Genomic DNA, 576716 nt, shown 5'->3' on the forward strand with positions numbered 1-576716 from the left:
ACACATGCAACTCTAGACGAACTAAAGAAATGGTCGGAACAAGGAGGGGTACTGACTGATCAGGGTTGGATGACTAAGGGCAAATCCACATGGTTTCTTCCTGATTCGATGGTACAAGTGATCATAAATACCGCACATAGTCCTGCACACTTAGGAGAGAAAGCAATGCTAGACAGCCTACAGAATATATGGTTCAACAAGCACCTGCGTGCAGCAGCGAAACAAAAGGTCAGGACATGTATGATCTGTTGCCAATTCAATCCAGGTAAAGGCATTCCGATGGAACAAGGTGGATTCCATCCACCTGACCATCCTTTTGAGGTCCTCCAAATGGATTATATCCAAATGAATAGATGTAAAGGTTACAAATATGTCCTGGTAGTAGTATGTTCATTATCAAGGTGGACCGAAGCCTCTCCAGTCCCTGATTATACTGCTGTAACTACCGCCAGACAATTGGTACGAGAGTTTTTCCCACGTTATGGATTACCGCGTGTCGTATATTCCGACAACGGTCAGCCTTTCTCCTCTGAACTCATGAAACAAGTGTCCCTTCTGTTAGGGGATACCTGGAAGTTCCATTGTGTGCGACATCCTGAAGCAGCAGGCCTTGTAGAAAGACACAATCAGACCTTAAAAATAAAACTAGCAAAGATATGCGCAGACAAAGGTGTAGATTGGATGGTAGCCCTACCGGTTGCCCTCTTTTACATGCGAATGGTAGCCCATTCTAGAACAGGCTTATCTCCCTATGAAGTGGTTTTCGGTAGACCACCGAATATGTGGGGCACTCCAATGCCTAAAAAAATCACTGATGTTGATAGCAACATGCTGACAGATTACCTGGCTTCCTTGATGTCTGCACTACTCTCTTGTCGTTCGCAGGTTGCCGCTGCTTTCCCTGACAACACCCAGGTCAAAGAATACTCGATCGCTCCTGGCGACTATGTGCTGATCCGGAACTTTGCTAGATCAAGCCCTCTTGAGCCGAGGTGGAAGACGCCGAAATTGGTGTTGCTAACCACAAGGACCGCCGTTAAAGTCGAGGGACGGAAAGGATGGATACATCTTCATCATTGTAAACGTTACTTCGGGAATAACTGTACTTTCAAAAAGAACACTGACTGCTCGGACTTTGAGCCCCCTTTACTAGAGGAGACTCCGCAGCAGAAGTATAAAGCTAAACTTAGATCTCATAAGTCAGAACCCGTTTGATCGATTAAGTCCACTAGGTGGTGAAGCGGTTGAACATGCATTCTGGCTTGCATAAGATCTCGAAGAAAGCGAACGAGAGAAAGAGCAAGATGAAAAGCAAATACTGTAAAATATTACGTGGCAGATGTATAGTTACTTTGATTTTTCTATCTCTTCTGTGTATCACGATAATATGTATCAGCTTAATACTACATGCTATTTTTCCTCCTATTGCTTCACCCTTACACTCCTCGTCTAATGATACCACAAAACACACATTTAGTGATCTGCCATCCCATGAGTTATCGTATCGACTTGCTCTGCGCAACAATACCTTTATTCAGATGCTGCACTATTCACATCAGACTAGCAATGCTACAGACTGCTGGGTCTGTGGCCGACTTCCCCCGTATCAGAAGGTGAAGGGAGTGTTGCCTCTTTTCCCTTTTCCGTTCTCCCATAATGGTTCTTGCGGAGCATGGTTTGCCTTAATGACATCCATCAACGGTGATGCCAAAGAATGTCAAGAGGAGGATTGTAGGGGTGAGTGGGTATGGGGTAACTTGAATAAAGTCATGAACGAAGCATGTTTCCCAGATGAGGAGGGTCTTCCCCAAATGAAAGGTACAGATCTAGAAACTGAAGAGTATCTGCAAGGAAATGCGACCCTCGAATTCATAGTGTTGAACGTAAAGCCCCTACACATGTCAGGTCCATCTTCAATTACTGTTCTGCCAGGAAAGGGAACTTGTGTGTCAGAAAAGAAGGCTCAGTACATTTGGGGCACAGTGGGTGTGATACTATAATAGTATTCAAAGACAAAGGAAAGTCCTCTTTCAGAGCATCACAACACACCTACTTTATTTGTGGCCAGACAGCCTATGTGCAGCTGCCCTTAGACTGGGGTGGGACTTGCTACATATCATTTCTTCTACCACCCGTTTTCTTGGCCCCATCAAGCTATCATCAAGATCTTCGGCTCACACTTGTCAGACACAGACGAGGGCTCGATGCCTCTGGCATTGACCAAACTGAGACAGCTTGGGAGCAATATACAGATTTCAACAAAGGATTCTTTTTCTTCATAGGTCCCGTCCAGAATAGTAAACTTATCCGAAGGTTAACAAGGATTCTAGAAACAGTTGCTAATGTGACTGCATCGGCCCTGGGGAATCTGACCCAGGAACAGTATGCTATGAGACTGGTCGTTCTTCAGAATCGTCTTGTTCTTGACGTCATCCTGGCGGATAGGGGCGGGGCTTGTAGGGTCATCGGTTCTAGCTGTTGCGTTTTCATACCTAATAACGCACCATCTGTATACAAAGCAATAACGAGGCTCCACAAGATTGCCCAAAGCATACATCAAGACCCAGGCACGTGGACTTGGTCCAGTTGGCTCTGGGGATTAATATCGGCTTGGGGATGGAAAGTGTTGACCGTCTGTGGGTTGATACTATTAATGATATTCAGTTGTTGCCTATGTCTGCAGTGCGGCCCGGCCATTTGCGGCCTGTGTGCTACTGCATGTGTTCCCCATCCCCATTTACAGAGCATTGAAAATGGAAAAATAATGCTGTGTCAAGAATTCCTGTCATGCGAGGGGAGGAAAACGGTAACCAGCGAAAACGGACTACATCTCCCAGGATGCTTAGCGGTTGAGAGGTTATGTAAACAGGAGAGCTGTTACATAACTCAAGGAAAACACGCCCTTATGTAAACAGGAGAGCTGTTACATAACTCAAGGAAAACATGCCCTTATTTAAACAGGAGAGCTGTTACATAACTCAAGGAAAACACGCCCTATAAAGGGAGGAACCGGGAGGTACAACGCTGTCGGATATTGTGTTTACACCGACGTACCTGCTTAGTGAAGAGCAGTGTTCCGGAGTGGTGCTCCAGTAAGGCAAGAACGGAGGTAGGTCGAGTCGTTACTCCCTGGGCCGTGTCTTGCCCCATCGTCACCTGTGAAGGACCCGGAAGCTCTACCGGATAACCATTGAGCTTCGCTTTTTGACTCGGCTGAGTCAAAGCGCAGTGGCGCTTTTGCTGGTTGGAGTCGTAACTCCCAGCCCGACCAGAGATACAGGGACTGCCAGCTGTAACGCACACCAGGAGGTGTTTGCCGCGTTACAGACTCGGAAGTCCACAGGATCGATCGAGCGGCTGCTCTCGGTTCAGTCTTCTTTGCTTGTGATTGGGGTATCGGTGACGCATCACCAGGAGGTGACTCCGCGTCCCGGTGCAGTCTGAGGAAGAGGTTGAGCGGCTGCTCCCTTCAGGTAGAGACCCCGGCTGGGTGTTTCCCTGACTCCTCGATTCTCCCCAACACTCTTCGTGCCCCTCACAGCCTACCGATTGGCATTGTCGGCCATTTCATTTCTGCCCTCTGTTGGCATACGCCGGGATCGGCGTATATGCAGAGGACGGTTAGGACCATCCGTGCTGTGGGCTGGTAACGTACTTAGCCTGGAGGATTCCAGTGACTATAACCTTTGTTTATTCCTTGTATTATTTTTGCCTTCATTAAAATAACTAAACCTTCACAAGTGGTTGCGTTCTCATTATCGTGTCTGTTAAACGATCCTGAGACGTTCAGGGCGTTACAAAATATCCGACCTTAATAACACTAACTGTCTCCCGGTCGATAACAGACATGGCAACACTTGATGATGTGCTGGCTGCTTTAGCGACCGTGCAAATTGAATTGGCTGCCTCCAGGCAAGAAACAGCCGATGTAAAAGCCAGACTGGATGCTATCCAATTGGACCCGCTCACGCCCAGCACCTCCCTCATGAACCAGACCCCTGCTGTAGTAGTGGAAATGCCGGTAGCCGTCCCCTTGGCAACACCAGAGAGGTACAGTGGGGATCCTAACACAGTGCAGGTATTCCTCACACAAGTGGCGCTACATTTATCGTGCAAACCAAGGGCGTTCCCCACGAGTCAGGCTCGTGTGGCTTTCCTTATATCCTATTTGGCTGGAAACGCGGCACAATGGGCCGTACCTCTGGTGAGCAGGGACGACCCCATCTTATGTGATTGGGGTGCTTTTCGCGAGGAATTCCTGAAGGTCTTCGACAGAAGGGCTGACTCGTACACGGCGGACCGTGAAATGCTTGAGTTGAGACAGGGATCCAACGACCTGGTGCAGTATCTCAACGCGTTCCGAAGGCTGGTTGCGGAAACCAAGTGGCCTGTTGCTAAACAGACGGCGCTCTTCCATCACGGGCTGTGCGATGAGCTCAAGGACGCCGTGGCTCATATTGACCCACAACCCAAGACATGTGAGGGCCTTATCAACCTGGTATTACGGCTGGAACATAGGCTAAGTGAAAGAAAGGGGGATCATGGGAGAAAAGGAAAATCCCTTCCATCCTATGTGACAGTGGGAAGTCCTGAAACTTCCACCGCATCCAAGGGAGAACCCATGGACATCGGCGCAATACGAGCGAGCCTCACAGCCACGGAGAAAGAGTCACGCCGTAAACAAGGATTGTGCCTATATTGTGGCAAAAAAGGCCACTACGTACGTGAATGCCCTGCCAAACCGAAGACGTCACGTTATCGGGCCAACCGGGCGGTAACAGCCGTGGTGGACGTACCGGCGGAAAACTAGAGGACTCCCAGACCAAAGAAGGGGCATCTCGGAGTCACTCATCCATCCCTTCACTTTCCAACTCGGTCACTAAGGGACAACGACACCTGTTTCTCACGGTGCACGTGGGAGTGCATGACCAGTGGATACCCGTTGTGGCCATGGTGGATTCAGGGGCCACTGGCATGTTTATGGACCACAACGAGGCATGCAGGCTAGGGCTAGTGCTTCTTCCCAAAGCTGTACCCGAAGACGTCTATGCTGTAGACGGAAGGCGATTGGTGACGGGGCCCATCGGGCAGCACACGGGGGTCCTTCCGATGAGATGTGGGAGGAACCATTTGGAACAAATCGATTTTAACATCATCCGAGCGCCCCAATATGGCGTCATATTGGGATTGCCGTGGCTACAGAAACACAACCCCTCTGTGGATTGGCCAACACATCGCATCGAACTGACGTCACCGTATTGCATCCTGCATTGTGGAATAAGAACGGAATCCCTTGACGCAGATGAGAGCGGGAGTCAGACGGTGGCTACAGCGGCAGAAAAAGATGTGGCTCTCCCCCAGGCTTATCACAGTTTTGAGGATGTATTTGATGAGGTGAAGGCGGAAGTGCTACCACCACATAGACAGTTTGACTGCCAGATCGACCTGGTGCCAGGGGCCAGCGTTCCCAGCGGCAGGCTGTATGCCCTGACGGAGCCTGAAAACGTGCATCTCCGGGGGTACCTGGATAAACTCCTCAAGCTAGGATTCATCCGCCCGTCCAAGTCTCCGGCCGCCTCGCCACTCTTCTTCATCCCGAAGGCTAATGGGGAGCTGAGAGCCTGTGTGGACTTTAGGGCATTGAATGCGATAACCGTAAAGAATCGGTACCCCTTGCCTCTCATCAGTGTACTTCTGGAACAGGTCAAGAAAGCTCGTATCTACACCAAGTTGGATTTGAAAGGGGCATACCATCTGGTGCGCATGAGGGACGGAGACGAGTGGAAGACCGCCTTTAAGACCAGGTTCGGCCTTTTTGAGTACCTCGTCATGCCGTTCGGTCTGTGCAACGCCCCGGCAGCCTTTCAGTACTTTTTGAATGAGGTATTCAGAGAGGAGTTGGATATCTACGTGGTCGTATATATCGACGACATCCTCATCTATTCGTCCAGTGTGGAGGAGCACGTACACCACGTCAAAGCTGTGCTCCAAAAGCTGAGGGAAAACATGCTGTTTTGTAAACTCAGCAAGTGTGACTTCCACGTCACATCCGTGGAATTCCTCGGAGTGATGCTGAGTCCAGAGGGACAGGAGATGGCAGAACGAAAGATCAAGGCGGTGAAAGAATGGCCGGTGCCCCAAAGCGTGAAGGACGCCCAAAGTTTCATTGGCTTCGCCAACTTTTACAGGCGGTTTATAGATGGATTTTCAGGATTGGTGGCCCCAATCACACAGCTACTGAGGAAGTCCAAGGAGTTTGTCTGGTCCCCTGAAGCGAACAAAGCCTTTGAGGCCCTGAAAAGCGCCTTTGGTAAGGCGCCGGTGTTGGCTCACCCCGATCCGGATCTCCCCTACGTGGTGGAAGCGGACGCATCGGATGTGGCGCTGGGGGCTATCTTGTCCCAACGCAACCACGACACAGGGGTGCTTCATCCCGTTGCGTACATGTCCCGCAAACTCAACGACGCCGAACGCAACTACCATATTGCGGAGAAGGAGCTTCTCGCAATCAAGGACGCCTTCACCGAATGGAGGCATTGGTTGATGGGGGCAAGACAGGTGGTATCGGTGTACACGGACCATCGGAACCTACAGTTCATGACGGCCACAAGACACCTTTCTCCCAGACAGCTGCGGTGGATGATCTTCTTTGCGGGGTTCAACTTCCGCATCACATATCGGCCGGGGACGGAAAACCGGAAGGCGGACGCCCTGTCCCGTCAATCTGCAGTTAAGGAACCATTGCCTGCGACCGAGCATTCCATCATTTCCCCGAGGATGGTATTGGGGGTTATCCAACCGGATACTTTCCTGAGGGGAATAAAGAGAGGGATCAGGTCATTCGCATGGCGGAGGTGGCTCCTCAGTCACAGAGAATGGCAGCTGAAGGACGGGATACCCCTGAAGGGCAGGTGCCTATTGATACCCACGCCTAGGCTAAGGAAACAAGCATTCATCTGGTGCCATGACTCTCCATGCGCAGGTCATTTGGGCTTTGAAAAAACGGTGGCTAGCATGGGACGGCATTTCTGGTGGCCAACCATGAGAGTGGATGTCAGGAGGTGGGGACAGGAGTGTCCTACATGTGCTACCATGAAGGCCGACCATGGCCGAACCCAAGGGCTCTTACATCCACTTCCGACCCCGGATAGACCATGGGATAGCATATCACTGGACTTCGTGGTGGGCCTACCGGTAGACCAGGGGATGACGGCAATACTGGTGGTGGTGGATTACTTGACGAAAATGGGGCACTTCATCCCCTGCAAGAGAGTCCCTACGGCCGGGGAATTGGCGTCACTACTCCTAAAGAATGTGGTACGACTGCATGGATTACCTGGGGTGATCGTGTCGGACCGGGGGTCGCAGTTTACTGCGCAATTCTGGAAGACTTGGTGCACTGCGCTGCATGTTAAGACCGCCCTGTCCACCAGCTACCACCCTCAAACGGACGGCCAAACCGAGCGCCTGAACCAAACGCTCAAACAGTATCTGCGATGTTTTGTGGACCAGGGCAGGGAAGAATGGGTCGACTTGCTATGGGTTGCAGAGATAGCCTATAACAACGCCACTCACAGCTCCACACAGTCATCTCCGTTCTATAGCAACTATGGCCAACATCCCAGGTTCTTGCCATTTCTACATCCGTTCAGAGAGGACAGGATTCCCGCCACAGCGGACAGGGTGGCACACATAAAAGACACGTTGATGCGCTCAAGGGCTGTCCTAATAGAGGCCAAGAGAAGATACAAGGCTGCGGCAGACAGGAAGAGAAGGCCCGGGCCACTGTACCGCACTGGAGACTACGTCTGGATATCCACAAGAAACATGAGGTTTCGAAAGAACAGTGTGTTCCATCCCAAGTACATGGGCCCCTATCAAATTACCAAGTGTATGGGTCCCGTGAAGGTGTGCTTGCCCCAGTCATTGCGGATACACCCTGTCTTTCATGTATCATTGCTCAAACCAGCACCCTCCAAGCCGTCTGGGACACCTAGGCCGGTATGCGTGGAGTCGGAGGTGGAGTATGAAGTGTCGGGCATACGGGCGTCCAAATGGCGCATGGGGAAGCTGTGGTATCTGGTTGCGTGGAAAGGCTATGGCCCGGAGGAGCAGTCATGGGAACCGGCTGAAGGGGTTCATGCTCCGTGCTTGGTCTCCTTGTTCCATCGGCGTTTTCCTGCCAGCGCTGGACCCGTGGGGAGCCGCTGAGAGGGAGGATGTACTGTCAAGAATTCCTGTCATGCGAGGGGAGGAAAACGGTAACCAGCGAAAACGGACTACATCTCCCAGGATGCTTAGCGGTTGAGAGGTTATGTAAACAGGAGAGCTGTTACATAACTCAAGGAAAACACGCCCTTATGTAAACAGGAGAGCTGTTACATAACTCAAGGAAAACATGCCCTTATGTAAACAGGAGAGCTGTTACATAACTCAAGGAAAACACGCCCTATAAAGGGAGGAACCGGGAGGTACAACGCTGTCGGATATTGTGTTTACACCGACGTACCTGCTTAGTGAAGAGCAGTGTTCCGGAGTGGTGCTCCAGTAAGGCAAGAACGGAGGTAGGTCGAGTCGTTACTCCCTGGGCCGTGTCTTGCCCCATCGTCACCTGTGAAGGACCCGGAAGCTCTACCGGATAACCATTGAGCTTCGCTTTTTGACTCGGCTGAGTCAAAGCGCAGTGGCGCTTTTGCTGGTTGGAGTCGTAACTCCCAGCCCGACCAGAGATACAGGGACTGCCAGCTGTAACGCACACCAGGAGGTGTTTGCCGCGTTACAGACTCGGAAGTCCACAGGATCGATCGAGCGGCTGCTCTCGGTTCAGTCTTCTTTGCTTGTGATTGGGGTATCGGTGACGCATCACCAGGAGGTGACTCCGCGTCCTGGTGCAGTCTGAGGAAGAGGTTGAGCGGCTGCTCCCTTCAGGTAGAGACCCCGGCTGGGTGTTTCCCTGACTCCTCGATTCTCCCCAACACTCTTCGTGCCCCTCACAGCCTACCGATTGGCATTGTCGGCCATTTCATTTCTGCCCTCTGTTGGCATACGCCGGGATCGGCGTATATGCAGAGGACGGTTAGGACCATCCGTGCTGTGGGCTGGTAACGTACTTAGCCTGGAGGATTCCAGTGACTATAACCTTTGTTTATTCCTTGTATTATTTTTGCCTTCATTAAAATAACTAAACCTTCACAAGTGGTTGCGTTCTCATTATCGTGTCTGTTAAACGATCCTGAGACGTTCAGGGCGTTACATGCTGCAAGAACAGATTGACTGTCTAATGAGAATAGATATGACGTAAGGGTCCACTAGGGGACAAGGAGGGAATGAGGAAAATAAAATATTATGAGGCCTATGTGTCCCCGTGTGTTCCCCCACACTCATGTGCACATACATGTCACCTACGTATTTCCCCTCCATGGCCTGTCTATCATGATGCTCATGCTATAACGTGGCCTGCCATAATCCAGACTCCCATGAGAGAAACGACAAATCTGCTCTGAGGCCTACACGTTTTTCATCATGTTTTCCTGCACCACATAAAAACCCGTGTTTTGTGGCTCAGCCAGACCCGAGAAGAGGTTTCAGGCCTCAGCTGCAGCTACGTATCCTTGGCCTTGCACACTTGGGCCTCAGCCAAAGGGGCCCTGTCAGAGGTGCCGAGACAGTATTGAGCATGGTTATCCGCTTACTCCTACAGAGCCGCATTCCTGCCTGGAGAAGGAGGGATCAACATAACCCATCAGCAAAGGAGAAAGCCTAGCCTTTCTGTCTCTGTTTGTGAGATTGCAAAGCTCACGTCAGTAAAAAGCCCATAGCCCCCATGTAAGGCCTCTGCAGTAAATGAAGTAAATGAAGTAATAGATGCCACATTGGCTCTTGGTGATGGGCAACCTATGTCACAAATCAGTCCCTGCTCCAGACATCAGATATCAGATAAAACAAGATGTGCTGGTCGTCCTGACACCGAAGGCCTCACTCACTGAAGGCCTCACTTCCAGACTTCCCGGTTGCATAGCAACCCTTCCCCACGTCAGTTACACGTCATGCTCGAGTTGAACACAAGTAAGGCAAAGTTCCAGTACAATTCCAGTAGATCACGCAACCCCCTCCAGGTATCCACCCACCTATGACAAATTACCCATTATCATCAAGTGGACGCCCACATGGACGCCCACCTTCACACCTACTTACACGCCCACATGCTCTTATCTCATTCTCTTTTGCTCTTTTCGCTTACGTACATTATGGAGATGTATATATACTGTACTCTGTGAATAATGTTTTGAGAATACTTTTGAGACCCTTCCAGATCCCTTGTGGTGATGGTAATATTCTCCCTATGACTCGAGTTATTGGAATAAAGCCCTTTTTGAACCTGATACCACAGACTCAGCCTCTTGCTTTATGCATGATCCTATTGATATTCTGAAATTCAGAGAGCGTAATATTTTATTTACGACAACGCGACTCCTGCGGCTCTGACGGAGCCGCGCGGGTGGTGCCACCCGAACCCTCAGCCGAGTCGCGCGACCGGCGAGGGGAGTCAGAAGAGCGATGTCGCCTCTTCGACTTCTTCTTACTGTGCCTCAACTTACCTCAATGCGAGGACTTCAAACCCGACGAGCGGTGATGGCTTCTGCTCCGCGACCGGTCCCTCGACCTCCTTCTTGACCGGGACCTCGAGCAGCGTGGAGCCGACTGCCGGATCTCGAGGAGCTTGCGGGACCGCTCCCGCCTAGCCTTCGAGGTCAAGGCCCGGCAGTCGGGGCACGACTCTACATCATGGTCGGCCCAAAGGCAGTAGAGACACCGGCGGTGGTGATCCGTAACCGACATCAGTCGGTTACAGGCGTCGCACGGCTTGAAACCGGGCATCCCTATCGGCACCAGGAGTCGAGGTTGACTCGAAAGATGAACCAAAAAAGTTTAGTCAAAAAGTGACTAAAGGGTATGGTCTTCCCGGATCTGCGCTTACTGGCGTGGAAAAAAGAACTGAAGTCAGCGTGCGAGGGCGGCGTCTAAGTACTCCGACGACGTCATCCCGGCGATCACGATGCTGACAACGGACGTGGTGCCGCAGACAACACCTAGCGACGCGCAAGTGTACTGCTGACAAAAAATCTTTCCGGATCCAGCCTGACGCCTGGGGATATTCTAAGGTAAGGAATCTAACTAACGGTTTTTCTTTCAGATTGCTATTGATCTGCAATATTACTTGATTAATAATACTTGCATGTAGAGCTTGTTTGCATCCTATCCTATTTCTAAGTACTGAGTAATTGCCTAAATTGCTAGCCATTTGCTTCTTAGCTACATAAAGAACAAGTTATATACCTTTGGTAACGATATATCTGTATAAGTTCACACCAGAAAGTCCTGGAGAACAGAAAGGCCAAAGAATCCGTTTCTCCGGACTTGGCTGTCCAGGCAGTAGTGTTTCGTGAACGTGTGTGCCACATAGCTGTCTGGCATATGTAATTGAGGAGGACTCCTCCTCCCATATCAGTAGCGGCTGCCGTCGCCCTGGTGGAATGGGCGCGTAGCTCCACTGGAGGCTCCTTCTTAGCCAGGGAATAGCAAGCTTTGATACAAAAGGACCCACCTAGAGATGGCCCATTTGTGTATGGCCCGACCTTTCTTGGCGCCCACATAGCCAACAAAGAGCTGGTCATCCACCCGGAATTGTTTCAGGGGATCCAATTAAAATGAAAGCGCCCGTTTTGGATTCAGACGGTGGAGCCTCTCTTCCTCCTTAGAAGGATGCTGAGTCGGGAAGAAGGTGGGCAAAGTGATGGTTTGATCAGCTAGAAAAGGAGGTTTTGAAGAAAGAGCCTGGAGCTCACTCACTCTTCGTGCAGAGGTGATGGGAACCAGAAAGGCAGTTTTCAAAAGTCAGAAGCCTGAGTGGACAGTTATTTAGTGGCTCAAAGGGAGTGCACATAAGGTAAGTTAAAACTAAGTTCAAGTCCCACTGAGGCATTATGAATGGAACAGGAGGAAAGAGATGAGTAATGCCTTTAAGAAAGCGATTAACAACAGGGGACTTGAAAATAGAAGGCTGATTAGGAAGTCTAAGAAAGGCTGAAATGGCCGAGAGGTAACCCTTTAGAGTTCCCAGAGCAGAGCCCTGCAGGGCCAAAGAAAGGAGGAACAACAGAAACTCAGAAAGAGGGGCGAAAGGGGATCCACAGCCTTTGGTGTGCACCATGCCACAAATTTGTTCCATCTGCAGGCGTATAACGTCTTAGTGGAGGGAAGCCTGGCTGACAAGATAACATCACAGACTTCAGGAGGAAGTTCGAAAGCTGTCAACTGTAGCCGCTCAATCTCCACGCAAGGAGGTGGAGGCTGGACAGGTTCGGGTGGAGGAATGTCCCCTGCTGCTGCGACAGAAGATCCTCCCGAAGAGGCAGACAGATCGGAGGATCAATGGCCAGATGTAATAGCTCGGGATACCAGACTCATCGTGCCCAATCAGGAGCCACATGATGACTTTGGCCCAGTCACGCTTGATCTTCTTCAGCACTCTGGGTAGAAGTGGTATAGGCAGAAAGGCATATAGAAGACCGCAGCACCCCTCGCGATGAAAAGCGTTGCCGAGCGAGTGCCGTATTGGAAATTCCAACGTGCAGAATTGCTGACATTACACGTTCTCTTTGGTGGCGAATAGATCTACCCAAGTCTCTCCCCACTGTTGAAAGAGACCTTGCACCACCACCAAGTGATGATACCATTCGTGATCCATCATGCACCTGCGGCTGAGTTTGTCCGCCCTGGCATTCAGTGAACCTGCCAGGTGTTTAACTACCAGGGATATGCCCTGATGTTCCAGCCATGTCCAGAGGTGGAGGGCCTCTTGACATAGGATCCATGACCCTACCCCGCCTTGTTTGTTGCAGTACCATATGGTGGTGGTGTTGTCCGTGAACACCTGCACTACTCTTCCCCGGACAGAGGGAAGGAATGCTTTGAGTGCAAGACGTATCGCCCGGAGCTCCAGAAGGTTGATGTGGAGCCCTGACTCCACTGGAGACCAGAGGCCTCTGATCTCCGCCTCCCCATGTGGCTGCCCCATCCCAGAAGTGATGCATCAGTCACCACTGTGAACTCTGGTTGGGGAAGGAAGAGGGATATGCCGTCGACCCAATCCTGGTTCGTTAGCCACCACTGCAATTGGTGTGCAGTGCCCTCCGAGATCTGGACACAATCGGACATGTTCCCCTGATGTTGTGCCCACTGGAACTTCGAGTTCCACTGCAGAGCCCGCATATGCCATCTGGCATGATCCACCAGCAGGATGCAGGAGGCCATCAGGCCCAGTAGCCGGAGGGTCATCCTGACTGCAACCCGGGATAGAGGCTGAAAGATCTAAATCATAGCCCGAATATCCCAGACTCGCTGCTCGGGAGGATAGACCCATAACTGTGTTGTGTCCAGAACTGCTCCGATGAATAGGAGCTTCTGTGAGGGAGTCAGGTGTGACTTCAGCACGTTGATGTAGAACTCCAGTGAATGCAGGAGGGCGGCTGTAGTCTGGAGGTAGGAGACGACAGCCGGGGCGAGCCCGCCTTCAACAGCCAGTCGTCAAGATAGGGGAAGACTGGAACCCCTGATCTGTGCAGATGAGCTGCGACTACAGCCATCACCTTTGTGAACACCGAGGGGCGCTGGTAAGGTCAAAGGGGAGCACGGTAAACTGAAAGTGCTTGTGGCCTACCGTGGACCACAAGTAGTGCCGGTGGGCTGGCAGGACGGGGATGTGAAAGTAAGCATCCTGCAAGTCCAACGCTACCATCCAGTCTTGAGGGTCGAGGGCAGACAGGATCTAAGCTAACGTCAACATTTTGAACTTCTCCTTCCAGAGGAAGCAGTTGACCTTCCTGAGATCCATGATAGGACGTAGGCCTTTGTCCTTCTTGGGCACCAGAAAGTAGTGGGAGTAGCAGCCACAATCTACTTCTGGGGCAGGACCTCGCTCGATGGCCCCCTTGGCCAAGAGAGCCATAACTTCCTGTTGGAGAAGGGCCCGATGATCCTCCGACATGTGATGGTGCTGAGGTGGCATGGCTGGTGGGGTAGTCACGTAGGAGAGGGAGTACCCCTTTGGACTATCTGCAAAACCTACCTGTCCGACGTGATGGTGCGCCAGTGGGGGAGGTGACAGCAAATCCTGCAGCCCACTGGCAACTGGTGGCCCTGAAAGGCCAAACTAGGAGGGCTTGAAGGCTGCTGCAGAGGGGGCGGTGGTGGACTGGCCCACTCGCTGGCCCCCAGTCCCACGTCCCTGGCCATGCAGGGGCTGAACAAAGTGCGCCAGCCTGTAGCTTTGGGTGGAACATCGTGGGGCACCCCTTCCATAGCCACGAAAGGGGCGAAAAGCAGATTGTGCAGAGCGAGTGGTGGAGAGGCCCCAGGACTTGGCTGTAGCCCGTGAGTCCTTGAAGCACTCTAGTGTGCTGTCTGCCTTGTCGCCGAACAGGCGACGGCCATCAAAGAGCATGTCCATAAGGGTAGCTTGGACATCCCCAGAAAAGCCAGTCGACCTCACCCAGGCGTAGCATCGAAGGGCTACCGATGTTGAAATCGTCCTACCTAGTGAGTCAGTGGTGTCCAGTCCACAGTGTATGGTAAACTTTGCTGCGTCTCTCCTTACGGCAACTGCATGGGAGAGCACAGCCCGGACCTCCTCCGGGCACTAGGGCAGCACCTGCACCACTGTATCCCACACAGGGTGGGTATAACGGCCAAACAGACATGCAGTGTTTACCGACCACAGTCCCAAGCTGGAGGAAGAAAACATCTTCTTCCTAAGATGGTCCAGCTTTTTGGATTCCCTATCAGGTGGTGCGTTCCGGAATGCGCTTTTGGACGTAGAAGCTTAGACCAGCAAGTTCTCAGGGGTGGGGTGTTGGGAGAGGAAAGTGGGGTCACCTGGCGCCGGGCGATCATCCTATCCACAGGAGCCCCTGTGTTGGGCCTGGACCAGGTGCCCAAAAGGATGTCTGTTAGGGCTTCATTGAACAGCAGCAGGGGCTCCAAAGAGCTTGCTGCCGGCAGAAGCACCTCTGTCAGGAGGTTAGTCGTGACTGCCACCTTATGTAGCTCGAGGTTGAGAGCCTCGGCTGCCCTACGCAACTCCACTGCGTAAGACGCTCCCTCCTCCGTAGCGACGGTAGGAGAAGACAACATAACCAAGGTCTGGGTAGGTGTCCAGACCACTGACATCCCCAAGTTCCTCTCTCCAGTCCGGATCATATTCCAACTGGTAAGTTAGAGGGTCTCCAGACCCCTCCCAGTCCTCCTCACCCCCCTCTGGTTGCCAATCTGGCCTGAAAGGAACACCAGGGTAGAACAAGGGCACAAAGGTAGCTGCTAGCGCCGGATCTGACGTCGATTGACGCCAGTCCGGCTCCGTGTTCACATCAGGGTGGAGGATGGGGCCGATGCCGGCTAGGGACACAACCGGCGTCGGTATAGGATGTGGTGCCGGTGGAATCGGTGCCGGGTGAGGTGTAATCAGGTCGACCGGCGCCGATGTAGGCCTGGATCCAGGGGGACACGGCGGTGCCGGGGCTGGAGCCACCGGCGTCAAAGGCCCAGGGCCCCCAACCGAGTCCAAGGGGCCCATAGGTGCGCCGGTGGAGTAGGGCTGCCCAAAGATAGCATGCATTGCTTCGTAAAAGCTGTGAAGCTGGGCAGGGGTCGCTCCAGGTCCCGGGAGAGGAGGGAAACTCGGAGTTGACACTACGGGATCCGCACGTGGAGTCGCGGGAGGGGCACCACCCACATCCCTCGTCACGTCGGCCGACGGACGGGGAGAAGTCGAAGAGCGATGATGCTTCATCGACTTCTTCATGTGCTTCGACTTACCTGAGGAGTGCGAAGACTCGGAAGAGGACTGGTGGTGGTGGCTCAGCGAATGGTCCCTCGACCTCCTGCACGACTGGGATCACGAACAGCGCGAAGCCGACTGCTGGGCCTCGAGGCTCTTTTGGGACCGCTTCCGCAAAGACTTCGAATTCATGGTCCGGCAGTCGGAACACGACTTGGAGTCGTGGTCGTGTTCCAGGCAAAACAGGCACACGCGATGCAGATCTGTTACCGACATCAGCCGTCGGCAGGAGCAGCAAGCCATGAAACCGGGGATCCCTAATGTGCACCAGGAGTCGAAGACTCAAAAACAGTGTAGACAAAAGTCACCAAAAAGTCAGTCAAAAAGTGACTGGAGGTACCGATCTCTCCGAATCTGCGCTGGCTGGCGCATAAAAAGAAAGAACTGACCTCAGCGCACGAGGGCGGTGTCTAAGTAGCTACCGGGACGTCATCCCAGCGACTACGATGAACACGGATCCGACCAATGCCACCTTTTGACGCGCAGGGGTACTGCTGACGCAAAACTTTCGGGATCCAGTCTGACGCCTGGGGGTAATTCTAAGGTAAGGCATCTATAACTAATTGTCTCTTTCAGATACATAAATGCTGGAGGCTTAGAACCTCGGCCCCCAATGTCCCATCCTGCATAGTGACCACCACCATATGCCCAGGTCGAATGATCCACTCATTCAAGCACTAATACTGCTTACAATGATATGTTAATGGTGGCACAAAGGGCAAAATTTAATTACAGTATCTGCATGTCATGTTCATGATAGCTTTCATGGCCTGCACCCATGGTGCTCCCTGTAACTCCATTAGTCCAAAGGTATGGCAAATTAGTCGTCCTGTCACCTTCCAAGTCATCACCTTGGCAGCCATCTAGTTACATCCCAGCATGTTGCAAAATGAAATCATCCCTCCTTTATCTGTGATGTTGGGAACTTGCAGTGCGCAAGAGATGTGGAGCTCATAGGTGACATTCTCGTTTACATGTGGTTGTACCCATATGGCTCCTACTGTCGCAATCATCAAGGCGAGCAGGTACCACATGTTTGGTATTCATTCTCCCATTCACAATCGCGGATTGAGCCTCCCTTCAGGTATAAACAGGTACATTAGAATTCTTCGAAAGCACAACGTATGTCCTTCCCACCCCCAGGATTAGTATTTCTCTCGCTTCTGCTTTCTTTCCTGGATGATGTACCCACATCTTCATTACAGTGATTTCATATCCCCCCCTACCTTCTTTGGGTAGTATTGGGGGATCCAGAGCTTTCCTCTACATGTGGGATTTGAGCTTTCTCACAGATCAGCTGTGCAATTCTGTCATGTGTTTGATATGATACAGCAGTTTCTCCCTGATTCAGTAGTTGACTTCCCCTCTGTAGTCTGGGTCAATAACGCCTCACAACGCTGATATTCCTTTGACAGCTAGGCTATATCAAGGGGCAGTCCTGCCATATGTTCCTGATGGCACCTTCACTCCTACCCCCAGGGGAATTACATTTGTCTGTTCTACCTCAATTTCACTCTCCTCAAGGGCAAATAGATCTTCACCCCTTGCTGCCAGGATGAGCTTGTAATGGAAGTCTGGCTCGAGGGTCTGTTTTCCAAATCATATTAGTGGGTGTAGGCTCGGTGTCCTGTCATTTGGATAAAGTGGGTCAGCTGCCCTATGGGTCCACTGTTTAACTTAAACAATGCTCTGCTCAGGTTGTTACTCCATCCTTTCAAGTTCTGTTGTGCTGATAGCTTCCTCAACAGTCCCTTCAGCAAACCATTATATCTCTCAATCATTCCTGCCAGTTGTGGGTAGTGACTAATATATAGTACCCACCGTACCCCTTTTTCTTGCGCCCAGTCCTGTACAGCCTTCCCTGAAAAATGTTGTCCTCTATCTGTCTGGATTCCTTCAGGTACACAATAGTGTCTAATGAGGTAGTCTAGTCCTTACAAACAAATTAGATTTTGGTCTGCAGACTTACAAGGCAAGGCGAGCATGAGGCCAGAATAATCGTCCACCATAGTCAATACATAGCTCTTGTACCCTTCCTTTGGCAGGGTTCAAATATAGTCAGTTTGCGGCAGCTGCAGTTCTTCTTCTTTTAATATGTCAACTTGGCTTCTGTCTAAGGGCATCTGCCTGATATGATTACACGTCAGGCGCTCCTTTACTGCTTGCTGTACTCACTCTTTGGAGACTGGGATTTGCCGTTGTTGTGCCGATACATAAGTGCCGTTCCATCCCAGATGCCCTTAAGTTGTGTGAGCCCAGTTTACTAAGACCACTTCAGCTTCTTCATTAATGTCCACTGATCGTGTTTGGGCCATTTGATCGACCTCATTATTGAACAGAGATGCAAGGGAGGTGCTTGATGGACAGTGGGCCGCCACATGCCCCACATCAATTTGACACTCCTGCCCTTTATTCCACACTTCTTCCCACAACTGCTCACCACCCCAGAGAGGGGTGCCTTTGATTTTCCATCCATTTCTATGCCAGGTCGGTGCCCAGCTCACCAGTGGCCCAACAGTCAGTGTACACAAATGTTTTTTCTCCAACAGGGGCCTGCTCAATCACTGATGCCACCCCTTGCAGTTCAGCAAACTGGCTCGAAACATTATCTCCTCGTTTCAGAAGCAATTTCTCTGTAGCGGGTTGGAATACACTGCTTGCCATTGTATTTTGCCCTACTGGTATCAAGCTGTTCTATCAGTATAACATGCATTCCACTGCTCTTCCTCACTGAGTTACTCAAAAGGTGGGGCCGTTTTGAATGTTTATTATTTATTTATTAATCAAGTCGACTGTACCCTAAGTGAGATTTCATCGGATGCCCCCCTTATAGATGGGAGGGCAGTCACAATTCTGTTATATGCGGACGACGCCGTCTTGCTATCTCGCACACAGATCGGATTGCAGCGTCTTATTGACAAGTTTGTAAAATTTATAGAGTGTAGGAAACTTGTTATTAATAAATCTAAGACCTTTGTGATGACTTGTGGAAGGAAAGTTAAGTCAGCTAGTACCTTCTACATAGAAAAGGCCAAGATGCAATCTGTCCAATCGTTCTGTTACCTCGGAATAACATTTGCAGGGGATGGGAAATGGATAAACGAACATGATAATATGAGCCTCAAGATGAGTAGGAATACTAATAGCATTTTTAGATTTTCAGCCAAACTAGGGGACAGAAGAATAAAAGAAATGATGGCCATTTATAATGCGAGGGGTGTCTTATCCGCACTATATGGGGCAGGAGTGTGGGGCCATCAATGTGCTAAAAGACTCCAGCATGATGAAAATAAGTTTCTTAAACGTTTATTGTGTGTTCCCCCCTCAGCATCAACAATATTAATTCATGAGGAAGTAGGAATTGAATATATTTCGGATCTAGCAGCATTACGCCCTTTGACACTCTGGCGTTCTATTTGGTCCATAAGCGAAACACAATTTACACAAACTATTATTAAAGACTGTCTGAGGCTGGATCATTCTTTGCGTATACCATGGCTTAAATATATTTATTATTGGTATAACCTTTTATTTGAACGCAATATTTTTCTGGACCCTGAGTTTGCAGCATCAATCACTAGGAAAGAGTTAAAAACAAGGTTTTCACTATATAAAAGGGAGGCTCGAGAGAGGTTGAGCAAGAACTTACCAACCTCTGTTTTTTATTATGACTTAAACCTAAATAAACGTTTTCAGGCATATTTAACTACAGTGACACGCAATTCCCATCGCTTTGTTTTGACACGTCTTAGGCTGGGAATTGTTCATCATCTGGTGTCATTTCCGTACATGAAAATTAGATCCAATTCCGTATGCCCATGTGATAATATTTCTAGACAAAGTTGTTGCCACTTCCTTATGTTCTGTAAATTTTATTACTTTTATAGGAAATTTTATCTGAGACCCATATTTTTAAAACATAATGTTCGCTCCACTAAATTGGCAATGAAGCTTTTATCATCTTTAGGAGATGCAGATATTTGTTTTTATGTCGCATCGTATATATTGAAATGTATTGTTGTAAGGAAATCAATTGTTCTTTCTGTGTAACATTTAATTTATTGTTGCTCAATTTGCACATTATTTCTAAAACGAAGCCAGTATATGCACTTTATTAATGCCACGTGACACTTTCTGCGAAAATTGCACATAATACATTATTCAGGATTATAGAATAATTTTTAGTACTAATGCTGCTGGAATATATGTATAGTTTTGTAGAAGGTCGTACTATATACTATATGTTTTTACTGATTTTAGTTCATAAATCATGTACAACACTCAATTCATTATTGCTCAAATTGCACATCTTCACTAAAACGAAGTCAGTATATGCACTTTTTTTAATGCCATGTGACACTTTTTGCGAAAAATGCATATAACACATCATTTAGATTTATAGAATAATTTTTAGTACAGATACTGCTGGAATATATGTAGTTTTGCAGAAGGTTGTATTATACATTATATGTTACTATTGATATTAGTTTTTACATTTTGTGAAGGTATTGCTTGTTGTTCTGCTTATATGGTTATGTTTAACAAACTGAATAAAGCTTTGAACTTGAATGTTGAGAAGGCTCCATCAGTCGCTTGTGGTGGAGAGGCCATGGGCTCAGGCTTGGTTCTCTGCTGCAGATACCATTTCCATTTTATAATAGTAGACTCCTGTGCCCCACCTAATAGCATCTGCTCCTCCTTCTCTCACCTTGCACAAGAGGGTAATTTGTGCTATTAGGGTAACTTGTCGGTCCCCAGTGATACGCTCGGTCTCTACTAGTGCCCAATATGCTCCTGCCACCTCCTTTCCTAGAGGGATGTAATTACTCATTGAGAGTGTCAGTTTTCTGGACCACAATTCCAGTGGTATCTTCTTCCTCCCTTGCTTTGCCATAGACTCCACACAGCCACATCATTCTGTATCACCACTTCTAACTCAAACGGAGCTCCCTCCGTGATGGGACCTAAGGCAAAGTGATCCTGCAATGCAACTTTCGCTCCTTCAAAGGCTTCTTGCTGCTCTGGCCCCCACTGAAAGCTTGTTTCTTCCTAGTCTCCTGTACAGTGGTTTCAGTATTAATTCTTAATGAGGGATGTGATGTCTACAAAACCCCATTAACCTTTTAACTGCTGCACTGACTCAATCATTTTCTTTGGAATACGTTTCACTGGTCCTGACCGGGAAGTACCCAAGAATTTTACCTCCTGTGCGGGACCTTGTACCGTCTCTGGATTCATAGCCCACCCTCTTTGTTTTACATGTAAATTTCAGATTAAGTTGATTATAATTTATTTCAGTTATAAACTGATTGGCCTCCTCGTCTGTGCCCCTCTAGAGCACCATGAGATCATCGATATACCTTAACAATAATGCTATATGTTCTATCCGGTATTCCATCATGTGTCCACAGAGCACCTGCTCCTCCCACCAGCCCATATGCAAATTTGCATAGCTGGGGGTGAAGCAGGTGCCCATGGCCGACCCTCTCAGCTGCTGGAAGAGCTCGTTATTGAAAAGGAAAATTTTATTTTCCAAACACAGATTCATCATCTCCAACAGCATCTTATTATGTTTTGTGTATTTGATGGGTCTCATTCTCAAAAAATATTCAGTAGCTTTCAATCCGTTCTGGTGTCTGATACTAGTATGTAGTGTGGAAACATCAAGTGTCATAAGGAGCACATCATTTTCCCATTTTACATCAAAGATTCTGCGCAGAAAGTCTGTAGTATCACAAATGTAAGAAGGTAGAATGTTTATAATGGGATTTTAAAAATGATCAATATATTTTGATACATTTTCCCACAGGCTATTCTGTGCTGCAATGATGGGTCATCCTGGCGGGGTTGAAGCATCCTTATGATTCTTGGTATTAAATAGAATACTGGAAGTTTTAGATGTTCCAGTTTAAAAAAATTGTCTTCATCATAATTTATAAGTTCTTGATCTTTCCAGAACTTCAATCTGTTCATGAATGATTCCTTTACAGTTAAGTATTCACCAATTGTAATTTGTTTATAACATTCTCCATCATTAGGTTGAGAATATGCTTCCTTAAGCTATTCGTCCTTTTACCCATAGAACAACATTACCACACGTGTCTGAAGGTTTCATAATGATATTGATGGCTTTCTTTATTTTCTTCAGAATCGCAAAAATGGTTGCTCTTTATTATCTTTATAGTCTCTTTTTTTATTGACAACTAGGTTTATTCCTCTGAAATCTCTACTTACATTGTCAGCAAATAAATCAATGTTATCCTTAGGCATCTGTGGTATATATTTAGATTTAGGATGAAAAGAAGTGGCACACTCCAAAGAGATATTCCCCATACTCAGTTCCCTGTCGATTTGAGTCTGCAATGATTCCCGTGGAGATGACGTCAGTCTCCCTGTCCAATTCCAACACATTTTGTAAAAGATCAAAGTATGCTGCCACCAGATCAATAGATTTATTAGTTACTGCTGTATCAAGGTTTGTACTTTATAAGCTTGTGGGTCTCAAAGCATGTACTTTAGTCAACTTCAGTTTGAGTATAAATTTGTACAGGTCAATTTGAGTTTGTGGGTAATTAAACTGGCTTCTGTGACAGGAAGACAGTCCCAGTTCAAGTGTACACTTATCTTCAGGGGTGAGGGGAATATTAGTTGAATTAATAATAGTATTCTCCTCTCCTATTAGCTGGTCTGAATTTATTTGCGTTTTGCTCATGTTGTTATTCCAATTGAGTCTCCTGATTGTCCTCTTTCTTCCTTGTTCTCCTCTCCTTTGTTTCCCCTGCCTCGAGTTTTTCCTTTTCCCCTTTGGGTGTTGTAATCTCTTCGTTGGTCTCTTTGTAAAAAACACAACTCATCTGGTACTGAGAATCATCTTATTCCTAAAATACCCCTTGATAGGTCTTCTTGTTCCACCTCTGAACCTGTGTCCGAACTTAAATCACTACAGGTTCGATACTGTTGGGTTTTATTAATGACTTGTATTTTCTGTCTTCTAATAGTATTAAAATGTTTGGCAAATGTATATAATCTTTAATCCGTTGTTCATATTTTACCAGACGTTCCTGCAGTTCTTTTTTAAATTTGGATATCTTTTCTTGATTAATGTCTTTGTCAATAATAGCATCTAGCTCATTGATCTTCTTAAGTACTTCTGCTCTCTCTATTTCAGCAAATTTTATGAAAATATGTAGCATCTCCATAAAATTCGGGGCATTATGGTCCGCCCGCTCTCTTAGTAGATCTGGATGAGGATCCTCGTATGTCGGTGTTATCATAATCCGCAGTCCTCTTGGAATGCGTCCTACATGTACATATTGTTTTAGGGATGCACTCTCCCACCAGCATGAGATTTCTCGTTTCTTTATTCTCTCATAAAGTTGTAAGTTTTTCCACATATCATTACTTATTATAACTGATCCTGCATTCGTTTTTGATGGGCTGTGACTGGTTCCCACTTCAGTGAAGATTTCTAGAGCAGCCTGCTACCTCTCCACAGACGCCAGGTCGCTCATCTTTGTTACTTGGTTTTTCTAGTGCATCTTGCTCAGTATTATATTCGACTAAAACATTAACGGTAACGCTGTAACTGAGCCCGGCTTCAGTACACTGTGTCGTCGGGGGTCCTCTGACTTCTGTCTCTTCAAGAAAGCTAAGTCCATAAGAGACTATCTTGTAAAAAGTGACTTTGAACCTATACAATCTAGCTCAACACGGTTAACACGCAAAGCAGGTTTCTTGAAATGCACTAAGTGCAAAGCATGCAGAAATGGTAAAAATAGAACCAAAATTGCGAACCCTTTTAGAAAAACATCCAAATTAAAGGACATCTAACATGCAGAACCTTCTTTACTATATATGTACAGGAATGTTCATGTGCCAAACAATATGTGGGAAGCACTACGCTTCCAGTACACAAACACATATTGCTGCATCTCAGGGCAATCATAAACAAGGGCCAGAGTTATCCGTTTGCGCGCCATTTTGAAAAAAGTACACCATAGTGATCCCACTGACCTGACATACAGCTGTCTAGCTCATGTCCCTGTGACAAAAAAGATGGGGGGATAGGGTAAGGAACTACACAGACTGGAAACCCACTTCATTTTAGAACAACATAGCAAGGAACCTCGCAGTTTCAATATACATGAAGAAATGCATACTTCTCTGGGGTAGCCTGCCCCTGCCTTTAACACACTCCTTTTGAGTGTTATTTTGTGTTATCAGTTTTCTTTATTTTAGTTGTAAAAAAGTGACAATACAGCAATTGAGTGTTTCAATATTCAAAATACATCTTAAAATAATTTTCTTCTGAAGAGAAGCATGTAATATGTGGATATAGTCAGGATAATATTAACCCACTATGGATTTGAGGATTTGTAAGCAGAGAACTGTTATATCCTTCGACACTAGTCATTTTACAGTACCTCAATTCGAATGCACTCGTATGACAAGAGTATTTAAACACTTGCATGTTATTGATCTGAGGACACCGAATATATCTAATGAAGTGGAATATAATATTCGTAGATGTATTCTGGCACTTGCCATAGTATAATAGCTTTATGGGAGAAATAAAAGGTGAAAAAATTGTTCATTAATGCAGTTGCACTTTACTGTTAAAATTCCTGATTGCCACAAAGAATTATACATGTGTAAGATATTATTTATCAGAATGATTATCTTTTGCTGTGGTCACATTTAAATTCACAATTATTTGTTATGTTTTGCATTGAAACGCCAAGTTTAATTTGACAGACTTGCAAAATTTGATAGATGAACTCCTATTATAAGATGGCGCTCATATATGCAATCTCTGTGTTAGACCTTTGTTAGTTTCCATGCTTTTTTGATCACATGATATATACTTAACCCCTTGTGTGCCCATGACGAGCTGTACTCGTCATGGGCCGCGGTTGCGCTGTGCCCATGACGAGTCAAGCTCGTCATGAACCCCGCCCGCTAATGCAACGGCCGGCACAGGGCGGGGAAAGGGCGTGGCACACAAGGGGTTAAAGAATGATGATGCTCCTATGTCGTAAACAAGGTTGCAGTAAACAACTGAAACGCATTGACTAGCGTTCATCTGAAATATAATAAAATACCTTTAAGGAGCCACGATTGCAGTGCTGTGCCTGTGTTTTACAAGTCTAAAGCAGGGCCTATATATATATTGCAATGCTAGCATGACAATGGAAAGATGCACAGTCTGGAGTCAATTTCATTGCAGTAAATCAAAAGCACAATAATAATTTGGTAAATCAAGATAGAACAGCAGGATCTGGCCCTTCAACCCATGGAACTTAACTTTCAAACTGCCAACAAGCCCGCTCCGACCTCTCTCTCTCTCTCTTCCTAGGACTGGCACAGCAGGGGCAGCGGCTATGGATGCAACAATAGATCTGCACGATTCGGTCTGTTGGATTCCCGAGGGATCTGCACCCTTCCCTTTCTACAGTAAAAGTTGGTTTACACAACATCATGTTCCTTTCCCGTACCTGTTGCTCTTGTGGTGTTATCAATGTTTTTGCTCACCACGGCTCCTACTGTCTCCTACCAGCTGTATCTTGCACCTTCCTTCCCTGGTACCAATAAATCATTTTCCCAGGGCCTTCAGCTACTGCCAGGTGCGTCCAAGGACAGAACAACCTCAACAGCATGACTCCCACGACCCACGTCTCGTTCGGGTACACTAAACACAGCACCTTGTCAGATTGTGGTGTCTATTGAAAATGGCAAAAACAAGCATTACACGTTTCTCTGCTATTTCAGCATGGTACAGGGGGTTTCTGCATGCATTTTCACTCATCAACACTGCCTTATTTATTTATTTTGAAAGTCTTATATAGCGCGAACAAGATCCTTGCGGATATCAGAGCGCTTTACATAACAACAAAACAGTAAGTTGGAACAAACAATAGTGTGCAGGTAACAGTCATATAAAAACAACATTTGGAGCAAGAAATCTTAGGAGGATTAAACAAGTAGAGCATTTTAAACAGGCTCTAAAGAACTCGGGGCAAGGATGGCAATTGATCATGTAAGTTTTGCCATGAGCAAAGCTTTAACTTCTTTTTTGAACGATGCGGAAGAGTCATTCAGTCTGGTTTCAGGGGGAAGAGAGTTCCATATTTTGGGCGCCATCCCTGAGAAGGATCGTTTATAGGTCTTCTTCTTGATGAACCTTTGTGGTTTCAGTAGAAGTTTTCCAGCATTTCTAGAGGACCTAAGACCACCAGAGATAGTCAGTTTCTGCGCGAGATAGCTGGGGGTGTTGTGATGTAGGGCTTTATGAGTCATGCACGCAATTTTTAGATGGATTCTAGCTTCAAATGGTAGCCAGTTCAGGGCTTTAAGGTCAGGGGAAATGTGAGCCCTTCTTTTCGAGCCAGTGATGAGTCTAGCTGCCGCGTTGATAGTTGCTCGAAGTGGGGCTGTAGCAACTTTTGGGAGGCCACATAAGGAGACAATTCCGTACTCAACATGAGGGATAACTAGAGCTTGTACTGCCAATTTGAAGTCCTCGAAGGGCAGGAAGGGTTTCAGCTTCCTCAATGTATTTATCTGGAAATTAGCTCCTTTTGTAGCGTTGCTGATGTGTTTTTGCATCATAAGGTTGCCGTCGAGGGTAATTCCCAAGGATTTTGCTGAATCCACGATGGTTGGTTGAACGTTGAAGGCGGTAAGCTGTTTGATCAGGTCGTGCATTAAAGGGACTTTGACCGGTGGTGCTATGAGGAGGAATTCTGTTTTTAGCACGTTCAGTTTGAGATGATTATCTGAAAGCCAGGAGTGGAGTTAAGCAAATTAATGTCTTCTAGGGAGTTGATCTTGAGATAGAGTTGTGTGTCGTCCGCGTACATATGGAATTGTACGTTAGACGCGTGCAGAATTTCAGTGAGAGGTTCCATGAACAAGTTGAATAAGGTCGGCGAGAGTGCGGACCCTTGCGGAACCCCAAGTGTTACAGGAGAGGAATTGGAGAGCGTGTTGTTGACCTTGAATTTTTGTGTACGGTTATGGAGGAAGGAGGTAAACCAATTTAACACTGTGCCAGACATACCCATTCTCTGCTCCAAAAGATCGATTAGTTTCTGGTGTTTGACCGTGTCAAAGGCTGAGGAAAGGTCTAGCAGGATGAGTAGGCACGCATCGTTCTGGTCAAGGATTTGTAGCGCATCATCAATAATGTGTGTCATGGCTGATTCAGTGCTGTGACCTGCTCTGAAACCTGATTGGTGTATATTTAGGAGTTCAAAGTGATCTATGTGATTGGTTAGTTGTCGGTGAACACATTTTTCCAGCAATTTGGCGAGGGTGGGAATATTGGATATGGGTCGATAGTTGTTAAGATCCGTAGGGTCAGCAGTGGGTTTCTTTAGAATAGGTGAGACTTGACCTACTTTGAGGGAGTCCGGGATGCAACCTTGATGAAGAGAGCTGTTAATGATTTTGGTCCAAAGTGGAAGAAGCCAAGGGGCAAGGTCTTTGACTGCATTGGCAGGGACGGGGTCAATGAGGTGATTGGCCGGTTTCAGGGAATTTAGGATTATGCCTAGGTCGTGTTCAGTGTACAAATCAAAGGAGGACCATGGTGCCTCGTTTTTAGGGCCAGGCTTAGGGTGGGGTTGGCCAGACTTGGTTGGAAAGGAGGTGGAGATTTCTGTATTAGGAGCAGCGTGTGGAAGTTGGTTATTGAGGAGATCCTTCGAGATGTTGTCGGTCTTCAGATTAAAGAAAGTAGAGAATTCTTCACAGTTAGGTTGAGGGTGAGCTAGGTCTTGTAGCCGTCGGGGTGCATCCTTGGAATGATTTTTGATTAATTCGAAAAGTTTTTTTGGGCGGTTTTTTGCTTGGTTTAGTTGATGGCTGAAGAAATCAGCTTTAGTGCGTTTAATCTTTTTGTAGTAAGCATTTCTCTTTTTCCTTAGAAGTTTAAGGTGGATAGCTGAGGGGACTGATCTCCAGTTGCGTTCAAAGGATCTGAGAGCCCGTCTGTCCTCATTAAGAAGTGAGTTATACCAAGGCTTGGAATCTTTAATGGGAGCTCTCTTAAGTTGCAGAGGGGCTACCTCATTAATCATCGTAGTCATAGCATTGAGATAGTGGTTGGTGAGAGCATGCACATCAGAGGTGACTGCAGGGGGCTGGAGCAGATTGTAGCTGGAAGAGGGTAGTGAGTTTGGATTGAGTTTTTTCAGGTCTCTTTTCCAGATCTTTGGTTTTGTGGATTGCGCTGGAATGTGTTTGGTGGTTCCCTTGATATAGAAGGCAATAATATGATGGTCCGACCAGTCACAGGGTTGGATCGAATCCACCTGGATGATGTCAGATTTGGCGATTATAAGATCAATGGTTGAGCCTTTATTGTGTGTCGGGCTGTTGCAGGATTGGATGAGGGTAAGATCATCCAAGAAGTTTTTGAAACTCTTGACCACTGAGTCATTGATGTCGTTCCAATGGAGATTGAAGTCGCCCAGGAATATTTGGGTATTCTGCTGACCCATGTTAGAAGCGATCAAGTCCATGAGGTGTTCGATGAAGAGGAGGTTGTCTCCAGGGGGAAGATAGATGATGTGGGATGAACATACTGGTTTGCCATTGCAACTAATGTCCAAACACAAGTATTTGCAAGATGTGAATGTCGGCGATAAGGCTCTGTTTATGGTGAAGCTGCTGCGATGTATACAGGCTATGCCACCCCCTATTTTGTCCGTTCTGTCTAATCTAATGATGTCATAGTCAGGTGGAACAAGGATGTCAAGGAGAGGGGTGGATGATTCTGTTAACCAGGTTTCAGTTAGAAATAAGATATCCAGCTCCTGAGAGATGATGAGGTCAGCTATGTCGGCTGCATGTCTGGAGGCTGATCTACAGTTTAGCAGCGTGCATTTCAGATAGGGTGAAATGAGGGAGGGGAATGGGTCCTGAGTGATAGGGATTCTTCGTAGGTTGTTATCAGAAACTCCTCTGTTGTTGTGTGTAGCGAGTCTACAGGGGTTGGAGGGGACAGTCGGGATGATCATCTGAGAGGGCGAGAGGGATTTGGGGAGGGAGGTTTCATAGGAGTGCAGAAGGGAGAGGAGATCGCTCTCCGAAAACGGGTTGGTGCTGCGCCTTGGGCGTGTTAGTGTGTTGTGAGACGGAACTGTTTTCCAGCTGGGTGGGTGCATATTAGAGGCGGTATAAGAGAGGTCCGGGCACTCGTGTGATTTATAAGTCGTTGATGGGGTGAGGTGCAATGAGTGTTTAGACAGAATCATCTTGAACGCAAGCAGCTCTGCTTGAATTTGGTGCAAGACGCTCATAATATCCTCTAGACTAGGGTCTGGTGTGGATGGGAGATAGGTTAGGGAGTGTGTTATGCCTGCGGATGGCTGTGTAGGGGGGTGAAGACTGGGGGTTGCTAGCTGTTGAGAGGGTGTGGAGATAGGATGGAGGGTGGAAAGCTCCACGGGAAGCGTAGTAAACAAGGGGGGGTGAAGTGCAGCGCAGTTGGCCTGCTGACTAAGGGGGGTGGGTGAATGTGCTGTGGGAAGTATGTGTCAGGAGGAGCCATATCTGGCAAAGTGGAGGTGGCAGGAGAGGAAGAGACAATGGGAAGATGAGCAGAGAGCTTCAGATGACTATGATCCCCGCCAGGGATAGGCACTTGGACTGACTCCGCCGTGCTGTGCCGGAAAGAGCATGGGTCAGGTGCAATGGCGGGGGGACTGTAGATGTTTGGGGTGAGCAGGGGGGAAGGTGCCGTAGGGCATCGGTGCCGGTAGTGGTAGTGTAGGGCGTGGGCTTAATGCGAGCAGGATGGTGAGGAAGCGGTGAGACGTGATGTGTGGGAGAGGGGTGTAAATTGGGGGGGAGGGACGAGGACAGGGCGGAAGCAGGGAGGTAATGTTAGTCATAATGAGGGGTCTAATCCGCTCTGTGTAGCCGCAGGCAGCGGGTTGCGATGGCGGCTGGGATAGAGATACCCGGTTTTTAATGATGGGGACGATGTTGTCGAAGAGATTTAAATTACGATCTGTGGCTTGGATGAGAATAGTGCAATTATTGTAAATGGTGATGGTCGCTGTCGCTTGATAGAGTTGGGAGGGGGAGATACTGAAGGCTGTCCCATGCGCGGATTTCCTCGTAGAGGAGATCGAAAGAGAAGCTAGAAAAGCCTTTCTCCATTGGGCTCTTCGTTTAGTGTGAAAAATGAGATCAGTGGTAGAAAGCCCACTATGAATAGAGAAATAGGGGTCGGCAAAGAGAGTTTCGGGGTGGAGTTTTATGAAATTATGCTTGAAACGTTTGGAAGATAATTTAGAGAGGTTAGGGGGATAAATGATGCTGTAGGTGTATGTACCTGTAAGTTCCATGGTGTGAACTCCCCAAAGCAGTGCGAATCGCGCTAGGGGGAAGCGATAGGGGAGGGGGGCGGCGTGGGGGCTGAAGACTGGGGCAGAGTAGCAGTGTAAATACCTTAGGGAGGAAGCTGTGCCAAGGTGGAGGGAACTCCAGAATTGTGTGTTTTATCCTTGTGATGTAGCCGTTCCAATATGGCCGCTTCCATTGGGTATAGCCTCTGTCCCGTCCTATGTCATTTCCATTGACTGTGGATGGCCTGGTGTAGTCTTGTTTCCCTTTCTAATCACATTTCCATTCAACGTTTTGTTTAGTCCTTTTTCAGTTATTGTGTTTTATTTTGGTTCCACAGGAGGTTAACCCGATGGCAGGGGGTGGTCCTCTCACCCTTGTTGTTGGAGCGGTCAGCCATTTTGCTAATCTGTACCCCAAAAGATGCTGTCAGCCATTTTTGCGTGAAGTTTAGAGATAAAAATTAGAATAATAATAACCAAAGTGAGAGTAAAATATTATCCCCGATGTTGTCATTGCATACGTTATTTAACCGAAATAGTCAGGATACATGCTACGTCGGGACCATCCTTTAAAGATCAGGGGATCTATAGCAATGAGTTCCAATTCGCTATGTGCTAATTCCAATCTCCCGTACCAGTTCAACTAGCTGTGCACTCTCGGCATTGTTATACACCGATCCAGGGGGGCGGGGCTAGGCACCGGCTTCCTCCGCTGCATCAGGAAGAGAATCGCCCGGTCTGGCTCCCAATCTCACCACCGCAGCCTCTCTGTATCACTCCGAACGAAGCGCAATGGCCGCGATCCTTCAGGGAGTTCCTGCCTCTCCTCGGACAGCCCGCATCCATTACAAGGGGCCCCTGACTCGACGGACCACAGGGAGGACGAAGTGCGTCGACTCGCGCTGTGAACCTGCCGATGCGAGGACAGCCCACCACCTCCTCTGTGGGCCAGAGGGATCCTCACTCGCCACGAGCAGGACCCCAAACTGCTACCTCGTTTAGGGGTCAGAGGGCGTTCTTGCAGTCCCGCAGGTCGCCTGCTGCAGATCCAACCGGTGAGCACAGAGGCCCGCTTCAGCTATGAAAAGGGCAGCCAACTGCCTCGTCCGCCCCTAGAGCCGCCTCGTCGCGGGGCTGGGGGGCCTTGCTCCTGCCGCCACGGAGGTCGCCTGGAGCCCCAGCCGCAGAAGTCCTCTCCTACAACCTCGATGACAGCCAGATACCTCATCCGTCGGTCCAAGCCTGTGACTGATCGGGCTGATGGCTGTGAAGATCTCTACCGCCTCGACGCCGATTCATCCACTTCGGAGATGGCGACCATACAATCGTCCCTACCAAAGGACATATCCAGGTGGGTGACGTTCTGTGATAGCGATCTTTTCCAGACTAGTTTCAAAAGCTCTATTAATAAATTCTGTAGCGCTTGCGATTTCAATACGGTTTTGTGACTGCCACTAACAGGGATATACCGATTAAGGGATCCCAAGTGCCTTAGCTAATTAGCCTTATTGCGTCACAATGTCTTTTTATAGAGGAATTGGCATTTACACTGAATATATCCTGATGTAGTATGTAAAATGTACATACACCAGAATACTAACAGTGTGTTTAGTTTAATTAAATGCAATCCATTATATAATTGTAGGGGAAATAAATCACTTAGATTTAAAACTTGTTTTATGTGCATGAGACAAACATTGAGACATAGTACACATTGATAATCATTTATTTGTTTTAAGTTTATTTATTATTATTAGAAAAACCTCAGTCATTATATAATTATTATCCTTATAGGCCACATAAAGAAAATGAACTGTAATGTTTTTATGCCGATTTATATCTATATGCATATTTCTAAATATTGTTTCTTCTAGAACTTTGGTTGTAGATATATAAGATAAGAACTTGGAAGTTTCCAGGGTAATCTCTACTTTACTGTAAGAGAAGAATCATCACATTCAGTCCAGCCAGATAATGTTTTTAAGTAGACTGTGTGGTGATCAGAGTAGATTGAATGTCCATGATAGAAAACAATACCCACAGTAGTGTATGTTTATTTAAGAGTTGATATCTAACCAGCTCTGAAGTTGGTGATATCAGTACTGATTTGCTACCATCACCTCTGCTTCTTTTTAGCATGATATTGAGATATTTTGAAGTGTGTCTTAAAACTAATGTAGACGACACTTGTGAACAGCATTCTGGACAGGAGTTGTTCTGTACAGCTTTAAAGAATAGTCTTTCAAATGATACTGACTTGCGATACTGTAAGGTTCACAAATCACTCTGATTGAATGTCTGTTCTGCCTGAATAGTGACAATTTACCCATTACTTGTTCCATGAATAGTTTGCTGTTAAGAAATCATTTATTGCACTTCCCTCATTTTCTAATATGTTTAGCACTACCATTAAGACCTCCTTGGTATCTTGTTGCACGTTCAAAGTGAAGTATGTACGATCATTACAGTGGTCAACCATATCAAATATAAATGCAGTAGAATATGTATGCTTGACATAAAGGTAACTCCTTTGGAAAACATTGTTTTCAACCACCGGCTGTAGGTGGAAATAGAACAACTACTACTACTGTAACATGAAACTCCAGAAGTGTTAGAAAATGGAAAACGTATAATATTACTGTTTTAGTTAGTATTTATCTTTTTTAAACTCTTTGTAGATACTTTAATTTGTTTTGAAACGTTTGTGAAATCTACAATCCCAGAACTTTTTTGTTTTCTGTTAGTTGGATGCCTGTCAACAATGAGATGTAAACTCAGATTAGGAGCATAGATCTCTCGCAAGTGATTGTACTCTATCACACATGATGAGTCAGCATTTACTCTGCTCTCATAAAAATCTAGAAGGTACAAGCCTGACAATGTTCTCACCCGTGACAAAGCTACATAAGACATTCCTTCTTTGAAGACTGTGTGACTTATATTTATCATAGCTGCATCCAAATTTAGGGCCTGATTACGATCTTGGTGGATCGGATACTCCGTCACAAACGTGACGAATATCCTGTCCCCTGTATTACAAGTTCCATAGGCTGTAATGAAATTGTAATTTGGCAGAAGGGATATCAGTCACATTTGTGACGGAGTAACTCTGCCCACCAAGCTCGTAATCAGGCCCTTAATCCTTGAGATTTGTGAATGGTGTCAGCACAGGCAAAGCACAGAGGAAAGGAAACTGTTGTCTTTTCACATACATATCTTTTACCAGGAAAGTTGGCAGTACATCTTGTGGAAATTGAAAATAATTGCTGTTAGCATGAGCTGAAGCCATCTTGTTTGCAGCATCCATTTTGTTAGCCTTGTGATTCTGCCATCTTCACTGTTGCCTGCTTTTCTATTCTGCTTGAGTCATCAACCTTAGTTAACTCCTTCTGTACTGAGCCAGAGAAATGTATGAGCTCAGAAAGACCTGTAGCTGCTAGAATGCACCTGTTTGAGAATGTAACTGTTGATCATATACTACTGATGTAAGCAGTTCTGTTTCCCTTCCCACTTTGCCGACTAAGTGATATCCATCTGCCCATGTTGGTCGATAGCTATTCCTGTGTAGGCCTGTACCTTCTATTTGTAACTACATTCTTACTCTGCAACAAACTGTGTATAAAAGGCCCATGGTTTCTGTATACCATGTACTACCTCCTACAGCGCCTGTGGGTGTTGTATTGATGTAGTCCGTCCCACTCATGAGTGATGAATAAACTTGTTATTTTGAATTCCAGCTTCAGTGCCAATCTCTTCTTTGTTAGTCTAAGGACCCGTGGACAAACTTAAGGGTGAAACCTGCACCGTTGTGTGCCCCTGAAAATGCACATTTCCACAACCTTACAATTTTTTTTCCTTCCACAAAGTGATCAAATTTAATGAGAATATATTCATACTTTGTTCTGTTGGGGTATGTAATGAAGTCTATTAAATTTCCCATTGTACCATTCACTAATCTCTCCTCGACGTTCTGATGTCATTGCAAAATCATTCTGCAACTTTTACAGGGTTTTAGAGACTTCTCTAAACTGGCAAAATGTGAAACTGTTTTCTTAAAAGATTCCAGTTTCTTTACCACTGATCAACATATTGGTAAGTTTATACTTTCATGTTTCATTTTGTCTTTACTAGTAAGAGCAAGAACCTTCTGTTTTTCCAAATAAGCATTTCTAAGTTAAATTGTACACACTCATCCAATGTTGGCATTAACCACACAATCTGTTTCTGAGTTTTTATAACGTGTTGCATTATAGTAGCTGGTGACTTCTTGTGTGCCAATAGAGATGTAACGATGCGAGAAGCAATAGCTTTTTTAGCGTCTTTGCTATTTATACCAATTCTGATGTCTTTTAATATTTTCCCATACTCTAGATCTGATGCCTGTCTCATATTTTCTGCTAATCCAGAGTACTGGGAATTTAAACAGATGTTAACATTTCCAATACTGACTAATGACTTTTTAGTTTCTTCAAGCACAAAAACTGGCTGACCTTTGACAGGAGTCAACTGTAAAAGATCAGCAAAAACTAGGACGTGTTTTCCTCCAAACAACACATCATATTCATTCTGAGGACCTCTTGCATCCTCAAATAAATAACAGCTAGCAGAAGGTTTGAAACCACACTAACTTCATCAATATTAAGAACTTTAAATTTCTACAGACTATCCTGGACACCTCATGTAAAGCATCATCAGATAACTTAAGGTATTCTAGTTTGTTGTCATGTTCCACAGGCAACAAAAGTAGTCTGAGCAATGTGATTTCTTCAATGTTATGAGCACCTAGTCCAGTAGGAGCAGTCAAAACACATGAAAGATCAGAGCTAGTTTATCCCAGAACAAATGCAGTGAGCACTTTAATCAGAAAACCTTTCCTAGTAACTGCCTGACCACTAACATAGAAAAGTGTAGGCTTGAATGTTTTGGAACTACATTCAGACTTATCATGTAGTGGTCCATGCTCTACAGATTTTGTTATTTACTGAACATTTTTCAGCTGTTCTTCATTTAGTAGTGAGATCAAATTTTCTAAATCAATATTCTCACTCCTCACTTGACCCATAGCATTTTCTACTTCATTCATAGATTTGGACACCTCATTTTGAATGATAGGCTGTTCAAGGGGATCTAGCCCATTAGGCCCTTAGTTCTGGCTGTCTTGTGAGCTGTCCTTTACAACCCTATAGCAAGTATACCCTCCTGTTGGATTTCATAATTTAACATTTCCTGATATGTAGGAACCACTTCATATTGGATGCTATCTTTGACTCCATTAAATGCATCTTCATAGCAATCATAATCACTTAGCAGTTCAGTCTCCAATCATCAAGGTTTCAAAAGTTGCAATAGAGTCAAGAAAAATAATTCTCTTTCCTCTGCTGTTTGATAGCTCAGTTTACAATGGTAATGAGACTTGGTTTGGAATGTCTCACTAAACATCCGTTACAGCCAGTAACTGCAAGCTTTCTGTCAGGGAACAGCTCCGGTGCCAGGCCCCGCCATGTCTCATTTGTACTCACCCCCTAGGCTCATTGGTTGCCCATGTTTATTATCCTTTATAGGGTTTTAAATATACTGCTTCTACATTAACTTCTGCAGGATTCTATTGGTTGTAGTAGCAATGCTTGTTTAATTCAACCTGTAAATGCCAATGCTTGATTAATTGTAGCAATACTTGTTGCACTGCCTTCATAATGACATGTGATAGACAACTGTCATATTGTTGGGTCTGGCAAGCCTAGTGCAACTGCATGTGGAGGGGTGTGGTTTGCCTCATGTGGAGGGGCATAGTTTGCCATGTGATAGTCAACTGTCATGTTGGTGGGTGTGGCAAGCCTTGTGCAATTGCATGTTGAGGGGCGTGGATTGCCTCATGTTTACAAGCACCTGCCCTGTTGGTTATAAAAGGGCAAGCCCTGCATATGCCTGTGCTTGGCTTATTTCCTGGATTCGTGCAGGTTGCTGTCTCAGCATCTCTCCGGCTGATAAGTGCCAATGCCCAATCCGACTTCTTCGAATAAGCTTTTAAGAGGATTCCTCGTGAATCGGACAAGTTAAGTGCTGCACATTTTTTCTGCTTGTCTTTTCATCTTGTCTATGACTTCTTGACCTCGGGCTTGGCTACTTCTTTCGCACTCGGTGTAGAACATTAAGGTGCCGATTCCGATCCTGTAAAACCCTGTACAAATGGTCGTACGGAGCGTTTTCTCCGTCCGACTCGTACCCGGGAAAAACACCCTACAAACTCGCAAGTACGATTCGCACAGAAATACCATTTCCGTATGAGTCGTACAAAAGACCGACCGGCAAAAACAATACATACAAATCTGATTCTGGACGGCGCATACGCGACGTCCGGACGGAGTCAGGCAGCATTTTACGGATCAGCAAGCACGATTTGTGCCTACGTCACTCCGCACGTAACATTTTTTACGGGAGCCAAAAACTGCCGGGAAATTGAGGACGACGCGAAGAAGGAGCACCGGTACGCGACGGACAGCGATGGACCCCAACCTACGCGTCATTCCGGCCCTCATAGCCTACGACCTCGTGTTCAGAAACCGATGCAGACGCCGCAGAAGGTCAGAACAACCCCCAGGGGCAAAGGTGGGGGGTGCAAGGGGCATGAAACACAACCCACACCCCACAAAAAACTAATATATCCTGCACATTAATTACCTCCATGGTCTGGTCACTTCGGGGGGCGTGTCCACCAATCCCACGTCCCGCCACAACGGAAGTGGACGCGTACCCGTCACCACCACAATGGTGGTACGGGACGTACCCACGCCCCTCAGAGCGTGGGTACGGTCCGTACCACCATTGCAGTGGTGATGTATGGGTACACGTGTACGGCCCGTACCCACGCCCCCAGAGCGTGGGTACGGTCCGTACACACGTACCCCTACATCACCACTACAATGGTGGTACGGACCGTACCCATGCCCCCCAGAGCGTGGGTACGGGCCGTACCACACGTACCCCTACGTCACCGCCACAATGGTGGTACGGCCTGTACCCACGCCCCCAGAGCGTGGGTACGGTCCGTACACACGTACCCCTACATCACCACTACAATGGTGGTACGGACCGTACCCACGCCCCCCAGAGCATGGGTACGGGCCGTACCACGCGTACCCCTACGTCACCGCCACAATGGTGGTACGGCCTGTACCCACGCTCTGGGGGGCGTGGGTACGAGCCATACCACGCGTACCCCTATGTCACCGCCACAATGGTGGTGCGGACCGTACCCACGCCCCCCAGAGCGTGGGTACGGGCCGTACCACGCGTACCCCTACGTCACCGCCACAATGGTGGTACGGCCCGTACCGACGCTCCCCAGAGCTTTGGTACGGGCCGTACCACGCGTACCCCTGCATCACCGCCACAATGGTGGTACAGCCCGTACCCACACTCTGGGGGCGTGGGTACGGGCCGTACCACGCGTACCCCTACGTCACTGCCACAATGGTGGTACGGCCCGTACCCACGCTCCCCAGAGCGTGGGTACGGGCCGTACCACGCGTACCCCTACGTCACCGCCACAATGGTGGTACGGCCCGTAACCACACCCCCAGAGCATGGGTACGGGCCGTACCACGCGTACCCATACAGCCCCATTACATGATGGATACAAGGCGTACACACGCCACGGATGGTAGTTGTACGGCTTGGTGCAGCACATCAGCTGTAAATTGGGGGTGGTGTATGCCCAGGAAAGCAGTGTACCACAGCAAGGGTGCAAGTGGGTGGGTGAGTGGGTATGCAGAGGAATACCAGCAGTGGACAGGGACATGTGAGGGGTGGGTGCATATCACTACCAGCAGTGGACAAACATATGGGGGTGGGTGCAGAGGACTCCCAGCAGTGCCCAGACATATGAGGGGTGGGTGCAGAGGACACCCAGCAGTGCCCAGACATATGAGGGGTGGATGCATATCACTACCAGCAGTGGACAGACATATGGAGGTGGGTGCAGAGGACTCCCAGCAGTGCCCAGACATATGAGGGGTGGGTGCAGGGGACTCCCAGCAGTGGACAGACATATGAGGGGTGGGTGCAGAGGACTCCCAGCAGTTGACAGACATATGAGGGGTGGGTGCAGAGGACTCCCAGCAGTGGACAGAAACATGGGGGTGGGTGCAGTGGAATACCAGCAGTGGACAGGGACATGTGAGGGGTGGGTGCCCATCACTCCCAGCAGTGGACAGACATATGAGGGGTGGGTGCAGAGGACACCCAGCAGTGCCCAAACATGAGGGGAGGGTGCAGAGGACACCCAGCAGTGCCCAGACATATGAGGGGTGGGTGCATATCACTACCAGCAGTGGACAGACATATGGGGGTGGGTGCAGAGGACTGCCAGCAGTGCCCAGACATATGAGGGGTGGGTGCAGAGGACTCCCAGCAGTGGACAGACATATGAGGGGTGGGTGCAGAGGACTCCCAGCAGTTGACAGACATATGAGGGGTGGGTGCAGAGTACTCCCAGCAGTGGACAGAGACATGGGGGTGGGTGCAGAGGAATACCAGCTGTGGACAGGGACATGTGAGGGGTGGGTGCCCATCACTCCCAGCAGTGGACAGACATATGAGGGGTGGGTGCAGAGGACACCCAGCAGTGCACAGACATATGAGGGGTGGATGCAGAGGACACCCAGCAGTGCCCAGCTATATGAGGGGTGGGTGCAGATCACTACCAGCAGTGGACAGACATATGGGGGTGGGTGCAGAGGACTCCCAGCAGTGCCCAGACATATGAGGGTTGGGTGCAGAGGCTCCCAGCAGTGCCCAGACATATGAGGGGTGGGTGCATATCACTACCAGCAGTGGACAGACATATGGGGGTGGGTGCAGATGACTCCCAGCAGTGCCCAGACATATGAGGGGTGGGTGCAGAGGAATACCAGCAGTGGACAGGGACATATGAGGGGTGGGTGCCCATCACTCCCAGCAGTGGACAGACATATGAGGGGTGGGTGCAGAGGACACCCAGCAGTGCCCAGACATATGAGGGGTGGGTGCAGAGGACACCCATCAGTGCCCAGACATATGAGGGGTGGGTGCATATCACTACCAGCAGTGGACAGACATATGGGGGTGGGTGCAGAGGATTCCCAGCAGTGCCCCGACATATGAGGGGTGGGTGCAGAGGACTCCCAGCAGTGGACAGACATATGAGGGGTGGGTGCAGAGGACTCCCAGCAGTTGACAGACATATGAGGGGTGGGTGCAGAGGACTCCCAGCAGTGGACAGAGACATGGGGGTGGGTGCAGAGGAATACCAGCAGTGGACAGGGACATGTGAGGGGTGGGTGCCCATCACTCCCAGCAGTGGACAGACATATGAGGGGTGGGTGCAGAGGACACCCAGCAGTGCCCAGACATATGAGGGGTGGGTGGAGAGGACACCCAGCAGTGCCCAGACATATGAGGGGTGGGTGCCTATCACTACCAGCAGTGGACATACATATGGGGGTGGGTGCAGAGGACTCCCAGCAGTGCCCAGACATATGAGGGGTGGGTGCAGAGGACTCCCAGCAGTGGACAGACATATGAGGGGTGGGTGCAGAGGACTCCCAGCAGTTGACAGACATATGAGGGGTGGGTGCAGAGGACTCCCAGCAGTGGACAGAGACATGGGGGTGGGTGCAGAGGAATACCACCAGTGGACAGGGACATGTGAGGGGTGGGTGCCCATCACTCCCAGCAGTGGACAGAGACATGGGGGGGGGTGTACATCATTATCAGATGACCACAACTCCATGGGTGTATGTACGTATCCATAACTTTGGACAATGATGATAGTGCCATAACAACACATCACTGACAGCAGTGTCCCACTCCCAGGAGGATGGATGTCTTTCCCCCACTGCATGACACACCACATGTGGGTGTGAGGACAAATAACACATGCATACCCACCCCTGGCAGATGCAGCACAATACACACACTGAGATCATGCCACAACACTGTATAGTCATGTCACTGCCTAATAAACTAAGAGAGCCAAATAGAACTCACACTGCCACGCACATCCCAGGACTGATAGGAATGTTCAGGTGCTGGGCCAGCCACCAAGATGTTGTCTGTCATGGAAGGAATAGGGTGGAGTTTCCACAGATACAATGCCCACAATTGTGAGTCAGGTGTTCAAATACCCAGCAGAACAAGTACCATATGTGTACTAGGCTGGGATTACACACATGCATTGTGCGGAAAAGGGACAATTTATCCATGAAGGCATGGCAAAATACTCTATACACAAGTACAGTGAGTACCAAGGATGGCACAGACGATGCAGCCGGACACATTGCTGAGCAGGCATGGCCAGAGTTGAAGGGATCCATCACCAACAAAGGAAATGTAGACACAGGTCAACACAACAATTGTGCAACTCTCTGCAGGGAAGATGTCAGGTGCCACAGAGGAAGGAACACTCCTAGGGACAATGTCTCCAAACACAAAGAGCAGACACGACCAAAGATTCTTTGCAGAGACCTTGTGAGGGCACGCAGATACCAGGTTCCACCCCATGAGATGCAGACTACAACATGTCCATGAAACATAACGCATTCCCACAACCCCAACTCCTGGAGCCTCAGCATCAACATCAATACATGAAATGCAAGACTTTCAAAACGGAAAACAAAATGCTTTATTCAGCATGAAAAAATAAGATGTAGTAAAGAACACTGTGTACAAAGGCCAATGGCCAGTCCAGATATGAAGTCCTTGGGGGGGACACATGGCCACGCGTCTCCCCTAGCTTGCCTGCACATACTAAACCTCTGGTTCAGTGACTGGGGGGGGGGGGGCATCATGTGGGGAAGGACCAGGCACCGCAGGGACAGGAGGGGGAAGGGTAGGTGTGGTGGGTGCAGGGACGGACCACAGGTGGAGGCGAGCTCGGCGCTGCACACTTCTGCCAGTTCTTCAAGCGTCTCCCCTGCACCCGGAGAAACAGCAGGCCCCAAGGAGGGGGGGGGGGGGTCGGAGGGATGGGTTGCAGCGCTACTGGGGGAGGTGATGGACAGGCTGGGGGACTTAACTCCCCTACCTGTGGAGTGCCTTGACCGTTTCCGGCCAGGTGAACTAGTGGGGCTGCGGCCCAACCCAGCAAAGTAGGCCTCCTTCTCCGAATCTGGGGCAGGGGAGCCAAGGGGAGTGACATCGGAGGGACTGGGGATTGAGTCATGTGGATGAGGACTGTGGCTGCGTGCCTGCCTGTGTGCCCCAGACCCAGTGGGTGTGCCTGCTTCCCCCTGAGTGTGCGTGTCAGGAGGTGTGCGCTTGCCCTTACATGGTGGTGTGCTGCTTGTGTCTGGTGGGGTGCGTGTGTGTGGATGTCTTGGTGTGCTTGGGTCAGGCATGGGTGTGGGACTTGTGGATGGGGCAGGGGTGGGGGGGAGGCAGCGCTGCAGGTGACTCACTACTGCCGTCAGTGACGAGTCCAGGGACCTCAGCAACATCCGTTGGTCAGACATCGCTGATGACATGCCCTCCATGTACGACACCATCTGGGTCAGCAGTCTGGTGTGGCCATGGAGGACAGTCAGGATCGATGTCTGCCCAACTTGCAACTGCCGCTGAATGTCCACAGACTCGGCAGTGAGGGCAGCAGGGGGGACAGGGGCAGGGGGTGCGGTGCCTGGCACGAAGGAGACACGGTGTGGCCTAGCACAGACAGAGGGGACCCGAGCAAGTGGGAGGGCGGTGATGGGAATGGAGGGGGCGGCGAGAGATGTACTGCTGCTTTCAGCTGTGGGAGCAGGCTCAGCCTCGGACCCGTCTGCCTCGTAGTCAGTGTTGGTAGTGGGCAGGTTCTCCGCCTCACTCCCCTTGCCCTCCGTGCCACTAGATTCCACTGACTCCTCAGCAGTGGTGGTACCACTGCTCGATCCCTCCTCCACATCCGTGCCGGTGTCTCCCTCGGTGGCCTCAGATGATGCTGTGGGCAAGGTGAAGAGACAGGAAAAAATCAGTCACCTGTATACATCTGACACATGAGTCCAAACTAAATAGGCAACAGTGCATATCAGGAAAGCCATCATGAGTAACATCTAGGATACTCCCCACATATGTAAGCCCTGCACTCCCCAGTTGGTTAACCCACCATGCCACTTGGAAACAATGAAAATTAGGACACAACAGCAAATAACTTGAAATCACAAGATCATGAGAAGCTAGTGTCTGGGATCAGTTGAGCACAGCAAGACTATGAAGGCATGCCACCTCTTGTTCACTGTGAACCAAACAGTATTGTCGCACCCAAGGCCAAATACCACATGCCAATGCAGAAGGTGTCCCCACACTCAGAGACCTGTGAGTACTTTTGACACCCCAAAGAAATACATTGTGACTCCTGGAGAATCACAACCCTTTACACAATGGACATGTCTAGCATGTGTGAATGTGGCACTCTGTGAACACAACACACATGTGTCTGTATAGCAGAAGTCACACAAGGAGGTGCACACCAAACTACATGTACACAGTCATTGTCTGAGCTGCCAGACTCATTCAAATCAGCCACTGTTAGGCAGAATTGGCGTATCTGTAGGTACATATACATGGCACCACGGTGGTCTGGATGACTTGACACTCGTAAGTTGGTATCAGCAACAACCAAGGACTAACCCAAATGCTACCACACTGTGGGAACATGTATATGTATGAACTCCAAACAAGTTTTGTTCAAACTGTGCCTAACTTTAAAATGTGCCAGCGTGTCCCTGGAAAGTGTAAAGGTGGTGTCTTGTGCACTTCCTTGGGAGACAGGAGAATCACAACCCTTTACACAATGGACATGTCTAGCATGTGTGAATGTGGCACTCTGTGAACACAACACACATGTGTCTGTATAGCAGAAGTCACACAAGGAGGTGCACACCAAACTACATGTACACAGTCATTGTCTGAGCTGCCAGACTCATTCAAATCAGCCACTGTTAGGCAGAATTGGCGTATCTGTAGGTACATATACATGGCACCACGGTGGTCTGGATGACTTGACACTCGTAAGTTGGTATCAGCAACAACCAAGGACTAACCCAAATGCTACCACACTGTGGGAACATGTATATGTATGAACTCCAAACAAGTTTTGTTCAAACTGTGCCTAACTTTAAAATGTGCCAGCGTGTCCCTGGAAAGTGTAAAGGTGGTGTCTTGTGCACTTCCTTGGGAGCTAGGCTGGCCTTGACTCCCAAAACAACGAGAGTCACCCTGGGAGGCCGTGCCTTTAGCTCTGCGGCTGCACGCTTATGGAATAGCCTCCCTGTGGAGCTACGACTGGTCCGGGATCTGACCCTTTTCCGCAGACAGCTGAAAACCTGGCTATTCCCCAGAACCTAATCCTTAGTCCCCCACTGTCTCCTTCTTCACTCTGTCTTTCAGCGCCAGGATGCCCGTTGGGTTGCAGTGCGCTCTATAAATTTAAATACATACATCTGTCATGCAGGCACATCATTGTCCTTCACAACAAAACAACAAGGTCAAGCATATGAAACATTGAGACATGTTGACAGGTGTAGTGAGTGCCAATGGACATTTTCTCTGAGTAACAACTTGAATAATGTCATTTGTCACATGGCTATCCGTCACCTCATCACACAGTTGGCTACATATATGACCTACTGACTGTCATCTGGAGTGGCACACATGTCCACACCCAGGACAATGCATAAGCTAATTGGCCTGCAATTGTTTAGCAAAAAAGCCTAGCTGTACTGTGGGTTACCCCTCATGGCAAGCCAGAATGTACCCACAGATGTCAGCACACAAAGTCACAACTGTGTAGCATCTGAACCACACACAGGTGGCAAAAATGTACAAGCAGGATACATGATTGTCAAAAACGGACACAGGCAATGAAGCACGAACATTAAGCACTGGCCAACATCACGGGGGCACTGCACAATGACTTTCTGTACTGCGAATCATCACACACAAGTCAGAACTGGCAATGAAACATCAGGATTGAACATGTACGCCCCTCCCGCACACGCCCACCCATACCTGAGTCAATGTGACTGATACCGATCAAGAAGTGACACCTCTTATTCAGGGTTACAATAAATGTGCTTGAAAACTAGCTTCATTAACACGACATCACCTTGTAGGGCTGCCAAAACATATTGGTCACAAACAAACATCAACAGATTGTTGTGAATAGCCACACAGGCACAACCCAGTGTGAGTATGCACAAGCAAACTGGTGTATCCCTGTCCAGTGGGCAAATGTATCACACATGTGAAAATATACTACCTAGGCCAGGGAACAATGCCACAGAGGCAGAGCCATGCTGAACCCACAGTGAATGTGCACAGTGTTGGATGACACACATGAGTAGGAGGGCAGGCTGTGTCAGGGGACTGTAGTGGGCACACTGCTCCATGGTCCTGGAATGAGCTGACTGTTACAGGAGCAACCGTCCTGGCACTATGCATATATCCCACTCATGCACATCATGTCTGAGGCCACAACATTGGTAATGCATGCTGCAAGTCTGTTCATTTGAGCCCTCACACTCCTATGTTGAGACTCAGCATCAGTGCCAACAATTATGCACCCCCAAATGACTGAACAGGACAGGGCACAGGCAGACCACCCCCACACATGATGCTGAAAGCAGTGTGCACCTTGATAAACTGGCAGCCTATATGACCATGTGCAATAGTAATAACACACAGACCAGGTGACATATGTCAAGGAGGGGAAGGGAGGAAGAACAGCGCAGGTTGACTTTGGGGAACAGGATATGCACTGCACATATATAGCCTGGCAGTGTATCCAGGCGACTGAGCAGCTACAAAAGCTGGCGACACACAACAAATACACATGTACCTACCCCCTTCCTGCTGCTGTAACTCCTGTATCCGCCTATCCAGGTCAGGGAAGACCACCGCCAGGACACGCTTCATCTGGTGGGTCAGGCGCCGGCGCCCGCCATGCTTGCGAGGAGGTGAGTCCTTCAGCATGACCCGGGCGATCCTCCGGGTCCAGCACCGGATGTCCTGCCATCTCTTCCTCACTTGTGGCAGGCGCCGACTGCGACCCTCCACCGACTGCACGGCCTTGACGGCATCCTTCCAGATCTTCCCCTTGTGGTAGGGGGATACCTGTGTGGATGACAAAGTGGGACAACATCACTACACCGGCACCATGTCACAGAGACACACATTTGAACATCTTAGATTTGTTGAACAGGGCATAGTATGTTGGCAAGTAATAGCACCTTAGTCATAGGGACTTTTTCCAGTGTGGACGCACCAATGCACTACATGGCATAGTAAGTACACAGGTGGCATGAGGGGTGCGAAACAATCCCTGATTGTTAGACGGACCGGGAGGGTCGGCCGAGGACAAGGGGAGAGGTCTCCGGGGAGAGCCGTCTCCAGCGATCGTACAGATGAATAACTCCCCCCCACAGATATACACCACACAAGGATAAGATTTAGCGTTCTTTATAGGTGATTTCTTAAGGTACGATGAAATGGTACAAGGAGGTCTGGACTCAGGGGTCCCCTCGATTCGAGTCTCTTGGTTTGGGGAAAGGGGGTAGCGGGACAGTCTGGTTACCAGTCTGGTAGCTGAGATGGTATGGTGGATAGCTCACAATCCTCGAGCTCGGTGTTCTAGCTTGGACGGGCCGCGGCAGCGCCAGCAGGTCCCGGTGAAGATGGTCATTACACGGTCCGCGGCAGCGCCAGCAGGTCCCGGTGAAGATGGTCGTTACACGGTCCGCGGCAGCGCCAGCAGGTCCCGATGAAGGTGGTCGTTACAACAGTCCGCGGCAGCGCCAGCGGGTCCCGGCGAGGATGGATGTTGCAGAAGGCCGCGGCAGCGCCAGCAGGCAGGACGATAGTTCACAAGGCAGGGCTACGGCAGCGCCAGTAGTCCGTCAAGGATGAGTTCTCTCGGTGCCTCTCGACTCCAGGATACAACTGCCTTCCTGCTCTGGAGCTGCCCTAGTTATAGGTCTGGCGCCCTTTGATGTCCGGACCCTCGCACTTGGAGGTCGGGGGGTCCGGGATGAGGGAGTCCAGACACCCAGCAGGGGGTGGAGCCAGCGCCTGGGGGAGCTGGAGGGTGATCGGCACCTGGCGGGGGAGAGCCCTCGACGCTTCTTTCTCCCATTGACCTGCCAAGTGGTCCGTTCACCTCCTGGGTGGATGGTGGTGCCGGGATGTCGGGGCCGGCCAGGCCCAGGGTTAGGGTCGGGCTGAGGCCGCGCGGCCTCGTGGCGCAGTGTCCAAGATGGCGGCTGATCCGGCCGGGGGAGCCGGTAGTGGTTCGGCCCCATGATACATGGATGTCCGGGGGCAGGAGTTCCGTTGGGAGACGGGGTGCGGGTTGCCCTTGGGGGTAACACCTGGGAGTCCGGGGTTTGGGCCCTGTCGTGCGGGGAGGGAGCAAGCCCTTCATGTGGCCTGTCCAACATGCGTCCCCCCCAGCTGAAGGCGGGGAGAGTCACCCATCCTCTTGGGGACTCTCCTCGTCGAGGCGGAAAAAGCGTGACAGGCCATCTGCGTTGGCGTGGTCTTGGCCCGGTCGATGTTCCACAGTGAAGTCCATTCCCTGCAGGGAGATGGACCAGCGCAATAGTTTTGGGTTTTCCCCCCGCATCTGCATTAGCCACTGCAGGGGTCGATGATCGGTTTGCACCCGGAAGTGGGTACCGAAGAGATAGGGCCGGAGCTTTTTGAGGGCCCACACCACGGCGAAGGCCTCCCTCTCGATTGTGCTCCAGCGCTGTTCTCGGGCCAGGAGGCGTCTGCTGATGAAGGCCACCGGCTGGTCAAGACCCTCGGGGTTCAGCTGGGAAAGAACCGCCCCGATGCCGTGGTCGGAGGCGTCCGTTTGTACAATGAATTCCCGACTGTAATCGGGGGCCTGGAGCACAGGGGCGGTGCACAGGGCGGCCTTCAGCTTCTCGAAGGCCGCTTGACAGTCGGGGGTCCAGTTAATCTTCTTCGGGTGGTTTTTGGACGTGAGACCCGTGAGGGGCCCCACAATGCTGCCATAGTCCCTCACGAACCGCCGGTAGTAGCCGGTGAGTCCCAAGAAGGCTCGGACCTCGGTCTGCGTGACGGGGGGTTGCCAGGACTGGATGGCAGCAATTTTGAGTTGCAGAGGGGCCACCAGACCGCTTCCCACCTGGTGTCCGAGGTAGGTCACGGACCCTTGACCAATTTGGCACTTGCCGGCCTTAATCGTGAGGCCGGCCCGCTGGAGGGCCTGCAGGACCTCTTGGAGGTGGTGGAGGTGGTCGGACCAGTGGCGGCTGTACACAGCGATATCGTCCAGGTAGGCGGCGCTGAACTCTTCGAGCCCCGCCAAGACCTGGCTCACTAGACGTTGAAAAGTAGCTGGGGCATTCTTCATGCCGAAGGGCATGACCTTGAAGTGGTAGTGGCCATCGGGGGTAGAAAAGGCGGACCGTTCCTGGGCCCGGGGTGTGAGACCGATCTGCCAGTAGCCCGCTGTCAGGTCGAAGATGCTGAGGTAGCGGGCGGCCCCCAGGCGGTCGATCAATTCATCCGCTCGGGGGATAGGATGAGCGTCGGTCCGGGTGACAGCGTTCAAGCCCCGATAGTCGACGCAGAATCGGAGTTCAGGAGTGGTGCCGGGGGCAGCGGCTTTGGGGACCAGCACGACCGGGCTGGCCCAGGGGCTGTCCGAGGGTTCGATGACCCCGAGCGTGAGCATCTTGGATACTTCCTCTTGGATGCAGGCCCGCACCCGATCTGGTACGCGGTAGGCCCGGTGCCGGATAGGGGGACTGTCCCCGGTGTCCACGTCGTGCAAGCACCAAGGGGTGATCCCTGGGGTGAGGGAAAACAGTGTAGCAAACTGCAGCAGGAGGTCCCGGCAGCCCTGGCGTTGCTCTGGGGTGAGGGCATCGGAGAGCCGGACCCCGTCCACGGAACCGTCGTTCTCCTGGGTCTTCAGGAGATCAGGGAGGGGCTCGGAGTCTTCTTCCGCCCCACTGTCTGTAGCCATCAGGAGGCTGAGTTCCGAGCGCACAAAGTGGGGTTTGAGTCTGTTGGTGTGGAGGACCCGGAGGGGGTTCCGGGGGGACTCCATGTCGATGAGGTAGGTGACGGGGCTCTTGCGTTCGACCACTTTGAAGGGCCCCGTCCACTTATCTTGCAAGGCACATGGTTCGGTGGGGGACATCACCCACACTTGTTGACCAGGTTCGAATTCGACGGAGGAGGCATTCTGATCGTACCATTTTTTCATGTCCTCCTGACTGGCCTCGAGGTTCGCTTTTGCCATTTCCCTGAAGCGCCGGGTCTGATTGCGTAGTGCCAGGAGGTACTTGAAGACGTCTGGGGGGGTCTTTAGGGGGGCCATCTCCCAACCTTCTTTGACTAGGCTGAGGGGCCCTCGCACAGGGTGCCCGTACAGGAGTTCGAAAGGGCTAAAGCCGAGGGACTTCTGGGGAACTTCTCGATAGGCGAAGAGGAGGCACGGGAGTAGTACATCCCACTGGCGACGGAGGGGCTCTTCCAATCCCCCAATCATTCCCTTGAGTGTGCGGTTGAATCGCTCAACTAGTCCGTTCCCTTGAGGGTGATAGGGGGTCGTGAATCGGTAGGTGACCCCGCACTGTTGCCAGAGGGACTTCATATATTTCGAGATAAAGTTTGTGCCTCGGTCGCTGACGACTTCTCGGGGGAAGCCCACCCGGGAGAAGATCCCCATTAGGGCCCGGCCGACCACCGGAGCTGTTACAGTTCGCAGGGGCACAGCCTCGGGGTAGCGGGTGGCGTGGTCCACCAGTACCAGGATGAACCGATGTCCTTGTGCTGTGCGGGGGTCCAGGGGCCCCACAATGTCTATTCCTACCCTCTCGAACGGGGTGGTGACCACTGGGAAGGGTTGCAGAGGGGCTTTGAGCTTACGGCCGCTCTTCCCGCTGGCCTGGCACGTGGGGCAGGACCGGCAGTGGTTGAGGACGTCGTTCCGCATCTTCGGCCAGAAAAAGTGGGTCACCAGGCGACTGTAGGTTTTGTCCTGGCCCAGGTGTCCAGCCAGGGGAACATCGTGGGCCAAAGTTAGTAGGAAGTCTCTGAAACGGAGGGGCACCACCAGCACTCGACTGGCCCCTAACTCCGCGATTCTTTGTTCACTGTATAGCAGGTCGTTATCCCAATAGACCCAATGGGTTCCGGTGGAGTCCCCTGCGCTCTGGGCGCTGGCTTGCTGGCGGAGCCCCTCGAGGGAGGGGCAGGTCTTCTGTTCCTGGCGGAACTGTTCCTGGGTGGGCCCCCCTTCTTGACGCCACTGAGCCAGGCCGGGAAGGTCCTGGGGCTGGGCGACCCCTTCGGGCGTTGGCTCTGGGAGGTCGGTATAGCCGTTGTCCTCTACTGGAGCGACCGGGGGAGGAGGTGCTGGCCATTCTGGTTCTTCTGGTCGGGGGACGGCACGGGCGGCCATGGACCGAGTGGTTACGCAGGCCCAGTCCGGGAGGCCCAGCATCCCCAGGTGCTCTCTTCTTTCGACGGCAGCCCACGGGGAACTCTCAAGGTAATTCCCCAGGAGACAGTCCACGGGGGCATCATCCCGGACCGTCACCTTCAACATGCCGGAGACCCCTCCCCATTCGAAGGGGACGCAGGCCATCCGACACAGACTTTCGGAATTGTCGGCTGAGCGGACGGGGCAGAGAATGTTCGGCAGGATCTGCTCTGGTTTCACCAGGTGACAGCGGATGGCCGTCACACTGGCCCCTGTGTCACGTAGGGCTTCGGCCCGGCGCCCATTAATGTTCACCCACTGGCCATATTTCCGGGTGTTGGCGGGTAGGGGAGCCCGCGGGACCATGTCTTTTCCCCCTAGACACGCTAGAACCATGGCAGCCGGTTCCCACTCTTGTTGTGCCTGCTCATATTCTTCCTGTTCCTCGGAGATTTGTTCTCCCCCTAGGGCGGCGGCAGGTACCTGGCGGGGCTTTGGCGTTTGGTTCTGCGGGCAGCTCGGGTCATTGGCGTAGTGGCTGACTCGCTGGCATCGGTGACACGTGACGTTGGCTCGGAACCCCGGGCGCATCGGGGGGTTGCCCCGGCCGGCCGGGGGCGGGGTGCTGGCCGCGGGAGTGGCCGGGATGGTGTCTCTCCCTCGCCCCTGGCCTCCTCCTCCTCCTCGGGGACGGTGCTGACCTTGGTGGTTTCGGTTTTGCTCGTGTGGCCCTCTCCGGCCCACTCGGGTGCTTTCCCACCGGTCAGCTTCGGCGGCGAGTTGCCGTGGGTCAGTCAATTTACTGTCGAGGAGGTGCTGCCTGAGCTCGACAAAGCAGTTGTTAGACAGGTGCTCCCACACCATAAGATTAAAGAGTTGCTCGTAGGTCGTTACGTGGCTTCCCTTGATCCAACCCTCGAAGGCTCGGCTGAAATAGTTGACGTATTCCACCCAAGTTGTACCCGGGATGCGGGTGCAGTCTCGGAACCTCTGGCGGTACATTTCGGGTGTGAGCCCATGTCGGGTGAGGAGGGCAGCCTTCATGTGGTCATAGGATGACATCTGATGATCTGGGAGCTGTAGTAGGGCATCGCGGCCTTCGTTGACGAACCTCCCCCATAGGCCGGCTCCCCAGTCACTCCGATCGATCCGGTGGGAGGTCATGGCGATCTCGTAGGCTTTGAACCACTGTTGTATGTCGTCCTCTCGGACATACTCTCGGACAACATCCTTGGGGATGTGGACTTTCTTCTCGGTTGCTCCCGGGGTGTGCGGTCGCTCAGGCACCCCCGGTTCTTTATTCTGTTTCCGAAGTTCTATTTCCGCCAGTTTGCGCTCGTGTTCGAATGTTAGTCTTTTTTCTTCGAGCTCTCTCTGCCTCTGTTTTTCTTCCCGTTCTTCTCGGAGCCGCAGATGTTCTAGATTTAGTTTTTGCTCTGCTAACTTTAGTTCACCGTCCATCTTGAGTCGTGCCATTTCCAACTCATGTAATCTGGTTCTTTCTCTTTCTTGGATCTCTCCCTGCGAGAGGCCCGTTCCTCGCTCCTCGGGAGCTGTGGCGTTCCCCTCTGGTGCTACACCGTTTTGGTCGGGGGATCCGGCGACCCCGGTTTCCGCCCACGACTCAAGGGCGTGCTTCAAATCGTCTTTGGTACTCAGGCCGGTGGTAGCAATGCCTAGTTCCATGCAGAATTGTTTAAGTTCGCAATGGCTCTTCCAATTTATCCATCTGGAATTTCTCGGTGGAACCGCTCTCTTTGGTTGACATCGTGGTTTTGTCGTGGGGTGAGCTACTCTCTGTACGATTACGCGTTGATTCGGATCGCGCCGCTGGCCACCAATGTTAGACGGACCGGGAGGGTCGGCCGAGGACAAGGGGAGAGGTCTCCGGGGAGAGCCGTCTCCAGCTATCGTACAGATGAATAACTCCCCCCCACAGATATACACCACACAAGGATAAGATTTAGCGTTCTTTATAGGTGATTTCTTAAGGTACGATGAAATGGTACAAGGAGGTCTGGACTCAGGGGTCCCCTCGATTCGAGTCTCTTGGTTTGGGGAAAGGGGGTAGCGGGACAGTCTGGTTACCAGTCTGGTAGCTGAGATGGTATGGTGGATAGCTCACAATCCTCGAGCTTGGTGTTCTAGCTTGGACGGGACGCGGCAGCACCAGCAGGTCCCGGTGAAGATGGTCGTTTCACGGTCCGCGGCAGCGCCAGCAGGTCCCGGTGAAGATGGTCGTTACACGGTCCGCGGCAGCGCCAGCAGGTCCCGATGAAGGTGGTCGTTACAACGGTCCGCGGCAGCGCCAGCGGGTCCCGATGAGGATGGATGTTGCAGAAGGCCGCGGCAGCGCCAGCAGGCAGGACGATAGTTCACAAGGCAGGGCTACGGCAGCGCCAGTAGTCCGTCAAGGATGAGTTCTCTCGGTGTCTCTCGACTCCAGGATACAACTGCCTTCCTGCTCTGGAGCTGCCCTAGTTATAGGTCTGGCGCCCTTTGATGTCCGGACCCTCGCACTTGGAGGTCGGGGGGTCCGGGATGAGGGAGTCCAGACACCCAGCAGGGGGTGGAGCCAGCGCCTGGGGGAGCTGGAGGGTGATCGGCACCTGGCGGGGGAGAGCCCTCGACGCTTCTTTCTCCCATTGACCTGCCAAGTGGTCCGTTCACCTCCTGGGTGGATGGTGGTGCCGGGATGTCGGGGCCGGCCAGGCCCAGGGTTAGGGTCGGGCTGAGGCCGCGCGGCCTCGTGGCGCAGTGTCCAAGATGGCGGCTGATCCGGCCGGGGGAGCCGGTAGTGGTTCGGCCCCATGATACATGGATGTCCGGGGGCAGGAGTTCCGTTGGGAGACGGGGTGCGGGTTGCCCTTGGGGGTAACACCTGGGAGTCCGGGGTTTGGGCCCTGTCGTGCGGGGAGGGAGCAAGCCCTTCATGTGGCCTGTCCAACACTGATCATGGCACACACTGTGCATCCCAAGCAACACAAGGCTGATGGACAGCACCGCAAAGCAGTCACATGCCCCAGGCCACTGACGAAACCTCAGCAGAGTACACAGACAGACACAGGCACACATCAATCACATGCCATTGGCAACAGCAGATGCAAACCTCACTCTGCACATGTGCCACTTGCCAGGGGGGGTCACGGGTGTGGGGCTAGCTCAGCAAGTCAGACACACAACAGGGCTTACTTCACACATCAGATGGATTGAACAGTTGCCTCCTCCATGCAGCTGTGGTGCAACACTCCACATAGACACTCACCCACATGACAATAAACATTTACACACATCAATGTCCAGGGGGCGTACACATCATTTGGACACTCTCACCACTCTCACCACAGTTCCACTCAACTCTCACACACATCTGTGGGTGCAGTCACCTGTCACACCAGGGTGACCACTGAATCACCGCAGGACAATAGAACAAGAATGCCCAAGAGGATTAGGCTGGCTGAATGTGCCATGCACTATGCAGTGAATGTCACAGTAAGCACAATGCGAGTGAGGAGTACATCAAGCCCTGCATGAGAGACATAAGCCATCCACCCCCCCCCCCTCCCCCCGGGACCCACTCCAACCAACATTGCATGTCTGTCACACCTGGACACAATGCCAGAAGTGACAGACACAATAAAGGTGCACAGGCAAAGGTAGTGGAGTCAGCACTCACCTGCTCCCCTGGTCGACTATACAGCATGGGGTACCGTGGGAGGATCACATCCAGCAGGGCCTCGTTCTCCTCCTGGGTGAAAGGCTGGGCCCTCTCCACAGTCCTTGACATGGTGCCAGAGGGAGACAATACAGCAGCAGTGGTATCGACTGACATGTTGTGCAGGCAAGTGCCCTCTCATGGGTTCTGCCTGCCTTATATCTGCCTTGCTGGCCTATTTCATTTACAGGAGTACAGAGTGATTGGTCAGACTCATTTGCATCCTACGTTTCCTCCAATCCCTTTAAACATACACCAGTGACTGCCTTCGCATCTTTCGATTTTGCAGCATCATGCCAAGTCAACAACCACATTGCAACAATGTATAATGTGGCCAACTCCTTTTTCCAGACCACATGATGTTAAATTTTGAACTTGAAACTCGGTATCCATGACTACCAGCATGCATTTAGGCCCTAATACTTGTCCCTCATCTGTCCCCATTGTAATTCTTAAATCCCCACACAGGTACGGCGCATTTCACACGTACCCCTAGGGCACCATCACTACAGTGATACGTGCCGTACACGCGTGAGTACGTGCCTATCACTATAGTTGTGTTCCTGTAGGGCCTAGTGATACGGCACGTACTCACGCGTGTACGGGCAGTACTCGCGTGAGTACGGGCCGTATCACTAGGCCCTATGGTACCCCCTACTATAGTGATAGGCACGTACTCACGCGTGTACAGCCCGTACACGCATGGGTACGTGCCATATCACTAGGCCCTACGGTAACACAACTATAGTGATAGGCACGTACTCACGCGTGTACGGGCCGTACACGCGTGAGTACGTGCCTATCACTATAGTTGGGGGTACCGTAGGGCCTAGTGATACGGCAAGTACTCACGCGTGTACGGGCCGTACACGCGTGAGTACGTGCTGATCACTATAGTTGGGGGTACCGTAGGGCCTAGTGATACGGCACGTACTCACGCGTGTACGGCCCGTACACGCGTGAGTACGTGCCTATCACTATAGTTGGGGGTACCGTAGGCCTAGTGATATGGGCCGTACTCACGCGTGTACGGGCCGTACACGCGTGAGTACGTGCCGATCATTATAGTTGGGGGTACCGTAGGGCCTAGTGATACGGAGCGTGTACGGGCCGTACACGTGTGAGTACGTGCCGTATCACTCGGACCTACAGTAACACAACTATAGTGATAGGCACGTACTCACGCGTGTACGGCAGGTACTCGCGCGTGAGTACGGGCCGTACACACGCCCTCAGAGCATGTATACTGCGTTTCACAGCTTACACTGTGAGTACGTGCCTATCACTATAGTTGTGTTACCGTAGGGCCTAGTGATACGGCACGTACTCACGCGTGTATGGGCCGTACACGCGTGAGTACGGCCCGTATCACTAGGCCCTACGGTACCCCCAACTATAGGGATAGGCACGTACTCACGCGTGTACGGCCCGTACACGCGTGAGTACGTGCCGTATCACTAGGCCTTACGGTAACACAACTATAGTGATAGGCACGTACTCACGCGTGTACGGGGCGTACAGACGTGAGTACGTGCCGATCACTATAGTTGGGGGTACATTTTTTTGCCACCGGCACGTTTCAATTGACCATAGCTGATGTCGGTGGCATGTCCCAGACAGTTTGCAACCATGTTCTGCATGATGTTTTAGAAGCCATGTTGGTGCACCTGGATGAATTCATCCATTTTCCCACTCGTGAGCAGTTGACAGGTGTCAAGGGTGAGTTCTATGCCCTGGGAGGGATGCCTCATGTAATTGGGGCCATTGATGGGACACATGTGGCTTTGGTACCACCACAGGCACAGGAGGTAGCCTATGGAAACAAAAAACATTACCACTCCATTAATGCCCTTGTGGTGTGTCTTGCTAACATGCTGATTTCCCATGTCTGTTCCCGTTTTCCAGGGTCCGCACACGATGCATACATCATGAGGCGTAGCAGGGTGCCAGAAATGATGCTGCAGCTGCACGCGGAACGAGCATGTCTTGTTGGTGGGTATACTCTGTTAGTCCTGTGTTTAGCGCTATCTTTGTATCTTACGGCATCTCCTGACCCACTTCTTCACATGATGTTTCCATGTAGGGGACTCTGGCTATCCCAACATGCCATGGCTGATGACGCCTCTCCACAACCCCAGAACAGCCGCAGAACACCGGTACAACGACACCCATGGGCAGACGAGGCGCGTGATTGAGAGGACGTTTGGACTCCTGAAGAGCAGATTCCGGTGCCTCCACAAGACCGGCAGCGCCCTCCCATATGCCCCGGTGAAGGTCTGCAAAATCTTCATTGTGTGCTGCATGCTGCACAACAGGGCAGTGGAGAAGGCCGTGCCACTCATCCTTGATCCGGATGAGCAGGATCATCCATCCGTGGAGGATGAAGGGCTCGGGCACGGGGCAAGTGAAGATGAGGATGAGGACATCCGGAGTCAACTTATCCGCAACTTCTTCTCATGATGGTGAGTCCCTGTGTCTGAGTGTGCACGCTTTGAGCCTTGTGTGGCATGTGTTGCAATGTGTGTGTCGAGCTGACTGTGTGCTAAGTGACTTGGAGGTGTGTTCTGATGTGTCATTCAAGTGATGATGTCATTCCACACATTTTAGCTGGGACACTAAATTTATTAAGAGCATGGTGACAACATCATTCCTGTAGAGTACATGTACATGTCTGCAGATTACTAGCTCTTCGCTGACTTGTGTATCTGTCCTCCCCAGGTTCTTGCGGCTGTCGTCTGCTCATGTGAGCCGCTTCGCTTGTTTGGACCGAGGACCTTGGGCGGATCACATCTACCAGGGGGCCTGCTGTTATCGCCCGCACCTGGTATCACTTTGCTTGCCTTCCTTCCTGCCGGCGCAGTTAAAGCGCCTCGCCGCTCCCGCTGTCGCGGGAGCCGCTTCGCTTGTTTGGACCGAGGACCTTGGGCGGACCACATCTACCAGGGGGCCTGCTGTTATCGCCCGCACCTGGTATCACTTTGCTTGCCTTCCTTCCTGCCGGCGCAGTTAAAGCGCCTCGCCGCTCCCGCTGTCGCGGGAGCCGCTTCGCTTGTTTGGACCGAGGACCTTGGGCGGACCACATCTACCAGGGGGCCTGCTGTTATCGCCCGCACCTGGTATCACTTTGCTTGCCTTCCTTCCTGCCGGCGCAGTTAAAGCGCCTCGCCGCTCCCGCTGTCGCGGGAGCCGCTTCGCTTGTTTGGACCGAGGACCTTGGGCGGACCACATCTACCAGGGGGCCTGCTGTTATCGCCCGCACCTGGTATCACTTTGCTTGCCTTCCTTCCTGCCGGCGCAGTTAAAGCGCCTCACAGCTCCCGCGCAGCGGACGCGCGCGGACGCCGCCGGACGAAGCCCGGACAAAGGGCGGACCGTCTGAGGCCGTCAGAGGCAGAAGGAGGCTGGGCTGGGCCACGTCCCTTGGTTTTGCAAGACCTGTGAGTACCGGTTTCGTACCGACTGAACTATGTCTACCCGATCTGGCAAACTGTTAAGGAATGAAGGCCTAAGGGGGCAGAATGCAGCAAGCCCCATTATTGGGACTATGGACCGCTTCATTACCAGGGTGGCGGCGGTGATTGATAAGGAGATTGCCATGTCTGAGCGGCGTCTATCTGAGGTCTACCTCCCCTTAAGTCGTTCATCCCTGGGGGTCGATGCTCAATCATCACTTATAATTGCCAATACCCAGCCCCAGGGCGCTTCTTCGCCTAGTGTTGTTGGTACTTCCTCAACCCCACTCCAGCTGGTTGACATTGAACAAAATATAGGCAGGCTAGAAAGTTTGGCTGCTTCTTTTCCTATAGTCACCATGGAGCCTGACGGTCTTGGTAAATTGATTACATTATCATCCTCCAATACCCCAAGTGAAGTTACTAGTGTTGTGGAGCCTTTATTATCGCCCACTTCGCCTTTGGCATTACCAGAAGGGGAGTTAGCTAGGTCCCACAATAATTTCCAAACATCCATTATTAGACGGGAGAATAGGCCCTTAAGCAAAAAGGTTCGTAAACGTAAAAGGGGCTGCCCAGTTAGACAGGCCGCCCTTTACCAAAATTTAAGAAAGCCTTTTGGAGTGGGTATGAGAACTACAAGGGCCAAACCTATAGTGAATAAACCAGATATAGCTGGGGATGTTGTGAATTCTCCCGAGGAGCTACACCCTGGTGCAAATAGTGCGAAACCTTTAAAGCTTCCGGACTTAGCAACGGTAGAAAATATTCTCGAGAAGGTCTATAGCCTCTTGAATCCGTTGCTAACTCAAGTTAAAGACCTTGGGGATAGGATTGACAAACTCGAGCAATCGACTCTTGACGGCTTTCACTCACTTAAAGTAGCAGTTAAACAAATAAGTAGAGTGACTGAAGTTAAGAACTTGGCTGCAAATGGAAATGTGCTTTTATCTCAGCAACCCTCTATGCACCCCTTATGTTGCGAGAAGGGAGCTTCTAATAGTCCATCGACCTCAGCTTCCACATCTATTCAAAGTTCCAAAGCAGTTCTTCAGCAAAAGGGTTCTCTATCCCACATAGAGCCCGATAAAAATAAGCTTAAGCCTAAGTCTCCCCGACAAAAGCAGCCACAGGTAGTGAGTGGCATAGTGGAAATTTCCAAAAAACAAGGGGCATGTTCTAACTTTAGCAGGTTAGCCTTAGAGAAAACGCCTAGGTCCGTCCCCCTTCCTACCACTAGACCAACCCCTTCACGTGTCTCTAGTAAGCAAATACGACAGATTCCCCCAGTAAACCTTCCACCAGACTGTCAACCCTTTGTGGCAGTCATGGTTAATGTGCCACCTTTAAAGGATGGCCAGTTGGAAAATCATCAATCACTTAAGAATAAGTGTATCCACTGGCTAAAAGCAAATAAGCCAATCCCGTTAGGTGTGGATGGCATTATACTGAGTGTCCGTAGAGTGGATTGGGTTGGACAGGGGGAAAAAACACAGGAGGGGGACTGTATAATTGTAAATTTCCAAGATCCAAGAGTGGTACCATCGATTTGTACCCCTATTTCTAATATGGGGGTCCCGGGGATTAAAGTGGTAGACCTTTCCTTCTTTTACCCCAGGCAAATCATTGACTCTACCGGTGGAAGCTTAAGTCTCCCTGTTCTTGACCAGAATAGGGACGAGGTTTCAGGGGACACTAGGGAGAAACATTTGTGGCCAGCGGGACCCATTTGACTGGAAGTTGGGCAGAGAGTAGATCTAGTGGAAACCCTATCACCTAGCACAAGTAAGTCTACAAGGGGGATAGGTGATCTTATACCCACCATGCATGACCCTTGCTGTCCTCATGTTTTTCCGAGGAGCTCTACAGGCGGGGACATTCCGGCGCCCTGCGTCACTCCAGCTGTGACGGACCTTGCTTTCAAGGTTTTCAGCTGGAATGTCGCGGGGATTGCAGGAAAGCTGTCCCTGCCTGACTTTATTACTCAGGCTGATGAGCACTCTCTGTGCCTCTTTCAAGAGACATGGAGTTGTGTGCCGGTCTACAGGGTGGGTTTTTCCTCTTATTACTCCCCTGCGCATGTCTCGCCCTCAGGGAGGGGGCGCCCAGCCGGTGGCCTCCTTATTTGGGTTGCGGCATCTCTTGATTGCAGAATTATGGAGTTCCCCACAGGTTCGCCTGATATACAAAACATCATCTTAATAGATCAAAGGGGGAGAGTTGTTTTAAACGTTTTTAATGTTTATGCCCGGGGAACCGTGGGCGGGAGAAAGTCTCCTGTAATATCTTTACTCGAGACTTTGTTAAACAACACCCCATATAAGACTCGTATACTGGTTGCAGGCGATATGAATTGTTCGTTTGAGCCCTTGGGCTCGGACGTTTCCCTCGACCAAGAGGAGGAGGACAGTAGGTGGGGGATTCCGGCTCTGGAAATCCCACCGATCAAAAGGTGGTCAGAAGTGGCGCTTCAGTTATACTCCCTGTGCCTCGAATTCAATCTAAGGGCTGCTAATGGGAGGACACCTTCGGATAGGCTGGGCGCCCACACGTATAATAGGCCCGGACATACCTCTAGGTTAGACTATCTTTTAGTAGACGTGTGCCTGTGGTCCTATGTAAAGGACATGCAGGTGGTCCCCTCGGTTGAAAGCGACCACAACCTGCTTTCTTTAAGTATGGCCCAGTGGTGGCGCCACTCAAGTAAGGATTTTATAAACCAGGTAGCAGCACCACCTGAGATCTCGGAAGTCTCCCCCTGTGGTAGGCGAATTAAATGGGCCAAACTGGTTTTATCGGAGGGGAAGGTAGAAGAAATACAATCTCACCTAAACCACATGGTATTAAACCTTGGAACATCCTCGGAAGGCGTGGGTAGAGTGAGTGGGCTCTTTGTCTCCCTGATAGAAGCCTTAACTAATGTCTTCACTCTTCACCACAATAAATTGGGTAACAAACTCTCTAAAAAATCCCACGATGGTTGGTATTCTCAACCATGTAGGGTTTTTAAGGCTAAGTTAGTTGAGGCGATCAAAGCAAAGTCCCGTCTTGAGATACAGGAAGCAAGGAAGGCCTACAATAACTCTCTCAAACTAGCCAGGAGGGAGTGGGAAGACAAATATTGGGATGACCTGCTCCAGGCCAGCAAAAGTAGGGACCCAAGGGCATTTTGGCAACTTATAAGTGCACGGAAAAATCCCGATGCACTTATGAGACCCTGTAACATCTCGCCACAAAGCTGGGTAAAGCACTTTGGGTCCTTATACCTCCCTCCAGATGGGGATTGTAATGTGGGGATGGCTCTTTCGCAATTAATTGTACCCCATGCCTACGATCTCTTTACTCCACTAGAACTTGAGGGGGTTATAGGGTGGGTAGCTCCACGCAAGGCTGCGGGTCCCGACGGCCTCCCGGGGGACCTCATGAGGGCATACCCAGCGGAATGGGCCCGGGTCATATCAGCGCTACTTAATGACATCATGATGGGAGGGCCAGTACCTGAATCCTGGAAAGGGGCGGTGGTGGTCCCAATTTATAAAAAAGGGTGTAGGGAGGCTCCGGGTAATTACCGACCCATAAGTCTGATCGACTCCACCCAAAAGATAGCAGGTAAAGCTATCCTTGGAAGGATTCTCCACTGGGTGGAGGAGAATAAAATTCTTTCAGACTTCCAGGCAGGTTTTCGGGTTGGTATGGGGACAATTGAGCAGGTGTTTAGGCTGGTATTATTGGGGTGGAAGGTGGTGGAACTGGGCAAGGGCAGTCTTTATTTGGCCTTTATAGACCTGAAGACTGCCTTTGACCTAGTCCCCCGAGAAGATCTTTGGAGGGTACTTTACGAGCTGGGCTTACCCCCTTACATCTTGTCACTCCTTATCAGCCTTCACGCCCACACCTTTGCCCAGGTCCGTTGGGGTAAAAACGGTGAACTTACCGAGAAGATTCCAGTCTCTAGGGGCGTAAGGCAGGGCTGTGTCTTGGCGCCAACCCTATTTTCACTATATGTGAATGGGGTGGTAAAACATCTCCAGCAAGAACCGGCCGACGCCCCCTGTCTCGGAGGAGTCCGGATCCCCACCTTGCTATTTGCGGACGACACGCTCCTGATTTCGAAGACCCCTCAAGGTCTCCAGAAATTATTAACACGATTTCAGGAGTTCTGTGCTGCAAGAGGATTAATAATAAATGTGGATAAAACAAAATATCTAGTCCTAAATCCTCCTAAGAAACTGGGCCGCCCACCGACTCTAAACTTGACCCCCCTAGAGAAAGTAGCCGAATTTGACTACCTTGGTATCCGGATCACGGATAGGATGTCCTGGGCTAGTCATATTGACAAAATGGTCCTCAGCCACAGGAGAGTGGGAGGTGCCCTTATGAGGGAGTTCAGGGCCTCTCCAAGGAGATCACTCACCCCAGTAGTCGAAATTTACAAGGCTAAAGTAGTGTCATCAGCCTTGTATGGGGCAGAATTGTGGGGCCACTGTTGTTTGAACGACCTAGAGACAGCGGAGAGCAAGTTATTGAAATCCCTCATCTCCGTCCCCCTGAGTACTCCATCCGTACCTGTCCGGCTGGATATGGGCTGCAAAAATATTAAAGACCAGGCCCAGCTTCGCCCGCTTTTGTTATGGACAAGAATTTGGAGGGGTGAAGAATTAAAATCTTATGCTGATGCCCTGCGGGAAATTATGAGCTTGGGGGGTTGGGCCAAAATAAAGTGGCTAAGAGATACCAAAAAGCTTTTGGAGAATGTCGGTCTAGGAGATTGCTGGTTATTACGTTCAGCCCCTACAAAAGAAGTTGTCAAGGCGCATTATTGGAACTGGTGTGCGGAGCGGTTAAATACAAACTCTAATCACTGTAAGTCGACTGTCGCCTTTTTGCAAATTAAAGACACTGTGGCTTTTGAACCCTACCTGGACTTGATAACTCTCCCTTATGACCGAGCCCTTTATTTCAAATTTAGAGTTGGATGCCTCCCCCTAGGTGCATTGGTATCGAGTTGGTCATCTGTGTCCCGCATTTCTCCCAACTGTGCGTGTTGCCCTAGCAAGGCCGAGACTATTGTACATGTCTTATTTGTTTGCCCGGACTATGCAAGGCCTAGGAGTGTCTGGTTAAAACCCCTTTGCCGCAATATGGGCACACGTAGTTCCCTCGAAGCCCTGCGTATTTTAACTACGGACACTTCCCCCCTTTTAGTATGTGGAATTGCAAAATTTTTAAAGTGGTCTTGGCTAATTCGTTGTAAGAGATTGTCAGTAGCTGTTTAATTCTTTTTTTAGATAATTTATTATGGGAAATTTATGCCCTTTTTATCTTCTTATGAATTTCATACTGGCTTCTTGTATTTGTGATTTTTAATGTGCTTATTGTATTTCTTATGTGCTTACAAGATATCTTGCATATCGAATAAAAGCTTATGACTGACTGACTGCTCATGTCATCATTGCCCTCCTGCTATTCCTCATGAGTATTGCAACGTGTGCTGGATCAGAGTCACATGCACAGACATGGTGAAAAGTCATTTGGGGTAAGGAGTGCAGCAAGGCATTTTGTGGGTGGTACGTGTTTGTGATATGTGGGGACTGTTCCTGTGCATGTTGTGTTACCATGCATACATGTCGACTCACCATGGGCCACATGACGTGTTGCATGGCTCCCATGAATTGATAGTCACCCTTCCTGACAGTCATCTGTAATGGTTTGTGGATTCTGATGAAGGCATCAATGTGTGTATAACGTCCCTCAGGTACATACGGGAAGCTAATAGTGGACATAGTGTGGGACATCCCCATATGAGGCTCAATGGTGAATTGTAGACTCTCCGTGTGCAGCAAGGGGTGTTAGGCTCAACCCCTTCACTTGTGTGCCAGCTCAGTAGGATTTACCACATCTGTGTGTTGAAGGGGGTGTCCAGTGTAGGTCACACATGGTCAGCCAAATGACCTGTGAGTCTGTTCCAATTGATGCATTTCCCTTAGTGTGAGGCTGAGTAATAAAGGTGTTCATCACACTCCAAGGTGCCTCATCTCTGTCAATGCAGGTCTCTTGCCACTTTGCATGCGGCATATCTGGCATAGTTGTGGAAGATTATGCATAGGAGTCCATGTGTCGTTTAGCAACATGCATGCAGTTGCTCATGGATTAGGCTCCCTATTGGGCATGATGTACATGGTCGTGTATATTTTTGGGCATGTTGGTCCACACAATGGGCCATCAACAGCTGCTGAGGGTGTGTCTCCTGTGCGCAGGTCGGCCTTCAGTTTCCTGATCCGGTGTCATGCTTCTTTGGTGATTGTGCATGCATTGTCTCTGGGGGTGCCATGTGACACTGGACACTCCTTACTTTACACACGCGCCTGTTGCAGTTGTCCTTCTGACATCCTAGTCTTTGTGTGCCAATTCAAGGAGATGCCGCCTGCTGCTGCAGCCCCTGCAGCAAGGGCCCACAGAGTATCCAGATTTGGCTACACACACGTCTCCAAGATGCTCCTCACTTCCTCCCTCCGCCCATTCATTTGGCTGTCCTCAGCTTGTCTATGCCACTGTTGCCGCCACGCGTTGCCAAAGGCTGGACCATCAGCACATGCAAGGTGCACATTGCACCACCATCCTGTCCTTGCATAACCCACATCACACTACAGTCTGATGTATCAGCCACACTCCGAGCTATGTCCATCCGCACATCTAACGCCTGCTGTCAGACATACCCTGGGCACACACACAACACCTTTGCATGCTGAGTGTGCAACTCCAACTGCCTACACTGCGCTGCCCCGCCTTCCAGGCCCTGTCACACCAACCAGGTCACGTCCCTAATACTCCCCACCGGCTCTGTAGCCCAGCAAGGGCATGGGAGTGGGACTCAAGGCTTCAGCATGTAGTATGGTGTCATCGTCTGGGACATGGCACAGGTATCATCTCTCAGCATGTCAATCTACAGAGTGTCCAGGACCCCCCCTCTCCACCATCACATGCGCACAGCACCTCATCATCAGCTCGTAAGCCATTGACAGCCAGGTGCTCCTCACCCTCAACAAAGACACAGACATTGGCAGTTCCATCATTCAAGTATGCATGAGATCCATTGATGAATGGCTGAACACGAGCCACCTGAGGCTGGACTTGTACAGGACTGAGGTGATCATCTGAGGATTGTCCCCTTCCAGCTGGGTCAAGTGCTTGTGTCCCACCCGCAAGAGCCCTGCACAAGCACCCAGTGGCCACACACACAAGATGGTGTGCATCATGTTTGGCTCGCTCACATTTGCCATGCCATGCTGACTCTCACGGTCTTTTCCACGGACGACCCACCTTCCTCCGGGGACCCTCAGATGCAGGCCTTGACGATGCTTGGGACGCTCCGTCAGACGAATCCTCCTCCTCCTTCCTCCCTGTGTCTGGTGCTGGTCTACGCCTGGTGGCACAGGGAAGGTTGCCCATGCTTTGGGCGATCTGACGGAGTGATTGGCTCATGTCCCTGTGCACCGCCAGGAGCTCAGCCAGTCTTGCCTCCATCCGTCCTTGGTGTTGTTGATGACTGGCATGATGCTCGACCTGCAGGTTCTTTATCTCATCGAGGGTCCCCTGCATCTCGGAGAGTCTGGACACGACCTGGTTGATGCCTCTGGTGTCACGCCGGTATGAGTCCAGGATGTTGCGTATGTGTGACATACCAGTGTCCTGAGCTGGCTGGTCAGGTTCGCGCCTCCGCCTGCCTCCACTCCCACCACCCCTGCCCACTTGAGCCTGGCCTGCCTTTGTGGGCACATCGGGTCTACGGGATCCCTGAGGGATGGCATTTGCAGGGTTGCCTGCCTCCTCCTGGGTGCCCGGAGAACCTTGTCCCTCCTGGTCAGACTGGCTCTGTTGTTCAGTGTGAGCAGGGCTCCTGGGTGTGTCCTGGGATGTGGCAGGAATGGGGGGGTGGTTGGCACAGATGTACCTGACGCAGGTGCTGCAGGGGCTTGGGCAACAGAGGGTCCAGGTTGGTCGGGGTCATCCACTGAGTGGTGAGAGTCGTCGCTGCCAGCGGGATCATCTTCACGTGGAGCCTGGGACTGTGATTCTTCCCCCCCAGTGTTCGGGGGAGATCGACGACGTTGCCCTGTGTGTAAGAGAGAGACAATGTTAATGGTGTTTCATGCGACATCTATGTTTCATACATATTCAAGTTGACACAGTTCCTCCAGGTAGTTGGATGTGCCTAGCATTCATCTCAATGTCCACTTGGGGATGGGTATGTTGCGGGGGACAGATTGGGATGTTCTCCTGAGTGTTTGACCTGTAGATTGTTGGCTATGATGCTTATTTGGCTATGGATTGGTCTTGTGGTGTCACATGTCCATTGTGGGAGTGTGTAAATCCGTTGCCTGCCCCGGTGGTGTGTGCTTGTGTTAGGGGGGGGTGTGACCGGGCCTGCTGTTGTGTGTAGTGTGAGTTGTCATTGGGTCTCCCAGGTGATGTGTCTGTCCCCTCATGGTGCATGCTGACATGACAGTGAGTGTGAGTTCCTGTGCTAGATACCTGTGCTTGTGGAGTTGGTGTTTAAATGTACAGTGGTCCCAGGAGGGCCTTGTGCTGCATACAGCAGGGCCAAGTGTCAGCTACCTTGTCAGTACTTTGCCAGTCCCTGTGCATTGTGCATGGGTATGTACCTATGCCATATGGGCTGAGGGCATTGGTGTCTGCGTCTCATTTTCACAATGTGTTGTGTGGGGTCCAGCCTCCCAGACATCCAGTCTTGTGTTTGTGGTTGTTGTAGCCTTGGACATGGCCTTGCCTTGATTTGTGAAGGGTGCATGGAGACGTTAGTGGCATGAGCGTGGTTTTTGAGTGTGGTTGTGTGCGGTGAGTGCTTGGGGGAAGTTGCGTGCATTTGGTGTATATGTGGTGTGGACCCCATTGCCACCATGTTACGTAAGTTGTTTGTGTACTCACCAGGCTCTGCGACTCCTTCGACTCCGTGTACTCCCACCGGCGGTAGCAGGGCCATCACCTTCTCCTCCCAGGGATGGTAGTGTACGGGTCTGCGGGGCGGCCCACCTCCAGTGATGTTACTCTGGACATATTCTTCGTTCATTTTCCTCTTGACCGCCCTGCGCAGATCGTACCACCTGGCTTGGCATTCATGCCTGGTCCTTCGGATGAACGCAACAGCATTCACCTTATCGACAATCCTGTGCCACATGGCAGATTTTTCACCTATGCTGGTCTGTCTGACCAATGTTCCAAACAGCTGTGGCTCGACTTTGTTGACAAGGAGGTCCAGCTCCTCCGTTGTGAACTTTGGATTCTTGTCTGTGGGCGTGGGATGTGGGTGTGGGTGTGGATGGTTGTGTGTGTGAATGTGACAGTGTGTGTGTGTGAATGTGAAGAGGGGGATGTTTGTGGAGGAGGTTGTGTGAAGGTGTGTGAGTGAAGGTGTAGTGAAGGGATGAGTAATGTGTAGTTGTTTCTCTGTGGGGTCTGGCAGCAGTGGGTCTGTTGCAAAGGCTCATGGGTTGTGTGTTTGGGCCCTTTGTATTGGTCAATTTTTGGGTGTGGCTGTGTTTGAATTTTGGTGGGAGTGTTATAAGAGGTGGTTGTGATTTGGGGCCTCTGTTTGCCTGTTTGGATGTGCCAGGTCAGTCATTGAGATGTATTTTGTCATGTAGACGTGTTTTGTGGTGTTGTGCGAGTCGAATTGACCCTCTTTGTGCTGTTTTACAGTGTCCTAGTTCTGTAAGAGTCTTTTTCGCATAGGTACGATCCGTAAATACACGATGCTGGGTGAGGGTGCTGGGGTACGTGTTGGAGTGCGGCGCGTACATGCGGTGGGGGTACGGTGCGTACAGGTGCGGCCCTGGGTACGGCGCGTACATGCGGAGGTACGACGCGTACATGTGGGGGGGTAAGGCACGTACATGCGGTGGGGGTATGGTGCGTACAGGTGCGGGCCTGGGGTACGGCGCGTACATGCGGAGGTACGGTGCGTACAAGGGGGGTAAGGCGCGTACATGCGGTGGGGGTACGGTGCGTACATGTGCGGGCCTGGGGTACGGCGCGTACATGCGGAGGTACGGCGCGTACATGGGGGGGTAAGGCACGTACATGGGGGCGGGCGTGTACATGCGGTGGGGGTACGGTGCGTACACGTGCGGCCCTGGGGTACGGCGCGTACATGCGGAGGTACGGCGCGTACATGCGGGGGTGAGGCGCGTACATGGGGGGAAGGCGCGTACATGGGGGAAGGCGTGTACTGGTGCGGGGCTGGGGTACAGTGCAGACGGGGGGTAAGGCGCGTACATGGGGGGTACGGCGCATACATGGAGGGTACGGCGTGTACAGTTGCGGGGCTGGGGTACAGTGCGGAGAGGGTGGTGTACGGTGCTGACATATTTGGGGGTGGGGGGGCAGTACGGCTCGTACACGGGCATAAGTTTACCCGTGTACATGTGTGCTACTGTGTTGGCTCCGTACAGGCCATTTTACGTGCGATTGTGTATTCGGACGGACGGTCGGGATCGTACTTGCACGCTCGGACTTGTGTTTTACGATTTGCACATAAAAATGTCCGGCTCACTCTCGTACACTTTTCCCGACGATATTCGGACGTAAAAACTTTCCGACGCACTCTCGTAGACTTTTCCCGACGCTATTCGTAGTTATTTTTCACGTACGAATCGTACTTGGCCGTTTGTACGGTACTTGTACGACTCATACGTAAATAAATACGGATACGGGTCGTACGCAAATTATTTTTAACGGATCGGAATCGGCACCTAAGCAGTGACTCTCTGAAGTGGCAAAATTGCTTTTGAAGGTGATTTCCTTTGTTTTTGTCTAATGCCCAAATATGAGACTTTTGGGAACAAGAAAACAAAGACTTTTATTGTGCTTATCGCCCTTTAGGAATTAACAAACAGTGTTTGTATTCAGTATTTCTTATTGTTAGTATTGTGGCATAATGTGCTGTACTTTTCCTGTGACAAGTTCTGAAATTGGAAACTCTAGTGCATGTTATGAATGGTGATATTTGTTCTTGAAGCACAAGTGCACGTTATGAATGGTGTCATATGCTTTAGTCCTTTTATTGTTCAGTTCTGCCTTATTTTGTTTTTCCTATGAATCTTTTATTTTGGAATACTTACTGTTGTTGGAACAAGAGACTATACTTGTAAACCAAAGCACGAAGTATACTTGCATAAGGTAAATACACGTTTATTATATGACATTGATATATCTGAACTTGTGAGTGTGTTTCTGTGCAGAGAACTGTAACTGTACTCATCCTTACTATTTTTACCGTCAGAGTATTACAAAATAAACGCTGTAGATTACTCAGAGACCTAAGACCTAGTGCCCGGCTGGACCAGGCTGAGTGAAGAAGCAGTGTTTTTCTCTTCTCTTCTTTCTCATCCACTTTCCCTTCTCTTTGTGAAGATCTGCCAGTGTGCAGTGTTTCTAGTCGCAGCACTGAGAGGTGTTCCAAGAGGTATTGGGCGCATTCATCATTCATCACTCTTGTAGACATCCTGAGATTCCAGGTGAGTGGTCACGCCACATCCTTACACTTTCTTTGCTTAATGTTCTCATCTATGTTATTTCTGTATGTATATTTCTGCAGTACGTCATACTAACAAACATTTTATAGATGGACACTTCAGTTAGGATAATAAGTAGCTATTATATTTGTTTTAATAAGAAGTCAACAGATGACGGGATAGGTAAAAGTTTTTTTTTTTTAAAACACTTACTTCGACGCGTTGGAGATGCCGTGAGCGTGAGGAAAGTGGGTTTATTTTTTCATTTATACACTTCTATCTATCCCATCGTCTGTTGACTCCCACACCTCCCCGCTCCGCCCCACCGCTCTTACCTGTGCTGGCCGCCATTGCTCAACATACGTGTTTTTGTTGATACCAGGCCTAAACTAGCCTAAATTATTGCTTTGGACTTCCCATATGAGCTGGAAGAACTAAGTCTGTCACAACTCTCATAGTATCTTCTTTGCTGCGATCTCTTCCCATACATCCTTCATCTCTGTCTTTTCTGACTTTATTATATATGAAGTGACATATCGAGCTACAGCAATAGAATGTTGTGCTACAAACTGAATATCTATGTTGGCATTCCACATGGACAGGATTATTGGATTGTAAGCATTGATAGGTTCTGAAGCCTACCAGAAAAAAACATAGGAGAAATGGCTTCCCGCTACGAAAGATACAAACTGTGATCTAAAAAACATTTTTACAACTCTGCTTGTTCATGAAAGCTGGGAAGATGGTGATTTAATAACATGAAACCTTTTGTTGATGTCATTTCTTTAAACTGGAACAGCTATATTTTAGCTGGTGTCTTGGTTCTCTCCAGAGACATCGACATACCCTAGGTAGCTGTAAAATCCTCAAGATGTATAAAAAAAAAAAATTAAAAAAGGGAGCAAATGTGGTTTGGCTACCTTTTGTGGAATACATGTTCTGAATGCTTAAGCGCGAAATGCCCCAACCAGAAAAAAAGGCTCCAGCTCAGCACTAGGATGGGAATCTAAGGCGTAAAGAAGGACTTTAAAATACTGTTACCACTATCATTTTACTGTTTCTGATTTTGCCAATTGTGCTTTGTGTTGTATTTGTGGTCTGTGCATAGTATTTACTTTTGTGCATTAAAGCACTTTTCCACTGAAAGGTGAAAACATTTTTGGGGGGAAGCATCACTTCTTTTCAGATTATATGTATTTTTAGGTGATTTCTCAGTAACACTGTGTTTGACTGCAGACATAAAACTGTTTACTCTTCCCTTCAAAATCACAGGCCTAGGGAATCCAAAACAATACTTAGTGTAGTTCCCTTTTGCTCTCTATCTCTGTTGACAATATTTGCCACATTTATGGGACTGGAATCGCAAGACTTGTTGCCTAAGAGTTCTGGTCTTAGACCCTTCTGGAATGTAACAAGTTACATATAGCTCAATGAATGACAACACTGAGTCATTAGGATCTTCACCAAACTTTGGTGCATTTTTCACCCACAATAACATATGTAGATGTGGTGCTCCTCTAGCTTAGTATTCTTTTCTCCAGAAGAAGTCTACATTCTCACCTAGTGGTGGATTTTTTATTGCAGATCAAATTAAGCATGGCTTCAAATCTGTGCTTTAAGTATCTACAAACATTTTCAGGATCAATGGAACAGAATTCACCTGCGGACTTGAAACCAGTCCCTGGATTGGTTGCATTAGCTTACCTGATGAAGTCAGGAAGATCATCCCAGGCATAATCTGAACAACTCAAAGTAACAAAGCAGGTGGGAGCACCTAGACTGCGTAACATATATTTCAACTTACCATGGTGAAGGAACCAATATTCACTGGTACCATGTTGGCAAGACATAACATTCATCAAATTAATTTCTAGTACCTCATCTCTACCATGTACATTTCCCCAGAAATCTGTAGCACTCATGTAATTAAATCGTATCCCTCTTCTAATAACATGGCCCACAGCATAAGACAACACTGAGAAATCACTTTCAAACAAAAGGTGGAAAATGTATGGTATATTTTGCCTAAAGCAGGGATCTTCAGAATATAATCTACTGCATCTATATTCTGATGCAGGAATCTAAAGAGGAAGGTCATCACAACAACCACCTTGTTCTGTAGGAAACAGTATTAGGAAACATTGTGCTTCTAAACTCTTTTCCCACACAGTTACTGGTTCTCCTTTTGCTTGCTTCATTTGGTACAAATCTAAAGCATCACCCACCATATTTCTGGAATGTAGAGGATAGATGCTGTAATGTTCATATATTTCCTCTGCTTCACCTAAATCAACCTTTTCGAACTGAGCAGAAGGAGCTGATGTGGAACTTTCCGTTCTAAGACAGGTAATGCATCACCATCTTTTTTAAAACACATTTTCAGAGATATCTTAAGGATTTTGGGGGCCCTGGGCCAAACATATTTTGGGGGCCCCTGTATGGAACAGATTTGAATTTATTAGTCAATTTTCCACTTTTTCATTCCCTCTTTGGCCAGGTCACTTACAATGCTCAGGCACATTGGTCCGAATTCTAAATGTGTGTACATCTAGTATTCAGGGATAGTGATGCGTGCCTTCAATATTGTAATACAGCAGCAGCTCACAACTATTATTGCAAATAATCTCTGTGACCCCCCCTCCCATTTGTCCTATGTGAGGTCCTGGTTTGATCTAAAAAAAACTTTTTCTATTAATGTTGCATGAAACATAAACTCAACAATTCTCTGCAAAATGTCTGTAATAGACTACCACACATTACCGACAATGATAATAAATGAAAGAAAAACTGCAATTAAAACAATTTGTTGAATAATTATTCAAGGTCATCAGGGGAAGACTGCAGAACAGAAGCTTACTCTATCAGGGGGTCCCCTGAAAAGACAAACTGGCTTACGCACAAGTAACACCTATCTTCAGTGATCAGATAAGGAGCAAGTTTAAACCACTGTACTAGATTGCTCTCTGCTGTTTCTTCACAAATGTCAATTTTTTTTTACTTGTTATTTGTAGTGAGTTCACCTGCAACAAACACACACCTTGCCTGGAATTTCTGCAATTGTTCTTGCAAATGCATCAATTTCCTTTTTAAAATTATCTAACACTGAGCAAGTGATTCTTGCGTTGTTCTTCAACAACCATCTCAGTCTCTTCACTTGGCCTTTCAAGCCCAAAATGTTGCAACTGATTTCATTTATCACAGAAATTACTTGAAAACAAGTACCTGTTAATAGCATATCATTTAATGTCTGAAGTTGCAGGGCTGGATTTTTGACAAATACAATCTACTTAATAGATTGCGCATCTAAGTGTGGTGCACAGACAGCATCTGTATGTGATGGAAAGTTCTGTCAAAGATCTGTTGTGATAAGCAAGCCAATCAATTTCCTTGAAGGTTTGTAAGTTTCCATACACAACAAAGGATCAAGATTTTGGGGTAGTTTTATTTGTTTCACAGTTCTTTGCTGTATTTGTTTAAGTACAGTCTACCTTTGTCAATAGACTATTGTCTTTTGTTGCGTACACTTCTACATTTCCACTAAAAAACTGGATTTTGAGAATGCTGACCTCATGTTTCATTAGTTACTTCTAAATTTCTAGGCACTAAGTTTTCTTTTTCAATCGGTGTACCTTCTTTGATTTCATATCCACGACCATCTCTGTCAATTGCGAACACTAACTGAGTTTCTTGTAAATAACTATCCTCATTAAAAAATCAGTACTGCAGGTGTGTTTCCACTCTCCCTGGAAAATACTGCAGATGTTTGCTTTACTTACTTGAACCTTCTAATTACATTTTATTTCAGCGAATTAATTAGTGTATCTAAACATCTCATTCTCAGAATCAATAGCTTTCTTTTTAACACAAAATCTGAGTCAACTAGACACTCAACAACATTTTTATGGTTTTGCAAAGCTCTTTTGCTTTTTACCGTTTTCATGCTTCTTATAGAACAAGTTACTTACCTTCGGTAACGATATATCTGTTAGAGACATATATTAGTTATGGATTCCTTACCTCAGAATTACCCCACGCGTCAGACTGGATCCAGAGAATTTTTGTTCAGCAGTACCCCAGCACGTCGATAGGTGGCGTCGGTCGACTCTGCTTTCGTCGTTGGTGTCGTGATCGCCGGAATGACGTCGCGGTATCTACTTAGACGCCGCCCCTGCGTGCTGACGTCAGTTCTTTACACGACATTCCATGCCAGAAGCGCAGAGCCATGCAAGACACTGACCACTGGTGCATAAAACTAGGGCCCTGAAAGGGGGTCCCTTACTCTAGAAGTCAGTTCGCAGAACAGGGAGGATGGGAGGGGCGGTAAGGAATCCATAACTAATATATGTCTCTTACAGATATATCGTTACCCAAAGTAAGTCACTTGTTCATCTGAAAGAGACTATTAGTTATGGATTCCTTACCTTAGAATAGATACCCTAGCAATACCAACCCCGGAGGTGGGTATGCAAATCAAGTTCACACCAGGAAGTCCTGAAGAACAGAGCGCCAAAGAAGCTGTCTCTCCGGACTTGGATGCCCAGGCAGTAATGCTTAGTGAACGTGTGCAATGAAGCCCACGTGGCTGCCTGGCAGATGTCAAGAAACGGGGGACTCCACGTCCCATAGCAATAGTGGCTGCCATCGCCCTGGTGGAATGGGCATGCAACCCTACTGGAGGTTCCTTTTTTTAACAAATTTGAATGCAAAAAAATGACCCATCGAGAGGTGGTTCGCTTTTGCACGCCCCAACCTTTCTTGGCCCCTACATAGCCAACAAAGAGCTGATCAACCACCCGGAATTGTTTTGTGCGATCCAGATAAAATGAAAGCGTACGTTTTGGATCCAGGCAGTGGAGCCTCTCCTTCTCTTTAGAAGGATGCAGGGGTGGGAAGAAGGTGGGCAAAGTGATGGTCTGTCCTATGTGGAAAGAGGTAACCACTTTGGGAAGAAAAGGAAGTCGAGTTTGCAGGACAACCTTGTCCGGATGAACAGCAAGGAAAGGAGGCTTAGAAGAAAGAGCCTAAAGCTCACTCACCCTGCGAGCAGAGGCGATTGCAACCAGAAAAGCAGTCTTTAAGGTAAAGAGTCTGAGAGGACAATTATGTAGCGGCTCGAAAGGAGTGCACATAAGGTAAGTCAGAACAAGTTTCAAGTCTCACTGGGGCATTAAGAAAGGAATAGGAGGAAAAAGTTGAGTAATGCCCTTAAGAAATTTACAATAGGGGACTTGAAAAAGAGAAGGCTGATCAGGAAGGCGAAAAAAGGCTGAAATAGCCGAAAGATAGCCTTTAAGAGTGCCCAGAGCAGTGCCTTGCTGGGCCAAAAAAAGAATGAAGAGGAGAACCTTTGAAAGAGGGGCAGAAAGGGGATCCACAGCCTTTTCTGTGCACCATGCCACAAATTTGTTCCATCTACAGGCGTATACCGTTTTAGTGGAGGTACGCCTGGCTGCCAAGATGACATTACAGACTTTGGGAGGAAGGTCAAAAGCTGTCAACTGTCGCCGCTCAATCTCCACGCAAGGAGGTGGAGGCTGGACAGGTTCGGATGGAGTACCGTCCCCTGCTACTGCGACACAAGATCCTCCCGAAGAGGCAGTCTGATTGGAGGATAGATGGCCATGTTCAAGAGGTCAGGGTACCAAATTCTTTGTGCCCAATCCGGAGGAACAAGAATGACTTGAGCACGGTCGCGCTTGATCTTCTTCAGCACTCTGGGCAGAAGTTGAATAGGCGGAAAGGCGTATAGAAGACCGCAATTCCACTCGCGAGGAAAAGCACCGCCTAGCGAGTGCCGCCTTCGAAATTCCAACGTGCAGAACTGCTGACATTGCGCATTCTCTTCAGTGGCGGATAGATCTAAGCAAGGTTCTCCCCATTGCTGAAAGAGATCTTGCACCAACTCCGAGTGAAGATGCCATTTGTGATCCATCAAGCACCGGCGTCCGCCCTGGTGTTCAGGGAACCTGCCAGGTGTTGAACCACCAAGGACATGCCCTGATGTTCCAGCCACTTCCAAAGACGAAGGGCCTCCTTACTGAGGGTCCACCACCCCACTCCGCCCTGTTTGTTGCAATACCACATGGCGGAAGTGTTGTCTGTGAACACCTGCACTACTCTTCCTTTGACAGAATGAAGGAATGCTTTCAGTGCTAGACGAATCACCCGAAGCTCCAGAAGGTTGATGTGGAGCCCGGAATCCGCCAGAGACCAGAGGCCTCTGATCTCCACCTCTTCCATGTGGCTGCCCCATTCCATGAGTGACGCATCTGTCACCACTGTGAAATCTGGTTGGGGAAGGGAGAGGGATCTGCCGTTGACCGAATCCTGGTTGGTGAGCCACCACTGCAACTGGTGTGCAGTCCGCGCCGAGATCTGGACGACATCGGACAGATTCTCCTTTTGCTGCACCCACGGAACTTCAGGTCCCACTGAAGAGCCAATATATGCCACCTGGCATGATCCACCAGCAGGATGCAGGAGGCCATCAGGCCCAGCAGCTGGAGGGTCATTCTCACCGAAATCCGGGCTAGAGGCTGGAACATCAGTATCGTCTGCTACGTGGCTTAAGGCCCATTCTTCAGTTTTTCGACGAGACCACACGGCAACTCATAGTCCAGGCTACTATGCTTTCCAGACTTGATTACGCTAATTCCTTGCTGCTGGGCGCCAATAAGGCGGAACTGAACCGTCTGCAGCGCATTCAGAATTCGGCGGCACGTGCCATACTTAGACTTTCAAGATCGTGCTCTGGAGCCGGGGCTGTTCGCCGCCTCCATTGGCTCCCTATCGCTAAAAGGGTCGAATTCAAAACCCTATGCCTCACCTTTAAAATTCTAAAGCTCTCTACACCTGAGATCCTGTCGGGCTTGATCACCCCTTACATCCCTAGCCGCATGTTGCGTTCTTCCAAATTGATCCTGGCTTCTGTCCCCAGAGTCAAGCGATCGAGAGCTGGCGGCAGATCTTTCCGTTTCCTTGCTGCCAAGCTGTGGAATTCCCTTAAAGATCCGCAGCTTAGAGAGTCTGATATCCTTTCGCAAGGCTATCAAAACCTTTCTTTTTCCCATGGCTTAACCGTCTCTTGCCGGGATACTGCTGTCAGCGCCGGGACGCCCCTTCGTTGGGGCAGCTGCGCGCTCTATAATTGGTTTTAACATAACATAACATAACATATCCCAAATAACCCGGACTCGCTGTTCAGGAGGATAGGTCCGAAACTGCGCTGTGTCCAGAACCGCTCTGGTGAAAAGGAGCTTCTGAGAAGGGTTCAGGTGCGACATTGGCACATTAACTGTGAAGCCCAGTGAATGCAGGAGATCTGCTGTAGTCTGGAGAGGGGCAACGACAGCCTAGGGCGAGCTCGCCTTCAACAACCCGTCATCAAGATAGGGGAAGACCGGAACCCCTGATCTGTGCAGCTCAGCTACGACCACCACCATCACTTTCGTGAACACCCGAGGGGCGCTGGTAAGGCCAAAGGGGAGCACGGTAAACTAAAAATGCTCGTGGCCTACCGTGAAGCGTAGGTAATGCCTGTGGGCCGGCAGGACGGGGATGTAAAATAAGTGTCCTGCAAGTCCAACGCTACCATCCAGTCTCCAGGGTCAAGGGAAGACAGGACCTGAGCCAATGTCAACATTTAAAACTTCTCCTTCCGGAGGAAACAGTTGATGTCCCGGAGGTCTAAGATAGGACGCAGGCCTTTGTCCTTCTTGGGCACCAGAAAGTAGTGGGAGTAGCAGCCACATGCAGTGTTCACCGACCGCAGTCCTAAGCTGACGAAAGAAAACATCTTCTTCTCAAAATGATCCAGCTTCTTGGATTCCTTATCTGGGGGAGAAGAAGGGAAAACGCCTTTGGACGTAGGCAGGGTGGGTAGGGTGTTGGGAGAGGAAAGGGTGGTCACCCGGGACCGGGCGGTGGCGTCTGGCAGTCATCCTAGTCACAGGAGCCCCAGTGCTGGGCTTAGACCAGGTGCCCAGAAGGATGTCTGTTAGGGTCTCATTGAATGGTAGGAGGTGCCCCGAAGATGGACGGGGGAAGGCGAAGAGCGACGGTACTTCTTCACCTTCTTCTTATGCTTCAACAACCTGAAGACGAAGACTTCGAAGAGGAGTGATGGTGGTGATTCCTTGACCAGTCCTGTGACTTCCCTCTCGACTGGGACCTTGAGTGGCGCAGAGCTGACTGCCGGGCCTTGGGAAGCTTTTGGGACCTTTCCTGCAAATACTTCGGGTTCATGGCCCGGCAGTCAGAGCACGACTTCGGGTCATGGTTGCACTCCAAACACCAGAGGCCCACGAGATGTGGGTCTATGACTGACATCAACTTGTGACAGGATCCACAAGGTTTGAAGCCGGTACGTCGATGTAATATCCCTTGCACCATGAGTCAAACAACTTGAAAAAAGAAGTTGACAAAAGTAGAAAAAACTCTAGTAAAAAAGGACTAAGGGTACCGCTCTCTCCGGATCTGCGCTGAGTGGCGCGGAAAAAGAAAGAACTGACGTCAGCGCACAGGGGAAGCATCTAAGTAGATACCGCAACGTCATTCCGGTGATCACGACACCAACGACGAACACGGAGTCGACCGACGCCACCCACCGACGTGCAGGGGTACTGTTGAAGAAAAATTCTCCAGATCCAGTCTGACGCCTGGGGGTAATTCTAAGGTAAGGAATCCATAACTAATAGTCTCTTTCAGATATGTTACATACTATTCTTTTACAAAAGAACTGATAACGTTCTTTAAATTTGTTTTTCTTCTATCTGTCTGGTTGGCCTTTTTCATGGCACTATCATTTTTTGAAGAATAATACATTTTTCTGTTACATGTAGACACAATTTGCATTCTATTCCCACCTGTCTCTATGGGGCCGAGCTGTTAGCCATTAGTACGGAGGAAAGCTGGGACAGGTGTGAAAATAAATCTCTGAAAAAATTGTTGGCCGTCCCTAAAGGTGCAATGTCCCAGGTAACAAGATTAGGAGCAAACTTGCAAGCCTGGAACTTCCTAGCCTATAAATCAACTCTGCGTTTTTGGGATAAATTATTGGCCCCAAATACCCAGAAGATATCAGCCTGAATTAGAAAGAAGTGATCTACAGTGGGCAAGGAAGGTAAAGAATAGATTGGAAGACATTGCAGGAGCCTTTTAACTGGACTTAAAAAGAGCTGAAGCCCCTATCCCTAAAGCAGAATTAACATTAGCGTGTAAAAAAAGAATCTAGATTGGCGGACCTGAAATATGTAAGGATCAAACCCTCCGCACAATACATGTTAGATTCATGGTAAAATATGAATGTATTCCCGAATTTATCGGCATCCGCGGTTACGATTATTACTATTAAAGTTCCATGCAGGTTTAGATATGCTTTATGTAAGAGCCAAAAAATTCAAAACCAGTTTAGATCAAGAAAATAACGCCACATGTGGGCCGCCGTATCATAACCTTAATGTTCATGTTTTAATTGATTGTCGTCATATTTATAGGCCACGCTGTTTGATTTTAAAACCGCTTTTTAAAAAATATAACATCAACTGTCGGAATGATGCACTAGGACTTCTCTTAAGGATGCCATTTTTTTATGTGACTTGTGCACTGGCTAAGTTTCTTAAAAATTGTTTGGATTAGTGTCTTATAGTTTGAATAGTAGGGGTTCGGACCTTTTAGTGTATTATGATGAATTGGTATTTATATGGTGTAATTATATCAATTTTTTATTGTTTTTAAGGACTGTATGTTTTAAAGACGGTGTCTAAACATTAATAAAAATTCATTCATTCATCTGTAAAAGAAAGTTTACATGATGGTATTCATCTTTTTAAAAAACACTTGGCACTCTTACTATATTTTAATTTTCTTTACCATCATTTTCTTTCTCTGCATCTGATTCATGTTTGGAGAGTTCTTTGTAGTAGTGTTGCTTTGTCTTCTTTCTCTTATGTTGCTTTGTTGGCATGGAAACCCCATAGAAACAATTTACAACACATTATTAATTTCTGCGTTTTAAAGAGTACTTTCTAATAAATTAAAGGTAGGCTTTGTGGTACTACATTTTAGCATGTTTCACATTCTCCATGGCACAGTTCCATCAAACACTCATCCTATCTCTTACTAACCTGTAACAGCAGTCTCTCTGAATGACAGTTTAACAGACACCAACTGCTAAGTGTTGATGTCTGTTAAGCTCCATGGTGCAAGGGTGCCTGCATTGCAATGGTGCAAGGGTGCCTGGATTGCAGGGACGATTCCTTGCAATTCAGACACCCTTGCACCATGGTGCAAGGGTGTCTGTGTTGCAGAGATGATTGTTTATGTGCAGGAAGGGACAACTTATCTTACACATAAACAAGAATTAAAGGCGATTTGCTCCTTCCTATGTGTGCTGCAAAATGCAGCACACAAAGAAAGAGCAACAAACAAGGAGAAATAAAAGTATTTCTCCTCGTTGCGTCACTCTAGCGCCTGCTTTTCAGTAGTGTTAGTTTTTGGTGCTGCCCCAGATTTACATATCCTTGTTGCGCACTGAGAGGTCGCTCCCCTAGTCTCTCCTGAGAGACCTGGTATCGTTTGTTGCCTGCATTTCAAATTGCTTTCTTCGTGTGTTGCCTGCACTGTTGTTGTTTATATTGTAGCGCTTCGCCTCGCGCCCACGTGTTGCCTGCCTCTGTTGCTGCTAGCGCTTTGCATCGCCTCCACTGCCTTGACTTGTTATTAATATTCAGAGCGAGTTTACCCCCGGCGCTGTGCTCTGCCCTCCCCTCCGCTGCCATTTTGTTTATGTTGTTGTCCTCGTCAGCCCGCCCCGCCTCCCAGCTGAGACGCCCTCGCCCCTCCCCCTCCACTATCCATATATGACAGGAGTTCCCGCACGCAGCGTTTACGCGCAGCGACCGCGCCCCAGCCGCGCCGAAGGTGCGCCAAAGGTAAGCCCGTCTACGCCCGTCCGCGCCTGGACCGCGCCCAGCGCCAGACCCCCTGGCCCCCGTCCCTCCCAGCCCCCCCGCATTACCTACGATGCCGCCACCCTCCTAGCCCTCAACCCCGGTCGAGCCCCCAACTGCGTCCAAGCCGCCCCTGGACAAACCCATGGACCTTTCTCCTGCTTCTCCTGCAAATTCAGCGGCACCGACAACATCTCCGCTACGACCACACCACAGACTCCCGACCCCAACCACCTACAATGCATCCTTCTCAACACCCGATCGGTCCACAGGCACGCCATTGACCTATGGAATCTACTAGACACCATTTCTCCGGACATCGCCTTCCTTACGGAAACATGGATGAATGCTTCCTCCGCACCAGACATCACCATTGCCATCCCTGAAGACTATAAGATCACTCGCAAAGACCGTACCAGCCACACAGGAGGAGGAATCGCCATCGTCCATAAGAAATCTATCCGCATCTCAACCAGCTCTGACACCAACCTCGCTAACTCCGAACACCTTCACTTCCAGATCCACATCGACCCCAAAACTACACTCAGAGGCACCCTCCTCTACAGACCACCAGGACCCCGCGCAAAATTCAGTGAAGACATCACGGACTTCATCACCCCACACGCGCTCCCCTCCAAAGACTACATCCTTCTGGGAGACCTCAACTTTCACCTTGAAAAGATCAACGACCGCAACACCGCCACCCTCGTGGACAACCTCGCCAACCTCGGACTTAAACAACTAGTCACTTCCCCCACCCACATCGCAGGTCACACACTCGACCCCATCTTCACATCCAGCAATCATGTCTCCTTCAGCCACACCACGGATCTCCTCTGGACTGACCACAGCTGCGTTCACTTCACCTACAACAAACCAAAACCCAGCATCCACCTCCAACCTACCCTGCATAGAAACTGGAACAAAATCACCACGGACCAAATCTCCGCATCGCTCCTTCGAAACACCCCAGCCCTCTCTTCTAACGCTAACGAAGCCGCCGCCAACCTCACCCTATGGTTATCCAACACCGCTGACACCTTAGCACCACTGAAAAAACGTCAAAACAAACCTGGCAGCAAGAAGGCCTCATGGTTCAACGATGATCTCAAGAAGTCCAAGAAACTCTGCCGCTCCCTTGTAAAGGCCTGGAAAAAAGACCCAACCACTAGCACCAAGGACGCCTTCAAAAACGCCACCCGCACTCACCACCAACTAATCCGAAAAGCCAAGAAAACAGCATTCAAGGATCGACTTGACAACAACGCCCACAACAGCAAGGAACTTTTCAACATCGTCAAGGAATTTTCCAATCCCTCGGCCAACTCCAACGACATCACCCCCTCTCAAACCCTCTGCGACTCCCTAGCCTCATTTTTCCACAACAAGATTGCTGACATCCACAACAGCTTTGACAACCAACCCGGAAACCAACCCACCCTACCATTTGCTGATCATCTTCCCCCCGCGAACACCCTTAACGACTGGAACCCAATCTCCACTGAGGACACCATCCGCCTGATGAACTCCATCCACTCAGGATCCCCCACAGACCCATGTCCTCACCACATCTTCAACAAAGCAGACTCCGTCATAGCACCGCACCTCCGAGACGTCATCAACTGCTCCTTCAACTCCGCCACCTTCCCGGAAGACTGGAAACACGCTGAACTCACCGCCCTTCTGAAAAAACCCACAGCGGACCCCACCCAACTCAAAAATTACCGCCCCATCTCGCTTCTTCCATTCCCGGCCAAAGTCATCGAGAAAGCCAACAAATCCCTCGACCCCTCACAATCTGGCTTCCGAGCAAACCACAGCACTGAGACCGCCCTCATCGCAGCAACAGACGACATTCGAACTCTACTGGACAATGGGGACACAGTCGCCCTCATCCTCCTTGACCTCTCTGCAGCATTCGACACAGTCTGCCACAGCACCCATTTACAACGCCTCAATAACATCGGAATCCAAGGAAAAGCACTTGAATGGATCACCTCGTTCCTCACCGGAAGAACCCAGAGAGTCCGCCTTCCACCATTCAAGTCCGAGGCCTCTGAAGTCATCTGCGGCGTACCACAAGGATCCTCACTCAGTCCCACCCTCTTCAACGTATACATGAGCCCCCTCGCGGCCATTGCACGCCAACACAACCTCAACATCATCTCTTACGCGGATGACACCCAACTGATCCTTTCTCTCACCAATGACCCCAGCACCGCCAAAACCAACCTACACGAAGGAATGAAAGAAGTTGCCGAATGGATGAAACAAAGCCGTCTGTAACTGAACTCAGACAAAACAGAAGTCCTCATCTTAGGTACATCCCCCTCTGCATGGGACGACTCCTGGTGGCCGGAAGCCCTCGGAAAAGCACCCATCCCGACAGACCACGCACGGAACCTAGGCGTCATCCTGGATTCTTCACTCTCAATGAACAGACAAGTCAGCGCCGTATCCTCTTCCTGCTTCAACATTCTTCGCATGCTCAGAAAAACATTTCGCTGGATCCCCTCCGAAACAAGGAAAACAGTCACCCATGCTCTGGTCACGAGCCGACTGGACTACGGAAACACCCTCTACGCAGGTGCTACCGCAAAACTCCAGAAGAAACTCCAACGAATCCAAAACGCCTCAGCCAGGCTCATATTAGACATCCCACGCAACGAACACATCTCTGGTCACCTTAAGGACCTCCACTGGCTACCCGTCAATAAGAGGATCACTTTCCGACTGCTTATCCACGCACACAAATCACTCTACGACATCGGACCAGAATGCCTCAACTCACGACTGTCCTTCTACACCTCCTCCCGCGAACTACGTTCCTCCAGTCAAGCCCTCGCCACTGTACCTCGCATCAACAAGACCACCATGGGAGGCAGATCCTTCTCTTACCTAGCTGCTAGAACATGGAACTCACTCCCCGCTTACCTTCGCCTTACCCAGAACCACCTAGCATTCAGAAAGCAACTTAAAACGTGGATATTTGACAAGTAATCCTCCTCCCCTTCCTAAGCGCCTTGAAACCCTCTGGGTATGTAGTGCGCTGTATAAATTCTATGACTTGACTTGACTGTTGAAAAGCAATGGGTGTTGTGGTGGAATGTTCACAGCCACACCCATTGCACGCACCTTTCATGTGGATACCTGTGTGTAAGGGTATGATATTTACAAATTGGCATTAAGCCACGCAAAGTGGCTTAACGCCACTTTGTAAATATGTAGCAGGGCATTGTGCCACCGGAGCGTCATAAAAAAGTGATGCTCCTGTGGCGCAATCCCCTTGTAAATATTCCCCTGAGTGTGAAGAGATTCAGTAATAGACCCATGTCTCTCAACACTGTTTGTTTCAGATTAGAAAGACCAATTTGTGTACTGACATTTCTGAAGTGGCTAAAGGATGGATATAGAAGGATCTATGCAAACAGTGGACCAGGTATTATTAGCACAGTTTAACAATCCACAAATTCTCTTTTGTTCAGTTTCAGTAGAGAACAGCTCATTTTCTTATACATGTATACAGGCTTAATGCACAAAATAGCCTCTCTGTTGAGACAACTCTTCACAGTAAAGGGTGGGTGTGAAAGGCTTTACTGAGAAAGTCATCCCTCTGTAATCATTTTTTGTCTGAGTGACTATGCTGTTTGGTTCAGTACATTAAGATCATCCTTTGCAATGACTTCTCTGAGCAGAATAAACAGTCTGTGTAGTGGTATTGAGAAATTAAGTAGGTCCTATTCTAGTACATTTCAGTATGCTATAAATTCTGCATGGGACACTTTGATCAAACAATGATCCTATGTCATACTACCCTGTAACAGCAGCCTCTCTAAGTGAGAGCTCTACAGAGCACTAATGTTTTCTGTGGAAGACCTTTCAATCTGGTTTGTTAAGAGCACAAACTACTCTTTAAAGTCTCAAGATGCTGGGGGGGGGGGGGGGGCGCAGTTCCGTCGGGCTCATCCAAAGAGCCAGGTCTTGAGGTCTTTCCTGAACTGGAGCAGAGTGGGACTTTGCCGGAGGTGGAGGGGTAGGTCGTTCCAGGTCTTGACTGCAAGGTAGAAGGACTTTCCAACTGCTCTGTTCTTGTAGAGGCGTGGGATGGTGGCCAGGGTGAGGTTGACTGAGAGGAGGTTTTTACTGGGGGCGTGGAAGGAGAGACGGTTGTTGAGGTATTGTGGTCCGATGTTGTGGAAGGCCTTGTACGCCTGTGTGAGCAGCTTGAAAGTTATCCTTCTTTCGACGGGGAGCCAGTGCAGATCGCCAAGGTGTTGGGTGATGTGGTTGTGCCTGGGGATGTCGAGGATTAGACTGGCTGCGGGGTTCTGGGCGGTCTGGAGCTTGCGGAGGAGTTTTTTGTTGATTCCGATTTAGAGAGTGCTGCCGTAGTCTAGTCTGCTGGTGATGAGGGCATGTGTGACCGTTTTGTCCGGATTTGGAGGGAATCCCTTTGAATGTTTTACGAGTATGCAGAGCGTGTTGAAACAGGCTTAGAGACAGCATTGATCTGGCGGTTCATAATGAGCGGTGAGTAATAATAATAATAATCCACATTTGTAAAGCGCGAACAATCACCCGTAAGGGTCTCTAGGCGCTGGGGGCCGTCGGGAAGATTAAGCAAGCTATTGGCCAGAGTCACATGGTGCTGGGCTAATCTGCCGCCGGTGCCGGGGATCGAACCGTGATCCTCAGATTCCGGAGTCAGTCGCCCTGGCCGCGGCGCATGATGCCGAGATTCCGTGCATGGTCTGTCTGGGTGGGTGGGTTTTCGAGGGCGGTGAGCCACCAGGTGTCGTCCCAAGCCGAGGGGATAGAGGCGAGGATGAGAACTTCTATTTTCTCTGAGTTGAGTTTCAGGCAGCTGTTCTTCATCCAGGTAGCAACGGCTTTCATCCCTTCTTAGAAGTTGTGCCTGATGATGCTAGGTTCTTTGGTGAGGGATAGGATGAGCTGGGTGTAATTTGGCGTAGGAAACAATGTTGAACCAGTGGTTTCTGACAATGGTAACGAGGGGGGCCATGCAGATGTTAAAGAGGGTGGGGCTGAGTGAGGATCCTTGGGGTACTCCACATCTGGTCTCTGTCGGTTTTGCGAGATAGGGCAGTAGTCTGACTATCTGGGTTCTGCCTGTGAGGAATGAGCGCATCCAGTCTAGGGCCGTTCCTTCGATGCTGGCGTCGTCGAGTCTGGTGGCTAGTGTGCAGTGGGAGACGGTGTTGAAGGCAGCTGATCGGTCCAGGAGGATGAGGGCTGGCATTTGGCTCTGGTCAAGGAGGGCGCGGATGTTGTCAATGGCGGCGAGGAGGGTGGTCTCTGTGCTGTGGTTGCTGCGGAATCCGGATTGGTAGATGTCTAGGATGTTGCTGGATTCGATGAAGTATGCTAGCTGGGTGTTCAATGACTTTGGCTGCAAATGGAAGCAGCTAGATGGGTCTGAAATTCTTGAGGTCCGTCAGGTCTGCAGAGGGTTTCTTGAGGAAGGGGTTGACTTTGGTGTGCTTCCAGTCATCGGGGAAAGTGGCGGTCTAGAGGGAGCAGTTGATTGTTCGATGTAGCTCAGGTGCAATAGCTGTGGCGGCCTTGTGGAAGATATGGGGCAGACAGGGGTCTTAGGGTGCTCCTGAGTGGATGCTCTTCATGGTCTTTAAGGTGTCTCCTCTCGTGAGAGGGATCCAGAGGAGTAGGGTCTGTTGGGTGGCATCGCTGGAGGTGGGGGTTGAGGTGATGCAGAGGTCTTGGTTTTTGAAGTTGTCGTAGATTGTCTTGATCTTGAGGTGCAAGAAGGAGCTGAGTCTGTTGCTGAGGTCTTGGGAGGGTGGGACATCTGTTTAGTAAATTTCTGTATGATGGAAAAGAGTTCCTTGGAGTTGTGGGCATTGGAGAGGATTCTGTCTTGAAGGAAGTTCTTCTTTGTGGCTTTGATGAGTTGATGGTGTGCTGTGATGTCTGTTCTGTAGGCGGTGCGTGTTTCCAGGGTTTTGCTGTTTCTCCAAACCTACTCAAGTCGTCGGCAGGAGAGCTTGGATTCTTGGAGTGCCGTGGTGAACCAGCTTGCTTTCTTGTTGTGTCACCCTGCAGTCTTCTGGAGGGGGGTGAGTGTGTCAGCGCAGTTGGCGATCCATCGGTGGAGGTTGCTTGCCGTGGTATTGGTGTCTGGTGTGGTAGGGGTTGGAGTGCTGGTGAGGGTGGATGTGAGATGTTCTTCGGTGACTTTGTCACAGCTTCTGTGTGGGAGGCGGCGCACATGCTTGTGTGCGGTGGGTTTTCTGAAGGAGAAATGTATGCAGTGGTGGTGTGGCTGTAGAAGACGCTGTTTCCTCCTGAGAAGATGGGGTCGAGTGTGTGGCCTGCTGTGTGAGTTGGGGCAGAGCCCTATGTCGGTGAGGTTCTCTAGGAGGGTGGTGGTGTTGTGGTCATCGTGGTTGTTCAGGTGGAAGTTTAGGTCCCTGAGTAGTATGTGTCTGTGGAGGCGAGGGCGTGGGGTGCTACGAGGTCGGCGATGACGTTGGTGAACGGAGTGCAGGGACCAGGCGGTCGGTAGACGAGGGTTCCGTGGATCGTAGATTTGGGGTAGGTCTGGTTCTGGAAGTGGAGAGGTTCCATGATGGGCGAGGCGTCGTCCGTGTCGGTGGTTGTTATGCGGAGGGACTTTTTGTGGATGATGGCGATGCCTCCTCATGGGCGAGGGTGGCGGTCTTTCCTCAGGATCTTGTATTCATCGCGGGTTGCGATGTCGGGTGCAGAGCAGGCGTAGGTCCAGGTCTCTGTGAGGAAGGCAACGCCGGGCGTGTGAGTAGATATTTGCAATAAGGGTTTTAATGTATAGGAAGTGATGGCGCTCAGCAGATATGCGTAAAGTGTGTATGGATGAACAGGTCGGTATGGTGCTGTACAGGAAAAGGGGAAACCCCTGTAACCCCTCAATATGTATAGGGAAAGCAAAACCCTAGAGCAAAACGATACAATGTAATCCTGTGCACACATACAACTTAAATTACGTAGATCCAACTTCACCACACTAGTGATGTATACAGAGTTCTTGAATGATATTGTAGTTTCTTTTGTTCTTAACAAAAAATGCAACCAGCCGACACGTTTTTCATCGGGGAAGAATGACACGACTCTTCAGGGCTGAAAGAAGTAGAATGGATGAAATCTAATTCCATAACCGGTGATAGTTCCAACCCGGCTGGGTATACAATCACAACGGACAGGAATGGGGCAGTGAAGTACGTCTGTGTGTGAACTCGTAACCGGGGAGAACGGCGTACCGGTGAAAATCCCAAACCGGCAGTCCGTGCAAGTCAAAATGGGGAGAATGGGTCTGAATAGAAGAACTTGGTTACAATGTATGAAGTATAAGCGTGCCACAAGTAAGTGATGAAACACAATTCCAAAAGTTGTAAATTGTAGGTTTAGGAGGACGTAATCCAACCGAAATGCGGTATAGACTAAATTTCAGGGTGGTGATGTCAAAAAGGGCAGAACACGGGTGTGTGTTCCTAGTGGGTCGCGTACAGTAAAAAACGATTACGTGTCCTGGCGGCACTAATCCATCGCGTATGCGGTCGGGCGTGTGAGTGTTGAGGAGGTCCCAGATTTCTATGGCGCGTCTGTGCAGGGATCGCACATTGAGGAGGATGCAGTTCAGTGGTTTGTATGTGCTGGTGTCCGGTGGGCTGTGGGCTATTTTTGGGGTCCTGAGGCGGGTGAGGCGGCAGTGTCGGAAGGAGATCAGGCCTTGGGTGCTGCTCGGCGTTGAGAGCTGGCAGTTGCTGCTGCATTCGAGGTTAAGAGCGTAGAGGGTGCCGGGGTCGTACCGGATACGGGTCGAAGGACCAGCCTCCCAGGCGCTGGTGACGGTCGGGTCGTGGACTGGCATAGACAGGCTTGCCTTTGGCATGCCAGTGGTGCGCCAGTGGCATGACAGCCATTAAGTAGGGGTCGGGGGAGGGCGGTCAGCTGGAAGGCAGAAGCGAAACACTTGTGGGGAGGGGCCGCGGGGGCAGTAGTGGCGGGGAGCGCGGGAAAAGGATCAGAAAATAGAAGCAAAGTAAGAGGAAAAAAAGCAAACCAGAAGGAGCAAAAGAGAAAGGGCAAAACAGAGCAAGCCAGAAGAGAAAGAGTAAAACAGAGCAAGCAGAAAGAGAAAAGCAGGCACAGAAAGCAGAGCGGAATAGCATAAGAGCCGAGTGCTCTTCCACTAGACAACCAGGGATGAGGCGCAGCCAGGAGCCTGCGGGTGGAGGAGGGCCTCGAATACCTACTTGGCACAAAGCTCGGGCCCAGAGGGCAGTCCATCAATTGTGGAGCTGTGCGGGGGAGAGCAGTAACACTGACCAGGAAGGTCAGTGGTCTTGCTCTTCTTGTTGCGCAGCGGCCGCCATTAAGTAGGAGTCGGGTGGAGGGCGGTCAGCTGGGAGACGAGAGCGACACGCAGGGGGAGGGGCCGTGGGGGCAGCAGGGGTGGGGAGCTCGGGAAAAGGATCAGGAAATAGAGGCAAAGTAAGAGAAAAAAGCAAAACATACGGAGCAAAACAGAAAGGGCAAAACAGAAAGAGCCAGAAGAGAAAGAGCAAATCAGAGCGAGCACAAAGAGAAAAACCGACACGGAAAGAACAGCGTAATAGTAGAGTGCTCTTCCACTAAACCATGAGGTATGAGGCACAGGCTGGAGCCTGCGGGTGGAGGAGGGCCTCGAACATCTACCTGGCACGGAGCTCGAGCTCGGAGGGCAGTTCCTCAACGGTGGAGCTGCGCGGGGGAGAGCAGTTACACTGACCTTTGAGAGCTAGTACCTCCTGTGTTACATGTCTTCAGAGATAGCAACCTGTGTACTGATATTTGTGAAGAGGGTAAACAGTGTCTGTGTCTGTGAAAGGACTTAGACAGACACTAACCCCTGTACTAATACATTTTACCAGCGGGGAGATGAGAGGTAGTGAAGTTTGATTCAAAATGAGAGCTTTGTAATAAACTTGTATACAGAGTGAATGCCTAATTTTTCGGAGAACAATTCCACTCTACTAATAGATGTGTTGAGGTCATAGATTGGGTGTCAAAGGGTCGCTACTGATACCTCTGAAGACAGCAAAGGGTTAGTGTACAAGGCTTTAGACAAGCACTGGTCTCTCTCGTACCTAATTTAAAAAGAGTAGCGTTTGGCCGGGATAGTGCTTATAAAAGAGTTACTCCTCCTTAAACACGTCTATACAGAGTGAATAATTCATTTTTATAACAGAAGACCCTGTCTCCTGACACCCCAGTACAGGATGAACAGTGGATGTGAAGGGTTTACTAATGAAGCCATCTATTTCTAGAGTTTGTCTAGATAAATTGACAGAACAAGTAGGCCCTAAGCAACTATATTTCAGTATACTAAATATTCTGCATGGTACAGTTTCATCAAACAGTGATCCTATCTCATACTACCCTGTAACTGCAGTCTCTCTAAATGACAGCTTTACAGAGTGGTAATGTTTTGTGTAGAAAACATTTCATAACTAGTACCTCCTGTGTTACATGGGTTTATTAGGAGCAAGCTCTCTACTGATATCTGTCAACAGAGTAAAGGGTGTGTGTAAAATACCTCTATGACACACTAGCCCCTGTGCTCATACATTTTACCAGAGGGGAGATGAGCGATAGTGAAGTTTGATTTAAAATAAGAGGTTTCTAAAAGACTTCTATACGGAGTGATTGGCTCATTTTTACCAGAACATTCCCTCTCTGCTAATAGATCTCTCAGAAGTTATATGTTGGGTGTAAGGTGGTTTAGTAAGTAATTTACCCCTGTACAAAGGTGTCTTCTCTGACAGAACATCATGTATAAATGGGATTACAGACAGCAAGGGCTCTACTGAGACCTCTGAAGAGAGTAAAAGGTCAATGTAGAAAAATGAGACAAGCAGCAGCCTCTCTCCTACCAGATTTGAACAGGCTACACTTTGTGGTACTGTTTTTTGAAAGAATTACCACCTCTTCTACATAACCATACAGAGTAAATGGTTCAGATTTAAAACAGCACACCATCTCTCCTGACAGCCCTGTACATGTTACACACTGGGTGTGTAGGTATTTAGTAATCGATCCATGTCTCTCAACAGATGTTCTCTCGGAGTGAACAGGGCATTTGGTTCAGATCAAAAAGAGCTATCTCTGTACTAACACTTCTGAAGAGGATAATGGATGTATGTAGAAAGATCTAGGCAAACACTAGGCCCTGTATTATCACATCTTAACAAGCCTCAGATTATATATGGTTCAGTTTCAGGAGAGAGGGGCCCCTTTCTTATAAGTGTATACTGTCTAAATGCTTTTTTAATGACAACTTTGCCTCATACAAGTAAAATACCTTACTAACAAAATGACATCTCTGCTAAGACCTCAGCACATGTTAAATACTGCATGGCAAACTCTCCTCTATCATTTAAACAGTACCAGTGAAACACTTTTCTGACAAAATGGCATATATACTGAAACCTTTCCACACTGTTAAATGCTAGTTGTAAAACTGTTTTGTTAGAAATCCATCCCCCTACAAAGACTTTTTCTGTCAGGGAGCTGCATGTATAATTGCTTTATGAAACAGAAACCTCTAGTATCACAGTACAGAGCACAATACATTTTGACAGTCTACAGATTAAATAAACTACAATTTGATAAAACCTTGAAGGTACACAATACAACTTTATAGAATATGAGTGCTTCAGTTTAATGTCAACATGTACTCTGTACAAAACACCTTTGTACAGGGTGTTAAACAGTTTAGAAACCAATTAATTCATTATCCAAACATATTTTCTCTGAATTACCTCAATCTACAGCTCAATGCACTTAGTGCACACTCTTTAGTGCAAAAAACACTCTAGTATGTATTTAATTGTATTTAGAATACTCACTGTCAACAAATATACACAGTAAATGTTGAAGATACAGTATACATTAAACATGCTTGATAAACATCTAGATCTTAAATTAAAACTATCGCCATAGACAGCTATGAACTCAAGAATATATGTATCTGTGTATATATCATCAGCTAAGTTTGAATAGGAAGCACTTTTGAGTCCCAATTTACTGTTTAAACATTCAAATTACTAGCAATGTCATAATAAACAAATAAATCAAAATTTGTTTCTAAATACATTATTTTATCTTAATATTTAGTCAGAGACTTCATAATCAAATTTCCCTATATTTTTATTTACCTGAAAAATAAGCTGCATCTTTAACGTAGCTGAATACACCAGCTACTTTTAGTCAGAAGTCAAATGGCCTCTGCTGAGAGGAAGTCAAACAGATTACACCTGTTTCACCTCCAAACCACCAAGGGCAATCTCAGGTGTCTGAGGTTATGCTCCATATATTAGTATCTGAACCCTGCAGCCAATAACATTGCAGCTTTTAAAAAAAATTGTAGAGGAAAAGTCAACTATCTGTTGACCCTAATAAAACCTTGGTCTTGCATTCTACACAGAAGAAATGTATCTGTTTCACAGTACAAGTACTACATGTACCATAATCCCCTTTAATGGTTTTTGTCAACTTTTATTTTAGCTTAATAATTAACATTCGCTACCTCTTCTTATATTGGTTTATGCCTATTTTAACCAGTTAATGTCACTTGTACTGTGGTAATACATGCTCTTTTCTCTCCCCGTACAATCCAACTCGCGAGACTCTCTCAAGATCGAAAGAAACACCTCGTGCCAGGGTCACTCAGGCAAGTTCCATCTGACTATCACAAGTGTCTGGTGGGATCAGACAAGGACCCCCTCATCAAGCTTTACCTGCAGAAGCTTGTCAATGGCTCTCGTGAGACTCTTGCAGGATCCCACCAAAACCTGAAAGTCAGCCAAAATAAAAGCTTATACGGTTTATCAAGTACCTGTGCACCATACAGACAGCTGTTGGTCACATCCTAACTTACCTTTGTAACTGCCAAAAACCGACCGATTACATTTATAATTCTGCCACCCACCCATTTTTTCTGTCCTCATATAACTCAATTTTGCTCCTGAAGCAAACTCATTCTGCTGAGCACTTCTCGTGACGGAAATCTCCATACTGCACCATAGTTTGTCTCTGAATTTAGGGACACATCTTCATCCAATGGGCTATAGAATATGCCATTAATTGTGGTATTGACAAGAATCTTGGATTTCCAAACTTGGATATAACTTGGATTGGCCGTAGAGGTATGAAGTGGCATCAGTTGTTACCAATAGTTGAAAGCATTTTGGATTGTGAGCACCCAGACCTGATGATAGTGCACTGGGGTGGCAATGACCTAGGCATAATCACAGGAGTTGCCCTTGCAATCCAAATGAAGGAGACCTTTTCTCAATTTGACGTCTCTCTTTCCTCAAACTGCCTTTGTATATTCCAATATATGTCAAAGGCAGAAATGGCAATGGTCTAAAGAGTTTTGTCCTAAAATTGAGAAGTCCCAGATTGCATTTGTTCATGACCATGGCATGGGCTCTATATATCACAACATCTGGGTTGAAATGCCAGGTGTCTATAGGAGAGATGGAGTTCACTGCACTGCAGAAGGGAATGGGATCTTCCCCAATAACATCAAGGAATGCATCCAATTCTATGTGTAGCTCAACACTCCACACTATAAACACAATGGCTCTTATCAGAGCCACTCTATTCTTAGATAATGTAATACTTTCATGTTACAACTCCCTCTTTTTTTAAAAATACTGATACCCGCAAGAGTCTTGCAAGAGCGGGAGCACCCAAACGCCTTCTTCCACTCATGTATTTGTCTGACTCTCACAGGAGTCTCACAAGCTCAAATATTTAACATATATTTCATGGATAACAGCTGTGCATAATAGAATGTCAGTACTAGAGTCTGCACACACACACAACACTCTGCACTGAAACCTCTCTCTAGGGATAGATTTTCTGTACCTTACTACTTTTTTTAATATGATCCCGCAGGACTCCTGTGAGTGCAGAAGCACCTACATGCCTCATTCCAACTGTGTATATGAGATGGAGTATGCTCTCCACTGAGACCCATCTTTTACATGACAGGTGTGTGGCCTCTTCACTTACACCTCTCTCTTAGACCACATGTGTATGTAGTAGAGTGAAGGGAGGGACAGGCCTTTACAGTCAAATCTCTGTCTTGCATGACAGGTGTGCATACTAGAGTATGTGGAGGGAGTGAACTCTCCACAGAGACCGCTCCGTTGGATGATGGGTGTGTGTAGTAAAATATAGAGAGTAACTGTCTTCTCCACAGACACCCCTCTGTTGGAAGATGGCTGTGCGTAGTAGGGTGTGAAGAGAGACTAGCCTCTTCCCTCACATCTCTCTCTTACATGAGAGATGTGCGTAGTAGGGTGTCTACATGGACTGCCCTCTCTTTACACACCTCTTTCTCAGATAACGGGAGAGCATAGTAAAGTTTGTATATGGACTGCCCTCCCCTTCCAGACCTTTCTCTCAGATGACAGGATGCGTTGAAGGGTGCATGAGCAAAGACTGGAGTCTCCACTAAGTCCTCTCTCTCAGAATTTTTTTTTATGTATTAGGCTGTGTACAGACACTGGCCTCTTCTGTCAGATCTCTCTCATAGGATAATTGTTCGTAGTTGGGCATGTACATGGACTACCTCTCCTGTCAGACCTCTCGCTCAGATGACAGGTGAGCATATTAGGGTGTGTAAATGGACTGGCCTCTCCTATCACACCTCTCTCTCAGATGACAGGTGTGGGTCGTAGGGTGTATGGGGGAATGACAAATCTCTCCTGTCAGACCTCTCTCTCACATGATAGGTATGTGTAGTAGGGTGTGTGGATGAGACTTAACTCTACTCACAACTCTTCTCAAACCAATGAGCATAAATAGTAGAGTCTGATTAACACCATCTCCAGTAAGACTCCTTTATACAATAACAAGTGTGCACAGCAGAGTATATTCAAGCACTACCTACTCCTTCCTACTTTCATGATCCCACAAGAGTCTTGTTAGATCGTAACATAAAAAACAAAAAGATTTAACCTTCCAATTATCACAGTACTTATCACTTATTTACTTCCTCTCAAAAACAAAGACCACAATATGCATTCCTACCAATAGAGTGTATTGAGAACTTATCTACTCCTTTTAACTATTCAGGATCCCGTGAGAGTCCTACAATATTGTAAAAATTAGTTAAAAACAGTATACATTTATTATCTTCACAGTAGTTATCCCTTAGACACCTCCTCTCTAAATATAGGACAGCATGCCTTTCTGCTGTCCCCTTATATAGCTTTTTTTTTACTTCATTTCCACAACAACTCCTAGTTTTCACAGTAAACCGTAATGGGGGCCATTTCATTCCAACAGCCAGCCAAATAGAGTGATCGCTCTCACAAGACTCACCGGAGCCTCTCGCTTCTGCAAGAGCATAAAGGCTCTTGGGAAAACTGGCCTCTTGCCCAATCACAGGCCTCTATTTTTGAATTTGCACTCTTGTGGGAAGCTGGCAGGACTCTTGCGATCCAAACTACCAAATATACAATAATTTTTTGCCCTTAATATCTCAAAAACTATTGAACAGATTTACACAAAAATCACAAAAAGCACAATCTACATACCAAGCTCTAGCGTTCTGCCGAATTTAGTGTAATTCTGTTCAGCAATTCTTGCTGTAGCTGTCTAAAGAAGTCTATGGAAAATGCATGGGGATTTTATGTTTTAGGATGTCATTTTTTCCCAGCTCCACTTGACAGATCACCCTGAAACTTTCTAAGAAGGTGCTAATGTGGATGAACTTTGTTTTTTAAACGTTTCATGAAGATTCGTCAAACGGGGCTTAAGTTATTAGCAAACCATATATATATTACCCAGTGGCAGTAACAACTGGGGAGTTATAGTTAGATCCCCATTTCCAAACGACGTCAACGTTCGTCATATCTTCACAAAACATTCCCAAACAGTGCTACTTTTCAACTAGTTTAGCACAAGCATCCCAGGTCCAATCAAAGTAAGATACAATTGAAGAACATGAAAGCAAAATAAAAGGCTCTGTTTCTTCTTTGATGTTTTTATTTCTTCCACTCCCTTTAGCCAACGCGTTTCGTCGGTTGAGGGTAACAACCCTACGACTTCCTCGGGGCTGGAAGTAATACAAATACCATATTTGTAATACACTGAAGTTACACATAATTCTCTAGCAATGAATGCAAGCCCGGTTTTTAACCCTGTGCAAAAGATCTAAAAAAATACAAAATGTTGTGCCCAATAGTGTACTGTAAAATTAAATATCATGAATTCACAGTCTTTAAAAGAGACACGCATTCTGTGTCAATTTCTTCTGTTACTTAGTCAAAACATATTCATAGTTTTATACTGATAGTGACATGTCCTTAAGATCTAATCAGATTGCGTAATCCGTTGTCATGATGCCCCTATGGTGTATGTGAAAAAAGAATATATGCCAGTATTTGTGCTTATTATACTTAGTAACCCCAAGTGAACGACATGCTCCCACGGAAAATGACACCCGGGAAACGTGCTGTACCTTAGAGTATAGGATGGATTCCAGAACAAGATATGTAATGACAAAAAAGATAAAAAAATATATATGTATATATAGCAAGATGATCATGAGGCACAAGTATCTCAATATGGTGTCTTTGATCCCTAATAACAACAAATCATGGGTAATAAGCCGAGATAGTTCTTACCTCCCGACGTGAAATCCGTTCAAGAGATCTTATGTCCAATATATAAAAATATCCCAGTACGTATTGATATTAGTCCAATGGACTTTTATATGCAGCCAGCTCTGTAAGAAAAATCATAATTGGCCAGTGAATTGTCGCCCCAAAATAAATCTGGGCAGTATCCCTGAATCAAAATTCAATTGTTGCTTACCGCAGTGTTTAGCGCAAAATAATCATGGGAGACAGAAGGCTCCCGGTTTTAAGTGTCAGGTCCCTAAAGTATGGGGAAACCTGAAGTTGCTGCCGATCGTAACCAAATAATCCCCTTGGAGACAGTAAAATCCGAATGTGTAGATCAGGTCCCTGAAGTACGGAGAAACCTGTAGGTTGGGGTAATAAAGAAATCGAACTCTGTAGTAATCTCTTATATGTATATTGACAATTGTACTACTTCCATGTGCTTCTCCATGGTCACTGTGATGTCAGTGCCATGGTGATGGAATGTTATACTTTGAATGTCCAGGCTGACCAGTTGGTTCCTGGAAGCTGTGGAGACAGACAGACATTAAATCTACTTGCTTCATGTAAACTGTCTGCAGCGTGATTAGTACAAAATTGGCGACGAGTTTAGTCTCTGTCTCCACCCACGTGTACTAGGGTTTACCTAGTGAAGTTAGACGTTTCTAACTTCGTATTTTCTAAAGTCATCTCAATCAACGTCAAGACGACGAGAAGTAGACGACATTGAAAATACAAAAGAGGTCCATGGCAAGAGTGACGACGTTTGTGGCAAGCGACAATGTTTAGCTAGTCTCCCGAAGTTAAACGGACTCTCATCTACTCAATACAAACGGAGGTGTTTGTGGTAAAAAAGAGGTGGTCGTGTTACCTTCTCTTGCGTGATCCTGACGACTCGCTCTTTCATCTTTGGCAGTGCGTGAGTCCTGTTTTGCTTTTCCTTCTTGGTTCCTGGCAGTGGATTTCCTTGTGCTCATCGTCACTGTTCCGCCGCTGCCCAGAGAGGAGTGATGACGTACTGGAACGTACGGTAGGAGTCAGCGGAGTGGTGACGTACTGGAACGTACGATAAGGTTCAGCGGTGCCTGACGAACGCACAAAGTGTTCCCGGACAGCGCATGCGCGAGGGAGCGAGGAGAGTTCTGCGTCGAGCGTCAAGCATCACCGTCTGAGAGGAACGGAGAGTTCTGCGTCGAGCGTCAAGCGTCACCGCCTGAGAGGAACCCGTTGTATCTTTTGCTGTGTCGAGCGTCAAGTATCACCACCTGAGAGGAACCCGTTGTATCTATTGCTACAGTGAAGGGCGTGCAACGTTGGGAGTGTAACCGAAGTCTGTTGCGTGGTTAAGTACACACTGTTACGTGTTTTTTTTAGTAACTATTCAATGTACCAGAACAATTTGGGAAAAGTGTCTGAACATCGGTATTAATATATTTTTCATCATTTTTTGCCTCTTTGACATTTTGGTGCAGAACCGGGAGCAAGTAGTTTGATCATTTTTAACATTTTTTACTGCAAGGAAAAGACTGTGCCAACAGGCAAAGTTATACAAGAATGCTGTGTTCCTTGAGGGTCTGAATGTGTTGTACCCTGACATTATCTTATATTTATTTATTTTCGCAAACGTTCATTTATTTCGAAAAAAAAGGAAAAGAAAGGATGAATGTCTTGGATTGTCATTTGTTTTAAGCTATATAGTGAATTAGTTTGTTTAGACTTGTAAATCTAGTCTAGTACATTTGTTGTGTGTGTTTTTTTTTAATAAGGCAATATGCAAAATGTACAAGCTCCTCCTCCCTTTTTACAGCTTCCAGGAGATCCCCCAGTTAAGTGGAAAATTTGGCACAGAGCTTTTGAAAAGTATCTTGGGGCAATTGGGGGTTCGAGATTCAGTGCTGAGAGGAAGAGATTTAATCTTGAACATAATTTAGGATTTGAAGGACAAGCTGTACTTGAACATCTACCTCCGATACCTGTAGTAGTAGGTGAAGAGGTTTTGAATGAATACGATCAAGCATTAAAAATGTTAGAAATACAGTTTGACGTGGAAAGCAGTTTAGTTGTATCCAGACATAAGTTTTTTACCAGGGTACAAGGAAGTGGAGAAAGTATAGTTTCTTATGTAGCAGCACTACGCATTTTAGCGTCTGAGTGTGAATTTGAACATTTTTGTTCACAGTTAATACGTGATCAAATTGTAGTTCATTGACGTGAAAAGAAGGTACAACAGAAATTACTCACACTAAAGAATCCTTCTCTAGAAGAGACAATTAGTATTGTGAAAAGTATAGAATTGTCTGAGAAATCTTCTAATGAACTTAAACCTGAAAAAAGTACAGTCAGTGTGGTAAAAGAAATTAATGAGGACAAAGGATCAAAAGATTCGAAAGAGCGCAGTGATAAAAGTAGAGTCAGCAATGATCAGAGAGCTGTTAGATTTCCTCAGAATAAATTAGTGTCAAGCAAATTAGGGAAGAAAAGCAATTATGCGAGGAACGTGTGTAATAAGTGTGGTTTCCCTTCGCATTTTCCTGATGCACGGGTGTGTCCAGCCAAGAATGCTATGTGTCGGAAATTTGGGAAACCAGGTCATTTCGCAAAAATGTGTATCTCTTGTGGGAGTGTAAATGCAGTTTATGCAGAAGGTACGAGACAGGATGCTTGTGATGAGGTTATTAGTTCTTTAACAGATTTTGTGGTGGTTGTGAAGGATGATTTGGAAGATTGTGTTGAACCTGTGGTTGATATTTTGGTTGATGGAAAGTGCCTTAAATTATTGGTTGATTCAGGGGCAAGAATGACTATGATAACAGAGGAACTTTTTGAGGAAGTTTGGGGAGATAAGCCTCTGAATCCACCGGACAGAAGCCCCGTCTCGTATGAAGGGAGACGCATTGACTTGAAAGGGTTTTTTGATGCTTCGTTGGTTTTCGAGGACAAATGCATTCAAGGGAAAGTCTATGTAGCAAAAAAAGGACTGAACATTTTGGGGTGGTACCATCAGGGGTTGTTCAGAATGACGCTCAGACCAGGGACTCTGGAGCAAGTTTCTATTGTGCATGATGAGCCTAAAGATTTGGGGTTGGGTCTTTGGTTGGGTAAGTTTCCAAACGTTTTCAGTGATAAGTTAGGATGCATCACAGGATTCAGGCACGCAATCAAAGTGAAAGACGGTGCTTTACCAGTGAAGCATAAGTTACGTAATGTAACGTTTAGCATCAGAGATGATCTTTCTCTCGAACTCAAAAGGATGTGTGAAGAATGGGGTTATCGAACCAATTGAGTCGTCCTTGTGGTTGAGTCCTTTGGTTGTAGCCAGGAAGAAAAATGGCAGTCTCAGGGTCTGCATTGATTTGCGCAGCCTCAATAGAGAGATTTGGGTGGATTCTTATCCTCTACCACGCATTGATGATATTCTTTCTAAGTTTGCTGGAGCTAAGTGGTTTTCCAAGATAGACTTAGCGTCAGCTTATCACCAAATCGAACTGGATCAGAACTCCAAACATCTAACTGCTTTTGTGTCTCCAGTTGGGACTTTTCAGTTCCGGAGGATGCCCTTTGGGTTGGCTTCGGCGGCGGCCGTCTTTCAACGGGTTATGGAGAAAGTATTGGATGGAGTCCCAAACACAGTAGTGTTTCAGGACGATATTTTGGTGGCCGGCAAAGACAGGATTGAACATGATGAGAATGTGTGTAGGGTTCTAAAACGGTTAGAAATCAAAGGGATAGTGGCGAATAAGCTCAAATGTACGTTTGGAGTGCAATCAGTAGAATATTTGGGGCATTGTATTTCAGGCGAGGGTATAGTACCTAGAGAGGGTTTGATTGATGCAATATCCAATGCACCTTGTCCTGGATCTAGAGATCAGGTATCCTCGTTTTTGGGGATGTGCGAGTTTGATGCCAAGTTTATTCCAAATTTTGCAGGGAAGACGGCCAACATGAGAGAACTATTGAAGAAAAAAACTGTTTTTTGTTGGAGTGCTGAGTGTCAGATTGAGTTCGAACAAGTAAAAAAAGAATTGGCTACTTGTCAAATTCTTACCCCTTTTGATCCGTTGTTGCAGTGCACAGTATCGGTGGATGCTAGTCTTGATGGCTTGGGTGGCATGATATCTCGGATCAAAGAAGGGAAGGAGTATACTGTGGGGTTTGCGTCCAGAGCTTTAAGGCCAAGTGAAAAGAATTATTCAGTCATTGAGCGTGAATTGTTGGCATGTTGCTGGGCGGTCGAGCATTTCAAGTGTTTCATTTGGGGGAAAACGTTTAGACTACTGACGGATCATAAACCGTTAATTCCTATATTAGAAGGAAAAGTAGTAAAAGACCACACGCCTAGGATTGCTAGGTTGAGTGCGAAATTGTTGCAGTATAACTTTCTTGTTGCACATATTTCAGGCGGCAAGAACACAAGGGCTGACTATTTGTCGAGATCACCCTTACCTTTAAAAAATGATGAATGTGATGTAGACATAATGGATGAGTGCATCATCGCAGCTGTTGATGCTTGTTGTATTGGTACTTTTTCTGATTGGTTTCGGGGGATGGAGTCTGACAATCTTCTCAAGAGAGTAAAAGAACTCATAGTGTCGGGGTGGCCTAAGGAAAAACACCTAGATCCTGATCTTCATCCTTTTGCAAAAGTTGCTGATGAACTTTCAGTAGAAGAAGGTGGTATGATCATGCGGGGAGATAAGTTTGTGCCCCCAGTATCTATCAGGAATCGTATAGTTGAGTATGGCCATGAAGGACATTTGGGTCAGACCTACACAAAAAGAAGGATTAGGGCGGTTTATTGGTGGCCTTCCATGGATCAACAGATTAATGATGTTGTAGAAACGTGTTTGACGTGTTGTACAAGTGACAAAGTGATAAAAGAGGCATCACCGCCGGTACAGCATATTGACAGGCCTGAGGGTCCTTGGCTAAAATTGGCCATAGATTTTGTTGGTCCTTTCACCATTTTGCCCAATAAATATAAGTTTGCCCTGGTGGTAGCTGATTATTTCAGCAAGTGGTGGGACGTGCATTTTATGACGGATCCAAATTCCAGAGAGGTTATTAAGTTTCTTCAGGCTCTTTTTGGTAGAGAAGGATTTCCTAAGGAAATAATTTCGGACAATGGGGTACAATTTACATCGAAAGAGATGTCAGATTTTTTGTCTCAGAATTTTGTAGTAATCACGCTGCAGACAGTTTACATGAAGCAGGTAGATTTAATGTCTGTCTGTCTCCACAGCTTCCAGGAACCAACTGGTCAGCCTGGACATTCAAAGTATAACATTCCATCACCATGGCACTGACATCACAGTGACCATGGAGAAGCACATGCAAGTAGTACAATTGTCAATATACATATAAGAGATTACTACAAACTCTTCATGCAACGTACTCAGCCTCCATATCCATAAGTATCCAACATCCAACGTACCTGACGGTAATGGCAGCTGCACCCGAACAGGTTATGCGGTCGACCGCCCGCACTGGTTTCAATTAAACTAAACACAAGAAATCGAGGTAGGGACTTGGCGTTTACGGCGGAAAACGTGAGCGCCATCTTGAAAAAGTAATACGCGATTCAAAATTTACCCCGCTAAATATAGGCGCCATCATAGCAAGATGCAAATGGTGCATATGTACCTTCCAATCACAGTGTTTATTCATTATCTTATATGATCCTGTGTCTCATTAACATGGAGAATTATGAATTATACTAATACTTTGTTACGTGTTATTAATCATGTAAAAACACAAAGAAATTTTGAAGATACCTATAGTTACTACTATATTCATTGTTTGAAATGTTTACATATTGCCTCATTTATAGAGTTGTCTCTCTGTCACATAACATATATAGATGGATGTCATCACTACTCCAGATTGCAGTATTGATGATTCAAAATCCAATATATATATGTATATATATAAAAGAAAAAGGAAAAAACTATTTTAATACGAGCGGGGCATCTCAACTGTTCATACCTGGTGAAGCACCAAGTGCAAGTCCAGTAATTAATAAATCAGTTTGAGGGTGTACAAGCTTATTTAGCTAGAGTTCCCTAATTATATTAATAATCCAATTCAATACTCAATATGTATTGAAATTTGAGCATAAAAAGCGCACATGAGCAATTACGACCACTAAGTATTTATATCAAATTAATCAATAATGAAATTTTAATCAGCCAAAAAGTATTGCAGCTCGTGATCAAAATGAAGGCCGTCCTCCACGGCCCTAAGGCCCATGATCCACTTTGCATCATGTCTGCGTAATTTCAACTCCCTGTTTCCACCTCGTGGGTCTTGCTTCATGTGTTCAATGCCATAAAAAACAAATGTTTTATTGGGACCCTGGGCAGGGCAATTTCGTACATGTTCAGCAATGGGATATCTCACATCATTCTGTTTTATCGCACGCATGTGCTCGCTGACACGATCTTTCAATGACCTTATAGTGCTCCCCACGTAAATCTTACCACATTTGCATGAATTTACATATACAACATATTTGGTATTGCAATTGATATTAGTGAGAATGGTATACACCTTGTCCTTGTTGCCGCTAATCTGTTTGGTTTTATCCTGCGCCCATCTGCACATTCCGCAGTGGCCGCATTTGAAGAATCCCGTAGAAAGTTCTGTCAGCCATGGTTCACAGTGTGCCTTAGATGGGTAGCTGGGACTCAATATCGAACCAAGTGTTCTGCCTCTACGGTAAGTGACCTGTGGTCTATCTGTAATGAAGTACTGCAGTGTTCTGTCTGCCTCCAGAATATGCCAATGTTTGTTTAAACTCTTGAGCAAGGTAGCGCCCCTGTGCATAATCTGTAACCATCCTAATTGGTGTGGGGGACTGTCTGTCAGCTATAGTAGGTTTCAGATTAGAAATACGTTTGGTCTTCAGGGCCCTATCCTTGGCTCTTTTAAAAACTGTAGTTCAATCTGGAGTAGTTGATGACATCATATATATATGTTAAGTGACAGAGAGACAACTCTATTCATTGTTTGACATGTCTACACATTGCCTTATTTATATAGTAGTAACTATAGGTATCTTCAAAATGTCTGTGTTTTACATGGTTAATAACACGTTACAAAGTATTAGTATAATTCATAATTCTCCATGTTAATGAGGCACAGGATCATATAAGATAATGAATAAACACTATGATTGGAAGTTATATATGCACCATTTGCATCTTGCTATGATGGCGCCTATATTTAGCGTGGTAAATTTTGAATCACGTATTACTGTTTAAAGAAGGCACTCACGTTTTCCGTCGTAAACGTCAAGCCCCTACCTCGATTTCTTGTGTATGGTTTAATTGTATCCAATGCGGGCGGTCGACCGCATTACCTGTTCGGGTGCAGCTGCCATTACCTTTAGGTACGTAGGATCTTGGATATGGAGGCGGAGTACGTTGCGTGAAGAGTTTGATTTCTTTATTACTCCAACTTACATGTTTCCCCGTACTTCAGGGACCTGATCTACACATTGGGATTTTAAGATCTCCCAGGGGATTATTTGGTTATGATCGGCGGCAACTTCAGGTTTCCCCGTACTTCAAGGACCTGACACTTAAAACCAGGAGCCTTCTGTCTCCCATGATTATTTTGCGCTAAACACTGCGGTAAGCAACTATTGAATTTTGATTCAGGGATCCTGCCCAGATTTATTTTGGGGATACAATTCACTGGCCAATTACGATTTTTCTTGCACAGCTGGCTGCATATAAAAGTCCACTGGACTAATATCAATACGTACTGGGATATTATTATATATTGGACATAAGATCTCTTGAACGGATTTCACGTCGATGGTAAGAACTATCTCCACTTATAACCCATGAATTCTTGTAATTTGGGATCAAAGACACCGTATTGAGGTACTTGTGCCTCATGATCATCTTGCTATATATACACATATATATTTGTTATCTTTTTGGTCATTACAGATCTTGATCTGGAATACTTCCTATACTCTAAGCTACAACACGTCTCCTGGGTATAATTTTCCATGGGAGCATGTGATTCACGTGGGGTTATTAAGTATAATAAGCACAAATACTGGCATACATTCTTTTCTCACGTACACTATAAGGACATCATGACAACAGATTACGCAATCTGATTAGATCTCAAGGACATGTCACTATCAGGATAAAATTATGAATATGCTTTTACTAAGTAACAGAAGGAATAAAGACTGGATTGATGATATTTAATTTTCCAGTACACTATTGGGCACACAATTGTGTATTTTTAGATCTTTTGCACAGGGTAACAAACTGGGCTTGCATTAATTGCTAGAGAATTAGGTATTACTTTCATGTATTACAAATTTGGTATTTGTATTACTTCCAGCCCTAAGGAAGTCGTAGGGTTGTTACCCTCAACCGACGAAATGCGTTGGCTAAAGGGAGTGGAAGAAATAAAAACATCAAAGAAGAAACACAGCTTTTTATTTTGCTTTCATGTTCTTCAATTGTATCTTACTTTGATTGGACCTGGAATGCGTGTGCTTCAAAAATTGTAAACTGTTTTGTTCAATCTTTGATTGATGCATTGGGAATTAGGATGTATCTTCCCCCTTTTGAACGCACCACAAGATATATATATTTTTTGTGTTTGTTAAAAGAACATCACCCCTAACACCCAATTCAGTGAACTCTACTTTTCAACTAGTTTGTGCAGTGGTTTCAGGGTGATCCATCAAGCAGAGGACGAGAAAAAGGAGGCTCCCAAAACACAAAATCCCCACACATTTTTCATAGATAAAAGCCCTTCTGCTTAACAGAATTACACCGAATTTGGAAGGAAGATAGATCTTGGCCCAGAAAGCGTTGTAAATCCACTCAGTAGTTTTAGAGATATTAAGCTTGAAAAACATTTGCATATCTGGACGGTTGTGTCGGAGGCAAATTGTAAAAAATAGAGCATTCTTATTGGCCCAGCAGTCTTTTCCCCCCCTTGGGCCAATTCGCTCCCAAAGAAGAAAAGCTCCTGCAAGCACTCTGACTGGCTACAAAAATGTTGCTGCCAGCAATACAGGAGTTAGCCCCCTGTCCTGCAATTAAAATAAAAACAATATATATATATATCTAAAATGGGGCATGGTATGGGTTCCTTGACCACCTAGCCCCTCTGGGTAGGACGCAGAGGGACTCTCCAGGCCCAAGATACAAATAAAATCAGATGTTTTTCCACAAATCTGCAGGGCTCCTACAGAATTGTGGAGAAAAAGAAATTGACAAACCCCTTGGGTCAACTTTTTAAAAAAGGGGAGGGGACGCATGGCCGTCCGCCCCCTCCCTGAGCTACTATAGGCCCCATCCCCCAGGGCCAAATTGCATATTAACGGGGTGGGATGACGCGCAGCCCCCCACACTGAGCCGAAATAGGCCTTGACGACCCCATCTCCTGGGATGAATGCCAAAAGAAAGGGGAGGGGCCTTGAGAATAGCATCACTATTGAGATAGTTGAGTAGGTTAAGGATGATGGGATAGGGAGGAGCGCCAGGTGGGGACTTCTTGATGAGGGCTCAGTGTGTCCTTTCAATCACAAAGCAGGAGGACAGTTCTTGTTCCAGGACCCAAGATTTAAACTATGTAGATAATAAATGTTCTGGCAGTGGCCTTTCGATGTCCTCACAGGCCGTTGCAGGTGTAAACTGTTGCATCTGAACCTGCCATCGGCATCCTCGACTTGCCTTTCCAATTCCACTATTTTGTCCCAGAGTTTTGTGAACTCCAACTTGAGCGACTGCAGTTCTTCCGCTGAGGAGACACAGGTCTACACCTTTGTCATGCGGGTTGCCACCATTACGTAAGTGCTGGCGCAGAAGGAAGACCTCTAGGCCCTTCACATCAATTCCTTCCTCCAGGGACTCACAGGAGTCGCAAATAGGCTACACGATAGCCACCGGGTGCCAACTCATTCTCTTGGGTGGATCCATTCTAGATCCGGCAGAGTGGTTCACTTATGCCGCTGCCTCTGGCTTGGTGAAACGATCAATTTTTACGTAGGAGGAGCTGCCACCCTACACCATCTTGTCAGCATGGACGTGCTCACTTTGTGTAGTCTACTCCAGGATACTTTATACAGAGACACACTTTTTGCTGAGCCTCCCTTGACTGTCTGTGAATATAGATGGCCAAACCTCCGCTTTAAGAGCACACCTCCTCTCCCAGGGTCAGAGCAGGGTCAATGACCAAGTTACTTACCTTCTGTAACGCCTTATTTGGTAGAGACACAATCTAGTCGCAGTTTCTTTAACTTTGAATTTTCCAGGTGTTAGACTGGACCCGGAAGATTTTTCTTCAAGCAATATCCTTGTGCGCCGGTAAGTGGCATCAGTCGGTTCCGCGTGACATCACCGACGTTGTCTGCGCCGTAGTTACATCCATATCCTGTATATAGGCACCCCCTCGGCGTGCTGACATCAATTACTTTCCACGACTTTTGAGGGCAGAAGTGCGTAGCCATGAAGTGCACTGACATTTGTGTGTTTTGAACTAGGAAAGAAAAGAACGGACGTCAGCGCGCCAAGGTGGTGACTATATAGGTGACATGGACGTCACTTCGGCGCAGATGACGCCGACGTCACGCGAAGTCGATTGACGCCACCTACTGGCGCGCAGGGGTATTGCTTGAAGAAAATTCTTCTGTATGCAGTGTGACGCCTAGGAAATTCAAGGGTAAAGAATCTGTGGCTAGATGTCTCCATCAGATAAGCACACCCAGGTATGCCTCTACACTCCTTTCCATTAAATATATACCCACACCGACCCAGTGGTCCCGCCATAAGTCCAGCCTGTAAGGTTAATCCAGCATAGGGCAGGATATCCAGGCGTTGCGACAGGGCTCCAATCCAGTGAGGCAAAGCCCAATTCTCTACCCCTGTTGAGGGCACTTTGCTGTAAGGGGTACTGTTTCTCTTGGTGTCGGGGGCCCCATTTCATCCACTGCCTCTTTCTCCACAGCGGCTCTCACAGGACTAGACTTCATGGCTACATCGTGGCCCTGGAATTCCCAAAGCAGTACTGGTGCTCCTCCGCTAGCTGCCTCATTCACCTCCCCTGTGCGGCCAGCCCACGTCAAAGACTAGCGTGGGCCAAAAATGTAATGTAATGTTATGTGTATCTGTAGGGTGCGCTATCACCTGGGAGGATATCCTGGTGATGTGCAGGGGTGAGACTAGCCTCGTCTGGGGAGGGGGGGCTATTAGAAGAGCGAGGTCTTCATCTTTTTTTGGTGTTCAACAGTTGAAGAAGAGGCTCAGATATAAAGGTGCAGGTTGTTCCAGGCTTTAGAGGAGATGTAGGAGACCTACATCAGATTTAGACTGCAGCACAGTACATCGTCGCAAGAGAGGCATCGACTGCCAGGATCACAATGGCGCCTCCTAGCTGGAGGGGGCCTGGCACTGTTGCCAGATTGCAGGAGAGCCACAGGATTAACAACAGATCAGTGGGGCTTGAATGGAACCTCACAGGAGCACAACCACCATCTTGGGTGGCTAGGCCACACCCCTGGCGAGTACTCGTCATTCATGCACCAAATGTGCTACATGAAGAGAGAGAAACTTGCTCCCCCTACCCAGGTTACATTTCTCCTCTGAAAGGCAAAGCACAACATTTCCTTCTGTAAAAGGATAGTGGATACAAAATCACATTTTAGTTATTAAACATGGAAACTGTAAGCCACTGCACTGCAATCTTAGTAACTGGGCAAGGACAGGAAGGTCTGCTGTTGGGAGCATGTTTAAGGGTGTGAAATGGGAAATTTCATAGGAAGTCCTGTCATGTGAATCCTCTAATTGACATCAATCTACAAGTAAAACAATTGTATATTCCTGTTACCCTATTCCTATACAGTTGCTCACTGACTGTAATATTATGGGTATGATTCCTTATGAAAAGGAATGTTCGTTGATTCAATGTCTTTGTACTTTTGGTATTCAAGATGTGGTTCAGCTTGTCAACATTTTGGTTTGACTTTTGACATATTCTATTTACATTAATGACAACACCGCAATGCCTGTATTGTGGATTCTAGATTTTCATGCGAAATAATTTGGGAACTGGCAATGGCCAAAAACGAAGAGCACACAAAGCAAAAGTGTAAACTCATCTAGTTGAGAAATACGGTCAATACACGTCATTAGTAAATTTTCTCTTGTATATTTTGGCTTAGAACTGCTTTTTAATCAGTTGCCTCGTGTATTTCTTCTATTTTTTTGGTGCTGTTTAAATAATGTACACTTGTTCCTTTGTGTAAACCTTGCTGCTCAGAGCCACAGCTACCCAAGGTTGAGCTACAGGGATTGGCCAACATAACCTACTGGTCCTAAAGGGGTTGGTAATTGTATTACACAGGGAGGTTGCATAATTACACCATATAATACACCAGGTTTCCTTACACTGTGGCAGACTGCTTTCTCGGCAAAGGACAGGACAGAGGAGTGGACACTTCAAAGGAGGCACTCTCCAACAAGACTAACTTCAAAGCATTAAATCACTTCTGTGCCAGGAATTTGATTATAAAAAGGGGAGCTTGAGTCTCCCAAATGGTCAACCAACAAACAGTCAGCCATGGCTGTAACTCGATGTGAAAAAGCTCAGCTCAGCAAAACTTCTGCCTTGTGTGATCAGGATTGGGGATTAAGGTCTGCCAGTCCCCTAGCTGGGAAAGAGGACATCACTCAGGGAACTCAAGACACCTGCATTGGAGCCTGCAGCACGAGCGCCTACCTGCCTGATGAAACAAGAAGCCTCTGTGAGGAGAAGGGTGAGAATGCATGGATTCCTGGTGCACAGTGTGAGATATGCTGTCGTACGGCCCCGGCCATCCGTCTGTATGCTGACAAAAATCAGAGACCCTGTAAGCCTAACGGGGCCACCATAAACATTTTATGCTGATGCACCGATCGGACTGTCCACCCTTATGCCACTGTGTGCCACCATAAAAATAACGCTGCTGCCTCGCAGATTGGGCCATCCACCCGTGTGCTGAAAAAAGTTGGCATCCCTGCATGCCAGACAGGACTGCCATGAAGATATTGCTGCAGTTGCCGCAATCAGGCAGTCTGCCTGTGTGTTGACCGAAAGTTGGCAACCCCATGTGCCAGAGGGGGTTGCCATGAAGAGCATCGGCCACCTCCCTGGTGCAACGTATGCCACAATGGAGGGCTGTTGTGGTGTACAACTTGTGACTACGAAGAGTAGCGGGTTCTGACAAGTGTGCCTGGAGCCCTGACTGAACCACTGAAACCCAGAGGACTGCCAGCAGGATCAGACGAAAATACTGCATTATCAGAGGAGTGCCACGGATGACCAGCCGCCTTGCTTGCACCAACAAGACTACTGCTCATCACTGACAGTCGCTGCAGTCCACAGTGATGCTGGAGTGCTGAATGATCCCATGGTATTTCATATCGCAACACCAGGGTGAGCAGGTAAGGCTGATTTTCGGGCAGGAAAGCCCAGGGGGAACTTATTGTACCCGATAGTGCTACAGTGCTGGAATCACTTTGACTTCTTAAAGCCATTGTGGAACTCCTAAGACTCTGACTTGTTAGCATGGCCTAAGCAGAATGCTACATATCGTATATGGGGAATAACCACTGCCAGTAGACAGGAATGAGGAACTCAAAACAGTACGTGAAAATGATAGAATGCACACCAACCTATTGTTAGTCAATCCTTTAAAGCAATGATCTATGGCAAAATTGTGTGCTCTGCCCCAGACAGCACATATGTAATAATTGCAGAGCAAAATGGAGCATAAATGTGCTCCATTTACATGTCGCACAGCGAGAAAAGCGCAGTGAAATCAATTATTCATCAAATATTACATTTTATGCCATTGTTCATCCAAGTTTTATTTCACAAATTTGTCACAAAGTTTTCATTCTTCTGGTCAAGACACCATGAATCCCATCTTTTTACTGCCGGTGACAAGCCAATTCAGGCCTTAATTAACAGCACGTGGGGTTCCGCAGCCCCAAGCAGCCTCATTAAAATACCCAAAGCATTTCGGGTTCACAGACAGCCCTTCCTCTGGGGTAGCTGCAAAGTTTAACAAGCATTTGCAATGCAATAGGTCTCGCATTATGAAAGTTGGAGCTATTGGTATTGCAAATAAGAATGCAAGTATAATAGTTGCAACTTTTTCAATGTGTGTTAATGAAACTGTAAAAAAGGTTTGTAGTGGCTTAGTGTACTTGTGGTATTTGTTGCTAGATATTTTTTATGTGGCATTGGTGTAGCAGTTAAGGTAAGTACTGTATTTAACATTGGTAGTTCAAATTATTTAGATAAAAAAGGTGAACAATGGATTTTTCTTAAAGCATAACATAGTATAGTATGGTACTTTTGGAAGGGATATTTTGCTGTTTGTATTATTTATATGCTCACCTGTAAAATGTTAGTGTTTGGTTTGCAAATAATGCATATCTCAGTAATATGGTTTATAAACTTTATTTTGTAAACATGCATTCTTTTGTAATACCATTAATAAGTATGTGTATATATTAATATACATTATAATCTAAGTATATGTTTTCTTAATAATGTTATATGTGTATTGAATTTTAGAAAAGTAAACAATATTAATAAGTTGTCTTTGCATTTTTGCAATCACTTTTTGTAGATCAATAGTTCTTGGTGAAAACAGTTTAAGAACAAGGTATATACTAGATATATTGTATTTTGCTAATGAACAAACTACTGTGGATAGATATGTATATGCATTGTTATATAAGGCTAATCTTCTTTTTTAATATATATTCTAATGCACCATATTTAAAAAATATTTAGCGAAGGACTTTGCAATTTAGGTTGTTTGTTATATAAAATGGCAACAAACAATAAAGTATAAGTAAACATTGCAATATAGTATTTACAGTTGCCTAAATTTGTGGTCTACATAATAAGATACCATAGTTGTATCATATATTGTACAAAATAGTATTTAGTATTACTTTGTAAAATTTGCCATGCACAATCAAATGCTTTTAGATATACATTTTTATGCATAGGTTGTTGAGACATAGTTATTTTTGATGTACATTAAAGTTGCTTAATTATCTGTGTGATACATCCATTAGAGAATAGTACATTAAGAGTTATTGGCAGGTGTGGCATTAATGCATCCCCAAAGTCTTCAGTATCCGCACTTATATCCAAGAAATCCATTATAGTAATGTTATGTATTTCCATTGATTGGAAATGTTCTGTTGCTTCGACTTGCCCTGTCATAGTGCTTATTTCTTGAAACGTTTTTTCCAGTCCATATAGTGTAACGGTTATGTTTTCTTTTGGTGGTTGTATACCCTATGGATAAATGGTTTTAGTAATGGTACTGTTTACAATTTTTCGAGAAATAAATTCCTATATAAATGTAGACTTACTTGTATTTGGGTATGCCGAGTTGTGTTTAAGATTTTTTCTCCCTTGTATTGATGTACTGTCAAATGTGTTATTTGTACATATTTCCCAATTTCTATAGGGAAGTCCGTTGCTTCTCTCCACAAAGTGATTTTCACAGAGTCGGTTGCATCAGTTATAGTTATGCTTTTTAGTTTTGTTTTCTGTCCTCCGATGAATATTGTTTTTGTTGCTTCTTCCTGCAATATATAATATGCTTTGGTTACTGTTGTATTTACAGAAAAAGTCCTATATACTAATACAATATTATACTGTTTTAAATGCACATCTACAATATATCAAGATTTTTTTAAGGTGCCTATAAAGTATTTTTTGGGAAGTAGTTATAAGAGTATGTAAGCTATTGTCAGACAGTTTTTAAATTTGCGATAAAAAAATTACAATACATAATAATATATCTACATTTTAAGACATATGATAAGAAATGCATGCAATATTATCATATGTTTTGTTTAAGTTGTTATAGTTTGTAAATGTAGTACTTTGACATGTAATGTTAGTATTTGCGCTTAGGATAATAAGTAAATGCTACGCATTATTTGCAATGACATTCATGTTGCCATTGTTTGAATATATATATGCTTAGCATTTATTATTGAAAGTTATATTTTACTTACCTTTTAGTGGTGTTTCAAAGATGTAGCTTCACTAAATGTCTTTATATATATTTTATAGTAATATAAACATGTTTAATGTACATTATATATTGCTGAATAGCATGTTTTTAAATATTGTTATAATAAGTATTTATATTATAAAACAAATATGTAATATAGATTAATATTGATTTATAGCTATTGCAGTTGAGATGATAAGTTGCTAATTTATATTTGCTGCAAATTTATTCTGTCTTTGTTTTACTCACCTTTTAATAATGTTTTAGAGGGTGCTTGGCTCATTAATCATTTGTTAGTAGTAGCTTACTTGTTATGTTGCTCTATAGATAAGGTTCTTAGGAACTATATATAAATATTTTCTTTTTTTATGTAACATATACATATGTGTGTGTGTGTGTATATATATATATATATATATACAGAGATATATATTATATATATATCCAGATGCATAGATTACTAACATATATTAACTATTGAATTATAGTTGTAAAGAGGAGCATATAAATATTGCTATAAAAGTATAGATATGACATAGTAGATATGCTTTATAACTGAATTGCAATAGAAAGTATTTCTTATATCTTTTTTGGTAATTTTGGGTAATATACATTTGTTTAACATTTACAAGTGTAGATTTGTTTTACTTACCTTTAATAGCGTTATTAGGGTGTCTTCCTTGTTAATATATATATATACACATTTGCAAAAAATACATTTGTTGATATATAGTTGATGTTAATCTATATTTAGTGATCATTTATAATTATAGTTTTATTTTACTTACCTTTAAAGTGTGCTTCAAGATCTAGTTTGGGCAAAGAAATATATCTATATATATTAATTGTTTGCAAAATACTTCCTTTATTAGATATTAGTTTTTTATTATAATGCTATATCTAAAAGGTGGATAGCAATAATTTAATAGTATTATTTATTTTGTTACTTTGTGTCTTATATTTTTATCTACATATATATATATATATATATATATATATATATATATATATATATATATATATATATATATATATATATATGTGCAAGACGACACTGTTAGCTCCTCCTGGGAATCTCGCCCGTTGTTGGGTGGTGCGTTAAGCCGGTAGAGCTACCCCCGGCAAAATTCAATCCAAAATATCTGCTAATAAGCAAACGCACTCTCAGTAGCTGTATCAGTAACAAGTTTAATTTACACTGTTACGCGTTTCGGGAGTCACGCTCCCTTGGTCACACAGTGTGGTATCACGACACAAACATCCATAAGTACACGGTAAAGTAAAGTAAAGTAAACATAGTCAAAGGACTGCCGGTTGGGAATGTAACTCGAAAGGTGACTTTGGCGGCCATCTTGTAATGTATGCTTGTATGTCATGACCTGCGTTGCACAACGATATCAACCCCAGACCACAAAGAAAACTACATATCCCAGAACACACTTCCCGGTCGTTTCGGAGCACCAGGACCAGCTAGCCTCCTGATTGGAAGGCTATATAGCCCCATCCTTGCCGAGAAACGGGGCTTGACAATCATTTCTGTATTCAAGTCTCCCGTTCACGCCAGGCGGACGGTGTTCCCCGCCGGAGGTCGGGCGTGCTTCTCTCATCGCTGAACCTGAGCTTTTGACTCGAATCCCGGAAACTGCAGTGCCGTTTGAAGGTAAGACGCCAGGCGGAAGGTGTGTCCCCGCCGGAGGTCGGGTGTCTTCAACGAAACCATATCCACGTTTCCTGAACGACTCTTGTGGGGCTTCTCGCTCGTGCGAGTCCCTCTTCCTTTCCTTTCCCTACCTCGTCAGAGAGTCTCAGTTTTGCTAGGTACTTAGGCCAGTGCGTAGGGAACGAACCCGCCTTCTCGTGCTCCAAGAAAACAAAGAAAACTTAATCGCAACTGTACAGACTACGAGACAGGTCGCATATTAACTTACAGCAGGAAGTATGACCATATGTATGATATCCAAACATCCAAAACAGATAAAGAAAAAATAAACATCATAGAAACCATGGTTCAAACGACCACTATAATCAATGACTCAGACACGGATACCTCAGAAAATACAACCAGCACCACATCCGAAGTGGAAGTAATAACCCGACCGGCCACTTTTTTGGACGAATTCCGAGTGCTGAAGAAGGGGTGGCAATCGGGAAGATCAACCCCTCCACACCGAGAGGAAGAGGAAACCGTGGGAGAGGAAGAGGAAGAGGAAGAGGCAGGGGCGCAGCAAACAAAGGAGAACAAGGCGGAAGCACAGAACAAACAAGAGGAAGAAACACGGAGCCAATGGGAACCAGACGGGGAGGCTACAGAAAGAACCAATCATGAATGACAATGTTATGGTAAATAAAACCATTATAAACCTTACCAACTGGCATCTGTCTGACCTTGAGAAGAGAACACTATGTCTCGGTTTATCCTTTTGTCCCACAGAAGTATTCAACTATTCTAATACAAGAATAGACATGTTTAAATTTATTAGAAAGTTGAAACTTTCGAAGTGGCACACCCTCAAAAGTGGTACGATTGAATACAATAGCACATTGTTGGACCCAGGTGACCAACCTAGCCTTACAATAGGGGATGCCAACATTGTACGAACCATGCAAAATCTACCGTATAATATAAACACAGATGATGGCAGTGAAAATACGTTTACAGAGATTAACAATATTGTTACAGATAAAGCAGCTATGACTGGCTTCAAGCCAAAATCTGTATTCTATCCAGTCCTCCCACATGACAACATCGATACGTTTCATGATATTGTCACTAAATCACTACTTGATTGCAAACATGGACGGAACAGAGAGAAGGACAAATCTTTTAATTTAACCATGAAACAGAAATCCATCATTACTGCATTGGGAAATGACCCTATCCTTGTTATTCGTCCGGCCGACAAGGGGGGCAATGTAGTCTTACAGGAAAAAGAAATGTACCTGAAAGAAGCATATAGACAATTGGGAAATGATAAATTCTATTTCAAGAGCAGCTCAAGAGACTGCAATGAAAGTATCACCACAACGTGGGAAAAATTGTCTACATGGCAGCAGCAAGGTCTAATCTCGTGGGAGGAATTTTTATTCCTCAAAAGAGATTATCCCAAACTCCCCATAATTTACTTTCTCCCCAAAATTCACAAAGACCCACTTGTACCCCCTGGAAGACCGATTGTCTCATCCATAGGTAGTGTATTTGAAACCATCTCTAAATATGTCGATCACTTTTTACAAGACTATGTGTTTAAATTACCTACACATGTCAAAGACACCAAAGATTTCTTACGTAAAATTGATAGTATTGTATGGCATGACAAGCACATGTTTCTTACATTAGACGTATGCTCTTTGTATACTATCATTGAACATAGCCAGGGTATTAGAGCATGTACACATTACCTTAATGAGAGAGACATCATGTATCTTGAACATACTAAGATGCTGAAATTTTTGTTTAACGGAGACCTTTATAAACAAGTCACAGGCACATCAATGGGGACTTGTTTTGCGCCTAGTTTCGCGAATTTGTTTCTAGGTGTGTGGGAGGAAGAAGTACGCAATGATGTGAAATATGCCACTTACCTTAACAAAGTCGATACCTGGTTAAGATACATAGACGACCTGTTTCTTATTTGGAAAGGCAGCAAACAGGAAGCTACAGAATTTGTAAACCTCCTCAATGACAACCCATATAACATTGTTTTAACCCACAACTTGCAAAAAGAAGAAATAGAATTCCTTGACATCAAGATTACGGCTAAAGGTAATGCCTTAGAAACAAGACTGTACCGTAAAGAAACAGCTGGCAACAGTCTTCTTCATGCCCTCAGCAGCCACCCTGACACCCTCAAATGGAGTATACCTTATGGTGAGCTGTTGAGGGCAAGACGAAACTGTAGTGACAGAGAGGGATATCTCAAAGAAGAAAAAACGATGTTAAGTAGATTCAGGGAACGAGGTTACCCAGATTGGGTGCTGAACAGGGCTGTTTTCCAAAATCAGAAAGATAACAAGAGAGGAAACATTAAAAATCAAGACACAAGAGAATGTGATGGAGAATAATGAGACGAGAGTGATTCTAACTTACAACAAAGAATCACATAAGATTAAAAAAATCCTTACCGATAACTGGAATATTCTTCAAAATGATCCCATCATAGGTCCAAAAATTAGCACTAGACCCAAAATAACATATCAGAAAAGCAAAAGCCTGAGAGATATACTAGTACGTGGGGATATCACTGTCAACAGGGACCCCTATCATCACAATTTGAAAGGCTTTCACCCTTGCGGACACTGTAAGGCGTGCAGAAATAGCAAGATGGTTAAAGAGTTGAGCTTAGGAGGAGGAGCCAAGATGGCGACCGGGACGGCAGCGTAGGCTCCCGGCTCCGTGAACCTCCGCATCCCGCACAGATATCCTGCATGAGATCCTTAGCCTGCGCTATATGCCCGTGTTGGTGAATGAGAGCGGCAACCGATCGTGTGACTCCGAAGTTTCTGGCGGCGGTACCGCCGGAGAAATGTCCATTTGAAGTTTGCGGCCTGTGCCGCCCTGGAACCGGGACCTCGAGTGGACAACATGGCCGGGCGGCAGTTCAACAACAGCGGCCTTTGGTGACTGGGTGGAGTCGGACTACCGGAGCGGTGCGAATATCAGCCTACATTTCGCCGTGGTCGTTCCTACCACTAAGCGTAGCGGAACGAGTGCATGCCCGAGGTGGCAATTCCAAGATTCTCCGGTGATTGCCTCAGCCTTCGCCGGTGAGCTGCCCGGACGCCGCCCGTAACTCGCCCTGATTCTTGCGGGCTGCTCCCGGATTTTCGCGGGCGCTGGTCCGTGGTGGGGATGATTATTGCCCGTGACCACACACCGGATATATTTTTTGCCTGCCCCCGGAACCCTGTTTCCAGTGACGTGGACCTTGAGGCGCTTGTCCCTGAGTCCCGGTCCCAATCTGGGTTGGACCTACCCGGCGGCCATCTTGATAGGACGAAGTCTACCATCCTGTACACTGGGTCGCGGCAAGATTGGGAGTGTGCGACTATGAGGAGCGTAGCGGAGCGAGCGCCGGGAGCTGTGCTGGGGTACGGTGACCTTCTCGAAGCTCTCGGTGCCCTTCATTCCACCTTGGTTCACGGCGCCTGGGTACTGGGGAGTAAGCTTGATGGTGTGGCATCAGCGTCGGAACAGTTGCGGCCTGCCTGTCCCCAGGTACACAGGGACTTCCTACACTGCACACAGGAGGACAGTGTCGTGGCCGCCCCTGTGAATAGTGAACAGCTGGAAACTCCGGACTGTATACTAACGTGTGATCGGCTGGCTGTGGGTCTGGTCTGTTCCGGAGGTCTTGGACCTGAGTGGGGGGTGGTGGCCTTGTCCCGTGCGCGGCCTCCGGCGACCCAGGCAATATTCAAGCAACGGTTGCCTGCTCTGGCTGATTCCGCCTTCCTGGACCTTGTGTGCAGTGCAGATCCTGGGGCAGCACTGGGAAAGACGACCCTCCATGATGCTGACTGTGTTGGTATTCAGAGACTTCCACCCTACCTGTGTGTGTCGCTTCCTGGTCTTTTTTGGACGCTCCTCTTCCTTGTAACATTGGACATGGCACTGGGTCGATGGGTATGCCTGGGTAGATTCGCAAAGAGTGGCCAAGGATAAGGTTGATCCTTCAGAGGTGGTCATCTAATAGGCGGGCGGGCTCAGGGGTTGCGTGCTCTCACGGCATAACTGTTAGTGTAATAGGTGCATAATGTTCCCCATTTTTCTTTGACATGGTCGATTTTGTGTTGTTTATTGTTTGCTTTGGGGGAAGACATATTGTGCGGGAGGGAGAAGCCGGGGGCATGTTTTGAAGGCCCTCCTCCAGTTTATTAATACTCTCTCTACCCCCCCGTCTGGTGGGGTTTCTTTTCTTACTCCTTTTACTCTGCTTCTTCTATATTTCGGGTCTGGTTCCGGGGCGACAGGCCCACTGCTGGGGGGGGGGGCCGTACTCATCTGCAGAGGTGCAGGGTGGGGGGTTGGGGGAGGGGATTCTTTAGTCTTTAACCCCTTTTTTCCATGGCCTCCTTTTTCTTTTCTTATTCTTCTTTGTCTTTCTTTTCTGGGATCAGCATGGTAGAACTCCTTCGTTGTTAATCACTGCTTTTTCATGTGTGCCACAATTTCCGTGGTGTTTTCTGGGTTTTAGGGCAGGGGACTGCAGGCGCAAATGGCCGTGATATTCCTCCACATCCTGAACTTCCTGTTTCAGCGCCATTGATTAGATAGATTGCTGTTTATTGTTGACGTTTATTATTCCGCCTGCTATTTTTCGCTGCTGGGAAACTGTTTGGCACCTGATCCTTCCATCCTCCCTTATTATAAAATGAAAACCTTTTGTATCCTGGTCTCCTACTTGGGCTGGTCAGTGGCCGAGAGTATACTAGCATGGAGATTCTGCTCCCCGAGGTGCTGCCTGTGATAAAATTTGATCTCTGTTACTCTGACTGCTTAGCGGCCGGCCCCGGGGGTTGTAGGCCCATACTTGTTATTGTTGAAATGTCAATAAAGGTTTTTCAAAAAAAAAAAAAAAAAAAAAGAGTTGAGCTTACCTGGGAGAGTTGGCATGAAAAGTATAACACAATTCCTTACTTGCAGCTCGACATATGTTGTATATGTTCTTGAATGTCCCTGTGCAAAAAGATATGTAGGGAGCACCACTCACATGGCCAAAAAGAGAGTTCTCGAACACCTGAGAGCAGTAAACAATAAAGATCCACATTACCCCATTGCACGACATTTTGCTGAATGTGTCTTACTCCACTGTTATTAGAACCTCACAACAGAAATAATGTGGAAGAGGTAGCCTTCTTCGTCAATAAGTCACTATGACGAGATGTATTGACAGAGCTTATTGATGAATAACTTTTACACAGTTAACATGTAACGTACAAGCGGTTATGTTGCTTTGTTTGCCTAAAATTACACCACTTGGTTGTTGTATAATGTATACAAGCATACATTACAAGATGGCCGCCAAAGTCACCTTTTGAGTTACATTCCCAACCGGCAGTCCTTTGACTATGTTTACTTTACTTTACCGTGTACTTATGGATGTTTGTGTCGTGATACCACACTGTGTGACCAAGGGAGCGTGACTCCCGAAACGCGTAACAGTGTAAATTAAACTTGTTACTGATACAGCTACTGAGAGTGCGTTTGCTTATTAGCAGATATTTTGGATATATATATATATATATACAGAGACATATATATATAATGTATAGTAACAAATACAAGATAAATAAGAATGGGGTATAAAAGATATATCTTTGTAAATTCATCTTGATATGCATTAATGGGAGACTGTTTTTGAATGATATTTTCTTATACCTTATTTTTACTTACTTGTCAACAAAGGTTCCCTTTTATGGTTGCATTAACATTTTTGTATGAAATTTTGTGTGGGATGTATTTTATAGCATTTACAAGTATAGTTATAAGCATTAACATTTTTTACCACTTTTAGTAACAGTTATACATTAGTTATATAAAATAGTTATATTAATAAGCATTTTTTAGCAGTACTGTGATTTACGTTTCTGTGGTATAACAAACATCAAAAAGACTTTATTTAAAAGTGATATATTTTAACTTACCTCAGATATTGTTCCGGACACACTTAATAGTGTTTTTTCATTTGCTTCTCTCACTGTCTTTATGGGGGACAGTGGTGGGGCTGGTGGCTGCAAAATATGTTCAGCTTGTTGGATAATAGCTGGTGGTATTGTAATTGGCGGCATCCTTGATAATTTTGTTTGTTTGGTTATAAGTAATATAGCATTTTTGATGATATAATTGCGAATTAGCATTCCATTTTGCTCTTTGGTTTGAGTATAATAATCTTCATTGTAACACGTAGCTTTAATAGACCCACTTTGATCTGCCAGAGCCATATGATATAATACTTTGTTTTCTTGTTTGGCATTGCGATAATAGGTTTTTGCTGAACATTTAATAATGTTGACACGTACTGCCTTTTGGTATGGCTTTGCATCTTCTTGTTTCATGTCTTTCAATTCTTGAATGGAAATCATCTGTAAAACAATATGCAGTAGCAAATAAACATTTAATAAAGTAATGTTTAAACAAGATTCGTTAATATACTTGTATGTAATACACTTTTGTTAAATAGCTATCCATATTGGTTTGTGATCACTGTAATATGATTCTAATGTTCCATAATATGGGATATCTGTGCTTGTAAAAATATGATCTAACAAAGAATTGTAGTCTGTTGTGAGTGTGCTTATTTTTTGAATGCAGTTAAAATGTTCTATCATGTAATTTAATAACAAATTGCTATTGTGTGTTGCTTTTTTAAAATCTATATTAAAATCACTCATTATTATATATTAATAATTGGGGAAAGCATTTAATATGGTTGTTAAGACGTTTAGTAAGGTTTGTATTGTGACTTTTGGTGGTTTGTATATAATTACAAAAAGGTAATGTGTGTTATTGATACATTTTGTACATTTTAAAATGTCAATTTGCTGCTCAGTTGCAAATGTTGGTTGCAATATGTGGTGTTTGTTGTAATATACTGCAATGCCATGGTGTGTATGTTTGCTATAATGTTTGTCAAATAACATCATATGATAATGGTCAATTTTAAAGATGTCTGGATTTGTGGTTTGTGTATTATTTACTTCAGTTAAGCATAATATCTCAGCATTCAATATATTAGTGTCAGCTAGCATTGCTTGGAATTTTTTTTGTAGTGATCGTATGTTATGTACTACAATTGTAAAGTAGTTGTGATATTTGCGAATTTGTGGTATTGATATTTCCAATAACATATATGTTTTTAAGCGTAGCATTTCTTTATGCACTTTTGGGTGTATTAGTATTTTAGTCTCATCGAAGTTTTTAATATATATGTTTAAGGATTTTGCCCTGCTAATAGCTACAAAATGTAAATGGTGTATTTTGCAATTATTAAAATGTATATATAATGGTTCTATTGTTTCGCCTTGTGTTCGATGTATAGTTCGTGCAGATGATTGGTGTAATGGAAATTGTTTGCGTATTATTGTGATGAATTTTTTTGTGAATTGGAAATGTCGTGATATTGGTAAAATAGGTGTCCAATTATCTGAAATGTGAATATGATATAGGTGTTTGTTTTGTTGTCTTGTATGTTTGCCTATTTTGCAATGAACAAATTGTATCCATACTACAATTGGTATGCTATTAGTACTATCTACATATTCAACTATACCTGTTGCACCATTGGTTAAGCCATCATTTACATTAATATTAGATGTTAAATCATATCGTAATGTTATTGCAATATGCAATATGTTTGCTAATCCCATTGTTTTTGTTGAGTCTGTTGGTAATTGTTTTATTATTGTTTACTTTACTTCTTGACTTAAGTCTGCTGAAACTGTATCTATTGCTAAAGTTGTATATACTGCATTGTGTTGTATATGTTGCATCAGAACGTTGTTATTTATTTCATTGACTTCTTTGTTTGTAGACATTATATATGGTATAGTTTGTATAATACTTGGGTGAGGTACAATTTCTCGCAATTTAATATTTGCTATATCACTTTGTATATGCTCACCTATCCTTAATCTATTAAGCATGTGTGCAAATGGCAAGTCATTTAACTGTCTCATTATTTTTGTGAGTTTATATAATTTAAAATGTGTTTGCCATAAATTTGTACTTAATGGTCCATACAAATGTCTTGGATTGTCAAATATGTATGTGTCGAAAACGGGTTTTAATTGATAGAAATCTCCTATTGCTAGTATAGATATGCCACCAAAAGGTTGGTTAGATGCTTTTATTTCCTGCAATCTATTGTGTATAAAATTGAACATATTTGCACCTACCATTGATATTTCATCTATTATTAGCACTTTTAAATGCATGAGTTGGTTTTGTAGTATGCTTCTGTTTTCATGTGTTAGTTGTTTATATGTTAAAGTTTGTGATACTGGTATTTTAAATGTACTATGTATTGTTTTCCCATTTATATTATGTGCTGCTTTTCTTGTTGGTGCTGTGAGTAATATATATATGTTATCTGGATTTTCTCCTGCTTTAGTATTGTAGTATCATGATAAAGTTTGATAAAGTGCAGTTATAAGAAAACTTTTACCTACTCCTGCACCACCTGTACAAAACGTATAGCAGGGTGTGGTTTGAGTTTTAATCCAATTTAAGTGGGGATATATAAAGTTAAGTTGTTCAGGTGTTAAATTCTGCATGAAATCATTGTATTCCATTTGTGGTAATACATTATTTATGAATATTTCTTCTTCTGCAGTGCTTCTAATACCTAAATCTAATGATATGTCATATTGTATTTGTTGTTGATATTCTTGTGTGTTATTGTCTATATCATCTACTGATACTGCTGCTATAGGTGATAATGGAGGTGTAAGGATAAGGTCATTATTTGTTGATGCATTGCAATTGTTTGCTATTTCAGTTTGTTTATTATACTGATAGTGATTTTCATCGACTTGCTTTTGTACTTGTAAGTATCTTTCTAAGTATGTGTGTTTTGGTATAATGATGTTGCTCTCTATTCTCCATGGATAATAAAGCATTAATAATTCCCTGTAATAATTTAGTTTGCTAAACCTACAGTAACAGATCATTTTCTGTTGTTTACGCTTGATATATAGTATGTTGCTTTTTTTCCAAAGTAAGTCATCTATTTGAACTTCTTCATCATCTGAACTATAGAAGTTAGTTTCTAGAAGAAAATTATCATGGTTGTTTTGTAGTGTTTCTTTTCTTTGCTTTGTTTTTTTATTGTACTTTGATGCATAGTCAGCCAAAGTACATTGTTCTAATGTTTTTGGGCGTTTGCTGTATTTAACAATTTTATTGTCAAATTGTATCTTACTTGATGTATCTGGCAATGAGTTAATTGTATGTATGTCTTTCATTAAGTATGTTCGTTTATCTGGCATATTTGTATTGATAAATACAAATGCCCTTGAACTTTTCCTTAATGGAATTTGCAATATGAGATAAGCTGCTTCTTGTGCACTAATTTCAGTACAATTTAAGAATTTGTTACTTATGTGCTTTAATTGTTCTTTGATGTTTGGATTATGGTACAATTCTTTTGCAGCTTGTGCAATTATTTTGCTTAACCCTCGCTGTGATTTACTAATATATGAAACAATATTTACAGCACAAGCATAAGCATCTAAAACATACTGTATGTCAATGTTAGCTTGCCATGCTTGTAATATTATATTATTATAGTTATTGATAAAACATTCAGCTGGTGTTCTTTTTAAAAGTATAGTTTTTTATCTATAATTGATTGTATGCATGTTATATATTGGTTTTCAGTTAAGTGCATATGTTGTAAAAATTCTTCAAATGAATAACTATTAAAGTATTGTGTATTCATTGTTGTATGTATTAACTCTATGTGCTGCTTTAGGATATTATCTGTCTTGTCCAATTCTATTGGTTCTAGTATAACAGTATATGCCATAGGATATTTAGAATACTGATATATACATGTTCTCTTATGTTTTATGCGACAATTTTTGGTATGCCCATGTTTTTGTAATGGTAGTAAAGCCTCTATACATGTGTTTACTGTCTTACTACATGTTATGTGGCTGTCAATAAAATTTATAACTTCCTCAACTTTTGCTTTGCTATATTGCAGGGCATTATTAATCCATAACAATGCATGTATATGTGGTGATCCCCTCTGTTGAAATTCTATCCTATAAAAGTAATCAACAATTTTGCCTATAGGGTTACTTTTGTGTAATAATATACAATTAAACAATTTCCTAACTTGATAGTCAAAATGTCGTGCACATGTTATAGGGTTTTGCTGTATTAATGTGCATTTTGTTTCCCAGGACATGCTTTCAAATTGTTCTTTGCTGCATTCATTTTTATTGTTAATGCGCAATAGTATATTAATCAAATGATACCATTTTGTTTCTGCTGCTGATAAAGTGAGAAAGAATGTTGGTATTCCCAATTGCCTTATCATAGCAAATAAATCTTTTTTGCAATTTTCCCAGTATGGAGGTGAACTCTGTATAGTTTTTAGTATTTTGTACCCTTCATTATATTGCAGTATGCCTTGTAGGTTGTCTTTTATATCTTTCACAGTTATAACTTTGCCATCATTAAAATGTTTCTTTAGTGAAATAAATATTTTGTCTTGGATCTGTTTTATATGTAATTTTTTTAGCTTAAAAAATATTTTTGTTATACAATTAGCCACCCTTCTGTCACAGCTTCTTAATTCCCATTGACATATTGTACTTGTAATGACAAACCTTAGATCTCCCCTGGACCAAGGAATGTACCGTCACTTTCCCAGGGAGAGAATATCAGTTCCAAACTTATGGAATATAACATATACACAGCACTTCCTAAGGTGGGCAAACTTTCAACACTCCCCGTTATAGTTATCTGAACTAACTATAACGGGGGAATTTCATTGGTTTTTTACGAGTGAAATGTCCACCTAACTATAACCTGTGTGAAACCTATGGTTTTTTAAGTGAATTTGCAAGGTTTTTTAAATGCTAATTCCTAACTATAACGTGTGTGAAACCTATGGTTTTTTAAGTGAATTTGTACGGTTTTTTAAATGCTAAGTTGTGTATTTATTAATATATATATATATTTTTAAGGTTTTTCACCGTGCGTATAGATATTTATATGCTTTTAAATGCTATTTTCTCAGGAAATACTGAACAGATTGACACCAGACGTGCAAAAGGCACTTCCCTGACCTGAGGACTACCTCTCTGCCAAATTTCAAGCAATTCTGTTCAGCCGTTCGGGCTGTACCTTCGACTAAAGGTTCTATGGAAAAATGCATGGGGAAAACGCGTTTTGGGACCCCCCTTTTTTCTCGGCCCCCGCTTGACGAATCACCCCGAGACTTTCAGGGTAGGAGCTGAGCGGAGCGCCCCATTAGTTTTGAAAATTTTGCGAAGATTCGTCAACCGGCGCCAAAGTTATTCAAAATTGAATTTTGAGATTTCCTATGGAAACACGGTCCTAACTATAACTATCTACTGGCGACTGCCAGTAGATAATATATACATATATATATATATATATGAGAAATATATATGTATTGATTTAAGAATCAGAAATAAGAAGGAAAGGAAAGAATTCAGAAAAGAATCAAGAGACAGTTAGTAGCAGAGACACCTCACCTAATGCTCCATCACTTCACCCCGCTTTGCTCAAGGGGAGTCCATTGCTTGAACCGGGTGAAGGTCAGAGGTGACACCAGCCTCTACTCTTCCGTGACAGCACGTCTGCTCCACGGATGAACTTCCACCGAGCCAGTGTAGACTCCCCTTTTTAATACACATTCAAAACACAGCGAAGCTTCTAGCAAGCCACGCCCCCTAGTTCTCATGAGAGCCAGTACCAGCCTGCTTCAAGGTCAGAGCAAGGGTTGATCAGGCCCCTGTTATGACTAAAAGTCAAACCATGTACATTCCTCTGATAAGAACCAGTTCTCTCTAGTCAGTAAAATGTGCTTCGTGCAGGAGACAGAAAATGGCTTCAGAGTTAGTTAAGCCATGCACACAAAGGCCCAAAGCAGGATGGAATTGAAAAGCAAGATGACATGAGACCATGTCAAAGGAGCACCTATAATTCTCATCCACACAACTTACAAGCACCACTGTGCACACAGAAAAGTTTGAAGCAAGGTAAAGTCAGAAGGCAGAATGACATTAGACCACGTCAAAGCCAATAGGCCAAAGTCATAATTCACCTAACCCAAATAACATTATACACTTAATCCCTCAGTATACAACATTGAGCACATGTGTGCACCACCACCCACAAGACTGCACCTCAACATCCCATACCTTCTATTCTTGGAAAGACTATTCCACTAAAAGGCAGAACAAACTTAAGTCAGTACAGAATGGTGGTGATTGAGGGTCATCATAGGGTGTCAGACCACAAAAGTGGCTGATTCACTACATTGCACCCCATGACCCTTGATCATCACCTTTCACATATGTCAAAAACAAAATCTAGCAAATACATAACTGAAAAACAAAACTATCATTAAAGGACTGCATATCTCAATTGAAAGCAAAACCATTTAAAACCACATTTCGAAATTAAAAGTCACAACTACTAAAAAGCACATGTTGAAACAGCAACTCATGTGTTGAAGTGGCTACACAAAAATACATAATTCAAAACAAATCATGACTTAAAAGCAACTATGATCGAAATACTCCAGTGTAAAACTGAAAAACTCATCAAAAGTATATGATAATCACTGTAGAGCAAATAAAGTCTGCATTCTCTAAATACATGCAGAAGCAAGAACTCAGGTGCATCTAGAAATAGCTCATAGATATCTGGATACATGTTTAAACGAATACACAAAATAAATGAATCAAGCTTTTGAATGCTCCTAATCCCACTCACACGGGAGAAGGGAGTCCCACTCACACGCGGAGAACTGGGCGGCTCTGAAAAAGAAACAAGCATCACTCTTCTTGCAAAAAACATTTTTCAAAACTACACTTCTTCCGTCTTGCATTTCGAAAAATAGAATATTTTAATTTCTGTCTACATAGGTCTCCTCCAGCTCTGGGGAATTGTCTAAGAATACTACCAACGCTTTAGCCTCTGAATTCTTGGTAAAATCCCTCTTTTTCTATACACAGCAAGAAGGGCTGGGGCAGTCTCCTTCTCTCACTTCTCTCACTGCACCCCTCACAGGTGCTGCCCCCCTTCACAAACCTCTGTGGACACTAAATGGCCCCTTGCCAAACATAACAAGCAGAGACTTCTCGGCTGTCTCTAGCTCGCACCTTATCTCCTTCAAGGTCGAAGTGATCTGCACTCCTGCCAACTGTCGTCTGCGACTCTCCTCATGGGGGGGAGGGGTGGGGTGGAACCTGCGCCTTTGCAAGCCTCCCAGACATCTATCTCCAAGAAGCTAGCTCTACCTACCGGGGAGAGGAGCTGAGATGACCCCTCCCATAGGAATTCCTCCTCAGACTTCACAGACAGCCTGAGCTCTGCTCAGCGTTGCTGGATGATCTCACTGCAAGCCTCCCAAACATCAATCTGACAGACGCTTTCAAATGAACAACTCTTTACATGCCTGACCTCCAGCAAGACTTCACATTCTTTAATCTGAAAATGCTCCCCCATTCTGTCTAACTAATTCAAGCAAATTCTTAACTGTCATTAGTATAACAACTCATGAAAAAAAAAACTAAACTGCTCTTGACATATCAAAAAGAAAAAAACATTGGCAATATCAAAAGTCACATATCAAGTCCCATGCTACTTCTGTAACAATATCTGGGACAGCATCAGTCAAAGAAGGTATATATTTGTCCAATTCCCAATAATCAACTGTCATGCGCCAAGAATTGTCACCACCTCAATCTGTCAAGCCCTGAATGATCTCACTGATCCCTTCACGCCCATCTGGCATTCTGTACTGTTTCAAATTAATTTCCTTTGTAACATAGGGCACCTTCACTGGGAAATCTTGTGTTTCAAACTCCACCTCAGGACCTTCTATTAAATCCTGTGCAAACTGTTTTTCTGTCTCTACATGCCACTTAATAACCATTGCAATCTCCCATAGGCAAACCACATTTTCTCTAACTCTGTTCTGTCCAGTATCTTTTGGTGCGCCAACGCACAAAATCATCTGCATTTGTCCAGCATCTGAATTTAAAAGTAACCTTTCTTTTCCCTGCACTTTCCTGTAATCATTGTACACAATCTGCTGTTCACATCCAAAATCATATTGTTGCATTTCTTTTTCGAAGCAAAATGTATCATTCAGTATTAGTCTGTTTACTTTCATGCACATTCCTTTCTGGCTGAGAAAGCTCCTCAGAAGAATTAATTAAAACCGTCTGTGTAGCTCGTAGACTGACTGCATTCTCTGTAACATTTATCACATCTGAATCATTCTGGCTGGTCAAAGTAAACAGCTTCACAGCCTGGTACACGTTTAATTCTGTCTTCAAAGATATATTTTCAAACTGGGCATCAACTAGCTCTGTTTTCAACTCACTACGTTCTTTTTGCAAATGCCCACATGTTTGATGCCTATTAACCAACACATTTAAAATAACACCGCTGTCTCTGTCTAAAATGTCATAAATCTCCTGCTGATTAACATCCTTCATTGCAACTCCGGAGTCTTTAAACTCGAAGGAGTCCCACACTTCAGAGTTATGCTCTGACATTTTACTTTCACTTTGCAACTGAAAACATTTGATATGCATTCCTTAACAAACACTTGAAAGGGATCCAGCCCTTTCTGCCTCACGTAGCAAGCTATTTATAAGCACTTTTTACAAAACACACTGTGACGAGGAGAGCCAACGAGGTGACACTGAGAACCCACTAGACAACGCTGCGAGCCCACCTTTAACGACTGACTGTGGGAATGTTTACCTCTCCCCTCTGTCTCTCCAGCATACAAACACTTGGAAGCCTGAGCCTTGTACCCGGAACCAGGTAGATCAAAGTGGACAGTGTTTCTTTAACTGGGCCGACGTATCTGCCGGCTCCGCCCACCCGTATGACGAAGACGGCAGGAGGAGTTCAAATACCGGAAGAGCTGAGACGGACGACGGCACGAACCCCCGAGGAGGAAGAAGGAGCGACGAAAGAATACACGGACGAGAGACCTGAGTTCGAGAGGAGTGAAGGAGGAAGCCACGGAGGGGAGACCCCAACAGATCCAGCGCCAGGAGGCCAACGACCCTGTGACCCGCCCCGCCACGTTTCCGGAGAAGCGTGGCACCAGCAGGTACGCGCTCGAATCTCTGCTTGGGGCTTTAAGAAAAGGCACTAATACTTCTAGGAACCGCTCCTCACAGAACCCTTTTCCCTCACTTTCCGTCACCTAGGTCTAGTGTATATAGCACTGTGTGACTCCTCACTCCCTTGCCCTCGTAACAGTGTGAAGTGAACACTATATAACATATACACAGCACTTCCTAAGGTGGGCAAACTTTCAACACTCCCCCAAAGGCAAGTCAAGAAAACAATAATTTGCACATCACTTGTTAGGATTAGACCAACTTCCTATAACACAATTACCTGCTAGAAGGGAATTCACCCATCCTTCTACAACAGAATACTTGGCCAAGAAGAGTCCACACCTCCTGCTACAAGGAAAAGACGAATTGGTATATCTGGGATGTATTTATTTGTAAATAGCACCACACAGTAAGCCAAATGCACCTAACATAGCAGACTCTAACATATCAATAATATGATTTAACATACAATCAAGGCATATATATATATATATATATATATATATATATATATATATATATATATATATATATATATATATATATATATGACTTTCTGAAACTGGATATATATATATATATATATATATATATATATATATATATATATATATATATATATATATATATATATATATATGAGAAATATATATGTATGGATATAAGAATCAGAAATAAGAAGGAAAGGAAAGAATTCAGAAAAGAATCAAGAGACAGTTAGTAGCAGAGACACCTCACCTAATGCTCCATCACTTCACCCCGCTTTGCTCAAGGGGAGTCCATTGCTTGAATCAGGTGAAAGTCAGAGGTGACACCAGCCTCTACTCTTCCGTGACAGCACGTCTGCTCCATGGATGAACTTCCACCGAGCCAGTGTAGACTCCCCTTTTTAATACACATTCAAAACACAGCAAAACTTCTAGCAAGCCACCCCCCCTAGTTCTCATGAGAGCCAGTACCAGCCTGATTCAAGGTCAGAGCAAGGGTTGATCAGGCCCCTGTTATGACTAAAAGTCAAACCATGTACATTCCTCTGATAAGAACCAGTTCTCTCTAGTCAGTAAAATGCGCTTCGTGCAGGAGACAGAAAATGGCTTCAGAGTTAGTTAAGCCGTGCACACAAAGGCCCAAAGCAGGATGGAATTGAAAAGCAAGATGACATGAGACCATGTCAAAGGAGCACCTATAATTCTCATCCACACAACTTACAAGCACCACTGTGCACACAGAAAAGTTTGAAGCAAGGTAAAGTCAGAAGGCAGAATGACATTAGACCACGTCAAAGCCAATAGGTCAAAGTCATAATTCACCTAACCCAAATAACATTATACACTTAATCCCTCAGTATACAACATTGAGCACATGTGTGCACCACCACCCACAAGACTGCACCTCAACATCCCATACCTTCTATTCTTGGAAAGACTATTCCACTAAAAGGCAGAACAAACTTAAGTCAGTACAGAATGGTGGTGATTGAGGGTCATCATAGGTTGTCAGACCACAAAAGTGGCTGATTCACTACAGTACAGTAGATATTCAGAATCTTTATCTTCATATAAACCACGTGGTGTGTTATGTTCTGCAGGGGATAAACTTAAAATATTTATATTATCCATAGGTATTGTTTCATTTGTTAATAATGTATCTAAGTTGCCCACTGGTATGTTATCTGTACTACTTGATGTATTATTTGCTTCGGAAGTGTTAATTTCACTGTTTGTTTCTTGTGGGGCATATTCCCAATCTGTATTGACTGTTACCCCATATTGTTTGAATAAATTGCTATTGCATGCTAACCATATAGCTGCATTTTTTACTACATTTGGTCTCACATTTTCAAAATGCGTATATGATTTATAGCTTAACCTACGCTTTAGTTTAATTGGAATTGTCATATTATCATTTATTTGTCTTGGTAAAATTGTAACAGTTGTCATAACATCAGATGGAACATTAACAACTGCACCTGATAATGATTTTTGAAAACCACGTGGCAATGTTCTAATTTGCAAAAAAGGTATTCTTGGTGATACTAACCTCTCTTCTAAATTATGCAAATATAGTTCAGGTGGTAAATCAGGAAAGCCCATTCCATTATACACAGAACATGGCGGTATTTTGTCCTTGCTAATATATTTGTAACATGTAGTGCATATATAGCTTGTTTTATGTTTGCTAATGTTACATAAAATAAAAGATTTTTGTTTATCAATATTATGTGTTCCTTTTATTGTTTGTTTGTGCCACATTTGGTTACAAATAGTACAAACATATTCTGGCCCATAATGTATTTCTGTATGAAAGTTATCTATTATAGACATTTGTAATTTTCTTTGTGTGCTTGTGTTATTTGTACAATTTTGACTAATGTTTTCAATAAAAGGTTCATTTTGACATTGGTTTTCCTGCAAACAGCTTTTAATTGAGTCAACTAGTTTTACAGTAACTATTGGTGTACTATTGTTAATGTTATTTGTTATTTGAGTATTAGTTCCGTCCTGTATATTAATAGTGTTTGTTTGTATACTTGTAGACAAACGAGTTTTCGTTGTATTCTGCAGTTGTTTTGTACAATGCACATACACCTTTTTGTGACTTTTTTGACTCCGTTTTGAAATTATTCTTTTTTGTGCTTTTTTAAAGGAGTTTTGTTTAATTGTGTTTACATTAATTGGTGTTATTGTCAATAGTATAAAACTTGCATTGCAGGGCATTACATTATTTGCAAGTTCTATTATATGTTGTGTAAGATTATCAAAGGTGTTTAATTTTATAGCTATATTCTTACAGTTAATATGTAAACTTTTTTCATGTTTGCTGTATGTGAATAAAATGTATAATAGAGGTTGTTAGTTTTGCCAATAGAAATTATATTTGTATGTAGGCATATTATTATAGAATTATATATAGCTAATGCACTCTGCAATGCTGTTTTGATGGCTTCCTGTAATGTATTATCTATTGATATACTATATAAATATGGATTCTTAATTTTTATTGTATATATTGTATTATTGTGTTTTATGTAAGTAGGTATATCTTGTAATTCTATGTCTTTTTTGTTATAAAACCTTATCAATTCTATATACATTGTGTTGCCTAGATCCATTATATTATATAGATCTTCTGCAATCCACATGGAAGCACTCTTTTGGTGATTATATATAATAGCAAATACATTATTGCAATAATATGTGTTGTCTATTAGATTTTGTTTACACTGTTCATGTTCTATTTGGAAATCTGCTTCTATTTGCACTTTACTGGTTTCGTCTGTGTTACATATATTTTGTTTTTTTATGCTAAGTGATTGTTTCTTGAGGTGTTGGTGTTTAGTATTGGTGTATTCTGTTTTTGTTTTTTCTATATTCATATGATGTACTACATTAGTAAGTGTTTTGTTGTGTTTAGAGCATCTATTGTTGTACTTTGTTGTGTGTCTTTGTTTGTGAAAGTATTACTAACATCTAATGGTACCTTTTGTACATTTGCATCTAATGGTTTCTTTTTTGCAAGTATATTTGTATTTGGTGTGTTACGCATAATGTTATATTGTGTTATGTCATTTTCTAATGTTGTACTTTTTTTAGTTCTTTTAAGTGGTTTACAAATAATTGTGTTTGGATTATGTCTTTTTTAAATGTTTTTTTTGTGCAGCAATTGTATGTGGTGTATTTAATAATGAGGGTGATTCTTGTGCATGCTTTGTTGTATTAGTATTTGTATCATGCAACTGTGATGTTGCTGCTTGTTTAGTACAACATTTTGCAGTGTTATCGAGTTTTGTGAATAAGCTAGTATTATGCATAAATAATGTAGGAGTTTTATCTGTCGTATTTTGTTTCTTTGTGCGTTGAGCTCTGTCAAAGGACTTTTTTTGTATTGTATTTATATCAATTGGTGTTAATTCAAATGGAACATCTTCTGCATTATATAGTTTTATGCAAGCTGCTAAATTGTTAATGTAGTTCATTAGGTCTTCAAACTTTTTTTTTTGTAGGACTACGCATGCTCCATTTTGATGGGGCATTCCATTGCTATCTCGACTATGTGAATCAAAAATGAAATACTTATCTTCATTTTTCATTATAGAAATAACATATATATCCATGCAAAGCAAAACTCCAGAATGTGTTAATGATATAGCTAATGCCGCTTGTATATCTGGATATAATGAATCAAAACGTTTAAATATGTTTCCATTGTATGGTGTGTAGGAAGGTGGATATCTGACTATGGTTACCCCCAACTTTTTGCCTAGTGTCTAGCTGGTTTTTTGACTTAGTTATCCTGAGATCCTGCCATTCAGGGTCTCAGGCTGTCTGCTCTCTCTTTAAAATGGACTCCATGTACCCTAGGTACATACCCAATTAATAAGGATCACCTTATTGGACCCTGTACAGTGTACCCTAGGTACCCAGGGCATAGGTGTACCCTAGGCCTCCCAGGGGCTGCAGCATGTATTATGCCACCCCTGGTCTGGCCTTCCAATCAGACACAACTGGCTGATCACTCAGCTGGGGCAAGGTCGTGTAATCACCCCTTGCTTAGATATAGTATACCTATATCTGCCCTTAAAATAGACACATGTGTACCTGTGAGCCACTCCTATGGCAGGCCTTAACAATCCTGGAGGCAGAGTGCTTGGTAACATGTGAGATGGTGCTCTAGCATGAGCTGAGCCTGTCTGCAGCTTTCAGAACCATGTCCTTATAGCTGTTCTATGATATAGCCTACCATATACTCTTAAAGTACCTTATGATCTTAAACGGTTATGGTAACTATGGTTTGGCTTTATCAAAACATGTCGTGTAAGGTGTCTAACACTTTGGAATAATACCCCCATACCATTTCTGGTGATGAGAATATTATTCCCCCCTTCTAGAGGGAGAGACATGTTAAAATCCTACTTTGCTCGTTAACTCTGACCAAAGCCTCAGCATCACAAAATGGATGCTGCTGCCACAGACACGAGTCTGACCTCCTGCAGCTGGGAGCCCGTCCAGCCAGGGAGGCCTGGACAATAGGTTTCCTGCTTGGGGAGGTGCTAGCACCTCCCCAGACAGACTTTAGTGTATTGGGGCAGGGAGAGCTGAAAGGAATGAGACATGCCTGGGGCACACAAGGTGCTCCATGCATAGTCCAGTTCAAACCGGTGCTGGGGCACTCCAGCCCCAGCTCTGGCGCGAACCTGGACAAAGGAAAGGGGGTGTAGCCACTCCCCTTCCTGGTTCCACCCATAGGAGGGAACTTGCAGGTAGCCCAGCCCACTAGCCCAGTATATCAGTAGGTAGCTGAGCCCTGCAAAATTAGATTAACCTGAACCTGCAACTTGAACAGAAACTCTGGACCTTCGACATTCGACCTCAGGAAGAAGACTGAAGAAATCTCCCTTGTGGCCTAGGAGTGACCACCCTGGGCAACCAGGCACCATCCAGCGACTGCTGCTTGCTTTGCGACTGATCCTACGAGGGACGACTTCAGAGACTGACCAGGGCCGAGACTTCCAGACACCTCTGACCCAGATTCACATCTGCAGCGAAGCTGAGACCCGTGGAGGCGACGTGGGACCGGCGACTTGGGAAAAGTGGCTAGTAACTGACTAGCACGACTTCCATGGCTTCCTCGAGGCTGTGCTTGGGGAATTGAGAAGCCCCCATCCCGAGCACCATCTGCAAAGAAGATCAGCTCCCCATACTTCACGTGTTCTGCGTGGGGCTCTTCTGCACCTGAGTTGCTCGACGTGTTGTCCGGTTGCTGGCCCGTTGGCTAGTGACCTCTGCGACGATGAACCTGTGATTTCATCTTGCTGGTCCGGCTCCTCCAGACTGGCACCCGCTCCTCTGTGAAAGAGAAGCACCCCAGACCTTCCTGGTCTGCACCAGAAGCAAGTCCTCCATTCTGCGTGGGTTCCGCTTGCCAAGGCTTGTTGGGTCCTAACTCGACATCAGCAAGAGCCTTCGTGGGACAGCTCGCCTCCTGGTCCTGGTCGTCCTCGACGTCTCCTGGTACCCGTGGCTGCTGCGACAAGCTTCACCTCTTCACCTGCATCTGCACGACATCGCCTGGTTCCTTCCCGGCTCCTGGCTGGTGACCTAGACTCTGTCCCTTCTGCTTGCAGGTATCCTTCCTTCTTGATTCTATCCTTGGGATCCACCGGACACTCTTCACTGACTGCCTTTCAGCAACTTTCCTTCAGGCATCCATAGGAGTCAACAACGAAACCCGACGCAAGTTCACACCTATGCACCCGCAGCCCGTGGGCTAGGTAACTTGAGTACTCCGGTGCTCACAAGGGTATTGACTATCCTAGGGTCTAGTTTCCAAGTCGCGACTTCCTAGCTATTCCAGAAGTGTCCTAAAACTGTTAATTTCTAACAACTACTATTTCTATCGACTTTTACGCATTACGCGTGAGTGTTTCCACTGTGCACCTGAATCCCGTGGGCCTCCCACTTCCTAACCTTTGGTAGTATAGTGTAGCCCCAGCGATTCCCTAGGCCTAGGCCTATCCTGTGTTCGTGACAGTGGTTCTTATACCACTTACTTAGTATATGGTTTGCGTGGCCCCTAGGGCATAACTGTATTACTTACCTGTGTGACTTAATGTATGCTTAAATAAGACTATGTTGTACTTATCTCGAGTCTCATAAAGAGTGCTGAGGGTTTGACTAGAATAAATACATTCTATTTTTATATATATCTGTTGTGGTGTCCTTTCATTTGGTATTCAAGGGATCACATATGGTATAACAGCTGGCTTCACATGCCATACAGAGTTTAGCCTAAGACTGCTCTTGTCCATGCTACCACTAGGGTAGCTGGTCTATAAGGTTGACTTTACAGCCAATCACCATAAGGGTTGTTTGGACTGATACAAGGTGTACACTAGAACTAGTGACATCATATATCAGGCCAACTTCTCACATGGTTGATAAAGCTTAATAGAATACACATTATCCATATGTTGTATATATTTAGGTAGATCAGGATGCATCATATCTTCTTTATTAATGGAGTGCATTTCTGTATATAAAGCATCTCCAAGGTCCATTATATAATGCAAATCACCAACATCCCATATATTTGCTGGTTTGTCATAATTGTGGAGAATAGCAAATGTACTATTTGGCAAACATTGTTTACCTCTAGAAGTCATTGCAAACTTTGCATGACCTTGGTGGTAATTGGCTTGTATTATACTATGCATTTATATTTATTTATACAGATGTGGTCTTTAAAGTATTACTGCTTATATTTGTTTTTTAATATGCTGAATTGTATAGATATGTAGCTTTATATGTATATTTATATCCGTGTTTTTATTGCAATTATATGAATACTTTTATATCTGTTTACCTAATTAATATCAAATATAATTATATGATTTGATGGAACTATAACATACTGGTATGTATGAACTATCTGTATGTAATTGACATTGATTGATTGTGTAATATAAATCTTACCTTGCCGATAAGCGTTTTATTTCTTTTGTAGGTATCTGCAAATAAAAAGAAGTATTATAAGAAAGTGTTTGCAATTTTGCTTGCATTTATAAAGTTTTATTATATCACACCGCAAGCTATTTTTTAACTGCTTGCATCAAGTGCCCTCCAGTGGGAACTGTGGCTTTCCTGTTTCTCTCTTCCTGCGGGTCAGAATCTGATAATTATAACAGAAGTCTCGGCTACGAAATATGAGACGTTGCCCACTTGTGTAGGCACACTACTATGGGTCTGTAAACAAATATGATACCTGGAATTGCATTTATATAGTGCTTACTACCCCTGACGTGACGCTGAAATGCTTTTTAGCAAGCATTACACTATTCCAGAACCAAAAATGCTTAGAGATGAATCAGTATAGAAAAATATAACATTAATTTGAGGGGTGGACATACGAGGCAGTTATTCGGGTTGAAAAGGATAGCTGAGGAATAGAGGGGTGGCAATCTATATAGTGCTAGGCACCCTCGATGAGGCATCAGAAAATCTTTTTTCCAGGAGTAGCATGCTAGTCCAGAAATGAAATAAGATTAGCGGCGAAGTAGTATAGGGAAATATGGAATTAATGTTAGCGGTGGGCATTCAAGTTTGTTAGTTTGATTGGAAAGGGTAGTAGGGAGGCAGGCGAGAAGGTATTAAAAAGGCAAAGCCTTATTAAGTTCTCCACCTGTTATTTGATCATCAAGTGCCCTCCAGTGGGAGGGAACTGTGTCTTTTCTGTTTCTCTCTCCCTGCGGGTCAGAATGTCATGATTATAACAGAAGTCTCGGCTACGAAATATGAGACGTTGCCCACTACTGTCAAATGCCAGCACATATTAAGCAGTGACTGTGCAACAATGCTGCAGGATTTGGTGCCCCCTGTTTTTTTCTTGGCATCTGCTACAGTCCAACCTCAGGAGACAAACCATGCTTATCTGATTAGTAGGATCTTTATACATTTAGTCAGGGCTATAAGTCGGATGAAAAAAAGGAGGGGCATCTCTCAAAGGGGTGCGACCAACGTATTTAAGGTCGTGGCTTAATAAAACATAAACTTGAAATCTCTGCCTAGCATAGTGTGGTGCCTAATACATGTTTTGCTGTTTCTGTTATCGCATCCAGATATATGATATAAGTAATATTATACGTATAACAAGGCAGGACTATTGGCTTTGTCAATGGCTGTTAGTTGCATAAGATAAATAAGCAGCAATTATGGCTTGTTGTATTTTATAATGAAAAAGCTTTCACTTAAAGCCCCGGTGACACGACGATGATGTTGCTGCCCCTGAGTTTCAAAAAGAGAAGGGAATCTAGAGAGAAAACTGCTCTCTTTTAATGATTCCCCTTATCTTACAATGCTTGTGTGGCATGATGTCATGCCATAATTTCTTTACTAGTGAGAAGAGCAGTGTAAGCACGCGCACATCGATATGCTTGCAGTCACTACAGTCTGGGGGAAAAATGGACTGCCTGTGCCAGTGTATAAAACTGAGCTAGATAGAGACGTGTTTCAAGGTTCCCTAAAACTACCAGTGCTCCGCCCTAATGAATCACTTAAAGCTCTGCATTCAGGTATATGTTTTTAAAGCCGGTAGATTCCGCATACTATAGTTTGCTAAAGTAACAATTTTGTTGGCGAAAGATAACAAGCAATTTTGAAAGGATTGATGTTGTGGATAGAGAGATGTGCCTGCCGATGCGCGTTTGTTGCTACAAGCAGCATAATGAAAATCAGGCAGCAGAGATTGTAAGCTTTGCAAAGAAGAGTTACAAGCGGTCATGCGCTGCGTGCTACTTGTTGCCTGACAGCCGCATTGCATTTAGTGCATGTCCACTTCAGGAAAGACATTGAAATAGGAATTTTGCAGGCAAGTATACTAATGAGCAACATTATGCGCACATATTCAAAGCAGCAATTTGTACAAGTATGCTAACACAGACGCTAAGGTATGCTTATAATGGTGGCTGATTCAACGTTCGACATAAGAGCAGATGCTGGGTTCACATTGATGCTGTAATTTGCAAGTATTGTTTGAAGACATATTAATTTTTGCGTATAACATGTACAGCTTTACAATGCACTGCTGCCAAAATGCCGATAATACTGCATGGCAAAATAGTTATAGTCTATAGCTACAAGCTAATGTGCATCTTTGTGGGCAATGTAGCAACATTTTGTAAAGATATTGAAATAATTAATTTTAACGAGTATGCAAACATTTATGGTAAGTGATGGTGATAATGATGGCTGATTCGATGTTTCACATAAGAGTCGTTCCTGCGGGCATTTGGATGCTGTATATCTGCAAGTATCGATCTGGATAGATATATATTATCTTCTAATCACTATAGCTTTATAACGCACTACTGCCAAAACGCCGATTATAATGCACAACAGGTTTGTGCGTGTGTATAACTACGAGGCAATGTGCTTGTTTGTGTACAATGTATGTAAAAGACTTTAAAGTGTGTTTTTGTGACGCATGGAAGCAATAAATAGTTTCCTAAAATGACATACCCTGCATGCTTTTTTATGCTTTTGTTGTTACGTTTTTTCGCTTCTAAGCGAAGGCTTTAAACACGTTTACACGTGTTTACATTATGTCTTCAGACATGCATCTATTTAGTGTGTTGCCGAAAGAGCAACATTCTAAAAGCAAATATTTAAAACGCATCTTTATCTGTAGACTATTTTTGGTAAAACAACGAGCATTTATTTTAAAGCTGTTTGCCACCGCTGAACGTATGCTGGACAAAAAAAAAATATCACGTGATAGGACCTCGCTGGCGTGCTCGTGCACATTGCTGCTGAGAGCGTTTTGCTTTCGACGCCATACACAGTCACAATTTGAATGTTAGCCGGATGCGCACATGGAAACTCCGTAGCGATTCTTTTTTAAATGCTGCTAACGGTAAGTACCTTAATATATCATCACGTAGTTTATATTATATTGTATGTTTTAATCGCTATTGTTATGCAGTGTAATTTATAAATACGTATTGCAATAGCGTGATTAAGCTAATTTAATAGCGATGGTTAAAATAGTAACAGTAAAAACTGCAGTAGCATGGTTTCCAGGATATAAGTTCCGAGAAATAATTTTCATCTAAGCCTTAGTAAATATTAGTAGCAAAATATAAAATTCGATATAAAATATAATATGATATGTAGGCAATATTTTTCAACTTTGCATAGTATTATATGCGAAATGATTTTGGTAAATGACGCAAAGTAGATGAAGTATAAGAAGACACTCCTTAACAAATAGAGCACGCGTATATACTGATATGATTTTTAGAGATTTGTAGGAGTAGAACTCAGTAGGTAGATGTGTGATTATGTTAGAGTGATGGCGGAGGTCTAGAGGAAAGACGTGTGTTGTTAACGTGGTGAGTGGCATAATGGGAGTAGAGCAGAGAGGCGCACAGTCTTAGCGTGACGCAACAGTTGTAGCAAGGATAAAGTGAAGGAGGTTGGTGTTGTAGCAGGATGAAAGGTATGGCGGAGATAGGGCGGTGGCACTGCGGTGTTTATGTACTGCAGAGAGAGAAGGAGATAGGCCGCAGGGGGTAGGGGCCATAGTTTGATACTAGTGTTAATGGGGGAGTGCAAAGGGGCACGGATGATAACGCGATCGGAGTTGTGGCAGAAGTCATGTGAAAGTAACGGAGAATGCAGTTTAATAAAGGCGTGGTGGGCACAGTAGCAAATGAAAGCGAAAGTAGCAGTGAGATAGACAGTTGTATAGTGAGTAAAGTGGGGAATGCCGGGTAGTAGGTGTGCAGCATGTTACGAATTGCAGCATGATGCAGAATAATAGGTGTATCTGGTTTTGTGGCTATAGTGTAAAAGCAAGATGGACTGGTGAAACGAACCGTAAGTATAGGTAGTAGTAAAAGGAAGTTGTATGCGGGCACCTACATATAGTTAATCAGCGGCTACTAACAAGGCAGAGGATAGAGCGGCAGAAACATGTAGGAAAATCGAAAGGTGAAAGGAAAGCGGACAGCAAAAAAACATACAGGAAACTGGGAAAATGAAATGCATCCTGTTTATAATATTTACTGAATCTGAGGTACTCTGTTCGGAAAATGTTTTTGTACTGTAACAGTAACAGATGCTTGTTAACGGAGCATAGACTACAGCATGCGCATAATACAACAGTGGGAGGCGTAATACAAAACTACTGAGTATTCCTAAAGACACAGCATGCAGTTTTTTGGTTATGTGTATTATGCTTTGGTCCTATAACAGCATAGGCAAAACCATGTACCTACTAATTAAATGTTCTTAGTATATTTCACTATATACTAAAACGTATTGATAACAGGTGCATTATTGTCATTTTCTTATCTAAAAAGCTAATAGTGCTGCATATACATTTGCGTAAAAACAGATGCTTCTAAATATAAAAGCAATCCTATCTAACATGTATTTTAAAAAGCATTATACATTGAAACGCAATAATATGCATATTCTTAAGTAAGCTTTAGTATAGAACTGAATAAATATGTGCTTATTAACATGTTTTGCACAAGTATATAGCACGCCATCAATAAGCCAGGTAAACATATCACACGCGCAAGCTAAACCAAGTACGTCTAAACAACGTTTTTCAAACTGACAAATAATTACAAAGCAAGCGCAACAAGTAAATAACATGCTATAAATAAGCCAGTTAATCAGATTGCGCGCGCAAGGTAAACGAAGAACGTCCAAACAGCGTTTAGCAACCTGGCAAATAATCACAAAGCAACCACAACAAGTAAATAACACGCTACCAATAAATCAGCTAAAGATATCGCGTGCACAAGCTAAACAAAGCACGTGTAAACAACGTTTATCAAACTGGCAAATAAATACAGGCAAGTACATTGTGGTAAGTTGTCAAAGTAATAGAAACCAATAGGTTTTAACCCGAAAACCTTTTCTAATATGTACTTTACGTACAAGCAAACATTACCTGTGTCAGCGGCAAACACGAAGTGCAAAAATATATTTTCCTTATAAAAGCAGTTTACTAATAAAAGAAAACGCAATCGCCGAAGCGGTTTAAAGGAACCGGAAAATCGCAATTGCTGAAGCGATGTTAGTAACTGTAAAATTGGGCAATTACCGAAGTTGTTTTTACTAACAGCATAATCCCATTGCTATTGCAGTTTATAAAAATGTTATTATTTACTCACTGGTATGTTCGGCGAAGTACTATTGCCAAGGATAATTTTCAAAGCAGCTAAAAATCCGAATGACGATATGGCACAATGGGTTTTTCCCCTGCAATCAAAACAAGCATTGGCATAGCCAATAGGTCTCGCGTTTGGGACCTTGTAAGTGTTTAGCCATGCAACAGTTGTTGTTGCACCAAAGAAATTGTGCTGCATAAATAAATACTTATAAGGTCCCAAAAGCGAGACCTATTGGCTATGCCAATGCTTGTTCTTTGTAAAGAAATAGATGCTTGTTTCTATTTCTTTACTTATGCTATAATCGCGGCACCAGCGCTTTATCTTTAACATTAAAAGTAAAGTGCCGGTGCCGCGATTATACCAAAGGTAAAGAAATAGAAACAAGCATCTATTTCTTTACTTTTGCTATAATCGCGGCACCGGCGCTTTATTTTTAACATTAAAAGTAAAGCGCCGGAGCCGCGATTATACCAAAGGTAAAGAAATAGAAACAAGCATCTATTTCTTTACTTTCGCTATAATCGTGGCACAGGCGCTTTATTTTTAACACTAAAAGTAAAGCGCCGGTGCCCGATTATAGCAAAAGCGCCTTCATGAAGTACAGTACCCAGGAGACATATGGCGGCTGCGCGCGTTCACGCGCACATGCACGCAGGCTTTAGGCCAGGGGCTGCAGCACTTTGAAAATCCCCTTACAAAAATTCGAGCAACAGCGCATGCGCTGTTTTAGGCTCGACCTAAAAAGGAGATTGTGAATTTACAGGCGGGTGTAAATACATGGCAAGACTAATTACTAAGTAGCATAATATATGGTAGCTGAATAGGCAAAGCGCATAAAGCACATGCATTTGCAACAATATACGTCTAAAGCAGAAGATTATAGGTATGTTCTATATAATGTAGCGTTATTAGAAATGTATGCTAAAAAAGCATCTTAACAGAATGCTGAAAGATATACTATGCAAATAATAGGCGTTTTAAAACAGTGTGAATACTAATACAATGCTCCCTACAGCAGCCATATGTAAGTGGCGCTTGTAACAAACGCTGCGTAAGCGCAACAAATCCTGCAGCAGTTTTATGTAAGTGGGGCCTCCTAACAAAGGCCGCGTGTGCATGCCTGTTTACGTGCGAGTAGCTTTACGGTACTTTTGGCAAAGTAATATATGTGCAATAACGTAGTGTTTTACTAATGCAGCATAACATGCAAATAAATAGTATTGTAAAAGGAACGTTAACAGGAAAGTATAAGTTCCAATAGGGCACACATGTAATTAGCACAAAAAAATGCGCAATTGGCAAGCATTATAAGAATGCACAATAATGAGGAACAGTAAAATAAATACATAAAATAAAACTCCGCTAAAACTCACCACAAAAACAGCAGCAGGTAGTCGAATATATAGCTCGTACAAGGTCTACCACAGCTCCGGCGTCCTGAAGAATGTTTGATGCATCGCGTTTAAATAGACCATTGAAAGCACGATAGCCATGAGGAAGAGTCATAAAATGGGGAAAGACACAGTAAAGGAAATGCATGGCGATGGTGTGAAGATAGGCAGGTGCTACAAACAGCATGTGGGCATTGAAAATCTGGAGAACGAGTTCCTGAATACGGTGTAACATCAAAAGCACGTATTTCAGCTAAATGTTTATAGTACTAAGGAAAATATACAAGGTATGCAGGAATGGTGAAAAACATGACGACCGCGAACACTAGCTGAACTACATGTTTGTGTGCAGTACCACTAATATTGACGGACTCCTTTCAACTAAAACTTTGGTGTATTTTATAGAAAAGGCCAATACCATGTGCACAGTGTGTAAAGGCCGCCAAGTCCCAATAAGCAGCAAAGGAGTATAGTAGTGTCCCCCCTTTGGTACCACAAAGGAGCAGGCAACAATATCAGACACGGCCACGAACACCAGCCGAACTACATGTTTGTGTGCAGTACCACTAATATGGACGGACTCCTTTCAACTAAAACTTTGGTGTATTTTATAGAAAAGAACAATACCATGTGCACAGTGTGTAAAGGCCGCCAAGTCCCAATAAGCAGCAAAGGCGTATAGTAGTGTACCCCCTTTCATACCACGAAGGAGCAGGCAACAATATCAGACATTAAACAGAATACTATGGAGCATATTGTCAAGGTCTGCCGGAAAATTATCATCGCTTTATCGGCAGAAAACTGCTGCTAAAGCGGCAATAATGGCCTTGATAATATGGCGCAGAGAATCCCCATAGAAGTCCATGTTTTGGTGGGAACATGAGCTTCTAGGCCGATTCTCTACGGCAACATGACAAACAAATCTAGATGCCCAATGAATGTATATTGAAAGCAAAGTACATCGGACATTCAACGCATATCACAAAAGCAGTTCCTATAAGACTTAAAGGGGAAAAAAAGACAAATTTAGCAGTGACATAAAAACAACTAATCTGACATTTACCCCCCTTGCGCTTCCTAAGAAAAGGAACACACATGGCGCCAGTTAGACGGCTGCCAAAGATCTTGCTAGGAGTTGGAGGCACACTAATTTCTGCCCCCCAAGCTCGGTGGTTGGCCCAGAGGTTATAGTATTTGAACAGAAGGTATTGGAGGAGATCTCCAAGTTGGAACAACTAGAACAGCAAGGACGGGCCTTTAGCAATATGAGCCATGATGACTGGGAGGCGTTGAGGACTCTTCAGAATAATGCAGCAATAACCATAAAGAGTGCCGATAAGGGTGGGGCCATTGTGGTCATGAACACTTCAGATTATGACCTTGAAGTAAGGAGACTGCTAGGTGAGCGGAAGAACTACCATCCCCTCCCTAGAGATCCTACACATGAGCTACAGGATTTGATTACCAAAATGGTTGCGGAAGCAAGGAGCAGGAACTGGATAACGAGCAAAGAGGCAGAGTTCCTAGTGAACAACAAACCTAGAACACCAGCTTTCTATATACTCCCGAAAGTGCATAGAGCTCAACGGTCGCCCCCGGGACGCCTGATAGTCTTGGGTATCTCCTCTGTCCTTGAGCCACTTTCCCAATTTGCGGACTTTTTCTTACGAGAGTCAGTCCTTAGACAACAATCATATGTGCAGGACACGACAGATATTCTGAATGTCTTGAATACTTTGGAATTCGACGCTTTGCAACAGTTTTTGCTCACTATTGACATCGAGTCTTTGGACACAAATATCCCCCAGGAAGCCATGCTGGTGGCAGCAGCAAGGGCCCTGGGGGAACAGGACTGGTTCTACGACACACCCCAGACATTTGTGCTCCAATGTATTGAGCTTGCTCTCACTCGCAACTATTTTTGTTACAAGGATGAGCTGTTTTTGCAGGTGTCTGGTACATCTATGGGCGCAACTTTTGCGCCGAGTCTGGCCTGCATTTATGTAGGCCAGTTTGAGGAACATTTCTTTTACCAGTCATCCAACCCCTTCCAGAGACATATTTGCCTCTGGAAGAGGTATATTGACAATGTATTGTGCATCTGGGAGGGGAACGAGAACACCCTTTTACAATTTTTGAATTGGCTTAACAATCTTGACCCCTGTCTAAAATTCACCTGGACACTGAGCAATGATCACGCGGTATATTTAGATCTTGACATCAAGGTGCAGGGTAACAAATTGAATACGATGGTCCACCAAAAACGGTCTGATAGAAATTCATTGCTACACTATCAGTCATATCACCCTAGGGCTCTACGGGATAATTTACCGGTAGGCCAATTTTTTTAGGTACCGCCGTAATTGCCCTACCTTAGAGACTTTCTCCCAACAGGCAGAGGAGCTCTCGGGTAAATTGATTCAAAGAGCTTATCCCAAGAAGATCATTAATAGAGCATGTAAAAGGGCCCGGAATACACCACGGGAGGCACTTTTAGAAAGGAACATAAGGGATGCAGGTGATTGTCTGACTGTGGTTATGACATATGACCCCTTGGCTTCCAAGATAAGACAATTGATGAGGAAACATTGGCCACTGCTGTCCACTGCAGATTTTAAAATGCCCCAACCCAGATTTGCAGTCAAGCGTGCTACTAATTTAAAAGATAAATTGGTACATTCACGACCGCAGGTGACACAAAGGATTTCATCGGTGCCAGCCGGACACTATCCTTGTGGTAGTTGTTCGGTCTGTCACTTGACGGAGAAGACCAAGTGTGTAAGCCTAAACAACGGTAAAATTTGGTATTTGAATACATTTTCAAATTGCAACACAACAAACGTTATCTATAGACTTACATGTCAGTGTGGGTTACAGTATGTTGGTTTGACAACAAGGAAAATAAAAATTTGGATCCAAGAACATTTAAGCACTATTAAAGCTGGTAAACTTACCACGCGCCTGGTACAACACTTTTGCGAATCTAAACATGATTAACGGGCCTTAAAGTGGGTGGTCTTGGAGAAGGTAGTGGCCAGCAATGATTGTATTGAGCAAGTCCTAGCAACCAGAGAAGCTCGTTGGATTTTTTCTGAAAAAGTGGATCAAGTAGGTTTAAACGATCACATTGAGTGGAACAAAGTAAGTAGACAGTAGAACCCTTGACAGTATTGTTAAGAACCTATTGGGTTTTACTGCAGAAATGCCCAGGAGACAGGCGCGAAACTAATATGAATCCCTTCAGAATAGATGCAGTGGTGGGTGGAGTAATTAATAATATTCTCCTCCTAGGGTTTCTTGATTGAAGTGTACAGGGGGTGCACCGTGGGTAGGTGAAAAGATAGCGTGCTACCCTTTTTAAGCTTAGACCCAGCAGCACCATGCAAAATACCTAAGATGATATGAGCAGTCTGAAATCGAGATACCTCTCAATGATCACATGATGAGAATCTGGGTGAACTCATGTTTATTGGATAGACGTGGTTATAGTGCTGGGAACTATCTTCTTTCTGCACCCCTGTAGTGCTCTGAGATCCCGAATTAATAATGGCTTATATGGACTACTATACACTTTAAGATGGCCGCCGTTGGCGGGTAAGAGATCTAAGTGGTGCGAGCTCTGGCCCCATAACACGTGAGGCGGAAGCAGAGAGGTGGAGCTCAGGGAGGAGAATATCAGTAGCCGCGTTCCAACAGGAAAAGTGAAGCGGGGATGAGAGACGGCCCTTCCAGATAGCGGTTGCGGTGAGAGAATTGTATCAGTGGTTGAGTGCCCTTACAAATGCACTGTGCGATGACGGGCATTAACGTGTGCTGGGGTGGTGATCGGATGAACCGAATGATTGTAGATATAGCCGCATTGGGTGCATTATGGAAAGCAGAACGCTTCCGGCATATTTTTAAATGGATGAGTGTCAGTGTGGAATAAATAGGGGTATTCATAAAATACTATACACACTATGAAACGACGTGAGATACGAAGTCTGACTGACAAAAAGTTTTTCTTAAAAATACGCCTTCTTTCCACAGGTGAATAACGAGTTAGCAATAGTGCAGCTCTAAAAATCGGGGAAAGAGTATTCAATACAACCCCGTGTGGTATAGTGGAGGCAGGTACGAATGCCCTCGGCCTCTACATGGTAAATACCTCCATTTGAAACGAGTAATTGGTGTGTAAAATATTTGACTATGAATACATGTGGTTGGTACGTTTTAATTGATAATTGAACAGAAATTGGCTATTCTGTTTTGTTTTCTTCCCTGTTTTTAACAGCCCTTCCGCAACATAAAAGCATTTGTCCAGTGAGGTGTTTGATTGAAACCCTATGCCCTGATGAATTTGCCAGAACAAACATAAGTGGCAATGAAACATGTTGGCCTTCTTTACAAAGGTTAGCAACATCGAGTGCTTTTACTTTGAGTAGACTCACTAGTTTGAATAAAGAGGGTTACTTTAAGTGAGTTTCTAACTCAATTTTAAATATTGCTTGGGACACCTGGTTCTTCGCAATACACGGGCTTCTTTCTTTGATGGGGACAGTAACAAACTTTTCTTTCTTGATCGGTTTCCTTTCTTTTTTCACTGGACTCTAGTTTCCTGACTTTTGTGAGTGGGTAACCGATGATGATAAAACGTGGGCATACTGGCGAAAACCGGCTGGTAGCCTCCCTGGTGTTGCGTACGTGAGATGCCCTCTCACTCTCACCTTCATTTTCTTGAGGTTTCTTCACCTGTTTCTGTGGAGGAGTCAGATAGCGGAGGGTTGCTTTATTGGTTTCTTTTGAAATTCAGAGAGGGCTAGGACTACATTAATTTGGATGCAATACCAGTAGCTGAGGGGAAATAATTATTCCCATGAGCTGTGTAGTTCCTAAGTAAAAAGTGTATATCCTCTTGGTGCTAAGCCTTGTTTGGTTTAATGAGCAAAGTAGGAAGCCAATTAACGCGGCGTGGCGCCAAGAACCAGCTAAGCAGATGCTGTTGTGAGACACTGGATGCTGGCGCGTCTTTATGAGCGTTAACGGAGACTGAGCGCACCATTCCCCAGAATGTTCAACATAATAGGGAGACAATAATAAAAATGTGCGCACACAGACTGACAACAATCGTAAAAGCACGAGAGAGCGCCCCGCAATACGCAATGTCGCCTTGCTTTATAAGAAAAGGCTCTTATAACAATGTGCCTCGCTCCCACCATAAAGCATGTTAACAGCGGTATAAAATACAGCGCGATATATGTAACGCAAAAGTGCTAAAATTAAGAATGTAGATCGCAACTTTGGAAAAGCCTTCTAAATACAAATTTTCCGACGTTTATAATATGACGTAGAGAATCCCCATACAAGCCCATGTTTTGGTGTGAACATGAGCTTCTATGGTGATTCTCTACGGCATATTATCAAGGCTTTCCTGCCGATAAAGTGAACATAATTGTAAATGCAGACGTTTATAATATGCCCCTATGTATATTAATATGTAAACGCAATCCCTTTGCAGGTCTTTTTACTTGTGCACGCTGTTGCTAAGTAGCTCTATCAGTAATAGCTTTAGCGAATTTACACAGGAGGGTACATTTCAAGGGAAGGCACATGCAAAACGTTGTTTGCAGGAGCTTATTTTAAAAGCAAGGTACTTTAACACGTAACAGCACAAAAACAGGGAGGCCGCTTGCAGTACTGACCTTTATTACTTTATAATAGAAGCCTAGTACCCAGCAGATACTGTGCCAAGGCCGCAAACTAAACACGGCAGGTTTCTGCAACGCTACACAGCCCTGTTATACTGCAATAGTGGTAAACCACAAATCCGAACATGACGAACAAAACTAGATGCCCACTAAATTCATATTCAAAAAGCAGACTATAACATAGCCTTAACACATATTACAAAAGCAGTTTCCAAAAGTGAGGAAAAAAATATAGAAGACACATGAGCCCAACTAAACACTGGCGAGATTCATTCCCACTGCACTTCTTAAGTAAAGAAACACACACGGCGCCAGTGAGACGTCTGCCAAAGACCTTGCTATAGAATTGTAGGTACATTAATTGTTAAGCAAAGCAGGAAGCCAATTAACGCGGCGTGATGCCAAGCGCCAGCTAAACACATGCTATTGTCAAACACTGGATGCTGGAGCTTCTTTATGAGCGCATCCACCAGTTAACAACTCCGTGAGACATCGCAAAGGCAACAGCCTTAACGGAGACTGAGCGCAGCATCCCCCAGAATGTGTATGCTGGCAGCAACATAATAGAGAGGCAATAATAAAAATGTGCGCACACAGACTGACAACAATCGTAAAAGCACGAGAGAGTGTGAGACACCGCAAAGGCAACAGCCTTAACGGAGACTGAGCACAGCATCCCCCAGAATGTGTATGCTGGCAGCAACATAATAGAGAGGCAATAATAAAAATGTGCGCACACAGACTGACAACAATCGTAAAAGCACGAGAGAACGCCCCGCAATAGGCAATGTCGCCTTGCCTTATAAGAAAAGGCTCTTATAACAATGTGCCTCGCTCCCACCATAAAGCATGTTACTAATGTAAGAGCGGTATAAAATACAGCCCGATATATGTAACGCAAAAGTGCTAAAATTAAGAATGTAGATCGCAACTTTGCAAAAGCCTTCTAAATACAAATTTTCCGATGTTTATAATATGACGTAGAGAATCCCCATACAAGCCCATGTTTGGTGTGAACATGAGCTTCTATGGTGATTCTCTACGGCATATTATCAAGGTTTTCTGTCAGGCTCCAAGCTTCTTGTAGCTCCTTTCCCGTGGTTTCTAACGCTCACAGGACTACCTCTCCCATCATGCATTGTGATGGATATCACCCTGTATGCTTTCCTCTACTTCGCTAAAATGTTGGTCAGCTGATTCTTGGGTATTTAAACAAAGAACACCCGTTATCCAGTGCTTGGCTTCCTTCTCAATTAGAACCACGCCCCCTTGCCTTTGAGACCTGCCCGATTCCGGAGAAACGTAACGCCATCAGGAGAAACCACAGAGGAGTCTTCGCATTAGCGTTTCAGCCAGTTGGTGAATTCCTGCCTCAGTCTCGCTGCAGCGCGAGGTCGCGCTGTCTTTTGCCCTGCCTACATGGACATATTGCCGAAAGTCAGCCATTCCCGCAAGGACGCTTTGCAGGTTACCTCCTCTTCCAACTCCCCACCCCGCATCCAGTCCTACAAGCTGTTAACAAGCCTACCTGCATTCTGATCTCCCTCTCCCGGTTTCGCGAGTGCACGTTACCGTTAAATTCACAGCAGCTTGTCGGAGGTTGTTGTGATTCCATAAAGAAGCGCGTAGGAGCGCTGAAGATTGAACTTTATTGTTTCTTTGGCAATGAACACAACGCCCGGATTTGGGATAACACTGTGATTTTTTTAGACGTGCAGAAACTTGGCATTCCACAGATCGTTTCGTCGTGGGACATCAGTCTTGGACACTATAGAGTGGGACACGCAGAATCCGGTCCGCTTTTTGGATTTAGCCTTAGCACTTGGACCAACACACCCCTGAGTAGGAAATTCGGCTGAGACAATGGACCCTTTTTTGTGAGGAGTATTACTGTTTTCAAGAAATACTTAAAGCCCACTATAGTAAGGAAAGACCACCTTACTAGGAGAGACATTTAATTTTCATTTTGTTACGAACTTCTGCGCACTGCCAAGAGTACGACACAAGGAGAACTGCTGGCTATCTTCTTGCCTGTCGAAGAGTTTAGAGTACCCCAGAATCTCTTTGGATACTGCTTTCCTGAATTTCAGTCTTGTGAGTGATTTACATTTTCTGCCTTATTGGTGAGTTGGGGAAAGCATACTTCATGACGCCTAAGCCTTTAATTTATTGTTATATGCAATTCTTGATATTTATAAGGCCTTTCTTTCTGTTCTAGTTCACACAGCTTCTCCATCATTTGTCCTGACTGCTACAGCATCCCTGGTGGTTCTTTTTGGTCTCTCCCCTCCCTCTGGATATCTATCCACTTGATGTTGTTTGATTACCATAGGTGGATATATCCTATAAGGAGGGGATTGACATTCTCTTCGCTTCTGTGGATACTAGTCTGACTGACCTGGATCATCGAATCCCGACAGAAAGCCAAGCCCACGATTAATTTTATCCCCCGAGTGAAGATGAACAAAGGGGCCTCACTCGATGCCCCTATGTCTGAATCTCCAACCTTTGATAATCCTGCTATCACTATGAATGAATTAGCCGCTAGAGTGGTTAATTTACAAGCAGAACTCAAAATAGTGCGGGGGGAGAATCACCGTCTGGTCACAGAGTTAGAGGTGTTAAAAACACAAAAACAATTAGAGGCGTCAGTAACTGAAACTCCTTCTAGCTTCAAACGCAGCTACATACAACCAGGTCATTTCCAACTCCCTAGTACATCTGCAATTACGCCCCCGTCTTCTACTCCTGCTCCTGTAAATGTCACCGTAGTCACTCCCCCAAATACACCCTTAGCCATGCCAGAAAGATTCAATGGAGATTGCAACAAGTACGGGGTGTTTATGAATCAATGCCATCTCCAGTTTCTTTGTAGAGCCGCCTCGATTCCGGACGACGCTGCTAAAATAGCCTTTATTATCTCCTATTTGAGTGGAAATGCAGCCCTTTGGGCGGTTCCCTTGGTGGAGAATGACGATCCTATTTCGTACGATCTTACGCAATTCAAAGATAGGATGAAAAGTCTCTTTGCTCGTCACTCCTATATGCAAGCCAGTGACAATGAGTTACTCAATCTCAGACAAGGAACTAAAGATTTGCTAACCTACATCACTACTTTTAATAGATTAGTGACAGAGACACAATGGCCCGAAGAGAAAAGAACATCTCTATTCTACAGGGGACTAAGGTGTTAAATGGTAGCGGACACATCAGATCAGACAGCAAGGTATCGTCACGAGGTGCTCTAACCGCATCTCTGAGACCTGGTCTCTTATACACCGGTTTATTGCTTTATTACACATAGTACATTCTTGAGATTCCCTTGAAGTATGGGGGGATATCCCCTGAAGCCCTGGTTCAGATCCGATCCCACACATAGATACAGTAGAAGTTCCCACCCTACCCGCAGTGGGAGATGGCTATCGCGCAGCAGGGAATTCCGCTAATTCCCGGGGGTGTGTGCAACCGGCCGGGTCTCAGGGGGTAGGGGCTTTGATCTACTGTAATCCCTTTGATGCGGGGTGTTTCCCTTACAGTAGGGGCAATAAACTGCATCCGCAGGGCTAGGTGATGGCCTGGGACCAGTTCGGACAATGGGGCGCAGAGGAAGGAGGTTATCAAAGGAGAGGCATGACCATGTATGGGATGTCGGTCGGATGTGGTTCCGTAGCAGGGTCGCGCAGAAGGAGAGGGTTTATGGCCTGTATGAGAGAGCGGGGGTGGCCGGCGCGCGGGGGGATGCTCGCAGCGCTAGGGGAAAGCGCTGGTGATCGAAAATGAGCGGGGAGAGAGTGGGGTGCCTAAAAATGGCGGCCGTGCATTCGCGGTGCGTGGTTCTGGGGAGAGGCAAGATGGCGCAGATAATGTTCAGTTTGCACGCTAAATTTCCACAGTCCTCCCTTTTAACATGTCTCGCCAGCTTGCCTGGCCGTCATTTATTCTTCGTTAACCTTCAGCTATAATATCGTTAATGTCTTTCGTACATTCCTTAAAGATACAGAGTTTTTAGGGCATGCAGGAGTAATCTGACATATTTGCTTATAGTTATTTACAGGTGATAAAGTAGGCGGGGAGGTAATACATACAGAGTTACAGTGTAGTCGTGTACATGGCTGGTGTTGTATGGATGTTACTATACAAAGTTACATTTCCTTAACTTCTCAGTGTACAGTCGGAAGTGATTGATGCAACACCATAAAAACTTGATAAGAAGATAGTTAGTATAAAAAGGTGGTTGGGAGAGGATTTTCGACTTTGACATGGGTTCTTCTTTCCAGTGTCCTTTTTATGAAGAGCTATCACTGGTAAGCTCTCATTGTTGTTCTTCTTTCGTTGGCACTGTTGAGCACCGGCGGTGGAGCTAAGGTCCAGCTCAAATCCAATTTCTCACGTTGCAGGGTGTGATCATTCATTGTTCTCCGATCACAGCCCTGTTCATTAACACAGTTCACCATAGGTACTTTGAGACAGGGTACCTGCCTTTTGTTCTTCTGTGGGTAGGTCAGATTCATAATCCATATAAAAGATGGTGAGAGAGAGAAGGGTGTGACGTGCTTCGGGACGCCGAGGGAAGAGGGGGTGGAGTGGGATCAGATCAAAAATGTGGACCAAGGGGAGCAGAATCTTCCAGCACTGGGCCCACCAATCGGGCCCGACGGGTTGAGACTTCAGGCACGCTGGTCGGTGAACAGGGGGTCTCGATGTAGCCCCTCGCGCTTATCATCCTGAAAATGGTGTCTCGTCCCACGCCCTTTTTGCTTCGTAGCCTCCCCCTTGGTCGATGTCATAGATGTTCCAAGGTCTGCAGCCAGGCTGTGCGTCACGTCCGACCCCTCCCTTCCGATGGCAGCACGTTATCTTTAAATGGGTACAAGAAACAAAAGTCTTAGAGAGTTGGCAGGGAAGACATTTACATACTTCATCCTCTCTCCCAACCACCGAGTAGTTGCGGACATGTTTTTATCGGTTGCTGCATGATTGGTGTCTTTTAACTCTGATGTTAGTGTGTGCGTTACTAATCTATTAATCATTGCTGTGGTGCAAGTTTCTGTGGGTGTCTCTGTCCATCGTCTGGCCCCTTAGGTGCCGATTCCTGCGCCCGATACTGGTTGCAGGAAGCCTGACATCTGTCAACCTTCTAGTCTATTAAAAATTCGAACCGGCTTCTCCGGCAGAGGCTTGTTCGTCTCAACACAAGTTTTGTTAATATATATATCCTTCCGAGGACTGCTAAGTTTATGAAAAGAAAGTGCGAGGTGCTACTGTCACGGGTTCACGAGTATCCATTTCGGGGAGGGACATAGGCTAAGCATTATTTTTGCTGGCGACAATAGGTAACCCTTTAACAGTTTAGGCGATGTATTATTAGTGAGGCGGCTAATATAGGGCTGGGGTTATCTTGGGAGGGTGGGGTGCTTTAGACGTTCTATTTCGGGGTAATTGGGCGGGGGTAATTCTGGGCGGTGGAGATGGTGTCCCTTTAAAAAAAAAAAAAAAACACTGACATATAGTCCCCGTGTTGAGGGTCAGATTGGGGGACATCAGTCGTCTTACCTGTCCTTTCTTTCTCAGCCGATTAGGCTCAACATTTGCAAAAAGGAGAGGTAGTAACGTGGTAAAGTATGGTCGTTTTGTTTCTGTCAATTTGTTCGAACACCACCGTGTTCAGGCCAATTATACACTTACCGAAAAGGTATGTGTCGTTAATTTATTCAAACAGAAAAGAGGGTAAGAAGGCTTTTTAGTGAGTGAGTGAGTGAGTGAGTGAGGTGCATCAAGTAGGCTATTTGGCATACATACGACACAAAACGAGAGAGACATGGGTAAGAAAATAGGCCACTTGGTGCACACACAACATGGAGTAGCATGGGTCTGTTCCATGTAAGAAAACACAAGCGGGGAAAAGACATAAGTTCGGTGATCACGTACACACAAATGCCGGATAGGGTGTGACAGTACATGCATCAAGTGCAGAAACTTAAGATGGAGACTCAGGGCTACGTTGAGCATCGGGACCTCTCCTTTCCTGTCCTCTTTTTCTATGCTGCGTACTTTCAGTATTTTGTAGTTTATCCTAGGGGGTGTCGGACCCTTTATTCTCCTCCCTTTGATCGGTGGACGAGTGCTTCAATCATACAGTGACGCTCTCTTCAAGTGACCCAAATATAAAACGCATACACATTCATGCCGTATAATCGTAGAACACACGCACAATCATATCATACACTTTTTCATGTTCCTAATGGTGGTCTGTAATTTTACGCACTATCTCACAACGTTTGTCTATGTTTTTCCCTGATATTGAACTCTGTGCGGTCCATGTCCATTCCACTCTTCAGTCGGAACTTTGTCGTGACCTATAGAGGGGAAAAAAGAGGGGAGGGGATGTGCAGTATTCAAAGTACCCCAGCGCGCGCAGACACGAAAAAGTTCTACTTACCACGTACCAGGCTAGTCGCAGGAATGGGTGATACCACAGACCTATTATTCTCTTTGTCCGAGACAAAGATGCTCTAATTTATTTCATTTCCTAAATTCGGGTTCCCTTGTCATATATGCATTTCTCAATCGGTCGTGTATTAGGATGCAAGATACCATACCTTGCGTTCGGCATATACCCTGAGCTATGGTTGACCATGGTTTAACAACTCGTGGAAAAGATAGGTGTGATGGGTACAAATTCCGTTAATCAAAAAGATTCAGGCAAATGGGGACTGCATTACCTGTTTTCTATTGCTTGGGGGTAACAATCATTTATTCAAATGAAGAGATCTCTATCAACCTATGTGATTAGTCATGGTACTGATTCCGTAATTCTTTCAAGAGACCCTTTATTTAAAACAATGTCAGCATACAAGATACGGGCCTACAACCGTTCAGGCCGGCCACGTGGTGGGGAGGCGTCGAGTGTCATGAGCAACGCTACTACGGCATAAAATCGGTTCCCTTGCCGCCCCTCCCCGACCATCATGTGTGGAAGCATCGCATATATATATATATATATATATATATATATATCTGTTTAACACAAATGTCACGTGACTGGGACGCCACAAGGGTGTGTAGGCCTCTCCTACATCGGCGCCATCTTGGGGCGAAGTCGGGCCAGAGTACAGTCTAAGTCTTTCCATGAATTTGCTGTTGGACCAGAATCCCTTTCAGTAGTTCGAGAACTTTCGTTAGCGTCAATTTTGCGTCAGCATGGCGTCACTGCGACCCTGTAGAAATGCCATGGTTCGTTCTTGGGGCGGGGCAGGAGGCGGGTTCTTCCGCCAACGCTTCGAACCAGTCTTTCTCACTGCACTAAGCGGAGGCAAGGTGGCTGCCGTCCGGGGCAAAGAGCAATGGCGGCGGTTTGTCCTTACCGGAAGTCCGCGGGAGTCGAGTGTCAAATGACTCCAGCCGATTCTGCAAGGCTGAGGGGAGCATCTTGTCAAGGGTGGGGCCCATGCCCAAGCAGACAAGCTTTCGAGTCCAGAATTGTCTCATGGTGGGCTTTAGGCCTGGATCCGGAGGAGTCGACCGCCGGAGTTCAAGGGCAGCAGTAGCAGCAGCTCTTCGGTACAGTCACCGGAGAGGAGCCAGCAGCAGTAACAGCGGCAGTTCGGATGGTACTGCTACCGGGGTGATTCCAGTAGCAGCGACGACAGCAGTTTGGATGGTATCACCACCGGGGTGGGTCCCCGATTACCTTGCTGCGGGGGCCCACTCCTCACGTCGGGTGCTAGCGGCAGTCCTGGTGAACCCGGTGGTTGCCTGGCGGCCGCGTGCAGGGGCGCCGGCTCAGCCGAACGGCGAATGAAGTGGCAGGGCGCAACTCAGCTGGCTGACGTGTGAAAGATGCGGTTGGGGTGCCCTCGTCTGCTGGCGAGCCTCCACCTGGGGAGGCGGGGGAAGCCCGTCCGCGTCGCTTCCCCCGGCCAGGGCACCCCTCCGTTATTGAAGGAAGAAGAAAAGAATGGGAGGATCCACTCGACGTGGCAGGGTGCTATCCAGCAGACCGATGAAAAAGATGGTTGGGTGCAGCTTAGCTGGCCGGTGAGTCAAAGACGGTTGGGGTGCCCTCATCTGCTGGCGAGCCTCCACCTGGGGAGGTGGGGGAGGTCCGTCCGCGTCGCTTCCCCCCGCCAGGGCACCCCTCCGTTATTGGAGGAAGAAGACAATGGGAAGATCCGCACAGCGTGCCAGGGTGAAATTCAGCAGGCCGATGAAAAAGATGGTTGGGGTGCCTGGCGAGCCTCCACCTGGGGAGGTGGGGGAGGCCCGTCTGCGTCGCCTCCCCCCGCCAGGGCATCAGCCCTCATTAAAGAAAGAAGAAGAGAAAGCGGAAAGGCCCGCACAGCGTGGCGGGCTCCGCCTTGGGGTTGCCAGAACTTCGGCGCTTCGTATAGCCTCCGGCCTATTCGCACAGTCGTCCGCCACTGAGGTCAATGGATTTTTGCATGGCTTTTATAGCCCAAAGCCGACTAAAAGAACCGCCCAAAACAGGCCAATGTTGCAATTTCGAGGAAGGAGAGGCGAGGACGGTGTCACGTGGACGTTAAGGCTTTGGGATGGAGGTTGCAGCAGACTGTCATGTAAATTGTTGTTTTAAAACGTGTTTTAACCGGTTTACCCTGTTGGTGTGTTTGTTATATCCTATAAGTTATTAAAATGTTATAACTATACTACTTCGTTGGAGTGTTTGTACATATTTGCAATCTGATGACGAGCACAAGGAGGTTACTGTGCAATCGGAAAAATAACATAGCCCAATTGTGCGCGATCTAGCCCTAGTTTGGTGACGTCGATGGTGGGTGTCAGCAGGCTTCCGTTTGTGCGGGATTTTGTCATGCTTATTGGGCGGGGTGGGCAGTAGGGCAGACATGTTTAGGTAGCGAGAGTAATGGAGTCGGGCTACCTCGTGGTCGTCTCGACCGTGAGCTTGACTCCTTCCCTTGGTTTCAGATGTCCCACAAAGGGCTAACTCCTAGCGTTATTTTAGTTTTTGTAAGGTCAAAAAGGATCCTACCAGTGCCTTTACTATCTTGTCGATTCCTGTTCGTTCATCCTTCGCTAGCCGATTCATTCTGGTGGACTCTTTCTTTCTCATCTCTGGGTCGTCTAACGTTATAGCCGACGTTTTGTCCAGCACAGGAGGCTCGGCCGGCGCGGAGGCCGTGAGGACCGAGGCCTCTGTACTGCTTTCGCTCGTGTTCGGGGGTTGTAGATGTTGCGCTACTGACTGGGAGGGTGCATATGGAGGGGGCATGTAAATGATCGGGGGACCTAACAGTAATTCATCATTCGTTCGCTGCTTGGAGGACAACTCAGGGTAGAGCAAAGAAGGGGTCCTAACAGCATACTGGCCTGAGGTTTCGGGCTCCTGTCTTAGTTTAGTTTCCCTTCTCTCCTTTATGTCTTCTTCTAACCTTCTAGCGGCAAGGTGAGCTGCCTTTCGTAATTCCTTTTCTGCTTTTACTTCTTCCCTCTTTTTCCGTTGCGTTGCTTCTTTGCGCCACATGCCGATACTGTCAAGCATAGTAGGCGTCGTCTTATTGCTACGCAGAGCTATTTCTAGCGTTTCTATCTTATGGTCGTCGAAGGATCCCATCAGTGGCCACTGACTTTCGGGGTCCTTCTTGGTATATTTATGCCACAGCTTGCTATAAGCTACGGCGACTAGTCCATATTTAGTGAACATGTCCTTATTAGGGGTGCCTTCCAGTGGAGCCGGGTGGTTCACCTCTAATAAGCGGTCCGGGCAGAACCAACTACCAATCAGTGGGGAGAAGATAGGCATGACGTGTTTCAACGGGGACAAAAGTCAGCACTACCTATCTTTTCACTGCTTGCAAAGACTAGACAGAATATCTCTATTCTTCGTTATTTGCAAGCAGAGAATACCTCCAAAGAACCAATATCGAACAACTAGTGTTCGGACAATCAATCAATCAATCAATGGGGAGATAAAGATAGGCACGACGGGTTTCAACGGGGACAAAAGTCTGCGTTACCTACCCTTCACTATTTGCAAAGACTAGACAGAATATTCCTATTCTACGTTATTTGCAAACAGAGAATATCTCAAAAAGCACTATTCTTCAAAACAATCAATGTTCTGACAATCAATCAATGGGGAGATAAAGATAGGCACGACGGGTTTCAACGGGGACAAAAGTCTGCGTTACCTACCCTTCACTATCTGCAAAGGGAGAGAGAGAGAGTATTTCTACTCCTCCCCGTTTGTAGACAGCGAATATCTCAAAAAGAACAATCAATGAGCAATACTAGTATTTCCAAAGCTTCAAACAATCAATCAATTATTTCTCAATTTGTCGTGTATCACGACCTTACCCGGACCGCGTGGACAGTTTCTCGTCTTCCGCCTCCAGCGCCCGATCGTCCTCTACTCTCCGTATTTGCCGCGGCACTCCTGATGGTTCCCAGTCAGGACCGTAGATCACTCGAGAGAGGTCTGCTCGGAACCAGTGAAGTTCGGATGATCGGCTGCCAGACGAGGGTCTATTGGGCAGGAGCTCTCCCGATCGTTGCAGTCGTTCACTCTGTCGTCGGGACCTCTCCCACTGGATCCACGTGTCGCTGATGGGCCCCACGTTTGGGACGCCAATTGTTAAATGGTAGCGGCAGTTTCAGTCGATAACCTTTCAAGTATTTGCCCGGCGGTAATCGCCTCTTATACCACTCGATAATTTACCAATGAAAGAGGCAGGCGCCGGAGACTGGAAGGCAGGAAACAAAGTTTTATTCCGTCGGAGCAGAACACATCAGATCAGACAGCAAGGTATCGTCACGAGGTGCTCTAACCGCATCTCTGAGACCTGGTCTCTTATACACCGGTTTATTGCTTTATTACACATAGTACATTCTTGAGATTCCCTTGAAGTATGGGGGGGATATCCCCTGAAGCCCTGGTTCAGATCCGATCCCACACATAGATACAGTAGAAGTTCCCACCCTACCCGCAGTGGGAGATGGCTATCGCGCAGCAGGGAATTCCGCTAATTCCCGGGGGTGTGTGCAACCGGCCGGGTCTCAGGGGGTAGGGGCTTTGATCTACTGTAATCCCTTTGATGCGGGGTGTTTCCCTTACAGTAGGGGCAATAAACTGCATCCGCAGGGCTAGGTGATGGCCTGGGACCAGTTCGGACAATGGGGCGCAGAGGAAGGGGGTTATCAAAGGAGAGGCATGACCATGTATGGGATGTCGGTCGGATGTGGTTCCGTAGCAGGGTCGCGCAGAAGGAGAGGGTTTATGGCCTGTATGAGAGAGCGGGGGTGGCCGGCGCGCGGGGGGATGCTCGCAGCGCTAGGGGAAAGCGCTGGTGATCGAAAATGAGCGGGGAGAGAGTGGGGTGCCTAAAAATGGCGGCCGTGCATTCGTGGTGCGTGGTGCTGGGGAGAGGCAAGATGGCGCAGATAATGTTCAGTTTGCACGCTAAATTTCCACAAAGGGACGAGTTGAAAGACATTCTGTCTCAAATAGTGGATCCCCCTGAGGATTGTGGTTTATTTATAGATTTAGTGGTCAAATTAGACCATCGATTAATGGAAAGGAAAGGAGAAAAAACCAAGGGAGAATACTCTCGTCTTTTCTTTTCACGTAGTGAAAAGAAAGAAGCCAAAGATCCTCCTGAACCGATGTAAATCGGAGGGATAAGAGGTCCTTTGTCTACAGAAGAAAGAGACAAGAGAAGAAGGTTGAATTTATGCTTATACTGTGGAAAAGGAGGACACTTTGCGAAGGAGTGTTCTGTTAAACCCAAGAGTATCTTTAGGCCTTCTGTTAACAGAGCAAGTGTGCCCTTGGTGAAGGAAAACTAACAGACTTGGGGAGTTTGGAGATCGCTCCTCCAAGTCCTAATGTAGTACAGATCTCGCAGGTGGTAACACCAGTGCCTAAACACTTTGTCATCACTGTGGTCTTGGTTTTGCCCTCCCAATACAGAAGATCAATGGCTATCTTATTAGATTCAGGGGCGACCGGAAATTTCTTGGATAGAACTATAGCTAAGGCACTAGGATTGGAATTCATCCCTAAAAAACAACCCGAGAGAGTCAGAGCGGTAGATGGGACTGAGTTGTCCTCTGGTCTCATAAACTATCACACTCCGGAGATGATCATGATTTGCGACAATGGTCATTCTGAGATAATCACGTTCGACCTCATTGACACCCCTACTTTTGGAGCTATTCTGGGTGTACCCTGGCTTCAAGTACACAATCCAAACATAGATTGGGTTTCTAGAAAGGTAACATTAAGATCACCTTATTGTTTGGTACATTGTTACCAGGAAACTGCCTTGTGGCAATCCCCTTTGTGTTGTGCCCTCTCTACCTCAGGTTCCCTAAGGGTACCTCCTGAATATGCGGAGTACGCTGGTGTCTTCGATGAGGTAAAGGCCATAGCTCTACCACCCCACAGGGCCCACGACTGCAGAATCTATTTAATACCGGGGGCCGATCTGCCGGTCAGTAGAATATACGCCCTGACTGAACCAGAGACTAAGTATCTCCACGAATATCTACAGGATATGTTAAAAAAGGGATTTATCAGACATTCCACCTCGCCTGTCTCGTCTCCTCTTTTTTTCATTCCCAAGAGAGAGGGAGGCTTAAGAGCCTGCTTGGACTATCGAACCCTAAACAAAGTGACTGTTAAGAATAAATACCCTCTTCCACTCATCTCCACCCTCTTGGATCAGGTCCGAAAAGCTAAGGTCTTTACGAAATTGGATTTTCGAGGGGCATATCATTTAATTCGTGTCCGGGAGGGAGATGAGTGGAAGACGGCATTCTACACCAAGTTCGGGTTATAGGAATATTGTGTAATGCCTTTTGGCTTATGCAATGCCCCTGCGGCTTTTCAGTTTTTCGTCAATGAGATACTCCGGGAATACCTTGACATCTTTGTCATCGTCTATATAGACAATATCCTTATCTATTCTCAAACAGAACAGGAACATGTGCATCACGTGAAACTAATTTTGCAGAAACTACAAGACAACCACTTATTTGCTAAATTGGATAAGTGTTCTTTTCACGTACAGAAAGTTGATTTCCTAGGATTTGTGATCTCCTCTGAGGGAATTCATATGGACCCAGCCAAGGTCTCAGCTATAACTAAATGGGAAACGCCCAGAACCGTGAAAGAGATACAATCCTTTCTGGGCTTTGCCAATTTTTATCGGCGTTTTATCAAGCATTTCTCAGACCTAATCGCTCCCATTACCAGACTGCTAAAAAAGGGGGTAGCGTTTGTATGGGATTCAGCTGCAGAAAACGCCTTTCGGGACCTAAAAAACAGATTCACCACTGCGCCCATCATAAAACACGCAGATGAGACTCAACCATATTATGTAGAGGCAGATGCCTCGCAATATGCAGTGGGAGGGGTTTTATCTCAAAGAGACGCTATATCTGGAACCCTTCATCCAGTAGCCTATTTTTCAAAAACGTTATCACAAGCCGAACAGAACTATACCATCGGTGAGAGAGAATTGCTAGCCATAAAAATGGTGTTTCAGGAATGGCGCCATTATCTGTTGGGGTCTCCACATACCATCACTATTTTCTCTGATCATCGGAATCTGCAATTTTTTAGATCTGCCAGAGCCCATACCCCGAGACAGATGAGATGGGAGTCCTTTTTTAGCGAATATGACTTTGTGATAAATTTTCGTCCAGGGGCTAGACAAGGAAAAGCAGACGCCCTATCACGATTAGGGAAAGACTATAGGAACCACACAGAGAAACCTATACCCATCATCCCTGAACACAAAATCATAGCACTGGGGGAACAAATTGATATAGATTCAGAGTCCTTTTTGACAGTACTAGAACGTGAGTTTCAGAAACTAGACCACGAGAAGTGGTTGACAGACCCGTTGAACTCTATCGAGAATGGGTTGTTTTATCATGAGAAACGTTTGTTTCTGCCCTCAGACCAAACCAGATACACAATCATGAACTGGTGTCACACTTTACCCATGACTGCTCATTCTGGGGGGGAAAAGACACTTCGAACAGTACAGAGATGGTTTTGGTGGAAGGGTATGAATCAGGACGTCACTAATTTTGTCCAGGCTTGTTCCACGTGTGCGCGTCAAAAATCATTGCATTGCGCACCAGCTGGCCTCTTACAACCTTTACCGATTCCAAAGTGTCCTTGGTCCTCAATCAGTATGGACTTTATCTCAGACCTACCGGTCAGTAAAGGATTTACCACCATTTTTGTGGTAGTGGATATGTTATCCAAAATGGCCCATTTTGTTCTGCTTAAAAAACTCCCTGAGGCCAAGGAGCTCACAGAGGTTACCATTGAACAGGTAGTTAGATTGCATGGATTGCCCTCTATAATTATTTCTGATAGAGGGCCCCAATTTGTCTCTAAGTTCTGGCAAGGTCTATGCAACAGCCTTCACATAGGTCATCGGCTCTCTTCAGCTTACCATCCACAAACTGATGGTCAAACTGAGAGGACCAACCAGACCTTGGAGCAATTTTTAAGGTGTTTGATCAGTACCACTACCTCTGAATGGGTTCAAACCCTCCCGTTGGCAGAGTTTGCGTACAACAATTCCACGCACTCTGGATCCAAGATTTCTCCTTCTTATTTTCTTACTGGCCATCATCCTAAGTTTCTTCCCCTTCATCTTCCACCCTCATTGATAAATGTCCCCGCTGCTAAGGAGCACCATAAGCTACTCTTATCAATATGGGATCAAGCCAAACATGAGTTGTCAGAGGCTCAGCAGTACATGAAAACATACGCTGACAGACAGACACCAGGCGCCTTTGTATAAAACAGGGGATCAAGTATGGGTGTCCACCAAAAACATGAAACTACCGGGACCCCGAAAGTTGCAACCTCGATATGTGGGACCCTACCCCATATTACGAGTGATTAACCCCTTAGCCATGAAGCTTGCCTTACCCACAGACATGCAAATACATCCTGTCTTTCACACGTCTCTACTTAAACCTTTTGTGGCTCCTTCTTGTACAGAACCTCCCCCTCCCCCTGTCACCATAAAAGGGGAATTAGAGTATGAGGTAAGGCACATAATCGATTCTCGCAGACACAAGGGGAAATTGCAACACTTAGTAGATTGGGTGGGATATGCACCTGAAGACAGGACGTGGGAACCAGCAGAGAACGTTCATGCCCCAGTTCTAGTGAGAAGATTCCACGCATTACATCCCACTAAACCTAGACCACTAAATAGACCGATAGGAGGGAGAACTGTCAGGCTCCAAGCTTCTTGTAGCTCCTTTCCCGTGGTTTCTAACGCTAACAGGACTACCTCTCCCATCATGCATTGTGATGGATATCACCCTGTATGCTTTCCTCTACTTCGCTAAAATGTTGGTCAGCTGATTCTTGGGTATTTAAACAAAGAACACCCGTTATCCAGTGCTTGGCTTCCTTCTCAATTAGAACCACGCCCCCTTGCCTTTGAGACCTGCCCGATTCCGGAGAAACGTAACGCCATCAGGAGAAACCACAGAGGAGTCTTCGCATTAGCGTTTCAGCCAGTTGGTGAATTCCTGCCTCAGTCTCGCTGCAGCGCGAGGTCGCGCTGTCTTTTGCCCTGCCTACATCGACATATTGCTGAAAGTCAGCCATTCCCGCAAGGACGCTTTGCAGGTTACCTCCTCTTCCAACTCCCCACCCCGCATCCAGCCTACAAGCTGTTAACACGCCTACCTGCATTCTGATCTCCCTCTCCCGGTTTCGCGAGTGCGCGTTACCGTTAAATTCACAGCAGCTTGTCGGAGGTTGTTGTGATTCCATAAAGAAGCGCGTAGGAGCGCTGAAGATTGAACTTTATTGTTTCTTTGGCAATTAACACAACGCCCGGATTTGGGATAACACTGTGATTTTTTTAGACGTGCAGAAACTTGGCATTCCACAGATCGTTTCGTCGTGGGAAATCAGTCTTGGACACTATAGAGTGGGACACGCAGAATCCGGTCCGCTTTTTGGATTTAGCCTTAGCACTTGGACCAACACACCCCTGAGTAGGAAATTCGGCTGAGACAATGGACCCTTTTTTGTGAGGAGTATTACTGTTTTCAAGAAATACTTAAAGCACACTATAGTAAGGAAAGACCACCTTACTAGGAGAGACATTTAATTTTCATTTTGTTACGAACTTCTGCGCACTGCCAAGAGTACGACACAAGGAGAACTGCTGGCTATCTTCTTGCCTGTCGAAGAGTTTAGAGTACCCCAGAATCTCTTTGGATACTGCTTTCCTGAATTTCAGTCTTGTGAGTGATTTACATTTTCTGCCTTATTGGTGAGTTGGGGAAAGCATACTTCATGACGCCTACGCCTTTAATTTATTGTTATATGCAATTCTTGATATTTATAAGGCCTTTCTTTCTGTTCTAGTTCACACAGCTTCTCCTTCGTTTGTCCTGACTGCTACAGCATCCCTGGTGGTTCTTTTTGGTCTCTCCCCTCCCTCTGGATATCTATCCACTTGATGTTGTTTGATTACCATAGGTGGATATATCCTATAAGGAGGGGATTGACATTCTCTTCGCTTCTGTGGATAGTTGTCTGACTGACCTGGATCATCGAATACCGACACTTTCCTGCCGATAAATCGGACATAATTTTAACTGTAGACGTTTATAATATGCCCCTATGTATATTAATATGTAAACGCAATCCCTTTGCAGGTATTTTTACTTGTGCACGCTGTTGCTAAGTAGCTCTATCAGTAATGGCTTTAGTGAATTTACACAGGAGGGTACATTTCAAGGGAAGGCACATGCAAAACGTTGTTTGCAGGAGCTTATTTTAAAAGCAAGGTACTTTAACACGTAACAGCACAAAAACACGGAGGCCGCTTGCAGTACTGACCTTTATTACTTTATAATTAAGGCTCCCGCTTTTCCGTTTAAACGTATTTTTACATATAAATACAGACGGAAAGCGTTTTGTTTTTTGCCTGTATTTATATGTAAAAACGGGAAAATACTTACAAAACAAATGCTCCTCTGTAAAAATCCTAGTCAGAAGTGCACAGGGACAGCCAAAATAAACGTGAAAACTGTTGCCCTGACACTGCTCCAGAGACGGGGGAGAGAGGGGGGGACTGGGAGCGCCGTGTGTGCAGAGACACTCCAGCACCTCTCACAGCGGTAGTTCCGGCTAGATAATTGTTGGGGCAGTGCAAGCAGCCAATGTCCATTAAGAGGTGTGAAAACACCCCAGGACATCGGCTGCAGCTCCACAACATTTTGCTTTGTGTTGTGAGGGTGAAGGAGGTTGATGTGGCAAGGCAGGGGGCAGAAATGCCTCCAACAACTATTAGCATAAAGCTTTTAGGGTTCAGAAGTACTTCACCCTTTGTCTTTTATTTCTAACCATTTTTTTTTTAGTTTAGTACGCAGACAAGGCTGCGCACTGTCGTGGGGTCTTGTCTGTATATGACAAACTGGGCTTGTGGTTCAACAAGTAAAGTGCGTGGCTTGATAACAATGGCCTCTCTGGTGCCTTTCCTCGCTTCAGACCTCTGCCCTCGCTCCACCCTTCCCCTCCCCTCTCCTTCCCTTCCAGCACTTGTGTAAAACAAGGAAGAGAACAACAGCGCTCCGAAATCGGACACTGGCAGCCTGCGAAGACACTGACAAGTAAGGCTGCTTTTTATTACTCAGTGGGTTTTTTTCGCCAGCACACTGGTTGGCAATACACAATGGCCGCTTAGGTGCCTCTCCTCGATTCTTGCGCTGGTCTGTGCCTTACAGATGGTGCATACACTTGTGCATTAATTGCTAAGCTGCACACATTCACATCTGCTTCTTTATTAAATGTATTCAGATTTTTTCTTCAAAAAGAGGAACAGAAATGACTGTTGTACCACCTGTGCTCTACATTTTCCCCATAATGTCCATATCAAAGCACTATTCTGTACAGATGAAGATGCGATTTACCATGCCTTGTGGGGTAGGTCGTCTTCTAGTGCACACTGAGAATGATCTGATATTCTTCAAGCAGACACTCTGTGATGGCCGATTAAATGTGAGTAAAAGAGGTAGTAATGTGTTGACAATTTGCAAGACATCTGCGCAAATGGGACCTAATCAAAATCACGAATACATGTATCTTTTCTTAGAGGACAGGGAAGAAATTGGCTCCCAATATGTAAAGTGCACTAAGCATAGGCACCAATTTAAATTAAACAGCTATACCAGCCTAGTGCAAGTGTGCATGTCAATTTAAATAAATGTGGAAAAATACAAGCTTTAGCGTTTTTCTTTCTTGCATCAAAAATAAATGTGGATAAATACAGATAAAATGACCAAAAAATAAATACGGATAAATACAGACGGAAATGTTAAAAAAATAAATACCATAAAACCGGGAGCCCTATTTATAATAGAACCCTAGTACCCAGTAGATACTGTGCTAAGGCCGCAAACTAAACACAGCAGGTTTCTGCAACGGTGCACAGTCCTGTTATACTGCAATAGTGGCAAACCACAAATCCGAACATGACGAACAAAACTAGATGCCCACTAAATTCATATTCAAAAAGCAGACTATAACGTAACCTTAACACATATCACAAAAGAAGTTTACAAAAGTGAGGAAAAAAATATAGAAGACACATGAGCCCAACTAAACACTGGCGAGATTAATTTCCACTGCACTTCTTAAGTAAAGAAACACACACGCCGCCAGTGAGACGTCTGCCAAAGACCTTGGTATAGAATTGTAGGTACATTAATTGTTAAGCAAAGCAGGAAGCCAATTAATGCGGCGTGGTGCCAAGCGCCAGCTAAACACATGCTATTGTCAAACACTGGATGCTGGCGCGTCTTTAAAAGCAAGCTACTTTAACACATAACATCACAAAAGCAGGGAGACCGCTTGCAGTACTGACCTTTATTACTTTATAATAGAAGCCTAGCCCAGTAGATACTCTGCCAAGGTCGTAAAGTAAACACAGCAGGTTTAAGCGCGTTCACAAATAAACTACTGCCTAGAGCCTAATTAACACGGGACACGCAAGCAAGCGCGTACACCAACTCAAATCCGCCAAGAGCATGCGCGTGCCCATCTCCTGTCCCACTTCCGAGGCAAGTCAGCAACAATAGATCTCGCTGGCGACAGCAGCGCTTCGCGCTGCGTTCGCCAGGCGAGACCTAAAAATTAATATCAGTGTGACGTATATTCTACAGCAGCTATGTTATCAATACACTTCGTGTCCCACCATGCTTTGTCTTTTCCCCACTTAACTATCCCTAAAACGTGCTTCCCATTTGTCAACTTTTGGCAGCGTTTTGAAAATGTTCTTGTAGGTGGGACAAATGGGAAGCATATTTTATTAAGGAATGCAGTGCTTTTTTGTTTTTTTATGTTTTGGATCACAGGGTGGGACATGGTAACAGAGGGATAGTTAAGTGTGTTACCATAGTTGGTGTGGAGTACTGATATGTGGAGTACTGATATATGACATGTTCGAACTCATACTTTTTGTGTAAAAAGGACCCTCACCCAATCTATTCGTGTCAAGCTTCATCATCGGATCTCATCCTGGAATACTAAATACCAGGATGGGCTCGACAACCGTGGAGGGGGCACTTAGATATTTCTTTTGTAGTGGGATCTAGAGATTAAAACTACCTGGTGGCTGAATGCCACCAGTAAAGGTAAATATATATATATATATCTACTGGCGGTCGCCAGTAGATAGTTATAGTTACAACCTAGTTTCCATAGGAAATCTCAAAATTCTATTTTGAATAACTTTGGCGCCGGTTGACGAATCCTCGCGAAATTTTCAAAACAAATGGGGCGCTCCGTTCAGCTCCTACCCTGAAAGTCTCGGGGTGATTCGTCAAGCGGGGGCCGAGAAAAAGGGGGGTCCCAAAACGCGTTTTCCCCATGCATTTTTCCATAGGACCTTTAGTCGCAGCTACAGCCCGAACGGCTGAACAGAATTACGTGAAATTTGGCAGAGAGGTAGCCATAAGGTCAAGGAAGTGCCTTTTGCAGGTCTGGTGTAAATCTGTTCAGTATTTCCTGAGAAAACAGCATTTAAAAGCATATCAATATCTATATGCGCGCACCGTGCACGCACGGTGCGCGCACCCTGCCGTGCGCAATTCTGATTGGTTGTTAGATGTCGGTAAACATTCGAATCGGTCGAAACCAGGAAGTGTCGGCCGCCATTTTGTCTCTCGCAGTCTGAGGGGGTGAAAAAAAAGGTGGAGAACGTGAAAAGGGGGCAGAGTGGACAGTTCTTGACCCCCTAGCCTTGGTCAGGGGGTCACAGAAGGACCCCCAAGGGAGAAAAAAACTATATTTTTTTTTTAAATCGCGAGGTGCGCGCACCGTGCGCGCACGGCACGCACTGCGAACCGTGGGTGGTCGGTGCGCGAAGTGCAACAAGCGCCCACAGCGCGAGCACGGTGCGCACACGGTGAAAAACCTGGAAAAAAAATAAATTAATAAATACATAACTTAGCATTTAAAAAACCGTACAAATTCACTGAAAAAACCATACGTTTCACACAGGTTATAGTTAGGAATTAGCATTTAAAAAACCTTGCAAATTCACTTAAAAAACCATAGGTTTCACACATGTTATAGTTAGCTGGACATTTCACTCGTAAAAAACCAATGAAATTCCCTCGTTCTAGTTAGTGCAGGCAACTATAACTCACGCGACCGCAATCCTCTGCTGATGACGTCAGATATTACATCACTGATGACATATGTGTCTTTATGAAAAATAAATATTTGTAATATATGTATAGCTAAAGATTAATGGAAGAAGACATTGGTAAATAAGTGTCTAAATACAGTGATGTAATATCTGACGTCATCAGCAGAGGATTGCGGTCGCGTGAGTTATAGTTGCCTGCACTAACTATAACGGGGGAATTTCATTGGTTTTTTACGAGTGAAATGTCCAGCTAACTATAACATGAGTGAAATCTATGGTTTTTTAAGTGAATTTGCAAGGTTTTTTAAATGCTAATTCGTAACTATAACGTGTGTGAAACCTATGGTTTTTTCAGTGAATATATATATGTATATATAATTGTTTACATTATATTTTCAACCATACCAGTGGCAGTCAAAATAAAGGGATACCGGCATATTCACTAGGTATTTCTAACCTCTAGATCCCCTACAAAAAATATCCTAAGGGTTCCCTACACGGAGATCAAGCCCATCCTGGTTTTTAGTATACAAGGGTGCAACCCGATGAAGCATGCCACTGACAGTGGGGGTGGGGTCATATGTGTGAGTCTGACCATGCCATTTTCAAAACCACCTACGTCATTTACAAAGCAATCACAACCAGTACCAATGCCGGTCGGGTTGATAAACTCATCATCTGTGGAAAAGGACACCATCAGAATGGAGGCAAAGAAATATGAAAACGAAAAATCTAATTCGGCAACAGGCCTTCTAAACTCATGAATTCAGGATCTTGGATAGCATCTCTGTATCCCTCAGGATACTCGAACCCTGTTGCCACTTAGGAAAGACCTGAAGATACACCTCTTTAAAGAACACTACATCACAATGCAGTAACAGTCCACTTTTGCTCCAGGAAAACAACTAACTATCCAATCACTTTTTGCCAAGTTCTCACTATACAACTTCCACATAAATATATACAGTGGGATGAAGGAGCGCTGAGAGGAGGAGAAGTATGGGGGTTGATGGCGCCACCAGGTGAGGTGGCACCTGCAAAAGCAGTGCTCTGAGGGTAGTAGGATTCAACTTGGGTGTGCAGCTGCACTGGCACGATGAGGGGCAAGTGATATCGGGAGAGGATGTAGACCGTCGGCTAAACTGCCGACTTTGGTGCTGGAAACCAGAGTTCGAGCCTCCAGGTCGCGTCCACATCCGGTGATTCTGCGCAAACCACTTAATCTCCTGTGCCTGAATGTGTAATGTAAATACGGTGCTCATGTAAAGCGCTCCAATACCTTTGGGTCGCTATATAAATATGCACACAAAAAAAAATATATATATATATATATATATATATTCCTCAGAAAACACGTACCATTGAACTACGTGCAACAGGCCACACCATTGTGCTTCTTCAAAATCTTTATTTTATGGCAGGGAACAGCATAACGCGTTTCGACGTCAACACCTCTTAATCATATGCCACAGATCAGCGGTGGATTCGTTAGCTTTTTAAAACTTAATTTAAACATCGAAGAAGGACAAATGTCCATGTACTTTGTTTAAAGAGGCAGTCCATTTATACACATGTTCTTATATGCATATCTTTTCACACAGCAGGGATGGTAAATATTATTTCAAGTTCTTTTTCGAAATAAGTCCTTTGTAGATCAGATGTTACTAGCTTTATCTTTCCATTCCTGCATTTGTATGTTATATATCGCCATCATTCGGACCACGATACCCATAATGCCTCAAAGAGTATCTCACATAACTTAGTATCTCCGATGATGTTTTCGGCAAAACTTCACCTGATTTCAACTGTGTCCTAATAATGCATACACTGCCTTTACTTGGATTAGTGCCATATTCCGGCTGCATATAAACGACACCGAACAGAGAAAAGGGAAATTCAGCTGCCACCCCTCTTTCTCCGGTTTGTTACTTGCCTTCAAAACAATATTTGAGCAGCACGACGTGCTTGGGGAAATCCCTTTGGCAGACCCTGGCTGATTGCGAGTTCATCTCCCAGGTGAGGCGGGCCTCTCATTGTGGCCCTTCCATTCATCCAGTTCCACGAGCAAGTATCTCAGCCGGCGGGCACTCCTTTCACAAAATCCACAACGTAGTTCCTGACAAAGAGGAGCGTCCCAGCCTTTCGGGTCAGGGCCTGTAACGGGTGTGTCAGACACCTACAACATTCCTCAGAAAACACGTACCATTGAACTACGTGCAACAGGCCACACCATCGTGCTTCTTCAAAATCTTTATTTTATGACCCGAAAGGCTGGGACGCTCCTCTTTGTCAGGAACTACGTTGTGGATATATATATATATATATATATATATATATATATATATATATATATATATATGGTAGTACAGTGGTGCTGGAGTCAGTGGCAGGGCTTGAGAGGGGCAATCTTAGGCCGTGTGTTAGTAATGGTGGGTCTGTGCTCTTCGGCCTGACACATGCAACATCAAAAACAAATGAGTAGCTCTCATCAAAACGGCATAAAGGCTGAAAATTATTACTTATGTATGGCTGCGTTCAGCCCGGCACTGATGGGAACCTTGCTCAGGCTAGATGTACTGCACTGGTCCCATGCTTATCAGCCTGACAAATGTGATAAGAGTATAAGTATATATGATAGCAGTGTACTTCAATGCAGTGAAACGACATTCACAGTCCAAGCACTACAATGGAAGTATTGCCTAAGTGACTCATATTCCTGATGCACAATTGAAATGGTTAGAGGTGGGTGAAGAGACCAACCTCCATACATCACGACAGACTATTCCAAACCCTAATGTGTGTATGTCGGATGATCCAAAATGTAAACAACACTAGCAACATGCAATGTAGGCGCCAACGCACTGTCCTGCTCTGTGCATGCTGGATATTGATGGTATTAGTTCTGGCAAACAGCTAAAATGATCCACAGCCGCCCTAAAACAAATTTCTGTCAGCAACCACTAAACCATGCCCAGTTTTAACTCATGCATGCTCGACAGCGGCGAGTGGTCTGAGGAACGGGCCTTTTCCTCTGGTTGGAAGCTTTGTTGCGAGCCACCCAATACAAAACAATCCAGAACTTTCAGCAGCACTTGTGAACCGTCTTAAGAACTCCAAGATATTCACTCTGCAAGGACTCACCCAAGTTTAACATACTTTATTTTTGTAGGAAAGCACAGGATTTATTTAGTGCAGGATCGCATTTTATTTAACAAGAAGGCTGTGATGATGCATTCAACCGTGTTGCAGTTTACAGTGAGAATCCGCCATGCACATACAAATGGGTAAACAGCCAGTATGTTTGTGAACATTATGTGTACTACATCATACAGAACATACTCCTATATTTCAACCAGAACGTATAGTCTCGAACACAAAGACATCAAAAAATCAAATGTTTGCATAGTCTTGAAATGGGAAACTTCAGAAGACCACAGGTGAGACAATATCAAACATACAAAAGATTGCATTTTAAATGAAGTTGAACATAAAGAACCCACAAAGCATGCCAATACATCCATTGATGTTCTTCAGCAACGGAGAATGTTTATGGTGTAGCAGCAAGATTTAGTTGCTATCAAAGTTTCGGTTTAAGAGAGCAAATGTGATATGTTCGCCCACAGACCTACAAAGTGAAAAATCTGGCTTCTCTACACGAGTCTAGAGATTATGGTCTTATTCGGCATTTACTCTAGACCTCTAATGAGAAGACAGAGCGCTCCTGATGACACCCTAAGGTTCATGTAGCAGGCATCACCATGGAAAAAATAAACTCTATTCTTCATAGAAAAAATATTGAAAAATAAACTAGGGAAACTAGGGAAAGGTTTAGTTTATATTAAAAATGCGGTCTAACTGGTCTTTAAAGGACATTCCAAAATGGAGTACCCAATGTTCCTTTCTGCGTTAAGAGCCATTATAAATTTGTGACTGCCTACACTGGATTAAGATCACTGTGAAAGGCTATTAATGTAAGATACAAAAAAATACTACCTTCCCTCTGGTTGTAAACAGAGACACTGCCCACACCAAGCCAGAAGCGTTCTTAAGTGTGTTCCATTTTAATTTCCCATACAATGAATAAAGTACCTTGGGAGAAGCATTGAGTGCAACATATTTGTTCTTCCATGAGTATCTTATTACCGCACATTAACAATACAGCTCTTTATAAATGGTTGTTGCCTGCAATAATACTAACAAAAGTTGCAAGTATGCACATTTTTCGCTGTAATAACTTTTGTGTTCATAAATATAATAAAGTGCAAAAATTAGAACATTGGCCTAAAAATCTTGGTACCTTATTTTTCCATTGATGTGATTTTGATTGCCTCAATTTTGTCAGCAGGACAGTCTAGATGGTGTGGAATTGCCAACAGATCAAATAAGGTGGCTTTGGTTCTGAGCTATGCCTGTTCCAATACCTAAAATATCACCATGCAAACAAGTATCCATTCACTTTGAACTGATAAACCAGGTTGACAGTGGGCAGGCCAGTCAAAATTAAGTGTCCCATAAAGGAAACTCTACCCTCTCATTCCCGAAAATGGTTCCAGCCATGTAACCACTCTGGCAAGACCTCCAAAGCCTAAATTCAATACAGACATTGCCACTCATAAGTGCAGAATCCTCAACATTAGAGTAAGAAAATATCAGACAGGCTAATGTTGTGAAGCCATACTAATGGTAGGATGAGCACTATAAACAAACTACTCAAATCTAGTAACTAGTGGCCCATGAGCACAGTTAACAGACTAATAATATGTGTTATTAGCCTTATCACTTTCAACAAGTATTATTATTTACCTAAAGAAGGATTAGTGACTGTCCAACATTGTAAACTCCACAATTGGCACATACAGTAGCAGTATCAATAACTCCTAAAAAAACGTTTTGATCATTAATTTCTAATTTTTAAAGTGCTAAACTGCTTTGCAAAGGAAATCAAACGTTTAATGTATAATGAAAAAAAGTGGTGGTTCTCTCCGTGGTTTCCAATTTTTTTTAACCTCATATTAATAAATCTCTGTGGTTCTTAGGAGCCTTTTTCATTCTTTAATGCTACATATAGGGTGAGCTCCTATCAAGCACAGACTTTGTCATCGGCCCGCCCAGTGGGTAAGAAAACAGGTGCTGCTCCACACAACTAATTGGAAAGAGTGCATGAATAGGCTAATAACTCGTTGATATCTATACTACTACTCTGTAGTCAATTTGAAACACTGCCATTTGCCTAAATTAGAATCAGTGACCGTGCAATATCAATACCCATAACTCTCATACAAAGTGACTCTCTGTACAGTCTCAGAAGTGCTGCAAAAGTAATTTGAATTTATTTCTCAATTCTTAACCACTTAATCTGTGAGGTAAAATCAAATGTAAATTCATGAAATTATAGAAAATGCATAAACTAGCTAAATGTTTAAGTATAATTACACATAACTATTTCCTTTTATTCTGTCAATTTTTGTGATGGCTAAAGACTCACAGTGAGATCGAACGTTGAAAAAAATCACGGTTTTTTAAATGCTTGACAGAAATTCCCTGTAAAACTGGGAGCAGAGGTATCTGAGCACCCAGTGGAATCACAAATTAACTCCCTGAAAAGTGATGCTCTGTGTTGCTTTTTTAAACAACAACAAAAAGTCTTTCATTTCCGTGTTTATCCTGAATAATATGGAGAGTGCTCACATGTGTGTGTCTGTGGATGAGCCAGTAAACAGACAACTGGATGATAATGATCCTGGCAATCATCTTACTAACAAAAATCTTACTGATAAGGAGGCGCAGAAGCACACTGTGTAAAAAGGTAGAGTCACACTGGTCTCCTTGGCAGAGGAAATTAGTCACTGATGCACGATAGTATGCTTAATAAGAAAAGTCGACAAATCTAGATTGTGAACTGGCAAAGGATTTGAAGAAGGAAGGTATTTATCGTGCATATACACACACTTTGGCTTTATCTATGAACCAACAGGTCGATCTATCCTGATTATTTCCTGGAGTATGGAAAAAGAGGACAATGGTCCATGGTCTTCGGACTTCCCATGCCTTTCAACATACCGCATGTCCTGGGTCTCATACCATAGACTTTGCTTTATCGCGACAAAATAAGACACTTTACAAGCCAATAACCATAACTTAACATAATACCATCATTAATGGGAGGATTCTATTGAAAAGGTCAAATAAGCCCTCTTCTCTACCCAGGTTACGTTGCTAATAGTTCTTACAGACCTTCGATAAAATCCTTTGTGATATCCTTGCCAATGTGTTTGCTGCACAGAATGTTTTGTAAATGCTCACTTACTTTAGCTTTTCATGAATGGTAAAGTACTTAAAACGAACACCTTTTAAAGCATATAGAGATATTGAACACTAGGAAAAGTCACTGTAAAGAAATAACCTCTGATATAGTATTTTTTCATTAAAACGTCTAAAACAGATTACAATATAATATCCACAAAGAATGCGCGTTTACTACAAATTATTTGTAGAAGAGACGTATTTGAAAATAATTCAACGCAAGTGGGTTTGCAGTGAACCAGTACAATCATGTATAATACAAAGATGAAATGTGTCTGTGCTACACAAAAGAAAACCCATGCACACAATGCCTCCAGGATAAGAGGCATCCAAATATTGTACGCAGTACTGAACCATACATATGATAGGCACATATCTAAATAACTTTTTGTGACAAACTCAGAAAATAAACTGTTAGACCAAGCAGTAGTGGCTGAGGGCCAACTTTCATGGTTTTATCTACTCAGAAACTTAAAAATAAAATGAAGAGCCTCGAAGTAGCACAGGGGAAGGAGGTCGAAGTGTGAACTATGTGTTTTTGGAGGCAGTTGCTCTAAGATTTGGCACAGGGTTACAAAATCCTCACCTCAACTCCCATTCTGGTAAGAAGAAATTCAAACCCTTTTTATGAAGTGATGAGGGTTTCCTAAATGTAATAGAACACCTAGTTCACCATAGGAAAGTGTCCACTTCACCCAAAACCAGGATCATATCTAGCATAAGTATAAAAAGGCTCAATGGCAATCTCAACGCTGGGGCCAAGGACTGAGGAAGAATAGAGCAGGCAGAATTTATGGACAGGCAAGTGAGAGGAAGTTGGCATAATTCCGGCAGATATCAGTATCTGCTGCTCTCAAATTGGAACCTTTCACTAAATCCACCCACATACATAAATGCTCTCCACAGTGTTTGATGTCCACTTTTTTACTTGGTGGAAAATCATCTTCTTGCAGTGTGTGCAAATGTACTCCCACAATAACATAACATAAAATCCATAAATAGGGAATTTGTATTTAAAAGGCTGGGGTAAACTCCGAAATCTCAGTAGTAGACGGACTTATAAATAATTCAAGTCCACAATAGTGTTGTAGCAGCAAACCAAGTGCAATAGAGTAAAACAATAAATGGGTTGTTCTGCTATAAAACCACACAACTGTATCAACATGTTATCTCTAGTATAGGAATATGCTTATCTATTTGAGCTCAGCAACAGTCAGCAGCTTTATTAGAGCCTTGCACATTTTACAGTATGTTTGTTTCATTTGTTTGTGTTTTTGACCGTTAGAATTTGATACCACTTTGAAACACATAATGCCTTACATAGAAAAGTCTTTATATTAAGCAGAACTACATTTGCTCTGCTGGAAACACTGGCTAGCATTCTAAAGCAAACAGTGGCAATGCCAATAGGTCTGGCTTGCAATTTGATTACTGGCTGAAACATTTAAAAAAAACATTCTGCAGTGAAGAAAACAAATAATGAATATTTGTGTGCACAATGCATCTATACAAGAAAGAATGTAATATGTGATGTTGAGTGTACTTTTGAGATGTAAACTAGTCCCTCAGGCACTGTTTTGAAATGACTCCATACGACGCAGAATGATACACCAAACAGCCAACAGAATGAGGTGAGACAAAAACACTCCTGTGGGAAAAAAAGACAAGGCCCACTCTATATTTACAGCAGTGGTAATAAAAGGTCTGTAGACAGCTGCACTGTCAAGCCAGACCAAAAACAACAAGCATCAATGACTGCACAGCATGCTTGGTCTGTTTCCCCCAATGTTTTAGAAGCTCACACCTAATGTATGAACAGCACACACGTGCATATGAACATGACTTGCAGATTTGCTAAGAAGATGTTCAAGCACACAAGAGGCCCATTAGCATGTTTTGCCTAGCACTTGAACGGCTTAAGTTTGGCTTTGCAAGTGGTAACAGTCAAGCCACAAAATGCAATCAACAGCCCTTTATGTTTACAGACATTTAAATATCATAATACCTGTAAAAGTGTAAAAGGAAGCAATCCCTTACCCCCCACAAAACAACAGTTTGCTTTGCTTGTTTCCTGCAGGGAAAATCAGTAGAAATGAAACAATTCATAAACTCTGCAGGGGTACAGATTCTTGGCACTGCAGATTTTTAGTGTCACCCATGGACAAATGTGCAGACTTAAGACTGTACTAAGTAGAAGTTGGACATTCTGTGCACATTAGCAAGCATCGACTGAATTAGGTAAAAATCAGGCTAACCCTCGCTTAAGTTTTGTAATACCGTGACCAAACTCCATATCCGAGGCTGGTACTAAAGACAATTTCTGAAGCAAGACTGTTATACCTCGGCAGCATTAAAAAAACACGGTTACAAAGGCCATTTCTGTTGCCTTCCTAGCACATCAAACACGCAGATCCAGTCATAAAGGTTATTTGTTTGGTTTTGGCTTGCGAGCACACCTTGGCAAGTTTTCACAAAGTTTCTCAAGGAGAAGTACTTTTGTCTTATCTATGAAATATGCTGTAGTGAAAGTTCAGGATCTCTTGGGGCTTGCTGTGAGAATGCAACTTATATCACAGAAGGCTGACCTTTATTATACCCTCTTTCAAATGTTGCTTCCGGGGAGAGAGAAAGAAAACGAGATTGAGAAGGAAAAGAGGGTGAGAGCCAACACTCACATATATTTACACATATATATATATATATATATATCAGTCAGGAGAATTCAAAGGTTTCTTCTTTCAGCGCTTTTTTCCAACCAATCCTCACACTGACATCAACGGTATCAATTTACATTATCTTCATTAGCACTAGGGAAGTATATGAAGCACAAAACATTCAAAGGTCAAATTGAACTCAAAGAATTTTAAGTTCAGAAATGCTGCTTTTTTACATCTGGATAGGCTTCACATGTATCCTTTTTCATGTTGATATTGACGGTGTTGTTTACCTTCATGCTATAAAGGCTGGTACTTTACCAGATACACTGTTGAACAGAAAAGAATAATCAGTGAAAAAGAAATTGGCTCCCAGGCATGGGTGCCGATTTGTACCCCAAAGAAGTTGTCATCCTCAAAACAAAGGTTCGCTGAACTAATCTAAATTTACAATCCTCAATTTGAAAAAATTAAATAAAAAGGGAATGTTCAGAAACGTATAATGAATAGATTTCAGTTTGACATTTGTAAGTATTGTTTTTCATATCCCTCCGTAGTGTTATGAAGGATAACACAAATTTAGAAGACTATGCCCTGCTAATGAAAAAAAAATGTAGCCCAATAAAATCTTTCTTAAAGCAAGTGTATTAATACATGTACTCTCACACATCTATAACTATAGTGCAATCCATGTCATTAATACAATACTGACCACCTAATATGACAAAGCATACCTTACTGTTGCTAAATTTATCACCACTGTTGAGAAAGAAGGGGAACATCATGGCCTACTTGAGGCTTCACCACTGGCGAATCATACTCTGTCCCCACAGCTCAACAATGGTGATAAACAGCACACTATGATCACATCATTTGCATATATCATGCACTAACTATGCAATATAAGGAATGTGCTCAAAAGAGAGGAATCAATTCCCTGAACTGCTTGGCACACCTCATGGCTGCTACGCTCATTTTTCTCAATGATTGTTGGAAAATCATCCTAATGGTTTTTAAAAGAGTCACTTTTAAATTTACTATGAACACAGTAACACATTTCTGGGAATCTGGCGAGTCTTCAAGATGACAAGTTAGTGTGAGATGACTTTCTTGAAAACCAATCCATGTTATTTCTTTTTCAGGGCACTGATAATAGGCGTTGCTTTTAGATACTTTTCCATATAGATGTTCCATAAACCCTTAAAATGTTGCGTTTTAGTTACCGAAGCTGAACCATTTTACATGTTCTGATGGGAAATTTGAATTAATGATTCCCTTGATTTGATTGTATATGCAGCTACACCAACAACTAAAGGCAATTTCAGGAAATGTTCACGTGGAAAAGCAATCCCTGAGCAGTCAAGATTAATGATTACTTCCTTATTCATCGTAGATCTATTTAGCTGTTTCGGGCAAAACTAGGTTACCAAAGTCATTACTCTTCAAAAATATTTTAAACTCTGGTCACAGTCTGCACTTTCCACTGGAGGCGTTCTATTGTGTGCTGTAGCCCACTATTTTGTCTTAAATTGTTAGAGCTTGTTAGCATTTCCTCTGTATCCTGCACTTTGTTAACCAGGTCCTTCAACTGGCAAGCAATAAGTGGCATTTAAAAGTTAGATAAAGTGGATCCAGCTCTGCCCACTGTCCTTGGGCACCTTGAGTGCATGGCTTTGGCAGGTAAAGCTGTAGTTCTTGCCTTGATTGTTGTCCCAGTATTCCTTCCCACCCACCATGTATCGCAGAGCAAGTTGGACTGCTGGGCATAGTTGGAGCAGAAATGGGGGCACTGGGAAACAAAACGAGAACAAGTCGCAGTCCCCAGCAACTACATCCCTGTGGCTCTGCTGCCAGGTTGCCTCCAACTCCTGGTGGCTCCGCCAATCATTGAATGTGTATCTCACATAGACTCTCTTGACAAAATCCAGGTTCAAGACCATGATGGTGCCAGAGATGCCCAGCTCCTCTGAGCCTCCTGTTACTCTCTCCAAGCAGATCCGTTGCCGCTCGAGTCGTTCTGCAAAGTGTGCACAGTCAATGGGCTGCAGAAAGTCAGGATGCAGGTACTGCATTGTGAACTCGAGGTCCAACGCGCTACCGCAGCACAAGTCTGAATTGATGGAGAGCCTAGAGAGGACATGCAAGGGAATTGAGGGGTCTTCCCCAACATTGAAGATTTTAACCTCCGTCAGCTCCAAACCAAGGGCATCTGCGAATCGAACCCTTTGGCAGCACCGGCTTGTGGAACCGCAGCGTCCCAAGCGCTTCCGCTCTGGAGAGCTGGGGAGAGATCGGGCACGGCGGCGCATGATGGGCCGTAGGTTTGGGTCACAGGTAGCCGATTTCCTGGACCCAGGAGGAGGATTGGGTGGAGGCAGGCGAGACCCCTCCTGTCCCTCTCTTGAGGACCCACTAGTAGGTCTGGGAGCTCCAAAGCCATCAGCAAGCTGCACGTCTTTGTAGAGATCACTAATGTAGCTCAGATTTCTTGGCATGGCCAAGTGGATCTGCTCTTTATAGCAAGCAGGAGTCGTAACAAGTGAATTAATTCTGCGTGCCATGATGAACTAATCTGGAGCACAATAATACAAGCAGAATTATCCACTTTCATAAGAACAATCCTAGTCTCGAATTGTGAATGCAAGTTGCATTAGCCTGATTATCACTGCAATGTGTTTGGCAAATGTTAAATCTGCATTTGAGATTCTGAAAACGTATGTTTCGGTTTAGAATCCACCAATACTTCTGTTAGATCTGTTCCATATCAAAATGTAGTACGGCCAAAATCAGCAAAGCAGTTGTTCTCCAGATCCCAACACATTTACTTTCTGAATGTTTAATCCTTGCAGGGTCATTATTCCCAAAACTCTATGTGAAATTCCTCCACTACATGCAATATGTTGCAACACGTACCAGACCAGGAATGTGGTGCAAAACGTAGTACACCCAGTGAGATAAGTAGTGTGCAGAGTGAAATACCCGTTTTCACATTAGCAGTGCAGTATAATGTAACTCCTAGTCCAAAACGTCAAGCTTCCAATGCCACATCAGACGTGCTATCTCCTGATCGGCAGTGCACATTGTCATCCCATTTCAGCAGGGCACGCTGCGTTTCATCCAGATTAAAATCTGCAGTGTATAGCATAAACTATGTCTAGGTCACAAATGGCCTTATGTTACTTCGAGATCATTTAAGCAGTTTTGCATCCAATCCTTCACAAGCTGTGCAATGTTACAGTCAGTCTCAGATCAGTAGCGCACACCAATTCATCAGTGTACAGGCGGATTCACGTTGGACAGCAATGCAAGGTTCTTACATAACAAGCGTATAAGTGCGTCGTGCATCCAGCTCAGCAGAACAAGATATGTCCCATACCCAGATATCCCATACTCGATCAGAAGCACAAAATGGATCCCTTCTTCCAATCAGCAGTGCAAAGTATGTCCCATACCCGTATCAGAACCACAAAACGGATCCCTTCTTCCGATCAGCAGTGCAAGGTATGTCCCATACTCAGATCAGAACCACAAAACGGGTCCCTTCTTCCAATCAGCAGTGCAAAGCATGTTCCAACATCAAATCAGCAAAGTAAATATAAAATGGTGTTACTCCCAGTAGCACATGAGAAACGCGCACTGTAGTTCATATCCAGGGCAAGTGTGGCCTCTTAATCAGCAGGGCGCAATGTCTTTCATATTCTGATCAGCAGCGCATAACATGTTAAACAGAAGAGTTGTACTACACAACGCGTAGACTCGAGTCATGTTGCAGCTCCCCGTCTAGCTTGAGGTATCTCACGGTTGCTAGCTACTGATCGCTTTCTCTTGGGCTTCAGGAGGAGAACCAAACAAAATCCGTCACCCCAGGCAGAAGGGAGGAACCTGGTTAACTCTTTCGTAGACTTCTGATTCCGGAAGTTTCCTTTAGCCTTGTTGACTATGCCTTTTACATTAACCCTCGGCTAAAAATCAAGGAAGTGTCTGACATCATCTGATCGCTAGGCTCTCCGGCCAATGAAAAGGACCAGAAGTGCTGGTCTGGCGTGCGCCTTTATCAGCAGTGAATTGACAGGCATGGAAACAACATGTGATTCATACTGTAAAGCATACAGAAATCGAGGGAACTTATTGGAAACGAAATTATGCGTTTGAGTGTGTGATAGTTACAATTCTTAATATTACGAAAGTATACTTGTAAACATATGTTTTTCCCATTCATTATAATTATGACAGCGTGTTTTCTCAAACTCGAATGCAATTGCTCACCAAATTAATATTCTATTCGAAAACATTTTTCCAACCCCTTTTAAGTAGCAGGAGCGAACTCATGCGTCGCTATACGTGAAAGACATACGTGCGCAGATGACTGTGCAATAGCGCGAACGTGGCGGCCATATTGGAAAATGAAGAGTCCCTTTCGAGGGGACTTGCTATAACCAAACCTAACGGTTAGAGTCATCACTTTGAAAAACATTTATAGTCATGCACAATTCTACTTTATATATAAGTTTGTGGTACAATCGCGTGTTATTGCTTTAATTGATTTCCAAAGCAAAGATAGCCATGTCTGCTAGCTTGATTTGGAATATAGTATTGCTGAAAAAAAACAGTAGTTTAAAATAATGGTAGCCAAAGCATTTACCGCCTCCGGATGGGCAATTCACAACACATCTTTTGTTCTGTGCAGGAGACATGAGTTAAGCCTTTTTTCCATGACTACTGTTTACCTGGCCAGGGAAGATGGAAGGGGCGGGGTCTAGCGTTTATTTATCATCTCAGCTGAGAGCTTCGGAGGTTTTGGGTTCAGGAAAACAACGGATGTTGCGGGCAGTTCGATAGGAAGGAGAGCAGGACCTAAGTCGTCAGTACTACCCTGAGTTTTCGCGTCCGGCTGTGAGGATGTGTACCTCATAAGATTAACGATACTTTGTGCGTTTCTTACAGTGCTTTTGCTAAGTACTTAAAGAAATCCTATAGACGTCGGCGTCTATATATATATATATATATATATATATATATATATATATATATATATATATATATATATATACATTGAAAATATTTCGGACCATCCGCTTGTTCACATTTCTCTTTGCTGACATTCATATAAACGCACAGCAATGTTTCGACGTAATGAATATGGAGACTCGTTTATCCGCACTCAATTTCACATCAAATAAACGGGCCAGTGTAGCAGGTGAGCTACGCTGGAAACGGCACGATGGCTGTGACGCGAGGTAAGCTTTTATGCACCCAGCTACCTCTTTAAAAACTCACATTGCTATCTTATTACGGGATGAATGTGTATTTATGAATTGTGTATTTCCACTCCTGTAGAGTTGTCACCTTTTTAAGACAAAAAGTATCGTCCACCTGTTCGTGTTTTCCCCCCAAAAAAGCCAGACAGAAAGCACCTGAATAAGATCCTGTGTACAGTCCCCAATATTCTTTTTTTCAGTGTATGATCGAAACGTTAAAAGTAACAATTAAAATGGTTGTGAAAAAAATATTATTTAAAGTCCTTTATATATTGAGAACGAAATAACCAAGTGCCACCAATTTGTTTTGTGGTAAAAAAAAAAAATGACTTCAGTGCAACTAAAAAATAATTTGCTTCTCTTGTCAGTAATGTTTGATAGCTGTGCTCTAATTCATTATTTAATGTTAAGTGCTTAGGGTGTGCTTTTTAACTTGTTAAGATGCATTAGTATGGATTAACTATTTAAGCAACTGTGTCAGCGCACCAAAGATTAGTCCTTCTAAAGGTTTCGTCCTCAAGTGCTCCTTTTCCGGGTATTCGGCGGCTACGAATACCACTGCAAACGTGCAGAACCAGTCCGTCTATCCAAATGTGGAAGGGCAAACCTTAAAATGTAATGGATTGATAAACAGTTCAAATCGTTAGTTAAAATTTCTAATTTTTCTTCATCAAAACATAACCGCTAACTCATTTTGTTTCTTTTTGACAGTACAGAACTTAATCAGCCAAGACCTAGGTCTTGGCGTAAATTTGAAAGGACATGGTCTGGTCTTGTCTTCAATGGTATTGAGAGTATAATTTCTAATTTTTTGCAAATTGCAATGTGGCTATGTCTCTGTTTTCCGTGCATGCTTCTACATGCTCTCTGGCTCTGCTCTCTTTGGTCCTTCCCTTTTTTTTCCTCTCTCCCCTTTGCTTGCTTTTTATCTTTGTTTATGATTATTATTGGTATAATGGTATATTGTCTAAAATCTCCTGTCCATGTAATTTGTTTCAACTTTATTTGTGTTTGTGGCTATAAAATAAAAAAAAAACACAGAACTTCATCAGGTACGTTTCTGACAGTTACTATGTTGGATATGTGACAGACATCATGTTTGCTGCATACGTGTCTTCATTATCCTGTGAATTAGTGCACAAAGCAGAACAAATATGGAAATACTGGATTAATTGCTGAAATGACTTTGAGACACATGAACAATCTCTTGCCCCGAAAAAGTTCCATGGGGCTTATTTACAAGCCTCTTGCGCCACCGGTACTTCACTTTTTCCCATAGTTTAAGTCACACACTGGCGGCGCAAGTGGTTTGTAAATAAACCTGAATATTTTTGGGTGTGCCCTTTCGCAATTGGCTATATCTTATGCAGTAGTAGTTAAGAAGTCTGAAAATGGCAAGGGGCAAGCCAACTCACAACTTCAGTGTCAAACTTTTATATGAGAAAGTTCCCTAAACGTAAAATAATAGTAATAATTATTATTTTTTGCATACCTATTTATTGCGTATCTCTCATTTTACTGACAAGTGAAGCAAAGCCTTTAATACATTTGTGAAGCAATAGATTCTTAAGTTGCACTGAAGAAGCAACTGGTTATCCCAAAGCACTTGCTGCCATTTAATGGAAGAGATTAAGTGCATTTTTTTTATCCCAACTGATAAGCCTCTTTAATGTGGGTCCTTACAATACCTAACTGTATAATGAAAAAATGTCATAATGTGGTTTCATTGCTAACATCTTGCTCCTCTGGGGCTCTGCTGTCTGCATGATGGTGGCTAAAAGAGATGTGTATTTAGGGGTCACAAAACGTACTTTGGAGGTCAGAACACCACACAGCTTCCAAGAATTGTATGTGCAGCTATCCTACAACGTAACCCCTATGATGGACCAAGATCTTCATATATCCATGTTTCGGACATGCATTCTTCTGCGGGTAATAAATAGGTAATATAATAGGTAGGGAATGTCCAGAACTCTTCTGCTCTTTTCCTTTCGTGCAAGACTTCTAACATCTTCTGTTTATTGTCCCCATGGATGGAGTAATTAAACCCACTGCCCCCTTCATCCGACAAAGATTGCATTTCAAAATGTAAGTTACCATAGAGAGATTTTAATTATCGTTGTCTTTTTTCGGGCCTATATTACATGGGTCACGAGTCTACACTAAAGGGTGCTGTTAACAGTTTGAAAATGCGGTATTTAACTCCAACATGCTGGTGCATGTGTAATTATTACTAAAATACAGTAAATAAGGGTGCCTTATTTATTTTTTTTTTATTTTTTTTACAACCCCTCCCCCCCCCCCCCCCCCCCCCCCCCATCCCCCCCTTGCTTTCAGGCTAAAATGCTCCCAGTTATGTAAAGTTCAAACGTTTAATGAAAAATGAAAGTTAATTGTGTTTCAGGTAGTAATTTCGCCTTTTTTTCTTAAGTGTCCTTTTCTATAGCAGAAAGACTTGTAGCGTTTTAGAACATTAATTTGTCATGGTGCATTAAGCAGAAATAAGACACCACTTCACAATTCCAGGTGGCTAACTGTCCAGGGTGTAACTGTTTGGCTTATTCAATAACCCAGCCACCAAGATCCCTCCTTGGAGCCAATATTAATAATCTGCAAAACTGAAGAGTTCTTTGAAGTAGGAGGTGTAAATGGGATGAGGTTAATGCAAAATACTCATGTTTGAAGAAAATTACCCCAAAATATCTGTGCAATTGCCTCTAATACACTTGTGCAATTGACACGTTTTTAAACTTAAATTTATTTTTATTGTTGTGTGAAAACACGGCAATGACAATCAGAAGAGACATGATAGCACAATGGTTCAGCTATAGAATAACAAGTTGCAACTTTTCTAATGAACTCCCCCTGGTCTCTAGGATGCTCATCCAACATCTAACTGGGAGAGTGTTGACCTCGCGTCAGCTGAAGTTCATGTAGGCGGGCTACCAGAGTTGCTTATTTTGAGGGTCCGGTCAATCTGAGCAACCTCCAGTATCTTGGGCAGATCAGTTCTGTAAACTCTTGAGAAAGGAGCGTGAGATATGGTTGTCAAATATCCATATAAGAGTCCTCTTGCTGTGTAAGTGTCAAAGAGAGCCTCTCCATCCCAGCACATGCCAGTTATGGTATAACCAATTCTACTGGGTCGGCACATTATCCATTCTCCAGAGAGCTGGTATAGACTGGTGTGCTGCTCCAAGTGCGAGGGCTATATAATGACCCCTTTGAGATTTAAGTGGGTACGTGAGTGGGTTGGGAAGTCCCAGTATAGTATATGTTGGAAATTTAGGAAAACGGTATTTCAAAATAAGTAGCTCTATCGGTCAAGATATTGTTCCAAAATTGTTAGTCTAGGACACTTTCACAGGACGTTTAACAAAGTTCGAGGAGAGTCGCAATGTCTCCAGCACCTATCACTGCGTCCCGAATTCCCTCTATGCATTCAAACAGGGGTCAAATGCCAAGAAGTGGCAATTTTTGTTGCAGACTCTATGCTTGAAGTGTTGGCTGTGTGTTGTGTTCAGTTATAAATCCCTGCCACTCCTTGGGGGACAACTGTCTGCCGAGTTCAGCTTCCCACCTAACCCGCACTGGGGATTTTGATATGGTCTCCTCGTGTAGCAATATCTTATATAATTCAGTAATGAGGCGCTTATCGGAATATTTGCCAAGAAGCCATTGTTCAAATTTAGTCAGATGCCGCTGGTCAGCCTCCCTGATTTGCCGGCTGCATCAGCCAATGTCTGATCTGTGTGTAACAAAACTGTTCCTTTTCAGGGATAGCAAAGTCAGTTCGCAGGGAATTAAAAGGTATGGGGCGTCTGCATCGAAAAAGTGGCCTATAGACTGACATCCCACCTGCTGCCAGGTTCGGAACAGTGCGCCATCCAGACCTGGCGAGAAGTCTCTATTTCCCATTACTGGGGTCAAGGGGAGGGAAACTATGTAAGGCCTTTCCGGGTGGCCGGACCATCCCAGACCCTCAAGGTAGGCACGACGATCGGGGAGAAATAGAGATTTATGGGGCAGTGAATGACGGTCTATAAACAACCAAGGCTTTTTTGATTCTGGACAAGACCACTCGACCAGGCAGCGAAGCTGTGTTGCCTGGAAGTAGTGTCGCAAGCTTGGGACTTGCGAGCCTCCTTCAATTGGGGAGTGCAAACTATGTTCCAGTTTGATCGAGGTGTTCTGCTCACCCACACAACGTTGCAGCGCTTCTTGTAGAGTTTGAGCATCCCTGCCTGGGGCTGTAAGGGGAGAGTTTGGAAGAAGTAAAGAATCTTGGGACGGATCGTCACTTTTAGGGTGGTGATACGTTGCAGCAAAGAGGGAATATAGCTGCAACCGTGTGCGATCAGCCGTTGTTGCAGGGATTCTGCTCATGCACAAAACTATGCCCAGGAAACCAGGACCTCAGTGAATTGTGGTGTACAAAAAACTTCCCTCAGTACCCAGATCCCCTATCCAACTAGCATCTATGTCTCATTCGCTCTCCGTACTACAGCGAAGCTACCAATGATTAGACAACCCAGAACAAGCGACTTGGATTACTCTCAGGAATGGTGGGAATCAAGAACACTTTCGTTTTTATTCTCATATCCGTCCACAACGTGAGTAATCGGAGACACGGAAAAGTTTAAACTGTTTATTTTAACTATGTGCTCTAAGATGCAGTATTTTGGCTAACATAAGCAGGCAAATGATTAGAAATAAAACAATCGGCGTTGTTACAGTTCCATAAAACACAAAGGGAGAAATCATATTATAATGATAGTGGAAACCGGTCTTATAGTGCCTTGTGTACCACCCTTCCCTGGCTAGAAGCTAGTTTTATGATAATAGGTCTCTAGGTTTGAATGGGGAACCCCATACCTCCAAGATTAGCTTAGGTGAATCACATCACGGGGTCAGCAACGCTCTCTGTAGGTGGAAAGGTTTTCACCAAGTGCCAGTATCATGCATGCAATTGTGAGAAGTTGGCCTGGCATATGCTGGTCACTAGTTATAGTGGCCACCTTGCACCAGTCCAATTCGACTCTTATGGTAGATAAGTTTAAGACAACCTTTTTAAAGAAAGCTATCCTACTGGTAGCTGTGGAGAGCAGCCTTCAGGCTAAGTCTCTGAGGAATGTAAAGCAGCTTGTTTGACCTTATAATCTCTTGAATTACCAAATGAAAAGACACCACACAGGTATATATATCAAATATATATGTATTTATTACTAGACACACTCTACTAATCTCTTTATGAGATTAGAAGCCAGGTAAACATTCAAATGTCAACAGTTCTCAATAAATTAAGCACAGATATGGCTGGAGCCCTAGGGGCGTACCAGACCATATACTAAAAAAAAATGGTTTAACAAAGTCGACTTGCAAAATGAGAAAGCCTAGGGCCTTGGGAATCGCTGGGGCTTCACTACTGCAGTGTTAGCAGGTAAGTAACAAGCCCACGGGAGACGCGTGCAGTGTCTAAACACAGCTGCGGGTTTCCTATAGGTTACAATGGAGCAAGTCGCGGTTTGTATTTTAAAGTTTTTGGGCGCTTCGAGGAAGTCAACAAGCAAGCCACTTACAGGGTAAGTATTTCGAGGGCCAACACACACTTGGGCACCGGAGTGCACGAGTTACCTCACCCAGGGAAGCCGGGTGCATAGGTGTCTTTTGGTGTCGGGTCGCGATGCTGTTTTCAATGGCGACCAATGAAGACTTGCTGCTTGAGACGACTGAAGAGGTGTCCGCTGGAATCCGAAGGTGGATTGAAGATGAAGAGGACCTGAAAATTGAGGGGACAGTGTTCAAAGTCACTTGCCGGTGACCGGTGGCCAGCAGGATGAATGACCACTGTCGCGTCGCTTCAGGTCGTCGATGGTGTTTTGTCTCTTCGCTCACGAGGTCCAGGAGGGATCGACGATGACCAGCAGCTGGATTCGGAGTGTCCCACGACGTCTGCAGCTGATGACTGTCGGCAACCGGATTGGAGCCCACAAGCCTTGGCAACTGCAAGTCTCGTGTGGACTGAAGATAGTCGGTGATGCAGACAAGCAAGGTCTGATGGACTTACCCAGTGAGGGTAAGTGAGGGAAGGCCCGTAGCAACCAGGAGAGCCCTTGAAGTCGGTTAGAAAGTCTTCGGGGGAGTCACTAGCCAACGGGCAAGTAACCACGAAGACGCCTTCACAGGAAAAGTTTCACAGGAGCCCATGGTCACTTGGGACGGGGTAGGACGTTGATTTTTGGAACAAGACCTGCTAGGGACTTGGGCCACAAATGGTCCAAAGCACAAGTTTATAGAACGTTGTTTAGGGTTTGCACTCGAAATCCGTGCACGGTTCCCAGGTATTGCTGTTCCTAGTCACTCGTGGGGTCCAGATGCCACAGCTTCGCTGGGGACTCAAAATGGCCGCCGAGGTCAGGAAATCCGCTTCTGGGGCCGCAGGGACTTCGGACTCCGGCGGGAGCGGTGACGTTTGCAACCGTCAATTGAAGTTATTGGTGCCTGCCAAGCAGGGGAGTCACTCCTTGACTCCAAGGGAGATTCTTCAGTCTTCCAGAGATAGTGGAACGTCGAAGGGCCAGGATTCTTCTTTGTCGAGCGTTGTCCAGGGTAATCTGAATTGCATTGGCAATGCTTGCTACCTTATAGTGAAGATAGGGGAGGGACTAGCTCTATGACCACTCCTCTAGGAGGGTCAGGGTAGTGGGTGGTTACACCCACTTCCCTTTGTCCAGTTTCGCGCCAGAGCAGGGGCAGGTAGCCCCTGAACCGGTTTGAGCTGGCATATGCACAGAGGAGCCTACTGCTCCCCCAGTGCAGGACTTCAAAGCACTCTAGGAGTGCACCCACCCAGCTCCAATACACTAAATCCTGTCTGGGAGGTGGTGACACCTCCCTGTGACAGGATACCTTTTGTTGGGCTTCCTCCACTGCGATTTTCGGTCAGCAGCAGGAGGGCAGCCCAGTGTCTGTGTTGGTGGCATCCATATTGTGATGCCAGGGCTCTAGGAGATTTCTACCGTTTAGTACAGTGGGTACATGTCATCCCCTCTAGAAGGGTGGGATCATACTCCCACACCAGTTACTGGTGTGGGGGTATGATTCCAAGTTGTTTGACACCAAACACGACATGTTTTGATGCTGTCATTCCAAAGTTAGCATTTACCGCAAGGTTATAATGCACTTAAGAGTATATGGTTTAACCACATCCACAAACAGTAGCAGAGAATAGACTCTGCCAGCTGCAGAGGGGTCCTGCTCATGCAGAAGCACCCCCTCACATAGTAAACCAAGCACCCTGCCCTCAGGATTGTTAGGGCCTGCAAGAGGGGTGGCTGATAGGTTTATATGTGTGTGTATGGTGAGATATAGGAACCTATACCTCAGTGAGGAGTGCTAACACTACCTCACACAGGCTGCAGTAGCAGGCCTGTGGTGTCAGATTGAGAATGCTTCCCAGGGGTGGCATAATACATGCTGCAGCCCCTGGTAGGCCTGTGAAGTACCAATGCCCTAAGTACCTAAGGTACCATATACTAGGGGCTCATAAGGTACCACAGTATCCAATCACTAGTGCATCTAATATGCACACCAAGTTGTTTAGAGAGATCAGTGAAACTGGGGCCCTGATTAGCAGGGACCCAGCCAGACTATAGCCAGAAACCAGTGTATACATCAGAAAAAAAGTGGGGGCAACATAAGTGCAGATCCTACTCTCCTACAGCAATGCAATATTAAAGGCACCCGAGTTTCAGATATTTGCAGCTGTGTGCTAGTTGTGTCTAGAGCGTGGGCCGATCAACCTGAATTCAACAGCATACATTGTTGATTGACCTTGAAGGCTTCTGCATGCAGTTTTCAGACTAAGGTTGCAGTGTAAGTCTAGGGATGTGAAAAACAGACCGTTCTCATGTGAAGAAAAAGCAAGAAAGCAGTTTTACTTGTATAACAGTTACCTGTAGTAACGTGTGCAAAAGTGGCAAGATGGCGTTTAACTTCTAAAACGCTTATGCTAACATAGCAATGTGTGCAGGCAGAACCCTGTCTTCACTACACCCTCTCTTGATCGGACCACAAACAAAATAGGTAATCAATGTAGGAACGCAGAGTTCGAGTGAGACAGAACCAAGTTCATATTTAGCCAAACCGGATAATTGGTAGTGAAAAGTTAGAAAGTGTGAGGTGAAAACCATAAAAAAAGCAAAAAAATAAAAATCAAGCAGGGGCGGTATACTGCCCATTCCGGAGCAAAAAAAAATAAAAGTAAAAATGAGTACGTAAACAGTATGTTGCAACAGCCTCTAAGAGGAAGTCATTGTAATCATCAGTAAAGGATTCAGACATCCAATCTAATAAAGTAATTGAACATACATGTTCGTCGATAGCCGGAGCCTCTAGCACTATCAGAGGACAACTTGCATGTTCTTCGAGAACTTCGTGCCAGGAAGTCATGGGCCGCTGCACATATATCCCAATTTCCTAGGATTACATGCGCAGCCGTACAGGCCATAATTCCGATACCAGAACAGTCCAACTCATGAGCCGCTAAGGGACTCATTAATCGATCATAATCCGGGGCAGGAGACGCCATGTTTGAGAGGCACAAATCCAGAGCCCATTCATATGAACATTCTGGGCAATGGAAAACGGGTTGCACGCAAGTAATGTATGAGAACCGGAAGGACAATCCATATGCTACACTCAAAGTGGCCAGAGGTAGTGTTCCATAGTATTCAAGCATCCGCTTGCAAAGTTGGAGCATGCAGGCCATCATGTGATACAGATTGTGCAGCCATTGCTGATCAAACAAACCAACAGCAGCACACCAGCAGCCAAGGCGAGGATTAATGGAAGCCCGCTGGAAAAAATAGAATGAAAAAATGCCGGTATCACACCAAATAGTTTGGAACGAGGTCACAAGGCCGGAGCCCACAACTTTGAAAAAATGCGCCTAGCCAGTTGTTGACGAGGCATTGAAAATAGTGTGATTCAAAGCGCCGAAATAAAGTGGGAGATCAGTATTTAAAATCACATGCACCTGAGTGCGGGTGTTAGCTACGTGAAGGACAAATGTTTCACGCAAGGAAGTTAGGGCGACTTCTTTTTGGGACAATAGAGCCCTTATTCTGCTCATCTTGTTGAACTCTGCTTTCAAAGTTGGTATGGAAGGCCAGATGGAGATGTCAAGACTCCCATGCGGGGGCGGGAAAAGCACATTTTTTACTACAAACTACACGTTGGGAGACCGTTACAATGTATGGAATCCCTGCTAGCATCCCGCAACACGCTTCAATATTTAAATGCAAATAACTACCGTTCGCTAGTAATGTGAAAGTTGGTGTAATAGCTGGCCCAGGATTTCCCTTTAAAATGCAAGCTGAATTCGGTGTGTGAACGTTGCACGTGCCATGCAATTGTATATTCTTGCAAACTACTGAGTGATCAGGTGTGGAAGTGCATTCCTCTCCTTTTAAATAAACCTCTTTACCCTCTCTCAGGCACCTGTATGTGAACGGGAGTGACCAAACGTCATGGAGAAAAGCGCTACCTAATGGTTCATATCTGCCTATGGCATAGTGTTTCATACATGAACTGAATTTAAACAAGGGAAAAGGCAGTGTGATTAACCTATGAATAAGCCACACAGCCGAGTTTGATTCGGCCACAGAAAATGGTAAAGGTTACAACTTTTCAATATGTAAAAGCGAATATGTAGCATCCTTCATGGACATGAACTGTTATCAGTCAGATTAAACGGCAAAAATAAAGATGATGTATTCATGTTGTCCAAGGGAACTTTTCCAGCCTTCAATGTTTGTAAAGTCCATGCAAACTGTATTATAGAGCGCAATTGATTTTGGCCATGGTATAAAACAGACATGTCATACTGTACAATATCCACAACAGATGAAACGATATTATCTAATGTGTGAATTCTGGAAGAAAGAGTACAGCATACATTGTTGTTTGAACTTGAAGACTTCTGCACACAGTGTTCAGACTAAGGTCGCGGCGTTAGTCTAGGGATGTGAAAAACAGACCTTTCTCATGTGAAGAAAAAGCAAGCAGTTTGACTTATAATAACAATTACCTGTAGTATTGTGTGCAAAAGTGGCAAGAAGGGGTTTAACTTCTTAAACGCTTATGCTAACATAGCAATGTGTGCAGGCAGAACCCTGTCTTCACTACACCGTCCCCGTCAGACCTAGGTAGTTAAGATTCGTAACCCCTTCCAGGGTTGTGGCCAGCTGAATACCCAAGTAAGGGATAAATCCCAGTGCCCTCTGTATCGAGTGGTCTAAGTCAGATAGGCCTTGACGTTGGGTGAGACTGACATCCAGGGCCTATGAAATAGTGAGACTCGTAGGGAAACCCAAAGCCTTCCTAAATTCTCACCTTGTCTAGGTAGCTGGGCAGAGCCTCTTGGGGCTCATTGAATGACACAACATCATCCATGTATAATAAAATAACGTGTTCCTCACCCCAAAGCATACCCCCATGATTTTTGGGTTTTCGGGACAAGGGGCACTCCTGTTGCGTTCTGTGGCATATTGGAAATTGGGCTAAACTTCTCCCATTGACTTTAACAGAGACCTTACGGTCCCCATAGTTACTAAGAATCCAGGCACAGAACCTCTCTCCTAGGCCAAAATGAGCCAGCGTCTCAGCTAAATGATGCCAGTGAACGTGGCCTAAAGGCTTTTCGGCATCAATAGAAAATAGCATACTTTCTCTCTGGGAACAATTGGCTTTTATCAATGAAATGTAAAATTAGTTTAGTGTTATCCGCGCAGTGTCTATGGGGGGGGGGGGGAGGGGCGCAGTGGAACTCGTGATGGAGTTTAATACTCTAATAAGGAGTGGAGCTATAGACCTACAGAAGACCTTTATAAAAAGTCGTTGAGAAACTGTCTGAGCCAGGCGAATTAAGGGGTTTCTGTCTAGAAATCGCTGATATGACCTCTTCTATTCTTATTGGAGTGTCTAGCCTGGTCACATGATCTTCATTTAAACATGTCACTTTGGACCCTCCTGGGTAGTGAGCTAAATTATGGGTGGGAAGAGCCTGAGCGGAGTTTATAAAAACGTTGTAAAATTCCCGAACCTTACAGCCACTGGCCCTTCAATAAGGGCTCCCTCTTTAGTCTGGAAGTAGTCCACCATGGTAGACTAATGTTGGGCTCTGAGTTTGTTCGCCAGTAACAACCCACACTTGTCCCCCCAATATAAAATGAATGTCTACGACGAGGTAGAGAATATTCTGTGCTATCTAAATCCAACCCTGCCTGTTTCTGGGTAGACTCCAGCTAGCGCCATACCCATGGGGCCACTGTGCGATGATGAATGCGTTCCAACTCACGTACTTGCTGATGTATTTGCATTCGCTTTCCCTTCCTTATTTTTTTATCCGCTGCTGAAATTACAATAAACTCCCCTTTGATGACCGCCTTCAGAGCGTCCCAAACAATTGAGACTGGGTTATTGGGTGTATCATTAATCCTTTAAATCAACAATTGCCCTCTCTATCTGTTGGACCACATCTGGTCTCCGAAGGAGACTCTGTCGCCAGGACCACGGAGCAGTGTCGCTTTGGGGTAGTGCAAGGTCTAAAAGGGCTGAGTGATCTGATAAAGAATGCGGTTCTATTTTCACTGCCCTATATGATTTGGTTCACACCCAGGTAGGAGCGCTATGGCATCCTGTGTGTATGTAAAGCGCTCTGATACCCACGGGTCAAGCTAGCGCTATATAAAATTTGTAAAATAAAAATAAATCCGAGACTTGCTCTTTTTAGGCTTGACTTGAGAAGACGAGCAACTGGTAATTTGTTTCTATTTTCAAACATTTCTATGTCAATTCAGTGACTTGGTAATGTATTCGCTTCAAACTACCATAGTCTCCCCTGGTCCTAAAATAGAATTAAAATTTTCATAGCTGATGTAAAGCAAAGTTTTTCATTCTATTGAGGTGAGTATTATCCCACCCGGCAGGTATGGTAACCGGCACATCTGTGTTGATGACCCACTCCAATCACATTTAGAAGTATGTGGCTTGTGCCAGATGACTGAGGTGGATGGATTGTCATTGTGTGAGAAATATGTTATGATATACTGTAATGGAGCCCCTTGGGACTGCAACAGCACTGAGCACTTTATTTCTGCACGCCACCACTTTATTGTCCCTACCGGGATAGCGGAGATTACCGGGTCTGCCTGGGGACTTCATTTCCCAGCACTACACACGCCAGGAGGCGCCAACGCGAATCTTCTGTGCCTGGTGGCGCATAAAGATGGCCTCAGGCTTCCGCAGCACGGGAGCCCCTTGGGACTGCAGCAGCACTGAGAGCACTTTACTTCTGCACGCCGCCACTTTATTTTCCCTATCAGGATAGCGGAGATTACCGGGTCTGCCTGGGGTCTTCGTTCTCCAGCACTACACGTGCCAGGAGGTGCCAACGCGAATCTTCTGTGCCTGGTGGTGCATAAACATGGCCTCTGGCTCCTGCAGCGCGGGACACGCGCGGGCGTGCCAGGGCCGTGCCCGTCTGCGACCAGAGGAGGCTGGGCTGGGCCATACTATTAAGAACTTTGGTTTCTGGGACAACACAACCTAGATTGTAATGCTTTTTAAGGTACTGTGATATAACTGTCCCTGTTGTCCTGGCGATTACATAGAGGGTCCCCAAAATGAGTAAACGCAAATCCGGTACTGGGCAGGGGGTTGTTGGAATTTAGGACACTTTATTTTTTTTTTTAGGGCTGAATCAGCATTAAAACATGAGATTGAACTCAAATAGAGGAGGTTATCGCTAGATCCTCAGCCCTTACTGAATCGAATAGTGCCCACTGGTCCCTCTCTGCATATTAATCCCGAAGAACCTTCTCCTCAATCTAATTCATTGTCACATATGAAGGCTGACCTTGAAACTTCAGGAGTGTCAGAGATAGCAGTTAGACCTACTGGGCCCAATGTAACTACTAAGGGTCAAAAGATAAAAATAAGTTAAAGTAGCAGCCATGAACCACCACCTAAGGAAGGGAAGCGGACCCCAGAAACAAAACCATCATCCCCCAAAGGCGGTGGGGGTGCAAAACTAAGATTGGCGATAAAAAACATAGCAGGGGGCCCAGTATAGTCCCAAACCCTGCTGTTGCAGCCTGAATACCTCCTCTGCTGGAGGAGGATGTTTTCTGGAAGAGGTTAGAGTCAACGGTATCAGCTTTGTTGGACCCACTGACGCTAAAGCTATCCCAAATTGAAGCGAGACTAATAAAGTTGGAAGAGCTTGTTACTAGTGTTTCTCCAGCCCGCCCGACACAAGTCAATGTAGGGATAAAAATATGCCTTTTAATAGGGGGACGGGTATAGTGGTAGATCGCCCTGAAAGCAATTCAGTAAGTGGACCATCCTAGGATTAGCAATAGAATAGCTAAAGACAATGATGTAGCTCAGGCTGGACCCCCACATCAAAGAGCAGCATCCCTTTTACTAGATCATTTAGGGCCCCTGCATCATAAAGACTGCTCGAATATCACATATGCTCATACTGTAATCCGCCCAAATGCAGCCCCACATGTCAAGGTGAGCACCATAGAAAGTTTGGGGGCGGGGGGAATATAAACACACAGTCCAACTTCAAACCTGCATCTTCCCCCTGAAGAGACCCCATAAACGGTTGTGTTGGCTAACGTCCCTCCTTTGTTGCCCAGTGTTATAGAACAGTGGTCAACATTAAGCAATACGTCACTACACCTACTGAGTGCAAGGACTGGCATAACTAACATCCTGTTCTCTGAATCCAAAATGGTATGAAGAATTAGCTGGGTAGGTAAATCAACTAAGTCATTGGGAGGTGACTGTATTTTAACATTTGGCTCCCCAGATTTGGTCCAGTCAATTTTTGACAGGGCTGGTGACTGCTCTGTAAGGGTGCAGGGCATTAATATTTTACCACTGGGGTATTTTTATCAACCACCTAGACCTCCATGGTACATCTCTGAGGAGGAGAGATTCAGAAGTTCCTGACAGCCCAGGTATGCAGTTCCAGTTAGCAATCGCTATGACACCCTGAACTTACTAGAAGATATAGACTGACTGTCTCACCCAAAGTTCCACTCTTCAAACTTCAAGTCCAACCTGAATGGATATCAAGGAGATCAGGCACATGGTCAGAAAACCATCCTTAATCACCATCATATAGTCACAGGTAACAGTCTGTCACTTCCAGTCCTAGCGATCAGGAGGAGTTGAGTATGTGTACCACCAAACTGACTCAGGCTGCCCCTTCTATCTCCCATGAACATTCAAGCCCAGTCCAGATACCTATTACGGACAGTAGCTGCTTGATTAATAAGGCTGAAACAGCTAGCCCTCTAGGCCTCTCTGACAGAATTCCCTGCAACCTTGTTTTCTGGAATATCAGGATTACATGCCAAACTGATTAACCCTATTTGGTGCGACTTTATATTAAGACACAACATACTAGGTCACCAGGAAACGTGGGCTAAGGAACCTATTCATATTAATGGGTTCAAAACGTTTCACACCCGAGCAGTGGGGGGGCTAAGTGGTAGGGCAAAGGGTGGCCTTTGTACCTATATATCCAGCAGGCTGAAAATGAAAAGGATTGAGTTGCATCTAGAGACCTTTTTACCAATTGATTAAAATGCTTTTAAATATAAATCATTGTATTGTACTTGCAAATTTTTACAATAACGTACCCCGGATAAATTTCTGTCTGTGGTTAGGAAGCTGTGCAATGATTTTAATTTTCTCTGTAGTGATTATGCTAAAGATACAATGTTAATCTTTCTTGGAAATTTTACTTTTGCCTTGTGTCCAAATGACAATAACAACCTATGTGGTTTCAATAGTGAAGAAGGGACAATTAACACTCCTTTCGACACTCCATTCTGGGGGAGCTGTTCAATTAAATAGTTTATCGCTTTGATTTTGGTTTTGCACATGAATTATGTGCTATACCTGCTCCCACCAACCACACTTTTAATGGCAGAGGTCTATGTACTACCATAGATTATATATTACTCTCAATCTTGCATGTAGGCTGCTCTTTCTCAGTTGATGAAAATCCACTGAGTGACCACTATCCTTTGTGTATGTGTGTCCCTTTGCCCCCAAGTAATTCTGTCAGGCATGATACAGCTGGCTTGGGGTTAGAAAGTATAAAAATTGACAAAACTGATATACTCTGCGTTGGTTACTGGTGGACCCCTTAGAAGTCACAAAACAAGTTGTAAATAAATGTAAACAGGCTTTTGACACCTGCCTGAGCAAAACAGCAACTCCAGATAGCGTCTTATCCACCATTCATGCAATATCGGGGGTGATAAGGGAGGCACTATTTGTCCAGAAAGGGAAAAAAGAAAAGTCTCAGGGTTGGTTTGACTCAAAGTGTACTCAAGCCTATACAAATTTAAAGCATGAACTACATAGGACACCAAGGAACCCAAATGGTGTGAGGCAGGCAAGAATGGAATATAGGATGGCACTCTGGGAAAGAAAATGCGCTTTGAGAGATGAGGCTTGGGAATCCCTCCATAAAGCCTCACAAATGAAAGATAGCTCGGCTTTCTGGAAAGCAGTGAAATCACCTTTTCTGTCTTCCGGAGCTGGTCCTACAATTGAAATTGCTATATCTGGGGATCAATGGATCAACCATTTCTCTATGGTCTATAATTATCAGGGAAGCCAAAATGAACACATAAATATTAAGCAAATGGAAACTTTTATGGATTCCCTGACCCAGTAATTGGACCTCTAGTTTACCGTGGATGAAGTGAATAGGGCAATCTCAGCAAGTCGGGCGGTAAGGCCCCTGGGCCGGACGGGGTCCCTGTAGATTTGTTCAAGACAGACACGAACCTTTGGGGGCCTATTATCACCCAGGTAATCACTGCTAGTTGTTGGGCACCATTTCTAACGGGGTGGACTCGACTATCGCCCCAATTTTTAAAAAGGGGGACTGCCAGGACCCTGGGTGCTATAGGCCCATCTCACTAGTGGACTCGTTGGCCAAAGTAGTAAGCCGAATAATCCTGGAACGCCTACATGATTGGGCTGAGTACAAACCGGTTATATTTGACTTGTAATACGGTTTCCGTGAGGGCTTAGGGACAACTGAACAGAGTCTAAATTTAGCTATCCCTGTTGGGAAATATACCCGGGCGAAGACTGGCCGACTGTACTTAGCTTAGCTTTCGTGGATCTCACAGCGGCTTTCGATTCTGTAAGTCATAAGCTATGGGGGTAGATGTACAAATTATCTGCTTTCTTAAGTGTTTTTACAATAACGCTAAGGCACGAGTGCGCTTTGGTCTGGGTGGTGAGCTTACGGCACCATTTCCAATAAGGAGGGGAGTTAGGCAGGGCTGTGTCCTGGTCCCCTTCCTTTTTAATCTTTATATTAATGGGCTGGGTCAGGCACTGCTTGGAGACGCTCAAGATTTTCCTCAAATAGCTGCATGTCCAATACCGCCCCTCCTTTATGTGAATGGCGCAGTCTTGATGTCCCGTACGCAAATAGGTCTGCAGAGTGTCTTGGACAGTTTTTCACGTTTTATGAATGACCTTCGTCTTAGTGTCAACACCTCAAAGACGTTTATAATGAGGTGTGGCTGTGGAAGTCAGAGGTCCAGGGATATGTTTGTGGACGGACAAAATAGTCAACAAAGTTTTTCATACCTTGGAATACTATTTCATAAAAACGACTCATGAGTTCAAGCTGTTTCAGTAAAAAACTGGCCTTCCTAAGGTCTACAACCACCATTGCGAATTTCTCGAAAGAACTGTGTAAGAGACCGCCAGTTGGGCTCATTAAAATTTACAAATCAAAATGTATCTTGACTGCTATGTACGGGGCAGGGGTGTGGGGCATTGCTGACACGTTCCCGCTACAACTGGTTGAAAACACCTTTTAAGATATATTTTGTCTGTTCCGGCTAGTACTTCATCGTATGTTTGCAATGCTGAGCTGGGGCTCCCCTATATTTCTGATCTTATAAAGCTGGAACCTATTCTCCTATGGCATAGTATCTGGGCTAAGGTAGAAACAAAGCTAAATAGGGACATTTTAATGGATAGCTTGAAACTGGAAGGGGCCCTAAAGATCCCGTGGGTAAGCTACGTCCGTGATTTTATGCGTGACTTAGGCCATCCAGAATATTTTTCTGACCCCAGCACACTACATAGGGTCACTAGAAAGGTTTTAAAAAAGGAGCGACTCCTGCTACTGGATACACTGAGAATGTCGGCAGAGATTTTAAAGCCAAGTGTCCTGCAGAATCGGCTGATTTAACTACTTTTAGTATACAACCTCATCTAACATTTGTACCTGGTGGGTACAACCGGTTTCTACTAGCTAGATTTAGGCTGGGGATATTTCATAGATTTGTCACCTTTCCAAAAATGAATGACTGGGCCCGAGAACTGCAAATGTGCCCTTGTGATAATCACTCAGCTCACTCTACTATTCACGTTGTTTTATTCTATGTCCGCCGACACATTATTTTGCAGCTTTTGGAGATTGAACAAGTAGCATGGAGCATGGCAATGTTTCTGAAGAAAGTACTTTGTCAAAGGAAACTCATTGTACTCCAAGTACTGAGCCTAAGGGTGCACTGATACACTATTATATTTTATTAATGCTGGATATTTTTGAGTATTGCACACATTTTTCTCTTTTTATTCATCTTTTATAAAGAATTGTGTTTTACCTCATGTGCTTTTATGAATGTCTAAAAAGCAATTGAATTAAGTTTCCTTGACTTGACCACTGTAATGTTTGTCAAGCATCCTAGGACCGGTTTCGGGGTTTTACCCCTCTTCAGCCAGGATAGCTTGACTCCAGTGGCGTAGTGAGCACGGGACCCACGTCTGGGCATACCCTTCCCACATAGGGCGAACAGCAAAACACACAAGATGATGGACGGAATGTTGCACATTGGCAAAACATTCACCCCCAGTCAATACCCCGAAATCGGTCCTAGGATGCTTGATTCCGGTCCAGGGAAGACATTGCTTGGCAGTTCGGGCTGGACTGTTCCCATGAGTCACCGGGTCAAGACTGATTTGCATATGGCCATGTCTGAACTGGGGTGGCGTGGTGAGCAAAATAACGATGGATTAAACTCAGATCTCTGACTGGGGGTGAATGTTTTGCCAACGTGCAACATTCCGTCCATCTTGTGTGTTTTGCTAATCTCCTTGAAGAACAGCTACTGGCAATCAGCAGAAAGTCTATAGTCTTGGCTGAGGTCAGTGTACATTGTTTATTTAAGAAGGGTAACTTTGCAAACCCAAAGAGTTCAGTTCTAGAATGATAGCTTTGATAGATGTTGATGCAAAGTTCTATGCTGCTTTGCTGTTAGATGACTTAAGAAGCCAGGTTAATTAGCACAAATTATTACTGTGGTTTCAGACAGGCTTTCCATGAAGATGATATATTAGCAATGTTGCTTCCCACTGATACCCAAATTGCTTCCGGGTGCACTCCTCTATAGCCTGTTCTGTTGACTTTCAAATGGCGTTTGATGGTATAAACAAAACCTTTAACCTTTCTGTGGAGTAAATTACATCTGAGGGGAAACTAGTAGCCAGTATTTGGAAGGCGAGAGTAGGCTCCATTTTTAGGTCTCGGCTCGAGTGCTGCGCTTGCGCAGTCTCGCTCCGAGATTTAATGACTTGGAGAAGAGGGGCTTGAACCCGTCCCTCTTCTCCATTGGCTGGCCTCTTAAATGCTGGCCAGCCATTGGAGAAGAGGTTCATCTCGCAAAACAGGCCCCGTCCTTTTCTGATTCGGGGGCGTTTTTTTGTTTATACTTTTCGCTGGGCGTGTTTTTCTCTCCTCCAGCCAATGGCGAGAGGAGAGAAAAAGAAAAACACGCCCCCGAATCCAAAAATGCCGCTGCCTTTCTCCGAGGCATTTCTGCTTCACCTCGGAGAAAGGCAGTGGTGTGCTTGTTCACTTTCGGGACCGCGCTTGCCTTTTGCTCTGCCTTGTTTTCTATGTTCCTCAGTTCAGGCATCCCACTCCTTCTGATGTCTGTACCTCACCGCCCTCCTAGCTCGGACGTCTCCTCTCTCGCCTCCACGCGACCTCACCTTCACACACTGCACTCACTCCCGTCTGACTGGCATTGCAATCCCCCTCGCAGTACTGCTTGAATCAGTGGCGCCGCTCGCTGCCTACCTTAGCGCCTCACATGCCCACCCTCACGGTGCCCCGCGAGTGAGAGCCAGGCTGCCTCCTCTAACGGCGCATCCTTTGTTTCCGACTCAGGCGTGCCTGCCCCTCGTTGCATCCTGTTCATTTCAGCACTGATTATTATTGAACGATGTATTCGCCTCGCGCTGCCCGTCCTGTGACTCTTTTATTAAAAACCCCCCAAAAAACAACACACTAACGTTTAAAATGAAGCGCCTACACCCGTGTGTAATTCGGTTTGAGCACGCACTTTGTAGTTGGGGGGCGGTGGCGTCCGAGTGACCCGAGGCGGCCCAACTTAGTGCCTGCTCCAGCGACTGAAGACTGCAAAGCAGGCAGAGCAGCCCTAGCTCCTGTCTGGAAGCATTGCCGTGGCGAAGCGCTGTGTCAGCCAGGCAGGAAGCGGGCAGCCGCCGAGCCCAGCCAGTGAAATACAACACTGCAGCTCCCAGCCTGCACGCCTGCCCACCGGCGCAGGGAGCAGGAGAGCGAGGGGCTAGCTTCCAGGACTGATGTCTGTGTGTGGGAGGGGCGCTCTGCTGCCACCGGTGTGTGTGGGAATAAAGGAAGGGACAGCCAGGCGGGGGGGGGGGGCGCTGTGTGTGTGTGTGTGTAGTGAGGGCATGAATTGCTGAAGTGCAGTACAGAGCAGCGTGCGTGCTGGAGAAGAGTGTCAACTCGTGTGTAGAGTGCAAAATGAGGCAGAAGGGGAACTGAAGAGGGACGCTGCCAGGACAGGTGTCTGGAGGGTTGAAGAGGCACATGGAGTGCAGGGTTATAGTGCCACAAAGTGTGTGTGTGGGTAGGGAGTGAGGGAAAAGAATTGGGACACGCTGACAGGGCTAGTGTGTGAGCGTGTGTTGAGGTATGGGGACAGGGAGTGCAGCGGTGCAAAAGAAGAACTTTTCACCAGTAACTGTGCATGTGTATGTTTGTGTGGCACACTTTAATAACTCGTGTGTGTGGTAAGGGGCACACTGCCAGAACTGGCGTCACAACCAGGGTTGCCGACTTTGGAGCTGGAGAGCCAGATGCGTGTCTTGGTGTAAACTCATCCTGTGATTCTAGGCAAATCCCTTCATCTCCCCGTGCCAGCCAAAACATGAATGTGTCCTTGTGTACTGTAGCTGGTGCCCATGTGATGTGCTCCAATGCCTTCGAGTCGAGTTCGTGCTATATAAAACTGCAAAAAGCAGAACGTGTATGTGTGGAGGGGCCTTAGATCTTTAAAAGTAATGAGCACATACATTGTCACAAGCCGTGTGTGGGCATGGAGGAGTGGCGGAAGCTGTTTAGCATAACAGAGGGGCGCACTGCCAGAACACCCGAACTATGAGATAAGAGGAGTGTACAAGGAGCGCATTATGAGTAAAAGGGGCACTGCACTCCCCCCCCACCCCCTCCAGAACTCATGTGTGAGAAGAGGACTCTGGGCCAGGTGTAAGGGAGTCAGATACCTTTTAAAGGATGGCACCTTGCCAATGCCATAATTTGTGAAGGCCGTGGGCCTTGATGTCAAGGAGTCCAGGAACATCTGAGAGGGCCATGCTGCTAAAAATCACGAGATGGACACACTGCTTGTACTTGTGTGCATGTGTTAATGAGGGCAGGGGGCGGAGGTGTCAGAAAACTAAAGAGGGGAAAACTGACTGAATGAATGCGAGTGTGTGTGTGTGGGGGGCATCAGGCGGTATAGGAGGTGCTCAGCGCTGAAACATGGGAGAACGTGGAGAGGTAATTTTGCCATGTATGTAACTGGTACCTGTGTGGGCAGGAGACCCGGGCGGTTGGGAGGGGGTGGGAGGACTATGCTGAATGGGAAAGAGATCAGTTGCAGTGATAAGGGGCACGCCCTTAAAACGTGTGCGTGTGTGGCTGTTGTTGAGGGACGTACGACCCAGAGCACAAAAGAGGGGCACTTTCCTAGAACTTTTATAAGAGTTGGGCACGAAGCCCAGGCTATATAAATACAATTACAATAAGAGGCAGCTTATTGCAGAGGAAGGCATTGCGCCAGGCGAGAGAGAGATTTCAGGTAGTTTTTGATAAGTATTTATTTAATGTATGTATTTTTGTTATTTTGGTTTCTTAGGTTTTTTTTTTTTGCATAACGCCATTACCTGAAGAGATCCTAAAGTGTTTTGCACATGACATGTCTGGAAAGAGGATAAGTATATTTACATCAAGAAACAAGTTACAAGAGTTGTCTAACAGATTCATTGCATTTGTTTGACAAGTGGGAATTAATTACTATAAAATGTATACAATGAGTTTTACAGTGTGGGCTCTGCATACAAAGAGAACTGGGGAAAACAGATTTAAATTTAGGTTGTTTATAGATGGACTAGCAGCAGAAGAATTTTTATCCGGCCTTCAAAAGATTTAAAGAGCAGTGATAGAAATGGGAAAATTGCAGTGCAGGTACTTCCCTGTACCTGAGTACCTACTTGTTTCTGAGAAGTGCTGGTACTCTCCAATTAAAAGTATTGCGTCTGTCTTGAGAAGTGCCGGTACTCTCCCTCTCAAAATAAAACCAGCATTGGCATTGCCGATAGGTCTCCCTTTTGGGGCCCTATAAGTGTTTAGAGAGAGCTATTGGCTTTAACGTTTTTAATGTGTTGCAGAGCATTGTGAATGTTGCGCAGCATGTTTAAAAGTTATAAGTAATAATTTAAAAAGTGTTATAACCATTTGTCACTTTAAATATATCCTAGAAAACATTATACAACTGAAGTATCCTAATAACAAGCATTTGCAATGCAATAGGTCTCGCCTTTGCCAAAGTTTGAGCTATTGTCATTGTAAATGATAATGCCTTTTATTTATGTATTTTGAAAACCTGCAAGCGGTGAATAAACACACACTTTGCACTTATAGTCTTTGCTTACGAGAAGCAAGGCTGGCAGTAACTGCGCCTCTTTTACTGCCAGCCTTGCTTCTCGTAAGCAAAGACTATAAGTGCAAAGTGTGTGTTTATGCACCGCTTACAGGTTTTCAAAACACATACATGAAAGGCACTGTCGTTTATAATGCCAATAGCTCAAAGGCGAGACCTATTGCATTGCAAATGCTTGTTCGCTAGGGGGCTGGTGGAAGTGGAACAGTGGGCAAGGGCAGAAGAAGCATTGTTGCCAGAGGAAGCATGTGGGATACGTAGACGCCCTCTATCCGATGTGGGGAGAGGTGACCCAGAGCTTTACAGAGCCCTCGAATCGGTCTGAGAAGGGAGGAGTGTTCCAAGGGGTGTAACAAAGGCCCCCCGCAGCCTCCCCGGTGCGTGGGGCCCCCACGCTTCCCTACACTTGAAGGGGCCCCCTCAGCCCACCCTGTAATGAGTGCTGAAGCATAGGGCCAACAGGCCCGAGCACTGTACATTAGTTCCTGTTAACTTCAGCCTTTCTTTGGGCAGGTAGCAGTGTTGTGAAGATCTCGGGCACAAAAAATAAACAGTTGCAATTTATAGCCTTTTTTAGGTCTCGCCTGACCCAGCGCATGTGCTGGTCTGGCGAGACTTATTGAGAGGGCTCCAAAAAGTGCTACCAGGCCAGCCTAGAGCTACAGTGCATGTGCGCGGGCGCGTGCGCCTCTTTTACCGTGATTACTTTCACTTTCGCGGCCGCTTTGATGTTTGATCGCTCACTTTTGCGGCCGCTTGGCATAGCCAATAGGTCTCGCTTTTGGGACCTTATAAGTGTTTAGTTATGCAACTGTTGCATGGCTAAACACTTATAAGGTCCCAAAGGCGAGACCTATTGGCTATGCCAATGCTTGTTTTTCTTCCAACCCGTGTAGAGGCCTGGCAGGAAAGGCCTTCCTTTCTGCACTCCGATTCACAGATAAATCATGGAACAGTCAAGAGGGGCACCAGCAGAAGGTCAAAGGGAAGTTCGAAGTAAGAAACAATGCGGAAACAAAAAGACAGATGATAGAACTCTGTGTGGAGTGTGCACGCACAGGGGTTTAACACTTAACCCCCCCCCCCCCCCGCCCCCCCCCCCCCCACCCATGGTGCAGGAGGCCCCAGGAACCCTCAGCCATGCACCTTGCTTGTCCTGATATCATGCAGCAGACTGCAACTTGCTCTGTTTTTTGTTCAGAGACCGTGCAATTGGTTGACACTGCTCTTCAGAAATGTAACACATTATTGTTATATTTTAGAAAGTCGCTGATTCTACAGGAAGCCAGGCAATGTGTTTTTTAAATTGCAAGAGTGGGTGAAGGGCTCTTGCAGAAAGCAGAATTCGGTATTTTGACTGTGAATTCTATGTCAGGACCGGAGGCTCCGATTATGCTTCTCAATCTTTACTAGAAGCTCACAGCAGCCAATGAAAAAACTGAAATAAACCATGTGACAACCATAGAGTCTCTTCTATATAAGGTCCCTGTCAGCACATAGAGTCCTCTTTCTTTGCTGCTCCACAGCCAGTTAAGTGCATTTCAAATTTTCTCTTGATGACTGTATGATCGCAAGTTGCCTTTATTGCTAAGCGTTTATTGTTAACACCGCGCTGTCCTTTACGCGCTACTGCGATCTAAACGTTTGTCACTTCTGGTGAGAGTGTCACTGTTTTCTGCCCGTCGCGCTGCGAGCGCCTACCGGCTTCTCCCTCTTGCTATCGTTTTAAAAGAATTTACCTTCGCGTGTTCGGGCGTGTGTGTCAGCGGGGTTTCCCTCGCGTCGCCGGTAATAGTGGAGCGGGAGGTTGAGGAGCGGGGATGCGCATCGGCTTGACGCGCGGTCCCCTTTCAGCTTCTACGAGCCTCGGCCAGCGCGCATGCGCGGCGGCCATATTTGTCCACGATCGTCTTTGGACTTCAATTGAACGCCGGAGCAGCGTTTTTACATGCTTCTGACCCGAGAATAGAGCATTTTGGCAACAAAAAGGCTAGTTTTTGCTCCTCTGACGCCCCTGATGTGTGTTCATTCTCAGGGGCTGTAAAATTGAGCATAGGCTTTGCCTAGAGTGGGGTTTTGTTGCAAGCCCTCCCTCCCTCCACATTCTAAACTTATACTGAAGGTCACCTGTGGGTGTCTGATTAGGGCTTGCCTGGGGTTACCACTCCCCCTGACCTCATATTGGACTACCTTATTATTGGTGGTGAATAAAGTCATTCACGTTCCTCCAGGGTCATTTACTGCACTCGTGCTGAAATCATGTCTGAGTACTATGAGGAGGAATACTATTACTGTGATGAGTAACCCTCTGGGTCGATGGAATATGACCTCGTTGAGGCATTAGACGCGGGTGTCCAGCAGTCGGTAAACTCGGCTTTGGTGAGGGCGATTGCGCCCCTAAAACGCCACCTTTGCTCGTATGCACAGCAACAAGGTTGGCTGCCGGCGTCTGGCTCCCGAATTAAATCTGGGGGTAAAGGAAGGACGAACCCACACGCCGCGGATTTCGCTAAATTGGCCAAGTCAATGGCGGAGCAAGAACGCTCAGCTTCTACTAGGGAAGCTACGATTACTGAAATTTCCCAGGAAGATGATGGCCACGATACTTCCCCGGATCCTACTTCTGACGAAGAAGAATCCCCTCGACCGGCCAAGAAGGCGCGGAAGGAAAAGCATGCCGGTCCATCCACGTCGCCTAAGGTTCTCAACTTTGAACCGGCGGATATTATCCACCCTAACTCTACATCCTGGTTACCATCACAGGAAGTGGCGGACTATGTCCAGTCTCATTTACGCCAGGCATTTGATACAGATGTGCGGACTCGGCTGAGGTCGGAATGCCCTAGGCCAGACCTGGCGGACAAAGTGGCGGCTACCCCGGAGGTGGACCAGTCAATGTTGACATATTTGAAAAAATATTCTAAAGATCCCAAGAAAGGCCTTGATAGGTCCTGGCGGTCCTGCCAGGATAAGCTACTGGACGTTATTGGTCCCCTGACGAAGATTTTAGAGATGGGCTTTCGGGCCAAAGAGTCGGCCCTCTTAATTAATCCGGACGAGCTGATTGGCTGGGCACAGCGGGCAGTGTGCCAACTTGGCAATGCTAATTGTGCGCTGTCGACGGAGCGGCGCCGATCCATCCTCCTGAAATTAGATCTTAGGTTAGCTGAATTGGCCACATCCGAATCAGGTCCGCTGGCCCAAGGTCTTTTGTTTGGCCAACCTTTTTTAAAGGAGCTAACAAAGTTCGTGGCCACCTTCAGTGGGCTGGACAAGGCCCAAGGTTCTTTGAAGCGGGCTTTCCGCCCGGTTTTCGGCAGGGCCGGACGCTTTCGTGGGCGCTCGTTCGGCCGGGGCTACAATCAAGGCGCCCAGCGTGGTCAGCAAAGAGGAGGTTACCAGGACAATTCTGCCAATACCTCCAACTTCTACCCTTCCCGCCGTTCAAGGAACAGATTCCGCAATGGTGGCAGATTTGGAGGGAACTCCAACAACCAGCATGATGCCGCAAACTCAGGTGAGCCTGGTTCCTTTTTCGGAGGTAATTTTGGGGGGCAGAGTGGCATCTTTTCTAGACAAATGGCGCGAAATTTCGCAAGATGCATGGGTGTTGCAGACTGTACAGGGTTACAGGTTAGAGATGTACAACTCCCCTTCGCAAGAATTCCGCCCGCTCCTGCTGTCTTTTTCCCAACAAGATCGCATTTATCACGGAAGAAATCAACTGCTTGTTACGGAAAGGCGCGATTGCGCCTTCCGTGGTACACCCTCATGGCTTCCTGAGCACGGTCTTTCTTGTGGAAAAGAAAGGGGGCGGATCCAGGTTAGTGCTGAACCTCAAAGAGTTCAACTCGTGGATTGTTTACAGGCATTTCAAGATGGAAGGCATCCATCTTTTACGCGATCTCCTCCAGGAAGGAGATTGGATGGTCCGGTTGGACCTCAAGGACGCGTATCTATCCATTCCCATTTCCCCCCCCCCCCACAGGAGGTTTCTTCAGTTTATCTGGGAGACAGTTTGTTACGTGTACAAAGTCATTCCATTCGGCCTCTCGGTGCTTCACAAAGCTTCTGAGACCGGTAGTGGAGTCTCTCAGGGCTCGAGGAGTCCGCCTCATAATATATCTGGATGACATAATAATTTTGGCGTCCTCCCCTCAGACAGTCCAAACTCACCTCAACTGGGCGATTCATCTGCTGCAGAGTTTGGGGTTCATCGTCAACCCGCAAAAGTCGATGTTGGTTCCCTCACAATCCATCGAGTTTCTAGGGTTCTTGATAAATTCTCTATCATGCCAGCTCTTGCTGCCAATGACAAAGATAAAGTCAATCAAGAGGGAACTGCGAATTGTCCTTAGCAAGCAAACAACTTCCCTGAGATCGTTGGCCCGCGTGGTGGGCCTGCTGTCTTCCTCCATCCATGCGATCTTCCCGGGCCCCCTTCACTATCGGGCCCTCCAGCGGCTCAAGATCCGACCTCTTCGAAAAGGTCTCAGTTACTCAGAACATATCCCTCTCTCAGAAGAGGCGAGGCTGGAGATGGAATGGTGGTTAAATCACATGGAGGCCTGGAACGGCCGAGCGCTATTTGGAGAGGCACCGGATGTGATAACCGAATCGGATGCCAGCCGATGGGGTTGGGGAGCCTGTTGCGACACATTGACCACGGGTGGTCGCTGGTCTTTGGAGGAATTGCGCTTACATATCAATTGCCTAGAACTATTGGCCGGTTCCTTTGCGATCAGATGCCTTTCGCCACAGAAGGCAGATTGTTGTATCCTCCTCCGGATGGACAATATGTCGGCGGTACGCTACGTCAACAAGTTGGGTGGTACCAAGTCGAAGATGTTGGCGGAGATCGCCAAAGATTTTTGGCATTTCTGTCTACAGAACAGAATTTCGGTGGTTGCAGAATACCTTCCCGGCTCCAGCAACCAGGTAGCAGATTGGAATTCCCGCCATCTGCAGGACTCCAGCGATTGGAGGTTGTTGCCCACGGTGTTTCGACGCCTGACATAGGTTTGGGGTCCTTGCCTGATAGACTTATTTGCATGTCGACTGAACAAGCAAGTTCCCCAGTTCTTCAGTTGGAGGCCGGATCCAGAGGCGATAGCCACGGATGCCTTCCTACAGGAATGGCCGACATCTCTCTGCTATGCGTTTCCTCCGTTTCTCATGATCCCCAGGGTCCTGGCGTGGGTCAGGAATTTTCACGCGGAACTCGTATTGATCACCCCTTTGTGGAGGGCTCAGGCATGGTTTCCAGTATTGTTAGCCATGAGTTGTGCGATTCCGATCCTTCGTCCACGGGTGCAGAACCTATTGCTGGACCCTCTTCAGAATCATCATCCCTTGGTGGCATCGGGCCAACTCTCACTCGTTGCTTGGCGGGTTTCAGGGACAGATGGAGTGTCCCGGGCCTTTCACGCGAAGCTAACAACTTCATCAAAGAGGCCTGGTCGGCCAATCAATCAATCAATCAAGGAATTTATATCGCGCACTACTCACCCGGAAGGGTCTCAAGGCGCTTGGGGGAGGGGGTCTGCTACTGCTCGAACAGCCAGGTCTTGAGCTGTTTCCTGAAGGCGAGGTGGTCCTGGGTCAGCCGCAGGTGGACGGGCAGGGAGTTCCATGTCTTAGCCGCCAGGTAGGAGAAGGATCTTCCTCCGGCGGTGGCTCTCTGGATGCGAGGGACGACGGCGAGGGCGAGGTACGCGGATCGTAGCTGTCGGGTGGGCGTGTAGAAGGTCAGGCGGTCGTTGAGGTACCTTGGGCCCAGGTCGTGGAGGGATTTGTGTGCGTGGGTGAGGAGTCTGAACGTGATCCTCTTGTTGACAGGGAGCCAGTGCAGGTCTCTTAGGTGGCTCGAGATGTGGCTGCGTCGGGGGGCGTCCAGGATGAGACGGGCGGAGGCGTTCTGGATACGCTGAAGTCTTTTCTGAAGCTTGGCTGTTGTACCGGCGTAGAGGGTGTTTCCGTAGTCTAGTCTGCTGGTGACGAGGGCCTTGGTGACAGTCTTCCTGGTCTCAGTCGGGATCCATCTGAAGATCTTGCGGAGCATGCGGAGGTTGTGGAAGCAAGATGAGGAGACGGCGTTGACTTGTCTGGTCATCGATAGGGAGGAGTCCAGGATGACGCCCAAGTTGCGTGCGTGGTCCGTTGGCTTGGGTGCGGTGCCCAGGGCCGGGGGCCACCAGGAGTCCTCCCATGCAGAGGGCGATGGTCCCAGGATGAGGACTTCTGTCTTGTCCGTGTTCAACTTCAGGCGGCTGATGTTCATCCATTCGGCGACATCTTTCATCCCTTCGTGTAGGTCGGCTTTGGCGGTGTCGGGGTCTCTGGTCAGGGAGAGAATCAGCTGGGTGTCATCGGCGTAGGAGATGATGTTGAGGTTGTGTTGGCGTGCGATGGCAGCGAGGGGTTTCATGTAGATGTTGAAGAGAGTGGGGCTGAGCGATGATCCTTGCGGGACGCCGCAGATGACTTCGGTGGCCTCAGAGCGGAACGGAGGGAGGCGTACTCTCTGTGTTCTGCCGGAGAGGTATGAGATGATCCATTCCAGAGCAATCCCCTGGATGCCGGTGTCGTTGAGGCGTTGGACTAGGGTGCGGTGGCAGACAGTGTCAAATGCTGCGGAGAGGTCAAGGAGGATGAGTGCCGCTGTTTCACCTTTGTCGAGCAGGGCTCGGATGTCGTCGGTGGCTGCGATGAGGGCGGTCTCTGTGCTGTGGTTGGCTCTGAATCCGGATTGCGATGGGTCGAGGGATCCGTTCGTCTCGAGGAAGGCGGCCAGCTGCTTGTTGACGACCTTCTCGATGACTTTGGCAGGGAAAGGAAGGAGCGAGATAGGGCGGAAGTTCTTGAGGTCGGTCGGGTCCGCAGTTGGTTTCTTCAGTAGTGCGCTGAGCTCGGCGTGCTTCCAGCTCTCTGGGAAGGTGGCTGTGTCGAAGGAGGCGTTGATGATGTCTCGGAGGTGGGGTGCGATGGTAGAGGCGGCCTTGTTGAAGACATGGTGGGTGCATGGGTCGGTCGGAGATCCGGAGTGGATGGTGTTCATCATGCGTGTCGTGTCTTCGAGGGTCACTTTGGTCCATGTCTGGAGGATAGCGGCGGGGTGCGTAGGTTCGGTCGATGGGTGCGGGGGTGGAGCGCCAAAACTGTTGTGGATGTCGGCGATCTTGCGGTGGAAGTACGAGGCGAGGGAGTCGCAGAGGTCCTGCGAGGGAGTGATGTCGTTGTTGCTGGTGCTGGGGTTGGAGAACTCCTTGACGATGTTGAAGAGCTCCTTGCTGTCATGGGCGTTCTTGTCCAGTCGTTCCTTCAAAGATTTCTTCTTGGTGGTGCGGATGAGCTGGTGATGTCTGCGGGTGGCGAGTTTGAGGGCGGTCATGTTGTCGGTGGTCTTGTCGAGGAGCCAGGCCTTCTCGAGGGTGCGGCAGGCCTTCTTGGAGTCCTTGAGTTCGTCGGTGAACCAGGGGGCCTTCTTGCTTCTGGGCCTGGTGAGTGGGTTCTTCAGTGGGGCGAGGTCGTTGGCACAGGAGGTCAGCCATTGTGTGAGGTCGAGGGCTGCTGTGTTGGGGTCCGTTGTCCGGACCGGTGGGTTCTGGCTGAGGGAGGTGGTGAGCTGGTCGACGGTGATCTTGCTCCAGTTTCTGTGGGGAACCTGCTTCGGGTGGTGGTGGACCGTGTTCTTCTTGAAGCTGAAGTGGACGCAGCTGTGGTCAGTCCAGTGGAGTCCGGTGCAGTGGCTGAAGGTGATGTGCTTGCTGGATGAGAAGAGGGGGTCGAGCGTGTGGCCGGCGTAGTGGGTGGGGGTGTTGACCAGTTGCTGGAGTCCGAGGTTGGCGAGGTTGTCCAGCAGGGTGGTCGTGTTGCGGTCGTTGTTGTTCTCCAGGTGGAAGTTGAGGTCTCCGAGGAGGATGTAGTCGGTGGAGGGGAGGGCGTGAGGGCTGATGAAGTCCGTGATGTCTTCGCAGAACTGTGGGCGTGGTCCCGGGGGTCTGTAGATGAGGGTGCCTCTGAGCCAACACCCATAAGAGATATTCCTCATCTTGGAGGAGATGGTGTGATTGGTGCGCTCAACGGGACGTGGATCCCGCTAAGGCACATGTCTCTTTAGTGGTCAACTTCTTAGCCTCCATGGCTTCCTCCGGGTTAGCGTACAGGACGGTCAACAACTTCCGGTCCGCGATATCGGCGGGACATCTACCTTTAGACGGTAAACCCATAGGAGAACATCCTCTGGTATGTAAATTGCTTAGAGGAGTCAGGATGGTGAAACCTCCTTGCCCAAGGTATTCTCATCTCTGGGATGTCTCGGTTGTCCTTAGATTTCTTGAGGCCTGGCCTTCCAACAGATTCTTATCTCGGAAGCAACTTTCGGCCAAGTTAACTATGCTCCTATGTTTGGTTTCTTGCAAACGGGTGTCTGACGTACGGGCACTGGATTTGGCGGGGCGTAGATTTACCCCGGAAGGTGTGCATTTCATTCTATCCAGGAGAACCAAGTGCAACACCACTTCAGTCACATATCCAAGTTTTCCTTCTAATCCTAAATTGTGCGTAGTGCAATGTATTAAAGATTACAAGGTAAGTACTGAAGAATTTCGTACTAATATGCAAGGACAGTTGCTTATTGCTCTGCAGAAGCCATTTCGCCCAGTGACTCCAGCTACTTTATCTAGATGGATGCGTTGGCTCATGGGCGAAGCGGGAATTGACATCTCCAAATTTGGAGCGCATTCTGCACGCGGAGCCATGGCTACGAAAGCATATTCGTCAGGTGTCAGCCTGGTAGATATCATGAATACAGCTGACAGAGTACTTTCAAGCCATTACAAAAAATGGGGTTACCCCAAAAGTCAGGGACCTGGGAATCGGTTAATACAAAAAACACTGGTCCTAACTCAATTGTTACCACAGCAGCAATATGTCATCCCGTTAAATCTTTACAAAATTTAGAGCTGAATTACATTTAGAATAGCTCAAGAAATTCAATTTAGCAATTCAACATGAAGTGATGCAACATCCATTATTTGATTCATCAATATTTATTTGCAAAAGATTTTTTCTTTTATAGATTATATAATGTTCGGCGCATGGTTGCTCCAGAGGGAACGTGCATGAAATAAAAGTGTTTAGAAGTAGATGTGTAGAGACAGAAAATTTAAAGAATAGAACAGATATTAAAATCATTGACAAGATACACGGTTATAATTCACCGTACAAGGTGTCCTGGTCACGTATCAAAAAACAGTTTCAATTTTATGTACAGAATTTAATTCATATTGTAGCACGTTTGGGAAAAGGAGTGTACCAGGCTTAGCAACAAGGAGGTGTCGACGTTTCGACCCGTCTTGGGGTACAAAGGTATTTTGAGACCTTGACCATGCCGGTCTTCAGGACAACAGGGGGGAGTGAGGGGCAACCTGACGTGGTCCTCAACTTGACATAGATGTCTAAAAAAGAAAAAGGGTGATAAGGATGTTGCATGAATAGTGTAATTAAACACCATCCAGAGCGGTTGTAGGCTTACCTAATGTGAATCCAGGGGTTACTCTACCATAGATCACTAGTACCGGTAATTCAATTACCATGTAAGTAGTCCTGTCTGGTGTGTTTCACAGGCAGTCAACTGAAAATAAGCAGAAGTAAACCCGTGTAAGGACCGGATCGGCGATTTACTCGCTCTACCACAATGACAGAGGCATGAACCTAATAAGTGGCAACAATACCTGTGATGTGGAATCAGTCCTTCCTGCAGTATATCTGGCCTTCTATTTAAAAGGGGGGGGGGAACCGGAATTCAATTGGGCATCTCCTTTCCAACCGTTGGCCGCGCTGTAAGGAAATAGAGTAAGGGGTATGAGTGCGTGATTGCCAGCGGTTCATACTAAACCTTAAAGGAGGGTCCTCGCAGAACTCTTACCTGCGTCTGTGCGGGTTCGTGCTTCCCGTGGCGTCTCAATCGAGAGAGGCGGGAGCGCGTTCGCTCTAAGTATATAACATCAACCGGGCAACCGTTCACGTCGTTACGGTGCGTCGGTGACTGTCAGGGTGGAAAGACTCACCGGAGATGTAAAATTGTAGTTCAATCCGGACGTGCAGAATCAGTCTGTGGTCATTAGGGGCCATGTGAGTGAACCAATGTGTGACTACTAGACAATTGTGTAGTCTAGGGTAACAAAGTGCGCTTATAGGAGTAGTGGCCTAAAATCAGGGATAATTATATACAGGGGGGCAAGGTTCAGTGAACAAGTTCGAACCCGCCATGATGCATAAAAGAGTACAGTCTCATGATTCAAAAAACCTCGTGGATACATAATCTCCCAACAATTCTTATTTGATGATTACAACAGAAATATATCATCATAATGAATAGTAAGGTCTCATAATTCTAGGAGATCAAGGTGAATACATCATATCATAACAATTCTTATTTTCACGTTTATACAATGAATGATACATAACGGAAAATTAAACAAATAGTTACATATACATATACATATACTTAACTAACATACATACAAAAAGGGTCCATAGGCTGTCAATATATGGGCCTAATTATCCAGTGTTGACCAATTGTAAACATGGGCAACATACCTGAGGCAAGGAAATATTAGATTAGCCATTACTCATAATGGAGATCTGTCTATTAATCTCCTCCAGTTCATTCAATCCTCTGTGGATTGTATCCAAGGAATGTATCCATCTGCATTCCCTTCTGTTAAGTATCATGCTGAAGTCCCCTCCCCTGGGATTGGGCTTGATCTTTTCAATAACTCTCCATTTCAAACTGTCTGCAGTGTGGCCAAAATTCGTGAAATGGTCAACCAAGGGCGCTCCCACTGTTTTGCAGCGTATACGGCTACAATGTTGAAGGATACGGCATTTAACTTTTTGAGTCGTCTGACCTATATACATGAAGTCACATGGGCAAACAATTGCGTATATGACCCCTGAGGAGTTGCAATTACTAAAGCCCTTCAATGTATGTACCTGTTCGTTGTGTGTAAATTCACTGATTTCTTTGGTCAAAGCACAGGCTTTACAGGATCCACATTTGTGGTGTCCTGCAACCGACTGAATATCCCATAAAGTGGTCTGACCAGTGTTCCGGGACATGGGTAGTAAAGATTTTACCAAGTGATCTCGCACATTTTTACCCTTCTTAAATGCATGCATGGGAGTTGGTATGTTACCCAGTTCGTCCGACACTAAGTACCAATATTTATTAATTATCTTTTTGATGTCATTACTCTTTGTGCAGAATGTTGTGACACACACCAGTCGATCTTCCTTGGGGATTTCCTTAGGTTTAGGGATCAAAAGAAATTCCCTATGGTTATGCCATGCCCTTTTCCGGGCTTTTTTAAGGAGTCTAATGGGGTAGCCACGCTCCATCAGACGTGCTAAAAGACCAGCCGACTCATCAAAATAGTCTTCCTTTTTTGAGCAATTCCTGCGTAACCTCAGGAACTGTCCAAAGGGTAAGTTATCCCTAAGGTTACGAGGATGGTGGCTGGAGTAACGTAGTAGAGTGTTCCTTTCACTACAGAAAAAGCAGTGAAAGGAACACTACTACGTTACTCCAGCCACCATCCTCGTAACCTCAGGGATAACTTACCCTTTGGACAGTTCCTGAGGTTACGCAGGAATTGCTCAAAAAAGGAAGACTATTTTGATGAGTCGGCTGGTCTTTTAGCACGTCTGATGGAGCGTGGCTACCCCATTAGACTCCTTAAAAAAGCGCGGAAAAGGGCATGGCATAACCATAGGGAATTTCTTTTGATCCCTAAACCTAAGGAAATCCCCAAGGAAGATCGACTGGTGTGTGTCAGAACATTCTGCACAAAGAGTAATGACATCAAAAAGATAATTAATAAACATTGGCACTTAGTGTCGGACGAACTGGATAACATGCCAACTCCCATGCATGCATTTAAGAAGGGTAAAAATGTGCGAGATCACTTGGTAAAATCTTTACTACCCATGTCCCGGAACACTGGTCAGACCACTTTATGGGATATTCCTTCGGTTGCAGGACACCACAAATGTGGATCCTGTAAAGCCTGTGCTTTGACCAAAGAAATCAGTGAATTTACACACAACGAACAGGTACATACATTGAAGGGCTTTAGTAATTGCAACTCCTCAGGGGTCATATACGCAATTGTTTGCCCATGTGACTTCATGTATATAGGTCAGACGACTCAAAAAGTTAAATGCCGTATCCTTCAACATTGTAGCCGTATACGCTGCAAAACAGTGGGAGCGCCCTTGGTTGACCATTTCACGAATTTTGGCCACACTGCAGACAGTTTGAAATGGTGGGTTATTGAAAAGATCAAGCCCAATCCCAGGGGAGGGGACTTCAGCATGATACGTAACAGAAGGGAATGCAGATGGATACATTTCTTGGATACAATCCACAGAGGATTGAATGAACTGGAGGAGATTAATAGACAGATCTCCATTATGAGTAATGGCTAATCTAATATTTCCTTGCCTCAGGTATGTTGCCCATGTTTACAATTGGTCAACACTGGATAATTAGGCCCATATATTGACAGCCTATGGACCCTTTTTATTGTATGTATGTTAGTTAAGTATATGTATATGTAACTATTTGTTTAATTGTCCGTTATGTATCATTCATTGTATAAACGTGAAAATAAGAATTGTTATGATATGATGTATTCACCTTGATCTCCTAGAATTATGAGACCTTACTATTCATTATGATGATATATTTATGTTGTAATCATCAAATAAGAATTGTTGGGAGATTATGTATCCACGAGGTTTTTTGAATCATGAGACTGTACTCTTTTATGCATCATGGCGGGTTCGAACTTGTTCACTGAACCTTGCCCCCCTGTATATAATTATCCCTGATTTTAGGCCACTACTCCTATAAGCGCACTTTGTTACCCTAGACTACACAATTGTCTAGTAGTCACACATTGGTTCACTCACATGGCCCCTAATGACCACAGACTGATTCTGCACGTCCGGATTGAACTACAATTTTACATCTCCGGTGAGTCTTTCCACCCTGACAGTCACCGACGCACCGTAACGACGTGAACGGTTGCCCGGTTGATGTTATATACTTAGAGCGAACGCGCTCCCGCCTCTCTCGATTGAGACGCCACGGGAAGCACGAACCCGCACAGACGCAGGTAAGAGTTCTGCGAGGACCCTCCTTTAAGGTTTAGTATGAACCGCTGGCAATCACGCACTCATACCCCTTACTCTATTTCCTTACAGCGCGGCCAACGGTTGGAAAGGAGATGCCCAATTGAATTCCGGTTCCCCCCCCCTTTTAAATAGAAGGCCAGATATACTGCAGGAAGGACTGATTCCACATCACAGGTATTGTTGCCACTTATTAGGTTCATGCCTCTGTCATTGTGGTAGAGCGAGTAAATCGCCGATCCGGTCCTTACACGGGTTTACTTCTGCTTATTTTCAGTTGACTGCCTGTGAAACACACCAGACAGGACTACTTACATGGTAATTGAATTACCGGTACTAGTGATCTATGGTAGAGTAACCCCTGGATTCACATTAGGTAAGCCTACAACCGCTCTGGATGGTGTTTAATTACACTATTCATGCAACATCCTTATCACCCTTTAGATTTTTTAGAAATCTATGTCAAGTTGAGGACCACGTCAGGTTGCCCCTCACTCCCCCCTGTTGTCCTGAAGAAGACCGGCATGGTCAAGGTCTCAAAATACCTTTGTACCCCAAGACGGGTCGAAACGTCGACACCTCCTTGTTGCTAAGCCTGGTACACTCCTTTTCCCAAACGTGCTACAATATGAATTAAATTCTGTACATAAAATTGAAACTGTTTTTTGATACGTGACCAGGACACCTTGTACGGTGAATTATAACCGTGTATCTTGTCAATGATTTTAATATCTGTTCTATTCTTTAAATTTTCTGTCTCTACACATCTACTTCTAAACACTTTTATTTCATGCACGTTCCCTCTGGAGCAACCATGCGCCGAACATTATATAATCTATAAAAGAAAAAATCTTTTGCAAATAAATATTGATGAATCAAATAATGGATGTTGCATCACTTCATGTTGAATTGCTAAATTGAATTTCTTGAGCTATTCTAAATGTAATTCAGCTCTAAATTTTGTAAAGATTTAACGGGATGACAGAGTACTTTCAAAGCATTTTACTATAAACCCATTGTGAATATTGCGTCAATGGTGGTGGATCAGCTTTGAACAAGCATAATCGGAGCCTCCGGTCCTGACATAGAATTAAAAATTTGCGAACATTCGTGACAAGAATTTTCAATTCTATTAAGGACTACGGAGGCGAGGATTATCCCACCCAGAGATACACAGTTTGATGTAATGCTTTTTATTCATCATGCTTTGCACATGGTATGTTATGATGCTTATATTTCATCATGTGATGTTGTTGCTTATGCTATGGATTTGCATTTCTCTGTGTACTGTTCCCCCCCCCCCCCCTTTTTTTTCATGCTATAATGTTGCTTTACCAAGCACTCTGGAACAGCTTTTATGGGGTGTTTCCTTTCCTTTCTTTCAGGTACAGACAGCAAGTAAACTGGACTATAGTTTATCGGTGACTGGATGACTGCCGTTCGGTGCTCCGTTCACGAGCGAGTTTGTCTGGATCGGGATCCAGGAAGAAGTTCGGCCCCGTTGGGCTTACAGTTCCTTGGTTGGAGAAGGCCCTGGCTATCGGTGATCCTCGAGAGCAGGTCGTGCATGGACTTAACTACCGTTCCAAAGAAAGAGGACTCTATGTGCTGACAGGGACCTTATATAGAAGACACTCTATGGTTGTCACATGGTTTATTTCTGTTTTTTCATTGGCTGCTGTGAGCTTCTAGTAAAGATTGAGAAGCATAATCCTCGCCTCCGTAGTCCTTAATAGAATTGAAAATTCTTGTCACGAATGTTCGCAAATTTTTAGCTCTCCCTCATCCGGCCTGCACCCTCCGTAAGAGTCCAGTATTGGAGTCAGACTGCAGAGAAGGCAAGCGGCAAAGAGAAAGGGCTGCATTTGGGTTTCATGCGTCCTGGTCCTGCAGCAGCCTTCTCCCAGATTTTGTTGGCATCCTTCAGCTGCTGAAGGGTTATGATTCCTGGGGATTAAAGAGGTGAGGCTAGTGCTGACCAGCTGGTGTCCCCCAAACAGGTGAGTCCACCAACAGCCCTTTTCTTTCTACCATGATGTAATAAAGGGAGGCATGGAGTAACTGGCAGGCACTGGGGGTATTGGGCCCACACCAGACTTAACAAAAACACCAGTAGCTACGGGTTGAAACGGGGAGAGGATGCAACGGAATGTGTGGGTTCATAGATGTGATCCATCATGTAATATCTGTAACCGTGATGTGCACAATGTCTAAGGAAACTGTACCAACCAATTACAATGTGTTTCATTTGTATGACTTTGTTATGCCCTAACTTTAATAAAAAATAGAAAAAACACGAGTAGCCCCTACTGGGCATTGTTCACTGGGGCCCCTGCAAGTACTGAACAAAGGCAACAGTTTTAACAATGCCTTAACACAGATGGAATCTGGGTAGGAGTGACTCCTTGCATTGCTTGGTCTGGCTTTTCAGAGGTAGCCCCCCCAAGTGAGATCTGACAGAGTAAATGCACCTGCATTACCACCAGCACACAGTGCAGCTGAGACATTCCAACCTGAAGCCGAATTACATTTACCACAGATGTAGATCGCACATGTTGCTTTGGTCTGAGAATGTAGAGGAGAGCCAAGTCTGGTTCAGATCCTGTGACTCTGGTAGTTGCGCTGTCTGCTCAGACTGTAGGAGTCCAGGTTTTGTAGCAGGGTGGCCCTATGACTCTGAACCCTGGCATGCTGCTCTATCCCAATGATCTCTGAATAGTGGACATTGCTCCTTTTACATGTGTGTTTTTCCTCCATAATTATAGAAAGATTGGACAGCTTTTCCATTTTTCAAACTGCACTAAAATTAGTCCATTGCACTTTAAAATTGATGCTTTTTAAGTTGTAGGAAAGCTCTCCGAGCTCTGCTCCTTGAAATAAGGCAAACATTTAAAATACCATAGTCACACTGCTTTCAATGTACTTATTTCTAGCTTCTTCCCATCACCTTGCAAATCTCTACTCCCAACACATCACTTTCGGTTTTTCCCCTTGTTTTCTTCTCTTTCCCATAAATATCCCTACTTTCTGCTCTTACCTGTCTGACCTGTTTCTCACACTTTCCTTTATCTCTTTGCCAACTGTACTGACTCTCAGTAGTCTTTCCCCCTCTTTATCCCTAACTCTTTCACTTACTCTCTCTCATACACATTCTTTAAGAGTGCTCCTCCATTACATATTGACTCTGTCTACCCACTTTTTGTTATGGCCTGTCCTTCTCGATCACATGTCCTTTCTCTTTCCTTGACTGTATCATCTTGCATTCTTTCAGTCTCTTTTCTCTTATACATTCAGTATGGCCTGCTGTATCTCGCTATTTGACCACTCTTATCTTCTGGCTGCTTCTCTCCTCCTGTATTGTTTCTCATCAATGACGGCCACTCTCTCCAGACAGTCTCCACCTCTTTCAGCTGCCTCCTCTTTCAGCTGCCTCCTCTTTATGGATGCCTTCGGTCTAACTATGATTCTACCTCATGCATTGCAATACATCTTTCAATATGTTCCCTTGACTGTTAATATGTTTACTCCCTCCACTCTTTTCCTTTCTGTCAATTCCTTGGCTAATCTGATTGGTGTTTGGAAGGTTGCTGAATAAATGAGTGCTAGTTAACTGTCACTGTGCTTAAATAGGAGTGACTATGCCTTAAGGAATTTAATGTAAATGTTGGATGTGACTGTACAGAATGTTTATTTATGAGCATGCCTCGCACCTGTCAGAGTTGCATGCGCAAACCTATCCCTATCTTTTGAGCTTTTCATGTAGAAGATTAAACCTGCTGTGGAAATGGTTTGGATGAGGTCAAATGACAGCACATAGGAGACGGGGTCATACAAAGTGTCTCTATGTTCGACTTCGGAAACTCAGATGTTAAAGCTTTGCATAAGTTTTACTTCCATTTTTCTCCGATATCATGAGGGACAATGACGGTGGTGGAAAAATGCATCTTTGCCAACAGTGGCAAAAACCCTGTACTTTTGGCCCCTTAAGATACCTTTGTACCATCTAATCATGTCCTACACAGAGCCCACACATCTATAATCACATCTAGCTTGCATACTCTTATCCTCACTCCCTTCTCTTATTAGGAGTTGCTAGGCTGACCTATTTGTCAGTATATGTCTGCAGCTTTCCCTTTTCCTCCTTGACTTCCTTTCTCTGAAGCTTCTTGTGTGTGAGATTGTGAATCTCATTGTGTATTTGCACGCTTGTAGGATAAAAGTGTGAAAAAAAAGTTTTGTGAGGAACCGTGTTGGAGATTGTTAGTTTGCATGTGTGTGTGTGTAGATGTTTGTGTTGATGAGTAGGCGAGTGCACTTGTGTGAGTGCTAAGATGTGTGAAGTGCATCTAAGAGAAATTGGAAAATCGAGCTTGCAAGAGGCAGTTCAAGACCTCCTACTCATTACATGGAAGGTTTTACTTTGGATATGTTAGCTGTCATTATTTACTGTTCAGAGATATGTGCAGAACTGCCCTCCCTGATCACTACAATGTAGCTTTTTAACTTGCCTGCTGTGCACTAAAATGCTGTTTTTATTGGCACAGTTTTTAAAAGGACCCTTGAATAAAACCTCTTCAAAACTTCCTATGAAGGTCATATTTATGACCGATCAGGCTTTGGTCAGTTTTGTTGTGCTAATTTACCTTGAGATACACACTGTCATTTATTTTTCCAGAAAATCCTTTATAGAGAGCACCTTAGCCTATATCTAAATATAGCCTTTAGAATCTTCCAGTTTCAAAGTACTTTTATTAAAATCATTTGTACCCATACCTAATGAAAAACGGAATGCATGTGTTGCAAACTTCATTGTCAGCTGAGGATAAATTAGGCTTTTTACATGCAGGTAGGTTGAGGAAAGATGCTAACATTCAGCATTTGAGCTGGATGAATTTTGTAAGTCCCTAACCATATCCTTCAGGGATGCCCATCACTCTGTTCCACCACTGCAAGCAACACACTTGAGACAATATGCCAAAAGGCAAACTACTCGTGTGTTAAGTTATGATCCTGCTATGGTTGAATGATGAAGAAGCAACCAACTGCTTAAAGGGTTTGAATGCTTCTATATTAACGCACAAATAGCCATATTTAAAAATATTATTTACCTTAATATGAAAGGCTATAAGGGCAGGAGACACTGAATTAAAGTACACCTGAGAGCTAATGTGCCTGATGCAGAGATCTTTGTTCAAGTCTTACACACTCATGTTCAGGATGTATTCAGGATTCTTCCTGAAACTTAATAGTTTCAAGGAAGCTTGTTAGAAACTCTTCTTTGAGTCTTTGTCGTGGTAACAGCACAGAGTAGGATGCCATAAAGGGCACTTCTAGTTTGATGAGTGAGGAGGTAATTCTGTATGTAACTTACAACTTAAAATCCTTGAAGGGTACTTCAATGGGTTGATGTGGCACAACAGCAAACTTTTAATAACTGCATTATTGGTAGATAATTGACCTGAGGTATGGGGAGAAGTGGTTTGCCTAGGATCACACAATTTGTTGGTGAGTGCAACTTAGGCGCATATACCTATGACGGCATTGTCTGGGTCCATGTCTTCAGTTCTGGTTTAAATGGAAACCTGCCTTTTCTGTTGTAATGACATTTAAGATAATGGGCATATTCTTTTAGACTATATTGACCAATAAGTGCAGAGCTAGAAACATAAAAGATGACTATGCTCAGAAAGGCATCAAATTACATTCAAGTGATATGTTGCCACTATAGTTGCCTCATGCTTGAAATCAGAAAATAATCTTTGTATTTTTAAATGAAGTATGCTATAGTTTATTCTTGCATATCTCTATTCCTGAAAACAAAATAAAACGCTTATAGAGCATACAATAGATCTTGTGTTTAACAGTCTCTTAAACGTACATGCCAGTGAAAATAAATGTGGCCCAACAACACATGTAATGGGCTAAGAAATCCACATTTGCCTATATCACCATTGTTGATGAGCAAACCATTTTTTGATCTTCATATCTTTCTAAATCGAGGGACATGCTATCCACCCGTCTCCTACTTTGTAAATCTATCACATAATGTTAACTTTGTGTATATGTAGCGCTTCATACAGCTGTAAAGATCACAGAAATAATGATTTTCTGGAAGGGAAGAGGAGCAGAACACGATGAGGGGGCCCCTTCAGCATATCTTGCAGGGGGGCCTCTTCAGATTTTGTTACGCCACTGTTCTAGGGAGTGAGCTAACCGGCTCCAGTGGGACTTGTGAGATCTTGGGGGGCCTTCCAGACCCTGGACACCATACGAATGTCTGGAATGTCAAAGGTTGAACCCCACGATACCGCAGCCCTTTGATCCATCTTTAGATGTTTGACCCTTGTTTGATTTGATGTATCGTTTAAAACTATATGAAGAACCTCACTCGTATGTTTTTTTTCCAGTGCATATTGGCTTTATGTAAGAAAGTGGACTACTGCAACTTTCTGTGACCATGTTTGCTATAAAACTAAAACAAAGCGGTTACAAAATTTCAGATTATAGTGCCTACTTTGCATATAATTTGAAAAAGTCTATAAAATCGTTTTTGTGCTTAATAGGCTGTTTAGTATCAGCGACGCTGGTCAGAAGTGAAAAATAAGACCACTTCCCATAAATAGATTTATTTATTGGAATTTTACAAGTAGTACATTGAGTAATTATTTTCTGCCTCTGTCCAAGCGTGATTGGTAAAAAGATTATGCATCTTAAAACCATCATTACATGGACTAGGGTTGAGGACTTGTAATGCAGCAATTAAAAAATGTTTTAAATGTAGTGACGAACTGCTTTTACCTGCCTTAGTTAGATACGTGAAAAATGCAGAGATTAAAATTTTGCCGGCTATGTTCTTGAATACGAGGCTGCATCAGGCTGATAGAGTTCGGAGTTAACTTTTTATAGGATGACCGCTCCAATATGGTGTATAAGAAGGGGTCAGTATGCACCACTACAGCAGAATCCACACAAATTATGCTTAACCCCTTCGCTGCTAGGCCTTTTCCCTCCCCTGTGCGAAGCCTTTTTTTGTCTATTTGAGGTAGTGCGCCCTTAGGCCCCTGAAACTTTTTGACCACATGGTATCGACGCCAAATTTGCGTCCTTTTCTTCCTACAGCATGGGGATTCTAAAGGTACCCAGGGTTTGTGGATTGCCCTGGAGGGGTCCCAGAAATTAGCCAAAATACAGCAAAATGTTGTGTTTTGGTTTTATGGGGGAAAATCGGGCTGCAAATGAAAGCGTCTAGGTTTTTCCCTGCAAATGTTATCCAACAAGGGTTTGTGGGGCTGAAATCACCATTTTCCCAGCCTTTAGGGAATGACAGACTTTTGTCAGCAAACCAATTTTTATTTTTTTACAGTTTTGGCATTTTTCTGGGACATAGCCTATTTTTGTGTGCTTTCAACCTCTTTCCAGTTAATGGTAGAAATGGGTGTGAAAGTAATGGATCCTGGAAAGCTATACATTTTAGAAAAGTAGATAAAATCCTGAATTCAGCAAGGGGTCAGTTGTGTAGATGCATCAAGGTTTCTTTATAGAAACTAACAGTTAAATATAGGAAAAATTGAAAATTAGTTGGAAAAAAGCAGCCTTTTGTGTCAACTTTTTCACCTGTAACTTCTTCTAATTATGACCGCTCTTTGAAAGCAATATACCGTTAAATCCGCTGGACCTTCCTGGTTGTGGGGATATATAGGACTTGTAGGTTCACCAAGAACCCGACGAACCCAGAGTCAAAAACTGAGCAGCAATTTGCAATGGTTTTTTATGATGTTCCGGGTATATAGCAATTGTTGTGGGAAAATGTATACATGGAAAAATCGGTATGAAAGACACCTATCTATTTCTGAAATGGGAACAAATTATAGAGTTTAGAAACAGTACATATTTGCACATTTTCGAAATTGGGAATACTCCTACTAGCATGAAAATTATTGGTCATTTTTCAAAATGACTTCTTTTTTACACAATGTCTTTCATTTGAAAGGCAGAAATGCATCAACAAATCAATAGGTAATAACGATTGCTTTACAAATCTGAATTACCCTAAGTCTCCCGAAAAAAATGGTACCTCACTTGTGTGGGTAGGCATAGTGCCCACGATAGGAAATAGCTCAAAAGGCAACGTGAACACACCACATTTTCACAATGAAAATTTTACCCTTTTTTTGCTAAGTGTCTGGCTGTAGTTTTTGAACACTCGCTCTGCCGGCACCTAGGGAAACCTAGCAAACCTATACATTTTTGAAAACTAGACACCCAGGAGAATCCAGGATGTGGTGACTTGACTGCCTCCCACCAGGTTCTGTTACCCAGAATCCCTTGCAAACCTAAAAAATAGTTTTAAAAAAACAAATTTTCCCCACATTTCTGTGATGGAAAGTTCTGGAATCTGCGTAGATCCACAAATTTCCACCCACCCCGCGTTCCCCAAAGTCTTACGAGAAAAATGGTACCTCACTTGGGGGTGCTAGAGGGCGCCAAGCAAGATGGCTGCACTTGCGTGAGGCTCTTGCTGTTCGGGCAAAAATCCTTAAAATATCCTGCCCATCCTGGCACCTATACCTTCTAAAATTACAGCCCTGACGCCGCCAGTGCAGCCGAGAGACGAACACCGCCCTTCCTGTCGGAAATTGCACCTGTGAGCCTGAGCGCTGGACCATCGGCCTACGAGACCGCGCTTCTCAATCCCAGGGCGGGAGAGGCTGACTGTACCCGAGCGGGGGGCCTCGCTGTGACCTGCTGCTGTGCTGTTGCCTTTGTGGGTCTCGCGGGGAGAGGTCCCGATTCCTGCCTCCCCATCCGTGGCCTCTGTAACTGTCCGGCTCTCGGCCGCCTGGGGCCTGGTGTCCTGCGGCCTTCCGGGTGGGCGCCGGGGTGGAGACTGCCTGGAGGTCGGACCGGGCTGGAGGCGGGGCACGGTGCCGCTGGCGTTCGCGGAGGGCTGAAGACGTCCACACTGTGCCCCCGGCGGTGAACGTCTTGCTGGTGGCCCCCAACGTTGGATGCTAGTTGTCGAGCCGATCGGCGCCTGACTCCTGCGAGCGGTTGCGGGATGGAGCGGTCGGCGCGGACCGGCCAATTGGAGCCGCGGTCATTGGAAGTGGCGAGCTGGACCTGGGGTAAGTGCCCCTTTACCAGTGTGCGATTGGTGCAGACTGGCCCGTCGGAGCTGTGGACATTGGGAGTGGCGAGCCGGTCCTGGAGTAAGTGCCTCATTACCAGTGTGCTGCATGATTGGGGGGGGGGGGCCCTTGAGGTGGCGGGCCATCTCGGGAGTCACCGATCGGACTCTTGGGGCTTCCCCGCAGCGCTCCCTGCTTTATGCCAGCTGGAGAGGCCTTAGGCCTGTTATAAAATACCTTTGCGTCCGAGAGTATTGCGGGGGGCCCCCGGACCTGCAGGGGTCCCCAGTCCTTGCTGAGATTCACATACATTGGGGATACACTCACGGCCTTAGCTTGCTCCGCTCCTGCACTGATCGTCGTGGGTGCGGCTGGGCTTTGCAGCCCCGTGTTCTATTGCTGAGCGTCGAGGGCAGTTGAGATGATAGGGCAGGTCTGCTTCTCTTGGAATCTCGGTGTTGGGGCCCATCTATCTCCACCCCCCCCCCCCCCCCCCCTTCACCCCCCCACCTCGGGGCAGGCGGGGCGCCCTACTTGGCTCCCTAGTCCACCGTCATAATATCTGGGAGCCCATCGGAGGGACCCACGCTGTACTGATACTCTCCTTGAGCATAGCTTGGAGCTTACTGCCTCTTTTTGGTCTGCGTGTCCCACCACCATTCGCCTCGCCATGGGGAAGCCCGATGGTAAGCAATCCAAGCTTACTTTTGACGCTCTAAACTCCCTGAACGCTATCAGACCCAGAGGGAGACCCCTGTGAGGCCCCGGCCCCGTCCACCGCTGGTTTAAAGGAGCTGCTGCTGGTGATGCAGTCGAGTTTGACTTCTATTGAATCCAAAATTGATTCCATGACGGCTCAGTTGGATGGCCTCGCACATAGGGCGGACAAGCACGACGACCGGCTAAATGAAGCGGAAAGGCGAATTTTCCCTTTCAGGCTGCCCTGGGGGCAAGCCACTCCCCGGCGATCGAGGCAGCGTCTTAATAAAATTCTGTGGGTTTGTAAAGAAATGTTGACGTCCTTGAGCTGTGACCTTCAGACGAGAGGGGAACAACATAGCATACGGGATGTTAAGTTGTTGAAGCTTCTTCTTAACGGGAAGAAATTTGCGCCTCTGCTCCTGCACCGCCATAGTGAAGTCGGGGTATAAGGAGATGTCCATGCCCTCATGTTGTAAGCGTCCTTTCTCCCTAGACAAAACGGAGCACAGTGTCTCTATCGCGATAGTTCAGCATTTTGGTGATGATGGGGCACGGTGGGACCCCGGGGGGAGGGCGACTCGCCAGCGACCGATGCGCCCTTTCCACCACAAGGACCGATGAGAATGCCTCTCTGCCAAAGAGTGTTACCAGCAGTCGTTCCACATATTCTTCCAGCTTTTCTGTGGCAGTCGTCTCCGGCACCCCAAGAATTCGGAGGTTGTTCCTCCGAGATCGCAATTCCAGCTCCTCGTTCTTTGCAGCGATCACTTTCAATACTTTATCTAATTATGATGTGTGGCTGGTGGTGGCAGTGCACGCGTCCTCCAAGTCCGAAATTCGCCTTTCATCAAGTTCTGCAAGGAAAAGCCAACAGTTTGCATTACTCCACTGCGAAGCAAGGGTTGCCCGTACGGCCTGCTTTCAACCCGCCACAGGTGGAAAAACCATGCTGCGCGCAGCCTTTGAGATCAACATTCCTCCACAGCCAGCTGCATGAGAAATTTCTCGTTACCAGAACAAACCTCTAGCACTTTCTTGAGCGACACTCACACTGGGTAGGTAAAAACAAATCCCTAACCATACATTGCACAGAGCCTCTGTTGCCCTCGTTTATGGACGAGGCCATTTTAACTCCATGTCTCAGCATTTTTAGTCTGTCAACAAGTGCCAAGTAACTCAGTACAGCACAAACCAAAAGGCAATGGAGAGGCGCATGCTCTCTGGGCACATCTGAATAGGAAATGGTTCCAAGGCCATGCAGCTCTCCACTGGGTACCCTTTAAAAGCAGGATAACCTGCATCTAAAAAAACTGGGCCTTTAAGACCTTCATGGCAGGCTCTCCCACCGTCAGTGGTGGCAAATGCATTACAGGCAGTCTTAATCATAAATTGCTGCAAGAGATGGGGCAAGGTGACCGTTATGAGGAGTGAAGTGCGGGCACTGGAGGAATGCATGATACAAGCCCTGATGCTGATAGGATGGTTGAAGTGGAGGTTGTGATGGAATGTGGACCAACCTTGATGGTGTGAAAGGTAGATAGTGGTGAGGCCAAATTGCAGGCAATGAAAAGGGTAGAGTGCAGCACTGGTCTAAAATATAATACAAGCAGTGTCTGCAGGCAAATGTAGCACTGCTTTTTATGTACCGCAGACGGTCTGTGATGGAATACACAGGCGAACGCCCACACACATCCATACGCTCATCTACATGTTTAGTTCTTTTTTTTTTTTATTGCATAAAATGAAATGGAATATAAACCTATATTTCACAGAGAACCACTATTCCCTGAGAAACTGAATTTCATCATTGTAATGACAGCTCTTCAAACCTCTGCAAAGTTTTAATATTAACAGGGCTACTAGGATTATGTGACCTGGAGAAGCAATTTATGTTGCAAGGATATTCAAGCTATGAGGCAAAATAATGTAATTTATACTGCACATACTATAGCAGTATTATTTCTATCCATTTAAAGCAAGAAACAACATTTGCGAAATCTGCGAGTTATGTGGCAGATGTAGTAAATCCATTATTATGCGTTAAAGAACAAGTTACTTACCTTCGGTAACGATGTATCTGTAAAACATTAGTTAGATTCCTCACCTTAGAATATCCCCAGGCGTCCGGCTGGATCCGGAAAGATTTTTGTAGCAATACCCCTTGCGCGTCGCTAGGCGCCGTCTGCGGCTCCGCGTCCGTCGTCAGCGTCGTGCGCCGGAATGACGTCGTCTGAGTACTTAGACGCCGCCCTCGTGCGCTGACGTCAGTTCTTATACATAGCTTTCCGTGCCAGGGACGCTGAGCCATGCAAGAGACCGACACTGGTGCCAAAAAATCTAGGGCCCTGAAAGGGAGAACCTTAACCCTAGATGTCGGTTCACAGAACGGGGAGGCTGGGTGGGTCGGTGAGGAATCTAACTAATGTTTCTTACAGATACATCGTTACCGAAGGTAAGTAACTTGTTAATCTGAAAGAAACATGTTAGTTAGATTCTTCACCTTAGAATAGATACCCCAGCAATACCAACCCCGGAGGTGGGCCTGCGAACCAAGATCACACCAGAAAGTCCTGGAGAACAGAACGGCCAAAGTGGCCATCTCTCCGGACTTGGCTGTCCAGGCAATAGTGCTTGGCGAACGTATGCAGTGAAGCCCACGTCGCCGCCTGACAGATGTCCTGCAAGGGGACTCCCTGTCCCAGGGCAGTTGTCGCCGCTGTGGCCCGGGTGGAATGGGCTCGCAGCCCAACAGGAGGGACCTTTTTCGGCAAAGAATAGCAGTTTAGTACACAACACGACCAATCGCGAGATGGTCTGTTTGTGCACAGCTTTACCCTTCTTCGCACCTACATATCCAAAAAAAAGTTGGTCGTCCACCAGTAGACTGGTTTGTGCGGGCCAAATAAAATGACAGCGCACGTTTTGGGTCCAGACGGTGGAGCCTCCATCTTTTGAAGGAGGCGGAAAGAAGGTGGGCAGCGTGACCGATTGCCCGATGTGAAAGGGAGTCATGACTTTAGGAAGGAAAGGAGGACGGGTCCGGAGGACAACCTTATCCGGATGAACCGGAAGGGAGCCTGGAGCTCACTCACCCGCCTAGCGGAGGTGATAGCCACCAGGAAGGCAGTTTTCAGAGTCAGTAGACGGAAGTGGACAGTTGTGAAGGGGCTCAAAGGGAGCGCACATCAAAAGTAAGAACACGGTTCAAGTCCCACTGTGGCATTACGAATGGAACAGGCCCCCATAACGCTAAGGATGCCTGGCCTCCACCTTGGGGGTGCCCATGAGTGGACGCCTCACAGGGAAAGCCAGGATGGGTTCCACTGCGGTATTCGTACAAGTGCCTTGAGACCCTTGCGGGTGAGTAGTGCGCTATACAAGTATCAATTTACAATAGGAGGGAACATATGATTAATGTTCTTGAGAAAACGGGAGATAACAGGGGACTTGAAAAGGGAAGGCTGATCAGGAAGCCTTAAGAAAGCAGAGATTGCAGCAAGATAACTCTTCAAGGTGCCCAGAGCAGAGCCCTGCTGGGCCAAAGAAAGAAGAGGAGAACCTCAGAAAGGGGGGCAGAAAGGGGATCCACAGCCTTTGCTGTGCACCATGCCACAAATTTGTTCCACCGGCAGGCGTATACCGTCTTTGTGGAGGGACGCCTGGCTGCCAGAATAACATCAGACTTCAGGAGGCAAGTCAAATGGCATCAACTGCCGCCGCTCAATCTCCACGCATGGAGGTGGAGGCTGGACAGGTTCGGGTGGAGGACCGTCCCCTGCTGCTGCGACAGAAGGTCCTCCTGAAGAGGCAGTCGTATCGGGGGATCGATGGACATACTGAGTAGCTCGGGATACCAGTACCTTCGTGCCCAATCCGGAGCCACCAAGATGACTTGGGCCTGGTCACGCCTGATCTTCTTCAGCACTCTGGGCAGAAGTGGTATAGGCGGAAAGGCGTACAACAGACCGCAACTCCACTCGTGACGAAAAGCGTCTCCGTGCGAGTGCCGCCTTGGAAATTCCAACGCGCAGAACTGCTGACATTGGCCGTTCTCTTCGGTGGCGAATAGATCTAACCAAGGCTCTCCCCACTGCCGAAAGGGACCTTGCGCCACGTCCGAGTTCAGACGCCATTCGTGATCCATCATGCACCGTCTGCTCTGGCGTTCAGAGAGCCCGCCAGATGTTGAACCACCAGGGTGATGCCCTCATGTTCCAGCCATGTCCAGAGGCGCAGAGCCTCCGGACAAAGGGTCCACGACCCCACCCCGCCCTGTTTGTTGCAATACCACATGGCGGTGGTGTTGTCCGTGAACACCTGCACAACACTTTCCCGGACAGAGGGAAGGAAGGCTTTCAGTGCAAGTCGGATTGCCCTCCGCTCCAATAGGTTGATATGGAGCCGAGTCTCCGCCGGAGACCAGAGTCCTCTGATCTCCGCCTCTCCCATATGGCCCCCCATCCCAGGAGGGATGCATCCGTCACTACGACATGCTGTGGTTGGGGTAGGGAGAGGGATCTGCTGCTGACCCAATCGCGATTCGTGAGCCACCACTGCAGCTGGTTCACAGTGCCCTCCGAGATCAGGACCTGGTCGGACAGGTTGCCGCCATGCTGGGCCCACTGAAACTTCAGGTCCCACTGCAGAGCCCGCATCCGCCACCTGGTGTGAGGTACCAACAGGATGCAGGAAGCCATCAGCCCCAGAAGCTGCAGCACCAACCTGACCAAAACCCAGGACAAAGGCCGGAAGATGGAAATCAGGGCCTGAATGTCCCGGACCCGCTGTTCCGGCGGATAGACCCGGAACTGCGCTGAATCGAGAACCGCTCCGATGAAGAGGAGCTTCTGGGAGGGACTCGGGTGCGACTTGGGCACATTGATGGAGAACCCCAGCGAGTGCAGGAGGTCGGCCGTAGTCTGGAGGTGGGAGACGACTTGCTGGGGCGAGCCCGCCTTCAACAGCCAGTCGTGGAGATGGGGGAAGACTGGAACCCCTGATCTGCGCAGATGAGCTGCGACCACCGTTATCACTTTTGTGAACACCCGAGGGGCACTGTTGAGGCCGAAGGGGAGCACGGTGAACTGAAAGTGCTCCTGACCCACCGTGAACCGCAGGTAACGCCAGTGGGCCGGCAGGACGGGGATGTGAAAATAAGCGTCCTGCAAGTCCAACGCTACCATCCAGTCTCCAGGGTCTAGGGCAGCCAGAACCTGAGCTAAAGTGAGCATCTTGAACCGGTCCTTCCAGAGGAAGGCGTTGACGCTCCTGAGGTCCAAGATAGGGCGTAGGCTCCCTTTGCCCTTCTTGGGAACCAGAAAGTAGTGGGAATAACAACCACGACCTACTTCTGGACCAGGAACGCGCTCGACGGCCTCTTTGGCCAATAGGGCCGAAACTTCCTTTCGTAGAAGATGCAAATGATCCCCCCGACATACGGTGGTTCAGCGGTGGCATGGCTGGAGGGGTCGTCTCGAAGGGGAGGGAGTAGCCCCTTCGGACGATTTGTAGCACCCACCTGTCCGACGTAATGGAGCGCCAGTGGAGCAGGTGATGGCGAACTCTGCCGCCCACTGGCGTTGAATGGGCCTGAAAGCTCGGACTAGGAGGGCTTTGAGGCGGATGCTGCCGGGGTGGATGTGGACTGACCGGCACGTTGACCTCCAGTACCGCCTCGGCGGAGTCCGCGACCACGTGCAGGTTGGTTCTGCGGCCGGTGGCTGGGCGGACGTGAGGAGGCGCCCCTTCCTTGGCCACGAAAGGCAGAAGTTTGGGGCCGAAAGACCCAAGGACTTGGCCGTGGCCCGAGAGTCCTTGAACCGAGCCAGCGCACTGTCCGCCTTCTAACCAAAAAGGCGAGTGCCATCAAAGGGCACGTCCATGAGGGAACTCTGGACATCCCCCAAAAATGACGTGGACCTCAGCCAGGCGTGACGCCGAAGCGCCACCGTGGTGGAAATCGCACAACCCAGCGAGTCCGTGGTGTCTAGTCCACACCGTATGGCATGCCGTGCTGCATCTCGACCGTCAGCAAGTGCTTGAGTGAGACGTGGCCGGGCCTCCACCGGGCACAAGGGCAGCACGTCCTCCACCGTATCCCACAGAGAGTGGGAATAACGGTCCAACAGGGAAGCGGTATTTAAAGACTGCAGTCCCAAACTCAGGGACGAGAACAGCTTCTTGCCAAACTGGTTCAACCTCTTGATTCCCGATCCGGAGGAGCGGACGGGAAGGAGGATTGGGAGGTTGAGGCCTGGATAGCCAGACTCTCGGGGTGGGGTGTTGGGAGAGGAAACTGGGGTCGCCCGGAGCAGAGCGGTGGCGCCGGGCAATGTTCTGGTCCACAGGAGGGACTGTGGAGGGCTTGGACCAAGTGCCCTGCAGAACGTCAATGAGGGCCTCATTAAACTGCAGCAGAGGCTCAGTGGAGCTTGCTGTCGGTTGAAGGACCTCAGTGAGGACGTTAGTCCTCACGGCCGCAGCAGGCAACTCCAGCCCGAGGGCTTCGGCCGCCTTGCGCAGCACCACTGAGAAGGCTGCACCCTTCTCCGAGGCCACAGTCGGAGGAGAGCTGAAACCAGGGTCCGGGGAGGTATCCAGACCGCTGGCATCCCCCAATTCCTCTGTCCAGTCCTGAGAAAGTTGGACCTGAGCGGCCATAGGGTCATCATACCCCTCCCAGTCGCCCTCGTCATCCGATTCCCGATAAACAGGAGGAACGATCGGAGCCGGGCAGCAGATGAAACGTTCACCAATCGGCGCCGGCAGCGGTGCCGCGCTGGCGTCTGGTCCGGATGGGCTAAACTGGGGAACGACTGCGTCGGAGTTGGAACCGGTGTCGGCGCCTGCGGAGGAGGCGTTGTGAGGTCGACCGGCACCGACCAAGATCCAGGCCTGGATCCCTCGGGGACCTGCGGCATCTGGGCCGGAGCCGTCGGCACGCGAGGTCGCCCAGTCGAACCTGCGGGGCCCGAAGGCGCGCTTACAGGCATCGACGGTGGAGCCCGGCCCTTCATGGCCGAGAGGAAGGCACTGACTTCTGCCGGAGTCGCGTCAGTCCCAGGGACCGGCGGGTATGGGGGACCACTCTGACCCTCGGCCGAGTCTCGCGAGGGGAGTCCGAAGAGCGATGTTGTCTCTTGGACTTCTTGGAGTGCTTCGACTTACCTGAAGACCCCGACGAGCGATGACTATGGTTGTGGCTCCGCGATCGGTCCTTGGACCTCCACCGGGACCGAGAGCGGCGCGGAGCCGAGTGCCGAAGCTCGAAGCTTACGGGACCGCTCCCGCCTAGCTTTCAATGTTTAGGCCTGACAGTCGGGGCACGACTCCGCGTCGTGGTTGGCCCCCAGGCAGTAAAGGCACCGGTGATGGTGATCCGTCACCGACATCAGGCGATGACTGGCGTCGCAGGCTTTAAAACCAGGCATCCTACCGGCACCAGAGTCTAGTCGAGAGACCAAAAAGTTAGTCAAAAAATGACTAGGGGTAAGCTCTTCCCGGATCGGCGCTTACTGGTGCGGAAAAAGAACTGACGTCAGCGCGCGACGGCGGCGTCTAAGTACTCCGTCAATCCGGCGCCGACGAACGCGGAGCCACAGACGACGCCTAGCGACGCGCAAGGGGTATTGCTACAAAAATCTTTCGGATCCAGCCTGACGCCTGGGGATATTCTAAGGTGAGGAATCTAACTAATGTGTTTCTTTCAGATCACTAAAGCTACAGAATCGCTTAGATCCACTGCTACTCAACACTATTTTTTTTTATTTGTAAAAGATTTTTATTGTTTTCGCACATAACGGTACAGTACATTAGATGTAGCGAAGTCGTTCCCCAGCAGTAACCAGCACCCCCCCCCCCCCAACCCTACATCCAATCCTCCCGCAGCGCCTCCACCCAAGTTTCCAAGTCCGACATCCCTAACCCCGATATTTGCTCCCGAGTCCCTCTCCTCAGTCAGTGTCAGAGGCTTCATCTTCCTGTGCTTGCGGTGGTTCACATATGCCCCCTCTGTATTTGTTCCATGCCCCCCACACTTTATTCCATTTTTGTGGACACCCCCGCCCGATGAACACCGATCTCTCGGCCAACATAGCCCTATCCATGTCCCTTCCCCATACAGACAGCAGCGGTGCCTCTCCCAACACTGTCTATTTTTATTAAAAAATGTATTCATGAAAGGTCTACCAAACCCAAACATTCTATGGAATGTGAGGTGGTACGTGTATAGAAAGCGAAGAAAGACTTCAGCTAGCTGCAGGCCTGGGTGCCTTCCCAGTAAGCATGCTGTCTTGTCTCAGGAGTGTCTTACTCATTTATCGTGCACATTAAATAATGTGATTCACTTGGCCTCAGCTCATGAGTGATTAACTCTTTCTAATGTTGGCAGGTAACACCGTGTACAGACGATAAAATGATGCGAAAAAGAAGTCTGCTGCAGCCAAGACTGTAGATGGTGCTGCTATGGGACCGGCCATTCAAGACTTGCCCTCTTTGGGGGCACGCAAAAAGCAAAGCCGAGACCACGAGAGCAACGAAGGAATGTTAATGTAAGGACATTAGATATTTTTGTATTTGATAACCTGTCTGCTGAACACCCACTCTATTTTTTCTTTTGTCAAACATCTGTTTATTGAAAAACGAAGAGGTTTTACAGCTTCATACAATCAGGCACCCGGCCTCGCATTTTATCCCGCGTGCAACCCCCTGCTAACATGTATACAGTCTCTGAATGTGCAGGACCTAAGATATAAAATTGCTTTTTTGCAGGGCTTGGATGCGCCAAAATTACATTGCATAACTTTAAGAACATCCCCCCCCCCCCCCCCCTCCCCTGTGGTGGAGAAGCTGTGTCTTGGCATATCCTTGCTCCCTACTGAGGCCTTGCGCGCGGAGTGACTTCCCTCCATGTGTCCCCTGCAAAAGCCTCCTTTGTTAGCGATGGGATTCCCTTTTAGGTGCCTTAAAACTGAAATAGGTGCAAGCCTCTCAGTGTGGGAGGGCAGACCGCCAGTGGGAGGCCCTTTGTTAGGTATATTACCACTGGACCCCACTTATATTAACGTTTTTTATAGTTATCCCTGAAGATGTCTGCCATCCTTTCCATCATGCTGATTCTCCTTAGCCGAGAGTACCATTGTGCCAGCACAGGTGCCTCCTTCTTCCAGTTTGCCGCTATGGCCTTTTTGGCAGCCCCCATACATGCCCCCATGATTGCCTTATCTGCCTTGGTTTGGTATTCTAAAGTGTCGTCTGAGTCCTAGGAGGGTCGCCTCAATCGTGCCCGGTAAGGGAACTCTTTTATCTGAGCCAGAATCTCCTCCCAGAATGGTTTGATGGAAGGGCAGTCCCACCAAATGTGGCGGAAGTCCCCCAACAGGCCACATCCCCTCCAGCAAAGGTCTGAGGTGTGGAGAAAGAACTTTTTGAGTTTGGTAGGGTATAGAAACCAATCAAATAATGTCTTATAGTGAGCTTCCTGTATGTCTAGCGTGTGGATTGTGTTTAGCGATGTCGGCCCATAAGTGTTTTTCCATTCCCCTTCAGTCACTTTTCTCCCTAGAGTCATCTCCCAAAAGTGAGTATATCGCGGGCTCTGTGTACTGTGTGGAGACCAGAAGGCCATATAAATACGAAATTACCCCTCTTGTGGTGCCTGCCTTCCTCACAAAGGATTCTACCGGGGATCGCTCCCGGGTTGCCGCCTCCCTTACTGATGAATGGAGTGCCCAGTGTTGCAGAAGGTAGTGGAAGTGTTCTGCTGGTAATACATTAAAATCCTGCTGGCAGTATTCGAAGGTTAGAAAGGACCAAGCATCCCCCCCTCCTTCCAAACATCAAACGGCCTGCCTCCAAAGCCGGCGGGAACTCTGCGTTAAAATGTATGGGGTGTATGGGGATGGAGAAGGGGTCCACCCCTTGCCACGAGTCACCTCATCCCAGATCCTGAGTGGGGTTTGAGTAGGGGTACTTAAGTAAGCATTGTGGGGTCTGTCTTTTTTGGGCTTCCAAAGGACGTCCCATATTGTCCTACCCACTATAGCCCAGTCCATGTGGAGCCAGTGCTTGTCTGACTCCTGCATGTACCATTCTGATATCACTCAATTGGGCTGCTCTATAGTATAGCCCAAAGTCTGGTAGTGCCACACCCCCCTCAGACCTTGGCTTCCTCAGTATCTGGAAGGGTAGGCTAGCTCTCCCACCCTGCCAGATGTACCTTAGGATCATGCAGCGCACCCCCGGTAGAAAGTCCATCTCCAGTTCAATAGGGGGTACTTGAAACGGGTATAGCATTTTAGGGAGTACGGTCGGTTTGACTGCGTTTATCCTCCCCAGCCAGGAAATAAACAGCGGTTTCCACTTCTTCAATTCCTGCTGTATTTGGGAAAGTAAAGGCGGAAAGTTGGCTTTGAACAGGCCCTCTAAGCGAGGGGAGATCTGGATCCCTAAGTATGTTGTATTTTTGGCAAATGGGAACTCGCCCTGAATCAATACCCTCTCCCCCTCCGTCAAAGTCCGATTCAAGACGGAAGATTTAGTCAAATTAACCCTGAAGCCCCCGGCCACCTTGAATTTCCTCAGTTCCCCCTGGAGAGCTCGTAAGGAGGTTCTGGGGGATGTGAGCATCAGGAGGACATTATCAGCGAACAATGAGACTTTACGTTCATCTCCCCCAAAAGTAATCCCCTGGATTTCCGCTGTTGCCCGGAGCTGAGCAGCTCAATGCTCAGAGCAAACCATATTGGGGAAAGTGGGCATCCCTGTCATGTGCCTCGGCCTAGTGCAAAGGGGCTCGAGCTCACCCCGTTCACCTAGACTCTGGAACACGGGCTCCCATAGTTAGCTCTGATCATTTTAATAAACTTTTCCCCGAATTCGAAGCGTTCCGTGAGAAACTGGTAGTGCCAGTCAACCCTGTTAAAGGCTTTCTCTGCGCCGAGTCCTACCAACACTGCTGGGATTTTAAACTTTGACACCTTTTCTATGAGGTGCAATTTCCTGCGTATATTGTCATGTGTTTGCCTCCCTTTTATTAATCTGGATTGGTCCGAGTGGATAATGTCAGGCATTAAGTCTTGTAAGCGGGCCGCTAGGATCGACAAATAGTTTGGCGTCTAAATTAAGTAGTGCTATTGGTCTATAGGAAGCGCAGTGTTGTGGATTCTTCCCTGGTTTTGTTATCACTGTAATCAGTGCCTCCGCCATGGACGGTGTCACCCCCGTCCGGACTCTGTCGTTCAATAAAACTGTGATGTGTGAAGTCTGTTCCGATGCGTATGTCTTACAGAAGTGAGCTGTTAGTCCATCAGTCCCTGGTGAATTATAGGGCTTTAAGGCTATGATGGCCTGTCTCACCTCCTCTTCCGTTATAGGTTCATCTATCTGTCCTTTCCAGGCGGCCGAGATCTGAGGCAGTGCCAGAGGGGCCGTAATCTGACTCTGCTTGAATGTTTGGGGGGAGGGGGTAGCTCTATATAGCTCTTGGTAGAAGTCTCCAAAAATATTAGCTTGAGTCTGTACTTCATGTACCAACTCCCTGTCACCTTTGTTGATGCCCCCGATATATTCTCATTCTTCCCGGAGCTGTCTTGCCAAGTGGGTGCCCACTTTGTTGCCCTGAGCATATGCATTGCGCTGTAGCCGCAGAAGAGTGAATTCAGCCCTCTTGATGTATATTGCACCTAGCTTCCCTTTCAGAGCTCTGTTGGCGCGACAACTCGCCTGGGAGTCTTTTTGAAATCGCTTTCTGTCTGGGCGAGGGACGCCTCTAACTCTACCCTTTCCTTTGCCCTCTGCTTGTTCAGAGCAGACACCATTGCAATGCATTTTCCCAGTTGATTTGGGGAGATGTATCCTTTGGGTCAGTCATCAGAAAGTAGTTCCTGATTTCCACCCTCAACTCGTCCCTTAGCGCTCCATCCTGTGTCAATGAAACTGGAAAGTACCATCTCGGAGGACCCTTCGTCCTCCCCCAGTCGTAGGCACACCACGACAGGGCTATAGTCTGACCGGGATGAGGGAAGAATATATATATATTTTTTTTAATTCTTTTTTTTTAACCATGTATTTATTAGCTTTTCATAAAGTACATGCATTACAGCAAGCACGAGGATCATATAGCTAGGACAGAGAAAATCAAATATCGCATATAAAGGTACGATATACAGAGGCCATCAATCAAAGATCTAGGGCAGCTACATGGATGATCTTACAATTACAGAGGAGTGACAATTATTCAAAATAAGGCAGCAACATGATAATGTTTTAGCCAATACATTCACAATGCAGCGACAGGCTGTAATAATTGCAGAACAGGCACAAGTCCATTGCAGGAAACCAAAGTGATTCCATATGTTGGCCATGTGAAGGCGGGGTAGCACATACATACAAATATGAAACTTGGGAAGCAGGAATAAGCTCTAAAACAAATGCGCATCATTGTCGGAGTGTTCCAATAAATGTCTGTAGCGGGCCCCAAATATCACGTGGGCGGGAAGCTCGTGGGAGCATTTCAGCATAGGTACAGAGTTGATCCTGCCAAAATATCATATCCAACAACCAGTCTTTAAATTTGGGCGCTCTACCCCTTCCCCATCTACAAGCTCTTCGATACTTGGCATAAGTGAGGAGGAAGGAAAGATTTATGATGTTGGGCAGTGATTTTCTTGGTATACCCCAGTAGGGCCACAAGTGGAGATCGTGGGATGGGCAGCGCAGTCATAGCATCAAGGGCAGTAAGGAAATTGCTCCAATAAGTGTATGTCTGGGCAATCCCAAGCTAGGTGCAAAAAATCGTCATTTTCCCTGTTGCACCTATCACACCTAGTAGTCTCGTAACCCTAATTTGTGAAGTTTAACCGGTGTATGATGGCTGCGATGCAAAATCCTGTAATGAATAATTCGAAGCCGGCTGTTTGAGGAGATATGTTCCGTCTGTTTACAGCAAAACAGCCATTATTCGTCAGTGATGTCCTGTTCTAGTTCCAACGCCCATTTAGTGCGCGCTGCACATGAAGGATATTCTGCCTCATTATATAGCATGTGGTAAAGTGCAGAAACTAGGTTTGAAGTAGAGGGTGTCCGCAAAAAATGGTGACCAGTGTCGCAGGCTCAGCAGGGTATGTAGGGGAGCTCGCCTGGATACCGTGACGAAGACCGGCATAAATAAATGTGTCCATAATGGACGGAGGTGGATCAGGACATAGTTGTTGAAGCGTACGAAACTTCACATTGATATACAGGTCTCCCCAGCAATTAGGTTTCCTCTCACGCGCCATCTTTCTGAAGAGGCCCTCTTGCAACGAGATATCTGGGTGATAAGTGAGTGGCAGAAGAGGAGAACATAAGCAAGGTGCAAGCATATGATCACGGATACAGGACTATGCCATAAATGTATAGTCGACTGAGGAAGGACAACGTGTCTGCAAATATTTGACCTCCGTATCCCACCATTTCAGTGGGTAGTCCATGTCGAAGGGAGTAACAGTCAGGGGGAATATCTGTGATTTGGACCAGTTGATATGTATACCCGGTAGGCCTCCAAGTTTGACAAATTCCCGCAGTAGGGGAGTATGATTATGAGATGGGTCTTTGATATAGAGAGTGACATCGTCTGCATATAATGAGATCAGTATCGGGCGTAGTAGACCCCTGAGGCCTATATGATTGTAGAGTTGCCAAAGTCTAGCGGCAAGAGGTTCCATAACTAAGGCGAAAAGGAGGGGAGAAAGCGGACATCCCTTACGGGTGCCACAGGATAAGGAAAACGAGGCGGCTGTATGGCTGTTGATCAAGACTTTCGCTGTGGGTGCAGTGTACAGTAGACGAATCCACGAAATGAAGCCTTTCGGACGGCCCATATTCTGCAAAATGAGAGATAGTCCCACTCCACAGAATCAAAGGCCTTTGAAGCATCGATGAATACTGCCACTACCTTCAGCCTGGGGTCAACTGCCTGCACAATGGAGAACAATGTTCTAAGATTATGGGATGTGTCTCTTCCTGGGAAGAACCCAGACTGGTCCGGAAGCACCAGCTTGTCCAATAGTCTGAGACGATTTGCCAGTTTGGCCAGAATTTTGGTGTCTGTATTTATAAGAGATAGCAGCCTATAAGATTCACACTGGTCTGCGGGTTTGCCCGGTTTCAGCAATGACGTAATCCATGCCTCTCTCATTGTTGTGGGTAAAATCTGCACCTCTTGGACCTCTATAAAAACCTCTTTCAGCACAGGGAGCAACTGGTCAATGTTTTATAAAAATCCGCGGGAAGGCCATCTGAGCCTGGAACCTTCCCGGACGTCATTTGCATTATAGCTTCACGTAGCTCGTCATCTTCAAAGGGCGCCGCTAGGAATTCGCGCTGAGAATCCCCCCAGCCAACCAAGAGTTATGTCCTGAAAATGGGGAGTAAAATCTGAGGGAGATGAGCGCTGTGAGCGATAGAGGACTTTATAGTATTTAACAAAGACATTAAGGATATCAAGACTGTCCCTGTGTCGGTTTCCATCCCCATCCACTACGTCCAATACATAATTAGAGAATCTAGGTTGCTTGATGGCATCCGCCAGGGCCCGTCCCGGCCTCTCTCCCTCCCCCATATCTGTTTGTGCTGAAGTACCGTCCTCTTAACTTCGCCTCTCTAGCCGAAGTGTCACTATAGTCTGTACGTTTTTCACAGAGGGTAGCCTTTTTGCATCCAGAGTTAGCCTCCCACATATTCCCTTCCAGAACCTTTATCTCTCGCTCAAGGCATCGCAGTCTATTCCTGATGTCTCTCAGTACACCAAAATGTTTTGATATACAGACGCCCCTAACTGGGACTTTAAAAGTCTCCCAAAGTATACCCATCTCTTCAACAGTACCCCTGTTCCTATCAAAGAAGGCAGTGATCTCTTCCTGCAGTTCCTCCTGAAACACAGTATCTAATAGTGCCTCGGTATGAGTCTCCAGCAGCGTGGAGTGACAATGGAGTTGGGGCATTAATTCAAGGTACACCGGCGCATGATCTGAATGTGTACGGGCTAGATGGGCGATAGTACGAATCCAGGGTGTCACCCCCGGGAGCATATCCAGTAGTCCAATCTAGACGAGTTGGAGTGACCTGTCGTGTAAAAAGTGCCTTCTCTAGTGGTAGGATGGACATACCTCCACGCATCAACAAGGCCATGTTCTTCAAGCAGGCCAGACAAGGTCTCTCGAGTGTTAGTGTAGTAGTGGGGGAGGGGGTTAGAGCGGTCCAGGGATGGGCAAAGCAGTATTGAAATCCCCGCCCCATATGACATGTGTGGAACCTATTTTCAATATTTGACCCCAGAGGGCGGTGAAGTAACCGGGATCACCTGTGTTGGGACCATAACTGCAAACGAGAGTGACTGACTGCGCAGCCAGCGTAACCCAAAGTATACAGCTTTGGCTATAAGCATCACTATATGTGCCTCCCACTATGAATGGCGTATCTTTCTTTATTAGTAGAAGTGTGCCGCGTGAGTAGGTCTAATAAGACTAATAGACACATATATAGAGGCCCATTTCGTGCCGCAAAAGGGAGGATGTCCAGGGGCCATATGTGTTTCCTGAAGCATGGCTTTTTGGATGTGATGCCTGTCTTAAGTAAGCTAACACCTGACGGTGTTTGCGAGGATCACAAAGTCCTCTGACGTTCCATGTGAGTAATTGAAGACCAGGAAGATCAGTTGGTGTAATCTCTGTAGTGTTGGCAATGATACACGCTGAGGCTGCAGATATCGCACATGAGTGTATCCATGCACATAATGATGGCTCTGTCTAGCTGTGACTGTCCAATATGTTCGAGAATATTGAAGAGTATCCCCACCCCAAATCCTCCCCCTTTTAACAAAACATTGCAACAAATGGTCCCCGCTGGGACACAGGACAACCCTTACCACCCCCTCCCACATCGACACCCCAATCGTGCCGGCATAGCATAGCCCACCCGAAAAGTGAAACAAAGACATTTGAGTCGATACAACCAACCGAGGCCAGTAAAAGGATGATAGTATATAGCAATGAAAAACATGCGAAAATAAAATAAAAAACCAGTAGCAAAGGGGAGCTCCCATAGGGGGGGCGCCAGGGGGCAGTATTCCCTTCGCGGGCCTGACTCTATCTGCAGCACAATCCCTAGGTGTAAACCCATAGTGGGTAAGAGTGGTACAGGGGGGAAGGGTGCTTGGCAGTGTCTTTTACGTCTACTTAACTTGTGGCAAATAATACAAATATATAATCTGGGTCCCAAAAGGTAAGAAATTAGTAAGGGCACTTATCTGTTCATGTCTGTACAGTGGGAACAACATAGTAAAAGATACAGTTGTACGCAGTCCTCCTCCACCGGGGACGATGTAGCCATTAACAATGTCCTAGCATACAGTGAGCATGAGGCGATATAAGTAGACACGGCGCATATCAGGTGGACATCATGCGCTCAGTCAGCCATGTAGAGGAGAAGGCAATCTAGAAGCACGGTTACGGCGTGGGGAGCGTCTCAAGAAGTTTTTCAAAACGTAATCTACCTGTTGTGGATTCGTACAGAAGACATGCTTCCCATTATACGTCATTCGGAGCCGCACGGGGTATAAGAGCATACTCTATCTGAGCCTTCCGAAGCTTTTGCTTTACATTGAGGAACTTTCGGCGAGCCTCCTGAACTGCTAATATGAAGTCCGGGTAAATGGTGTATGTGTTGCCCTCAAATTGCAGTGACTTCTTCAGTTCACGGGCCTTCTGCAGTGCCACATCGCGGTCCCGGTAGTTGAGAAGACGCGCAATGATGGGTCTTGGAGCTTCTCCTGAAGGGGGCCGTGGGCCCAAGGAACGGTGCGTGCGTTCAACCACCAAATGCAGCGCGAAGGTGTCTACCCCAAAGGAGCTCTTCAGGAGGCACTAAACGTAGCCTTCCATTTGTCCCGTATTCGTGCTCTCCGGAATACCCAGGATACGAATGTTACGCCGGTTTCTGGCTTCGATGTCCTCATTCTTAGCCGCAATGACTTTCAGGAGCTTATCCATATGAGCCACTTGTGTCTGCATTCGATTTGTAACATCTTCATTGTCAGATATGCGTTTTTCGGCCTCCTTCAATTACCCATCGTGTTTATCGACTTTCTGCACCAAAACGTTGAGCCGATTGTTCATAGTATCCATCTTTCCCGATAGTATCCATCTTTCCCGATAGATCTGACAGGCTATGTTGCACCGCTATAAGCAACGTTTTAACATCATCCTCCGAGGATTGTGAGGCGGATTGTGCGTGGTAGATAATTGCGGATTCAGCATCTACAGAGGTTGACCTTGTCGCAGTTTTTTTTTTTTAGATTCAATAGTTAAGCTGGCTGACGGCCGTCGGGCTTCCCCCACCGCCGCCGCCTGTCATGTAGGCAGCGCCTTCGTGGAGAGAAGCAGGCACCCAAGTAGCGGCAGGGAGGTTCAGGCCTCGAGCTTGCGAGCCTATGTAAATCTGCGATGGCTCGGGTGTACCTTGAAGAAATTAGAGAGTCTGTGGCGCCCAGATGGAAGTGGAGGGGACCGCTAGCACTATGGAGGGCTATCTCCCGATCATGCAAGGTCTTCTCCAATGCAGAGTTCTTCTTGAAGGAGTGTCACCAGGGAAGGCTATTCAGGCTGTAAATGCTATGCAAGTCAGAGGGCCATGTGAACGCAGTGTCAGTGTGGAGGGCAAGAATCAGATATTTCTTTCTGTATTCAGTGATAACACTCCAAGAAGGACCAAGAGTATGTTCGTTTAACGTTGCAGTGGGTGCGTGGATGATAGCATGTCAACATCAATTCACTATGTGGGTTGGCCTATAGCACGTGCACAGCCGCCGCCGTAGGGGGCCCTGGGAAGCGCCCGCTGTGTTCAAGAAGCCAGCTCCACGTACAGAGGAGTAATTCAGGAGATGATTTGTAACATAACAAGGGTACCCCTAATATAGTTTCCTATCTTAGGGTTTTAAAGTAATTACTACTGAAAAAATATATATAGGAAACAATTATTAAAATAAATGTGGCGATGTACCAATAGATCAAAATCCAGAATCAAGCATAACTATCACACTTGAAAGTTCGATTGATAATTCATTCTTTAATATTTTTGTGAGGTTATATACTTTTTTGGGCTTTTCTTTTTCCTTATTTATCCAATACAATACTCATGTAAGTAACATTATGGCTTCCTAACACAATATAACAGGATTATACAGGATTAATCCATAATTTACAATTCATCAGACATTTATCTTTTCTGTTTTCAATCGTATTGCAAAATATGATACAAAATTAATACATAATAAACATGGCTATTTTCATCTATTCCAGTCTACGCGCGTTTCGGCGATCAGCCTTCCTCAGGCAGCCATGATATTCAAGAAATCCTAAAGCATAATAAAGAAAAAGAATAATCTATGACCAATTGTACGTCTACCACATATTCAAGTGCACTTTATATTAAAAAAAGCCCTATGTCGATCCTGTACATATATACATTTATACATTTTTATACATTTCGATTTTGTCTCCCGATTTACAAATTGATTTTTGGATAATAATCCTCTCAGATAAAAAACCTGCCTATGTCTCAATCAAACATTACTACAATTTTAATCCATTCTCATAGCTTATGCTTACATCAGAAGTATTGCGCCCATAGCATCTAGTGACCCAGTATAGATAATGAATAATCTCATATCAGTCGCTTCATATGCTTAAAAACAACTAGAGACTTCAACATAACCATTGAACCAAACTAACTATTAGCTTCGTAGTGGATTATCGGTGTTACCTGATTGATACTGAATATATCTGCGATCAAGGTTTCCTCTGCGCAGCAGATGTTATATCCATCGCTATACTTTTGGCGGCGTTTTGAATGACCGCGTACTCTATATCCAAGCGTTGTTGTTGAAGTTATTCTACTGAAAAATGACCAATAAAACAGATTGGCATAATGTTTATCACGGGAATGAAACCTAAGGTTACCTATCCGGATAACTGGGAAACACTTACTTAGGGCAACGAAGTTGTTGTACGCGTCTTTTCGTGCTGTTCTAAGCTCAGCGGAGAAGTACAATTAGGGTGACTCCCTTGAGAACCTGCAGCGTGTTTACACGGGTTCTAATCAGGAAAATATAAAAAGCGGTGGGTTTTAGTGCGTCTAGTCTAACCTCGTTTCTATAGTTTAAACCTTTGCACACGCGTTGTTGTTCTCTTACCCGGTTCTAGTCGGATGTTTTCGTTTCATGCCGCTTGTATCGTCTTAGTAGTACAATCTTTCAGCGACGTGTTTAGAGGTTAGTGGTCAGATTCAGCCAGACCTGGGAACATATGATTGATGTAAGTCAATATGCTCCACTTTTAAGAGTCTTAGTTTGTTGCGTTACGCTTAAAAACGCGCAGCTAATTCGCCGTAGTGGTCGCGTTACACTCACCTCCCCGTTACCTTTCTCCCCGTTACCAGCCAATCATAAAGGTAGAAAGGGGACTGGGGGTTATAACGCTGCATATATACTCGGACATGCTCAGCCATTGGTCAGTTCACTGTAATATTGACCATCTGGTAGGTTGGCAATCAAACCTCCGTTTAACCAACCATAAGGCTAGGGAATGGTATGTAATGGTGGCAATGGATGTTTAATGCGTTCATAGCGTTATTAAAGTACATAAAACGCTCAAATTAAAACCTCCAGTTATGTGAGTAAGTAAACCCATCGTTCGCAGCTTTTTAATTGCACCATAATGAACATCAGTGGTAACAAGATGTTCACTGGCAAAAATGGCACTAGTTATATCGTATGGCTTGGCTCCATGGTATCTCACTGTTCAATCCTCTCTTATAGGCGTCCAGTGAGAATATCCAAAACACTTCTCTCCTTTTTCGGATCTCAGTGCCTTGTGTTCCACTCATGTTGATTTTTTCGAGGATCAGCCATCGTATGTCTGTTGCAGTGTGTCTGTGCTCGATAAAGTGTTGGACCAATGGCGCTTGTACCTTCTTGTTTTTAATCGCTGACCTATGTTCCGTCAAGCGAGTTGCCATTGACCTTGATGTCTCTCCTACATATGGTCTTTCGCAGGGGCACAGAATAGCATAGATAATGTTGGTGGATTTGCAGTTGGTTAGACATTGTAAGTTTATGTTAACTCCGTTTATGGAGTATTGTCTAACTTCCAGAGCTGACTCACAAGCTAAACACGACATGCATTTGTAATTTCCTTTCACAGTGGGTAGGCCACCAATTGTAGTCTGGATAGTTGTAGACATCTTTTTTGGCATTCGTGATCTTGTTACTAGATCTTTAAGGTTTTTGTTTTTTGCGATACGCAAACATTAGCCTAGGTAACTTTTCTGATTCTGCTCTTGTCGCATTTAAAATATGCCAGTTAGCATTGATAATCTGGCATATGTTGCTATTCATTGTACTATGCCGTGTCACCATCACAAGTCGGTTCTGCTGTTTGGGTTTTTTTTTTCTCAATAAGCTTTGACGATCATAGTATCGAGCTCTCTTGTATGAGTCTCGTACTAGTCTTTTGGGATATCCTCTAGATATGAATTTTGCTTTCATTATTTCTGACTGTTGATCATAGTCACTGATGCTAGTACAATTCCTCCGAAGACGGAGGAACTGTCCAAACGGGATAGTTGTTTTTTGCATACTTGGATGGTAGCTAGAGAAATGTAACAATGTGTTACGAGCTGTGGGTTTACTAAATAAATCCACTGATAACATTTGTCCTTCAGATTTGATATTGACATCTAGAAATTCAATGTTCGACTTATCACTTTTTGCTACGAACCGGATATTTGTATCACACAAGTTCAGCCATGATACAAATTGCGTTAAGTCTTCCTCAGTACCATTCCAGATATAAAAGACATCGTCAATGAATCTAGACCAACTTGTGGTAGATTCACTAAATGGGGCCACTTCATTGTAGATGTATCTCTCTTCATAATGTGCCATGAAGATATTGGCCACAGTTGGCGCACACGAAGCCCCCATACTTACTCCTTGGGTCTGCTGAAATAACGACCCGTTAAACTCAAAAGTATTCTCTTTGAGCACTATTTCCAAACATTCTAGTATGAATTGGGCTGGGCACTCTATATTGTAGGTTTCAATAAACCACCTTACGGCTTCCAATGCTCCCACCTGGGGGATATTGCTATAAAGGGCCTCAATGTCCATTGTGACCAGAAACTGAGTGTTCTGGTCAAAATGGATTTGTTCAACTTTGTTAATAATGTCGGTGGTATCCCTTATATATGATCTTATTTTAGGGACATGTGGACGCAGCAGAGCGTCAACATATTTTGATAGTGCTTCTGTTATAGATCCAATGGTGGTAACAATGGGCCTATAGGGGGGGTCCATTGTGTTTTTATGTATTTTTGGAATTCCATATATTGAGGCCATTTTTGGTTTGGCCACATTCAAAAAAAATACATTCTCGCAAATGACCCCCTCTTCCAAGGCTCGGGTGGTCAGTAGTAATTCAGGAGATGTACATGATGCGATATGGGCCGCCACACAGATCCATCACGCTTGGGTTTGCAGGTTAGTGGAAGCGCCGCATGAGCCCGCAGTCGCACGGCAGACCCCCTGCCAGGCCCACACAGCAGGGATGCGCCTCGCAGCCACAAGTTGTAATCTGGAGCAGTTGCGCACTTCACAGTCCTTCCGCCGGCACTTAGGTTCACAATCAGCACAACGGGGAACCAGCAGGGGAGATCCAAGGCACAATATAAGGTTTCCCAGGCGATTTAAAAGCCAGCAATAATATCGCGCTGCAGGCTACTACAGTTCTCGGCGGTCCGTCACTCTGGAAGGATCCAATCTTCCACAGCAGGTAGGAGCAGTGGAGTGGAGTGGAGTGGAGTGGAGCTCCGGTCCCGCCAATGGTGTTGGGGCCTACCACCTCGTGGCAAGCTGCGGATCTCAATTGAGCACAGCAGCTGAGTCGGGGCTCCAACATGTATGCCCGCCTTGGCCCCGCAAGCAAAACTGCCTCACCACCGGAGCAGGAATGCCTCGTGAGGCCCAATTCTTGGCCCAGAGGCAGTGGAGTTAGTCCGGACCCAGGAGGTAGTAGTGGAATTTGTCGCCATAGTAGAAGTGAGGATAAATGTTGAATAAATGCACCAAGCTTCCTGAGCCTCACAGGTGTGCGAGCATCTAGCGCCCCCTATAACGGAAGAATCTTGGCTCCTTGGAGAATATCCCGTAACCCCTGGGACAGGAAAATATAGTCCAACCAGGAGTAAGTCTGGTGGATGTGTGAGATGTGTAATTTTTTGTGGTCGGATAAAGAACCCTCCATGTGTCCTAGAGTCCCAAGTCCTGGAATGTGTGCTTCAGAGTGTTGGGGAAGCTGCCGCCTGACACTCTGTGGGTGCTGTCGTCTGTTGGGTGCCAGGTCAAGTTAAAGTCCCCCATCATAATTATCTGTCCCTCTGCGAAGCCCCCCACCATATCTAGTAGTGTCCGTATAACCGTTGCTTGTCCAGTGTTTGGAACGTAGACCGAGACAAAGGTGACCTTTCTCCCTCTGAGCTTCCTCTTTACCAAGATCCACACGTCCCTCCCTGTCCGTCTTTATCCCCTCTGGTTGGGATTTAGTGCTGTTATGGAACATTAATGCTTCCCTGCTATGTTTTGATTTGACACATGAATGGTAAATCAATGAGTAACTTTTATGCCAGAGTTTTATTTCTTCTGCCCTTTTAATAGGAGTCTCTTGAAAAGCCTTAACCTAAAATTGGTGGTCCACTAAGTACTTCCAGATCTTCAGTCACTTGGACCGAGAGTTACGCCCCTTTTACGTTCCACGAGGCAATCGTAAACACCTCGCTCTTGCCCGTAGTGTCTCCAGTCGTACCCAGTCTCCCGCACTTCCTGCGACTGCTGCTATTAAGGAATCTCCTTTCCCTTCTCATTCCCAGAGCTGCTGCAGGGCATACCCTCCTGTATTTTCTCCCCCTTGCTTTTCCACCACTGCCCCCATAAACTCCCCTTTTAGAACAGTTAACCAACAATTTAGAAATGACTAAACCGGGAACGGAGGACCCCCTGGGGCCCCGCTGTGACATTGTTCCAGGCCATGGGCGTTCGGCATTGGCCTCGGCCTTAGCCCATCACCCCACTCACATTTATGAAATTTGCAGCGTCGCTGTTCAGATATATAGATCAGTTTTAAATCAGTGCTTTCCGTGTCGATGTGGATAGCCATTGTGCCTTCTGCTCAAATGGCCCTCACAGATCTAACCTGTCATTGAATGTCTCACACCTCAGAGCCCCCTCCGACTCAGGGCCCTGACTTTAAGTCCAACTTGTGTCTGAATTGCCGCACCTCTCCCTCGTGGGTCAGGTCTTAGTTTAGCACCCTCTGGGGACCTCCCTCCAAGATGTTGCTCTTTGTCGTGTCGCTTCTCCTGCTCTTTCTGCCGCGGTTGATATGCCGTCCTCCGGCAGTGGTAGGCCCAGGATCTCTAGCTCATCACTGAGCTCCGTGACGTAGTTTGTTCTGATATTCGAAGGCCAGCCCAAATGGGTAAGTCCATGGAGATCTCACCTGGTCGCCTCGCAGTTTGTCTTTGAGTGCCATGCAGGTCTGACGTCTTTGTTGGGTCGCCTGCACCAGATCTTGAAAGAGAACGGTAACCCTGGAAGAAGACTATCTTTCTTTCTGGCTTCCTTCAGTATGGTTTCCTTTACTTTGAAGGAGTGGAGCTTCACTAATGCCCCTGGTGCGCCTCCTCTCCCCAGGGGTGGTTGGCCCAACTCTGTGCGCTCTTTCTATTTTGATCTTCATTTGCTTGGGACCAAGGCTCTCCACGAAGAGCCCCTCTACGAAAGCCTCCAGATCAGGCCCCTTCACCCCCTCCGCCAAGTCTGAGGATATATGTGTTGTATTAAGTGGGATACAGGATACCTATATCCCTGTAAGGAGTGCAAGCACCACCTTACCCAGACTACAGTAGTGGTCTGGTGGTGTCATTTGGTATGGCTGTCCTAGGGGTGGCACAATAAGTGCTGCAGCCCCTGGTAGGCCTCTGAGGGACCCATGCCCTGGGTACCTAGGGTACAATCTACAAGGGGCTGATGGGGTGTCCTCAGTATCCAATTGGAAGGTACCTAGGGTACTCATATCAGTTTTAGGGAGGAAGCAGATAGGCTGGAGTCGTGGATAGCAGGATCCCAGCCAGACTAGTCAAAAACCATCCAAATACCAGGCAAAAAGTAGGGAGCAACCATATAGTCAGATTCCACCTTCCTACAGGTGCTGTGTGCGCATGCTTGTTGCAGCCTGAGACCCTCGTAAGCAGTGCCCTGTGATCGTGGGCACCTGGAGTCCAAGCGAGGATCAGCGACGCTGTGTGCGGGTGCTTTTTGCAGCCTGAACCTTTTGTGAGGATTTTCCAGTTATTGTATGCACCGGAATCCAAGTCAGTCTCCACAACGCTGTGTGTGCGTGTTTTGTGCAGTGTGAGAGGGAGAGAGAGAGGGGGGAGGGGGAGAGGGGAAGAGGGGGGTGGGAAGGAGGGGGGGGGAAGGGGGGTGGGAGGAGGGGGGAAGGGGGGGAGGGAAGAGGGAAGGAGGGGGAGGGTAGAGGGGGGAGGGTAGAGGGGGGTAGGAGGGGGGAGGGGAGGAGGGGATAAAGGAGAGAGGGGGCGAAAGGACTCTATCTACGCACGGCGCGTACTCGCATAAAAGCCTCCTGCGGAGGGGACAGACAGTCGTCAGCCATGGGTGATGGATTCACGTCCTCATCACACGAGTGTTCATGGAATCTGCTTAACATCATGTGGCTCGTCGCCAGCGCCCACCCCACCCCACCCCAGCCTTCGAAGCACTCACCGCACTGTCCTTCATGACCAGCCGCTTGTAGGAGACCATGAGGGGGGTAGATGACGCGTCGGAGATAGGCCTCGTCCTTGGTGTTGTCATACTGCCACCGCGCGTCCAGCACGTCATGCATGGTCACCATGTTCTGTGCAAGGAACAAGGACTGTTACTTCCTTAGACCAGGGCACCGCTCCAAAGCTGCACCCCATCTGCCATCGGACAGTGACGCACCCCCAAACAACCCCCAGAATTACCAGGCAAGCTTGCGACGGAACAGAAATGAGTGCCGAGAGGTTTAGAACATCCAGTAACTAGATGATGAATTTCACACCCGTGTTACATTTTAAAATGTGCAATAATAAGGGAGTGAGCAGTGCATTTATCCGGACACGCGGATTGGTGACGCAATCAAAGAATATGCAAGCTATTTCACAGAAAGGCGGAATGGGCCATAAATTACCCTGCTCAGTAAACGGAACAAATTTGTGTCCTAATTTAAGTGGGAATTGCTGTAACGATCCCCAGCTGCCCAAACACCCCAAGTGTAGGCCGCAGAGCAACGGAACGGAGCACTGCACCCTGCTCGAATGTAGATACTGCTCTCGTCAAATGAGTATGAGCCCTTGCTCCCAAAGGCTTCCCTGCAGCCTGATGGCAATATTGGATTGCACTTGAAATCCATCGAGAAATTCCTCTTTTGGAAAGAGGATAGCCCATTCTGGGTGCACTGAAGGATACAAAAAGCTGTGATGATTTGCGAAAAGCCTTAGTTCTTTGTAGATAAAATGTCAGACATGGATGGATATCCAGCGAATGGAGAGTCCTCTCCGCTGCAGTAGTCAGTTGAGCAAAGAACCTCTTCTGGATAAGAGGCTCATTCAAGTGAAAGTCTGATGGTACTTTGGGTAAAAACTTTGGATTAGTTCAAAGGACTATCCGATCCTCTTTGAACTGTAAAAAAGGTTCTTGTATGGTCCGGGCTTGAATCTCCCCCACTCTCCTGGGCGATGTGAGCGCCAGGAGAAGAGCCACCCTTCAAGACAAGAATTGAAGCTGGTAATTGACGTTGTGAGGTGTCTTTTCCCTGACGACCTGTTCTTCCTTTGGGGGCAGATTTACAATACGCCCCTGACTATTGCTGTTGAACATACTGCTGACGGTATGGTTGGGAAGATGTAGCGGAAGAGGGTTATTTGTATTGTTGGTATCCTTCTCTGTAGGATGGAAGGCATCTTGCGCTGGCTCCTCTAAAGGGCACTTTCTGCTATTGTAGTGTCCCTAGAGCCTTTGCTGTATCGGTATTCTTCTTGATATCCTACAGCGCATCATCTATATGCTTTCCAAATAAAGCTTCTCCATCGAAAGGAAGGTCCAGGATCTTATTTTGGACCTCCGGTCTAAATGATGTTGCTCGTAGCCATCCTGACGGCGCAAAACCGCTGCATGTCCCAGCGATCTGAAAGCTGTAGTTGCAATATCCATCACACAATCTATTACTTCTGCAGAAGCTCCCTCTCCCTCCTGGAGATTTTTTTTTTACCTCTGGTCTACTTTCCTCTGGAAGCTGATCCATATATGGAGCCAGTACACACCACATCTGTCTGTCATATCTGCCAATATGGCAAGGGCATTAGCCGCTCTGACCAACAGAGCTAACATTGAGGAAAAACGCTTACTGTTGTTATCTAGGCGTCTGCCTTCTCTATCCGGCGGTGTTATGGGTGCCGATGGATTTTTGGATTGCAGTTGAGCTGCTTGGAAAATAATGGAATCCTGTTTGGGATGGTCCACCAAACAGGCTGGAACGTCCTCTGGGGCCTTGTACTTCTTTTCCAACCTGGAGAGTACTGGTGTTACTGTTACTGGTGTCTTCATGACCTGAAGTCCTTCCTCCATACGTGACTTATCGGGATGGCCCTCACCGACTTCCTATATGGTTCCTTAAAATCATACAAAAACACTGTCTGGGTAGCTGGCATAGGTAGGTTAAACCTTTTGGCAGCTCTTTCCAGTAAGTTATGAAATCCACCAATATCCTCTGGTGGTGAGTCAACCAGTAGCGTAGAGAAAGAAGAGTGCGTGGGTATGAGGCAGTCATCACATTCCTGATTAGGATCAGTAATTTCTCCCTCCTCTTGGTTGTCCTCTGTAGTAACCAGATCCTGCTGAGACAGTGGTGGATGCGATCTCTGAAAGGGTTCCGCCAGCACAGCTTGACCCCACATCGGAGTAGATGGTATAGAGCATGGGCGAGGAGCTGCTGATGGCATTTCTTGAGATACAGGAGTAGGTGGAAATCTCTTCCTGTAGTCAGCCAACATAAATTATAGGACCGTCCGTAAAGAAGACTGCATGCAAACCACTTCCACCTGATAACTCTGGTGGTATTGTTCCTGAGGAGGGAATTGATATTCGCCATATTCCTCATCAAAGTTGTCCTCCTGACACTTAACGTGCAGCTGGGATGGGCTACTATCATAGACATTAGGTCCTTTATCTTCCTCAGAATCCTGCTCTTCTAGCAGGTGAGATGGCAAAATAGGCTAACTTTGCTAGGAGATGTGATTTCAGGTGTAATTCTCCTCTTCCTAGCACTTTCTGACTTGTCTCGAGTTTCTCCCTCGTCGACGAGATCACCGACGACCGCGTTGTTGCAGTTGCAGCTGTCCGTGGTAACTTTGAAACCATCGGCGACGGTCCAGCCGTCGGCGATGACGTGGTTACTGTTGTCATCGTAGCCGTCGACGACCACGTAATCTGAGTCCACTCCTTCGCCTATGATACTGACATTGAAATTACCATTGATTGTGACAAAATCTTCGTCGACGGAGCTCCCTCCGCCGTGGACGTCGAGGCCTTCTTTGGAATCAGGTGAATTTCAACCTTCATGGACAAAGACTTAAATGGTTTCTTTGACGGTCCCGTCGGCGAGGAGTATTTCGTTAACAATTTTACTTCAGGAGGCACTGAATAAGGCTTTTTGAAGGAGTGCCTGACCTGAGGGGGTGTCTTAGGCGGCTCAGAACTCAACCTTTTTAGCAGTTTTATCCCCCAAAGCATGTATCACTTTCCATATCCATGAGTCAATTCGAGTTAAAAATAGAGGCCCGAATCGTGGCCCTTACTAGGGCGTAAATGTATTGCTACGTCCTTCAGTGCATGGTGTCAAATCCATACACCCACGTATAGTATAACTTGCGGCACAATGCCACATAGATTCCTTGATAAGCCTCCTCCCGGACCAGAGCTTGCGAAACCGTAACACCACAATTCGGACCTCTATTTTTAACTCGAATTGACTCATGGATATGGAAAGTGATACATCGGGGTAGCAGTATTTTAAACGAGATTGTTTAAGTGCCTTGAAAAAGTCTTGTGATTAAGACGAAACGCGTGTCGGCTGATGTTTTCTGGATTATACAAATAAAAAATCAACAATGGAAACAACAAACAATTTCTGTTATGAGAAGAGAAAATATCAACTTGGGATCTCTGTTTTTGAATTGGATATATTGTGAACGGTTGAATTCACACTGATATCATACTTCGGATTAAATGGTCCTTTGGTTTACTCTAAAGAGTGCTGTGAATAAGGTTCTAGTATGTGTAACGCATAGAGATGTAGTTAGATCACATCCAGGAAACTGGAGTAACATTTGGGGCAAAATAAATGAGGTGTTGGAGAGACCAAATAGTTTTTGGTCGCGTACACGAAGAAGTGAAAGGGTCACAAATTACATTACAGTATTGAGAGGGTTAGTTTGTCTGTGCGAGTTTGGAGACGTGTGTGCTTACATAGTTCTTGACCAATTAGGAAGCTAAATTAATAACACTAGGACTCAGAAGAAGTTACTGGCTAACACCCCAACCTGAAGGATGCTAAAGATGTAGCCCAAAAACAATCCACCCTGAACCTACCTATTTATGAAATGCACATAGCAGTATTAAAAAAATGAAACTCCCAAACCCAAGTACATCATGTAGACTAAAATTTACCTATGAATATTCCAAATTCAAATGTTTTAAGTGTGGTAATATAGGCCATTTAGCTAACAATATTTGTAGTCATGCGAAGAATTTGCTATGCAGGAATTGCTGCATAAGGAACATTTAACAAGGGATTGTTGAAAAGTGGGCAATAAAGAGGGAAATGCAGTGGAAGAACTTCAAGAGGGTCTTGGTTATCTTATATTCCATATGATTGATAAGTGTGACAGATTACAACCTCCTAGTTGTGAAATAAAGATGACCACATTGTCGGTATCTTTGCAGATTCCCGGTTACTAATCACTTTGACTGATTTATCTGTCTTCGAGAACTTCCATGACAAATTTGACTATTAATTTGAAACTCCTGATGTTAATCTAGGAGAATTGTGGGATTCATTGAGGAGCCAATACCCTTTGTAGGCATGACTACTATTCAGATTTGTTTTAAAGACTGTTCGGCTATTGGTAAGATCTACATAACTAAACAAGTATCCAATCTATTGAGATGGAGGCATCAAAATTATTTAGTGCCCGTCGCAACGGACCTGGCTGTGAAGACTGTTAACGTGTGCACAGATGCCCACGTAGTGGCCTGAAGTCCAGGATAGGGACTCTGCAAGTTAACACAGTGGTCGTATCCTTGGTCTTGGTGGAATCAGCCCGTAAACCCTCACGGTTGCTTCTTGGCCAGTGCATAGCAGATCCTAATGCAGAGCACAATCCACCTGGACATGATTTGTTTATGCTCAGCTTTTCGTTTCTTTGCTCTGGCGATCCCAACGAAGAGTAGATCATCCATCTGGTGTTCTCTGGTGCAATCTATATAGAACAGCAATCCTTTTTGAGTCCAGTCAATTCAGTCTCTCCTCGGAAGGGCGGGACAGATCGGAGAAGGTTGGCAGTGTGATGTTTCAGCCAATGTGGAAAGGAGTCACTGTTTGAAAAGAGGCCCGGTTGCATAGAACCAGTTTGTCTGGAAAGAAGTTGGCATATGGAGGGTATACAGAGAGCTCCTGTAGTCTAGCGACGTAAAGGACAGCTGTGCTTGGACTCAAATTACCAGTATATCAAATCTGTTAAAACCAAAATAAGGTCCCATTGTGGCATAATGAAAAGTATAGAGGGAAATGTGGTGATTTCCTTTCCGGAAATGAGTCAACAGGTTTCTTGAACAGAAGGCTGATCCCGCAACAGTAAGAAAGCCAAACTAGCCAAAAGATACCCCTGAACTCTGCCCAAAGCCTTGCAGGACTAATGATAAAACAAACAATACCTCGGACAAAAGGTGCAGACCGAGGATCAATATCTTTGACGTTGCATCAGTCCACAAACCTACCAGAACTGCAGGCTTAAACAGGGTTTGTTGATGGACCCCCTGGCTGCCAGTATGACTACACAGACCTCTGAGAGGAGATCAGAAACTGTCAGCTGCCATGGCTCAATCTCCACGCACGAATGCGGAGTATGCGCCGGTTTGGTTGAAGACCCGTGTCCTGTTTAGGGGTGGGCGGACAACTCCGTTCCACCCACGGAATGTGCGGAGATTTGCCCTTCCGCGGTATAGGCGGAGAAACAAGGCAAATCTCTGCACGCTTGGGCATAACGGAAGTTGGCCTCCCGCCTGCCCGCAGTATTAAATGCATTTAAAATTCCTCGGCAGGATTGCGCATGCGCGGGCTCCCGCGCATGAGCAGTTCCCAGAAGAAAACGCGCTTTAGACGGCTGGAAGCCCAGGGACGCCGCCGATAAGGTAAGGTTATTTGAAATGTGCTTTTTAAATGTATTTAATACGGCGGGCGGGTGGTGCTTAACGGAACTATGCGGAGAGTGGTTCCATATCTGTGCCTCTCCGCGTAGGTCCCTTACGCACATTGCGCCCACCCTTAGTCCTGTTGCTGCAACAGGACATCCTCCCAAAAGGGCAGCCTAATTGGAGGACTGCTGCTCATGCTCAGGAGTTTGGAATACCATACTCTCTATGCCCAATGTAGAGCCACAAGAATGGCTTGGGCCCGGTCTTTTCTGATATTCTTGAGAACTCTGAGCAGGAGTGGTATCGACAAAGGCGTTTCACAGTCCTGAGTTCTATTCGAAACAGAATGCGTCCCTGAGTGAGCCATCTTGGAAACTCCAGTGCGCAGAAGTGCTCACATTGCACGTTCTCAGCGGTGACAAATGGATCTAAATAAGTTTCTCCCTGGTTTCAGAAGAGACCTTTCACCACCTCTGGATTGAGACGCCATTCATGATCCATAAGTCATCGATGGCTGAGTTTGTTTGCTCAGGCGTTCAGGGAGCCTGCAAGGTGTTGTATGATCAGAGAAAAGTTTCCTTACATTCCAGCCGTGCCCAGGCCCACATGGTCTCTTGACACAACGTCCACAAACCAATCACACCCTGCTGGTTTCATTACCACATGGCGGTTGTGTTGTAAGTGAACACTTGAACCAGCCTTCACTTGATTGACGAAAGGAAGACTTTCAAAGCCTGGTAAATTACTTGCAACTCCAACATATTAATGTGGAGCTGAGACTCTGCTGGAGACCAGGTTTGTCTGATGTCCACCTTTCCCTGACAGCCGCCCCAGCCCAGAAGGGATGCATCTGTCACTGAGAGAACTGGGCGGGGAAGGGGAAAAGCTCTGCTGATGACCCAATTGCGATTATTCAGCCACCACTGCAGATCTTTTGCAGATCCATCCGATATCTGGATAAAGTAGGAATGATTTCCCTTCTGCTGCGCCCCTTTGGTCTTCAGTTCCCACTACAGAGCCTGCATATGCCATCAGGCATGTGTTACCAATGGGATGCACGAGGCCTTTAGGTTTAACAGACGTTTAACAGCCTTAGTCAGTCTCACCTAAATTCAGGATAAAGGTTGAAACCTCTGAATCGTAGCCTGAAAATCCTGGACTCGCTGCTCTGCAAGGATAGGTTTGTAACTGCACTGTGTCCAGAATGGCTCCGATGAAAAGGGAGTGAAGTGGGACTTTGGAATGTTTTTATTTATTTATTTATTCTGGTCAGTCAAACATAGCACATAATGCCACTTTAGGTACATAAATGTTTGCAAGCTACATACATCGTAAATAAACATCAAGATCATATGATCTAAAAAATGTATCATTACAGCAGTTAACAGTCATTATATACAGCCCTTTTACCGAGATTTACCCTGAGGTATACAGAATGAAGCAAGATCACATTGACATTTGCTACTCGTATCCTATACAAAGCCCGTCTGTTGCAACATATTCAAATATACATGGCTGGATAGTGTGATTTGTGCCTACGCATCAGGGTATGTGATCAGTCCTCCGGTGGTGCAGATGTAAGTTATTGTACCAACGGGCCCCAAAAGTCCCTAGGGCAGGAAGCCTGTGGTAGTTCCTCTGCATACATTTCCAGTCTCTCCTTGCAATAGGTCACATCTGTAAGCAAGTCTTTGCATTGCAGTACACGTTTGCTTCCCCATTGCTTTGCTATGCGTCTCTTTGCCAGCAGTAATGCTACTGCCAGGAGCTTGCGTCTACGAGCCAGTTTAATCTTATAAATGCCTAGGAGACACACTAATGGTGCATTTGTGATCTGCTCCACTAGCATATTAGTGAGGCTGTTGGTTACGTCTATCCAGTATGATTGAAGGTTTGGGCCATGTGTAAAAAGCCTGCATTGGGTGTGCTACACCTGTGGCCCCTATCATCTATTCTTAAGCCATATTTATGCAAATATTCAGGTGTGTAATACACCTGATGTAGGAATTTAAAATGTATAATTCGTAAATTGCAGTTGGATGTGAGCATTTGCAATTGTATATAGCTTTATTCCTAGTCTTCCTTGGCGATGGGATCACAGATTGTTGCTTCCCACCTCACCAGGGATTTATCTATCACACGTAACTGTTCACGTTGAGCCGCAGTGTATAAACGTGTAACTAGGCCTTGACGCGATGACAATAGGACCTGCAGTGCATTATGTGTTGGTGGTTCATCTGGAAATGTTGGATTTAAGTCCTTCACCGCTTGCCGCAGGTGTAAATGCGCAAATATTTTTAAGGGGGTATAGTGTGTACTAAGGGACGCGGCGGTTTGCACTATAAAGTGTCCATTCGGGAATATATCCCCCATAGTACGGAGGCCCACCTCTTCCAGTCGCTTAATCAAGTTTCTTTCTTGTCACCGTGATTTGTGGATGATGTTTTATGGGCAGTGCTGGCGCATAAGGTGGAAGCTTATGTGCACACTTCGCTAGCATATGCCACGCTCTCGAGGTGCAGACAGCTGGTTGTATGTCAGTGCTTGGAGCGCTCTGTATCGTTTTTAATATTAAAGTGATCCGAGGGGTTGGCTTTGTGCTCTTGTACTCCACTGCTATATGCGGTATGTGTCAGTGTGGGTGCAGCCAGTAGTGGGCGTGTTGTGCCTCTGCGCAGTAATAGTATAGTTGTAAATCAGGCGCCCCAAAGCCCCCCTGAGTGTATGGCTTGGTCAGTTCCCTCAACCCCACACTTGCTTGTTTACCTGCCCATGTGAGCCTAAGCATGGCTGTGCGCATCTTACCGAATAGTTCTTGTGTAATTCAAATCGGTATATGCATAAATAGATAAAGGAATCTAGGCAAGACCACCATTTTTTGTAGTGCAATTCTGTCAGCGAGTGATAGTGGCAGCTTGATCCATCTATCTGGTCATCTAATTCCGATAGTGCTCTGCCATAATTTTCACATACCACTATCTCTGGATCTCGGTGTATCCAGATGCCTAAATACTTCACTGGTTCTGTCTGCCACTGCAGTGGGTAGTCTAGTGTTTTCTGGCTGTCGCTGGGGTGAGAGGGATCACCACAGACTTATCCCAGTTAATACGAAGACCAGAAAAGTTTTAGAATCCGATGTATTCTCAAATAAGTTTATTTAAATGAATGTCCGGATGTCGTGTGTAGAGGACCATCTCATCCGCGTAAAACGATATACTGACCGGTCGTAACAAACTGTAATCCGGTGTCTGCATGTCGTATCTTACAGGCTAGTGGTTCCAGTGCTAAAGTGAATAGCAGGGGGCAGCCCGGTTTCGTCCCACGGTATATATTGAGAAGGTCAGACGTGTTGCCGTTTATTCTTATCCGTGCACATGGTTAAGTATAGAGTAGTGTTATCCAGCGCAAAAACGGTTCTGGGAAACCCATTCAACGCAGCACAGTAAACCTGTATGGCCACTCCACAGAGTCAAACGCTTTTGCTGCGTCCAGTAGGGCCGCAGCAGCCGGCAACTCTGGGTTTAATTGGTGGAACAGCGCAAATATAGTCCTTAAATTTTGTGTTGAACACGTCGGGATAAAACCGGCTTGATCTGGCAATACCAACTTCTGCATTAAGGGCTGTAACTGAAGTGCAATTGTTTTTGCCAGTATTTTGGCGTCCATATTTATTACAATAGTGGGCGGTATGAATCGCATTTAACAGGGTCTTTGTCTGGCTTGGGGAGATTAATTAGTAATGCCTTGCGTAACGAAGATGGCAATATGCCCTCCTCATGCGCCTCCTCATACTTTGCAGCGAGGTGTGGGATTAGAAAGTCCTTGTATTCCTTATAGAATTCTTCGGGTAGTCCATCCGTACCCGGGGCTTTATTATTTGGTTGGGTATTTATAGCATCCCTTATTTCATCTTCTGTGATATGATGGCTGAAGTATTCGCGATGCTCGTCTGATAGCCACGCCAGGGCTATATCATCTAGGTATTGGCTTATCTCAGTGGTGGACGTGTTCGCCCCTGCAGTGTATAGTCACGCATAGTATTCTGTGAAGCAGCCTATAATAGATGGGGTATCCTATTTAGATACACCCAATGTGGGTAATGTGAGATGTCATGTGCATGGGATGTATCATGCTGGAGAGCGCTCGTCCTGGTCTGCCCCCCTCCCTAATTACGTGCCGTATACCTATTTGTGATATTTTTTATTTCACTCTGCGAATTCATGGTAAATGTCAAGTTTTTTCCTGATGTCTGCTAGTATCGTAGATTCCGGCGTATTCGTGTAGTCCGTCTCTAACTGTTTTATGTCCGTCTCGACCATGAACAGTTGTCTTTGAATGTCTTTCAGTATGCCAGCATGTTTGCCTAAACAGAACCCTCCTATTGTCACCTTGAATGCTTCCCAAAGTACCTTGGTGCTATCTACATTTGTCTCAAAGTATGCAATGATGGCTTGCTGCAATTACACTCAACATCTGGTCCAACATCGTGCCAGGTTTTAGGTGCCATGTATACAGTTTTGGGGTGTGCGTGGGGATGGCAAGTTCGAGTCTGACCAGTGCATGGTCTGAGAGAGTTTTAGACGTGTGACTGTGGTAGTCCATGTGCAAACATCAGCAGTGGCTGTCCAGTAAACAATTCTGGACCATGTTATGTTTGGAAGAAATACAAGTACCTTCCTTATGGCCTGGGTGATGCAATAGCCATATATCTGTCATTGCATATTCCTCCATACCTTCTTTGAGTGCTTTGGCGGACTGCCTCCCATATCGATCATTGCTCGTGGACCTATCCATGAGGAGATCAATGCGTGTGTTAAAATCGCCACCCCAGAGTATTGCTGACAATGGTAATTTACGTAGTTTAGCCCATATTTGTACAAAGGAGGGATCATCTGTATTTGGGCCATTTGTAGTAACAATGGTTAAGAGTGTTCCTCCAAAGTTCCCCTGAGTGATGGCATATCTACCCTGCTTGTCTTTAATCAAATGAAGCCTCGTAAATGGTGTGCCACGTCTCATAAGCAACAGTACACCCCTGGCATAAGTAGAATAGGAGGATGCTAGTCTGTATGCCGCCCATCGGGCTCCTATTTTACTCTGTTGTGTTAGTAAGATGAGTCTCCTGGAGACGTTCTACTTCAACTTTGTGTCGGTCTAAGTATGCAAAGACTTTCCTGATTTTCTGTGGATTTTTTAGGCCTTGTACATTCCATGTCATGAATGCAACTTTCTTGCAGATTGTGGTCTGCTACCCATGTCCTGGTAGGGTGGCATTAGTTGCAAAGTAGTGTCCTATGACTGTGTATCTCGTATTGCATGCAGCATGTAGCGACTTTGTGCTAACCATTTTGTTCACATTTTTACCCCTCCCCACCCCCACCCACTTCGCTATCCCAATTACAGCAAAGACAATCCCAATAATCTGTTAACAGTACCCCCCCCCCCCCCACACATCCCCCCTAAAGAAATACGGTATGGTGTACACAGGTTGCCGGTAGCTGCCAGCCGGGAACCCCTGTGACACCATCACATTGGGGGGGGGGCCGCCTGTCTAATCTTACAAAAGGAAGAAATAGTGCAATCAAAACCTACGAATTACAAAAGGCAAGTGGTGTGTCCTCTTAGATATTCGTTAGTCTCGTTTATATTCCCGCACTGCACAAGTATATACTATGCTCCGTTAGTTATGTGTCACATTAAGCTTTAAGCTCCTGTCTATCACTTATCTGTGTCCATGGAAAGCGTCGGTGCTGTGGAGCCATTTTACCATTCTACATCGGAGATGTCCCCTTGTTTGCCTCTGGGTGATACCATTTCTTTAGTTGCAGGTATTTTAGCACTTCTTTGGGTTCATTGTACACTGTGCTCTTGCCTCAATCTGTGACCCTCAAGCGGGCCGGGTAGATCATGGCGTAAGGAATGTTGATCTCGTCATTTCTTTTTTTTTTTTTTTTTTTTTTTTTTTTTACAGTCAACTTCTTACATGCTTCCTGGACTTGTGGTGTGAACTCCGGATAAATGGAGATTTCCATCCCCTCATGCTTCAGACTTCCCAGTTCCCGAGCTTTGCGTAGCGTCGCATCACGGTCTCGATAGTTCAATATTCTTGCAATGATCGAGCGTGATTGTGCTTGTGGTGGCGGTGGCGGTGGAGCAAGAGATTTATGCGCCCTCTCAATAATAAAGAGAAATAACAACGAATACGCTAATACTGCAACTATTCTTGAACCTCAATTTCACTTAAGGCACATTTTGGGAGACAACAAAATGCGTCTAAGACCTTTGTTTTCGTCGAATAAATCTATGAATTTATTTATTTCAAATTACATTATAAACCTTCCATTTTCAAAAAATTCAAAAAAGTTCCACCTAACATTAATGAGACACATTTTAGACAAAATTGTTCACACCATTCATTAATTCATTCCAAACATTCTTGACACCATTCATTTATTCACTCCAAACCCACTGATATCACAAACCATTCGCTCGTCGCATTCTGTCCGTCAAAAAACATACAAAGACTGAATTTACAAAGATTCATTTGAAAACGCAAGTAAAATTCTTTTCACTGGACCACAGAGAAGAATACTAAACTAAATGCTCTCTATCTTGTTTATTTTTTGAAAAATTCAAAATTCTTGTGGTCAAATCATAAGGTCTACGCGTTTCGAAACCCCTTAGTTTCTGGGGCTCTCATCAGGATCTCTGTAGGATGAAGAGAAGATCAGCCGATCTATCTAGCAGTGAGTATTAAGTTTCATTGTTTTGAGGGCTGGAGCTGGCTTGAAATGTTAGCGCGTCGTAACTGTCTTAATCCGGCTATGACTGCCAAGATATTAGCAATGTAGTCTCTCGCCAACTCAATTGTATGCGGAAGACATTAAGCCGAGTCCGAGGATCACACGGTCTTGCAATTCTTAGGTGGAAGTTGGATATCGTCGTGACGGTAGCAGTTGAAAGACGCTGTCTCTAGTCACATGTCTCTCATAACATTTCAAGCCAGCTCCAGCCCTCAAAACAATGAAACTTAATACTCACTGCTAGATAGATCGGCTGATCTTCTCTTCATTCTACAGAGATCCTGATGAGAGCCCCAGAAACTAAGGGGTTTCGAAACGCGTAGACCTTATGATTTGACCACAAGAATTTTGAATTTTTCAAAAAATAAACAAGATAGAGAGCATTTAGTTTAGTATTCTTCTCTGTGGTCCAGTGAAAAGAATTTTACTTGTGTTTTCAAATGAATCTTTGTAAATTCAGTCTTTGTATGTTTTTTGACAGACAGAATGCGACGAGCGAATGGTTTGTGATATCAGTGTGTTTGGAGTGAATAAATGAATGGTGTCAATGTTTGGAATGAATTAATGAATGGTGATCAATTTTGTCTAAAATGTGTCTCATTAATGTTAGGTGGAACTTTTTTGAATTTTTGGAAAATGGAAGGTTTATAATGTAATTTGAAATAAATAAATTCATAGATTTATTCGACGAAAACAAAGGTCTTAGACGTATTTTGTTGTCTCCCAAAATGTGCCTTAAGTGAAATTGAGGTTCAAGAATAGTTGCAGTATTAGCGTATTTGTTATTTCTCACTACAGGCCCAGCTTTACTGCATTTGGCCTACCTCCAGTGTTGGTTTGGGCTCTCAATAATAAAGACGTCTGAGAACGTTTCTTTGCCTAGCAGTGTTATCAGTAGGGACTCGCTGTAGCGTTCCATATTTCCTATATTCGTCGACTCTGCTATACCCATGAGGCGCAGGTTATTCTGGCGGGGTCTCGCTTCCAAATCTTCTGACTTTGCCAGCAGCGCTGTTAGCGTTGTCTATCTTCTCCTGTTTCGCCTCCATTTGGTGTTGTGCATCTTCAGTATCTGAGATGCGTCTCTGCCATGTCTATTCTTTCCGTATGTCTATCCAGACGTTCAGACATTCGATCTACTCTGTAGGTTGAGTCTATTTTCCCATCTATATTTGACAGTGTGGACTAGATTGTCGTAAACATGGATTGAAAGTCTACGGCATTGTCAGAACTCATTGCCGCCGTTGTCACAGGGGTGGCAGGCTGTTCCTCTGTGCCGTTTTCCACTACTTTCTTTGACTGCTTGAAATGTAGCCTGGGTTGGTTCCTATCCGGTTTCCCCATTTTCGCAGCCTCGTGAGAGAGTAGTGTGTACGTCCAGTTGCCACCTCATGTGGGCCAAGTCTGGTCCGCGCGCTCTCTCACATCTAAAGATCACAGGTGGCCTAACCGAGGGATATGTAGACAAAGAGGTCCCGGCCGCAGTGAGCGATGGTGGTTTTCACTGCTGGTGTGAGGCGCGTGACACCACAACCGGACATGTTGGCGTCCATGCACCGCTTTGTAGCATTCGAGTCTGTGGAGTTGATGCGTAGGATCTCAAAACCACGTAGTTGAGGTCCTGGCTTATGCCGCAATAGATCTGCACCAGCTAGAGGAGAGAGGCAACTAGAGGAAGGAGCTACGGTGGCACGCGCACGGTTAGCCGGCGCCTGCAGCCGTTTCTCACTTTAGGCCTTGCTGCCGCAGTCTTCGCACAGGCCTATTAAGGGTTGTTGCACCCGTGCCCTAGTTTAGCGCTCCCAGATCTGTTCCAGCAGCTTTTGCCTCCGCGTATATTCCTCCAGTGTAGATCCACTTATCCACCGCAGGGAATGCAATTCCCCCTATGTCTTTGTTGCTGTACTCACTGGCTGGTAGTTGTATTGGCTGCTCGTTGTTAAGCTGCAGTAGTCTGTGCACACCGCAAACACGGAGCCCCCTCCGCCGATGCAGATCACCACAGCCGCATCTCCGAGGTCTCAGGCAGCCTCACAGGGCCGCGTGCCGGTGTCTCCCACACCCTCGGGCAGTGTATCTTCTGGCCTCCGCAGTCTTCTTCTCTGCTCCCCTTCAGATCCTGGGCCCTCGGATGGCAGCTTAGGGTGGGCTGGAGCCTTGATTACCAGGGTGTGCGCGGCGCGATGTCCCCTCCGCCAAAAGTTCCTTTCCGTCTACAGCAGGTCTCACGTAGCGGGCTCACGGGAACGTGCTCTCATGCAGGCCGCGCTCCAGCTCAGGAAGTAAAGTCGTTTTGCCGCAATTCGGGGCTGATTTCGACAGTGAGAGTGGGATGTACTGGATGCCGCTGCCTTCCTGTGAATATATTCATGGGTTTTATTCCATTTTGCAGGCTGTGTGCAGGATAGTTGAAGGATCGTCAGGCGACCGAAGGAGATCGCTTACAAAGCAGCCATCTTCAGGCATGGCTAGCGCCGCCCCCACCGGGACTTTGCAATGTTTATAGTGAATCCCAATGAATGCAGGAGGTCTGCTGTAGTCTGAAAGTGGGTGACAATTGCCTGGGGCGAGCCCACTTTCCACTGCCAGTCATCTAGGTAGGGAAGACCCAGAGCCCCTGATCTCTGCAGATGGGCTTCCATCACTTTTGTGAACACCTGAGGGGTGCTGGTTAGGCCAAAGGGGAGCACAGCAAACTGAAAGAGCTCATGGGTCACTTGACCTGCAGGTAAGTCGGTAAGCCAACAGGACAGTTATATGGAAATATGCGTCCTGTAAGTTCAGCGCTACCATCCAGGCTCCGGAACAAATAGTACCTGAGCCAATGTTAACATTTTGAATTTCTCCTTTTTCAGGAAGTAGTTCAGAGGGTGCAGGTCTAGTATAGGGCAGAAGCCTCCATTCTTCTTCAGCACCAGAAAGTAGTGGGAATAGCGACCACAACGTAATTCTGAGGTCGGCACACTTTTAATAGCTCCTTTGGCCAGAAGACCCTGCACTTCCTGATGTAAGAGGAGGTGATTCTCTGTCTGCCGATCTGAGGATGGTGGCATTAATGGCGGAGTTTCTGTGAATGAAAGGACATAACCCCACTGAACAATTTTAAGCTCGGATTTGTCTGAGGTTATAGACTGCCATCGGGGCAGGTGGTCTTTTATACTGCCGCCGACTGGTTGCCGTGATGGTGAGAGGGCACTTTAAAGGGCTTTGAAGGCTGTGGCTGCCATAGGTAGGGACTGACCGGGCAGAACTCTGACCTTGGTCCCACGAGGCTTGTGAGAGGCATGTCCATGGCCATGAAAGGACTGGAAGAGCCTGTTGCCTGTGGTTGCTGGATAGGAGTGGATGCGATTTGGTAGCCCCTTTCATTGCTGTGGAGAGTCCTAACAACCGAGTGGTGGCCTTGCTGTTCTTAAAGCGCTCGAGCGCCAAACCTGCCTTATCGCCAACCAGGCAAGTGCCATCAAAGGGCATGCCCATATGTGAAGCCTGGACATCGCTTAAAGTGAGGAGACTTCAGTTAGGCACGATGACAGTATCACTGTCTAATCACTCTGCCTAGCGAGTCAGTTGTGCCTCTTCCACAGCTATGTAGTGAACTTTGCTGTGTCGCTGCCATCAGGAATAACATGGGACAGGGTAGCTCAGGCCGCCTCTTAGCAACCAAGTCCCAAACTGTGTGGGAATACCGACAAGAGGCACATGGTGTTCACTGACTGCAGTACAAGGCTGGTAGAAAAGAAAATCCTCTTGCCGAAGGTTTCCAGCCTCTTGGATTCAGTATCCGGTGGTGGGGTAGGAAATGCACCGGGGTAACTCTGGACATGGACGTCTGAACAATCCGACTCTCTGGGGTGGGGGAAGGATTCTGGGTGAGGAAAGCTGGTTCCCCAGGCAATTTTCCCTCTACACAGGAGCGGCTGTGCATTATTTGGCCCAAGCCCTGACTAGGACATAAATGAGGGCTTCATTAAATGGTAAAAGAGGTTCAGTGGGGGCTACTCTGGATTAAAGCACCTCTACTAAGGCGTTAGTCTTGACTGCCACCGAGGAGAGCGTAAGGTCCAGGACCTCAGCCACCGTCGTCACCACCACTGCAAATGAAGCACCTTTCTCTGTAGCCACACTAGGAGGAGAGAGGATGCCAGTGTCCGGAGGAGTGTCTAGACTACTGGCATCCGCCAATTCCTCAAAACCAGTTATCCTCAGCCAAGGGCTCTTCTAGGGGGGTGTAATAATCACAAGGATCCTCAAATCCAACCCAGTCCTATTCCTCACAGGGCCCGTCAGTAAATGGAAGCTCTGTCTCTGACCCAGTTGGCTCTGGTCTGACTCCGTATCGGAGTCTGGTATGATGATTGGGTCAGAAGCGCCAAGGGTTGTCAGCAGCCCTGGGTTTGGTCCACTGGAACAGACTCTGGGGGAGGTTGCAGTTTTGTGATGGGAGCGGTGGCGGTGACGGCGGCGGTGGTGAATGCGCACCATGGATACCAGCAGAAAGTGTCGGCTACAGTATTTCGATGCAAGGTAGCTGTTAGACCTGGCACCTTGGCGTGAGTCTCCCTTCCACTTTTTGTCGCTGTGCCTCATGTGTTTTGCTGGTGTTAGCTGCTCAGAGCACTGTGCCACTGCCAACCAGTGCCACAGTGCAAGTGCTCCCTATGTAAAATGTATATGTTGGTTGGATTCCATGATTGGTTTATTTGGTTTACTGTCAGACCCCAGTAAAGTGCACCAGGAGTGCCCAGGGCTTGTAAATACAAATGCTTCTGGTGGGCTTGCAGCACTGATTGTGCCACCCACAGAAGCGGTGTCTAAGGTCTGCCATTGCAGAACCTGCGTGCAGTCTGGTACTGTCATGCTGACTGGGCAAGTGCACCCACTTCCCAGTCCCTAAACCTTCCCTTAACTTCATATTAGTCACCCCTATGGTAGGCCCAAGGGCAGGGTGCATTGTAAGCATAAGGTAGGACAAGCCCTGATGTGTGTGGCATGTTCTAATAGTGAATTACAGCCATTTTCGTTTTTCACTATTGCAAGGCTACCTGTTCTCCATAGGCCAGAATGGGCTGTTAGAATTGTTACATCCTATGATCCTAACCGACCCAGGAAACATGGTAGAAAATCGAGTTTAGTATGCCTGAACTCAGAATAATAAAATATATCTTTTAGTAAAGTTTATTATAATATTCTGTGTTTGCAAATACCACTTTTAGAAAGTTGGTATTTGCTTGCCTAACCATTTCAGCCCGCCTCTGCTATGATGTGTATCTGCCTGTCTGGTTTGTGAGTGACAGGGCTGGGGAAACCCAGAGGGGCAGGGCTAGGTAGCCTGGTGGTGAATAGAGAGATTGACATCCAGATGGGTGGGAGGAGTGCACCTGGACTCTGAATAGGGCTGTGCTCTGCCACCACAATGCTGGCTCCTCCTCCTGTGGAGCGGCTGATGTCTCTGCCCTGCACCCTGAAAAGAAAGTCAGTCATGTCAAAGTGCTCATGAACTGGTTTGGACTGGGCAAAGGCCCCTCTACCCCAGAGGAACAAAGGAATTAGGGGTATAAGTATTGGGACCCTGCTCCCAAGAAATTAGATCCTGCTTGACAAGAAGAACCTCTGCCTGAGGAGAAGGAACTGGGAAAGCTGTAAGGAGGAGTACTGTCCCTGACCTGGGGGATTAACCTGCAGTGGTTGCCTTGCTGCTGAGAGGAGAAAAGACTACAAAGACTTTAATTCAACCTGTGCTTAAAAGATCTCCAAGGGCTTGTGCTGAGCTTGCCCCCTGAACGAAGTCCCAGGACCAGTGGACTTCACCCCCCAGCTCCCCAGAGTCTTTTGGAAGTGCCTGCTGCTGTTGTTGGGCCTTCTGACGGACTGCGTGTCGCAAGGAGCTGGAAGCGCGACTCAGGAAGGAGAAGCGTGCCGCCGTCGGAGCTGTTGTCGTCGCGTCTCGCAAAGGGTGTCGCCGCTGCAGCATCGCATCGAGCGGAAGCGTCTCGCATCATTCCGGAAGTGTCTCGCAACGCCGAAGGAGCGTGTCGCCATCGCAGCCATCGTAGTTGTCGCATTGCACCGCACCAAGAGAAGAGTCTCGCATCCATGGAGAAGCGTGCCGCCGTCGGAGCTGCTGTCGTCGCATCGCGTAAAGGGGTGACGCCGCTGTAGCTGACGCGTCGAGTCTTCTCGCAACATCGGAGAAGCGCAACGTATCTGGAAGATCTTCACGTCTTTATTTCTTTGCACCAAAAACTCCATCGCATCAGCATCGTTGCAACACTTTCGTTGCCCTGCGTGTTGCATCTAAGGTACATTGAATTAAAGTGTCGCATTTAAGAACTTAAGAGAACTAAGCAAACTTCTACCATCTAAAGTAACGTATTGTGTATTTTTGTCGTTTAATGGTCTTGTGGTAACTCTATATAAAGAACTTATTTTTAATATAAAAACCTGTGTGGTGTCCATCTGTAGTGTTGTCACTTGGTTACTGTATGTGCTCACAAATGCTTAACCTATAACTCTCAGATAAGCCTTGTCTGCTCGCGCCAAGCTACCTAGAGGGTGAGCAGGGGTTATTTTAGGAGTGTAACCCCTTACCCTGACTAGAGGAAAGGTTCCCTCCTTGTCACAAGTACCTACCTGTGCCAACCAGAGAACCCAGATTCTAACAGTAGCCTGACTACTGTGCTGCAGCTTCCTGAATAAAACAAATGTATACCTACCTGTGTGTGGCTCTTCCGAGGATATGTGTTTCCATAGTTTGGCCCACAAATTAAGGACAGTCTAATCGCAGGTAGGTTACAAACCATTAGTGAATTAGGAAGGCGGCATTACATCCTGATTTTTGTTTTCTTTTATTTCAGTCCCCCGCTTAACATATTTCAAAGCTTCTTCGTAAATTGCTTGCTACACAGTCCCCTGCATGAACGATTCTTTTATAGGACTCCGGTGTGCCTTTCCCAGTGGATTACATTCACATTGCACCATGGGATATGTGGTTATAATTATGCAAATGTTACTCTCCGGTGGGTCTGCCTGCACACACGCCGATTACAGGACAAAATCACAGCCCTCCAGTGGGCCTCAGGGTGGAATTTTGCCTTCCCAAATTGTATTCCTGAAGTGTCAGCACACGAGCAAGATAATTCTGACTCTTGCGGTCCCCTCATAGTTTTACGGATGGTGCGATCCTCCACAGCCGGAAGCACTCGCACTCTCTCTCTGGGTATTTCCCAAGTTTAAGTGGTGAGCAGCTCGTGTATAGAGCATCTGCGATACTCTAAATTTGCTCACCTCAAATTCCTGCTTCTCTAGCAAAATCTTTAAGCATAGGATTAGCTCCGTGCCATCCACGCCAAGATGGGAACACCAAATTCTCTGCTGTTTTGCATAATTTGTGTCCCTCTATGCCTGGGGGGGGGGAGGGTGGGTGTGTGTGTGTGTGTGTGTGTGTGTGTCATCCCAGTATCCCATCCTGCTCTTCCAAGGATAAAAGCAGGCACCGGCAACAAGGAATCTGTAAAGGTATCTATTTTAGGCAGAAATAGACGCTGGATGACGAGTTTCAGGGGCCACAGCCACCTTGATCATATAGCGCGGCTGCCATTTTCAGGCCCTTAAGTACCACTTGATGCTACATAGCTAAGAGTGGCCACCGAAGACATACTGGGCATAGGCAGCTACAAACAGTGAAGAAGTCTTAATTTTCATGAAATGTAAGCACAACTAATTTGACTGCTCATTGTGTAGCACTTTGGATAAACAAACACTCAAAAAACAATAATATTTGTAACCAAGTAATATACAGTGCAGAGTTTTATAATTGATCTAAGGAAAATATATATAATATATACACACACACACCCAGGTACGCCATAGTGTCACAAAGGAAAGCACGCGTGAAGTTCAAAGCAAAGTGCTTTATTTGTGCAGAACCCCCTGCACTGACGGACGCGTTTCGCCTACTGGCTTTATCAATGTCAGTTTTTTGGTGCTAACATGGAAGCATTTAAGGTTTGCATGCATCACTGGATCCATAGTAAAAATTAAAGACTGACTTAAGCTTCATTATTGACAAATTCATGGCGGCCATCCTAAAGTGTCCTATTTATAATTAGTGCTGTCCCTGTGTTATAAGAAAGTGTAAGTGCAATTCATTCATTAAATACATGAACAGATAAGTAGGCGGGCATCGTGTTTGTCAATTTAATATATGAAAATATATATACACCATATATACACCATATATATAAACACATATCGAAGCACATATTTTCAACTGATATGAATTATATAAAATCTTTTAACCCCTTCCCTGCTCATGACGGAACCACTCCGTCATGAGCCACGGTCGCGCTGTGCTCATGACAGAGTGGTTCCGTCATGAGGCCGTTGGCGGCCGCTCCGCCCACGCGGCGCCTTTTCCCCGCCTGTGTGGGCGTGTAGCGCAAGTGGGCGGCGCCGTGACGGAACCACTCTGTCATGAGCACAGCTCGCCCGTGACTCATGACGGCGTGGTTCCGTCATGAGCACAGCGGCGCTGCGCTCACCGAAACCCCCCCCCAGTGCCGCGGGGAAATTCGCGCCGCGGCGAAGGGGTTAATAGACTAATGTCTTTGACATTAATTTGTATCGTTGGTGTGTGGCCCCCCTATGATTTATTTAGCCCTGAATGGGATTTAGAAGAGCCTCTGAGAGGGATTGTGGTGCTAAAGGACACGCTGGTGATATATCTTTACATGCATACTATATCATTCTCAGTTGTTTAAGCGTGTCATTATAAATGGACCCAAAGCTGCTCCTCCTCCTCGTCGTTTAACCCTACTGGGGCTTTGGTTTGGAGATCAATTATGTATGTGGATTCCAAAATCCGTAGCCTCCGTACCCTATCTCCCCCTTTTTCTATTTTGTCCACTTGATCAATACAGTGGAATTTCAGCAAATCACGGTTGCTCTGGAATTGTTCAAAATGACGAGCAACTGGATAGGTGGGGTCCTTGTTTGCAATGGCACGCATGTGCTCAAGGATACGTTTAGTAGGGTGAATGGTGCTCCCAATATAACGTTTGGGGCATGGACAGGTTAAGCAATAGACTGTGTAGTCCGAGTTGCAGTTAAGTAACTGTGTGATCTTGCGGATGGGTCTAGGATCACCTGGTCTGCCTTGGAAGTTTGTAACTTTCACTAAACTTGCAGGCCTTACAGCGTTTGCAGGGGAAGAAACCTGAGATTCCTATTCGGTTTTTCACTCTAAGAACAGAATCATAGTGACTATGGATTAAATAGTCCCCCACTGACAAACTGCGCTTATATGTGACCTGTGGACAAGAGGGTAGATTATTTCTGAGGATGTTGTCAGTTTGTAAGATGTCTTATCAATGGTGGACGGACCCAATGTAGTGTGGTACGATCACTGTGAGACAGTGATTGGGAACCCACTAGGTAGGTTAAAAGACCCCTCACACACCAACCTGGTTGGTGTCCTGCTTCACCATCGGGGTCCCAACCGGGTGGCCGAATGCCCCCCGGTTGTGCTGCGACGCCTGGCTACCGCGGAGCTGGTGTGGTGCAAGAGTATGATGAAGTGATAGTTAAAATTATATCTCTGAGAATCCTTGCCTTTAAGAAATGTATTACTGGCGGCTCAGGATATAGACTAAAAAGCAGGGTATGTGATGCAACTACGAAAAATAATTATCTACTAGTTGTCTGTGTTGTAGGTCTACATGTTTCAGCTCTCCTGTAAAAATGTGGAGCTTTCGTCAGGACCAGTGCAGTAAGTGAGTGGCAAAGTGCGAAATGCCACGTGGTAAGTGAAAAAATAAAAAGGTTGATTACCTACACACTCGCTAAGGTGTGTGGACCCAGTGTTGGCACAATTGCGGACACTGCAGCGCAAAACCTGTGGAAGGAAAACAAGACAGCACAAAAACACATATGAGACTGCCACTTGGGTGTCGTGGATTTATAGCAACTATAAAATGCAATCTTAAGTGCTGTGATAAAGCAAACCTGTCTTCAAGGATCGTACTATAGGTGACACACACACTATGAAGGTGTATCATGCTGCTAAGCGTATAAAGAACGGAGGCAAGACAATTAGTTCACAAAGCGCTTCGCGTTTCTCTGTGTGCCAGGTGGTAAAATAACACGGCACTACTATAGTGAACAGCAGATGGTGAATATTACACACATGGTGCCTGGTGAGTATACCGGCGATGATCTTGTTGAGGAGGAACCGTGAGACCTCAAATGAGGTGTGTCACAGTGATTGGCCCAGTGAGCGCTGCTGAGACGGGGCTGAATGGAGCCAAGAGGAAAGCGCTGAGAGTTCGTGGTGGGCGCTGATTACTAAAAGGAGGCACAATGCGCATGTGGGGAAGGAAATGTAAAAGTATTAAAATAATTACACTATGGCTGAGTGAGTGCGCTGTTCAGGAAGCGGGAGGGGGGCGCTCCTCACGTCAATTCTGTAGAAGAAAGAAGTAACGCGTCTCAGAGGTGAGGTAGGGAAGGATATGGTATTCCCCATAGAAAAATGTAAACGCCACCTTACTTGGTTGAAGAGCTACCATCGCCTGGCACCTACTGTGGACTCTCGAAATCCCGGATGCTGTGGGACTCACGGAAGGGAGAGGTTAAATGGTGAAGTGCTCCATTGTGTACGTGCCGGCTTGCTGGTAGGCTCGGGCGGAGCCGTGAGGACTGCGCATGCGTGGAGGAGCAGCGTAGGCCTGTAAGATGTGCCAGTTCTTTTTAAAGATCTGCACAATCTGACTGGATTTCTCATTATAGCTGGTAATCATCCTCACAGGGCCATTACATGCTGATCTTGTTGGTTCCTTCGTTACAAGAAGATCTTTTCTATTGATCTTTTGATTTTCGATTCAGCTAGGGTGAGGTCAGACTTAGTATACCCTCTATCCTTAAATCTCTTAATGGCCTGAGTCTTGACCTGTTCAAAGTCTTGATTGTTGGAGCAGTTTTGTTTCAGGTGCAGAAGTTCAACAAAGGGTATATTTCTGATGACACTTTTTGGGTGGTGACTTCTGGCGTGCAAAACAGTATTGCCCGCCATAGGCTTTCTAAACAACCCAGTTGATAGTGTGTTTTTATCAATATAGACCTCAAGGTCTAAATAGGTGACTGATGTGTTACTAATTTCACATGTAAACCTTGGGTTTAGTTCATTGTTTAGAGAAGCCACAAACTCCTCAGCCGAGTATGTACCTAGTCCACAAAATGTTGTCAATCCAATGATCATTGGGTTCCCCCCAGGCCACGTGCTTCTCCCACCAGCCCACGGAAAGATTTGCATAGCTGGGGGTGAAGCACGTGTCCATGGCGGTCCCACGTAGTTGGCGGTACAATTGTTCTGCAACTGTGAAGATGTTAGTAAGTCAGAAAGTGATCATGTGCAAAAGCATCTCATTGTGTTACAAAAATGTCAATGATCTTTTGTTTAGAAACCATTTAGTAGCTGTAATCTCGTCTTGGTGATTTATACAGGTATACAGACTGGTAATGTCCAGGGTAATGAGGAGCATATCCTGTTCCCAGTTGACACCCTCAATTAGTCTTTAAATTCCCTGATGAACAAGTTACTTACCTTAGGTAACGATATATCTGTAATAAACATTAGTTAGTTAGATTCCTCACCTTAGAATATCCCCAGGCGTCAGGCTGGATCCAGCAATACCCTTGCGCGTCCCTAGGTGTAGTCTGTGGCTCTGCGTCTGTCGTTGGCGTCGTGCGCCGGAATGACGTCGTCGGAGTACTTAGACGCCGCCCTCGCGCGCTGACGGCAGTTCTTGCACATTGCTTTCCGCGCCAGGAATGCAGAGCCATGCAAGAGACAGACACTGGTGCCAACAATTCTAGGGCCCTGAAAGGGATGACCTCAACCCTAGATATCGGTTTGCAGAACGGGGAGGATGGGTGGGTCGGTGAGGAATCTAACTAACTAATGTTTCTTACAGATACATCGTTACCGAAGGTAAGTAACTTGTTCATCTGAAAGAAACACGTTAGTTAGATTCCTCACCTTAGAATAGATACCCCAGCAATACCAACCCCGGTGGTAGGCCTGCGAACCAAGATCACACCAGAAAGTCCTGGAGAACAGAACGGCCAAAGAAGCCGTCTCTCAGGACTTGGCTGTCCAGGCAATCTTGTTTGGCAAACGTGTGCTGCGAGGCCCACGTTGCTGCCTGACAGATGTCCTGCAGGGGGACTCCCCGGCCCAAGGCAGTGGTCGCCGCTGTGGCCCGAGCTAAAGAGTAACAGGCCTTGATACACAAAACGACCCACCGAGAGATGGTTCGTTTGTGCACCACCCCCCCTTCTTAGCGCCCACGTAGCCAACAAAGAGTTGGTCGTCCACCTGGAACTGTTTGGTGTGGTCCAGATAGAAAGACAGCGCCCGCTTTGGGTCCAGACGGTGGAGCCTCTCTTCCTCTTTCGAGGGATGCAGAGGCGGAAAGAAGGTGGGCAGAGTAACAGACTGTCCGATGAGAAAGGCAGTTACCACCTTAGGGAAAAGGAAGGTCGAGTCCTGAGAACAACTTTGTCTGGATGGACAGAAAGGAAAGAAGGCTTAGAGCCTGGAGCTCACTCACCCTTCTAGCAGAGGTGATGGCAACCAGGAAAGCAGTCTTAATAGTGAGAAGACGAAGGGGACAATTATGAAGTGGCTGAAAGGGAGCGCACATCAGAAAGGTCAAAACAAGGTTCAAATCCCACTGAGGCATTACGAAAGGGACAGGAGGAAACATGTGAGTAATGCCCTTAAAGAATCGAGAAACAGGGGTTTGAAAAGAGAAGGCTGATCATCAAGCCGTAAGAAAGCAGAAATAGCTGAAAGATATCCCTTGAGGGTGCCCAGAGCAGAGCCCTGCTGGGCCAAGGAAAGAAGAAAGGAGAACCTCAAAGAGGGGCAGAAAGGGGATCCACAGACTTTGCTGTGCACCATGCCACAAATTTGTTCCACCTGCAGGCGTATACCGAATTTGTGGAGGGACGACTGGCTGCCAGATTCACATTACAGACTTCAGGAGGCAAGTCAAATGGCATCAACTGCCAACGCTCAATCTCCACACATGGAGGCGGAGGCTGGACAAGTTCGGGTGGAGGACCGTCCCCTGCTGCTGCGACAGAAGGTCCTCCTGAAGAGGCAGTCGTATCGGGGGGGGGGGATAGATTGACAGACTGGGGTAGCTCAGGATACCAGTACCTTCGTGCCCAATCCGAAGCCACCAAGATGACTTGGGCCAGGTCACGCCTGATCTTCTTCTTGAGCACTCTGGGCAGAAGTGGTATAGGCGGAAAGGTGTACAATAGACCGCAACTCCACTCACGACAAAAGGCTTCCCCGAGCGAGTGCCGCCTTGGAAATTCCAACGCGCAGAACTGCTGACATTGCACGTTCTCTTCGTGGGCGAATAGATCTAACCAAGGCTCTCCCCACTGCCAAAAGAGGCCTTGCGCCACGTCAGAGTGTAGACTCCATTCGTGACCCATCATGCACCGGCGGCTAAGTTTGTCTGCTCTGGTGTTCAGAGAGCCTGCCAGATGTTGAGCCACCAGGGTGATGCCCTGATGTTCCAGCCATGTCTAGAGGCGCAGAGCCTCCTGACAAAGGGTCCACGACCCCGCCCTGTTTGTTGCAATACCACATGGCGGTGGTGTTGTCCGTGAACACCTGCACTACACTTCCCCGGACAGAGGGAAGGAATGCCTTCAGTGCAAGTCGGATTGCCCTCAGCTCCAGAAGGTTGATGTGGAGCCGGGACTCCGCCGGAGACCAGAGGCCTCTGATCTCTGCCTCTCCCATGTGGCCCCCCCCATCCCAGGAGGGACGCATCCGTCACCACTACATGCTCCGGTTTGGGTAGGGAGAGGGATCTGCCACTGACCCAATTGCGGTCCGTTAGCCACCACTGCAACTGTCTTGCAGTGCCCTCCGAAATCTGGACGTGGTTGACAGATTGCCCCGATGTTGAGCCCACTGGAACTTCAGGTCCCACTGCAGAGCCCGCATCCGCCTCCTGGTGTGATGTACCACCAACCTGACCGAAACTCGGGATAAAGGCTGAAAGATCGGAATCGGAGCCTGAATATCCTGAATACGCTGTTCTGGAGGATAGATCCGAAACAGCGCAGAGTCCAGAACCGCTCCAATGAAACAAGCTTCTGGGAGGGACTCCGATGCGACTTCGGCATGTTGATGGAGAACCCCAGCGAATGCAGGTCGTCAGCCATAGCCTGGAGGTGGGAGACGAAGGCAGGCTCACCCCAGGCAGTCAACAGCCAGTTGTCGAGATGGGGGAAGACTGGAACCCCTAATCTGCGCAGATGAGCTACGACCACCGCTATCACTTTCGTGAACACCTGAGGGGCACTGGTGAGGCCAAAGGGGAGCATGGTAAACTGAAAATGCTCCTGGCCCACCGTGAACTGCAGATAACGCCAGTGGGTTGGCAGGACGGAGATGTGGAAATAAGCATCCTGCAAGTCCAACGCTACCATCCAGTCTCCAGGGTCTAGGGCAGCCAGAACCGGAGCTAAGGTGACCATCTTGAACTTCTCCTTCCAGAGGAAGGCGTTGACTCTCTTGAGGTCCAAGATAGGGCGTAGGCCCCCTTTGTCCTTCTTGGGAACCAGAAAGTAGTGGGAGTAACAACCCGGACCGACTTCTGGGCCAGGAGCGCGCTCGATGGACCCCTTGGCCAAGAGGGCCGTAACTTCCTCCTGCAGAAGTTGCAAGTGATCCCCCGACATACGGTGGTACTGCGGTGGCATGGCTGGAGGGGTCGCCTCGAAGGGGAGGGAGTAGCCCCTTCGGACGATTTGCAGCACCCACCTGTCTGACGTGCTGGTACGCCAGTGGAGCAGGTGATGGTGAACTCTGCCTCCCACTGGCATGGAATGGGCCTGAAAGGTCGAACTAGGACTGCTTTGAGGCAGGTGCTGCAGGGGCATATGTGGGCTGACCTGCTCTCTGTCCCCCCTGGTCCGCCGTGGCGGAATCCACATCCGCGACCGCGTTGAGGCTGGTTCTGCGGCCTGTGGCTAGACTGACGTGCGGGGGCACCCCTTCTTTGGCCACGCAGGGGGCGAAAAGTGGAAGTTTGCGGGTGCGGGCGCGGGTCCGAGAGGCCCAACGACTTGGCCGTGTCCCTGGAGTGCTTATAGCGCTCCAGCGCACTATTCGCTTTGTCGCCAAAAAGGCGACGGCCATCAAAGGGCATGTCCATGAGGGTGCTCTGGCCATCCCTGGAGAAATTAGTGGATCTCAGCCAGGCGTGGCGACGAATCGCCATCTTCGTTGCAATCGCCCTACCTAGCGAGTCCGTGGTGTCAAGCCCACATCGGATTGAGTACCATGCTGCATCCCGCCCCTCAGCAAGAGCCTGGGAAAGCAGTGTCCGGGCCTCCTCTGGACACTGGGGCAGCACGTCCGCCACCGTATCCCACAAGGAGTAGGTGTAACTGTCCAAAAGGCACGCGGTATAAATGGACCGCAACCCCAAATTGAGGGAGGAAAACAGCTTCTTCCCAAACTGTTCCAACCTTTTGGATTCCCGATCCGGAGGAGCGGGTGGGAAGGCGGTCTGGGACGTAGAGGCCTGGATAACCATGCTTTCCGGGGTCGGGTGCACTGACAAAGCTGGGGTCGCCCAGAGCAGGGCGGTGTCACCGGGCCACGTTCCGTTCCACAGGAGTGACTGTGGAGGGCTTGGACCAGGTGCTCATCAGAACGTCAGTCAGTGCTTCATTGAACTGCAGTAGGGCTCCGAAGAGCTTACTGGCGGTTGAAGCACTAAATTGAGGAGGTTAGTCCTCAAGGCCGCTGCAGGGAGCTCCAGGTGAAGTTCTTCTGCAGTCCTGCGCAGCCCCACAGAATAGGTTGCACCCTCCTCTGTAGCCACGGAGGAAGGAGAGATGAAGCCAGTGTCAGGTGAAGTATCAAGACCACTGGCATCCCCCAGCTCTTCTGCCCAGTCCTGAATAAACTGGCACTGCTGTGCCAGAGGGTCCTCAGACCCCTCCCAGTCGTCCCTGTCATCCAATTCCTGGTAGACAGGTTGAAAGGACGGAGCCGGGCGGCGCCGCTCTGATGCCCGACCCGGACCGGGAGTAAAACTGGGGACGACGTCGTCCGAAGACTGTGCCGGGGGAGGCACCATAGGGGTTGGCGCTGGCAGAGGGGTCGTATGGTCAACCGGTATCCAGGCCTGGATCCCACGGGAGCCTGCGGCGTCGGGACCAAGTCGACGACTGGGCCGGAGCCGCCGGCTCGCTAGGCCTCCCAAGTGGACCCGCGGCCGGCACGACGGCAGAGCGAGACTCCTCATGGCCACGAGGAAGTCTTGAACCTTGTCTGGAGTCGTGTTAGGCCCAGGGACCGGAGGGTATGGGGCCAGACGCGACTCCTGCGGTGCCGCGTGGGTGGTGTCACCCGAACCCTCAGCCGAGTCGCGCGACCGGTGAGGGCAGTCAGAAGAGCGATGTCGCCTCTTCAACTTCTTGCTGTGCCTAGACTTACCTGAATGCGAAGACTTCGAACCCGACGAGCGGTGATGACTTCGGCTCCGCGACCGGTCCCTCGACCGGGACCTCTAGCGGCGCAGAGCCGACTGCCGGAGCTCGAGGAGCTTGCGGGACCGCTCACGCCTAGCCTTCGAGGTCAAGGCCCGGCCGTCGGGGCACGACTGGGCATCATGGTAGGCCCCAAGGCAGTAGACACAGACGGTGGTGATCCGTAACAGACATCAGGCGTCGCACGGCTTAAATCCAGGCATCCCTACCGGCACCAGGAGTCGAGGTCGACTCAAAGATGAACCAAAAAAGTTTAGTCAAAAAGTACTAAAGGGTATGCTGTTCCCGGATCTGCGCTTACTGGCGCGGAAAAATAACTGACGTCAGCGTGCGAGGTTGGAGTCTAAGTACTCCATCATCCCGGCGATCTCGACGCCGACTACTGATGCGGAGCCGCAGACGACTTCTAGCGACGTGCAAGGGTATTGCTGACAATCTTTCCAGATCCAACCTGATGCCTGGGGATATTCTAAGGTAAGGAATCTAAATGACGTGTTTCTTTCAGATATGAAGGTACAATTAAAATAGACGGACGGATAATGGTCCCTGAGAGCACATCTTATCTATTCGACAGATGGCCTGGAAGGAGAAATTCTGAGAGGGGCAAGTGGGGGAGCCCAGTCAGTATTAAGGCTGAACGTGGAGTAAATGAGTCAAAGAAAGGGGGTGAGTGGGTAGGGATTAAAACTGTGCTCACCTCTCCACTGGTTGTACTTCCGTCCCAACTGTATGGGTGAACAAATCCATGGAAGGACATAAACTAATATTCAGGTAAGTACTAAAACAGGAGCAATAATGTATATTAGGGCAGGAAAAGGTGTTCAAGAATCTGCTAACATGTAATAAATAGAACGAAAAGAGTTTCTGCGCCTAGGCCTAATAATAATAAGGTGCCACCGAACAGGGTATATCACTGTAAGCATAAACGGGATCAAGTATTTCAGAGTGGATACAAGGCTCTATGGATATCAGTAACTGCAGCTACTGATATCCATATAGAGCCTTGTATACACTATGAAATACTTGATCCCGTCTATTTTAATTGTACCTTCATTTCTCTACAGCCCCCCCCCCGCCCTCCCCCTTTTTATTCCTTTCTGGTGAAGGTTTCCCTTCCTTCCGTTACATGTCACTTAATATACAGACGAACTTGTAAGCCGTCAGAAGCTATTAATATGTCATATTATACCATGATATTTTTTCACTTTGAACATTGTGTTAACGTAATATATGCTGAATGGATAACTACTCTCATGTTTGGACACACCAAGCATATTTGTGGGTGATGCATCTATTCTTAATGTTCGGAGTCCACGCGTATTGTGTAGGTTATGGTCCTGTCGCACTGGGTGCAGTTTTCACTACAAACACATTGTATCGCCATTCCGTCCACAGTTGATTTCAACCTTCTGGAACATGTCTGTTAACACATTGCTATTGTACATCCTGTAGCCCTGAAGAAGTCGTGGGTTCATACCCTGATGAAATGCGTGTTGGCTGGGTATCTGATCTCCCATTAAAACAACAAAGAAAGAAAAAATCTGACTACTGTGATAGTTGTTTATTTGTTACTTGCAGTAATTTACACAGATTACGTGTGCACAGGTCACCTGTATAAGGATCAGGTTTTGTATTGCAGAAGTCCGCATTTGGATAAGGGAGAACTGGCTCAAAATTAACTATGACGAGACCGAGTGTTTTTTTGGAGCAGGAAACACGATATGGATCGACCGTTGGTAGCCATAAACCAGGTGTATTTTCCCTGTCCCGGTGGCTGCGGCAAAAATCTGTGGTTGTTTTTTTTTTCTGTTACCATTCCTTGACACTTGACCCCCAGGTCAATATAAGGTGAGCTTCTCCTTCTGGGTCACTAAGACTCAGAAGAAAAATCTTGTTTTTCTTCTGAGTGAGCTTAGGGTTTCTGTGGTCATTGCACTTATCTAATTTCGCTTTGACTACTGTAATGCTCTCTTATTAAATGCTAACCAGTATTCTCTAAATATGCTCCAGGTTATCCAAAATGCTGCGGTTCAATTTGTCCTGGGTCTGCCAAAACACTTAACACTAAACAGTTAGGGGTGGCCTGAGGACTCTCCACTGGCTGCCAGTGGAGAAACGGGTGTCATGTAAAGCTCTGTTCCTGTTTCATAAGGCTCTCCATCAGTTGGGCTCATGTTACCTTAGGACAGCCTTCAACTGGTATGCCCCTGGTATTACTCCGAGAGGCAGGATCGAGTAAGGTTAGCGGGCGGGGAGGGGAGTGGGGCGAGTGGGGCGTGTTTAATTCCCTCCCAGAAATTATTAGGAGCCTGACTTTGTACTTGATTTTCCGTGGCAGGTGTAAACCTGGGTGTTTTCTTAACTATTTGCCTTGAGAGTTATCTGGACTCTCCTGTTTTACTGTGTTGGGGCCCTCCCCTTCCCATTGACGCCTCTTGGTTTAAGCGCTTTTATAAAACTAAATTACAATCTAGAACCAAAATGACATAATGCACCCGTCCCTTTGGAATCTGGGACTTCCTTGGCCTTAGAGGCTAAGAAAATTGGATGAAGAAGATAGAAGGGGAAGGAGGGTGTGTAGTGTTGGAAAACAAATATAAGGGGAAGCCTGGAATCGCGAATGACTCTTGATTGTCTGTAAATACCTAATAAAAATACCTTTAAAAGCAGGTCATGAAGAGTAAATAGTGACTACGATGGATATGTAAATCTTCCCCCAGGTGACGAGAGCTTATTGCGTTGCGGCCAGAGCTGCCCACTTTGGCACTGAATAACTAGGTTTGAGTCTTGGCATCGGCTCAACATTCTGTGATTCTGGGCAAATCACTTAATCTGCTCATGCCAAAAAAGGAATGAATGTAATGTGTAATGTAACTGGTGCACTGTTCATGTAAAGCGCTTCAGTACCTTCGGGTCGAGTTTGTGCTATATAAAACTGCAAAACAACCTTATGTTACTGTCAAAGGAAAAAAAAGAATGTTCCAGAAAGAATGTTTAGCTGGCGAGAGAATCTTCTTCTTTGGCAAGCACACAGGGATATCAAAATGCACCTGTACAATATTGAAACTAAGGCTTTTAGGTGGCAGTGGTTGTGTGCATGTTCGTGGACTGTGATTTTTGCTGGGCTCCTACACAAGTTATTTGCTGGATCCTGCATTAGCAGTACTTTTTATTATCCGTTATAATCATTAATCTGAGGTCTAGGCTTGTGGGTTTAGCACTGTCTCACTAGTAACTTCATGGAGTAGACATGTCTGGCCTTACAGGAACATGCAAGAGCTCTCCTCTCCTAATTACACTATGAACTCAAGTTCAACCCTTTACCTTGAAGTAAGAGCTAATGGTGCTGGTGCCGGCTCTTAAGTTTATTCTCCATCTTTTACTCTACAAGTTGCAGACTTGTTGGCTGACTTTTGAACCCTCCTGCATCTAAAGGTTTCCATTTAGGACTGTTGCTGAATTACGGCGACCTCACCACATTCCCTTCTCATCTGCTGTGCTATTTTAGCCACAGATCCTGGAAGTATTGGTTTTGCCATCTATTCATTTGATCTTATTTGTCTCTGTTTGCATTGTGCACTTAATAGAATAATCTTGTAAGAGTTTTCGTTAAGATTGGGCTTTCCCAAACCTTTCATTGGCATTACCCATTTCCCCTTGGCAACCCAGGTCCACTTATTTAAGTTTATACATCGGATAAAGCATAGTAAAAAAAATCCATATAAAGATATGTTAAATTTGAAGCTTGTTCCATCCGTCTGTGGCAAAGTACGTTTTGTAAAGGTAGAGGTGTAAAATAAACTATCGTACCTCACCTCAGAATGCTTGCATATTCAGATATTTTAAAATCCTCCTCCTGTCCTTCCAATTTTCTCTCATTAACTTAAAAATATGAACGCTGCTGTTTTATTAGAAAAGCACATTTACAGATGCAAGCAGTTCTTTTGTGATGTTGCTAATAAGCAAAAGCGGCACAACGCTTTATTTAACCAGTGTGGTCGCACTTAAAACAGCAAATGTGCATGGGACTAATATTTATTCCTTCTATGAAACTCTTGATCGATTCACACATTAAAACATTTTTATATTAAAACATTGTATCTACTGATCTTCAGTCAGCCCCATTCGCAGGCGGTTTATTCCATTATGCCTCTAATCCAGCTGCAAAATGTACGTATGTATCTTCATTAACCTAATCTATCTTTAGTGCTTTAAATGGCAAACAAGTGCAGGTACTCATTAAAATGAGCTAGAGGTGTGGCAAGTGAGTAGGCCTAGGGGCGGAGCTACAGGAAGATATGATCATACATAATGACTAATGTACCAGTTGCAGCACATATCAAAACGCAGGAGAAATGCATTTATGTCAACAAAACAGATTAACTCGTTACACAAATTGAAAGCCAAACAGGATGATATGTTAACATGTCCTTGTTTTGGAATATTTGCTTCTTAATGCTATCCTGTTAGAAACAAGCACACATGTACAGAAAAGCATTCCACACAGTCCTCTTAAAATATCTCCTGAGAGTGTCCTGATTCTCTCCCTCTTTCTCTCACAGAAGAACAGGTACACACAAGCAGGCACACACAGGCAGGCATGACTTTTTTAATAGTTGCTATCAGCCTGTTGCCTCCATACCTGTGTTTGCACAAATCCACACAATAGTGTGAATGGGATTAACAGCACAGGGCCTAATTGGGACCTCCACTGTCAAACAGTGTGTTGGTGAACACAGGGACATCATGCAGAAAAGCCCACGCTGAATAGTTCAGCCTCAGCTCAGGAATACAGTGGGCCTTGGCTGTCAGATTCCAACGTTGACAGCCTAGTGCTCACTAGCACATTCAGGCAATCTGCATACCTTTCATGAGTACCGGTACTCTCCTCACCGTAGAGAAGTGCAGTACTTATAGTGATAAAAATAAGAAGTGCCAGTAGTCCGTACCTGTGAGTGTTGGCCCATTTAAAGCACTGCCACTGCCCTTTTCCGTACTACCAGGCTCTTCCTGTCGCTTACTGGTTCCGTGTTTTCACATCCACATGTCCGCTCCACTTGCCTCTCATCTTTACCCAGCCTCTAACCTTCTCTCGCTAGTTCTGTCTCTCATACTCCCACTTCTGCCTTACTCTCTCCACAAGTCTTACATTTTCTCACTGTTTTTTCCCTACTTGCCTCCAGTTCTCTCCTCCATTCTGTACTCTTCCCCTAGATTTGCCACCTGGCCACTATTCTGCTATATTTGTGTGTGTGTATCTCCATATATACATCACACATATATATATACATGCACGTGTGTGTGTGTGTGTGTGTGTGTGTGTGTGTGTGTGTGTGTATATATATATATATATATATATTCACAGAAAAAAACATAGGTTTCAGGCACGTTATAGTTAGGAATTAGCATTTAAAAAACCTCAGAAATTCACTGAAAAAACCATAGGTTTCAGGGGTGTTTTAGTTAGCTGGACTTTTCACTTGTACAAAACCATTGAAATTCCCCCGTTATAGTTAGTTCAGCTGACTATAACTCGCGCGCCCGCAATGCACTGCTGAAAAGTCCAGCTAACTATAACACCCCTGTCTCTAATTATATTTTTTTGACCCCAATCCCCAGGGCCGGCCACTGTTTTTTTAAATTATTTTAAAAAAATATATATTTATAGACACACCTAGGACATGCTGGACAAACCGTACGTACCTATCACCATGACGATTTGCGTGATATTCATTAAAAGGCGACTATGCATACAATGAATCCACGTGGAATGTATTTACACCACTAGTGAAGCTCTGACATGTCTGATGCCCTACCGTGCCTACCGTGATATGATGTATCAGTCCACTCCTCCTGCCCTCCATTGCCCAATTCTATGCTCCATCATTGACCTCCTGCTTAAACTCTGTGCTTAGCTTGCTGCCCCTATTCTCCTTCCCCCTGCCCTCCGTGCCTAATCCCGGTAGACACCCTTGTCGTTTATTTATACAAACATGGGTAGCTATTGATGGGCACATTTAATACACATGCACACCAAGCCATTCAAAGGGGATTCGACAAAAATTCGACAAACTATGTAAGAAACCCCCCTCACGGTTAATAAAACACACATCCACTGCCGGATGTGTAATACTTTTTATTTTACTCTCTGGAAAGGGGACGAACATCACTTGAGTCACCGCGCGCTCCTGACAGAGCTCAATGCTGTGTTACACCCACCATTGCCTGCTGAGTGCCACACACCTCTGTGTTGTATTCCACTCGCTAGTGCATATGCTATGACACTCTCTAGCCCATGTGCACTGTAACACCACCCCGTGAATGTCATGCCACACTTGTCTTCGCACGGGTTATATTGCCCCATCTAACGTGCCTTCCTCGATGCCTGTTATAACGCACAGTGCTATGCCATACATATTACAATCTGGGATCCATATCTTTGCCACAGTGCATATGCAACGTTACACTACCCAGCACATATTTTATATTACAACTTTAGAGACTAGTTAGGTTACACAACACTGCCCTGTGCATATTGCACTCCAAGGCGCATATCGTATAGCACGCGCTAGTGCCTGTGCTATCTAGCGCTCTCCAATGAATCGGTCATTGCGCACAATGTATTGCATATTATATTTCACGCCCGGTTCATCTTGTATCACACTTTTTTGTGCATAGTTTATACCATACACTATATCTAGTTTTCATTTTCAATTGTGCTCTCAGGACTATGTTCTATATAACACTGTGTTCACCTACCCTTTTCACGGGCATTACATTTTGCGATAGGGGGTGGAGGGTCAGGGGGTGTTTCTGCCAAGTGAGCCCGGAGTCATGGTCACAAACGTCCTCTTCTTCCGGAATAAAAGTGAGATTATGCTGCATACTTGTTCATATTTTAAGTAGTTCGCACAGACACACGTTTTAAAAACAATAAAGTTCCTAATACCCGCCTTCTCTGAACAGTTAGCTTGCTGCCCCATCCCCCTCCTCCCTATCCTCTGTTGTGTGAATCCATGGATTAGCCTCCTCCCTCCTGCCATGCATGGTCTGATGTGCTGCCACTGCCCTCAATTTAGTATGATGTATCAGTCCACTACTCCTGCCCTCCATTGCCCAATTCTATGCCCCATCATTGACCTCCTGCTTAAACTCTGTGCTTAGCTTGCTGCCCCTATTCCCCTTCCCCCTGCCCTCCGATGTCTTTGTGCATGCCCCTGCTCCATCCTTTTTGCCCACCATGTTCCATGGACCTGCCACTCCTATCTACTCTGAGTGTTCTGTTGAGCTGCCACTCCCCTCCCGCATGCCCTGTGTGGTGTATTGTGCTGCTGCAAACCCTGATGCCTGCCCTGCAGGGTCAGTTTGGTGCACCTCTCCATGTCCCTCCCGTCCTCTGTTATCCAAGTCCATGTCCCTACCCCATTTCCTTCCATGATCCAATGTACCATATTTGCGAACATTTTGAACTTGGTAAGAGGGAGATTTTGAAAGAAAACTGGGGTATTGATTTTCCCCTTTGAGTTACATTGAAAAAGAGGAGATTGTAGACAGGAGACAGATCAAATAAAGCCCATTTAAGCGTAAAAACATTGGACGTTTCCTGGCTGAATCGGGTCTGTTGGCATGTATGGTTGTACTACCATTGCCTCTTCCTTCTGCCCACAATGGTCTATTACATTGCCACAGCCTCTCTTGCATGTCCTGTATTGTTGGTTTGTTGCCCCTGCCCCCCTTTCTACTGCCCTCCATAGTCTGTTGTGCTGCCACAGCCCTTCCTGCCTGCTCAGTGTGGTTAAATTGTTGCCTTTGCACCCTCCTACCTGCCTTCAATTTTCAGAGTCCGTGCCCCTGGCCTCTGCCTCTCAACAGTATCCTAATGAACAACTAGATTGCTAACATTCTATATTTATAACAAAAGTGTGGAACGCCTGATGTCATCTTGATGTAATCAAAACTAATACCTAGAGCATTTCCTTTAGAAATTACATATATGAGAGGGTCTTATTGGCATCAAAATTATGGTTAGTGCTCTAAAAGACTAAAATAAGGACATATTTTCTGAGTTTTCAAATAGCGACAAAGCACTTTTAAATTATTTGTTACCTTTATGTTTTTTTTATCCAGTTGACCACTTGATTAAATGTTGCACTTAGGGGAGAGGATGTGGTGTTACTTCCAGAACTGCAGACTTTGCAACTGGGGAACCAGGTTGGAGTTTCGCTTCAGCTCGACATTCTGTGATTCTGGACAAATCACTTAGTCTCCCCATGTCTACAACCAAAATGAATTTTTTCTTGTGTGATGTAACCAATGCTCATGTAAAGCACTCCAATACCTGACAAGTCTGCACTATATAACACTGCAAAAACACAAAATAATAAGTGTTTTGCACACTTCTGTCATTGGGCTATATTTGGGCTACATCTGGGTGATTTTGGGCTACATTTGGGCTCTTTTGTCTCCGGTGGCCATCTTGGGAGACTTATTTGTTATGAAGTTTCCTAATTTCCTCATTTACTGCAGCCTCCTCAGTAGGAAATACTTTCATTTTTTTACTTTGATTCCATCAAGAAGGCATTCAGATGTGTCACACATTTGCCATAAATTCAGAATGTTAGCACTCTTTTTGCTCATTAGATCACTGTAGTAAAGCTACTGCTCACCAGGGAAAACTGCTGCTGGTATTAAAAGTGCATGTTTCAGTCTGCATGTCAGAATTTTTTAATGAAATAGAAGAGGATTTGAGAAGTCACTCAAAATGTGCCCTAATTTTTCTTTCTGCAGCACTAATCATACTTTTTATGGAAAAATGAACCCCCTCATTTTGTTCCTTTTTAAATTAAATGTTTTAAGAGTTACCACTTTAATCCAAGCAAGATGGCTTCAGGTGTGCCATACGTTTATCATAAGTAGGACTGTTAGCGCTCTAGTTGTTCTTTGGAACACTCTGGGAAGCTGCAGTAGGACACAAAGGAATCAACTGACAGTCTCTGCCCTTGTTGGATGTACATGTTTTACTGAGAATGTCAGACTTCATTCTCACATGACTGAGAAAGATAATGTGAATTTACAGAAAATAAGCTCTCAGTTTAGCTTATAGATCACCTTCCAAACCTCTGTGGGAAAAGCATAAGAAAATATTTTTCTCTCAATCATGATATCCCAGCAGAAGGCTTTTTCACATGGTGAAATCACCTTAGAACATACCACAATTCCTAAAATGAGTATGGTACCATCAACAAATGATTTATAATGTAACTAAAGTCTTAAAACCTTCTATTAACTGCAATGCTTTTTAATGAGGTGCTATCATGTATATTGGTTCCAAGATGGCTGCCAACACTTCTTGGATGAAGTGCTGACAGCCAATCAGATATCAGGATGAGATGTGTGGTTAGGCTCCGCCCACATATATATATATATATATATATATATATATGATTTTACTTTTGATGTTCTCAGGAACTACTGAACAGATTGACACCAGAACTGCAAAAGGTACATCCCTGACCTGAGGACTACCTCTGCCAAATTTCAAGTAATTCTGTTCAGCCGTTCGGGCTGTACCTTGGACTAAAGGTCCCTATGGAAAATTGCATGGGGAAAACGCGTTTTGGGACCCCCCTTTTTTCTCAGCCCCCGCTTGACTAATCCCCCCGAGACTTTCAGGGTAGGAGCGGAGCGGAGCGCCCCACCTATTTTGAAAATTTCGCGAGGATTCGTCAACCGGCGCCAAAGTTATTCCAAACAGAGTGTTGCGGATTTACTATGGAAACACGGTCCTAACTATAACTATCTACTGGCGACCGCAAATAGATTATTATTTATATATATATTCACTGAAAAAACCATAGGTTTCACACACGTTATAGTTAGGAATTAGCATTTAAAAAACCTTGCTAATTCAATGAAAAAACCATAGGTTTCACACATGTTATAGTTAGCTGGAAATTTTACTGATAAAAAACCAATGAAATTCCCCCGTTATAGTTACTGTAGGCAACTATAACTCACGCGACCGCAATCCTCTGCTGATGCTAATACTGTATTTAGACACTTATTTGCCCATGTCTTCTTCCATTAAATTTTAGCTATACATATATTACAAATATTTTTTTTTCATAAAGACACATATGTCATCAGCAGAGGATTGCGGTCGCGTGAGTTATAGTTGCCTACAGTAACTATAACGGGGGAATTTCATTGGTTTTTTATCAGTAAAATTTCCAGATAACTATAACATGTGTGAAACCTATGGTTTTTTCATTGAATTAGCAAGGTTTTTTAAATGCTAATTCCTAACTATAACGTGTGTGAAACCTATGGTTTTTTCAGTGAATTTGTACGGTTTTTTAAATGCTAAGTTACTTTACGCCATTCGTGGCGTGCACGCCCACTTAACGCAGTTCGTTCCGTGCGCGCACGGTGCGCTTCGCGCACCGTGCGCGCACAGTGAGCACGCGGTGCGCTTCGCGCACCGCGCGCCCACTTTACGCAGTTAGTGCCGTACACGCAAGGTGGGCACGCAGTGCGCTACGCGCACCGCGTGCCCACGTTACGCACCGTGCGCACATGGAGGACATATTATGCGCTTCCTTGTGATAGGTAATCTGTTAAATTTAATTTGTAAGTGATGACAATATGCCATGCACAGTTTTTTTTTTTTTTAATTAAAATTTTTAGCGTAAGCGCACCGTACGCGTACGGTAAGCGTAATCGGCGAAATTTTCAAAAAATAAAAATTTACCGTTTTTGGCCTTGGGGATCTTTGAGGACTCAACTAACATGGCTATGTGCATGGGCGCTGTCTAAACAGCCCCTTTATATGTTTTTTGCCTTTGTTTACAGCCCCCCCCTCAGAGTGCGAGAGAGAAAATGGCGGCCGCCGCTTCCTGGTTTCGACCGATTCGAATGTTTACTTAGATGTAACAGCCAATCAGAATCGCGCTCGCGCACGCCACCGTACGCGTACGGTAAGCGTACCGTAAGCTGGCTCAGATATATATATTGATTTAAAGGCTATTTTCTCAGAATCTACTGAACAGATTTACACCAAACCTACAAAAGGCACTTCCTTGACCTGAGGACTACCTCTCTGCCAAATTTCTAGTAATTCTGTTCAGCCGTTCGGGCTGTAGCCCTGTCTAAAGGTCCTATGGAAAAATGCATGGGAAAAACGCGTTTTGGGACCCCCCTTTTATCTCAGCCCCCGCTTGACGAATCCCCCCGAGACTTTCAGGGTAGGAGCGGAGCGTAGCGCCCCACCTATTTTGAGAAATTCGCGAGGATTCGTCGACCGGCGCCAAAGTTATTCAAAATAGAATGTTGCGGATTTCCTATGGAAACACGGTCCTGACTATAACTATCTACTGGCGACTGCCAGTAGATTATATATATATATATATATATATATATATATATATATATATATATATTCTACTGGCAGTCGCCAGTAGATAGTTATAGTCAGGACCGTGTTTCCATAGGAAATCCGCAACATTCTGTTTTGAATAACTTTGGCGCCGGTTGACAAATCCTTGCGAAATTTTCAAAACTAATGGGGCACTCCGCTCAGCTCCTACCCTGAAAGTCTCGGGGTGATTCGTCAAGCGGGGGGATGAGAAAAAAGGGGTGTCCCAAAACGCGTTCAGGGGAGAGAGGAAAGGAACTGGGGAGGCAAGCAAGAATGAAGGAGGGAAGAGGTGGGGGGGTAGGAGACACAGCGAGGAGACGAGGAAGTAACTGTGTCTGAGGTCCGGGTGGGTGGGAGATGGCTCCCCGCGGTAAAGGGATCATTCCCAGTTTCCATTTTGTGTGATTTCCCTTGTCGCTGTGGACTCTCCCAGCAGGTCACTGAGACTCAAGGGCATATATGCTGGATCCCTCCCCAACAAGGGGAGAGGAGTGCTTTGGTCATGGGCACACTTAGAAGAATGAATGAAGGAGGGAGGCGGGGGGGGAGGGGGTAGAAAACCCAGCGTGAACAGTGTCCGACTTCCGGCATGGTAGGAGACGGTTCCCAGTGGTAAAGGGGATCAATCCCAGTCCTCCGCTATGAGACTCCCTTGTCGCTGTGGACTCTCTCAGAAGGGTCTCGGACTCCAGGGCAAAAATGCTGGATCCATCCCCAATAAGGGGAGTAGGAGTGCTTTGGACAAGGGCATACTAGAGGGGGCCATTGTAGTGAGTCTGGTTGGTAGGGTTACATAGGTTACAAGTTACACATTGCTACGGAAGGTACGTCAATTGTGAGTTACATCCATTGGTTCAAGGCGTGTAGAAGGGTAAAGGGATAATGTAAAAGGGCGACGGGGAGGGAGATTGAGCGGACCATAGGCAATAGGATAAACAAAGCAGGCAGGGGGAAAGAGATTCAGGGGAGGGAGAAAAGGAATAGGGGAGGCAAGCAAAGAATGACGGAGGGAAGAGGTGGGGGAGGGGGTAGGAGACACAGCGAGGAAACTAGGAAATCCAGGCTAGACCCGGAGGTATCCAAGCGCTTTACATGAGAATTAAGACATGTTACAGAGTTACATCAATTTACAGTTACATTACAGTAGATTCGTTGCTAGTGCATTTAATAAACATAGAAAAACAAGATGAGGAAGAAAACCATGTCTGATATCCACCTGGCCCCTCTGCTCACCTTTTGGGGACCACACAGGGCGTAGACCTGAAATCGCCTGACCGGCGCCATTTTGAAGATAGGCGACTTAACCCAGTATGTGACCTGTAGTGTCTTGATCAGTATTCTCCCTGGATTCCTGCAGCAGGGGCGATGGGGACACGGTGCAGCCCCAGAAGCTCTCAGGACCTCAGCGCCTCCACAGTCTCCCAGTACAGCAGCCCCGAACCAGGCCGGCAGCGCGGCCACGTCTCCCCACAGTCACACAGCTGTGAGCAGTTTGGCTACGCCGGCTCTTCCACTGCACTGCCTGGTTTCTCCCACTGCACGGCCGTTCTTCCTTGTGGCTACGAATCTCGCATATACCACTCTGCTGCAATGAGGACCGCCCCCCAGTTGTTCCGCTTCCCTCCGTCTGGACCTGGACGGACGCTGGGGCAGTCACTGCCGCTCCTGTAGCGTTATCTCCATTCTCGCACCAATCATCCGGTTGTAACACTTCTGGGCGGCCTCGGACCCCTGCTTCGGGACCCTGACCAGTCACTCCACTTATGCGGCTTCTCCCTGACATTTTTGCAGCGATTCTGTCCGGCCCTCGAACGGTCACCAGGACGTCCTCCGCTGATCGCTGCTGCCCCAAACTGGCACCCCAGGTGGCTGGATACTTCCCACAGCCAAAGAAGGGGCACCGGGACAGCCAGCCACCCGGGATCCATCTGTTTGAAATTCTGCGCGGTGGAGCTCTGTAGGAGAGCTACTGCACAGGCGCCATATTGAAGCCCATCTTCTGGGACAGCGTCTGCTTCTTCTCCGGGGTGTTCTGGATCACCAGCGCGATCAGGGCCAGGTAGGAGTAGGGGGGCTTGGCGTGGCGCTGGTAGTTCTTCTTCCTCTTGGCGCCGTATTCTCTTGGCACACGTCTCCCTGGAGTACTGCCCAGCTCCTCGCAGGTGTCCCCTCTTCAGGACCCAGAACCTCCTGCTTCACCGAGGCGGAGTTAGTTTCCATTCTGGTGGGAGTCTAGGCCAGCGCAGGGGCCGTACCTCAGGGTGAGGAGGACTGGCCTGGGGAAGTGGCCAACACTGGCCTCCGCGGGTCTTGGGGCTTAGGTGGGCGGGCGGGCTTAAAGATGAAGTGCTTTGGACAGGTGGTAGGTGGACTCAAGGGGGGGGGGGGGGAAGGGGGTTTTGGTTTGCGGGCCTTGACGGATGGACCGGCCTGGGCTCTTATGGGGCTGAGGATCCTAGATAGGCCTGTCCATGGAGGGGTAGGTGGACACCAGGGCGGGTTCTTGTGGGCAGGCCTTGGACCTGTCTGGGCTCCTAGGGCGCTGAATCCTAGTTAGGTGGGTTCCAGGAGCTGCTCTGGAGGACGAGCTCTCCGAACTGGACACCAGGTTACTCCAGGGGGCTCCGGATCACTGAGCCCCTGGTAGCCCTGCCTCTGAAGTTGACCTCTGCTTTTGTGGCTCCGGGAGCGCCGGGGACGTGGCCTGTTGACCTCCAACGGGCTTTGTCATGCTGATCTGACAGGGGCAGCACAAAATCCCACTTTTCGCAAATTTCACTGATACAGGCCTCTTTACAACCAAGTATCCGAGGACTGGGGACACACATCATCCCTTGTAAAAAGCCAAAAACAGTTTGGGGCCTTAACTGGGTATTAAAGTGCTCAATTATTCCCTTCACTGAATCCAAAGCAACAATAAATTGCACCGATAACTACATTGGCTAGGTCCCTTATTTGTTTAGTGGTGGCCTTTAGAGTTCAGAGATATTTTACTTTGCCACTGGAAACACAGATTCTGGGGCTTCAGTCCACTCAGTTGTACACTCTTGCATCCAAAGCCCTTGCAACACAGGGCCAAACGTGTCACAGCACTGTTGTCACACAGCAATTTACTGGTGCAACAAATTGCACGTTTAGTTGCTCCCAGAATCAACACAAACCCAGTCCCTAGGCTAACAATGCCAATAGGGGAATGTTATAGAAAATGTAGTCCCTAGTGTGTAAAGCCTATGATACACTTTAAGGGTCACTGATCAGCAACAGAAGGTACCCAGGCCTTAATGCTCTTTCTTTTTAACGGCTCCTTTTTACTTACCTGTGCATAAAAGCAGTACTCTTCTTTGAAGACATAGTAGTGTGGTTGGGCAGTGAGATTAGTAAGTTCTGCCGTATCTAAGCTTCAGCTTCTAGAGTTAACCTTGGCTGCTTAACTTCATTATTCCTGGAGAGAAAAGTCCCTAAACGTGGTAAACTGGTTATCCAATTAGAATGCAATAGCACTGGTGTCCCTGAGACATCTGTGCCAAACAGCACTTATTAAGGATACTGACCAGCAATCCCAGGATGCCTCAGCACACATTGAAAAGGCCCCATACATTTAACCTTTAACCCCGAAGACAGGCCCTTGAATGTTTTTAAACTGCTTTGTCCCAACGATTGTACACACTCTGTGGTTTTCCCACTGCAAGCTAACATCCTTACCTTCCCTGTACTGAGCCAATATTTCTCTGCTGTGCCACTTCCCATTCTCCAATGTTTCAAGATAGATTTAGGTCTACGATTCACTATGCGGGGCACCTATTAGGCTAAATCTACTATAAAAAAACCAAAAACTTTGCTAGATATTTTAATTAAAAACTACGTTAAAGATTTCAACAAACTATTCAGACGCTCCTTGAAAATCAACAGACCAGAATTCCTTAAAGATGACTAAAGTAAAATGTATTATTATTCATGCATCATTATTCAGAGAACATAATACCCTTATTCATGGCAACGCATGTTTTGGAAGTAATACTCATGCTTCCTCAATGCAAATCAATCACTTAATATCCATTTACCAAATGAATTCTGTAAAGATGAATTACACTAATATCACATTACTTGTGATAATTAAGATTTGAAAGTTTTTTTGTTTTTTTTGTTTTTTGTTAAACCTTTTTCTTAAGTTTTCCAATTTCGCACATAGTATTCAACAGTAGTAACATTTACGGATAACAGACAGTAAATTACATTACATCTCTGGAATGTGACCAGCTTGGGTTTTCTTTGTTTGGTTGGGTTGTCTATAGTGTGGTCAGGATGGAGATGTACTGGGTCTGCGTTTACTGTCTCTGGTTCTAAGGCTTAATCGTTGGGATTCAGATTTGAAATAGTTATTCATAAACCTCTATTATAGTCACTATTTCTGTAACCAACATGGTTTTGATGTACCAATATTCTCATTGAATAAATCTCTCGGGAAGTTTATCCATTCGAAGATGTACACTGTGGGGTGCGTGGCTTGTCCGAGCAGGAAGATGGCCGCCTTCTGAAGGGGTTTTGCCGTCTGGGCTCATTATCCCGCACAACAGTGAGCCAGCGTCTCCTGCTCTACAGTGTTTGAATGGGCACAAGACGAGGAATACGCCCATACCTTTATCAGGCTGCACGGTGAAGTGGAGAGGTGGCTACACACATAGAGTAGCAGAGCGCCCTTGAGGCTGCGGCTAGCCGGGGCGGGGACCTCTGTAGTGCGGCCTTCCCTTCCTGAGCGGCTCTGGCGGACCGCTGCGGAGTTTCCCGCGGACACCCCTGAGCGGCAATCCTTCCATCTCTCGTCCGGGGACGCAGGGAGAGAGCACACGGTGGATCGGCGTGGCTGCGCAGAATACGGAGGCGCGCCACAGACCTCTGCCACAGCCCAGAGAACATCACGGCCTAACTGGGGACTGACTAGGTCCCTACCTGCTGCTGGCGAGTGCCCGTGGTGAACCGGATTGGGGGTCAGTCATTGCGGAGGCCCCGCTCGCTATCGGGAGCTGCGGAAAGGCTTGCAAACCAGGCTGCTACGGGCTGTGAAAACAACTGTGGAGGAGCCGGTGATTGCTGCCACTATGCCTCGCTGATCCATGGCCTGTCTTTGCTGTACAAGCTGCTCCTGCGACATCCTGAAGCCTAGCCCCGCAGTCATGTGAGTAGGCCTGAGGGCCCAGATTCCTATCTCCGGGTGCTGGGTTGCGGGAGCACTGCCACCTGTGACCGTAGCCGTTGGGTGATCACTGGGTGCTAAGGACTGCGCGCGGGTGTGGGCTGATAGGGCCCTGGGACACAGTGCAGGCCTTATCAATCCTGAAGGCAGGGTGCTGGATTTTATGCGAGAGGGTGCCCATGCATGAACAGAGCCCCTCTGCAGCCTTCGGAACCTATATTCCGGGGTTGTTTGTGATGCAGCCAACCATATACTCCTAAGTGCATTATAACCTCGCAGTAAATGCTAACTTTAAAACGGCTGCATGGAAACATGTTGTGTTTGGTGTCAAACACCTTGGAATCATATCTCCACATCAGTAACTGGTGTGGGAGGTATGATTCCACTCTCCTAAAGGGACATATGCGACACACTGGTACACCCGGTACCAGCTTTAACAGAACCTGGCATTACAAAATGGATGCTGCCAGCCACAGACACGCGTCTGCCCTCCTGCTGCTGGATGAAACTCCATCAGGGGAAAGCAGGACCATAGTTTCCTGTCACCGGGAGGTGTGACCACCTCCCAGACAGGCTTTAGTGTATTGGGGCTGGGTGGGTGCACTCAGAGTGCTTTGATGTCTGCACTGGGGGCACATTTGGTGTCCCTGTGCATAGTTCAGCTCAAACCGGTTGCAGGAGACATTTGCTCCTGCTCTGGTGCGAAACTGGACAGAGGACATGGGTGTAGCCACCCCTCTGTCCTGACCCTCCCATAGGTGGGTCCCTAGAGTTTGTCCCACCCCTTCCTTGGGTATAAAGTAGGAACCCCTGACTACAGGACTTTAGATTTTATCTGGACTAAACTCTGCTACAGAAACCAAGTACTTCGACGATCTGCATGACGCTGGACAACTGAACAATCTCCCTTGGAGTAAAGGAGTTACTCCCCTGCAAGGCAGGCACCTGAAACTCATCTGACCGGTTTGCATCTCTGAAGCTCCTGAAGACTCTGAAGATTTCTGCAACACAGGAGGTGGGTTCCCGAGGTCTCTGAGGTTGATCTGTGCTCTCTGCAATTCTGAGGCCCGTACCCCTCGTGAGGACCGTGCACCCTGTACATTTGCAGCAGCATATGCTTTTTGGCAACCCCTGAAGCTGTGCTTTGGGCTACTTGTAGTCCCGACCCCAAGCAGTGTTTCCACCGAAGATTTCCGGCCTACACTCCACGAGTGTGCCACGGGCTGGTATTTTGTGATTCAGCTCGAGGTCCATTCGCGATCCCTGGTCTGTCGACCTGTGGGTCCCTGTGACGGTAACTCTAACTTTCCGTGGGTTTTCCTGGTTGCTCCAGAAGTGTCCTGACTCTCCATAGCTTGGAGAGTTCCCAGGACCTTGCTGGTCCTCACCGAAGTATCTGTCCTCTGATCGCGTGGGTTGCAGTTGCCAAGGCTTGTTGGTGTTCAATCCGGACACTGACGAACCAGCATTTCCCCCAACCGCCCCCCCCCCCCCTCCAGCACTCGACATCCTTCGTGGGACAGCTCACCTCTGGACTTCGGTGGTCATCGACGTCTCCTGGTCCCTGTGGCTGCAGAGTCCAGCTTCACCTCTTCTCACCTGAAACACCCGACATCGGTGGGCATTCGTCTATCGTGCCCCTGGTCACTGTGAAGTGACCCAGACTCTGTACCCTCTGCTTTCAGGTTCTTCTCCGCTACGATCCAGGCTTGGATCACACCGGACACTTCTCATCTTCCCGGCGGCAGCACTTCTTCGCAGCACGCCATTGAAATCAACAAGCGTTTCTGACACCACTTGACCCCTATGCACCGGCTCCTCTGGGATAGGTAACACCTCGTTACAGGGTGCTGGCCTTAGAACCTTTTATGTTCCAAAGGGTTTGCTTGAAGTCCTCTCCTAAGTGTCCTTAATCTTTAAAATTCAAACCGCGGCTTTCCCATAGAGTTGTATGGAGCTCGCATCTGTGTTCTCACACTGCACCCGTCCTCCGTGGGTCCCCCGTGTCATTACCTTGGGTGGTTCCTTGGGGTCCCAGCGATTCTACGTGCTCTAGGCATGGTCAAGTCATAGTTGTTATACCACTTTCTTAGTATATGGTTCGGTCTCTGCCTGGAGCCCGCTGTAGATTGTGTTATTTACTGTCGTTATAGTGCTTTAATATTGTGTGCCTTGTTGTCTAATCTCATAAAGAGGTTAGTAGAGTATTTAGTAATAAATGCATATATTTTATATATTCCTTGTGTGGTTCTCCTTTCATTTGGTCATTCAGGAGGTTCTAATCTGGTAAACCAAGCTGCTTTACATTCCTTCGAGACTTAGCCTAAAGGCTGCTCTCCATAGCTACCACTAGGATAGCTTTCAATAAAGGTTGCCTTTAACCTAATCATCAATAATGGTCGTTTGGACTGGTGCGAGGCACCTTTTTAGGGCTTGCGCCCTGCGTTGCAGAGCGCAGCACTGCTCGCGCAGGCGAGAGCCCTTTTGTCCGGGGTTTGAAAACTGACCCTGGATTTGCACACGCTCATGCGTGTGGTTTTCCTTTAGGGTTCCGCTATTGGGCTTTGAGTGCGTTTTTTTTTTTTAAACAGAGCACGCAATAGGCCAAAGGTGGGCGCATTGCTCCGCCCATGGCCTATTGGTGTCTGTTACGCGCACCAAAGCCCATGTGGTTTCAATTATTGTGTCCAGACACGGTTGCGATAATTGAAAACGTATGACTCGCTGTGGAGCGCGCACGCACCACTAGCGGGCGTGTTTTTTTTTTTGTTTTTTTTTTTAAATCACGAAAGCAATCGCTTTCAGTGCTGCTTGTTTCTTGTACTTCGAGCCTAGCCCGCGACTGCCCGCCTACACTGATGGGCAAACCTCACCACATATCATCCATCATGTGTACCTAGCACAGAAGTGTTTGGCAGTCAGTGCTGGAATATCAAGACTGGGATCCAGGCCGAGGTCGCATCCAGGCGTTATTGCTAAACCGTATCCGAGATCGGCGTGAATCTGACTGAGCTCCGAAGAGCGTCACTGCCGCACTCGGGTGAACTCCGGGCAGTGAGCCATGGGGTGGGGGGAGCACTTAACTTTCTCTTTAACTCATTCTTTTATGAATTTATGTGCATATGCTTTTATATTTTTCCTTCAATTGTAATGATTTTTAGTATCCAACAATAAAGATTTCCTCCATTCAGCTTATCTTTCCAGCTGGGCAGGCACAGCCAGTGAATGGGCAGTCAGCGGCTCCCTTTCACAAGGCTGAGTGCACTTGTGTCTCACTCTCAAGGGGACACCCCAGCATCCTCGCGGCAAACTCAGACAGACTGTCAACAGAGGAGACAAAGACACGCGACCAGTCACTTCAGAGACATGGAGTCACAAAAAGACACGCGACACATCACTTCACAAGGACACGCGGAGTCAAAGACACGCTACCGGAAACTTCACAAAGACACGAGACCTGCCACTTCACAAGTTGTTAAGAGACAAACCAATATTTTAAAGCAGTTTTTGTCACTCTCAACCTCTGTCTTTAGGACTTGTAGGTCTTTGCATGCATCTATTAGCCAAGGGTGTTTATCTGTCGTGATTGCACCCCAATGAAAGAATTTTAACAACCTTAGAATAATGACAGGAACATTCTGCCCTGTTCTAAAGGCATGCTTTGCAACTTGCGTGCAGCTCTTTCATGCAAGTGCATAACCCACTGAGCTATAATAGATGGACTGTATCATGTGGCCTTCGGGTAACGCAAGGATCTCCGCAACAAAAGCAATAACCCACTGGGCTATAATGTATAAAATACAAGCATGTGCCTGCAGTAATCTCTACACCAAGCACTATGACCATCTGTGCTGTTTCAAGACGCTTCTAGCTTGTGACTTTAGAATGCACACGTAGCGCCCCCCCAGCTGCGTCAGCCACCATAGCCCAATGCTTGCCAGATAGGCATAGAGATTTGTCTCCAGGTCCTGGGTTCGATTAGGTCCAACTTCAGCAGCTGGAAATGGAAAAGGAGCTGTTGAGAGCAGACCCTGCCCAGCCCCCTCTTGCTGTCTCCATGGGTCCCCACCACAGCTTAAAGATATCGAAGCCTCTAAACAAAACAAGCATTGAAAATGCAATAGGTCTCGCCTTTCATTAAGTTAAAGCCATTTGCTTTGCTATACAATACCATTAGCAAAGCAAATGGCTTTAACTTAATCAAAGGCGAGACCTATTGCATTTTCAATGCTTGTTTAATTAGCGGACAGCATATACCAAGCCAACTTCTCACAGTGGAGGACTGTCGCCACTCACTTGGCCAGTGCCATACCCTAAATGGGACTGGATAAGCGACTGGAAACCCCCAACTCATCTCAGGCACCTCAGGGAGGGGTCGGGTATGAGGCTAAAGCACTTTCATTCAAATGGTCGATGCACACCTGATTGACAGTGCAGGGTCTGTCTAGGGACCCTACCCTGTTAATCGCAGTGTGACAAGTGCCCACTCAAACCCCTGCAGTTTGGGAACACTGGAATGGGTGCTGCTGGAATCTTCAGCAGCAACTCTGCAAAAGGGTGGCTGCTTTATGGCTCATTTACTTACAAGCTGTTCGGGAGCCCTGCTCTGCCCTACCCTGCCCTGGAGGAGATGCCTAACCTGAGCCTGCCGTTGATCAGGGTACCGGTACTCTCCCTGTCTAGAGAAGTGCCGGTACTGATGGCCAAAAAAATCGAAAGTGCCGGTACTCCGTTCCTGTGAGTACCGACCCATTTAAAGCATTGTCTATATTTCTTACTAATCTGGTTTACAAATTCCACCATCTGTGGTGCCCAGATCCATCCAGAAGTGTGAGTTAACTTAATATAATAGTTTTTCCTACTGGATTTCTGTTAAGTGACCGCTCTGAAATTGTTTTAAATCTAGAGTTATTTATTAATATTTTTGGAACATCCTATTGCTGTTCAAGTCAGCCTAAATTATTTATCTAAATTGTTAATCGCTAGTGAAGATATGACAAATCCCAATATACAGGGATTATCTTTCGGCACTTTTTAGCAACTTTTCCTAATGCGCACACAAGGCTGCAGATTGTAGTATAGCTTATTCTGTTGGTTAGACTTTGTATTTTCCCTTGTGAGATGCATACCTACCAAAATGCACTTAAAGGAACCAAAAGATAGAGAATAATAAGTGGTACACTAACTGAGTTCCAGAGACTTATGAAATCATCCATTTACATAAGTCCAACTTGCGGAATCCGCCAATTGAATTATAATTTGCAGACTTCTTACTTAATCATATGTTGCTTGCGGAGAGCGATGTTGTGGCTCTCTGGCAGTGTTCTTTGCCCACTGGAACCTTGTGCTTTACCAGGGTATTGTTTGACTCCCTATAATGACATTACTAAGTATTCACCGCAACCAGTTCTGAAATGGGCAAATCCTGTCATGCTTGTCATAAATGCATGGTGTTTACTTGAAATGCACTTTCACTGCTTTTATTTACTAACTGGGCGTTTGTCTATCTGCACTTTGTACTCCAACCCAGGGAAAGGTGATCTGAGCTCACTGTTCGATAACTCTGGCAATAGTTGTGTTTGTCCATTCTAAATCAGGGATATAAATGATATTAGAACTACTCTTTTAAAACTGAAAGGAAAAATCCTTCAGTCATTAATTAATCCCAAAGGCATGTTCCGTTAGGCCTCATCACTCAATTGCAAATCATGACCAGATTTACATCTTCACTTCATAATGCTTAATGCAGATTCATACTTTCACTCAGTAATCATTAGTACATGTTCATATTGCCCTCTCACTGAGTGATCATTACTGTATACTGAGATTTTCACCCCACTTACGATCTAATCTGTTGACACAGAACCTTGTACAAAAGAAGGTTGCTCTCTGCACTCATTGCTATGAGAAACTGTTACTCTTGTGGGAGCAATGCCAATAGTTCCTGGAGTCTGGGACTTGAACTGACCTCCGCACTGCCTTTGAAGAACAAGCATTGGTAATGCATCAGTTTTGCCTATGTAAAATAAAGAGCTGCTTTCATCAATCATCGTCTGAGAGAAGTTAAGAGCTCCCTGACAGATAACACGGTAGTGGAGAGGATGTGGCGCAGTGGCCAGCCAGAGCTGCTGACTCGAGAGCTGGGGGAATCCTGGTTTGAGTGTTGGCGGCGTCGCACAACACCCTGTGATTATATGCAAATCACTTAATCTCTCTGGGTGATAAATTGTATTATAAATAAGCTGCAAGACTAAAAGCCAAAATTTACAAAGATATAGTTCCACCAAAGCGGATGTTAACAGTATGTTGGCAGCAGGAAACTGATAAGCAGTTGAGGAATAAGCATTGGTAAATGCAGGAAAATATGCTGCAGCCAATAGAAATGGAGGAAAGGTAAGTGGCACGCACAGGAACCAATGAGCAGCCAGGAAAGATGAGGCGGGATGTTAATCCCTTTTAAATTTATATTATCTCATGCGCTGTGCAGGCAAAACCTTAAGGATCTCTTTCTCACTCGCCTTCATCTGAGAGTCTCTAATGTCAACATCTGCCAGTGAGAAGAGGTATTCTTTCTCTTCGATAGATAATGATTTTCATTTTTGTTATAGAGCATGAGCTTAGGTCATATCTTCCGTCCTAAAGGGAGGAAGAGATTGCTAACCAGCACCCTAACACGCAAGGAAGGTTTACAGAGCCTGCTGAGAGGCCAAATGTGATGTAATTTTTCTCAACTGCAGAGGAAGATTTTTATCCTGTTTTTATCCTGTTTGATCACGATTGACCATAGGAGTCTGCAGCTTTATCTGGTTCGCAGAACCTAAAAAGTCAGTGACAGCCTATTGGGGGAAGTTATCTGCTCCATCGGAGAACTTCAAATATAGTAGCTGGAGTTGAATCTGCTGTTCTACCACTAACCAGTGTAAATCTCTAGGGGGCCTACACACGATTGGACGTCTTTAGGTGAAAAGTCAATCTCAATGTAGCTACAGCATAAGCTGTCGAACCCAATGGGAATGCACTGCCCGTTGTCAAGTACCAAATGAACACCCCACACACCTCAACAACCAGACAACTCGCAACTCTGGCAAAGCACACGTCACAATCACATACAACATGCAAAACATGCCCACCTACCAGACCTGACAGAACAACTTACAATGATAACCTGGGCAAACCGTGAACATGAGCCATCAACGGCATGACACCTAAGCCACACAGTAGCGGAGTGTGGGGAGAGGTGGGAACAAGGCATGTGTGAAGGAGGCAGGAGAACCATGTTCGGGAAAGTACACAGTGGCAGCGATGTGCTGGACAGACCGCAGTATGCATAACACACCCATATCCATGGCAACATGTATGGAGAGTAGTGGACAGTGGACGCAACCATGACACCCCAGCCAGTGGGGCAGTTCGCAGAAATCTTGCCTGTTGCGTCCCCGTGAGCGGAGTGGGATGCCCCGGCGTACGCCAGGCCAGCGTAGGGGTGTGAATAAAAAGCACGTAGCGCTGGCGTGGTGCTCTTCTAGAATGCCCAACGTCTCTGCCAGGGTGGCACATGTCTCCCCGCCATGAGACAGACGCCGTCCTTGTGTACGGAGTTGCCTGAGATCCTGTGCGCCTGCCGTACTCTGGCCCGCTGGACCCCAAACCAGTCAGGTCCGCCCCTGCGCAGCCAGGCCACACTGATCACCTGCCAACATTGGCGTTTGTCACAGAGGGTCTACCACGTGCCGGCGCAAGCTCCAAGCCTGAGGCCCGCAACCTTGGCTGCCTTCTCAGACCATCACGGCCTCCGCGACACAGGCCTGCTTTACTCCTTTCTCGTTGACTTACTCTCCGGCCTACACTACGGTCAAGTAGGTCACAAGTAGGTGGAGAAGTGTAGCTCACTGGTTAGAGCAGGCATACCCTGAAGCAGAGGTCAGACCCGGGACCAGGGTTCGATTCCCGACGCGGCAGGGTCTGGAGCCCAATTGTCCACGGACTTGATAATTCTCGCTTCGGTGCCTACTCTAAGCATGAGTTCACACTAGGCAGCTCTGGGCAACTAGCTTGCTTAATCTCCACAACGGCCCCCCCGCGGCGGGATGCCTGGCTTTCACCTTGGGGATGCCCAGTATGGATTATCTCACAGGGAAAAACCAGGACGGGTTCCCAATGCAAGCGCTGGGATGCCCAAGGGTAACCGTGCGCGATATAAAACTCCTAATAATAATAATAATAATTTGGAACGGAGTCTTTATAACACCATGGCAGTGAACATTATTTAAGGCAGAGTTTGTCACTATACTCCCTTCGATGTGGTGCCACCAAGTCTGTGCATAGCATGAAAACCACATGTCTGTGGGCCTACGCGGACTACTGCCCTCGGCCTACGCTGCGCACGAGTAGGGCACAGAATTGGAACTGAACATAGATTATTCAAAGGCAGAATAAATATCATTGCACGCAAGGTGAGACGTAAGAGGAAGACGTAAGAGGATGACGCGTTGCAGTCCGGAGGGAATAGGATCATCGTTACGGAGGTGATTAAACTATATCAACAACTACCCTGATGTCACTAACTCTGCATCGCGATTCAACAACACGTGGTTGTGGGCCACTGCTGACTGCTGCCTCTGGCCTACACTGCGGTCCAGTAGGTCAGAGACTTGATTTAGCAATGGCAGAGTTCTTATCAGTGTACCGGCATCATCGCAGACTGCACCCCCTCCCAGCCCCAGTGCCACGATGTCTGTTCCCCGACATTCATGGACACACTCTGGTCGTTCATTGGTGCAGTCTGAATCTATGGACTAAGGGGTTGTTTTCATACTCATGTGGCTGTCACTCCTCCATTTGCTGCTTCTGGATAACATCAGACCTCTGCATCATGCCCTGGAGGACACCTTCCACTGTCCCCCCGCAACCCTCTGCCACATTCACCTCGGACATTGATGAGGACCCACCCAGTCCGCGTGGCCCTACCTCAGTGCACCGCAAGTCACCGTCCCGTGGCGGTGTGCCTGTGCCGACCACTGCATCCGGGGCCACTAACTCCTGCACAGCTCACATCCGGGACCCTGTTTGAATGAATATTGGCTGACCTCTGTGATGGTGGTCCTGGGGTCATCGACACCATGTGCATGTGGCCCTGCGCTGTCCGCTGCCTCCGGCCTCAACTGCGGACCACCAGGGCTTACACATCAAATCGAGTAGTGACCAGGCTGGACGTCACAACACCACAGGAGGCATACGCCACCATCGCAAGGGCCAACTCCATCCACCATCTGCTTGAGTCGAAACAGTGGTACTGGCAGACTAATGGAGTTGCTCAGACCTGTTGTGGATGCCATCATCTACTTGATCCCCTGCTCAGTACTCCAGGTGCCACTGACTCAGTGCACCTCAACCCATGGACCGTTACTGATTGAGTTTTGTGCTGTGGAGAGGTTGCGCAGCAATGTCACTTCAGGCAGAGAGGGAGACCTGGGACGTTGATGAAGTTGATGCAGGTGTAACACACCCCACTGCATCTGGACTGACCTGAAGGGACACAATCCTAGCAGTTTCTTCACATGAGCGCGCTTATCTCTAGTGCCCCAACCTCAGTGCACTGCAACTCACGGACCCTTCTGTTTGAATTTTGGGTGACCGGTGTCCTTGCTCCGGCTCCCTCCATGTTGCTCAGCAGTTGACTCTGTTATGCAGGTGTTTTTCTGTTTCCATTGTACTAGTGTCCACTGCTCAAGTTGTTGTCAGTACCAAGCACTCTGTGCGGGCTGGCTTATACTCACCCCACGCACATCCAGCACAGGTGTCACTGTCACATGTGGCCCTGACAATAAAGGGGCCGGGTGCCCGTAGCCAGTTCAACATGATATATGCGTGTGTCCCTGTGGTCTTGTTGTATGCATGAGGGCCCTGGGCCCTACGACATTACATTGTGCTGTGTACAGCGGATGCAGACATGTCACCGCAGGCAGCGGGTAAGACCTTGGACATGTACCTTTGTTAGCCACTCAATATGTAAGAGGAGTGGACTGGGCCGTCGTACGGAGGACCAGCGTCTGGGTGTGAATGATGATTCCGTGGCTCTGGGTGTGGTTCATTGCAGGACATGTGCACATGGATGTGTTTCTGGCGCGGTGTGGGTCTCCTTTGTTGGGTGAAGGTGGTCCCTGATGGGACTTGAACACCCACGTATGTGATCTACTTTTGCTTCCATGAGCTCTGAGTCCACCCGCACCTGTTCGGCCACCTCCTTTTGGCACTTTAACACCCGGCATTGTAATGCGATGTGTGCCTCGGTGAAGTGTTGGGAGCTAGCCGGGGTGGCGGGTGCTTCCTGCTGTGTGGTCTGTGCAGGGGCTGGGGTCTTCTCTATGTAGCTTCGCTGCTCCTGGGGCTGGGTTGCCTGAAGTCCATGAGCTGTTGTAGGGCGTCTGTGTCGGAGGTGTGGTGGTCGTCTCCGGCATCACTGATTGGTTGTCTGGTCTGACCTGCTGGAGGTGTTTTTTGTCCCTCTGCAATGTGAAGGGGAGATGCATGTTGACATTGTATTGACATTTATGTTTGCGCCTTGTTCTTGTTTATATGCAGACTGTGTGACAATGTACATTGTGACTGTTTGGGCGGTGCTGGCAATTTGGGGAGAGAGAGTGGACATTGGGACTACATCACGGATGTGAGGTTGTACCCGTGCATTTGCATTTCACAGTTCCCTGCACTGTCCAATGTGATTGGCCTGTTTCTGCGCATGAGCGGACCCAGTTGTGTCCCATGTTCTGCAGTGTCGATGTTGCACTTTGTGCCACATTGTCATGGGATGTGCTGTGATTGGTATGGGTGTGTACTGTAGTGTGCCTCTGCGGTGAAGGACATGATTCTGGGTCATTGTGGGTGTGCAGTGTGCTATACTTGATTGTGCATGTGTGCCATTGTGCCCATCTCCCCCCACCCCCGGTTCCCCCAGTCCCTGGTCGTTACTCACCCTGTTGTTGTCAGGTCCTCTTGAGCTGTGTCCGTATTCCTACCTCCTTGCACTGTCTCTACACTGATGAGCGGCCTCCATTTCCTCCTGTGGCGCAGGACTCCCACCTCCTGTCGCCGTTGCTGCCTTCCTGTTGGCAGTGGCTTTGTGCCTGGTTTAGGTTTTCAGGTTATGCCAGCGCCTCTTGGCCTCATCTATTTTCCTCCTCGACCCTCCGGCTGCATTCCAGGTAGTCTGATTGTGGGACAGTTGCTGGTAGTGTTCTGTCACCTCCGTGACGCTGGTCTTGTGTTGCTGCGGACTGCACCCCGTCTTCCTCTCCCTGGCCTTCCCCGATCCCGTTATACCTTGCTGGTGGTCTGTGGGGCTTGTGGGGGTTCGCATTGGCCTCTGCGCTCGGTCAGGGTGCATCCGTGGTGCTGTGCACTTTGCATTGTTTCTGGTGTGTTTTTCTTGTTCTGCTTTTATAGTGCTTTTTCCCGCCAGACGCGTGGGATTTGCAGGCCTGTGGCTAGTTTTCGCAGCTTTTTGAATCTCACTTGGCCTCATTGCAACTTTTTTTGCGTTCGTGTTCTGCATTTTCGCGGTGTGGCGTTGATTTTAACGCTGCCATTTGACACGTTATCTGGTGACTATCGCATGGTACCGCCGTGTTGTAAATACTTGGTCAACACTGCGATGTTGTAGGTTGCGTTAAGTTACTTTTGCGATGATCATTACACGTTCTTGAGAATATGCCCCAAGGTTGTTTTTAGCATGAGCGATCTAAACTTGTTTTATTGTTTTGAATCTTGTAATTGTTGATACAGCCCTGTTCCTATAAAGAACATCATTCAAGGAAAAAAGTAGAAATGCGCTCCCACAATGCCCAGTGTTAGCAATTATGCCATTTGAGATGTTATCAGTGATCTCTTCAATGATGTCATTGAACATACCATGAGTTATGCAAGCTATGAGGTGATGAGCAGAGCCTATGGGCTTTCTTAAGTCAGACTTAACTATACCACTGTGTAATTTATATATATATATATATATATATATATATATATATATATATATATATATATATATATATATATATATAAAAAAAAAAATATAGGCCACCATCCTTGTGTTGGCTATCAGTAGTTGTGAGCCACAATTTGTGACCTACCTGATGAATATTAAAGACATAGGCAAGATGGCGATCCACTTCGATTCATAATTTTGTGATCTGAGCTGTTAATACATAGATAGGTTTGCAAAATTCTAGATTGGTTGCAATAATACTAGGCTCAATTTGCAACCAGTATTTTACGACCAGTGTTTTGTACATTATTAGTGATTCACTGAGCCCGTCGACCGATCTGGTGGCTTGTTTTTGCTCCAGAGTTTCTTTCTCCGAGTGGCAGTTATTTCCTCAATCACAGGAGACAGCGCAAATTGTTGCCTTTCCCTGGAGGCTCTCCAACAGTCGCTTTACCAATTTACAACTGCATCAGTATAACCTGAAAAAGAATACTGCCCAACTTTTTTCAAGCCTATCCCTTTGCATATTTGACTTATGACTCTGCTAATGGATTGTTTGTTTTTATGATAACCCTTTAAACAGTTAGAGGATGAAACGGCGTCAACAGCTGGACTGATATGCAATTAATTTTCTTTACTGTACTGAGACCAAGGATTTTTATTGAACAAAATCTCAAACTAGAATTTACAATTGATCCATTGCCATATCTTTGTATTATACACACTTGTTTGTGTATCGTCCATGTCACTCACTGTGTGATCACATCGGGACTGAGCATGGTTTGTATATACTTATGAAAATACAAAAATACCATGGAGATATATATATAAAAAACTGTTGATGGCTAATGTCATTTTGTGACTTCGACTTATTCTGTGAAATATCTTTACTTCAAATTTTCTGTATAACTGTTGACTGCACTAGGAACTCATGTTTTAATTGTAGTGAGTTGCAATTTGTCATATGCCTTATGAATTTTGAGTAGGTAGATCAGATTGAGAACCACTAAAATTCATAATTTGTGAACCGACCTATTTATACATAGGTCGGCTTACAAAATTCCACACTTGTCGCAAAAATAATAGTGGCAATTTCCGACTGCCATTTTACAACCAATGTTTCGTACATTTGGCTCGAAGTGTCCTCAAACATTAAATCTTATCTCTTGATGTCATATATTACCATTGTCTTAACGTACAAAGGTGGCGCACACAATGTGCACTGTAATTCCCCTTCGAAGGCTTTCACACTGAGCAGCATGTCTGAGTAAGAATCCAACCAGTTCACCCACCTTTAGAGAACTTAGCCGGCTATACTTCTATTACAGACTTATTTTATCACTTACAAAACACTCACAGTAAAAAATAAACTACCTTACCAACATACTCTTTATCTTGGGCTACATTTGTACTACATGGAACCAAGTCCTTTATTCTAAAAATGACACAATCAAAAGATCCTTAAACCTTCTTTATGGACCACCACCCCAGTCACACTTTTGACTTCACTTCGCTCTGTTTCCTACAGTTGAAAACAGAGTTCAGGAATCTGCTCGAGTTCCAACTCTAAAGCGGCAGAAGCTTTGTGAATGTTTCTCAACAAAGCAACTCTCTCCTTGTATCATACATTCATTCCTTTCACTAGTACATAACCTTATCCCCCACAACCATGATATTGATTTTCCTCCCTTTGAAATGCAGTGTTATGTCTTTTACTCAAAAGTTTGGAAAATATCTGAAACAATAACAATAGCCCTACCCCATTCATTGTCAGTAGAAATCGTTAACCATTGCATTTTTACCCTTCAATCCGTTATCATGGACTAAGTGACTGTGGTGAAAAAAGAAGTACATTTCTAAAGTCGTTCTCAATTTGCTTATTAGAACATCATTTATTAGTGGTTTTTTTTGACAGCCTAGATTTCTTTTTTGAACAATATTTAATTTACAGTTGGTTACTTATTTACCTTTTCCTATTTTCATTGGTTGATTTTGAAACACTTAAGATGGTTTTGCAATTTTAAATACCAGATGATTAAAATTCACATGTAAAACCTTTGTGTTTTATTGTTAGTACTTTATACATATGTTTCCCAATGTTATATCATCAGAAAACTCATTACTTGATAGTAGATAATTAGTAAAAATGTATTTGATCTTTCAGTAACAAGAATACTAGGAATCGGTCTGGAAGCAAAGATCCAAAGCCATTGCTAACCCCGATCAGACCTTCGCCTATCAAACTGGGTAGCAGCATCACCAACCGATCTCAAAAGGTAGGGTCCTTTTTATGAGGTATAAACTGACCATTTCTTCCCTCCTCTTTCTTTTCTCCATTCCAATTTCTTGTTTCGGATTCCTCGCATGTCCTTATTTCTGTAGACATTTGCCATGGTCACTTTTGCAAAATTATCATTTCTCTGATGTACCTATTGCCATTAATTTGACACATACTAGTGTTTTCTCTGAACCCCATGAAATAAATGTTTTAGTCAACACACGGCAGGAATCTAAAACACTTGGGGGGGAATATTCTGAAGAACGTGTGTTAACCATTGCAAATAACTTAACACAACCTTCAACATCGCAGTCTATCGCGGGAAATTTATGCCGTGTTAACCAAGTATTCACAACACGGCGGTACCGTGAGATAGTCACCAGATAACGTGTCAAATGGCCGCGTTAAAATCAACGCCGCAAAAATGCGAAACACGTCCGCAAAAAAAACTGTGTTGAGGCCAATCGCGATACAAAAAGCAGCGGCAGGCCTACGAATCCCACGTGTCTGGTCCGAACATGCACTATAAAAGCTACAAAAACACACCAGAAATAATCCAAAGTGCGTAGCAACATGGATGCACCCTGACCGAGCGCAGAGGTCCACGCAAGCCTCACCGACCACCAGCAAGGAATAACTGGGTCTGGGAAGACCAAGGACAAGAGGGAGAGGAAGACTGGGTGCAGTCCACAAGAAAACCAGATCAGCGTCCCGGAGGTGACTGAACTCTACCAGCAACTGACCCACAATCAGACTACCTTGAATGCAGCCGGAGTGTCCGGGGCCAAGAGGCGCTGGCATGACGTGAGAACCTAAACCAGGCACAAAGCTGCTGCCAACAGGAAGGCAGCAACGGCGACAGGAGGTGGGAGTCCTGTGCCACAGGAGGAGCTGGAGGAAATTGAGGCCAGGCATCTGTGTGGAGACGGTGTAAAGAGGTGGGAGTGCGGACACAGCTCGGGAGGACCTGACACAACATCAACAGGGTGAGTAACGACCAGGGACGGGGGAAGATGGGCACAATTGCACAAATGCACATGTAAGTAGAGCACACCCACAATGACCCAGGATCATGTCCCTTATCCCCGTGGCACACTGCAGCACACACAGCAATCCCAGCACATCCCATGACAATGTGGCACAAAGTGCAACACAGACACTGCAGAACAAGGGGCACAACTGGGTCCGCTCATGGCAGAAACAGGCCAATCACATTTGACAGAGCAGGGAACTGTGAGATGCATATGTACGGGTACAACCTCACATCCGTCATGTAGTCCAAATGTCCACTGTGCTCATCAAATTACCAGCCCTGCCCAAACAGTCACAATGTACATTGTCATACAGTCTGCATGTCAACAAGAACAGTGGGGTATTCGTGCACACATTCGGACCACACAATGAAACACGCAGATAATTTTTGCAATTGGCTACGGGCACGTGCGCCCGGCACCTTTGTTGGCAGGGTCACATGTACAGTGACATCTGTGCTGGATGTGTGTGGGGTGAGTGCAAGCCAGCCCTCAGGGAGTTGCTGGTGCTGCCAACAAATACAACAGTGAACACTATGAATATGGAATCCGACAACACGAGCATAACGGGGACAACTGCGGAGCATCATGGTGGTAGCCGGAGCAAGTCCAGAGGTCACACAATGAGCAAACAGAAGTGTCCGTGAGTTGCAGTGCGCTGAGGTTTCGGGCACTAGAGCTGAGTGCGCTCATGTGAAGAAAATGTCTAAGATTGTGTCCCTTCTGGAAATTCCTGATGCAGCTGCAGTGGGATGGGGGTGTCACACCTACATCATCTTCCTCATCGTTGTCCGATGTCTCCCACACTTCCTGAGGTGACACTGCAGTGTGAGCTCTCCACAGCACATAACCAGAGCAGTAATGGGCGATGATTCGTGGTGCACGGAGTTGGTTGCACTTGGAGAGCTGAGCAGGGGATCAGGTAGAAGATGGCATCCACGACAGGTGCGGGCAACTCGTCAGTCTGCCTGTACGACCATTTCGACACTGACAGTTGGCGGTTGGAGTTGATCCGGGCGGTGGTGGCGGCGGCGTGTGCCTCCTGCGGTGATGTGGCATCCGGGCCGGTCAGGACTCTATTTGATGTGTGAGCCCTAGTGGGCCGCAGTTGAGGCCAGAGACAGCGCAGGGCCACAGACACCTGGCGTTGATGACCCCAAGGCCATTCCCTCAGAGGCCATCCAATATCTCAGAAAAAGGAGTCCTGGAACTGACCAGCACAGAGTTGGTAGCCCTGGATGCATAGCGACCGGCACAGGCACCCCGCCAGGGGATGGTGACTTGCGGTGCACTGAGGTAGGGCCAAGCGGACTGAGCAAGTGCTCATCGATGTCGGAGGTGAATGTGGCGGAGGGCTGCGGGGGACAGTGGAAGGTGTCCTCCAGGCCATGATGCAGAGGGCAGTAGCTGTCCTGAATCAGTAAATGGAGGAGTGGAATGCTGCAGCCTTGTTTTCCCCACCATTCAGGTATCCGCTACATGATGATAACCACCAGTCCATAGACTCAGCCGCCACCAAAGTTCAACCAGAAAGTGTCCATGGGTGTCGGGAAACAGACTTAGTGGCACCGGGGCTGGGAGGGGATGCAGTCTGCGATGATGCCGGTACAATGATATGCACTCCGTCATTGCTAAATCAAGACTCAGTCCCAAATGTGTCACCTACTCGACCGCAGTGTAGGCCAGAGGCAGCGGTCAGCTGTGGCCCACAGCCAAGTGTCGTTGGCTCGCGATGCACAGAGTAAGTGACACCAGGGCAGTTGTCGGTAGTGCTCGATCACTTCCGTAACGATGATCCTATTCCCTCCGGACTGCAACGCGTCATCCTTACACCTCCCCTTGTGTGCACTGATATGTGCTCTGCCATTGAAAAATCGATGCTCCGTTCCAATTGTGACCTACTCGGGCGCAGCGTAAGCCAAGGGCAGTAGTTCGCGTGGGCCCACAGAATCTTGCTGCTGTAATGTACTACGAAGACCTGGTGGCACTACATCGAAGGGAGTATAGTGACATCAAATCAGCCATAATTTATGTTCCCTGCCATGGTATAATACAGATTCAGTTCCAAATGTGTGACCTACTAGTCCGCTGTGTATGCCGGTACAGTACGTCAACAAGAAAGGAGTGCTGCGGCCCTTGCTCGCGTAACAGGTTGTCGGGGTCACGGGCTTGGAGCTTGCACCGACACGTGGTGGGCCCTCTTCGACACACGCCGGTGTCGGCAAGTAAGCAGTGAGGCCTGGCTGCACATGGGCGGGCAAGTCGAGTTCGGGAACCCGCGGCCTGGGGTGCAGCATGCACACAGGTTCGCAGGCAACATCGCTCATGGTGACTGCCTTGTGGCGGGTTGAGGGGTGCCGCCCTGGCAGAGACGTTGGGCATTCCGGAAGAGGACCACGCCCAGAGCCATGTGCTTTTTATTCACACCCCTGCGCTTGCCTGGCGCACGCCGGGCCAGCCCCTCCGCTCATACTTACGGGGGAGGGGGGACATAACAAGCTGCATTTCCGAGATCTTCCCATCTGGCTGGGATGATATGGTTGCGTCCACTGTCCACTACAGTCCATACACCAGTGGTGTATGTCGACATGGTTATGTGTGTTTGCATACTGCGGTCTGACCATCACATCCACGCCACACTTGGCAATGGGTACCTTCTCATTCATGGGTCACTTGCCTCCTACGCACATGCCTGGTTCCCACCTCTCCCCACATTCAGGTATTGTGTGGCTGAAGTGCCATGCCGTTGATGGCTCATGTACATGGCTGGGCCAGGTTGCGACAGTAAGTTGTGCTGTCATGTCTGGTTGGTGGGCATGTTTGGCATGTTGTATGTGAGTTTGTAACATGTGCATTCTCAGTGGTGTGCGTTGCATGATTGTGGAGTTGCGGTGTGTTGTGTTCCATTGGTACTCCAACGAGCAGTGCATTTCCTTAGGTGCCATCCTGGTAGCGCAGTTTGCTGATGGACTTTCGGGAGAAGTCTGAGTCATGCACACTGCCTGGGTGGTTGTCGATGTTTGTGGAGATTTCCCGGGGGACCGCTATTGCATGCAAATTGATGGGATGCGTGTGCTTTCTTTTGCAGCTATTGTGTGCAGTGTTGCCAGAGGGCACCAGTAGGACACATGTACAATCAGTTGCACCCACAACATGTGGGAAGCCAGCTATGGTGTAGATGCCTTGCTTGGTCTCCAGCTGGTCCTGCGCAGTGTGTGGGAAGTATGCGTACTGGGGTGCCAAGCTGATGGCATCCAGGACAGGTTTGTGGGGCTTTGATAGGGTCCTCCGACTCCGGCAGTTGTTGGTTGGTAGTTACTAGAGGCCAGCAGGTGCAGCACGGCCAGCAGCTTTGTCTGAGGTGGGATGTTGGTTGTCCCTTTGTGCCTGTGGTGTGTAATGTCATTCTCTAGTGTTGGGTGTGTGAGGTTGGTGTGTTTTCATGGGGTCGCTGTCTTTGCCTGCGCTGCCGCTGCCTCAGTGTTGGTTTGGGGGAGGAGAGGGCCACATGATCACTGGCTCCATGGCATCTGTTTATCTTCTGGTGTGGCTGTGGGCAGGGCTCTCTTTTGTGGTGCAGGCTGTCGTCTCACTTTACACCAGGTCAGAGCGGGGTGTTAGTTTCCTGCTACGCCGTATCGCCTGTTTTGTGGACTTATCAACAATCTGGCTGGTCGTTGAGAATGTTGCGGAGTGGTGTTGTCGCAGCTTTTTGCACGGGAACGCCTAATCTGCATCTCATTAGAGATAGTTGCCGGCGTCATCTGTGGGCATGGTTTTTGCGGTTGCTATCGCAGGCAAACTGGTGCTATGGGCTGTTAGCACCAGCTTGTGAATGGGGTGATAAATGTATCTCAACTTTGGCTGCAATAAAGTGCCGATAACTCTGCGATAGCTCCTTGAATATGCCCCTATGACTCCTTGGTTGTGGTGCATTTGATACAAAGTAATCCATTGTTCTAGAGCACTGCTTCTTGGTCCAGCAAAATCATCATAGAATTGGACAGTAGGGAAGGAACATCCGACCAGTCCACTCATTTTTTTTTTCTGCCTTGTATCCAATCAAAGACTTCAAATTCCGCTTCATCTTTATGGACCTGCAGCATCGGTTCAGTTCTATCACTGCTTTTGCTGCAACCTTGGCTAGTTGAAAGCCACTATATGCATCACTTCCCTCTCAGTAATTATTGTATTCCTACTAAGAGGGGTTGCATTTGACCCTTTCCACGTGACTCAAGATGAAACAGATTGGTAGTAAAAGTGTAAATAGATAGTTTATGGTGGGATATTAGATCAAATTTTCATCTAAGTCATCTAAGAACTGCATATTGTAAGGGGAGGTTAAGACAAAAATGTCACTGTCGTACCATCTCAAACACTGGATTATCATCTTACAAGTAGTGATGGATGGGGCACTATCATAAGTTTAGGATGTAAAAAGCCTGCCAAAAATCCAATGAGAATGGAAAGAGTTTGTCTTCCCCATGGTCACCTGCAGCTTCTTTGCCGCAGGACCATCACCAATGGAGAAAATGTTTAAAGTTTGTTACCCTAGCTGCACATGCGTACTAGGTCATGGATGAGGGCGAAATCCTTACACCAGCGTTTCGAAACATAATTATTAATTTGCCTGTTGGGAGCTTTTCAACATGTCAGTAGCCAGAGTTTTAAGCCTTGCGCTATATTATGCGGTGGAATGTTTGGTCTATTTCTTTAACTTGTGGTGATCTGATTTAATTTGTTGAAAGTGGAAGTTGTAAATACATTTTTAATTAAAAAAATACATGCTTACTCTGTGTGTTCATAATGTAATGTTACCCTATCTGAACTTCATCAGGTGTTGCAAAGTGAAGTCCGCCATTCTCCACCAGGTCGCTTTGACAGTGAGGGGGACCGGGTATGCCTAGCTCATCAGCAAAACAGGTATTGTTCCACTTGTACTTTTTTGTTCTTGGGTTTAAGGGCAAGTGTGTTGTTGGAAAACATGCACACAAAAAAAGAGCTCTCCAGCCAGCAACCAAGTTGCTTCTTGGGGTATTAAAGGACCGCACTTGCAGACGTGTCAGATATTTTGCTACTTAGATTTTACATAGCGTGCTTCTGCCATTGCTATAGTCTTAGTGTAAGTCTCATTGAGCTGATACTACCATTACATGCTCAAAAACTTGATATATTTCAGTGTATCACCACATATGCCCTACATTGTTTTACCTTTTAACCCTCTTTACTCCACTGCAAACTGTGAAATAAGATAAGTGCAATAGTATCCACCAAGGAAAGACATCCCAGCATTTTACGCAAATAGTGAGTGCCTATTGCAGGTTCCTTCACCCTTACTCCAACACGTGGCATACAAAAGCCCGGTTAAGTGGAAAAACTCTATTTCAATAGTTTTTATTTTTACAAGTTATTTTTATTATAGTCTTAGAAAATAATTGCAACTGTGTGTATATATATATATATATATATATATATATATATATATATATATATATATATATATATATTATGTATTTGATATTTATATTGAGTACACCTAGCTGAAATGCAACAGAGCGCTTTAAAGATTCAAAGGCTAAGACAGTCGAAATGTGGTAGGAGAGGTGGCTGGTTTGTGGATTGTTACTGCATCATGATGTAATTTTTCTAAAATACATGAGTATTCAGCTCTTTCCAAATCATATTGGAGTAGGGTTGGGTCTTTTTGAATATGAGGATATCATTCCACATCCTAAATGCTTAGCTAGAGTAGGCTTGTTGTTTTGTACTTTCCTTTTTGCACTTTACTCTCCAGTCTGATGGTGTTCTGGCTGCGAGGGTACTGAGAACCATCGAAGATGGTAGGCTTGTCCGCCAGGTATGCAGGAGTTCCAGCAGGGGTGCCAGTTATGATGGCTTTGTAGATTTTTATTTTTTTGTGTAAACATTTTATTCAGTTACATTAATTAGGGCAGCATCAATACTGTGGGAATGCATGTTGGGCTTCTCATTGCTGGTAGCATTGCTCTACACTCATATTTGTCGGCCATATAGCTCCATTCACAGCTTCTCGCCTTGAGTGTCCTTAAGGGGATCTATAGCCTTCAGTCCCATCCTTGTACCCATGTGAGCCATGCTCCAGCCCTTGCGTCGAGATTTCGGCATTCCAATTGTCCGTTCCAGCCGTGATGTATAACAACCTCAGTGACCACTAAAATAACAAAACCTGCTCTTCTCCCCCCCCCCCCCCCCTTCCCTTACCCACCCCACTCCCTCAGGCATGTCGCTCCATCTGGATCTCATTTGTAATTCGCATCTAGTCATGCTGGGCTGGGTATTGGACTCCATACATCAAGTAGAAAGGTATCTAAAGAGGGGACGCCACTATATAGTACAGACCTGTAGTCTCCTGATCTATCTGCTTAGGTAGGGCAAGTGTTTCAAACCCCACGAGTCGTTCTCTTCAGTTAGGGGGTGGTTCGTCGTTGGCAGTCTGGCGCTTGAGTAAGTCCACTAGTGCGATCCATGCCTTTGCCATGTCTGGCATTTTTTCATTGTTCATCCTCTGGGCCGTTTGTGATCTAAAAATCCCTTCACAATCAGCCCACTTAGTGAATTCTCGCCGCCACCTCGAGAGGTTAGGTGCACTTGTCGCCTTCCAGTGGCTGGTAATTTCCCGCTTAGCCAGGACAAGTCCCAGGTCTATAAATTTGCTGGTAATTTTATTGCGGGCATTGTAAGGAAACCAGTGCAGTAAGCAATATCCTGGGGTCAGTGTGCTGTCCCTATCCGTTCTCTTTCCCACTGTGGTTGATGTGGCTCCCCAGAACCCCTCCAGCAATGGGCATTCCCAAAACATATGCAGGAATTCAGCATTTTCGAATTTACACCTCGGGCAGGCTGTACGGGCCCCAAAGTACTCATTGATTTTGTGTGGCATGAGATATGCTCTGTGGCGGACATAAAATTGGATTAGTTGAAACCGTGCATTTCTGGAGCATTTCCATGCTCTTTCAACCATTGCTTCCCACGGCTTCTCTGCTATGGGTGTCCCAAGGTCTGTTTCCCATTTGATGCGCAGCTTCTCCAGGGGGTGCCTGATCTCCTGAGTGAGGCGCCTGTATAGGCAGGTGACCGCCTTGATCGTCCCGACCGCTGACACCACGTATTGGCATGGTAAAGAGGTCGATGGTTCCTCCATCCCCGTCTTCCAACTCTTACGAATGGCTGCTGTCAGCGTGGCATGTAAGAGGAAGTCCCGCCGAGGGAGCTCTAATCTCTCTAATAAGTCATTAAAGGGTAGGAGGGTATTGTCCTCGTAAAGGTCCCCAATAGTAGATCCCCGCCTCTTCCCAGCCTCGCAGACCCTGCCAGTACCCTCCATGTGGTAATGCCTCGCAAACTAATAACAGAATCTCGGGCGCATATGGAGGACCCGGTTTAGCTCTTTTACTAGCCTGGTTCCAACCTTGTCGCACCACCCACAGATCCCTCTGGGTCTCTCTTTCCCTTAAGGGGAGCCGCAGCAGCACCCGCAAGAGTTGTAGGAGGTCCGGGTCCATGCCCCCATGGTCTTCCCTGTGCGAAGTCTCCCTGCCATCCTTTTTTTGAACCACTGCAGTTGAGCTGCGTGGTAATATGCCTCAAGTCTGGTACTGTGAATCCCCCCTCTCGCCTAGGTCTCATCATGGTGGGAAGTGTTACCCTGTGTCTTTTAGAGCCCCATAAAAATCCCGTAACCATGGTGTTAAGTTGGGTAAAGAATGTTCTCGGTATCCAGAGTGGCAATGAGCCAAAATAATAAAGTAGTCATGGCAGGGTGACCATCTTTAGCAGCGCCACCCGCCCTGCTACTGACTGGAGAGTTCCCCAAAATTCATAGTTACTTCCGGTGGTTTGTAACACTCTTTGAACATTACCTTCCAGTAAGTTGGTGGCTGCGTGGTAAATGCGGACTCCCAGGTAAGTCAGGCATCTGCTTTCCCATGCTACATCCAGAGCGGCCGGTGGCTTGCTTCTGCCACTCAAAACAGGGAAAAAACATCTTATTCCAATTGACCCCAAGACCTGCCACCCTTCCTAGTCTGGTCAGTAGTTCCCTGGCCCCCTGTAGCTTGTCTGCAACATTGGCGAAGCACATTGGATCGTCAGCATATAGTGCAATAAATTGGGAATGACCCATCCCGTCCAGCCCCCGATAATATTGTCCCGATATCGCATGGACATCCAGGAGTTCCACTGCCAGCACGACCAGGAAGGGAGACAGCGAAAATCCTTGTCTCGTTCCCCTGCCTACAGTGCAGGCTTCCAATATCAAGCCCCCCCCCCCCCTGTGCGCACCCTGGCAGTGGAGTTCTTATACAATATTGCCGTCCAGGCCACAAACCCCTCACCCAGTCCAAAAGCTCGTAGAACTCTAAAGAGGTATGACCATTCGAGGCTATCAAAGGCTTTTTCGATGTCGATCAACAGTATACACACCTCATCCCCATCCCGCGTTGGGATGTCCAGCAGCCGGAGCAGTTGGCGGATATTCATGGTCGTGTCCCAGGATGGAATGAAACCCGCCTGGTCTAAATGCACAAGTGCCGTCATATGAGTCGGGCGGCTAGCTAAAATGCGACTTAAAATCTTGTTATCTAGGTTAAGCATAGAAAGGGAGCGGTAGGCGGCATGGTCCCAGGCCGGTTTATCCGGTTTCAGAAGTGGTATGATTATCGCTTCTCTTGTTACAGGTAGCCACCCATCTCGCTTCGATCTATTATAGAGGGCCACTAAGCGGGGAGCCAATGCATCAACATATGTAGAGTAGAACTCAATCGGGAGTCCATCAGTGCCAGGGGTTTTGTTTCTGGCCATGTGCTTGATGGCCCCCCTGACCTCTCCTAGTCCTACATCCCGCCCGAAGGACTCTGCTTCATCCGCTTCAATTTGAGGAAGTTCTATATCCAAGAATCCCTCTCCCTCTAACATCAGTGGGTCAAGCTGGCTCTGATATAGGGTAGTGTAGTATTCCAGAAACTGCGCATTAATAGCTTGCTGCCCGTAGTGGGTCATTCCATCCCCTCCCCGTAGTTCTAGGATTGGCGTCCCTCTGCGCGCTGGATTGGCCAGCCATGCCAGCAATGCCCCAGATTGGTCCCTCTTGGCATGTGCCTGCGTCGCATATGCCCTATGATCAAAGCATCTCAACTGCTCTATCTGGACCGCTAGTTCTTCTCTGGCCCCCAGAAGATCTACTTGTCTATCCACCTTCTCTGGTCTATCTCTTTCCACTTCTCGGAGCTGTTGTTCCACCCGCTGTATGTCATTGAGAAAGGTCTTTCGAACACCCACCGCCTTCCCAATACAGCGACCCCCCCCCCCCCCCCCCCCCCCAATGACTCCTTTGAAAGCATCCCATTCAATGTGTGGGCTGGTAGCTGTATTGGCATTATTCTGAAAGTATTCCTTTATAGCAGTACCTATTTTGGTTCGGAAAACCTGATCTTCCAATATCTCTGGGCGAAGAAGCCAGCTAGGAATTGAGGGCCTAGTTCGCACCCAGAGGCTATCAGAAGGGGGTTGTGATCAGATACCGTCCTGGCTAAGTACTCCCTCACCGTGATCCCTATATGGACATCTGGGGAGCAAAGAATGGAGTCCAGCCTAACATGCAGCTCATGAAGAGCCGAAAAATAAGAGTAGTCCCTGTCCACTGGATGATGGGCTCTCCAGGTGTCCATCAACCACCAATGCCGCTGCCAGTGTTGTAGTACTTCTGCCACCCTATGTGTAGGAGCGTCGGGGAGCGGTGGATGTGAGCGGTCCAGGTTAATATCGGTAATGCTGTTGAATTCCCCCTAACATTCCAGGTCATACACTTGAGGCCTGCGGAGGGACCCATAGCTCAATCTCCAGTTCCTCTCCGTATAATTCCCTCAGAGCGACATGCCTGACCCCGATCCAATTTTCCCCAACAATAAAACCAACCCAACTCCCACTCCCCAGGACAGGCGCACGAAAACCGGTCCCCATCCAAACCAAAAGCATCCAAACAATGAAACCTGTAGGTGGCAGAGCGTGCCTTGCTACCCGTGGACCCAGAACCCCCCCCAACCCCCACATGTAGGAAACATTCAGTAAATCCCCTTAGTGCCAGTGTGCCCTCCCGTTGTGCACCAACCGGGCCTCAAGTCAACATTAGCCAATAAGTAACCCTCCGTATATACGACCTGAGGTCCGATCAGCCAAACACTCCATCCACTGTCTGTGGGGTAAAGTCCGGGAGGTCAGTGTCAGAGCCCCTGGACACTGCTTGATCCAGAGCTCTCAGATCCGGCTCGCTCGGGGTCCAAGCTATTGCTGGTCGGGCTTGCATTACCCTGGCTAATGTCTGCTACTGCCTGTACTGCTCTATCCCGTTACTGTCTTCGTCCTGTAGGTTAAGGGGCCCTCTGAAGTGGTGAAGATGTGGTCGACCGCTGTTTGGGTGAGTTTAGTTGCGGATAGCGCGCTCTGTCCTTGCGGTGTGTCTCTAGCCCGTCTCCAGCTTCATTCGGGGTGAGAAAAAAGTGTTTTTGCGTCAGCAGTTACTCTTAGGTGAGCTGGGAACAACATGGCGTACGGGAGATTAAGTTGGCGCAATTTTCGCTTAACAGCCAGGAAGGAGGATCTCTGCCATTGCACCTCCCTAGTGTAGTCCAGGAAGATCATCACCCTGCTGTTCCCGATCTGTAGGCTCTGTCTCTCACGGGCGCGCTGCAGTAAAGTCTCGATCCCTATAGTGTAGTAATCGCACCACCATTGGTCGGGGTGGGGCACCAGGTTTAGGTGGTCTGGCTGGGACCCTGTGGGCACGTTCTATGGCATAGAACGGAGAAAGTCCCTCAGGGGCCACTTCGGTTTTCAGCCAAGCTTCTAAGTACTGGATTGCATCTGTCTCCTCTTCTCGTTTTGGCACCCCTACTATACGCAGGTTGTTTCTTCATGAGCATCCTTCACTGTCTTCGGCCCTCACCTCCAGTACTTTGATCCTGGTTTCAACTGCTTTCAGGGCTTCTTGTAGGGCGGCGACCGTTTCTGGAATTTCCTTAATGGTGTTCTCGTTGGTCATCACCCTCTAAGTTTGCGGTGGTCATCTTTTAGCAGGGTGAGATCTGTCCCTATAGCGTCCATCTTCTTCTCCAGCGCTTCTCTCGAGGAGGTGATAACAATCATGATATTGGCCAGGGTAGGGTTTCCAGCTGCTTTCTCCACCCTCCCTCCAGTCGCTTTCTCCACCCTCCCTCTAGTCGCACCCTCGTCGTCGTCCGTGTGGTGCTCTGGTTCGTCCATCCGAAGGACCTCAAACCCCTTTTTCATGGGTACTTATCCCATTGTGTGGTCTGTTGAGGTAGGCAGGAAGCTGGTTTGGGAGTTCTGTATGCCCCAATCCCCGGAGACCAATGTGCGCAGTATTGTCAGGATTCTAGCCCTTGTGGACACTCACTGAGGCTCGATCGTGCCTCCGTCTAGCAGGTACTGGAGGAAACCCCCACGCATATGCCGGCCATCTTCAACAAGCAGGGGCCCCAAGCGATCTCTTCAGGGGCACAGTAGCGATCCCGTTAGTTGCGCAATGCCAGTACCATGTGGGGGGGGTAGCAGAGCGGCAGCAATTGGGCTTTATCTTCTTATCGCTTCCCGCCAGCAGAGCCCCTATATGTTTGTGGGGGGGTGGGGGGGGGGGGGTCCTAGCCAAGCTCTAGCCTCTGATGTGTCATCGTTTGCACCTCCAGCAGGTCCGGACCTTCCTTTAATGCTCCCAATCGCATCTTCCGCCTCACTCGGGAGAGTGGCAGTTCTTTTATAGGCCCAGAGCGGCGCGGTCAGGCTCGTAGCACCACACGCATTCCACCTTCTGTCGGGTCCCAGGCCCACGGCTCTGTCTCCGGCAGTCCATGTCAGTGGGGCTTCCCAACTCGCCTCAATGCCTCACAGGCAGTGTGTCCTCAGGCTGTCATGAGCAGTTCGCATTGGCTGTATTTCCGGCACCGGTACATCGCGGCTTGCGATTCAGTCACCCTGGCGTATTGACTCCGCTTGCTCTGCCGGCGATTTTTCGTCCCGTTCATTTGAAAAGAGACCTCTGGTCCCACTCAGTGCTCATCGTGTGTCCTTGGCATGTTCACGCACCATTTCTGAATAATTCTTGAATTGGCCTTGTCTGATCTACTTTGACCCAGATCAGTTGATTTGGGCAAATTAATTATATATATATATATATATATATATATATATACACATTGAAGACTGTCCATACAAGTCGGATTTTGATTGGACGACCGTAACAGACCCAGCTTATTGGATAGCTCGTTCCCGATTACAGTTTTGGTGCCTGAAAGCACTTCGTGATTACGTCTAACGTAGGAGTTCCTGACAAATGCCCAATTGTTAGCGCCCTGCTTGTTTCCTTTAGACCAGAATTCAGCACTCTTCAAATTATAGCCATTGACCTGATGATGACTAAGTGTATAAGGTCGAAACGCCGTCGACATCCCAGTGTAATCCACGGCCACCTAAGGATTTATACCTTATTGCAAATTATTCATTGTACTCTTGTAATTTGTTTATGATTAATGTGGTTCTTTCACTTTGCGCCGCCCACACTGTATATATCACTTGTGTCACTGCACCTATCACTTGCACTGAGCACGGTCAGTACACAATTGGTGTATGTTTGGCTACTTTAATTTGATTTAATTGTTTTTGCATAATAATAACAAAAAAACTTTTTCTTACTTTGGTCTCTTGGTTTCCCTCCTTGATGATTTATGCATTTTTTTTAAATTGTCCCTATAATTACTGGTTGAGACACTGTTTTGATACTACTGTCATGAGCAGTTCAGCAGGGCAGAGGACTTTGCAAAATTCCCACGGAGGGAAACCAGCGTGGTAATGTAGGGCACTACCGCATCGCCTCCAGTCTCCCGTGCCGCCATCTTAAGGCCAGGCAATTACCGCTGAACTTTTACGGATCGCGCTACAGCCCCCACCGCAATTTAGCTGCATCATTCAGCCGTACCTCAGATTGCAGATGTCGCTGTGGCCCTGGGTATTCTGCTGATTGGGAGGCACCCCAAGCTCCGTAGTTTATTTCAACGGCTAGCGCGCTCCCCGCAAGTCGTGGCTGCCATTTTGTCCACTGGTCAGGCAGGATGCGGTCTGGGAGACAAATCGCTGTTTTCTCCTCTTTTTGTCCATCAGGCGTCTTGAGGGTGCGTCCTGGAGAGCACCCGGTATTCCGCAACAGTTTGCGGTGCCGGGGATTACTTCTGTATGTCAGGATAACTTGCGGCAGTGGGAGGCCACGGAGGAGCTCCGAGGTCTGCTGCTTTCTACATCGGTGCCAAGCCACGCCCCCCTTGTGATGGCTTTGTAGATGACACAAGTTTTAAAGGTGGTGCAAGTTGGCAGTGGGAGCCAGTGGAGATTAATCCGGGTGGGAACAATATCCTTATTTCATATGGCCCTTAATTAGGTGTGATGCAGCTTGTAGTATGCTCTACAGGGGGCAGTAAGGAATGTTGTGGGTGTGGTTCAGTGCACTTACACCATCTACATGCAAGAGAACAAGGGCTTGAACAGCAGTTCTGAAGGCACGTCCTAGGATGATTTTTTTCAGTTTTATTAAGATGAGCAAGCTGGTACCAGACCACCTTTGTTTTTGTTGGTGTGGGTGATGAGCCGGTGTCCAGCATGAATCTCAGTGGCTTGGCAATGGATGACAGTTTGAGGTTTGACTAATGGATGCTTTTAGTTCTTGGCAAATAGCAGGAATTCTGTTTTGGTGGGGTTAAGCTTCAGATTGGTGCCCAGCAAGCCGGTATTAGCACCTGAAAGTGTTTGAGGCACTTGATGTCTGGAGATGAGACCTTCAAATATAGTTGTGTTGTCAGTGTATTCGTGAATTACGAGATCAGTGAGTAGAGTCCTCTTTGGGTTCATATAAAGCTAAAGACGGAGGACAAGATTTGACCCTGGAGAATTTCACAGGTGAGGAGTGTCCTCTCTAGCTTGGAGGTGCCCATATGAATTAACTGGTTTCAGTTCGATAGGTTGGAGGAGAACCAGGGAACTCCTGTTCCAGGCAATCCAATGTGAGACTTCAGGAAGTGAAGAAGGGTGGGGTGGTTGATGGTGTCAAAGCCTGATCAGTCCAGTAATATGAGGCAGCAGAGTTCATCTTTAGCTGTGCTCAAGAGGGTGCCATCTATAGTTTGTATAATAACGGTCTCCATGCTGCATTGTGATCTGAAGGGGGGGTGGTGTGATAGTCATGCAGGAGATGGTTGAAGTGATCTTGAAGTTGTTCATAGACTGCTTTTTCCATGATTTTGCAGAAGAGGGGTAGAAGAGCAAATGGCCGATAGTGTGGGTTTCTTCAGGAGTGGGAGAATCTGTCCTGATTATGACCGTCTGGGAAGATGCGGTGAGCAAGAGGTGTTGACAGTGGTGAGTAGGGAAGAAAGAGCTTTCACAGAGAAGGCTTTGAAGGAGGAGTGTAATACATCATCTTCATAGGTAATGGTTTTGAGGGAGATGAGTGTCTGAGAGGTCTTAGAAAGGGTTTTCAGGCTGGTCATTGTGAGATATAGCATAAGAGTGGGTGTCAGAAGAGGAAAAGGTTTGGTGTTATGATTGTGACATTGTATCTTCTGTATTTCAGTGAAGTGGTTGATGGCATTGCATTGTCAATGATGTATGGGATAGGAGGGTAGGCAGTGTGCTGATACAGTGCTTGAAAGTTTTTTGTTCTGCTTCTATTTGCAAATTTGTTGATGTTGGTGCAGCACTTGACTTTCCGGATATGATGCATTCTCAATGTGTTCCGCAAACATTCTTCACTTGTGTGAGGTCTTTAGACATTCTGTTTTCTTCTATTTTCTTTCCGATCTGCATATAAAGTGTTTGTTGTTGGTGAGGCCTTTGGAATACTAAGGTACTGAAGGGTTTGGCTTGCACTTTCGTGTTTTATTTACAGCATGTTTTTTTTTATTTAGTAATGCTTTGAAGTTGTTTAGAAGGGTGTTAACATCAGACGTGTAGGTGGCAGTGCATGAGGTGATTATGAGTTGGATTGTCTATGCAAATAGCTTTGAATAATATGAAGGTTATTTCTTATTTGGGTTGACCTAGATGTGTTGATGTAACACTGAGCATGGGGGGATGGGGGAGGGAAGGGGGGGGGCAAGATGGATGGTTCAGGGTTTCGGCGGTTTGTATTGGATGGTTGGTGATAAGACCAGGTCTAAAGTGTGGCCTTTGGAGTAGGTCTCATTTTAAATGCTTGAGTCATCTGGGTGGTTATAGTCCTTGTTTTATGGTGTTGTGGGCATGTTGGACCGTTGAAGTAGTGAGGCGCTATAAGAATTTTTCTGCTTCTGTCCAGAAGAAATGTTTGAGGTGGAACCAGGCAGACTTTGCTACGGAGACTGTTGCAGAACCATTGAGTTTAGCGTTGCTTGTTTGACTGTGGTACAGAACTAGTGAGACTTGTAAGATGTGAGGAGGTCCCACCATCATTTATGATTACGGACTGCATGCTGGATGTCCTGGACTGTAGGAAGGACGAAGTTTAGAATGCTTAAGATGTGGAGGTAAGCCACGTTTCTGTGAAGTAGCATCTGTTAGACCTGGTACCATTGGCGTGAGTCTCCCTTCCATTTTTTACTGATTTCCTCCTCTGTTTTTGATATGTTTTGCTGGTTTAGATGCTTTGGGCACTGTGCCACTGCTATTCAGTGCCACAGTGCAAGTGCTCCCTATGTTAAATTGATGTATTGATTAGTGACTCCATGATTGGTTTATTTGATTCACTTGTCAGACCCTAGTATAGTGCACCATGTGTGCCCAGGGCTTGTAATCAAATGCTGCTGGTGGGCTTGCAGCACTGGTTGTGCCACCCACAGAAGCCACCTGTAAAGTGTGTCTCAGGCCTGCCATTGCAGAGCCTGTGTGCAGTCTAGTACTGCCATGCTGACTGGGTAAGTGCACCCACTTACCAGTTCCCAAACCTTCCCTTTTCTTCATATCAGACACCCCTAAGGTAGGCTCAAGGGCAGGGTGCATTGTAAGGATAAGGTAGGACATGCCCTGGTGTGTGTGGCATGTCCTAATAGCGAATTACAGCCATTTTCGTTTTTCACTATTGCAAGGCTACCAGTCCCCATAGGCCAGAATGGGCAGTTTGATTATAACCTCTTATAATCTTAACTGACCCAGGGAACATGGTAGAAATTGGAGATTAGTATGCCTGAACTCCGAATGATAAAATACATTTTTTAGTAAAGTTGGTTATAACATTTTGTGTTTGAAAATACCACTTTTAGAAAGTAGGTATTTTCTTACCTAACCATCCAGCCTGCCTCTGCTAGCTTGTGTATTGTCTGGTTTGTGAGTGACCGGGGCTGGGGTATTCCAGGAGACAGGGTGAGTCAGCACAGGGCTGAATAGACTCGTCTGCATGTAGAGTGGTGGAAGGAGTGGCACCTGGGTCTGAATGGGGCTGTGCCTGCCTTCCACAATGCTGGCTCCACCTTCTGTGGTGTGTCTGATGTCCCTGGCCCACACTGTCAAAGGAAAGGAGTCCTTTAACCAAAGTGCTCCAGGACTGCACAGAACTGGTTTGAACTAGGTACAGGCCCCTCTGCCTTCAGAGGACAAATTATTTAGTAGTAGAACTATAGGGACCCAGACCCCAAGACTTTAGATCACTTCTGGAACAACAAGACAAATCTCTGCCAAGGAGAAGAACCAAGGAAGCTGTAGGAGTTTAACTGCCCCCTGCCAGTGTGCTGTGTTGCTGGGTTGGCCTACAGTGGTGTCCGTGCCAAAGAGAGGAGAAGGAACTTTCAAAGAACTTTCATCATCTTGCAGAATATTACTCCAAGGGCTTGAACTTGTGCTTGCCTCCTGCTGAAGTCTCAGGGACAAAAGACTTCACCACCAGCTCCCCTCTGAATTTCCTTGCTGGGAATTCTGTCTGCAGAAGCCTGCATGTCGCTTGGAGCGGGAAGCACGACTCCACGTCGCATCGCCGGAAAAGCGTGTCGCCGCCGCAGAGGTCGCCGCCACATCACCAGAGAAGCGTGTCGCAGGGCCTGTCGCGGCTCCAACATTAGAGTTCGCTGCACAGGCGCTGGGCGTGCACGCATCATCTTCACGTCGTCGCATCAAGGGCGCCATCTTGTCGCATCGCACCGAAACGCAGTATGAGAATCAACACATCACCTCCTCTCCGGTAAGGACCAAGACGCATCTCCCACTCTGCGCAAGCATTGAGGCGCAACGCATCGTCTCCCCTGATGCCAGGATCTGATGCATCTCCATCCCTGCGAACCTTTTGTTTGGTTTGCGTTGCACATCCAGGTACTTTTGTGAGAAACGTGTCGCATTTATCACCAACTTGAACTAAGTTACTTCTACCATTTTTAAGTCTATTTTGAGTACAGTATTGTGGAATTTTATTGTTTGTGGTCTTGTGTTAAGTCTATATAAATAATACTTATTTTTGATAAAACCTGTGTGGTGTCCATCTGTAGTGTTTTCACTGTATTACTGTATGTGTTCACAAATGCTTAACATACTGCCTGAGATAAGCCGGTCTGCTTGTGCCACGCTACCAAGGGGGTGAGCAGGGGTTATCCAGTAGTGTAATCCCCTTTCCCTGACTTAAAAGCAAGTGCCCCTATTTGGTCAAAGGTACCTACCTCTGCCAACTAGAGATCCCCAGTTCTAACCGCATCCATAAAGGTTGTAGTAGTTAATTAAGCCTGCACTACCTGAAGCATGGAGTACTGTAGAGTTTACATTGATAAGCATTATGTGGAATTTGTGTTGGTTCTTTTGAGAGAATATGGTAGTTAATTGGGGTGTGTGAGGTCGGATCTGTGCTGTGAGGATAGCAAGTAAGTTTTGTGTGATCTAGGTAACTCTGCCTGTGTGTACCAACACAGGTACGCTGTAGGCCTCTACACAATCGGGAAAACATGAAACAGCAGTACACAGTAACAGCCATGAACAACTACAGTAACTGGTGTAAAGCAGAGCCACTATTAAGATTTGTATAGGAAGCCTTCAAACAGGGTAAGGGTGCAGATGTTGCCCATGCTGGGGCAAGATTCCCCAAATAATGTTTGTGGGATTCAAAATAAGTGAGGGAGAGGACACAGGAGGAGAAAAATGACATGTGGAAGATAGAGATAGAGGAGGTCATATTTTGTGCCTGTCCCCACGTGTAGATGACGAGTATTGAAGCAGAGGTGGTAATTTGTGGAAGAAGAAGCAGAGGAAAAGGAAATGAGTATGGAGTTTTACACTGGATGCCTATGGTGTTTAGTTGGTCTCTCCAATCTCCATTTACCTCCCAACCCATGAAAGCACATTGAGACAAACCATACTTGCTTGTTTCAATGATATAGTAGTGTCTGTCTGTCAACTAAGAATTTGGTAGTCATTGGGATTTGTCTAGTCATCACTTTCCTCAACTGACTGGTTAGGATTGTCCATGAATACCTCTGCAGTTTCCACATCCATGAACCCCGACATTACCTACTCACCACAGACCCAAATCTAGTGAGAAATAGAAGCGAGACTGTAGTGCCCAGACTTAAAGCCGCCTGTCTAATTACTTGCTTTTTCTTAAATCTTGTGATGGTCATAAAGTTCAAATTCAGAAGCAGGAGAATGTGCCACGCTTGATGGTTCAGCTCCTTTTTGGCTGGTGTTAAACGTAGACATTTTTTGCAGGTATTGCCACCATCCAGTGTCACCAAGACAGTTACCACATTTATATGTTCCGACTTGCTGGCCGAAGTCGGGCAGTGGGTGAGAGCTTTGGACAAGGCCTGTCTGATGAGGAATGGGGAGAGTTTTCTTAGGGCACCAAACAGCCAGAAGTGCACTGATGAATTACAGATACTATACAACAGTGAAAGTTCACGTGTGGGACAATTGAAAAGCAGATCTATGCTGGAGATGGTGGGGATGGAGCATACATTGATACATTTGTTCTGGTGATGCTTAAAAGTATTAAGTTCTTGGAAGAAGTGCTATATATGATCAAGTTAATGTACCATACACCGAGTTCCAACAATGGTCCAGATAGGGGTAGGAGTCCATTTCAGATGTACAAGAGACACCCATCAAATTATCAGGTCCGTGTCCACAGAAGTTTTCTTCAAGTTCATTTATTCAGAGTCACTGCTCTACAGGAGGCGTCTTTAGGCCGGGGTCCAGTCCTATTAAGGTTGTATCTGGTGATTGCCCTTTACTTACGGTCCACCTTATCATGGTGAGATTGTTATAATTGGATTTGCTGGTTTAACTCTGCTTCTGGCATTTTTCCTTTAAGTGAAGCTCACATAGCTGTCCTAATAATCATTGTGGATGAGAATTGTCATCCTCCATGAAGCGTCTACCTACCACGGAAACCCCAATGCTTTATTTCTTAGGAGTGCCCCTTTGATGCCCTGAAGAAGTCCACCTGTCTGGCCGAAACGCGTGTGCTGTTCTATTTCAACATGACTGTTTTCAATACGTTTTTGAATAAATGAAGAACTTGAAGAAAACTTCCGTGGACACGGATCTGATAATTTGATGTGTCTCTTGTTTTCTGCTAAGTGGTGCACCTTTGCTATTGTTTGAAATTGTCAAATTCCTGTATTTGTTTGCACAGTGACAGTGGGTGCGTTAACAGTGTGCACACACATTCTTTTGTGGACTCCCAATATATGTATAGCAATTGGGAATAGCGGGTCATGTGCTAGGTCCCTGTAGGGTCCACTGTCAGTTTGTTTTTTAAACTTTCCCATTTCAGATATATTCCAGGTACGCTCCAAGAGGTGGAAACTGAGCCTTGACCCTTCTTGACAAACCATAGCTACATGGTAGGGCAACAATGTGTTACCTACAGCTGCGGCTGGGGACTAGCTTTCCATGTGTTTGGACCTATTAATGATGTAGCAGACATAATCCATAGAACATGACTTCCACAGGGTTTGCAACTGATCTGCAAGCTATATTTATTGTCTATAGAGATGCATTCCAAATATTGTATTGAGAAAAAAATTATATTTCATCAGCCTCCCATGTAAAATCTATTCAAATCTGTCTTCTTTCAAATCTATCCGTGGCATATCATTCTGAACAAACTTTAAAGCAGTGCCACCCTCTATGCAAAACCCAATGACTTCAGAGTCCTTGCTCAGTCTTTAGTCCTCTCTAAAACTGTCTGTGCTAGCGGGCATCACATTACCTACTATCCCTTAAAGCAGTGAATCGATCCACAGCACAACGTGTTTCTGATGCAAACAAATGCAATCACCTCACCCCAGTAATCCATAAAGACTTAAGATAAAAATTCAAATTAACCTGTATTACTTATAAAAATCTATTCCTCCACAAATCTGATTACCATCTCTGAATAATCAAAGATCCAGCTGCACAAAGAACCTGAGTTGTCACACACTAGTGTACATGAAAACTACACCAGACAAGCAATCACACGAGCATTAGTCGGTGCTACGATAACAATATGGAACCACCTTTCTGTGGGGCTCAGACAGTCTGACTCCTTAATTGCTTTTCAGAAAGGTCTAAAATCCTTCTTTATCAACCTACATCTAATCGGTGCTCACTAAACTTCCACTTTTAGTCTATGGCTCTTCCCACTGGTTGCCCACTCCAAAATTATCTTGTTACTTGACTTTGGATTATCTTCCCCTCACCGTACCTGGCTGTCTTGTACCTCTGTCTTATGATATTGCCTTCCTTCCCTGAGAATCCCTTCACAATAGCATGTCCTCTGTCACCTTGTTTTTTCTCAGCTATTCATGATACTCTTAAATACACATTTGCTTCCCCAACGTATAACTCCCTAAAATCCCTACCTGTTTTTTTTTTTTCTTTCATTTTGAGCTGTTTTTTTGCCTAGTTTTGGCTATTTTATTAACTGAAAAGTATGGTGTTCTGTGTAACATAACATGTCTAACATAACCTGTCTCCATCTTGTTTCATGTACAGCATGCTGATACCTTTGGTTGGAATGTACTCTACGCATAAATAGGCAAAATAAATATATATGTTCTTTCAAACAACCACATGAGTGCACTGCCAATTACAATCAAAGATAAGTGTCTCTAGATGTTTTATGCATCTGTTGGTATATAATTGTAAGATTCCTGGATTTTCCATTCCTTATCTGCATGGCCATGCCTCTTGATACTCCTATATGCCCTAGCTCAAACAGGAGTAAAGTAGTATGTTATCATTTTAAAGTGTAGTGTTGAGAATCCAGTAAACAAAGCAGTATTTTGTTTGGGTAGTGGTCATGTGGAATTATGATAATTTAATTATAGTCTAACTGCCAATAATGTTGACTGACCATGCTGCAATCCGTGTTGAATTTTAAACGGCAAAGTTCGAATTTTGTCTACCCAATTGTCCTCCAAAAATATGCAGGCCTCACACATACAATGGAAGTGGGGTATCCGTAGTGTAGCTGCCAGATATAAAAGTCAACATTTTGATAAAAACGGGCAGAGACATTAGTGTGATTTGTTAAAGCATTGAGTCCTGTGTCGTATGTTACCACAAATTACTGACCGCAGTGTACTCTCTCCTGATGGGGATCTGGCCTTGTGCAGGTTTCACCGCAGGAATCTCCAGTTGCTTGCCTAGGACAGCCAACCCCAGGAAATAGTACATAGTAGTCCAGTAAGTGAATGTATGCAAAATGATAAAATGTCTCCTAACGAAGATATCGGGAAGAAAGTAGATGCTCAGAAAAAGAGTAAAGAGGTGTTTTTTCACACCACAAATTACAGCTGCTGGTTATTCCCACTCAAGCTACTGCTGAAAATGCACGTTTACATCAGAAGCGCTTCACCCAGCGCTGTCAGTTCTTCAGAGCGAGATCTTGTGTATCTAGTCGGATATGAAATGATTCTGTTTTGGAAAGGACAACGTTGTGACTAAATTGACCAGTGTGAAAAGAATACCTGTCCTCCTTTCTTTCCCTGTGACCTCGATTTATGCATTTAATGACCGTTTTTGCATAGTGCCCAGCCCTCCTGAATTGACTGGACTGTCTGCACCTTTGGTTCAACCCTAAAGCATATGCAGGCTTCATATTAGATACATGACTATTAAAAATTATTAGCCAATTTCAAAACCCCACCTTCGATAGTTTCTTAATTTTGGAGTTCTAAGGAATTTTATTTTTGATTTCAATATATGCATAACTATCTACTTTTCATACATCTAACACCCTCTGACTGGCATATTTTAATCTCTCCGTAGCTAAACATGGCTGTGAGACCTCCAGCATCTGAGATCTCCTAAAGAAACTCATAAATATTGGGTGCTTATGATAATATCCCTTTGTTTTGTTGCTTATTATTTCAGATGACCCCGATTGGTCTCTGCCTCTCGGAATGTGTTAATTCTCGCTGTGCCTTGTATTTACTGATTAGCTCACCTGGGCTCCAGTGGGGCTCCATTTGCCTCCTTCATTGAATTTGAACTGAAAGGGCCTACAGCCTTGCACAACACCATGTAGAATTAAGAATCCGTAATGTCTGACGCTTTTCCTTAAGTTAATACATTACTCGCAACAACAAAATTATGCAGAAACTTATCCCCTAGAGAGACACTTTGGAAAAAATACCAGATCAGACCTGCTCCTATTGTACAGTGCAAGTTCTGTCACGTGGTGTTTTCCAATATTGGGTACCTGACACGGACCGAGAACCATGTCTTGAGTCGCTAAACACGTTACGATCCCTCAGTACTCTAATAATTACAAAGTTTTGATGGATCAATAAAATCCTATATCCTGAGCCAACCTAGTTTAGACAGTTACCTCAACCTTCTCTCCACTCACAAGGGTGTGGAAGGTCCTAAATGGCAGCTTCTTCCATCCTGCATATACAGTGGCAGTTGTCAAACCCATACAATAGTGGGTCCTTGCCTCCAAAGATCTAATGTAAATAACTTCTCCCCCTCCATTACAATCCTGTCTAGTCAAACCCTGAGTTCCTTCTGACAAGCAAACACCCATTTGTTCGCAGTGACCAATAGCCACACACAGTACTAATTGCTGAGGTGTGCACAAGCGATCCTACTATCTTAATCAACCTTGCACAACATTTCTAGGAAGATCCACAGCGTCCCATAACAGTGTTCTAAGAAACGTGGTGGGTGCTCTGTAGCACAAATAGTAATGTATGGAGGACCGCCCAGAAGTAATTGCTGGAGTTTACTCTAGTGAGTCTTCTTAGAACTACATTAGCAGACCATCCAGTTAATCTCTCCAGATCTTGATGTACTAAACATGATTCCAAAATACATGAAGTCCTCTGTAGCCTAATCATTGACCCTGCCATCCAATCGTGTAGTAGGAAAAGGATCAAATTCTCCTAATTGATCTAGTGCCCAAACAGGGATTGTTAATCATAGGTCAGCCACATACCAAATATTACCTGCTTAAAGTGAAATTATATCATTGGGATTACCATTCACCTATATGCCCTAAGCAGAGTCTCCCCAGATCCAGCAGACTGCCAGGTCAAGGGGGCAGGGGAAAAAGGTCTCCATTGCCTCATTCCTCTACCCAACCTGAGCACTTGAGCTATTACCTCATTATCCCTAACTGTTGCTGTCGGCTGCTGTATACCAGATGTATCCATGCAATAGTTCATTGCTTACAGCAATTAGAAAATGAAGTTAAATACAAGAATGAGTCAAATCGGTTTTCAACATCTAGTGACCCTAACTGATCTGGATGAATCTGAGCTTCCATTATCTCCCAGCACTTTTCACCAACACTGTTATCAAAACATTACCCTCCACATTCAGGAGAGATATGTACCAGTACGATGCACCTCCCCCCCCCCCCCCCCCCTTTTACTTGGCCACTTTTAGCCCTCATCCATAAGAGAGGCAAAGTATCGATCATCTAAAAGTGGCCCCATCTCCCTGTTACTAGAAACCTCCCCAACATGATGTATACTAATACCTCAAATTGTTTTGAAAATTCCACCAGTTATTTGGCTGGATGCAGAATATTCTTCTTTCTTCCTCAACTTACTAATCAGTGTTATTAACTTGCTTGCATTGTACCATTTATCTTTCCTATACCTTTATTTCTAATACGTGAGCCCATGCCTCCTTAGTGTTTGGTATGCCTCCCTGTTAACATTGAACAATCTTTCCAGTGCTTTGTCGTTTTCAGTTAGACTCTGTATCTCTGACATCCAGAATGCGCGCTGTGCTCTGGGTGTGGAAAGACTAGATATTCTGCCCAACAATGAACACCTTCAGTGCCTCCCAAAGACCACTGTCGACTTGGCCGACCCCTTATTTGCCTTAAAACCGTTTTTGGCCATGTCAAAGAGCAATTCTACAGTGCTGGTGTTCTGTAGTTTACAGGTGTTTAGTTACCACCCTAATGGTCGTTAACAACTATGAACCAAATTTCCATCCCCAGAGAGGAGTGATCCAAGAAATAAACCCCTCACATAATACTCCTGCTGTGCAAAATCGACATTGGTGGATTGAATCCAACATGCTTGTTCATCTATCACGTTAATGGCATGGCGAAGTATGTCCAACACCACCTTGATATGCTTAGCATAGTCACACCTAATCTTGCTGTCAGTGCCCCAAAGTGGTGGCCTATACAACTACGAGTGATATTTTAGATTCTCTGCTTACTAGTTTGGGCTCTAAATACCTTATCTAACTAATTCATTACTAGAATACAGTGCAACCAACAATTGGCTTTAGTAAACTGGATCATTAACCATCACAAGATCAGGAGCTGAAAGCTGATCCGTTCAATAGGCCTTTCTTCATCTCATCGTATCGTCCTTTAAATGTCCAACTACCAATGGTAAATAACGTTAATTTCTTAATGAACCTAGAAATTGTCCGAACTTTCTACAAATGATTTCATGGAATACTTGTTAGACGGACCAATTTACCTCTCTCTCATTGCTGATCGAAGAAACCACATATAACCTTGAGGAGGGTACAAGAATCTCATTTCAGATGCTGATTGCAAACAGTGTGGTGTGAAATCAAATCATTGATAACTAAACTAGATAAACAGTTATAATTGGCTGCTTATATAGACATAGCATATATATATATATATATAATATATATATATACTGAAAAAAACTAAGGTAAAATTAATGTTATAGTGGGATGAAATATTCAGTAACAACGTAACGTTATAAACGCAAAAAAAAGAAATTCACCAGTTATAGTTACCTCCAGTACCTATAACTTGTGCCCTAAAGTAACTATAACTTGCACCCCTACCATGCAGTTTTCTCTTCAATAATTTCATTGCAGGAGCGCTTTAGATTGGTCCAGTTACGGATCCTGTATAGGTCCTACTGCACCAGTACACTTATGTTTCAACTGGGGTTCATCTCCACTAAGGAGTGTCAGAGGGGGTGTATGCAGAAGGGAACGTTTTTCCATATACTATGGGACTGCCCTATCATACAGATATACTAGCGGAAGGTGGTCCGAACTATGTTAGAAGTGTTGGAGCAGGAAGTTCCTCTGGATCCCAGATGGCTTATCTTGTGTGTCAGGGGAACTGAATTGGCCCAAATATCAACAAATCTGGCCACAGGTGGCAGCAATGGTTGCAAAGAGGAATGTTGCAGAGGTGTGGGGGGCAATTCCGCTGCCTAAAGTCTCCCAATGGAAAAGGGACTTGGACTGGTGTTGTGCGGCAGAGAAGACCATTTATGACCGCAGGGGATGCCCCAAGAAATGGGAGAAAATTTGGCAGCCATGGGAAGCTTACAGGGGATTGTGGAGGGTTCTCTACTAGTTAGGCTGGGTGCGTGCAGGGACCAAGGGGGTGGGACAGGGGCCCTACAAGGGGAATGTCAATTCCACAATATGTTGATGTAATGTGTATATCCCGTTGAACTTGAAGGTAATTTGAAGACTGTTTGTGATCATGATTATGAATGCTGACTACTGTTTTAATAAAGTTTAAGTGAGTAATGTAATATGTGGTAGTTACTTTAGTGCACGAGTTATGGTTATTTGAGAACTATAACTGGTGCATTTTGGTGTTTTCTGACGTTAAAACATTACGTTGTTACTTAACATTTCACTTAACTGCAACATTACTTTAACCTCTTTTTTTTTTTTTTTTCCAATGAATGTCTAGTTTTTATTTTTTTTACGTAAAATATTTTGTTACCTAACTTAAAGTCAGCCCCCCTGCTTTCAACCCCCATCAGGCAGTCAATCACACGATGCGAGGTTGGCAGATGTGGCCACCCCCCGCTAGCAGCTAACCTCCGTGTGCACAGTCTTTGCCCCCCTCTTCTTCCCCCCCCCCCCCCCCCCCGAACCCCACAGCCCCAAGGGATGATTTTACCACCACAAAAGGGGAGTGTCTGCACTGCTCCCCTCCCCAAGCCCTTAGAGGCCCTGGGGATCCCATCCCTGGGATGAGAGGGGGGTACCCACAAAGCATACGTTTGAGGCTGCTGGGGGAGCCAAAGTGCTCCCGTGGCCACAGCCAGCTTCCCACATGATGCAGGAGCCAGGATTGCTACTGTCTGGAGGGAGCAGCTATCTATGCTTGATCCCTCCCAGTGCTGGCAATATTTATTCTGTTTCCCTGCCTGCATCAGTGCGGCAGAGACACAGACTACAAGTCTGCTCCTAGCTGGTGGGGGCAGTTTTAAATCTCCCGCCAGCTGGGAGCAGACTTTGGGCCTGATTACAACTTTGGAGGTGTGGTGCCGGGTCTGCCCTGCCGCTGCCTCACCAAAGCCGTAGTCAGACTGCCCGGCAGATTAAGAGTTTCCTCTTGTCTGGAGGGCTTTGTTTTTGATGTTCCCACGGCAGTGCACTGAAAATGGGCACTGCAGTGGGAACACCAAAAATAGTTCCTGCACAGCATGGACTTTAAAGGCCATGCTGTGTAGGAACTGGTGTGCATGCACACAGGGGGGCATATTTGTGCCCCCTTGTGTGTATCCACAGGGTGTGAGGCACCAGGGGGCGGTGTGGGGCACCAGGGGGGCCTGGATGGCCCCCATTGTTTTCTCTCCGACAGGATGGGATCCCCGGGGCCTTTCAAGGCTTGGGGAGAATATACTTCGTCCCGGGGAAGGGTTCCCTGGGGCCTGTAATGGGCTCGGGGAGGGTGGCTGAAAGACTGCTGCAGTCTGCATGATAGCTAAATCATAGGTAAAGCAAGTGTTAGTTTGAAGGAGCTTGTAAAAAGTGTGTGTATCTGAATCTATGTGTGTATACATAATATATTTACAGAGATGTTTTAGTTCCTAAAGTGCTTTAGAATGCTATAAAAGTAATTCACAGATTGTTAAAGCTCGACTTATGCAGTGCAGAGTGGTCATATTTCAGAAACCTTACACCGCTGCAAAAATAAAGCCAACCCAGGGTAAATCTGTTTTGGATTATTTTGCTGCTTGTGTCATTTGGAGTGGAGTATTATGTCTCCGTGAATATACCATAAGAGTTTCGGTACCAGAGCAAAAATACACTAAGAAAATGTGGGGCAATCGATGAAACCTATCTAACATGCACACCAGTTTGCTTCTAAATGATTGGTCTTGTGTAGTAGAGATTTTAACAAACAAAAAGTAACTCCCCAGCAATCCTTAAATAAAAAATAATATAGCATATTTATACCAACACTCCTTTGCTGCTTAAACACATTCTCCAAAATACATTGTGATGCTGTGATACATTTGTTTAAGATCAGTGTTTCACTTCACCTACAGTGCTATGTGATTGTATTTGCGGACTGCCTTGGTGGCAATGTCATTAACATTTCATGGTTACAATGGTGACCAGAATGAATTTCCGGCTGCAGCAGAGATCATGCAGGTATCTAGTGTCTCAGCTCCATTGTCCCTGTACATCATCAGTGCAGCACACAGACTGCGTAGAGTATCAATAATGCAAGGGATCTTCTTCTCAACACTTATCTTGAACGGAAAACATTTTCATTGGAAGGTATCTGACCTACTTGTACAGGAATGGCTCACTATGATGGATGCTGACTGTTGGATTCACTTTAAAATCATTAGGAATTAATAACTTTATTCCAAAGTCTTTACATTGCGCCCTTCTCATACACGTATTATCCAAAAAGAGTGGATGCACTTATTTGAAAAGAGCTGCCAACCTACTATTTTTGTGGTAAATTTACCCACAATGATTTTATTAATGGTATTGCCATATTACAGATTGAGCCAGAGTGCTTTCAATTGCTTATGGATTTATAAGCGAGAGGATGATCATTACCCAAGTCATGTATGCACGATAATTAGTGTAGATCTGGAAGTTGCATGGGTTGAGTTACATGGGTCAAAGATATTCATTGCTGTACAGGTATGGCAGAATAGGGTGGTTTGTGGTAGTGGGAGAGACCTGGGCAGAGCCAGATGTTGTGTACAGCACTTGCCACTGTCTGGATTCATAACACATATGCAATTCTTAAAGGGTAAGAATCTTTTTGCTCCATCTTCTCAAAGATCCTCTACGATCATCGAGCCCGTCGATTTGAAATGTTGCGTAGGAGTGGAGATGACCCCTCCTCCCCTTGGTTTGGCGCCGAAGAAGACATCTAAGCCAGCTCCTTCTGTACCTATCACGCCACCCCTGGCGCCGACCCACCCGTCGTCATCCAAGCCAAATTCTGTGCAGTTCGTGTAGACTTCAGCGCCGGCTCTCAAAACCATGGGCCGGATCGTCACCACCCACTGGTGTCTGCTCCACAGGCCTCCAAAAGCCAGCTGAGCTTTGAGAAGGCTCTCTACGTCCCCATTTCAATGAAACATCTAAACAAATCCAACCAGGCCACCAACCCTGTGCCAGACATTGACTTACCACCATCCTCTTAATCTCCACCAAGATCACAGTATTCCCCATCCCGGTCGAATTCTCCACCTGACCCCCGCTCTTGCACACCCCAGGGAATCACCACTCTCAAATGGGGAGGGCCTAGGGGATACCTACAACAAGCCCCTAGATGGAGATGCCTGGGACGCTTATGACGTGGACCCTCTTGGGGACCTGGATCCCAACTGTACCTAGCCCGACCCTCACCCCTAATGATTAAACATCTTACCATAATCTTGTAGCTAGAGCCGCTTCGTACCCTAAACTGGACATGCGTATTGACCCCACTGAAGAGGATTTCCTTTTCAAAACACTCTCCACCACTCCACCCAATATCTGCCCATGCTCAAGGGCATGCTTCAAGACCCAGTCAGAGCAAGGGTTATCACCCCCAGTGTGGCCAAAAAATATATAGCATTCCCAACAGACCCCAGCTCCCTCTGACTCCCTGGTGGTACGCACCGCCCGCCAGCAGATGAAGTCTCATGGCACTGGCAATACCTCTCCACTAGATAAGGAGAGCAAATGTATCAACACCACAGGCAAGAGGGTCACGGCACAGTCAGCCAACCCTTGGCACATGGCCAACTTTATTTGTCTGCTCTCCCATTATGATTTGCCCACTGGGACAAAATGGAGGAGCTTCTCCTGTATTTCCCAGATGAGCACAATAAGAGGACACAAAGTTTCTGAGGGCAAACTTATCTTGACCACCATTCCATGTGCCCTCTATGCCGCCGAGACTGTTGCTCGGGCGTCAACTTAAGCGGGCTCCTCCGAAGGCACGCTTAGCTCCGTATCTCTAGCTTCAAGCTAGACGTCCAGCAACACCTGCTCAATATGCTGTTTGACTGCAAACATTTCTTCAGCTAGCAGGTTGACCAAATGCTGGGAGAAAATAAAAAGAAAGATACAGGCGTCGAAGGCTATGGGTGCCCTACAAACACCCACCCCTCGTCCGTCCTTTTGCTGCACACCCTATTGAGAAGGCTCGAACACCTCCCAAATGCCTCCACGCCTTTTAAGCACCCGCATGCCCAGCATCCCTCTCCTAGAGGCTACTTTGGGGGGGGGTCCTATTGAGGCAACCACACTAAAGGTAGAGCAAAGGTGGCTTGCCCAAGGGAGCTGCCCCACCACAAAGCCCTGACTTGCGTCTTCTTGCCCCCCCTGATCACACAACACTTGTCTGGGGCATTTACAAGGGTTCTTCCCCCTCGTGGCTTAATTTCACCACCGAACAGTGGGTGTTCGATATTATCCAACATGGTTACTGTCTAGGGCTTACTTCCACACCTCTCAACATGCCACTCAGCAAACACAGACTCTCCCCAGAACACCAACGCCTGCTCAGGTGAGAGGTCACAGTGCTCCTATTCAAAGGGACCATAGAACCTGTCCCACATCATCTGTAGGGCACAGGAGTCTACTTGCTGTACTTCTTGACCCCCCCCCCCCCCCCCCAAAGACAGCTCTCATTGACCTATCACAGAGCTCAGGCCCCTCAACAAATAGTTTCTATCAGAGCACTTTCACATGGTCACTCTTCAGGATCTTATTTCGCTGCTACAACAAGGCAAATTCATGCTCGCACTTGACCTAAAAGACGCCTACTTCTACATACCAATCTACACAGTACATCGCAATTTTTTCAGGTTTGTGGTCAGTGAAAAACATTATCAGTTCAAGGTGCTCCCACTCGGTGTCACCAAAGCACCTCTGATGTTCTCCAAGTGCCTCAGTAGTTGCTGCTCACCTGCGCAGACAGGTCATCCATGTCTTCCCTATATGGACGACTGGCTGATCAAGAGCATCACTCGCCAACAGTGTTGCCAACAGTGTCGCAAACAGATCGCTATCAACCTTGTGCACCAGTTAGGGTTTATGATTAATATGACCAAATACAACCTCCAACTCCTCCAGATTCAACCCTACTTGGGAGCAATTCTCTACTAAGAAATTGGCATGGTGTTTCTAATCCTGCCCAGATACAGTACATCCAAACACCGCTTCCTCTCTTCCAGCCAGGTTGACAGGTCACGGTCAGGACAGTCATGAGCCTCCTAGGCATGATGGCCTTGGGTATTGCCGTAGTTCCCCGCGCCAGCCTGCACATGCGTCCATTGCAGAAATGCTTATTGAAACAGTGGTGTCAAGCGAGGGTCATTGTGACTATCTAGTGTTGATCAGCCGCTACACTCAACGTGCTCTGCAGTGGTGGAATGCCAACAATCTGTTGCAGGGAGGCCTTTTCTTGACCCATGTCCACAGATTACCTTACCAACGGATTCCTCTTTCATGGGGTGGAAGGCACACTAACAGGAAGAGACTGTCCAGGATCAATGGGAGCCCACACACCAGGGTCTACACATCCATTACCTAGACCTGTTAGCTGTCCACCTAGCTTTAAAGAACAAGTTACTTACCTTTGGTAAAGATGTATCTGTAAGAGACATAGGTTAGTTATAGATTCCTTACCTTAGAATTAACCCCAGGCGTCCGACTGGATCCGGAGAATTTTTTCTTAGCAGTACCTCTGTGCGTCGATAGGTGGTGTCGGCCGAATCGGCGTCCGTTGGCAACGTGGTGATCACTGGAATGACATCGCAGTGCCTACTTGGAAGCCACCTCTGCACGCTGATGTCCATTCTGACAATACTTTCCACACCTGAAGCGCAGAGCCATGAAAGACACTGACCACTGATGCATTACAACTAGGGCCCTGTAAGAGACTCCCTATCCCAAGACGTCCGTTCGCAGAACGGGGAGAACTGGTGGGGCTATAAGGAATCTATAACTAACCTACATCTCTTACAGATGCATTGTTTCTGAAGATACGTAATTTGTTAATCTGAAAGAGACCGTTCTAGATTCCTTACCTTAGAATAGATACCCCAGCAATACCAAACCCGGAGGAGGGTCTGGGAACCAAGTTCACACCAGAAAGTCCTGGAGGACAGAACTGGTAAAATAGCCGTCCCTCCGGACTTGGCTTTCCAGGCAGTAATGTTGGGTGAACATGTGCATGGATGCCCACGCTGCCGCCTGGCAGATGTTGGTGAGTGAGACGCCACCAGTCAATGCAGTAGTTGCTGCCGTAGCCCTAGTGGAATGAGCATGCAGCCCCACTGGAGGCTCCTTTTTCGCTAAAGCGTAAAGATTTTAATACAAAGGACAACCCACCGGGAGATGGACAGCCCGACCTTTCTTGGCACCCACATAGCCAACGAATAGTTAATCATCCAACCGGAAATCTTTTGTGCGGTCAAGGTAGAAAGACAGCACACCTTTTGGGTCCAGAAGGTGGAGTCTCCTCCTCCTTGGAAGGGTGCGGAGGTGAGAAAGGTGGGCAAAGTGATAGTTTTGTCCTATGTGAAATGGTGTCACCACTTTAGGCAGGAACCAGGGTATCGTCCTAAGCACCACTTTGTCCAAAGGCACAGAAAAGAAAGGGGGGCTTAGAAGAAACAGCCTGAAGCTCACTCATCCTGCAAGCAGAGGTGATGGCAACAAGAAAAGCAGCCTGAGAGGACAGTTGTGAAGAGGCATGAAGGGAGCACACATAAGAGAAGTTAAAACAAGATTCAAGTCTCACTGGGGCATTATGAAAGGAGATGGAGGAAGGAAATGAATAATACTCTTAAAGGATCTGTTCACAATAGGGGACTTGAATAAAGGGGGCTGATCTGGTAGCCGATGGAAAGCAGAGAGAGCCGCAAGATAGCCTTTTAGAGTGCCCAGAGCAGAGCCCTGCTGGGCCAAAAAAAGAATGAACAAAAGAAACTCAGAAAAAGGGGGCAGAGAGGGGAGCAACAGCATTTGCTGTGCACCATGCCACAAACTTATTCCATCTACAGGCATGTACCATTTTATTGGAGGGACGCCTGACTGCCAAGATGACATTAGACTTCAAGCAGAAGGTCAAAAGCAGTCAACTGTCGTAGCTCAATCTTCATGCAAGGAGGTGGGGGCTGGACAGGTTCGGGTGGAGGACCGTCCTCTGCGACAGAAGATCCTCCCGAAGGGGGCAGTCTGATCGGAGGATCGATGGCCATTCTCGGGGTACTAGACTCTTCGTGCCCAGTCTGGAGCCACAAGAATGACTAGGGCCCGGTTGCACGTGATCTTTAGCACTCTGGGCAGAAGTAGTACAGGCGTAGAGGAGGCCGCAACTCCACTCATGACGAAAGGTATCGATGAGCGAGTGCCGCCTCGGAAACTCCAAAGTGCAAAACTGCTGACATTGCGCGTTCTTTTAGGTGGCGAACAGATCTAACAAAGGCTCTCCCCACCGCTGAAAGAGACCTTGCACCACCTCCGAGTGAAGACACCATCGTGATCTCCCAGGCACCGACAGCGGAGTTCGTCTGCCCTGCCGTTCAGAGTAACTGCCAGGTGTGAAACCACCAGGGCCATGCCCTGATGTTCCAGCCATGTCCAAAGGCTAAGAGCCTCTTGACATAGATTCCACGACCCCACCCCTCCTTGTTTGTTGCAGTACCACATGGCTGTGGTGATGTCTGTCTGTGAACACCTGCACTATGTTCCCCTTGAGGGAGGGAAGGAAAGCCTTCAGTGCCAGGCAGATCACCCGAAGCTCCAACAGGTTGATGTGGAGCCCGGATTTTGCCAGAGAACAGACTCCCCTAATCTCCACCTCTCTCAGATGGCTGCCCCATCCCAGGAGTGATGCGTCGGTCACCACTGAGTTTTTTGGTTGGGGAAGGGAGAGGGATCTGCCTCTTACCCAATCCTGGTTTGTTAACCACAACTGCAGTTGCTGTGCAGTTTCCTCCGAAATCTGGACTTAGTCGGAAAGATTCCCCTGATGCTGCGCCCACTGGAACTTCAGGTCCCACTGCGGAGCCCGCATATGCCATCTGCCATGAGCTACCAGCAGGAGGGCATGAGGCCCAGCAGCTTCAGGGTCATTCTCACTGAAATCTGGGATAGAGGCTGAAACATCGGTATCGTAGCCCGAATATCCTGGACTCGCTGCTCGGGAGGATAGGCCTGAAACTGCACTGTGTCCAGAACAGCTCTGATGAAAAGGAGCAACTGAGAGGGTGTCAGGTGTGACTTCTGCATGTTTATAGTGAACCTCGGCGAGTACAGGTGTGCTGCCATAGTCTGGAAGTAGGGGACGACTGCCTGGGGCGAGCCTGCCTTCAACAGCCAGTCTTCGAGATGGGGGAAGACTGGAACCCCTGATCTACGCAGATGAGTTGCGACCACCGCCATCACTTTCGTGAACACCTGAGGGGCACTGGTAAGGCCGAAGGGGAGCTCGGTGAACTGAAAGTGCTTGTGGCTTACCGTAAACCGTAGGTAGCGTCAGTGGGCAGGCAGGACGGGAATATGGAAAAAGGGGTCCTGCAAGGCCAACGCCACCATCCATTCTCCAGGGTCGAGGGCAGACAGGACCTGAGCCAAGGTTAACATTTTGAACATCTCCTTCCGGAGGAAGCGGTCGAGGGCCCTGAGGTCTAGAATAGGACGCAGGCCTTTGTCCTTATTAGGCACCAGAAAGGAGCGGGAATAGCAACCAGGACCTACTAGTAGCGAATGCACCCTTGGAAGAAGAGGCTTGGACCACCAAGCTCTCGGGGGGGGGGAAGGGTGTTGGGTGCAGAAAACTGGGTCGCCGGGCGGTGGCGGCAGGCAGTTGTCCTCTCCACCAGTTGCCCAGAAGGATGTAAGTGAGGGAGTCATTGAAGGGCAAAAGGGGTTCAGAGGAGGTTGCCGCAGGTTGAAGCACCTCTGTCAGGAAATTAGTCCTGACTGGCACTGAAGGGAGCACCATGCCCAAGGCCTCAGCTACCCTTCCCACCACCACAGTGTAAGACACTCCCTCTGTAGCTACGGTAGGAGGAGAAAGCATGACCAGGTCTGGAGAATTGTCCGGACCACTGGCATCACCCAGGTTCTCTCTCCAGTCCGGCTCTTCAAGCTGGCCTGCGAAAGGGTCCAGCGTCCCCTCACAATCCTCATCACCACCTTCTGGGCGATAGGGAACACCAGGGATTAACAGGGAAACAAAAGTACCCACCGGTGTCTGATTTGACGTCTGCTGATGTCGGTCCGGCTCCATCTCTGGGGTGAGGATGGAGATGTCGGCGGGGGTACGGCCGACGCTGGGGTTGTCGCTTCTGGGGAAGGTCCAGTTAGGTCAACCGGTGTCAATCCGGATCCAGGCCTGGATCCACAAGGGCCCTCCGGAGCCGAATCCGCCGGTATCTAAGTCGCAGGCCCCCGACCGGCACAGCAGGGCCCGAATGCGCTGGCATAGTCGGGCTGCCTAAAGTGAGTAGAGAGCATCATAAAATGCACAAAGTTGGGCTGGGGACGCCCTGGCTCCCGGAAATGGAGGGAGGCGCAGAGTCGTCCTTTAAGGAGGCTCCGAAGATGGAGCCTTAGAGCGACTACACTCTGGGTCCTGCGTTGCGCCAGCCGACTGGGGAGAAGGCAGAGCCGGTGCCACCCCAGCCCTGATGGAGTACTTTCTTACCAACATGTCTCTCACTGTGAGTTGCGGGCACTTTAGGGCAGGCTCTTTCCAATTACCTTGTGGGGTGCTGCAGGGCTCTTCTCTCAACCCTACTCTGTTTAATCTATATGTTGCCTCTTTGGCCACGCTGATTAGGTCCTTCAGCTTCTAGGTACTAACTTACGTGGATGATACCCAAATTATTGTATCTATATCCGATGACAACCCAATGTTGGCTGAAAGGTTCAAATGCTGCATGATTGATATAAACAACTGGATGAAAGAGAATTGGTTGAAACTGAATGCCGACAAGACTGAGATCCTGATTTTTGAAGACCATACGTCGGTATAGTCTTAACTGTGGTGGCCAGAGTTTTGTGACCACCCTACCTCTTCCAGTCCCAGTGGCTAAACATTTAGGGGTGTTTTTGACACCGCCCTTTCCTTTGACACTCAGGCCTAGAGGACTGTGAGCTCCTGCTTCTTTATTATCAAAACTTAAAGGTATTTCGTCTCATTCCAATCGAGCTCATAGTTGCAGTGGTCATCGCGCTCATTACATCAGACCTTGACTATTGCAATGCTCTGTACTTAAATATCAATATAGCCACCCTAAATAGACTTCAGACTATTTAGAATGCGGCTGCTTGTCTAGTCATGGACGTTCCAAAATGTCTGTCGACCAGAGAGGACATTTAGTCCCTTCACTGGTTGAAGGTCAGGAGTGTGACTTTTAAAAACTCTGTCTTGTTCACACTCTCCACTGCTAATGGCTGTTGCACCTGAATGGCCTTCCACTGGTATATTCCCATTAGACAGCTGATGTCTGCCTCTCTTAGGAAGGTGGAAATACCTAGATCTTGAAAAGCCGGGGTGGGGGGGGGGGGGGGGGGATGTCTTTAGGGTCACTACTGCCAAGTTGTTGAAAACGCTATCCACTCACATTGCAAGTCTTTCCTCCCATGCTGCCTTTTGCGAGCATTTAAAAACCTGGCTGTTCTCCCTTCTGTGATGGATAGGTTTGGTCACATCCCTTGTATTGGGTCTTAGTTTGCTAGCGCTTTGACATCCTTGGGTATAGTGCGCTGTATACATTTTCAAAAATACAAATATCCACCCTCCTTCCCGGACGCTTGTGGCTGTTGCCGTAATCACTCTTCTATAACTATCTCTCTTTTGCATGGACATCTCACTCTATACATCGCTTAGCTTCACATTCGTATTCACCCGCTCTGCGGGAAAACAATCTAACAATGGAGTTGATGCCCATGTGCATTAACAACAAGAGGCGTCACAGTACCTCGTGACTTGAAAGACTTCTTCGAAGAAAAACAACTTACACACATCTGGTCCCAACACTAGATGGCAGGAGTATGCAGAGCATATGAATCTACAGCACTACATGCCATAAACGTTTTCCTTTCTTGAGTTGGAGGTGTTCTTTGCAGCACATGCCTTGAAGTGATGTGATCCGTACATAGACAGCTGTTGCCTTAACCTTGTTCCAGAATCCAGATGCCGAACATGTATGCAGTTATTAAAGGGTGGGAATTTTTTATTTGGGAAATTGTTTTTGGAAAGAGTTTTTGGGGAAACGAGAGCTGTTGTCTTTCTATGCAAATTTGCAACCAAGCATCCATTCACAAATCTGATTTGTTAATTAGCAATGCTTTGATACATCTCTGCATGCACAAGCTGTTCTCTGCTTGCAGGCAAAGAAGATAGCAATGCCGGCCTATTGCAGAGAGCTGTCAAGGGGGCACAGCCCGTGACCTACAGTTAACAAGACAAAACAACAAATATAGGCAACAGCGAACAAATCGGTCTGTATACTTATAATCAGTGAACAGACTTGATTATAATTTGAGTGACCATTGTACATAGCATTCACAACCATATTCAGTACATATGATCCTATTGTGTTGACGACGTTTCAATGCCGAAAAACAAAATAAATGGCATCATCTTCAGGACAAATATATAAATCATGTTTGTCATGGAATTATAAACAATTTGCCTTTCATGCTACATACAAACGACATTTGTTGGGAAAAAATAAGGGAGAGAAGGGAAAAACACTGTAAATACGAGGCCAGGCATGTTCATTTAGAACAGAAGTGATGTGGATAAAATTAGTGATACGGTTTGCACCATATGGACCGTTCTTTTCAGGCATGCTTAGTGCTAGAACAACGATGTCATACTGTGCACTAAACAATGGTGCAGTCACTATATTTGGATAGTGAAGTGTGTTTAGGAACTGTGATCGGTGCTTGGCGTAGGCGGCGAAAAATAGAATAGGAGCTATCACCATGTTTAAAAAAAAAAAAAAAGACGGCGCAGTGCGGGAAGATATTAAAAACCAAAGTTCCATTTGGGAACAATAGGGGAACCCGGTGAATTAAAAACCAGATCGTTACATATGGCGCAGTGCGAGACAATATTTAGAATAGAGGTGAAAGGGTCAAAGTTGATCGGTGCATTAGCGAAGACTTAACGGTGCTGGGTACACAGTTGTCTTTATAGTGATTAATCTGGTGTAAACGGCGCATTAGCATTAGAGGAAAAAGGTATTACCAAGGCTGGTCCATAAAGCGGGGAAGGTAGTTCAGGTAGAGTAGACCTATGGGGAAGTTTAACAATCATAAGTATAGTGCATACAGGGCAGATTGGGCGTGAGAGAAGAGGGCAGAGTATAATTACCATCAGTGGTGCGTCGCTATCAGGATATCCAGTGTATTTATCAAGGAAACCGTCCAGATCACGGCTCACTGGGGAAAGGAAGCACGGGCATTCGTCAAATTAAGTGACAGTGGGGCTGGAGCAAGGCTATGCGGGTTAGGGATTGTATACTTACAGTGGTGCCGGTTGCAGAATCGCAGGACGCGGCATCTCTGGCGGAGATCGCTGTTAGGCTGTACTAAGAGAACCGGCAAAGCTAGCAAGGAGCATGTGGTCTGGAAAAATAAAGGAGGGACTAATGCTGACTGTGTGGGGGCCATATTGGAATAGCAGTCAGGTAACTAAGACGCAGTGGCTATCTTGGAGTGGTGAGTGAGAAATAGTGAAGTGGTGGCCATATTGAAATGGCAGTCAGATAGCTAAGACGCGGTGGCCATCTTGGAGTGGTGAATAAGAGATAGTGAAATAGTGGTGGTGGTGACATGAATTACAGTGAAATTTCAAAAACTGTTTAGAATTATACATTCAAAATAACAATTCAGCTATTAAGAAATGGATACAGAAAATCACATTGACAGAATATTTTCTATACAAGGATAGAGACAAAACATTTCTTTGACACAGTAATTTGTAACCATTTTGCACATTCAGTTAGAGGAGGGACGTCCAATCCTCAAGGTGATTGAGTCCCATGCGGATACTGTTGGTCCTTAATATCCAATGGAGCTCTTCCTTGTTTAGTAGCTGTGACACATCCACACCACGTGGTGGTGGTTTGATCTGTGTGATAATTGTCCAAGTCAAGTCGCTTTCATTGTGTGCCTTTTCCATAGTGTTCTACCAAGGGAGCGTTTTCCGTGTTGCATCTTATTCTGCTCCTGTGGTGTATGCAATCTTTTGCCCATGCATGAAAATATACATAGGTCAAACCGCTCTAAAAATAAAGCTTCGCATTGGGCAGCACAGGAGCAGAATAAGATGCAACATGGAAAACGCTCCCTTGGTGGAACACTTTATGGAAAAGGCACACAATGAAAGCGACTTGACTTGGACAATTATCACACAGATCAAACCACCACCACGTGGTGGTTCCTCTGGAGGTTCCTCTTGTATGCCTCATCGTCCTCTGTATCATTACTGTTAATATTAAGCTTTTAATTATTCATAATGCCAATATTCTACCATTCGGGAATTGAATTGAACCGACACAACTGTAATCTTTAAATGGTAAGCTAGAGTTCTATGATGCAATTGGGAAACACACTCCAAGCAAAGTTATTTAAACATGACCCACTAGTCTCCTGATTGAGCGAATAAGACTTTAACAATTAGGCCACAAAAACAATTCCGTTTCTATTTTACTTTTCTTGCCACACTCATAATTTAGAACAGTATTAACATACCAAAAAGCAGGACTTCCCTGCATCAGCTTTGCAAATGTTTTTGTTGTGGAATTGTTTTGTAATTAAATCAATCAATCAGGCGTTTGTAAAGCGCGACTACTCACCCGTAAGGGTCTCTAGGCGCTAAAGGGGGGGGGGGGGGGGGGGGTGCAGGTTCCAGTCCATCAAGGAGGATTTAACAGACACAAGAACATTGAGACACCAGAACTCAAACTCTTGTATCTCAGAATGAGTGTGTGTAAAGAAAAATATTACAACCCTAACAAGCTTCAGAGGCAGGCAGAGCCTGAATGAAATATAAACTTTTCAAAATAGACGAGTGTTACTTCCTCCTGCCAGGCTCACAGATACGTAAAGTTACACAGACACATGTACTAGCCCGGGGCTTGTTGGACTACTCGCCAATGAGCCTCCACATGTGGTTGTGGCAATAACTACCGCCCCCCTCTCCCCCCACACGCTGGCGTATGGCTGCATGGTCCCTCTACAAGGTGCACAATACACAACACATAGGCCAATCCATTGACTTATTTCACCTCTAATCGGTAGACTCCCCAGGCCTTTATAGCCACCCTCTATGGAGCAGCTATCAGTTACTCGACGGGGGGGAAAACGACGGCGAGCGCAATCTATTAGCCAGTTAGAATACAATATTTCCTTCCTGGAGGTGCAAAGCTGACATAACTCGGACCACCTAGCCCAAAGGGAATTGGAAAATGCCAAACGGCTCCTCCGATGGACGAAGCAGAGAGGATGTGGCACGCCTCACAAAGCACCATTTATCAATGAGGAGACCAATCATGCAGACTACTCCACCGGCTGTGCTGCAATATTAAACCCCATACTCTGATCTGAAATGGGCAAAAAATTGCAGACCTCAACCTAATTGCTAAACCATTCACCTCATGCTATCAGCAGTTATATGCCCTGCAGACTATTGGGTTGACAGACCAAATAGAGGAGTTTGTTTTCGATCTCCTACCCCCATGCCTCTCGGTGAGCAAATGGACCTCCCGCGAGTGAGTCCTGAAAGCGAATGAGCTGTTGAAGGCCCTGAACTAACTCAAACCAGGGAAAGCCGCTGGCCCAAATGGCCTCCCACCTGAATGTAAAAAAAAAAAAAAATGCATAAATTGGAAGATGCTCTGGCCGAGGTCCTAAGGGAGGCCATGGAGGTATGTTACCTTCCTCCTGACTACCTGACTACCGTAAAGCAGAAATATTGGTCATCCCTAAACCTGGGCAGCCTCTGGACAAGTAATCATCGTACCGTTCTGTATGATTGCTCAACTTAGGGGTCAAAATAATTGTTAAAGCACTAGGCGACAGACTGTTGAAGGTGATCTGCGCACTGATGCATCCTGATCAATCCAGTTTTAAGCCGTGCACCAGACATAATACTAGGCTTCTCCAAAACGCATTGGCTTGGGCGGAGAACCTGGGACAGCCTGTGGCAGTGTTTCTTGCCGACATGGAAAAGGCCTTTGATTCAGTAAGCTGGTCATCTGTTTGCCCTCTTGCGCCACCTTAACTTTTGGCTAGGTTGATCACCCATGTACGGCTACTCTACACCAATTTTACAGCAGTGGTGAGAGTAGGGAATGACTGCTCGTATCTCTTCCTGATACAGAAGAGTACGAAACGGGGATGCCCCCTGTCCCCTCCCCTCTTTGCTATGCTGTGGAGCCTCTTGAGGTTTGGCTCTGGATGGAAACCTAGATGTGGGGACTCCAATGGGGTGGCGGTGTCTCCAATAGAGTGTCATTATATGCCACAACATCCAGATCTTCCTAAAAGACCTCGAGCTTATGGGCACGAGAGCTTTACAAATCCTTAAGAAATGTGGTCATGCTTAAGGCTTACACCTCAACGCGGCCAAGTCCTCGGTGTTCCAAGCTAATTTCTACTGTCAAAACCTCGAGTGGGCAGAAGATCCACTGGTGGTCCTCAAGGGGTTTAGATATCTGGGGGTGTATGTTATTTGGGACCCGAAGAAGGTGTGGGAGCATGACATACAGCGCTCATGGCGAAGCTAGCCACTGACAAAAAAAATTGGGCCCTGCTGCCTCTATCACTACTAGGCAGATCTGCCATTTTTAAGATGGTGTCGCTGCTGAAATTCATAGTCAAGCTAAAGAACTACCCCTACGGAATCCCGCGCTCCCTCTTCAGGAAAATTAACTTGATGCTACGTAGCTTCCTGTGAATCCAGGGGCTAGCCCAAGTAACCCTGTCTAACTTTTTCCAATCTACATACTTAAGAGGCAAAGCTACTGCAAACGTGGAAACCTATTAGAGGGCATCTCACCTATTGATAGTCAACGAATGGTGGACTGGCGTTCACGGGGAGTCCGCTTATGCATTAGAGAAGGAAATCTTCGGGGATAGCCATTCTAATTTCCTTTTATATGGGCGGGGGAGGGAAGGGGAGACGCTTGACACCCTCTCCTGCGATGAATGTTGAAGTCCACCCTGAAACAGATTGGGTGAGAGGGCAGACTTGAGTAACAGACACCACTGTGGGGAGGAACCTGGCTGCGACAAGTGGTGGTGCTGGAGGGCTTCCGACAATGGGCCCTTGTAGGCATCATAGCATGAGGGGACATAATGGAGGGGTCTACCCTTAAATCATTTCAGGCCCTACAGACAGAATAGACCCTACATCGCACACAGTTTTTCCGATACCTACAGCCCCGACATGCTCTCACGCCATATATCGCAGAGCTAGAGGACCTACCTGAATTTAACCCACTACAGGGCAAACTTCTGATGGAGTAATTGGGAGACCATAAATTAACTAAGGTCTGCTGCTAACTGATCCTGGACCAGCCGGACCCCATTGGCTCACTAGGTGCCGCCTAGGAGACGTACTTGGGAGAACTCACAGATGAGGAATGGACAGAAGCCAGTGTCACCCGGGGCTTTCCCATAGCTGCTAGGCTTCGCCTGATACAATTAAAATACCTCCACAGAGTTTCTCTTACAATGCAGTGTCTGCAGGAGATGGTGGTGATAGCCTCTTTCTTATACCTCCGATGTCACACCACCAAGGGGGAACTTCCTGCACTTGATTTGGAGCTTACAGATAAAACTGTTTTGGAAGAACGTTGCCTCATGCCTCGGCACCATCCTGTGCTGGAGGGTCCCAAATTGATGCCTCTGCACCATCCTGTGCTGGAGGGTCCCAGTGGATCCCAAATTGATTTTGCTTCACACACACGAGGACCTAGACGGCAACTGATATAGATACAAGTGGGTGCTACTCCAGGTGGGGCTTGTAATCACCAAAAGGGATGTCGCCCAGCAGTGGAAAGATGCAGCTCCCTCATCAGTTGGGGAGTGGAACAAGGGCCTGGATCACTCCATCGGTATGGAAAGGCTGGTATATGTGGCTGGTGTTGCTTCGGGAAATAATGGCAAAATCTGGCAGGCATGGGCTGACTGCCGGGGATTTTGCTTGGAACCGATACGTCCAATGGCAGTCATTAGATGAAGAAACTATGAGGAACATATGTAATATGGAGAGCACTCTGGGGCTTCTGCCTAACAGGAGGCAGTTGGCTGGGGAGAGATGGCATGGGAAGGATAGGAAGGGGCTTGGGTAGGTGGGAAAACAGTGCCTGAATACTGTTGGTTATTTCAGTTGTTATATAACAAAATGTAAACACCTGCAAAGATGATGCAGATTGCTGTCATAAGTCCTGTCAATATCCATAAAATGTGTTAAAAAAAGAAAAGACCAGCGCTGTCAAACAATGTCTCCATCAATAAACCATTTGGCTGCCGAATATTTGTTTTAACAAGAAACAGAATGTCCATTGCATGAACTCCTTCACTCTAAATGCTTGTTCTAGAAGTTGCCCACGGGAAACGCAATTGAGTAAAACAAACCGCAGTGCTGCAGTTGCCTCACCGTGGCCTGCACGCAAACATTACATACAAATCTATTTACAATAGAAAAACGCCTCAGACACTTTAAATCATAGCAAATTATTACAAAGTCTCAACATGTACTTACTCAAGCAGCAAGAAAAGGTTTAATATAGAGTGGGTGTACTTCTTTGTTGGTACTTCCGACCCAGGGGAACAGTATTGTGGGAGATGTAGTGTACTTTAAATGTGTTACTTAAATAAATAGCAGGAACAGAATTTGCGTAACAAATCCTGTCTTGTAATAGAAGCCACTTGTGAAGTATCGTAGTTTGAGGCCTCAAACAGAAAAGATGTTTAGGTTACATATACTTTACTAGTTCAAACAGGCGATATCTCTTAGGCTACTCTAGTTTTAAAGACTCGGACCTTAAACATCATTTATATGTAGTGATAATGTCCTAAAATCTGAGTTCAAATTCAAGTGCTCTATTTGTGATGGTGTGGTCGAACAGCTGAGGCTTATCAGAGGGGAGTGTTGAGCATTTGTTGTACACAGATCAATACGAGACACACTCAAAAATATATCCTTACCTGTTAAAGACAATGGCAAGGGACTTGTGAAAGAAAGGCTGCAAGTGGGGACGTGGGGACTTGGGGGACAAATACAGCAGAATCCAAAGGGGGCCTCAGACCCTTGAGGGTCTTTGGGAGCAAGGGGACACTGTCAGTTTTTGTGAATTTGAGCTGTGGGGTTCGGGTGCAGAGGTGTTTAGTCCGGCGGGTCGCTTGTGTTGGAGGCCTTCACTTTACTTGGGTGACCTGCAGATGCGGCCGCTCAATTGGGGCTAGGAGTGCTGCCCCACTACTTTCTTGCAGTTGGAGAAGCTGAAAATAAAATGGTATTTTAAATACCATTTTATTTTCTGTTTCTCGCGCTGTGAGAAAGCAGAAGGCAGAGGTATGCCTGGTTGGCGCGGGTGGGAGGAGGGAGCATACCCTGTTCCTGCTCCTGACCAGCCCAGGAGCAGAGGCGGCGCGAGACAGGCGGGATCACTGGATCAGGTAAGTTTTATTTAGATTTTAGATTTACGCCCCCCATCCCCCCAGACTCTTTTTGCGCACTATCCCATTCGCCACCACCACGGCATTCCACTGATTGCAGTGGAGTGAGTCGGGGAGTAAAAGGCACATGGTGATCAAGGCAGCGAGGCGTGTAGGAATAGCTCGATGCTAAATGACAAAGCTACGTAAACTAAGCCTGCCTGCTATCACAGGCAGAGTCAGCAGCATGCATGCCGCACATGACGAGGAAGCAAAGCGGTGGTCTGAGAGAGGGGTATACATTTCCTTCTGACCTAGTCACCTCTCTTTCTTGTATGTCTGAGCCCGGCCTCAAGGCAGAAGCACTTTGAGTCGGAGTGTAAACAACACAAAATAACGAAGATAAAATAAATCCTAAATACATTGTTCTGTCAGTTGACTAGTGAGCCTGTGTGTTTTTTGTTGTTGTTTTTTTATAACTATGGCTGGGGTCATTGAAGAGCCCTTTAGTTTTGTGTATGGTGTTCATCATGTGTTACCTATGAGTTTGCCTCGACCTCGGTTCGCAATCGCAGTGACGCGCTTGGCGGGCACAGCACTGGCAGTCACAGTTAAGATGATTTAATTCCATCCACAGTACCTTCACGCTAATATTCTGTGTTTAAACTCAGATAACGAGGTCTGGCGTGAGGTGTTTACATCACACTGTTTAACATATTGATTGCGGAGCAACGATAGGTCGGCCTGGTCGGGTCAGGCAAGCAATGCCATTACCTAAGCCATTCAGTGATGCTTATATGGCAACACATTACCATCGGTGGCTGGAAAATAAACTGAATTAATTTCTATAAACCACTCTAATGGACTTAATAAACTCAAAGAAAATCTATACCTAATATATGACATGGGCTGGCAAGTCACAAACTGAGTTCCTTCTGCATCACACTGCTGCCTCTGTTCAGATATGTGCATTCAGGGTTGTGCAGAATAATGCGTGCTAGATCATTCATGATATGTTAACAATGCTATTGTATTCCCTGGCGTCTTTGTTTGCTTCACACAACCAGTTGCTCTGTGCATGAAAGGCATGGAATTTCTTCTCCAGAGTCCAAAGTAGTTTACAGCCTGTCCTGAGCCCAGCGTTTATGGCCTGACATATGACTGGTGGTTTGGGGAAAGCAGCCTTTTTATCCCCTCCCAAATGTAAGTAATACATTTAAGGAATTTGTCAGGGCATGAACATTGTGTCCACTCCGACAAATCACAATAACGTGTATTTCCTCAGTAGATTTCATTTGTAAAGGTATATAAATAAAGAAAAAGAATTCTCCGAGGTACTCAGCATTATCTCAGGCTGTTATGAAGTTCTGTGGTTATATTGAATATCAGCTACCTACGTCATTATCATATGAAATCTCTTTATTGATGTCATAACCACACTTTAACAATTTCATTATCAACCTTCATGCTTTGTCAAATATGTTTGAACATGCACCATTTGTCCGCTCTTCTTAAAAAAAAAAAAAAAAAATCTTGGCGTAGAACCGACCCCCCCCCCCCCCCCCCCCCCCGCCCCACGACCCCGCCACTGGTGACCTGGAGAGGAGAAGAAAGCAAAATGGCAGGACCACTCTCGATGTAGGCCTCATTGATCCTGAAGTCCTTCATCAGCAGGTCAACTTTGTCATCTGTGGTGTCCGGCCTGGACACTCAGCAAGCTGTTGAAACGGGGCTGGCCTCCTAGAACCACGGTGATATCCTCCGGGCAAGATGCTCCCTTGGTGGACCCGGTGGTCAGCAAAATGGAGTACCGGAAAACTGTGGTCGGTGCCTGCAGATGCAGGGGATTGTCTCCTCCACTCCAAGGGAGATGCTGCTTAGTTGTGGAAGCATTAGACAGTCTTCCAAGGGTTTGGGGAGGTTGTTCAGTTTCTGGACAAGTCTGCCTTCTTGACTGTCGTGGTGCAAGCAGCCAGGCAAGGTTTGGTGCCAGTTTTGGTGCAGGACCTCTCGTCTCATGTCTTCAGCTCTTCTTTGTCCTTCTGATCCCAGGTTGACAAATCTGAGTTCTTTGTGTGTGTGTGTGTGTGTGTGTGTGTGTGTGTGTGTGTGTGTGTGCCTCTAAATGCTGAATTTAGGGGCGATTTAGGAGAGTAGTATACAATGGTCTACCAACTCTTGGGATGACTTCTTCCCCTATTTGACCACTTCCTGTGGAGAGTGGACATAAACCTGACCCGGAGTTACTAATTTCACCAAATTCAAAATGTTGAAACCCTTTCTTGGCTGTCCACTTCAGGTGGCCCACCTTAGGCGTGTGCCTAGCCTGAAAGTGCAACATGCCTATGGACTATCTAATTTCCCACCTGCTCTGGTGCCAAATGGGCCTCAGGGCAGGGGCTGACATTCTCCAGATCTGGGAAAAGCCAGGATCGCATATCAAAGGAGTCAGAGGCTTTAAAGCCTCTGGCCTTGATATGCTAAAACACTATATGTACACACAGAAAGGGGGCCCAAGGAGATTTTAAGACCAGCGAGGGCAAACTCCCTGAATATAATAAACAAAACACACACAAGCCCTCGGTTCTATCAAGAAAAAGATGAAGACTGAGATGGCTGACAAAGAAGGTGTCCCTTTAAAGGATGGTTTCCCTCACCCATCAGAGGTGGCATGCTTCATCATTGGGAATCCTCCTCGCACCATGAAGCCTGGTCATGGTGTGGGCTACAACCCCCTAGCTGCGAGGGAGGAGCTCAGGGATATTTTTGTGTAAGAGGGTTTATTACTAAAACCCAGTGTGAGCTAGCAGGATGTTGTGAGGGATGCAGTGCTAGTGGTGAAGTGGATTAAAACTAGCTACAGGGTTTACCACATATCCTTTATTCTGGCTACCATGTGCTAGGATTAAAAACAGAAGGTACAATGGAAACCATTAGATCCAATCGTACTGTACTCCGATCTGAGTATAGTACAATTGGATCTGAGCTCCTCCCTCGCAGCGAGGAGATTGTAGCTTGCACCATGACTAGAATTTCTGGTGCAAGGAGGATTCCCAATGATGAAGCATGCTACCTCTGGTGGGTGAGGTAAACCGTTCTTTAAAGGGGTTCTGGGCGGGTGGCCAAGTGGCAAATATTTCAGGCACATCTCCTGTACGTCCTTATTTAAGTTTAGCTACCCATCAGTTCTGCCTCATGGGTTGAGCTTCCACTTCAGTAGATACTAGGAGTATTTACAGGAAGCAATAAGAAACAAACGTGGTTCGATTTTTGAGGAACCACTGATCTAGAATAATGTAAGCTTGTCCACAATGCAGCTTGGCAGTGCTTTGTGATATGGCTTTCTGTAAATCTTTGTGCTGAGTGAGGTTGAGGGTTCAGGCTGTGTCAAAGGCTGTGGCATCCATTCCAAGAAACAATTGGATGGTAGTGTAGATTTGCTGAGAAATTAAAAGTAGAATTTCAGCTAACTCTGTCCTGGGAACAACCATTCAGAAGCCAGAGTATGAACATAAACTACAGAACGCCTGGAGCAGTCTTCAGTGCATTAAGTGGATAACATATTTTAACAGTCTAGCCAGAGAAAAGCCTCCAGGGAGTAACCGCAAGAACGCACAACACTAGCAGGGAAGGTGATGTCTGAATGTATGGGCATGCACAGAAGGAGGAGCCACTAGGGCCACTCCCTAGTAGCAGGGTCAGCACAACAACGATGGAGCAGCCACACCAAGCACTGGAGAGGCACATAGCCTTTTAGAGCCATCACTGAGCCAGAGATAGAAACCCCAAAGCCAGTTTTGATCAGGGAGTGCCCTCAAAGACATCTGGGCACAGTAAAGGTTGATCTGCATACTGTGTGGAAGGTATGTCCCTTACCTGAGTGAGGATGCCACTTCAGGTCCCCCCCCTATCTGGACTGGTGTTGAGAACTCCCTGCTTACCAGTGAAAACATGAATTAAATGTCGCCAAGAAAAATGACAAAAACGTTATATTAAAAACAAAATAGAGAAAATCAAAAGTAGGCAAAATAATGTAAATATAAGACTTCGTAAAGGTGTTCTGGATCTACGCTCACCGCATAGATTATTTTTTTAGCACATTTGGTTGGATGCAAGAAGGTTTGTCCCTCATAAGAAGTTTAACCTTCCGACATATCAAATTGTGGATGCCAAAAGTCCTGACTCTGATCAACCTTTTGATTTGGGTTTTGAAAAATGGACTACCCCAAGCAGAAAATTTCAGTGGATGAACCGAAGAATGGAACGGATCCCAAAACGTTGCTGGTTTTGGTTCTAGTATCTAGGGCAGTGGTTCCTAAGCTTCTGACTTCTGTGTACCCAAACTGAGTCTCTAGGGAAAGCTGACGACCCCCAGCCTAAGCAACTTCTGTGAGTTGACCCTCAATACAATGCACAAAAATATAGAAACAAGTATGCATCAAACAAATTGTGAAATATTTAATTTAATTCTCAAACAAAGACAGAAAAATCGAAATTTTAATTTTAATGGTAAACAATGGTGCTTTTCAAAATCTTTTTGTTTTAAAAGATGAAACAATACACTAGACCCTAGCATTTCATTTTGTCCTTTTTAGGTCTCGCCTAGGCAGCGCAAGCGCCGTCTCGTTGAGACATGCAGTATATGCTTTAGTGGGGGAGTCCCTGCCTCCGTTTTCCTATTTGTTTTTGAGTGTGTCTTTCAAAATGTCCTACTTGCTATTGGGTAAGCTTGTTTTATGTCCCTCCTTTTTCCCTGTTGGGCACGCCTATTGCTATTGGACCCTTTACTGGTATGAATGCATTTTTTTGGGGTTTGTTGTTCACCGGGGTTCTCTTTTTTTAGGTCTCGCCTAGCGTTGCAGCACATGCGCTGCTCGCTTTGCGAGGCATGCAGTATACACTAAAGCAGGGAAGCTTCATGGAAGCTCCGCCCACTCTCTGCCCATCTTTTTGATAGGCTTAGGTCCTAAATGCTGCCTTCCCATTGGTTCTAGCCTTGTTAGTCCCGCCTTATGACGAGCATGTTGTCATTTGTGTCCTTCCATGGCTACTGGCCCCTTCACTGCACAGACTACTTTTCTCCCCCTCTCCCGCCGTCCAATGCCTTCTCGCCGGCTACTCCACCCCCTACGTATTGGGATCACAATAAGGCACTCCTTAAAGTGGCCCAGTTTCCCGGATCGTGCCATGTTAAAGAACAGATGTTTCAGCACCCAGGCTAATGTGCTGCATAGCTAAATGCATATACGGTCCCAAAGGCGAGATTGATGGCATTGCAAATGCTTGTTGCTCGCAATGCATACTTTATTTTGTTGGCACATACCATTGTTTTAATTGAGACATACTAGATTCTATATGCTGTGATTACACTGCTCCTAAAAATAAAGCGAAGGATAACTTAATTTTTGGCTTCCAAATTCAAGCATATAACAACAAAATTGAGCATTTTTAAAATTGTTTATATGTGTACTTTACTAATCTGCTAATACTATTTAATACCGGGTTAAGAACTGATGATCTAGGGCACTTTTTGTTAGAGCTTGTTGTTACAAATGGACATTTGGTAGAAAGTACTCCCACGTCATAATTTGCTGCAGGTTTGATTATGTAAGTTTAAAGGTTCACTCCATTCAGATGTGCAACTTTCTGGTTCAAATTCAAAAAATACAAAAAATGTTTTACTCTAGATAATTTTTTCCCGTATCTTCAGGATCAGTCTCCACTAGAAGTATATCCACATACAGTCACATTTGCAAGGGTGTTGCAACATGGGAACCCAGGTTGCCCTCTTCAATTAGTTACGTTCACCTTTAGGCATTCAGTACTCAATTGATCTAGAAGCCAGCACAGGTGAACTTCTTCCTCTGGGCCACAGGACCTTTCTCTAGGCTACACTTGCAAGGGCTAACAAGTCTTCCAGTGGTCACCCAACTTTCCAAAATCAGGTGATTGGAATCAAATCCTTCCCAAGTTTTTTTACAAGAGAAGTGTTAACGAGCAAGGTCTAAACAGGTATGTTTTTTTGGCCAGGCGAATTGCATTCTAGTGCTCTTACTGTGTCAAAGCTTGAACTGTTAGCTAGCGGAATGCAGGTCCTTTTTACACAAAAAAATCTGCTATTGCATTAGATTGGAGAAACTAGAAAAAATAATTTCCCCCCCAAAAACATCTTTTATTATGCAGTGATGTCAATATAGGTTTGGTTATTGGCACTCCAGATTCCACAGACGTCTCCGGGAAGAAATACCTGTGGTGGAATCTTACTCGCTGAGAAGGCCTGCTCTCTAACAGAAATTTCCTGCAGCCCAAAAGACTCCCCCCAGAAAGTACAGAATCATTCTTCCAGTCAACCATAGCAGAAACACCCTCCTGTGGTTCTTAGTTGACTGAAAATCCATCAGCATTAAGGCTGTTCACACTTACTTGACCGCAGAATAAGCCTTAGGGGTCTTCATGCTCCCCCCCGCCCCCCTCCCCCCGTGGTGTTATCTTTAACTGCAAGCAGATCTTCGAAGCACAATTGCATAAGTTAAGTGGGCTTCTCCCCAGCCCAAGATAATGATAACTCTTTAGAATTTCGGCCTGACTGCGCAAAAGTGTAAACTTTTATTTCTCCCTACTTTTAGCAAAACCTCAAAATTTAAATCTGTTAGAAAATCTCTGCGTTTAACGGAAATCTTTACATACGCTGCAAAAGTCATATAATTTGCTACCGTCGACCTTGAGAAAAATGTTTACCCTGATTTTAAAACTTTTTAAGAAATTAAGCTGTTATGCAACCCAAATGTCAGCTAAATGCGCCTCTCTAAACCAGAGACCGTTTCTATTTTGAAATAAAACCTACTCTGTGGCATAATTCCATAACTTCAGCTGCTTCTTAACTGAACAGGCCACTTGCACAAATGAAGTCAACCTACAGTATGCCAGTTACCAATTTACGTTGTTAGACCATCTAATTAACATGCCTAAAGGCAAGGTGGGCGTTTTCATTGGTCCATTGGGGAAGAAAGCTTTTTAAGTCTGGGTTTTTGAGGTTCTTCCGTCTGCTCTGTGTTGGCTAAATGGAGGTGTGGCCAGAAAGCACACAAAGAAGGACTGAACTTACTCGTGGGCATTTTCAGGACATTCGGTTTTATAGACTGTGGTTCAGGGCACCTTGAAGGATGAGGGTTGAGTATTCTCAGTTCTGTCCTTTTTAGGTCTCGCGACCTGCGTTGCACTGTGCAGCAGTGCTCGCGCAGGTCGCGAGACCTTTAGTAGGTGAAAAACGGGGAAATCAAGCTGACCTAGGAATCTCACACGCTCGTGCATGTGCGTTTCCTTTTCAGCTCCCCCATTTGCCTTTGCGTGCGTCTTATTCTAAAAGACTACACACACGCAATTGGTGTGCGCATAGCTCCTCCCATGGCCTCTTGGTGTCTATTAAGCACACCAAGCGCATAATAGACACCAATAGGCCGTGGGAGGAGCTATGATTGTGCCCAGACACAGGCGTGACGCGCACATCACTTGTTTTTCTTTACTTTTGGTATAAGCGCGGCTCCCTGCCTCTGCCCCTCCCCCTGCTTCGCGCTTACAAGCGTTCGGCATTCTCCTAGTGGGTGCATCTCCGTCAGGCAATATCACACCCACCTTAAATGTATTTTCCATCGCTGCCTCAACGTGCTTTCTCTTTCCACGAACTCGATGTTTGTGTTCCTTTATTTTGAGATGCTTTTAGTATTACTGCTTTGTGACTTAAGGAACATTAAGGAAATGTTACCGTGAAACTGGACAATGTTCACAGTGTTTATTTCTGATCGCAGCGGCTGCTTCATGTCCGTTGCACCATTCAGGGAGTCCTTTCGTTGGCGCTTTCATGAGGACATGATGAGGAAGCTGGAAACTTTTGGCACATTCTCTTTAAAAGCACAGCATGGTGGTGACTGCTTAGTTGATTTAGACCTATGTTGCGCTTTAGATCTCAAAGCGCTATGGTGGGTGCAGCAGTTATAACTCATGAAATATGGGGTGCAACTCACAAGGAGGGGGCAGGTTTGAGGGCGCATTGGCTGCAATCGAACTCTTAAGATGATGGGCTGTGTGTATCCATTATCAGCACTCAGTCTTCGCTAAGTGATCTTGTTTTGTTCTTGTTGTTGTGTCAATGGTTTGTTGCGCCAGTTTGACTTGCGTGCTTTCTCTTTCTCCAAACTTGATTTTTGTGTTCCTTTATTTTGAGATGCTTTTAGTATTACTGTCACACACACCCACAACCACAACCACACCCACCACACCACACCACCACACGCACAACCACCACACACAACCCCAACCACATTCCAACCCTCAATTCCCCACCCACCCACCCCCACCCAACCACACGCCCCACCCAACCACACGCCCCACCCAACCACGCGCCCCACCCAACCACGCGCCCCACCCAACCACGCGCCCCACCCCACCACGCGCCCCAGCCCCACACAACCACCACACACAACCACCACACACACAACCCCAACCACATTCCAACCCCCAATTCCCCTCACACCCACCCACACGCCCCACCATGCGCGTGTGCCCCACCCCCACCATGCGCGTGTGCCCCACCATGCGCGTGTGCCCCACCCCCACATGCGCGCAGCAAGAAGTTGTCACTGGAGACATCGTGATCCTATGAACAATAGTGTCCTCAATGATCTAATCCACCCCCACCATGCGCGCGTGCCCCACCCCCACCATGCGCGCGTGCAGCCAGAAGTTGTCACTGGAGACATCGTGATCCTATGAACAATAGTGTCATCAATGATCTAATCCAAACTAAACTGTGACAAATAACATCTCTATATATTGCAGTACCACAAAAACAGCAACAAGCATTGGCATAGCCAATAGGTCTCGCCTGTGGGACCTTATAAGTGTTTTGCCATGCTACAGATGTTGTTGCACCAAGGATATTGTGCTAAATAATTATAAGGTCCCAAAAGCGAGACCTATTGGCTATGCCAATGCTTGTTTTTTCTTTTTACTGGAAGTTTTGGGGGAGAAGGGCCCTGGGTTTTTGTATAGAATAGTGGAGGGACGCCTGACTGACAGAATAACATTGCAGACACCGGGTGAAATGTCAAAAGCTATCAACTGTCACCGCTTAATCTCCAAGCATGTAGGAGGAGTGTTGACCGGTTCAGGTGGAGCACTCTTCCCCTGCTGCTGCGACAGAAGATCCTCCCAAAGAGGCAACCTGATCAGAGGACCAATTGCCATACTCCTGATGTTTTTGAGAACTCTGGGCAGGAATGGTATGAGCAGAAAGGTGTACAGGAGGCCTGAGCTCAACTCTAGATGAAAAGCGTCTCTGAACGAGAGCCACCTTGGAAACTCCAGCATGCAGAACTGCTGACATTCTTCGTTCTCGACGGTGCTAAACAGATATAACCAAGGCTCTCCCTACTGCTGAAAGAGACCATGAACCACCTCCGGATGAAGACACCATTCATGATCCGCTATGCATCTTTGGCTGAGTTTGTCCCCCTCGTGTTTAGAGAGCCCGCCAGGTGTTGAACCACCACAGAAATGCCCTGACATTTGTTCTAGTCATATCCAGAGATGCAGGGCTTCCTTGACAAAGGGACCATGACCACACCCCACCCTGATTGTTGCAGTATCACATGGTGTTGGTGGTGTCCTTTAACACCTGCATTAGCCTTCCCTCGATGTAGGGTAAAAAGGCTTTTAATGCCAGTCGGATCACCCAGAGCTCCAGAAGGCTGATGTGGAGTTTGGATTACGCCAGAAACCATAGGCCGCTTATCTTACTCTTCCAGATGGCTGCCCCATCCCAAGAGTGACTGATCTGTCACCACCATCCAGTGGCGGCTGCCATGTTCTGTGAGTGGTGGGGTGGGGAGGAATGTGGGGTGGAGGGAACGCAAAGAAATAAAAAAAAGCAACATCCTTTTCCATCCGTTCTCGTCCAGCAAGCAGGCTCCAACGCGGGCGCTGCTCTCACAGCATGAGAGCAGTGCCAGGATTGGTTGGAGCGGCCTCTCACTGATCCTAAAAGCACTGGAGGGCCTGTACTTTTTCTAACCTAGCTGTCTATGACAGCTAGGTTTGAGAACTTTAAAATGCATTTTAAAGTGCATTGTGCACACAGCTCCCTGCTGCCACTGCAGCGCTGGCCCCGCCCTGACTCTTCATTCAGGACGGGTCAGTTACTGAACTGTTCATTTATTACCCTTTTATATTTCAGCTCTGGGGCTTGTGGGGTGACGTTCCTCTGCTCAAATGGAGGAACCGGCCCTGCCACTATTGGATCTGGTTGGAGAAGGACAAGGGGGCTGCCACTGACCCAGTCGTAGTTCGTTAACCTCCAATGCAGCTCTTTTTCAGTTCCCTCCAAGATCTGTACCATGTCAGGTTTCCCTGATGCTGTGCCCACTGGAACTTCTGGTCCCACGGAAGAGCCCGCATATGCCAGCGGGCATGTGTCACCAGGCGGGAGCAGGATGCATGAGGCCCAGCAACCTCCCAAACACAGCTGTTGGGGCATTCCAGCTGATTCCCCCCTCACGAAGACTCTGTTCTGGGGGCTTTTCAAGGCCGGGTTATCCATTGTAAGGACGGTCACTGACAACGCCTGACTTCAAGATGGTGCCTGTAAGACCTGGGGTCACCAAGCCCTAAGGGGGTAACGTGACTCGAGCGGCTGGGCACCCAAAGGCTTATGTGTAAAGCGACCATACAACACACACATCCTCTGAAGCAAGGAACGCACACTATAAGGGACGCCACTGTAGAATGTATGCAAATAACTCCAGTTTATCCAAGCAGTTAAATGTAAATGCAGTTCCTTAGATATAGATGCAGTTCCTTAGATATAGATGCAGTTCATGAGATATAGATGCAGTTCATGATATATAAACGCAGTTCATGATATATAAACGCAGTTCATGAGATATAAACGCAGTTCATGAGATATAAACGCAGTTCATGAGATATAAACGCAGTTCATGAGATATAAACGCAGTTCATGAGAGAACAATGACATGGCTCACATAGAGTAGCATTGGATTCACCAGCATCATATTCACCAGCACTTTCCCCCGAGGCCCTAGGCCACCTTGTTATATCCTAACCTTGGTTGTAAGGACTGGGGATTGTAGCGCCACCCCTGGGGACAAGCAGGGACTCGGGGCAGACTTTGCAGGCTTACCGCTACCCCTGGTACCCTTCGCGCCTCAGTGGGTGATTTCCGCGCTATACGCGTCAATCTGGCCTGGTACACCTGTGGACAAAGCCTACGAACACAGCGCTACTCGTAATAACTAAGCAGTGGACACGTCTGAGTAGAGCCGACGATCATAACGCTACTCGTAATATCTAAGCATTGAACACTTCGGAGCAGAGCCTGCGAACATAGCGCTACTCGTAACATCTAAGCATTGAACACTTCGGAGCAGAGCCTGCGAACATAGTGCTACTCGTAACATCTAAGCATTGAACACTTCAGAGCTGAGCCTGCGAACATAGCGCGACTCGTAATTTATCAGACTGAAGCACTTATGAGCAGAGCCTACAACCAGAGCGCCACTCGTAATATACCAGAATGAAGCACTTCTGAGCAGAGCCTACAACCACAGCGCCACTCGTAATATGCAAGCATCCGGCACTTCAGGGCAGTTCACGGAGCACAACGATACTCGACAGTCTTGTAGGAAGGGGCAATCCCTCGGAGGGGTGTCACAGTCCTGGGTGAACGGGGAACTCCCACGGAGGGGAACCAGGGTCTCAGGGTGCAGTGCTGCTCCCGGTCTGTAGGGGGCGCACCGGGGTCCGTCCCAAGCCTCCCGGCTTACCTTGATCTCGACGTCTTGAGGCGTCCAACCCCAGCTCCGGACTCCGCAGTCGATTCTTCCGCGACTGGGGCAGGCCACGGCCTTATGCACCTCCTCCAGCAGCTGCAACGGCAGCGACTGGGCCCCGGGCTTCTCCGCGGACCTCGACACGATGAGGGGGCACACTTCAGGCTTCCGGGCCGCGGCGGAGAGCGTGCTCTAGCCCCCGCGCCGGGGGGGGGGGGGGTGTCTCAAATTAAGCGGAGAATTCCGCGCAAGACGGGGCTTGCTGCAGGGGATCCCAGGTCAGGGAGCGCAGGGGTCACAGCGCTAATACCTGGTCGATCCCCAGCAATTCCACAATTAGCTTGGCATATGTTTTCCATGTTCAGGTTTTGACACGAAGTCTCAGCATTCAGTTTCAGCATGCGGCCGTGTCATGAGGGTTCAGTATTCAGTTTCTGCAATCAGTTGCTATATGAAGTCTTGATGGCGCAGATGTCTCTGGCGCCCTTGGGGGGGTTCTGTTCCTGGGGGGTAGGGATTGAGTTGGCGACTAGGTCCTTCCTAGTCAGGCTGGGCAGAGGTTCCCTGGGTCCTCCTACTCTTGGGCAAGATCAGTGGGCTTTACAGGATCCCTCACTCACTTAAGAGGCAGCACCTAAATCCTGTCACTCTCAGAGGCATAAGTCCCTGGCTAGGCCCTACCGCCTAAAACTCCTGCGTGGATTCTCCAGCTCTGCTGTACCCCACTGGCCAACTGACTAGAAAATGTTCCCTCCCTCTGTTAAGTATCCCTAGGTCAGGTGACCTCTAACCAAGGCGGCAAAAGTAAAAACCACTCCTCCCTTCTAGAAGGTTCCAGCACATTCCAGGAGCTTCCCCATTCTACCTATGGGACAAAAAAGGCGGGCTGGTGTCGCAACATTGTTGTGGGGTTCCAGCCAGCTCCTGGCAGCTAGGGTGCTACTTATAAAGACCACTCTGCAGTAGCAGGGGCCTGTGGCAGCCATCTTGGGAGAAGGGAGCACCTGCACCTTAACACTCACTGGTTGGCAATGAAAAGGCGCCCGGAGACCTAAGTCCAACATAAAAAAATGAGGGTGGAAAAAATGAGGCACGATCACAAATAGAAGGGGAGACCGCCCTAGGGCTGACAGGTCTAACACGCGTACCCCCCAGCCAAAAGAGGGGAGAGACCGTCCGCGTTGGCGTGGTCAACTCCGGGCCGATGTTCCACCCGAAAATCCATCCCCTGTAGGGAAATGGACCACCTCAACAACTTGGGGTTTTCGCCTCTCATCTGCATGAGCCAGCGAAGGGGGCGGTGGTCAGTCTGAATTAGGAAGTGAGTTCCAAAGAGATATGGCCTCAACTTCTTCAGAGCCCAGACCACCGCGAAGGCTTCTCTCTCAATGGTGCTCCATCGCCGTTCCCGAGGGAGGAGTCTTCTGGATATGAAGGCCACTGGTTGATCCTGGCCCTCGGCGTTGAGTTGCGAGAGCACCGCACCTATGCCGTGCTCTGAGGCGTCTGTCTGTACAATGACCTCCTTACTAAAAGCTGGAGTTGCGAGTACTGGAGCGGTACACATCGCATGTTTCAGCGTGTCAAATGCCTCCTGGCAAGCAGCTGTCCATATGACCTTGCGAGGTTGCTTCTTGGAGGTCAACTCTGTCAAGGGGGTTACGATGGTACCATATCCCTTGACAAACCGGCGGTAATACCCAGTGAGGCCGACAAAAGCTCGGACCTCTGTTTGGGTCTTGGGGGGCTCCCAAGCCAAGATGGTTTCTATTTTGGCCTGGAGGGGTTGCACCTTACCTCCGCCCACCAGGTGTCCCAGGTACACGACAGATCCCTGTCCAATCTGGCACTTGCTGGCTTTAATGGTTAGGCCAGCGCGTTGCAGCGCCTGCAAGACCTCCTGGAGGTGCTGCAGATGGTCCTCCCAGGTGCTGCTGAAGACAGCTATGTCATCCAGGTATGCTGCTGAGAAGGACTCCAGACCAGATAGTACCTGATTCACTAACCGCTGGAATGTGGCCGGAGCATTTTTGAGCCCAAAGGGCATCACTCGGAACTGAAAGTGGCCCTCGGGGGTGGAGAATGCTGTCTTCTCCCTTGCTCCATCGGCCATGGCAATCTGCCAATATCCGGATGTCAGGTCAATGGTGCTGAGGTACCGGGCTGCTCCCAGCCGGTCCACCAGCCCGTCTGCTTGTGGGATGGGGTGAGCATCTGTCTTCGTGACAGAGTTCAACCCCCTGTAGTCCACACAAAACCGAAGTTCCGGTGTGGTACCCGGTGGGGCTGCTTTCGGCACCAACACCACCGGACTAGCCCCCGGGCTGCTGGAAGGTTCTTTCACCCCCAGCTCCAACATCTTGGCTACCTCACGCTGGATGCTATCCTTCACTCGGTCAGAGAGCCGGTAAGACTTGTTCTTCACGGGGGCTGTCGCCTGTGTCCACATCATGGGTACACAGATGAGTGATTTCCGGCGTGAGGGAGAACGAGGCGAACTGTCCCAGGACATGGCGGCAGTCCCTCTGTTGCTCTGGGGTCAAGGGTGGGGAGAGGACTACACCTTCCACCGAGCCATCCTTCTCCTGCACCGCTAGAAGGTCAGGAAGAGCTTCACTCTCTCTTCCTCTTCGCTCCCATCCGTCACCATAAGGAGAGCAAGCTCTGATCGCTCATGGTGCGGCTTCAGGCGGTTGACGTGGAATACCCTCAGGGGCTGTCGGGGGGGGGGGGTTGGGGGGGGTCTTTAGATCCACTACGTATGTGGTCTGGCCTCGTCGCTCCACAATGTCATACGGACCAGTCCACCGGTCCTGGAGGGCACAAAGCTCCACAGGTTCCATGACCCACACCTTCTGTCCAACTCGACCGTCCGAGCGTTGCAGTCGTACCACTCCTTCATAACGGTCTGGCTAGCCTCTAGGTTCTCTGAGGCCGCATTCCACAGCTTGGCCATCTGGCTGCGGAACCCCAGCATGTAGCTGACAATGTCACGGGGAAGCTTCTGCGAAGTCTTCTCCCACCGCTCCTTCACTAAACTGAGGTGACCCCTAACGGGATGGCCATAGAGCAACTCAAACGGGCTGAACCCGACTCTCTTCTGCGGTACCTCCCGGTAGGAGAACAACAAGCAGGGGAGGAGGACGTCCTATTTACGCCTCAAGCCCTCTGGCAGGCTCCGGATCATTCCCTTCAAGGTTTTGTTGAAGCGCTCTACGAGCCCGTTAGTCTGGGGGTGGTAAGGAGTGGAGAACCGGTAGGTCACTCCACACTTCTTCCACATGGCCTGCATATAGGCCGACATGAAATTTGTGCCTCTGTCCGACACCATGACCTTGGGGAATCCCACTCGGGTAAAAATCCCCAACAGTGCCCGCGCCACCACCGGTGCAGTGATGGTCCTCAGAGGAATAGCCTCTGGGTACCGAGTGGCGTGGTCGACCAAGACCAGAATGAACCGGTGTCCCGCTGCGGTCGGAGGGTCCAGCGGCCCAATAATGTCTATTCCGACCCTCTCAAAAGGGGTCCCGACCACCGGGAGCGGTTCCAACGGGACCTTCAATTTAGTCCCAGTCTTGCCGCTTGCCTGACAAGACTTACAGGTCTTACAAAAGGTGTCTGAGGCGATCCTCATCCTGGGCCAATAAAAATGCGGGACCAACCGTGCAAGGTTTTGTCCTGACCCAGATGTCCGGCTAAGGGTATCTCGTGTGCTAACTCCAGCAGGAAGGCCCGGTAACATTGGGGGACCACTATGGCCCTCGAAGATCCATGTACCGGCACCCTGGGCTCACTGTACAGGAGACCATCCTCCCAATACACATGATATCCGCCCGCCTCCTGACTGGCCACTTGGGCTTTGGCCTGACGCCGCATGCCTTCAAGCGTGGGACACGCCCTTTGTGCCTGACGAAATTCCTCCCGGGTAGGCCCTCCTTCCACATGCCAGTCGGCAAGGGTCGGCAAGTCCCCCACGGGAACGACATCCACCTCCGCGGACTCCGGGGGCACCTCTGCGGCCTCCCCATCCATCTCACGGGGCGTGTCCTCTACCACCTTCTTCTTTCCACACTTGGCGTTGGGTTGGGCCATAATTCCAGGCTCCAACCCGGGGTGAGTTCCATGCCGGGCAGCCATGGACCGCGTGACTACGCAAGTCCACCCTGGTAATCCCAGCATCTCGGTATGCGCTCGAAACTCGACATCTTTCCACTTGGTGTGCTCCAGGTCGTTCCCTAGCAAGCACACCACAGGCAAGGCAGGGCTCACCGCAACTTTCAGTAGGCCTTTGACTCCTCCCCACTCAAATGGAACACGAGCCACTGGATAGTGACTCACACTTCCGTCAGCCAATACGGCCGGATGGAACTCCTCGGGGACTACTTGGTCTGGGGACACCAGCCGCCTCACTATAGTGGTCATGCTGGCTCCTGTGTCCCTCAGAGCCTCCACCTCCTCCCCGTTAACTCTCACTCTCTGCTGATATTTAACAGTGTTCGGGGGCAGGGACACTACGGGGACCACCTCTCTATCCCCGTGTGAAACCAGGGTCAGGCCTGTCCACTCCCCTTCCCTATCTAAGGGCAGCTCCACCCCAAGCGCTACACTACTTACCCCGGGTCTTTTCCCGCCCGTTGGGGCTGGGGATCGCTTGCGACACTTTGGACACTCCAAAGGAGATCCCATCTCCCCACATTCGTAGCACCTCACAATCCTTGGCTGCTGACTCCTGTCAGGGTAAGTGGGTTTTGGGGAATTGGACGAGGGTGGGGTTCCTACTCCTTTCCCAAACTTATTTTGGGGGCCTTTTGAGAACTCCACCTTTTTATCTCCCCCCCCCTCTTTCTTCTGGGGGAAACCCTGTCCGCCTTTCGAGCCATCTCACCCGGGGCCCTTGTGAGACACCCGGGTGCTCACACAAATATCTGCCTCCTCCGCAAGCTCACGGGGATCCGTTAACTTGCGGTCCACCAGATGTTGGCGTAGCTCCGGAAAGCACTTATCCAAGAGGTGCTCCCGTAAAAAAAGATTGTACACCGCTTGGTAGTCCTGCACCTCGCTGCCACGCACCCAACCATCTAGTGCCTTACGGGCATTGTCAAAAAAATCCACCCACGTCTGTGTGGACAGCTTATGGCTGCCACGGAACTTCTGCCTGTACCTCTCGGGGTTGAGACCAAATTTCTTGAGTAAGGCCTCTTTCATCGGGGCATACCTGACCTGATCCGCCTTGGTTAAGTATAATAGGGTGTCCCTGACATTGGGAGGTATATAGCGATACAAGCCCCCTCCCCAATTGCTCTCGGGAACCCCATGGGCTGTCAAGGTCACCTCGTATGCATCCAACCACTTGGCAATATCGTCCCCCACGGTGTAGCTGGCAATGACTTCTTTGGGTAGGTAAAATTTTGACTCATGGGACTCTCTTGGTACGCTGCCACCATTGTCCTTATTGGACGCGTTTAACTGGAGGGCGCGCAGCTCCAACTCCTTCAGCTGAAGCTCGTGCGCCAGCTTCTTTTCCTCCATTGCCCATCTCTTATTTTCTCTTTCTCTCTCTCTCTCTCTCTCATGTTCCAATTTCGCTAGCTCCCACTTTAACTGCCTCTCCTCCCTCCTGTCCTCGTACTCCTCTGGAGACGCGCTCCTCCTAGACCCTGTCCTACTACTGGCCCCAGAACGTCTCCCTGGGGGCACATTTTCAGACACATCTACATTGAGTATGTCTAGGACTTCCTGGGCGCTCTCCTCCTGAGGTGTATCCGGTGCCTCCTGTCCCTCATCCTCTCTCCCTTCTGGGTGGGCTTCTACCCATGCCCTTAAGGCGGTACGGAGTTCCGGTCCTTTGGCCCTCCGCACCCCAGGCACCCCCATCCCCTGCCCGAATTCCCTCAGTTGCCTTACAGTGTACCCCTCGGTCAGCTAACCGGAACTCCATCGTGACAGGTGGGGACCTAGATACTAAGGAAGAAAAACTCTAGGATATGGGTGACAGTTACCAGCTAACCAGGATTTTACACCCTCAGTCTGGACAGTGGAATGTAATCAGTGCAGTAATAACAGTTGCAGAGCTTCAATACAATATGCGTTTAATTGTGGCGCCCTCCGCTTCACGGAAGGGTGCTGTATGGTCACAGGTCCTAATCCCACCGCTGCCACCAATGTAAGACCTGGGGTCACCAAGCCCTAAGGGGGTAACGTGACTCGAGCGGCTGGGCACCCAAAGGCTTATGTGTAAAGCGACCATACAACACACACATCCTCTGAAGCAAGGAACGCACACAATAAGGGACGCCACACTGTAGAATGTATGCAAATAACTCCAGTTTATCCAAGCAGTTAAATGTAAATGCAGTTCCTTATATATAGATGCAGTTCATGAGATATAGATGCAGTTCATGAGATATAGATGCAGTTCATGAGATATAGATGCAGTTCATGAGATATAGATGCAGTTCATGAGATATAGATGCAGTTCATGAGATATAGATGCAGTTCATGAGATATAAATGCAGTTCATGAGATATAAATGCAGTTCATGAGATATAAATGCAGTTCATGAGATATAAATGCAGTTCATGAGATATAAATGCAGTTCATGAGATATAAATGCAGTTCATGAGATATAAATGCAGTTCATGAGATATAAATGCAGTTCATGAGATAACAATGGCATGGCTCACATAGAGTAGCATTGGATTCACCAGCATCATATTCACCAGCACTTTCCCCCGAGGCCCTAGGCCACCTTGGTATATCCTAACCTTGGTTGTAAGGACTGGGGATTGTAGCGCCAGCCCTGGGGACAAGCAGGGACTCTGGGCAGACTTCGCGGGCTTACCGCTACCCCTGGTACCCTTCGCGCCTCAGTGGGCGATTTCCGCGCTATACGCGTCAATCTGGCCTGGTACACCTGTGGACAAAGCCTACGAACACAGCGCTACTCGTAATAAGTAAGCAGTGGACACGTCTGAGTAGAGCCTACGATCATAACGCTACTCGTAATATATAAGCATTGAACACTTCGGAGCAGAGCCTGCGAACATGGCGCTACTCGTAACATCTAAGCATTGAACACTTCGGTGCAGAGCCTGCGAACATAGCGCTACTCGTAATATACCAGAATGAAGCACTTCTGAGCAGAGCCTACAACCACAGCGCCACTCGTAATATGCAAGCATCCGGCACTTCAGGGCAGTTCACGGAGCACAACGATACTCGACAGTCTTGTAGGAAGGGGCAATCCCTCGGATGGGTGTCACAGTCCTGGGTGAACTGGGGAACTCCCACGGAGGGGAACCAGGGTCTCAGGGTGCGGTGCTGCTCCCGGTCTGTAGGGGGCACACTGGGGTCCATCCCAAGCCTGCCGGCTTACCTTGATCTCGACGTCTTGAGGCGTCCAACCCCAGCTCTGGACTCCGCAGTCGATTCTTCCGCGACGGGGGCAGGCCACGGCCTCGCGCACCTCCTGCAGCAGCTGCGACGGCAGCGACGGGGCCCCGGGCTTCTCCGCAGGCCTCGACACGATGAGGGGGCACACTTCAGGCTTCTGGGCCACAGCGGTGAGCGCGCTCCAGCCCCCGCGCCAGGGGGGGGGGTCAAATTAAGCGGAGAGTTCCGTGCTCGACGGGGCTTGCTGCAGGGGATCCCAGGCCAGGTCAGGGAGCGCAGGGGTCACGGCGCTAATACCTGGTCGATCCCCAGCAATTCCACAATCAGCTTGGCATATGGTTTCCGTGTTCAGGTTTTGACACGAAGTCTCAGCATTCAGTTTCAGCATGCGGTCGTGTCATGAGGGTTCAGCATTCAGTTTCTGCAATCAGTTGCTATATGAAGTCTTGATGGCGCAGATGTCTCTGGCGCCCTTGGGGGGGTTCTGTTCCTGGGGGGTAGGGATTGAGTTGGCGACTAGGTCCTTCCTAGTCAGGCTGGGCAGAGGTTCCCTGGGTCCTCCTACTGCTGGGCAAGATCAGTGGGCTTTACAGGATCCCTCACTCACTTAAGAGGCAGCACCTAAATCCTGTCACTCTCAGAGGCATAAGTCCCTGGCTAGGCCCTACCGCCTAAAACTCCTGTGTGGATTCTCCAGCTCTGCTTTACCCCACTGGCCAACTGACTAGAAAATGTTCCCTCCCTCTGTTAAGTATCCCTAGGTCAGGTGACCTCTAACCAAGGCGGCAAAAGTAAAAACCACACCTCCCTTCTAGAAGGTTCCAGCAGATTCCAGGAGCTTCCCCATTCTACCTATGGGACAAAAAAGGCGGGCTGGTGTCGCAACATTGTTGTGGGGTTCCAGCCAGCTCCTGGCAGCTAGGTTGCTACTAATAAAGACCACTCTGCAGTAGCAGGGGCCTGTGGCAGCCATCTTGGGAGAAGGGAGCACCTGCACCTTAACACTGGTTGGCAATGAAAAGGCGCCGGGAGACCTAAGTCCAACATAAAAATTAGGGTGGAAAAAATGAGGCACGATCAAAAATAGAAGGGGAGACCACCCTAGGGCTGACAGGTCTAACAGTGCCCATGCCCCGACACCATAATGCCCGCAGTCTTCTCTGGCAGCTGCCTCTCCCAGACATCAAGCTTCCTGCTGATTGCGCCTTGATAACACCGAAACAAAAACCCCTTTCTCACCTGGGTTTATACTTTACTACGGTTTCTCTTCTCTCCAACTCCCTCGTTTTGAATTCGACATTTTCAGACTAACCTTGATCATTATCCTGACAGCTGAGTCCGAGCAATTTGGCCGATGCCCGGTGGAGCTGCCTAGACAGCTATAGAGGAGATCGGCCCTGGTTCACCCCTCGGCTGTCACCAACCCAGCCAGACATTGGGCACAGTTTCTCACCGTCTCTTTGCTATGTCTCCTTCCTCCCTCTCCCTCTGTCGAATTAACGTAACTTTGCCTTTTTTATCCTATGTTTGACTATTCTCTTGTAACAGATGTAACTTGTAACTCTCTGATCCTCATGTAAGGCGCTCGGATACCTCCGGGTCTAGCCAGCGCTATATAAAACTCTTCAAATAAAACAAATAAGTAAACCTCTGTGTCAGTCTCACCAAAATCCAGGATAAAAGGCTGATACATTGGTGTCATAGCTTGAATATCCTGGACATGCCATTTGGTAGGATAGGCGCAAAACTGCACCATGTCCAGAACAGCTCTGATGAAGGGGAGCGACTAAGAGGGAGTCAGTTGTGACTTTGACACATTGATAGTGAATCCCAAGAAATGTAGGAGGTCCGCCGTAGTGTGGAGGTGAGACTACAGCCTGGGGCGAGCCTGCCTTTAACAGCCAGTCCTCGAGACAGAGGAAGACTGGCACACCTGAACTCCGCAAATTAGCTGCAGCCACTGCCATCACCTTGGTGAACACCCGAGGGGCGCTGATGAGGCCGAAGGGGAACAAAGCGATCTAAAACTGCTCATGTCCCACCGTATGCCTGTGGGCAAGCAGGACGGGAATGTGGAGGTATATGCCCTGCAAGTTCAAAGCTACAATCCAGGCCCAGGGCAGACAGGACTTGAGTGAGCAATAAGCATTTTGAACTTTTCCTTCTTGAGGAAGAAATTGAGAGGGTATAGTTCTAGGATAGGACAAAGCCACTGTCCTTCTTGGGCACCAGAAAGTAGCTGGAAACCACGACCTACTGCTACCGTCTGCACCCTCTCTATGGCTCCCTTGGCCAAGAGAGCCATCACTTCCTGGCCGAGTAGGGAAAGATTATCCTCAGTCAGCTTGCCGCAAGCAGATGGCATGGGTGGCAGGATAGTCTAGAAGGGGAAGGAGTAGCCTCTCCGGAAAATCTGCATAACCCATTGGTCTGAGATTATAACATAATAGGTACAAGTAAAGCGCACATTCACCCCAAAGGGGCATCTTGGTGCTGAATAACAGATGTTTATTATTACTGTTAGAATCCGGGTTCTCTGGTTGGCACAGGTAGGTACTTGTGACAAGCAGGGAACCTTTCCTTTAGTCAGGGTAAAGGGGTACACTCCTAAAATAACCCCTGCTCACCCCTAGGTAGCTTGGCGTGAGCAGACAAGGCTTATCTCAGAGCGTTATAGGTTAAGCATTTGTGAACACGTACAGTAACCAAGTGACAACACCACAAATGGACACCACACAGGTTTTATATAAAAAATACGGATTCTTTATATAGTTACCACAAGACCATTAAACGACAAAAATGCACAATACTTTTACTTTAGATGGTAGAAGTTTGCTTAGTTCTCTTAAGTTCTTAAAGCATAAAGGATAGGCAATGTTGATGTCTCCTCACTACGTTTTGGGCCCTTGCCTGTCGCGGGTACTTGGGCCTCCCACACAAGTGAGGCACCATTTTTACCGGGAGACCCAGGGGAACGCTGGGAGGTGGGAAATTTGAGTGAGCCCGGTGATGCCACAACTTTCCCACACAAAAATGTGTGAAAAAAGTGATTTTTTTTTTCCAGCTAAAACCGAGGTTTGCAGGGGATTCTGGGTAAGGAAACGTTGGGGGATCCACGCAAGCCATACCTCCCTGGAAGCCCCCGGGTGTCTAGCTTTCAGAAATGTATGGGTTTGGTAGGTTTCCCTAGATGGCCGCGGAGCACTGGGCCAAAACCCAGGTGACCCCCCCCTTGCAAAACCAGGTGGTTTTGAGATGGGCAATTTTGATGTCGCCTCACTACGTTTTGGGCCCTTGCCTGTCGTGGGTAATTGGGCCTCCCACACAAGTGTGGCACCATTTTTACCGGGAGACCCAGGGGAATGCTGGGAGGTGGGAAATTTGAGTGACCCGGTGATGCCACAACTTTCCCACACAAATGTGTGAAAAAAGTGATTTTTTTTTTTCAGCTAAAATTGAGGTTTGCAGGTGATTCTGGGTAAGGAAACGTTGGGGGATCCACGCAAGCCATACCTGCTTGGAAGCCCCCGGGTGTCTAGCTTTCAGAAATGTATGGGTTTGGTTGGTTTCCCTAGATGGCCGCCGTGCACCGGGCCAAAAACCCAAGTGACCCCCCCTTGCAAAACCAGGTGGTTTTGAGATAGGTAATTTTGATGTTACCTCACTACGTTTTGCGCCGTTTCCTGTCGCGGGCACTAGGCCGACCCACACAAGTGAGGTACCGTTTTTCTCGTAAGACTTTGGGGAACGCGGGGTGGGTGGAAATTTGTGGATCCACGCAGATTCCGGAACTTTCCACGACAGAAATGTGGGGGAAATGTGTTTTGTTTTTTGACAATTTTTTAGGTTTGCAAGGGATTCTGGGTAACAGACCCTGGTGGGAGGCAGTCCAGTCACCCCATCCTGGATTCCCCTGGGTGTCCAGTTTTCAAAAATGTAGAGGTTTGCTAGGTTTCCCAAGGTGCCCGCAGAGCTAGGGTTAAAAAACTAGAGCTAGGCACTTTGCAAAAAAAGGTAAATTTTCACTGCGATATTGAGTTGTGACCACGTTGCGTTTTGCACCATTTCCTGTCGTGGGCACTATGCCTACCCACACAAGTGAGGTACCATTTATATCGGGAGACTTGGCGTAATTCAGATTTGTAAAGGAACTGTTATTATCTATTGACTTTCGATGCATTTCTGCCTTCCAAATGAAAGATTGTGTAAAAAAGAAGTCATTCTAAAAAATGACTGATAATTCTCATGCTAGTATGAGTGTTCCCAATTTCAGAAATGTGCAAATATCTACTGTTTCTAAACTCTATATTTTGTTCCCATTTCAGAGATACATAGGTGTCTTTCATACCGATTTTTCCATGTACACATTTTTACAGAATAATTACTATATACCCGGTACATAATAAAAAACTATTGCAAATTACTGCTCAGTTTTTGGCTCTGGGTTCGTCGGGTTCTTGGTGAACCTACAAGTCCTATATATCCCCACAACCAGTAATGTCCAACGGATGCAATGGTATATTGCTTTCAAAGAGCTGTCCTAATTAGAAGAAGTTACAGGTGAAAACGTTGACACAAGGCTGTTTTTTTTTTTCAACTAATTTTCAATTTATCCTATATTTAACAGTTTGTTTCTATAAAAAAATACCTTGATGGATCTACACAAATGACCCCTTGCTAAATTCAGAATTTTGTCTTCTTCTCGAAAATGTATAGCTTTCCAGGATCCATTATTGCTTTTGTACCCATTTCTGCCATTAACTGGAAGGAGGTCAAAAGCACAAAAAATAGCAAAAATAGGCTATGTCCCAGAAAAATGCCAAAACGGTGTAAAAAATGTTGGATTTCTGACAAAAGTCTGGTATCCCCGAAAAGCTGGAAAAATGGTGATTTCAACCCCACAAACCCTTTTTTGATAACATTTGCAGGGAAAAACCCAGATGCTTTCATTTGCAGCCCGTTTTTCCCATTTTTCCGAAAAAAAAACCATTTTGCTGTATTTTGGCTCATTTCTGTGACCCCTCTAGGAGAATCCACAAACCCTGAGTACCTTTAGAATCCCCATGATGTTGGAAGAAAAGGACGCAAATTTGGCGTGGATACCTCATGTGGTCAAAAAGTTACAGGGGCCTCATCGCGCACTACCCCAACTAGCCAAAAAAAGGCTTGGCACAGGAGGGGGAAAAGGTCTGGCAGCGAAGGGGTTAAATAGGGAGCAAATGCACTGTGGCACTGGTTGGCAGTGGCACAGTGCTCTGAGCAGCAAACACCAGCAAAATACATGAGGCACAGCGAAAAAGTGGAAGGGAGACTCGCGCCAAGGTGCCAGGTCTAACAATTACCCAACTCAGTGGTACTCATTTTATCAACCTCAAAGGATGGGAGGCTGAGTGAACTTGCCTGGATTTGAACCTGTGACCATGAGGTCGAACACCGGCTCCTAAAGTGGATTGATTGGTTCACTAAGCCACCAGACCCGGCTTATAGACTGCCAGTGGGGCAGATGATGGCATATCCTGTCTCCCACTGGGTGCCCATGATGGTAAGGGGGCAAACAATAAGGGTTTGGAGGCTAATGCTCCAGTGCTGAAGACGCCTCATCTCCGAGGTGGAAGCCATCAAAGGGCATATCCATAAGGAAGGCATGGACAGCCCCTTAGAAGCCAGTTGTCCTCAGCCTGGTGTGGTGCCATAAGGTCACTTTCGATGAAACCACTCTGCCCAACAAGTAGGTGGTATCCAGTCCACACTGGATTGTAAACTTAGTTTCATCTCTCCCATCTTCAACAGTCTGAGTGTATGGTCTGGGCCTCCTTTGGAACCATAGGCAGCACCTGCGCAACCGAATCCCATAGAGCATGGCCCAAAAGGCATGCAGTGTTCAAGGACCGCAATGCCAGGCTTGTGGAAGAAAACATCTTGTCGAGCCTCTTAGATGCTCCCTCCTCCATAGCCATGGTAGGGTCCACTGGCTGCCGTCCAGTCCTCACACCAGTCCATCTGAGGATCTAAGGGCTGGTATTCCTCAGGGTCCAGCGACCCCTCCCAAACCTCCCAGAGTCCCAACCCATAGGAATAGAGCTTAGGCTCCGGGCTTGAAGGCATGGCTCCAGTCTGCGATGGGGATCAGAATGGGGTCTGCGCTGCCGAGGTGGTACGACTGGGACTGGTTGGGATATATCTCTGGATTTACTGTTTTTCTTTTTGTGGGACTTACCTGAGTGACCCGACTGCTTAGAGTGCGACAAGGATTGCGGACTCCATAACCGATACCGGGATTTTCCTCTTCAGTGGAATCAAGTGCTTTGCAGCGACAGATGGTAAAGAGCCTGTGGGATCGCTCCCTCAAGGTCTTTGGGTGCATGGCATGGCAATCAGTGCAGGTTTTTGTGTTGTGGTATTGGTCCAAGCACCAGAAACATACAAGGTGAAGGTCCTTCACTGACATCTGTTGATGGCAGGTGCTGCAGGGCTAGAAGCCAGTCTTTCTAGTGGACATCCCTGCCACACCAAGAGAAGAACTCTCAAAAAAGCTTTGACAAACCGTCAAAAAGGGACTGAAAGGGTAGCTCTCTCCTGATCTGCTCTGATTGGTGCGGAAAGAAAACAAATGATGTCGGCATGCTGGAGTGGGGCCTACATAGGCACTGTGCATGTTGCATTCGGTGCCGATGACACCACACGGACCCGATCGACTCCCACCTACATGCGCGCAGGGGTTGTGCTCACAAAAAAAATTCTGGATCCAGTCTGACGCCTGGGGATAATTAAATGTTAAGAAATCTGCGGCTAGACATCTCTAACAGATATGCAAACTTTCTAAAGTGACATTTTGAGAACTCTAACTTAAAATCCGACTTTACCATTAAAGAGGATTTTAAATTACAATTGGTTTGAGTGGAAAACGCATGTCTCTATCTGTCTCAAACTGAAGTTAGCAATTAAGTGTAAAAAGGTAACCCAGTGTTAGTCAGTGGGAGAGATGGGCCTTAAAACCGTGAAAAACAACTATAGTCCTTTTTCATTGTCAGAACATGTAAAGCTTAGGCACACATACCTATTTTTTAAATAACCTGCACCCTGCACTTTGGGCCTTTGGGGCCTACCTTAGGGGGCACTTATAAGTATTAAAAGTAGTGTTCGGCTCGGTAGAAGGTTTATTTTGCCAGGTCGAAAATAGCAGTTTAAAACTGCACTACAATCTGCAGGGGCAGGCCAGAGGCGTGTTTTACAGTGCTACTTTAGTGAGTGGCACAATGCGTGCTGCTGCCCACTGGTAGAATTGAATGTACAGGTTATGGGTACAGGTACTACCATTTACTGGGGACTCACAATTAATTAAAATGTGCCAATTAGGCAAAGGCCAATTTTACCATGGTTTAAGGAGAGAGCACAAGCACCTTAACAGTGGTTAGCAGTGGTAATGTGCACCGAGTCCTAATGCCAACAAAAACGAGTTCATCAAAGTGAGGGAATGAAGGCAAAAAATATGGGTTATACCACCTCAAGGATGTCCGGTCAAACAGCTATGAAACGTGATTGAATAAGTGTATTTCTTGGTCAACACCTAATATGTGCCCATCCTATTCAATGTAATGTACTGGAGATACTAAGCTTCAGAGTCCGAACAGTTGTGTTAAACTCTTGGCATTGAACCGGCTTAGTAAAATGAAGCCATTGTTTTCTTAATTGTCTCTCTATACTTTACTGGTTGCGGAGTTTGGACGGTTTTGATTTAATAATACTATGATTTGGACAATCAACATGAGGTTAGTATTTTTTAACTATCGTTGTATACTTTCCTGGTAGGTGACCAAATTCTATAAGAATGAAGAGCATAGAGGCCTATCTCAACATTGCATTTTATGATATTTAAATGCCTTTGTTGTGACTCATAATACGCTATATACATTTCTAAAGATCTTTAGTTCTTTAATGGCCAGGATTTTTTTTTTCTTATTAGATGCTTTAGCCTTCTTATGTCTTAAATTTGCTTGTTTTGTAGTAAGCCTGAGATATGTTAAAAAAAAAATAGATTTAGAAGGAAGGAACAAGCAACTGAAGTGGCAACATACATGTTGGCAGTGTATGTAGCATTTGGCAACATATGCTATGTTTTTGGAAGGAGGCTTTCAGCCTTTGTTGATTCGTTTACATTACCAGTTAAGAGCTGAGAACTGATGAATGAGCTGGTTACTCTAAATTCTATATAAGCCTTTCAACCAGGAATTTAGAAAATGTGCTTCCTAGCTGAAGTGCCTTCAATTTATGGTATTGCAGTTCAACTACATCTTGCGTTTAAAGTAGATTTTATGTTCTTGTCACAACTCAGCATTCAGATTTTGATTCTGCTATGTGGTTGTAAGGCTTAAAAAAAAAATCAGACCGGGGACTTGAGTTCTCATGTAGTAGGTAAAGTAACTTTAGCCTCTAGAAAACGAGTAAAGCAGACACTACTGAGAAAAAGTAATGTGTTTCAAACCTTTTCTGTGAGCAGTCTTATGAGCTAGGTGGTAGAAAAGAAAGCAAGATTTGCATCATACAAGTTGGCACAATCGGTCAGCAGAGCAAAATGTACTTTGTTCTCTCTTCAGTTTGACAAATAAGTCATTGACAATCAGCCATGTCACCCTACAGCTTGGCTAGTGTTAATGATGCCCACACTTTTCAGCTGTACAGTTGATTTTTAATATTCTTTCTTTTTCTTCTGTAGGACTAAGAATGTTTACTCATCCTCGCATTGGGGAGAAGAATCCACAAAGGACCTGTCACAAAAGAAGCAAAAGGAAGCTAGACTAGAGAAATCACTTCACCGTCCTAAGTGCAGCACATTGCCAAGTGCCAAAGCTGAGGAGGGTTTGCGCCCAAGTTTCAGCAAGAAATATGAATCTGGCCTAACTTTTCAAGAGCCTATGGCTGAAGCCTGTATTTCAACTCCAAGAAATGAGGGTGAATCTGTGGAGCATCTCCGTCTTGATTTTGAATCATTGATGCTCCTAAATGAAGATGCAAATGAAGACAGTGGCAGTGACCTGTCAGATTCTGAAAGAATCGCTATGCCTGCATCTCCCTTCACTCCACCAGATCTTATTCTTCGAGCTGAAAGAATCGATCCAGCATCCTTTGATCACCTTTTTGAGCTGAGTTACAAAGAGTCTGATCATTATTACCCAGACATCCTCCCTCCACCATTTAACTTGTGGGACCTTCCGCAGTTGGCCATGTTTCTTAACACAGAAGGGAAATCCACATCACGACCAAAGCCAACAGGACACCTTGAGAAGTACGTAGATCGACTTCTCCAGTTAGAATGGTTACAAATGCAAACTGTTCAAAATGAGAAAGCTAAGATAACTAAGCCCAGGCCTCATACTGCCCCAAGTCAATCTTCCAATTTAAAAAGTCCTGCTAAAAGCAGATTGTGCAATAATTTACAGTCAGGCCGAATACCTGCTCAGCCAGAAAATTTGTTCAGACATCCAAGTTGGCACACTGGCATCAATCGCAAGCAAGGTTTATACTCTGAAGGCACGAGGTTGCCAAAGACATCTGGACAATATTCCAAGGCAGCTGATGTGGTTCGTGTTAAAACTACTCAAGAGACTAATCCAGCATTGAAAAGAAGAGCAACGGGGATCAATAAGCAACATTTGCTTGAGCTTCAGCCTTCTTCTAGCTTCTCACAGGTTCAGGCAATTGGTAATGCCCGATCTTCAAAACTTCCTCTTGCCACCCAAAGTTATTTACATAGTGTCAAGGGTACAAAACCTAATGCGAACACAAAGAAAATTGGATTGGCCGATAACGGATATGTGCCTATCAAAAGAGAAACATGGGATCGGAAGAGGGCGACAAATGGAGTCAACCAACCTTTGAGCAAACGTTAACAAACCTGATTGAGATCCTCCAAAAATGTGAAATATTGTGAAAGCTTCTTAAAAAAAAAAAAAAAAAAAAAGGCTGCTCTTCAACCAGGTTATGGATACAGGGTTGTCAGTGCCATGTTGCACATGGTACCAAAACATTTACTGTGCAGGTGATGATTTAATGTGTTCTACTGTTCTGTCTAGGTGCTGTAGGGAGCATTATCAACATGCATTTTTGTGTTTTGCCCGCTTCAGAAATTATGTGGCCATTATTTTCAAATAAAAACGTTCTTGTATTTACTTTTAAGGAAGATCACACACTTTTTGAGCTTTACAATGCTGCTGCTGTCCACTGAAACCATCTTTGTTACCATTACTTTTGGAGCATGACTTTGCAGGTCAACCATTACTTTTAAAAAGAACAAATCTATTTTTTTCCGGTCTATTTTTACATTTGGTAATGTACGACATCATAGGAAAAGAATACTGGTTTTATTGAAGTAATTTAAATACCTTTAATTTCTCTGACTGTAATTTAAGATTTCATTCGCCCTTCTTGTGGTCCTTGAGTCAGTGAAGCAGAATGAGCAGGAAAGGGAGTAAGAGGTCGCACAAGAAAGGTGACTGTCTATTTTCAGGGAGAATAAAATATTAGGGAGCAGAATTCATTCTGACTACATTAAAAAAGCGGAGGTTTAGTCTTTATAACTGAAAAGCAGGAACATTATAAATGAAAGATATAACCTTGGAGGCATGTGTTTAACTTTAATCAGAAACATTTTGCAATGAACAATTGCAAATTATGCTTCTGGAACTTTCTTTATAGTAGTATTCACAAAAATGCACAAATGCATTTCTAACGTATCCCCCTTACCATAGGGACTCATGCATCAAAAAGGCTTATCTAAGCGGCAGGAGGACAGGACTCCAACCCCTTAGGTAACCCAGCACCACCATGTGTGTACAATGTCTTACTCACTCCTCGACCTTGACATCATCCATATCACACCCACCCGGCTACCACTTTCCTCTGACCAACAAACTCCTCTTCTTCCTCCTCTTTCTCCTCTTCTTTTTGTTCCTTCTCTTATTTTTCTTTCTTCGTCCTCATCTTCTTTCTCTACTAAATCTTCTGCTTCCTCCTTCGCCTCGTTTCTTGCCTCCTGCTCCCTTCCTCCTCTTATACTTACCCTCTCTTCTCCTTCCTCATGCCTTCTTCTCTCATAAATAGCCAATTTCAACCTGATCAACAGACTATCTTGGTCCAACTATGACTTTGCCTAGGATATATAATACTGTATCACCTTTGCCTCCATACAATAAACCACATCATTTGAGCCTTTATCCAAGGACTCCTGTTTCCTGAAACTGAAATGCTCTTGACACACTCCTTTACTCCCTGGATATCAGCAATTCTATACAGAACTACCCAATCTAAAAGCAGCATCCTCGTCTTCATCATATTAGCTTCTCTTATCAACCAGATGCATGACCCTGATACCCCTGGAGTGGTCAGACCATTTCGATTTTATTATACCACTTTCCTTTCTTCATACCATACCAACACATTTTGTTAAATCAAAATGAAAAAATATAATTGGTCTTTCAAGGACTTCCCAACAGAGATGCTTCAAGAATAGTATTTCACCATCCCATAACAAATGTCAACACACTCTGCAAGGTAAATAAACTACCATTAAAAAAAAAAACAAAAAAAAAAACGTACAACTGAAAACATGATCCACGAAGATGAAACCCTCCGTACTATGGTACCTACAAGAGCTCACTGAGAACGAGCATACAATTTGCAGACAAGAAGAGCAATGGAGATGAACCCAAGCGCCGGATAGTCTCACCTAACTCAAAACACTCCACTCATCCATCGTACAGGCACCTCGCTTCAGCCGATACTATCTTTTGCAAAAACACCATCAGTGAGGGGGAGGAATTGGTGCAGTGGATATCGCCTCATACCATAGAGCATCGAACGTGATCACACAAATGGACCTAGACTTTGCAACCAAGAAGTGGGCAATGGGTGAGTAGCACCCAATATATTTTCTATACTGAGGGATAGTTACATTGAAACTGCCCTCTACAACACCTACCTTAATATAGTTGTCGAGTGAGACATTTAAAGCCTCGAAGAACAAGTTGCTTGCCTTTTTGGGAAATACCTTATCTGGTAGAGCCTCCTATATAGCCGCAGATTCCCTACCTTGGAATATCCCCAGGTGTCCAGCGGTATCAAGAAAATCTTGAGCAGTACCTCTGCATGCCGGTAGGTGGTGGTGTTCAGCTCCACGTTGGCATCGTCCGTGCCGGATGTCTAGATGGCTGCCACCATGGCATCAGTTTATTTTCTTGACATTTCCATACCAGAAGCATGGAGCCATGTTAGAAAGCAGATAAACCTGTATGTAGACACTAAAGACCTACACAGTCCTTCTAGATAGAAACAATCATTCACAGAAGCGAGGAGGATGGAAGGTAAGATGCAGGTTACAACTGTATACCTTTTTATTTGAAAATGGCTCCAAGAGGAATTTTACATTTTTCTCACTTAATTTGCCACTGATGTTATTGGTGGCTGTATAATGATTAAAATGAATTTTTATTAACACTTACTTAGGTCATTGTCTCGACGGTGCGGCTCTGTTCCGCCGCAGCTTGTGCCGTTTGAGCGGAGAGAGGAAGCATCAGACTGTGTAATTTCTAGATCGTCGACTGCCGCCATCATGGGCAGTTGACTGTCTAGTTTTCAACATACTACTTTTCCGGGGCTTTCACTTGGCTATTTAAGCGGAGCCCTGACGCGGGCGCGCAGCAGATGAAGGTTACAATTGTATACCGTTTTATTTGAAAATGGCTCTAAGAGGGATTTTATCTTTTTCACACTTCAATTGGCACTGTTATGGGCGGCTTCATAATGATTAAAATGATTTTTAAATAATGTTTACTTACCTCATTGTCTTGACGGTGGGGCTCTCAGTTCCGCTGCGGCTTGTGCCGTTTGAGTGGAGAGAGGAAGCCTCAGACTGTCATTTCTGGATCGGCGGCTGCTGCCATCTTGGGCAGTTGACAGTCTAGTTTTCAACATACTTCTTTTCCCGGGCTTTCACTTTGTTATTTGAGCGGAGCCCCAACGTAGACGCACTCAGCGGGTGTGCCACTGGTGCACCGAAGGCACTCCAAAGGCAAGCCCGTCTGCACCCATCCGCACCTGGACGCCACCAGAAAGGATGCATCTTTTACTGGATAAACTATGTGCCACCTATTTCATACCAGCTCTGAGCTTACAAAGATAAGGAATGTAAATTCTAGTGCCTCTTGTATACGGGTATTACCACCTTTGGATAAGGAAAGTCCATGGCACTGCAATATGTGCAACTTCTCCTGTGCCACCTCCCCCTCCCAGACCAAGTCTGAGCTTCTCTGTACCACAGGATATAGCCCTTTAATTGGTAAAAATACTATTTCTCCTGATACCTCCAGGTGTACTTCCACTCAGTTACATGGCTTATATCTTAATGTACTTTATTCCAAAGCATGCTTCAGAGCTCTGGGATCTTTTAGACACAAAGCATAAATCTGGTTTGTTAATCATTGAAACTTGGCTGCACTCTACTGCCTCACCATCTATTGCAGTAGCATTCCCTGATGATTGATTTAACTGGACTTGATAGCAGCTGAAGATGGGGGTGGTGTTGCTATTGCTGCACGAAGTCTGCTAAAGATTAACTGCTTGGACTCCTGCTCCACTACCTGGTTGGAAATTATTATATTTCAATTAAAAACGACCTCAAATCTAACCTGGAAGGGGGCTTTGGTCTATCACCCTCCTTTCAAAAAGAAGGATTTCTGCTCTAAGCTTATGGAATGGTTAGCCCTGCATATCTTAGCAGCAGACAATATTCTGCTCTTAGGGGATTTTAACTACTATATGGACAATCAATCTGACTCTGATTCTATCCTTCTTCTTGCAGATTTAAAATCCCTTGGTCTCTATCAAAAGGTAGTTGGTCCTACCCACATTCCTGGATATACCCTGGATGGAGTATTCAACAATGCCCCTGACTTAGAGGTTGATCCCCCGGCTATCCTGGTGTGGACTGACCACTTCTCTGTACATTTTCGTTTAGCCTTTCAGAAATCCAGTGCTGTCCACTCCAATGTCTTGAAACCTACCAGACCTTGGAGGAAGGTAGCTCCTTCTACATTCTCTCCCACTTCTACTCCTCCTTTTTTGAGGGACTATCAAGAGATGTATCTTGCATTAAAGGTTTTTGAAGACTTATTTACGAAGGCCTTACACACCATTGCCCCCTTGAAATTGAGTAAAATCAAAACAAAAATCTTCCTGCTCCTTGGTATACTGAATCTCTAAAAAAGGAAAAGTCTATGTAGGAAATGTGAGTGTAAATGGAGAAAGTCTAAATCAGATGAGAAACTCATCTATAAAATTGCATTAAGAAAATACCTAAACAAAAATGTAATACTGCAAGAAGGACCCACATTGACAGAATTAACTCTGCTAAGAATTCCTCAAAAGAGCTTTTTGAATTTACCAAACCGACCACTTGTAGTTCTACCATCCCTGCATCCCAGATGTTTTGTGATGATCTTGCAGCGATTTTTGAACAAAGGATCAATCATTTCTACCAATCTTTCAAATAATGCCACACCAATAAAACTAGCCTCTTCTGAAGTCTGTTTTAACACCCAGTCCCGCACCCTGGAGATTCTTAATTTTGCCACCCCTGATCAAGTCTTGGACTGGCAAATATGATTAAATCTGGAACCCTGCTGGATCTCGCCATCCCCCTCACACGTCATCACTCTGGTTCTGATCTTTCTTGCCTCCATCACCGATCTATGCAATCTTTCGCTAAAGCTAGCAACTCTCCCATCTGAATGGAAAAGTGCACAGATTAGACCCATTCTCAAAAAACCTATGGCAGATCCTATGGATATTCAAAACTATAGGCCTATGTCACTGCTCCCTTTTATCACTTAATTTTGAGTCATTGGTAAGCCACCAATTGGTGTCTTTTTTGGAGTCCAACTGTTTGTTAGATCCCTCACGGTCAGATTTCCGTGTTTCTTCTGGCACAGAGTCCGCATTAATGGAGATCACCGACACAATCAGACTTGCTCTAGATCAGGGGAATTCAGCTATGCTGATTTGCCTTGATCTATCCGCTGCATATGACACCATCTCCCATCCAATTCTAACTTGGAGATTGGTGTCCGCAGCAAAGCTCTGAAATGAGTGGAATTTTTTTTTTATTAGAAATAACTCGTATAGTACATATGGATCCTTACCATTCTAAATCCGTGGTCCTGGACAAAGGGGTGCCACAGGGATCAATCTTGAGCCCCACTCTTTTTAACATATATGTGGCTTCCCTGGCCAGGCTCATCAGGTCATGTGCTTTCAATACAATCTCATATGCTGATGACACGCAACTTGTCATCACCATGGATCCTAATCCGGAACTCACTAAAGTCAAATTCAAACGTATGTTAAAAATTGCGTAATGGATAAATGCTAACTTCCTTCATATCAACACCAGTAAGATGGAGACCCTACTTTTTTGGAAAGGCTCATTCAATCTGGTATGCTGATTGGTGGCCATGCGAACTTGGATCGTCCCCTACACCCAAAAAATTGGTTAAAAATCGGGGTGTCTTTTTGGACTATAACCTCTCTATGAATAAACCTGTTAAAACCCTCTCTGGAATCTGTTTCGGCCTGATGCGCATGCTTAGGAAGGCTCTTCATTTGTTCCCTCTGCCCTCTCGGAGACCCTAATCTAGGCGTTGATAGTGAGCCGCCTGGACTATTGGAATTCCTGGATGGTCGGAATGAATGAAGACCTGTCTGTGATCTTCCTCCGTGATCCCCATCTGAACCTTTGTTACACTCCCTCTATTGGCTTCCTATAAAAAATCGTGCACTCTTCAAACGTATGTGTTTGGTCTTTAAATCACTGCACGGGAGGGGACCATGTTATCTTAAAAACAAACTGCAGCCTTATATCCCGGTACACTGGCTCTCATCCAGTGAGCTATTACAGCTATGCCCCAAACGTAATAATGCAGCCAGAAATGGTGGCCGCTCCTTTTCTTTTTTGGCTCCAGCTACCCTTGCCCATTCGCTCAGACCTAATCCTCTTTAAGAAACTTCTGCAGGCATGGCTGTGACCTATATCTGATGGCTTTGATGCTGAGAGATCCCCTTTGGGATGATTTGTACGCCTAACTAAATATATAAAAAAAAAGGGTCTGTAAGTAATCTGTGGTTAGATAGTCTCTACCAGATAAGGTGTAACCGAAGGTAAGTACGTTGTTCATCTGATAGCGCATTTTAGCCGCAGATTCATTACCTTAGACTAGATACCCAAGTAATACCTTCCTGGTGGGGGGCGAGGAGAAGGTCTGCAAAGAGGTCTTGCCCAGGACGTCCTGGAGGAACGAACGAAGGAATGGACAAAGTGCCCTTCGCGCTAGACCTGACTGTCAAAGCAGTAGTGTTTAGTTAATGTGTACAGAGAAGTTACCATAACAGCCTGACACATCCTGGACTGGGACTGGGTGAGCTAACGCAGTAATCGTAGCCTTTGATCTGCTTGAATGAGCCTGCAAGCCCTCCGGGTGTTGCTTTTTGGCCATTGAGCAGCAGATTTTAATGCACAGCACAATTCACCCAGAGATGGTCCACTACCCAGCGAAGCGTTGATCATCCACCCCTAGTTCTTTGGTAAGATCAATGTAGAATGACCATGCTCTTTTTTGAGTCCACACACTGAAGTCTCTGCTTCTCTTTGAAAGGATGTGGCAGAGCAAAGAAAGTCAGCATTATATTCTGGCTGACGTAAAAGCCGTTTCCACCTTTGGCAAGAAAGAGGCACAGGTGTACAGAACCAGTTTGTCTTGGTAGAATTTGATGTATGATGGTGCACAGAGTGCCAGAAGCTCACTAACCCTCCTGCGATGTGATAGCCACTAAGAAGACTGTTTAGATGGTCAGGAGGCATAAAGTACAACTAAACATATAGGCTTGAACAGCAAGTGTTTCAGAAACGTTAAAAAACAAATTGCTGTCCCATTGGGTAATAATGAAGGGTTTTAGAGGAAACGTACAGAAATCCTCTTGGGAAATGAGTCGCAACTGGTGACCTGAACGGGAATGGTTGGTCAGGTCCCGGTAACAAAGCTGATCTATATAAAAAATGATAACCTTTAACTGTGCCCAAAGAAAAGCCTTATCGGGCTAGAGATAAAACAAACAACAATACCTCGTACAAAGGTGCAGAGAGAGAATTGACATGCTTGTTAGTGCACCAAGCCACAAACTTGTCCCAGTGGAAGGCATATGCGGCCTTATTTGAGAGATGCCTGGCTGCCAGAATAACTTCATAGACTTCTGAAAGGAGGTCAAAGTCTGTCAGCTGCTGCCAGTCAATCCCTATGCATGAAGGCGGAGTGTGCGCAGGTTCAGGTGCAGGACCCTGTCCTGTTGCTGGGACAATAGATCCTCCAGAAGAGGCAGCCTGATCAAAGGACTGATATTCAGGAGTTCGGGATACCAAACTCTCCGTGCCCAATCTGGCGCCACAATGAGAGTTCTGGGCAGGAGTGGTATTGACGGAAAGTTGTACAGGAGGCCTGAAGTCATTTGAGACCAAATACATTACAGAGCGAGTGCCATCTTGGAGACTCCAGCACGCAGAAGTACTGACATTGCGTGTCCTTGGAGGTGGTGAATAGATCTAACGAAGGCTTTCCCCACCCATTAATGGAAGAGCCCTTGCAGCGCCTCTGGATGGAGACACCATTTGTGATCCGCGAGGCATCAACGACTGAGTTTGTATGTCCTGACAGACCGAGAGCCCAACAGGTTTTGTACATTAGGAAAATGTCTTGATGTTCCAGCCATGTCAAGAGGAGTAGAGCTTTCTGGCACAGGGTCCACGACCATAACCTACCCTGTTTGTTGCAGTACCACATGGTGGTGGTGGTGTCTGTGAAAACTTGAACTAGCCTTCCCTTGATGGAAGGGAGGAAGGTCTTCAATGCCAAGAGGATCACTCTACTCCAGCAGGTTGATATGGAGCCGAGACTCCACTGGGAGACCAACGTTCTCTGATCTCTGCTTCTCTCAGAAGGATGTCCCAACCCAGAAGGGGTGAGACTGTCACCGCTGTGAGCTCTGAGTGAGGAAGGGGGAGGGGTCTACCACTTACCCAATCGTAGTTTGTCAGCCACCACTGTGATATTTGGACCATTTTTGAAAGATTCCCCTGATGCTGAGCCCTCCGGAACATCCAGTTACACTGCAGATCCTGCATGTGCCAGCAGGCATGTGTTACCAGCAGGAGGCTATGAGGCCCAGCTGCCTCTGTCAGTCTCACAGAAATCCAGGATAGAGGCTGAAACATTGGCATCATAACCTGATTGTTGCTCTGTGGCCAGAAAGGCTTCGATTAAATTGAGCATCTGAGAGGGTCAGGTGTGACTTTGGCACGTTAATAGTGAACCCTAGCGAATGCCTGAGGTCCACCGTAGCCTGGAAGTGGGCGACTATTGCTTGGGGTTAGCCTGCCTTCAACAGCCAGTCGAGTGCGGTAGGGGAAGATGGAAACCCCTGACCTCTGCAGATGGGCTGCAACCACTGCCATTACCTTTGTGAACACCTGAGGGTTGCTGGTAAGCCAAATGGTAGCACAGACAACTAAAAATTCTTGTGGCCCACTGTGAACCATGGGTAACGTCTAGCTTACCAGGATGGGTATGTAGAAAATAGACATCCTGCAAGTCCAATGCTACCATCTGGCTCAACGGTCGACAGGACCTAAGCCAACATGAGCATTTTAAATTTCTCCTTTTTCAGGAAATAGTTGATAGGGCGCACGTCTAGTATAGGGCGGGTACCTCTGTTCTTATTTGGGACTATAAAGTAGCAGTAAAAGCAACCGCAACCTATTTCAGATGTTGACACCCTCTCTATGGCTCCTTTGGCCAAAAGAGCCTGCACTTTCTGGCGCAGCTTGGAGAGGTGATCCTCTATCAGCCAGTCTGCAGATGGTGGAATGGGTGGTGGGGTTACTAGGAATGGAAGGGTGTAACCCTGCTGAACAATTTGAAGAGCCCATTGTCCAATGGTCAGGTGGTGCTTTATCCTGCCGCTGTCTGATTGCCAGTGAAGAAGAGCGCGCACATTAAAGGGTTTAGGAGGCTGTGGCTTCTGAGGGCTGGTATACTGGGCAGGTCCCTGGTATTGGTTGCCACGGGGCTCGTGGAAACCTTGTCTGTGTGCACAAAGGGACTGGAGGAGTATGTTGGCAGTGGTAGCTGGGTGGGATTGGACACGGTTGGTAGCCCCTACCATAGCCACTGAAGAGGAGAAAGGCATAGTGGGCCTGGCACAGGACCGTGGAGCATCAGTGACTGGGTGGTGGCCCTGCTGTCCTTAAAGCCCTCGAGTGACGAATCTGCCTTATCAGCAAAGAGGAGAGAGTGTCATCGAAGGTAAATCCCCATAAGGGATGCCTGGACATCCCCTGAAAAGCAAGTAGACCTCACCCAGCCATGGCGACGGAGTGCCACTGACTAAAGAATCGCTCTGCCTAGCAAGTCAGCCATGTCCAGTCCGCTGCATTTAGTGAACTTTGATTTGTTCCTACCACCTTCAATAGCCTGGGATAGGATGGCTTGGGACTCCTTCGAGACCATGGGCGGACCACTTGCGCAACAGAATCCAAACTGTGTGGGAATATGGGCCCAAGAGGCACGCGATGTTCACCAACATCAGTGCAAAGCTGGTCGAAGTGAAAATCCTCTCACCAAAGGTGTCCAGCCACTTGGATTCCCTCTTTGGTGGTGTGGGATAGAATGCACCATGGTTGACTTTGTATGTACGTGGAGGATTGCCTACCAAACTTTCTGTATTGGGGTGCTGGGTGAGGAAAGTTGGGTCCCCAGGAGCCAGGTGATGGAGGTGGGCAGTCGTCCTGTGCACAGGAGCTGCTGTGCAGGGCTTGGCCCATGCCTCAAGCAGGACATCAGTGAGGGTTTCATTAAAAAGTAGAAGAGTGTCTATGGGGCAACTTCAGTTGAAGTACCTCTATCAAGACTTTAATCTTGACTGCCACCAAGGGCATTGTCCGGTCCAGGCCCTCTGCTGCTATCCTTACCAACATGGCAAATTAATCCCCTTCCTCCTTAGCCACACTAGAGGAGAGACTGAGCTAGTGTATGGAGAGGTGTCTAGACTACTGGTATCAACCAGTTTCTCATATCAGTTAATTATTGGGCTCCTCCACTGGGTCGGGATAACCATAAAGATCCTTAAATCCACCCCACTTGTATTCCTCACATGGCCTTTCACTGAAAGAAGGCATTCTCTCCAACTCAGAAGGACGTGTGTTCCGGGGGGCGCCCGGAGTCGACATTGGGTGCCGCCATTCTAGCTCCATATTGAAACGGGCTCTGGGGAAGGTTGTTCTCGACTGGAAGCGATCCAGATCAAGGAACAGATCCAAAGCGCCTGACTGGTGACGAGGGCGAACCTGCCAGTGGGAATTCAGTGGGGGGCACCTGAACGTGCTCTAGATGGGTTGACCCGTCTAAATATGAGTTGCTAGGTCTTATAAAACTGCTTTGACTGCGCAGAGGTCACTCTAGCAAATTATGGGACGCAAGGAACGGACCCAGACTCTGGCTCTGTGGCTGATGCGTGGGAGTTGTGCCTACATTATTGGTGCTGTTCCTGCACCTTGTCCGAAGATTTGGATTTGTGTAGTGTAGTCATAGAACGCTTTGAATTCGACTTTTTGGATTTTTATGCTACTTACCCGACAACTTTGAGCTTGATAAGTGCTGGGAGCGACTCCACAAACCGGCCCAGTACCTTCCACATGACAGATACTTGGAACGTCGCAGAGTCAACTAGTGTTAGGCAACCAAAAGTTGTTGGGAGTGCACCTGAACAACCTTAGGGTTCACTTGAAAGTCTTGGCAGGCCTTGGAGCCATGTCCTGGCTCAAGGTACCAAAGGTAAACCAGGTAGGCGTCCGTCACAGACCCTCTGCCTGTGACAGTAACCACAGGCTTTAAACTACACAGGATTTTTAGCGGTCAAGCTTAAAAGAATTCAACAAAATATTGAAAAAACTGTCTAAAAAAGGAAGGCATGGGAAGAGAACTGATGTCACCCTACTGGGATGGTGCCTGTACAGGCATCCCGCACGTCATGTCCAGTGTGGACGACGCTGATCGGAGCCACCTACCGCCATGCAGAGTGATCTGGTCTGATGTCTGAGGAATATTCTAAAGTAAGGAATATGCAGCTAGAGGTCTCTGAGATGTGGTGGAAGAAACTAACAAAAGAGACCCCTCTGTGGCTAGGCTATGCTTTGGGCTTTATCTACTGGAGATCCTGCTGCCATTGTTGAGTAATGTGGCTGAGGTTTGGGAATATCTGCTTAGGCCTCCCATTCTACACTGGATTCTTTCGCCCCAATAGGTTCCTGTTGAATTGCTTGGGTTGACCCGAATTTGCTAGCTCTACCAAGAGGGTGCCCGTTCCAGACTGAGAGACACTCTGGACGAATCAGCTGCATAGCCTTTATCACTGTGAATTTCTCTAAACCAACATTCACTAGAACCTCAGTGTAAAACAAATTCTGGATCTCCAGGGAAGCTAATTTGGTATGCCCTCACAGCATTTTCTAGTGCTTCAACTTTCGTCCCCTGCTCCATGTTCATGGTGACAATGCAGTCATTCATTCTTCTTTTTGTGCCCCTGATCCTCCTACTTCACTTGCTGCACGGCCATAAGTTCATTTCTGACCATGAGTCCATTCATCTCCTTAAACCTCACTTCCTTGGTGGTCATTTAACACACATTGCTCCTTGTCCCCTCTAGGCCATGTGTTCTATGTGACCTCCGGAGTCACAGTGCGGTTGCCTATGGTGTCCGCATGTGGAGAGTTTCAAAAAGAAAACTGTCTGTCCCTGGGAGCTTTTTATGTTTTGAGAGTAGTATTTGATGGACACATTGAGGATATAATACATGGGCAGGCCAACAGTCTAGCTAACTACCCCTTCCCGAAGTTACCCCAGTATCAGCTCTGCTTTCATGCTGCAAGTAGTCCTGATTGGGAACACTTCGCTACCCTACTCTCCCACTCCATCTGACACGGGCTTCTCTCTCATGGTCTCAACACCAAAGCTGTGCAGGGTGGCAACACACATCCCTTTAGTACCAGCTTTACCGAATGGCCCTTATCTGGTGGTCCCTCTCCACTCTTAACAGGAGAAGCACATCAATACTCAGTGGTGCCTCTTGCGCCACTGTGACGTTGCTGCTCTTCCTCTTCTTGGGCATCTCTGGATCCACTGGACAAGGTGGAGCCCATTCATCCTAGTATTTCCTGGCTTCCCGCATCTCCAAGATGAACAGGGGATGTTCCCTGCTGGGATACCACCTGTCAAAGCGCACACTGGAATCTATCCCTGAGAACAAGTTACTCGCCTTCGGTAACAATATATCTGTAAGACACAGATTAATTATAGATTCCTTACCTTGGGAATTACCCCCAGGCGTCAGACTGGATCCGGAATTGTTTTTCGTCAGCAGTACCCCTGCGCATCGAAAGGTGGCTTCAGTTGGCTCTGCGTTCGTCGTGGTGTTGTGGTCGGCGGGATGATGCTGCTGCAGCTACTTAGAAGCCACCCTTGTGTGCTGACGTCCATTCTGTACACAACTTTCCACGCCAGAAGCGCAGAACCATGCAAGACACTGACCACTGGCATGCAAAACTAGGGCCCTGAAAGGCCCTGAAAGGAAATCCTCAACCCTAGAAGTCAGTTCACAGAACGGAGAGGATGGGTAGGGCGGTAAGGAAACTATAACTAATCTGTCTCTTACAGATCTAAATTGTTACCGAAGGTAAGTAACTCTTTCATCTGAAAGAGTCAATTAGTTATAGATTCCTTACCTTGTGAATAGATTCTCCAGCAATACTAACCCCGGAGGAGGGTCTGCGAACCAAGTCCACACCAGTAAGTCCTGGAGAACAGAACGGACAAAAAAGCGGTCTCTCCGGACTGGACTGTCCAGGCAGTAGTGTTTTGAGAACGTGTGCAGAGATGCCCGCGTCGCTGCCTGACAGGTGTCATGGAGGGGGACTCCCCGTCCCATAGCAGTGGGAGCTGCCGTCGCCATGGTGGAATGGGCACGTAGCCCCACAGGAGGCTCCTTCTTTGCCAAAGAATAGCAAGGTTTGATAAACAAAATGACCCATCTAGAGATCAGTTTGTGTACTGCTCGATCTTATCTAGTTCCCACGTAGCCAACAAAGAGCTGGCCATCCACCCAGAATTGATTTGTGCGATCCAGGTAAAATGAAAGTGCACGTTTTTGATCCAGACGGTGGAGCCTCTCTTCCTCTTAGAAGGATGCAGAGGCGGAAGGAAGGTGGGCAAAGTGGTGGTTTGACAAATGTGGAAAGAAGTAACCACTTTGGGAAGAACGGGTGGAGGAGTTCCACAACCTTGTCTGGATGAACAGCCAGGAAAGGAGGTTTTGAAGAAAGAGCTTGGCACTCACTCACCCTGCGCGCATAGATAATGGCAACCAGAAAAGCAGTCTTTAAGGTCAGAAGCCTAAGAGGACAGATATGTAGCGGCTCAAAGGGAGCGCACATAAGATAAGTTTGAACTAGGTTCAAGTTCCACTGGGGCATTATGAAAGAAACAGGAGGAAAAAGATGAGTAATGCCCTTAAGGAAGCGATTTACAACAGGGGACTTGAAAAGAGAAGGCTGATCAGGAAGCCTAAGGAAGACTGAAATGACCGATCGGTAGCCCTTTAGAGTGCCCAGAGCAGAGCCCTGCCGGGCCACAGAAAGGAGGAACAAGAGAAACTCAGAAAGGGGATCTACAGCCTTTGCTATGCACCGTGCCACAAATCTGTTCCATCTGCAGATGCCTGGCTGCCAAGATAACATCACAGACTTCGGGAGGAAGGTCAAAGGCCGTCAACTGTCGCCGCTCAATCTCCATGCAAGGAGGTGGAGACTGGACAGGTTCGGATGGAGCACCGTCCCCAGCTGCTGTGAGAGAAGATCCTCCTGAAGAGGCAGTCGGATCAGAGGATTGATGGCCATGTGTAATAGCTCGGGATACCAAACTCTTCGTGCCCAATCCAGGGCCACCAGGATGACTTGGGCCCAGTTGTGCTTGATCTTCTTTAGCACTCTGGGCAGAAGTGGTATAGGCTGAAAGGCGTATAGAAGACTGCAACTCCATTTGGGACGAAAAGTGTCACCTGGCGAGTGCTGCCTTGGAAATTCCAATGGGCAGAATTGCTGACATTGTGCATTCTCTTCAGTGGCGAATAGATATAACCAAGGCTCTCCCCGCCTGTGAAAGAGACCTTGACCACCTCTGAGTGAAGACACCATTCATGATCCATAATGCACCTGCAGCTGAGTTTGTTCGACCTGGTGTTCAGAGAACCTGCCAGGTGTTGAACCACCAGGGATATGCCCCGATGTTCCAGCAATGTCCTGAGACTGAGAGCCCCTTGGTCATAGGGTCAACGACCCCACCCTGCCCTGTTTCTTGCATACCACATGGCGGTGGTGTTGCAATACTCTTCCCCCAGACAGAGGGAAGGAAGGTTTTGAGTGCAATAGGAATCTCCTGAAGCTCCAGAAGGTTGATGTGGAGCTCGGACTCCGCCAGAGACCAGAGGCCTCTGATCTCCGCCTCCCCCATGTGGCTGCTCCATCCCAGAAGTGATGCATCGGTCAACACTGTGAACTCCGGTTGGGGAAGGGAGAGGGATCTGCTGTTGACCCAATCACGGTTCGTTAACCACCACTGCAATTGGCAGGCAGTGCCCTCGGAGCTCTGGATGCAATCGGACAGGTTCCCCTGATGCTGTACCCACTGGAACTTCAGGTCCCACTGCAGAGCCCGCATATGCCATCTGGCATGATCCACCAGCAGGATGCAGGAGGCCATCAGACCCAGTAGCCACAGGGTCACCCTGACCAAAACCCGTGATATAGGCTGAAAGATCGGAATCATAGCCCGAATGTCCCTGACTCGCTGCTCGGGAGGATAGACCTGAAACTGCGCCATGTCCAGTACCGCTCCGATGAAGAGGAGCTTCTGAGAGGGAGTCAGGTGTGACTTCAGCACGTTGATAGAAAACCTCAGCGAATGCAGGAGGCTGGCCGTAGTCTGGAGGTGGGAGACGACAGCCTGGGGTGAGCCCGCCTTCAACAGCCAGTCGTCCAGATAGGGTAAGACTGGAACCCCTGATCTGTGCAGATGAGCTGCAACCACCGCCAACACCTTTGTGAACACCCAAAGGGCGCTGGTAAGGCAAAAGGGTGGCACGGTAAACTGTAAATGCTCGTGGCCTACCGTGAACCGCAAGTAGCGCTGGTGGGCTGGTAGTAAGGGGATGTGAAAATAAGCATCCTGCAAGTCCAACGCTACCATCCAGTCTCCAGGATTGAGGGCAGAAAGGACCTGAGCTAGCGTCAATATTTTGAACTTCTTCCGGAGGAAACGGTTGGCGTTCCTGAGATCCAAGATAGGTCGCAGGTCTTTGTCCTTCTTGGGCACCAGAAGGTAGTGAGAATAGCAACCACAACCTACTTCTGGGGCAGGAACTTGCTCGATGGCACCGTTGGCCAATAGAGCCATAACTTCCTGTTGAAGAAAGGCCAGATGATCCTCCGACATGCAATGGCACTGAGGTGGCATGGCTGGGGTGTAGTCTCGAAGAAGAGGGAGTAGCCCCTTCGGACAATTTGCAAAACCCACCTGTCCGACATGATGGTGCACAAGTGGGGAAGGTGATGACGAATCCTGCCACCCGCTGGTGATTGGTGGCCCTGAAAGGTCTGACTAGGAGGGTTTGGAGGCTGCTGCAGCGGGGTGGTGGTGGACTGGCCCGCTCGCTGGCCCCCAGATCCACGACGGTGGGTCCCACGTTCCCGGCCGCACAGGGGCTGAACAGCAGGCGCCAGCCTGTGGCTCTGGGTGGAACGTGGCGGGGCACTCCTTCCATAGCCACGAAAGGGGTGAAAAGGTGTCTGCGCAGGGTGGGTGGTGGAGAGACTCCGGGACTTGGCCGTAGCCCGAGAGTCCTTGAAGAGCTCCAGCGCATTGTCTGCTTTGTTAGCAAACAGGCGACAGCCATCAAAGGGCATGTCCATAAAGGTAGCTTGGACATCCCCGGAAAAGCCAATTAACCTCCGCCAGGCGTTGTGTTAAAGGGCTACCGACGTTGAAATCGTCCTGCCTAGCGAGTCCGCGGTGTCCAGCCCACATCGGATGGTAAACTTGGCTGCGTCTCTCCCCTCGGCGACTGTATGGGAGATCATGGCCCAGGCCTCCTCTGGGCCCTGGGGCAGCACCTTATCCCACACAGAGTGGGTGTAACGGCCCAACAGACATGCGGTGTTTACCGACCTCAGTCCCAAGCTTGAGGAAGAAAACCTCTTCTTCACAAGGTGGTCCAGCTTTTTTGATTCCCTATCAGGTGGTGCGTTAGGGAATGTGCCTATGGACGTTGAGGCTTGGACCACCAAGCTCTCGGGGGTGGGGTGTTGGGAGAGTAAAGTGGGGTCGCCCAGGGCCGGGCGGTGGTGTTGGGCAATCATCCTACCCACAGGAGCCCCTGTGTTGGGCCTGGACCAGGTGCCCAAAAGGATGTCCGTTAGGTCCTCATTAAAAGGCAGCAGAGGCTCCGAAGAGCTCGCTGGCGGTTGAAGCACCTCTGTCAGGAGGTTAGTCCTGACTGCCACCGTAGGTAGCTCTAGGTTGAGAGCCATGGCCGCCCTACGCAACACCACTGCGTAAGACGCTCCCTCCTCCGTAGCCACTTTAGGAGGAGACAACATGCCAAGGTTTGGGGAGGTATCCAGGCCACTGGCTTCCCCCAGCTCCTCTCTCCAGTCTGGGTCATATTCTAACTGGTCAGTCCAAGGGTCGCCAGACCCCTCCCACCCTCCTCTGATTGTCAATCTGGCCTGAAAGGAATACCAGGGTGGAACAAGGGCACAAAAGTACCCATCGGCTTCGGTTGACGCCGGTCCTGCTCCATGTCCGGGGTGGAGGCCGGGGTCGACACCGGCTGGGGACACAACTGGCGTCGGCTCTGGACGCGGTGCTGGTAGAATCGGCGCCCGGGGAGGTGTTACAAGGTTGACCGGCGCCGATCCGGATCTAGGCCTGGATCCAAGGGGACCCTGCATCGCCGGGCCGAAGCCGCCGGCATTGAAGGCCCAGCGCCCCCGACCTAGTCCATGGGGCCAGAAGGCACGCTGGCAGAGTCAGGCTGTGCAAAGATGGCATGTATCGCTTTGTAGAAACTCCGAAGCTGGGCAGGGGTCGCTCTGGTACCCAGGAATGGAGCGAAAGTCAGTCGACCCTGCGGGCTCCGCACGCGGAGCCGCGGTAGGGGCACCGCCCGCATCCCTTGGCACGTCAGCCGACGGACGGGGAGAAGGCGAAGAGCGATGATGCTTCTTCAACTTCTTGTGCTTTGCCTTATCTGAGGAGTGCAAAGACTTGGAAGAGGACTGGTGGTGGTGGCTTCGCGACCGGTCCCTTGACCTCCCGCGCGACCGGGACCTTGAACGGCACGGAGCAGACTGCCGGGCCTCGAGAAGCTTTTAGGACCGCTCCCGCAAAGACTTCGAATTCATGGTCCGGCAGTCGGAGCACGACTTGGAGTCGTGGTGTGTTCCAGGCAAAACAGGGACATGCGGTGTGAATCTGTCGTCGACATCAACTGTCACCAGGAACCGCAAGCCTTGAAACCGGGCATCCCTATGCACACCAGGAGTCGAGAACTCAAAACGTTGTCGACAAAAGTTGCTCAAAAAAGTCAGTCAAAAAGTGACTGGAGGTACCGCTCTCTCCGGATCTGCACTGGTGGGCTCGGAAAAAGAAAGAACTGACAGCGCGCGAGGGCGGCGTCTAAGTAGCTGCTGCAACGTCATCCCGGCGACCACGACACCAACGACGAATGTGGAGCTGACCAATGCTACCTTATGATGTGCAGGGGTACTGCTGAAAGAAAAAAAAATCCGGATCCAGTCTGACGCCTGGGGGTAATTCACAAGGTAAGGAATCTATAACTAATTGTCTCTTTCAGATTACTCTTGATTCTTTCCTACCCAAGATAAGAGCTGTGCCACAGCACACAGAAATGGCAACCATCTCAGTGTCACGCCTGACTCCACCATCCCATTAAGATTTTTAAATCTCTAAAGACAAAGGGTGATAAAGGAAAAAAAACAGAAGCTGGACAGACCTGAAATACTAGCATATTGGGCTTTCTACTGTCTCCATGCCATAGTTTAGAAGTCATCCCTAAACTATTTTGTATGCTTTTTGTTAGAGTTGACAGTTCTCTATGTAAGCAGGGCCAGTGAGTCGGTTCTATGTGATTTAGATGTTATCCAAAAAAATCACTAGTGCCTGATGCCCAAGGTAACAATAGATCACAGTAATTTAGTATGGAAACCATCAATGATGGCAAGAGTTTAACTATTTTTGCGTCAAATAAAGAACCTTTATTTTATTTACTCTAAGCATGGCTAGCCAGCTCTTACTTCCTAGTGCCACCGCAACAGTACTTAATCTGTAAGAAGGAAAAAGTGCCAGGAGGTCACTTCAATCTGCACTGCCCATTGCCACTGTCGGAACGGCTAACTACAGTAACAAAACAACTACTAACCATCACACTCCTACAGTTGAGCCTATTCTGACTACTCCAGGCCCCCACAGCTATAAGAATGGCTTTGGCAGCAAGTATGAATCCTTTTTAACGCATATTGAATTAATTAGTGAAGTTGCCGATGTGAATAGGTGAGAGGCAAGAACAGCCACCAGATCACTCTCCACGCGCACAATATGCTCTGCAGTGGCAATTTCATGCACTAAATCCCCGTCAGCGACCGCTCTTACACGTTTCACTCGTGCCATTGCAAAATGCAGCAAACGCCACACACCATATTCTAGTCGAGAGTGACTTTCTAACATGAATCGGACTGTCTGACCAGTTGCCGGCTGCTCCTTGGCCGAAGCAGGCAGAGGGTAGGCACTGTGTGTTTGCTCGAGCATTTGAAGCCTGCGTCACTTGGCGAGGTTGGCAATGTGACAACACTTTTCAAGAAATGGCAACCGCGTTAAGTCCTCCTGAAACGCACACATTTAAAACAATAACATCTTAAAGAAGGAAGGTCAAATGAAACCACCCCTGTGGTTCCCCCAGCCCAGAAGTTAGTCCCATCTAAAAGGGCTGCTCTAGACTTTTTTTTTTTTTAAACAACTTTATTGGGATTTTCAAGTGGGGGTACATCGTAGTACACATTACATTGAGCATTTTAGTTATACAGAGAGCTCAGGATACAATGCAGGCATTATACTACCGCTGTGCCCCATGTGGTGTTGTCATCGAAGCCTATCCAGAATATCACAATACAAATAAGGAGGTCATCAGTTCAACACAGTGTTATGCAGTACATTCCTAGCCTCCGGGCTGCTCTAGACTCTCCATGCACAACAAACACATTGAGCCCAATTTTACAAAGACTCTCCTGAAACTCGTGTAGTATATTCTATTTATTTTTTTTGTATTTTGCTGTATTGATCCACACCACTCTGACCAAGTACTGTACTTTATAGTGCAACTTGCAAATTTATCAGTGTACAATAGCAGAATTCAACATAGAAGAGAGTCAAAAACAATTTAACAGTATAAATGAGGGTGCACAGGTTGAGACAAATACATTGTACGCGGGAGGAGGATGCATAATTTGTAAACCAAAGAACAGAATGTGGTGGATTCAGGCTTGGGTTTGTGCAGGTTCACGATGAAGGTCATTTCATCAAACCAGACTGAATTTAGTAGGAAAATGGGCACAGTATTCACTAGGACATGTGGATTTTGGTGTGGTAAACAGTAACATTTGCATCTTATTACGCAAAAAGTCAGTATAGGTGATCATTATTTTAGTCGACAATTCAGAATAGCTCGGTGTTGTTTTTTTCCCAGCGCGATAATTGTCACAGGCGACAAAGGGCCCTTGTAGTTGGGCCATTATGTCTGTTTAAAGTGCCCTTTGTGATCCATCTGCTGTCCTTCCTTCCTTTATTTTCCCATCCTAGTTTTTCAGTGCTTCGCTCTTAAAATCAGAGGCCTATTGTTTTTCTCCTTGTTAGGTCGAAGCTTATTTGAGAGCACAGCCGTTTGTTTTCGAACGACTTCTTTTGGGCTTTCTGAAAGCTTACCTGGAAACGCACTCCACTTATTCTTGACATTTGGCATTGTGGTTTGTAACTCACATTTGCTTGCTTACTATTTGCTGGCTTTATTTGTTTTAGGCTGTCCAGCTTGAGTTGGTCTGCTCGGTGGAGCATTCCTTGTTTACTGTTGCGTCCTTCCGAATGTTTCTGTAAACAGTCCCTAAAATCCTGTTCTAATCTTGTCACATTTGCTGTGCATTCCGAGTCAGATGTCAGCATCTGACTTCCAAGGGAGCTTGGTGTTTGTGAAATGATTACACTGGTAGTGATTATTAAAAGTATTGATAAGGTTAGGTAGGTAGAACTGGACCCCACAGTGCAATCCACCATCTGTCCAGTTGTCACCGTCGGCTTTCCCTTGTTGTCCCATGGAACCTCACCAAAGGTTCATTCTTTCAAAGGAACACAAGTCCCTTAAGGTTACAGAGAATATATGAGATTACAAAAGATTTATTTTCTTTCTCTGAATTACACGAGAATACAACACACCTCTCCTCTTTAATTAAACAACAAACTCACACTATACCTATAACATGAAAAATATGCACAAGTAGCAATATCAAATGCTGAGGAAAAAATCTGGATGAATTTACATAATCCCTTAACCACGTTGGTTTCACCCTTTTCCTTTCAGAGTATGTTTTGTCAGTTTCATCTCTTGCCAGGCAATCAGCAATTTCCTTTCCTGCAGCAACTTCCTTCCTTTCGTGCTCCTTGATGATCCCCCTTGTTGCAAAGGATCAATCTCCTTGCAGTCCATTTCTCATTACCATCCAGCTAAACGGTATTACCAATCTAATGTACACTATTAGGATGAGAAAATGTAGCCTCACCCTTCCTCACAGCAGTGACCAATTTCACACGCACCCAATCTCCCGCTTTAAACACACGAGGACCTCTAATTATCATAGCATTATGTCTTATGCTATATTTGTCCTGCTTCTTCTTTATCCTCCTGGCCACCTCATTAAATTCAATGTTTTTGTTTTTTCCACTTCTCATCCACACAGTGCTGGCCATCGTTGTTGGCCTTCTTACTTTCAACAATGCAAAAGGAGATTCTCCCATCACAGAGTGTGGAGTACACCCGTTATTCCATAACCTGCTTTGCAATTCTTCCTTCCACTTTAAACCATTCTTAATCGCCAGCTGTAAACATTCTCCCAACACCCTATGCAATCTTTCAACGAGACCATTTTCCCTAGGATGATACAGGGCTGTTCTAGAAAAACACTCATGTTCTCTGAAGTAAATTGAGGGCACTTGTCTGTGACAACCTCCTGGGTAATGCCCTCTCTGGCAAATACCTCCCTGCAGAATCCAATCAGGACATCTGACTTCACTTCATCAACAACACGAACCTCAGACCGTTTGGAAAAGTAGTCCACTAGTACTATGGCAAACTTTCCTCTCAAACCACCGTGATAGAACTTACCACGGATGTCCATTCCTAGCTTCATTCAAGTACAATGGATGACCTCCTAATAGTATAAGCCTTATCACAACTTTCATACTTCCTTACAAATCTTTCTACGTTCCTATCCACTGCTGGCCACCAAAAAATCCATTTACGCCTTATGCTTCATGGCGGACAGTCCTTCGTGCCCTTCATGTAACAATGCAATTACCCTCTCATGAATAGGACTTGGCACCAGTAACCTGTCGCCCCTGTACACTACATTGTTGATTACTGGTGATTCTGTCCATATCAACTTGTACTTCCCAAACAAAGCATCGCTAGGCCATTCCTTCTTCCATACACTAGTTATATTCTGCTCATCCACACTTCGAGCACTCAGCCACTCATCCTTGGAGATAGCGTCCTCTCATAGCAATGCTACCATCCAATCGTCAGTGTCTTGCATATTATCACTGTTATCCTCTGAAGCCTCAATTGGCAACCGTGAAAGACAATCTGCCTTCACATTCCTTGCCCCGGCACATATTTCACCGTAATCACAAACTCCTGCAGTCCAAACATCCATTTTGCTATACGAGGTGTAGGTTTTCGTCCTGCTTTAGTTGAAAAAACATTCACCAAAGGATTGTGATCTTTTCTTAACTCGAATTTCACTCACCACAGAAACGTTCTAAAATGTTGAACCCCAGCAAAGCGTGGGCCTCTTTTTCAATAAAGGAGTAACTCTCCTCAGAACCACTTAATGTCCTAGAAGCAAAAGCGAGGAATCTTTCTTCCTCTTGATGCAACTACAAAAGCACAGCACCTAAGCCAAATGCACTTGCATCAGCGCTGAGGATAGTTCTATACTTCAACTTAAATTATTTCAAAATGAGAGCTTTGGTTATACATTCTTTAATTGTCATAAATGCTTTTTCACATTTTTCGGCCCACACATTTTTTCACCTTTCTTGAGCAGCAATTTCATGGGCCCAGTTAAATCAGCATAATGGTTGATACATTTTGCATAATACTCTGCACAAATTTGCACGTCTCTATACTAATAGTAAGTCCTGAATCTTGCAGTATCTTCAAAACATGTGACCATATACCATCATGCTCTTGTTTATCCCTTCTATACACCAGAATATCGTCCTGGAAAACTGCAACACGGCTTATAACCACTAATATATTGTGCATAACATGCTAAAAAACGCAGAGGCGGATGCCAAACCAAATTACATCCTTGGATATCTAAATGCTCCGTGTGGCATCAAAAACTATGTTGGGTAAAAAAAAAACACCCTGAAACTTAACACCTGGGAACTCAAAGACCCTAAACTTGCCCAAGAAATCGGAACGGACACCCAGCTATATTTCAAGGAAAATGTAGGATCAGTAGAGTCTGCCATGACGCTCTGGGAGGCGTACAAAACTGTCCTAAGAGACAAAGCCTATAACCTAATCGCACACAAAAAGAAATGAGAGAAAGAGGAAATTGAGAAAATTGAAGCTGAACTCCTTCAAATGGGAAAACAAGCCTCTACCACTAATGACACCTCTCTACTGCGCAATATGCAAATTTTCTGCAGGGAAAACTTGACCCTAACTCCGAAGGATATGCAGGAGGCAATCCAAGCCTTGCACTGACGCTTATACGACGCTAGAGATAAGACCGGCAGGTTACTGGCATGGCTTAGCAAAAAAGAACTGGAGATAAGATGGGTAACCCAGATAGACTCAGATGATGGTCAAACATATAATACACCCATAGATGTAGCAAATGCCTTTGCCAGATATTATGAGGCCTTCTATGCGAAACACCCCCAGCAGAGGTACCACAAATTGAAAGATACCTCGCTAAAGTTGACCTCCCTACGCTAGATAAGGAAGAAGCCCAAATACTAGAGGAAGATATAACTGTCAGAAATTAGAGATGCCATAGGCTCCCTGAAACCCGGGAAAGCTCCGGGACCCAATGGAATACCACCGGAATTGTACAAGCAAAATGCAGACCTGTTGAGCCCCAACCTCCTCAACATGTTTTTAAAAGCGCAACAGGTGGGCATCCTTCCAAGTGACCTCCGAAAGGCTGTAATTGCGGTAATACATAAAACAGGTAAAGCTCACGAGAAGTGCGACTCATATAGACCCATTTCGCTACTGAATACAGAAACAATCATTTTAGCCCTCATACTAACTCGTAGATTAAGTGCTGTCATATCCAACCTCATTTATCACAACCAATCTGGTTTTATGCCCAAAAGGTCAACCAGATTGAACCTGCGCAGACTACACAACTGGCTAGAGGTCGCAAGTGCCAGCACTGACCCACACTTAATATTGTCGTTGGATGCTGAGAAAGCCTTCAACACAGTCCATTGGCCGTTCCTGTTAGTGACCCTCGAAATTCGGATTTGGTCCCAAGTTTCGACACTGGATAGCTATCCTGTACGAACAACCAACGGCTTGTGTACGAGTAAATGGATTAACCTCTAGGGAGTTCACTATTGGAAGGGGCACAAGACAGGGATGTCCCCTGTATCCACTGCTTTTCACCCTTGTATTAGAGCCTCTGGCATGCATAATTTGGGCGCATCGGGGGATATCAGGCTTCCCAAGAGATGTGGGTGGGTCTACAGACGAACTTATATATCCCTATATGACGATAATATCCTTCTTTATATCATTAACCCCCAAGATACTATCCCATGTATTTTCAGAACAATCTAACAATACGGAGAACATGCAGGATATAAAATCAACTGGGAAAAGTCCTGCTTATACCCAGCAACCCAGGGCTTTGAACTGCATGTGGCCATAGTCCTACTTAAAATTGAAGGAGAAGGGATAAAATACTTAGGCATGTATGTGTCGGCGAACAGATCTGAAAGCCTCAATCAGAACATATATCGAGCTATCACGGAATTTAAAGCAGACATAGCAAGATGGAAATCATTGAACTAGGGAAAGCGGCACTATATAAAATGATCACACTGCCGAAATTTCTTTACCTATTTCAGAATACATATTGCCCTTTCCCTGAAGAGATCTTTGGTAAGATTGATGAGACGTTAAGGAGGTTTCTATGGAACGGTGGTACCCCCAGAGTGGCGCTAGCCACGCTACAACGAAACCAATACACCGGGGGAATATCACTTTCTGATATCAAGGCATACTACTGGGCAGTTCATTTAATTGCTATAAATGTCTGGAAGCACATGCCGGGAGATCACCCCACATATGCACTAGAACGTAAGCAATTTGAGACGCGCTCGCACACACGCTACCTCTATGTAGGAAAGGGAGCTAGACAATTACTGGCAGCTACACAGGTGGCGATAAGTGCATGGAAGAGAGCAGAAAGGCAGATAAAGTGGAACGACCGAATTACAAAATAACCTCCACTCTGGGAAGGGAAGAGACTTCCAGAATTTGCTAAATTGAAGGGCTTTGGGATGTGGCATCTGCTGGGCATTTCTAACATTAGAGACATTATAGATGGTAAAGAACCGTCCCCCTTTGCAAAAGGAATATGAGCTGCCACAGAAACAATAACATAAATATATACAAATGGCGCATGCCTGGAGAACCCACAGGGTAGACATGGGAAATATCCCTGATTACGCCACACTAGAAGGTAGACTCCGCATGAGAGAAATGAGTGAGAAAGTTGTCTCACGGACCTACAACAGTAATAAACAATAAACCAGATAATTTCATAAAATTGAGGGCAAAGTGGGAATCAGAACTGGGAGTTATGGAAGACTTTGACTGGGAGACAGTGCTGATGCACCCACAAGAGGTCACTATTAAATCCGGTCTCCGCCTTATCCAATTTAAGGTGCTGCATAGGACCTATTACGACAGTATCTGTTTGCACAGAATGGGAAGGGCTAAGGCTCCCAGTTGCCACAGATGCATTCACAAAGAAGGCACATATATACACACAATTTGGGAATGTTCAGTGATACATACTGGAAAATTATAGCGACAGAACTTGGGGAAGTACTAGCCGAAAAGATGCCCATGGACCACCAGGTTTGTGTTGCTGAGTATATCCACAGAAATAGACCTCCCTAGAACGTAGCTATTATTAGCAAATTTAGGCCTAGTGGTCCCAAAACGAGATTTGGCACGTAACTGGGGAAAGGCAAGGCTGCCTACGTTGCGCGAATGGAGAGGGGCGTATGGACTTATACATGTCTGGAGAAAAGATAACGTATAAGACACGAGGATGTCTAAAAAAGTTTACGAAGATCTGGAACCCCTGGATATTGCATTAGACTCCCGGGGGAGGGAACACAAGGGGTAAATCCAATCTCAATCGCAGGATATTGTAGAAGAGTAGGGGGGAGAGACAGAGTCAATATGAGAAGGAAATGCACGAATCGCTAGGATAAGCGACTGTATAAGACACCATTAACGTTCCTGTTCATTACGCTATGGCAATTTTCAGATTGATGGTTTATATCATATATGCTGTACCTGTACTAAAAATTTTGTTTTTTTTTAAATGAAGTTGGATGTCGGCTATCAGGGTGCAAAACAATTTGATAGATCTAATGTGGTGAAATACTTGCCCTCCTCTATCGTACTAGCCCCAGATTCCTTACCTTTAAACTTCCAGGCCTCCGGGTGGAGCTGGAGGATTTTTCCTTGCAGTACTCCTGCGACTCCGCGTGACTTCCTCGTTGTCATGTTCATAGTTATCGTGATGTCCGCGGCGTCAATATAACCACCACTCCGGCTCACTGACGTCAGTACTTATCATAACTTTCCACACCGGAAGCACGGAGCCATGAAGTGACTGACAGTGGTGTGTTAAAAACAGAAGCTAGGGTCCTGAAGAAGAACAGCCCTGGCACTAAAAACAATTCCGCAGTGCGTGGAGGATAGATGGGTCGGTAAGGAATCTGTAGCTAGATCATGTCTCTACCAGATGAGGCTTTACCGAAGGTAAGTAACTTGTCCATCTGATAGACACATCTACCTGCAGATTCCTTACCTTTGAACAGATACCCAAGCAATACCTTTCCCAGAGGTGGGAGTGCGGAAAAGTTTTAAGCCAGGAAATCCTGCAAGACAGAGCAGCCAAACAGGCCCTCCCTGAGGACCTGAGAATCCAGGCAATAGTGTCTGGCGAACGTGTGCAGAAATGCCCATGTGGCCACTTGGCAGATATAAGCAATTGGAATACCACGCTGGAGGACCGTGGCGGCTGCCTTTGCCCTGGTGGAATTGGCTCTAAGGCCTTTAGGAGACTGGTTCTTTGCTAAGGCGTAACATTTTGTTACAGAGGATAACCCAGCATGATATGGTCCTCTTTTGCACAGCAGGCCCATTCTCTGCTCCCACGTACCCCATAAAGAGTTAGTCATCCACCCAGGACTCTTTAATGCGATCAAGGTAGAACTGCAATGCTCTTTTTGGGTCCAGACGGTGGAGACGCTCCTCTTCTTTGGAAGGATGCAGAGGTGCTTAGAAAGTGGGCAAGGTAACGGACTGTCCCAGATGGAAGGGTGTTACAACGTTGGGCAAAAATTATGCCCTACTTCTTAGCACCACTTTTTCCGGGAAGACTGTTGGGTAAGGAGGCTGTGAGGAGAGTGCCTGCAGTTCGCTCATCCTCCTGGCAGAGGTAACTGCCACCAAAAAGGCTGTTTTGATAGTGAGCAACTGTAAAGGGCAGTTGTGCAGCAGCTCAAACAGTGCACACATCAAGAAGGTAAGGACCAAATTAAGGTCCCATTGTGGCATAGGAGGAGGAAATAAGTAGGTTAATCCCTTCAAAAATCTCTGCACCAGAGGGGACTTAAAGTGAAGGCTGATCTGGCAGCTGAAGAAAAGCCGAGAGGTAGCCCTTCAAGGTGCCCAAACCAGAGTCCTGCTGGGTCAAGTAAAGGATAAACTGGAGAATATCTGCCAGAGAAGCAGATAAGTGGTCAATAGAACGTTCTGTACAATATTTACAAAAGTTGTTCCATCGGCAGGCATATACCGATTTCGTGGAGGGAGGCTTGGCTGCCAGAATAACGTCACAGACTTCGGGAAGAAGGTCAAAAGCTTTCAACTGTCATTGCTCAATCTTCCCACAAGGAGGCAGAGAGTAGACCGGATCGGTAAGAGGACCCTCCCCTGCTGCTGCGATAGAAGATCCTCCCGAAGGGGCAGCCTGATCGGAGGATTGATGCTCATATCTAGAAGCTCAGGGTAGCAAACTCTCCGTGCCCAATCCGAAGCCACAAGAATGACTTGTAAGCGGTCGCTCCTGATCGTCTTGAGCACTCTTGGCATGAGTGATATGGGCAGAATGGCAAACCGGAGGCCTGAGCTCCACTCGCAACAAAAAGCATAGCTGAGTAAGAGCCGCCTTGGAAACTCCAATGCGAAAAACTGCTGACATTGCGCGTTCTCTTCAGAGGCGAACAGATCAAACCGAGGCTCTCCCCACTGTTGATAGAGACCTTGTGCCACCCTTGGATGGAGACGCCTCTCGTGATCTGCAAGGCACCTTCAGCTGAGTTTGTCTGCTCTGGCGTTCAGAGAACCGGGCAGATGTTGAACCACCAGGGATATGCCCTGTTGTTACAGCCAAGTCCAGAGGCACAGGGCTCGTGACAGAGTTCATGACCCCACTCCGCCCTGTTTGTTGCATTACCATTTGGCGGTAGAGTTGTCCGTGGACACCTGAGCTAGCCTTTCCTTGATGGATGGTAAAAAGGCCTTTAGTGCCAGTCTGATCACACAAAGCTCTTATAGATTGATATGGAGTTTGGCTTCTGCAAGAGACCATAGTCCACTGATCTCCACCTCCCCCAGACAGCCGCCCCATCCCAGAAGAGACACATCCGTCACTACTGTGAGATTGGATGAGGAAGGTAGAGGGGTCTGTCTGTGACCCAATCGCAGTTTGTTAGCCACCACTGCAGGTTTTACGCAGTGCCCTCTGATATTTGAACCAGGTTGGTGAGATTTCCTCAATGCTCTGTCCATTGGAACTTCAGGTCCCACTGCAGAGCCTGCATGCGACACCGTGCATCATCCACCAGCAGGATGCAGGAGGCCATGAAGCCCAACAGCCTCAGAGTAATTCCCACCATAATCCAGGATAGAGGCTAAAACATTGGTATCATAGCCTGAATATCATGGACTAGCCGTTTGGGAGGATAGGCCCGAAACTGCACTGTGTCAAGAACTTCCCCAATTAAAAAGGAGCTTCTGAGAGGGAGTCGAGTGTGGACTGTTGGGGAGAAGCAGAGCTGCGTTGTCCAGCGTACCTGGCCGGAGGTCTGTGGTGACAGCATCGTGAGGGCGTCGTAGCCTGGAGCTATGGACAATTGCCTACATCCCACAGCCGAGGTTAGGATAAGGCGTGCGGGCCCAAATGGGCCGGATGGATTCGAAGACTGGGGAACACCTCCCTGGCGCGTGGAGCCACCAGAGGCTGGGACGGCTCGGCTGGCTCACCCCCCGGATGCTTGCACCACTCCTTGACCAAGGAATCTCTCAGTGAAGACTCAATGTACCCGACCAGGCCTCCTGCCCCGCAAGGCTCCGATAACGGAGGGGGCGGCAGTGGCCCTTGAAGTGAGGTACCTGGATATCTACCGGAAAAGCCTGGATTGCCCCACTGTGTGGCTGGATATTTATGCGGTCCCCCTGCTTTGAAGGGTTTTGTGGGGGTTACCTCCACTCCTACATCCCCATTGGTGCGCTGATCTCTCTGCGGAAGCCGCCTGAGTGCACGCCACAACCTCCCGCTGCAAGTTTGAACAAAGGGCCGTGGACCCACCGACAGGGCGGCAAGGAGCAGGTCAACAGGCCATTTCTGGTCAGTTCAAATTCCAACAGAACACTGAATCACCTACATCCACATAACTCAGCTGCAAGTTCTGCTGCTTACCACAAACCTCCTGGTTCTTCACAATTGGCAAACCTGACACACGCCAATCTAAAGTCCTGTTTGAAAGCGAGAGATGGAACAGCCTCGGGGACAGGACTCAGACCCTACTGCGGGGGTGGCCGGCTGGGACCAAGATCTGAAGGAGATTCTGGTCAATGTCAAAAACAGCCTCAAGGTGATTGATGCCAAACTGGATCTGATGGTGCCTCGACTTGACAAGATGAGCGAGAAGGTATTTAAACACAAAGCTTGCCTAGACCAGTTTGAAACGAGGGTTTCCGACTTTGACAATAACCAGGCCGCGACAAGTGAGCAACGGACGAAGTTCTAGCCATCATCAAAGCCAAGGATGAAGACTTAGAGGCACAGTCAAGGCGCAATAATCTGCGCATTGTGAGTTTGCCGGAGTCTACAGCTATTGAAAACATGGAGGACTATATCCCAACAATACTCAGACACCTCTTCGGTGATGCCCTATCCTCGGTGTTTATCGTGAAATGAGCACACAGATCCTTGGCACCGCGGCCGCTCCCGGGCACTCCGGCAAGACCCATAATGACACGCCTTCTCAATTACAAAGAGGGATGTGGTGCAACGCCTCTCTAGGGAACGAGGTGAAACACAATTCCGAGGCAATGTGCTCTTTTTAACTGGATTTTACTATTGCATTTCAAGCCCAGAAAAGGAATTTGTATCCATCAAAAATATTCTACAAAAGGCAGAGATTAAATTTGCTCTCCTCTACACTGCCAAATTGAAAATCACACATGAGGGATAGACACACAACTTTACCAGTGTTAAGGCAGCCCACAATTTTGCCAAAAACATCGCCTCACGAGCCCCGAGAGGGTCCCCGCGCTGTGAGGAGGAGGCATTTTTGGACGAAAATTACTAACACTGACTCAGTTTGTGATTTATGCTGAGCACTGTCTACTCCTGAGATGGGATGCAGGCTTGAACATGGCCAATTGTCGTAATGAGTACACAGCACGCCACCACAAAAGCGATGGAATTGAACTATTGAATCCGATGGCCAACAACATGGGCGATACTTGCCGATTAAGCCACCTAGCCAAGGTTTGGCTGGGGTGTTTGCCTGGCTCTCCTCTGCCCCAGGGATGAGTCCCTTGCATGCAGTATTGTTTTTGTACTATCGGGTACGTGTTAGGCAAGTAACAGTGTCGTTTTGGGGGTTTAGGGAGGGTGGGAGTGGACTCCTAAACCAAGTTTGGGGGTTGGAGTGGGTGGGGGCGGTTTCAGTGGGTTACTATTCTCCCTGTTGGAGCACACTTGCACTAAATGGCAGGCTAGCCTTCTGGCCTCTCCCACCCCACCAGACTGATGAGAGCACTACATATTACCCTAGTGTCGCCTCTTAATAGGGAATTTGGCATTTGCTACACTATAGAGGCACCCTACGCATACACTCATTTCACCCGACAGGCTAACACCACTGTATTGTCACATGACTACAGGTATTAAATGCCTGACCTGGAATGTCCGTGGGCTAAATGATGCCAGGAAGGCCTGTTTTGTACACACCTACCTCACGAGTCACCAGATTTAAATATGCTTTTTACATGAACTCCATCTCACCCCCTCAACCGCATCCCATCTGCGTGCTCGATGGTGCGCAGAAATACATGCATCCTATTCCAATTATGCTTGTGGGGCAGCTATACTGATTTTCAAAAACTTGCAATGGAAACTCACGCAAATTGGATTCAGAAGGCTGTTTCCAGGTGGTACCCTCCACCAACACCCAATCATACTTGCTTGCACATACAGGCCCAAAACTGACGGCCCTGAGTTTTTCAGTGAGGTATGGCGACACAGCGTAAATCTAGGATTGGGAGCTATACTAAGGGGAGGAAGCTTTAATGTGGTCTTAAACCCAATTATGGATAGGTCTGGCGTGTCTCACCGCCCACACCCTAATTCTGCGGCACAGCTTCATGCCTTAATACAGGACCAGAGCTTGACTGACGCTTGGCGTTTTTTAAACGAAACACGTAGGGAAGGTACATGCATCACATCAGCGACTGGAATTTGATCACGCATCAACTACTGCCTAATCACCAGAAAAAGTCCTAACGTGGACGACCGGTACCTTGCTGCTCCCACAGACATTATCTGACCATGCCCCATTGCTGTTGGAGCTAGCAATACCTATCCCGCACGCCTGTTCCTGGCAACTGACAGCCAGCGCCTTATGGGATCAAGTATTCCACTCCGAATTACAAACCGCTATCGTTGGCTACTTTGCAAGGAACGCAGGCTCAGTCAGTTAAATCCCCATCAGTGCTCTGGGAGGCCTTTAAAGTAGTTCTAATAGGGATATGCATTGCAAAACAAGGGGGGTTCTTGAACGCCATTTGTGCAAGACTTGCAGACCTTGAGGCTGACCTTAGACCACTAGAACTAGAATGTTTCCAAACTAATGATCAAGACACCATGGCGCGAATACGAGAAACACTATCGGAATAAAATGAGGAGGTGGAACGCGAATTATATTATCTGGCACGAGAGCGGAGAGCCCACAGATATGGAGAGGTAGAGCGCTCAAGTAGGACGTTGGCCCAAATGATCATACCACACAAAGATAATGACTATATCGCAGACCTCAGACGGAGATATGGAACACCACACCAGCCCCACTGAGATACTCAATACAATAACCACCTTATACTCAAACCTCTATTAAACTAAATCCCAAATACATACTGACCAAACCAAAGAGTATCAGGAGTCTATACAATTATTACAGCAAGATGACTCGCATCGTCAATATCTAGATTCCCCGTTTACAGAGGAGGAAGTCCTGCATGTCATTCATAGTCTTCCCAATGATAAGGCTCCCAGCCTGCATGACCTCACGACATCCTTTTACAAGGAATTTGCCATTATACTGATCTCCCACCTCCTAGTTATGTACCAAACATTTGCCGAGACAGGAGAACTACCTCCGTCACTCTGGGAGGAGGTAATCATTATTATTCTTACACCTGGCTAACAAGCTACTTCGTGTGATTCTTACAGACCACTCTCCATTATTAACGTGGATGATAACATTTTGGCAAAACTGATTGCTAACCGCATGGCCCCACTTCTCCCTGCCTTGATCGGGCCAGATCAGTCGGGATTTATGCCTGTTCGCTCAACCGCACATAATCTAAGCACCCTCTTTGCGGTCATTCACAGTGTGGACCGCAGTGTGCCAGCAATTGCTGATCTACAGAACACCACTAAGGTGTTTGATTCATTTGAGTGGCCTTTTTTGTTCCAGCTTTTGCAGCACTTGGGGTTAAGTCTGCGGTTTCTGAACCTTATTAAGCTGCTATACATCTCCCTCACTGCTAGACTGTGTGTGAATGGCCTATTGTCCAATTCATTCACGCGTGGCACACGGCAGGGATGTCCCCTTTGCTATAGCCATGGAACCCCTGGCAGCCAGACTGCGCCAGCACCATGCTCAGAGAGATCGGATTCTGCGAGCGAGGAATACTAGTCTCCATGTACGCGGATGATACTGCACTCTACATCAGGAACTCCCAGGATAATCTGGACCCTGCTATCAGGCTATAAATTCCAACCGCATGTTGCGGTGGAGGCAGACCTGACTTCCCCAGTCCAGCTGTCCACAGCGTTCTATCGGACTTACCGGCCTGCACGCATGGTAGTAGTTACAGTGTAGTGTGAAAGGTGGGCATGGGATGGACTGCGACGGCGGGCATAACTTGATTGCATATGTGCCACCGCCATACCTATAACGAACAACCCTGCGATGCCAGCACTGATGGATGATGGAATGTGTATCCGGGCTCACAATAAACATCTTTTTACATACGCAGACCTGTAGCAGCACCTGCGCCAACTGATGTCCCGAAGCCTAACATGATGGACATGCTTCTTTATACTTAACTTTGTGTCACGCGCTACATGCCACCTTTCCTGCACCCCTCCAACATTACACGCGTTTGAACATATGCTCACACATACCTCGCATCTCAAACCAGTCACCAGGCTTTATACAGTGATGCAGGACAAAGCACCTGTATGCCTTTCCATTGCGAAGGTCTAGTGGAGAATGGACACAGACCCCCCCCCCCAATAACTGCTGAACAATGATCATATTGCTGCACGCAAACCACAGCTTTATCGCCCAACTATAGAATGAGCCTTCTACACCTCGGGGGATATTCTCAAGAACGTGTGATAATCATTGCAAAATTAGCTTAACGCAACTTTGCATATCGCAGTCTATCGTGGGAAAATAACACTGTGTTAACGTTGTACTCTCAACCCGGCGGCACCATGCGATAGTCCCACAATAACGCGTCAAATGACCGTGCTAAAATCAATGCAACGCTGCAAAAATGCAAAACACCAACACGAAAAAAGTTGCAATGCCCCAAATCGCGATACAAAAATCAGCGACAACCAGCGACAGGCCTGCAATTCCCAAGCGTCATTCGGGAAAATGCACTATAAAAGCAAAAAAAACCACACCAAAACCAAATCAAACTGCGAATCACCATGGATGCACCCAGACCGAGTGTAGAGGACAATCCGAACCTCACAAGCCCCAAGGAGGACCAGCCAGGAACCCCGTGTTCGGGGAAGGGCAAGGAGAAGAGAAAGGGGAAGACTGGGTTCAGTCCGCAGGACGACCGGATCATCGTCACGGAGGTGATAGAACACTACTAACAACTGTTCGTCACCTCCACTGCGTCATTGGCAGCACAAATGGAAACATGGCGGTTTATCGTCACCAACGTGAATGCAGTCAGAGTGTCAAGGAGGTCAATGAAGGAGGTCAAGAGGCGCTGAAATGAAGGGCACCGCCAAACCAACGAGAAACTCGCTGTCAACAGGAAGCCAGCAAAGGCGACTGGAGGTGGGAGTCCTACGCCACAGGAGGAGCTGGGGGAAATGGTGGCCACAGTCATCAGTGTGGAGATGTTGCAAGGAGTTGGGGGTCTGGACACAGCCCGATATGACCTGACCCAACAGCAACAGGGTGAGTAAGGACCAGGGACTGGGGGAACGGAGGGGGATGGGCACAATGGCACGCATGCACAATCATGTGCAGCACACTGCACACCCACAATGAGTGTGGAACATGTCCCTGATACCCTAGGCACACTGTAGCACACATAGAAACACCAAGTAGGCCCCCGTCCATATCACCAATGCCACAACCTACCCATGCACATGTGCTGAATCCAGAAAAGCAGCGGCTCTGTGAGCCACACTGACAATGCAAGTGACACTGCATAACAGATAGCATGGCTGCAGTCACAATACATGACATGGTGCACGAGACGACATTGAGCTGGCTGAGTGTGGACCACATCCGTAAAGGAGCAGATCACACTCCAACACATCCACATGCACCTACAACCCATGACGTCAAAAACACATCTGCAGACAAACCATGCACAAGAGTACAAAATTTGTCCAAGAGCACAAATGACCCAAGTCGCAAGCATCCCAGCACCCGAAAAGCCCACAAGTCGAAGGCATACCGACTCAAAGGGATAAGGAGCCGCCAAATCCGAGCTGCAGGGGCGACTCTCCAACAATGCAGCACGCACATAGCAATCACAATACATCAACATTGTGGACAATGTGGTACAAAGTGCAACCCTTTCACCACAGGACAGAGGACACAACTGGTGCCGCTCGTGCGTAGAAACTGGCCAATCACATCTGGCATTGCATGACACTGAGATGCTAATGTACGAGTACAACCACACATCCGTCATGTACTTGAAATGTCCACTGTCTCCCATCAAATAGGCAGCTTCACCAAAACAGTCGCAATGTACATTGTCATGCAGTCTGAATGTAAACATCTACATTGCAGAGGGACAATCAACACCTCCTGTAGAGCAGACCACACATCTCTACAGTAATGATGAAGAGGACACCCTGCACATTTGCTCAGACACCCTCCAATGGCTAACTGACAGCCTCCGCACCCCACCCCCAGGAGCAGGGCAGCCCAGCTGCATCGCTGCACAGACCACACAGCAGGAAGCATACACCACCAAGGCTGGCTCCCAGGACCCCCACGACCAACACATGGAATTCCAACGCCGTGTGTTAGGGTGCCATGAGAAGATGGCTGATCAGCTGCGGGTGGGGTTAGACCTCCTGGCAGCCAAACTTGATGCCATACGTGACTGTCCGAGTCCCATCAGGGACCACTTACAGACACCCACTGTCCACACCACGCTCACCAACAATCTTTGGCTGACCTCGCTGGGGCCATTACTTGGATACAAGAACTGTCTAGTCAGACAGGCTCCAGCGATGACAGCACAGAGTTGGCACAGCTGCGGAGGGCAAGGGAGACCATGGAGCCGATGCAGCCAGGAAGTATGGCTGCCACGGCTGAACACCAGCAAGACGTAGCTGGGATCTTCCATGCCTTGCAAATCCTCATCTTGCCATTGCTGCCACTGAGCCTGTACCAGATGAGTGCTGCAGGAACCTCGACACACACATCTCCGCCCCTGACGTGTCATTGGCACACAGTGATGCAGCCATAACACCACCACACACACCGGACACAGAAGACGTCTCAGAGGAGTAAGATGTGTAGGGTAATGACTGTGAGGAAGGCGGTAGTAACTTCCGTCCCCACCACATGGCATGTCCCTGCCTGGTTCAGCCTTATTTATCATGCCCTAGAACAACACCTCCCACTGTACCCTTAAACACTCAGCGACATTCACCTGGACCCCGACATGGCCTTCCATATCTGCTCTGGTACCAATGACACAGCAATCCAGCTGCGGACTGAACTCTTCCTCTTCAGATTAACTTTGCATTCCTCCAAGGTCTCTGGTTGGCCCACCACTGGGCAACCATGTTATGTGTGTTTGAAATGGCCATGTACTACTCCAGCTCCGACACTCCCCAGAATATGAATAAAACCTTCCAAATCACACAGATGTCATGTCTATGTTCACTCGCGTATAAAAGTATGGATGAATGTAGGGACATTGATTGCACAAAAAGGTACACCCTGGTAAATGTCATCAATGCGCATGTTTGACTCTGACCCACATGGCCAATTAGATGACTGTGAAGGTGTGATCTAGCTGTGGCCTCATTGCACATGAACAACAATCTTGCAACCCCCCAATGTAGCCCCACGTCCATGTATTAATTAGGGCTGTGTGCAGAAATGTCAAAATCGGTAGCATGCCTGAAGTAGTGTCCCCCATCGCATGTGGCTACAGAACATCTCTTCGCATGACCTACTCACACACATCGGTGTGGACACAGCCTGTTTTGATGGATCACATTGATCCACATGGCAAGAAGTTGGACACCATACTCACATTGCTGAAGACACATAAGAGCACAGGTCTACCAGCAACTATCCCAAACAAAATGTCTGGCTCACAGAGATGGAGCCAGGGGCGTAACACAGGCCCCCGCATCCCCAGCGATGCGGGGGGCCCCCCGAGCTGCCGGGGCCCCCCTCTGCACAGTACTCAGGCCCAATAGCTCGGATTAAATCCGGGGCGGGGCCCCTCTGTATGCGTGGCAGGGGGGCCCGTCAATTTTCGTTACGCCACTGGGTGGAGCTGCCAATAGGGACTCACCACCAATTTACATGCGGCAGTCTGTTCCTCCCTGTGTACGGACAATGCTCATTGAGGCACACGATTTGTCATACCAATCAACACTGGTGAAGTTGAGTAGACGTTAGTAGCATGTGCGTGTCAGTACGGGCAAGGAAAGGGCCACAACATGCAGACAAATGCTTAAGACACTTACAGGCAGCATGTGAACATGTCGAGGTGCAAGAAATGGGGAGGCAAAAATGAACACAAATCATTACGGATGGCACCTTGCCATGCTGGACGAGTCCTGTGATGTTTGCCGTCTGCTCATTGCTCCGTGTCAGGGGACACGACTCACAGCCCATGGGATCTGTATGGAGCTGTACCACTGGACTGCGCCGACTGTCTGCTCTGGTGACAGTGAGCAGGTGAAAGGGACCAACAAGGTCACATGTCATGCTACATTGCCATGTGTGTAGTCTCCCTCCAGCAGTATGTCAGATTTAGGAATGTTGCCAAACGACGCTGTGCAGCTCCGCCCATGGGGCTGCATCACCGTAACAACACGCTTAGGTGCATGTGCATGCATTCTGAGTCAGAGCGTATGCAGACATGTCCACTGTTGCTCTGGGATATGTGACCATTCCTCCACGATGCAACAAGGTGTTGGGACCTGTTCTCAGGGTGTCAATCAGTTGTGGCTGCAGGAACGTAGTTACTCGTCCATGAAAGTGAGCGCAGCTTCATAGGCAATCCGTTCCACAAGTACGTCGTTCTCGAGTTCAAGGAACACGAGGAAGAGCCAATCCATTAACTGGTCCGGACAGATGTGCTCCGTCCACGCAGTATCACCAATCCGCAACACAGCCCAATAGGGGAGCGCCTCGATGTGGTCACTGCACACGATGACTTGTGCAATTTCCCATCCACTACTGCCAGCACATATGCCACAGATCAAGGCATCCCATGCACGGGTATCCCGGTTGCACTCCTGTTCGTGGGCCAACAGGGAGTGCACACACAAGTCATAATCCAGTTCAGCTACCGTTCTGTTGGATAGGCAGACCTCCATGGGCCACTCTAATGTGCATGATCGACAGTGGAACCAGGGCTGGACGCATGTGACGTACGCAAGACGGAAACTCGCCACAGCTCGGAGTAATGAGTTGTATGTGTGTTCTACGTTTGGACGTAGAAGATGTTTTTTACCAATGTGTCAGGGGCATCCCATGCAGGTGTACCTCGAGCAGGGACAAGTGTGTGTGGGGTGTGGACACGTTGGTCTTTCATTAGCGCAGTTTGTGGGGTGGGAGTTGTCAGAGTCTGGTATGGTATCTCACTCAGGGTGTGCCGGCCGCATTCAAGACCAAGATCGGGGGTTCGGATTTCCTTCCGCCTTGTGTATTGAGACAAAGGGGCTTTCAAGCCTAATTTTAGTCTGACTACTGCTTGCATTTCTGAAATGTGATGTTGCCTTCGCGCTGAAATTGATCCCAGGCCTTAGATTTAGGATTGGCCTTGCGCTCCTTGTTCAGTCTCTTTCTTTCTTTCTTTCTTTCTTTCTTTCTATCTTTCTTTCTTTCTTTCTTTCTTTCTATCTCTTTCTTTCTCATTCTTTCTCTCTCTTTTTCTCTCTCTCTCTCTCTCTCTCTCTCTCTCTCTCTCTCTCCCCTTTGAGTGCCTGACACACCATCTTATCTTGGACATTGTCTTGCAGGCTGTCGCTTACAGATTGTCCAGGGATGACCCGCCATGACTCTTCAAAATAGTTGTTTGGAGACAAATTGTATTGTGATATTTGGTTTGACTTTCAATGGTGAATGATTGATTCTGCTTATTCTGTACTCACATGACTGTTATTTGTTGTAATTCTGCAACATCAGGTGAATGATTTTGTCCATGATTTTGTGACGCTGATGTGCAATCTCTTGGTCCGGGGGAGGTGGGGGTGCCTGGGGTAGGGCCCCAGAGGGGGGAGGTGGTGAGGAGGGGTGGCGGTGGGTGTTGTGGCCCTCTTGGGAGTCTGAGCTGCATGATCAGTGGCTCCATGGCATCTGCTCTTCAGGTGTGGCTCTGGGCTGGGCTCCCTTTTCTGGTGTAGGTTGTAGTCCGACTTTACACCAGGTGAGAACAGGTGTTAAATACCTGCTGCTAACGCGCCTTATCGACTGTTTTGTGATCTTATCACAGATCTGGCTGGTCGTTGAGAATGTTGTGATGTGGTGTTGTCGCGGGTTTTTGCACGGAAACGCCTACTCTGCATCTCATTAGCGTTAGTTGCCGGGGTCATCTGTGGCAATGTTTTTTGTGGCCGCTATCGCGGGTAAACTGGTGACATGGGCTGTTAGCACCAGCTTGTGACTGGGGCAATAAATTTATCACGTCCTTGGCTGCGATAAAGTGCCGATAACTTGGTGATAGATCCTTGAGAATATGCCCCTTCAAGTTTTACATAGATTATATCGCACCCCCCTGCAACTGCAGCATATGGCGCTAGGCAAGGAGGCTAGATGTGTGAGATGATCGGCACCTCAAGCTTCGTTTCTACATCTGGCCTGGGAATGCCCCAAGATTGTGGAATACTGGTGTGAGGTACACTCCACTCTTCAGCAAATCATTGGCCACCAAATCTCCCTTACCCCGCTGGTTGGTCTCCTAGGCTACGTAAAAGACATACCACCAACCTCACTTCGCCTCATTGCAATGCTCTTGATACTAGCCAAGCGCCAACTTGCCACACCTCTGAAGTATTATCTGAGATGCTCAAGATGTATGTGTCCTTCTGCTTTGACTGTTGCAGTTGAGTGTGGTGATTGTCACTAATAACTGTGATGCTTTAGGGCGACAGATGCTTCCGTTCCTAGGGTGGGGGGTGGGAGAGGGGTTGGGGGGGGGTGGGACCGTTGTCCTGTGTTTCAGTTGTGTTTTTGGCTCTTTTCCTTTTCTTTAGTTTCGCTACACCAGCTTTCCTATGGCGCCCTGATTTGCACCCCATGAGACATACAGATCTCCCTTTGGATGGTCCGATGGACCTGTTTCTGGGCTTTGAGTTTTTTAGTTCTACCACACCAGCATTCACGAAGCACCCGGACGTACACTAGATAGGGCAGACAGATTGGGCCTCCCCTTTCAGACTTGTAGTCCTACTGCCAACTCAAGCACCATGTCGGACACACCATTGATAAACGCCCCCCTGCGCGTCATGGAACGTTAATGGCCTCCTGGACCGCTTTAAACGCATGGCTGTCCTCAGATACACGCAGCGCTTAGGGGCGGACATCTTACTCTTACAAGCAACCCACTTGCTGGGTAATCATTGTTCCTTCTTAACGCGGTACGGGTACGATAGAGTGTGGCACTCGGGTTTTATAAGGGTTCCCGAGGGGTGGCGATCCTGGTGAGACGCTCCCTTCCTCTGGTGACGGTCCACACGACTCTTGATGCCCAGGGCACTTTCTTGGCCCTCAGTGGCACACTAAACGGCAACTCGCTTAACTTGGTGTCCCTTTATTCTCCCCCCTCAATGCTGGCGATGATCCTAGCTAAGTCTGTTGACCTCCTGGCGTCCCTGCCCCCTGGTCCCACATTTCTTGGGTGCGACTTTAACGCAGTCTCATCACCTGACCTTGACACGACGGGACCTCCATCCCCTGGTAGAATTGCACAGGCCAAGCAGCTGAGGTCTTGGTACGCATCACTAGGTTTATGTGATGCCTGGCGATTATGGCATCCTCATTCTAAACAATTCACACATACCTCAGCAGCGCACCACACACAGGCACGCATTGATGCCATCTTCGTTCCTTCTACGGACTGTCTGCTTATTCAAGACGTCTCGCTTCTCCCGAGAGGTGTATCAGACCACTCGCCAGTGATGATCCGCCAGGTTTCTTCAAGACAAGGGTTTCAAGAAGGTTGTGAGGCTAACGCAGTACTTTCTCGCTAATGAGGGCTATGTGTCCTCCCCAGGCACCCTATGGGAGGCGGGCAAGGCCACGATTGGGGAGGTCGCCAAGGGTCAACTCAAGCTCCAGCGACAAGCCCAACTGGAACAGGTTACCTTGCGGGAGGCACAGGCTCTGCACCTCGAACGTGCCTCGGCCCGATCCCCAGATGCTTCAGACACGAGACTTCTGACCCGGCTCCGGTCGGAGATCAAGCAACTGTCGCTGGACGCAGCCAAACTTCTTTGGCACTCCTCAGTGGCCAGGGTGTACAGATGGGGTGACAAGAATGACTTGCCCCTTCACCGCCTGGCCACATACCCAAGGGCGAACCGTATAATCCCAGAAATAGCGGCACCAGACGGGTCAACGTGTCGTGCCCCATTGGAAATGGCGCAAGCCTTTGCTGCCTACTACCGTAAGCTATACGAGGCCTGAGCCCCAACCCTGTCCCTTGTGGATCTGATGGACGTGGAAGGTGGCCGCCTTCCATGTGTGGACGCCGCCGCTCAAGTCGATCTGGATCGCCCCATTTCCCGCTAGGAAATTGGTGACCCAATCGCTCTTGTGTCATCCGGCAAGACACCGGGCCCAGATGGCCTTCTTCAGGAATACTATGCCCAATACCGTGATGTTCTCATCCCCCACCTGGACGCGTTATTTCGCGAGGCGGTGGAAAAGGGCTCCTTCCCTCAGGAAACGGACATAGCCACCATTGTAGTCCTTCCGAAATCCCAGCCCCCCTCACCGAAGTGTGCAGATTACCGCCCCATCTTCCTCATCAACACTGAGGTCAAACTGTTGGCCACCCTCCTTGCCCAGTGCCTCAAACCCCATCTATCTACGTTGGTCCACCCTGACCAATGCGGGTTTGTGCCCTCTCGCGGCACCCAACACTGTCTTCGCAGACTGCACTCTGCCTTGGCCCATCGACACCTCCTCACCCCACACCTAGCGCTTCTCCTGGTAGACTTTGAGAAGGCCTTCAACTCGGTGGACTGGGGCTTCCTTCACGACGTTCTTGACATGATGGGACTTGGTCCCCGCTTTTGGGACATAGTCAAAGTTCGGTACGCCCTCCCGAGGGCTTGTGTTCTATTAAACGGAGTCCTGTCGGAACCCTTCTCTGTCTGTAGAGGGACGAGGCGGGGCTGCCCCCTTTCGCCCCTGCTTTTTGCTTTAGTGATGGAGCCCTTGGCGGCCTTGATGCAGTCTTGCAATCAGGTGCAGGGATGGGAATGGCCTAGCGCTGAACCGGATAAAATCGCCCTCTACGCGGACGACGTCCTCCTCTATTTGGCAGATCCTGCCCGGTCCGGCCCCCACTGTTTACGTATCTTGTAGTCCTTCGAACAGGCCTCAGGCCTCCGTTTAAATCCCAACAAATCGGTCCTGGTTCCCCTTCACCTCTCACGGTAATGCTTTGACTGGCAGTCTGAAATACCTTTACGTCGTCAATCATTCAAATACCTGGGGATCTGGGTGACCTTGCTGCCTGAGCTCAGCTGGGCCCTCAACGTCACTCCACTGGTGAAGTGGGCCAAGGCAGACCTCCAGCGGCGGCAGTAGCTGCCCCTCAACCCCATGGGGTGGGTGGCCCTTTATAAGATGCTGGTGCTTCCCCGCTTTCTTTACATGCTTCAGGACACCCCCATGTGCTTTCCCAGGGCCTGGTTCCGTGAACTTGATGGCTTAGCCAGCAAGTTCTTATGGGAAAAGGGTAGGTCCAGGCTAGCGCTCAGTACTTGCAGGATCCCCTCGTTCGACGGGGGTTTGGGGATGACTCACCTTTAGCTCTACTACCTAGCCACACAACTTCTTACCATACATGACTGGTTCAACGGGGGGAGGTCTGATCCGGCCTATAGGCTCGAGCTAGGGGAGCTGGGCCTCACCAGAATGCAGTCCTTCCTATATGGAAACCCGATTCCCTCCCGTCTTCCGGAGGTGACACGCTCGGTGTTACTGGCCTGGCAGGCAGCATTGCGACACACCAATTGGACATGCACACTGACCCACTGTACACCCCTGTGGCACGGGACCTGGCTCAAGGAAGTGACTGGGCTTCGGGGCTTCGCAGCTTGGGACCTCATAGGCATTCCGCAGCTTGGGGACGTTTGGGTGGGGGATCATATGCCCTCCTTTCGAAGATTTCCAAACCAGGTACTCATTGCACCACTCGCAATTTTTTCGCTACTTCCAGCTGCGACATGCCCTACGCTCACACCTCACAACAGGCACGCGGTTGCCGGATCATAGCCTACCCGAAGCCCAGATTATGTTTGGGGACCTGGGGACAGGTGGCATTTCCCGCATTTACTGTACACTGATTAACAATACCCCGACTTCCTTGGACCGACTGCGGACGCAATGGGTGGACTGGGTGGGCCCCTTGGAGGAAGAAGACTGGAGTGATGCCCTTATGGCCCCTAGAACGGTCACCGCCTCCGCTAGGCTGCGCTTGGTGCAGCTCTATTATCTGCATGCCGCATATCTCACCCCTGCACGCCTTCATCGCGCAGTGCTTAGTCCGTCCTCAGCCTGTACCAGGTGTGGATATGACCCTGCTGACTTCTTCCACATGGTCTGGGCCTGTCCCCTCTTGGCGGGATTTTGGCAGGGCATCGAAGACGAACTCTCTGAAGGTCTGGGGTGGGAGGTTCCACACAACCCTAAACACACGCTCCTGGGCTTCACTGATGGGCTGGATGGGTCACGCAACGAAAAACTGTTCTTTACTACAGCAATGGTGGTGGCTAAAAGAGACATTGCGGCCTCTTGTAAATGCCCCGAACCCCCAAGTGTGGGGCGTTGGCGGAATGGGGTGGACTGGTGCGCCACACAGCAGAAAGTTATGTATGCAGCACGGGGTTGCCCCAAGAAATACCGCAGAATTTGGGGTTAAATGGTTGGGAGGGGGGTCTAACTGTGAGGGGTTCGACTGTTTACATCTCACTTTTGCCTTATTGATGTTTGTACGTTGAGTATTGGGAAATTGTGATTGTAATCCTCAATCACTGCAATACGGTGCGGATTGGCTGGTGTATTCCTTCTGTAAAATGAATAAATTGTTTATCAAAAAAAAAAAATAACTGTGATGCTAATATGCACTACTTTGTACACAGCTCGCTGTAATTCTCTTTATCGTGTCATTTAAGCGTGCTGTATATGCCCAATCTCCTCACCTTCCCTCCCTTACTTTTTGCCTTCCGCCATTTTTGAAGTTGTCATTGTAATGTGTAACGTTTGAAATGCCACTAAATAAATAAATAAAATAAAACATAGGTCACTGCTGTCGGTGAGGTTTAAAACAATACTCTGATATAAATTAAGTTGTCCCTGTTGTCCACTTCTTGCTTGCTGCTTTAAATACTACTTTGATGTAATATAAATCATTTTTTCTTGAAAATAAATTGTCCTTCTCCTATTTCAATGTATGAAGACTAATTTAGTCCTCTTTCTGTGTCCCCTTCCTGTATTTTTATCGTATTTTTTTTATTTGACACTGAACAACATGAGCTTGAGGAGGAAACCCATGTTCCAGTAAGAAATTTCCAAAAAGATCCTTATTTGTGCAATAGTGACCTTTTGTTGATATGCTGAAGTGGTGATGCGCAATAAAGCTTGCATGTGCAGCCTCTCATAACCCTTGTTTTACTGCTGCACATTCATATAAAGCAGTGTACTCAAGCGGCCCCTCGAGACTTTGCGCTTGCCGAAACGGGACTTTGCGCTTGCCGAAACGTTCAACTTTGACACAGTAAACAGTAGTTTCAACCCAATAAATCAAAGCCGGAAAATGAATAAATCACATGATGCAAAATGAAAAGTGTAGGAGGCTGGATTAGTATATGTTGCTCACTTATGTAAGTGTAGCACCCTGCGCAAATCCAGACAACCCTTATGGTGATTTTTATGGTCTTAGACAACCTTAGAAAGCTCTCCAAGTGGTGGCTATGGAGAGCAGCCTTCAGACTTAGTCCATAAGGAGTGTAAAGCAGTTTGTTTTACCAGGTCTTAATCTAATTGATATAGGTTAAGTGAAAAAGAACCACACAGTGTATTTATAAAAATATGTATTTATTATAAGACACTCACTAACACATACAAATATCTCCTCTCTGGAGATCTACACAATGCACTTAATACTTTGCAAATAAAACAGGTAAGTAGCACGAATGCACAGTGGTCGCCAGGGGGAGACCAAACCATATACTAAAATAGTGGGATGCGAACCACAACTCAAGACAAGACTATACCCAGAACACGTAGAAGTGCTAGGGACCCAAGGAACCAACCGAGGTAAGTAACTAGGAGCCCCACGGAGGCCGTGTGCAGAGTGGGAACACAACCATGTGCTCAATTAAAGTCAATGGGTAAATCGCGGCTGCAATTTTAAAGAAGTAGGACTCTTCCTAGTGGACCCTGAAAAATCCCTGTGGAAGACAAAAGGTTGCAGAGCCACCCCACCCGTGGATACCCTATGAACCAGGATACCTACACCATGGAATCCGGGTGCATAGGTGTGAAGTGTTGTCGGAAACCACCGTCAAACTCAATGGAGCTCTTCAGGAAGAGGCCGCTGCTGGAGAAGGTGAAAGTGTCCGGTGGAACCCAAAGGTGGATTCAAGTTGGGAAGTACCTGAAAGCAGAGGGGACAGAGTCTATGCCACTCAGGAGTGACCAGGAGGCACAGAAGACGAATGCCCACCAATGTCGGGTGTTGCAGGAGAGTTGACGGTGATCTTGGAGCTGCAGCTGTATGGACCAGGCGATGCTGTGGAAGACCAGGAGCCGTTCATGAGCTGTCCCACATCTGATGTCGAGAGTTGAGGGGACGGTGCCCGCCAGGAGCACCAACAAGTCTTGGCAATCGCAACCAACGTGGCAAGCGAAAAAGGTGCAGTGTCCGGACCAGCAAGGTCCAAGTGACTCACAAAAGCAGGGGAGTCAGAGTAGGCCCCAGCAATCGGGGGATCCCACTGGAATACAAGAAGACCCACAGGCCGGAGGCACTGGAGTCGCAAGAGGACCTCAAGCAGCTTACCAAAGATGCAGGCCCAGGGTTCAAGTGATGCAGTGAGGATGAAGAGCTTGGTCACAGGAGATGGTTGGGGCTACATGGAGCCTGAAGATCTGAGGAAGAGAATCAAAAAAGCCTTTGCAATGACAAGTCAACGCAGTGCTCAGGGGGTTCCTATGGTTACAACGAGGGATACTGGCCTCAAACTCGGTAAGAAGACAGTGCAGGCCTGGAGGGGGTTGAAGAACCACCACCTCGGTTTCTGAGTCCTTTGGGGTCCGTGGGAGCCCAGGAGCAGCAGACCAGTCAGCTTGGCTGCGTTGCCTGCAGATGCAGGGAAGTGACTCCTTCACTTCAAGGGAGATTCCTTCAGGTGTCTTGGATGTCCACAGGCCTTGGAAGGATCCTGTATGGAGCACTGGCATGGACTTTGCTGTAGACAAGCAGGACGACAAGACCAGAAGCTGCCGGAGTCTTCCCAGTTGCAGTCTCAGTGCCCAGAGCGGAGTCCAGCAAAGTCCAAAGTGCCCAGACGGTCGAAGATGAAGTGATATCTTGATCTGAATCTTGTCTCAGGACGAATCTAGGGCCTTACGTACCCTAAGGAAAGGGTTGGGACGATTCAGGGTTCCCTCCCAGGGAGGGGCCAAACAGTGGGGACGATACTCCCATGTCCTTTGGCCAGTTTTGCACCGGAGCGGGAGCCAACGGCTCCCTGAACTGGTTTCAACTGGACTATGCCAGGAGGGCACCAAATGTGCCCTTCAAGAGGGCCTCCCGGAGGAGTTTTACAGTACACGGAATCATACCTCCCACACAATTTACGGTGTGAGGGTATGATTCAAACTTGTTTGATACCAAACATGACAGGGTTTGTTACAGCCAGTTTAGAGATGGTCATCGTGTAATGACGCATGGCCACTCTATATGTCGTAATGGCTGATGTACTTACAACCCAGGAGAATGGACTCTGAAGGTTGTGTAGGATGGGTTAGCCACTCCCTATTTACAACACTAAGTTAGCACTTGAGGAGTACCGTTGTGTCATTTACACTGATGGGTCTGCGCAACCCGCTACTGGATCGAAGCACGCCTATTCAGCTGCCTGCGCAATTGTTGTGGGTACTTTCGTGAATGGAGAGTTCCAATCTGAGGCTGTGCATACACAGACATTGGGTGATTGTACCGCGCAGTTGGCTGAAGTTCGTGCTCTGGTGCTTGCACTTGAGTTTGCTGATCTTCGAGTCCCCACTCTTGTGGTGTGTGACTCGTTCTATTGTGTTCAATCTTACAATGACAATCTACATTTTTGGATTCAGAATGATTTTCATGATTCCAAAGGTAGCACAATAAAGCATAAAACGCTTTGGGTTCGAGTGGCAGCACTTAAAGAACTACTGCCACTCGTGAATGTAATTCACACTCTTGGTCACCAACGAGTTGGTGTCCATGCTGTCGGTAACAGTTTGCCTGACGAGGCGGCAAAAACAGCAGTGGCGACATATCTAGTAGCAGCAGTTACAAGATCAAAAAGTAAGATCGGGAAAACTTTCCGAAAGGTTTCCCTTCTCGCTACCATTATCGCTTAAGTCCTGATAACGTCCCGTTAGTGAGGATTAACGACGTTGGTGACAGATTGATTCCCAACGCTGACCGCAGACCATCTTTGATATCAGCTGCCCACGAGGGTGTTGCGTCTGCGCATGCCGGAGTGTCGGCTACTATATCTCTTTTGCAGCAACGTTACTGGTGGTACGGTTTGTACAAACAAGCGCGGGCATATTTTCTTAATTGTGACATTTGCCAACAGATTAAACCTTCCTCTGCAGCGCGTCCACCACAAACAAAGTTGCATATATCTAATCAACCACTTGCATGCGTTTATTTAGACCACTGCGGTCCTATTACCTCTGATACTGCGTACAAATATATCTTGGTTGCAGTTGATTCGTGCACACGTTTCCTGTGGGTATGGCCACAAAGGAGTGCTGATGCCAGAACTGTCATCAAGGATTTGCGTGTCTTTATAGGGAGTTTTGCATGTGGTACCCTTCATTCTGATCAGGGTCCTGCATTCGCCTCAAGGGCGTACAAAGAGGCCATGAGAAATTTGGGGGTCCAAATCAAATTTTCATCTCCATAACGGCCTGAGGGCAATAGTGTTGTGGAGCGGATGAACCGTGACCTAAAGCAATCTTTGACAGCGAGGGTATTAGGTACAGGCCGGAACTGGCTCTCCCACTTGTATGACGTACAACGTGCACTTAATAATCTCCCTAGAAGGTCTCTGGGTGGGAGGACCCCGTACATGATGCTCTTTGGAGTGAGAATGTTTGTCCCGGACCTTGATGGTCTAGACATAGCGGCAGCAGCCGCCCCTTTTGACCTAGATGACCACTGTGCTGTATTGCAGAATCTACAAGAAGCCAGAGACACTCTAGCGAAAGAACACGTAACCTCTACATCCGAAGCTGCGCTCCAGATTCCGGTAGTCGGCTGGCTACCTCGAGTTGGTGACCTGGTCCGTGAGAAGGTGGAGAACAAGAAGGAGTTTGGCCCCTCTTATCGTGCACCGGTCCCGGTGCTTGGAGTCCTGGGTACACGTACAGTTGTTTTACCTCCACTTCCTGGTCGCAAGGACAACAGGTACATCTCGATTGACAATGTCAAGCTACAGCGGGTGGCCGATTCTCCATAGTATGACACCTTCAGTTTCTTGCCCTTCAATGCTGAGAAACTCTGTTGTGGTGCCACCCTTTAACATCTTGCCTGAAGTTTCGATTGAGATGCTTGCAGTTACTGGTCCTTCTATACCACATAATGCTGGTGGTTTACCTGATGATCCTGAGTATGCTTATCCAACAGAAGTACCTTTGCCTCTATTAAATTCAACAACAATTGCCCAGTCACATTCTTCCTTTGAAACTGAATCATTGACTTCCACTGCCCCTTCCAAAATTTCTAAATTTTTTGCCTGGTTCAAGAGACATTTTTTGGTTGCACCTTGGACTTGCATCTGGCTGGTGCTAATAAGTATTTTTTTGTTTATGACCATTGGCTTTGTGGTAGTGTTTTTTAAATTGATCAATGGACACTACCTGAATGAACGTTCTACAATTCGATTAATTGATGGAACTTTAGCCCCCCATTCCTCATCACACATCATGAAAAGGGACCAGACTTCTGTGAACATCACCGCCTGGCCTGTACGTGATGGAATTGCTTGGGATGCTGTGAACTTTCAAATTCATGGTCCCACCGAAGTGATTAATGTGCCCACGGTTTTTCGTGTTTCTATGGGTGATGTAGTTAAACAGAACATCCGATCAGAAGATTGGGATGTACAAGCGATAGAAGCACTGTTTTCTGATTTGAAATATTATGCTACCTTTGATGCTGAAGATTTGTATTTGTATACTGCAAATTATGATGAACAATTTTGCTATCAACATTATGGCACACATTTCCTACACAGAGCAAATACCTTTCGAAATTTTGTTAATTTCACTCAGTGGGAACATTGTCCTGTCCCTATGCCTGGCAGCTCTGCCACTTTAGTGAAAAAATACACATACTTTTCGGATTTTAGTGTGTCTCACCCTGCCTCTTTTTATTTTAAGGTGGCGATGGAACCAGCGTCTAAGGTTAGACTGACACACACCAAATTATTATATTCCAAATCCTTTATGGATGAATTGGCTATTGGAGGTTATGACCTATGGAAAGCTACTGTCGATCTTAAATCGGTTTGGGGAACTAAACCGTGGCAGGTACAAGGAACAGAAGCTTTGCATCGTGCCTGTCTTATCCCAAATCATATGTTATTTTTGAATTCAACTATTTTTCAGACCACCTGTTTTGGATTGGCTATATATAAAAAATGTAATTCCCCCACAATCCCGGATCTGGGTGCTTACCCTAATTGGGCGAATCACACAGATCTGTCCCTTACTGTGTTGCAGTCCCTCGTCTCCAACACCACCTTCAACATTTCAACAATAGATACCGAAGGGTGGTTGGTATGGCAGACGGGTTCAGATTCCGGTCAACGTCGGTTTCTGGATTTGACACCAGGATATACACAACTTAGAGTAGACCCTCGGTTTCCATCGTCACACACGGTAACTACCTACTCGGTAGGTAAGTTATGCCAGTCATGGTTGCAACATTCCACATTAGCTTCAGTTAAGCTTCATTTATCATGGTTAAATGACAAAATAGATTCCAATGATTTTATTAAGGGTCCTGCGACTGGCAGGTCCAAGAGATGGGTTTATGCTATTTACAATGAAGTTTGGAAGTTATCGCAATTTGAAGCTGCTTCCAGGCTACGTGCTATTGACCAGGCCAATATGGAGAAAGTATTGGCTGTTATAGATAATAGTATTAACACCTTGTCTTCTAGAATTTATACATTAGATAATATTGTTTCATCTGTCGTAGACATTGTGCAAGATGATGTGTCTGTGTTATATCATGGTCAAAATCAGTTGCGTTCAATTATGCAGTTTGCATGGACCTTGCAAACATTAAAAGCAGGGAAAGTCCCTTGGGATTACATGAATACGTCTTCGTTATTCCTTCCTTGTAATTTGACCGCTAAACAGCAGTTCATGTCCATGAAAGACGCAACTTACGCATTACTGCACATTGAGAAGCTAGAACCTTTGGCTTTTTCTATTGCTGAGTTAAATTCAGCTGTGTGGCTTGTACACGGATTGATCACGTTACCTTTTTCTCTGTTTAAGTTCAGTTCGTGCATGAAGCATTATGCCATAGGCAGATATGAACAGCTTGGTAATGCCTTTCTGCACGAAGTTTGGTCACTTCCTTTCACATATAGATGCGTGAGGGATGGCAAGGAAGTTTACTTAAAAGGTGAAGAATGCACTTCCTGATCATTCTGTGGTTTGTAGACATATACAATTACATGGCGCTTGCAATATACACGCTCCTAATTTAGCTTGTGTCCTAAGAGGTGTTCCAATGCCAGTTATAACGTCTTCTTTTAAGCTGCTTGCCAATGGTAGTTATTTGCTTTTAAATAATGAAGTTTGCTGTGGGATGCTCGTGGGTATTCCTTACATAGTCACCGTTTCGCAAAGGGTGATTTGCTGTAATAACGTCCTTTTCCCACCCCCGCACGGCAGGCTCGATGTATCCATCTGGCCGGCGATTCCAACCTTGAACGCAGAGTTCAACAGGATGAGTAGAATAAGAGCTCTTTTGTCTCAGAAAGAAGTTTCTTTGATTTCGTCCCGTGAAACATTTCTTCTTCACATAGCAAACACACGCACTGAAGTACAAGCTCTTTTAAATACTGACCTCCCACTTCATTTTGGAACGTTGATACAGACTATCTTTAATGCTTCGTCTACGACTGGCCTTGTTCATTTTTTTTAAATTGTGGGCTCAGGCCTCGTGACATCTTTCCAGACTATTTTTGGTGTGATCCCCGCGTTTTTACATTCTATTTTTTCAAGTGTCTTCGGAGGTTTTCCTATGATCCTCGCTCTTGGGGCCGGGATCCTCTTGTTGATCTGCGCACTTCGTTATGGCTGCACGCCTGGTGTTACAAGACAGAATGCTCCACCTGCTCCATCTTCGTAGCCGGATGCTTGATTACTACGGCACTTTACCTCTGGCGACCTTAAGCGTCAAGTATGGATTGTCATTCCGGTTTCCTTATTTTACCTGTGTGCAGCCTGTCTTTCATTGCCTAGATTGTCCCTTCCAATGGGCTCTGGACTTGTGTCTATCAAACTTGGTGTCACCTGACCCGGATTTTGATGAACTAATGTGTCCATTACTGGATCATGAGTTTGCTTGTTCTGGAATTAGGTTTATGGCTTTGGGTGCTACACAAGGAGTCCTAGGTAACTGGGATATCGGAGAGGCCGCTATTGAATTCCTTGAACGGAGTTATCTCGAGGATGCGGACAGTTGTCCTATTATGGTGCTGGATGCTCCGATAATTGATGAACACGTGTGTTCCTTTCCATTGCTAAATTGGATGGCAGATACTTTTGCAGAACGCTCCAATGATTTCCTCTTGGAAGCGGTTGCAACTTAAGGTGCATATACCTTGATGGATTGACTGTTTCACATTGTCAAGACAGGGTGCATCCATAGATGTCATTGTTTTATTTTATTTTTTTATTTTATTTTTTTATGGTTTTTTTCTCTGGGACATCGTTTTTACTTTTTACACGATTTTTTCTTCTTCTTTTTTTCTCGAACTTTACACTTACCTTATATGGACTTATAGTTCATGCCCTTGGTTCTGTTCTATATCACTTGAACTCTGCGTTCTTGATGAGTGCGCCCCTAGTGGTTAGTAGTCCGATCAAGGGGGGGGTGTAGGATGGGTTAGCCACTCCCTATTTACAACACTAAGTTAGCATAACCGAGCCAACTGTTAGAAAGCCAGCTTGCCATTTCTGCTGCTTTGCACGCGACACTGTTATATGTTATTCATTTTAGAAATGCTTACTCGACTTTGCCTTACAGGATAACAGTTTGTTGTTTAACATTCTTAACAGTGTGCTGCGACCTTCGTCTGTACATCATGTAAAGAACAAGTCTAGGACACTAGACGGTGCAGAGTGTTGTGTTCAGATTGATCGTACCACTTTTTAGACATATCATACATGCAGCTGCCAATATCTGAAGGACAAGTGCTTTTAATATTGCAGGACAGAATGTTTTAGATTCATTCGAACAGAAGAGCTGATGCATGAGAGAGCCTAGCTGATCCTGTGATGTGATTCCACTAAGCTGATCTATACGGTATGGGGTTCCCCATATTAGCCTAAGAGACCTTCTATTAGTATAATAACTTATTAGTTGCTAGAGAAAGGAGTGTGGCTGTTTACCACTGTCATTATTATTATGATTGCTCCTTTCATTCTGTATGGTATTATAACAATGCTGATGGTTCTGATCTTAACCATTTGTCTGCCAGTGTTAGCCAAAATACTGCATCTTAGGACGCAAGGTTTATAAAATAAACTCTTTAAACTTTACCGTGTCTGTATTATTCTGTTGTGGACTGCTAAATAAGTACAAACAGGTATTTCGGATTCCCACCACTCCTGAGAAATATCGAAGTCGCATGTTCTGGGTTGTCTATACATTGGGACCGCCTAGCTAGATCTAGGTTAACGAATGGGACACTAAGCTAGTCGGATATGGGGTTCTTGGTTCTGAGGGGAGTTTCTGGTACACCACAATTCTCTGAGGTCCTGGTTTCCTGCGCATAGTTCTGTGCATAAGCAGAATCCCTGCAACAGTTGTAGAGGTGTCCTGCTCATGCAGGGGCACCCTAACACTTAAAACTGAGCACCCGCCTTCAGGATTGAAAGGCTTGCTTTAGGGGTGACTTATGGGTTTTAAGTGGAGTGACCTCAGATGTAGGGAAACCTATATCTGTTGTAAGTGGTCCTAGCACCAGCTTACACAGGCTGCAATGGCAGGCTGTAGTCACAGTTTGAGTGGTCTCCCATGGGAGGTATAATACATCCTTCAGCCGGTGAGGGACTCCTGGTGTTCCTATGCCCTGAGTACCTCAGTACCATGTACTAGGGACTTATAAGTGTACACCAGTAGCCAATCTGGGATGTACCGAAGTACTCACCATTACCAATTTAGGAGAGAAAGCACGGAGACTGGGGTCTTGATTGGCAGTATCCCAGTCAGACTAGTCAGAAACAGCATAACACCAGGTAAAAAGTGGCGGTAACCATAAAAGCAGATCCTGCTTTCCTACAGGAAGTCAAACTCCACACCGTCCTCTGGCAAAGCCCCGGTGAACTTAATCAGGAAAGCGTCCCGATCACCGTGCCAACTGCACCCAACGAAGGCAGAGGTTGACCTTTAACACTCCTGCCCAAAAGAGATGCAGAGTAACTCATGATTATACAGTCCTTGTGAACACTAGGCTCTTGTTCAAAACACTTCAATACACTAGGTGATGACATTTCCACACATTATCATTTTTGCGCAGTAAAACTATGTCTTTGCAAATGTAATTACCATTTCAATTGAAAATGTGTTGTCTGTAATTTCAGTGTGCTACCAAACCATGCCACTCTACATCACTCCACTATATAACACTACTCCACTGTACGCCAATTCACTCAGACACTACGCCCATCCATTCTACACCACGCAACTACTTTCCACAACACTCCACTGACATGACACTACATTCTGCAAAACGCCACTTCAAGACTTGCTACTCCACTCTACAGCCCTCCACTATGAGACACACTATGCCACTCCACTGCTATTCACTCCACTCTATTCACTCCACTCTATTATATGCCCTTCCACTCTACGCATCCCCACTCTATGCTTCTCCACTCTACACCACTCAACTCCACCCCAATCCACTAGAACTTTCCCCAGCCTACCCCTAGCTACCACAATACACTCCACTCCCTTCCAATCTACCCTAATCTAACCCACTCCACTCCAACCTACCAGACCCTACTCCAATCTACCCGGCCCCCATCCCCATATTTACCCCGCCCCACCCCACTCCACTGCAATGTACCTCTCTCCAATCATTCCCTCTCTACCCCACTCTGCTCCAATCTGCCACAATCTATCCCACTCCATTCCTATCTACCCCACTCTACTACAATCTACACCAGTCTACCTCACTGCAATCCACTCAATCTACTCCACTATATCCCAGTCTACCCCACCCCACAATTTACCCAACTCCAATCTTCCCCACTCCATGCCGCTCCACTCTGTCCCAAAGATCCCCTACTTGAATCTACCCCTCACCAATCTATCCCACTGCACTCCAATCTACCGCACAATCACTCCAATCTGACCCAATCTACCCCACTCCACCTGAAACCACTCTACCTCAATCCACCCCACTCCACTCAAATGTTCCCCACCCCACCCTATGCAACTCCAATCTACCCCACTCTAATCCACTATAATCTATCCCAATCTACCCTACTAACATTTAACCGTACAAAACAGCAGCTGGTGTACAACATGGCTATAGCACATTGCCGAAGCCAATAGCTCTCATATAGACAAGAGCTATTGGCTTTGCCAATGATTGTTTATGAGGGTGCCTCAAACCACCAACAATTGCCACTGGTGCACTTAGCCTGTACTAGTGCTCCTGACTAATTCCTATGTTGTCCTATTGCAATAAACATCGAACAATTGATCCCTCAACCAGGATCATGCAACACTTTAGAAATGCGAATACGATAAATTGAGTTTTTTCTTTTGTGTCAATAAGCAGCATTATGCAAGAGTTATACCATTTCCAGTGTAAGGAGCTTGCCCAGTGATGCTTTTCCTTCTACTCCTGCTATTTGTAGTCCTCCATTTTTTATTATAAAAAAACAAACTCTCTAGCATGGTCTAGCTTGAGATTTCATATTTGTATTAGTAGGATTTCCAACTGTACATCTGGCCATGAAAGCCAGTGCCAGATTAACCACCACGTGCCACATCACTCAATAATCCTGTAGGAGAACAGAATGAGTGCAAGTCTGGACCTCCTAAGCTTTTATCAGTTGTGACTTTCATGGAGGCTGCAGCTCTGGGGAAGGGGTGATGAAGTACATGGACCAAGGATCCCACCATCTTGATGGGGTATTGTGTTGGAAGGATTGCTGTCAGCTACCCGAACCACCCTACCCATTTACTGTGCTGCTGTAATCAATATATTTATTATCATACCTCTCTCACACAAAATAACTTTAAGACAAGGAGTATCTAAATGGTATAGTAAAGAAGCTACAACCTGGATTTGGGTTTAAATTTGAATAACTACATATGATCACCTTTGCAAACCCCGAAAGCAAAGCTTTCTGAATGTACTAGGCAGCCATCTAGTGTATGCCACAAAGTTGGCCATGGGAGGTTTTAGTCCGATGGTTCAGGCCTGCCCCTTGGACTGGCATGGCATTTTTCCACGCCATGCTTCTTTATGATGCATTGCCATTAGCCAATATCATAGCCTCGATCATGAAAAAGTGGGGACCCCGGATCTTAGAGCTTTAACCTTCCATTGCCCCTCCTGTTACTCCACCCCAACCAGAGAGGCTGGTGCACCACATCGGAGCATCCTTAAAGACAATTACTTGGTAACACCTGTTCCTTCCATGCACTGCTTTGCTTCCGGAGAGCTTGACTCATTCCCTCACAGCTGCCTCTCAGTTTGCCATCATCACCCGAGCACCACTGCACATCATTTGGGCGTCTTTCCTATTGTGCACCTGGTTGGAACCCCCCGTCCCATCAAAGACTTTGAGGTTGGGGGGGGGGGGGTGGGGGAGGGGTTTGTGCCTTTTTGTATATCCTTGTACTGTTATGGCCACAGAGATGCGAGAAGCAAAGGAGATGATGCGTCTGCCTCGATCATAAGGATGTAGGCAATGCATCAGCTCCGAGCTGGGGGCATTGGAAATGGAGGCAAAAAGCGCGCTGTCGGCAAAGTGATGTCCTCAATTCTCGCACCAGTGACGATGCTTCGAGTGAGATGTGCTGATTCAGAACGGCATCAATGCATGGACTGTAGTTGGAGCAGCACTTTAGACCCACTTCCAAGGCTCCAGGACTGGATGGGCACCACTTGGCAGGGCAAGATTCTCAGATGGCAGAGGTCAGATGCTGTAGCAAGTTTTGTTTAGGTCTCTGAGACTTCAGGCAGGAGACAAGCCAGCAAGCCTTTCGAGTCACTTTGGCTCTAGGTTGGAGAAATGCATGTCTTGTACTTCTCACTCCCAGGCAAGAGGGCAGCACAGCAGAGCAGGAGTCCAGCAGGGTGGCAGTTCTATCAGCAGCACAGCAGGCCTCCTTCCTGGCAGAGTATCCACAGGTGTACTGAGTTGGTGGTGTCTGAGGTCCAGTACTTATATCCAGTTGTGCCTCGGAAGTGGTGGGACTTCACAGAGATATCTTTGAAGTGAACAGAGTCCCTGCCCTTCATGCACTGACTCCAGACTCGCTACAGGGACGACCGAACACAGCCTATTCAGGTGTAATGTCAGCTCTTCCCTCCCATTCTGCCCAGGTTACCCCATCAGGATGTGGGTGGCTGATCAGTCACACCTAAACTCCCTTTGTGTGTGGCTGTCTAGAGGGAATACACAAAGCCCAGCTGTCACCCCCCCCCCTGATGTGTATTAAGCGATGTACAGAAGTCACCAAATGGCTAAAGTAAGAAAATGCCACTTTCTAAAAGTGTCCTTTTCAGAATTACGATTTAAAATCTGAAATTCACCATAAATTTTGATTCCGGAGACACCAAATTTGGGGGTCCAATCTATTCCCAAAAAGAAATTACACTTATAAAATGTAATAAGGTAATTAGTTAACCTATTGTACAAATGGCCCTACGGTTCGTGTGAGGCTAGGACCATACATATCAGATGCTGTTCCAGTGTGCAGAGGCACCAGGCAGGGGTGCTCTTCGTCTACCCCTCTTATTTGCGCTTGCTATAGAGCCATTGGCGGAAGCGTTGCGCACCACATTGGGCGATGGTATACCATTAGGAGACACAGTACACCAGATATCGCTATATGCGGATGACCTTCTAGTCTATATTAAAGATATAGAGAGGATCCCTGACCAGCTGGAGCGCCTACTACAGAGTTTCGCAGCCATATCGGGACTAACAGTAAATGTTGAAAAGTCCTTTATATACGCGTTCCGAGAGGGAGGCCGAGACCCGAACTTTACCATTCACGGTAAAAAGGTGCTATGGAGAGAAGATACCTTCCGCTACCTGGGTATCCGGATTTATCGGTAGCTGAGGGACCTGTTTGTCGGAAACCTGGGAAGAGCCCTGACAGCAGTCCGGTCAGAAATGCGGTTTTGGAGCACACTCCCACTAGCAGTGACAGGCAGAGTAGCCCTGGCCAAGATGGTAATCCTTCTATACTACTTTGCCAATCTGTCTTTGTACATCCCTGTGTCCTTTTTTGCTACACTAACTAAGCTCATTAGAGACTTCATATGGGGAGATTCAAGACATAGAATGGCACTAGTGAAACTATACTTACCCACCGACCAGGGGGGCCTAGCAGCGCCCTGCTTTGAGCATTACTATTTAGCTGCTCAGCTGCAATGGGTGGCATGCTGGCTTGCAGATAGACATCTCACAGACACGGCTACCACACAGCTGCTTCACTCAATGGAACAAGTTACCAGACTTTTCCACCCTGCCGTTAAGTTGCCGTGGCGTATAGATGTTTTCGCAGGTGTCTGTATATCACCAGAGGCATCACCACCTATGCGCCGGCGATACCGCTGGAAGGATCCCCTAACGGACTCAGTGCTCACAGCGTAGCAGATTGCGAACTGGCTAGAAGGGGGTACCCAGATACTAGGGGACCTATAACGCGATGGGACACTCCTACCATACACAACTTTGGTAGACGAAGAGGGGTTCCAGCTGGGACAATTTCTTACTTATCACTCACTGATAACCACGTTGGCAGCCAGATGGGGGGACATGACGACTGAACTGCTCCCGCACCTCACTATACAGTATCTACATGTCATGGGTCGTGGCAGGCACCTTATATGTTGGTTTGCCGCTTCCCTTAGGACCCATGCAACGATTAGTCTAGACCCACTTAGTAGTAAGTGGGAGTTCGACTTAGGACGCCAGTTGTGAGATAAGGAATGGGCACGGGTACTGGAGACTACGATACGCATACCCAGAAACATGCGATTTAGACAAATCCAATTGTAGATTGTCCACAGGGTCAATCTCACACCTGCCACGATCAATCGGTATTGTCATCGCGCAGACGTGGCATGCCCAAGGTGTGCTGAGCCAGGAGCTGACCTGAAACACATGTTATGGAGCTGCCCCCGGATAGGTGTATACTGGAGCGCAATTGCTAGAATGATACACGCATGCACAAATCGTGAGCTGCCTTTTGAATGGCCAGTATACTTGCTGCAACAATTTAGGAGGACGTCAGCCACAAAAGTAACATCTAGGTTCCTAGATCTGGGGATAGTGGTTGCCAAGCGGCTCCTCACTAAACGGTGGAAAGCAGCATATCCACCACAAGCGCGGGCATGGCGCCAATCATTGCTTGCATGGGCTAAGGCAGAGTATCGCTATCAAACGTGAGGAAACGCTGGGGCTGCATCAAGACCCCATAGCGATGCATTGGGATGCCTTCTTATGTGAGCTGCAGCAGACAGAGGGATAGGAGAAGAGATAGAGTGTGATACATATGCCCTTACAGGGTGCGCCGCGACATACCATGGACACATATACATTAGCTAAATATATGTGCAAGTGTGGACGTCATAAAAGGGAAACACTGAGTGGAAAACAAACGCGAAAATGCAATGTAAGTAAGAGCGAGGATGTGGGAAAGCGATAAAATAACCGGGTCAATGTCATTGTTTATGTTTTATTTGGTTGTTCCATCTGTTTATAGACTTTACAAGACATGCTGGAAAAACATTATTTGACAGGATATCATATACGTTCAAGTTCAATTTAACTGCAATTGCCTGTGAATCTACAAAGTATATAAAGATGACTGGAAGATGAATAATGTACATGCTTTCTAATAGATAACTGTTTAGACACATCGATCATATATGCTGAGTACCGTATACCAGATGTTAAACATTGTACGGAATTGATGTACAGCAGATGCACATGGAACATTATGTATGTCTTAGCTGTTTGACGATGCATTGCAAGACAGCTGTCACCTGTCATAAAATTGTATAAAATCAATAAAAACAGATTTAAACAAAAAAAAATTAATAAGGTAATCCCAATTTTATCCTCTGGGAAAGATATGCCTTGTAAAACGAATTTAAGAGTTTTTCACTATCAGGACATGTAAAACTTAAAAGTACATGACCTACTTTTTAAATACTTTGCTCCCTGCCCATAGGCTGTCTAGGGCCTACCTTAGGGGTGACATAAATGTTTTATAAAAGAAGATTTAGGCCTTGTAAGAGGGTTATCTTTACAGGCTCTGCAGTGGCTAGCCTGAGATCTGTTTAAAAGGCTACTTAAGTGGGTGGCACAATCAGTGCTGCAGACCGACCGACTAGTAGCATTTCGTTTACAGGCCCTGGGCACATGTAGTGCACTTTAATAGGGACGCATAAGTAAATCAAATATGTCAAATTAGGATATACCAATGTTAACACCCATGCACTTTAGCACTGGATAGCAGTGGTAAAGGGCCCAGGTCCTAAAGCCAGAAAAAACAATGTCAACAAAACAGGAGGTCTGAAGGCAAACAGTCATGGCAAACCATGCCAAGTATGCCAGGTCTAATAGCCACAATTCACATCTGTCTATCTCAACTGGTATGTACTGTTGGCGAGCCTGATGGTGGTGAAAACCCACCTGCCTGAAAAAAATCCTTGGGTGAAAATAGCAAGGGGTAAAATTCCATTTGAGTGCCCATATGGCAACTAAGTCGGCCCCTTTATATGCCTTGAAACCACCGTGTCCTGGCTTCTTTGTGGTACCTGTCCTCGCGGATCATATGGAAGGTATAGCCAACACAGCAGTCCATGTTGCCAACGAATTGTGGGGGAACGTGGTGAGGTTGCAGTACTTTTCCAAGTTAGGCTCGCTGTTAGAGGAGCGTCAGGTGAAGGCTTAGCCTCAAACTGGGCAGATCAGGGTAGCTGAGGAGAAGAAACCTCAGAGGCAAACACTGGCAAGGTTCATAGAGAATTGCCCCCTGGGTTTTGATATTATTTCCACAACCTAGTGGGAAGAGATTTAATATTTGACATTGTGCATATTCTGCTTAGAGATAGACAAAAATCCTGTGCAGTAATTGAAACATGGGAATTTTGCCTGTTGTTTTTTTCGGCCCACGTAGCCAAACAGTGGCTCGTCTACTGCTCTGTGGGCATAAAAATAACCCAAAAAGCCCATTTTCTTTTACTAGTACTGTGAGGGGCTGTGCAATGTATTTACCTGAATGCTAACTGCAATAAGGTAAATAGATCGCCAGGACCCCTAACAGTACACTTCTAAGCAACTTTCCCTGCAGGGAAGTATCAATTTTAAAATATACTGAATTATTAAACACTGTTGTTTTGCTCATCTCAAACTTAGACCGACAGTGCCACAATGTGGTGGACTGCCATTAGTGCCAGTGCCGAGCAGTGGAAGCCACTGGATCAGATTAACTACTGCTGCTGGCTCCTCCTGGGAAGCAGGCACCACACACAAACTTCCTTGCTGGGAAATTTGCTTTTAAGAGCACGGTCAGGAAACTGCCCGCAGTTTCTTACCGCAGACTGAAAAAAAGTGTTTGTAAAGGCAATGGGACAATACTATGGGCATAACCAATAAGGAGATGAAGGTGCTGCTGCAACAAGGGGTTTAAGAAGAAATCGCCAAGAACTAAAGCAGGAGTAAGAAGGTTACTGAATGGCGGAGTGGACCTACAGCTGTTGTGAAAAACTCTGACCTAGGTAAGGCGTTAAAGGACTTTCTAGAGAAGGCGGAAACTCAAAGGTTTCACCGAAGGTTTTGTTATCCCTTATAGCTGGTTCAAAGAGTATATCTCAGCAATGGATGGATATGTCGGAGATGTTGGGGGAAAATCTGCGGAAGGAGAGTGACTTGGAGACCGTAGCAGTTTCTTTACCTGCTCATTCATTAAGGGGCTTCTGGGTTTTGGACCTTGTGCCAAAAAAGGCTTGCAGGGATTTCTGCGTCAGTAAACCGTTTGTCGTTCCCTGCAGGGCTTCTTTAGTGTCGTATGCTAGGTTTAATGGTGCTAAGGGGTGGACATGAGACCATTGCTTGGAAAAGTAGATATGTAATTGGTCTATAGATTGCTGCTGGTCATGAAGGGAGCTACCCACTATTGGGGTTTGCAGTGATGGAGCAGTTATTTGACAAATGTTTGCCAATGAGGTGTGTGCCTAATACTGTGTGTATATAGAACAACCTAGGAATGGAAGTGCAAACATAAAACTGATGGCAGAATCCACCAATAGTTGAATCAGGCGCGCAACACCCATTGGACTCAAAGGGCTTCAGCCCCCCCCCCCCCCCCCCGTCGTGTGTGGCAGCCCGGGATGAGACACCTTCCCGGGCAAAAAAGCAGCCGCACCCGAGCACTTCACAGGTTTTTAAAAGACCATTAGCATGTTAATGAGGCCTCGCTGGTGTTTCACCCCTTCTAAGAGCCCCTGCAGCTCCACTCTGCCCATTGCTTAAAGATTCACCCCACCCCGAAATTTTTGCTCAGCCCCCCCCCCCCCCCCCCCCAGAAATTTGGCTCTAGTTGCGCCTCTGAGTTGAATAACATATTGTTTATGGGGGAGACCGGGACCAAACCGAAGAAGCAAATTACTATGGACCTTTAAGTACTTTGCCAAGACACTGGGAGTGCTTCAGTCAGCAGCAGCTGGCAGGGAACGAGAGTGGAGATGCGGGGGGAGGGGGTCGCACACAGTGGGAGGCTTACACAATAAAGCACTTACCTTCTCCCCACGTCTCGAGTTGTCTCTCCTCCGTATCCCTTGTGGAGACATCGTCTCTCCGCCGGAAGCACACAGGCTCCCTCCCCTAAGCCGATCACGATGCTGCAATGCAGCGTTGTGATTGGTCTGAGCGCTGTGGCTCGGCTCTCAGACGGGGAATGGGAGGCCGAGCATGTTCCCTACCAGGCTGTGTAATGCAGCCTGGTGGGGAACATGCAAAGTGCGCAGGACTGCTTGGCTGGCCCGAGAGTGCCGGCCAAGCAGTCCTGCACACTTTGGAGTGCAGCATCCACTCCTCCTCCTGGACCTCACGTGAGTGAACAGCCCCGCCGAACCTGGCTGGAAAAAAAATAAAATTATAATAACAGAAATAACTTCTATTATTAGCTTTTATTTTATTTTTACACTGCTCTGTGAGCAGTGGGGCGACGCTCCTCTGCCTCAGTGGGCATTTATCTGATGTCTGCTGAGCAGGAAGGTCACACTGCTGCAGCTGCGGTCCCTATTGGCCAAATTAACTTTGCAACACAAGCGATTTCTTTGGGCTGTCTGTTTTCCAGGCAGGTAGTTAGAACTAATGTGGGATTTAGGCAAAAGACTCAACAAAGATGTGATGGCCTTGTGAAGGTTTGGATTGAATGCCTGTAGAATTTCAACAGAGTGTCAGTCTGGAGAGGTCAGTATCTAGTGACGTCTTGGAACTTTACAAGGATGCACCTGCAGGATGGGCACTTCAATAATTTTAGAGACCGGACCTTGGTCATCAACCACTGAAACACGCTAGCCACCGACGACAAACCAAGTGTTTGTACTCTGGATGGAGCTTTTTTTGATGATATGCGCTCCTCAAATCAAGTTTTGAAAAATATGTAACCCCCTACAACATGAGAATTAGTTCATTATTAATGGGCAAGGGAAAACAATTCACAACTACGTTCTCATTGAGGCTTTCAAACTTGCCTCCAAGGGCTCCAGCCGTCCAGGGAAATGCCAGATAGAATAAAAGGCCTGTGTTAGGTGGAAAGAATTTCATGACTGTGAGAAGTTGGCCTGATATGTAGTGCTCACTATTCTAGTGATCACTGTGTATCATTCCAAACGACCCTTATTGATGATTGGTTGTAAGTCAACCTTTTAGACCAGCTATCCTAGTAGCGTGGATACGAGCAGTCTTAGGCTAAACTCTAGAGGGCGTGTTAAGCCAGCTGTTTACCATCACATATACCCCTTGAACACCAAGCGAAAGGACACCACACAAGTTGTTATGAAAATAAAGGATATTTATTTATAACAAGACTACCCTGGCTCATTATGAGTCAGGGAGCTAAGCACCATACAAAACTCTTAGGAAAATACTTCTGGTTGCACAATTTACACAAATGCCCGAGGGCACGAAACCATTACACTGCAAGTGGAAGGGGAGAGGTTAGAAAGTCTAAAGTTACCGATTCCGGAGTGATCCGATCAGTGGGACTTAAACGAAAAAGGAACTGGACACTTGTAAAGCGAACCTGCGATGGAGCACCGAAATGCTCGTGTTACCTAGCCCAGAGGCTGCGGCTGTAGAAGGTTCGGCAAGATGTCGGAAGTCCTCGTTGTAGTCTCAGGAGCCTGAAAGAAGAGTTGCTGGCAGGCGACCAGTGTCGATTTTCAGCGAGATCCAAGCCTGGATCGGTGATAAAGAAAACCTGAAAGCAGAGGGGACTCAGTTCTCAACCGCTAGCCAGCGATCGTGTGGGTACCAGGAGGGTACCGGTTGAAGTCACCTCGACCAGGTGAGTGGATGACGTCGGACTCGGCTGTTCCTCGGACCAGGAGGCGCGGTGGCGACCAGGATGGAGGGCGAGCTGTCCCACGAAGGTGTCTGCTGTCGATGATGCTGGGCCCAGGAATGGGGCAGCGGATCTTGGCAGGGGCAAGCCCACGTGGTGGAGTCAAGATGGCGTCTGGAGTGGACTAGGAGAGTCCGTGGTACTCCTCTGTTGGAGGGGAGCAAGAGCCAGTCTGGAGCAACCAGACTAGTGATGAACAATCGTGGTGCGTCGTGAAGAGGGCCACAAGCCGGTCAGCCAGTGGTCGAACAACGCGGTGAACAGCAAGGAGCGGAAGGGCCCCCACGCAGATCTCGGGGATGCTGGGGAGGCAGACTTCGATGCGGGAGCTGCTCAGGGTTAGGGCTTCTCAAACCCTAGGTGCACTCACTCGAGGGTCCCTCGGTGGGCGTGCTAGATAAGCGTCGTGCAGGTTCTGAAGATGGCCGGTCCCGCAGGTCTCGTCACACCTACGACTCTCAGCTGGGCTGATGAGGCAGGTAAAAGGTCAGAGATGGCAGGGACTCGGGTCTCGTCGAGCTGGGCAGTCTTGATCCGTAGGAGAGACTTACAGCAAACCGCAAGCGCTTAGGTGGTGCCTGCTGGTGCAGGGTGGCTACTCCTTAGCCACAAGGGAGAGTCTTCAGAAATAGTCAAGAGTTCCTTTCGTGGAAAGTGGTTCGTGATTCGGAGTTACCCGATTATCTGATTATCCAATTTGGGAAGGGGACTCGCTCCTACCTTTATTCTAAGAAAAGGGGCTGGCCCGTGACTAGGTTCTACCTATGGGTGGAGCCAGGAGGGGGGTGGTTACACCCCTATCCTTTGTCCGGCTTCGCGCCAGCTCAGGGGCTGGTGTGCCCCCGAAACTGGTTTGAGCCGGGCTATGCACAGTGAGCACCGGGGTGCCACTGGCAATCACCTTCCTTTCAGCCCTGCCTACCTGGGATACACAAACCCTGTCTGGGATGGTGCTAACACCGCCCTCGACAGGAAACCCTTTGTCCAAGCTCCCTTCGCTGGAAGGTCTCCCAGCAGCAGGAGGTCAGACTTGTGTCTGGTGGCAGCATCCATTTTGTGATGCTGAGGCTTGAGTCAACTTTAACCGGGGTTCAAGGTTACTTCCATGTCGTGTCCCTCTAAAAGGGGGGAATGCTAACCCCGTCGCCAGGACTGGCGAGGGGTTCGTATTCCCATTCGTATGACACCTTACTCGACATGTGTAGGTGATGTGATGCCAAAGTTAGCAAATAACCGCAAGGATTATAATGCATTAAAAGTAGTTGGCCCGCGTCACCATGGAACGGCTATTAGGACTTGGTTCCGCAAGCCGTCGACGGGCTCAGCTCGCGCCAGAGCACCATCCCACATGACTCCCTGCACTCTGCCTTCAGGATTGATAAGGCCTGCCATAGGAGTGACTGATAGGAATCCATGTGTCCATTTTAGGGTTAGGTGTAGGAATACTACACCTACAGCAACGGGTGATTACACCACGTGGCCCCAGCTGTCGTGCAGCCAGTTGTGTCAGATTTGGGCGGCCATTCCAGGGGTGGCATAATACATGCTTCAGCCCCTGGTAGGCCCTGGGTACACCGATGCCCTGGATACCTGTGGTATGCTGAGACAGGGACTGACAAGGCGGCCCAGTTCCAATTAGTGGATGCACCTAATGTACATGTGTGTTAATTTCGAGAGAGAACAGCTAGGCTGTGGGTCTGATTGGCAGGCCCACAGCCGGAGAAAGTCGTAAACCAATGAAGCAAAAGCAAAAAATCTGGGTGATCATAGGATTGCAGACCCTACTCTCCTACAATGACAATCAGCGACTCTATCGTTTCTCCTTTTGTATGTATTTTATCAGACTGGGCCTAGATTTATCAAGGACTTGCAAGGCAATGCAAGTGTCCTTAACTGGGATTTACATAGCCACGGAATGAGGTGATTTGTGCCGCCTTGTGTAGCGTGGTAAAATAAAAAATAGAAAGCAGCACAAAACACTTACCATGGGCCAGTGGGTGTTCCGTGGGTGGAGTATGGGCATTCCCACGCATCCACCCATGGATTTTGGCACATTTCCAGATTTACAAAGACTTGTAAACCTGGGAATGTGTAAAAAATAGTGCTCCTCCCAGATCCAGGTGTAATGAGGAGACATATCTTTATTACTCCCGTTACTTCCTTTTTCCATTCCGCATCACAAATAGTAAAAGGAACATGCCTTGAATGATTGTTTTTGTGCAGGGAGGTGTCCTTTCCTGCACAAAGACAATTCTGATCATAACACAAGGAACTTGCAGCATGGCGCAAGGGTATCTAGCTGCGTTGGCGCTAGGCTGCGCACAGTGCACCAGCACTCTGCTCTCTACCGTTCACGCGACACAGCACAGCAAGTTCCCTCGCTGCGTTACGTTGTGTGAAAGATTAGTAAATCTGGGCCGCGGGTATCTTTGCTTCCTGGGAATTCTACTCTAGAGCACACTAACCATTGCAATGGTCCAAACCTTTTCACAGCACCTGACAGTGATAAGGTTAGAAACCTACTGAGCAGTGTGATTAAGTTCAATCAGTCTCTCATATGTTGAACCATCCTCGTTCCTTTGAGGCCTTGAATACAATTTGCCCGCAGCCTTATTACTAAGGGTGAGGGAGGAGAGGATGGTTCCCCCTTTGGATCACTTCGAGTAGTTTGTGTTTCTGGAGTTCAAACTTCCAGTTTCGGAAACACTAGGCTGATTTAACCACGGGTGGAGAGGGGCAGGAGCTGTAGGTCTAAGGCTCCTGCCTTATCCCTCGAGCATTACGTGAGGAGCAGATAATACCCCCGTCATAATGAGTGCCCCTCATCTCCAACACTAAGATGCCCTCCCTAACCCCTGCACACTACAGGACTCCCACAGCACTTGCTCAGAGTAGGTGGTCGATATGTTTGTTAAAATCCCCTGAATCAGGAAAACCTATGTAAAAGTAACTAGTAATCCTGCATTAAATAAGTCCCCATTCCGGGGAGTTTAACTCATGGTTCTTGTTAATCCAGGTGGAGATTATACACAAAACAAGACCTGCCCGGTAACACATTTTTTATTTTTAGCACAGTGAACACGTTATTATCAGTGACCCTTGCACTTTCAAAGCTGTTGTATTTGATACTGCATGTGCGGCCAATTTTTGCCATTCACCAACCGGGTCTGATGTCACTTGCTTTTTGAGAGAAGACTCCTACGTGTCTAAGTATTTGTGAAGGTGTTTCCCTAATAATCTATCTCCCAGATAATGTGTATAAGGAGGAAAACCAGACAGAACCAAATAGTTGTGGTACCTGTTCAAGAGCCACAGAGATAGAAAAAAGGTGGGAAGGGACTGGCAGTGCCTCACGGAAGTAACCCCAACGAGGATACGCAGACAGGTACTCGCCTGCTACCTCACGTTCTCATCATAGGTAACTGCCGCCCAAAAAGAAAAAGAAAGAATAAATCAAGAAACCTCAAATCAATCCCAAAAACTGGTGTCTAGTGAAACTTATATTCTAATTTGTGTCTGTGTTCAAAAATGAGAATGTCGACCCAAAGGAGAAAGACTGAGTCTGATCAGGACCCACGTCAATCCAAGTTAAAATCGAGCAAGACTACACTAGCTGCATGATTCTTTATTCTGTGCTGTGTGTCTGCTCATTAAAACCAACATGTTTCATTGCCTGTTTAAATTAGCGGCAACTTCTTCAGAGCTAGGGTCGACTGGCCTCTCTGCGTTGCTAGTTCAGACCAGTAATCTATCTGTCTGCACCGTGAAGATTGCTCTCGTTCAGCATACCTCAACCCTTCGTATAGATAGGTATGTGCTACATCCAATAATCCTGGACTGCTTGCCCAGTGGCCGCGGATTCGCTTTTCTTGTCAGCCCTCTAGTCCGGATGCTACTCAGCCTCAGGCGAATCCGCGGCCACTGGGCAAGCAGTCCAGGATTATTGGATGTAGCACATACCTATCTATACGAAGGGTTGAGGTATGCTGAACGAGAGCAATCTTCATGGTGCAGACAGATAGATTACTGGTCTGAACTAGCAATGCAGAGAGGCCAGTCGACCCTAGCCCTGAAGAAGTTGCCGCTAATTTAAACAGGCAATGAAACATGTTGGTTTTAATGAGCAGACACACAGCACAGAATAAAGAATCATGCAGCTAGTGTAGTCTTGCTCGGTTTTAACTTGGATTGACGTGGGTCCTGATCAGACTCAGTCTTTCTCCTTTGCGTCGACATTCTCATTTTTGAACACAGACACAAATTAGAATATAAGTTTCACTAGACACCAGTTTTTGGGATTGATTTGAGGTTTCTTGATTTATTCTTTCTTTTTCTTTTTGGGCGGCAGTTGCCTATGATGAGAACGTGAGGTAGCAGGCGAGTACCTGTCTGCTTATCCTCGTTGGGGTTACTTCCGTGAGGCACTGCCAGTCCCTTCCCACCTTTTTTCTATCTCTGTGGCTCTTGAACAGGTACCACAACTATTTGGTTCTGTCTGGTTTTCCTCCTTATACACATTATCTGGGAGATAGATTATTAGGGAAACACCTTCACAAATACTTAGACACGTAGGAGTCTTCTTTCAAAAAGCAAGTGACATCAGACCCGGTTGGTGAATGGCAAAAATTGGCCGCACATGCAGTATCAAATACAACAGCTTTGAAAGTTCAAGGGTCACTGATAATAACGTGTTCACTGTGCTAATAAACATAAAAAAAAAATTTACCGGGCAGGTCTTGTTTTGTGTATAGTTTATGAGTGGGGGGCGACCTGCCTATTGACCCCCTAAACTCCATATTGTTGAGAATCCAGGTGGAGATACCTGCCAGTACAGTCGATTCAAGAGCCCGAGACCCGACCGTAGGAAAAGCTGAGGGGAACTGGGGCGGGAGCTGGCTGGATTCACTGGGCCCACCCGTCCGCTCTGATACGGTGATGACTGGAGCGGGGTCTGCTCCTCCGATGCTGGTGCCTGGGCCGGGTCACCCGATCTTTATTGAGCCTGCTGGAAATGGGTGAGACTGGACGTAAGACAGGCCTCGAGATCGCGACCAGACCATCGGTCGTGAACGGAGGAGAGGGTGAAGGAGGGTCTCGGAGAGGGAGGCGCAGCCCTACCGAGCCCGCAGTGAAGAAGCTGGTGCGTGCCTATGGACGGGGGGAGAATGGTGGAGACGCCGGCTGGGAGAGTGAACCTACTGATGGCACACCCTGCAGAGGGACAGGACAACACGGTGACGACCGCAGGATAGGGTGACCAACTGGCATAGGTGCAAATTCCGGACGATGAGTGTAAAAATTCAGGACAAAAATTCCAGACAAAAGGTACGTTTTACAAGCATATCAGAGGAGGTCAGCAATAATATATAAGTAAGTAAATAGATAACCAACATAAGTACAGGGGTGCAATGTACAGCAAGCAAGAGTAAAATAGTGCGGTTCTCTTTCGGACCAACACACTCACTAAGTATGTGCTACTCTTGCCCATTAATTCTGTCCTAGCATTGCAAGGTGATGGTTCAAACCTAGGTACAGGGTAAAGGAGCAGTGCTTTACAGAGATGGTTCAAACCTAGGTACAGGGTGAAGGAGCAGTGCTTTACAGAGATGGTTCAAACCTAGGTACAGGGTGAAGGAGCAGTGCTTTACAGAGATGGTTCAAACCTAGGTACAGGGTGAAGGAGCAGTGCTTTACATAGATGGTTCAAACCTAGGTACGTGGTGAAGGAGCAGTGCTTTACAGAGATGGTTCAAACCTAGGTACATGGTGAAGGAGCAGTGCTTTACAGAGATGGTTCAAGCCTAGGTACAGGGTGAAGGAGCAGTGCTTTACAGAGATGGTTCAAACCCAGGTACATGGTGAAGGAGCAGTGTTTTACAGAGATGGTTCAAACCTAGGTACAGGGTGAAGGAGCAGTGCTTTACAGAGATGGTTCAAACCTAGGTACATGGTGAAGGAGCAGTGCTTTACAGAGATGGTGGTTCAAACCTAGGTATATGGTGAAGGAGCAGTGCTTTACAGAGATGGTTCAAACCTAGGTACATGGTGAAGGAGCAGTGCTTTACAGAGATGGTTCAAACCTAGGTACATGGTGAAGGAGCAGTGCTTTACAGAGATGGTTCAAACCTAGGTACAGGGTGAAGGAGCAGTGCTTTACAGAGATGGTTCAAACCTAGGTACAGGGTGAAGGAGCAGTGCTTTACAGAGATGGTTCAAACCTAGGTACATGGTGAAGGAGCAGTGTTTTACAGAGATGGTTCAAACCTAGGTACAGGGTGAAGGAGCAGTGCTTTACAGAGATGGTTCAAAACTAGGTACAGGGTGAAGGAGCAGTGCTTTACAGAGATGGTTCAAACCTAGGTACAGGGTGAAGGAGCAGTGCTTTACAGAGATGGTTCAAACCTAGGTACAGGGTGAAGGAGCATTGCTTTACAGAGATGGTTCAAACCTAGGTACAGGGTGAAGGAGCAGTGCTTTACAGAGATGGTGGTTCAAACCTAGGTACATGGTGAAGGAGCAGTGCTTTACAGCGATGGTTCAAACCAAGGTACAGGGTGAAGGAGCAGTGCTTTACATAGTGCAACTTCAGCTAATTAAAATAAATGCCACCCTGTGAGATTGGCACACTTGCATACTATAACCAGCTGGGTACACTGAAGCTGGTCTAATTGTTCCCACTCTTTTGTCTGATTTCCCTCATCCCATACTCTCACTTGCTCTCTCTTTCCTTACTCTTTCGTCCACTCTTCCTTCCTCAAACTGTGGTACTTTAAATTTTGGGACCACGTAGGAGGCATGGCCCTACCCTGCCTATTTCGGTACCAGCGAACCGCGAATGGCCAATGCGGTATGTACAAGTGTTTTGCATAACGTTTCATCGATAAATTCACTTTGTATACGATATTACACATTGACTTCGTGGGTTCCATTTTAGAGCGGTAGCCATCTTATGGTTGCCCTCACATAGGCTGCGCATTAAGGCCATGCATAGGCCTTCAGAACACATGTACCTTCTATTGACTTCTCTGTGACCTGTGCGAACTGGCTCCACTGCCCGGGGTCAGTCCGGTCTCACGAGCTCCCCTTCCTACGGCCACCTGTGATTAGCATCAGGGTTTGACACACCATAAAGCCTTTCATCCAACACAACCCCCAACAAATCTCTTTCACACCTGACTCTGCTTCCTGCTTTATGGCCTGTTTTACGAGGAGGAGGTGCCCGTGTTTATTGGGGTCTGCTGATATCTGATGAGGGATCTGAGCCTCGCTGGGTAAATAATTGTGGGCTGGCTGAACTGAAATGTGGGATGGTCATCATGACTCTGCCTTTTCGTTTGTAATGAATACATATGAATGACCATATCGTAAAACGAGGAATGTGTGCCTGAAGCATGATATTTTGTATATAAGGAGAAGACTGGTTTTGTAATGTTGAGCAGTCTCCTGAGAACAGACCCGTGTGTACTTCTAGGATTGCTGTTACTGGCTGCAGTCAATAATAAAACGATCTTTGACGCCACCACAAGACTCTGTGTTTCTGTGGTCCAAGACAGGAAGAACTCGAAGTCATAGGGTGCTACCCCTGGCACCGCTGGGGTCCTAAATTCCCCAGTACTTCAAAACATCTCTCACTTTGTTTTTCCTTCTCTTCCTTTTTTCTCCCCCTGCATTCTCCTTTCTTTTTTTTTTATATATATATATAAAACACTTTAATTAATTCCCAAAAACAGTACCATAATAAACTCAAAATAAACATACAAACTATTAAATAGGAAGTAAGACTGGACATCTAGTCCTAACAATAAGAACCCTATTCTTCATGCTGTTCATCATTTTTTATTTTTTTATAAATGTTTTTATTAACAACATAAACAAGGAAACTTTGGATATACGAGTCATACATGGTAAGAAACCTCATCAGATTACACAAGACATTGAGGGGTATATTCACAAGAACGTGTGATAACTATCGCAAGAGTAGCTTAACGCAACTCTCAACATCGCAGCCTATTGCGGAAAAATTACGCTGTGCCAACCAAGTAGTCACAACGCGGCGGTAGCATGCGATAGTCATCATCTAACGCGTCAAATGGCCGTGTAAAAATCTACGCCGCGCCGCAGAAATGCAAAACGCGAACGCAAAAAATCATGCGATGAGGCCAATCGCGGTACAAAAACCAGCCACAGGCCTGCAAATCCCGCGCGCGTAGCAGGAAAATGCACCATTAAAACCACAGAAACAACACACTAGAAACAAGCCAAAGCACGTAGCAACATGGATGCACCCTGACCCAGCGCAGAGGCCAACGCGAACCCCACAGACCACCAGCAAGGAACAACAGGGTCGGGGAATGCCACAGAGAAGAGGGAGAGAAAGACGGGGTGCAGACCTCAGAAAAACAAGACTAGCGTCACGGAGGTGACTGAACACTACCAGCAACTGACCCACAAGCAGACCACCTGGAATGCAGTCGGAGTGCTGAGGAGGCCAATGGAGGAGACCAAGAGGCGCTGGCATGACGTGACAACCTAAACCAGGCACAAACCCGCTGCCAACAGGAAGGCAGCAAAGGCGACAGGAGGTGGCAGTCCTGCGCCACAGGAGGAGCTGGAGGAAACAGAGGCCACAGTCATCAGTGTGGACACGGTGCAAGGAGTAGGGAGTACGGACACCGCTCAAGAGGCCCTGACACAACATCAACAAGGAGAGTAACAAACAGGGACTGGGGGACGGGGAGATGGGCACAATGGCACACATGCACAACGAGGTGTAGCACACTGCACACCCACAATTACCCAGGATCATGTCCCCGATCCCCTTGGGACACTGCAGCACACACACATAGCAAGAACAGCACACCCACATTGACGACAACGTGGTACAATGCACATAGCCAACCCTGCAGAACAGAGGACACAACTGGCTCCGCACATGCACAGAAACATGCCTACTACATCTGACAGAGCTGGAAACTGTGAAATGGAAATGTACGTGTACGACCTCACATCTGTCATGTAGTCCAAATGTACAGTCCCGCATAAGAATCCAGCACCTCCCAAACAGCCCCACGTACATTGTCATACAGTCTGCATGTAAACCAGTACAATGCGCCAACATACATGTCAACACAATGTCAACATGCATCTCCCCTTCACATTGCAGAGGGGCACACAACACCACCAGCAGAGCACAGAGGACAACACATCTGTGTGGGTGGGGTGGGTCCGAACCCATGGAAGGTGAACTAGAGCACATACGTTGGTGTCTATTACCCTTCAGGGACCACTTACACCCCACATAGGAGACCCACACTGCCATAGAGACACATGCAGATGCACATTCACAGTACAGAACCAGGCCCAGGGGCACGCAAATAGCAGTCACACACCCACATTGGCTCTGCGTACTACCACCCAGGCCACTCCCCTTACAAACTGAGTGGGTGACGACAAAGCTACATGCCCAAGCTCCAACCAGCTGCCTGCGGTGACATGTCTGCATCCGCTGTACACAGCACAATGTAATGTCGTAGGGTCCAGGGCCCTCATCCATACTACAAGACCACAGGGACACACGCAGATATTATGTTGTACTGGCTAAGGGCACGTGCGCCCGGCCCCTTTATTGGCAGGGCCACATGTACAGTGACACCTGTGCTGGATGTGTGTGGGGTGAGTGTAAGCCAGCCTGCACGGAGTGCTTGGTGCTGGCAACCACTTGAACAGTGGACCCCAGTGCGACGGAAACTGAAAACACCTGTGTGAGAAGTTGGCCTGATATGTAGTGCTCACTATTCTAGTGATCACTGTGTATCATTCCAAACGACCCTTATTGATGATTGGTTGTAAGTCAACCTTTTAGACCAGCTATCCTAGTAGCGTGGATACGAGCAGTCTTTAGGCTAAACTCTAGAGGGCGTGTTAAGCCAGCTGTTTACCATCACATATACCCCTTGAACGTCAAGTGAAAGGACACCACACAAGTTGTTATGAAAATAAAGGATATTTATTTATAACAAGACTACCCTGGCTCTTTATGAGTCAGGGAGCTAAGCACACTACAAAACTCTTAGAAAATACTTCAGTTGCACAATTTACACAAATGCCCGAAGGGCACGAGAAACCATCTACGCTAACAGTGAAATGCGAGTGGTTTGAGTCTGGAGTTACCGATTCCGGAGTGATCCGATCAGTGGGACTAAACGAAAAGGAACTGGACACTTGTAGAGCGAACCTGCGATGGAGCACCGAAATGCTCGAGTTACCTAGCCCAGAGGCTGCGGCTGCGTGAGGTTCGGCAAGATGTCGGGAATCCTCGTTGTAGTCTCAGGAGCCTGAAAGAAGAAGTTGCTGGCAGGCGACCAGTGTCGATGTTTCTGCGAGATCCAAGCCTGGATCGGTGTTGAAGGAAACCTGAAAGCAGAGGGGACTCAGTTCTCAACCGCTAACCAGCGATCGTGTGGGTACCAGGAGGGTACCGGCTGAAGTCACCTCGACCAGGTGAGTGGATGACGTCGGACTCGGCTGTTCCTCGGACCAGGAGGCGCGGCGGCGACCAGGATGGAGGGCGAGCTGTCCCACGAAGGTGTCTGCTGTCGATGATGCTGGGCCCGGGAGTGGGGCAGCAAGTCTCGGCAGTGGCAAACCCACGCGGGGGAGTCAAGCTGGCGTCTGGAGTGGACCAGGAGGGTCCGAGGTACTCCTCTGTTGAAGGGGAGCAAGGGCCAGTCTGGAGCAACCAGACCAGTGATGAAAACAAACTATCGTGGTGCGTCGTGAAGAGGGCCACAAGCCGGTCGGCGAGTGGTCGGACAACGCGGTGAACAGCAAGGAGCAGAAGGGCCCCCACGCAGATCTCGTGGATGCTGGGGAGGCGGACTTCGGTGCTGGAGCCGCTCAGGGTTAGGGCTTCTCAAACCCTAGGTACACTCACTCGAGGGTCCCTCGGTGGGCGTGTTAGATAAGCGTCGTGCAGGTTCTGAAGATGGCCGGTCCCGCAGGTCTCGTCACACCTACGAATCTCAGCTGGGCTGACGATGTAGGTAGAGGTCAGAGATGGCAGGGAACCCGGGTCTCGTCGAGCTGGGCAGTCTTGATCCGTGGGAGAGACGTACAGCAAACCGCAAGCGCTTAGTTGGTGCCTGCTGGTGCAGGGTGGCTACTCCTTAGCCACAAGGGAGAGTCTTCAGAAAAGTCAAGAGTTCCTTTCGTGGAAAGTAGTTCAAGATTCAGAATTATCCAATTTGGGAAGGGGACCCGCTCCCACCTTTATTCTAGGAAAAAGGGGCTGGCCCGTGACTAGGTCCTACCTATGGGTGGGACCAGGAGGGGGGTGGTTACACCCCTATCCTTTGTCCGGCTTCGCCCCAGCTCAGGGGCTGGTGTGCCCCCAAAACTGGTTTGAGCCGGGCTATGCACAGTGAGCACCGGGGTGCCACTTGCAATCACCTTCCTTTCAGCCCTGCCTACCTGGGATACACAAACTCTGTCTGGGATGGTGCTAACACCGCCCTCGACAGGAAACCCTTTGTCCAAGCTCCCCTCGCTGGAAGGTCTCCCAGCAGCAGGAGGTCAGACTTGTGTCTGGTGGCAGCATCCATTTTGTGATGCTGAGGCTTGAGTCAACTTTAACCGGGGTTCAAGGTTACTTCCATGCCGTGTCCCTCTAGAAGGGTGGAATGCTAACCCCGTCGCCAGAACTGGCGAGGGGTTCGTATTCCAATTCATATGACACCTTACTCGAGATGTTTGGGTGATGCGATGCCAAAGTTAGCAAATAACCGCGAGGATTATAATGCACTTTAAGGTAGTTGGCCCGCGTCACCATGGAACGGCGATTTAGGATTTGGTTCCGCAAGCCGTCGACGGGCTCAGCTCGCGCCAGAGCACCATCTCACATGATTCCCAGCACTCTGCCTTCAGGATCGTTAATGCCTGCCATAGGAGTGACTGACAGGAATCCATGCGTCCATTTTAGGGTTAGGTATAGGAATACTACACCTACAGCAACGGGTGATTACACCACCTTGCCCCAGCTGTCGTGCAGCCAGTTGTGTCAGATTTGGGCGGCCATCCAGGGGTGGCATAATACATGCTGCAGCCCCTGGTAGGCCCTGGGTACACCGATGCCCTGGATACCTGTGGTATGCTGAGACAGGGACTGACAAGGCGGCCCAGCTCCAATTAGTGGATGCACCTAATGTACATGTGTGTTAATTTCGAGAGAGAACAGCTAGGCTGTGGGTCTGATTGGCAGGACCACAGCCAGGGAAAGTCGTAAACCAATGAAGCAAAAGCAAAAAAATCTGGGTCATCATAGGATTGCAGACCCTACTCTCCTACATGACCCCCCCCAAACTTTGGGACAATAAGCTAACCTTGACCAGGTGAGTCTTCTTGCTCTAAGTGGAAATACCTGGAGAGCCCATCTGCATTGCCATGATCAGTGCCAGGTCTATGCTCCACTGTGAAGTCCATCCCCTGTAGGGAAATGGACCACCTAAGTAGTTTGGGGTTTTCACCCTTCATTTGATTTAGCCACAAGAGGGGCTTATGGTCGGTCTGAATCTTGAAGTGAGTGCCAAACAAGTATGGCCTCAACGTCTTCAGGGCCCAAACCACAGCAAAGGCCTCCCTCTTAATAGCTGACCAATTCTTCTCTCTGGGGGTCAGCCTCCTGCTAATAAAAGCTATGGGCTGGTCATGACCATCAAAATTCAGTTGAGATAGAACAGCTCCCACACCCAACTCCGAAGCGTCTGTTTGGACAATGAATGGTTTGGAGTAGTCTGGACTCTTTAGGATAGGTGCTGTGCACATGGCCTGCTTTAGGTCATCGAATGCCTTCTGACAGCTTGCTGTCCACTGAACTTTTTTTGGCATCTTTTTACTTGTCAGATCGTTTAGCGGGGTCACAATGGATCCATAATTTCTGACAAATTTCCGGTAATAACCAGTCAGGCCCAAGAAAGCTTGAACCTGAGTCTGGGTGGTTGGAGGAGCCCAGTCCTGGATGGCCTGTATTTTGCTCTCCAATGGCTGAACCTGGCCTCCACCTACAAGGTGGCCCAGGTATACAACCTGTGTCTGCCCTATCTGGCACTTAGTGGCCTTGATAGTGAGGCCTGCCTTTTGCAGGGCCTCCAACACTTTCCTCAGGTGGACCAGGTGATCCTCCCAGGTGGAGCTAAAGACAGCGATATCGTCCAGATACGCCGCACAGAAGTCGTCCAACCCAGTGAGAACTTGATTCACCAGCCTTTGGAAGGTGGCAGGTGCATTTTTCAAACCAAAGGGCATTACCACGGACTGATAATGCCCACCCGGGGTAGAAAATGCTGTTTTGGGTTTGGCCTCCTCAGCTAACCTGATTTGCCAATACCCAGCTGTCAGGTCAAACGTACTTAAGTAGTTGGCCGAAGCCAACCGGTCTATAAGTTCGTCTGCTCTTGGTATTGGGTGGGCGTCAGTCTTAGTGACTGCATTGAGACCTCTGTAGTCCACGCAAAACCTCATCTCTTTCTTACCGCCCTGGGTGTGAGGTTTCGGCACGAGAACTACGGGACTAGCCCAGGGGCTGTCCGAGGGCTCAATGACTCCCAGCTCCAACATTTTCTGCACCTCTGTCTTGATGCAGTCTCTGACATGATCAGGCTGTCGATAGATTTTACTCTTTACGGGCAGACTGTCCCCAGTGTCGACCTCATGGGTACACCAATTGGTCTGACTGGGTGTCAGAGAGAACATATGTCGAAAGGATTGAAGAACCTGTTTACAATCCTTCTGTTGATGTCCAGAGAGGCTGCCGCAAAAGACAACACCATCTACTGACCCATCGTCAGGGTTCTGAGAGAGCAGGTCCGGGAGAGGGTCACTCTCCTCCTCCTGTCCCTCATCTGTGGCCATGAGCAAGCCCATGCCCTCCCTGTCGACATATGCCTTGAGCCTGTTTACATGGAGCACCCGGTGCGGGCTCCGGGGAGTTCCCAGGTCTACCAAGTAGGTGACCTCTCCCTTTTGCTCAATGATCGTGTGGGGCCCAGACCATTTGTCTTTGAGTGCTGCTGGGGCCACTGGCTCCAGCACCCACACCTTCTGTCCAGACTGGTACACAGTCAGGACAGCCTTTTGGTCGTGCCAAGCTTTCTGTAATTCTTTGCTCGCCTCAAGGTTTTTAGATGCCTTTTCCATGTACTCCGCCATCCGCGAGCGGAGGCCGAGCACATAGTCCACAATGTTTGATGCCGGCTTTCTGAGAGGTCTCTCCCATCCTTCCTTTACCAAATAAAGGGGTCCCCTTACAGGATGTCCGAACAGAAGCTCAAAAGGGCTGTAGCCAACCCCCTTCTGCGGGACCTCTCTGTAGGCGAACAAGAGGCAGGGTATCAGGACATCCCATCTCCGCCGAAGCTTTTCAGGTAGTCCGTGAATCATCCCTTTTAGGGTCCTGTTGAATCTCTCAACAAGAATCAAACAACAAGAGAGAGAGGGTCAAGAAACACACTCTTCGTCCCCCTGAGATACTAATAATAAACAACAAAAGAGTATGGGACAATTATTACTGAAAGAAAAGGGGAGAGAACCTATATTACCACAAAGCAATCAAAATTTGTTAAAAGAGTCCTCACTCACCAACCTAGTTGGTGACATGCTTCATCATTGGACTCCCACCAGGGAGGTCTAGCACCTCCCCGGTGTGCTACAATGCCTGATTACAGCGGAGCGGGTGATTGAAGTGTCAAGTGTGGTAGTGCAAGTGATGTGCAAAGTGTGTGTAAAAAATGTCAGGTTACAACCAAAAGCCTTTATTGTGGCAAACCTGGCATTAATTAAAAAGGGGGTATAATAACTAAGTACCAAATTTTTGGCTAGTTAACCCTTGTAGTGAAAAGTATAAAATCTGGTCAACATGTTTCTGCCATAGATAGTTGATTCACCAGGCATTCGTCAGGACCGTACTGCCCCATGCAAAATCCACGAAGCAATGTTCCTTTTACGTTGTATGCTGTTTCTGTTTATTTTCACAGACACCTCCTTTTCTTCAGAAATGCTGAAGACCCTCCGGTAACAAGAACCGTGAGTTTTTAACTAACAACGCTGCTAACGGTTGGGTGCACCTTAGCGTGTGCATACCACCGGGGCAGTACGGTAAAGGCTTTTGGTTGTAACCTGACATTTTTTCCCTGGTGGGAGTCCAATGATGAAGCATGTCACCAACTAGGTTGGTGAGTGAGGACTCTTTTAACAAATTTTGATTGCTTTGTGGTAATATAGGTTCTCTCCCCTTTTCTTTCAGTAATAATTGTCCCATACTCTTTTGTTGTTTATTATTAGTATCTCAGGGGGACGAAGAGTGTGTTTCTTGACCCTCTCTCTCTTGTTGTTTGATTCTAGTTAAGGCAGCGCACAGCTGCGAGAGTCTACTCATTTGAACTCATATTTCTTTCGAACTCCATTCCAGAATTTCACCTTTTCCTGTTTTGGGTGTCATAATGGACAACTTGGGCTTAGCTTATTCCAATGAGGAAGTGGACGCCCTTTTGGCGGGTCCCTCCCTCTTTGCGGATGTCTCCATCTCACAGACAATTTCCCAGACTAGTGAATGGGATAACTTATCAGAACAGAAACGCAATAGGATACGCACCATTTTACACGGCACTATCCTTACCGAGTATTTGAGGAATAATATAGCACCAAGAGGGCTATTAGTGACTAATGCTCCACGCATCTTTCTTGACGATGCGTTATTTAGGAAGGAATGGGCCCAGATAGCGTGGCGATGTACCCGCGACTGGCTGGTTTTAATTATTAAAACAGCATTGAGACTTTCTGAGGCCATAATGGTTGAGATACAACTAGCCGAAACTCACTTTAGGACAACACTGACAGGCTATAAAAAGAAATTAGACGAACTCAATAAAGAAATCAATGAGTCCAAAGACAATTTGACACAATCTAAGGCTCAGAAGTTCCAAAAAGACCTTAAAAAATTCTCGTTCTTGAAGGTTTATCCCTATGCTGATCCCGATTATCTCCCTCCTACCAAAGATACCTACAATTCAGATGCCTCAGAAGATGACGGATCCACTACTAGTGGTTCTAGTGGGGGCAGCACCCGACAAAAACAAAGAGGAAGGGGGCGGGGCTGGAGTAGACATCACCACCAGCAGGACTCCTGGCCGCCCTTTCCTATGGCCGGAGGTATGAACTACCATAATCAATTCCAACAACCTAATTTTCCAATGATGGGTTGGAACCCGGCATTCATGCCCCCTCAACCCTTTACCCCAAACACATATCGCCCCCCTTTTTTAGACAGAGGCAGAAGAGGGCGGGGCAGACGAAGAGGTCAAGTCCATTGGGGTGTGGAGGAGACAGTAGGGAACAACACCCGGAGCAAGACACAGAGTCTGCAAGCGGGTGTCAGCAACACGCGAGTTTAGTCACTAACCTTTCAAGTTTTACCTTGTCGCCTAGTGAACTCTCAGTCTTGGAGAAAGGATTGGGTTTCGTGCCTACGGCACGTTTGGATAAATTTCGATTACATTGCGAGCTGGCAAACTTTTTTAGAAAACTCAAATTAAAAGCGTTTTTTGAAAATACGGAACCAGTAGAGACACCTGAAAATACCAGTGATACTGACCTTAGGATCAAGTCTACCTTCAATCCCCCTCCCCACACAGTACCACCTGAAATAATTGCCTTTGAACGTGCAGTTTTTCTGGATGTGGAAGCTTTGGAGGACAGAGAGGTCTTCAAAAATATGACCACAACAGAATTCCAGGCACTACAGTCATTACAAAATAACACTGCAATTGTAATCAAACCTGCAGATAAGGGCGGTGGGGTGGTCATACAGGATGCTGAAGATTACGATAAGGAATGTAGACGACTGCTGAATGACTCTGTCAGTTATACTCGTCTAACCAAGGATCCATCCATGGATCTAAAAGAGGTCATATGTAACCTGGTTCACACAGCAGAATGTAATGAGCACATTTCCAAACAGGAGGCACAATTTTTAACCACCAGTGCAGGGGTGGTACCATACTTTTACACTCTGCCAAAAACCCATAAAAATAGGACTCCGCCTCCCGGACGTCCTATAGTGTCCGGGATCGGTTCACTTTTGGAACCTCTCTCCAGGTACTGCGATGAATTCTTGAAACCCCTGGTACAAGGTACTTCCACATATTTGAAGGATACCAAAAACCTTTTGGCCCTTATACAGACATTGAATGTGGACAATGACAACTCCATTTTGGTCTCACTAGACATAGAGAGCCTTTACACGAGTATACCCCAAGATGAAACGATCAGGGTCCTCACTGAGGTTCTAGATACAGCACAATGGGACTATAACACGCCAAGGTCTTTTGTAATTGAATGCGCCACTTTAGCATTAAAAAAGAACTTTTTTGAATATCAAGGAGATTTGTTCTTACAAACCACAGGCACATCTATGGGCAGTGTTTTTGCCCCTAGTGTAGCGGGTTTATATGTCTTTGATTTTGAGAGCAAATACATCTTACATGACAGTAACCCTTTTGGACAGCACCTGTCCTTGTGGCGTAGATACATTGATGATGTGTTCATCATCTGGCAGGGCACGGAAAGTCGCCTTTTGGACTTTTTCAATTGGATCAATACCTGCGACAGACACCTCAAGTTTACGTACACTTACCACCATACAGAGATGATTTTTCTTGACTTGGTGATAACAAAATCCAATGGGTCACTAACAACACGTACCCATTATAAGCCCACAGCCAAGAACAATTTACTGGAGTTCTCAAGTTTCCATCCACGTACTCTACGTGAAAATCTACCGTATGGCCAGTACTTGCGTCTGAGACGCAATTGCAGTGAGGTGGCTGACTTTCGGAAACAATCAGAGGAGTTGACCCAAAAACTGAGTAATAGAGGTTATCCCAAAAGATTACTTACAAAAAGCTGCAAAAGAGCCCGTAATCAACCAAGGGAAGTTCTCCTTGAAGAGACAGTAAAGGCAGATACGGGTATCCCCTTGACGTGTGTAACAACTTATAGCACGGCCTCCAACGCTGTTACTAACTCTATACGCAAACATTGGCGCATTTTGGTCAGCAACAACAGGAACTGGGAGAAACCCTTGTTTTCTTTCAAAAAGGCAAGAAGCATCAAAGATGCTTTAGTACACACTCGTCCCAAGAATACAATTATACAAGGCGATAACACCCTCTGTAATGCTTGGGGCCTGCCTAGAATAACGGGACACTATCCCTGTGGGTCGTGTAGTGTTTGTCACCTAACAAAAACAAGTAAAACCTTGCTCCTTGAAAGCGATAAAATCTGGACGCAAAGACAACACACTAATTGCAATACCAACAACGTGGTCTACCTAATTACTTGCCCATGTGGACTAAGATATATAGGAATGACCACTAGAAAAATTAAGCAACGTATGTGTGAACACCGGAGCAATATACGGTGCAAGCGCAATACTACCAAACTCACTGAACATTTTCTCTGTTTCAACCACACAATTGATGACCTAATGTGGACCATCATTGAACACCTACAAGGTGGGAATAACATAACTCAGAGACTATTTGAGAAAGAACAACGATGGGTTTATCGTCTGGCCACTCATACATCAGGCCTTAACGATAATATTCCCTGGAATAGTGTAATGCAGCACTGAATCTTTAAATCAGACTCTGATAGACTATTATGGTCACCCTAAGACATAAGAGGGGCTGTAACGCTATGAAACTTTACCTGGAATGTCCATGAGTGCCACTAAATAAAGTTCTTGAATTTATAAAAAAACGCTTTGAAAAAAAGAGGCCCCCCTTTTTTTCTTTTATTCAAGATTTATTATTTTTCTCCATATTTTTGCTGAAGAACTATGGCACTTGGTTTTGTCTGCATTCACGGGGTGCAGCGCCGTGGTGTGGTGACACCCTTTTGTATCCTGTTCGATTGGTTAATTTGGATGGCTGGAATGACCAACGCTCTAGTCTTTCAGCGACTGTCTCAGCCTTCTCTTTCCTGATTGGCTAGTAAGACGTACCATGACGTAAACACGCATTGCGAGGCTTTCGCCTTTGAAAAACGAGTAACACTCGTTCTGTTTGTTTCACTGATTGGATGTCGGGGGTATTTAAACTCTTATCCTTGATCAGTTGCGATACCTATGGGATCCAAATTGGAGGGAACGCTAGGTGTTCCGGTGGGTGCGGCGCTTTGATGAAGTAGGTGGTTTCTCGCAACTGCATAATCTACCCTAAAAAACTTTCTCATGTTACCGGATGGTAACGCTTTGATCATTGTTTCTTGCAGTGTGTGACTACAAGTGCGCATCCCCCTCCCTGGGTCCATGGTGTGAGGCTGATTTTAGCCATTAGTAAGTCTTTTTTGTGAATGAGTGCTGATATAAGACATGATTATGACTAAGCCTTAGAAGACCCTGTTTGTCCTCTGTTGATTCCCGCTGGTGCCCTGACGGGTTCGGCAATATTGGAGTTCTTTGTTTATGAGAAACCGGCCTTTTTGGCCAATAAATACTTTTTCTAAATAAGAGGAAGTGGAATAGTTGCGAACTCCTTCAGAAATAGAACGAATGCTACGCACACTGCTAAAGACTGATAGCTTTCTGCACACAATAGTAGTTCCTGATCATTTCTCAATGAAATTTCGTGTGCACTAATTAAGGCTTTGCTAAATGAAAGGGGATTCCTTCCGAATGAAAACATGTAAATGCATGCAAAATCCACGAAGCAATGTTCCTTTTACGTTGTATGCTGTTTCTGTTTATTTTCACAGACACCTCCTTTTCTTCAGAAATGCTGAAGACCCTCCGGTAACAAGAACCGTGAGTTTTTAACTAACAACGCTGCTAACGGTTGGGTGCACCTTAGCGTGTGCATACCACCGGGGCAGTACGGTCCTGACGAATGCCTGGTGAATCAACTATCTATGGCAGAAACATGTTGACCAGATTTTATACTTTTCACTACAAGGGTTAACTAGCCAAAAATTTGGTACTTAGTTATTATACCCCCTTTTTAATTAATGCCAGGTTTGCCACAATAAAGGCTTTTGGTTGTAACCTGACATTTTTTACACACACTTTGCACATCACTTGCACTACCACACTTGACACTTCAATCACCCGCTCCGCTGTAATCAGGCGTTGTAGCACACCGGGGAGGTGCTAGACCTCCCTGGTGGGAGTCCAATGATGAAGCATGTCACCAACTAGGTTGGTGAGTGAGGACTCTTTTAACAAATTTTGATTGCTTTGTGGTAATATAGGTTCTCTCCCCTTTTCTTTCAGTAATAATTGTCCCATACTCTTTTGAATCTCTCAACAAGCCCATTGCATTGCGGGTGATAGGGTGTGGTGAACTTGTAGTTGACACCGCACTCCTTCCACATTGCAGTCAGATATCCTGACATGAAGTTTGCACCTCTGTCTGAGTCAACCTCCTTAGGGAAGCCCACTCTGGAGAACACTCCAACTAGGGCCCGTGCCACCACAGGTGCTGTAGTGGTCCTAAGGGGAATAGCTTCAGGATACCTGGTGGCGTGGTCCACCACCACCAGTATAAACTTGTGCCCTGATGCTGTCTGGGGTTCCATTGGTCCGACAATGTCGATCCCCACTCGTTCAAAGGGCACCCCCACCACCGGTAGTGGTATCAGGGGGGCCTTTGTCGTGCCACCTGACTTACCACTGGCTTGGCAAGTGACACAGGAGCGGCAAAACTCCTTCGTATCTTCGGACATGTGGGGCCAGTGAAAGTGTGGAACAATTCTGTCCCAAGTCTTATTCTGGCCTAAGTGACCTGCAAGGGGAATCTCGTGGGCCAAGGTAAGAAGGAAACCTCTCAGAGACAAGGGGATGACCAGCCTCCTGGTCGCGCCAGGCTTGGGGTCTCTTGCCTCGGAGTACAGGAGTCCATCGTCCCAGTACACTTTGTGGGTACCTGTGGCGTTCCCTGCAGCCTCAGCAGCAGCCTGCTGTCTGAGGAGTTCAAGTGAGGGGCAGTCTAACTGTGCCTTCCCCAGGTCTTCCCTGGAGGGTCCCCCTGAGCCCAGAAACTCAACCTGACCAGGTTCAAGCTCTTTCGGCTCAGTTTCCCTCAGTTCTTTAAGGTCAGCCTCCTCAGAGACCTGATCCACGACCTGGGGCAAGGGGGAAGGCGAAGCCTTACCCTTACTGCTCCTTTTCTTGGAAGGTGTCTGGTCCGTTCTTCCAGGATCCAGCACCTGTTCAGTGGGGCATCTTTTGGCCTGTGACCTGGTCACAGCAAGGACATGTGCTGGCAAGCCTAACATTTCCATGTGAGTCCTCTGCTCCACTTCTGACCATTGTGACGTTTCCAAATCATTGCCCAACAGACATTCTACGGGGAGGTCTGAACTAACCACAACCTTTTTCGGGCCACTTACCCCTCCCCAGGAGAAATCAACAACTGCCATACTGTGATTGGTAGTGACGTTGCTGGCATTGGTCACTAGGTAATCGGTACCTAGCATGATCTGTCCAGGGTCCACAAAGTTAGGCGTCACCATGGTGACACTGGCACAAGTGTCCCTGTAGGCCTGAGCCACTTTTCCATTGATCAAAGGTGTCTGTCTGTATTTGCCCAAAGTATTGGGACTGGCATCAGGGGACATATCCATATCCCCTGTACAGAGAAGGACGGCCTGAGTGAGCGTGCTGACTAAGTCGTCACTCCCCTCGGTTCCCAAGGTTAACCCAACTAATGCCTTGGGAGGCGCACTACCACTGCTGACTGTACTAGGGGGTGCAGGTGCCTTAGGGGCTGCAGTGGCAGGAGTTTGCCCTCCTTTCTTGGTGCACTCACTAAACCAGTGAGTCTTACTTTTACAGTATTGGCACCACCTTTTTGACTGGCCTTCTTGAGTCTTCTTCTTCTGTGAAGCCTGACCCCCACCCTCTTTGGTTTGTTGGGGGCCTGTCGAAGACTTCTGGTCATTTTGTTCGTTCTTGTTACTACCCTTTTGGTCTGCTTTCTTCTGACCACCCTGGTTCTGAGTCTGGTTCTGCTTGACCCTTGTTCTGACCCATCTGTCTGCCTTCTTTCCCAATTCTTGGGGAGAGGTCAGATCCGAGTCGACAAGGTGCTGATGCAACAATTGGTTCTGACAGTTGTTTAAAATCTGTTCTCTCATGATAAGATTGTACAATCCTGTGTAATCAGTAACCTTGCTACCCAGCAACCAGCCCTCCAAAGCCTTAGTGGCACAATCGACAAAATCAGTCCAATCCTGAGACTGGATTTTCTGGGTGTCCCGGAACAGCAACCTGTACTGTTCCGTGGTTAAGCCAAACCCATCAATCAGTGTATTCTTCAGGACTTGGTAGTTGTTTGCATCCTCAGCTCTAGTAGTGAGGAGCTTGTCTCGACCTTTACCTTCAAAGGAGAGCCACAGTATAGCTGCCCACTGACTTTGGGGGACGCACTGGACAGTGCAGGCCCTCTCCAAAGCAGTTATCCACTTGTGGATGTCGTCCCCTTGCTTAAAGGGGGGCACTATTTTACTCAGGTGTCTAGTGTCTATACCCCTGTCTTTTTCTCTAAGGAGAATGCTGCCACCAGTGGGATCTAACCCACTTAATTTCTGCTCTCGGGCTAAGGCAAGTCTTTCTTTGGCGAGGGCAAGTTCTTCCCGCTCGATCCTCAGATTGACTTCCCTCATCTTCGCTTCATGCTCCCTTCTCTGAGGGGACGTCATTCCTCTCTGAGAAGATGCCTGAGAGACATGTGTTCGAACAGATCTGTTAGAGCCTCTGGAGAGAGACCTAGCTCGTCCGTTCCCAATGTTAGGCCTGCTTGAGCATGGGCCCGGGGCTCCCCCAGTTCCACTCTCATGCCTGCTTAAGTTGGTCCTCGTAAGCCTACCGACTACCACTGGACCTTTGTTTGCCTCGTCTCCTGATAACTCCTCCTCGTCTTCCTCCTCTGTGTGGAGGTCGAGGTCTGGGTCACCAAGGGTTCCCTCTAAGGGAGACATGTTCCCATCAGCATCGGGGGGACCTGTGTTAGAGGACCTCCTGGCATCGTACGTCCCTAAGAGACCTATCAGAAATGCGATGGTAGAGTTAGAACCCTGGTTTAGCTTCCTGGAGGCACACAGTTGTCTCATCTCCTTGAAGCTAAGAGCTGCATATCGTGACATGACCTGTGGAGGGTCACTGACCACTAAGGGAGTCTCCGCAGACTCTCCGTGGACCGACATGCTTCTAGTGAGGTGTAAGTGATGCACCTACCTACACTATTTGTTTACCTATTGATCCCTTGCTAAGAGTTGTAGTCAGGGTGTGCTTAGCCCTGTTACGCTACAACAGCTGGTTCAGTAGAACTCAGAGTATTCTAAGTTAAGTTATATGTACCTGGGTACTTATGTGATCTTTCACTTTGATATTCTTAGGATACGTGTGTGGTAAAACAACAGCAAGCTCAAATCCCAACCGCTGCTCACCAATGTGAGAAGTTGGCCTGATATGTAGTGCTCACTATTCTAGTGATCACTGTGTATCATTCCAAACGACCCTTATTGATGATTGGTTGTAAGTCAACCTTTTAGACCAGCTATCCTAGTAGCGTGGATACGAGCAGTCTTTAGGCTAAACTCTAGAGGGCGTGTTAAGCCAGCTGTTTACCATCACATATACCCCTTGAACGTCAAGTGAAAGGACACCACACAAGTTGTTATGAAAATAAACGATATTTATTTATAACAAGACTACCCTGGCTCTTTATGAGTCAGGGAGCTAAGCACACTACAAAACTCTTAGAAAATACTTCAGTTGCACAATTTACACAAATGCCCGAAGGGCACGAGAAACCATCTACGCTAACAGTGAAATGCGGGTGGTTAGAGTCTGGAGTTACTGATTCCGGAGTGATCCGATCAGTGGGACTAAACGAAAAAGGAACTGGACACTTGTAGAGCGAACCTGCGATGGAGCACCGAAATGCTCGAGTTACCTAGCCCAGAGGCTGCGGCTGCGTGAGGTTCGGCAAGATGTCGGGAGTCCTCGTTGTAGTCTCAGGAGCCTGAAAGAAGAAGTTGCTGGCAGGCGACCAGTGTCGATGTTTCAGCGAGATCCAAGCCTGGATCGGTGTTGAAGGAAACCTGAAAGCAGAGGGGACTCAGTTCTCAACCGCTAGCCAGCGATCGTGTGGGTACCAGGAAGGTACCGGCTGAAGTCACCTCGACCAGGTGAGTGGATGACGTCGAACTCGGCTGTTCCTCGGACCAGGAGGCGCGGCGGCGACCAGGATGGAGGGCGAGCTGTCCCACGAAGGTGTCTGCTGTCGATGATGCTGGGCCCAGGAGTGGGGCAGCAGGTCTTGGCAGTGGCAAACCCACGCGGTGGAGTCAAGATGGCGTCTGGAGTGGACCAGGAGGGTCCGAGGTACTCCTCTGTTGAAGGGGAGCAAGGGCCAGTCTGGAGCAACCAGACCAGTGATGAAAACAAACTATCGTGGTGCGTCGTGAAGAGGGCCACAAGCCGGTCGGCGAGTGGTCGGACAACGCGGTGAACAGCAAGGAGCAGAAGGGCCCCCACGCAGATCTCGTGGATGCTGGGGAGGCGGACTTCGGTGCTGGAGCCGCTCAGGGTTAGGGCTTCTCAAACCCTAGGTACACTCACTCGAGGGTCCCTCGGTGGGCGTGTTAGATAAGCGTCGTGCAGGTTCTGAAGATGGCCGGTCCCGCAGGTCTCGTCACACCTACGAATCTCAGCTGGGCTGACGATGTAGGTAGAGGTCAGAGATGGCAGGGAACCCGGGTCTCGTCGAGCTGGGCAGTCTTGATCCGTGGGAGAGACGTACAGCAAACCGCAAGCGCTTAGTTGGTGCCTGCTGGTGCAGGGTGGCTACTCCTTAGCCACAAGGGAGAGTCTTCAGAAAAGTCAAGAGTTCCTTTCGTGGAAAGTAGTTCAAGATTCAGAATTATCCAATTTGGGAAGGGGACCCGCTCCCACCTTTATTCTAGGAAAAAGGGGCTGGCCTGTGACTAGGTCCTACCTATGGGTGGGACCAGGAGGGGGGTGGTTACACCCCTATCCTTTGTCCGGCTTCGCCCCAGCTCAGGGGCTGGTGTGCCCCCGAAACTGGTTTGAGCCGGGCTATGCACAGTGAGCACCGGGGTGCCACTTGCAATCACCTTCCTTTCAGCCCTGCCTACCTGGGATACACAAACCCTGTCTGGGATGGTGCTAACACCGCCCTCGACAGGAAACCCTTTGTCCAAGCCCCCTTCGCTGGAAGGTCTCCCAGCAGCAGGAGGTCAGACTTGTGTCTGGTGGCAGCATCCATTTTGTGATGCTGAGGCTTGAGTCAACTTTAACCGGGGTTCAAGGTTACTTCCATGTCGTGTCCCTTTAGAAGGGTGGAATGCTAACCCCGTCGCCAGAACTGGCGAGGGGTTCGTATTCCAATTCGTATGACACCTTACTCGACATGTGTAGGTGATGCGATGCCAAAGTTAGCAAATAACCGCAAGGATTATAATGCATTTTAAGGTAGTTGGCCTGCGTCACCATGGAACGGCTATTTAGGACTTGGTTCCGCAAGCCGTCGACGGGCTCAGCTCGCGCCAGAGCACCGTCCCACATGATCCCCAGCACTCTGCCTTCAGGATTGATATGGCCTGCCATAGGAGTGACTGATAGGAATCCATGTGTCCATTTTAGGGTTAGGTATAGGAATACTACACCTACAGCAACGGGTGATTACACCACCTTGCCCCAGCTGTCGTGCAGCCAGTTGTGTCAAATTTGGGCGGCCATCCAGGGGTGGCATAATACATGCTGCAGCCCCTGGTAGGCCCTGGGTACACCGATGACCTGGATACCTGTGGTATGCTGAGACAGGGACTGACAAGGCGGCCCAGTTCCAATTAGTGGATGCACCTAATGTACATGTGTATTAATTTCGAGAGAGAACAGCTAGGCTGTGGGTCTGATTGGCAGGCCCACAGCCAGGGAAAGTCGTAAACCAATGAAGCAAAAGCAAAAAATCTGGGTGATCATAGGATTGCAGACCCTACTCTCCTACAGTTACTTCCACCGAATGGCTTCTGAGGGTGAGACCGCAGAGTCTTCAGCTCATGACTTAGAATGTTCGTGGCCTCAATGATAATAGGAAGGTTAGAAGAATATGTGCCTACTTAAAGAGACACTCTGTGACTATTTCAATCTTACAGGAGACACACCTCACCATGGAGTGCAGCAGGGAGGTATATCGTAAATTACAGGGGACATGCTATTCTGCAGACTTCACCGCCCATGCTAGGGGGGTCCTGCTATGGATTGATAAAAAGGAGGGGGTGGAGATGGCAGGCTTGTTCAGTGATCCACAGGACAGGTTTGCAGCAGCCCTCTGTAAAAAAAGACGATTTTAAATTCATATTAGTTGGAGTGTATGGCCCGAATTATGATAATCCCCAATTCTATAATTCACTGGTGGCTAAACTGGTGCAATGGAGGGGTGTCCAGCAGGTTTGGGGAGGTGATTTTAATTGTATTTTAGACTCCACTCACGGGGCCCGCCCAGACGCCCAGCAGCTGCCGCAGTAGCCTTACAGGACATAATGCACACAGAAGGCCTCATAGACATCTGGAGACACAGATCTCCCACAGAGAGGTGTTACACGCATTATTCCTCTGTCTACGACACCCACACCCGTATAGATTTTTGGTTAGTATCTGGAGGGTTGGAGACTAGAGTTATAGGCTGTGCGCATCTTCCACGCACATATTCAGACCACTCCCCTGTTCAACTAGTACTACGTTACAACGCGTCACGAATTCCGGTGTACGTGTGGCGTTTCCCTCCTTACTCACTATTAGACACGGTATTTAAAGAGGGGCTAGCAACGGCGATAGAAGACTTCTTTTCCAATAACATAGGCTCAGTACAATCATTTGCCACAGTCTGGGAAATATTTAAGGTATATATTAGGGGGGTGGTGATCTCTACACATGCGGGAGTGCTGCGCTCCATTCAAAGCAGATTGGAAATCTTAGAAAGGGAAATAGGACACATGGAACGGGATCTGAATGGGGCAGGGACTGCCCAAACCACTGCAAGCCTCAAACATAAATTGGTGCAGTTCCAAGATACTGCTAATGAGGAAATCAAACACATGGGGAAATATGCAACGGCACGCTGTTATGGGGAGCGGGATCGACCGGGCGCCACGTTGGCGGGGATATTAAGGCCCAAGAGGGAACTAGATAAAATGGTAGGCATGACGGATGAGAGCGGGAGTCCGCTGCGCTCCACTGAGGATATTGCAACTCATTTTCGTGCTTCTTACCAGAAGCTCTACACGTCCCAAATCCCAACAGATAGCGATGCCCTGGAGGAATACCTATCATATATTAAAATGCTATGGCTAGTGACTGAACATAGGGAACATTTAATGGCGCCTCTGAAATCTGATGAGATACGAGATGTTGCGTGGGATGGCAGCAGGAAAGGCCCCGGGGCGGATGGTCTTTCGGTGGCCTTCTACAAAGAATTTCAAGATCTACTGATTCCTTATCTTAAAATGCTTTATGAAGAGATGGCAGAGTCAGGCATTATGCTACTCTCTATGCGCGAAGCTGTCAATGCCACTTTCCTAAAACCGGGATAGTCGCCTAGCAATTTCTCCTCATACAGGCCCTTGTCCTTGCTTAATGTGGACACCAAGGTCTATGCTAAAATTTTAGCTAAGAGGCTGGCCCCACTATTACCCGGTATTATCCGGCCAGAACAGGTGGGGTTTGTCACTAGTCGTAATCTGTCTCAAAACCTGAGAACCCTGTTTGGCGTGGTGCAGAGATTGAGTCCAGAAGTTAAAGCTGCAGCAGTATTTCTGAACACCGAGAACGCTTTTGACTCTGTTGAGTGGGGCTTCATGTTTGCAGTATTGCGCAGGATAGGGGTTGAGGATGTATTTCTTTGTTTAATGTCAGTGTTATGCACATCGCCCACTGCCAGAGTGAGGATTGGAGATGATGTCTCCCAGTCAGTCAATATTTTTCTGCCCTATGAATTGGGTGGGTTAGAAGCCCCAGATTTAGAAAAGTATTACAAAGCTGCTAATAGTACTTTCGCCCATTATTGGATACACGGTCCACAGGATACACCTTTTTTATATTTGGAAAGGAATGCGGCGGAACCGCTTTTGCTACCCCAGTTGCTTACCCATCCGGCCTCCAGGTGGCTGCGAGTCTTTGATTCCCTGGCTGTCACCGTGCAGGCCTGGTAGACGCTATTACATATGCAGGCAGGGGCCTTCTTGTATTCTGCAGAAATGCCTCTTCAGCTCTTCAGTGGGGTTTATGGTTCCTGCTGAGTCAAGATGTGGGTGCATGGCAGGCACTGCAAACTATAGGTATCACTACAATGGGAGACTTCTTCAAAGATGATACATTAGTAACCTGGAAGGTCTTGCAACAGCTGGATCTGCAGCCGGCAGGCGCAGTATTGTTTCACCTCTTCGGAGCCAGGCATACGTGATGCGTCCTCAGGGGGACGACTTACTGGAACCGCAGGCTATGGGGACATTCACCACCCTCATCAAGGTCAAAGAGCCCCTTAAACTGATCACTAAATTTTACACTAGCTTGCAAGACACTCGTCGATCTGAAGTCCTCAGAGTTAGACTGGATTGGCAGCGAGATCTGGGCACTCCATTGAGTGACAAGGAGTGGCAGTATTGTTGTTCCCATACCCGGTCGGTTTCTCCTAACGGGAGACACAGACTTATCCACTTTAAATTTTTGCATAGGGCTTACTGTACCCCTGAGCGCCAATTTCAGCGTGGGTTAGCGGAGACCTCCCGCTGCCAAAGATGTGGGGTGGAAGACGAGGGATTCTGGCACCTAGCTTGGCAGTGGTCTCGGATTCAGGTATTCTGGGGCAAAGTGTTTCAGGAGCTGGGAACCATTATTAGTGCTGACTTGGAGCCGGACCCTAGAATGGCACTACTGGGTGGGATCTCTCAGTTGATAAGACAGTACGTCCGTTGCTAGCCATCAGACTTCTCCTGGCCAAGCGCCAGGTGGCGTTGCGCTGGATGGGCGACCCACTACCGCAGATCAAAGAATGGCATGCTGACATGTTGTATTATAACACCCAGGCCGATATATATGACGAGCTACTCCCTCCCAGAAACCATCCAAGGAACTGCTGGGGACCATACAAAACATACCTCTTAAGTAAAACCGCTGGTGTAGTCTCAGACCCACAGATTGCTACTAATAAGGCCATGTCACAGGAGGTAGGAACATAGAAGAGTAAGGAGTCCACTGGAGGTGGCAAGGTACCTTCAGCTGGTCTAATGAATAAGAGCTGGACCTCAAAAGAGACTCTGGTCAGTAGAATATAATGGTGAACCTGCGGTGGTCGTGATTATTCTCACAGATGTCATTGTACAAACGGAATTCCTTAAATGCCTGATTCATGTCTTTAAATGTCAATATCGATATGTGTCTTCAGTTGTATGTATATTGTTTTACAATGAAACCAATAAAAAAAAATGACGCATGGGGGTCAGAGAGGTTAGACGTGGCAGAAACCCCCGAATATGCCCCATTAGAAGGGAGATTGCTCCAAGGGCAAATAGAGGCCAAGGCAGTCTCCTGCTACAGAACCATCAACAACACACCCGATAATCTGACAAGACTGGGAGTCAGGTGGGACCAGGAGATCTGTGAAATTGACCACACAGACTGGGAGGAGGCCTTGATGCACCCAAGAAAGGTGTCGATCAAAACCAGGCTCAGATTGATCCAATTTAAGATTTTACATTGAGTAGTTTATGATAGGGCCAGTCTACATCGCATGGACAGAGCAGAATCCCCTACTAGCCTCAGATGCAGGGTGGAACGGGGTTCATTTCTGCATACCCTTTGGGGCTGCACCAAAACACAATCATATTGGGAAGCTGTCTTTAGTGAACTGAATCAGTTACTAGCAATAACTATGTCAATGTACCCCAAATATATCCTACTGGGTGTACTGACAGAGGGCGACCTTCCCTGCTCTAAGCTCCTATTATGTAGTCTAGGCCTCATAGTGGCAAAAAGAGACTTGGCTAGGTACTGGGTTGCCACAGAGTTACCAACCATTCGGGAATGGAAAACAGGAATGCTTCTGTAAATGGCTGCAGAAAAAAACCTACAAAATTAGAGTTTGCCCAAGGAAATTCTGAAAGATATGAGGTCCATGGATGGGGTATTATAGTATAGACCTGGGAGAGGAGGCCACGCTCACACTGACCCATTGTTTGATAATACGATTCCTGAAGTCATGACATGTTAAATACTGATTATGTAGTTGCTGTGCATGATTTGAATAAGAGCTGGCTTCAGATGAACATACCACCACTGTAGTTCCAATCCAATGCAGAAATGTTTGCAGGTGTGCTGTTGAGCAACTGATGTTACTCGTCTCAAAATCTAATAAAAGTATTTTTTTTTAAAGAGTGAATGGTTGAGAGACAAGACACACAGTCAAGATATAAAACCTAGCACAATGATTGGGTTTGTCTGTACTAACGACATTATTAATTCCCAGAGGAGCTTTTATTAACAATCTTAAAATAATAATAGATTGGGAAAATAACAAAATGGGTCTAAACTCATATTTTGCATTTAGCTCCTTAATGCCAGTAAATAGATCACTGTATAATACAAGGATTGCAACTTAAGAACTGGAAGTAACAGAATTATCTCAGTGCTACAAGTAGTAGCCCACTTACCTTTCTACATAAAATACACATCTATGTTATGCACGTTACATGATGTGTTTTGCAGTACGCTACTTTATGAGTCAAAACTGTAATTGGACAAACCACAAAACAGCATTAACCACCAGAGTTCTCTTAGCATATTATAATCCCATCAAAATTGTTGGGCACACAGACATCTTTTCAGCAGGTGTATGAATCATGTAAGATATTTTACAATGCAGCGCCTTTGTGGCCAATTAAATGAGCTAGAACAGAATTGCTGTCACATTTGTCCTCGTTGCCAATTTCTTTGCAGCGGAATTGTTTTTAAAATAAATATATAAGTTGAATGTCAAGCTCTGCTTTTCAGGCTCCACTCCTCATGACTCCACCACCTTTTTCTGCAACACCTTGTGTTATGCTCCTCCCCCCCCGAACATCACACGAACCATGTAGCCCCTTGAACTCACCGAGTTGTGGTGGGGGCATCCGACAGGAAGCAAAAGCAAAGGCCCTTTGGGGGTGGTTGACCGAGTGGTGGGAGCGACTCGATAACACCACGGAGACAGTAAGCACGGACGCGGACAGGCGCCACATAGCCGAAACCACAATTCCCAGGTTTCCCTGCGCCTCCGCTACTGACTCCGATCACGTGGGTGTAACCCGGAAGTAGCAACAGTTCAAAACGCCGCTCGGCATTTCACTCGCTGCTGGTTATTCTTCGAAGCAGCCGAGGAGTTCTAAGCAGCCGTTGATTCCGAGCCACAGTTCGCCCGTGTAGGGTAAGGGTGCACCTGCACCATTGGGAACCTTGAGATCAGTTCAGCTCTCGTGATTGTAGGCGCGGATTACCGCGCTTGCTCTTGACATTTCCTATGCATCAAGCGTTGTCCGTATTCATGTACTTGAGAAACCTGAACCTTGTATACCTGTTTGAATTACCAATGCAAACCTTGAGTGTGTTGTTAGGTGATTAGGATAGCCCGTATCCTGCAGCTGCATCGTGGCATCCAAAAACTGTTGACAATTGCTACGTTTCACGGAGTTAAAAGACGCATTTTAACTCCCCTTCCTTTGTGTATTAACAGGGGGTTTAAGAGGCGGCAGTCTGCTCTTCCCCTGTGACGTGAAACACGACAATAATTCTGGTGTGTATGGTTACATGGTGAGGCTGAGAGTTTTGTTGCATGGTTGCCGTGTGAAGGGAGTAGGTTTTCATAATGCCTTCCTTTTGTCCTTAGAAGCCATAGTGGCACTCAGAACAGAGTATTGCTTGTGTGAAGTCCAGGATGATTACACCTGGAGAACACGAGTTTTAAGTGATTTACAGGTGCGTCAGGTACGACACCCCCACAGGCTTGAATTAACCCCACAGTGTTCAAATGAAGCTAATGTGTTGAGTGTCTTTTTCCTTTCAGATCTCCCTACCTGCTGTTCCCATCCTTTCCTTCCCCCGCTTGACCATCCCACTCTCCTGTGCTTTAACAGCATTCAGGGTTGGGGCTGTCGAGAGGTGGACCCCTTTTGGCATCGATCCGCTCCCGAGGAATCTTCGAGGCAACACCTTGACCCCCAATTTATGGGTTCCTGGAGTAAATTTGTTACAATTTCAGCACTGATTCTCCCCCGTGTAGTGTTTTAGTGTAAGATCACGGGTCTTTAATGTAGGTAGCTTAAAATCTTCCCAGTAGTTGTGCGCTCAGAGCAGGGTGTGTGTTCTTATAGTGGACATAAGCAGAGTTAGGTAAAAATCTGCTCGCAACAGAAGCTTTCAGGAAGAAGAGCAGGGACGTAGCTGTATACTTACCCGACGGTTTGAGGAACTCATTAACCCCAATTATTGTTATCCTTGCCTGCGTGGTGGGCAAGGAGGGTCAATACCTTGCTTGCATTAGGGCCCTACAGCACCGAATAATTGTCTAGATGAGTGGAGCCTCAGGTTCGCACCTTTCGGTGCGCATTTTCATTCCTTGCCCTTTTTCTGTGTGGCAAGCCTAAAATGATACACTTTTGCTATTCATTGTTTTTCAGTTCAGTGCTCCGACTTTACTAGGCCAATAGGGGAATTCCGCTTTTATTTCTGAGGAAGCTCTATGGTAGATGTGAATCAGTTGCAGAACTCCATGTTGCTGAGACTTGAACAGCAAAAATAAAACCTGAAACTCCAGATCTACATTGGTAGCAGTATTCTGCAAAGAGGTGGGCTGCTCTGAGTGGAAAGAATTTGCTCCTTACTCGGTGAACATGATCAGGGGCTGGGCAGACAGATGATCCTTGAGAACCTGCTCAGGTAGAAGGAATCTTCCAAGATCAGAGAGTTTGCTTCCATATTGACAGAACCTACAGAAGGAACACTAACAAGAGGCCAGAATCCTCCTCCTAACCTTCCAATCCATTTCCCTTTGTGTAGATAACCTAGGGTAACACTTCTTGCACCCAAGTCTCTTTGGGTACTATATAAGTTACAGAACACTGGGAAAGTTTGTTCTTATTATAACCTTTGACTTGAGATTAATCAGTTCCAGTGATGACTTTTCTTTGGGGGTGGAGAGGGATCAGGAGAGGGAGGGTGGAATGGTAGGTGGAGAGGATTTGGAGTGTTTAGAAATGCTGACACACACAATAACACAAAATTCAACAATTGCAATACCTAGTCTGAGGTCTATCACACACTCGAAAACATATGCAGTGCTGGGTGCAGAAGCAATAACCCGAAGCCTACACATGGAAATGTGTGCGAAAGGTGCAGCGAGTGCTCAAGGTACTCACCATACATCTAGGCAAAGAAGAGATTCAATGGTGAAAAGGTGCTCCCCGCCCGTCCCCGAACAGTCACTAATGCCGAGCCTTCACTGCAGGCCTTGGATAGTTCTTACGTTCAGTGACGCATGTTCAAATCATGATGAATTGATGATCATCATGGTATGGGCAGCGGGCGCATGGCGGTTAGGCTAGGTCGCCGATGCTACGTACTAGTAAGTTACTTGACTAACTTCAAGTTCTACTACTAGCGCTTACATTGACTTTGCCAATGACTTAGCGGTTAGTTCGTGGACGTGGTGGGCCGGGCGGCCTGCCCGGGACACACTGACTGCAGAGTGCAGACAGTGCACTGCGGTGGTGCGTGAGTTATTAACGGAGTGATTAGGGCACTGGGCCAGGCCTGACAGCCTGCCTGCCTCACCTGGTGCTGCCTGCAGCTGTTCTTGCCCGTACTGGCTACTGCACTATTACTGCTGCGCTGCCAGTCCTCAACCAACGTAGTCGTCGGGTCGCGCTTAGTCGCGCTGGCTGGAGAGTTATTTGGCCGTTGATTGAAGTTGAACCAGTCACGATGACTCGGTGGGGTGCGGCCAGCCCGTGCTGGTATGTTGGGGCGTGGCAATGCTCAATATGGAATCTGCGCACGCTGCCTGCTGCCGCACAGACCCAACCCAAAATCCAGCCCAAATCAGTGTCCCCACCCACCGGGCCGGCAACAACACTGAACGAGTGTACTACTGTATACTTGTAAAGGAATAATGATGGTATTGATGAGATCGATGAGAAACAGATATTCTCCTCTTGGCTCAGGCTCAGCCAGGGCAGCACAGGCCAGGCAGGCAGGCTCACTGTACAGCCGTGCTGGTGCGCCCGCAAGTTCGCCTAGGGTACAACTGTGTGGGACATTGTGGACCAGGACTCCGACTGACACACTCAGTGACCGTCCCTCGAGTCGGGAAACTCAACTGTCGGGACTCAGGAGACAGACGGACGAGCTTAGCAGACAGCAGTTACTGCGGACGAATTTACAAAGCGGCCTGCATCACACACAAAACCCTTCACTCTCCGGCCCCTAACTACCTGAACAACACACTGGTAAGAGCAGGTCAATCCAGATCGCTGAGAAGCTCCAACTCACTCCTTCTTATTCCTCCGAAACTGAAAAAGAAAACCACACAATACCGATCGTTCTCTGGCAATGCTCCCAGGATGTGGAATGCTCTCAGGATGTGGAATGCTCTCCCTAGAGTCCTCAGATGCAACCCCTCCTTCTCCTGTTTCAAAAGGGACCTGAAAATCCATCTCCTTAACAAATACTTTCCTGACCAACGTCAACTAACCTAGACTTTAATATCTGAGTTTACTCCTCTCTCTTGACATTCAAGGATAGTTGGCGACCGGACTGTGTTAACCACCTTATCTTCCATGCTGTATTTTTTTTTATCCCTGGTTTTGCTTCCTTACTGCCTGCCTACTATGTAATGCAATTTCCGTCTGTTTTTCTTTACAGTATGTATGTAAAGCGCTCTGATACCTACCGGTCAAGCTAGCGCTATATAAAACTTTTAAAATAAAAATAAAATAAAAACAACAGTAACACTCTGCGACACTGCCAAGTCCAGTAGTGAGGTAAACTAATATTAAAGTCAATGACGAGTGTAGACCCGGCCCTGATGATTAAGTGCCGGTGCTAAGCACCGGAAAGCACCAGCACAAATTAAGCACTGGGCCCACAGTATCAAGCAATGCTGTTTTAGGGCATAATCCAGCTCCAGAAGACCTAAACGATGCAGCTGTATAAGGGCAAAGACACACGCCAATTTGATATTTGCACTGTTGTAATTAATATCTGAATCTGCAGTTATTGCTATGCTTGCTCCAAATAACATTTTATTGAGCCTCATTTATTTTCACTGGCATGCATAAATATCTCTATCTATATCTCTGTGTGTGTGTGTGTGTACACGCATGAATATCATTAACCACCACAACAGAGACAACCGTGATGTCATCAGTTCTGTAATTTTGAGATGTTAACAGTGAAGTCATCATGAGCATCAGATGGTGGGGGCGTTTGTTATGGGTGTGACAACTAACCGGCCCATTTAAGAGGTTGTTAGGCTTTGTTTCATAAAAATCATGCCACTTTAAATGTTTTTGAAACATAATTTCATATTTTGTGAGCAACAGAAACCACGACTTAACATTTAACAAGACGTAAGTGTGCTCTTTACTATTTTTACTCCTGTCCCTTCAAGTAAGCAAGTGCTTTGATCCGCACCCTGCCGCATCATCCTTTCATGGTGGTCAACATGAGCTAAATATAGGACATAGGTCATTCGGTGTGGACCACTTTATTTTAAACTTGACTATAGGGCCCCATGATGCTAACAAGCCATGAATAGACGCATTGCACGCACTCCGTATTTTTAGACCTGCCGAGAAACCACTTTTAAACTCCTCTTCAAGGGCCATATGTAGGTAGCTTCACGTTTACCGACTCATAAATACCGAATTTTACCGATTCGGTATTTATGAATCGGTAAATGTGATGTAGGTAATTAATCAGTAAAATTTACCGATTCGGAAAGGGTCGGTAATTTTGAATCGGTATTTACCGATTCGGTAATGAGGCATACCTTCCCATTGATTCCTATGGGCCAGGAGGCCCATAGGAATGAATGGGAAGCCAGTTACCATTACCGAATCGGTAAATACCGATTCGGTAATGGGGGAGGCAGTATCATGGGTGGCAGGGTGTCACATTGACACCCTGTTGCATCCCTGATTCGTCCATGTGTGCACATGTGGCGCACATACATGCCCTAAGGGCATGTATGTCTGCCACATGGCACATTCACATCTGCAAAATATCACGTTTTGCAAGGTATTCGGTATTTATCACCAACCTATATTTGGTGGTAAATACCGAATTCTAATTCCTACTCATCACTCATTAGAGTGTTTCCTACATATCATTTCAGGATTCGGTATTTACCGAATCGGTAATTTTACCGAATCGGTAATTTTACCGATTCGGTAAATTACCGAATCCTGAAATATGCCCCCTACATCTCAAATAGCTAAATACCGGTCGGTAACGGGATATTTACCGAATTTCGGCCGTTACCGACCGGTATTTAGCTACCTACATGAGGCCCCTAGACTTGTAATCTTTTGACTATATCGATCTATGCGGATCTTTCCCATTGCGTTGTGCCCTCACTTGCAAAGAGAGTAGTGCAGTTGTGTGTGTCCCGTGGCACAACACATAGCAGCGAATGTTTGTGTGATTTCTGCACAATTTGTAAGATAAGACTTTGCTGGGCGAACTCTTCAGGCCCCTGTATATATACTCAGAAAGGACTTGTATTGTTACATTCGTAATTTAATACTTCACAGACGCTTAAAACTAAATGTTGAGATTGGAGTCGTTATAAGAACAGACGAGATTTTCAAGAAATATATAATGACAGATCACTTTCTTTGTAATAACTTTAATAAGCATACGGCTTTCATTTTTCCAAACCGGTGTACTGCATTAGGCACTTGGGGCCGCCTTCACAGGGTTGGTGGGCTGCTGGGGTCAGCAGACCACCATGTCTGTGGTTGCTTTTTAATAAAGCAATCTTTCAAATTTTTTTTTCTTTAATGCTGCACGTTTTCCTTACAGGAAAACGGGATGCGTTTCAAGTTTTATTTTTTAAGAATACGCAGACCACTGCCTGCTTTAAAAATAAATACTAGTTTAAACATTGACAAAGGGGAATGTGTGAATGGTTACCACCACCCTTGATGTGTTGGTAAAAAAGGAATGTTTTGTGGCCATAATTTTGTCGCAAAAAATACATACATAGCACAGCAATTTGGTGTTTGGAAGGGACGCCCTAAACACGACCCTTCCTCCTACTGAATCATTAAACACAATACTGAATCGCAATTTGTGTTTTGTACATATCAAAAAGCATTTTTGCGCTCGGTAACAGCCCCATTTTCCAACTGCAACAATGCTTTTGTACACATGTCCTCAAATGTTTGTTTCATTTTTTAAGAGCAGGCAGTGGTCCCTTGGATACATTTTTAACATTTTCAAAGCGGCAGGGGTCCTCTTCAAACTGGTGGTAAAATATTACCTTTTTCAACTGTAATTCGGTTGCAAAACAGTAATACATACCATACTGATTTGAATTTGGAAGGGACGCCCTAAACATGCCCCTTCCAAATACTGAATCGCAAATGCAAACTGCGAATCGTTAACAAGTTACCAAACAACATAATGCACATTGTTCTTTAGTGTACGTATAACATACCCTTGCCTGATGGACATCTTCACCTAAGCTGTTGGCCTAAATTCAGCTTGTCCGACCAAGTGTCAATCACTTGTTTATCTTTTGATTGGTGTTATCTGCAACTCTGGGAGCCGCATTAGACCAATGCAATTTGCAGTTGCACCCGCAGCCGGCTCAGTCAATTTTACCTTTAACGTATCTTTCAGTCCTGATGTAAGTTGAAACTGTTACTGTGCAATGTAATGCTGATTGCTATCTTTACGCTCATAAAGTATATAAAGGTAACTGCCAAAATGCAATATCCAGATTAAAAAAAAAGTTTTTTTTTAAAGTTACTGAATCACATTTTGCTCATTTGAGAAAGCATTTTTGAGGTTGCAAACTGCCCAAATCTGTGAATTGGGCAGTTTGGGACCACAAAAATGTATGTACATCTGGCCTTGGTTAATTGCAGTTTGTTTGTTTTATTATTTGAAATGCACAAGAAATATGATTACCACACAGCTCTAGTGCGGAAATGTTATACAAATTATGTAAATAGAACAAAATAAGTAAACAAATCCTGCAGATAAAACTATACAATCAAAGCAGTTTGCCTAATTTATTCAGCCAAGATATCTATGTCTGAGATACTGCTATTTACTTTCTTTCATGTGCCCTTCCATTGATTGGGATACACTACCACCTACTGCGATGCGCATTCCACAGTTGTGTAGGCAGGAAGTGGTTCATATTCATCCACAATGGAGTACTTCCACTATTGTAGCAAAACACAGGACTTCAATGTGCGGTGTGTGCTCGTCATATATAGGGATACAGAAGAGCATTAGATGTTACTTAATGGTAATCTTCATTATCTTATAATAGCCATAAAAACGACTAATTTTGGCCGGGGGGGTGGAAACGTAGGACTGTGATGAGGTATACTCAGTAATAAATATTACCACTAAGTAATTAAGCATTACCGCCGCCTTCATCGTCGTTGTCCCAATCCCTTACTAATGAGTGGCTTAAAAAATCTAGTGTAGAAGTAAGATGGCTGAGCGGGTGTGAACCGCTACAGCTTCGGACCCCGACCACTGCCACATGTCCTTCTATGGCGCGTAGAGAGCTCTATCTTCTTTGCTCCTAACCTGCTCTGTCCAGAGAATCGCCAGGACCTTAAAAAATGCGGGAGTGATTGGGCAGTGCTGAATATTTGGCCCCGTTCTCAAGGCGACGGAGCTCCGCAGCCACACGCAAAATGACGTAGCGGCGCGGCCCAGATGCCCTGTAGACCTTCCTGCCCAACAGGAGTAGGGGACTCCTACTTCACTGCGGATTGCCTTGAGATCCCCCTGAACCTACGGACCTGTGGAGGGTCACTGGTGCCTCTTACCGCGTCACGCGATCCTGCAAGTCTGGTGGATGCGGCTGGGACCTGATCAGCGGGCGCTCCATGCACCGGAGCGGTTGCGGAGCAACGTACCCCCTGCAGCTGCATTCGCGGTCGGAGGGAGAGCGGCCTGCATGGATCGCTTTGGTCAGGTCCTTCTCTTCCCCAGTGGCTCACACACAAAGGGTTTGGGGGGAAAATGGATTACCCGCCTGCTGCATTGGGGAATAGGGCGATGAGTCTCCTTTCTGGTGCGAAGTTCAGGGTGTAAACACCAGCTAGAGAGTCACTACCCCTCATGAATGGAGTGACCCCTTTTTTTTAATACTGGATCTCCTGGGGGCCGCGGTCTCCCCTCCAGGAAATGCCTTGCTTTGCCTGACCCCACCATTCAACAGAGGATTGCCATTAACCAGTGGGGTGTTTGTACGCTTAGCATTCCCTCCTGAACATCAAAAATTGGAACTGTCCTGAGCCTGCATTGTCGGACCGCTCGATGTGCTGGGCATTGTCCTTGTGCCTCCTAAGAAAACCGCAAACAAGGTTTCTCGTTATTTTACCGCATCGGACAAGGCTATTTCTCCATCAGAGTCCGTCCGCTCACAAAACATGTCCCTTACAAAAGATGATCTGGTGGCTACTCTACGGGACTTCAAGGCAGAATTGTGTCAAGAAATCAAACAGGACTTGCGGTCCTCCATGGACCAACTAAAAGCTGACCTCACGGAACAAATGTTGGCTCTCCGCCACAATGTGGACGCCATTGGTACCAGGGTCCTAGAAGTGGAGGATCAAGCCCAAGACCTTACGACGCGCGTCGACAAGATGCAGGCCTCTCAACAAACTTTTCAGGCCCAGCTTCAGCAGATCACACTGAAAGCATAAGACCTGGAAAACAGGACCCGGCGGGAGAACATACGGATCCGGGACTTGGAGGAGGGAGCTGAGGTGCCTGATTTGGAGGCATTCGTAACGGGCCTCTTTGCAGAGCTTCTGACCCCTCAACAACTGAAGCTGAAACTGGACCGGGTCCACCACGTGGGGAATCTGCAGACCAGAGACCGTAGAAGACCATGTGAAGTCCTGGTCAAACTCCACTCTTTCACAACAAAGGAGGCCATACTGACCACAGCAAGGAAAAAGAAGGACGTGACCTTCCAAGGCTTCCGTTGTTCCCTCTATCAGGACCTGGCCCCCTCCACCTTCGCACGACGTCAAGCGTTGCGACCAATCACCTCCAAACTCCGGGACGAGGACATCAGCTATCGCTGGACATTTCCTTTTGGCCTCTCGTTCGAGTATCACAACAAGGCGCACCTTGTCACTGATCTCTTCGATGGTCTTCGCATCCTGGGCCTCCCCCTCCCGGATGAGGCAACCACGTCACGCTCTTCTGCGGAGTCGGGCCGGCCTAGAAGGGGCATCAAATCCTGGCATACAATCACAAAAACCCAAAGATCCCCAAACGGTACTTTCACAGCGAACAGACCTCCGTGACCCTCCTGATCTCCGATGCTTCTGACCTGATCCTCATCTCCAGAGGGGGTGCTGCACGGCGGAGAGAAGAACCCGACACACATGTTCTGATTACTATGGACACTGAGCTTTTTATTTTTCTCGCTACGGACTTGCTCTCGAGACATTAGTGACAGGCAACCAGGGGGTTCGGGCCTTGCCCATGCTACCCACTACTTTTCTTGTTTTTGGACGAGCCATAGACCCGTTGGTCCTTTGGCTCCCAGTTTGGGGGGATGTTGGGAACTAAGGTTTGCTTCATTGACTTTCTTGAAGTTCACCGGTGGGGATTGGAGAGGAGATTTGATCCTTACGTTTTGTGGCATGGATGGTCCCTCTTTCTCTGAGACAACCACGTCTACATATCTGGGAGAGGAGTGGTCCACATGGGAAGTGAGTAGGGTCTACTACAATAATGGTTTCAGTCGCATCTTGGAATGTTAAGGGGTTGAACTCCCCCCAGAAACGTCAGACCACAAATTTGACGTGGTAGCCCTCCAAGAGACTCACCTTAAAAAATCTGAGGACAACAGGCTGCGACACAAAGCGTACCCCTTAATTTATACATCCTCAGCTAGCACCAAACATAATGGAGTGGCGCTACTCTTTCATAGCACCACTATATTACCAGGCCTCCAAATCAGATCGGGAAGGGAGATTACTAATAGTCAAGGGGAGGCTGAAGGGCACACTTTGCACGTTCGTTTCTCTATACGCCCCCAACTCGGGTCAGTCCACATTCCTCTCTAAGGCTCTTGACTTATTGGGTGGATTTGCAGAAGGCCCCGTAATACTTCTGGGGGACTTTAATCTGACTTGGCATGAATCATTGGACAGCTCCCACTCAAACCGGACGTCAACCGGCACCTTTTATAAAGGACTTAAACAAAAAACGCAGACACTTGGCTTATGCGATGCCTGGCGATCCCTTCACGCTACCACCAAAGATTACACATACTATTCTCATGTTCACCAGACGTACTCCAGAATAGACTACATATTCATAAGCCAAGCCCTGCTAGGGCTGCTTCAGGCGGCGCAAATTTTACCAACCACAGTCTCTGACCACAGCCTAATCACTATTGGCCTGGAGCGGTCCTAAGTCAGGTACGTCTAAGTGGTATTTCCCGACGGTGCTCACACGGGACAAGGTACTGCGGGAGGAGCTTAGGGCTGCCATCTTTGACTTCTTTACACTTAATAAACCGCAAGAAACCTCCCCGCGGAATAATTGGGATGCCTTCAAGGCTCTGCTGTGGCATAAATGCATCCAACTTAACGCAACGTTAAACAAGCAAAGAGCGAAGGAACGCACTTCTCTTGAACAGGAGCTAGAGACAGTTGAGCGAGCACTCAAAGCTACACCCACATGTGCGCTGCAACGACAACTTACTGCAGTCAGGGGAAAATTACACTCTATTTACACTAATCGAGCGGAGTTCACTCTTTTTAGGCTGCGTCAGACATCCTTTGCCCAAGGCGACAAGGTGGGTCATCATTTGGCTGCACAAAGCCCCTGGACCCGACGGCCTCACGGCGCAATTTTTTAAATGTTATGCCTCCGAGCTCATTCCACACCTTACCACCCTATTTCAGGCGATAGCGAAAGATGCTCAGGTATCTGCTACTATGGCTGAGGCTGTGTTATTGGTAATCCCCAAACCCGGGTAGGACCCCCACCTTTGTGGTTCGTATAGGCCCATAGCCCTTCTCAATCTTGATGCGAAGCTCTACTCCGCGATTTTAGCAGCTAGATTAGAAGATCTGATGCCGGACCTGATTCACCCAGACCAGTCTGGCTTTATAAAAGGAAGACAAACACACAATAATATCAGGCGCACCCTTCATTTGATCGAGAAGGTGTCTAAATTCAAGATTCCGGCCATCCTGGTGGGCCTCGACGCGGAAAAGGCTTTCAATAGGGTGGACTGGTCATTCCTTTTTTAGGTCTCGCCTACGCAGAGCGCATGGGCTGCATAGGAGAGACCTTTAGTCATCGGCATTGCTTTGCGGGCAAAAACGTGCACGCGTTGCATTGCTTACAATGGCAACACGTGCACGTCTGACGATTCCCTTGCGGGAGCGAGCGGCGCCATATGGTAGCAATTATTGCGCTCGCTCCCACAAGAGAAACGCTGCCTGCTCTCGGCCTCACTCCCCCCCACCCCCTACTTGCGCGAGGCGTGCACGGTAAAGTCATGGCTTACAGCCAGCATTTCCTTGTAGCTGTGGTGTGGAACATAGTGTTCCTTGTTTTCCTTGATTCCTTCTGCTCCTAATCAGCAGCGTGAAAAAAATGGCCAGCCTGCAAACTGAGCTGTAATCCTGGAATGCACAGGCATGCAAATTGCAAACAGGTTCCTAAGAGCCAGCGAGTCCCTGCGCCCCTCCGTCTGTGTTAATGTTAACATCCTGCCTTTGACTAAGGGACGCAAATTAAATGAGCGGTTTGTGCAGGAAATCCGCCCACTCGCGAAGCAATGGCGGCTGAAAGCCCTGGCATAATGAAGTGGAAAAACTATGAATAAAATCTAGGCTTGCATTCCCCGGTTTACAGTGTGTGCATAATCCCTGGCCTGCAGCAAAGTTTGCACAAAACCTGCGCGCTGAGCTGTGCTATCAGCCTGGGGGATTTGAGGCTATTGTGATGCTGCCCGGCCAGAAGAAGCCGAGCAACCTTTTTTACTTTCCATCTCCGTAAATTTATTGCAATGTGTCCTTTTCAAAGTGCAGGAAAGTGGCGCAATCTTGATCGGTGGCCGCTCTTTTCTGGGGCCGGGACTTTAGCACCGACAGCTCTTTCTCTTACTGAAAAATGTCACATGTGCAGCACCTTATCAAATCCTGGCGCTTATCTCGGTTTTTCTTCCATGCCATCTATTTATGAATTCAACAGACACCGTGTTATTGTTCTTTCTACGTTGCATGTATTTTCACAAATCAACACAAACATTGCAGTCTATAGAAACAAGCATTGGCATAGCCAATAGGTCTCGCCTTTGGGACCTTATAAGTGTTTAGTTATCCAGCACAATATCCTTGGTGCAACAACATCAAGTGTTGCATGGCTAAACACCTATAAGGTCCCAAAGGCGAGACCTATTGGCTATGCCAAAGCTTGTTTAACTATGCGGACGTTCGGCTTTGGAGACGCCTTCCTTAACATGGTCAAGGCCAATTACCAGCTCCCAAACTCGCGGGTTACAGTCAATGGCTATCCTTCACTCCTCTTTGCTCTAAGCAGGGGCACCCGGCAGGAATGTCCTCTCTCCCCCCTCTTATTTGCTCTCAGTATTGAACCCCTTGCGGCAAAATTCTGGACTAATGACGAGATTCGAGTCATCCGTTTCAGCGGTATAGAACACAAGGCATCTCTCTTTGCTGACGACATCCTGCTCACACTCACGGATCCCGTCTCCTCGCTCCGGGCGGTTCAGGGAGAGTTGAAATATTTTGTACTGGTGGCCGGCTTTAAGGTGAACTTGTCCAAATCATCTATACTTAACCTTACACTTCCCACTGCTGAGGCGATTAGATTAAGGAGTCATACGGCTCTTCAATGGACCAAACACTTGCTACTTTATTTGGGGGTCCACCTTACGGCCAGTATCGGGGATCTCTGAAAAGGCTAATTACCCAGCTCTGGTGGCGCAAACACAACAAGATCTTAAGAGATGGTCTCCCCGTTACATCTCCTGCCTAGGACGAATCAACGTTGTTAAGATGTCGGTCCTGCCAAAATGTTTATATTTATTTCAGGCCTTCCTATTGCTCTTGATCGGGGATTAATGCCGCACTTGCGCTCCTTAATTACCAACTTCATCTGGCAGGGGGAGAGAGCTTGCCTTCCTTTTCATGTGCTGCGTCGGCCACAAAGCAAAGGGGGATTAGCCCTACCGGACTTCGCATTATATTACCAGGCCGCGCAGCTGAGAGTGGTGACAGAGTGGACTGTGCGCGAGTCCGATAAACATTGGCTACATATGCATCGCTCGGTAATGGTACGATCTATTTGGGATGTCTTATGGAAGCCAGAGGGACAGACCCGCAAATGCTTATATTAGCACCCCCACACACACCACACTGACAGTCTGGGACCACGTCACTGGGAGGGAGGGCTGGACCTAATTTCCCTCCCCTTACACCCCAATCCATTTCAACCCGGCTTTCCCACCGGCCTTACGCGAGGGTCCCTTCGACTGCTGGAGGGAGAGAGGATATCGGAAACTTTCTGATCTGTTTCATAACTATGATATTTTAACATTTGAAACCGGCAAGAGAGAATTTCTGATTCCCGACAGTGAACACTTTCACTACCTGCAGCTTAAACACTGGGTTACGCTCCCCCACGTTAGAGAGGCGGCTACTAGAGAGCTCACCACCATGGAGCGACTGGTCATACCTAAGGCAGGCAATTCGAGAGGCGTCATCTCCTCACTTTATGATATGCTATTGACTACCTTGCACAATCCCTGAGCGCGCTACATGTCCTTCTGGGAGCAGGTCTTGGGTAGAGACGTCACCGAGGAGGAATGGAACCATCTTTGGGGCGACATCATTAAATACAACAAATCGATAGCATTAAGGGAAGCCCACTACAAGACGCTACTTGACTGGTATCTATATCCTACTAAACTGCGACAAATCTTCCCTGATACCTCAGATCTCTGCTGGCGGGGATGTGGCCTCCAGGGGGATTCTCGCCACATTTGATGGGACTGTCCGGGTATTCGACCTTTTGGGAAGAAATTCAATCCCATCTCAAAGATATGCTGGGCTACCCTATTCCAACTAGCATAGAGGGGTTTCTGCTGGGTGTTAGATATCCGGCCCTTGAGCACCAAACAAAAGCCGATTAGGCGATCATGTGGACCTGTCTGGGGGCGGCAAAACTCACCATAGCGGCTGCATGGAAAAAGAAAGATACTCTGGCAACATCAATGTGGCATTCCCGCTTATGGAGGATCCTCTCCATGGAACATCTGGCAGACATCTTTTGAGACAACTACAAGGCTTTCAAACATAAGTGGGGCCCCCTAGTTACAAACGTATCCCAAGGTTTGACCTCCGCAGTATGTCCGCCTTCAGTAAGGGCTATGCACCTCTTTCAAGTCTAAACCACTCAACGATGACATGTTGACATGTGACGGGGTACCCAAATATATGAATGGAGGGCACATTGGTTTGTCTACTCTGCCCTGCGTCAGCACTCTTGCTTAACGGTATTACACTGTCCGCCACCATCACCACTTGGGGGTTACGTTTCGGTTAGGCTCTTGCCTGAAGACCTTCCTTGGGGGTTTTGTTATTTCAAAACTGTATGAAACTGAGACTCACATAGCGAACTGTTTTGCAACCCTGGGGCCTGCGCGCCCTACTGTACTCATGATGTCACTATGATTCTTGGTTTTTGATGCTCAATAAAAAGAATTTTGACTAAAAGAAATCTGGTGTAACGTAACGCAGCGCAAATCGCTGCGTTGCATTACTCTACCCTGGGTAGGCATTCCATGGACACTGCATGGGTGTTCCCAAGCAATTGCCATGGATTTTGTTAAATCCCCTGATTTGCAAGAACCTGTAAACCTGGGGATGCACCAAAAACGTCTCCAGGGGAAGTGTAATGAGGAGAAATAGCTCTATTTCTCCTTGTTTCTTCCTCTATCTGCACCATGGTGAAGGATGCCTGCATTAGCTATAGGCTGCCAAAACGGCACCAGCACATGGGAAAGGACAGGAATGAGCTTTATTGCCTTAAATAAGGCACAGTCCTGCCCTTTCCCTGTATGACTTCCACATAAATGAGGCCCTAGTCATAATTCTATATTTATCTAAAGGGGCCGTATTGGGATATATTGCACCTATTTGGCGTGTTTTCAGAATTACTGAAAAGGGAATTTCTTCCCAGGATGTCAGGCAGGTTCCTATAATAGTCAAGTGGTTTTACACATATGTACATCAGGCAAAACTGTAGTACTTTTAATCTGCAATCGATACAGCCTTAGTTGTATGTGTACCTTGATAAGTTCAGCCAACATAGCTCTAGTAATTCCCATACTCTGCCTATGTCTGAGAATGGGGGTAAATGTAGAACATAACACATAACACGTGTACCCATTCAATTTAGTAGGGCCAGGGGAAAGAGAAAGATATTTAGGGCAGGCGTTCGTATTCTCCCTTGAAACAGACAAACACCAAAAAACCAACATGCCCTCGTCAGATCAACCCAAATTTCGGGCTGAGCCACCATGCTCTATGAGAAATTCTTCTATTTAGAGGGGGACCAAATATCCCAGCGTGCCTCCGATGGGACCCGACAGAGATATGTTTAAAAAGAACGGGATGTCATGCTTCATCATCGGCCATCCCACGCTCGCCAAAACATCCTCTAATGTCCGCCGGGCCCTCATCAACAGACTGAGGGAAAGTATAGGGAGAGTCAGAGGGATCTACTTAAAAATCCGTCATCTACCAAAAGGTCACCCTAGTTTTATTTCACGGCAGTGAAGGGATGTTTAAAATATATAATCGGACATATGAGACTTAATTATACCACTCGTACTACTCAAGTTGACATGTTTCAGCGTATTTATTTTCCTTCATAGAAAATGATCATACATGCACTCCTGCACACACATACAATACCAGATCACTAATCTCTGGATACTTCAACCAGGAAGTCTTTCCTTCTTAGTAAAGGGTCCCTAACTATGGAATTCTAATACAACATGGAGAAGTGGATTGGGGAAGCCTTGTAGTCAAACATTCGTCAAAGGTCAACCCCCTCTGGATCACATTTCTCAAAGTTCCTCTCTCCTCCTTATGCTGTCCCACAACAAGTCACGTCTGTTCCTTCAAAGATAATAACCCTATTTGGACTGCTGCTGAGGGATACACAAGTCTACCATTAAAAATTGCCTGATGTTCAGCATATGTGATTGGACATTCAATGTTATCATATGCAGTATATATAGTAGGATTTATCTTGATACCTGGTAAAGTACAGAGTGTCAGTCGCAATTTCATTGGATCTGCTTTTATTGTGAACGCCAGTTGCCTTCCCGTTGAAGGGACCATTTATTGTCAGAAAAGAAGTGAGCGTAAGTTGCATATTCTCATGTATTTCAATTTCAGGCATAGCTTCGGAGATTCAAGTAAACCTTTAATGAAAATCTTTTGTGTCAGTTAAACGTAAAAAATCTCAAGAAGTCTAATGGGACTCTTTTGCTACCCTGAGGAGTATATTACCTAACATACCTGTGGATATTTCCACATTAGGTATGTGGGTGTGCAATTTCCAGGGCATCTTAATGTCTTTAAATCCCTAAGATTTACTCATGAATAATTCCACTAGTGGCAAATAATTGTATGACATTTGACCCAGTATGTGGAAAGGCACACTACCGGCCATTGTTTGCTGCTGTTGGGGGCTTGGACTACACGCACCAGGAGCCCGTGCGAGGTCATTGTTGCTGCCGCCCCTCCTACCACGCTATTTAGCGCCTCACGCCACCCGCCGCGTGGGTGACGCTTCGAACTACCGGCCATTGTTTGCTTCTGTTGGGGTCTTGGACTACACGCACCAGGAGCCCGTGCAAGGTCATTGTTGCTGCCACCCCGCCCACCATGCTATTTAGCGCCTCGCGCCACCCGCTGCGTGGGACGCGCGCGGGTGAAGCCCGGGCTAAGGGCGGGCCCGTTTGAGCCCGTTCGAGACTGTGAGAGACTGGACTGGGCCATCCCTCTTAGTTTTGTGTTCCAGTGTGTTGTTGGTTCATTAGTAAGTCGTCATTCTATCAGCACTAAGGCCTTTTGCATATGTATTAGGCTAGAATGTCCATTTGTGCGGGGGAAGAGAGGAGCGGGCTCCGGATCCGTTGTGGGAACACTTGATAATTTTCTGACGAGGGCTACATCGGTCCTCTGTGGAAATATGGATTTTCCTGGTCAGTTATGTCCCCTATCTTGGACCCCAACGGTTCTATGTGCATGTCACAAGTACATGTATGTTCCCTCCAGTTCCAGTTATGAAGACGCAAATACATGTGCGTCCACCGTCAACATGTCCTCTGACAGATCCGCCATGAATAGGCCGGATATTCCATTCCTAAATATGAAAGGCCACCGGCTTTATATGGTTCACTTATGCCACTTTACAGTCCAGGCAAGTAGGCCCTGATTCTGTCATCAAAACTCCTTTTGCCTTCTGCCTCTGAAAGCTCCGGTCCGAGCCTGCATCTATGACCATGAACTTTGTCTCATTCTCTGCGCGGCTCACGAAGCCTGACATCAGCCTATTCTCTGCCAAGAACTGTATTTCACCTTCGAATTATCTGCCTCTCCCTCAGCCGATGCATTCCTGCCTAGTAGTTTAAGTAAACATTCTTCCAGTTACCAAGCAAAAAGGCCCATCTTCTCTGTCCTCATGCAAGTAATTCATAGCCCTGTTACTAGGGAATATTCCTACCCCCTCGCATTCAGTGTAGACACTTAGACGCTTGTACACGCACGCACAGTCAGTATAGAATAGATTCTGTCCGAGAGTCCTTCTTTTGTGGATAACATAGTTCTTTAAACATAGGATGTTAGATATGATTTGGGATTAGGTTGACTTGACCCCCCAGACTTCTCGTCTCCACATATAGAGCTAAATGTCAAGTCCTCGTCACCCCCTAGTTACACGTCAATTACACGTCATACTGCTGCGCGCGCATCTATGCCAAGTATTATCTTATAGATCCACCTATACATGACATCATAACCAATCATGTTCCTTTTTACTCATTATTACACCCATTTTCGGTTACGCAGACAAACGTCAATGTCCTTATCAATTGTCACGCCTACTGTATTCACTTCATTATAATGTATGGACTATAAAAGTTACTTCTCTGTCAATAAAGTATGTACTTCACTTCCTGAACCCCCGTGGTGATGGAACTTGAAGCATCCGATTATAATCGATTATTGGAATAAAGCCCATTCCGAAACTCTAATATCACGGATTCTGCCTCTCATTTTACTGAGCTATTTTATAATGTTTCTGTATCAAATTCAGTCCCGGTAAAGGAATTTTTATTTACCACATGATGGCGCCCGAACAGGGACACTTTCTCATCTCACGCGCCGGCGGTGCGTTGCAGGCCCGGTCTCCTGCCACAGCTGGACGGACAATAACGCGTACCAACAGGATTTCCTGTATCTCCCTCCGGTCAAGCGGGGGCGACTGAGACTGCGATCAACACCCAGACGAGGCGGTGAGAAGTGCGAAGTATCCCGACCAGAGCCTAGCTGAGAGAGCAAGATCCGAGGTATACAGAGACCCACCAGTCCGAAGTCAAGCCCAGTGTTCGACGAGTCGAGTCGAGTCGAGTCCAGTCCGGTTCAAGTTCAAGTTACTGAGGCCTTCCGTTTCCGAAGCTACCCGGTGAGTACCATTACTGGGGAGGCATTTCTGACGTGCACATAGGTTGTGCCGGTCAAGACGGGTTTGGGTACACAAATCCGGTCTGCACTGTTTTAGCAGTGTATCTGTACTGTTTAGCAGTATATCAAGTATTCCGAAGTATTCCGAAGTGTCTAGTTATTGTCTAGTTATTGTCGAGATTTAAGCTTGGTGATTAGTTATGCAGACGATCATCATTGTTGTTTCAGTTAAGGGTTTAATGTTTAATGTTTAAAGTGTTTAAGTATGTTCTGAATATCGTGGTATGAATGACTGTTCATTATCGTGTTTATTGTATTAAGTCTGTTCAAATTCAAGTATCAGGTCAAAATCAAGTATAAGGTCAGTTCTCAAGATGCCGCTCTTTTCGAAATTAAGACAGATCACTACCAGAAAAGGGGTTCTCGAAGAAGCCGTCCCTATTCCTCCTAGGGACACTCCAGGGCACTTTATGTATCACAAACATGGTTTAGACGCTATATTATTTCTTGACTTATGGGTAGACTATACCAAGGGATTACCAGAAAGTCAGAGGTGGCCCACAGCGGGGACCTGGGATGCAGAGTGCATCATGAAAGTCGAGGAAGAGTTATGGAAAAGGAAAGTCAGACAGTCACAGAAAGACGCCGTTGAATTATGGCGTAAAGAATCACATAGACGAACAGAAAAGGCACGTAGACAGGAAGAGAAGAGTAAAGAAAATTCCAATAAAGTTCGGGAGAATCTATTAATTGAGGAAGGTATCCGAGTGAAATCAGAACAAGTAGACAGACAAAGAAATGCCCTTATGAATGGTATGTATCCCCTTCTGGCCGAAGGATTACCTAAGGCTACTCCAGAAACACCAAAAGACTTGCCAACCCCATTGTTCCCAATCAAGGTACATCCTAAGGGGCATCCTAGAACCGCAGAAGATGTTTTTCTTTCCTCATATTTAGATGACGCAGCTCCCGAGTATGCTAATTCCACCCCACATAGACCGCATACCAGGGAGGTTCAACGCCAAGATCCAGTGCCCGTATCCCTACAGCAACAAATCGAGTCACAAGTTCCGGCAAGCACATCTGTTTCTGCATCTGTTCCTACAGGTACTTCTATAGCTGAGTCCACACCTATAGTTGCTGTGTCACGTTCGACGAATCCTTTCACACCCGACGCCCCAGACGGGGCCACGGGAGGTGCTACCAATATTTTTTCTACGCCACCTAGAATAAATAAACTTATTTTTCAAGAGTCAGCGCATTCACGTACACCCAAATTCGTAAGTGATCGTACGCTTAAGGAACTTCTTATAGATTGTAGATATGACCCGGTGCTCGGTAAAGAGGACGAAATGATCCTGGCATCATTACGTATCAGACGAGCCGCAGGGTATTTAGCGAAGCTACCAGGAATGACTACGCATCTAGATAAAATATATCATTTTGTTCAAACAGGGCGAGATCCAGAATGTATTAACAGAGCTATGGAATACCAGAAAGTAGAGATACAGGGGGAACTGTTACGTTTCCTCATAAACTGTGTGATCAGAAATCAAGACCGACCGGGGGTAGATCCGGAAGCAATGAAAATTCTTACAAAATGGAGCCAGAATATATCAGAAGGGAGACACGATAAGCAAAATTGTATAATAGCCATGTGCCGAAAGATCCGTAAAGAAATAGAACGCCTACACGAGGAGAGATTAGAGACAGACGAGTTCGAACAAAGCGAGGAAGAAGGGTCAGGACTGCCTGCAGGACAGTCGGACACCATAGCCTATGTAGGTAGAGGAAGATCTTGTAATAGGGATCAGACTAGATGTCATACTGACTCAATACGTCCAATATGTCCAGATAATGACAGGAATTTCCAAATACCTATAATTAACATAAGGTCTAACGAGCATTCGTTCCAAACCGCCGACAAACTACTCCGAGAACGAAGGGGTTATCATTTTCTCGATTCTATGGATGAACAAGATTTAGCAAGGGCAGCTGTCCATTGGGTGGACAGTCCCGGAAAATATAGTGATGAGACAGTAGTACGCACATTTTTGAATCTCACCCCAGATGAGCAGAGGTTAGCTGGGATTTATATGATTCAACAACTTGTTATACTATATCAGAGTCAGCATTCGGACCCTGGTCCCTTACCTGACATACTGACTGAATTGCTTATGAATAAATGGAGAGGTCCAGGTACTAAATTAATTAAAGAAATTCTAGTATCAAGAAAGCAGTATATTCTTTTTGTATGCTCAGAGCATGTCTCATTGCCTGTCAAGGAAAGAACTACGTATCACCTGGATAGACAGAATCCCTTACGAGAAGTACACCCAATAAAAGGTGAGGACAATCAGTTTAAACGCGTATTTGTATATACGCCAATATCGAAAATAGAATTGTTAGAAATGAAGAAAGTGGTACCCAGTCATGACAAAGACCCAGCGGGTTTTCACCGAGAAATTAAGGATATGTTACTCATGGGAGAGTATACCTACCCCGACATTATGACAATATTAAAGGTGTTGATGCCTGCTGGCATTTATGAGAAACTCAAGGAAAAAGAGTGGGAGGTAGGTGACCAAAAGATAGAATGGTCAGCATTAGAAGCAGAAGAAAGGGCCCGAGGTCCAGGTTCGGGGCTTGGGGACAAAACTAAAGCACTACCAGGTCTACTAGTACAGGTACTGCCACGTTTATTAACTACGAAAAAGGAAGATTGGGGTACAATTTCAGCCTGTAAACAGAAGCAAGATGAAGACACTAGCGATTACTATGCCCGATTCGAGAAATGTTTTGGTATAAATAGTGGCATAAAAGCAAGTAGCGAATCATACCCACATCTGTTTGTAACAAAATTAGTGGAAAATGCCCTGCCCCCAGTAAAGAATAGAGTATTAAAATTCGAGAGTACCTGGCAAGGTAACACTCCAACACAAATGTTACAAATGTTACAGTACCACCACAATAGAATTAGAGAGGAACAAGAACATGAACACAGACGCATGAAAGACACAAAAATGAAAATGCTAGTCTCCCAGACAGTTCCAGCTGAAGGACATAAAAAGGGTATGACACATTCCGATTCAGCAGGACCTGTAAAAGGGACATGCAACTATTGTAAAAAGCCAGGTCATTACGTACACGATTGTCCAGTGCTAAAACATAATATCGCCATAGGTAAAACACAGGAAAGATCACGGCCACCAAGACAAGATCAGAACGAACAAGGAGCTACGCAGCATGCCCAGGCCATGCCAGCCGCACAACAGCCAATACAGTTTGTGCCAGCTGCACCACCGTTGCCTGTTGCTGCCACACAGACAACAACACGACAAATGTATCAGACCGCACAGTATGAATATCCTGAGTATCAACGTTACGCATGAACTAGCCTAGAGAGGGAAGTTGACTTACCCCTTATCGAGATTCCTGTAGATCAAGAAGGACCTTATGTACATAGTGAATTATTAGGTCAAGATAGAAAAATTTTACTCGATACAGGGGCAAGTCGAACAACTATAAAACGTAGTGAAGTTCCAGGGGCACCCCTCTCAGGCTCTCAGAATATTTCCCTTGGTTTTTCAGGAAAACCTATTGTTAATGAAGTATCACAGCCTCTTCCACTTACGTTAGGACCTCTGACCCGAACTACAGATTTATTGCTTACTAAATCATGCCCAGAAAACTTGTTAGGAATAAAAACGTTGAAAGCTCTAGGAGCCATAATATGTTGTTCTCCGGAAGGAGTAAGGTTGTTTTTACGTGATTTTAAAGGTCACTATGTATCTAGAGACATGGATCCCCGACTGCAGACTTTACCTACACATCTATGGGCACAAGGCCCTACTGATGTTGGTTGCATGAATATTACACCATATCGAGTCACATTAAAGGCAGGAGTGGTGCTACCACGAATGCGACAATACAAGTTACCACCAGATGCTGTAGTGGCTTTACTACAAATCATTGACGAGCTCATTGCCCAAGGAGTAGTTGTGGAAACAGACTCCAATATATGTAATTCACCGATAATACCGATTCTTAAACGAACAGATCCTACAGCGCCGCCAGTATATCGATTGGTTATTGATCTGCGCGAGTTAAACAAATGCATTGTGCCACAATTCCCTGTGGTCCCAGATATCTCGTCATTACTGACAGCTATTGATTCCGAAGCAACATTCTTTACTGTAATTGATCTCAAAAATGCCTTTTTCAGCGTCCCAATAGATCCGGAAAGCCAATATTTGTTCGGATTTAGTTTAAATGGACGTAGCTTTAAATTCTCACGCGCACCTCAAGGATTTACAGAAAGCCCCAGCATCTATAGCCAAGCACTGAAACGAGAACTAGATAGTATCCACATGCCAGTTAACACTGCTCTGCTCCAATACGTCGATGATCTGCTGATCACCGCGAGAAGCGAACCGGAATGTGAAAAGGCATCACTGACAGTTTTACAATTTCTAGCCGAAAAGGGGCACAAGGTATCCCCTTCTAAGCTGCAATTCTGTGTCCAGCGAGTTATTTATCTTGGACACTCGCTGTCCAAGGAGGGAAGGCAGCTTACACCCGACCGCATTCAGTTAATAGCTAACATGCCAATACCCAAGACACAAAAGGAAGTACGAGCTTTCATAGGCCTCACTTCATATTGTAGGCAGTGGATCCCTCAATATGCATTTCTAGCAAAACCACTCATTCAGTTAACCACACAGGAGGCAGCCACACCGACTGTTCTCCCTTGGACTCAAGAACATACACAAGCTTTTGAAAGCCTAAAGAAAACTTTATGTCAAGCACCTGTTTTAGCAACACCATGTTACAGAAAACAGTTTACACTCTTTGTTACAGAACGCGAAGGTACTGCCTTGTCAGTACTCACACAGGAACAAGCAGGAGCACACAAACCATGTGCTTATTTTTCTAGTACATTAGATCCCGTAGCTCAGGCTTTGCCTGCATGCCTAAAATCAGTAGCAGCGACAGCTTTAGCAATCAGACAAAGCGATGCCATAGTGTTAGGACATCCATTGACAGTTCAAGTACCACACGCAGTAGAGGTTCTTGTAAATAGAACGCAAACACAACACTTGACTATAGCGCGACTTACAGGATACGAGCTTACATTGTTTCAGCCACATATAGAAATCAGACGCTGTAACACATTGAATCCTGCCACACTTTTACCTGTAATCGGAACAGACCCACTAGCTCACGACTGTATTGAAGTTATTACAATAACAACAAAACCCAGACAAGACTTAACCGATGTCCCATTGTCAGATCCAGACCTGACCTTGTATGTAGATGGTTCATGCATGAGAACAAGTACAGGAGAGTTAGTAGCTGCTTACGCAGTTACAACAGATACTGAAGTCATTGAAACTAATCGTATAAATACTTTGTCAGCTCAAGCCGCAGAACTTATCGCTCTGACACAAGCCTGTATTCAAGCCACGAATAAAAAAGTCAACATATACACTGACTCACGTTATGCATTCGGAGTTGTACATGACTTCGGCGTACTGTGGCGAGAGAGAGGTTATTTAACCTCCCACGGTGCCCACATTCAGCACGGACCCCTCATTCATGCATTATTGGATGCAATACATCTACCCACTGAAATATCAATTATGAAATGTAAGGCCCATACGAAGGTTACTGATATCATTTCCCAAGGCAATGATCTAGCCGACAGAACAGCTAAACTGACCGCTCAAACTCAAACCCCCGACATGACAAAGACAATAGTCCTGACACCGACACATTGTATGACAGTTAAAGATCCTACTCTTGACGTAATTGACATACAGACACATGCTACACCAGACGAAATAAAGAAATGGACTGAATTAGGAGGGATCCAAACGGACCAAGGATGGATGATGAAGGAAAAGTCTGTATGGTTCCTTCCTGATTCAATGGTCCAAGTTATAATTAACACTATACATAGTCCAGCACATCTAGGAGAAAAAGCTATGCTAGACAGCATTCAACACATTTGGTTCAATAAACATTTACGAGCAGCAGCAAAACAAAAGGTCCGTACCTGTATGATCTGTTGTCAGTTCAACCCAGGAAAAAGTGTCCCCGTAGAACAGGGTGGATTTCATACTCCTAATCATCCTTTTGAAGTACTCCAGATGGACTATATCCAGATGGAACGATGTCGAGGATTCAAATATGTTCTCGTAGTTGTTTGCGCTCTGTCCCGTTGGACGGAGGCATACCCGGTTTCAGATTACACTGCTCCGACTACTGCCAAACAGTTGGTTCGAGAATTTTTCCCACGATACGGTTTACCACGTGCTGTTTACTCAGATAACGGCCAGCCGTTCTCATCAGAATTAATGAAACATGTTTCACTTCTGTTAGGATATCAGTGGAAATTCCACTGTGTCCGACACCCCGAGGCAGCAGGTCTCGTAGAAAGACATAACCAGATACTGAAAATCAGAATGTCCAAAATATGCAGAGAGAAAGGTGTCGACTGGGTAGTAGCGTTACCAGTTGCACTATTTTACATGAGAATGGTAGCACACTCTCGAACAGGGCTATCCCCGTATGAGGTGATCTTCGGTAGACCACCAAATATGTGGGGGACGCCTATACCACGCAAAATAACTGATATTGACTGTAATATGCTGACAGATTACTTGGCTTCCTTGATGTCTGCACTACAATCTTCTCGTTCACAGGTAGCTGCAGCCTTTCCCGACAACACTGAGGTGAAACCCCATGACGTTGTTCCGGGTAATCTTGTCTTTGTGAGGAATTTCGACCGAAAGACTCAGCTGGAGCCCAGGTGGAAAACACCCAAGTTGGTCCTGTTGACCACAAGAACAGCCGTGAAGATCGAGGGCCGCAAGGGCTGGATTCATTCAAGCCATATTAAGAAATTTCATGGACTATCCTCGGATATAGACACTGTGCCCTGCACTACCTCACAGACTGATTCAAAACTCCCTTTTGTTGAACCGAACAAATCTGAAAGTTATAAACTAAAGCTTAGGTCCAACCAGTCGAGCAATTTGATTGTTTAAGTCCTCTCCAAGGTGAAGCGGTTGAATTGTCTCTGACATGTATCCCTTGGACCTGAATAGAGAAAGCACCCGAAAAATGTTGAAACGACAGGCGTACTGTAAATCACTGCGTAGTCATTGCATAGTGACGTTATTAATTTTGTTTTTCTCAAGTCTTTTAATAATTACTGCAAGTATATTGTTGCACATATATTATCCTATTTCTAGACATGTTTACAATGTTACTGCTGAACATTCTTTTAGTGACTTACCTCCGCATGAATTGTCTTATAGACTTGCGCTGCGCAATAACACTTTCATCAGTATGTTACATCATTCCCATCAGACTAGTAATGCCACCAATTGTTGGGTGTGTGGCCGACTCCCTCCCTATCAGAATTATGAAGGAGTCCTGCCTTTCTTTCCACACCCATTTACACATAATGGCTCCTGTGGAGCATGGTTTAGTTTAATCAATTCCATAGACTCAGACACAGCAGTTTACCAAGATCATTGGGTATGGGGAAACCTGAACCTAGCTTTACTCAAGGCCTGCTATCCTGACAAGGAGGGTCGCCCCAGAAGAACAGGAACTGATCTAGAAAATGAAGTATATGGATTAGGTAATTTTACACCTAATCTCATGATTCTAAATGTCGTATCCGAAGTTGAACTAGTCTTACCCACCATGTCAGTATTCCCAGCGAAGGGTGAATTGTGTGTAAGAAAGGTTGGTTCCATACATATGGGCCATAGTAAATGCACTACTATAGTAGAATTCAGTGATCAAGGAAAATCTTCATTTAGAGCTTCTCGCCACTCCTACTTCATATGTGGTCAGACTGCATATATGCGTCTACCCCTAGATTGGGATGGTACCTGCTACATTGCATTCCTTTTGCCACCTGTTTTCCTAGCTCCTCCTGATTATTACAGAAATATTCATTTAGTACACAACAGAGAACGGAGAGATCTCCCCATTGTCGATTACACTGAAACGGCATGGGACAAGTATGTAGATTTTAATAAAGGCATCTTTCCCTATATAGGTACTGTTACTAATAGTAAGCTGATACGTAGATTAACTAGAACCCTTGAAGCAGTAGTAAATGAGACTATTTCCGCCTTAGGCAATTTAACGGAAGAGCAGTCTGCTATGCGGATTGTTGTGCTTCAAAATCGTCTTGTCCTTGACGTCATCCTGGCTGATAGGGGCGGAGCTTGTAGGGTCATCGGATCAAGCTGCTGCGTATTCATACCAGAAAATTCGCCATCTGTATATAAAGCCATCACTCGCCTTCATAAGATTGTAAGCCAGATACACCAGAACCCAGGCACTTGGACTTGGTCCAGTTGGTTTTGGAATGCGGTATCAGCCTGGGGATGGAGAGTTTTATCCTTCCTAGGTATTAGCCTTCTCATACTATTCAGTTGCTGTCTATGTCTACAATGTGGACCAGCGATTTGTGGTCTGTGTGCCACATCGTGCATTCCACATCAAGATTTACGTTCAAGATCCCGGAAGAAGAAAGAAGAACAAATGATGCTATATGAACAGATCAATGGATTGATGAAGATTGATATCTCTTGAAGGGCAAGTAGGGGACAAGGAGGGAATGTGGAAATATGGATTTTCCTGGTCAGTTATGTCCCCTATCTTGGACCCCAACGGTTCTATGTGCATGTCACAAGTACATGTATGTTCCCTCCAGTTCCAGTTATGAAGACGCAAATACATGTGCGTCCACCGTCAACATGTCCTCTGACAGATCCGCCATGAATAGGCCGGATATTCCATTCCTAAATATGAAAGGCCACCGGCTTTATATGGTTCACTTATGCCACTTTACAGTCCAGGCAAGTAGGCCCTGATTCTGTCATCAAAACTCCTTTTGCCTTCTGCCTCTGAAAGCTCCGGTCCGAGCCTGCATCTATGACCATGAACTTTGTCTCATTCTCTGTGCGGCTCACGAAGCCTGACATCAGCCTATTCTCTGCCAAGAACTGTATTTCACCTTCGAATTATCTGCCTCTCCCTCAGCCGATGCATTCCTGCCTAGTAGTTTAAGTAAACATTCTTCCAGTTACCAAGCAAAAAGGCCCATCTTCTCTGTCCTCATGCAAGTAATTCATAGCCCTGTTACTAGGGAATATTCCTACCCCCTCGCATTCAGTGTAGACACTTAGACGCTTGTACACGCACGCACAGTCAGTATAGAATAGATTCTGTCCGAGAGTCCTTCTTTTGTGGATAACATAGTTCTTTAAACATAGGATGTTAGATATGATTTGGGATTAGGTTGACTTGACCCCCCAGACTTCTCGTCTCCACATATAGAGCTAAATGTCAAGTCCTCGTCACCCCCTAGTTACACGTCAATTACACGTCATACTGCTGCACGCGCATCTATGCCAAGTATTATCTTATAGATCCACCTATACATGACATCATAACCAATCATGTTCCTTTTTACTCATTATTACACCCATTTTCGGTTACGCAGACAAACGTCAATGTCCTTATCAATTGTCACGCCTACTGTATTCACTTCATTATAATGTATGGACTATAAAAGTTACTTCTCTGTCAATAAAGTATGTACTTCACTTCCTGAACCCCCGTGGTGATGGAACTTGAAGCATCCGATTATAATCGATTATTGGAATAAAGCCCATTCCGAAACTCTAATATCACGGATTCTGCCTCTCATTTTACTGAGCTATTTTATAATGTTTCTGTATCAAATTCAGTCCCGGTAAAGGAATTTTTATTTACCACACCTCGACCACGAAATAGTTATTGCCGAGCGCCGTCTCTCAATCGACCCTGTCCTTGCAAAGCGATCATCCTTGGGGGGCCTGGCAAATGCACATACACCTGTGAGGTTACCTGTTTCTGCGCCCAATCCCCAGACCCATACTGCATTGAACCCCAATGGAAATTTTACATCTACTATTCCATTATCCAATATGCCATTAAGTTCTAATGGCATGTTAATTACGTGTTTGGCCGAGGTAAACAAGGATTCTTGCCATTCACCAGAATCTATACAAGGGGCCTGCTCCAAAAAGGAAAAGAGGGGGTGCTCATTTGAGGGGTAAGAAGGTGGAGTCTTCTAAAGCCATTAGCATTAGGAAAACGCCTACTGAGGCAACTACTACAGTTAAAGTAACAAAGGGAACATTGCCCTCTATACCTGATATGAGCACGGAAGATTCTGCTATCGTGCCCCCACAATTAGATCAGTCCTTTTGGTTAAAAATAGAAACCCTTCTAATTTCAGCACTTGACCGCCTATTGAAAAGACTGACATGGATTGAGAATAGGCTGGAGGGTTTCGAAGGGCAGGTGAACTCAAAATTGGGAGATATTGTGGGGAAAATAGTGAGCGGTGGCTGTAATGCCGACTTGGAGAAGGAAACAGGGTTAATCATAGAGGCTTCGAATAACCCAGATGGGGTTGCACTAGTAAGGGACCCAAGTGAGTTTAGGGTCAGGGAGTAGGGCTGATGAGGTGATCTTAGGCACCCAGGGCAATAGGTATATTACATCTAGTGATCAAGAGGGCGCCCCTAATAAAGATGATAAAGCTATCAGGGGTTTCCCCAACGGGAAGGATGCAAATATTCAGCCCCACCATTTAGATCTACCCCTATGTTGTGGTTTTAAATGGAGTTCCCGAATTGAAATTTGGCACTGTTGGAATTGTATGACCAATTGAAAAATAAGACGATTCATTGGTTAAACACCAATAGACCTCTTCCCAGAGAAATACACTCCCAGATACTATTAGTTAGAAGAGTGAATTGGGTAGGATGCAGAGATGAAAATTCCCCGGGTGATTGTATTGTTATCAACTTTCGAAACCCGAAGGTAGCGGAGTACGTCTGTACAGGCCCTCACACCTTTTCAAGATCTGCTATAAAAGCTCGAGATTTGAGTTATTTTTACAACCTGCCAGACCATATGCCTAACTATGGATACCACAAACAGCACAGGGGTGTCCCTGATAAGTCGATCCGGACTACCGGGTGGACAATGGGGGAAGTAACGATCCCATGCAAGGAATCCAACTTGGTAATAGGTTCAGTGTTCTGGACCTGGTAGATTGACTATCTCCCACTTATCCTGACCAGGATGAAACCCCTGTAGAACAAACCAAGTTATGTGAAATAGCAGGAGGGGGACTCCACCAGTACTTTGGCCTAAGAGGGGAATAAGAGAGTGATAATGGGCCAAAGCACCCCCTAGTTAAACTTGTGGGGGAATTAGAAAGGAATGCAGTTCCATCAATAACAGCCTTAATAGACTGTCCTGCAGTAGGGCGAGTGACAGAATTTGCTCCACCAACAACTGAAACTCCAACTATAGCTATGGGTGAGGGAAATGCCAGTCGGAGTACTCAATTGGTCCCAGGTGGCCCAAAACTTCTATCCTGGAATATTGCAGGCCTTGTGTCTAAATTAGATGAACCATATTGGGGGGACTGTATTGATTCCCACGAAATCTGTTTATTCCAGGAGACATGGGCCGTAAATCCCCAATATAGGGTAGGGTTTGTGGCGTATTGTGAGGCGGCCGCAAAGGGACCAAAAGGGAGACCCTCGGGGGGACTATACATATGGGTAGCTTCCCATTTAGGCTATCAGATCAAATGTGTGGATACACATTCTCCCGATATAACATGCATCATTTTGACACATTGTAAATTACCCCATCTAACGATTATAAATGTCTATTCCTGCCCTGTGAACTATGGTGGGACTTCTCGGACCCTAGACCTCTTGTTTAATCTTTTGAATTCATTAGCAGGAACCACACATTTTTTAATCGGTGGAGATTTTAACTGCCACTGTGAACCTTTTGAGGGTAGTATCCAATCCATAACTAGCGAGGAAGACAACACTTGGTCGATACCGGTTAATAGCATGTATTCAACAAAGCGTTGGACTCCTCTGGTTCTTCAGTTGACTTCCTTAACCCTGACTTTCTCATTAAGGGCCTGTAATGGTCGGTTTCTGGGAGATAATCCCAGCCGACCAACCTTCAAGAGGCCAGATCGGGTAATAGTGATTGATTATATCTTGATCAGCGTAGAACTTTGGCATAGTGTGTTGAATTTTGGTATTGAAACACGTAGTGAGAGTGACCATGACACCCTTGTTCTAACATTAAAATTTCAGATGGGGGGCCATGGTCAAAATCCTGAAATGTTTAATCCAAATAAATTTGTGGTGGTTAATGGAGAGAGGCGAATCCGATGGACAAAAATTATTCACTCGAGGGATGCACTGTCAAAATTGTACGCAACTATTATACCCCTCCTAGAACAGGCCAGCCTTGAAGCGCAACACCCTCTTATTCCAAATAGCGCTAGCAATGTCGGGAGAATCCACCAAGAGATGGTGCAGGCTCTGTCTGTTTTTTTTGTGATGTTTCTACTAACAATAAATTTAAACTTCTAAGGGATAGAAAATCATGGTTTAATAAGAGTTGTAGAGAGGCAAAACAACTTTTGTTGAACTCTCTGAAAGGGGCTGATAGAAAAAATATCCGGGATGCCAGGTTCTCCTTTAAGAAAATTACAGCAAGTGCAAAGGCAGAGTGGGAAACCGAGAGATGGTCAAATATTAAGATGGCTTTGGAGCTAAAGGACAGTAGAAGTTTCTGGAATTTGGTCCATCATGGCCAAGCTGAAGGTAGGACCGTCATTGATCCCAACATCGATGAGGATACATGGCACCAGCACTTTAAGGAACTCTATTCCAGTCCCCTTACCGACGTAAGTGCGGTGAAGCCATTGGCCTGCCTTCTCATTCCCGAGCTTGTTTGTGATATTCCCCTATGTACTTTGAGCGAGGTTACCTCTGCCCTCGCGAAAACTCCAGCCAAATAAAGCCCCTGGATTGGACAGAATTCCCGGGGATTTATATAAAATCTGCGTTTGACCTGGTTGACCGTGACCAGCTGTGGAAGATTCTGCTGGACATGGGAGTTCCACCCTATTTATGTCTCCAATTCAAACGCCTTCACGAGGGTACATATGCCAGAGTCAGATTTGGCAAGAATGGTCAACTGACAGCCCCCTTCCCTGTTGGTAAGGGGGTGAGGCAAGGCTGCGTTCTTGTGCCTACTCTTTTCTCCCTCTTCCTAAATGGCCTAGTTAATGACCTCTTGGCCGTAAAGGACCCGGACTCACCCAAATTGTCGTCCCGCATTAATGTTTGCGGACGATACCCTGGTCCTCTCGAAGTCTCCGATGGGGATGCAACGACTATTAAATGAATTTAGGGAGTTCTGCAAAAAAAGGAATCTTGTGGTCAACATAAATAAGACTAAATATATGGTTTTTAACTCAGCTCATACTAACTTCCCTGTTCCCAATTTTAACAGTATGCCGCTAGAGCGCGTCCAGACCTTTGAATATCTGGGTGTCTCCCTAAACGATAAAATGGGTTGGGGTACCCAAATTGATAGGGCGAACCTGAAATTAACCCAAGCTATAGGTGGTATACTGAAAGTTCAGAATAGTTGTACCCAAAAGATCATAAGTCCCCCGCTTGAAATATATAAAGTGCAAGCGCGGCCGGCCTCATTATACGGGGCAGAACTCTGGGGGCATTGCCCAAAGCATGCATTGACCCTAACTGAAAATCAGTTTATTAGGCAAATTATGGCGCTTCCAGTAAGTACCCCGCTAGTACCTTTGAGAATGGACTTGGGTATCCGCCCAGTGGGGGATCTGATCTGGAGTCGCTAATTGTTTTACTGGCGTCGACTATGGAGCACGCGTGAGTTGAGACACTACAGGGAGGAACTAAAAGTGGTAATGCTTTCACTGGGCGCTGTTAGGGGTATACCCTGGTTGTTTTTTGTGAGGGATTTTTTGCGTGACATGGGAAGGGGGTATCTATGGGATACACCGGAAGAATCTTGTCTAACTACTTCCAAAAATTGTTTGGCAAGATCATTGAAAGAGTACCAGCTGAATAAACTAATTTAGGCTACCAGATCGAATAGTCTAACGTATGCCTTTCTGGATTTGAAGTTAGAGTACCAGTTTGAGCAGGTGTTAGAAACAATCCAGCCAGTGCTAGCTAAGAAGTTGTTCTTCCAATTTAGGTATGGAACCCTTCCACTTTTTGTAAAAACAAATAAGTGTGTAGGGGACCTGCCTCGTCTTTGTCCTGGATGTTGCAGGGAGGAGGAATCAGAGATTCATGTATTATTTTTCTGCCCGGCATACAAACAGCCTAGGTCTAAATGGATCCTACAACTCTGCAAAAATCTGGGAATAAGGGAATTTCGCCAGTTCTATAGAATTCTTAAATCTGATATTAATCCACTCTTTGTTGTTGCAATTTCGAAATTTCTTTTGGCCATGTGGATCAAAAGGAAGTATTTGTTAAAAGTACAACATGGTTAATTTCGATATTTTATTCTTCCGCAACTATAGAGTTTAATGCTACTGTTGTAATCACTATACGTGAAATAGACCAAGCTCTTCCTTCTGGCCACACTGGCAATTGAAGATATTCCCAATGAGGAATGCCTTAATGATATCTTAAAGCTTTTATATTAAATTATAGTTTTAAATTGCCATTTGTAACTACTAGTAACAATGATAAAGTATTTTTTATTCTGCTCTCCTGAAGCCCTGGCACCTATAACTATGTATATATCAGCCCCATGACACTATCCCTTTTTTATTTGATTGGAGTATGTCTTTTTATTGCTGTAAAATTTTTATGTACTTTTATGGCTGGAATAGCCGCAATAACGTAATATTGACTTGAAAGGCACACCATGACTGGATTCCTTAGAACACAAGAGTGTTAGTCAGCCCTAGCGATGAGAAAAGAAAACCTGAAGGGTATATTTTCAACTTATATTGAAATAGATGCATTTGATCTTGACATTTTAGACCTGTCAGAGACTCACAGGTTGGTTATTATGCACAGTAGCGGTTGACACGGATCGGGGGTGGTGAGGCAGGGGTGAGGTAGGTGGATTATAATTTTTTTTTTAAACTTACCTTACCACCGCGTCTCTTTGTCGTTTCTCCACGGAACAGGAAGCAAGCAGCCAGGTTCCCCTGACCAATCACAATCATGTAATGCAGCATTGTGATTGGTCTTATCGCCGTGGGTTGGCGCTCAGCCAGGGTCTGGGGCCCTGGGCATGTTCTCCACGCAGGCTGTAATGCAGCCATCATGGAGAACATGCAAAGTGTGGAATGACTGTTTGGTCGGCCCGAGAGGGCTGGCCAAACAGTCATTGCGCACTTAGGAAGGTGCTACCACTCCTCCCCTGCCCTGCGAGCAGAGCAGCCCTGCCCTGTCATGCAAAGCTGCCACAGAGGGACAAAATAAAATGATAATAACATTACGTTATTATCCTTTTATTTTTCCTTTCTAGCTCTGCTTCAAAGCAGTGGGGCGACGCTCCTCCGCCTTAGCGCAGGAGCCGATTATGCAAGACATTTCAGACTCTGAAAACAGGTGCATATATCAGTATATAGTATAATAAATGCTTCCTAACAAAGCGGAATTGGAACTCAGGCACTATTTGTAATATCTTTTGATGAATAAAAACGGCAAGAAGCATTGTAAAGACAGTAGCAAAAATCAGACAAAATAAGAACAGAAATAAAGGCAATTTTCATTAATTAGGTTCAAAACCTACCAGGGTTGGTTTTGTCTCAAAACACTACACACTAATCTAACTAGACTATGAATCATTGGATGATTTTTATACCGAAAGATTCTGTCAGCACATGCCCTAAAATATTCTTAGAGCATGCTCTGCTTTTAAAACATTGGCAGGCACTGCAGGACTCCATGACTCCAGTGAGGAGGAGGAAGCTCTCTGAATGTTTTTTTAGAATATTTTCTGAATCACCGATCATTCTAACACAGTTAATAACCTAATCACAACACTTAACACGTTAGTGAAAAAAATCTTACATAAAACATAACTTACTTACTTGGTTAATACATAAGCAGAAGGTTTTAAGTGTAAATAAAATATGCATAATAGCTTCGCCATAACTATACTGCAGCACACAAACACCTAAGTCGCTGTCTGGGAATATCAGAAAAGAAAACAAATCTAAACAAAAAGTGGATAAAATGCAGCCCGGCATGCATGAATGTAAGTAGGGCTAAAAAACATACATTGCACCTGTCAGCCTACAGACGTTTCCACATCCCATGAGGCAACAATGAGTACCTATAGTCCAGTTTCTACATCACAGGAATAAATGCTAGAGTATTCTCTATAGAATTAGGTGGACAACGGAACACCTTTTACAAAGTTTTTTCCATGGAAACTGTAGTAAATAATGTCTCTTTCAAGTAATATAATAAGGGAGACATATAATGGAAGTCAATCATGAAGAACCGGGCCTTTAAGGGCCTGGCGGCGCAGGGCACGCCTGAAATCTCCGAGGTCACCTGCCTTGTTGTACAGAGACACGGAATACTCTGTTAGCGTAGAAAACCAAATGTATTAGCTGCAGCTACGCACAGTTATCCTAGAAGTACATCAGTGGTAGGTTCTCAGGAGACTGCCACTTTTCTCCGTGGCTCACAGTCTTTTATAACCTTATACACCCAAAGAAAAATACTCACCATGCACCAAATATTAGCCAATAGGAAAACATTCAAAACAAGGCACCATGTAACCAGAACATCCCCCTTGAGTCGTGTTCTTGCCCAACCCCATAAGTCAATCAATGACAGCACCTATAGGTCAATCAGTAATGGCAGGACGTGTTTGTGTGCTTCAAAGGACGACTTGCAAAATAAGATAATGCAGAGAAAGAATACCGAAGGCAAACAGATAGTTGGGACAAGGATTAGTCAGTCTAGACAAGAATTAGTCAGTCTGGCTAGTTCCTGGAATTGGCTTCACAACAAGGAAGGGGGGTTATTTGACACGTAGCAGTACAAAGGGCAGAAACACTTCGTTCGCCGAGCTGCTTGAGTGAGGGCAACACAAAATGGCGACGGAATACAAAATGGAGTCGAAACTAAATTACCTCAGACCCTCCTTTTGCCATTACGCAGGCAAAACACATAGACTCACGTTAATCTGAGTCAATGTCAATAGCCATGAGGTCGTCAAGCTGTTGCTGCAACATCATTTCCATATTTTCTGCTTTCTGTGAGACAGGCCTTGGAACACACATGGTGGCACAAAGGCCGCAGATAGCAGGACCACATTGTAGACAGAGGCAACATGAGAAGATAATGGCCAAAATCATTCCAATGAAAGTCAATACTTTCCATCCCCATGTGGACAGTAATCCCCAAAACCATTCTGTCAAAGACCAATCTCCTTCGTCTTGGTGAATGGACTTAGCGATCAGATGCAATTTAGAGATGGCCTGGTATACTGTAGGGGCGTTGTCAGGTATGTAAATGCAACAGCTGGATCCAATCAATTTACATACTCCACCACGGTCCGCAAGAATGATATCTAAAACCATCCTGTTCTGTAATGTCATAAGGCGGTCCGCCTGAAGCTCAGCTGTGAGGTTACTCAGTGCCCCTACAGTTTCATCTATCGTTGCCTCAACAACTCGAGTGAGGTGCCTTATGTTTCTGCTATTGGCCATAGGGCCCCAAAATGGGAGGAATCCTTTGAAAAAGTCGCCTCCCTCTTGTCCTGCTGTATCTTCTGAATTAATGACGCCCCTACTGTACCTATTTCTGTGATGTCCCGAAGGGGCGGTATATGTCGGAGGAAGGAGAAAAGTCACGTAACATGATCGAGAAATTAGTTGGTAACCATGTATAGGCCCTGTCATGGCAAACAAAATACGTTCCCTGAGATAGCACTAACGGTGGAGAAGTCTGAGATGCATAGGTATATGTATGTGCACAGGAGCTCGTTCCCAATTGGGCCTTAGCATTCTGACCATTTCCTTGGAGACACAGGTGGCCTCGGTGGGGTACAGTCCATATGGGCGGGGATCTCTTTCGTCTGGCCCTATCTGTAAGGCTAGTAACGTAACGGGTCACGTTCCAGCCAATGTATGCCCGTCGTTCGTCGGAACTTATTAATTTTACTGTAATATTTGGTCATAGCCAATATTCCCTTTACCAGAGGGTCATGACTAACGTCAACCCCACCCCCCATATGGACCAACAGGGTGCCGGGGTTGGTTCTCGTAAGCATTGGAGAACATAGACACATAAGGGAAAAAGGGAAAACTAAATATGGCATCCCTTTATCCGTAGTGTGGGGCAAGAGTCCACAAACCCAACAATCGGTGGTATTGACCACCAATTGATGCTGGTGCAACAATTGAATGAATGAATTATTGAAATATTCCATTCTCCTACTTTGCTCATGTTCTGGTAGTGTATGTAACTGGTGCGGGGAGGCAGTGGTGTGAAAAGACACGGGATGGGAGGTAGGTGTAGGTGTCTGCTGCATAATATAAGTAACCCAACCCACACAAGCTAATATAATACATAAAAAGATTAAAATACACAACGTTATACCGCATCTATTATACAATAATGTGCAATATTTCTTCTTCATTTTATCCTTCTTATCATTTTTCCTTAATATAAAAGAATCCATCCTCTAAATGTTGCTCGTGGCAGTCTTCCTTCTTCACTCAGCTGTGATTATCAGCCGTCCTATGACATTGCAAGTCCTGCAGGCCTATTGCCACTACTCAGGTCACAAACTAAGACTCTTACCACGACCCTGCAACCTAATTGGATGGTCAGTATCACTTAAAAGCGTAATCAAAAGAAAAATTCTCAATTGTCTCTAGCCACTCTAGGCCTCAAATTGTATCTCGTTTTATTCGGCACAGTCAGGTCCTGAAAAAGTGTCTTCGGATTAGTCGTGTTCAACCTGAGATGTGGTGGTACAGCGTCCTGCAGAACGTCATCATCCTCTTTCTCAGATCGAATCCAATCTAGGTGTGCATTGCTAAAAGGTACGAATCGGGGGACCCTTTCACCTTCAAAATTGCCAATACCTTCACGGACCCACTGGTCATAAGGCAAAGGCAAGGGTACCTTCTTACAATGCACACCGTAGATCCAATTTTTCTTTCCGACCACCTTCACAGCTGTGCGTGTTGTCAATAATACTTGACGAGGCTCTTTCCAGCGAGGTTCCAAGTTCTTTGATCTTTGAAAATTCTTCACACACACCCAATCGCCGGGTTGTATGGTATGACCAGGATCAGTAGAAGCCTGAGGCAAAGCGTCTTGTACCTGTTGATGAAGGACACACAATTTAGTGGTGAGGTCATGCAAATAATCAATCAATATTGGATGCTCTATCTCGGAATACTTCTTTGGCCTTGGGACTCCCCAGACATTTGCTGGGCGTCCAAACACATCCTCGTAGGGACTGAGTCCCATACGGGAATGAACAGTTGTTTGAGTAGACAAAAGAGCCAAGGGTAAAGCATCGGGCCAGGCAAGACCCGTGCTGGCCTGTATCTTCGCGAGCTTGAGCTTAAGAGTACCATTATAGCATTCCACCAAACCTGCTGACTGAGGGTGGTTTGCCGAATGAAATCTCTGTCTGATACCAAGACCTGCACACACTTTCTGCATTATCTGACCCACGAATTCACTTCCATTGTCACTCCAGACAATTCGAGGCAAGCCGAACCTCGGGAAAAACTCCTTCAAAAGGACTTTAGCCGTAGACAGAGCAGTATTATCCTTTAGGAGGTAGGCCTCTATCCATCTAGAAAAGGCACATACCACCACAAGGACATACTTCAGATTATTACATCGCTCCATGTGAATGTAATCTATTTGCAACACCTCAAAAGGGTACGTTGGAGGGGCAAAATGGCCTGCTGGGGTTGGTGTTCCCTTTCCTGGATTGTGCATCAAGCAAACAATACAGTGCTTAACCAGATTATCTGCGCATTTAGGGATCCCCACATTCTGCCATACAGGGGCCAGAAGTTTGCATATCCCTTTAGCACTAATGTGGGCTGGACCATGTGCCATGGTAACTACTGGAAGTACATAGGCGTATGGTAACAGCCTGCGCTGATGTTCCGACAATTCTGTCCAACACCCTGTCGCGTCCAACATTCCTGTACCCTCTCTCCACTTACTCAGTTCTTTCTCTGTAGCCTCTACCTGGATCATTTTTACACTTTCTATTGTGTCCTCACACATCCCTCCTTGTCTGACCCATCTAGCAGGGCCCGCAACATACATGCGGCTTGTGACGTCTCTGGCTGTCTCCTTCGCTGTCTGGTCTGCAAAGGCATTTCCTCGACCCACATCATCAGTAATTATCTTATGCGCACTACATTTGACAATTGCTATCTGAGTGGGCAAGGGAAGTGATTCGAGAAGGTCATTTATCAACTGACCATGCTGTATCTTAGTGCCGTGGGAGGTGAGAAATCCTCTTTACCTCCACAGGCGACCAAATTTGTGGGCCACTCCAAACGCATACTGGCTATCAGTGAACACATTCACTCTCTTTCCTTCAGCCAACACACAAGCTCTAGTCAGAGCTATCAATTCAGCTGCCTGGGCTGAATTGTGCCTAATGAACAAGTTACTTACCTTCGGTAACGATGTATCTGTAAGAAACATTAGTTAGTTAGATTCCTCACCTTAGAATATCCCCAGGCGTCCGGCTGGATCCGGAAAGATTTTTGTAGCAATACCCCTTGCGCGTCGCTAGGCGTCGTCTGCGGCTCCGCGTCCGTCGTCGGCGTCGTGCGCCGGAATGACATCGTCGGGGTATTTAGACGCCGCCCTCGCACGCTGACGTCAGTTCTTATACATAGCTTTCCGCGCCAGGGACGCTGAGCCATGCAAGAGACCGACACTGGTGCCAAAAAATCTAGGGCCCTGAAAGGGAGATCCTTAACCCTAGATGTCGGTTCGCAGAACGGGGAGGCTGGGTGGGTCGGTGAGGAATCTAACTAACTAATGTTTCTTACAGATACATCGTTACCGAAGGTAAGTAACTTGTTCATCTGAAAGAAACAAGTTAGTTAGATTCCTCACCTTAGAATAGATACCCCAGCAATACCAACCCCGGAGGTGGGCCTGCGAACCAAGATCACACCAGAAAGTCCTGGAGAACAGAACGGCCAAAGTGGCCATCTCTCCGGACTCGGCTGTCCAGGCAATAGTGCTTGGCGAACGTGTGCAGTGAAGCTCACGTCGCCGCCTGACAGATGTCCTGCAAGGGGACTCCCCATCCCAGGGCAGTTGTCGCTGCTGTGGCCTGGGTGGAATGGGCTCACAGCCCAACAGGAGGGACCTTTTTCGCCAAAGAATAGCAGAGTTTAATACACAACACGACCCATCGCGAGATGGTCCGCTTGTGCACAGCTTTACCCTTCTTCGCACCTACATATCCAACAAAAAGTTGGTCGTCCACCCGGAACTGGTTTGTGCGGGCCAAATAAAATGACAGCGCACGTTTTGGGTCCAGACGGTGGAGCCTCTCTTCATCTTTTGAAGGATGCGGAGGCGGAAAGAAGGTGGGCAGCGTGACAGATTGCCCGATGTGAAAGGGAGTCACGACTTTAGGAAGGAAAGAAGGACGTGTCCGGAGGACAACCTTATCCGGATGAACCGAAAGGAAGGGAGGCTTAGCTGACAGAGCCTGGAGCTCACTCACCCGCCTAGCGGAGGTGACAGCCACCAGGAAGGCAGTTTTCAGTCAGTAGACGAAGTGGACAGTTGTGAAGGGGCTCAAAGGGAGCGCACATCTGAAAAGTAAGAACAAGGTTCAAGTCCCACTGAGGCATTACAAATGGAACACGTGAGACAACAGGGGACTTGAAAAGAGAAGGCTGATCAGGAAGCCTTAAGAAAGCAGAGATTGCAGCAAGATAACCCTTCAAGGTGCCCAGAGCACCCTTCAAGGTGCCCAGAGCAGAGCCCTTCCGGGCCAAAGAAAGAAGAAAGAGGAGAACCTCAGAAAGAGGGGCAGAAAGGGGATCCACAGCCTTTGCTGTGCACCATGCCACAAATTTGTTCCACCGGCAGGCGTATACCGTCTTTGTGGAGGGACGCCTGGCTGCCAGAATGACATCACAGACTTCAGGAGGCAAGTCAAATGGCATCAACTGCCGCTGCTCAATCTCCACACATGGAGGTGGAGGCTGGACAGGTTCGGGTGGAGGACCGTCCCCTGCTGCTGCGACAGAAGGTCCTCCTGAAGAGGCAGTCGTATCGGGGGATCGATGGACACACTGAGTAGCTCGGGATACCAGTACCTCCGTGCCCAATCCGGAGCCACCAAGATGACTTGGGCCCGTCGCGCCTGATCTTCTTCAGCACTCTGGGCAGAAGTGGTATAGGCGGAAAGGCGTACAATAGACCGCAACTCCACTCGTGACGAAAAGCGTCTCCGAGCGAGTGCCGCCTTGGAAATTCCAACGCGCAGAACTGCTGACATTCCGCGTTCTCTTCGGTGGCGAATAGATCTAACCAAGGCTCTCCCCACTGCAGAAAGAGACCTTGCGCCACGTCCGAGTTCAGACGCCATTCGTGATCCATAATGCACCGGCGGCTGAGTTCGTCTGCTCTGGCGTTCAGAGAGCCCGCCAGATGTTGAACCACCAGGGTGATGCCCTGATGTTCCAGCCATGTCCAGAGGCACAGAGCCTCCTGACAAAGGGTCCACGACCCCACCCCGCCCTGTTTGTTGCAATACCACATGGCGGTGGTGTTGTACGTGAACACCTGCACGACACTTCCCCGGACAGAGGGAAGGAAGGCTTTCAGTGCAAGTCGGATCGCCCTCAGCTCCAATAGGTTGATATGGAGCAGAGTCTCCGCCTCTCCCATATGGCCCCCCCATCCCAGGAGGGACGCATCCGTCACTACGACATGCTCCGGTTGGGGTAGGGAGAGGGATCTGCCGCTGACCCAATCGCGATTCGTGAGCCACCACTGCAGCTGGTTCGCAGTGCCCTCCGAGATCAGGACATGGTCGGACAGGTTGCCTCGATGCTGGGCCCACTGAAACTTCAGGTCCCACTACAGAGCCTGCATCCGCCACCTGGCGTGAGGTACCAACAGGATGCAGGAGGCCATCAGCCCCAGAAGCCGCAGCATCAACCTGACTAAAACCCAGGACAGAGGCCGGAAGATGGAAATCAGGGCCTGAATGTCCCGGACCCACTGTACCGGCGGATAGACCCGGAACTGCGCCGAATCGAGAACCGCTCCAATGAAAAGGAGCTTCTGGGAGGGACTCAGGAGCGACTTCGGCACATTGATGGAGAACCCCAGCGAGTGCAGGAGGTCGGCCGTAGTCTGGAGGTGGGAGAAGACTTGCTGGGGTGAGCCCGCCTTCAACAGCCAGTCGTTGAAATAGGGGAAGACTGGAACCCCTGATCTGCGCAGATGAGCCGCGACCACCGCCATCACTTTCGTGAACACCCGAGGGGCACTGGTGAGGCCGAAGGGGAGCACGGTGAACTGAAAGTGCTCCTGACACACCGTGAACCGCAGGTAACGCTGGTGGGCCGGCAGGACGGGGATGTGGAAATAAGCGTCCTGCAAGTTCAACGCTACCATCCAGTCTCCAGGGTCTAGGGCAGCCAGAACCTGAGCTAAAGTGAGCATCTTGAACCGGTCCTTCCGGAGGAAGGCGTTGACGCTCCTGAGGTCCAAGATCGGGCGTAAGCCCCCTTTGCCCATCTTGGGAACCAGAAAGTAGTGGGAATAACAACCACGACCTACTTCTGGACCAGGAACGCGCTCGACTGCCTCTTTGGCCAAGAGGGCCGAAACTTCCTCTCGTAGAAGATGCAAATGATCCCCCAACATACGGTGGTTCAGCGGTGGCATGGCTGGAGGGGTCGTCTCGAAGGGGAGGGAGTAGCCACTTCGGACGATTTGCAGTACCAACCTGTCCGACGTGATGGAGCACCAGTGGAGCAGGTGAAGCGAACTCTGCCGCCCACTGGCATTGAATGGGCCTGAAAGCTCGGACTAGGAGGGCTTAGAGGGGGATGCTGCCGGGGTGGATGTGGACTGACCGGCACGTTGACCTCCAGTACCGCCTCGGCAGAATCCACGTCCGCGAGGCGCCCCTTCCTTGGCCACGAAAGGGACGAAAGGCGGAAGTTTGCGGCCGCAGGGCCGAAAGACCCAAGGACTTGGCCGTGGCCCGGGAGACCTTGAACCGAGCCAGCGCACTGTCCGCCTTCTCACCAAAAAGGCGAGTGCCATCAAAGGGCATGTCCATGAGGGAACTCTGAACAGCCCCCGAAAATGACGTGGACCTCAGCCAGGCGTGACGCCGAAGCACCACCGTGGTAGAAATCGCCCGACCCAGCGAGTCCGTGGTGTCAAGTCCACACCGTATGGCATGCCGTGCTGCATCTCGACCGTCAGCAAGTGCTTGAGTGAGTCGTGTCCGGGCCTCCACCGGGCACAAGGGCAGCATGAGTGGGAATAACGGTCCAAAAGTCAAGCGGTATTTAAAGACCGCAGTCCCAAACTCAGGGACGAGAACAGTTTCTTGCCAAACTGTTCCAACCTCTTGGATTCCCGATCCGAAGGAGCGGACGGAAAGGAGGATTGGGAGGTTGAGGCCTGGATAACCAGACTCTCGGGGTGGGGTGTTGGGAGAGGAAACTGGGGTCGCCCGGAGCAGGGCGGTGGCGCCGGGCAACGTTCCGGTCCACAGGAGGGACTGTGGAGGGCTTGGACCAAGTGCCCTGCAGAACGTCAATGAGGGCCTCATTAAACTGCAGCAGAGGCTCAGTGGAGCTTGCTGTCGATTGAAGGACCTCAGTGAGGACGTTAGTCCTCACTGCCACAGCAGGCAACTCGGTCCTAGGGCTTCGGCCGCCTTGCGCAGCACCACTGAGAAGGCTGCACCCAGAGTCATCATACCCCTCCCAGTCGCCCTCGTCATCTGATTCCCGATAAACAGGAGGAACGATCGGAGCCGGGCAGTAGATGAAGCGTTCACCAATCGGCGCCGCGCCGGCGTCGGGCACGGACCGGGGCTAAACTGGGGAACGACGTCGTCCGGGGATGGCGTCGGAGGTGGAACCGGTGTCGGCGCCGGCGGAGGAGGCGTCGTGAGGTCGACCGGCGCCGACCGAGATCCAGGCCTGGATCCCTCGGGGACCTGCGGCGTCGGGGCCGGAGCCGTCGACGGCGCCAGGGCCAGAGCCGCAGGCACGCGAGGTCGCCCAGTCGAACCTGCGGGGCCCGAAGGCGCGCCTACAGGCGTCGACGGCGGAGCCAGGCCCCTCATGGCCGAGAAGAAGGCACTGACTTCCGCCGGAGTCGCGTCAGTCCCAGGGACCGGTGGGTATGGGGACGGACGCGGCTCCTGTGGCTCCGACTGAGCCGCGGGGGTGGGACCACCCTTACCCTCGGCCAAGTCACGCGACCGGCGAGGGGAGTCCGAAGAGCGATGTCGTCTCTTGGACTTCTTGGAGTGCTTCGACTTACCCGAAGACCCTGACGAGCGATGACGATGGCTGTGGGTCCGCGATCGGTCCTTGGACCTCCTCCTGGACCGGGACCGAGAGCGGCGTGGAGCCGAGTGCCGAAGCTCGAGAAGCTTACGGGACCGCCCTCGCCTAGCTTTCGATGTCAAGGCCTGACAATCGGGGCACGACTCCGCGTCGTGGTCGGCCCCCAGCCAGTAAAGGCACCGGCGATGGTGATCCGTCACCGACATCAGGCGATGACAGGAGTCACAGGCTTTAAAACCAGGCATCCTACCGGCACCAGAGTCGAGTCGAGAGACCAAAAAGAGTCAAAAAGTTTGTCAAAAAATGACTAGGGGTAAGCTCTTCCCGGATCGGCGCTTACTGGCGCGGAAAAAAGAAGAACTGACGTCAGCGGGCGAGGGCGGCGTCTAAGTACTCCGACGACGTCATTCCGGCGCACGACGACAGACGCGGAGCCGCAGACGACGCCTAGCGACACGCAAAGGGTATTGCTACAAAAATCTTTCCGGATCCAGCCTGACGCCTGGGGATATTCTAAGGTGAGGAATCTAACTAACGTGTTTCTTTCAGATGCGCGCTGTTTGCACAATTGTGTACAAAGTAGTGACTGCATAGGCCGAAGTCGTCTCACCATTGGGGAGCTTGAAACAAGAACCATCCACCCATAGGATCCCGTCCGGGTCCAGGAGTGGAGTGTCCTTTAGATCCACTCTACCTTTTGTCTCCTCCTCTGTGCAGAGGAAACAATCATGCTGCTCCTGAGTACCTGTTTCTACTGGGATCGGTAACAGTGTGGCTGGGTTTAGGGTATTGCATCGTTTAATATGTACATGAATGGCCAAGAGCGTCAGCTCGTACCCTGACAAGCGGGCGCTCGTAAGGTGCTGAGTCTTTGTTCTATTTAGGAGACTATCTACTGCATGCGGCACCATGACAATAAGAGTATTATCCAGTACCAATCCAGCAGACTGGCGAATGGAAACTGCTGCTGCTGCTGCTGTGGCTTTCAGACAACTGGGTAACGCCTTGGCCATTGGGTCTAGTATGGCCGAAAAATAGGCACATGGGCGCTGCTTGTCTCCAAATGGTTGCGTTAAAACTGACAATGCGCAACCTTCTCTCTCATGAACGTAGAGTGTGAAAGGCTTACTGTAATCAGGAGTACCTAACACAGGAGCAGAGCACAAGGAAGTAAGTAAATCAGTAAAACTTTTCTGACATTCCGCAGTCCAAGGGAGAGGTTGGGGTGTATCTTTGAGAGTGAGTGCCAACAGAGGTTTCGCTAGCAAAGAAAAATTTGGAATCCACTGTCTACAATAAGAGGTGATGCCCAAAAAGGCACGCACCTCCCTTTGTGTACATGGTGTAGGAGAGTAGGGTCTGCTTTCTATGTTCACCCCCACTTTTTGCTTTTGCTTTACTGGTTTTCGACTTAGATGTGGCTGTGGGCCTGCTAATCAGACCCACAGCCCTGTTGTTCTCGCTCTAAATTAATACTATGTACTTTAGGTGCATAACCCATTTGGATAGGATCACCTTATTGGCCCCTGTACAGTGTACCTTAGGTACCCAGGGCATAGGTGTACCCTAGGCCTACCAGGGGCTGCAGCATGTATTATGCCACCCCTGGCCTGGCCTTCCATTATGACACAACTGGCTGATCACTCAGCTGGGGCAAGGTCGTGTAATCACCCCTTGCTTAGGTGTAGTATCCCTATACCTGTAATTGTAATTGTAATTGTAATTGTAATCAGTCTTATATAGCGCGTGGTTACCCTCGGGCATCCCAGCGCTTGAACAGACACACCCAGGCCAAGACCTAATCACACACATCACCGAGGAAATAAGTGGGACTTCAACAGCTTCCGGAAGCAAAGAGTGCCAGTTTCTGAACGCAACTCCAGCAGGAGCGCGTTCCAAAGGGTGGCTGTGTGGACCGCAAATCTTCTGCCGCCCGTACGGGCCTTGGACACCCTAGGAACCTGGAGAAGAAATTTGTGGTCGGAGCGCAAGGCTCTGGAGGCTTTATAGGGCACCACCATCTTTCTTAAAATAAGGGGGCCTTTACCCTGCAGAATTTTATGTGCTATACAGAGAGACTTAAACTTGACCCTCTCCCGCACAGGGAGCCAATGCAAAGTCTTCAAGGCTGGTCTAGTCGACTGTCTCCTAGGCACGTTGGTCAATAACCTGGCCGCGGCGTTTTGTACTTGTTGGAGCTTCCTCAGCGTTGCTTCCGGGGCGCCAAGGAAGATCGCATTACAATAGTCGAGCCTTGATATAATCAGCCCCTGAATGAGTAACTTCCTTGAGGTGGGAGGAAGGAGGGGCAGGACTTTGCGAGCAGAGCGAAGGAGCCCAAAGCAAATCCCTGCCATTTTCTTCGCCTGGGTCTTAAAAGAGAGATCCTGCTCCAGCCAGACTCCCAAGCTCTTGATCTCCTGCTTAGGGCAGGGGAGGACCTCCAGGCAGCTAGGCCAGCTAGACATAGGGAGAGGGGGAGCCTTATGCCCTAGCAACATAATTTCGGTTTTTGAACCGTTCAGTTTCAGCGCTGATTCGCACATCCAGGTATACACCTGGGACATGCATTGATGCAGTACATCCGGAATCTTCACCAATTGGGAAAGAGCCACCACCGACTGAGTATCATCGGCGTAGCTGACAATTTTTATCCCAAATGGCGACACCACATCCTCCAGGGGGGCCATATACACATTAAACAATGTGGGACTCAAAGAGGAGCCCTGTGGCACCCCACACTGGAGGGGGATTGGTGAAGACCGCTCGCTGCCCTCCCAGACCTGATAAGTCCGGCCAGTAAGGAAAGAGCGAAGCCACTGCAGCGCAACGCTTCTCACCCCTGCGTTAGACAGCCGTTGGATCAACACTTGATGGTTGACAGTGTTGAATGCTGCACTGAGGTCCAGGAGGATCACTGCCACTGACCCTCCTGAATCCAGAATGCTTCTTGCTTCCTCCACAACTGCCAGTAGGGCGGTGTCGGTGCCATGACCCGGTCGGAGGCCGGTTTGGGTCTCTCGTAGCAGACCGTTGGACTCCAGAAAGCTAGACAGTTGATGATTAACCAGCCTTTCTGCGATCTTACCAAGTCCCGGCAGCAGAGAGATGGGCCTGAAGTTTGCCAAGTCCAAAGGATCCAGACTAGGTTTTTTCAGGAGAGCCTTTACAACAGCTCTTTTCCAGCCCGATGGTACCACACCCTGAGTGAGGGATGTATTGATGAGGTTCATGACCGGGGCCGCGATGACAGAAGCCACCTGTTTCAGAAACCTCATCGGGGCGGGGTCCCCTGGAGAGCCGCTCTTCATAGAACTAAGCTCCTTTATGACTTCCGACTCTGATATCGGATCAAACGAATCCAGCAAAGCATGTACTCCTCTTCCTTGGCTCACTGAGTCAGTGTTCTGTGAAACCCGAGGTAACAGAGATAAAATATTCTCTGTTTTCAGATGGAAGTAGTCCGCGAGTTCCCTGCACTTCTCAGCGAGATTGTCATGGGTGACAGGTGGCTCAGGGACTTTGAGGAGCTCCTTAACCACTTTAAAGGTCTCCCTAGAAGAGTTGGACGCGTTCTTTATTTTTTCCTCAAATAATTGGGCCTTAGCACCGCGTAGGGCATTCTTATACTTCCTAATAGCTGCGCGATATTCCTCCCGACTGGCCACCCCCCAGTCCCTTCTCCAGGTCCTCTCCAGCTTCTTGCATCCTCTCCTCAGGGTTCGCAATTCTGGTGTATACCATGGGGCCGAGCCCGTTCTGATCCCACTCTTAGCCACTCTCTTTTTCGGCAAAATGGCATCTAAGGAGTTGGTCACCCACTGATCAAAAGCCAAATCGGCCATTGCCGGGTCATCGGCCAAGGGAGGGCATGAACTCTGAAGCTGCGCAATCCAGCTTTCAACTGAGAGTTTAGACCAGGCTCTTTCCAAAGAATAGACTCTAGGGGACAGAACGGACCTTGGGTCACATTGCAGGGTCATAGGTATCAAGAAATGGTCTGACCATGGTAAAGGACAAGCGGACAGAACCTCTAGGTGCGGAATATTTGCAAAGATAGGATCGAGAAGGTGACCCTTAATATGAGAGGCACCGAGATTGCTTAAGTCCAGGTTGTATGCTTTCAAGTCACAGCACAAATCTGCAGCTATTAAATCTGAAGGCTCATTAAAGACATTCAGCCAAAACACCCGCACATCGCTGCAGAACGTTCTCATTGAATGGGGACGATCACGAGGGTTGGAAGCCTAAGCATTGTGCTTTTTTAACCTTAACCTGCTGCTAATTGATCTTTTTAATTTATTGTGTCAGGAGAACATTGTTTCAAATACTTGTTTTAAAGCTTGCACAGTCCACTTACCCGCACCTTAAAACAGATTATTCACTAGCTTTTTGCGAGACTCCTCCTCCGCCGATCGGGCCAATCAACAGGCGCCATCTTGGCTTGGGCTTGAGTGGCTGGGACTATTTTAACCAGGGGAATGCAAGCGCGCTAGCCTACGACTAGAGACATTCAGCCCAAACACCCGCACATCGCTGCAGAACGTTCTCATTGAATGGGGACGATCACGAGGGTTGGAAGCCTAAGCATTGTGCTTTTTTAACCTTAACCTGCTGCTAATTGATCTTTTTAATTTGTTGTGTCAGGAGAACATTGTGTCAAATACTTGTTTTAAAGCTTGCACAGTCCACTTACCCGCACCTTAAAACAGATTATTCACTCGCTTTTTGCGAGACTCCTCCTCCGCCGATCGGGCCAATCAACAGGCGCCATCTTGGCTTGGGCTTGAGTGGCCCATATATAGACACATGTGTACCTATCAGACACTCCTATGGCAGGCCTTAACAATCCTGGAGGCAGAGTGCTTGGTAACATGTGAGATGGTGCTCTAGCATGAGCTGAGCCTGTCTGCAGCTTTCGGAACCATGTCCTTATGGCTGTTCTATGATATAGCCTACCATATACTCTTAAAGTGCCTTATAATCTTAAACGGTTATGGTAACTATGGTTTGGCTGTATCAAAACATGTGGTGTAAGGTGTCTAACACTTTGGAATAATACCCCCATCCCATTTCTGGGGATGAGGATATTATCCCTCCCTTCTAGAGGGAGAAGACATGTTGAAACCTACTTACCCGGTTAAAGTTAACCAGAGCCCCAGCATCACAAAATGGATGCTGCTGCCACGACACAAGTCTGACCTCCTGCTGCTGGGAGTGATCCCGGCAAGGGAGGCTTGGACAATAGGTTTCCTGCCTTGGGAGGTGCGAGCACCACCCCAGACTGGCCTTAGTGTATTGGGGCAGGGAGGGATGAAAGAAACGAGACACTGCCTGGGGCACACAAGGTGTCCCATGCATAGTCCAGTTCAAACCGGTGCTGGGGCACACCAGCCCCAGTCCTGGCGCGAAACTGGACAAAGGGAAGGGGGTGTAACCACCCCCCTCCCAGGTCCCACCCATAAGGCATGACCTAGCAGGCAACCCAGCCCCCCAGATTAGTATAAGAGTGGTAGCTGGGCCCCAGGAGATTAGATTATCCTGAACCTGCAACTTAGACAGAAACTCTGGACCTTCGACATTCGACGAAAGAAGAAGACTGAAGAATCTCCCTTGTGGCCAAGGAGTGGCTACCCTGTGCAAACAGGCACCATCAAGAGACTTACCCTTTGCTTTGCTGAAGTTCTACGAGGGACCGACTGCAGAGCCCGACCAGAGCCTTGACTTCCAGACTTCTCCGACCCTGATCCACATCCACAGCCGAGCTGAGATCCGTGGAGGCGACGAGAGACGTGGGACCGGCTACCTGGGAAAAGTGGCGAGTATCTTCCAGCGCAGCTTCTGAGGGACCCTCGAAGTTGTGCACCGGGGATTGAGAAGCCCCAACCCCAAGCACCATCTGCACCGAAGATCAGCCCCCCACACTCCACGAGTCCTGCGTGGGGCCCTTCTGCATTTTCCTGCTTGCCGCGTCTGTCCGGCTGCTTGCCCGTTGGCTAGCGGCCTTTGTGACGACACACCTTTAAATCTTCACTGCTGGTTTGGCTCCTCCAGACTGGCTCCTGCTTCCTTGCAAAAGAGAAGCACCCCAGACCTTCCTGGTCTGCATCAGAAGCAAGTACTCCGTTCTTCGTGGGTTCCTCTTGCCAAGGCTTGGTGAGTCGTAGCTCGACTTCGACGCCGCCGACAACAAGAGCCTTCGTGGGACAGCTCGCCTCCTGGTCCTGGTCATCCTCGACGTCTCCTGGTACCCGTGGCTGCTGCGACAAGCTTCACCCTTCACCTGCAATCTTCACGACATCGCCTGGTTCCTTCCTGGTTCCACGTGGTCACTGACTAGTGACCTTGACTCTGTCCCTTCTGCTTGCAAGTACCCTTTCTTCTTGATCCCAGCCTTGGGATCCACCGGACACTCTGCACTGACTGCCTGTCAGCAACTTTCCTTCAGACATCCATAGAAGTCCACGACGAAACCCGACGCAAGTTCACACCTATGTACCCGCAGCCCGTGGGCTAGGTAACTTGGGTACTTCGGTGCTCACAAGGGTATTGACTATACTAGGGTCTAGTTTCCGAGTCTCGACTTTCTAACTACTCCAGAAGTGTCCTAAAACTGCTTATTTCAGAACTGTACTATTTCTATCGATTATACGCATTACGCGTGAGTGTTTCCACTCTGCACCTGAATCCCGTGGGCCTCCCACTTCCTAACTGTTGGTAGTGTAGTGTAGCCCCAGCGATTCCCTAGGCCTAGGCCTATTCTATTTCCGTGACAGTGGTCCTTATACCACTTCTTTAGTATATGGTTTGCGTGGCCCCTAGGGCCTAACTGTATTACTTACCTGTGTGACTGGGGTGCCGTTCGGAGGCAGGTGTTTGTTCACGAACCTTGGAACCTTGGTGGCTGCACGGCGGAGTCCTTTGGAGCTGAACGCGGGTTCCTGACTGTTGTGGGAGCACTTGTGAACGGAGCCGGGACTGCGAGTACCAGCGGCCCCTCTGTTGACACACATTGGCCGCAGCTGTTGACTCTTCCCGGCCCCTCCCTCCATCTCTACAGCCCTACATAACGCCTCACGGCCCCCGCTTCGCGGGTGCGGTTCGGAGGCAGGTGTTTGTTCACGAACCTTGGAACCTTGGTGGCTGCACGGCGGAGTCCTTTGGAGCTGAACGCGGGTTCCTGACTGTTGTGGGAGCACTTGTGAACGGAGCCGGGACTGCGAGTACCAGCTGCCCCTCTGTTGACACACATTGGCCGCAGCTGTTAACTCTTCCCGGCCCCTCCCTCCTTTTCCCCACTATAACTAACATCACAGTCACGCGTACGCGGGACGCGTCCGGGGCGTGTCCCGGGCGAAGCCCGGGCCAAGGGCGGGCCCGTTTAAGCCCGTTCAAGCACGGTCAAGACCGGACCGGGCCTCCCCTCTGTCATCCCATATACCCCTTGCCGTATTGAGTATTAAGGAGGATTGTAAGTACTGATTTTCCTGTTGCTTGACTAACGTAATATGGCTGCAGCATCAACCAGAAGCAGGACTGCATTAACAGGAACTTTGGACAACTTCATCACAAGAGCTAATTCCGTAATTGACCAGGGGATAATACTGATGGAAAGAAGAGTCTCCCAAGATTTAGCTCTCGCAAAGAGATCCTCTATGGGTCACATCGCTAATGCTCGAACTCCGGATGCACCTAGGAGAGAAATGCTAGACAATGGCCCCTCATGTAGTGATAATGTACCGTGTAGCATAGATTTACCGCACTCTCTTCCATCTGCGCAAGCTTTAGATTCTACTCTAGCTTTAACAATATTGAGCTCACCTGAGAGATTAAGTCTCCCCCAGCTGCGAGGAAGACGGGAGGGAGCGATGCCAAAAAGAAAAACGAATACGGCCCCGAGGGCGGGGGGCAAAAAAGCTAAAAAAGCTAAACTTGTCAAAGGTCATACGGGTAGTCAAATGACATATAATTCAACCACAACAGCTTCATCTGTTGCTGCTTTAGTCCATGTTCCACCCACACCATCAGAAATTGGGCTACCAACTTCCATCAGCAGTGATACCCCACTAGAGGCACATGACATCCCAGTAGAGACATCTACCACTGTAAGTGCTCTTTTGAGTGCCATTATTAAGCCCCTGGAATTGAGATTGTCTCGCATCGAGCAACAGCTTTTGCGGATGGAACAGGTTGCGCTGGATACACAGAGCAAGTTAAAGGCAGATACACCTAATCCATGTCCTGCTCCAGCAGAAAATGGGTGTTCTCAGCCTGACCTAGCTTCAACTAATAACACCACGCCTGTTCCTTCAATAATACCAACAGCAACAAGTCCAACTATTTTGCAGAGGGGGGATGCCAATATAGATAAAGGGAAGGGTGGCCAGATGGAGAGCAAGGGTCCCCTCCCCAAAGAACGTATTATAGATTTGCCACCTGAATGTGGCCCTTATGTGGCAATCTTGGTAGGAGTCCCTGAGCTTCCAGATTCAACCATAGAACCATACCCTTCTCTTAAAAATAAAGTAATAGATTGGCTTAATAAAAATCGACCACTTCCCCCCCGTATTACTAGTGAAATCCTTATGGCACGGAGAGTATCGTGGGTGGGTCATGGTCCTAAAACGAGCAGGGGTGATTGTATCTTAGTAAATTTTAAAGATCCCCGAACTGCTGAATATATCTGCAATTGGAAGTATCAGGACCAGGGAGCATTGATCCAAACCTATCCGTTGTCCCATTTTTACCCATCGACTCGATGGAACGCAATGGAGAATGATTGGACATTAGTACAATATAGAGGAGGAGCTAGGTCACCAAGGGCCCCATATGATCATCCGCCACCACCTCCCAAAATACTGATGCAAAACAGATATAGCTGTTTGGACCAAGTGGACTGACTTGGTCGGGTAATGGGTGATGTCCAAAAACAGAACAATAGCAAAATTTGGGCTGTCGGTGAGGCTGAGTGCCCGACAAGAATAGATGGGACATTAATTACTGTCACAGAGAAATATACCCCCACCGCCGAACTCCCCCCGGAATTCCAAGAGGTTACATCTGATACAAGGCACATAGAAGCCCAAGAGGACATAGGGCAGCACCTCTGTGAAAGCACCGTTATAAACAGGAGTGATTGTAATTCCAGGGCAACTATGAATACTGAATCCCTGGTAATCGCGTCCTGGAATGTTGCGGGGCTACATAGTAAAATATTGAGCGATGACTGGGGCACGTTTATCGATGGAATGGACATATGTCTATTCCAGGAGACATGGGCGAGAATAGAGGAAAGGAGAATGGGTTTTGCGGGTTTTCATATACCTGCACGATGGGGAGGCAAGGGACGACCATCTGGGGGCCTTACCATATGGGTGGCAACTCATCTGGGTTGTACAGCTGTGTCTGTCTGTACCCACTCGGACGACATACAGTGTGTAATCCTGAAATGGCCTAATAGCTTTAAGCTGGCTGCTGTGAATGTCTACTCGAGACCTGTCAGTCTAGCTAGTGAGTCTACTACGGTTGACGATCTATCAAATTTTCTGTATTCCATCCCAACGGATGTGTTTCTATTAGTGGCAGGAGACTTTAATTGCCACTATGAACCCTTACCGGGGATGGATCATGGTGCACTCGCAACTGAGGATGACTACTGGTCTATTCCGCAAATTCAATCTCCACATACTAGGTCGTGGTCCCCTTTAGCGGTACAAATAACGGCCCGTACACTAAGTCACTCAATTAGGGCCTGTAATGGAAGCACCTTATCAGATACACCCTCTAGGTGCACATACAACAAAAAGGGTCACGAATCACGTTTAGACTACATCATGGTTCGGACACAGTCGTGGTCAAAGGTTATCGACCTCGAGGTCATTGCAAGGGATGACAGCGATCACAATCTGTTGAGGCTGGAGCTGGTTTCGCCGGTTACACAGCCAAAGGAACAAGGACCTAGAGATGTGCGAGTAGATAGGCTAGTCCTAACAAATGATTGGCGCAGGGTCAGGTGGGACAAGGTGGAGGCGTCCTCTGTGGACCTGGCAAGATTGTATAACCTAATCTTGCCGTGTTTTATTGAACTAGATGTTCTGACATCCCAACAACCTCCTCCTGATTTTAATATCAAATTGCAGGCCCTGCATACGAACCTTGTTAGTACCTTGTTTGATGTGTTTAACCCAGTAGTAACTAAGAGAAAGAATAGGATTCCTCTCTCCTCTTGGTTTAACGATGCTTGTCGCCTGGCAAAAAAAGAGTTGATTCGGGCTGTAAAACATGGCAATAATAGGATCCTTATTGCTGCCAAGAGAACACACTACAAAGCTATGCTAAAGCTGGCCAAGCAGGACTGGGACCATGCAAAATGGACCGATTTGTCCTGTGCTCTAGATCAGAAAGATGCCCGCAAATGTTGGTCTATAATCAACACAGGAAGCGGGGATCCCAAACCTGCAACTGAACCTAATATAGCGGCTAGTATTTGGGAAGACCACTTTAGAGCCCTGTACGCTATTGAAGTTGATATGGATCCACACCCGGTCCTTCCAACAGTGAATGATCCCCACGACGTTATAGAGTTCTCGCTCGAGGAAGTTGTTAATGCCATATCGAAAATTCCATCCAGTAAGGCTCCAGGGCTAGACAAACTGCCGGGAGACCTCTTTAAACATCAAAAGGAGATCTGGGGACCATATTTATGTATTTTATTTAATGCAATCTTGAAAGGAATGAATGTACCCTGCACCTGGTTGGGGGCAGAAATCGTTCCTATCTTCAAGAAGGGCTCCCCTTTGTCACCGGTAAACTATAGGCCCATTAGCCTTATAGATGTCCCGCAAAAAATGTTTGCGCGGCTCATCCTTGAACGACTACAGGACTGGATGGAGGACCACGCTATACTGAGCCAATACCAAGCGGGGTTTAGGAGGAACACCTCTACCATGGATCAAATCTTCCGCCTGTTATTACTATTCTGGAAAACAGCAAAGATTGAGGGTGGCAGCCTCTACATGGTATTCGTTGACCTCCGCTCCGCTTTTGATCTAGTACCCCGAGGGAAACTTTGGACTGTGTTGGTCAGTCTGGGGGTGCCACCACCAATTCTGGAATTACTGATCAGGTTGCATGAGGGCAATTTTGCCCAGGTGCGTCATGGGAAGAATGGGGCTTTAACTTCTAAATTCCCCATTGGCAGAGGGGTGAGGCAGGGGTGCATATTAGCACCTACCCTGTTTTGCCTATACGTTAATGGTGTGATTTCCCATCTCAATAGTGCTCTTAATAATGATGCCCCAATTTTGGCAGGTAGCAGGGTGCCAGCAATTATGTTCGCGGATGACATCCTGCTACTTTCTAAATCACCAATGGGAATCCAGCGTGTGCTTGACAGTTTTGAGGATTTTTGTAGAGGTCGTGGCCTGGAAATCAATGTGAACAAAACAAAATATATGGTTTTTAATCCCTCACCTTCCACACGGCCGAACCCAAAATTAGATTCATCAAACTTGGAAAGGGTAAAAACCTTTGATTATCTAGGAGTAACTCTAAGTGAAAACCTTTCATGGGCTCCACAAATCGCCAAAGCACAGCTGAAATTAGCCCAGTATGCAGGGGGTATACTTAGGTTTTCCAACACATCTACATATAAACCTATTAAACCCCCGCTTGAAGTATACAAGAGTCAGGCCAGGGCAGCAATCTTATATGGAGCAGAACTCTGGGGGCATTCAACAGGCTTGGAACTCCTTAAAATTGAAAATAAGTTCATCAGACAGCTACTATCACTTCCACAAAGTACCCCGTTGCATCCTTTAAGGATGGATCTGGATCTGAGGCCGATGGATGATGAACTAGCTCTGAAGCCCCTTAGGTACTGGCACAGGTTGTGGACTACGCCAGAACTATTGCATTATAGACTAGAGCTGAAGGAAATTCTGGCTAGCAATAGTGTACAAAAAATCCCTTGGTTTATGTTTATAAAATCTCAGTGTATCAAACTTGGGCTAGGTGACATGTGGTACGAACCGGAAACAAGCTGCAAGGGGATCCCACGGAAGATGCTTACTAAGATCTACGTGGCTGAGCAACTAAACAGAGTACTGACTGCTCCTAAGAATGGACTTTTAACTAAATCCTTTTTTACTGTTAAAGATTTTTATCAATTTGAGAATTTTATGGATATTATCTATCCTATAGCATCAAGGAAACTATATCTCCAATGGAGATACGGCACTCTACCCCTGAGAGCTTTCACCCGCAGTTGGGCGCCAACCTCTACTGAGGCTTGCCCTGGCTGCAGTTGTGATAAAGAGGATGAGCTCCATGTATTATTTTTTTGCCCTGCATATTCAAAAGCTAGGAAGCATTGGATAGTGCCTATTTGTAAAAATATGGGTTTTCGGCAATGTAGCCATGCTTTTAGAATTCTTAAAACAGACACAACTGAATGTATAGTTTTCGCAGTCTCTAAATTTCTTTTAGCAATGTGGAACAGAAGAAGGGGACTGACTATCACTTAATGTATTGTTATGACTCATTTTATCTGTGTCATGTCTGTCTGTGTATATATCTATTTTATTCTTTTTTGTACTTTTTAAGGCTTTTTGCCGAAATAAAGATATCTTGATGATGTATTACTTACCTGTGTGACTTAATGTATGCTTGAATAAGACTGTGTTGTACTTACCTCGAATCTCATAAAGAGTGCTGAGGGTTTGACTAGAATAAATACACTTTATTTTATATATATATCTGTTGTGGTGTCCTTTCATTTGGTATTCAAGGGATTATATATGGTATCACAGCTGGCTTCACATGCCATTCAGAGTTTAGCCTAAAGACTGCTCTTGTCCATGCTACCACTAGGATAGCTGGTCTATAAGGTTGACTTTACAACCAATCACCATAAGGGTTGTTTGGACTGATACAAGGTGTACACTAGAATTAGTGACATCATATATCAGGCCAACTTCTCACACATGGTACAGACATTTGAGCAATTGCTTGGATACGTTCTGGGGTCAATCGCCGTCCCTCGTTCGACAAGAGATGACCTAGATAGGTAACCTCTTGGCGACAATATTGCAATTTAGAGGGTGAAACCTTGTGATGAAGGTCAGACAAGTGACGTAACAGTGAAATAGTAACCTGTTTACAAATGTCCTCAGAATCAGCAGCAACCAACAGGTCATCTACGTATTGAATAAGGGTGGCACCTGGGAGCAAAGAGAAAGCATCAAGCTGCGTTTTCAAAGCTTGACTGTAAATGGAGGGACTCTCGCAATAGCCTTGAGGAGCGCGCTTGAACCGTAAACTTCGGCCTCCTAAAGAGAAGCCGAAAATATCCCTACTTTCCTCAGCAATAGGAATGCTGAATAAAGCATTCTTAAGGTCGATAACAGAAAACCAAGCAGCCGATGCAGGTATCATTGTCAATAGGGCAGTGATATCTGGGACGACAGGAAATTGGGGTACAACAATCTTGTTGACCTCCCGGAGGTCAGTCACAAAACGATAAACGGGTGGCTGGGAAGAGTCAGTGCGTTTAAGAACAGGTAAAACAGGACTATTGCATACATTTCCCCTTGTCTCTTCAATCACGCCTTTCTGAACCAAATCATAAGTAATAGCCAATAGAGCTTTTTCACCATCACTGGAAATCTTGTACTGTGGAATGCGGGGTAACTTAACATTGGATTTGAGGGTGACGATGTAGGACGGAATCCGCACAAGACCAGCATCATTGGGACCTGTAGCCCAGAGGGTTGCAGGAAGGGAGCGCAATTCAGGGGGGAGTTGGTCTTTAGACAAATACGCCGGGGAAATCAGGGGAATGATGCAATGTCGCGTACAGTCTTTTTAACAAGTCCAAACCTAACACATTTTCACCACAACCAGTTGTCAAAATAAGCGGAGCCTCCAAATCATAAGGACCTATTGAGATGGGCAGAGGACAAGAAACTGGGTTATGAACTGGGGCGCCAGAAAATCCTACAGAAACATTTGTTAAGCCAGACAAAGGTGCCCCAGGGAGTTTAGAGTGGATAATAGAACTCTTTGTTGCACCAGTGTCCAATAGAAATGGCTCTGAAACACCTAGTGCAACGACTTTAATATAAGGCCCATTTTGGTCCACTGGAACTGATATGACTCCCTCACTTTGTCTATGGCTGTCCTAGCTAGTATGAAAAACCTGACTCTCATCCTCGGTATAATAATAATCATTGTAATAATGGGCAGACTTAGCATTATGCTGATCAAAATAATTCATGGAGTTTTGAGGGGAAAAGGAATGCTGGCCTTGAGATGATGTGCCTCGCCCCCTACCCCTGGGTGTTGACTGGTAGCCACCTCGGCGTCGCGGCCCAGGCATGCCACCAGCACGCTGCAACAACACCGGGCAACTATTTTTGAAGTGACCTTCCTCCTTACAATAAGCGCATTGATTTGGACCCAGTGGGGGCCGGGGAACAAAGGGTTCAGGTTTTTGCAACAGCTTCTGGAATTGGGGAAGCGGCTGGAACTGACGCTGAGCAGGGCGAGGGGGATAAGCCTGTTGCAAAAGAACTTTCGTTTTTAATTCCTTAGTCTTTTTATCAAGTTTGTCCTTTTCCTCTTTATCCCTATTTTCATAATACTGAGCAGTAGCCAATATCTGTGCAGAAGAGGAAACGGCCCACGCACTTTCGGAATCCTTCAGTTTATGGGAAAGTTCAGGAAGCAAATTAAAAACAAATCTACAAATAATCGTTGGCCACCTTCCGTGCTCATATCCTGACCACTGTGATCAAGAAACGTCTCCTCAAATCGAGTAAAAAAGTCGGAAACGCTTTCATCTTTCTTTTGCTTACAGGCAGCTAACTTGTCCCAATTAACTCGCAGAGCGGGCATCATAGTTTTCATCAGGGTAATAATCCTAGCGGGAAGGTCTGCAATTAAGGCATCAGGTTTAGCACCACCCACTTGGAGTCTATCTGCGGCAAGTATAGCAGCCCAATCACCCCCCAATTCTTGGGCATGGTCCTCTTTCCGAATCCTAGCCCACAATGGTTGTGGGACCACATTTCCCATCATCATGTCTATCGGCTAAATTCATAATGCATGCATCAACAGTCTGGGACAGTTGTTTGTAATAACCAGCAAGATTTTTTCGGGGGTCTGGTAAGGATTGTTTAAGGGTCAGAACCTCAGATCTTTTCCAAGGAACATGTACCCATACATGTTGAAAGTGAGCGGGTATACCAGGATTAGCGCCCTGGGGTGCAACCGCTTCTCTCCACACCGGAGGAACCTCTCTCATAGGATAGTGTTTTAGTTTCCTTTTAACAGAAGGATCTAGTTCAGGCAGAGACCGGTAAGTGAACATTGTTCTAAAGGTGGCAAGTGTCCTTACAGCATCCTCAACCTCAGCACCCACAATTATCCCTTTGTTAAAGTCAGCCTGAACATCTAGCAGACCCTGGGGGGCTGATCCTAAACCCATATCCTCCCACTCTTGACCAAGAATGACACACATGGTATCAAAAACATGTCTTTGTGTGGGCGCATCCCACTGCTGAAAAGTGTCCATGATATCTTGTATACCATACTGGGGGCCATTCATGATCCACTTACAGGCGAGGAGGTCTAACGCATTACGTTCTTGGGGACCTGGGAGCTGACTACGGGTCTGCCTACGAGGAAGAACAGGAGTCATGTTTAATGACCCAAAGAAAAGGGACAAAAGGCCAGAAACAGTGTCAACCAGCCGCTTACGAACTGAGGGGGAATTCGACATAAGGACAGGGGACAAGGTATTAGGCGGGGCAGAAGAGGGGGCAGAAGAGGGGGTGACAGGTATAAAGGGGGTCGAAGGCAAAGGAGTCTGAGGCAAAGGAGGTGGCGGGATTGGCATTACCAGAAGGGGCTGTGGTTGAGGTGCAAGGACCTGTTGGGGAACAACAGGTAGTTGAGCGGGCGGCAATAGTAGGGGTGCATTGGCACCCTGTGCATAGGGCGGGGGTAATTTCAACAGGTGGGACATTAAAGGATCCTTTTCGGGGTCAACATCCTTGTCTGGAGGGGAAGTGGGCAACACCGGATAACACTTATCTACTGCCATAAGATGTTGTCTATCTAAAACCTCAATTGTATAATCATTCTCATTGTCTTTAAACTGCTGGGCAGCCTGTATGACAGTCATGCCCTTTTCCTTCCTATCTCTTTTTGCTTGTTTTATTTCTTTCTGTTTGGCTTCCTTGCGCCAAAGGCGAAAAGAGTCAAACATAGCCGGCCGGGCTATTCTTTTAAACAATGTAGCTTCCAAATTATCTAATATATCAGGCTCAAAACTACCATTTTTTGGCCACTGCAAAACGCCATCTTTTCTCGTATAGTGGACCCACACTTCATTAAAGGTGATGGGGCCCACACCATGTTTAGAATAGAGCTCATAGGTGGGAGTTCCAGCCGGAGGAATTGGACAAGAGTCCTCCAGTCGGGAATCCCTATTATAACAACAACAACACCACCTTCTAAACCTACTGAAACCAGGCATCGTTATTTCCCTGGCCTCTTTACAAACATCAAGGGGTTAATCAACCAACACAGCACAAATGTACTCACCCCTCGCCCTCGGCTTTTGCAAGAGCCGAATCAAAAAAATCAAAAACAAAGAAGTGGGAGCTACCCACTATTACTTAACCAATTGTTCTCTCACGCCAATAGAGGTCCCTCTAACGTCTCGCAATACCAGTCATCACCAAAGGGGGGCCAAAGCAGGGCGGCAGTTAGGGCAGCAGTCCCTAACAGCCATTGGAAAGGAGAAGCCGCGCTGCAAAGACCTTCGGTCCACTTGTGACATGCAGGGGTCGATCACGTGGTGCGCTTCCTCTGGAATTTCCTGGCGGGGCTCCTCACGACCCTCGGGCTCGACCGCTACCTCTGAAGCCGCCTCACAGAGGGCACCAATTGAAGAACCGGGCCTTTAAGGCCGAGTTCACCTGCCTTGTTGTACAGAGACACGGAATACTCTATTAGCGTAGAAAACCAAATGTATTAGCTGCAGCTACGCACAGTTATCCTAGAAGTACATCAGTGGTAGGTTCTCAGGAGACTGCCACTTTACTCCGTGGCTCACAGTCTTTTATAACCTTATACACCCAAAGAAAAACACTCACCATGCACCAAATATTAGCCAATAGGAAAACATTCAAAACAAGGCACCATGTAACCAGAACATCCCCCTTGAGTCGTGTTCTTGCCCAACCCCATAAGTCAATCAATGACAGCACCTATAGGTCAATCAGTAATGGCAGGACGTGTTTGTGTGCTTCAAAGGACGACTTGCAAAATAAGATAATGCAGAGAAAGAATACCGAAGGCCAACAGATAGTTGGGACAAGGATTAGTCAGTCTAGACAAGGATTAGTCAGTCTGGCTAGTTCCTGGAATTGGCTTCACAACAAGGAAGGGGGGTTATTTGACACGTAGCAGTACAAAGGGCAGAAACACTTTGTTCGCTGAGCTGCCTGAGTGAGGGCAACACAAAATGGCGACGGAATACAAAATGGAGTCGAAACTAAATTACCTCAATCAGAAGCATCATTTTTCCTAAATGTTCATATAAACTAGTCCAATAGGTTAACTAGGACGGTATTGCAGTGTCTAAAATGAAGGGCTTTCTATAAACCACAAGCCTTATTTAAAAACCTTTGACGCATGGTAGTGCAGCAGGCCTTCCTGTTGCACTGCTGTGCGTCAAAAGAAAAGGTCAGGAATGCACCATATCTGCAAGATACAGCGCATTCCTGTCCTTCTCCCCTGCGCCGGGACACACAAACAGCAGCCGTGCGCCAACGCAGACCCTTGTGTCATGTTGCAAGGGTGCCTGCGTTGCGGGGATGATTGTTTTTGTGCAGGAAGGGACACATTATTAGTTTTACCATTAAACAGAAACAATATAAAACTAATAGGGATGAGTTATGTACAGGAATATTGTAATGAGAGCTAAAGCCCTTCACACCATTTCAATGGTCACAAGTTTATTCCATCAGAAGAAAACCCCAACAAGAGGCTAGTCCAGGCACTACCTACCTGAACTGAACTACTGTATTAAAAAACAATGGATTGCAAAGACGTCACAAAGGCATAGTGAAGAACATTCCCCAACATCTTGATGGGCAGAAAACAATGAGCTCAATACAACACATCCCACTCCCTTCCCAACAAAACAACACCAACACAGGTACAACACAAACAAACACACGTTTGAAACAAGCATGCCAAATCATTGGAAAAAACTGAAACCCCTGATCTCGGACAAACCCAAACACAATAACCCCAAACATAGTCCTCCATGTATCCAAGTGGTCTCCTCGACCTTACAACCCTTTCCAGCTGAATCCCCACAGTACCACCAGCACCACTCTAACCCCCACCCATACTTTTACTCCCTTGTTCAGTTTGAAATTCATCCACATTTCTACCCCCTTGTTCAGTTTGAAATTCACTATCTCCCATAAGCAGTCAAGCAGAACAATTCTCTCAAATGCTGGGCTTCACCTCTGCCTCTCCATGTCTTTGAGACAGAGTAATACACCTCAGATTTCAAGTTAGACTATTCTCCGGTTTGACCCAATTACCGCCCATGGCCTTCATTTTATAGCACCCATGAAACTTAGACAGCCTCCTACCAACACCACCAAGTCTGACCTTAACCCAATCCCCTACATCGATGAAGCATCTCTGCTGGTTCTCCATTGTCCTCAATTTTTTGAAACCACAATCACACATCCATGAAGACACCAATTTAGTTCCTGGCTGCCTACCACGCATCATTTCAAATGGCGTCTTCCATGTGCTAGTACTCACAGTGGTGCGATAAGCCCACAACATTCTTTAATGTTGTCCTGAATTGACAACTCCACTCTGCATGCAAACTTCATGGTACCCTTCACCAACCTGTTAATCCTCTTCACCAATCGATTTCCTTGGGGATTGTACAAGAACGTACAAACACGCCTTACCCCAGTGTCCGTCCCAAAAAATCTCATTTTCTCCTAAGTGAGTTGTGTGCCATTATCCATCACCAACCCTGAAGGAATACCTTCCATTCTGAACACTTCCCCCCAAGACTGCTATTGCAGATCTCCACCTCCACCCTTTTGGGTTTAAATTCCACCATACGGCAGTAAACATCTCCTGTTCTGGAAGAAATGCAAATGGGCCAATGAAGTCTAAGCAAACCTTCTCCTAAACCACACTTGCCTCTGACACATGCCACCTAAATGCCCTCTAAATCGCTTCTCAGAGTTCTACACACCTCACACTGCTCCACCCACCTCTTCACTTGACTGTCCATGAGCGGCACTCTTTAAAATTTTACCCAGGTGATCCTCGCATGCTAAATGCATCAATTTAGATCTTATTGCGCCGGGTGACACAACCTCTCTCCTCTCATCACCAGACAATTGCCTTGAACCGACAGCTCATCCACCACCTTATAAAACAGTTTTACTACGCCTGGCAAATTACTCTCGCTCCTCATCTAGCCTTTAATCAACTTTACCACCTCCTTAAGGGTGTCATTCTCCTCCATAACTCTAATCCAATCTTCCTTGGATGCACATCTCTCCAAACCTTCTCTGGCAGCTTTCACATTTGCTATCACCTACTCCGTATACAAGTCACATTCCTCTGCCACTTTGTCAGGAAGTCTCAATTAACAATCTGCAACCTTGTTCTTCTAACCTGAAACGTAAAGAATCCTACAATTAAATTCTTGCAATTTCACTGCTAGTCTCGCCAACCTCAAAGTACAATTTTTGGTCTGCCCTCAAAAGCACAGTACTCCTCCAAATCAAAGTGTGGAAGTAACTGGTTGCCCAAGCAGCAGCCATTACCTCTCCCTCAATGACCGAGTAATTTTCTCTATGCCATACAACATGCAAAAAGCGAATTCCACTGTCCTCTCCACTCTCCCATGCATTTGAGACAGTATTGCACCAATTTAAACTGCACTGGCATCCACTGTACAAATTATTTTTAACCCCATCTGAAATGGTACTAGGATACTAGCATTAGCGATATTATCCATAATGAGCAAGAAGGCTAATGCGGGACAATACTCCATCCAAAGTTCTGTTAGGTTCCCTCAGTAGTGATAAAAGAAGTCAGATGCTTGAAGTCTGAGTGAAACTTCACTTGATGGTAGACATTCCTTAAGTCAAGATTCGAAAAATAGTTCCCCCAGACAACATCAGAATCACTTTATTTATGTTTGGCAAAGGAAAGTAATTCATGACTATGCCCTCATTTAGGCTGAGCAAGTCGGAACAAAACCTGAGTGACCCATTCAATTTCTTCGTGTTGACGACTGGCAATTAGCATTCCATGGCTTCCACCGTTTTTTTGACTTTGTTATTGATTATTTGTTGCAAACTTTCATTCACTTTTGCCCTCACAGACACAAGCACTTTCCTCTCCACGTGCTTTACTGGTACAGCACCTTTCTTGAGCTTAATCTTATGCATGTATTCTTTGGAGTCTCCCAGCCTATTCTCAAAAACCAACTCCAATTGATTTAAAATGTCTCCCAAGCTCTTATCCCGACCACCATCGCTTGGTTGTCGGCCCGTGGGTTCACGACTATGCGAGGATCGTATTGGTGCAACCATCCTAAAATAAGCATACCATCAACCGCCACGTACACCTTACCTCTGGTCTCCCGACCTCTGAATTTGAGCAATACTGAAATGTAACCACAACAATATCTACTTCGTTGTACCCTTTTAAAATCACATTTGTGGATTCTAATTCTCCATTGGGAAATACAGTGTCAAACAACTGTTTAGGTATTATGGTGTACAACAACCCTTAATCCACCATCCAAGATATTGCTTTTCTGTTCACTTCAAAATTTGCTTTGCGAGCATCATCCCCATGGCTAGCCTCATCATCCACCATTAACACTCTATATTCAGGTACATCGTCATCAACTAACGCAACCTTTTTGTTAGAAGCTTTGCACATGTGCGCGAAGTGTCCTTTCATCCCGCTTGCAACAGTGTTTTCCAATTGCAAAACAGTTCTTTGAATCTCCCAAGTGATACCTACTTCCACATTTGTGACACAACCGAGATGACCCCTTCACCATGGAATTCGATACCCGCCAGGTCTCAAACCACTAGTTTTGTTGCTATTTACACTTGTTGTACAGAGGTTTCTTTTTATAGCATTCACCAAGTCAGATTCATTATCAACCTCAGCTACATCAGAGGTGTTTTTGTTTTCTGTTCCACCCCTTTACATTTCATGCATTAATTTCTTTGATTCCTCAACCACCTTAGCAATGGTGGTGGCATCTTTCAACGAACGATTACTGTCTGCGCACAACAATTCCTGCATCTTCTTGCTGCTACACTGCACAATTAATTGATATTGTATCAGTTCTTCCATCATTTCACCAGATTGACATTTAGGGGCATATTTACAAAACATTAGTAAATTAAATGTAATGTAAATGTAAATGTAAATGTATGTGTCTTGTAAAGCGCACTGCTGCCCTGAGGCGTCGTGGCGCTGTAGACCGCTGGGGAACCCGTCCTGGCTATCCCTGTGAGATGGTCCCTCCTGGGTATCTCCAAGGTGAAACCAGGCATCCCCGGCGAATGTGGGGGGCCGTTGTGGAGATGAGGCAAGCTAATGCCCAGAGTTGCCGAGTGTGTTCCTGGTTAGAGTAGGTACCGAGGCGAGAATTATCGAGTCCGTTTTGACCCTGGTCCACAACCCTGCCGCGTCGGGAATTGAACCCTGGTCCCTGACCGATTCTCTGCTTGCGGATCTGCCACCTCTAACCAGTGAGCCACACCTGTGCAGCAAGTCTTTTTGCTGAGCTGCCCTATGCCAATTTGAAAGGGCAGAAATGCACAGATTTACGAGATATGGTGCATTCCTGTCCTTTCAGCCAGTGCAGGTGCAAAATTTGGTGCCTAGCACCAAAGCGGGCACCCTTGCAACGTGTCTGCATTGTGGGCAGGATTGTGTGGCACCTTCCTGCACAAAAAAAATCCTGAGAGGTGACTTCCTCGTTCTATGTGTGCTGCAGATTGCAGCACATTCGGAAAGAGGAAAAAAACAAGGAGAAATTAAAACATTTCTATTTGTTACGCCTGCTATGGGAAGGTGTAAGGTCTTGATGCTGCCCCAGGTTTACGTGATTTTGTAAATCCGGGTCAGCATCAAAATCCATGGGTGTTGAATAGAAACACCCACCACAACGCCCATGGAATGCCTCCTTGATGCAGAGTAAGGCAACACAGCGTTTTGTGTTGCCTTAGCTTACTCCATATCTATGAGGTCATGCAAAGGCACGCAGGGTGGCTTTGCCACACCTCATAGATATGATTGAGAGGCCTCCGCTACCGGAGCTTCAAAAAAAGTGATGCTCCGGTGGCAAAGGCCTCTTGTAAATAAGCCTCAGAGTAGCCAATTCCCTTAGTCTGGCTACAAAGTCATCCACTGACTCAGACGGATGTTGTGGTTGAGTGTAGAATTTATGATGTTGCATTAAAACATCTAATGAATGCAGTGTTCTCTCTGCTGAGTTTGAAAAAAACAGCAGGAGAGTAATGGTTTGATTGATGTGAAAATCAGACACTAATTTTGGCAAGAAAGGAGGGTGCACTCCTAATACAACCCTATTATATCGTGACCAGGTGTCCAGGACTTGCTGGGTCAGTCCTGGCTTTCTACCAGTTGTCCAGGCAGATTTTGAGAAATGTAGCTCATGACCGTATTATTTGAGATAGTCGACTGAAAACAGTGTGAGGTGCGTTTTTATGTTTTTCAAAGCAGGGATAGGTAGCAGCTGTTATAATTTAATTAACAGGCCTGATACTGGCTTTAGAAATTGTAGTTTGTTTATTTTTTTAGTGCCTCTTCTGTAATGCGCTGCTGATGAGCGCCGTCATTCTGTATGCTCTATTGATGTAAAATTGAACTCCTTCTTTTATTTTTGCTAAATATCCCAGTTTTTGGTTTCAAATATCTGGTCACCCTACCCTATCATTATGAAAAAGAGTAAAAGGTTCTTTTGTGATAAAGCCTGTAATTCATTGATCCTTCTTGCTTGCTGTAGAACAAGTTACTTACCTTCGGTAACGATATATCTGTAAGAGACATTAATTAGTGATAGATTCCTTACCGTAGAATTACCCCCAGGCATCAGACTGGATCCGGAAAGTTTTCATCAGCAGTACCCTGCGCGTCGGTAGGCGGCGTCGTGCGGCTCCTTGTATGTGGATGGCGTCATAGTCGCCGAGATGACGTCGCTGGAGCTTCTTAGACGCGCCCACATGCGCTGACGTCAGTTCTGTACAAGACTTTCCGTGCCAGGAACGCAGAGCCATGCAAGATACTGACAACTGGTGCATTGAAACTAGGGACCTGAAAGGGATGACCTTAACCCTAGAAATCAGTTCGCTGAACGTGGAGGATGGGTGGGGCGGTAAGGAATCTATCACTAACTAATGTCTCTTACAGATATATCGTTACCGAAGGTAAGTAACTTGTTCATCTGAAGGAGACACGTTAGTGATAGATTCCTTACCGTAGAATAGATACCCCAGCAATACCAACCCCAGTGGTTGGTCTGCGAACCAAGATCACACCAGAAAGTCAGGGAGAACAGAAAGGCCAAAGAAGCCGTCTCTCCGGACCTGACTGTCAAGGCAATAATGCTTAGTAAAAGTGTGCAACGAGGCCCATGTGGCTGCCTGACAGATGTCTTGCAGGGGGACACCAAGTCCCAAAGCAGTAATAGCTGCTGTCGCCCTGGTAGAATGGGCACGCAACCCCACCGGAGGTTCCTTTTTAGACAGAGAATGACAAGCTTTGATACACAAGACGACTCAGCAGGAGATAGTCCTCTCGTGTACAGCCCAGCCTTTCTTGGCGCCTACGTAGCCAACAAAGAGCTGGTCATCCACCCGGAACTGTTGTGTGCGATTCAGGTAAAAGGAGAGCGCACGTTTTGGGTCCAGACGGTGGAGCCTCTCTTCCTCTCTGGAAGGGTGCGGAGGCGGAAAGAAAGTGGGCAAGGTGATAGTTTGTCCTATGTGGAAGGGAGTAACGACCTTTGGCAAGAAGGAAGGACGAGTGCGGAGCACAACCTTGCCCGGATGAACTGACAGAAAAGGAGGTTTACAGGAAAGAGCCTGGAGCACACTCGCGGAGGTGATGGCAACCAGGAAAGTAGTCTTCAAAGTTAGTAAACAAAGTGGACAGTTGTGAAGCGGCTCAAAAGGAGCGCACATCAAATAAGAACCAGATTCAAGTCCCACTGTGGCATCACAAACGGAATAGGAGGGAAAAGGTGAGTAATGCCTTTGAGAAATCTATTTACCACAGGGGACTTGAAAAGAGAGGGCTGATTAGGAAACCTGAGAAAGGCCGAAATTGCAGAAAGATAGCCCTTAATAGTGCTCAGAGCAGAGCCCTGCCGGGCCAAAGAAAGAAGGAACAAAAGGACTGCTGAAAGAGGGGTCGAAAGGAGCCTTTGCTGTGCACCATGCCACAAATTTGTTCCACCTCCAGGCATATACCGATTTAGTGGAGGGACGCATGGCTGCCAGAATCATATCACAGACTTCAGGAGGCAAGTTAAATGGAATAAACTGTCGCCGCTCAATCTCCACACATGGAGGTGGAGGCTGGACAGGTTCGGGTGGAGGCTCGTCCCCTGCTGCTGCGACAGAAGATCCTCCTGAAGAGGCAGTCGGATCGGGGGATCCACGCTCATACTGAGTAGCTCGGGATACCAAACTCTTCGAGTCCAGTCCGGGGCCACAAGATTGACTTGGGCCCGGTCGCGCCTGATCTTCTTCAGCACTCAGGGCAAAAGTGGTATAGGCGGAAAGGCGTACAATAGACCGCAACTCCACTCGTGACGAAAAGCGTTGCCGAACGAGGGCCGCCTTGGAAATTCCAACGCGCAGAACTGCTGACATCGCGCGTTCTCTTTGGTGGTGAATAGATCTAACCAAGGCTCTCCCCACTGTTGAAAGAGACCTTGTGCCACCTCCGAGTGAAGATGCCATTCGTGATCCATCATGCACCTGCCAAGTGTTGAACCACCAAGGAAATGCCTTGATGTTCCAGCCATGTCCAGAGACGCAGAACCTCCTGACACAGGGTCCACGGCCCCACCCCGCCCTGCTTGTTGCAGTATCACTTGGCGGTGGTGTTGTCTGTGAACACCTGCACTACTCTCCCCTTGACAGAGGGAAGCAATGCCTTTAGTGCAAGTAGGATCGCCCGGAGCTCCAGAAGGTTGATATGGAGCCTGGACTCCGCCGGAGACCAGAGGCCTCTGATGTCCGCCTTTCCCATGTGGCCACCCCATCCCAGAAGGGACGCATCAGTCACCACAGTGTGCTCTGGTTGGGGAAGGGAGAGTGATCTGCCGCTGACCCAATGCTGGTTCGTCAGCCACCACTGCAACTGCTGTGCAGTGCCCTCCGAGATCTGGACACACTCGGACAGGTCTCCTTGATGCTGCGCCCACTGGAACTTCAGGTCCCATTGCAGAGCCCGCATATGCCACCTGGCATGATTGGTCAGCAGGATGCAGGAGGCAATGAGGCCCAGCAGCTTCAAGGTCATCCTGACCAAAACCCAGGACAAGGGCGAAAGATTGGAATCATAGCCCGAATGTCCCGGACTCGCTGTTCGGGAGGATAAACCCGAAACTGCGCCGTGTCCAGAACTGCTCCGATAAAGAGGAGCTTCTGAGAGGGAATCAGGTGCGACTTCGGCACATTGATGGAGAACCCCAGCAAGTGCAGGAGGTCGCCGTTGTCTGGAGGTGGGAGAAGACTGCTTGGGGCGAGCCCACCTTCAACAGCCAGTCATCGAGATAGGGGAAGACTGAAACCCCTGATCTGCGCAGGCCCACTGTGAACCGCAGGTAACGCCGGTGGGCCAGCAGGACGGGGATATGAAAATAAGCGTCCCGCAAGTCCAACGCTACCATCCAGTCTTATGGGTCTAGGCAGACAAGACCTGAGCAAGTGTGAGCATCTTGAACTTCTCCTTCCGGAAGAAGCGATTGACGTTCTGAAGGTCTAAGATAGGACGCAGGCCCTTGTCCTTCTTTGGAACCAAGAAGTAGTGGGATTAACAACCACGACCTACTTCGCCAAGAGGGCCGCAACTTCCTTCTGGAGAAGTGCCAAGTGATCCCCCGACATGCCGTGGTACTGAGGTGGCATGGCTGGAGGGGTAGTCTTGAAGGGGAGAGAGTAGCCCCTTCGGACTATCTGTAAAACCCACCTGTCCGAAGTGATGGTGCGCCAGTGGGGGAGGTGATGACGAATCCTGCCGCCTACTGGCGTTAGGTGGGCCTGAAACACCGGACTTGGAAGGTTTGGAGGCAGTGGTGACAGGGGAGGTGGTGGACTCACCCGCCCGCTGGCCCCGCGACCCGTCTCGGCAGGTCCCACGTACGCAGCCGCGCTGAGACTGTTGCTGCGCAGGCTTGTGGCTTGGAAACAAACGTGGTTGGGCGCCCCTTCCTTGGCCATGAAAGGAGTGAAAAGCAGAAGCCGAAGGAGTGCGCGTGGCCAAAAGTCCCGAGGACTTGGCCGCAGCCCGCGAGTCCTTAAAACGCTCCACCGCACTGTCAGCCTTGTCACCAAAAAGGCGAGTGCCATCTAAAGGCATGTCCATCAGAGTATTTTGGACATCCCCAGAAAAGCCAGTTGTTCTCAGCTAGGTGTGACTGCGTAGCGCCACTGTCGTGGAAATCGCTCTGCCCAGTGAGTCGGCGGTGTCAAGGCCACAACGAATCGTGAACTTGGCTGAATCTCTCCTCTCAGCAATAACCTGGGAGCGCACTGTCTGGGCCTCCTCCGGACACTGAGGCAGCACCTGCGCCACCGTATCCCACACAGAATGGGAATAACGGCCCAAGAGGCAAGCGGTGTTCACAGACCGCAACCCTAACCTGGTGGAAGAGAAAATCTTCTTCCCAAAGTTCTCCAGTTTCTTGGATTCCCTGTCCGGAGGTGTGGAAGGGATTGCGCCGGGGGATGCAGAGGCTTGGACAACCACGCTCTCAGGGGTAGGGTGTTGGGAGAGGAAAATGGGGTCGCCGGGTGCCGGCGATGGCATCGGGCCACGTTCCTATCCACAGGAGCCCCAGTGTTGGGCCTGGACCAGGTGCCCAAAAGAACATCCGAAAGTGCGTCATCAAAGGGCAGCAGCGGCTCCATAGAGGAAGACGCTGGCCAAAGCACTCCTGTCAGGAGGTTAGTCCTGATGGCCACTGTAGGGAGCTCGAGGTGGAGACCCTCGGCTGCCCTACGCAAAACCTTGGAATAAGTACCACCCTCCTCCATAGCCACGGTAGAAGGAGATAGTGCACCAGGTTCTGGAGAAAAATCCAGTCCACCTGCATCCTCCAAATCCTCTTCCAGTCCGGCTCTAACTCGCATTGGGCTGCAAGAGGGTCCTCAAACCCCTCCCAGTCCTCCCCGCCCTCCGTAACCTGTGGAGCAGGTTGGAAAGGAGGTGGGTGGAGAAAGGGATAGAAATTCCACATCGGTGTTAGAATCGGCATCGGTCGACACCCTTCAGGCACCGTGTCCACATCCGGGTGGAAGCCGGGGACGGCGTCGGCCGGGCGGCCGGCACTGGTGGCGCCCTATGCGTCGATGTCAGTGGAGGTCGTATGAGGCCAACGAGCATCGGCTGTGATCCAGGCATGGATCCACGGGGGTCTCGCGGCTCTGAGGCCGACGCTGTCGACGAAGGAAGGCGAGGACCCCAGGTCGGGTCCACGGGGCCCAAGGGCGCGCCGGCGGGGCCCGACAGGCCAAAAAGGCGGGCCATAGCAGACAGGAATTCCTGCAGCTGGGCCGGAGTCGCCGAAGGACCCGGGAAAGGCGAGTATGCTGTCGGCAACTGCCTAGGCTCCTCTGGAGCCGCGGGGGTGGCACTATCCGCTCCCTCAGCCGTGTCGCGCGACAGGCTGGGGAAAGGAGAAGATCGACGCCGCTTCTTCGACTTCTTGTGCTTCGTCTTACCTGACCCCGAGTGCAAAGACTTCGTCGATGGTGGCAGCTCGGCGACCGGTCCTTCGACCTCCCATGGGACCAGGACCTTGAACGGCACAGAGCCGACTCCTGGGCCTCAAGCAACTTTCAGGACCGCTCCCGCAAAGTTTTCAGAGCCATGGCCCGGCAGTCGGGGCACGACAAGGGGTCATGGTCGCGCCCCAGGCAGTAGAGACACTCGCGTAGCGGGTCCGTCACCGACATCATGCGGGCACAAGCCTCGCAAGACTTAAAACAGGGCATCCTTATACACCAGGAGTCAGAGACTCAAAAGAACAGAGACAAAAGCCCCAAAAAGCTCAGTCAAAAATTGACTGGGGGTACCGCTCTCTTCGGATCTGCGCTTGCTGGCGCAGAAAAAGAAAGAACTGATGTCAGCGCATGTGGGCGCGTCCAAGTAACTCCAGCGACATCATCTCGGCGACTATGTCGCCAGCAACGTACGTGGAGCAGCACAACGCCTACCGACGCCCAGGGGTACTGCTGATGAAAACTTTCTGAATCCAGTCTGACGCCTGGGGGTTATTCTACGGTAAGGAATCTATCACTAACGTGTCTCTTTCAGATACTGCAATTACGAAAACAGTCTTCCACAAAAGATGCTGCAACGTGGCTCTATTTATTGATTCAAATGGTTGACCCGTTAATCTGTACAGTTGATTTCCCAAGGTGGGGACGGTCCCTTTATTGGCGGATAGACTTTCTTGAGTCCATCCAGAAAATCTTTGAGTATTGGAATCTTGAAGAAAGACATCTGTTAGGGGGATTTCCTATATGCTGTTATTGTAGCCAGATGAACCTTTATGGAGGAGATCTGAAAATTGTATTGCACTAGTAGGGTGGAATCACATTTTCCTGATATGTTATAGACTTAGAGCCTTGCATCTTAAAGCATAGCAGGATCTGAGGGTCATTTAGCTTCTTTTAGAATTTCTGTACATTCTCAAAAAAGGTTCATATGTTCATATTGTCTAACTGAAGGAGTCAAGAAGCAAAGTTCAAGGACTGTATCCTCGCTTGTTGGCTATGGTCCTAAAATCTGGTCAGGAGAGCTGGTCTGCAAGGCAACCTCCTGTGTTGACTGAGTGATAATTCCAACAGATCAAGGTACCACCTTCAGCTCAGCCCATCTGAGCCTATTAATATCATCTTTGTCTTTAATCTGTGCAGCTTCACAATCAGCAGTGGTATCAGTGGTATCGGAGGCAAAGTGTAGTCAAATGGAGTTGGTCACTGCATCAAAAGGGCTTTGTCCAATTAATTCTGTTTCGTAGCCCAGGGTGCGAAGTCTCTGAATTTTTAGTTTTTTGCCATGGTGAATAAGTCTAGGGATGGCGTTCCACACCCTTAAAATATGTTCTATTACTTTGTCGCTCGGGACGCATTCAAGGTTTTCCTGGTGATGTCCTGGAACAGCCGAGTCTAGCTCGTTGATGGTACTCCTTGCCAAGTCTTACTTGGTCTTCCAAGCCAGAAGTTTTCCGCTGCTTTCTCCATACTCAAAATGAGCTAATTTACTAGCTTGCCATTTCTTTCTTAATCTTGCATCGAGAACTGCAGCCAGGTCTAACCTAAGAGAGTGTAGTTTTGCTAATGAATCATCATCTGTGGTAGAACACTGGTGTATATTTACATGATTTTCAATATCTTGTATTTTTTTTTCTATATCCTCCAGCTCAGCTTTGTATTTTTTCTGCCTCACGTACTGAATAGATGTCATCACCCCCCTTAAAAAGCACTTATATGCATCCCAGACTATAGGAATCGGGGCACTACCCAAATTTATTTGAAAAAAAGCCTCTGTTTCTGATGCTAATTTCTCGATTGTTTCTTCTTCCAGAAGAATGGCACGCTCCACCGTCCATCTTCTGGCCATTGGTCTTATTGGTATCTTAAATGTTAAGGAAACAGCTGAATGATCAGAGAGATGTTCCCCTACATGATTAACATCTTGTACCCATTTCTTTAACACTGTACTTAGATGGAAATAATCTATTCTAGATTTATGATTATATTTCTTATTATGAAATGTAAATCCTCTTTTATTGCCCATCTTATTTCTCCAAACATCATACCATGAAAGCTGTTTTATTGTGGTTTTAATCATTGTCGCCATCTTATGATTTATTATGGCCCTACTTCTCTGTGATTTATCAAGAGTCGGATCCAGGACCACATTAAAATCTCCTGCTAATAATAGCGGGTCTGTATAGTTTAGTAATTCAGACAATAAATTTCCAAAGGGCCCTGGATCATCCGTATTCGGACCATAATAACCTGCTATTGTAAACTTGCATATATGGCATCTAATTCTAGCTATGGCCCATCTCCCCATTTTATCCACTATACTTGCCCTAAGAGATAAAGCTGTTTTTTTTTTTTTTATTATAGCAACTCCCTTAGTGAAATATTTTTGCATAGTACAGATAACACATTGAATCCAGTTTCTAGACTTACAGAGCTGTTTTAACTCATCTTCCAACAAATGTGTCTCTTGCAATATAAGAATCTGCTCCGGTGCATCTTTTAAATATCGAAATATTTTTTCCATCCTATATTTAGTTCTTAACCCGTTTACGTTCCAAGAGAGTACCTTTAAAGCAAACATTTGATTAGTTACAGAGCAAGCCATAGACTTGATCTAAGATCCTATCTAAACAACTTGTTATTATGTAGTGGTGTTTTAGACCTAAACTCTTTTTTTTTTTTTCTCCCACTGCTCCCCACCCAGTGCTCCCCCCCTCCAACTTTTTAGTGAACCCCCTCCCCTGAAGAACCCCCCTTAACCTCCACCATGGCCATTTACCTAGGCCTATGGGACAACTCTACTTATTCGGGAGTTTTTATATTGAATTTTCGCAACCATCCATACCCCGGATAAACTATTTTTCTGATTCGTGCCCCCCCTGAAATAGATAATAGGAAGGATTCCGCCTCTTCCACCCTTCTGAATATCTTCATGTTATTATTATGCATTACTTTTAATGAGGCTGTGAATTTTAATTGTGCCGTAGCACCCAATTTCTTAAACGGTTCCAGCAATTTTCCCAGTTCCCATTGCCTTGAATCTGTGATAGCTGAGACATCCGATCTTATCTGGAAGGTTATATCATCTGCAATCAGAGAGTTTAGTTTTAATGCCTTATTAAGTATTTCTTCCTTTAAGGTATATGTGAGGAAATGAACTAAAATCTTCCTTGGTCTTGTTTTGTTCGGATTGAGCCTAAAAGGATCTCTATGGACTCTCTGGATATCCACCATTAGAGCCTCCACCGAGCATTCAATGCGTGTAGCTTGTTTTATTAATTTTGCTACATACTCCTTTATTTGACTGCCTTCTACCCCATCTGGCACTTTGAGCAAACGTATGTTGTTTCTCCTTTGAGAATTTTCTAACAATTCTAGTTCATCTTGAGCTTCCAAATTTTTCCCTTTTAGTGCAGAAATAGCACTTTTGTTCTCTTCTATCTGATTCGTTAGCTCAGTTACAGTGAGTTCTAGCGCCATTTCTCTGGTAGTAAGGGAGTCAATTTTAGTCTCTAATTTTTCGCAGGAAGATTTGATGTCTGCTTGGTTCTTCTCTGAAGTTGAAAATCTCTCTTTCATTTCTTTAACCAGCGCCTGTAGCATATCACACATTGAAGCTGTCGGGGCATCACCTCTAGTATTGTCATTAGATACTGAACCGGATATCTGTGAGGGGCCTCTTCCATTTAAATCCTCTAATGCCCCTTCCATTGCCTCCAAAGTACTTTCAGAATCGTTAGCCCCTTCTAGGACTGCTCGTTCAGCCTCCCCCATTAGAGGGAGAAATCTGTTGGAGGTAGGGAGGCTAGAGATCAGCTCATGTTGGTCCGGTATAGAGGTCTGTTGTGTAGGCTTTAGTACCAACATACTGGGAGTCGCTTTGAAGTAGCTTCTCAGAGAGGGAGTTAACTTTGAATGATCTTTAAGCCGAGAAATGCTTTTTCTATTTGTATCTCTGACTTTAACTAAATTCAGATCTTTTTTACCGTGTAATTGCGGTTTTTTATTGGTTTTATTAATTTTAGGCTGCTGACTACCAGCTTTTTCTATCTCGGCATCCCCTTGAGTGTCTACCATGGGTAAATTGATTTTAGAGCTCCTTAAGGTGTACCTAATTCGTCCACCGCCCGAACTGGAAGTCATACAAGTTCTTTCAGCCCCCCCTCTGGCACTCTGTCCTACCTTCTTGAGTCGACCGGTGCAGGCTCTCTGCTACGTGCTCCCTCTCCTCCTCTTTCGTTCTCAACAGCCGGTTCAGATCCTCACTTGGAAACTGAGGCAGCCTCGATTCCACCACGCCTGTGCTGCCCCTGCCTCTTCCGCCCTGGAAGGGGAGTACTGCAACTGCTTTCCTTCCCCTCTCCAGCTCCCTGGCAGCACAAGTCCACACCGGCCTCCAGCCTCCCGGAGCAACCGGGATACTCCCTGTTGCGACCGCCGCCTTCAGCACGCCAAACTACTCCAAGGCAAGCCCGGAGGACGCCGAGAGCTGGAGACCAATGCCTGAAACCAAGCTGCACCGCCCCGAGGCCTGCAACAGTCAATCTGGCGGACACTCCAGCATACAGCACGGCAAAGGTACGGCTTCAAATCAGCTCCTCAACCCCCCTAAACTCAAGTACGAGTCTTTTCCCGGGGTAGGCATATATTCTAGATGTATTTTTTACTCCCTACTATCGGAGCTTCCCGCGACCCGCTACGCGCCGGCCGCCATGTTCTTCCCGTAACCAGTTTGTTTTATCAGAGTTAACATGTGGTGATTGGTAACTAGATAGATACTAGAATGTATATGGCAGTTATTGTGATTACTCTGGCTAGATCTCAGAGCAACATTGATTGTGCTTGTAGGGAACGTTATTTTGACTTTGTTCCCCCCTACTTACTGATTTATTCCATTGTGATGGTGTTGTCTGTTTCAGCCATGAGGTTCTGCAATGCTACAAATGGGATGAATGCTTTCAAGGCCAGATGTACGGATTTCAATTCCAAAAACAAAACATTATGTGGTATGTTTCTCATTGTGTGGCTCAAGGCCTTGAACTGTACGATAGTTAAGATGGGCTTCTCACTCTAATAATGATGTGCCTTTTACTACGATCTGTCTTGGAACCTTCTTCTGAAAATGAGCTTCTTTCAAATGATTCTTCTTGTTGCACCACCATGCTAGTGATTGTGAGGCCAATGTTGTTAGTAGGAAAATCTCCTTCCAGCTGCTTCTCTTATAGAACCATTGATTACCGAGACACTGTAGTAGTAGAGGTCTCATGAACAGTCGAGCATTTGGGACTATGTATATGCAGTATGCCATGGATCCTAGCATGATGCAGTCTGGCGAGCAGATTGATTGGGAGTACGTCTTAGATGACATTTTGTAGACTAGATTAAACTCTCTCCTACAAAGGCTCCCAGGTATGTAAGACACTAGACAGGTATCCAAATTAATTTGTCCATATTGATTTGTATGCCTAGCTTTCATAGCAGATTTGCACCGGACGGCTGGTCGATTGGATGATGCTGCCGTGCCCCAGCTGTGCCTTTATTGGGGAAAGTAGGGTGTTTTTTTTTTTTGTCCTCATTTTGCAATACTGGGTATTGAGATTTCCCAGGGATCTCTTAACATTTGTGTTTCTCTCCTTCGCTACCCCCGTTACAGAATATGGATAGGGGAGCTTCCCTTATTCTGTCAAGGTCCCTGTATCTCTTTTACCCTTTTGGGAAAGTGGGAAGAGCTAGCCTTTCAGGCTACTCCAGAAGCCAAAGCTTCTAATGTATTGCCATTGCATAATCATTGGACCCATTTAAGGCAGCGTTTTGGTTAACTAGCCGAAACATTTTGTTGTTCCCAAAATGTAAATCTTTTATTAACCTTCCCACCTCTATATAGTCGAGAGATCCTATGTATGTGATTAATCCACCCCATATGTGAGGGGTGGTTAGATCTTAACCAATTTACACAGATTTCCCTTCTGGCAAGTAAAATCAGACTAAAAAGCAGGTTCTCTTGTTCTTTCGTTAATTTAACAAGATTTGCCCCATCTTCTCTAACCCCAAAGATAACCAAATGGATACTTACATCGACTGGATATTTAAATACCCTCTCCAGGGTCTTACTCACTTCTCTCCAGAAGTCATCAATCTGGGGGCACTGCCGAAACATATGCAAGTCGTCTACCTCTTCTTCGCCACATTTCGGGCATTTTTTCCGGTCAGAATTATTAAATTTTGAGAGCTTTTTCGGTGTCCAGTACGCTCTATGAAGAGTAAACAGGTGGTTCCTCCTTAGGGCAGCAGATTTTATAACACCCCAGCATTTCCCCATAGATACTTGCCATGAGTTCTCAATGTCACTCGTCGGCAGTGCATTCCTCCAGATCTTCTCTGGTTTCTTGAGATTATCCTCTCCTGACTCTATGAGGGCCCAGTACCATAGAGAAACTTCTTTCTTTTGGGTTCCGATGATTAGCATTTTAAGTTCCAGTTCTCTATCTCCTTCGTATGTTTCCGTCAACACCTTAATCCAGCTAGATAATTGATAGTATTTAAATTTAGATAGGGAGCCTCCCATGATATTATCCAGGAGAGACCAGTTTATAATGTGGTCCTGTTTTATAAGTTGCCCCCATCTAGTAATCCCTGCTAGAATTAGAGGAGTTGAAAGGCTATCTTGGAGACATTCCGGTGTGCCTGGAGATTTCCAAATCGGGGCGTATTCGCTGTAGTAAGGGATTTTGATTGTTTTTCTGTCCAGAGTTTAGCTGCTGATAAGAGAACCTTTAATTTGATTTTTTTGTAGAATTTCGGGTGACCGAATTTGTATAGAAAATTTCCCGCTGGTCTCGCTATAGCTTGAAGGTGAGGTGGGTAAAGTTCATAGTCATTTAATAAAATTCTAGCGTATTTGAACTGGATGGCCCTACAATACTGTAGCAAGTCCGTGCTCGCTATACCCCCTCGGTCTTTCTTCTTTCTTAGCTTGTTCCAGGCAATTCGGGGGTTTTTACCAGCCCATATAAAAGAGTTTAATTCTCCCTGTAGTTTCCTTATTGATGTTCTATCAAACTCCAACGGAATCGTACTAAAGATATAAGTAAATTTAGGTAGTATCGTCATTTTGATGATATTTGACCTTCCCATAAAAGTTAGGGGTAAACCACTCCAAGTTTTTAACAATTTTCTAGTTTCACTTAATAGTCTTTTAAAATTTACTTCCGCGATTTTGTTTATATCTTTAATTATGTCTAGGCCCAGATATCGTATTTTCGTTTTTATCAAGGGGTGATTGCTAGTACAGTTCCACTCCATAATCTCAGATTTGGCCTGGTTAACCATGTATCCGGAGATTGCACCAAACTGGTTAATAGAAACCTCGATGTCATGGTAGGATTTAAAAAAATTATCTGTAAAAATCATCAGATCATCTGCAAAGAGGGCAACTTTTTTCGTCCAACCATTATAGGAGAATGGAGATATTTTAAAGTTGTTCATTAATTTAATCGCTAGAGGTTCAATATACAGATTAAAAAGAAGTGGTGATAGGGGGCATCCCTGTCTAGTACCTCTCATAATCTGTATCTTATTCGAGAGGTTGTTATTGACTAGGACTCTTGCTGATGGATTTCTATATATTGATTTAATTGAGTCTTGAAAATTTTCTCCTAACTCATATCTACTCAGGGCTGCGTTCAAGTATAACCAATTGACACTATCGAACGCTTTAGCTGCGTCCAAGGTGATAATAGCTAAGGGTAGTTTTTCCTGTGTTGCTATGTCTATAGCTGTGATAAGTTCTTGGGTCAGTTCTTGTATCTGTCGACCCTTCATAAAGCCTTTCTGGTTGTTGTTGATTAAGGGGTTAACTACTTTGGTCAGTCTTTTTGTTAAAACTTGTGTATAGATCTTGTAATCACAATTTAAAAGGGATATGGGCCTATATGATTCACATTGATCTGGATTTTTTCCCGGCTTCAGTATGATGCTAATAATCGCTTCGTTCCATGAGGTCGGGAGATCTTTTTTATTAATGAAGATGTCATTCATTAATTCTGTTAATTGCGGGATTAGAGCTTTACTTAGTGACTGGTATAATTCATTTGGTAAGGCATCTGGTCCAGGTGCTTTTCCTCTCTTAAGACTTTTGATAGCTTCCTCGACTTCTTCTTCATCTATTTTTTTATTTAGCCCTATCCTCTCCTCGTTGCTGATGGATGGAAGGTCTATAGATTCCAGATAGTTTTGGAGTTGAGCTTCAGTCGGAAAACATTCTTCTTTATATAGACCACTGAAGAAATTTAGAAATTCTTCTCTGACTTCTGCATCTTCTGATGTTAATATTCCCGAATGACCCTTGCGTATCTTAAATATCTTGTTCCTGGTTTGTTCTGTTTTAGATTTCCATGCTAATAGCTTCCCACAGCCTTCTCCATATTCGTGGTGTGAAAGTTTACTCGTCTCCCATTTCTCTCTTAGTCTCATCTCTAGATGATCAGCCACGTTTTCCTTTTTTTGAGTTCTTTCAGCTATGAATTGTACTCTGTTTAAAACTGATGACTCTCCTTCAAGTTTAATGTCAAGGGTTTTTAGTTCTTCCTCCATAAGTCTGATCTTAGATGTATTCGTTTTTGCTTACCAAGCTGCAATGTTTAGGATTTTGCCTCTCATTACTGTTTATAAGTGTCCCAAACCATTTGCAAGGGCATCCCTGCTTTATTTATCCTAAAGAATTCTACTGTCTCAGTCATGAGTAGATCTATATACTGATTATCTAAGAAAATCGTACGATCAACTGTCCAGCGCCCTGGGACGTTATTTTTTTCCACCTGAAGGTCCAGGACTAATGCTGAGTGGTCTGATAGGTGTGCCGGAGTATGTTCTACTCTAGAAGTATTTGGCGCTAGACTGGAGTCTAGGAGGAAAAAGTCAATTCGGGAAGAGTGGCCCAATCTTTTATTTTGGAAGGTAAATCCCTTATTTTCAGGGGTTTTTTTTCTCCAGATGTCTACCAATCCAAGATCTTTTATACTCAATGAAATACATTGTCTCATTTTTGGTAAGTTTGTTTCTTTCCTAGGGGGTTGTCTATCGAGTTTTGGATCTAGAATTATGTTAAAATCTCCACCCCAGATTATGGGGGCTGACGATGTTAATAGCTGAGTATAAAGGTTTTGCAGGGGTTCAGGGTCATCACAGTTAGGGCCATAGTAGCCGACTATAGTAAATGGATTACCTTGTAGTTTTATATTAACAATAGCCCATCTCCCCTAGTTGTCAACTGTGCTTGCCACTACAGATGCTTTTGCGTTTTTTTTAAATAAGATAATTACTCCCTTTGTATTACAATTCTGGTTAGTACAGACATATGAATCTACCCATCTGAGATTTTTTATAATGCTTTCCCACTCTTCCTTCAACAGATGTGTCTCTTGGAGAATCAAGATATCGCACTCAGACAATTTCAGATATTCTAGAATCAGCCTCCTTCGGTTATTAATCCTGAGACCATTAACATTCCAGGATAGAATTTTTATTGTCAATGGATCATCCATGAGGTAATATCTTTTTCTCGGAACTGGGGGGTATTTTATTTACCCTTAAATCCCCTTCCACTTTCCTATTTTTATTTTGAGGACGTTTTTTATTTTTTTCCCTATTTTGCTCCCCACCCTTTTTGTGCGATTGTTTTCTTATTTGGTTTACAATACATCTAGAAACCCACCCCGGGGAAGCCTCCCTTGTTCCTTTCATTTGGCAAATTGATTTGCCCGTTTGAGCTCTCTACCTCCCAGGCTAAAAACTTGTTCTCTTGTTATTGTTCCTTCATCTGTATCAGAAATTGCTCAACCTCTTTTGGATCTCTAATGTTGTGCATTTTGTTTTTCCACATAATCTTCAGGGAGGCTGGAAATTTCATCTGCACTGTCGCCCCAAGAGATCTTAGTTCAGTCATAAATTGTCCAAGTTGCCATTGCCTATCTTGTGTAACCTTGGCAACATCAGATCTGATTCTGAAGGTCCAATCATCCTTATTATATACTCCCTTTTTTAGTGCTTCACCCAATATTCTTTCCTTAAGGGAATAAGTTTTAAAATTAATAAGGATTTTTCTTGAGTTTTTCTTGAGTTTATCTTTCCCAAATGGGTCTCGGTGTGCTCTTTGTATGTCATCTGCTAAGACTACAGGGTCTGCCCAGGGGAAGTACTCATTTAGTAGAACTGTTACAAAACTTTTCATATCTCCGCCCTCTCGACCCTCTGGTACATTCAAAATTTTTATGTTATTTCTCCTTGATTGATTCTCGAGAGATTCCAACTTATCTCGAAGAACCGCTTCGTTAGATTTTAAAACACTGATTTCATTTTGCGAGGATTCTACTTCTTTACTCAGAAGTCCCACTGCTGTTTCCACTATTTTAACTCTCTCTCCCAAAGCATTCAGCTTAGTATCAAATGCCTCGCATGTCTCTTGAATTTTTATTTGATTCTTCTCCGAGATAGCAAAGTTATTTCTAATTTCTGACAGTACGGTTTCGATGAGGCTACTTGGTGTAGTCATCGATATGTGTTGATCGATCATACTAGTGTCTATGGCTATAACCTCGGTTGGATCAGCCTGGAGGAGGTCGTTGACTATAGTACAGGGATGTTCGCTCCCTAAGCCCACCTCCCCCCTAGCAGAATCTGGGTCAAACTCCGACTCAGAGTCAATCATGGTCTCTGTCTCGGTTTCGGCCGGGTTGCTCCTGGCCTTAATTCCGCTACTTATAGGATCCATCTTCGTTATAATAGTGGTGTTTATTAGGTTGTTGGATCGATCTAAGGTAGCACTGTCAGAAGTGGGTTTCAAAGTCATTTCAGAGTTTCTTTCATTCGTTTGTTTCTCCTCTTGGATCTGGATTTTAAAAAAAGATCTAAGGGAGGGTGTAACCTTAAGTTTAAGGCCTGTCTCCAGAAGGGGTTGTTTAACCCTATCCTGTTTATTTTTGTTCTTAGAGTAGGGGGCTGATGGAGTTTTTGTAGTTAAACCTCGCTTTTTACCCCTTATTTTCTTGGTACTGGCAGGAGTAATCTGCGGGGCGACTGAGTTGAGACTAGTCAGGGGGCAGTCTGCTAGAAATTGTCTATTCCTGAGGCAATAGCTAGTTCCACTGTTAGTTCCACAGCTAGTTTTACTGGTCTCCCCTATATTTCCCGGGGTCAAGTTACCACCTAATGGTGTCGTTAAAGAAATCGAGTTCGACGTGGAGTTGTCGTTCGGGGTTCTATTCTCTGTCTGCTTGACAATTGTGGGAAGGATTTTTATATTTAAAGCTTTTGTAGGGGGGACTCCCTCTAATTTCTTTGCCCTCCTCATACAGCCCCCTACTCTTACCTTTTTCTCAGTTTTCTCAGTTTTTTCCTCCCTTGTGGTCGGTTTCCCCTTTCTCGTGTTCGAATCCAGGGTCTTCGAGTCTGGTTCTCCTGTAGAATGCTCCAAATTCCGCTCCCGCGTCAGTTTCTGTGCGGATTCGATCTCCGCTGCTCTGCCCTGACCGACCCGGAAAGAGAGCCTAGCTGCGGCCCTCCAGAAGCTGGTCCTTGCCTCTTGCGCTTCCGCCCAGACTCCGAGCAGTGCGTTGCCCGTTTGTGCGCGGTGTCCGCGACAGTCTGATCCCCGCATCTACGAGCTCGGTAAGTAAATTGACCTCATGTCTCATGGTCAGAGTCGGCGAAAGCAAGGGAAACGTAATCTTACCAGATTTTAACTTTTAATACTTGAAGAGATCTCTATGAGTTTTTTTGTTTTTTTTAAAATCAGAATGACGGAACTATCATATCTTCAAAACTGGGAGTAGACTGTAGGTAGAGAGCTCCCGACCGGTTACGTTAGCCGGCCGCCATCTTCCCCTCCTCCCATCGGGGAAAGTAGGGTGTTATAATCGTGGGAGAGTCCAGGGTTTATTTTAAATCTGGGTGACACACTTCCTTCCTTGAGTGCTTTCTGTGATAGGTCAAACAGACTGAGTAAGAATTCCTGCATTTCCAGTACGTCCTTTGTCAGGTTCCCCGGTGCGTCATCTTCTTCAATTACATATATGTCCTGGCTGTCCGCAATCAGGATGGGTGACTGACTTTCACCTGATGGGGCTCCCAGAGTGGACAGAGACAGTGACATCCAATTTGCTGTTCTTGTTGTGCTTCACTTGCATTTATTTATTTGTGCTTTCACAATTACTTGGTAACTGGTCGTGTACCGAGTGTTGGGGTTGTTGGGGCAGTCCTCTTGGAAATTGCTGGGCTGCACGAGCTGCATGTTAGATGAAATGCTTCTAGTGAAGTCAGAGGTTAGATGACGTGGACAGGATAGAAAGTACGTGATTTTTGTCTTCCTAATTGGTAGCTTTTTTTATTGGCACTGTAGGCGATGCTGTTAATGGTTCGGAGTTTGATACCAACTTTATCTCTTCAGCAGTTGGGACTATGGCTCTCTTGTTGTTCTTCCTCGTGCTTGAGCAAGTTTTTTTCCCTAGCTTGATTTCCCATCTTGTCCTGCCGGATCTCATAATGGCCGCTGTTTCCTTTGTTGCAGTCACAATTTTCTTTGCTTAGACTGGATTGACTGTTCAGGTCGATTCCAACTCTGACACCAGCTATGTTGTTTTTGCTCTTAGGCCTTCTTGCTCCCGTCGGAGGCCCCTTCCCCCGAGTGCTCCTGCTGTTGGGCTATAGGGCGGTTGACTACTACCACTCCCTGGGCCTGCAATGAGTTTGAGACAAACAACAGCTGTGGTTCGCTTGAAGTCTTGGGACTGCTCCGCATAGTCTGCTTGTGGTCTGCTCCTATGTCATCTATCTCGTTTTGTCTTTTTGTGCCTTGTGCCTTTGGTTCTCTGGTACTGTGGATTGTGGTCCTTTTCTCCTTCCGGAGCCCGTGGCAGGCTCTATGAAGGTAGTGTGCAAAGTTGCGAGCAAAAAACCCCGTGCAAATTCCTTCTCCCCGTGGATTCTCCTGTGGATTCCCTTCTGCGAGTGGGGCACGCCATGCTGTCTGCAGGCTGCACCCGTCCTAGCTGGGCCGCCTTCGCAGACTGCGCTGGGCTCACACTTCGCAGGGGCTGAGAGCACCCCTGCACTCGCCGCGGAGTACTCACAACTTTTTTGGCAGCCGACTTTGTGCTTGTGCTCTGCACTGGCTCTTTGCCGGTTCTAAGCCGGCAGTGTGCCACCCATGCCGCTCACAGCCCCGCGCCACAAGCATCACCACACCGCACGCCTCCTTACCCCAGTGCCTCGATCACAAGTGAGGCCTCTGCCTCAGGACGGCCTTGGGTGCAGGCGGGAGGGGGACTTTTGAGGTCTATGGGGCTAATGGGGTGTGGGGCTGTGGGGCTGTGGGGCCGGAGGTTGGAGATGCCCAGATCACGGCGGAAACCTGGCACGGCCCCTCGCACTCACCGCTCCTCGAACTCCTGCCACTCCTGCCGGCTCCGCTCCAAAAATCAGGCTCCGAAAATCGGGCTCAACCAGCAGATACTCGAACCAGCAGCAATCAGCCCCTACATCTGAATTGGGTGTGAAAATCCACCTGTGACAATCGTTTGAGCTGGAGGATCCTGATGGAATGGCACTGCAAGGAGCAGATTGGTCCTCTTGCAACACCATGTCAGGGACTTCTTCATTGTAAGTGACAAGTGGACACACTGATGTAGTGAAATCCTGTTTAGCATTTGGTAAAATATAGACACATGAGATCATTGACCCCAGAAGTGAGAAAATCTGGTGGACTGTTGTGTTCTGCACCGAAATTATCTGATGACATTTTCACCAGATCGGAGACACTCTTTCCTCCAAAGGAAATATTTTCTTTGTCTTGTGTCTAGAGACGCCCACAGGTATAACAGTACCTGGACTGGAGTGGTATAGACTTCAAGAAGTTAATGTGTATTAGGGAGACTGTGGAATGCAACTCTTGCTTCACTGTGTCCAGACTGTGAGCTTCATGAGCCAGTCATCCAAGTATGGATGAAAATCCTTTGATGAATTAAACATGCAGTTGACACTACTATATATGCAGAAAAGTTCTGAAAGGCAGCCAGAGAGGGAGTCCCAAATATGGGAAATGTGACTTCTCCATCACACATCACATTAATCGTCTGATATATTTATTGGCGGTCGGACCGTTGTTCAGCCAAAGCGAAGAATTAATTTACTCAGTCACTCGGGTGGAGGTCCAAACATACAGATTTATAAATGACCACTAAATTGCCGGTAATTTACAAAGTATTGGCAGGAACCCCAGTCATGGCAATTCCTGTCAATGCATTTCACTTTTTGGTGCAGCACTCTGTCAACATAATGGAGCCTTGCATCAAACTGTTTTCTTTTTTTATTTTCAAAAAGAAAATCCCGAAATGGGATTTCCTTTTTAAAAATAAACAAGATAATGGCCCCCTTCACCATGGGAGTCATATGCCACTGTAGCCAAACTGAAAGTCTGCAACATCTAAATTGAATGGATGGGTCACTATGTTGGTGGGCCGGGAACTCATTTGTGATGGAGTTCCCTCTCCACCAACATATAAATCAGGCCTTAAGTTTAGGAGGCAAAGGAATATCTGATGAAGTGTGTGCACACAGAACCTTTCGCTCCTGTCCTTGTTTCCAATCCGAGATCTAGAATGTGCCTGAACTCCTACTTGGAACCTTTTTTTTCAACCAGGAAGTATTCTGAATTAATGCATTTTCCCCTTTGGGAGGGGGTTTAGTGAGGAGACTATCTGTGTAACTAGGAGTGGTGGTACTTCTTAGTTAACGATGGGCAGGATGGAAGATGAGCCTTGAAAGAAAGCGAGTAGCCAGCTCACATAATAGTCAGCATTTACTTGTTACTGGTGATATTTGCAACTCTTCAAAATGCAGGGCTATTTTTCCCCTGCAGAATGCGGTAGAAATGAATAGGGGGAGAAAAGTGATCCAGAGTGGCATACAAATAGGTATGGTGATTGAAAGAATCCAGAGTGAAGTACAAATGGATAGCAGGAGCGAACGTTGGCTGGGAGATCTTACCTCTGGAGATCCTTCTTCTGCTGGTAAATGCATCTCCAACTTTGCTCGAGCTGGTAAACATTTTATTTAAATTGGAAAACTTAACCTTTGATCTGCTTTATAGGTTTATAGCTGCAATTACATTTTTTCACTTCTCATCCTTATTTTTATGTATAGATATTTAGTGTTCCAGGTCCTGATTGTAGAGGGGAATTATTCTAACATTCATGACACTCCATCACCATCCTATGAATCAGAAGCATTCCTTATACACAGTGGAAAAGGCCTCATTTGGGGTCCATAAGGCGGCTGACCAGACTGATAAGATGTTCCTTCACCGATCCTGGCTCTCATTCCTCTGGACTGCTCGGAATCTTTTGCCAGAGCGCTTTCTCAGTAAACCAGCTCACCTATCAGATACTGATAGAGGCTACATCATCACAATGCCCTTGCATCACCATTCTCAGTGCCAAGTATGCTCCTTTAATCAGTTATGCTCAAGCCCCAGGGCCTCCTTCAAGGTATACCTGCCACCTAGGGTCTTCGATAGAGCAGATAGTAGTCACCTTAGTGTGCAAATCCAGCAAACCATGCATTGCAATTTAATCTCTGCTAATTACATCAGTCGCATGGTTCATCCTACAACCTCTGATCCCTGTAGATGGCTTTAATAGGAAAGAAGCCACATCAATTTGGGACTCCAAGAGAATGCAGCACTTTATTGCACCACTCAGCTCTGCCTCCGAGACCTTCACGACGGAGGCAGTTGGAGCAAATGCACTCTTTGATGTTGAAGTTATTTGGTGTAGGGAAGACACTCACCATCAAGGAGACGCATTCCACCTGTCCTCTCTCCGCTGGAAGGGGGATCCCTAGAAACCCTATTTCATACACCTCCATTAGGCAGAGGCTTTCTGAAGGCCAGCCATAATCATACAAAGGACCCACTATACAGTTTTGTGGCACCAGTCGCCAGGCTGAGAGAGAGAGAGAGAGATCAGAGACCAAGTAGGAGGTTGTGACTTCTCAGATTAACAATGGGGCAGGTCTGCAAGATTTGTCATCTCCGAATGAGATATAAGTGAGAGCTTGGAAGACATTTCCTGATGATCACCTAAATAACCTGAAGAGCAGCAGGGTTGTGAATATAGAAAGACAAAGGGAGAAAAGAAGCGAAAAATGTCTAGGCTACTATTAGGCCCAATTATCAAAGGATAGGGGGGGCATTCCTTAGTTTCTCATGTTGCCCTCACACACCCCGAAGGATGTCATGCTTCATCATTGGGCGTTTGCTCCTCGTCGGGCCGGCGCTGCAATGCCCTACGGGTCCCCCGAAGGGTCACTTTAGCGGAGATCTTTTTGAGAAAACGCCGTTTGGTGCATGCGGGTGTGTGGTTTGGGTCCTAATAAAAAAAGAGCTGTGTGGTGGTGGAGTGTGTTAGTGAAGTGATATCCTAAAAATGTCTAAGGGTTACTGAGATAAAGTTTAATGTGAATAGCACCCTTGACATAATAAAAGACCCGTAGGTCGGGTGTTACCTTATCGAAAATAATGTATCAATGGGTAACTTGTGTGTGGTCAAGCGGTCGACATGTTTCGCGCCCCAACGGTCCGAAAAGGATCCCTGGCGCTTCTTCAGGACCAAAAAGAACGTGAAAGTGAATGTGCTCTAAGGGATACTACCCTCAGTTTACTATCCGGGCGAACACTCCGAAGTAGCACTGCTCTCTGTGTGAGAGTCAGGTCGCACCAGGATAGACAGCCTAGGAGAACAAAGAAAAAAGAAGAAAGGAGAACATCCTACCTATTAAAGACTGTTCACCTTTTCAAGATATTCAGAAAAAGAGTGCAGCATCAAAGTATATACAAAATATATACAGAAGGGATGTCACCTCCACCCACGGGTGGTGGCGTAATGGGGTCTCAACGGTAGGCTGACAGGTGCCTAGGCCAGGAAAAAAGGGGGGGGGGGGGGCCTGGGAAAGAGACAGCCCGTCGCCGACCGGAGTCACCCATATGTGCAGGCACTCACCGTGGTAGAGGTTGAACCAAACGTCCACAGACTGAAGTGGCATATACTCTATTGGTCTTTCATTACGATTCTTACTTTTATATGTTCCAAGCACTCACCTAAAGGCACGGAGAATAATGCTCCAAAGGTTAGGGGACGAGCGTACACACCTTCTAGTGCTGTGAACAAAGGAATAAATAACAGGCAACTGCTAGTCAGTCCAACTCCTATCGATTTCAAGCTGGTCTGGGCTGTCTAGTACACTATATGTTAAAAAAATAGACAGATTCCTAAGTGCTCATAAGAGCGTTTTTACTCACAGTTTTGCTCCGGCGTGGCCTCTATACCACCTACCCCAGTCGTCCTCCTTTTTTCCTGGCCTAGGCACCTGTCAGCCTACCGTTGAGACCCCATTACGCCACCACCCGTGGGTGGAGGTGACATCCCTTCTGTATATATTTTGTATATACTTTGATGCTGCACTCTTTTTCTGAATATCTTGAAAAGGTGAACAGTCTTTAATAGGTAGGATGTTCTCCTTTCTTCTTTTTTCTTTGTTCTCCTAGGCTGTCTATCCTGGTGCGACCTGACTCTCACACAGAGAGCAGTGCTACTTCGGAGTGTTCGCCCGGATAGTAAACTGAGGGTAGTATCCCTTAGAGCACATTCACTTTCACGTTCTTTTTGGTCCTGAAGAAGCGCCAGGGATCCTTTTCGGACCGTTGGGGCGCGAAACATGTCGACCGCTTGACCACACACAAGTTACCCATTGATACATTATTTTCGATAAGGTAACACCCGACCTACGGGTCTTTTATTATGTCAAGGGTGCTATTCACATTAAACTTTATCTCAGTAACCCTTAGACATTTTTAGGATATCACTTCACTAACACACTCCACCACCACACAGCTCTTTTTTTATTAGGACCCAAACCACACACCCGCATGCACCAAACGGCGTTTTCTCAAAAAGATCTCCGCTAAAGTGACCCTTCGGGGGACCCGTAGGGCATTGCAGCGCCGGCCCGACGAGGAGCAAACGCCCAATGATGAAGCATGACATCCTTCGGGGTGTGTGAGGGCAACATGAGAAACTAAGGAATGCCCCCCCTATCCTTTGATAATTGGGCCTAATAGTAGCCTAGACATTTTTCGCTTCTTTTCTCCCTTTGTCTTTCTAGGAACAGTGTCTCCATTTGAATACTATAGATATAACTCGGAGCACAGACACTGGACCATAACTAGCTCCCGGTCCCCCTTCCCTCCTTCTTTTTGTACAGATAATTAGCACGGCAGCTTAGCCGAGGGACCTGACTTAACTTTCCCTTCCCATTCCTTTTTCTTAAACTGAGTGCACACAATGTCAACCAATAACATGGGGGATAACCTGGGGCTCGGGTTTGATGATGACATCGTGGCGGAAATCCTGAGAACCCCCTCACTGTTGGATAGTGAGGGGAATATGGCCAGCACATCATCACAAGGTGACTGGAACTCCCTGGCATCGCTTAAGAAACTACAAGTCAAGATTGCCATGCATGGCACAATTATGACTGAATACCTGAGGGCAAATGCTGCACCCAATGGCCTAATTGTCCGCACGGCACCTAGAATCTTCTTGGAAGATCTCATTTTCCGCAAAGAATGGAGCCAGATCGCATGGAAATGCACCCGCGACTGGCTCATTCTGATTATTGGTACCGCTAGACGTCTCTCCGAAGCATTGATTATCAAGATTAACATCGCGGAGAATGGACTGAAAACTGGGATCAGTATTTCAGCCTACAAAACCCGTCTAGCGGAAATCAACGCAGAGATGACTGACCACCGAGATTATTTATTACAACAAAAAGTGTCAAAATTACAAAAAGACATTAAAAGATTCGACAGGGAGAAGATATACCCATACACTAAAGAGGAATACCGACCATCAGATAGTGATGCTGGCTCAGATGACGGCTCTACAACATCTACGAACTCAGGACGTTCGATGTACAGTAATTCTAGCAATAGCAGTTGGGGGAGGAACTCCAACAAACCGGGCCTACTCCCTCCACCTCCGATACCACAGATGTACGGCTATGCACACCAACCTTTCCCACAACAAGGCCCGATGTGGTTCCCTGCCTTTCCGGGACAACACCCGGGTTACCAACAACCATTCTTCCCCAATGCACCTCCTCCTTTTCAGAACAGAGGCAGGGGACGAGGCAGAGGCAGAAGAAGAGGGCAAAAACAAGTCCAGTGGCAAGATCAAGAGACACAACAGAGAACAACGAGGAGCTCAACACTCCCAAGACCCTGATAGTGAACCTCACAGACAGACTCCTGAACACAGACGAAAGGGCAGTCCTGGAACTGGGTTTAGGGTTTGTACCCACCCCCAAGGAGGATAACTTCCGCATGAATGAGGAACTACAACAACTCTTCCGTAAGATCCGCATCAAATCCTTTTTTAACAACAACCCCACCCCTGACCGCCAGGACACCGGACTGAGACCACCCTCCAAGTTCACTCCATCAGCGGGTATGGTTCCGAGTGAAGTACTGACGTTTGAAAAAGCAGTTCTGAAGGAGGCAAACAAACTAAGAAGCCGGCATGTCTTTGACAATTTACCTAAGAAACTCCGTGAGGCAGTACACTCACTCACCGAAGATGAAGCCATCATTATCAAACCGGCGGATAAGGGAGGAGCCACTGTCATCCTGTCAGTAGAGGATTACGAAAGAGAATGTGTCAAACAACTCGGGAGATCCGAATACTACAAGAAGTTGGAGACTGATCCCACTGAGAGACTTCTATCACGGATACGCATCCTGATTAACGAAGCTACAAATGAGGGATGGATCACTGCCCACGAGGCGGCATTCCTCATTAATGAGAACCCCAGGATGCCGTACTTCTACCTACTACCCAAAATACACAAGGGTATCATTCCACCACCAGGACGACCAATCGTCTCTGGGATAGGTTCGCTATTGGAACCACTGAGCAAATTCAGTGATTTTTTCCTCCGACCTATGGTACAAGCAACTCCGGCATACCTAAAAGACACCAGGGACGTCTTGAACCTGATACAAAAGATCAACGAGAACAATACCGAGCCCATTGACCTCCTCTTAACTCTAGACGTAGAGGCGTTATATACAAACATTCCACAAGATGCAACAATCGAAGTAGTGGAACAACTCCTACTCGAAACAGACTTACCTACCAACACCCCTGCGAGCTTCATCACGGAACTGATTATGCTGGCCCTGAAGAACAACTTCTTTATGTATAAGACCACCATTTACCATCAGATACAAGGGACCAGCATGGGGAGCACATTCGCGCCGAGCTTAGCAGGGCTATACATGGCGCATTTTGAGGCTATCAACATCTTCACTGAGAATAACCCCTACAGAAAGAACATGATCACGTGGAAACGTTACATCGATGACGTGCTCATCCTATGGAAGGGTGGTACGGAGACCTGCCAAGAATTCTACACATGGATTAACAACCTGAACCCTCACTTACGGTTTACCAAAACGGAGAGTGTAAAGGAGATCCCTTTCCTGGATCTTCTTGTCACCCTCGAGAGGGGTAAACTCAACACTACCATCTACAAAAAAATGACTGATTGCAACAGCCTTCTTGATTTTCACAGTCATCACCCCAAAGCACTGAGGGAAAATCTGCCCTTTGGACAGTTCCTGCGGATCCGCAGGAATTGCAGTGACACCCAGGAATATGACATTCAAGCTAACTCCCTCTCATCAAACCTGAAAGAGAGACATTACCCTAACAGGGTCATACAACGTGCACACAAACGAGCCAGGAACAACAACCGCCAGGCACTCCTAGAAGAAAAGACCAAGGAAGTCGACAATACCATCACCTGTGTCACAACCTTCACGCCTCTATCAAACCAAATTAAGAACATCGTGAACCATAACTGGAGAATTCTGAATACAGGTAATCTCATGCTGGAGCGCCCCAGATTTGCGTTCAAGAGGACCACCAACCTACGGGACCAACTGATCAACACGAGACCACGCGTGAAGACCATACGGCAGGAATCCACCCTATGGTCCCTCCCTGCTGTTAAAGGCCACTATCCATGCGGCAATTGTAGTGCATGTCCCTTTACCAAACATACTACACACTTGGAGCTGGACAAAATCAGGTGGGACCAACGGAGCCACACGAATTGC

The 576716-nt window shown here is 46.8% G+C and overlaps 3 protein-coding genes across 6 annotated transcripts; 1 reads left to right on the forward strand and 2 right to left on the reverse strand.

Moving 5' to 3' along the window:
• Positions 1–108933: 108933 nt before the first annotated feature.
• LOC146812479 (uncharacterized) lies at positions 108934–135489 on the reverse strand. Its single transcript, XM_085619469.1, has 4 exons — positions 135461–135489; positions 118782–119219; positions 110485–110700; positions 108934–110407 (listed from the first exon to the last, which is right to left on the reverse strand). Exons 2-4 carry the CDS (start codon positions 119217–119219, stop codon positions 110144–110146), a joined length of 918 nt encoding a protein of 305 aa, XP_085475595.1. The 5' UTR covers positions 135461–135489; the 3' UTR covers positions 108934–110143.
• Positions 135490–138266: 2777 nt separating this feature from the next.
• FAM217B (family with sequence similarity 217 member B) lies at positions 138267–387508 on the forward strand. 4 transcript variants are annotated; one of them, XM_085619473.1, is made up of 6 exons: positions 138267–138395; positions 219357–219971; positions 236191–236350; positions 312553–312664; positions 318535–318620; positions 386049–387508. In XM_085619473.1, exons 3-6 carry the CDS (start codon positions 236265–236267, stop codon positions 387220–387222), a joined length of 1458 nt encoding a protein of 485 aa, XP_085475599.1. In that variant the 5' UTR covers positions 138267–138395; positions 219357–219971; positions 236191–236264; the 3' UTR covers positions 387223–387508. The 4 variants fall into 4 exon arrangements, with proteins under 4 accessions (XP_085475599.1, XP_085475596.1, XP_085475597.1 ...); XM_085619471.1 differs by lacking the exon at positions 138267–138395 and adding an exon at positions 182147–182632; XM_085619470.1 differs by lacking the exons at positions 138267–138395; positions 219357–219971 and adding an exon at positions 163608–164023.
• Positions 171580–181357, reverse strand: PPP1R3D (protein phosphatase 1 regulatory subunit 3D). Its single transcript, XM_085619468.1, has one exon. The coding sequence runs from the start codon at positions 179954–179956 to the stop codon at positions 179012–179014; it is 945 nt and encodes a 314-aa protein (XP_085475594.1). The 5' UTR covers positions 179957–181357; the 3' UTR covers positions 171580–179011.
• Positions 387509–576716: the final 189208 nt, after the last annotated feature.

The sequence above is a fragment of the Triturus cristatus genome, chromosome 7 (genome assembly GCF_964204655.1).
Source record: "Triturus cristatus chromosome 7, aTriCri1.1, whole genome shotgun sequence".
NCBI lineage: Eukaryota > Metazoa > Chordata > Amphibia > Caudata > Salamandridae > Triturus > Triturus cristatus.

What these genes read in the sequence shown, in the direction of transcription:
- FAM217B (XM_085619473.1), top strand. Translation starts at nt 236,265, where the DNA reads ATGGGACCGGCCATTCAAGACTTGCCCTCTTTGGGGGCACGCAAAAAG. An exon ending in AGCAACGAAGGAATGTTAAT is followed by an intron (nt 236,351 to 312,552) that starts GTAAGGACATTA and finishes TTGATCTTTCAG; the next exon opens with TAACAAGAATACTAGGAATC. An exon ending in CTAGCTCATCAGCAAAACAG is followed by an intron (nt 318,621 to 386,048) that starts GTATTGTTCCAC and finishes TTTCTTCTGTAG; the next exon opens with GACTAAGAATGTTTACTCAT.
- LOC146812479 (XM_085619469.1), bottom strand. Translation starts at nt 119,219, where the DNA reads ATGATTTCCATTCAAGAATTGAAAGACATGAAACAAGAAGATGCAAAG. An exon ending in TGTCCGGAACAATATCTGAG is followed by an intron (nt 110,701 to 118,781) that starts GTAAGTTAAAAT and finishes TATATATTGCAG; the next exon opens with GAAGAAGCAACAAAAACAAT. An exon ending in CTCGGCATACCCAAATACAA is followed by an intron (nt 110,408 to 110,484) that starts GTAAGTCTACAT and finishes ATTTATCCATAG; the next exon opens with GGTATACAACCACCAAAAGA.
- PPP1R3D (XM_085619468.1), bottom strand. Translation starts at nt 179,956, where the DNA reads ATGGCACGCAGAATTAATTCACTTGTTACGACTCCTGCTTGCTATAAA.